This window comes from Vicugna pacos, chromosome 34, assembly GCF_048564905.1.
Source record: "Vicugna pacos chromosome 34, VicPac4, whole genome shotgun sequence".
Taxonomy (NCBI): domain Eukaryota; kingdom Metazoa; phylum Chordata; class Mammalia; order Artiodactyla; family Camelidae; genus Vicugna; species Vicugna pacos.
This window is the reverse complement of record NC_133020.1, coordinates 9231168-9807883: the sequence shown is the minus strand read 5'-3', so window position 1 is coordinate 9807883 and position 576716 is coordinate 9231168. Positions and strand designations below refer to the sequence as shown.

At 37.5% G+C, this 576716-nt stretch overlaps 4 protein-coding genes and 3 long non-coding RNA genes across 16 annotated transcripts; 3 read left to right on the top strand and 4 right to left on the bottom strand.

The window, feature by feature from the left end:
• Positions 1-91128: 91128 nt before the first annotated feature.
• PDE3A (phosphodiesterase 3A) lies at positions 91129-376916 on the top strand. 2 transcript variants are annotated; one of them, XM_072954755.1, is made up of 16 exons: positions 91129-91234; positions 267853-267903; positions 325939-326196; positions 328296-328450; positions 332848-332972; positions 342972-343191; positions 346530-346615; positions 348920-349074; positions 350478-350615; positions 356206-356317; positions 362472-362585; positions 362731-362930; positions 364582-364785; positions 365484-365639; positions 367446-367701; positions 376453-376916. In XM_072954755.1, exons 2-16 carry the CDS (start codon positions 267856-267858, stop codon positions 376692-376694), a joined length of 2469 nt encoding a protein of 822 aa, XP_072810856.1. In that variant the 5' UTR covers positions 91129-91234; positions 267853-267855; the 3' UTR covers positions 376695-376916. The 2 variants fall into 2 exon arrangements, with proteins under 2 accessions (XP_072810856.1, XP_006199977.2); XM_006199915.4 differs by lacking the exon at positions 91129-91234 and adding an exon at positions 102939-106591.
• On the bottom strand, positions 367103-405545 carry LOC140691348 (uncharacterized). 2 transcript variants are annotated; one of them, XR_012066971.1, is made up of 5 exons: positions 405459-405545; positions 404048-404123; positions 402953-403011; positions 377667-377822; positions 367103-367678 (listed from the first exon to the last, which is right to left on the bottom strand). It is a non-coding gene; the product is annotated as an uncharacterized lncRNA (long non-coding RNA). The 2 variants fall into 2 exon arrangements; XR_012066970.1 differs by lacking the exon at positions 402953-403011.
• Positions 403121-449179, top strand: SLCO1C1 (solute carrier organic anion transporter family member 1C1). Of its 3 annotated transcripts, none has more exons than XM_006199916.4 (14): positions 403121-403249; positions 404401-404542; positions 413838-413970; positions 418600-418724; positions 422041-422187; positions 423661-423759; positions 425844-426089; positions 427056-427220; positions 434174-434369; positions 437830-437995; positions 440690-440874; positions 442400-442464; positions 447173-447290; positions 448819-449179. In XM_006199916.4, exons 1-14 carry the CDS (start codon positions 403121-403123, stop codon positions 449039-449041), a joined length of 2139 nt encoding a protein of 712 aa, XP_006199978.1. In that variant the 3' UTR covers positions 449042-449179. The 3 variants fall into 3 exon arrangements, with proteins under 3 accessions (XP_006199978.1, XP_072810857.1, XP_072810859.1); XM_072954756.1 differs by having other exon boundaries at positions 447173-447387; positions 448819-449003; XM_072954758.1 differs by lacking the exon at positions 422041-422187.
• Positions 412429-415350, bottom strand: LOC140691349 (uncharacterized). The gene is made up of 2 exons (XR_012066976.1): positions 415029-415350; positions 412429-412592 (listed from the first exon to the last, which is right to left on the bottom strand). It is a non-coding gene; the product is annotated as an uncharacterized lncRNA (long non-coding RNA).
• On the bottom strand, positions 418570-494544 carry LOC107033153 (uncharacterized). Of its 4 annotated transcripts, XR_012066973.1 has the most exons (6): positions 494460-494544; positions 460446-460527; positions 431880-431947; positions 426298-426381; positions 422145-422362; positions 418570-419551 (listed from the first exon to the last, which is right to left on the bottom strand). It is a non-coding gene; the product is annotated as an uncharacterized lncRNA (long non-coding RNA). The 4 variants fall into 4 exon arrangements; XR_012066972.1 differs by lacking the exon at positions 422145-422362; XR_012066975.1 differs by lacking the exon at positions 422145-422362 and having other exon boundaries at positions 426303-426381.
• SLCO1B3 (solute carrier organic anion transporter family member 1B3) lies at positions 476665-534975 on the top strand. Of its 3 annotated transcripts, none has more exons than XM_006199918.4 (14): positions 476665-476751; positions 498891-499032; positions 501563-501695; positions 503828-503949; positions 505131-505277; positions 505638-505736; positions 508400-508636; positions 511631-511795; positions 513167-513362; positions 515120-515285; positions 516216-516400; positions 519656-519720; positions 521312-521429; positions 524081-524626. In XM_006199918.4, the coding sequence occupies exons 1-14, from the start codon at positions 476665-476667 to the stop codon at positions 524274-524276; spliced, it is 2058 nt and encodes a 685-aa protein (XP_006199980.2). In that variant the 3' UTR covers positions 524277-524626. The 3 variants fall into 3 exon arrangements, with proteins under 3 accessions (XP_006199980.2, XP_072810861.1, XP_072810860.1); XM_072954760.1 differs by lacking the exons at positions 476665-476751; positions 524081-524626 and adding exons at positions 494664-494699; positions 534912-534975; XM_072954759.1 differs by lacking the exon at positions 476665-476751 and adding an exon at positions 494664-494699.
• On the bottom strand, positions 531387-561578 carry SLCO1A2 (solute carrier organic anion transporter family member 1A2). The gene is made up of 13 exons (XM_015235674.3): positions 561437-561578; positions 559287-559419; positions 555265-555371; positions 552423-552569; positions 549615-549713; positions 548837-549055; positions 546276-546440; positions 544720-544915; positions 542616-542778; positions 541635-541807; positions 536784-536848; positions 535811-535928; positions 531387-532223 (listed from the first exon to the last, which is right to left on the bottom strand). The coding sequence occupies exons 1-13, from the start codon at positions 561576-561578 to the stop codon at positions 532007-532009; spliced, it is 1944 nt and encodes a 647-aa protein (XP_015091160.2). The 3' UTR covers positions 531387-532006.
• Between the last annotated feature and the right edge of the window lie 15138 nt (positions 561579-576716).

The window sequence follows — 576716 nt, the reverse complement described above, 5'->3', positions numbered from 1 at the left end:
CTCGCCTTCATATCTTGATTTGCCCTTTTCTTTATATTCTTAGTTGCAGAAACTCTGTTCTGCTCATCTTCAGGTTCTCAGAGATGGCTGTTCTATATGTAGTTGAAGTTGTAGTTTTGATGTGTCTGTGGGAGGAGGTGTGCTCAGAATCTTCCTACTTTGCCTTTTGATCCGACTTCAGGAAACATAGTTTTCAAATATGTGTTTTGATGACTATGATTTTGATGACTTTGATGATTATGGAATTACATACATGTTTAGATACATGTAATACATATGCTTTGTCTCACAGGGTTTCCTATCAAAAATATATAGAAATATATAAAACCAACTTAAATTTACTTCTAAGAAGCATCATTTTTAAAAAAAATCTAAACTATCATTCAATTCATTGAATATGTGTTAGGTTCACTTTTGAAGTAAGACACAGTGAGTTTATATGTCTTCCTCATGATCTCTTATCAAAAGGAGGAGGGAGAAGAGAATAAAGTTTTTGGTCAGTACTGTGGTTCTCAGTCCCCAGATGTCTGGGTGACTTTCTGATGCTCCAGAGTTCAGTATCTAAGTAGCGGGCTCTACTTCCTTGGGTAACCATCCAAAGGAATTGATGTTCATCCTTCATCTCTCTGGTCCCTGGGACTCTGGGCTTAGCATTAATGGTCAGATTAAATTCTGTAGGCCAGGGGGAATAGAATCAGTCCTCATGGCCATCCCCCCTAGTCTTCATTAACCAGAAAAGTAGCGTCACAGATGCTAAAAGAGAGAAGATTCTCTAGAAGAGAGAAGTCCATAGTGTCAAACAATGAAGAGATCAAGGACAAAGAAGAAAATCCACACAACTTGCTGACTTGAAGGTCATTTGTAAGACTTTCGTGAATCTTCCACAATAATGATTTTTCAATAATATGTACTATTAAAGGGTTTTGTTTAGTTTGCTGCTGCAATTTCAGTAGAATAGAGTAGCAAAAATTACATTGATAGCAAGGCATTAGAAAGATACTTGGTGGATAGAAATTAGAAATATTTGTTGAACTATTTGTTTAAGAAGTTTTGAAGAAAAGGAAGGAAGATAGAAGAACAGCTGACAAAGACAGGAGGTTCATTTAATGAGCACTTACTAGATGCAGAAATAAAATATAAATTGAAGAAATAGTAAAATAATTAGTGTCTACTTTAAGCCAGAAAATATTTTTGATTTGTTGATACTTGTTTCTCATTAAGAATCAAGTCAACTATTGGGGAAAGAAATACACGTAAGATAAAAATAATTCATTCATTCAATTTTATTTTTTGTTAGCACGCAGAATAAGAACGTAAACTTCTTGGATTTTATTCCCCAGCAATTATCAATGGGTTTTTCAAGCCAGCTAAAAAAAAAAAAAGACCATTCCTGGTAGAATTAAAATCTTGCAAACGAGAACTCCAGACCAAATAATCCATGCGTGTATATACTTCACTCTGTTACAACAGATGCTATTATTGGCAAAAGCAGTTTTGATATAGACAAAATTCTTCTCTCCTTTATTCTTTCAGAGATTTTTCTCTGTGGAGTTTTTATAGTCAGAAATCTGAAGCAAAAGTAAAACAGACTGACTGCTTTCTATATTTCTGTCTCTTCTTTTTTCCTTTTCAGCCCAAGCACCAAATATTTATGTTCTGAGCGCTGGGTTAGGTGCCAGGGAATAAGAGATGAGTAAAATACAGTCCCTGGTATGAAGGGCTTTACCATCTAGTGGGAAATATAGAATAAATACATACAAGAAATAAAGTGCTGTAGGCTTTTTGATAGAAGTACGTGCCTCCAGGGAAAAGGAAAGAAGCAGTTACATGTAGGAGGCTCTGACAAGTCTACAGATAAAATGATGGTTGTGATGATCATGAGCTTGTACTTGCCAAATGGACAAAGTGAGATGTTCCAAATAAAGTCAGCAGCACGAGAGGAGCAAAAAGACTCGAAATGATAGGTGCCTGCAGGATGGTTTAAATAGCTTTGGTATAGCTGGAATAGAAGATGTGAAGGTGGGAATAATAAAGAGAAAGGCACCAAAGAGATAGACGAGGACAGTTTTGAACAGCTTTGTTTTAGAAGTCTGGAGCTTGTGCTAAAGGGAAAAGAAACCTATAGAAAGATTTCTTGCTTGTTTTAGTGATACCATTCTTGCAGCCAAGCGGAAGCCAGTTTGCAGAGAGGTCCGTGCACAAGGAAGGGGGAGGAGAGAGACTCTAAATAATTCAAGCAAAGATGAAGTTTTAGACTAAGGCATTCGCTAAAGCAATAGAGATTGAGGACTAAGCACAATGGGAAGATTATTTAGGGAACTCTGTCAGCGTCAGCTGGGTAGAGGGCGAAAGGGCTGCTGGGAATTGTTTTTCCCTACGTCCACCCAGACTAGAAGGCGAGTAGCCTGAATTCTCTGCTTTTTTATAATAATTGCTTATGGGTCAGTGATCATTCGTTTATTTAAAAGACAAGAGCTTTTCTCTCTGCTTTCTCTGTATGGCAGAGTACCTTTAGGTGGTGGTTCTTTTTTTTCCTCTTTCTCTTTCTTTCACTTTTTCTTGTTGCTGTTTGTATCTACCAAAATTTATTCTGGGAAAAGGGAGGTTGGGCCAATTTATGAAAAAAGAATTGATTCCTCTGTATGTATATGCATTCATAAAACAAATGTTTACATATCACCTGCCCTATGTCCCTGGGGACGTGAAAAGAAGGTGATCTGATCCACGACCTTGAGTTTAAGATTTCACACATAATGGGGAGAACATATCGGAACCATTACCTTATAACAAAATAATTTCCATAAGGGAGGTATGTATGAACTTCAGAGGAACAGGAACAAATGCTTGAGGTTAGATTTGAAAAATGAATAGTTTGCCATGGGGAGAGGGAGCCAGACAGAATGAATACGTTTTATATTCAAAATTTCAGACATATAAGCCAAGGAAGAACAAATGTTTCAGAATGACCTGAGGGAAAATGGTAAGAGATGAAACCACTTACAGCAGACGGGGGTGGGGTGGGGTGGGGGGGTTATGGAGGGCCCTGCAAGACAAAAAAATGCAAGAGTTATGACGTGATCAGAGCTGCATGCACAGAGAAAAAAAAAAAGAACTGGCATTAGATGTGTGCTGGGACTGTGATGAGGGCCTTATGAAGAGTGGGATGAGCACAATTTTAAAACTAAACAAACTTGAGTTCAGATCCTAGATCTTCTTTATTAATTTTAAGAGTTGGGCCAGTTACTCAAGTTCCACAAATATATATCATCCCCAAAATGTTTAACACGTAATTTGTATTGTTGTTACAAAGAACAGATGTTAGCTATAAAGCATATGACATAGTAGGTGTAGTTGTTACTACTAATAAATACCATTAGAGCTAAAATTCAAACCAAGCTTATTCTGAAGAATATATATGACACAGGGGGAGGGTATATGTCAGTGGTAGAGCATGTGCTTAGCATGCATGAGGTCCTGGGTTCAGTTCCCAGTATCTCCATTAAAAAAAATTGATTAAAAAATACGTGTGACACAAACCTGAATTAATCAGAATGTTGCAGCCCCTTGGACTACTGGTTTCTGAGTCCACCAGTTAACCTTGAGAATTATATGGGTGATAAGGTCAAACATTCATCTGATGGATTTAGAGCAATGAGAATGTAAAGCTGGAAATCCTTGTCCTCTTTTGCCACCATGGGAGCATGACCTGGCCAAGAAGTAAAGCCAAAATAAAGGAGGCAGAGTCAAGAAAGTGACAGTAAGTCCTGGTTCAGCTGGACTTGTGCGAAGTTAGCTCTTTGACTGTGAATTTTTTTTAGGTAAAGGAGCTTAGTAATATTAATCATCACAATAATAAAAATAACTTTTCTTTTGGCTTCACTCAGCTTGAATTGAGTGTTCAGTCACTTGTCTCCAAGAATTCCGAATAATAAAATTGGAATTAGCAACATAGAAGCTACCTTGGGAACAGCAATAATGCAGGGATGGGTGGGGTTTTTATCAATAAGGGAATGGACTAAATATTAGGAAGTAGAGGCAATTCATATAGATCATTTATTCTAGAAGCTGAGTTATTAAAATTTTTTTTTAAAGGAGAAGATGCAGTAGTTACAGTGGAGGCAGAGTTGAGGAAGGATTCATTCCTAAGATGGGAGAGACTTGAGCATGTTTATAGACTAAGGGAAAGATGCCAGTGGAAAGGAGAAGGTTGACAGTACTGAGAAGAGACGGGATAATTAATGGAGGAAAGTCCAGGCAGACACAGGATATGATGAATATTTCTGTTGCCATGAAATCTCTAGTCAGTTCTAGTGTCTGCTCAGATGGTCAGTTTGACTAAATATGTTCAATTTTTTTATTAAAAAAATTTTTTTTAAACTTCTTCAGCATGTCTGTATTTTTCATGTATTTCTCTAATCTCTCCTACTTTCCTAAATCACATAAAGTCTTATAAGGCCCCACTCTCCCACCCAAAGCAAGCAGAACTAAATGAAAACTCCCTATTCAAACTGATGGGGATCTTCACAGCCAGAGGATACCCCAGGATAACTGGAGGAATCCCAGCAGGGTCATTTTGTAGGTTTTTAGGTTCTGCTCTACTTTTTTGCCTGCAATTTTGCACAAGCCAGTGCAGAAAAACAATGGGAAAGAGGCTTACGTCAAATGTATGAAAGACATGGCAGGAATCCAATGGGAAAGACATGCCCTCCGCATTTGGCAGGAGGCGTGCAGGGAGGCAGTGGTTTTGTAAAGTGATGAGTCACACTTGAACAGACGCTCTGGAAGGAGTTAGTTCAAGAGAAGGCTGGAGAGCTCCCGGACATGTGTGAGTGCCTTGGGCCATTAGCAATATGTGTGATCACAGCCTGACAAGGAAACCCTGAGAGCCTTAGACATTCTTTCTGGTACCAGCGGAGGAAAGTATCCTCGCTTCTCGTGCCTCTGTGTTGGGTGGAAAACCACAGCCCTTCTGTTCTAGTGAGAAAACAGTTCCCAAGCCTTACTTTTTAGAGAACTTTATCTTGACCCAAACTAGATAACGCAGATTTTAAATATGGTAGCTAGATAAAAACATAACTCTTGAAAAGATTAATCAAGGTCATCTGGGCCACAGAATTAATAAGCTTGAGAGAGACTGGGCAAGAGATGGATGAGAGAGAAGAATCCAGTTGGTTTAGCTCTGAATCAGTCAACAAAAAACAAGTAAGCATCTGACTGGCAGCAAATGATAAGCATATAGACAAATCCTAAAATAATAACCAGGCAAAGAACAAAACCAAATTTAAATATTAAACTTACCCATTGAACAACATTTTAAATACCAAATGCCATGTTCCAGAAGATGAAAAGGAATATATGTATGTGTATGTATGACTGAAACACTCTGCTGTACACCAGAAATTGACACAACATTGTAAACTGACTATACTTCAAGGGAAAAAAAAAAAGAAAAAAAATCGAAAGTTCCCGTTTCTTGTGGTAGAAGACTGTTCAATATTTAATGCCTTGAGCAGGTCTGAGCTATCTTTTGGCAATAATATTAAAATAAATGTGAATAAACAAATATAAATACCTATATACATAAGTAACAGCTCCTCTCCTGCTCTGTCTGTTGTACTGTTTCATGGTAATCATAGACCTTTGAACAGCAGTAGTAAAATTCCAGTGTTACAAGGATGAATTGCATTTGGAGAATAATAAAACCCTTTGTTACACTCTTGAATGTTCAGACTGGCCAGAGAATGTTAGGCGTTTGCAGGCTGAATGATCAAAATGTGACCTAAATTCCCACAGCGTGGTGTTTCAAGGGAAGTGCCACGAAATCATTATAATTTTGTAGTAGAGACCGCAACTGAATGTGTCTGTTGGTTCCTAAGGTATCACATGTTTTGAGAGCATTGAAAAATCGAGAAACAGAATTGGTGTCAGGCCGTCCAAAACGGAGACAGAGACAGAGGGCAGGTACAGGGGGCGTTGAGCAAGGACGTCAGAGCACAGCCTCAGCGCGGGCCAGAACGGCAGCTCATTTCCAGCTGTTACCTCTGTAAAGCTTATGTTTTTCCATTTGAGAAGACCAGAAGTGCTCGAGGGGAAGAGGGAGAGAACCTTCCTCGTTCTGGGAACTTCAGGGGAAGGCACAAACCTGTACAACCCCATGGTGGTAAAATGACTTGAACATTTTGTTACTCCACTTTCATTTGCTTGGGAGAATGACCTTGAGACTAGGTTACTGTGGAATCGAATCGAAGTTTCCACAGACTGTCAGCGTCTCCGCCACGTGACTAGGATGACGTCGGCAGAGCCTGTGGTCTGAGGCCAGCGGTACGCAGTGAAAGGGGTCCTCCAGGGCGGTGGAAGTCGAAGGGGCTTGTTTGGCTTTGACTCTGACAGCCTGCCAGAGAAGAGTGTTCTTTGTCTCCTGCTGTTTGAAAGGAGCTGGAAGCTGTAGGTACGTGAGGGCTGATGGTCTCCAGTCTCCCTTTGCATGAAAAGTCTTGGCCCTTTGCCTGGTTTACTTTACAAATTTATATTACCTCATTATTCTTATTTTCCTCTGGTGTCCTGCCCTGAAGAGCTTTTCCTGAATGTGATTTTTCTGTCTCTGTCCTCAGAGCTGACCATGCAGAAATCTAATAAAGAACGTCAAAGCGCTGCCCTCAAGGGTGTGATAATTGTGACATTTGCTTGGGGATCACGATCTATTATTAACACAGGCCTTCTGAGGAGGCTCTTTGAAAAAGTCCATTACGATATATTTTCCCCATTCTCCAGACTCAGAAGCAGGTGTATTAAAAAAAAAAAAAAGAGGAAGAAAACAGCAATTCTAATGGTCAGGTGCCAAAATATTACAATAAATAGAAGAGTTGACAGTGGCATCTACCCTGTACCGGATCCTGTATTAGGTGCTTGGCTTTGTGAATACGTCGATTCGAATTCCCACATTCACTTTGTAAATTACACGGCATTGTTTCCATTCGCTGTTAAGTCCCAGGGCTCAGATTTGACTCCAAGCCTGTCTCCTTCCAAAGCTTGGTCTTTGTCACAGCACACAGCTTTGCCTCCCAATTGAGTTAACATTACTACATATTTAAGTAGTACATTAAGTTCTCAAAAGCATTTTATTAACTGTTACCCTATCCTCACAAGAATCCATTGCATTGAGCAGGGATGACTAACTTTTCCTCACAGATGAAGAAACTGAGGTAGAAACCTTCTAACCTGCTACAAGGATTAATCATGTTATTGGAATTGGAGTTCAGGCCTTTTGTGTTGAAAGACTGTGTCATTTGCCTTAGATCACACCATCTATGTTTGAGTGTTTATTTTGGGATGGATGCAAAGCAGTTAAGGTCAACGATCTATGTGTCAGGATTTCCACTGTCGGCTGAAATAAAATGTACAGCCTAAAACCTAAGAGTTATGTTTTCCTCAGCGAGTTTTCTTAGGATGCGAGCCCGGGACACAGCATCTCAGATTGCTCTAAGAGACTGTTCCAAAGTGGCAAGGTAGAAGCCAGGATATATGCGTTTTTGCAACAAAGACCAGGTATTTGGAACAGGAAAAGATTACTGTTAATTAAAGACAACCACAGACCTCAAGTTAAGGAATTCAGTGCCTTTCTATGTGTGGGAAGGTGCAAATGTGTGGGCTCATTGAAATCATTCCTTTGATAAGCACCTAACTGTCTAGGGCCAGTATTCTGTTTTTTCACATCCTGAGTCCCCTCAGGGTGCACGGCTGGCAATGGCTGCAGCTGTGGGTTGCCTGCTTGTCTGCATCCTGAGTTCCGTCCCCTCTCTGTCAGGGGGGTGGCTGTAGCGGCTGATGACTTGATGGCCACAGCTTCCTTTGTTTACTGATATGGCTGGCAGTATTTCTCTTTCACTCTACAAATAAGCATCTAACTTTACAGGACATTACTAAGGCTGCAGGTAAGAGGTGCTATTGCACATTGTGGAGAAAAATGCAATTGTAAGGTTCCTGGAAGCATAAACCATGTATGCCCAGCAACTAGTACACTGACTTGCAAACAGTAGGCACTCAATAAATGGTTGCTGTTGAGTGAAGAATAACTTAATAACATTTAGAGATTGAGAGGGCTTATTAATGAGGACAAACACATAAAAACTGAGTAGATGACATTGGTTTGTAGTTAGAATTGCAAAGCTGTAACTTTTCAGCTGGTCTGTGAGGCTCACTGATAAAAAAGAAAAAAGAAAGTACATGTACTCCTTCCTAAAAGGCTTCACTGGGAATTATGTTCTGAGAAGTACTTTCAGTTTGACTCTAGACATCATACCAAATTCATCTACAGACTGAAAATTCCACTAGGCTTACCAATGTTGTATCTCTCTGGATACACTCAAAATGGCCTTATAGTTCTGAGGTTTTGTTAATTCATTTGATCAATAATTACATTTTCTTGAGTGCCTGTGATGTGTTAATCATGGTTCTAACTACTGGAGATGTAGCGGTAAACAAAATGTGAAAAATTCTTCCCTCCTATACTGTGTATTCTAGTGTAAGAAGAGAGAATCAACAAGAAGTTAAATGTATGTTACATGAAATGCGGTTTGTAACGATGAAAAAAGATGAGTGGCTTATGGCATGCGCATGTGTGTGTGTTTGTCTGTGTGTGTGTGCACATGCAGTTTTAAATATAGTGCTCCGGGAGGTCTCACACATGAGATAGTATGTGACCAAAGACATGGAGGAGGTGAAAGAGACATAGATACTTGGTGGGGTGGGAAAAGCATTTCTGAATGGGATTTAATTCAGCTATGAGGAAGGAGGAATTCTTGCCACTTGCAGCAACGTGGATGCATCTTGAGAGCATTATGCTAAGTGAAATAAGCCAGCCAGACAGACACTGCGTGGCATCACTTACACGTGAAATGTGGGGAGCTTAGAAATCAGTGCAGACACCGAGGAGAAACTGTGCTCAGAACATGGGGTTCATGTCTCTTTTACTCACTTTCCTTCAAGTTAGTGTTCTCTCTGGTCCTAGCTGCTTTGGTAGCCCTAAGTACCAATTTTTACTGCCTCACATCAGAGAGACTGCTGCCAGCTCCAGGTCGCACTTGGTTTACCCTCTTCCCATGTACTGGCTAAGAGCCTGATGGAAGAAGGTAGCACTAAAAACAAGCTCATCTTGACACCTTCCTAGTGACCGAGGGGCTGAGCCCGTTAGGTTCTGGCTGCATGCTCTCTGATGCCCCCATTCACGGTTTGTGTTTCATCGAGCTTTCTGAGTGATTCTAAAGGGCAAATTTAGTCTGATATGAACAACGCCGTCATACACCTGTCATAGAGTATTCAGTTTTAAAAAATATGAATTCTTATCCTTTGCCCCTTGGAGAGCCACTGCCCTCAACCCTTAGCGTTCAGATCCACCCAGACAAAAACAAGTTAACATTTCCTCCCTAAAGAGAAAATACATTCTCTATAGTGTTTTTCACACCATGGCCTCATGTCCCTGCGATACTGTGCTTCTTTTATCTTAAAAAAAATCCTTTTTCCAATTGTTTTTATTTTATTTTAAAATTTCTTTGAGGGGGAGGGAATCAGGTTTGTTTATTTATTTTTAATGGAGGCACTGGGGATCGAGCCCAGGACCTCGTGCATGCTGAGCACGCACTCTCCCACTGAGCTGTCCCCTCCCTCCTAGACTTCTTTTAGCTTAAAATAAGATAGACGTTGCAGTTTTAAAATGTGGTCATTCAGATGTCTTCACATGAGGCTGGGCATCAGGTGTGATATTTTAAAGCGTGAATAAAACTGTGAGTATGTATGTGTGTCGGAAGGAGGCCAGGGGGAGGGTTGTGGAAGTGGCTTGTTCCTTAGTTACTGTCTTCATGAGCAGTTCCTGGTGGTGAAACTATGGTTTTCATTACATCAAATCTACTGTTTCTCTGATTTCTTTTCTTATATGAAAAATGACATGTTTTACAATAGTAGCAAATATATTAAAAAAGAAAAGCATCAAAGAGAGAGGGTGTCCTTGAAATCTTTCTGAATGTATGCTTTACAAAGGAAGCTGTATTATAAGTACACAGTTAACATTACACTTCTAAAAATCTGAACTCAAGTCATTTTCAAAGTTAAAAATTATTTGCTGTGAATCTGTGTTTTATGTACTTAATAAATAGTTCCTCAAGTTCTGTATCTTATAAATATGCTTTTTTAGAGGTTTTTCTCTTTGGCAATTATTGATTTTTATTTCTATGTATTCATTGATTGATATTTTATTGCTGTATAATTGCTATCTTTTCCTACCCTCAATAGGAAAGAGTGTATATTAAGCACTATATTTTTCAGGATTATAATAAGAATTAAATTAGTTAACATATGTCAACATTTCTTTGAACTAATAACAGTAACTATTAACAGTAATAAGTATCATTTGAATTAACCATGAATTGATAATAATAATAATTATCATTTATAATAAGTTCCTGATCCTCACAGCAATTTGGTGATACAGATCTTGTTCCCCTTTCACAGGTATGGAAATTAAAAGCCAGAGTTTGAGTAACCAGCTTAAGTGTGCAGCATATAAGTGGAAGAGTCAGGAGCTAAGTCCATGTTGTAGCAGACACATAGCTGCTCCCAGTTAGTCAGTCGGACTCTAAATCTAGATTCTTCTGTGAAGGAATTTTGCAGATGTCATTAAAGACTCTAATCAATGAAATTAATCAGACAGGAGATTATTTTGTCTGGACCTGAATTAGATTGGAAGGCCTTTAAAATATGCTCAGGGCTACTCTGAGTGGAGGCTTCCCACCTGTGGACATGGTTGGCTCCTTCCCTCTGGGTCCCAGCTGGTTCCTGACCCTCCTTTTCTGCCTGCCTTCCTGACACCCTTCCCGCTTGCCTAGCCAGCCCTGCAGTTACCTAAGCAAATAGATTTCTGCTTGCTGGTAGAGATAATCCCCTGTTGCTTCTGGTCCTGCTTGTCTTCTGGAAACTTGACTAATACTCTTTCCTTCATTGCAAATCTAATACTTAAGTTGCATCTACACTTCGTTCAAATTCAGAATGAAAATGTGGGGAGGGGACAGCGAGTTTAAAATTAGGGTTGGGGAGGGTACAGCTCAGTGGTAGACTGCGTGCTCAGCATGCACAGGGTCCTGGGTTCAAGCCCCAGTACCTCCAATAAAAATAAATGAACAAATAAATAAACCTAATTACCCCCAAAAATAAAAAAAATAATAAAAATAGAGTGGAGGGAGAGAGGAACAAAAGGGACAGTCTTTTTTATTGTATGTTTATGCCTAGATATTGCACACTTTTTTTCTAAAGAGTTGTTTTCCCATCATTTGAATAACTTGTGGTCAACAACTTTTGATGTCTTTTCTGAAATTACATAATATTAAATAAAGACAGCTAGTAGACATCGGTATTGGATTAGCAGCAGTAGGAGGTATGCCATACCAACATTTTTCAGTGTAAACCCTAGAATTTGAATGGAGTTTTGGATTACAGAGCAGAAGATTTGCTATTGAATTTGTACATGAGAATTCTCCACAGATGAGTATAGATGTAGTTTTCTGCAGAGCATTCTCTTATAACCTGCTCAATAGTACCCATGCAAAACAGAATTTCTCTTGGAATTAATGAACAGTGGCATAATAAAAGTGCTTTAAGGGACTGATTGTGTCCACCCCAACTTTGTATATTGAAGCCCTAACCCCAGTGTGACTATATTTGGAGATGGGTCCTTTAAGGAGGTAATTAAAGTTAAATGAGGTCAAAAGGGTGGAGCCCTCATCTAATAAGATTGATGTCCTTATAAGAAGAGTAAGAGAGACAAGAATTCTCTCTCTCTCCTCCAGTGCACAAGGAAGAGGTCATGTGACACAGTGAGCTAGTGGCCACCTGCAAGATGAGAGGAGGCCTCAGAATAAAACCTGCATTGCTAACACCTTGATCTTGAACTTTCCAGCCTCCAGAACGGTGAGAAGTATATTTCTATTGTTCAGTCACACAGTCTTGGTATTTTGTGGCATTTTGTGATATTTTGTGGCAGCTCGAGCAGATTAAGAAAAATACTAAACATAGATGGTAAGTTTTTATTAGACATCAGTTAATTAATACATTTTAAGTATTTATTCCAAAAACCATATACTACAATTTTTTTAAACTTTTGATTTTCGTAGATCATTATTTTAAGCTATATTAAATGCATACGGAAATGTAGTAAGCATAATAGATTTGGAAGAAAAAACTCAGTAGGTTTTGCAGTCTGCAGCATCAACGTGTGATCCATCTGCTTGTTGATCGTGAATCTGAGTAATGAGGAACACGGCAGTTTCCTTTTTTGTGTTTCTGAGGGTGTTAGCTGTATTTTTGCTTTGTGTCTTTTAAAAGCAAGTATACACGGTATGATCTGGGCTTCTCACCAACAGAATGTGACAACTGAAGACAAAAGACCCAAATTATCCCTTTTCTCTTTAGAGACCATAGAAAATTCTAATCAAATTCCTACAGGGTAGAGAATCTTAAACCTTCAACTCATTTTATATTCAAAAGGGGGGGAAATAAAAGATGCCTTCTAGGACTACATAGCAAAATCCAACTTAATTACACCTTTGCAAAATATTCTTCCTTCTCCAACTTTTATCCCTTTTTTATTAAAAAAAAAAAAGTCACAAAGTGGTTAGGACAGGTTTCGTATCACACAATTGTTTAGAAATTGTTTAAGATTTAATGCATGAACATGTAAATTACAGTATATAAATGGAAAATCATAGTTGATTAAACAGAATAAATAAGCATATGGGAATTATTAAAACTCTTGTTTCAGAGCAGTTGCTTTTTTTTTTTATTGGAGTATAGTTGATGCACATTAGTTTCAGATGTACAACATAGTGATTCAGATCTTTTATAGATTATATTCCATTTAAAGTTAGTATAAAATATTGGTTATATTCCCTGTGCTGTACAATGTATTCTTGTAGCTTATTTACTATATACATCTGTACCTCTTATTCCCCTACCTCTATCTTGCCCCTCCCCTCTGCCCTCTCCCCACTGGTAACCACTAGGTCTCTATATTTATGAGTCTGTTTCAGTTTTGTTACATTCATTCATTGTTTTATTTTTTAGATTCCACATGTAAGCAATAACATAAGGTATTTGTCTTTCTCTGACTTATTTCACTAAGCGTAATACCCTCCAGGTCTGTTCATGTTGCAAATGGCAAAATTGCATTTTTTTTTTATGGCTGAGTAATATCCCAGTGGTGTGTGTATATAATGTACGCCGCATTCACTTTATCCATTCATCTGTTGGTGGACACTTAGGTTGCTTCCATGTCTTGGCTATTAAAAATAATGCTGCTGTGAACTGGGTGCATGTATCTTTTGAAATTAGTGTTGCTGTTTTCGTAGGAATATACTCAGCAGTAGAATTGCTGGATCATTTGGTAGTTCTGTTTATAGTTTTTTGAGGAACCTCTATACTGTTTTCCGTTGCACCAGTTTACATTCCCACCAACAGTGTACAAGGGTTCCCTTTTCTCCACATCCTCACCAACATTTATTTGTAGTCTTTTTGATGGTAGCCACTCTAACAGGTGTGAGATGATAACTCGTAGTTTTGATTTGTATTTCTCTGATGATTAATGATGTTGAGCATCTTTTCATGTGCCTGTTGGCCATCTGTACGTCTTCCTTGGAAAAATATCTGTTCAGATCTTCTATTTATTCTATAATTGGGGGTTTTTTATGTTGAGTTTTATGAGCTGCTTATATATTTTGGATATTAAACTGCTATTGGTCATATCATTTGCAGATATTTTCCCCATTCAGTTGGTTGTCTTTTCATCCTGAGAATTGTTTCCTTTGTTGTGCAAAAACTCTTAAGTTTAATTAGACCCCACTTACTTATTTTTGTTTCTGTTTCCTTTGCCTTAGGAGACAGATCCAAAAAATGTTGCTATGATTTATGTCAGTGTTCTGCTTGTGTTTTCTCTAGGAGTTTTATGGTTTTCAGTCTTAAATTTAGGTCTTTAATCCATGTTGAGTTTATTTTTGTATATGGTGTGAGAGAATGTTCTGATCTCATTCTTTTACATGTAGCTGTCTAGTTTTCCCAGCACCACTTATTGAAGAGACTGTCTTTACCCTGTTATATATTCTTGCCTCCTTTGTCATAGATTAGTTGACCATAAGTGCATGGGTTTATTTCCAGGCTCTCTGTTCTGTTCCCTTGATCCATGTGTCTTTTTTTGTGCCAGTGTCATACTGTTTGGATTACTTTAGCTTTGTAGTATGGTCTGAAGTCAGGAAGTATGATACCTCCAGCTCTGTTCCCCGTTCTCAGGATTGCTTTGGAAAACTCTATTTTAAAATGCCATGAGAGGCTATTTTAAAAAATGTATTTCCCTTTTAAACAAAGTCTGAATTAGAAAAAGTCATCAAAATATTTATGATAAATTCACTTTTTGGCTCATCAGCATTACTTTTAAAACATATGCACAACATATTTACACATTAAAGGGCCAAAAATTTGTTTTTAATTCTTAATTGACCTATGAGCCAGCCCTATTCTTATCAGGACAACCCTCCAAAGCTGAGAGGGAAATTTCTGTGTATCTTGCCAGACTTCCTTCAGCCAATTAATTTTAACATCTGATGATTGGATTTAGATATAAATTTTAAAATTCTTGAAATTTGCCACTAAACTCCCGTCCTCAGTTAAAATTATATAACTCATTGTTTTCTTTAATAGGATTTGCTACTTTCATTGGTACTTTTTTTTAGATCCCATAAACTCAAATACAATTTTTAAATAGTCAATAATTCTTCAAATTGATTAACCACCATAGCTATCAAGTTACAAAAATAAAATTCTAAAAAGTTTGTGTATAAAATGAGAGTGTAATCAAATAACAGACCAACTTTTTAATGCCAATTAAACCTTAAAAAATAATAAGTATCTAAAGTGATTTTTTAAAATTACACTTAAAAAATTAAAAATGGCTATTTTTAACAGGGATTATAATGGTAATATCTAAGTCTTATATGCAATTAATTGTATAATATACATAACTACTAATTATTTTAGTGTTCTTTAGAGCATCAAAACTATAGCAATCTTTGAAAGAACTTCAGGTGGGAAATCTCATTTTTTAGTGGAGAGCATGAATTGAGGAAATTATATATCTCAGGAATCTCTGAGTCCCAACATTGCAAAATACATCATGTTACTGCCGTAAAATGCAAAGCCCGGTGAATTACCAAACTAAAGTCCTAGAGACAAAATGAAATAGTTTCCTTTATTTATAGCTTATGAATAAGTTAAAACCCAACATACTAGAATATCCCACAGGAATTCGCATAGGCAGGTAAATAGATTATTTACATTTATTAAAGCACATATATCAAAGAACATATCTATATCAAATATATCAGTATATTAATATTAAATGTATATATTTATAATATATATAAATCAAAAGTTATATTTATACATTACTGTTTTACCCCTAAAATTTTGTCAAAATACAGTTTTTAGAGATTAAATACATGACTTTCATATGAAAATGAGCATCCATCAAAGGTGTATTTAACACATTATTGAGTAAACAAGAGGGGCAAAGCTGTTTCCAAAAAAAATTTAGAAGAAACAGAAGTGTTTATAGTGACCGAATAAAGAGATAGTAGGAGAGGACCATGAAATCATAAAGAAAAGTGAATAGCGTCTTATGTGGAGAAATAGAAAAGAGTAATTAATCTTGGGTTTCAGACACCATCTGCATCTCTGTGGGACGAAATTCGTTAAAATAGGTATCAGTATTAGACAAGGTAACATCTACCCTTAGAGTGTAGTGTGTTACTCTAACTGATAGTAAGTAACAAATCTGAACAAAGGTCCAAAATCAGATCATCCTTGGATAATGCTTCGCTATGACAGTCTCTCCTTGTGATCCTAAACTCCAGAGATTATCCTTGATCACACACCCAAGTGTTACTTTGGTTGAGTTGTGTTTTAAATAACTCTAATTTGTTCTTCTATTTGAGGGTAGGAAAAGAAAAAAGAGGAATTTATCTCCCTCAGGTTACACGTGCAGTATCTATGTATATGTGTGGATTTTACTTTTTTAAGGTTCATGACATCTGCTAACAGACTCTACCAGTGAGGAATTAATTGATCCGTTGTCACACTGCCCATGAGGCTGTGATCTTGTAATTCATAGAGGGGCACAAAACCAGTTTCCTCGAGCACTTTGTGGTTGTTGATTTCAGACCTGAATTACATCCCTTCTTTTTTGGTGGCCTTATAGTTCTCATTAAACTGAGTTTGTTCTCAAATAGGAGACCCTATACATGGTCTTGGATGCACAATTGATTCGTGCAATGATATCCCAGTTTTTAAAAAAGAGATTCCTGTGAACCTATGAAAATAATTACGTTGCCACTGAAATTAAAAAAATTAAAAACAAAAGTGTAAGAATCAGCCTTACAGATTTCTTATAGAAATAAAAAAGATAACCATTTAGAGAATAGGTTTTTCAGTCTGCAAAACCCTATTCTAAATAATTGAAGGTTAGAGACAGAAGAATGCTAAGAGGCTTCTTCATATCCCCACGGAAAATCTCAACAAATATTCTAAACAAAACACACATAAACGAATAGATTCCCTCATTAGTTCATTCCGTCCTCTGTGATCTTACATCAGCAGTTTGCTTTCATGAGGTTGTCTGCTTCTGGAATAAGGAAAAGCTCTGAGTCAATCCTCAGATACAATCTTCACAGTCATCTGAGTGTTGTCACCTTAAGCTCTGATGTCAGTACTGATGAATCTATTTCTTCAAGTATAAATACTTAATGCAAATCACCTGCTGCAACTTCTTCCCTGTTGACGCGGAGACTTTTTCTTTGCTGAAGACCAAATTTCTGATCCATAGCAGAGCCTTCACCTAAGCACAAAAGGAGACAAAAATTGCCTATTGATGATTTCAGTCAACAGCTGTGGTTGACTGACTGCAGTAACCGACAGTATGTGAATGGAGAAGGGTAGTGTTCTCCATGGTGGTTCATGCACTGCCGTGACATGAGGATTTGACCAGTGTTTCCCCCTGAGGGTTGAGTGAAGGTGAGATAATCAAGCTTTCTCTTTTTAATAAAGAGGAGAGAGGCACCTGCCTCCCCACCTCCCCTCCTTAAGACGTGTCCTTGAAGCATCACTGGCTTGATGAAAGGCCCAGCCTTTTGATTTGACCATGCAGGGTCTTAGGACTTCTCACCCATGGAACTGGAAATGCCCACCCAGAGAATTAGCTCCGGGGTCTCTCTCAGCGGATGCAGGAGGTAATCCCGTGAGCTTTATTTCATCTCCCAAGAACATATGAGACGTTTGCATTGTTCTTTCCCCACTGCACTGATAAAAAGGTGTCAAATTCTGTCCAGACTTTGCACACACTTTCAGGCTGCCTTTACACGTGTGCCAGTCTGAAATGCTTATTGACTAAAACATTTTGTTTTCTCTGTCTCTTCAATATTGGTATGGAGGATGTTTTGTTGGTTCCCTAAGAATTTTCAGGAGTGGTGATGTTACCCTATGAGGTACTAGGTTCCACTTACTAGCTGAAAGGTTAGCCTGCCACAGTTGCATGGATGCTGGCAGAACACACCCCACCCTCGGGTCAGAGACCAGGAGCTGTTTATGACTCGCAGCGAAGCAAGCAGTCTGCTCTTCATTTCCCATCGGCTGTCCCCACCCCCACCTCCCCAGTCTGGAGGGACCAAGGTGACGGGGCCCAGGAGGATGCTGCGCTTACGGTGGCTTTGATCACAGCTGAGGAACGTGGAGTTTAGGAAACCCAAATCTTTTCTATTGGACTGCAAGGAAATGAAATTTACTTCAGAGGGGACATGATTCTGCTGGCCTGTAAACCAACCTGCCCCCGGCTCTGGAGAGAGAAACTCTGTCCTCCAAGCCTGTTTCCCATGCATCTGTCCTTGGAAACAGAATCCAGAACAAGGCAGCTAGCACCTTTGCTTTGCATTTCATGGGGAGCTTGTCTTCAAAAAAAAGATGAGAAAATATTCTTCACAGTAGGAGCACTGTGAATCTCCAGGGCCTTCCTGCAGGGTGTACGGTCCCTAAAACACATTTATATGAATGATGATTTATCCACACACAAAATTAACTGTTTGGTAACCAGCGTTTTAGTCCATCTTTGAGAATATTCGGGGCTGCAGGTTGCACAAATGGACCTCCGAACAGACAAACTTTAAAAAGATTTTCTGGGAATAATTTTAGTTTTCCTGACTTAATAAACCACTAAAAGATGCTCAGGAAACTCAGATTAACCAATATTTTCAAGACAAACAAATCCAAATGTGATGAAAACACTTTAAAGTCTTACTGTGTGCTGATCGTCAGGAAAGTGATGTATTACTGGGGATTTCTTAATCCAGAATTATCAAACTGGTCTGATTTGTTCAAGATTCACCTTGTTTATACTAACTTGATTTCTCACAGGAAAAAAAAATGCCTCTGAGCTAGCAGTTTTGGTGAGAAAGATTCTTCTGTTTTTTTCCTCTTAAAAAGATAGCACATTAAAAAATATTAGAAGTTTGTATGTCTTTATTTTCTAGAAATATTAGAATTATGTCTGATTTAGTGTCTGTATCAGAACGGACATTTATTTTTAGAAACTTGTATCTAATATGTTAATACGGTGCCCTCTGGAGTAGGAAAATACTTCATATTCACACAAAACTTGCTCTGTGAGTTTTGCTAAATGCATCTGGTCATGTATTCGCCATTACAGTGCTGTACAGATGGTTTCACTGCCCTAAAATCTCCTGTGCACCACCCCTTCATTTTTCCCTCTCCCATAGCCCCTGGCAGTCATCCTCCCCCCAATCCCTGCCTTTTCCGGAATGTCATGTAATTGGAATCATATAGTATATATCCTTCTCCCCCTGGCTTCCTTTACGTTGCAGTATGCATTTAAGATCCCTTTTTGAGGTTTTTTTGTGTCATAATAGTTCATTTCTTTTTATCACTGAATAATGTTCTATTGGGCAGCTAAGCCACAGCTTATCCATTCAGCTCTTGAAGGCATCTTGGTTGCTTCCAGGTTTGAGCAACTAGCAATAAAGCTGCTACAAACGCCCACGTGCAGGTTTTCACATGGACATAAACTTTCCACTCACTTAGGTAAGTACCTGGGAGTGTGATTGCTGGATTGTATGATAAGAATGAGTTTAGCTTTGTAAGAAGTTGCCAAAATGTTTTTCAAAATGGCTCCGTCATTTTGCCTTTCCACCAACAAGGAATGAGAGCTCCTGTTACTCCACATCCCCACTAGCATTTGTCATTATCAGTATTTTGGATTTTAGCCATTGTATCTAATGGGTGTGCAGTGGTATTTCATTGTTTCAGTTTGAAATTCCCTAACAAGAGATGGTGCTGAGCATCTTTTCATATGCTTACTGCCGCCTGTATATCTTCTCTGGTGAAGTGTCTGTTCAGATCTTCTGCCCACTTTTTAATTGGGTTGTCTTCTTATTGTAGAGCTTTAAGAGTCCTTTGTGTATCTGGTTACAAGTCTTCATCAAATAACTGTTACAAATATTTTCTCCCAGTCCGTGGTTTGTCTTTTCATTCTCTTAAATTTATATCATATTTAATTAAATGTTATACTTGCGTATAATGTCCAGGAAGTTGGGATTTTATCTTAGGAATCTTTTTGGTTAAATTTAATGAACTTGACAGACTCAGAAATATCCACATGAGACTTCCATTCCAACTGCTGTCACAGTTTCCTCTGTGATATAGTGAAGAGTTGAGAGTCCAGTATTCAAGGTTTGCCAACAGCTCAGGTATTCAAGAATGTATTTTAAACAAATAAGATTATTTCCCTAAGGGTCTGTAAGCAATCAAATAAGAGCTCATCATTCTAACTTTGTAGGTGACTGATACTTAACCTGTGTATATAACTTTTTCACCTTATAGTTGACAAGATTAATGTTAATTCCTTCAAAGAAACCAGAAGAATTCTTAACTTTCCATTTATCTTTTTTTTTGTGTGGTTTCAATGGCTTTTGATGAAATAACTGAAAATATCTTAACACTAATGTAACCCTTTTAAACAACCAAAGTACTGAGTAAGTGTTTGTGGTACACAGAAAATGACAGTAGTTGAAATAAAATTCCAGAGAGTAAAAGCAAAGAAAAACAAGATAAAACAGAAAGGACTGGAAAATGTTTTGCCCAGTGCCAGTCCAGTCCTCTGGGCTTTACAAATTGGGTGGGAGTCCAGGCCAGGAACTTGAAGTCACCACCTTGAACAACTTAGATCAAACTTACGTGAAAAGTTACAAATTTAGTCATCAGTTTATTACTCACCTTTCCCATCTGTGAAATAAAACCAAATAAATCAGACGGCAAATTATATTTTTATCTACCTTGATGCTGTATGATAAGTTTCACTGTACAAAAGTATTCTATGCTATATATAAGACTATATACTTTTTGTTTTACTTTTAAAAGTAAAAGTTTTACATGTTTTATATCTTCATTTTTATTAATTCCACAACCACTGGTAAAATGAGCAAGGTAATAATGACATCTAGTCTTTTATTTTACCTGTTAGATACCTTCACTGTCAATGAATCTCAAATTCAACACAATCATTTTTGCCCTGTCCCCCAAATCCATTATATTCCCTGACTCAATTAATGACATTAAAATATATCCTGCTTTCCAGGCTAGAATCTTCAAAATTATGCACTAAGCTCACTTTCTAACTATCTTCTGGTCTCTCTTTCCTACGCCCCTTCCCTGCCCCCCCATACCCCCAAACCATTCTCTACGTTACTTTCTAGACTGTAAATCTGATCCCAGTCCCAAGCCTCAAAATGTTGGCTAATGCACAGATACCTCCAAGATGAAAAAGAAACTGCTTTTAAAGCAATATAAAGCCCTTTATTAGCTGATGCTGATGTGTTTTCCCAACTTCATTTTCCCGGTACCCGAAAATACCTTACAACACTGATGACATCGAATGCTCACAGTTCCCAAACACAACTTGTTTCTTTGGCTTTATGCCTGCTGTTCTTCTGCCCCTTTCTTTCCAACTCAGATATTTCTTTTCCTGTAAAAATGCTTAAGAATTTTTGTGACAGCATTTGTCTCGTCCTGCGTGTTCTCACATCATCTTGTTCCATTGTACTATAACTGCTAATGTGTCTTTCCAGTTAAACCATGAGTTCCTTGAGGATGAGAACCAAACCTGTTTGTATATATATTTTTTTATTCAAGTATAATCAGTTTACAATGTTGTGTCAATTTCTGGTGTACAACAGAGACCCAAACCTTTTAATTTTCTGTCTCCATCACCTTGTACAGGACCTGGCACAGAGTTTACAGTTGACAAAGTTTGAACAAATGAAAGACTGAGTGAACAAATGAATGATTGATTTTTCACTTTGTTTCCAATGTAAAAAAAAGAAAATTCTAAATAGAGAAGACATCGGGTGAATTACTTCCCTGAGTCCTCCGTAGTTATTTGTTTATTAAAAAATACTCATATTATTGAATATAAGGTACTTTGTTGTTTCAAAAGTAGCTAAGATCTTTGAGATCTAAACCCACCTTCAGTGAGGAGTAGGCTGGCAGCCAGATCTGGAAATCACCGTAACTCGGGTATAAAGAAGTAGGGACCATGGGAGAGGTTTCTGTTTCTGGAAGTTGAGAGGAAAACTAAATTACTTTCAGCTTCATAAAAACACATGGCATTTGCTTCAATTATTAACCTATCAGTATACTTTAGACAAGCAGAGATATAAAGGAAAAAAGGCCTTTTTTAAAGAGAGCGGCAGAAACAAAGGCCTGGAGAGACTCTGTTTGGCTGGAGATAGGAAAGGTAATTAAGGTAAGTTTGAGCCTAACCAGATTGTGGAGGACCTTAAACATCAGGCTAAGGGGTATGAAGTTTGTTTCATAAATCACAGGGAGCCTTTGAGGTTTCTGGACAGAGGTGTGACCTGAAAAAGACTGTCCTTTAGAACAATTAATCTGGGAGCAGTAAGTACAATGGGTTGGAGAGGGAATAGAGCAGTGCTGGAGAGAATACATTAACAGCCAGATGGGAAGTACTTTTCTTTGCAACATTTTGCTTCTTAGAAGTAAAAGATATTTATCACTTTTGCCAGTTAGCCTCCATTGTTGTAGCAACAGAGTCCTAGTGTAACATCTTCCCTTTTAGCTCTGGGGATAGAACATTTGACCTTGCTTTAGCCTAGACAATTAGGATATTTTGTCCTCTTCCCCTGACTGCAGTTATTGGTTCTGGGAGGAACAGTGGCCCAAGGCATGGGAACTAGCCAATTAAACTCAACTCTGGACTTAGTTTTAAATCAGCCAGAAAGCAGATTATGTGCTGATGGAGTTGCTATCGGAATGATGGGAGCCTGGGGCTGACCCTCTCAGCGCAGCTTGAAAATAAAGATAATCCAGAGCATGTAAAGCCAAGGGATGGATCTCGGTGACATTTTGTATTGCCCTGAATCAAGCTTCACATCAATTACCTTGGATGCATTTTGGTTGAACTCGTTTTGGGCTAGTTTTCCTGCAAGTGGAAGAAGTTTTGTATATCCATTTGTTTCACTGCCCCCCCATCACTGAATGGTATTGGATTTTATGGACGAGGCATTTCAGAGGTTTTTTTCCATCTTTCCACCCCAAGAAAGAGCTCAAAACAACCGCAGTTCAAGGCTTAGCCACAGGCGACAGTGGGATTAAGCTGAGTCTGTTTCATGAGTAATAGTGACTAATAGATAATTAACGATTGATGAAAGCAAAGAGTTGTTTTGAGTGAAATGACTTATGGTATGTGAAGAACGTTTGTAAGCTGTGAAGCATAATACATGAACATTTGTAAGCTATGAGCATAACTGTTAATACTCAGTACCATTTTTATATTGGCCTAATATTTATTGCCTCATTTGTTGCCTCCTGGAATTCAAAAAGTCTTTCTATACCCTTCCTGTGAATATTCAGTTTACTCCATGGTCACCAGTGGCTTTCCTTGTTTGTCCATCGGTTGCTTAGGAAAAAAAAAAAAACAAAAAGAAAAGAATCAGGTATGACCCATTTCTTGAGAGAATCAGAGTGAATTCATCTTTTCACGGCGTCCTTAAGAGAACACCCCCTCAACAGTGGAGGCCTATATAGTTGGGGTGTTTTATTGATGATTTATCCTCTTTGACCTTGGTTTTCTGCTTGACTGGCAGTTTTAACACTGTCTCCACCTTTACTTAATAGGGCCCTATATTTCAAAAGTGATTTCACCAAAAAATGAAGCAACTTCTATGCCAACTAAGATAATCAAATCTGAATCTTGATTTATACTTTACAAAAAAACACGGTTGCCAAGTGAGTGATACCGACAGTGAAAGTAGAAGGTATGTAACGGAAAAGAAATAGTCTCAAAACAAGGATGCTGGCCCTTTATAAAACCTTATTACATAAATATTCAGTTTGGATTAGTCAAAGCTTAGCGTGTCCATTCTTTGAAGTTTGAAATCAGCCAGATTTTTAAAATATATTTTTCAACTTGGGAAATGTACTTTTATTACACAGTTGAAATATTTTCTTTAAGTACTGCCTGTCACATCTATTATTTAAGCTCTTTAAAATTAGCACTTCCTTTCTCTGGTGGAATATTCCATTTCCTCGTTTCTTGTCGTCTCATTTATTTAAATAAAAAATTCCTTCCTCTGAGTCCCCTGAGTCCCCTGAAACCCTTTATAATGTTTTTGTTTTGTTTTGTTTTTTTACCACTTGGAATAATCTGCCTTTTGTAATATTGACTTACATTCCTGTTGCATCTCATTTATTCAGTTACTAAAGTCTGAAGAGCAGCTCTTAGTTTCCTCATGGCATAGTGCTCTGTGCACCTTATGTCCTTCACTCCTGAGACGTACTTGTTCTCAGTGCATGTGGAGTAGACAGGATGCGAATTGCCAATTTGGTTTCTAATGGAATCTTCCAGCGATTATTTATGTATTTTGTTTACAGGTTATTTTTGTCTCCCTCCGCCTCCTGTCAGAGCACAAACTCAAGGGTGGGGGGTCTGTGTTTGATTCACTGATGTATTCTGAGCATCTGGAATGGTCCTTAGAAGATGGTTTACTCACTAGAGATTTACTGCAGAAGCAAATGTATGACTGAATAAACAACAGCGAATAAGACCACTAGCATTTTAAAAGCTGTCACAACACTCTTAATATATCAAAAGCTATAATGCCATCTCTATTTCTTGAATTTGTAACCACAAAGCCACCATCCCAAATAAAAATTCTTCAGTAAAACATACAAGATGGTGTAGCGATAGGAAAACCCAGAGTGAGCTTAGTTTTTAAGCACCTGTATGCATCTGAGTTTGTTCGCAATGTGCGTTTTTAGACATTTCGAATTTGACCTTTCTGGTTCCATGCTTTCCTCTTCTTTGCCTTATCACCCGCCTCTCCTGCGTGATTTCTCTTAATGTTTTTCCTAAGTCTTTGAAATAATAGAGGGCAAACAGACCATCCCCTCCTCACAGGTCTTCCTGCACCTCCGAGCAGTTCCCTGAAGGCAAAAGAAAGAGATAAAGAATAACAAAGGCGAGTTAATGGTTCTTGTTCTAACTCAGCCCAAATGAAAAACATGCACTGTTGGCAAAAAGAAAACTCTCTTTCATTCTAGCACACGGGCCAGGTCTCAGCAATGAGAATGGGACTTTCCATTTTTGAAGGTGCTTTCTAAATATGGTGTTTATTTCTAGAAATGCTTTTCCTCAAATCAGCTGATTGGATTCGTTTTATTTGACAAAACAAAATTAGTCTCTAAGTAAAGGTATTAATATGTTAGAAACTTGAAAAAAATTAAATGTGTACAAGCAAGCAAATATGCACTTGCCTTAGCTATCTGAAAAAAAAAAGTGTTCTGACTTTGACAGTGGACTTTGGCTAACTTAATTTCCTAAGCTATGTGGTAGAAACCATTCACTGGAGTTCTGGGCATGCAACAGGCCTTTCTGTAACTTCTCAAACTTCAATGGGCATAAGAATTGTTTAGCGATCTTTTTAAAACGTAAACCCAAATGCAGCATCTTGGTTGAGGCCTGAGAGCCTACAGTTCTAATAAGCTTCTAGGTGATTCGAATGATGCTGTTCAAAGACCACACTTTGAGGGGAGGGTATAGCTCAGTGGTAGAGCGCTTAGCATACATGAGGTCTTGGGTTCAATCCCCAGTACCTCCATTAAAAAATAAATAAACTTAATTACCTCCCCCCGAAGCCCCCCACACACAAAATTTTAAAAATAAATAAATAAAATTAAAAAAAAAAACCACAAAAAAGAAAAACCATACTTTGAGTGACAAGGCTGAAGACATCTCAGATTTTTTTTTAAACAGTGATTTGATTTGCAACCCCAAATTGTTTTAATTTTGGTTTTCCTATTGTATTTGGACTTTTTGAAAAGAAATACCTTTATTTCTTTATTATGCTCCTAAGTAAAACCTGTTTTATCTGATTAATTTTTAGATATTCTTCCTTTTTTTTTTTTCCTGCTAAACTGAAATGAAAAAAAAAAAGGCATAATATTCTAGAGTTAGATGAAAAGGAAGAAAAGCTGGTCTCACCTCTTGTACTCTGGGTGCCCCAAGTAAAGATAAGGGAGTTAAAAGGAAACAATTACTGACTTAGACTTTTCCTCTTCCTCTCCTGTCTCCTAACTTAGAGCACTTTCTGTGACATATGTAGCATATAACAGACTCAGTCATGTTTCCTTAAATGTACAGGGTTAAAACCACCTCCCACTTTCCTCCAATCAAATTTTCACTAACATATCCTCCTCTCCCTGAAGTCAAAAGATTGGAACCAGGTATAGTTTTTAGCTTCCAATGACTGTCTAATGAGGTAAAAATGCCCACGTTCAGCAATGTTCATTAGAAATATTTTTCTACTTGGCGTTAAGTTTTCAGGAACATTTTTAACTGTGACTGTACTGTTAATGGAGTTTTGGAAATACCATCAGGGGATTTTCCCTCTGAAGTACTGTCTTCATTTTCCTGAATATTTTCACGTTGGTGGTGCAGGTAATCAAAATGATTAATGGATTTCTTGTTTTCATCTGTCAGACTCACAGCATCTACTCTAGTTGGAGTTTTGCCCCTAACAGTTTACCTAATTTGGAGATGAATTGATGGATTATATTTTCCCCTTCTCGTGTTGGGACACCATCTCTCTGAATAATTTTTGAATGCTCACTACTGATAACCTCCTACTACTGATAACTTTAGGTAACCCTTAAAATTATCTGATTGGCTGGAAAACATACTAAATTCATCTTAAAAGTAACTTCTAATTCAGTAGGAAACTGCGACTTCAAGTACTGTAGGTGAAAATTCAGTAAAGGTCTGTTTTAAAGGTGTTCTCTATAAGTAAAACATGCAAAATTGTATTTGAAATAATTAAATCTGAGACACATTTATGACTTTTCCTCCCTTCATATCACCTCCTCTGGTATTCCTTTCATCTAAAGAAGTGGAATGGGATTTAAGTCCTTTGAAAGATATTTGTTTATAATGCTGAATCTTAAGTTTGTCTTTCAACTAGGTAGACAATCGAAGTTGTTTTAAGTGGAAATAAGATGAGTGGAATGAATAAGACTGAAAAATTTTCCTACCCTAGAGAGAGCAATTTGGCTTTCCCCACACTAGATTCTGTGTGCTTTAAAATGTTCCTACAGAGATTTCTGAACCAGAAAAGAAGGGTTTTCCTTTGAGTCGGTTTTGTGAGCAATATGGTCATATCCATGCATGTGTATAAAAAAACAAAGAAAAAGCAAATGATTATTTTACACCTTCACTGTGTAGTCTTTTTTTTTTTTAAGATAACCTTGACTATAATCATTAAGATTACCTGACTAAATGTGAGAAACTGAGATGAAGGAATACAGAGAAGAGAATTAGAGAAAGTTCCAGTAAATTTATAATGCTAGAAGAAATATCTTGAATAAGGCAGGCCTTCATGGTACAGTGGAAGAGTGACAGCTGTGCTAGAATAAGCCCCGTTGTAATGCCAAGAATGATTTCAGATTTCCTTTAAGTAGACCCAGTGTTATTCTGGAAGGGACCAGCTATCTAATATCCAAACTATTAATTTATTTGTACCTTTTTTAAAAATTGAAATTGCAGAATTAAGGAGTGTGTGTGAACATATACCTGGAATTTACTTAAAAAATGTAATTCAGAGCAGGCTTCCTTGGAATATTATTTGCAGACTGTTGATTACATAAAATATGCCAAGATGAAACTGACTTTCCCAGGCTACTAGGAATTGGTCAAATAGGGGGAAAGGCATGTTTTAAGTGAGATACTTAGATGTTTTTACCATTATTACTGACAATTTTGGAAGAAAAAAGAAAGGTCGCCGTAGTTACTGTCTTGGTCACACAGCTGAGAGTCCTCGTTTTCAGTCATGGTGGCCACGCAGTCACCAGGCAGCCGAAGCTGGTGGAAGAGACCTGCTTGTTTCCCTTGCTCATTTCTCTGAACGTGTGGGAGGAAATAATGTAACAGATTAAACTGTTCATAAAATTGCGAAATGGTGGTTCATCTTCCCCCTAACACCACTCCCCTCAGATCTTTTCTTTTGCTCAATGGCAATCTTCCCATAGCAGAAGCCTCCTTGTCATCCTTGACACCATCTTACTCATCTGTCTTGTTTAACTCGTTTGCTGCTTGTCCTCCCAGGCAGCTTCACTTGTCCAGTGACATCGGTCTTCGAATGGCTTTTAGCACTTCCATTGCTCTCTTAAAGAGGATCCAGGAACAGAGCCTCGTAGAGAAGTAGGAAACAGCACATAATGTTTTCTCAGCGGGTGAGGGGAAAGAGCGGGGAAACGGACTCCCTTCACTACACAACGAAACTTATTTTTAAAAAAACTTTCATTAAATATCCTTATATTTCTCAGGATTGGGCATCCCGTGCTTTCACTTGCCCCGCATTGAGCCTCTGTCATCCCCCATCAGAGATGATGCCCATGCGATCTTTGCTACTTAACCTGGGTCCTGCAATAAGTGAAATGCAGAGCTGACCTTACCCAGCTGTAGCCTGAGACCGGCCAACCTGCAGACCCTTGAGCAGAATAGCAGCCACAGACCCACGAGCTAGAAATGAAAGTTTGCAGTGATAGGGCACTGAACGGCTGAGTTGTGTTTGGCAATATCTGGCTAATACAGTAGCCGATGGACTTAAAAATTCGTCTGGTTATGAACAAGCATTAGACTAAGTAAAATAAGTAAAAGAAAGAAGGGGAAGCAGAGAGAAAGGAAAACACAGAGAAAACTCAACGTTCTAGGCATTGTCCACATTTTATCTCCTTTTTTTTCTCACAAATACTGTGATACACTTATTTTCATCTCCAATTTATCAATGCAGAAATGAAATACACCCGACTCAGCAGAAGCTACCTCTTGGGAAAGTTAGATGTGTGTGCGTCTGTGGATGCTCCTGGACTTTCTTATTTTATTCACTTATGTAATTTTTAAAATAATTAGAATGTGTTGATTGAGGAAGGGTGTAGCTCAGTGGTAGAGTGTGAGCTTAGCGCACACAAGGTCCAGGGTTCAACCCCTAGTATCTCCGTTAAAAATAATAATAAATAAATAAACAAACCTAAGTACCTCCCCACAAAACAGAACAAACAAAAAACGACAAAAAACCAATTTAAAAATGAAAAAAAAGAAACCAATAGAATGCATTGATTTTAATGTATTTATTTCCAAATTTTAAAAATTGATATTGGGAGCCTCAGTCTGTGTGGATTTGAGTGACTTTCCTATTGTGACACAGACAGTAAGTTGCAGAACTGGGTCCCGATTGCACGTAGTCCATCTACACTTATTTGTGTGTATGAAGTTCAGTTCCTTCTTTAAGTTGCAGCTGTAGGATGGGACAGAGAGATGGGTAAGCGTCAGTCAGTCTCATCCCTGTCCCTGACATTGGCTGACGTCTTTCCATGTCTCTGATCTCCATCCCCTCTTATAGAAAATCTTATTTTGCAACCAGAGGTGGTGTATACACTCCCTCCTTGCCAATTTGTGAAAGCGGAGAACAACAGTACTCGTGCTTCACACGTATCGGAGAGTTTGTCAGAATCCCAGGGGCGGATCTGCTCTGAGATGTTAACTACTCCGGCATCTGGGGTGCAGATGACTCTACAAGAAGGTGCCGTGTGTACTGGAAGATTCCAAAGTTGAATAAACATGGCTGAGTGAGCTTTGTTCCAGTTACTCTCTTGCTATTAAGGACCTTGTCCCTGTTTTTGTTAGCAGCTCTGCCGTGGCATTTATATTCCACATCTTGCTTGTTAACATCTAAGAATAGAATTAGGATGTTAGCAAAACTGAGAGTGTTTTCTCCTTCCATTTCCCAAGAATATATAGGGTGTGAAGATGATGAGTGGAATGTATTTTCCCATAATATTCTCCTCGGGTAAACAAACCTTGAGATTAAAACCATCCTTTCAGGCTTTCATCTCCTAACTTCAGAAAGAATTTCTGACATCCTCACTGTTAGGACAGCAAATATAGGCTTATCCTAATACATGAATTAAATCAGAAGCATATGCAGAAGGAAAAAAACAGCATCTGTTAAAATATGTCACATTGTCCAATATGAAATATTGGACTCTTCCTTCCAATGACAGAGGAACTGGACCCTAAAACATCACACATCTGGTACCGGTCTCCCATAGACTTTGTGACCAAAGGTACAGCGACACTGATGAAGGCACAATTTATTTGCTCCTGCTACAAGACCACAGAAGGCGTGAAAACTGACAGACCAAATTCTGGGATACTCCAAGCACTATAAATGGAAACTAGGACTTTTGCAATGAAAACAAAGAGTGTATCCCAAAGAAAAGCCTTTTAGCTATCCAGAAAGGTTTTGACAACCTTACAGGATTTGGGGATTAATTATTTTAATATGGTGGTGATTGCAATCTTGGCTTGAAAGGCATGATAGAAGAACATATCCAAATATTTATACACATGGAGCCAAAGCCTTAGTTAAAAAAAAAAAGTGTAACTTTCCACTGGGTAATATGACTACATGGTCAAATTTATTTGCAACATCTTTTTGTGCATATAATCATTTAACAACAATCTTTTTTTAAATACATTAATCTTTTTCTCATTATTTACTTTTTAAAAATTGAAGTATAGTCAGTTACAGTGTGTCAATTTCTGGTGCACAGCACACTGTCTCAGTCATGCATATGCATATATATATTCGTTTTCATATTATTTTCCATTAAAAGTTATTACAAGATATTGAATATAGTTTCCTGTGGTTTAGCAACAGTCTTAACAAATGATACCAAATAACTGAAAAATAGAATTCATGTTGTATTTTGGAAGGCAGACCCAAAATATATCACCTCCTTGCTTTCACAATATAGAATCAATCTTTGTAATGAAAAGAAATGTTTTAAAAGTAAAATAGTACAATTGCATCTTCTCTTACAACACATTTCTCATTTTCTAATAGATTCTTGTGCAGAAGGTTTTTCTCCCTAAATAGCTCTAGTGTGTTGCTAAGTTCTGCTAAGCTACAGAAGGCATGAGACTGAACAAGAACTCTGCTGATTATGACCTGGGTTAATAACTGATTATGCCATGTTGATGATAAAGTCAAATGACAATGTGGACTAACTTAATAAGCCAGGATCTTGTTCAATAAGGCCCTTGTCATATTGACAAGGTGTTAAATGTGCTGTACCAGCAAAAGTAAAAGGATGTAGTTTGATCCAAATCATAAACATCGCTTTCAGTGTAATTATTTTGAAGTATAATGTGATCTTTCTCTCCACAGTATCATCAGATGAAAGGCACAGACAGAGTTTTAAAGATAAAGTTTTCTAGTGATGGAAATTGAGAAGGTTTTTTAAAGAGTTCAAAAAAGAACTTGTCTATTTCTATGAGGGGTGTACATGAATTGCTAATTCACAGAGAAGAAATAAAGTTTCAAATACATTCTCTTACCATCAGTTGTCTGTATAAGCCGCAGTACATTTTGTAGGCAAGAAATAAAAGAATCCGCATGATCTTTTTAGTCCCTTGTTTATAGCGGCCCAATGAATAACACCAAAGCATTTATGTATGTGTGTAGAGCTAATATATAGAACTAATTTTGTCATTTAAATTGTCATAATCTCAATAACTTAGACAAGAACTTGTTGACTCTCCTTTTACTTTTTTTTTTTGCCTAACAATTCAAATTATTGAAATGCCTCATCTTAAGGAAATATGTTTGTTTAATTCATAAAGTTTAATGGAATATGCTCCAAAGCCAGTATTTTTAAATTACCTATGAATTTTAACATCTGTTGAAAGAAATTTGGAGGAAAGAATATGTCTGAATGGGTATATTCAAATTGTTCAATACTGGCAGGCATTTCAAGTTGATGTGCAGTTTGACCTGTCCTGGGCATACCCCACGAAATAGGTCCAGGACCCATATAAATAGACACAAGAAGTAGGCAGATAATGGCATGTTTTAAGGGAAAAAAGATCCTAAGAGAGCATTTAGAAGATGAAACAGTCTGCTTATAAATGCAGAATCTTCCAGGAGTGAAGCTGTTACGGCAGCTAGGCCATCAGTCAGCAGAGATGATGCAGAAAGACCTAATATTTTTTCCCCTTCATGGGGCTTTGGCGTGGAGTGGGTGATTTGTCAAGGATAGGAAACTAGCAGCTTCAACTAGACTGCAAAATTTAGGGACACAGCTTCCTTCTGAAGTTGAAGTCCACTTTATACTTACGCCTTCTGAGAAGTGATCCGTGACATTAAATTATATTAGAAATGTCTTTATCGATTATGGCCTCTCCCAAAGGGCTCAGTTAAGGATATAAATCTCCTTAAAACATCAGTGCAGAATGAGACTGTGATAAAACACGTTGTCATCTATCTGCATCCTGTTAAAATTTATGAGCTCATGGGATGACTGAAAGTTTTTACAATTGATAAGGAGTATTAAAGAAAAAGGAGCTGAATTAGAACAGCTCTATCAGGGTTTATTCAACACTATGTAAATAAGGGATAGAATGCATCAAGCGTTGCTACATTTCAAGCTCATTTAAGGGTAAGACCGTATCTTATTTATATCTCAGCTCAAGGACAGGACTGGGGATTGCACAAACAGACCTGAGTAGACAGGTTTTAAAAAAGACCTCCCCTCTGGGCAGATGAATTGAACAAAGGGGCCCCAATCAGGGATCTCAGTCCCACGGGGAACAGCTTGGTGAACAAAGTACAGGCCAGATTTTAGGCCCTAATTGTCTTTTGTCCCAGCACCTTTGGCGGTTATAAAAATTATACATCAGTATATGGTGGCCTGTGTGGAATAAATTAATAAGCAAATGAAAAAAATAGGGAAAAGAAAAAATCAGGGCTTTCTGATTGTTTTATCGTTTCTAGAAAGAAGCCATATTAGGATGTTTTTGTCAAGATAAGTGGCCCCAGAAGACCATAGGGATCACTTTCCCCTGGTTCAGCAACATGAGAAAACCTCCTGATGCGTTGTGTGGTTTGCAGCTGCCCTGGTCCTGGAGTCCTACAAAGCCAGCCTAAGTGTGGCCGCTGTAGGGCTGTATTCTGTAGATTCATAAACGGATGTCTTCTTCCTCTTCTTTTCTGTGGATTTCAGGAGAGCACTGATCCCCCATGACCCCCACGTTGTCTTAGGCTTTGCGGTATTCCGTAAACTGTCTCGAATAAATCTAGGAAATAATTATATCAGGTGTTTGAGGGTTTGGTTAACGATAATCAGTCCCCCACAGGCTAATAACTTGTAAGTGGCTGAAAACTGAGTTACAAGATGTGTAAAACTAGACTCTGATCAGCAGGGCCTCTGACAAGTGATTGCTGCCCTGTGAGGCTCTACCAGAAACGTAGCTGAGCGTCGCTACAGACCGACCAGCAAAGTTCATCTTATTTGAAAGTCTTGTCTATCAAAAGCTGGAGGAGGGAAGGGAAGTAGCTCAGTGGTAGAGCACATGCTTAGCATGCCTGAGGTCCTGAGTTCAATCCCTAGTACCTCCAGTAAAATAAATAGTAAAAAAAAAATAAAAATTTAAAAAAACAACTGCAGGAGGAATTCTGGAAAAGAGGGCAAAGGCACTTGAGTGGACAACATAAACAGACACTCAAGTTAAGGCCCATTAATCAAAATCATAGTTTTCTTATCTCTTAGTCCTCAATGGAGGAAGAACATAGCAAAAACAAAAAAGTGTAACAGCCGAAAAGGTAACAGTCTAAAAACTGCGTGAGATATTGAAAACTTATTTTTTTGAAACCAGGCGTAACAACTCCAGAGGCAACAGGGCCATTTAATATATAAGCAGCAAGCCTAGGATATTTCAATGGCCGCTGAGGGGATCCCCACCTCATCAAAGAATTCTGCTGTCATTCTGATCATAATGAGGGTGCATGAAAATAGTCTATTCTGTTTACTTTGTTCAAAAAAGCAGAAAATGTGTTAATTTTCATAAAGTGGTTAAAACATAAAGTAGTTCAGTGTTTCTCATTGTTAGAACAATGTTTTCTTACTATGATAAGAATGTGTATTTCCACAGTCAATTGCAAAAGTCATTTCACTGTGACCTGGCACCCCTGCCGTGCTTTGGTGAGGGAAGGACTAAGTACTAAAGCTGCCACATGGTAAATACTTGCTCAAAGGAGGATGCCGCTAATAATAACGCTTTAAAGGTCAGGGCTGATCTTAAACTGATGTGAACTCCTTTCCATTCCCAGTTGGACACCGCCGGGGTCCATTCTAATCGGCGAATGTCCTTACCATGCCAGTCACCAAACATGTTGAATATCATCCCTGCTGCAGAGCCAGGTTCCTTCTGTTCAGTATCCCTTTTACAGCATCCCGTGTGGCTATGCCAACGATACTTCCTTCCTACACTGAGCTCAGACTTCTCAACCACATTCCAGAGTTGGTCCAAAGTTAACCAGAACGCAAATAACACCTTGTGGGACATGTACTAAACAGAGGCTTTCAAGCTGTGGAAACTTGGGCAGCTAATTGGCCTCACTTTTTCTGAGTATCCTCATTTTTAAAACAGCTTTGTTGAGATACATTCACATACCATATGTGTTAGATTCCTGCAGAGAAAAGAACCGACAGGATATGTGTGTGTGTAGGGAGAGAGAGTGGCTGATTCTAAGAAATTGGCTCATGTGATTGTGAACGCTTGGCAAGTCCAAAATATGCAGGGCCCAAGGCCCAGGGAAGAGCTGCAGTTCAAGTTGAACGGCACTGTACTGCTGGAATTCCTTCTTGCTTTCTGAGGTCAGCCTTTTTCTATTAAGGCCTTCAACTGGTTAGACGTGGCCCACCCACATTATGGGGAGGAAACTGCTTTACTCAAAATCTTCTAATTTAAATGTTAAGCTCTTTTACATAATACCTTCACAGAAGTGTCTAGAATGTTTGACCAAGTATTTGGGTACCATGGCCTAGCAAAGTTGGCATGTAAAATTAACCCTCATACCATACAATTCACTGATCTAAAGTATCTAGTCCAGTGGTTTTTAATACATTCACAGGTCGCAATACTCATCACAGTCAACCTTAGAACGATTCATCAGCCTCAAAAAGAAACCTTGTACCCTTTAGATGTCACCCACCTAGCTCCCCAACTCCCCCAGCTCCAAGCAACCTTTAATCTTCTTTGTGACTCTATAGATTTGCCTGTTCTGGGCATGTCATATGAATGGAATCATACAATATGTGGCCTTTTGTGATTGGCTTCTTTCCCTTAGCATGACGTTTTCAAGATTTATCCATGTTGTAGCATGTATCAGTTCCTCATTCCTTTTATGACTGAATAATATTCTATTATATGAATATAGCACTTTGTGTTTATCCAGTCACCTGTTGATGGATATTTGGGTTATTTACATTTGGGGCTATCATGAATATCCCTGCTATAAACATTATTAGGAATAACGCTGCTATAAAGAAGTTTTTGTGTGAACTTATGTTTTTATTTCTCCTGCACGTATGCCTAGGAGTGGAATTGCCAGGTCACATGATAATTCTATGTTTACTTATTCAAGGATCTGCCAGGCTATTTCCCAAAGCAGTTGCATCATTTTACATTCCCAGGTTCTGATTTCTCCATGTCCTTTCTAATACTTATTATATGATTCTTCTATTCTAGACATTGTAGTGGGTGTGAAGTCTTCTCTCTCATCATGGTTTTGATTTGTATTACCCTAGTGACCAATGAGGTGGAGCATATTTTCATGTGCTTATTGATCATTTGTATATCTTCCTTGGAGCAGTGTCTACTTAGCTCCTATGCCCAGTTTTCAGTTGGATATTCTTCTTATTATTGAGTTATAAGTGTTCTTTATACATTCTGGATATGTCTCCTATTAAATTTATGATCTGCAAATATTTTTTGGTCTGCCATTTTGTGGTTTGTCTTTCCACTTTCTTGACAGTGTCCTTTGAAGCACAAATGTTTTAAATTTGGATGAAGTGTGAATTACCTATTTTTTGTTATTGTTGTTGGTCAGCCTTTTGGTATCATATCTGTGAGTCCTTTGCCAAATCTGAAGTCATGAAGAGTTACCCCTCCGTTTTCTTCTGAGCTTTATAGCTTTAGATCCTACATCTAATTCCATGACACATTTTTAAGTTTGCTCCTGTAGATGGTATAAAATAAGGATCCAGCTTCATTCTTTTGGATACAGCCATCCAGTTATTCCCAGCACCATTTGTTAAAAAAATTATTCTTTTTCCTTTGAGGTGGTCTTGGCACTCTTTTCAAAAGTCAGTTGGACCATTGATGCATGGTTTTATTTCTGGACTGTGAATTCCATTCCATTGATCCCTCTGTCCTGTGTCAGTGCCACGCTGTTTTGATTACTGTTGCTTTTTAAGCAAGTTTTAGAATAGGCACTAGTGAGTCCTCCTACTTCGTTCTTCTTTCTCAGGTTAGTTTTGCTCTTCTGGGTCCCTTGCAATTCCATATGAATTTTAGAATCAGCTTGTCAGTTTCTACAAAAAAGTCATATGTGATTCTGACAGAAATTGCACTGAATTTGCATTTCTTGGTTTAATTATTTAAGTATTTTGTTCCTTATGATGGTAACATAAAATCTAAATGGGGTTGTTTTTTAAATTTTATTTTCAGCTTGTTGCAAATGAAGTCAGTTCCTTTGGGAAGAGATTAGGAGCTAGCTGTTTGATGGCTTACTTCTCCCCCAGGCAAAATATATGAGCCGGGGCTCTGGATCTGGGAGCTGAGAAAGTGGCACAATTCTCTGTGACTGATTCCCTCACTTTAGTTCCTGAGCTCTAGGTGGAGGGGAGGCAGTACCCGAGGTCTTCTTAGCTTGCCTCTTCTGTCCTGGAACCACAACTATGAACCCAGGTAAGGGTGATCGGGCTCCGGCAGTTAGTGACAGAGCCTTCATCAGGAGAGGGGCTAGGCGGGAGCCACCTCATGACAACACTCACCTGGAACTGGGCCTCAGTGGCCGGTAGCTGGGGGCGGGATGAGAGAGGCTGACATTCTGGTCCTCCCCGGGAGGAAGGCCCCCTGCTGGAGGCTGTAGAGGGCCGGAGCCCTGTGCTGTTGGCTGCACCAGGCTGAAGTGGCGTCTTGGCCTTGCTGAGGTGGGAGGGAGGTGTCGGGGAGCAGTCTTGGTTCATACACCCCAGATTTTTGCTTTTCTTACAGAATTTTATAAAGTTTCTTCCGTAATTGTTTATTCATCTGCTGTATTCTTTTAGGACCATTTCCAGAGGCTTTAAATGGTTGTATTTTTATGTCATTTTCTTAAAATTGGGAGTCGCTCTGTGAAGCTCTTCACTTGGCCGTGTCAGAGTTGCCCCGTTTTTAAAATGGAGTTGATGCTTTCTGTTTCATGGGGTTCTTGTGAGAATTAAATTAGATAATACACGCAGTGTGCTAATGCACTTACAGCAGTGCCTGCTGCAGAGTAAGGGACCAAGTAGTATCACCTATTGATGATTGTTACTATTAATTGTTTTATTGATTATCATTGTGATTACCAGTCGATAGGGTAGAGGTAGGTTAAAAGCACAGGCCTTGAAGGTAAGGTGCCAGCAATGTTTTGTTTTGTTTTGTTTTTAATTTGTGTAATTGTTTTTAATGAAATGTGCACCCAAGAATGTACACAGCCCCTCTCCCCCCTAAAAAAGCTAGCACCCTGACCATCATGTATCTTGATGATTCTTCTCACTAATCTTTTCTCCTTTGACTCAGGTAAGTATTATCTTGTATTGTACTCATATTTGTTAATAGACCATTTTAAATATCATTTACACATTTTTTAAGGTTTCTTAAAGATTTACTCTGGGGGTTGCAAACTTATGACTCTTAGCCTTTATGTATCTTTACAGAATAATAGCAAATCTTTTAGAGCAAACCTAGCAAATCTTTTAGAGCAAATAATAGCAAATCTTTTATGTTCCAGGCACAATTCTTTGTTTATTAATTCATTTATTTCTTCTAATACCCCGTGAAATGGATACTCTGCAAAGTCTATATTTTTAACCCCTAGGCTATATCCCATTCATGTAAGATTACATGCCTATTTATGTATTTATATATATCCTTACAGGACATTTGGTCCTGTCCAAAATGTCCATAAAATATCTGGCCTACGCCAAAAGGTTTTTGATAATTGGTTTGTCCGAAACCATTTGTCACGGAGCAAAGAAGCTCATGGACGTTTTGGACAGGACCAGATGTCTGCTAACCACATGTAAGCATAGAAGGATTCTCCCCAGTGTCTGAATAGAGATTACCTCTAAGGGGTGGGATTTTCATGATTTTTTTCTTTTCCTTCCATTTTTGAACCGTGTGCTTTTTAAAAAACAAATGAGAAAAAAATCTATCATAACTAAAAAAAGAAAAATAAAAATCCCAGCGTAAGTCTGTAGGCCAGAACAAAGCTAAGTGAAGCTCTTTATGGTAGGTGACGCCTAGTGACAAGTGTGATTAACCTGAACTTTTGTATTATACTCTATGAACCTTGCTCAGACTTTCCTAGCATGGTTTGTTATGTAGAAATTAGAAATTAATCAAAATAAACTCTATTAATGTAATTCGTTATATTTTAGGCAAAATGTATCGGGGAGAAGTCTGTACTATGTACTTGTTTCTCTTATTTTTTCAAGCCCAATCAAAACCTCGGTCCCAAGTTCATGAGCACCTGCACATTCACCTGGCAGTTATGAAATTTTCAAACTTAATTAATCCCTTAATTTCAAGGGATTCTTTTGCTCTCAGTGTGACTAAACCCCTCACTATTCCTAAATAGCTGAAGAAGGTGAGCCCTCTGAGTACTTGCTTTTATCTCTTTCAAGTAAGACTGAAAAGCTGAATTTTTTTAAACAAGGAAAATATATAAAGTACACTTAATTTATATTTGTAAATTCCAGTTTAATGCCTTAAGTCCTACAAACACTTACTACTAATTCTTCTCTTGTAAGTAGGGGGGCCCAGGAAGAGTAGTCTTTGCATCAATTTTGTTTGTACTGAGTGAACTGCGTAAGACCGTTCAACTTGCCTTGTTTTACAGTATTACAAGTCAAATTTTGTATTGCTCATTTTAATTTCAATGACTTTTTTAATCCTCAAAAAAGAAAATAAACAGAAATGAATCATTCATATCTTTTATATACATCTCAAAATACACTGACTTTTTTTCCTTTTCCTAGTTACTAGGAATGTAACTAAAGCATAATTTTGCTCTAGGAGAATGAGGCAGAATGTCACCTGATTTCAAGCAATCTCCAAATCTGAAATAAGATAAACTGAAAAACGTTTCAATTTTATAATTGCTGAGCTAAAGCTACTTAAGAATGTGATGACAGTTTTTAATTAAGCCCAACACTGGGTATTTAAATACTTGTAATTTTTCTTCATTTCCCATTCCCTCCTTTATTGGCCAAACTCTTTTTCTTTTTTTTAACCAATGTAAAAAAGAACTTGAACATATTTAATTTATGTCTGAGTAGATGCCTGTGATCCCAGCCCACATTTCAAGGTTAAGTTGTATGATTGTTCATATATTATTAGAATGCTGGATCCAAGGAAAACTTTTGAATTAATCCTACACTGAAAAAGGGAATTAATAATTTATCAACTGCCTGTTTTAAATTTTTTGAGTGATGAAGACTCTGAAATACAAAGCAGGATATAAATCCTGACGTAACGTGCAAGCAACCAGACTTTGGCAAAGAATATTATCAACGTGACCCAGATGCGTGATGTGGTGTGAAAGATTTTAATCAACCAAAAAAGGAAAATATTTCTAAGAGAAAAATGCTAAACCCAAGTTACGTGATTTCATTCATATATTTCAGAACTGATAGTTCAGCTTTTTAATTAAGTTGGCTTTTTCCCCAAATTTATCACTAATTAAATTATTTAAATCCACATAGTCATGGAGTTGTGGAACTGGGCTTTCAACCCAAGACTGTTTATATGAGAGTAAAAATGTTGAAAGCAACCTAAAAGTCCAATTCCAAAGGCTTGACCAAGTAATAAAAGATACAATCATACAATGAAATATTTTCCAGCTATTAAAGGCATTCTGCAGATACAAGTAGTAGGAATGCAAGTTATAAATTGTATCTAGTAAAACTAAATTTTACAAAACAGCCATATATGCGCCAGAAAATGTAAAAAGGGCATCCTTCAATATTGTAACCACGGCTTTAAGGTGAATTATATATATTCTTTATTATTTTTGCCTATTACTTTTTTAAAGTTTCTGATTTTTTTTTAAACAACTAAATTAGTTCGCTCCGGCTACCATAAGAAAACGTCACAAGCTGGATGGCTTAAACAGTGGAAACTGATGCTCTCACCGTCCTGGAGGTCAGCTGTCTGAAATCAAGGTGTCGGCAGAGTTGGTGTCTTCAGAAGCCCCACTCTTTGGTTTGTAGATGGCTGCCTTCTCCCTAGTATCTTCCCATGGTCTTCCCTCTGAGGGTCTGTGTCCAAATCTCCTCTTCTCATAGAGTCACCAGTCAGACTGGATTAGGGCCCACTGGAATGAACTCGTTCTAACTGAATTGCCTTTTACAGATGCTATCTCCAAGTACACTCACATTCTGCAGTACTAGGATTCAGACTTTAACATACAAATTTGGCTGGAGGACATGATTCAGCTGATAACAATAAATGTTCATGTATTACTTTTATAAAGAGAAATATAGGAACTTCATTTTGACAAGATAAAGAGGGGAGAAAAATAGCCTTTTTTCCCTAATATTTATACTCTAATGAATTTATTGTGGTCTTTTTGTATATAAATCAGTCTCTTTGGGATTTGGTTATTATGAGTCCGTCCTTCCAAATCCTTATCAACTCTGGACTGAAGCTTTAATACTTAGATTTTGTGTAGTGATGATCGTTGGATGCCCAACAGCGAGGCACCTGGTAGGCAGCTGGCTAGTCCATTTTGGGTTGGTTTTTGAGCTACGACAGCTTTCTTAAATAACCTCTTGGGTTCAACCTCTTGTTTCCTTAGCCTGACATAAAGAGCCTTTTAATTTAATGTTAGGGGAAGCAACAATTCAAATCTGAAACGTACAGAGAAATAATAGTTACGTTTTCCAGATCACAACCAGTAAAAGGCAAAATAAACACAAGGAAAAGTTTTCTGAAGCCTGTGAAGAAATATTCTTTCTCTTCTCTGGTTTCTCATACTACTGTGCTGTGTGGACACCACTGGCAGTAGAACCCTGAGAAAAAGATGGGAAAATTCTTGTAATCATAGAAATCTGGAAACTTCCTGCCCATAAATCTCTTTTCTGGAAGATGTTGCCTGCTTTTTGTTTAGTTTTAAAAAAAAAAAAAAGGCAGGAGAGAGGGAGGGATTTTCAAAGAAGCCTGAAGGAGCAGCAATAAATACAGAGAAACCTAATGACATGGGAAACCGAAAAGGAAGAGAGATCAGATTTACTTGCTATAATCAAAGATTTATTTGCATATTCTCTAAAATATGTTTGAAATAAAGGTCTGATAAAGATTATCAAACAGTGTAAGTTTATATAAATTCATAAATCCATTTTTATTACACATCTTTCAAAAGAATATAGTACTTTGAGCAAAATAAGTGGAAAAAATATTTTTATAACACTCGATCAAAATCTCTTGTCTCTTCTTTGAATGCTACACACTAAATCATATAGTATTTCCAGGTCATGTTTTCAGTAGAGTTAGCTTGTCTAAATTCTAAGCGATTTTAGGGGTTAGGAAAAGTAAATATATCATGCTCAACCATAGTTTCTCATTAACTTCATCTGTGCTTATAGAATAAAACATTTCTTATTCTCAGAAATAAAATAGTCAGTTTATAAAAATATAGATGCATTTATATATGATTAGCAATTGCTTTTATGTTTGTAATGTATAATCTCAACTGAATTGAAATGGACTTGAGATACCTAAAATACATTTGACAAGTTAAAACATCTTTAAAGTACAAGTTCGATAATTAAAATCCTCAATCTAGAAAGTATTTAAGATTAAGATTATCTTGAATACAGATCTGCCTTAAGGAAATATTCACATATGGCAAAATAATTGGATGTAAACATGAAAAGAGAACAGATACGTCTAAAAAGTAACTCTCATATTAACTTCTTTAATATTTCAAGTGCTGCAGGTCTTTCTTTTGTAAATAAACCATTAAAAGTAAATCTCATCATCCTCCCCATGTACACAATGCAGACATTTTGATCATTGCTCTAGAGTTGAGTACAGTTCCCATTAAAATGTTCTTCTCTCCTTGTTAATATATGCCATTATCTGAATGGCTATAAACAAACAAACAAATAAAAAAAACCAATGACTGTCTCCAGACTGACCTCCCCAGTGCCTTAGGAAGCATTTGTCATCCAAAATAGGACATGATCGTTGGGAGTATATTTTATTTGAAAAACTTGCAGGCTTCATCAAAGCCATATTGACAAAGTTGTTAGTGGGTGGCAACACAGATTCTTTTTTAATTTAAAAAGGACCTGGATAACTTTGGTACTTCTGATGTCCCAGAAGTATTACTTGGCAAGGATTACGACAAAGAAACAAATAACTTAGCTGTGTAGGCTGGACCTGGTAGGATTTGGAAACCACCTTTCAGAAAAGAACTGGGAAATTTGCAAGCGAGTAAGGAAGTAGACCCCCTGGCAGGATCAAAATGCTTTTCCTCATCTGGTGTGAAATTCTTTTTCTGGTTGCAGCTAATTATAAAACCATGCTAGAATCCTAATTTATGACATATATCTGGTCTATTATAATGAGATAATTCCAGAATGTGCTGTAGTGGTTGAAGCTGAGAGCAGCTGAGTGAGGCAACAGGGTGGCCTTAAGAGTTAGTGAAATTTAAAAAAGGGAGGTGGTGGCGGGTGTTGGCTGGAGAAAACATGGATTGTCCAGAAGCTAAGCATTACATATGAAAATAATGCTTGGGGAAGTCAGGAAACCCGAGAAAGTGAGAGGCTGAATAAGAAAACAGGCTCTGAATCCTTCTGGAAAGAAAAGTATTACATTAAGCTGTATCTTTTATTCCTTGAAAAGGCAGGGAATAGAGGCACTTTGAGCCAAGGATAAAAATGAGAACCTCTTTTTGTTTCCTTTTGGTATTATATCAATGTCTGCAACATTTTTTAATGTTCCGTAGAGGCACAGAATTTTACTGGGGAAGGATTTCATGGTTTTAAAGGTAAAGAAAGCCAACAAAATCTGTTCAGTTTATTCTGGCAACCATATCTTTGGGGATGTGTGTGTATGGCTTCCTAATGTTTGAATGTACATTAAGATGAGCAAATCAGAATCTGTTTCTTGTATTTGTTTCTTTTAAAGTCGTATGAGTAGAATATAAGCTCCATGAGAGCTAAGTTTTGTCTGGTCTGTTCTCTGCTAGCACTTAGAACAGTGCCTGAGATGGAGGGGCTGTTCCACACCTATTTCTCATGTGAATGCCTACAGTGAGGGCATAATCCCTATGTTCAGTGTAAATAGAAAGTTTCTGAAGTTGAGACAGGAGGGATGGCAGCAGGACACAACCATTAAAAGAATGACACAGTCGTTGAGAATACGACATAAACTGGTTAGAACCAAGCTGGCCCAAGATGGCAGAAGATTCGAATTCCAGTAGACTTGAGCTTCATTATATCCTCATTATAATATATTAGTGTGCTAAATGACACACTCACAGGCACCATGACATTTCCCAGGCTGACCATAAAAGGCAAAAAAGTGGACAGGGCTCAATTCCTGGAAATTCCTGCCCCTTTGCCAAAACAGTTGGAATAATCTTCCCACTTGTTAGGCTATGAAATTACCCAGCCCATAAAAACTAACCATCCTCACATCCTGGGGCCACTTTCCCTTCTGAGATGGACCACATTCTGTCTATGGAGCATGTATCTCTCTAAATAAACTTGCTTTCACTTTATTATGGCTCGCTCTTCCTGCATGAGTCAAGAACCTACTCTATGGTAACAGAGTTGGCTAATCAGTTACTATTATGCACTCACTCTACCAAGTTCATGGATAATTTTAACTGATCTGTACCTGTAAATGGCTGTAAATCTCATAGAGGAGATAAAGTGTATACTTAGCATGACCTGAGACCAGTGGAAGGAATTGATCTGTTGTTATGATATTGTAGTGTTCTGAAAGCCAAGAGAAATGAAAGTGCCAAGAAACTTCGGCTTGTCAACAAAACAAATAAAGTAAAAGAAGATAAGGTGGAGAAGAGGCACCAGGCTTAGCTTCTAGGAGAGTCGGTAGGAGGCTTTATATTACACATAGTGATGAAGAGCCTTTTCTCTTGAATCAAGCTGCTTATGTTCAGGTCTAAGCTCTGACACTCAGTAACTCTGTGTCCTCTCTATGCACTGGTTTCTTCTTCTGAAAGATGAAGGTGACAGTAATGCTGCCTAACTCCTGTGGGACTTCCGAAGACGAATAAGCTAAAATTTTTGTGAGGCATTTAGAACAGCGCCTGCCACGTTGCATACACCATTGCATGTTAGAAGTGATCGTTGTCCAAGCTGTGGGGAAAGGACTCAGCTATTAAGTGTTTTAAAAGGAGAGGAGCGTGAAGTTTCTGTGTGCCAACTTTCTGTTACTGAAAAAACCTCTCCCCTAGAGCTCTGTGAGTTCAGTTATGCAAGTTTAAGGGAAGTAAGGTATGCAGTTCTTAGTACCTCCAGCCTTCTCATGTTAGGCAGCTTCCAACATGACTTCCATCGATACTCACCTCCTGGAATACATGCCTGTGTGGACTCCCCTCCTCAGAGTGTGGGCTGGACCTACTAACTGGGTTTTAACACAGACAGCATGGCAGAAGTAGTAGGATGTCGCGTCTGTGATTAGGTTACGAAAGACTACGCCTTCCATCTTGCTGGTCCTCTTTTGTGCCGACGCTCTCCCTTGCCTCTTGCTCTCTCGCTTGATCTGTGAAGCCAGGGGCCATGTGGCAAGAAGCTGAAGGAGGCCTCCAGCCAACAACAGTTGAGGAATCGAGGCCTCAGTCCAACAGCCTGGGAGAAATGGAATACTGCCAACAACCAAGGGAGTGAAGTAGGAAGTGAGGGAGCTGTGGCCTTGGGAGAGACCCAGAGTCAGGGGACCTAGTCAAGTCACACATGAATTTCTGAGTCACAGAAACTGTGAGATAATGAATGCTGCTCTTCTAGTCTACTAAGATTTGGGGTTATTTGTTATTCAGCAATAGATAACTAATGCACACTGTAAGAAATACATTCTACATTGTGGCTTAACATACAGACACCTGTATGCATGGTTCCCTGGCTAAAAGCAAGAGTTTCTTAAATTATACTCATCCTTACTATGTATAATGAGCTTAGATATTTTCTATCCTGTTAATCTTTGAAGATAATTTTAGGGGCACTAAATTGATGACTCACCAGTTTGTTGTAACAAAGAGTTTGGAAAACATTGTTTCAGAATATAGCCCCTGGAATGAAATTTCCTGGCTTTATAACTCAGTTCTACCACTTAGGAGTTGGGTAACCCTGGCAAAGGTACACAGCCTGACTGTGTGTTGGTTTCCTAATCTGTAAAATGAAAAAAAAAAAACAAGATAGAATATAGGGAAGATAGGGTGGTCTTATGGGTTGGCTCAGATAATGGCTACCAAGCGTTTAGAATGGAACATCACCCGTAGAAACTGTTAATCATTCTTAGCTAATTTTTTTTATTGTAATGAAGTTTTCCTCGATATTCCCTTCTTCCTGGGACAGAATTGGTAATTCTAGCCACTCCTATGGCTTGTGGAACACAATTACTATAGTATCTTTTACATTCTATTATAATTATTTATTTTTCTATCTATTATTTCATCTCCCACTCTCATTCCATTCCTACTAAGTTATGAGCTCCTTGAGAACAGGTCCTATTTCTGATTCTTCTTTGTCTCTTTAATACATAGCACAGGATAGGCTTGACGTGGGATAGACATTCAATAGCTATAAATGAGCAAATGATTAAAAGTGAATAGATCCATGTTCACCATCACAAGATAGTCCATTTAGTCTCCAAGATCTGTAATTAGGAAAAAAAAATAGTGCCTTGCAGCAAGTTAAAAACATAGTTTCTACATACTCATTTTCCTATCAAAATAAGTTTATTTCCTCCAACAGTTCTCTTGTGTTCTCTCCTCAGTCTTCATGTAGAACTGTCAGATGGAAAAATAGGATTTGTAATTCCAAGTTAACTCAGTGAAAAAGTCCCAAATTTTTCAGTAATTCCTGACCACCGTCTCAGTCATCCTTCTCTAGATGTATCCTCTTTTGCTAGTATTACTGTTAAAATCTGAAAGCTGCATTACAGCAGGTGAGGGCAGACCCATGTGATATATAAATCTCATTATCCTGGTTTTACATTACAGTTCTGCCAGTGTATTCCAAGTTATTGGGGAGTTATAAAATGAAGAATGCCCATTCTTACACAAATATCTTTTTCCACATACTCAATTACTTTTTAAAAACACAGGTTCACATTTTATTTATATTTATTCTTATTAAGTATTTGGACTTATAGTCTATATTCTTCAGACGACTTTTAGAATCCTGATTTTCTCAGGCTGAATTAAGATTTCTCAGCTTTATATTACTGAAAAGTGTAGTAAGCGTGCCTTCTAAGATGTTAAGTGAACTAAGCTTGTCGAACAGGATAGGGCAAAGTCATGTCTCTGGATACTACAGTATAAGTTGATATTCAGCTCTATTAATAAACACTCTGGCTAGAATTCAATCAGGACAAATTATTTTATACTTAATTGTATCATGCATGTCCAAAAAGTCATTATAGAGTCTATTCCAATTGTTTTGATTGAATCTAGGTATTTGAACACCATAGCATTAACAGAGAACTTCTATTTTCCACCTGTGTGGTCAGGCTACTAAAAAGCTAGTGAGTTTTCAGTGCATAGCCTGCTCTTAGTGAACCCATGCTGGATTCCAGGCATTGCCTTTATAAGAGCCAGAAAACAATGTATAATTCATATTCAAATTTTAAAGAGGATCAAAATTAAAGCTCAGTGATCTGTATTTTGGGGAATTATTTTTGTGTTCTTTCTGACCACGAGAGAATACTTCCTATGTTCTAGTCACTGCTCTTTTTTTTTTAATATAATTCTGCAGAGATCTGACAGTATTAGAAAGTAACATGTGTAAATTCTTTCCAAGAATCTCATGTAAGACTGTCTTTTTCGCCAAATTGTATTTTTTTCCCTCACTTCGTATATTGATATCAAATATAATTCAGATAATGACTTCCACCTTCAGTTGATGGTGGAGTTATTTTGTGACAGAACAATACTCTTGCCAAGAATAACTCAAAAAACAAGATATGTGTATTTTATAAAATGATGTATTATACAATATATATGCTATACAGTTTATAGGTATCAATATATGTGATATGTGATATATATATATTCACAGAGGGAGGGAAACCACTACCACCATACTTTCAGTTTTAAATCTTAACGATGACCAAGATGGTTTCGCTTCACTAAAAAATGTCAGTATCCGTCATGGACAACAGGGGAGCCAAATAAGAGCTGAGTAATTCTGCTTTGACACTGTCTTTGGTATTTGGACACTTCTTCCAAGAAATGTGTCAACAACCTGTCTTCCCACTCTTCATACTTTGCACAGCTGCTCTTCCAGTGTGCGTGCCGGTCCCTGGAAGGGCCGTGTCCTCTCACAAGTCCATGACATTGTACATGCTTTCTTCACGTCTAGAAATTTCTTACCCCCATTTATTCATTTGACTTACAGCTCCTTATCCTCTAAGATCCAGTTTAGGATTTAGCCCATCTAAAAATGCTTCCAGGCCCTTCTCTACCCCCATCTAAGCTAGACAGATAGCCATATATGTGTTATGATACAATTCTAGGATTTTTCTACTGTACTTTATTAGATTTTTTTAAAATCTTCACCATTAGGTGAGTCTTTTACAGTAACACCATGTTTTATTTGCCTTTGAAACGCTGACATCTAGATAATGAATAGAATGAATGAATGAATAATAATAAGTTAACTAGACTTAAAGTCTGTTTAAGACCTGGTTCTGGTTATACCTGTGTGAGATTAGAGTAAATTGATTAGCTACTCTGACCCTTTGTTTCCTCTTCTCATGAAGATAACAGCTGTTCTTTTTTCCTTGTTTGTCATTGTAAGGATGGAATGAAATAACGTAGTTAAAAGTCCATGCCATCAGTGAGGCCTTATAGAAACCTACCAACAACTCCTGAGCTCGGCATAGAATAAAAGGAGGAATAAAATATAGTCCTGCCTTTGAGAAACTTCAGTCTGCCATGAATGTCAAGGAAACAGGAGAAGGAATTGTTTCCTTCTGCTGTAAACAGGGAGAAAGTCAAAGAGAGATACAGAAGGTAGCATTTGAGCTGGGCCCTAAAGGCCAGTGAAGTGCTGGCTTTCTTTGGAATTTTGAAATGAGATTAATACAAATTAGAAGAAACAAAGAGTGCTATGGGAGTGCAGAGAGAGAACTGCTTGATTTTGTCCAGGGGAGTCAGATAAAGAAAGCTTCACAGAAGACATGACATTTAAGGTAGAGCTAGAAGGACAGACAGTATCTCCCACCCTTCAGAGCCCTAGCAGGAGGGTGGAAATTCTAGGCCGACACCAGACTAGATGCCCAGGCTAGCTGGTCTACAGCATATGGTGTAGTGTGAGGACTGGCTGCAAACTCCCAGAGGAGGGTGTTTCTAACCCCCACCTTTCTAACCCGGGCATGAGCCTGGGTTAATAGCAGCTGAAGCCAAGAAGGGCATGAAGGATGGATGACTGAATGACAGATGGGGCAGAGTCACATGAAGAGTGATGTCAGGATCTGCCGAGGCTGGAGGAACAACACAGTTGCCAAAACGAAATCTGAGAGCGCAGACCAGGAGTCAGAAATGGATGAATGCCATGGTGTCAACACAGGGCAGGGCAAATTTCCAAAGGCAAAAGTCCAGTAGCCCAGCTGGGTTTGAAAGCTCTGGGTGAGTACCATCAGGAGCAGGATTTAAAACAAAGACTTGATTGGCCAGAAAAGGAAATCAATGAGAGTCAAGTTGTCTTGACAGTGTGAGGCAGAGGGTGTGGTTATTTCTAAGAGCCCAAAGAGCATTTGTGGCATAAAAACCTTCAGTGTTATCTGTTGGCAGATGGAATTGCTCTCCACTCTGGGGCAGGAAGCACCACTCACTCTACTCGCCTGCCTTTGTGGTTGTTACGTGCAGTTATGCTAGAAGCAAAAAATAAACCTGGGAAGATTATAGAGGGTCCCCTGAGGAAGAGCCTAGAATGCCAGAGTGAGGAGTTGCTCTGTGATTTGGAAGGTAATGGGGAGCCTTGAATAGGGAGGCCATATGATTGCAGCTGAACTTTAAGAAAATCAGCAGAAATGATAATGGCACAGCTAGTGATGTTCGCAACAAGTGGAATTTAAGTTATAAGAAGACTAAATTGGGGACTGTTTTCATTATTCATTTATGAAGAATAGATAATCAGTGTGGCAAGCACTCACTTATCAAAACTTTATCATCTGTCTTGCAATGAGGCTAGATCATTCCATCTTATGGACCACCTTTCATCATCATCATGCTCGCCCTTCTGTTGTTGTGTGCATGTGGGTGGCGGTGGTGAGTACTGGTATGAAGAGGAATCAGAATTAGCATTTTTGTAAGGTTCCACAAGTGCATTCCAAATGTAATTCAGTCAGGTTTCTAGGCAAAATGTGGTCATGTCTGCTTCTTATACTTGTTATGATGACCTAGAATTAGTTACAAACCTACTGGAAAAATTTCTTACACCCAAATGTGCTTGTTTCTGAAATTCTTCTAGGCTGTCGGGTTGGGAATTCTTGACTTTGCCCAGTTCTGTTCCCTGGGAGGGGCTCTCTGGTCCATTGTTCTCTGGTGGCCTTTGTTTCCTCTCTCTGTATGATTGTTTTTGTTTTTCTCATTATCCTCCTTGGTCCCATCTGAAGTGAGCATTGGAAAATATTCTCTTCTTGGAAGCTAGAAGGATTCTCAGCCTGTAGAAACACAGAGACTGGAGGACAATTTTGTGTTTCGAAAAACACTTTCTTAGCCCAGACTCATGATATCTCTATCTATAAACTCTCTTAAAATGATTGACTTCTTATCTATCAAATTTCAGTTAGCTCCATGTACCCTAAGCCATGGTTCTTTGTTCTTTTCTAGACATGCTTCTTAAATTTTATACATATATATATATATATATAATTATATGTAAACAAATCTAAGAAATGCTTGTGTATGCATGTATTCATACATGTAAATATATATTATACACACACACACACACACACACACTTTTTTGTTTGTTTCTTTCCCTCATGCTTCTCTTTCTTGACTTATTACAAGTAACGGAAATATCAGACTTTGGTGAGAGAGCTGCAACTTTAGTGTCTAGTCACAGAGTCATTTTGTCCAATTCTAAGAATTTCTTGGGCACCATCTTAACCTATTCAAAAGTTTTAAAAATGAGTAAGTATAGCCTTGTTTTGATTTGTACCACAAAGCTAAGTTTTTAATCAGCCTTTATCCTTCAAGCACTTCTTAATTTTATTTTTTCACTGTTTAGGTTTGAGGAGCATAGTTGCCTTTTCCATTTATCTAGGACTCCACAGTTATGGCCTCCCTCCATGTCCTTTCACTCCTATTTGCTGATCAGTTGGCTCTTTTCTAAGGTCATGTCTTTCTTATATCTTGCCATATGCAGACAGTGGCAATTAACAACGGCACTGACATTCTATTCTCCACATTCCGCTAGAGCTCAACGTTCATCAGATACTTCGTTCACCTTCCAAGCTATTTCAGTTGCGCATGTCACAGACTGCTGTCCTTCCACCCTGAAATGTCAGTTTCCTTACTGTCAGCCTCCTAGTCAATCCACATATTACAGCTTACTGAGTACCTGTCATCCCATTTCTAGGTACTACGTCCAGTAGCATTTTGGAAAAGCTAGGTTATGCTTCAGTAACTAATCTCACAATTTTAGTGACCTGTGGTAACAAAGACTTAGGACTTTGAAAAAGGAGTCAGGTGACTCATCACCACTGAGTACATATGTCCTAAGTGCACTGCCGTGATCTTTACATGTACTGTCATTTTAATCTTCACAAGGTGTTCATGAGTGTCTCCATGGCTGTACAAGGAAAATGAGGTTTAGAGAAATTAATTGTTCAAGAATACACAGTATATAGTGGTACTGGGATTCAAATCTCGGTCTGTCAGACTCCAGAACTTTTGCTTTTTTTGACTACTTGAGGGAAACTAAAATAAAAGTACCTTCTGCCAAAAAATAAAACTAGGCTAGTCACATTGGTTATTGGCCACAGCTACTGCATGTAAGAGATATTCTAAAAACCTGATATATGCTGATTAATTTTCAGCTTTCCTTATTCTTTTATCTAACTGTCACCGAGGGCATGACTCACCATCTACTTTTGAATATCATGTTAAAATATTCTGTAAAGTTCCTCTTTTAAAAAATTAAGAGATTTGTGAAAGCTGCTTTGTATCTTTCCCTTTTTTCCCCATCAAAATGTATGCCTACAAGATGGAAGAAAAGTATAGATTTGCTTTTCATCACATGAAAAGAATCCGAGAAGTGGTAGTGGAATAATAAAAGAGCATTACTATTTGGGAAGGGATAATAATTGCACAGGAGAAAATGCCTACAAGAAAATTAAAATGTATACATGAAAAATAAAAGTCTAAATGAGATTGGCAATAGAACCCTTTTCAGATCTGTCAGTTTAACCATTTCAGTTCTAATTTAGATGTTTCGATCAAGAACTTCAGAAAACAGAAGAGAACTTCAATGAAACTGTCCATGTAAGGGAACTGAGCTGACGGGATGACAGGAAACTAGATGACCCATTCAGATGCATTCCACTGAAGATTGTGACTCAGAGTGGTTAATATCTGATGGCTGCTCTCAGATCCAATCAGGCACTGGTCACACTCTCCATCTCCCTGCTGATCACGTGTCTGCACCACACTTCCTGCTGAAATTAACACAGATATCTCTAGCGAGGAAAATACATTTTAAATGATGCTGAATTTCAAGCCATTTTTCAAATCTAGGCATGATTCAGTTAGTACAAATATAGAGAAGAAAAAGAAAAGCTGTACTGTCACCTTGATGAGAAAGAGATTTTTCTCATAGGCATAATCAAAGCAATGCTTTTCTGTAATTTGCCTAACTTAATTTTAGGTTTAAAGTGAACCTTAAATATACTTCTTTAAAAACATGTCCTTCCAGTATAAACTGTTAGTTTCCTCCTCTGAACTGCTGTTTCATTTATTGTGTAAACCGTGTTCATGGTCCTAGCATATATTGTCTATAAATAAAACTTGCCATTTGTACAAATCTGTAATTGCACAATTTAGAAAATACTTTCACATCCAAAAATACACGTTTGAATCCATAAAAATCCTATAAATGTATCAATAACCCTATTTCACAGTTGAGGAAATAGAGATTGAGTGAGATTGAGCAGTCTGTCCAAGTTCTTAAAATCAGAAGATCTGAGACCTTCCTGTGCAAAATCTGGTCTTTTCATAGAAATTACTCTGTCACTTGTATTGCTGTTTAACTTTAACCCCATATGTACTGAATGCCAACAGGGTGAGAAGCTTCTTGAGCAAACCATGTCTTGTACAATTTTTTAAAAATAACTCTCACAATGTGTCCTGTGCAGGCAGTCATCCAAAAAAGTCTTTTGTAGGTGATGATGGCCATTTCCAAGAAGCTTCTTCCAAAGTGGGCTTAGAAAATCTTAGCTAGCTTGGAGATGTGTTTCAATTGTATTTTTAAAAAATAGTGAGCTTACTCTCCTGCAGAATTTCTTGGTATTAAGAGCCCCAGTTTTTCGCTTGCTGAGTCAGTCTTCAAGTTTCATGCTGTAGGTTCAAATAAGCCATAAATAAACACATACATACATACGTACATACATACAATAAAAAACCAAAACAGAACACACTCTCACCTCAGTAACTTTCAAACAGAAAATTCAAATTTTTAGATGTATTCCTTTTTTTTTTTTTTAACTTGCCGAGAAAAGTAATTATTTACTGCATAGGAAAAAAAGAGAAGCTATCAAAGCCAAATTTAAACACTCCATTGGAGAATTTAATGTAAAAGTGCTCTTTGTTTTGTTTCCACATACCAAAGAATTATGATGAACTCAGTCATTAACATCTTTGTCAGTGTGTTTTTATTAGAGGTAACTGATAATACAGTGAAAGGGGAAACGTCTCTGTAATAAAAGAAACATAATTTCAAATCTTTTAGCATTATTTTAAAACAAATTTCTGTGTTCAAAAGTTCTCAAAATGACTCAGCTCCTGAAAAAACTCCATGGCCTCTGTAAAAATAAGACAAAACGTGTTTCCTCTGAGAATGTTAATTTATGTTCAAAAGAATTACCACAGAGTGAGGCTCAAAGATTCAGACTCCATTGTCGTCATCAACAAAAACTAGCGTTGCTAGAAATAAAATCCCCTAAAAGGCAATGAATTAACAATGCAGTATTGGAAGTTTCTATCCTTAGAAAATGTTTTAAAGGAACATACTTACTTTCCTTCTTAACAATTTATTTTCCCAAGAGACTCAATTAGGCGCTGCCATTACAATTGAAATGGCTCCTGATAAGAGCCTTCTGTGCGTGGGACAAATATATACACAGAAGAGGGGGAAGAGTTAGCTTCCCAGAGAGACTCCCACGATGGTGATGGTGGCGTGGGAGTGGTAGACCTTTTGGCTAAATAGCTGAATGTAACTTCTACATGGCTTTGTTTTATTGAATCCTCACGAAAACCCTGAGGAAACTATGGCAAGTACTAACCCTGTTTTACAAGTGAGAAAACTAAGGCCCAGAGACCTTAGTTACAGCATCCAGGTATTCAGCAGAGTCCAGGAACTGCTAATCCAGTGAGTATTCCATTGTATACATTTACACCTAATTTCTGGATTAAAATTGAGTAAATGGATTCAGGAATTTGGGCTTGCGGGAACGGGGAGGGAGCAGCCATAATCTATGGTTCTCTTCCTGTTACAACACAGATCTCTATATTCATGCATTTAACACAATTTTAAGGAGTACGCATCGCGCACAGGGCACTGCATGGTACTGGGGTAATAATGGTAAATGGGACAAACACGCATCTCTGTTCATGGAGCTGACAACCTAGTAGGCAAGAAAAACAGCAGAGAAATGCTTTCACACACACGTGATGACATTTGTGTTACACTTGTTGGTAAGTCAGGAGAGGAGTAGGCCCAGTAGTCTCATCCCAAAGTAACTCAGTTGTTGCCAAAGCACGAGTCAGATGCACAAAATGGTGTCTTCAGAAACAAAATTAGTTGTCGTCATTTTTATGTGTCCTTTTAGTCACTGAAAATTAGCCTTGTTGATGCTCTTCTCCTGGACCAGGACTGTGGTGTGTCTTTCCTTTCCAGGATTGTTCTGTTGGAAGCAGATGTGTAAAGAATATATATATATATATATCATGTATGTATGTATGTGTGTGTGTATATGTGTATATATATATATTTTTCTTTTCAAACTTTCAATTCTGGTGGAAACACTTTGTTTTCTTAGAGAAATAGCAGCTGGGGGATTAAACACCTTTGACTGTCATTACCAATGCTAAGGGTGAGAGTTTTAGCTTCCTGTATGTTCACCGTTCATAAAGAACTCAGACCGGGAGGAAGATCATTGAACTGGGAGGCTGTGAACTGGGGGTAAAGTTCTGGCTCTTGTTACTTCATAAGCTCCAGGACCAAGGGGTAGTTACTGCCCTTCACTGGCCTCAGTTTTCCGCATCTGTGAAATGACTCAATCTTTAAATACTCTTGTGCCTCTTAAACTCTATGAAACAAACACTCTAAGGGCTAACAAACTTGAGAATCTGTTTAAAGCTAAGAATCTGGCCCATATATTTAGTGGACAGACTGTGTGTTTCAGTAGTTATTTTGAACGTGTATCGTGTAAATAAAATAGCCATTAGAGAGGAGAGATTTATTTTAAATTCACTCCACACACAACCAAAAGCAGCAGAGCATTTTTAGATCATGTATGTATTTTAGGAACAAAACCAGCTGATACCTTTTACTCCAGTCAACAAAGAGCCATAGTGAGGTTGGCAGTTAGATGTTCAAAAGCAATGATGGGGGAGGGTAATAGCACCTCCATTGACACACACACACACACACACACACACACACACACACACACACACTTTTTTTTAAAAAAGCAATGATGGGGTTTCTTTTCATAGCCAAAGAGTTCTGAAAGTAATCTAGTGAGTGAATGTGATGGGGAGACCATTTTCTCACTGTGTTTCCCAAGCTTTTCATGCAAATCTATAAAAATGAGCTTGCACAGACATTCTGTGACATTTCTATGGAGTAAGATGAGCAATTTGGGTTAAAGTATGTGGGATAAATTGAAGAAAGCACATTAGAATGCAGTATTAATGTGAGATCCCCTGTCTCTTTGGTGACATAAATGAGCCATTTGCAGGCAGATTATTACCTAACCAGGTTAAGAATTTTCCATTCTTCTTCTTTTTTTTTAACTCTTTAAAAAAAATTGATGTCTAGCTGGGAACAATTAAGTAGATTAGCACATATGGCCTAGTGGAATAAATCAAGAAGTTTTAACATTTTTATTTAATTTAATAACCACCTTTAGTGCTCTGTCATTTTGAAAGTTTAGCCAGAGCTTAAATTAAGTCAGATTTTATTCTTTCCTTTTATGCTTTCTTTTCTCTCTCTCTTTCTTTCTCTAAGTGTATATGAGATAAAAAGAATGGAACATTTTTATAAAGCCCTATAAAAGCTTTTATGGAAATCCCTCTCGATAAAAAGAACAAAACACCATTCTAAAAAATAAATACCAGCACGTAAAATATATATGGTAGTCTTAAGACTGAGAAACAGAGAAAAAAAATCGATAGCACATCTTAAATTCCTGTTGATTCTTCTCTCTCATCTTAAATAGTGGCTGTAGCACCCACTTAAAACTTCTGAACCAAACGAGATTTGGTAGTGACTTCACAATGTACAACAAATTCGAATTCTGAGAAACTTCGCATAACCTAACATTCTATCTCATTTCAGCCTAAGGTCAACATAGCATTTGCTTTCCAAATTCAGTTTTGTGTATTTGGGCTATTGGATTTTTACAAAACATGAAAGCAACTTGTTAAATAAGTGAACTAAATTGGAAGATTTTTGTTTGTTATAATGTTAACTCTTGTTCTGATTAGAAAACTAGGTATATTTCTTTTATGTGGCCAAATTTTTGATTTATTATATATGCATGTATATAGTTGTACTGTTTTTAGAGCCAAAGGAATTTTTTTACCCTAATTTTTTTTATTGCACTTTACATCCTAAATTCCTCCTTCATAATCTTCACTATATTTTATTTCAGGACTACAGTGTTATCTTGCTTAAGTCACAAGGAAATACCACCTGGGTGTCCCACAGGCACCTAGATCTCAGCCTGTCCGAACTGAACTCACTCCATTTCTCACCAGACTGCCTTCAAGAGCTCTTATTGCTCTTAGTCATTAGTGATATCACATCAGAAGCTTCCAGTTATCCTTGATTACTCCCTGCCTCTCAATCCCAGATCCAAATGATTACTGAATCCTGTCAAATGTCACAGAGAAATGCTTTGAAGTTTAAGCCTCTTCCTTAAATCAGAAGTAGCAAACAAGATTATACTGTGTATATAGCACAGGGAAATATACACAAGATCTTACGGTAGCTCACAGAGAAAAAAAGTGTGACAATGAATATATATATATATATATGTGTGTGTGTGTGTGTGTGTGTGTGTGTGTTCACGTATAACTGAAAAATTGTGCTCTACACTGGAATTTGACACATTGTAAAATGATTATAAATCAATAAAAAATGTTAAAAAAAAATAAAAAAAAAAGAATTAGCGAATCAGAAGTAGCTTTGACTCTGCCCTGTGACAAGTTAACCCTTGTAAGCTTTAGTGGCCTCAAATACGAAGTGGAGAGTGAACTTAACTCAGAGCGTTGCCAGAGACCACGTGAGGTAATACATAAAGCACCGAGCAGACTTCTGACGTGCAGTAAATTGAATCTGAGCTGGGGGAAGGATGAAAGGGAAGAAAAGGTTCAGTCCCAACAGACAGTAAACAGTCTTGGAAACTGGAAGCAGAATAGTCCATTCAAGGGTAAGCATGACTTACTAAGCATCGACAGTTCTCTACATCCATGGCTGTTAGATACAGAGAGCAGGCTGTTACTATACAGTACAGGGAACTATATTCAATTTCTTGCCCTAACGTACAATGGAAAAGAATCTGAAAAGAAAAAGTATATACATTTTGCTGTACACCTGTAACTAGCATTGTGAATCAACTACAGTTCAATAAAAAATTAAAAACAAAAAAAGAAACCAGGTTGAGGACCTAATCGTATAATGTTCATTGCTAAATAAGATTTACTCAGGCTGTTGTTTTAATGCAAAATAGAAAAGAGCCGATCAGCATGAAGAATAATGAAATGCTGCCCTCAGACACAGATATGTACATACACATGTCGGCTCAGAGCACCTCGTAGGAAAAGACCCCCAGTGAGTGACTGACCAGGCATTCTCAGCTCTGCGTAGAGAATGTTGGGAAGTGATTACAATAGCAGCTTTGGCAACACTTTATTTTTGAAGTTTTTAAATTTACAATATTAAAAATTAAAGTTTCACCGTGGCCCTGTTCTCTCAGTCAAAAATAAAAACAATAAGAAACCTCAGTCTGGGAATATTTTGAGATTAGCCTTTCAACCGGGCCTCACTCATCTGCAATGATTATCTCTTTCTTTTGATCCATTTCAAAAAGCTGTTCCTTGTATCTTCAGCTGATGTGGGCTAATTGTATCTGCACCTGCCCAGAGGAGGGACCAGCCCTTTGGAACCAGTGCTGCAGAGCAGTAGTCAGGACTTGTCTGAGGTGGGCAGTGTCCCGTAGCTACAAGGAGACAGAGGACATCGGAATTGGAAAGGTCTTTCTGATACTTCTTTCTGCTGTGAGGAGAGAGACAGCAGGGTATCAGTGATTCTGTCTCCTCTGTGGGCCAGTTTTCCTGTGATCAACAATAAGAAAGAAGAGGGGGGAGGGTATAGCTCAAGTGGTAGAGCGCATGCTCAGCATGCACAAGGTCCTGGGTTCAACCCCCAGTACCTCCTCTAAAATAAATAAATAAATAAACCTGATTCCCCCCTCCTCCCTCTAAAACCCCAACAAAAACAAACAATAAAATTTCATCTTAAAAAAAAATCTATGAAATGGTTAACTGAAGCTTTATGTGTTTCAAATAACGCTGAGGTGGCCCTTTCTTTGTCTAAACTAAGTGAATTGTCCTTAGGCTTTCTTTTCACTGTTTAAGGTAAGTTTCTGGCCATAGTTGGATATGCCTGCTTTTAAAATATAACTTCAAGGAGACACAGCTGCTTCAGGAATTGTGGTTTACAGTGTATTTGAGGTGTCAGAGTAAGTCCAGTAGGATAGAAATCTATAAGGGCTATTAAATTTGTCAGCCGTGTTTAATAGTCTTTCGCTTTGGCAGATGTTTATCTACAGTTGTTTATGACCTTCTAATTTCCCGGTTTCTGCCAGGGCCTATTTGAAGTTAATACCATTTCTAAAATTTCTTTTGGGTCTTTGGAAGATCGTTGTCTATCATCTCTTCAAAATATGTTGTTATTTTCCTGTGGTTTCTTGCTATGGTTGAAAAACATCAGCATGTTTAAGTAAGAAAAATGATGTCAGGTTAGTTAGAACCTGGAATGATATGGAAGTTGATGCTTAAGACGAGGTTTCAAACAAAACTTCAGGAAATTCGAGGAATTCGGGTTGATTAAGTCTAAGGTGCAGTGGAAGCCAGTGACAATCCCATAAATGTTCTAGAATTTCAGCCCCTTGCATGAGGCAGTGAAAGGCTAGCAAATTGTATGCAGTGATTACCTCCAAGCAGCACATAATGGCTGCCACTCCTAAAAGGTGATGAATTACTTAGGAAAAACTAAATAGTTTGTTCAGTGATGAGCTGTAGGGGAGGGTGACTATTATGACAATGTCATATAGAAAAAATCAAGCTCAAATTCTTATATTTTTGACTCCGACATAAAACCAAAATTAGGGTATTTAAATATGTTTTATTATGAAATATACATTAAAAAGGACCATCTGATATATATGTACAATTTTACAAAGAGCAATAAGATAAAGAGGCATATGCAAACCACCCGCCTTAAAAATTGGAAAATTAGCTGCAGATCAAGTATATTTCCTTTCCTATGCATCCTTTTTGGGAGTCAGTGCTCTAAAACTTTCATTAACCATTCCCATAATATTGTTTATGACTTTAGCACATATGTGTGTCCTAAAACTACTGGCTAGTTTTGACTGCTTTTTACTTTTGTATGCTAATAATAACTCATTCTTTTAAGTGCCCTTCAGTGACTTTTTTTCCCCAAAATATTATATTTTGAGTGTCATCCTTGATACCCTGGTTCATCTATTTTCAAAAATGTATGATATACAACTACAGTTAACCCTTGAACAATTTTGGGGCTGGGGCGCCGACCCTCCCCTGCAGTTGAAAATTCATGTGTAACTTCTGACTGCCCTAACACTTCACTACCAATAGCCTATTGGTAACCAAAAGCCTTAGTGATAACGTAAACAGTCAATGAAAACATATTTTGTATGTAATATATATTTTATATATGCTGTGTTCTTATAATAAAGTAAGCTACAGAAAAGATAATGTTATTATGAAAACTGCAACGGGGAGAAAAATCCATGTACAGTACTGTCCTGTATTTATTGATACCAGCATTGTCTGTTTGCAGGATAAATCATCTGTCAGTACCTGTATCAATATTGTCTTATATGATACAAAACACTGTGGATGTTACATGTATTACTAACACTGGACATCAGAAATGAAGACAGCGTAAAAAAGAAACTCTTATTTATTTATGGGTGTAATGATTCATGCATTGATAACGAAGAAGCAGCCATAAGACTGCTTTATGGTAGCCTAGTATAATCAATACAGTCGCTTCACAGTAGCCTAGCTTATATGCTAATGAACGAATCAGTATAAAATTTTTATGGCATATGATGTTATAGTCATATTTATAATACAGTATTGGAAACATTGTCACATTAGAAGACACTAACCTGTGATGGTAGGCTGATATGCAGTTTCTCCAGTTGTGAGAGAGGCATAATGTATGGTAACGTAATTTTTTGAAAAGCAAAGTTAAGAAAGCTGAAACATTATTAATTTTATATTAAATATCACTCACCTTATGTCTGTGTAAAGATACGCTATCCACTTCAGTACAAGTCCTTCACAGGACGAATACTTAGGCGATGAGGAGGATGATGACACAAAAATTCTCATATGGTTCTTGTGGTATAGATTAGATTTTCACACGATGGCATACACACATACATAAGAGGTAAGCTTATTAACTGTGCAGTGTGATGATTATGTTACATTGATTACGTGGAAGTGGATCATCATGAGGGTCTTCGTCCTCATCTTCACGCTGAGTAGGCTGAGGAGGAAGGGGAGGTGTTGGTCTTGCTGTGTCGGGGATGACAGAGGTGGAGGATGTGGTGGGCAAGAGGGGTGGGCACACTCAGTTTAGCTTTACAGAAATGCTCCTAATTTCTGTCTGACCTTTTTGCTTTTTGAGCTCTCTAAAAATGTTTCTATATGGTACCAGTTGTCCTTCCACCATGTGCCTGAGCTTCAGTGCCTGTATCGTAGAAGAGTCCATGTCATAAAAGAAAGAAAAAGCAGTCTTGAATAACTGGAACTCTGCTGCCAGGCTGTCTGATGTCAGTTTGCTGTCTAGGACTGCTGCTTGTCTGTCTCCTTCCTCTTTGTCTGGCACTGGTTGGAAAGAACTCATCTCCATCAGGTCGTCTTCTGTTCATTCCTCTTGGAGTGATGTCTGTTAGCTCTTGGATTTCTCCAAGATCCCTATCTTGAAAGCCTTTACCCCTCATTATTTGTTTATTTATTTATTGCCATATCCACAGACTCTTTCGTGATTTCCTTGATTGGCTCTGTTGTAATCCTGTGAAGTCATGCACAACATCTGGACACAGTTTTCTTCAGCAGAAATTGTTGTTTCTGGCTGGATGGCTTCCTCGGGTTTTTCTATAACACCATGATGGCATCTTCAGTGGTGCAATCCTTCCAGACTTTCATGATGTCCTCTCTGTAGGGGTCTCTCTGTAGCATTGACCATCCTTTGCATAGAGTACCATGTGTAATGAGCCTTAAAGATCTTTATGACCTCTGATCGAGATAAAGGCTGAATTAGAGATGTTGTGTTGGGGACAAATAGACCACTCGGACACTTTCAGTATTGAACTCATGGGGTTCCAGGTGGCCAGGGACATTCTTTAATTATCAAAAGAACTTTTAAAGGCAGTCCCTACTGCCAATGTACTTCCTGTCTTCAGGGACAAAGCATTAATGGAAGGAATCTCTCCTTGTCCCGGCCTTCTTGTACAAGCAAAAGACTTGGGGCTGGTATTTATCTTTCCCTTCAAGGCTTGGAGGCTAGCAGCTTTATAGATAAGGACTGTCCTGATCAAACACCCAACTGTATTTGCACAGAACAGTAGAGTAGCATACCCCTTCCTGCCTTAAATCGCAGCGCTCACTTCTCTTCCTAACTGATGGATGTCTTTACTTGTGGCTTTTTTTTTTTCCAGAGTGGTGCATTTTTGTCTGCATTAAAAACCTGTTCAGGCAGATCTCCCTTCTCTTCCTTCTTAATGGCATCTGGAAAATCTTCTGCTGCCTCTTGATCAACAAAGCTGCTTCTCCTGTTATCTTGACATCTCTAAAAACCAAACCTCTTTCTAAAATTATCAAACCATTCTTTGCTGTCATTAAATTCTCCAGAGTTAGAGCCTTCACCTTCCTTTTGCTTTAAGTTGTCATATAATGACTTCACTTTTTCTCAAATCGTATTAGTGCCTATAGGTAAAGCCTTTCCTATAGCAACCCTGCACCCACATAAAACCTACATTTTCAACGTGAGATTTAAATAAAAGGTATTATACAAAAAATTGCAAAGTTTTCACAGCTGCTGGCATAGCTGCAGTGATGGCTTCATGAATTTTCTTTTTGGAAAATCATCCTTATGCTGGATTCATTTATCTTGAAATGGTGGGCAACCGTAGCTGCAGACCTCAATCCATGGTACACAGCAAAATTTAATTTTTCTTGTAATGTCGTGACTTTTCTTTGCTTCTCTTTGCTTCCTGGGAGCACTTCCAGCATCACTAGGGTCCCATGGTGTTATTCGGGATTTATACTGTTGCCCTGAACACGATGAAAAATACTCAGCCTCGAGAGATCACTAGTTACTGACACAACAGTTTACTGCAGAGACCAGCTGCTCACATGGCCGTGATTAGCCTCAGGCAGCCTTTGAAGCAGATACCTGCAACACTTGAGTTCAGCCCAATAGTGACAGGAGGTGGCTAAGGAATTATCCCGGTAGCACAGTGTGTGCTACAGTTACTTTTATGCAGTAATGTTGTAATCTGCATCTTTACATTTGTTTCCATTTCTCTCTACTTGAAATGGCACCATGTACGGTCTGTAAGTGTGTGCATGTGTTTTGATAAATTTCAACTTTTATTATAGATTTGTTTATATTTTATGGTAGTAAATGATAAAATAGACTATATGTCTATATCTATTTTTTGCATTCATTCTAATTGATATTTCTAGGCTAAGTGGTTCATCTATGAATTTTTTTAAATTGTCACAAACCTCAAAAAATTTTTTTCTAATATATTTATTAAAAACATAGGTATAAAAATATCTGGGTATAAGTGGACCCAGGCAGTCTAAACAAGTGTTGTTCAAGGATCAACTGCATATGAATTTAAGATACTTTACATATCCAGTCTCCCATCAATGTACATTTGGATTATTTCTGGTTTTTGTCTGTGTCAAATGCTACCTCTATTGACATTTTTGTATATAGTACTTGATAAGCATATAGAAATAATTCTCTATGTTATTTTCCTTGGAATAGAATTGCTGGGTTTAATGCAAGCATAACCTCAACTTTACTAGGTGATGCCTAATTATTTTCCATTGGTTGTACCAACTTAAACCCTCACCTGTACTTTACATACTGGTTTTTTTTTTTTTTGGAATTCTTATATATTCTGGGTATAAAATTTTCTTGGTTATATATTTTGAAATATTTTCCTAACCGAGTTTGTTATTTGTCTTTTCGCAATGTCTTTTAATAATAAGTTCTTCAGTTTAATGTATTTGAATGTATTAATCCTGTCCTTTATGGCTTGGATTTTGTATGTCTTATTTAAGAACTCTCCCTACTCTGATGTGTTCTCCTATGCTTTCAATAAAGATTTTTTTTTAAGTTCTACACTTAGTATATGCAATAATCTGTTCAAAGAATTATCTTTTGGCTTTGTTGATTCTATTTGTTTTCTATCTCCTTAACTTTTGCTCTTACTTTAAGATTACCCTTCTGATTTCTATGAAAGTATGGTTCTTTTTTTAATCTGTAACTAGATAATTAATGAATTGTCAGATTTTGTAGTATTTTTATACTTTTTTTGGGTAATATTACCTTAGTTCTATGCTTCAAACTATGATAGATAGGATTACTTTTCTTTAAAAAAATTTTTTTGGCAGTGGGGTGGTAATTAGGTTTGTTTGTTTATTTATTTATTTATGTATTTACTTACTTACTTACTTATTTATGGAAGAGGTATTGGGGATGAAACCCAGCACCTTGTGCGTGCCAAGCATGCACTCTACTGCTTGAGCTATACCCACCCCGCCCCCAGGATTACATTTTCATATAAGATTTAAAAATTTTAGAGCAGTTTATGGTTCACAGCAAAATTGAGGGGAAGATACAGAGATTTGCTATATTACTTCTTGCTTCCACACATACATAACCTCCTCTATCATATCCCCTCCAGGGTGGTACATTTCTTACAACAGATGAACCTACACTGACACATCATAATCACCCAAAGGCCATAGTTTCCATTAGGGTTCACTCTTGGTGTTGCACATTTTGAAAGTTTGGATAAATATGAAATGATAGTATCTGTCATAAAAGTATCATACAGAGTATTTTCACTGCCCTAAAAATCCTCTGTGCTCCTTCTACTCATCTCCCCACCAAAGCCCTGGCAACCGCTGGTATTTTTGCTGTCTACATTACTTTGCTTTTTCCAGAATGACATATAGTTGGCATCATGCATTTTGTAGTCTTTTCAGATTGGCTACTTTGACTTTGTAATACTCATTTAAGTTCCTCCATGTCTTTTTATATAGCTTGATAGCTCATTTCTTTTTAGTGCTAAGTAAAATTCCATTGTTTGGATGGACTACAGTTTATCTATCTATTCACCTACTGAAGGACTATGAGAGTTTTTATCATGAAAAGGTGTTGGATTTTGTCAGATGTTTTTCTACATCTGTTGATGTAACTGTGTGCCTTTTCTTTTTCGGCCTATTTATATGATGTAATATATTAATTGATTTTTGAATGATGAAACAGCCTTGAATACCTGGGATGAATCTCACTTAGTCATAGTGTATAATTCTTTCTACACATGATTTTGGGTTGATTAGCTAATATTTTATTGAGGACTTTTGCATATATGTTCATGAGAGATACTGATTTGCAGTTATCTTTCCTTGTAATGATTTTGTCTGGTTTTGGTATTAAGGTAAAAATAGTGGCCTCACAGAGTTAGTTATAAAGTAGTCTCTCTGTTTCTGACTTCTGGAAGCTTGTAGAAAACTCATATAAATTCTTCCTTAAACGTTTGGTAGAATTCATCAGTAAGCCCATCTGGGCCCGGTGCTTTCTGATTTGGAAGGCTATTAATTATTGATTCAATTTCTTCAATAGATACATGGCTATTCTGATCTCTGTTTCTTCTTGCATGAGTTTTGACAGATTATGTCCTTCAAGGAATTGGTCTATTCATCCAGGTTATCAAATTCGTAGGCATAGAGTTCCTCGTAGTGTTCTTTCATTATCCTTTTAATGTCCATGGGATCTGTAACAATGTTCCCTTTTTTATTTCTGAAATTAGTAATTTGTGTCTTTTCTTTTTATTCTTAGTTAGCCTCACTAGAGGTTTATAAATTGTATTGATCTTTAAAAAATAACAGGTTTTGGTTTTGTTGTTTTTTTTCTGTTGATCTCCTGTAGATAATTTTATTTGTTTCTGCTCTCACTTTTATTATTTATTTTTCTTCTGTGTATTTTGGTGCTCTGTTGTCAGGCACATACAGGTTAATGATAGGTAGGATAATTATTATTCTTTGATGCTCAATATTTTCTAGTTTTTATTTTTATCTTTTGAACTGTGAGTTATGAATTAGTGATTTTTAAATTTTATCTAAATGACTTTTTAAGTTATCTTTTTTGTCATTAAGTGTATTTATAAAAACAGAATATATTTTCTAAACTATTGATTCTTTGAAATTTGTTCATGGTTGATTTATTACACATCGCTCAATCAGTTTCTGCAAATGTTCCAGGAATCCTTGAAAGTACATATAGTTTGCAGTTTGGTGATATAATTAATTTTGTGTGTGTGTGTGTGTGTGTGTGTGTGTGTGTGTATCTCCATTTGAGCAAACTTTATAATTGTATTTTTCTTATCATCTCAATCCTTATTAATTTCTTCTCTGATTGATCTATCAGTTATTGAAACAATTATATTAATTTTCTAATATGATAGTAAATGCATCAATATCATCTTCTTTTGTGTATTTTGAAAATATTTTATGACATACTTACCAATTTAGAATTACTGACATCAGATGTTTTGTCAATAGGAAATGGCTTCGGAAAGATACAAGAATACAAGGCTCTTATGTGTTGTTTCTTAAATACATGCAAAGGGGTTATACATCACATTAATAAATGCAACTGAAAGTGGAAACAACCCCAAATCTATCAGAACAAATAAAAAATATTTCAAAGCAATGAGGCAGGTGTGGCTAATTCATGAGTTATAGAGAACTTTCATTACAAAGGATTAACATTAAAACACAATGTCATAGTTTAATGGGTAATGTTTCATTTTTCTTAATTTAGTAGGCTATAAAATAATAGTGCCTCTTTAATTGAATGACAGATTAAGTGAAATGAAATATCTGGATATTTAAATGCATCCTGCCCATCTTTGCCTTTTTCTGAAAACTTTGGTCTGTTTGCATTTGTTCAAAATAGATTTATTTGCAGTTGCTATTTGGCCCATTTAGCCCATATTTTCAGCCCTCCAGGATTTAGTTATATTTTGTTTGTTTAGTCCCCAAATTAGGTATTATTATTGTTCTCTATCGTCAATGTTTGGTCAGGTTTACCCACGTGTTTCTGTTTTCCCAGCTCACCAGACCCTGCATCTTATATCTTCCTTCATAAATCATTTTTCATAGTTCTAATATTCATTCTTTGGCAGTTCCCTTAGCAATGTAGATTAGTGTTAAAATTCTCAGGTTTTGTTTGTATAAAATTGTTTTTATATAACTCTCAGTCTTGGGAAATTGTTTCCCTTCGAATATAATTCTGGAGTGATAGTTACTTTCTCTTAACATTTATAGACATTATCTCTCAATCTTCTGGCTTGCTTGTTGCTTTGTAGAACTTAATGGTTGGTTCTAATCTTTATTATTTTATCAGTAATTTCTTTCTGGATGTCTTTAAGATCCCTTCTCTTCCTATTATTCTGAAATTCTATAATGTGATGACAAAATTTTGTGTTTGTTTATCCTTCTTGGGATTCACTGGGTTTCCTAAGACTGATTTCATATGTCTTTTATCAATTTTGGAAATTCTCAGCCTTAGTGTCTTTGATTATTTCTTCCCTACCATTCTTTAGGTTTCTCATCCTGAAACTCCAGTAAGATAATTACCAGTCCAATTTACTATGTTCCCATAAAAGTTAACCTCACTTTCGTATTTTTTGTCTTTTTGATTCTCTGCAGTACATTCAGTCTAGTCTTCAGTTCTATCTTCCTGCTTATCAGTTTCATTTTTACTTGTGTCTAATCTGCTACTTAACACCTTCTGTGTATTCTTAACAAATTCATTGGCTTTAACACATTCTAAGTTCCCAATATGTGTTGTAATATTTTCTATTTCTAGAAATTCTGTGCGGTTTTAAAAAATGCTCCTTGCCATTTTTTATAATTGTTGGTTCTTTTGTCACAGTTGGGTTTTTGAACGTACCAAACATAGTTATCCTATATTTCTATATGATAATTCTATAAATTTTTTGTTTTGTTCTGAAATTTTCACATTCAGCTAACTTTCTCTAAGAAGCTCACTTCTTGGATTATTTTATGATTTTTTTTTTTTTTTTAGTTATAGGCTTATGCTTCTTGGACCTTTATCTATTGGAGTTCTTTGAGGTCTGAGGTTGAAATTAATGGGCTTGTTTTTGGTTTTTTTGGGGCAGTTGAGGGCACTAGCAGGATAATTTCAATATTCAGCTTAAGGCTTTTTGAATCCATCAGATGTTCTGCCCTAAATCCACGTGATGGCTGCCCTATGATTAGGAACCTCCCCTCACCTCCCTACCTTCCTCCATCACTACCATCCAGAGTGAAGACTGTGGCAGGCAAAATGCTTTTTTCCAGCAAGAATGTTTTTAGTTAACTCATTGAAGGGATTGCTTTGGGGGCCCTGGTTTATATAATGGCATCTCTGTTTTGACTTCAGACATTGGGGGTGCTCTAGTTTTGTCCCTTGCCTGTTACACAGAACATTAAAATTCAAGCTCTACCCTGTCAAGAATTTTCAGATACCCCAAAGGCAAACACCTGTGTAGCTGGCGTCTAAGAATTCACCTTACTTTCCAACTAGCTTATGAATGCTTACAGAAAGGTGATTGTAAATGTGTACATGTGTACGTGTGGGTCTGTGTGTGTATGTTTGGTTGATCTAGTCTTTTTTCCTGTTCTATACGGGGAGTGTGACTTCAGGCAGCTACACCATCAGTACATCGCCAGAAATAGAGGAAATATTTCTAGGAGAATTTCTACTATCCTGGTGAAAGAATTTCTTAACTCTTATAACTAAAGAGCTAAAGGGAAAAAGCTCAAAATTAAGTTCACAGTTTACCTGGAGAGATTTCTTCTGTAATAGGGGATTGGTCTGGAACAAATGGGGCTCTGAGAATTAAAATAAGGATTAGAAGAAAAATGGGAGGACTAACTACAGAACTCAAATTACCCACCTTCAGAGTCTTCTCTACCTAAGAAAGTGGCTCCTCCTCCTTCCCTCTCACTTTTGTATCCCCTTTGCCTTACTAGTTCCTCTTCTGGTTTTAGGAAACTATCATTTCCTCACCTGGGATAATTACTTTCCAAAGGGAAGACAGTTCAACCTCCCATTTTATCAAAATCGAATACATTTATATCTCAGCATGTCCTTAGGAGTCAAGTCCAAACCTGGAGGAGAAATGCCTGCACCAAAGAATTACAGCACTCTTTTAATATGCATTAGAAACAGTCTCAGGAATATGTATGAAAATTAAGTTTTAGAGCACTCCGAGTATGAAGAAACACAGCTTTAGATCAGTTAGCCATAAATGATGCACATACTGGAAAATCTAGCTTCTGACAGTTTGCTGGGTGGACTAATACAGATTTCATTCAGCAATGACCAATAAATGAAAACGAAATCCAAGAAATGAACAAAAACATAAGATGGTAGAGATAATTGAAATATGCAAATAGATATACATATATAAATCTGCCTTTTAAAGGAGAGCAGTTGTTAGAGTAGATTATTAAAATTCTATCTATTTACTGTTTATGAGAGACATGCTTAAAACACAAAGACACAGCAAAACTGGAAAAAGAAAATTTTATCAGCGAGGCGCTTTAGAGGCTGGAGTCAATTTCTGCCACATTTGGTGTCCTGCTTTGACCTTTTTACCAGGTGGCCAGAAAAGCTGCTGCCAGCTTTCAGCAATGCTCAGAGCAAGAGAAGACTCTCCATTAGCCCGCTGCAATGCAGATGACCCACTATTAGGTCCCTATGACCCAGCAGGTACACTTGAAGTCCCTGCTAATCGGGATGCTATATATATAACACAAGCCCCGGAAGAAAAAACACTGAGCTGAGAGCAGCAATTCTGTATGCTATGTTAATAAGCCAGCTCAGTGGGTGAGGCTTTTGCAGTTCTTTTAACCATAATCTCTGTCCCATTCACTATTTTAAATGGTGAAGGATCTGTACCTTGATGAAAACTGTCAGCATTTGCTATCATTAAAAAAGTTTTCTTGTGGAAAGAACACAACATGATAACTACTCTCTTAACAGATCTTTTAAGTATACAATACAGTGTTGTTTACTGTAGGCACAGTGTTGTACAGCAAATTTCTAGAACTTACTCATCTTCCATAACGTTTGTTGTCATTTTAAGGTAACTCTGTCCTCTTAAGTTAGGATTGCAAACAGAAACATTAACTTCTTTTTCCCCCCCAAGTAAATAGCCTAGTGTTAGGGAAGTCAGCTTACATTCTTTTACAATCATCATTACATATGCAAGTAACTTGAAAATAATTGATGAAATATTGTGGAAAATAACTGATGTCCTCTGAACATCAAAAATTTTATCACTGGAAGGGCCTTTAGAAATCATTTATTTTAAAACCCACATTTCCTTGATGAGAAAACTAAGGTCCATAGAGAGAAAGTGACTGACTGAGGTCGCACAGTATCGCGTACTGGAGCCAAGTCTACAATTCAAGTCTTCTGATACATCAGCGAGTAGTCTTACATGCTCTTTGTTTCAATGTATATAATAAGGAAGCTTCTCGTTTACAATCTGTGTTCAGCACTGGGTAAAAATAAACACTTAGCAAGATTATACTGTATATATAGCACAGAGAAGTATATACAAGATCTTATGGTAGCTCACAGCGGAAATAAATGTGACAGTGAATATATGGTATGTTCATGTATAACTGAAAAATTGTGCTCTACACTGGAATTTGACACAACATTGTAAAATGACTATAACTCAGTAAAAAATATTTAAAAAAATAAAAATAAACACTTAGCAAATTTCTCTAAGGGTGAATAAATTAATCACAAAGTGGATTCTAATGTTCTTTGTGTCCCTCTCAAATACGATTCAAATCCAGAAAGAGGGAAACATCCCTGGAATAGTGTGTTCTTTCGTCATTCCACACAACCCAGATAATTATATTGCTAAAATACTAAACATGAATATTTTGCTGAATAAGCTTGAAATGTATCTTTTCTAAACCTAGCAGCACGGGAAAATGAGCAAATTCTAAGGAGACTTTTATTAGTATGACTTTTGTTTTATAAAATGCTATTTGGTACCCAAATGTAGCATCTCTACCAGAAGACCTACATGCATAATGCTATTTAAGATACCTTTAATGGTCTTTAAGAAAGGTGATCTATTAAGGTTACTATTTAGCATATCCCTTCATCTGTATAAATTGCTAGTCTCAACAAAAGTAAGAATAAAGTAAAACTGAAAAGTCACACCCTCATATTAGAATGGAACTCCTATTTATTGCATCGTGACCTCAAATACTTTAGATATTTCTCCATCTTTTCTGTGTTCCTGCTCCCTTCCACTGTTTTTTTTTGTTTGTTTGTTTTTGCATTTCTTTTCACACAACATATCTGTGCCTAGAAAACAATTCAAACGTCTGGGAAAATACTAATTGTTCCAATGATTGTTACCACGTCGTTGAAATATCCTGGTCACTTACTGAACATCCAAGAGGTTTGCTGTCAGATTTGCTTTCTCCACCACATTTCTGTTCTCGGTTGTAAAAGGGAGAGAAATTCCATTGTTTGTACAGTTTGGTCTCAATTATACAAAAGGGCACTCATCAAATTTATTGTCATTGCTTTATGCCAGTCTCTGTTTGTTATTTCCACTGTTTCCTTTCTCCCCTCAATTCTTTAAAAATGTGCCCTCTATTAGGCAATACTTGAGTTCCCCACCATTATTAGAATGATTCACTGAAGTGTTAAATTTGTCTCTGGCAAACCAAGAAGCCCAGGAATCCTTTTATGCAAAACAAGTTCAAAAATACTTGGTAATATTATTACATAGACAGAAAAATGCACATTTGCTAACATGTCCAAAGTCAAAAGAATAGAAATTAAACAACATGACCTTTATCAGAATCATCAATTTCATGGTTACTGTGATGGATACCAAGCATTCAGCTAGGAGCTCTATGGTCATCAGCTCAATTAATCCTCACTGACGTCATAGTATTAATATTCCATCCTCATTTTTGTTGGTAAGGAAGCTGAGGCATAAACAAATGTAGTTTGTCATCCAAGGCACTGTTTCTAGTAAGAGGAGGATTGGGTAGTGAGCCAGGTGTATCGGCAGCTGGAGCATAGAATATACAGCTTTCCATAAATGAAGATAGGCCAGGAGATATAAAAGAAGGTCAGTAGAATGTTTTTATTCTTTAAAATAACTTTTAAAAAAATACGAACGCATTAAAAAAAAAACCCCAAAGGTTAATAATACCCTGTATGCTCAACTTAAGACCAAATATTTGGTGGATCCCGTTAATTGTGAAGGAAGGGCTTTTTGCAAATGAATACTGCCTGTTCATTAGAAAAATGATTGCAAGAGTTGAAGCAGGAATCACAAACTTAGTGGCCAGCTAGGTAATACAAGGGAGTGACTCAGAAAGGTTAAGAGTGGTGGTGATGGGGAAACGTGACGTAATTCAGTGGTTCTCAAAGTGTGGTCCCTTGACATGCAACATCACTTGGGAACTTGTTAGGAATATATTTAACTCTTTGGTCCCTCCAGCCCAGCCCTAGTGAATCAGAAACCAGTTGGAGGGTGGACTCCAGCGGTCAATAACTGGCCCTCCAAGTGATTCTGATGAATGCTTACACTAAATGTCACCACCCCCAACCAAACCAATGGGTTTGAATCTATAGGTTCCAGTCACTTGTGGCCAGGAGGAGCCTGAAAACAACTTCTGTAAAGCTTTCTGAGTTTGCAAGATATGCCAGACATACGGAATTGTATGTCAGTTTTTAAATGTTTGTGACATTTCGCTTAAAAATAAATAAGCAAGCAAAATCTGTGATGGCTAAAGAAAACATTTTTGCACACCAAACCTTCTCTGGGATGCCAGCTTTTAAAATTTCTGGTTGTGAACATTTGTTAAAAGAGAGAATGCTGTCAGCACACCTTGCTTTTACCAACATTTCTTACACTAGGAAATATTCAAGAACCCTGGGGTTCTTCTTGAGAAGATGAAGAGCTGGTAAAGCAGTTGTCGTTTTTCCTTCGAGATTTGTTACAAAAGGACTACAAATAAATAATACAAATAGCTAAACTCTTAAAATAGCTTGTTTATCTTCTAAAAGTAGTGATCACAGATAGTAACATGCAGACAAATATTCTACTACTGACCGTTTATCTTCCCAGAGTTTAGCATGATCAAGAATACGTTCTTCTGGTCTAATTTTATTACTTTTCTTCTCTTTTTTGATCTATCAATTTTGATATTAAATTTTATTTGAATCCCTGCAACAAAAGATAATGAAATCCATCTTTGTTTCCCCTGCTTGACATTTTTTCACCTGCTGATTTTTGTTAGCTTCTTATTTCATTATAAAAGTTTATAAGTCCGCATTTAGTAATTATAATTATTTTCCTATAAGTTGATTTTAAGTTAATAAATACCATTTTTAGTATTATGATCACAGGCATTTTTTTTTAAACAAATTCAAGGTTTGTGGCAATCTGACATCTGTCTGCACCATTCTTCCAACATCATTTGCTCACTTGGTGTCTCCGTGTCACATTTTGGTAATTCTCGCCATATTTCAAACTTTTTTATTATTATATTTATTATGATGATCTGTGATAACATTTTGATCTTTTGTTACTGTTACACAAAGATTACAACTCTCTGAAGGCTCAGATGATGGCTAGCATTTTTAGCAGAAAAGTCTTTTTAAATTAATGTATGTACATTGATTTTTTTAGACATAATTCTTTGCACACTTAATAGACTACAGTATAGTGTAAGCATAACTTTATATGCATTGGGAAAGCAGTAAATTCATGTGACTCGCTTTGTTGTGATACTGACTTGCCAGCAGTGATCTGAGACTGAACCCACAGTGTCTCTGAGGTCTGCATGTATGTAGATTCACAACAGAATTTATTACCACGATCGGACTCAGAGAAAAGAGGATAGAACTACATAGCTTTAAATATGGGCCACTTGACAGATTATTCACCAAAGCCAGGACATTGCTTTTTTCCTACCATCTTAGCTTTTTCTGGGCATATCCACTTGTCAGTCTTTTTGCAACCCGTATCATCTTCTTTCCTAAGGCCCCTTATTATTCTGCTTGAACAGATATTTTGCCTTTTTTCATATAGGGTAAATCAGTGAAGCGTTTTCAGTACTTGCATATAAACAAAAGGCCTTTATGTTGCATTAACCAATAATTGACACTTTGGTTGGAACTCTCAGCCTCAACCCATTAGACTCAGTCTATTAAGACTCTCAGTAATTTTTCTGTCACAGTTTTGAAGGCATCATTCCATTATCTTCTAGCATAAAGGATTGCTGATGAGAAGTGTGATGTTAATTTAATTCAAAGTCCTTATTGGTTTCTTTTCTCTGAAATATTTTAGCATTTCTCTGTCCTCCGACCCCTGTCCATCATCCTTCAGAGTTTTGGATGGGAGACTGACTAGAGAGCTTTGTATAAATAAATGATCCATGTCAAAAATCAAGACGTGCTTGAGGATATATGAGCAGAGAGGAGGCAGGTTGGCTGATTACCCCTACAGTGTTCTGTATAAGGAGAGCTTTATGTGGACGGTGGGGAGTTTAATGTATTTATGCCTGCGTTTCTTGGTGTATTTTTCTTTCCTTTGCATCTCTTGTGGGAGCTCTGACATATCGTAAGTTCCCCTTTGTATCTCTCTCAGACCCAAAGTCTAGGAGTTGTAATCTCTCTTAATTTAGAGACATTCTTAAAGTTTTAGCCTAAGCCCAAAGCAGTCAGTGCCAGCTACGCTGAATACACAGGCAGTACAGAGGGTAAGGGGGACAGTTCCCTCAGGTGATCTGAAAGCAGCTGCTGAATTAATTTCTATGGTCCACTTCTCTTTGCATTTGTTGATTCTGAGACAAGAGCTCTTTGCGGGCTCCCAAGTGACTGCTCTTGCTCCAAATGTTCGAACGGTTTTGTTTGTTTACTTCCTTTCTGACATCTCTCTCTGGGAGATCTCATCCTCTTTGCCTTTTCAGGTTGCTGTATCAGTCAGCGGCCATTTGTTTTCTGCCTTCAGGAATTCTTCATTATTTGGGGCAGCTGGTGGGATCCTTTCTTGTACATTACAAGTGAGTAAAATCACTTGTAAAATCTGAAGCCAGGTTAATCTTGCTCTGCCTGCTACTGGACCAAAATGGATAACTCCCATTTTATAAGAAACTCCTGAATTCTTACAGTGGCCTGCAAGGCTCTCTCCAGTCTAGCTCCTGGACACCTCGGTGACTGCCTTCTTTTTCCTGCTCTCTCCGTCCCTTCGGTCACACTGGCCCTCCTGCCGTTTCTCAGATTTGGCAAGCTTTTTCCCGTCTCTCCTACACTCCATATACGTTCCCAGATGTTCTTACAGATCCGGTCCTTAGTCCACCCAACTCTCTGTTGCATGTCTCCTGGTCACACCTGCCTCTGAAAGGAAGTTCCTCTAGCCCCTCAGGCCTGTTTTATCTTTCCCGATGCTTCTTACCTCCTGAGAGGATGCTCTGTATTTATTTGTCTGACTTGTTCACCACTCTGCCTGGCACGTGGACCAGTCCTTGGCCTTGGCAGGAAGGGGATAAATAACCTGTTGGGTGAATGCTTGAAACAATGATGTCTGTTATTCAAGCTGACATGTGGATATTAAATGTGTTGTCTACTTTTGTCATCTATTTCAAGCTAAACAACAACCAAAAAAGCAAAAAGTAAAATCACTACTATGGTTTATAAAACAGATAAACAACAAGGTCCTACTGCATAGCACAGGGAACTATATTCAGTATCTTATAACAACCTATAATAAAAAAGAGTGTGGAAAAGAATATATGTATGTATATGTATAACTGAATCACTATGCTGTACATCAGAAACTAACACAATATTTTATATCAAATATACTTCAATAAAAAATTACTAGGACAGGTAGAGTTTCTTTCTTTGTTCAAATGGCACAGCAGTAGCTAATACAAGAAGTTCAATAACCTTAAAATCTGAAAACATCTATGGATAAATGACGGTGAGATGGCTTCTGCCATTGTGTCTGCCTCCATGAAGATCACAGCTTAGTCACTGAACACTAGGAGGTAAAGAGACCGTTGCCCTCCTCCCTTCTGCATGGTTTGTTTTCTGTTCCATTTATTATTTCCATGGTGCTATCACCATAGCAATCTATGCCTCAATAGTAAAAAAAAAAAAAAAAAAAAAAAAGTAAGCAGGAAAGCAGGGGTTGAAAAAGTACGCCCTCTGAATTGCTCATTTGAACGCATTCTGCTCAAGAGAAAGACCCTCAAACGGGAGTGACAATGAACGTCCTCAGTGACATCAGAACTGTCACTTTACCTGTCTGAGCCTCAGTTTCTCATTTGTGAGATGACACATTTGAAAACGAATGACATTTAAGGTCTTCTTTAGCTGTACCTCCCTGCAGTCCAGCAACTCTAAACATGGCTAGTTTCAAGCACACTTCTGCAATATTTTTCCATGTTCGTTTTCTATTACAGCAGTCACTGATGATGAATGGACCTTCTTTAATCGGTGGTAACCGTAAATACAAAACATGCCTACGGAAACAGCATGGTTTCCATCCAGTACTGTAAGCCTTAGCTATCCGGAATGTGAGAGTAAATGGAAAGACCCGTAAGGTAACAGTGATCAGTATGGAAACTAAAACCACACCAGCAAGGTCCAAATCTGGGTTCAGCCACTCTAGATGAATGACTTTGGGAAAGTCATTTAACTTCTCTGTGCCTCCACTGCCTTATCTGTAAAATGAGGATCCTTTTTAGGTCCTATGAGAATGAAATTAATGTATCAGAGTGATGTCCTGAGAATATTGCCTGGCATCTAGAAAGCATTATTTATGTATTTTTCTACTATTATCTAATCCACAGGGTTAATATGAGAATCTAATGAGAAAACACACATTAAAATAACACAATATCTGATAGAAATTCATTAATCCAACAAATATTTATTGAGGGCTTCCTCTAGGTACTGGGGACACAATATTGAATTAAAGTCTCTGCTTCCCTGGGATTTGCACACTAGTGGAGAGAGACAGAAAATGTACAAATAAACTGTTAAATATAGTGCTTAAGGTAGTGAAAATTGCTAACAATGAAATTAATTTTGGCGGAGAGAATGTTGGGGGTCCTGTTTTACTTAAGGTGGCCAAGAAAGTCTTGTCTGACAAGATTCATTTTTCCACCCAAGGTAATTCATCTGATAAACAGCACTTCATAAATACGGAGTGTCAATGCCACGTCATAATTAATTTCATTAAAATTTATTATGTTAAGAAGTAAGAGTTTGCATTGGGTATGCCATTGCTATTATGCTAAAAAAATTAGAGTAGTGACATGTATTTTTGATTATTCACTAATGCAATAAGAAAACATGCTCTCATTTTAGTCATTTTCAGTGAGAAAAAAATTTATATAAAGTCATCTAGTCAAGAGTAATTGAAAATTACTGCTATACTATATGATATGCATCATACTGATTTTCAGTGTTCATAATAATAATGCTGATAACTTTAAAATGCATATTTAATGCATTCAAAATACAGAAATGTCACAGGATATTGATTGGGAAATTGAGGACTACAGAGATGTCCAAAGTCAAACCAGCAACACAGCAGCACTCAAACCTAGGTCCTTGATTCTCAATTCAGAATTCTCCCCACTGGACTCTAAACTACCCAAATAATAACATATTTAATTGGCTATCCTTTGTAGTTTCTCAGTTCTTAAATACATATTACTAGCTTTTTCTTTGTTTGTCTGTTTTTTAATTTTCATTCCTGAGGGCCAGATTGCACAAGATAATTTCATTTGCTGCTTTAGTGGACTTTCATTACCTTTGCCGTCAGATGAGAAAAATGTTGTATGCATTATTTTTCATCTTTAGTATCTCATTGATAACTCAGCAGTTATTTTCTACTGTAGAGCTTCTCACTCCATGGTTAACAGTTACCCCAATATGCCAGTGTAACTCCAATGAGTAGTTTATCAGAAACACATGAAACCCAGAAGTTCTAGAACAAGATGCTGTCCTGCAGCCCTGAAAGCTACTTATCCTGTGGTATAAACCAGAAAACATAAAAATCTACAAATGTGAACTGATGAAATGATGAATATTGATGCTGTACAAAGACGGTGATTTTTATAGTGGGGTAACGTCTGGAGTAGCTAATGGTGATCAGACCACTCTTAGTCACCTGTGTACCAGTGAAAAGATTCAGGCGTAGGAGAAATAAACAAGAGTAGGAGGTCATAATGTAGTATTTCTATTCAAATATTTTGCCTGTTGAATGAATGAAATATTTTAAAATAACACATTTTCAATTCATGAGACTACCCAGGAAGGCATTATTTTAGAAGCGTTTTAAAATACAGTCCCATTAAGTCGTTTTTTTTAAAAAAAAGAGTAATAAATGACATTTTGTTGATGTAGTATCTTTTCAGGGCAATTTTCTTGGTTTAGAAAAAAGAAGAGGAAAAAAGGGGGGAAATCCTAGTGCCTCACCCTCCTAAATACAGTGAAAATAGAAAAGAGGATGCAAACACTAAGCCACACAATGATGTTGCACTTGATGCTTCCCCCAAGTGTGTTTGTACACATCACGTCACTTGAAGTTTACAGTTAAATGTAAAACTGAGAAGATAGTCCGGCACCAAGCTAGCAGTTAAAAATGCTGTTTGCTTTTATCTTCAGCGGGGCCTCAAGCTCAGCGTGTTCGAGCTGCATTCCTTACTCACTCAGCCACATTCCCGTCTCCTTCGGCTCTTTCTCCCTGATATGATGAGTGACATCACCTGGCCCCTCCAGTCTGAATCCTGGGCGACACTGGTGACTCTGACCTTTCAGCGTAACCGACATCCTCTCCTCTGAGTTCTCCATGGAAGTATGTTGACTTGTGTGCTCATGATTTTTTTTTCCACCAAAATGATTATAAACCTCTCAATCTCAAAGAATCGCCATCCCCAACCGCCTCACAATTCAGTGGCTCCCCAGCTGGGGTAAGTGATCCAGCCATGTGGGCTGCCTAATTAACCTTAAGTCTTCCCCCAGTGATTTTAGCCAGGGTAACTCAAACTCCGTCAGCTTCAGCCTCTTCCTTGTCACTTCTCACCCGTCCAGCCACATCCTCCTATTTACTTCCTCCATGCTCAGTTACATGTAGTTCTCAGAATTCTCCATATTCTGGCAAGCCTTCCGTCCCTTGCACAGTCTGCATCATCTGAGAACATCCTTCCTCTTTCTTAGCCTGGGAAACCTCTCTTGCCAGACTTGGGCCAAGCATCGATTCTCTGTTCTGACTACCCTGATGAACTCCACTAGGTAGCTGCTCCTCAGAGCTTCTGTTGCCCATCTTGTCTGGTTTATTTCCACCATGGCCCTCATCCATTTTCACCATGACCCATTTGTTATATACTTACTAAATGCTGAATTTCAAAGATAGAAGACAAAAACCGTGCTCTTAATTTGCTTACCATTCAATGTGGAGGGAAACCAAACAGTTACCATACTGTTATATCAAATGTAGGTCTTTTTAATGGAGATTCAGTGCTGTTTTCTCTTCCTGCCCAACTTCCCCACAAAGCCTTTTTTTTTTTAACCCCAAGGTTAAAAATTTTTCTTTTCTTTCTTTCTTTGAGGCCAGCAAAATGCGTTACAAAGTCACTCCCACTCTGAAAAGTCATCCAGGATTATTCTGGATTATACAGGTGGGTCCAGTATAATCACAAGGGTCATCATAAGAATGATCAGAGGAAAAGAAAGAGATGTAGTGATGGAAGGAGCCGAGATTGTAGAAAGGTGATGCTAGAAGGAGGCCATGAGCCAAGGGATGCAGGCAGCCTCCAGCGCTGGCAAAGGATGGGAAAGGGATTCAGCCCTAGAGACTTCAGAGGGAACCAGCCCTGCTGACATCTTGATTTTAGCCTAGTACAAATGATTCTGGACTTCTGACCTCCAGAACTATAAGATAACAAATTTCTGTTGTTTTAGGGCACTGAATTTGTGGTCATTGGTTAGAGCAGAAATAGGTAATACACACAGCTTGGCCTGGTTTTTTTTTTCTTTTTCAGGCAAAGCAAAGTTCTAAAATGGAAAAATTATAATTCAATACACAGAAATGTGTTGCAAACATGTTTCCCAAAAAACAGAGAGTTAATTTTGGTCTTCATCACACAAATAATTTAGAAGTGTTTCTGCTCTAACTCTCTGATTAGGCCCAGATGAACACATTATACCCTCTTCCTTGATTATCTTTCAATTCAGCATCATTACAACTGACAAGAACTGGGGGTTCTGCTAAGAATCCAAAATTTTAAATTAGACATTGTGAAGTGGAAGGATGTGTCAGTTAAAATAATGTATAGACACACACACACACAATATATATTTCCTCAGGTCAGTGAAGAAAAAATATGTATGTCTTAATGAAAAAGTAAAAATAATTTACACTGTGCTAATATTATTGAGAGTAATTTTTCCTCTGCTTAAAAAAATCAGCTAAAACCTCTTTCTGCTTTCAAAATTCCATTTCTTAAGTTTGACTTTGCCTCTCTCTACTGATTTAATAATTATTCTATGCCAGGCACAGTACTTTCAAAAGAGGTAATTTCTGGGAATGATCATTTGTTTTCTAAAATGAATGAGTACAGGGTTTCTTGAAATAGAGACCTCCCCTAGGGCATTTCTTAACATTTCAATTTTATAAATGAGTGATTTATTCACAGCTTTTCTTGAGCACAGTTGTCCCACAAAGTGAGGAGCATCTGTGTGTATATAGTGTCTATAACTGCGCACGTTTCCACATATCAACCATAGTGCATGCATTTCAAAACATGCCATTTAAAAAGTAGAGCAATTCCCTGGGTTAATTTTGTTTCAAAAGGCTGAAACTGCTGTGTTGAGGCACCAAATGCTTACTCATAGTTACTTTGATCTCATGTACCTTGCTTTATACTTATGGAAGACACTGAAAGTGATGTGTCCACACAAGGAAGGAAGGAAGGAAGGAAGGAAAGAAGGAAAGGAAAGAAGGGAAAGAAAGAAGAAAGAAAGAAAGAACATGAGAGGGAGGCGCTAATGAGTTAGTAAAATGAGTTTTACCTTTATTTAATTCTGTTTGTCTGAAAGGAAAGTAAACAGGCAATCCTCTTTAAAAGATAGCCACGTGATGCCCTGACATACAGCAATGTAATAACAAAATTTAAAGATGAACTTAAATATCCACTTGATTTTTTAAAACATATATTATATCATAGCTTCAGGGGTCAAATCAGAATGAGACACACTGAATTTTAAAAATATGTATTTGTGGTTAGTATCTGCAAATCACAAACTCCCAATTTATCCCTCCACCCACTAACTACTACATATAAAAGAGATAAACAACAAGGTCCTACTGTATAGCACAGGGAACTATATTCAATATCTTGTAATAGCCTATAATGAAAAAGAATCTACATACACACATATGTATAACTGAAACGCTATGCTTTACACTAGAAATTAACACAACATTGTAAACCAGCTATACTTCAATAAAAAAAGAATGTGCATATGTGTATTGGTAGACTTTCATCTTTTTTCTATTCCTTAATATTCCCTAGGCATACAGCATACTTACTTGGCCTTTGGTAATATTCACAGACAAATTGCACAATTTCTGCAGGTTTCCAACAGCAGGGACTTAGTGCTGGAGAAAGATTGCATGGCACATGCCAGTGAAAACATGGACATTTCCTCTCTCTGTTTTCCTGCTCCCAAAGGCCAGCCAATCCAGGGTGAGAACCCTCAAGCCTGGCACCTAGGATTCAGAATCTCAATACAAATGATTATGCTTTCATTCCAGCGCCTCTGCAGGTGATAGAAAGGAAGCTGCTTCTCTCCAGGAGAGGACTGCTGTCAGTATATTCACAAGTGCTTTTCTTTTAGGAAAAAAAGTATTTATTAATGCAGGGCAGTGCTTAGAAAAACTAGTAGTTAGCTACTCTTAAAAGCAGTGCTTATTCATTTTAAACCATGACCAGAGAATAAAGAGGAATGTAGACTCTGGGTATGGCTTCCTTTGTGCATTCCAGATACAGTACATCTAATAAAATTAGAGGTTCTTCCACTTTCTATTTCTCTCTCAAATCTTTGAAGCTTTCTGATAGTAAAACTTGATACCAACTTCAAGGGGCAAATCTCCAAGGCATGGATAATTGTTTTCTTTTTGTATACTTAACAATTCTTATTATTACTTTGACAAGTATTCGTGAAACAGGCAAAGAAGATTCCTCTGTATATTCATTTTCTGTGGCTGCATAATGAATCACCGCAAACTTAGCAGTTTAACATAGCAGTCATTTTTTATCTCACAGTTCTGTAGATCTGAAACCCAGCACAGTGAGACTGGGTTCCCTACTTAGGGTATCATAAGGCTAAAATCAGTGTGTCAGTTGTGCTGAGTACTCATCTCAAAGCTCTGGGGGAAGATTCGCTTCCAAGCTCATTTGGGTTGTTGACAGAATATAGTTCCTTACAGTTGTGTGGCTGAGGTTTCCGTTTTCTTCCCAGCTATTAGCTGGAGATCACTTTCAGCAACTAAAGGACCCACTCAAATCATTTCCACATAGCCCCCTCCATCTTCAAGTCATCAATGACATGTCAAATCCTTCTTGTACATCAAATCTCTGACTTCCCCTTCTGCTACCAGCTGGAGAAAAACTACTCTTAAAGGGCTCATGTATTTAGTTAGATCCATCTGGATAATCTTCCTATCTTAAAGTCAACTGATTAGTAACCTTAATTACATCTGCAAAAACCCTGTTGCCAGGTAACATAACATAATCACAGGTATAACACCAGTGGGTGGGAATTATGAGGGCCATCTTAGAATTCTGCCTGCCACAGTGGGTGTCTATGTAGCTTACCCTTCCTGGTTATTGCCACATTTTATTGTCTCTAAACTACTTCATGACTGTAAATTCTAGGACACTGATTACTATGGAAGTGATTCTTATCCATTGAAATACAACTGAAATGTGCCTGGTAGAATGCAACTGATTGTTGCTCTATGGGCTACTTTTGCATCTATTTGTAAACTTGTTTTAGCATTCCATATTACCTGTATACATATGGTTCTTTTCAACTCTCCTTTGACTTCGTTGTAACATCTTACTAGTTCCCACATTAAATATTAAATGAAACAACATATTTGACTTGTGTTCATTTTATACTTATATACATTATACTTTTACTTTTTTATGAAAAAAATATCGGTCCTTTAACGATATTTGTTGTATTAGTACTCAAGTGGCTCATTAGTACCCCGGCACAATCTTAGATAAGATGCTAAGAAGCTTGGTCCTTAGAAAATTGAAAAAAATCTCCTAGAAATGAAGGGAATAGTTGAGTGGAAAAGGCATTACTATTTCAAGTGAAGTTTTCTGCTGATACCTTAAAGAAGTTATTCAAAAAACTGTCTCAATTCCAACAACTTCATATGTATTTTTTTCAGAAGGAGAGAGTATTGAGTATGTATATTTAGTAACAGAAATACAAAAATGACCTTGAGTTTTCTCTAAATGAATAAAAGCCACAAACAAACAAAAAGTGAACTCACAGAAACAGAGAACAGATTGGTGGTTACCAGTGGCAGGGCATGGGAGGTGAGCAGGTGGGTGAAGGCAGGCCAAAGGTACAAATTTCTAGCTATAAAATAAATAAGTCCTGGGGATATAATGTAGAGCATGGTGACTATAGTTAATAATACTTATTGCATATTTGAAAGTTGCTAAGAGAGTAAATCTAAAAGTTGTTATCACAAGAAAAAGAAATTGTAACTGTGCGTGATGGGTGTTAGCTAGACTTATTATATACAAATATTTTCAAATATTGAATCATTATGTTGTATACCTGACACTTACATAGTGTTATGTATCAATTATACCTCAATGAAAAAGGAAATTTTACAAAGAATGGGTCCATCAGTTAACTTGACTGGTATATTTATATGTCTCCCTAAAAGATACCCAGAGCTATTGCACAATTGATTATACTTACCAATTATGACAGGCCCAGCATTCTGAACTTAGTAAATTTTATACAGACATTTTTCTCTATTTGTTTTCAAATATCAGATTATAATGAGCTACAATGATAAAACATAGACAAATGTTGGTGTTTGAATGGTAATCAGGACCCCAAACCAGTGTTTCAGTTTGCTACAAATAATCTCTAACGAGGTAGATTATATCCTTAGAGATTCTCTTTGTACATAAGAACAATGCTTTAACTAAGGAAAGACAAGAAAGAAAGATACTTAAAGTTGCTTTACTTTGTTTCTAACTGTGTATTCTATGAGACGCCAGCAGTAATACACCAGATGCTTTCTGGAAAGTATGTTTAAAAAAAAACAAATGTCTTAAATTAGAGTCAATAAAAAGTAACTTATTCAGCAAGAGGATCTTAGTTAAAAGCTTTATGAACTTTAGAAGGAAAGCATAAGGCTGTGCTTGGCCTTCATTCTCACTGAGAAAAAATAATTCTCATAGGAAGCGTCCTTTCGTGACTCATTTACAGTTTTGCATCCGTGAGAAAGAAGGAGGTTGATGCTGAAATCAGCACTAAATGAGTAAAATAAACTTATACTATAGACTTGTGGGAGATAGCCTTCAGCATGATGAATTAGTCATTTCTAGATTTGGTGAGTAGCAAATTCACCTTTACCCCTCTCACCATGCTGTTTTATTCATCAAGGCATTTGGCCAAGAAAGATTGAGCTATTGTGTTAAAATCATGACCTATAAGAAATACTTTTAGACTTCACAGGCAGAATACTTGTATTTAAGTGGATTGTATAAATTGTGCTTGTTTTATTTTCACTGCTACATAAAACAAACCCTTGAGATAGTCTCACTTTTAAAAGTGACCTTGTATGATGCAGAAAATATTTATAAATAAGTCCAAGGAACAAGTAAAGTGAATGCGCACGTTGCAAAAAATCAAAGGCAAATGGCTGGATTTTTTTTTTTCAAATGTGATCTTAAGTTGTGGTCAGATAGACTTGACACATGAATATTACACCTTTCCAGGATCATTTTCCGTTGCCTTTAAACAGTGGAACTCTCTCATGGCCGCCTTGAGTTGTACTTTGAATTTCTTGCGTTGATGCATTCCTGATTTTATTGGTGCTTAAAGGCAAAGTTTGGGTTTTATTTATTTGAAATGCATTAGAGAAATATTTGCAGAATGATGGGGTTTATAATAAAGGCTTCTAACAAACAGATCGGTTAATAAACCAGCAGAACTCTACCCGTATGTATTCACTTAGAAAACTGATAGAATTGCTTAGCTGATGATTCTTAAACATGAAATATTTTTGGAAACTTTTAAAAAGCTTTAGTGTTTTTTTCACACGGGGACAGTCAGATTTAAAATACAGGCCACTCTTCTGTTAGAACAAACGCAACCTAAGAAACTTGTTTAAATATACATCCCCAAATGAAAGCCAAAAAAGATAGAGGCTGGATTTTTCCAGGGCCAAAATAAGCAATTTCAAGGGGAAGAATTTGGTGTATACACACGTGGCCTATATCACGACAAGCAGTTGTGGGGCCTGGTGTTTTAACTAGGTTGTTAATAGTACTGAACTTACGTAGAGAATCCTGCTTTTGGCCAGTGCAGACTTCGCATAACATTTTGAATCCTCCCTGGTGCCCAAAGCACAGTTCAAGTTTGGCTTTCTCCGTGAAGCCTTCCTAACTGATGAGACTACCTTGATCCTTCAATAGGAAGTCAGTTATCATCGTCTTGTATGCTGTGTTGTGTTAGTTTCAGGGTGTGTGCACGTGTGTGTGCACGCATACGTGTGTGTGTTTCCGTGCGCAGACAATTCTCATCTCCCAGGCCAGAGTTTGTACTCCTCCACCGGGGGAGCATGGCCTCTTGCCTTTGCTTTTCCCATGGTGCCTGGTACAGGACATGTTATTAAGCATAAAACAGTTCCACTGTGAAACTCCAGGCTCGGTGGCCAAAGGGGTTTTTAATGGGGTACACAGGAAGTATACTAGAGTCCATATTTTTGCTGAGTGGGGGATCCATTTTCAACTTGGACCTGAGCTGGAATTTATTCTCCCAGCCAAAAGCAGTAGAATATACACCCCGTCCTTGCAACAGCTACGGCGCTGGCAGAACACAGAGGCTGCAGACAAAGAGCACTCAGAGAAGACAGAAAGTTGCTGGGCTGCTCAAATACAGACAGAAGCCAGCCCCTGTATAATGAGTACCAGCAGTAGCCAGTTAGCTGACAGCAAGGAGAGAAACTGCTTTCATATTGTACTGCATACAGTTTATGAAGACTAGATCTACGTTAACGTCTGAAAAGCAACCAAAGATGGAAACCAAGAGTTTTCTACTATTAGCAATAAAGAATTTGATACAAAGACCCGGTGATCTCAGTACAGAAGAGCCAGGGGGTAAAGAAGAGGATATGGATGACAAATTGACTACAGATGAAGAAAATTCCTCTCTGCTGGACCTGAATAGAGATACTTTACTAGTTTCATTGTGCTACTAATACAGAATGGGAAAAGATTTCCCAAACTCCACTCAATATTATTTCTAGTTTGTTACATATACTTGTCTTTAAGTGGAAGTAAACTCTAATGTCACTCTTAGGATAATTTTCTTCATAGAGCCTTGAGATAAAGAAACCCTCGAGGTACCATTAACGATAGAATCTGAACCTAATGGTTTGCAAGCATGATTCTGGCCCTTATGTTGGAGGTACCAGGGCAGCATTCTTTGTTGAAGAATGCTAGAAGAAATGCTAGAAGAAAAGTTATTCTTACCAGGACACAATGCAGTGACACCTGGTTGAGCAAACATGGCTGTTCGCTAGTATGTGTTGGTTTAACCCCAAATAGCATGACTATTGGAACTTCTTCTTTTGGGTTTATTCCTAAAATGAAACAGGATAAAACCGCCCAGTAGTGTCCATACAGTGAAAAGAAAAAAAGCAAGATGAAATTGGATGCTTGATAATCTTGAATTGAAAGAGGAAAAAAAAAAACAGTTGGCTGTTAATAAGCCTTAGAGGTGACATTTACCTTGTTCAGTTTACCAAGGCTCAGAGTTTGACATCCCAGACAAAATAATCTTGTCAGTCACCCAGAGTTAGTGAATGTCAGGGAGGCTAACTTGCATTTTCCAAACTCATAAGAGACTGAAAAATGCCAACTTTCTTAATATATTATAACTTAGAGCTCTTGAGCTTAACTGGCAAAAACCCCAATGTCGAGCTGGCTTGAGCACAAAAGGAATTTATCACTTTAAATAACCAAAAATGTTTGGAGCTTTGAGGTTTGGTTGTCTTGATATTGAGTCTCAAATAGTATTACAATGACCTGGTTCTCTGTCTTGGATTGATTTCCCTCCTCATGCTGTATTCATCTGCAGAGATAATCACTATTCTTTTTTTAAATTGAAGTATAGTCAGTTTACAATATTGTGTTAATTTCTGGCATACAGAATAGTGATTCGTGTGTGTGTGTGTGTGTGTGTGTGTCCCTTCTCATATTCTTTTTCATTATAGTCCATTACAAAGTATTGAATATAGTTCCCTGTGCTATACAGTAGGACCTTGTTGTTTATCTACTTTATACATAGTAGTTAGCATCTACAAATCCTGACCTCCCAATTTATCCCTGCCAAACCCCCTTCCCTTCTGATAACCACAAGTTTGTTTTCTATGTCTGTGAGTCTGTCTGTTTTATAAGTAAGTTCATTTGTGTTCTTTTTTTCTGAGATTCCTCATATGAGTGATATCATATATGATTCTTTCTCTTTCTGGCTTTATGACAATCTCCAGTTCCACTCATGTTGCTAAAAATGGCATTAATTTATTCTTTTTCATGACTGAGTAGTATTCCATTATATCCCAATATGTACCAGATCTTCTTTATCCAGTCATCTGTTGATGGACATTTAGGTTGCTTCCATGTCTTGGCTATTGTAAATAGTGCTGCTGTGAACATTGGGGTGCATGTATCTTTTTGAATTAGTTTTTTCTAAATGTATGTCCAGGAATGAGATTGCTGGGTCATAGGGTAATTTTATTTTCAGCTTTTAAAGGAATCTTCATACTGTTTTACATTTCCAAGCTAAGAATATGGGACCACCCTGAGAAAAAAGAGTGAGAACCAAATCTTTTCAGCGCAAGCTAATGATCAGTTAAGGTTCTTTGCAAGTCAGTAGATTTTGGGGTAGTAATAAAACCTGTGGAGAGGAAACAGTAAGTATGAGTTCTGGGTTTGTGATTTACTTTTTACTCTGTCTTCTTCCAATTACCTTTCATAGTCTGAACCTGGGTGGCACAAATGATTAACACTCAGCAAACTGAGTATCAAATATTCACCAAGTGACAGTTGCAAGCTTCTAGTTGATTGAGCACAAGTAAACATTATATGAAATCGCAGTATTGATGGGGACTTGAGGTTGCCTTTCCTCTGAAGGGTTGCTATGACATCCCAGTACTTCTCAAAGTGTGTTCCAGGAGCCAGCAGAAGCAGAATCAGCAGGACTAGGGGATTTGCTAGAAATAGAAATTTGGGGGCCCACCTTTTGACCTAAGGAACTGGAAACTCTGGGACTAAGACCCAGCCAATCCTCCAGTTGATTCCGAAATGCACTGATGTTTGGAAACCACTAGTGGGAGGCTGTTCTTAAGCCTCTGGGACTTCCAGCCTGATGGAATGGGAGCTCGGTTTCTGAGTGGCTCAGAGCCCATTAGCGCCTTTTCCGTTCATCCAACAGAATCCTGTGCCATTTATAACCTCCACCTGAAACAACGTATCCTGGGCAGCCTTGTGTTCTAAACCTTCGGCTGGATCGCTGACATGGATTAGTGTGAGAAATATTTCTATATCACCGCATATTTGCTTTAAAAATATGTTTTAGCTGTTTGCCTCACTATGCCACTTTGACCAATGTTATGTGATCTTGAAATAAAAAACCTTGTCTTATTTTAGGGTCTGCTTTGCCAAAAATATTTATGGCTTTCCCAGCTCTGCCAGAATAGGAGAGCTGCAGGGGTTTGGTTTATAGCAAGCTGACTTGTGTAGGTCAAGAAGGCCTGTGGAAAAATCTGAACTCTGCCTCTTTCCCAAACCAAATTCAGGCCACGGTCCCAAAAGAGAGAAATACGCACTCAGGTGAAGAATTGTTCATTTCTTGTAGAATGGGTAAACGATCTTTCCTAAGAAGGCTTGGTGTGAGATCAGAGAAATACGATTAAAAATAAAGCTTTAGCGGGATTTGGGGAGTTCACCAAAATTGGGGATTGGATGACTGTATAATGCTTCATTTCCAGCCAGTTTGCGATCTTCAGATCATTTTGGGAGAAATCCCTCTTTAATAATCTATAGTTCTTTATTTATGTTAGTACAGATGTATACGGACTGAATCTACCATTGTTATTTTGATGAATGTTTCTCAATATAATGTGGGTATTTTTGTAGATTCTTAAGGAAAACATTTGTCTATTTTAAACCATGTTATTTTTTCCAAATAAGAGGAAGGCTTCTATAACTGAAAATTTTATGCTAAGTCTTATGCTTTTCTTCTTTGAAACGTTTGCAATTTATGCATTTAGCTGTTTGCCTGTGGGTTTTTGCCTAGCCACTGCAACATTTTACATACTTTCTTTCTTTAGAAGAGAGTATTAATGGGGTGGTGGGGGACAGGGCATAAAGATATGGTGATATAGTGATAATTACCATGAAAGTAAAAAAAGGACAATGGATACCTTTTAAAATTTATATTTATAATCTGATTTTTCCAGAATGTATCAGTCTCAGGGAATAGATGGAGAGGATGTTACAATCAAGGGATATGGGACAAAATAATAATAATGATAAAAATGTATTTCTTAGGAACTATCAGAGCTTCTGCAGCATCTCTTGGCATTTCTCTCTGTCTTCCTCAGTTATCCCAGTGCTGGTCACGTGGCTCTCTGTTCACATCTCTGATGATGACATTCCCCTTGTGACATCACCATATTACTACGCAGCCTGGCCTTCATTTCTGTTTCAATGGTATGTATGGTGAAATAAAGAGAAATACCTTCCCACGATTAGATTAAGCTGTACAGACTTACTCCCTCTCTTCCCACAGTAGCACTTTTTTTTTTCCTTTTCTATTTGATTTATGGATTTAGTCTCTTACAGCCTCCTTTTCCCAAAGAATCTGGCCTAAGTTTCCTGAGGGCTTTCCCAGAAGACATTATTTTGCTGCTTTCTTCCCCTGTAATTCCCAGTGTGCTCCAACTCAAGTTCAAAAACAGTTCTACCATGTATGAGCCTCTGTTCAATCTTACGTGATGCCTGAGAGGGAAAGAGGTCACTATTTTTGTGTAAATGCTTTTTTAAAAAAAAATTGGAAACCCAGTGTATTCTGCTATTGCCATTCTCATGAGGATGATTATGACTTTCCAAACTATCATCCTAGCCAACCCTCTTAAATGGAGCTAGAGGTGTCCACCTTTGTAGCAAATTGAGGCCCTTCCATTATTACTCTGAGAATATATAGAAATAAGTTTTTTGTTTAGAGAATATCACTTATGTAATTTCAGGAGTCATTATCTCGGTCAGCCTTTCTGGGATCCAGAGAAGGGCGATGCTGAGTCAGCTTTGGAGTAAGAGTCCTAAGACTGCGCTCTGGTGACCTCTTACTTGGTTATTGGTGCCTGTTATGGACTAAATGTTTGTGTTCCCCCAAATTCACATGTGGAAATCCTAACTCCAAGTTGATAGTATTAGGAGGTGAGACCTTGGGGAGTTACTTAGGTCCTGAGGGTGGAGCTCTCACGAATAGGACCACAGACAGCTCTCTCCAGCCCTTTGCCATGTGAGGACACAGCAAGAAGCCTGCCATCTGCCACCAGGAAGTGGGCTCTCACCGGATGCCAGATTAGCTGGTGCCGTGGTTTTGGACTTGCAGCCTCCGGGACTGTGAGAAATAAATTCTGTGTAAGCCATCCCCTCTATGGTATTTTTGTTATAGCAACCCAAACTGGCTAAGAGAGCGCCTGAAAATCCAGGGAGGAGCGTAGTGACCCAAATGAAGAAACTTTTATAAGAAGGTCAGGATCTAAGATATTTTACCGGATGGAGCACAGCAGTGGGGAAGGAGCCAAAATATATTGGTCGAAGAATGGGATCCGTAGACATTAAAGAGTCCAGTGGGTCAGAGAGAGATTCAGAAGCACACAGAGGACCACAGACTCACCATGTGTCTGTGACAGTTTGTCCCTTTGTGCATAAGAGGAGGCACAGGCTCACCCAGCTTTATAGTAAAAGCTTTCCTAGACTCACGTGAGCAGTATTTTGCTTTCCTTTCCATTATTTGGAGACTAGGAGCCTCTTTAGACTTGACTTTGGGTATTGGGGCTTTATGTCCATTGAATTCAATTTTGTTCAACATGAATGGACCCTTCATTCCTTTATTTTAACCTTTTTTCTTTCATCTGCCAGATGCTTCTCTCTGTGTTGCATTTGACTGCAAACTTCACCCTAAATCTTACCAAGGGATTGTCTGTCCTCAGCTAAAACACCTTTGGTGAAGGAACATCACCAACTCCCAAAGTTGTTGAACTTTTCATTTTCAAACGGCTTTCATCGTGAGCCAGTTCTTTCTTCTATAGGCAGATCATGAAAGCATTTGCTCTACAATATGGTTGTGCAAGAGAAATGTAGCTCCTTTGCTGTGTCAGTTTCTGCACTGACCTTGTTCACACCTGCCCACTCCACACACAGGCAAACTGGAGAGTGTGGACATTGAAGACTTCCCAATGGACATTATTTCCCTCTCTTTCAATTCAAAGCAGAATCTTTATTCTTTCCAAATTTCAACTCCCTTTGACGTCTGGTTTCATTTTTGATGGCTGTATTTCCTTAGGTAATTGCTCAGTATTTCAGATTTCATTCTGGTCTCTTTCTTCTCCTAAGGTGGTGCCTAGATGTATGAGACCTGCTCAGTGTATTTTCTTGTCACTGGAGAAGTTTCTGCAGACCCACGTGGTGCCCTCCAGATCATCTGTTCTCTGAGACCCTTGAGAAGTGCCATCTGATCTACCTCTTAGACCGGAGAATTCTGAGGGGTGAGTGGTCCCATGTACTATTTTAGGCAAATACGAACGCACTCAACACTGCCACCCATGAGCTTCACAATTTTACCTACAGAATGGAAGAGCCTGCCCATGAAGAGCCCACTCAGTTTGGTATCAGGTATCTGTTCATCTACTGGTGTTTTCGTCACATCTGCAACCCTTCCCCGGGACACGTGGGAGATACTGGGGCCCCAAACACCAGTCACAGGCCAAGGGAGACCAGAAACCTGGCCTCGGCTTGACAGAGACCCAATATCCACAAGTGCCCCTGAGATATTTCTCCTTAGCAGTGCTGGGTGGGGCCCTGAGCCTGTCACCCTCCTTGGGGCCTGAAGCCTCCAAGCTACATGGGGAGAAAACTGTCCCTGTTGCTAACATCCACCTCCATTCTCAGTCATTCCACTTAAAGCTCAGCAACAAATTGAGAAGAGAAACAGATCCTGGTGTCTCATCCACTTGCTTTATTTTGTCTTCCTTCTTCCCATGACCCCTGAGAATGAGATGTTTTTTTCTTTACCTAATAACTGTCCCCTACACCAGGCTAGAAGCCTAACGGCCAGGGTGTGCTGATAAATGTTTAACCACTGGCCCTTTGGGGGAAGAAAACTGATTTGTGGTGTTGCAAATGTCCGTGGGGTAAGTACTCCAGGTGTTGCTGATTTCAAGCTACCAAAAGATGACTTTAAATGAATTGAGGAGAAATGCACATCGTTGGCTCCTGGAAGCCAGTGGCAGCCTGTTCCAGTACACGACTGCCCAGGACTAGAGCTCATTCGTCAAGCAGTGGACTCCCTGTAGTAGTGTCTGTGGTCTGAACCTTCTAGCTTCCCTCAATTGGTAGCCTAAAGAGATATTAAAATTTCTTTTCCCCTCTTTTATTCCAGTTTAACATCAACTGCAGTGTGTATTCAGGGAAGATTATATGTTGTGCATTTAACAAATTATCTACCATTTTAGGAAACTATTTCATGAGTATTTGAGCAGCCAGTAAATCACCGCCGTTTGTCAGTCTGCTTTTAGCTCTTGTGGGGTCATGTCAATTGATATCATCGGTAAAATTTCATTACGTCTTCTTTAATAATGCTTGCTAATTTACATATTGAAATATGTATTAATTTATCATAAACTTTTCTCCTTTATACTTTTTCACTTGATTGAGGTATGATTGAGAAATAAGATTCTAATATATTTAAAGCGCACAACCTGATGATTTGATCTATGTGTATATTGTGAAAGGATCCTCCCACTGAGCTAATTAATACATCCATCACCTCACATATTTGTACTCCCTGCCCCTTTTTTGGTGAGAACATTCAAGTGCTGCTCTTTTAGCAAATTGCAACTGTACAATAACACAGCACAGTGTTATCGCCTCTAATCACTGTGTTATGTGTTAGATCCTCAGAGCTTATTCATCATGTAACTGAAAGTTCGTGCCCTTTGATCATCCTCTCCCTCCTTCTTCCATCCTCCCGGCAACTACAGTTCTACTTTCTATTTCAATGAGTTCAATTTTTAAAACACTTTTTTAGGTTTCACATGTAAGTGACACCATGCAGTATTTGTCTTTCTGTGTCTGGCTTATTTCACTTGGCATAATGTCCTCCAGGCTCATCCATGTCGTCGCAAATGACAGAATTGAGTTCTTTTTAAGCCTGAATAATATTCCACTTATTCCAAATATCACCACACTTTCTTTATCCATTTCTCCATTAATAGACATTTACGTTGTCTCCATACCTTGGTTATTGTGAATAATGTTGCAGTGAACTTGCAGATATCTCTTTGAGATAATTGTTTCGAATCCTTCAGATACATAATCAGGGTTGTATGGTAGTTCTATTTGTAATTTCTTGAGGAACCTCCTTACTGTTTTCCATAGTGGCTTCACCGGTTTATGTTCCCACCAACAGTGCACAAGGATTCCCTTTTCTCCACATCCTCACCACGTTTGTTATCTCTTATCTTTTTAATAATAATCGTACTAGTATGAGGTGTCTCCCTTATATTAAAACTGGGAGATTATATAGATTTTTGAAATAATCTAGGTGAGTGTCTATGAATTTTATTTTAGTAAAGGTGATTGTTTTAGAAGGAGATCTTGAGACAAGGATTTGAATGGAAGTAGTTTGGGAAGTAATTCCCAGGATGCATTGGTCGGGAGTGAAGAAGTGAGACAAGAAAGGAAAGGAAAAGGAAATCAGTTGCATTAAAAAGCAGGTTACCATCGACGGGCAACTGAAGCACACTCTGACTGGGAGCCCCTGGGAGACTGCGTAGAGCTGCGTAGAGTCTCACATGTGGCTCAGGCATGAGCCTAGGGCTAAAGAAAGAACCCAGGCAGGGAGGCACGGCTGTAGCCATTTTCAGGGAAAGTGAGTGCAGACTGGTGGGACACTAACCTCTGCTACAGTCCACCCCTTCCTTGGACCACTCGGGCCCGCTCAGGCCTGGCTGGAAGGTAATCTGCTCTGTTTCGGATTCTGCGAAGGGGTAGATGTTCTCTCTCTCTCCTTCTCTCTCCGCACGTGCGTGCGCACACACACACAGTCTTCCTACAACAAAGCTCCCTTTTCTGCCACCCATTCAGCACTTTCACTGGCCTAAGTTTCTTACCTGATGGATCACAGACCTACATCTGTGAGGGCTCTGAGCCCTACACTGCCTCGATCATATCAGATTATCCCCTGGGATGGAAAGTACCAAGAGGCTTGGCAGTGAGTTCTTTGAGTTCCTTGAGTTCCAGCCACACTACTCTCTGTTCCCATGATGCAGAAGTGACCCTCTTCTCATGACAATCAGCATAGTGACTCCTTTTGTTGCTTTCTGGTCTCCTGGCATGAGATGCCCATGATGTCTGGGCAGCAGCCCAAAGTTTTAGGTGTAATGAAGCCCTAATTGTGTCCCCAGGTGGAGGCTGTGCCCCAGCCACCCTCCCCTCCACAGTTGTCTGCACTTTGTGAGATGACTGAAATATTCTTTCAGGCTAGCATCTTCTAGCCTGCCGCGATGTCTGTAAGCACTCTCTGCAACCAGAAAAAGTCCCCAGTCACAGATCAGCAGTAAGAGGTCGCTGGTGTGCACAACCAAAGATATGGGAGGGGAACCGACAGCATCTGCTATGTGCTAAAGGGCACTGTGATATTGTGATTTATAATAAGAAATATATGTTTGGATTTCACCCCGATTTCTGGCGCAGGGCTCCTAAAACTCTTGGAGTTTCTTAAATGATGAGAGCCATCAAGGTGTTTTATTATGTTAACAGGTTGACTTTTGGACCTCACCTATGGATGGAGGCTGGTTGCCAGAACCAACCATGTGATTGGAAGATTGACACTTTCAGTCCCACCCCAGACCTCCAGGAAGGGGGTTGGGGTGGGAGGTTGAATCATTTAATTATTTATGTGTATGTAATGAAGCCTCCATGAAAACCCTAAAGGAGAAGGTTTGGAGAGCTTCCAGGTCGGTGAAGATGTGGAGATTCGGGGAGAGTGGTGGCTCAGTGAGAGCCTGGGAGCTCCAGGGCTTTTCCGCATGCCTTCCCTTTTGCATCTATCCACCTGGCTGCTCCTGAGTTATATCCTTTTATGGTGAAGTGGTAATCTGGTAGGTAAAATGTTTGAGTTCTGTGAGCTGCTCTAGCAAATTAACTGAACCTGAGGCGGTCATTGGAACTCTCACCTACAGCTGGTTGGTCATGAGCACAGGTGATCCACCTGGGCTTTTGACTAGTTCTGAAATGGTGATAAGGTGGGCTTGGGTGTGGGGTATGGGAGGGAAGGCCATTTAGACCTTAACCTGTGGGATTTAATGCTGTCTTCAGGTAGATAGTGTCAGAACTGAGTTGAATTGTAGGACACCCAGTGATGTCTGAGAATTACTTGCTGGGTCATGTGGGAAAAAACCCACACACTGGAGGGACATTAACTGTGAGACTGGAAACTGCTGTGCCATACTATGAACTGTACATCATATCATATAATTTCGTCTTGATAGCTGCATTCTGTTGCTTTTATCAAAGTACCCCTTCTTTTATTTCATCCTGTACTTTATGCCATCATTGGGACACAAGCATTTTTTTAAGTCAGGTAAACCTGAGGACAGAGAAAAGGAAATAAAGCAAAACAGATATAACCTGTGTCCTTCCAGCTTTCAGGGCCTCTTCAGTGAGGACAGAGAAAAGCAGTTGTAAGTGTGAGCAGGACTTGAAGTCCTCAGTTACTGAGCATAACTTGTGAGTTTTCTGCAAATAGTAACAGAAAATCGTCTGTTCAGATCCCACTTAGTCCTACTGCTTGGGTGCAACAGGAAACTTATTTTAGCCTTCAGCCCAGATATATTGGTTAAATTATTACCATTTTAATTTAGAGGCAGCTGAGAAAATAAATGCCAATTACTCCCAGTGACCACTGGATTCAAGATGTTTTTTCATTCATTAATTATTGGGGATTGGGCTTTTGTAAGAGGAGGTGATGGTGACCCTGCCCTCTCTTTCTCTCTCATTTAACACCTCCTTCGTAGAGGTGTTGTGAGAATTTCTGCCTGTGTGGTGATGAAGTTCAGTAGCCTGCTTTGAATTTCTCAGTGGGAAAGGTGTCATAAAATTTTAAAGCAAAAAATATACTTCTCCTAATAAGGATGTTGATCTTGAAATGCAATATGAAAGCCAGAGACTGGAAATTTAAAACTTGTAATGAAATGCTCTAAAGCTGTGATCTCTTCTGACCTTGGGAGTTCAGCAGGGGTGGGCCCAGGGAAGACTTGGATGGAAGATGCTGCAGGATGTGGTGGCGGTGATTCAGTAGGTGGCCTTCTTCCATCCCAAGGTGGTCCAGAGCCAACTCCCAGCGTGGAGTTTCGGAGTCCTGTGCTGCAGGAGAACCAGCTATTGGATGGGATGTAAGACTGAGGTTCAGACCACTTCTGCTCATTAAAAATTCCAGGGCATTTTTATAAGGTTAAGGAGGCATCCTTGTGTTCTACAATCTGGTTCCAGTTGGGTGGCAAAATTGGCTACTTAGTAAGTTCTAGAAAAAAAGACTACGCGTGGAAATTTCAGGAGGATAATTAACATTGCTATGGGAGGCTATTCTGATGAATTGATGTAAAATGGTATACTGAAGTCTTTTATGAAGTAGCAAAACAAAACACCTGTTTGAGTAAACTTTCTTATAACTGTATTTGTAGATGAGAGCTAAATCTCTTTTTCTTATTAAGTTCATGTAATAAGGGTTAATTTAAGGAATATCTCCAGAATTTATATATGCTGATGAAGTGATTTGTATTTTCAGGGTTTTTTTCTGGGCTTTTCTTTAGTCCCTAGAATAATTGATATTTAGGATAGGAAATGGAATAAGATACATAGTGAATGATAATAATTGTTTTAATTTAGAATAATCTGAAAGCTGTTCCTGACCCTATTTAGTGGTGTGTCACCCATAACTTTGAGAACTCTTGCATGTTGTCACCCTTAATTTTACATGATAATTAATGCATTATAACTACAAAAATCAGAGCAAGAATGTACAATTTATTCCTAATAGTAAATGGACTAAGGTCCTTAGAAAAGAAAAGAAAAAAAGAGAGAGAGAAAAAAATAAAATCAGTATAAAGATTAGGTAAAGGAGAAGAGAATGATTATGAGGGAAAACTTACACATTCCTAGGTTTTTCTAGAGTCTTCCTTTTCTGGAATGGGAGAAGAACCACATTGCTTTCTTCCACAATCACTTAACTATTCTTACTGAGCTCAAAATGCCCCATTTCCAGATTTTGGTTAGAGGAAACCATTGAGCCTAAGCTCTGTATGTAATTTGTCATTTCTGTGGAAAGTTACCATAGCTCTGTGGTTCCAGGAGGATGAAAAAAAATGCCTCACAGTTTCAGGCAGAGAACAACTCAGATTAATTAACACAGTACTTCCCTCTCAGGACCTGAGTGTGAGATACTGACTATATTGAGAAGCCCGGATGATGCCTTCTCTTCAGAATTCCATAGTAGTGGGGGAAATAGTAGACTCCAGCAATTTCCTTTTTGTATTTGAGTTTAAATCTTTAAGAGTAAATAATAATTTGTAGGCACTGGTTACTTCTTTTCTACAGTTTCTACAGGTGATTATTGTATAAATGCTGCATTTTGATACTTTTGCTGCACCCTTACAACATAGCGATTGTGTTCAAGCCAATCAGACAGGCCAGAGTCATAAATGAGATGATCCTTTTGGGGCTAATGCTTTGGGGAAGGCAAGAATTTAAGAGGCAGTGTAACAACTAGCCCTAAATGCTGTGAGGTCCAATACAGCTATGAGTTATGTAGATATAAGGAGTGTAGGATAACCAATCAAGTTCCATATTCTTTAGCTAGATTGACTTTAAGATGAAAATTACATAGTTGCTGGGTCGTGGCATCACCAGACCTGGAATCCAAACGGAATTGTGGAGCATCTTAAGCGAGACATCTGAAATCTGAGGCCTGTTTCTGCATTTATCCAATTAGGATGCTCTTACCTTCTCCATCTGTCTTGTATATTTCATAGTGAACAATGTTAATAAATCATCTTTGAAAGCAAAGGATAAAACTATACTTAAGTACTTGTATTTCTTTTTAGGATAAACTGATTTATAATAGTCAAAAGAGTAAACTATTATATTTTCTATTTTTTAAGTTATACATTTATTTTACTGTAATGATATATAACAATTGTTTCAAAACAAATTAATCAAACACCAAAAGAATTTCAATGACAATCTCCAGGTCCATGCATGTTACTTCAAATTGCATTATTTTAGTCTTTTTTATAGCTGAATAGTATTCCATTGTATAAATATACCACAACCTCTTTATCCAGTCATCTGTCGATGGACATTTAGGTTGTTTCCATGTCTTGGCTGTTGTGGATAGTGCTGCTGTGAACCTTGGGGTACGTGTGTCTTTTCGAATTATATTTTCCTCTGGATATATGCCCAGGAGTGGGATTGCTAGATCAGATGGAAAGTCTATTTTTAGTTTTTTTATTAACCTGCATCCTGTCCTCCATAGTGGCTGCATCAATTTACATTCCCACCAGCAGTGTAGGAGGGTTCCTTTTTCTCCACAGCCTCTCTAGCACTTATCACTACAATGAGACATCAATTTATAGCAGTCAGAACGTCCATCGTTAAAAAGTTACAGCATTTTAGGATGGTTTGCACATCAGTGGAGGCTGTAGAACTGAAGTATGATGTCAGTTTACTAGTAACTTACTTGGCAATCACTGTATTGTCTTCTACCTCTCCCCCGGAAAAATAATTTTTTCATATTATTACACATTTCTTTTAAATTTTAGTAAAGTGTATTCTTCTTCATAAAATAGTATTTGAGGTGTTCCTTTAATAGAAAGGTTCATTTTTGTAGACTAGAGTAAATATGGGCTGTGATGCACTCATGAAGATGGTGTTATTGAAAATTCCTGCTAACTTTTCTTCAGTTACATGCTCTCTGCCCACTCTTTGCCCCATCTGAAAAACAATAATTAGTTTCTTTGATTTTTTTTTATACATATTCTTGTATGGCTGTATTCAGAGTCCAGTAGAAGAGAGTTTTTATTTTATTTTTAAATTAAAGTGAATGATCTTAAAGAGTAAGACACAAGGGTGAACATTACTCTCAGGCTTTTCTCAACATATTTCTTATATTTTGAGATTAGGATTTTTTTTAAAGTAATCATTACTGAACAGAAATCAGTTCTCATTGAGTCCCTTCCACCACCATTTACTTTCACAGATACAGTTGAAAATCATTATCCATAATGATGGATTTGAGACACTGCAAGATTCTGAATCATCATAGAAAGATTCCATTAAATTTGCTGTGCTGATGGTGCTAAAGCAGAGAAGTGGAATCACTGATTTCAGTAAAACTTTAAAATAATAATATAAGCAATCTTAAAGCTCTTATTACTCATACTAGTTAGAGCATTTTGCTGTTTGTATAAAAACAGACATACAATAGGGGCATTCACGTTCTTTTGTTTGACTCAGGTACTCTGTAACATTCTCTAATGGCCTGTGAGTTCCTTCTTAGTAACCTTGTAATCCACTGGCATTGAGACAAGCTGCAAAGAATTCTATACAAGAAAGTGTAAGCCTTCACTTTTATACAGAACATCACCTTTTGATACATATCTGTATGAGACTCTTAAGTGAAAAACATGCTCATTTCACACACAAACAGAAATCATCATTGTTTGGAGGACTTTAGCAAAATATATATTTGTATTAGGACATACTAACTCCCTTTTGAAAGAGTTACAGCGCTTGCAGGTCCAGAGGAGAGAGTTCCTGTTACTGGTGAGTTACTGTATTACCAACAAGAGTACCTGATGTGGCTGTGATGGAGAATACATCAACGTATGGTAGGAGAGACTTGGATTCTAGGTCTGATCATGATCACATCTATTTTATAAATCAAACTTAGTATGTCTCATTTCCAAATTTTAAAACTAGATAAAAATGATGCATTTATATTACGACCAACTGAGAGAATTTATGGGGAGGTGACACAAAAGAAGTCCTGAGAACTGACTCTTATAGTTGGCAAGCTATTAAGATCTTGGAATTTACCCTGTGTTTTTTAAAAAATATTTTATTTATTTATTATTGAATTAGTTATTTTTTATTTGGGGGGAGATAACTAGGTTTATTGATTTTTTAGAGAAGGTACTGGGGCTTGAACCCAGGACCTCATGCATGCTAAGCACGCATTCTACCACTTGAGCTATATACCCTTCCCCCATTACCCTGTGTTTATTTTAACAGCCTTTGTAAAGAGTATGGTTGAAATACACATTTTAGTATAGTAGTGAGTCAAAAACTAGGTGTCTCAAAAATTTTCAGCTGAAGTGCCAAAGGTTAGAGGTGTGCCTGAGATTACAATCTCTCAGGCACCATGCCTGAAGCCTTTGTCTACAAAAGCCTTTGTCCCTTTAATCCAATGTGACAACAAAATGTTACCATTTTCTGCATGTGCCACAGAGTGAACAAGGCTGGGAATCCCTGTACTGAAAGCATTCTGATTTTCCTTAACTTTCTGTTTAGAAAAGGTAGAGCCAGCCTCTGACACCCAAAATGTGATGTAGGGAAGGTCAGCTCTCAGATGACAGGGGTGCACAGGACACGGAGGCCAAGTAAGCTGTCCTGGTGGTTTGTGCTGGTGACAGGCTGACTGTGAGCAACAGTGTTGTGGGGAGCAATCTGTTCTCATCTTGATTTTTCTCTTCAGGGTTTTTAGACTAGTTCACACTTGTATATCCAAAGCTGTTACTTAAATTCTTCGGGAATTAAAAAGGGGCAGCACTCCACAGAGTGGGGAGGGAGGTGATGCATTCCCAAATACAAGTTTTCTACCTTTTTTCCCTGACTAGATGTGGAATAAGTATTAACAAGGTCTGTCTTTCCAAAATGTTTGATTTTTTAAACTTAAATCCAATCCCTAAAGTAGTGCTAATTGCAGTAGTTGGAGGCTAGGTCATGGATTATGATGTGAGCTATGACTCTTTAGGCAGTAACTGATATTCAGACATCTCCTAATTCTGGATTTTTCAGCTGACTTGCTAACCAGATGCATATATTTAAATGGCTTTTTCCCTGTGCCTGCCAGAAAACTGCTATAGATTATGGACATTTCAGCTGAGAAGCAATGCAGGGTTTTCAAAACTTTGACTGTTCCCTATTTCTCTGATAAATGAGTGATTCATCGAGCAATTTTTGTTTTTTAAAGCAACTTTCTGTGAAAAATGCTGTTTGCATGACTTTGCCTATCAGTCCAATTGGGCAACTGGACCTTCAGTTTAGATTTTAAGGCATCTGTCCATCTGAACAATCATACGTTAAAATATATGGAGAGTGTCTTTCACAATAACAATGAACAGGAAAACAAATCAACGAATGAGACCATTTTGTATAGTGATAAGTGCTACAAATATAGTGAAACGGGGGTAGCGTGTGTGCACATGGAGTCCCGAGACTTTTTGATAAGATATGTTGGAAAAAAGCCTTTCTGAACAGGTAACATTTGAGGTGAGAACTGATGGGGCAGAAGGAGCCAGCTATGAGAAGATCTGTAGATTCCAAGGTCCTGAGTTGACATGATAAAGAGCAGAAAAATGGCTTGAGGGGTGAGAGATGCTCTCTCCATCAGAAGCCGCTAGCCACGTGAGGCTATTAAAATTTAAATGAAAATAAAATAAAATCCAAAAACTGAGTTCCACAGTGGCACTAGCTATATTTCAAGGGCGCAACAGCCACACGTGGCTAATGGTTGCCGTATTTGATGTGCAGAGGACGTCTCCATCCTCCATCGGTTGGAAGAGCTTTCCAATGGGCAGTGTTGCATGAGTGAAGTAGGAGGCTTGGCATAGGATGAATGGTCACAGAGAGTGTCTTGGAAAGATCATAAAGATCCTTGCAGGCTGTTGTGGGGGCTTTGATTCTGCAAGTACCCTGGGAAGCCTTTGGATGCACAGAAGCAGGGAGTGACGTCATTGGACTGACATTTTTGAATGATTGCTCTGGCTACCGTGTAGAAAATGAGTAGTAGGAGGGCAACAGCAGTTAGCGAAGTATCACAGTTGTGCTCGCAGGGAAGATGCGGGGTCTTTGGCTGGTTATTGTAAGAGGAACAGTGAAAAGCAGGTGGGTTCAGGGTATATTTTAGAGAAAGAATCAAGTGGACTTGCTAATAGACTGGAAGGCAGAGCAAGGTAAACAGAGGAAGGAATGGAGGGTGATACCCTCTTTGGGGGCCTGAGTAACTAGGTAGGTGGCTATGTTTTGTTTTGTGGTGGGGAAGGACCGAGGAGAAATAGATTGAGTGTGTAGGGGTTGGTGTTGGAAGAGAGGTGAGGGAGCTGCAAGTTAAGTGTTGTGTTTTGGATGCATCACATTTTAGATACCCATTGGATATACCTGCGTAGAGGTCAAGCGGATAGCAGAAAATGAGTGAACTCCTACTGTGGGCTGTAAACGTTTCGAATTTAACATCATTCCCTTAATCATAACCGTAGTTGGCAAAGTGTAAACAGTATGCAGTGGGGTTCATTTCTGAATTCTCTTCACAAAGTACTAGGGAAAACACGTTCCCTGGATTTGGCCAAGTGAAGAGCTTTTTCAAGGCAAATTTGAGTTTTTCTTTCCATTTTCCATATTCTGTTTTTCTTTGTGTACCACATTTTCCTAGTCCTTTGGCTCTGTTGTCACTTTCTTGAATTAGAACTCATCACTGTCTGCAGAAAACGGGGAGTTTATATTTTTCTGTGATTGCTCAATGTCCACTGGACGTATTGGGACTGACTTCATTTAATACGTTCCGCCCAGTGTTGGTCACTTCTTTCGGTTAGTACCCCTGCAGCTTTCAGTGTCTGTCTAATGAGTATTTGGTTGTTTTTCATTTCTCCAGGTTCTGGATGGTAATGCCAGTAAGGTGTGGAATCGATCTTCTTTCCTTTCAGGGGACAAATAGCTTTCTGGTTGCGATGTTTGTTGAGAATTAGGAGAAACCAGGACATTGCCTCTGTAATACTATTGAATCCCTGGAGAATGTCATTGTTTAACCTACAGACCTAGTGTTTTTGTTTTGCTGCCATTAACAAATGCCATTCTTATATTTTTTGGTCACAGTGTTGCTTTAATAACAACGTTCCATCTCTTTAGTTCAGTTTTGATAGTGATTTATTGGGTTTTTTTCCTAAACAACTGAGATCATTATGGGAGTAGGGTACAGAGAAACTGGAAACGTTCTGAAATTCTTCACTATTCCTTCCTAACCTTGATACATGCCCAGATTTGCACCATTTTTCATTTTAATATTCTGTTTTTGATGCCAGTGGATATTAGCACGATATTCCAATCAAGACTTTTCACTCTGCAGTGCTTCAGGTAGGCTCTGGCATATGAATCATATGTGGAAAAAGGAAACTCAGGAAAGTATGTGTGCGTGCTAGGGGGCTCATTTGTCTTTGGCAAAGGCATTGCTGCTCCTGTTCCCTTAATTATTAAACAGATGGTGCTCACTGCCGCTGACTAGCTGCCCAACGTGTCTTCCATGTGGTAGCATGGTTCTGGGCATCTGATGGAGAGGAGCTGTATCATCATAGCTCCTCACATCCATTTATGTCATAATGTTAACATTAATACCTGCCATGAACGAGAGCAGGCTGTTTCCCATGAAGCTAAGCTTAACACTTAAGCCATTTCCTCCCCTACCCCCCATGAATTAATTTTATCTCAAATATCTCCTTTGCCTTTTCTTTGTTGCTTCATCTCCACACACAAAATACAGTGGCATCTTGAGCCAATCATCCAAATACTCCAGGCTGTAAATACACTTTAACCTGGAATGTCAAGATAATGAAGACAAAATTGGATTATTATTAATATTATTAGTGAGGGCAAACAACATCTAAGGTAGTCATATTAAAAGTGAACAAGAGTGGACTATCATGTTCCTGTGTTGGGTGTAAAAAGAAACTGGCTCCCAACATCGATGGACTTTAAAAAGTCCATTGAACAGATACTGAATTATGTTTTCATAATCTGCGCAGAAAGTTAGCTTTAAAAATTTTCTTTTAGTTTCTCAAATACTACATTATTAGAGTACATGAAATGTGTACCTTGTAAACATTAATAACTAGGGTCCTGATTTTTTTCTCATAAGCTTTATTCACGGGAGACATAGTATTTCAAAAGCATAGACTGTCTTCTAAGATCTTTAGTGTTAACCTACTTGTCCTCACCACCCCTCCCTTGAGATTTTTTTATATTACTTTCTGTTTGACTGGGCTTCCCAGCTTTGTAAACCTTGAGGCTAGGGTCCCTTAATTAGTGTAATTTACCATCCACCGTCAACAGCTGTTGACTAATATTCATACATTGTTGTTAAGTAAAAATTTTTTTTAAAATGCTCTCCCCTCCCCCTTCTCTTTAATGCTGTTATAGGCTAGGTAACTTGTTGAGATTCTCCGTTATTTGGACCGACAGGAAAAGCTTGGGTTCTCTGAAAACAGACCATCGAGCAGAAGCAGTCAAGGCCTTAAAATAATGCCACCTGAAACTGATTTGCTGTTCTACCTGACTTGGGAACCTTTAAGCATCTTTGAATTACTCAGATAGCAGATGTGGCTGTCATTTTTAATGACAGTGAGAAGTCTGTTGGCTCCTATCGCCTGCCAAATCTCCCAGCACAATCCGTTTTTTCAAAGTTCTGGACAGCTCAGCCAGAGGGCCAGTCGAAGACCCTCGCCCCCCACCGCCACCCCGGGCTGTGGAGAGCTGGGCGGTGGACGGGTCTCCGCAACCCCTTCCCCACCGGCCGGGCTCCGGCGAGAGGAGGACCGGAGCTGAGAGCAGCGCCTCCCCCGGGGGAGGGGCGGGAGCTGGGCTGCGAGAGCTTTACTAGGGAGTTGCCTTAAAGAAAGCAAGCGGGATTGCAGATCGCTCCAGCTGCTTGGTTTTTTTTTTTAAACACAGTTTTAACCAGTCGTCTCCCCTCGCTTCCCTTCTGCAAAACTGCAGATCGCCACCAACCTCGCACCAAAAAGAAGGGGGAAAAAAGAGCAAATCTCCATCTCCCTTCTCACCCTCCCTTTCCTCTCACCCTCCCTTCCTCTCCAGCTCGCTCGCCCTCCCTCCCTTGTCTTGCGGCAGCCTTTCGTCTCTCGGATTGTGTCTCTCTCCGACGGGACTTAACAACTTGGTTATTTCTTAGCCCCTTTTCCATTTTTTCCACCCTTTGCCATGAACTGGACCGACAGACGCAGGGGTGGCTGTGCTTTCTGCCCCAGGGAATGGCGGTTCGCTTCCTGGGGCCGTGCCGGGGAGGATCGGCCGAGGAGAAAGAAAGAGTGATAGAGAAAGAGCCGCAGGAAGGAAGAGAAGGGGGACCTCCGTCGGCCGCGGGGACCCGCGCGCAGCAGCGCCGCGCCAAGCTGCGCCCGGGATGGCCCCGAGCTCGCCCTGCGCCCCCAGCTCCTCCAGCGGCTGCGGCCCCCGTGCGCCGGCCGCCTCGGGCAATCTTTAAAATCCTGAAGTAGGAAGAGACCCCGGAGGACCGAAGTCGGGGGTGGGGGTGGAGCGGAGAATTTTGAAAAGCTTTTCCAAGAGAGAAAAGAGGAAGTCTGATCGTTTCTGCCTGTGATAGCTTGCCACTTGAAGGCGTCTCTTTGGAGCATCTAGTTTTCTCCAGGAGTTATTCGAAAGCTGAAACTTTAAGGGCTCGCGGGCCTGGGAGAAGGAGGGATTCCGAGGGTGGGATTGGGAGGAGGGCGAGCGAGCCGGCGGGCGTGGGTGCGTGTCTGTGTGGGTGGCGGGGCGGGGGCGTCGGGGGGACCTCCAGGACTCCGTGAAGACGGCGCACCATGGCAGTGCCGGGCGAGGCCGCCAGAATCAGGGCCCAGCCCAGCCCCGGGGAGGCGAGGGCGGCCCCCGCGGCGGGCCCGGACTGCCACTGTCGCGCGGGCCCCGCATCGCCCCGGGACTCGGGCTGCCGCGGCTGCTGGGGCGACCTGGTGCTGCAGCCGCTCCGGCGCTCCCGGAAACTTTCCTCTGCGCTGTGCGCGGGCTCCCTGTCCTTTCTGCTGGCGCTGCTGGTGAGGCTGGTCCGCGGGGAGATCGGCTGTGACCTGGAACGGAGGAAGGAGGTGGCGGCGGAGGAGGAGGAGGAAGCTGCCCCGGGAGCAGAAGGGGGCGTCTTCCCGGGGCCTCGGGGAGGTGCTCCCGGGGGCGGCGCGCCGCTCGGCCCCTGGCTGCAGCCCTCCGCGCTGCTCTTCAGTCTCCTGTGTGCCTTCTTCTGGATGGGCTTGTACCTCCTGCGCGCAGGGGTGCGCCTGCCTCTGGCCGTCGCGCTGCTGGCCGCCTGCTGCGGGGGGGAAGCGCTCGTCCAGATTGGGCTGGGCGTCGGGGAGGATCATTTACTCTCGCTCCCCGCCGCGGGGGTGGTGCTCAGCTGCTTGGCCGCCGCGACATGGCTGGTGCTGAGGCTGAGGCTGGGCGTCCTCATGATCGCCTTGACTAGCGCGGTCAGGACCGTGTCCCTCATTTCCTTAGAGAGGTTCAAGGTCGCCTGGAGACCTTACCTGGCATACTTGGCCGGCGTGCTTGGGATCCTCCTGGCCAGGTACGTGGAGCAAATCTTGACGCAGTCCGCGGGGGCGGCTCCGAGGGAGCATTTCGGGTCCCAGCTGATCGCTGGGACCAAGGAAGATATCCCAGTGTTTAAGAGGAGGCGGCGGTCCAGCTCCGTGGTGTCCGCCGAGATGTCCGGCTGCAGCAGCAAGTCCCATCGGAGGACCTCCCTGCCCTGCATCCCGAGGGAACAGGTAAGCACCCGCAGCCCCTCTCTCTCGCCTCGGGAAAACTTGAAACCCTTGGGATCCGTCACAAAGTGGAGGGAATTCGAGCGCTGGGAACTGAAGGAAAGAGAGCCTAGAAAAGTGCTCGAACTTCAGACTTAGTTGGAAAACTAGCGAGTTTTTCTCCCCCTGTCACACAGTATTTTATAAACTGAACAATAGGAACGCGAGTAAGTCATAAAACTAGATGGCATTTGCAGGGTCTTCCCCAGCTGGGCCAACTTTTTAGATCTGCTACACCTGGCGTCTGGCTTCCCTACACTTTTAAGTGCCCTCATGCTTTCCTCCTTTAGCAGAAATGTTCGAATTAAGTTTTTTCAATTTTCTTTTTAGTAATGTGATTTTTTTTAAACACGTGAATTTTGCTAGATTTCTTTCTGTTTCTTCGTATAAAATCTCTTCTGAAGTGACAAGTAAACGTTTATGGGAGTCAGTAAAAATATTCTAGAGTAAAAGCAAGGAAAGCTTGAAGGGGAGGTACTGATACACACTTGATGGTTCTGCAGTAAGTTTTACTTGACCTTTTAATGCATTTGGTGGGGCCCAGTTTGTTTTTAAATGTAACTTGGGGACATAGGTTATTACATGCAAATATATTTTGTATTAAATAATCATTAAGCTGCAATTTGGGGAACAATATGTCTGAATTTCAGAATTTGTCAAAATCGTGGACTACGCTGTTAGTGTCAACTAAAAAAATTCTCTTGAATCTCTACATAGGTGAATATTTAGAAATTCATATGGATTTATACAGGAAATATTAATTCAGGAGAATATTTCTAAGTTGCTGGTGTTATAAATCTTTCAGAGAGGAGGTGGAGGAATCTAGAATTGTGAGTGACGTTATCCTAGATAAGAGTTTACTGAATTTTGGAGACCAATCTCCTTCTTATCATTAAGTGTTTTGAGATTGTGGCATATAGTTGCTATAAAGGGCATAAATGAACAAGTCCCAACTTTAAATGCAAATTGTTTCTGAAAAGGAGTACCCAAGTGTTCATTTCTCTACTCCAAATGTGTTTGACACTTGGTTGGGGGTGTGTAGAGAGCTGGTTATGTCCAGCGAGTGGAAATTTACACCATTTAAATTTTTGCCTACCTGTGGTGCTATTCGGACAACTTTAGGGAGAAAATCTCCTAAAACATAGAAAGCTTTTTCTTTTTAGGTTATTCTGTGGATAATCATCTGGGTATTTCTAAGGAATAGCAGTCACCATATGGTGTGGTGGCCAGTTTGTTTCTGAAATGGAGTTGATTACACAGACTGGTTGTTTGATATTATTTAGCAGAATGGATGACAGCATCATAGCCTCAGTGTTTATTTTAAAACAAATGTACTTATTTAGCTTCTCGTTTAGATAAAGCAAATATTTCTTCGGTTTGAGCTTACTCTTAAGAGTGAATGAAGTTAAAAACAGGCTGCTGACTGATGATGCTCAGTTTTGGTAGAAATTTGGAAATCACCAGAATAAAGTGAGCTGTCTATTAAGGGTCCAATTAGAGGGAAAAAACACAGTTTAATTTCTTTTCAAATTTACCAGAGAAAATATCTTTTAAATGAAAACACTGCTAGTTTAAAAATGTTTAGAACACACTCTTCTTTAACTTACAGGGAAATGTGATATGATTGTTGCAAAATTGAACCTTAATTTCTAAGGCAATCCTGTGATTAAATCATACCTAACTTGACTCTAAAATTAATATCATTTAGCCCGTGGGATTAAATTTCTGAAATTTCATACTAACATTTGAAAGTTAAGGAGTTAAGGGTGGATTTAAGGTAAGTGTTCAGGTGAATTAACTAGCAGTGTTAATGAACGCGTAGATTTTTATTGGTTTTCTCTGGTTTGAATTGATAAATGGAGGATTTGAATCATCTGTGCGTTTATAAGAAAATAACTGAGCATTGCATTTTTAAATGTTTCGCTGATTAAGACTGTTGACAATGTATATTTGCAATCTATCATGGTCAGTTGCTTTTTTTTAAAGGCTGTGTTTATGAAGATGATTTCTAAAGTGAGAGGCTATCTCTGATGGTTGATGGAAAAACAAGGTTACATTTAGCAGAAATTTAGATACTTGAAGTTTTAATGAGGGCTTGAGTGAGTGTGTGAGTGTTACTTAAGACTAGTTTTTATACGTGACCCATTAAAGTTGTTGCTGAGCATAATTGTGTGGGGGGGGTGGGAATTAACAAGGACTAGTATCTTACAAGACAGGGCAATATCTCATACGTTAGTTTAACTGTGTGAAAAGTTCAGGAGCTATATAGTCAATGGCTTATCTGTTTTATCACAAGGAAACAAACTTCTGATTAAGGGTGCAAAGTGTACCACTGTCATCTGCATACTTTATGAAGTCAAGAATCAAAATAATTATAAAACCACCATGTATACCACTGCCCTAAATGCTACCTGATTAGAAGTTTTTTTTTTTTTTAAAGAACATCTCCTCTCAAGACAATACTCAGGCAACAAGTGAATTTTAAATAGAGGTGTAAGGACATAAAGCACAGAGAGTCTGGCAGAGGCCTCTTGAGAATTCATTTGGACCTTGCTCCTTGTGAGGTTTAAAGGTGAGAGAATTTCAGCCTTTTCTTCTCCACGTGAATGACAGTGGCCACTTGCTTAGGAACACTCTCTTTAATGACTCAATTCTAAAAGGTCAAGGAGAAGAGGTGATAAAATTTTCATAAGGCCAACCAAATGACCTATATATTTCCCTCCCTCCTGCCCTTCCTTCCTTCCTGAACCATAATTAAAAGAAGAGATTGGCTGTTACATATAGAATTCAGTTTTGCAGCATAGATAGTAAAGACGGCTTCAACCAAAGAAAGGAGACATGGATCCTAGTGGTCAGTCACAGAGTGAATCGGCCACTGGGTGCATGTTTGGGATGCAAGTGAAATTAATCTACTCTCATTAAAGAACAGACCGAGTTTGCGACATTTGCCTGGCTTTTAGTTCAGTCCTACCGGCCCGGTATCTTCAAGATTTTGTAGATCAGTGTGTCAAACTGTACTTTTTTTTTAGTTGGCAGTGTTAAGGCAGATGTTTCCATCAAGGTGTATGTGTCTTTCCCAAGGGGGGCTGTTCACATCCCAGGGCAGGTATGTGTCTGTCAAGTTACCACTGTCCCCTCTGAACGCTAAGGTCCTTAGAATTTATTGAATTATTAGATATTATGAATGATGAGCAAATATGTTATTTTTCAACAAAATTTCAACTAAGCAATTCTGACTACTTGGAAATTGTATTTGAAGGGGTGTCTCTCTCACTTCTCTACACAACAAAGAACACACTTGGCCAGTTAGTCCCCTCTGATTATTTGTGACCACCTTGCACATTCATTTTTGACAGATTCCAAACCAACACCATTTTATTTTACATACACAAGAAAAGAATTTAATATTCTGGCCTATGGTTGCACATAAACACAAGCCATACACCTCTCACCATTCATGCATCGGTACCACTTCCTGACAGAATTCTTTATGATGGGTTCAATATCCGTCAGAAAGGTACAGCCATAGACTGCACATTGTGTAATTAAAAATCAAAATTATTTCCCATGCCTAATTCCCTACAGCTCTTCATTAAATACCTTTAGCAAAAATAGATTTTTGTAGGCGTATAATAATTTTGGTAGGAGTCTGGTGATTAGTTATCAAAAGTAGAATCAAGTTTTTCATTGCTGTTGGAAGAAAAATGTTTTCCAGCAAAAAAGGCCAATGACAAAAACAAAACAAAAATAGGAAAAATAGGTATAGTTTTCAATGGTCTACCTTCTTACATCTTTAGTAAAAACATAATTTACTTGCATTTACAGTGCAAATATAAAATACAGAAGTATGTCTTCTGAAAATATAGAGTATAATGTACTTTAAATTCCTAAACACATTTCAGCGCAACATATTTCTCAAATTGAATAAATTTCAGAAACGATCATGGGTTCTTTATTCAGTTGTAGCTTCCATCATATTTTAGTAGTATAACTCAGCTTCCAGAGATACAAAGAACAATATTGATTATTTATGACCTGCTGACAGAAATAAAATGAATTAATGCCAACTTCTGAAAACACTAAAAAGGGAAAACACGATTTTCTTCTCCCTCGGGAAAGGTGAGGGAGAAGAAATTTTTTTTCTGTGTAGGGAACAAAATTGTGATTTTACTTTGTGAATACAGATATTTAAAGCATACTGAAAAACTGTTTTAACTGACAGAAATAGTCAGTGAATCTATATAAATTTACAGAGGTGGGAAGGAGTCAAACAGGAATTTTACTCTTTCTGTATTGAGTTGAAAGTGTAAAAAAGTTAAAACTGTAGAGCTGAAAGAAATGCTGTGTATGCTGAGCTGTCGTGTTAATTAAATAAACAAGCAGAACAGTGACTCTGTGTATGAAATACATTTTGAAAAGCCAGGGGAGAGGGGGGTGCAGTCAGGCCAGGGTGAGTGACACTGGCATGAAAAAACATTCGTTTTATCTGTAGTGACATTTGTGTGAATTTGTTGTATTCTATTAGGAAATACAGCTCTGAGCAGAATCTCTTCAGGACTTTGGGTCCATAAAGGCTTTATCAAATTTCACTTCCCTTCTTTTTAAAATAAGTTCCCTTTTATTATGTTGAAGTAGGATATTTATGAGCTTCAAAATTAGGAATATGCCTATGTGTTGGATTTTTAAGGTTTTCAGTTAACATGGTTTGTGCCACCAGCAGCCCAGGAGACCCGATCCAGACTTCAGTGAAAACTTGTGTTATGTAATCTATCAAAAGAATGAGTTTATGTGGGGCTAAGGGGTAGAACTTGGATTTTTCAGAAAACCTTTTTGCATAGGGTGAGCTTCTTTAGCTTTGTGAGATGATGCATAATCCCACATGTTTCTGGTGGATTGTTTTAGTTGACCATGGGTCTCCTACCCCACGGAGTCTCTGCCTCCCTTTTCTCTTCTGGGTGTGATATTTATAATTGTATCTTTTAAAAAAAAGCCCTCAAATTTGTCTTTACTTTCTCCATTCATGTTATCAGTGAAACTCTATCAAGTAATTCAGAACGAACCTCAGAAAGTTCAGACACCATGTTCTTGGCACCTAAAGATGTGTTCTCTTAATATTCAAATGAACAATATTTCCTTTACATAGAAATTTAAATTCTTTTAGGAGTTACCAATATGTATAAACTTTTACTAGTGGAAGTATTTTTTTGGAAAAAAAATTGGGAGTATTTTTTAAAAGAATTCTTGTTTTTGTTTTCAGTAAGGCTATCCTAAGGCATTGTCTTAAATTTGCACTGCAAATGTCTGTTTGCCCTGTTGTCAACATAAAATACATGGGTTTGATCTCTGGGTGAAAAAAAATCTTAAAAGATGTGCATAAATTGTAGTTCAGAGAAAGCTCTGTCAGATAACAGTTGTCGAAAATCTTAGCTGGCTGTATGTGTTCACCAGGAATGTATAAAAGAAGATACTATCCTTAGCAGATAGTATTTCTGAAGGTCTTTGAGCTGTGAACCTATAACATGTTATGTTAACATACTTTGTGCATTAAGCCTTCTGCTAAAAACCCTACAAATTATGTACAGGTGTGATGTAGCACCTTGACTCTCCAGAGCCTAGAGTCTAGTTAGGTAATGAGACATCAACATAAGAAAATGGGAAATCACAGTAAGAAATTCCTGAGTAACCTCTTAGATCATTGTTGAAGGAATGCGTATAATAGTATAGAGCAGGATTTAAATCTAGCTCCAAGGTATTCATCTTTTCTCTGAAATTTTATGCAAAACTTCATCTGTTCATTTTTCTGGGGAAAAAGTGTCACAGATTTTCAGAAGGTCCTCAACACATGATGGTTAAACATAAATGTCTTAGACTTTGGGCAGGTTTATGCTTTGAAGACAAGGGAGAATTTTTTCTTTGGAATGGAAATTACTATACATTGATAGGACTTCTGAAATAAAAGTCAAAACGTTACAGAATTTAGGACACGTCATACACAAGGTAGCACAATGATTGTTTTTCTGTCTTGTGGTATATGACTATAAGTAGCCTGTTGCAGTGAGATCTTAACATGCTTAATTCTGTACAGGCTGCAGTTTGGAGACTAGAATTAGTCTGATTTTAGAGAGAAGGAAGCTGAGGGGGGGAGTCTGCTAAATGTATGTAGTCAGCCTGAGGCAAAACGTTGGCTTTTATCCAGTTCTCTCTTGGACTTGAATCTGCTGCTGGGGGAACCCAGCAGGAAAGGAGTCAGGCAGATCATTTCAAGTCTACGTATCATTTGTGGTTTTACACTCGGAGTCAACTAAATTCTCATTCAGAATCAGAAGACTGAGTAAAACCCATTGAGTGTTACAGGGAACACAAAACTCCTTTGAGCCCTTACAGTGAATTTTCTGGTCATCAGATAGCACTGGGCAGCCTTTGGAATATCTTCCTTAGGACTTTGTCCCATAAGTGAATGTTAGTTGCATCACAAGGTCTAACTTGTGGAGTCTTTTATCTCATCAGAGAAGAGTGTGCAATGATGGTTTAAATAGCAATTTTTGTTTTCATTTTTAGTTTTCCAATAAATTGATTTTAAAATGTTCAAGGTTTCCAAATTCCAGGCGGAAAGTAATATGCACGTCTGTAAAGCACTTCTTTGTTAGCAAAAACAGCTGGTGGTTTTTGTTCACCTAACTTATTTTGCACAGTTTTCTTAGGAATCCATTAGAATGTAAGTAAATAGGATGTAATATTAGAGAGGTCCTGAAGGATATGACCATTTAGAAGGTGGAAAGCTATTTGGAAAAAGTCACAAACTAAACTTCTGCCTGTTTTGATGAGAGCTGTCATTTATTACTGAGGAATTTGAATGGTTATTACAGATTTTGTGTTGCCAGTCCTGCTAACATAGTAGTAAAACAACTTCGGTGTATTCCTGAGAATATGAACAGTCCTAAGGAATACATGATGCCTGTTAGTGTGGGCGTGTGTACGTGCGTGCACGTGTGTGTACGTGTGTGCACGTATGTGTATGCCTGTGTATGGGTGACTTTTTTCCTCTGCCAGGAAATTGCTTTGGTTGCATCAATTCGGTGAAGAAACAGTGTCACCCAGTGGCTTTGATGAAAACAGCCCTGTAAACATTATAGATAAGCGCTGTCCAATAGAAATACAACAGGAGCCACACACTGAGTTTCATATTTTCCAGTAGCCTCATAAAAATTTAAAAATGTGAAATCCATGATTATCCTGTTTAATTATTCGTTTAATCCGTTGTCTCGGGTCAATATAGAATCAACATACAAAATCAAGATATGTTGCTTTCTGTTTTGTTGTGCTGAAGTCTAGATAGGTGGTGTGTGTTTTATGCTTACAGCAGGTCTCAGTTTGGTGTAGCCACGTTTCAAGTACTTGATAGACACGTGTGGCTAATGGCTACCTTTGAGACATTTTTTAAGAGGTGAAATACTTGAATACTAATGTCATCTCTTCCATTATACTGGAAAGTCCACGTAGATTTAATGAGAGCAGTTAATATACAGACATTCACATTTATACGTAATCTTGATAGCTCATTTTTGTACCACTCACTGCTCTGATACTTAGCGCATGTCTGTTTTCCCTCTTTTCTTCATTTCACATTATTGCATGTATTTTAAACTATGTTGATTTCAGTTGGAGGGGGAGTTGAACAGTCCCTCATAGAGAAGCATTTTGTTAACCTGATTTATAACACAGAATCAGAATTTCCAGCTGATGATGATTTCGCCCCCCAGAGTTTGATTCGTCCCAGGCAGGGCTGGTGTGTACAGTGCGAACACGTGGTCAGTCGTGTTCACGGTGATTAGTCTGTAGAGGGGTTATCTACCATCTCTTTAGAAATTGCTTGTGTTTATAATGTAGGTCGTTATCTCCGTAACTTAGGAAACTAAAGTGACAAACCTGCTAGTAGCTTTAATGCATGAAAATCATAACAGTATCTCTGAAGGGCTGATGGTTCCTCACCGTTGCTTATGTAAACCCCACTCTCGTGGATACACAAAGCGAAAACCGTTCCGTTCTGTGTATAGAGAGGATTGGAGATTTTAATAGTGCGGAATCTCTAAGCTAGGAGTTGAGATTAGATGGCTTTTGGTCTGTGATTTCAGGCTGCAGGGTGATCTCAGAAAAATGTACAGATGGAGAAGACTAATGTTTTTTTCTTCTTTTTTAAAATCAAAGTATCGTCAGTTTACAATGTTGTGTCAGTTTCTGGTGTACAGCACAGTGTTTCAGTCATACGTGAAAGACTTATTTTTTTAACATTTTTTATTGATTTATAATCATTTTACAATGTTGTGTCAAATTCCAGAGTAGAGCACAATTTTTCATTTATACATGAACATATATATATATTCATTGACACATTTTTTTCTCTGTGAGCTACCATAAGATCGTGTATATATTTCCCTTTGCTATACAGTATAATCTTGTTTATCGACTAACTTTTAAATGTCACTTTCCTTCCATCTCCTTTCCTCAACCTCTGTGAATTCATTAACTCTAGGCGTGGTTCCGATATTACTTGTAGAATTAATGGGAAAATGACTATATTTATATATGGCATGTTCCTTGATGTGCATAGATATATAGGATTATTTTTTAAAGTATTCATTTATTTTGTATATATTGCTTTTTATCTGTGTGTGATTTTTTTTTTTTTTTAGATGGAGGCACTGGGGATTGAACCCAGGACCTCGTGCATGCTAAGCATGTGCTCTGCCACTGAGCTATTACCCTCACTGCTGTGTGAGATGTTTATCATGACTTTTGATTTATAAATTGCACCCCTTTTTAAAGCATAGAAATATTATTTATCTTTGCATTAGAGAATAACAATAGTGAGATATGTAGATTTTCACATAGAATTTAGGAAATAATCTAAAAAGAACAAAAAGTAACAGAATCGTGATATACAAAGAAGCACATTTGTCTAAAAGAAATAATGTGGACTTAGTCTCACTCCTGGTGGAGCCGGCTTAATTTAGACTTCTTGAAGTAGTTAGCTGAGAAATAAAGTGACACAATAATCATAAATGTTATTTGACAGAGTTTGTATTTGAATGTAACTACTCATTTGCCCTAATTTTGAAATTGCTTTAAAATAATGTAGAGGTTGGTCTTGTAAATTTTCTTTTTTGGCCAGTCTTCTTTTCCAACAATGTACTCTCTATATGTGTGTATATGTGTGTGTGTGTGTGTGTGTTAATATTTTTTCCCAAGAAATGCATTTTATTTCATATTTTTGTCAGCCTATAGATTCTTCTCAGAGTGTGTTAAAAAAAAATAAGGAATCCCTTTCTATGTCCCACACCCAACAATCCCTTGTCAGAATATTGAAATAATTTTATGCAACATGCTTGTGGTTTTGATTCAATAGGATTTTAATAGAAATTTTCCATCTTCTGAAGTCAGTTTAAATAACTGAATATTTATGCTAGTCTGTGGCAAGTGTTTCCTCCTCTCCAGGTATAATCCTCTTAAAGAAACCTAGTGGAAGTCTGAAGTCACAGAAATATTACTTTGGGGGGAATGTTTTATTTTGTGGCAACCCATGTGGAATCAGTGTCCTTTGAACATTTTTAAACCAGCTTGAGTACAGATAAAGGAAATAGTTCTAGTTTTTTAAATTGAAATATAGTTGACTTACAGTGTTGTGTTAGTTTCAGGTGTACAGCAAAGTGATTCAGTTTCATATATATATATATTTGTCTTCAGGTTCTTTTCCATTATAGGTTATTACAAGATATTGAATATAATTCCCTGTGCTATACGGTAGGTCCTTGTTGTTTATCTGTTTTATATACAGTAGCTTGTGTCTGTTAATCCTAATATAGTTCTTATTTTTAAACTAAGAATTTTAGAGGATTCAATTAACAAATGCACTTAGGAAGTGCTCCTCAGGACGCAGTGCGAGTTGTGATAAGAAACATTCCCTTGTTCGGGAGTTAGTATTTTGGGTCCTGACTCAGCACCGGTTTCTGAGGAAGTTTGGAAAGGCAACCAGAGTTGCCTCGGCTACCTTGAAAATTTGCTTTCTAGGCTTAAGAACTGAAGAAGTCAGATTCACGTCACAACAGTTTTCATTATAGAAGGAATCAAACTTTTTAGCCTCCCTGACTCAGCCGTAAATATTTCCTTTAGAAAATTCCAGCCTGCTGCCTTGCTTGTTGTGGGTGCTGGTTGGTGGGATAAAAGGATGAAAAAGAAAGAAATGATTTTAGTCTGAAACACTTATCTCCCCAATCTCCTGAGATTGAGCTAGTGACTAAACCAATTTAAGTAAACTCTGGAGAGAGAAGAGAATAAATAGCTTATGAACTAGTCTAGGAACTTCCATTTTTAATCTATTTTTATTACTTAAAAGTATTCTCTGACATATGTCAGATAAGGGACTGCATTTACCTGGGCTCTTAGTGGTAGGAAAGCCCACCTACAGCATGAGTCCTAGATATTTATTTTTTAGCTCAGTTCCAACTGAAAATAACCAAAGCTATTACCACTGTGATCACCGTGTGTAAAACTTTAGAAAGAGCTCTGAAATAGAGTACATTTTTTTAGAGAAATAGAAATTCAAGTCTTTTTCACATTCAGCTAATAAATTAATTGAAGAAGAAGAATCTCACTCTGTTGCCATCACTTTCTACAAAGTGTTGGCTGGTGTTCAGCCACCACCTTTTTACCCTCTCTTGGTCTGTATTCTTATTAGACGTTCTTACTGAGTCGCTGTATTTTCTGCAGAGTCTAATGTAAATACTGTCTCTATGTTATCTTTCAGTTGCACCCAATTACAAAATATCTGACTTGGTAAAATTAGCTTACTTTTTTTTTTTTAACTTAAAATGTCATCCAACTGTACTGCTAGTCCGATTGTGCTGAATAATCTAGAAGTTTGGTAACATAAGTTCAGAGTCCAGAGGAAACTGAAAAATCACCAGTTCACAAGGTTTTATTGAATGACAAGTTTTTAGTTTATCCAGTCATTTTTTTCCTGATCCATCTAGTTTTTAATAGAACTTGTTAAAACAGAAAGTTTTAAGTTAAATAAGAATCTCTTGTGTCTGTAGTTTTAATATTTAATACAGATATTGTCATCTCCTCTCACTGAAATTAGAGGCTTCTCTTTTGAGTATGCTAAGCAGATTATCATGCCTTAAAATACACGAGGAGTATTATGTAGGAAAAAAAGTTATTTCCAACTTTCTCCTATGTGGACAAGTTTCTTCCAGTTTGTGGATGTAAAATGGTCTCATAGATAAGATTGTTTAGAATGGTTGCCATTACTGAAAACCTTCAGAGTTTAAGATATCTTTGAATATACTATTTTTAAAAAAAAATCTGAATGTTGTTTCTATTTGAAAGCATAAATTCCAAACTGAGAATTTAGTTATAAATAATTCATTTTTTGAAATAATCAAAATATATTCTTAAGATTAAATGAGCCATTTCTAAATTAATTTGACATTTTTATAAAAAAATTTAGAAGCAATACCTTTAACTCTGTCTTTTTTGGGACAGGAAGCTAACTGTATGTCTCTACCATCTTGAATAGAGTTGAATGCTGTCTGTTTTTACTCTCAATGATTTGTTTTTGTTACGACTGAAATTGTTTTTGCTAGATAAACAGGACCTACATTGTAGCAGTTATTAAGACAGTAGCCTCATTTTGTCCACTTCTTGTTCCTTTTGACTTGAATAATAATTGAATTGGCTCTTCTTAAGCCCTTTAGAGAATGACAATGGGAGCTTCTAAGTGTTTTCAGGGCTGTAAGCCATTAACTGTGAGAATTCAGTTGGGAACGTTGGGTCCAGATATAACTGAACACTGATTAAGTAGTTATCTAAAAAATCAAGTGGCATTCAGAAACGGAAACTGCCCATCATAAATGAGTGAAAGAAATTAATGCTAGTATTTTGCTTGTGCGGGGAGAAGACTAGATCAAAATCAAAATAAGGGTTCCTCAGTTTAAAACATAGATGTTCATTGTATGGTCTTTTGGAAACATACTGTTGTTGCACTTAAAATCTAGAACTCCTTATGATTTGGAAAGAGGAGACCCTGAGTGGGGCCGCTTCTGGATGCTGGGTAGGAAGTTCAGCCATGCACTGGCTCAAGACCTGTCCTTGGACCAAAAGCACTTACATTATTTTTCAGAGGTCATAATGCTGTTCATGAACTTTCCTGACATCTGTGACTTTCCAAGACATTGACTCTTATTTTTTAGTTCTATAGCACATTTATTACATTGAATTATAAATGGACCCTTATGGTAATCTTCTGTGAACTTTTACCTCTTATGTGACCAGATTGATTAGAAATGTCAGCAAGTAAATATATCTTATTTAAGATTGACTCTATTTCACATTGACTTTTTGTTGCTAAGTATTTCAATATGCCTGTGCTCTTACTTCTTTTTCCCTGGTGCTAACTAACCTTATATAATTATAATGTCCTGTTAATCAAACCATTGTTTATGAATTTTAATAGTAAATGTCTCTCATTCATAGATTAATAGATTTCCTTTGGTTGCTTTCAGAATTTGTGAGATCACTTGACCTCACCTTCTTTTGATTACACTATCTGGCACTTTCTAAATCGAGCTGCTCTGTGTTCTCAGTGCTATAGTTCTCAATTTTTGCTGTAAATAAAAATTATCTGGGAAGCCTATTAAAATGCAAATTCTGAGGTCCTATGGTCAAATATTCTGATTTAGATATGTGTAGAGTGGGGTCCAGAAATCTAAGGATGTAAGGAGCATTTTGGTTGCCTCAGCAGAGAAACACAGGGCTTCAAACTTTTGTCTACTAAGGGAGGGAGGGTATAGGTCAGTGGTAGAGCATGTGTTTAGCATGTACAATGTCCTGGGTTCAATCCCCAGTACTTCCATTAAAAAAAAAAAAAAACCAACACCTGATTATCCCCCCTCCCCCACACAAACTTTTGTCCACTAAAACTGGACAGAAAGTTTAGACTTTTGCAGTCTGATTAAGCAAATAGTTAAAAAGCACTTGGCTCAGTAGCATGGGGAAAACTGATATATTATTTATATACACATACATGCACATTCATACATACATACCCATAGAGAGAGAGATTATAGTTTATCAGCCTATGACGGTCAAAGTTTTTGCTTTGATTTCCCCATTGAGAATACCTCAGAGAAGTTACTTGACCACTCTGCAGGTCAATGTCTTCTGGGAAATAAGAGTGATAGTTTCTTTACCCATTTCATAGGCTGTTACGAGCTTAAATAAAAACAAATTGCTCTACAGATGTTAAGTAGAAAGAGTATATGCACTGGACTGAGACAAGCAAAGACTTTGTAGTATACGAGTTCCTTCAACTTTCTTAATCCCGTCTATCGACTTGAATAATCCTATCTATAACACAGGAATACTACGGCCTACTTCTTGAGCTGTGAAGATTAAATCAGTGGAATCGATGGCCATCGATTCTTGTCAAACATCCCTCCCCACTGAACAGGAGTAGTATCTATTCCTACCCATTAGGGCCCCATCATTGAAGATGGCAGGTAAATATCAGAAAAGACAGTGTGAAATAATGCAAACAATTTTGCACTTGATAAAAAAGAGAAAACAGAGTTGCAGGGTCTAGCAAAAGATGCAGGTCTTCTGAAGTTAATTAAGATGGTACTAGAGAGTTGCTTTAATTACAGTTGAAGAGCCCTGAGAGTCACATAGGTTAACGGTGAAAAGAGAAAAATGTGACAACGATGGTGACAGGTGCTTCAGAAGAAAATGATGTGAGTGAAAAAGGGTGAAGGAGAGGAGGATATTGAGGAAAATTGATGGAGTCTTTGAATGTGTTTGTGAAAATGGCTGATGACTGTTGACTCAGTTGTGCAGTTATGTGTCATATAACCCCATCGGAAACTTTATTTCTGCTCTTGCTGCTGTTACAATCTGTGCTTTGTTTTTGAAAAACAAAATGTTTTCTTTTTTTCCAGAATTGTTAGTTTAATTTTTTGTGGTAAAGTTCTCGTCATACCCTCCCTTTTTCTCGTTATTTGCCAATGAGATCATTATTCTCAAATAACAAGAACTTCCTGCTTACAATCTATGGAAAGGAGCTAGTTCACCACTATGGCCCTCAGTAGAAGATAGTGGTTGTTTATGTCATCATATAAGAATATTCCTCTAGCTGTTCCCTCTTCTTACCAGCTTCCACAGGACCTCGATACACAGACCACTTTTCTTCCAGATTTTCCCACCTATTGAGTGATTTTTCAGTCTAGAGTGAGGTGGTTGTTTTGGTTGGACTTCAGTGGGAGCAGGAATCCTGTGTCATCCCATTCTATCACTGTGGGTTTCCACTTAGACCTTCTGCCTGGGGTAGTCCTCTTATTCTCCAACTTGGTCATGGAAAGTTCTTTGGTTTTTCACTTCTTTGATGTAGGAGGAGATGTCAGAGAGGTGAGGGGGAAGACCAGCAGATCAACAGGCCTTGGAGGGGTCACTGCAAGACTGGTACTCCAAGAGGAATGGGGAGCCATCGAAGGAAGGGCTTTAAGTAGAGCAAGGATGTGATCAAACTTACAATCGATAGGCTCTGTGTGCTGAGTGAAAATAGGTGGTAGGATGGAAGAGGGGAGGTTAGAGGACTCGCCACCATCCAGGGAGGATGGGGAGTTGTACAAGAGGTAGTGTCTGTGGGAAAATTGTAAGGATATACGGAAAGTGATGCCAGCAAGGTTGGTACTGACTGGCTGATCTTTTGGAAGGTAGAGAGAGAGAGTTCCTTTAATGTTTTCTCTTTTATTTTGGGGCCTAATATTAAGTCATTTCTTGCTTTTAAAAAATCTGACTGGGTTGACTTTCTTTTTCTTCTTTTCAATTTTATCTCCTGCCTTTGCCTTCCAGAAGATGTACAAATTATGAAGAAAGCCATCATATTGCCTTCTGTTGCAGCTCTAATCAAGTATCTTAAACTCTTCGTAAAGTGTTAACATTTGTTGGACCAAATTAGAGCATTCGGTCAGATAAAAGTTAGCTTTGAAACTTTATTCTTACATAAATGTTTTTTAAATTTTAAAATCAATTTGAAGAAAATCAGTGTTTAAGACATTTAAGTGTCATTCTCCTCTCTCTTCAGCAGATACTTTTATAACTCATGCTCTAAAATCCTAAGCTCTAATATAGCAAAAAAAAAAAATTGGACTGTTCAAGAAAATGCAAGCCTTTCTCTTTTTATTAGTCTTTCAGTAGTCTGACAAATCCCATTTTTATCTAAAGGCATGTTGCCAGTGTTTCCCAGACCTTCCTATAGAGGAAATGCTTCTATTTTGTTTTCATATTAACTCAGATCATTTGTCAACCTACAGAACACTTCAGTGATAGGTGTTATATAAATATTTAAATTACGATAGCTTGATTGCACTGTTACTTTTCAGAGTTTGCTAACTCTACATAGTGGTTACTATCTGGTTATGAAATATTTCCCATACTGCTTGGGAGCAACAAAAGAGAAGGAATTTAAAAACCTGTGAAATGAAGAGTTTTTAAGTCACCTGGGAAAATACTTTGATGAATGGAGAAGGAAGTTGGGAAATAAAATGGAGGATGCAGGATGCTACACAACCAGATGCATAGCAGAGGAGAAAATTGTCAAAATGTTTGCTGTTGCTTGTGTGAGGGTATCGCAGGTGAATTTTATTTATTTTTCTATGTCTGATTTTCTAAGTTTTCAGCCCTGCATGCTTACTTTATAATCAGAAAAACATTTAAAACTTTATAAGGAAACTTCATTTTGTGTTGTTCCTCTGGATATGTTCCCAGGGTGCTCCTAGGACCACTTACCTAGTACTGGCTGTTGGACTTAGACGTGGAGATAGGAACTTCGGGGGCTTTTATGAACAGCACTATGCTCTTTAGTCCTGGGTAAAGCATGTTCAGAAGTAAAATCCTTCTGCATTCCCAAGTCTTCACCCAGACGGCTGGAAAGGCATGTTTCTTGTAAGATTGGAGGTTCAATGAGTATGTGATCCTGCAAATTGGGTCCCTGAAATTATTGATTGACATGTGCACAATTTTTGTAACTTCACCTGAAAGTATGGTTTTATGGAAAAATATACATAGATGTGTGCTGAAATGCATACACATGTATTGAAGCATGCTTCAATTTTTACAAAGGATTTTCGGCCTATTTTTGCTTAAAAGGTGGTAGCAGAACTAACACCGTGACTGTGATGTGTTGAGATGCAAGTGAAAGTGAATTATGTTCTATTAAGAAGCGATAATTCTTTTTGTTTGTTTGTTTTGGTGGGGGTAGGTTTATTGCATTTATTTATTTGTTTGATTTTAACGGAGGTGCTGGGGATTGAACCCAGAACCTCATGCATGCTAAGCACGCACTCTACCACTGAGCTACACCCTCCCCCTAAGAAGGGAAAATTCTTTATAAAACATACATAAAGAAAGTATTGAGCCTGCCTTGCTGATTATTAGGCCAGTAAGGCTCAACTTCAACTAATGATTGTTTTTCAAAGTAATAAACATTAAAAAAAAATTGTTTTTGGCCCGAAAGGATTCTGTGTACCAAAGTACTTACTAATACATAGTGTGATTTTTGTAATGGTTTATGCATAGTCCATAAATAAAATATAAGCATTTTAATTTTATAGTATTTTAAAATGTCATCCATAACTCCTATGCAGAAATATTATGAGTTCTTTCTGGATGTTGCTTTTCTGCAGCTGAGTTACTCTGTGTATAATATTGATTAATTTCCGTTTTGCTTGTCAGGGTTTTTTTTTATTATAATTCTTTGCATTTCCTGTCTAAGACTAAGGAACTTTGTGTATTTCCATTTAGTTTTGCTTGTTTCAATAAATGAATAGGAAAAGAAAGCAGTATTTCACAAATTAACTTCCACGTCTGGGATTATTAACATGTTTTCTTGTTTGAAGAACTATCAATTTCTGTGGAAATAATGTTGAGACTATTAAACCAGTTTATATAACTGTCTTGAAAAAATAATGAGCCTGGGGTCTTGCTTAACCTCTCCAAAATTTTTTGCCAGGAATAAATAGGATAGAATCACAGAAGGTAGTTAAACCGAAAAAAAAAAATAACCTTTACTGAAGTATTGCACCCTCTTTTTACTGTTCTGTCCCAGGAGAGTTAGCAGATTAGTACTGCCTGATTATGTTTGAGATGGTTAAGGCGACAGAAACTGGCAGGCATTTCTCTGTGGGTTGGTGGATGCTGGCGGGCGGGGGGTGGGAGTGTGGAGAGAGGGGTTGGCACTGGAGTTTGCATTTGGCAGGAGTCCGTATCTCTGCCTCACAGGTCAGAGATGCACTTTTTCCATAGAACCAGGGGTTATCCATTGCTGAGACACACTAATAAAAAAACTCTAACTCATCAATCAGAATGTCAGATTATTAATTTACACTGGGGAATTTAGCTGTAAGGAAGACCAGAATGCCAAACTGGTACGTGCTTCTTGTTCCTAGTGGGAAGGTCACCTTTAGCATGGTTAGCTCCTAGACTGGGAGCTCTCTGGCTTATGGGAGTTCTTCTTGGAAAACCTACACTCTTCAGGTGTTTTATTCCAGAACATTTGAAGAGTGGCCACAACCTGCTGGAGAGGGCGGGACTGTTGGGGGAGGGTTCTGAATGGACTGCCCTTGCCCACCCACCTGCAAGCCTATAATAAAGACACTACATTAACAAATGATTATAGTGCAAGTGATAAATGCTTTGAAATACAGAAAGTCCAGAAAGGTCACAGCTAAATTTATTGCTCGAATACCATCACCCTCTTAACGCGGATTTCTGGTAATATTCTTTCTTCCTTTCCTTTCCAACTTCTCTTTTTGATTTATGTTTAACTTTTTTCATGTGTTTATGTTAATAGTAAGCTAACTGTCATAAACTTTGGTACAATATAAAAATATATCTAAAAGAAAAGGATATCTTTCAAAGAATGTTTTGCTGTATTTCTGTTGTGGGCATGAGGTTCAGAGGGAAGGAAGGAGGGAGAGGATAAAACTGGTTTTGGAGCTGGATGCGAAGTGTGGAGCCATGCTGTGTTCCAGAAATGAGGAGTGGAACCAGTAGCCCAGCCTTTGCTGTGGGAGGAGAGGTGGGGTGTGGGACATCTTTAAGAGATTAAGGCGGGGGGAGGAGATAGCTCAGTGGTAGAGTGCCTGCCTATAGCATGCACAAGGTCCTGGGTTCAATCCCCAGTACCTCCACTTAAAAAATAAGTGAATAAATAAATCTAGTTACCTCTTCCCCTAAAAAAAAAAAAAATTTAAAAAAAAGAAAAGATAAGATGGATAAGTTGGGAGTGAGGAATGAGAAAGAGAAAGCATCCAGAATTAGGCTGAAGAGTATGAACATGATTGTCTGGACTGAAAGCTATTACAAGAATTTTAGCCAGAGAATGATGTGAACAGATTAAACACAATTTTGATAGCAGTGGATCAGATGAGGGGCACACTGGGCACAAGAGACAGTTCAGAGGCTATTATAAAAATCCAGGTTACAGCCATTGAAGATTTCTTTGGACACTAGCAGTAGAAAGGTGAAGAAAAAAATGAAGAGCTGTATAATTGGCAGGATTAGTCAGTGGCATCTCTATGTAATATAATTTATATATAATTACACATGTACAAATTAGGCTACACACTCTAGGTCAAGTTTCTGTAAGTCCAGCGTGAATTCTCTTTGCCCACTTGGTGGAGATTGCCGCCTGGTAAAATCTTCTGGCTTTCAGTGTTCTTCTAAACTTGTCCTTATATATCATAGTGGATTTTCGGAGGGATTATTTTGTTATTATGTGTGTTCCTTTTCCTAGAAAGTGTTGCTGCTGTTACAAGGTTGGTGGGGAGTAAAGGTAGAGCCAAATTAATGAAATTCCAAACAAACGGTCCTCGGTAAGCTTTTCCTTAGTTACTACCATGACAGGAGCCAAGTTCCCTTCCATACCATCTCCCCTCTCCCTTTCCTTCTCTCTTCTCTTTCTCGAGAAATCCAGAACCTGGTACAGTAGTTTAGATGTGGTCTAACTGGAACCAAGCAGAGTTTGACTGTCACCTTTTTTGGTATCAAAATCATTTATGCACTTTTAACAGCATATACTTACCTAAGCACCAGTCCTAAACTTAAACCCTATCAAAATGTGGGTGATGAGGCAGGAGGCTGTGTGATTCTGTCACAGACCTACTTACACACCACTCATCTAGACTGTAAGACCCTTAACACATACTAAGACTCCACTGTTTTTTTGGGTCAGTACAATCATCTATGTATTTAATTTTTGGTCAGCTAAAACTTTGAAGACCATCATGGGTTAACACTAAGCTTTATCTGTATTGCGTTGATACTTTGGACCTCTTGTTCTTGTTTGATTCAGATGAAAACAGGAAAAAAGCCAAGATTTCTGATGTATTAAATATCTTTTGGTGATTTCTGTGTGGCTGGAAGAGTGGGAAGTGGGAGACAGAAAGAAACCCTGTAGATAAAATGTGGTTACATTTTAGGGAATTAAATAATTCCATTTATCTACTTCCTCTTCATTCAAAGTAGATGTTAAAACTAATAGAAATCTGTAGCGAGTTGAATAATGGTACAAAACCATAGCCAGCAAAAGAACCAGTATGGCCCTGTGACATTTGGTCCATGATTTTGTACATAATACTTAACACAAATATTACAACAATTTGAGAGATTGCTAACTATCACCCCATATAGGTCTAAAAGTCGCTGGAAAAGAAAGGCTTGAGATTCAAAGCATCAGATTATGGGTGCTTTTGGGAGTACTATCCGCATTAGGTGGTACAGTCAATGGTGAAATGAACTTCTCATCCCAGGTGAGCTCTTTGGGATGGCAGGAACAATGGCCCTTTGTCTTCTGCAAAGGTGCGTATCACGTGGTAAGCTTTTTCGCAGTGAAACCTGCCTTTGATTCTGATATGTTCTCTCCGGGGAGGCCTCCCCCCAACCTGAATCAGTGCTGTAGTGAGCCAGCTACTGATTGTGTGTCACATCCATCAGGTATGTTGAAGTGAGAAAAAACAAGTTTGCAAATCACAGCTCTATAAACTTAATCCAAGAAGGGCATGAACCTAATTTGTGGACCAAGTGAGCATTGACTTTCCTGTACAAAATTCCTGTTAGGAGACATTTAAATAAATATAGCTTAGAGGAAGGGCCTTTTTCGGCAGTTTCATTTGACATTGGTGAAATATTCTTGCAAGAGGCAATATTTGCCTCAATTTTTACAGGTCATTTGGTTTTACTTTTGACTTTAATTACTGGTTTTCTAACCTTGAACGGCAGACTGTTTCATAATTTTTGTTTCCTCATAAAGTTATGCTTCATTATTTAGTTTCTATAGTTTATGAGTTCATGCTTATAACTTACAGGGAAATCATAAAAACGGGGCAGAGTAGCTAAAACACTGAACGTTCTAAAAGGATAGTGCTGCATTAAAGATGGTATGAATTACTTTTTCATGAGTTGGGATAAATAATACACCTCTTTGTGCCACTTTGGGCAATAGATGAATGTTTACTTTATTTAATGTTGGAATGAAATGAATTGCAAAAGGGTTGCACCTGAAATTTTTTTTTAATCTAGTTTAGTTTAATATTGATTTGTGTAATATTTGAGCTATTGGAAAAACAATTGTGTAGAACTCTACATATTTCTCCAGTAGTGTGCCAAAGTCTATAATTTGTCATATCCAAGGGGGAAAATGTGATTTTGAAGTGTAAATAAAATATACCAGAACTTGAGTCAGTTATTTCTGCTAATTCTGTTTTCTTAAATAGAGTATTGCATCGGTTCTCAACTGGGGTTAATTTTGCCCCCCAAGTCTGAAGGTGTTTCTAGTTGTCAGGACTTGAGGGGGTGCTGTCAAGGTGCCTGTGGTAGGTGGAGGCCAGAATGTTGTTAAACATCCTACAGTGCCCAGGACAGTCCCCCAGACAAAGAATTACCTAACCCAAGATGTCCGTAGTGCTCGGATTGAGGAAAACTTTAGAGTATTGTGCATATGTTCTTATTAATATGCCATATGGACAGGAGAATGAAATAAATGGGAATTAAATTTTCTTTTTATTCTAAGTGTGAAAATAGCCAGATAGCAAGGTCTATTAATGGAGAGATTCAAGTACAGGGCAGTGATTAAGATGCAAGATTTCTTAGCATGTATGAGTTCCAGTGTTCACTCCAGCCACTTATGAGCTATCTGGCCTTAAATATTTATAATTAATCTTAAAGTGATTAATTGCTCTGAGATTGAATATATTCATTTATAAAATATGGATAATTAAAACTACCTTACAGGCTCGCTCTGGTAAATAAAATGATGTTTGCAAACTGGAAGATATTACACGTTCAATAAATTGTAGCCACTGTTTATTATGTTTAGAATGTAATTTGGGATTGATAGTGTAGTTTTAATTTGGTTTTATATGGAATGAGATAGTAGAAATATTATCAAAAGAGTTTTTTTGGAATGAATCATAAGGATTTCTTTTCAGTTGAATGAAGCAGTGTAGTCTTTAAATGTGTATTTGTACATATCTTTACTTGTATTTGAAAGATAAGAAAATTTGACAACCTAGGGAGATCTCTACGAATGCAATCTTCAAGACCGGAAATCAGTATTTTAAAATGCCAAATTATTAACATGAATTACCAGTGGGTTTGGTTAAAAAAAAACAATCTTTTCTCTTTTTAAAAAAATTTACATTTTCTCTATTGATTAAAGATTTTCTAAAAAAAAAAGCTTATTATATCCCTTTTGTAATTAAGAAAACAAATACTAACAAACATTTATAACAACAACAAAACCCCTCAGGGTTTCCCAATATAAACGAAAAATGTGATACTTGTTGAAACATTCCTCTTCTAATTTATAGAGTTACCTTTGGCTGATTTATCTCTGTTACTTCGTTTTCCTCTTTAGTCGCCTTTCTAAAAGTAGTGAAGCTGTAGGACCCATTAAAATTTTACTGGCGTGATAAAGCCGGTCGTATCGATGCCTTTATCTTCTGTTTTGGCATGTGGTGCTGTCGCTGAAGCCAGTGAAATTGGGTCTGGGTGGTGAGAGAAAAAGAGGACAGGAGAATTGATAGCTTGACTCTCCAAAGCCAGGATGCTTTCCTTGCCTGGGTCCTCTTCAGCAGTTTATTAAGGACTTGAATAAAAACACAGGAAGCATATTGATTAAATTTCCAGTTGTCCGAAACTGGAAGGTATGGATCATAGTTTGCATGGTTGGATATAAATTTCAAACCGTGCTGGATTCAGTCATTGGGCAAAAAGTAAGAATGTTAAATTTAATGGAGAAAATATAAGCTGCGATAAATTTGGTTTTAGAAATAATTGTATAATTTTGTGAGAGGGAGTTTAGAACATTATCTAATTCTTGTTTAAATAAAGGATAAATACTAAGGGTTGGATGCCTGCAAGTTCGTTGAGTTTTCTGTCTCTTATGAGCTGTCTTGTTAGATGTGGTTTTGGTAGCATGGATTCCAGAATTCTGCTCTTGCATTTGTAACATTTTGACCGGTTTTGCTTGCCATAGTTTGAGGCATATAGACCACTATAAAGTGGTCAGAAAGCCTGGAATTAGTAAAATCCCTGCTCTACCATGTACCCACTGTGTGGCTTTGAGTAAATTACAATGCTTACTCTCTAAAATTTAGGTTTGTTATATATATTAAAAAAACAAACAAACCAAAATGAATCGACTGGGATGATAATTGTGTGTTGAGTGTTTATTTTAAAGATGGCCTATAAACTGTATTGATTAATTCAGAATTATTAAAATAGGTAGCTCAGTCAAAAGTGATATCAACCCATTTTCTTAAGTGCCAACAAAGCTCATTTTAAGAATTCTGAAAAAGATGAGTTTGTAAATGAACGATAGTAAAGGAAGGTTGTTCACAGGAGTATTGATTAAATACGGGCAGGTTTAAAACAAGTAGAGGATTTAGTGAATACATATTGAACTTTAGTCAATTCTCTGATTCCTTCTATGGAAACTTAATGACATCCATTTGTCCATGACAGTGCCTTTTTTCCCAGGAGTGCTATCCAGTTCATCCTAACAACCTTTCTCTCTCTTTTTTTTTTTCTCTGACCTTTATTTCCAAATGAGTAATTACTAAGGCTAAACTAATTTAGGGGGAGAATACCCAGTAGTCTATTGGTAAAGGAAGAGGAGGAGGTGTCTGGGGAGGAGAGGAACTTAGTGTTATTCTGGAGGAGAAACAGTAGGGCCAATTTGCGAAATTTTTCCTATTATTTCACTTTTTTTTTTATCCTTAGCGATAATGTGGTGATAAAGATACTTTATTTTATTTTCTCAATTTAGGCATCTCAGATGTCTTATTCTGTGTCATCAATTAATGGGTTTACGCCTACCTCCAAAACTTTTGTACTGATAACTCTGCCAGTACTGTTTTGAAAACCTGTACTGAGACTCTGAGTTATAAAAAGCCTAATGTTTTCATGAAAAAGAAAGCAGGCCATCGAAAGAACTGTTCTTATATTTTAACTGTAGGTTTCTCTGCCTTCCCTAAAATGGTATAGGCTGCTAGAAGCCATTTGTTTTAGTGGCTTTCATTCCAGTCTTTGTGAGAACAATGATTCTTAAATGCATAAATTAAATGAATAAAAGTAGACACCGGATAAGTTTGTTTAGCACCAGTGATTGGATATATTATTCTGGAATCAAAACTTCTCCTGACTCATTTTTTTCCTAGAACTCCAGTATCTCTAAGAAGTTTCAGTTGCTAGAGGAAGTTTTTACTGTGCTTTTAAGAATTGTGGTAATATAGACGTAACACAAATTTACAATTTTAAACATTTATAATTGTACTGTTTTCAGGGTCATTAAATATATTCACAATGTTGTGCAACCGTCACCACCATGCATGTCCAGAACTTTTTCATCTTCCCAAGCTGAAACTCTGTACCCATAAAATGATAACTCTTTCCCATTCCCAGCTCTCTCTCGCCCCCGGTAACCACCATTCTTTCTGTGTCTGTGCATTTGACTACTCTAGCTACTTCATACAAGCGGAGTTATACAGTATTTGTACTTTTTTTTTTTTTGGAATGGCCTGTTTCACTAAGCATATAGTCTTCAAGGTTCATTTATGTTGTAGCGTGTGTCAGAATTTCATTCTTTTTTAAGGCTGAATAATGTTTCATTGTATGCGTAGATTTCATTTTGTTTATTCATTGATGGGTAGTTGCGTTACTTCCACTTTTTGACTATATGAATAATGCTGCTGTGAAGGTGGGTGTACAGATAAGATTTTTATATTACTTAAAATTTCAATTGGGGTGGGTAATAACTCAGTGGTAGAGTGCGTGGTTAGCACGCATGAAGTCCTGGGTTCTTTCCCCAGTGCCTCCCTTAAAAAAAAGACACTAACATAAATCTTTTATATAAAATCACCAAGCTGTCAAAGGAACTGTAGCCAATATGGGTGACTTAAGTGCATTTATTTAACTAGGACACTTTCCTTAAACTTACCCTGATCCTCATGGAAAGATGAAGATTATAGGAAGAGAGTAAAATGCATACAGAAGACAGTTTTAGCACATTAATTAAGACCTATAAACTTGGGGTTAAAATTGAAATTTTATTGCTTGACTGGTCATTTTATGTAGGATTCAGACTATTAAACAATTGACTGGGAAAGCTGAAAAATGCTGATTTTAATTATTTTCTACTGGAGAGGCAAGGAAACCTCACTTAAATATAACAGTGGGCAGAAATAACACAGTTCTTTTAAGAGCATTCAGTGCTTTACTTTTCTCTATTTTTTTTCAACAAGGAGACTAATTTTTTCATCTATAAAATCATCATACCAATATTCTAAGTTCATAACTGTTGGAAAGATGGCTTCACTGTATTTGGCAAATCTTTTACAAATATTTTTTGAGTGTTGCTTAAAAACAACATTTAACAATCCTTTGCTCTTGTTGTCTACACAGTTCTCCCTGAGTCCTGTTGTGTCCACTTCTGCTTTGAGACATCCATTAGTAGATACTTTTAACACTCATCCTTTTTCTGCCCCAAACATGTATGAAATCACGAGCAGGGTTCCAGGTGTCATTTTACCTTCTGGAAGTCGGTTTCTGTGTTCTGGCATGTGTCCAACTGAACTCTATTTTTAAAATAAGGAGTTGGTACCCAAAACCAGGGAGATGCTGGAGGATGAGAAACCTTGGTCTCCTGCTGTCTGAAGGAAAGGGACAACCAGACCCTGGTGAATGTGGAGAACAGTAGCTGAACTCTCTGTTATAAAAGTTCATTGGCTCCTTAACATTGTTAATATTTTTAATCCACACTTTTGTTTCTCTTAGTAAGAGAAACTTGGAGTTTGCTGTTTTTTCCCTGTTGTTAATTTTTGCCCAATATGCTAAGCATTTTGCAGATATCACCACTAATTCTCATAACAGCATTAGAGATCTATATTACCATTCCTGTCTGAAGCCCACAAAGGGTGAGTACCTTACCCAAGATTCTATTATTTATCAGATGCTGCGCCTGGGTTTGAGTCCAGGTCTGTCTGGCTCTGAAGGCTTCCTGTCTCCATTGCGCTAGACGGCAAAGGCATCACCGGAATTTCCAGGATATAACTTTCTCCAAAGTGATAATCATTATGTGTCAAGCCCTTCCCTTCCTTTTCTATTCTTGCTGTCCTAGTTTAAGGGCACGTCATACTGGCATGGACTCTTATGGGAACTTCTGAACTGATCTTCCTGCCCCCATATTCTCTGAGTATTAATTCATCCCTTGTGCTAAGGTACTAGATCTTTCCAATGGTTGGTTCTAATCATGACAGTGGTTTTGTTGAATGTTAATATAAAATCATGTCACTGCTTTGATGAAAAGTAGTTGGTGGTTCTTAGTTAGTTGCCTTTCAAATAAAATGAGCGTCTCTTAATTTGGGATTCATGACCCTCTCTCATCTGCCCTTCCTACCTGTCAACATTTTCAAACTGCTGCTTCCTTTGTCACATCGGTTTTCTAACTAATTTGAATTGCCTATAGTGTGGTGGCTCTTTCCCTCCCCCTCCCCCCACCTGCTTCTACCCCTCTCCCCTGCCCCCATAGGTAGATAGATTTCTGTCTACTTGTTGATTTCCTATTTCTGCTATCATATTTTGCCCCCTGCTTCTAATGCCCATCTCTCTAACTTGATCTCCAACTAATGTCAATAAAAAATTTACCCATCTTCTGCCTGCCTCATGATGATCATCCTAGTTGGGGATTCTTTCTCCTTTCTGAGTCTCTGTAGCATTGTGCCTTCCTCATGGCACTTCCGTTTTCCACCTTAGGCTATGAATGTTTTTGTAAGTGAGACTGAGGTCCTTGCTGGGGGAAGGTTGCTCTGTGTACAGTTGAGCCCACCTGTCATGTGCGCCACTCTGTGGGTTGTCGTGCCACATAGATGGTCAACAAGTGAGACAGTATCATAACTTACATGTAGGTAGTGCTTGAAAATTTAGAGAATATCTTATGTGTACATTTTCCTTATTAAATTTGGCAACCATAGTGTGGCATTTGGTGGTTATCCCCATTTCATGGAGGGCGTTTGGAAGTTTACAGAAATAGGCTCAAGAAATGTCTATGGAGCTTTGTGGCTATCTGCTCCTGGGAGTGTGGTGTGATGGGACTGTGAGTTAAGCAGTTTGGGGCTAAAAGGATCTCCAGGGCAATTGAATTCATACTTTCTGGACCTTATTTGTGCCTTGGACTCATCTGCAGGAAATTAATGATAAGTTATTTACCAAGCAAGTCCTACCCCTAAAAATTCTGATTTGATGGTCTGAGGTGGTACCCAGATACTGGTATTTTTAAGTGTGATGATTTTGAAAAATATTTCATCATTCCAAATTTATGGAAGAAATTTATGAATGGAGATTTATAATTTCTATTATAAACACACTAAAAATTTTTGACCCAGTCATTCACATTTAGGCTATTTTTTATTTTTATAAAATGAAAATTCCATTTTCCTTTATTTCCACAGTATTTTCAAAATTGAAGTATAGTTGATAGATATATATATAAATATAGAAATAGATATATATCATGTATTTTTCAGATTATATTCCATTATATGTTATTACAAGATACTGGAAATAGTGCCCTGTGCTATACAGTAGGTCCTTGTTGCTTATCTATTTTATGTATAGTAGTTTGTATCTGTTAATCCCATACTCCTAATTTGTCCCTCCCTTCCTCTCCCCTTTGGTAGCCATAAGTTTGTTTTCTATGTCTGTGAGTCTGTTTCTTTTTTGTATATAGATTGATTTGTATTATTTTTTAGATTCCACATGTAAGTTACATCTTAATAATGTTAGTCTTCTCTGTCTGACTTATTTCATTTAATGTGATAATCTGTAGGTCCACCTATGTTGCTGCAAATGACAGTATTTCGTTCTTTTTTATAGCTGAGTAATATTCCTTTGTATGTATATATAATATATTTTCTTCATTCATCTGTTGATGGACGTTTAGGTTGCTTCCATGTCTTGGCTATTGTAAATAGTATTGCTGGGAACATTGGGGTGCATGTATCTTTTTGAATTAGAGATTTTGCTTTTTATGGATGTAAAAATTTAGTGTTTTCTGATGCTAGTTTGAAAAATAGGTCTATATCCCAGCTGGAAGATAATAACTCTTTAGAGGCACAGATTTATGTTGATATAGTCCTAACCCTGAGCTATTAGAGTTAAACACGTTATCCTGTGATACTTTGGGTCAGCAAATGTTTTTGGAAAACACAAGCTTGGGTACCAGTAAATATTACATTTCAAAGTCAAAAAAAGGGAGGAAATTTAATATGTTAAGGAGAATCATTAGTTGAGAGGAAGTTGTATAGAAATAGAGAAATAGCATGTAACTCCTACGCATTGTAGAGTAACATGTTATTTTTCTCTCTTCTTAAGGAATGCCATCACATGGATTTTTATTGTTGTTGCAAATTATTAACCAAATTTATTTTATTTTCTTAGTGTGTGGGCGTGTACCTAGTACACACTGAGTTTAATTAAATTTTTTCTTGCACGCTCAAGGTCTTCATTGTCAACTTGAATTATTTTAAAATACAGCAGTACAATCACATCCTCAGAAACCATTAAAATGTTTATAGAGATATTTTCTTAATGCCGAATGACTTAACTTTCTGTGCTTCTGTATTGTTCTGTGTGCCTCTTTATAAACTTTTATTCCCTCCCTTAGAGATAGCTGTTCAGTGTTTAGCAGATACCTTTGATTCTGCTGCAAGAAACAACTGTATGTTTGCAGAGAGAGCACTTAACCACGCTTGTTAAGTTAATGGTCTTTATTCGCAGTTGCAGTCAGTGAGTTCTAGATGGAGGTCTGAGGATGACAGTGTGTCTATCTTTCCCGTGTCAAGACACAGGATTTGTGCCCACAGTTGTATTTACCATTCAGGGGCCCTTTCTCCATTATTGCTGGATTTACAACTGTGTCATGAATGGAAGAGTTTGTTGGAATTGCTTCCTAAAGGAAATGAAGACACTTAACATCAGAGTGCTCAGGATGATAGTTCACGATAAGGAAATGAGAAGTACCACAACCTCAATTTTGTCTTTTTTTTATAAAAAAAAAAAATTATATCACTTTCCATTTTTATTTCAGGGCTACTTCAAATCTAAGCTTTAAATTTAAACAAAGTGAGGACTATCAAGTATAATAAATTTTTAATTAGATTCTTTAGGGATAATCAGCCATTTAATCTCGATTATATGTATCTGCATATAAAACTGTATAGATATACCTATTCCGAGAGAGACCATATATACATGGCAGGCACTCTAATTTTTATTTTAATTATCCAACCCTGAAAGTTAATAATTTAGTCAAAGTTCAATATTTAGCTTTCTCCCTGAAGTTCCTAATGAATTATTTCCTTTCAAAGACTTTTCCTGGAATTACACTCTTTTTGGCAGGTAAATCTGCATATCTAACATGACATCCTTTGGCTGGATTCCTGAAAAAGAATAATTTAAAAGACAGAAAAATGTAAGCTGGCTTTTGAGCATTCTAGTGTTAGAATTTGGGGAGAAATTAAAACAGAGAAATCGTATGCCGTATTTATAGGAATATGTTGTTTTATGAAACTCTACTGATAATAACATTTTTGTTTCCTTTAATAAGTTCATTAAGTTTATAACTTTATTTCAGAGGGGAAATACTTTCTCCCCCTCTTTTACTGAGTTGAGTTTTGGCAAAAGTGACTTAATTATAATTTTAGAACTGCATCCTGCTTAAGACTAATTGGGTCCTGGACTTCATAAAATCACGCTTATGTAGGAAGCCATATAATCGTAGGTCTAGAAAAGGAATGAGACAACTTGGGTCATTTCCAAGTTAAAAAAATATAATGCTATGAGTTCCTCGAGGTAGGAGCCACATCTCTGAATTTTTTTCTTTATCCTGACTTGAACCTAACAAAGTACTGTATACGTGATAGACAGGCATTAAATAATTTTTATTGATTTATTGGTTATAAAATAAATACATTGAATAGTAACTGTTTCTCGTCTGGATAAATACTAATCTGACTTAACTAGTATTTCTTTTATGGAAATAGCCATTCTGGATTGTTTAACTCTTTGACCTGTCAGCCTCAGACCACCTTATTTGTGTGTATCTAAATTATTTTCCTTAAGAGGAAAATATTCCTTGAGCTGTTGGCTACGTGCCAAACACCACTGTACATCCACCTCTGTGTAGCTTATACATTTTTGGGGAGAGAGAGGTGGGAGCTGAAACTGGCACATAAAAAACCCTTTTTGAAAAAAAACACATCTGTCTGCTGGCTAATCCCTGACAAAGAATTGTTAATGGTCTCCTACTGCTTGGTGATTCACAGATCTAGCTTTCTGCTGGCTTCCCCCCCCCCCATATTTGTTCTAATTCTGATCAACTTTTATTCAGGGGAGGAACCTAAAATCAGGTTGTCTGTGTAAAGCTTTGAATTTGGCATGAAGGCGAGAGAAATGATAGAGGAAATGGGAGAAGAGGAGGAAGAGGGATTAATGAGTCCTGCTCCTCAAACCACAATTTACTAATCCTTCCGTGTTCCTGCGGGAATTTTCTCTCCGTCTTTGTTGCATCTGTTTTGTTACGTGAGGGTCTACTTCTGGGGATTGTTCAGACCTCACGTGATCTCTTTGTGTACGTCTTTGTGCACATCATTTTCTTGCTCTGGTCAGCGTACACCCCATTTCCTGGGAGCCCGCCAGATTCCTTCCCCTCTTTCCCTCTGCCAGTCCTCAGGATGACCTAACTTCTAGTCCTCACTTACTGAAATCCTATTCATCCTTCGTGCCCTATTTCCAGACCCATCTCTTTCACAGAACCTTCTGGACCTGTGCAGCTCAACCTCATTTCCTTAAAACTCCCCTTCCTAGCCCCTCACAGGTCAGCAGCTGTTTTCTCCCCCTGTTGTGTGTCTTATTTCTCTGATCACAGCAGCGGTATCCTGCCTGAAGCTGCTGCTTTGCCTTACTGGTGTCAGGAGTCACAGCCACTACAACCCCAGGCTTGGGGTCGAGGCGGTTGTTGATTGTCAGCTGTGTTGCTTGAGGGAAGTTACTCGGCAACTCTGAGCCTTTTTCTTCATCTGTTGAATGGAAATTAAAATTTAAAATTAAATTCAAAAATTAAAATTAAAAATTCATACATGATTGAATTTAGGTATTCACTAAAAACTTTTTTGGGGCAGCTAATTATACTCCAATTAAATGGCTGAATTTTTAAAAAGGCAATAGAAGCAGGACATAGAATTAGTTTGTATTCTTAGTCTATAAAGATAGCAGATATTCTTAGCCTGTAAATGTAGTAGCCCTGAATCTAACACTATTAACAATTTATATCATGTACCTGGGAACGTTACCAACGTGCCTAGATAAGGAAAGGGGTTGGTGGGTTTCTGAGCCTGATTTTTTAGATTGGATAGTTACAGGAAGATATTCCATCACTCCTCATTTCCTTTCAATTCAAAGATTCTATTACTTGGAATTAAATTTTTAATTGCTTTTGGAGTACCTAATTTTAGGGTTTAAGTTAGTTTTTGTAAAACTACAGTTGTTTAAAAATTGCTTCCACTTGATTTCCAGGTGTGTAGCATTTTATCTTTACTCTTAGTAACTGCATGAAGAAAAGCAACTGGTATATATAAAAATATTTTAATTTTTTATGGAATTTCATTATGTTTCTGACTCTTCTTGTACTAAAGTGTAATGAAATATGTTTTCTTACAAGTAGAACTTTATTAGAAAAATCACATCTATGGCAATATTTTAGAAGAGAAAAAGAGACACTAATGAACTCATCTACAAAAGAAACAGACTGGCAGACGTAGTAAACAGTGTTATGGTTACTCAGGAAAGGGGGTGGGAAGGATAAATTTGGGCGTTTGAGATTTGCAGATGTTAACCACTACATACAAAAATAGACAAAAAACAAATTTCTTCTGTACAGCACAGGGAACTGTATTCAGTATCTTGTAATAACCTTTAATGAAAAAGAATATGAAAACAAATACATGTACGTATATGCATGACTGGGACATTATGCTGTGCACCAGAGATCGACACATTGTAACTGACTATACTTCATTAAAAAATATTTAGGAATCTATAGAAGTATGGATAAAATTTTAAAACATTAAACATGTATATCTGGCTCCCTTTATAAAATACTCGTATAGCACCTACATATATACCTTAAATGAAAACTTATAGCTAAAAAGTTGATATTCTTAAGTGAGATTTATTACTCTGGTATTTACGCTGTTGTGTGGCTCTATAGGTGTGAGAAAACACTCATTATTAAGGGCACATTCTTCTTTGTGGAAAATTGGCTCAAGCTGACTTTAATTTGTAGATAGCTTTTATTGAAGAGTTTCTTTTCATAAGGGTCATTTTTCTTATTTCAAAGCGTAAGTGGATTTATAAATAATTATTTAAATGTAACATCTGCTCTTATTTTTCCCCATTTAGATTTTTTCCTGAAGTATGTCATGTTTATATTCTGTAAGCTATACAAATGAGTTTTAAAGGAAAATATATAATCCTGAATAATTATATAATTTATTGCCATTCTTTCTCTTACCACAATATTCTTTTCATTAAATACATTTTGCATTCTACATTTAGAAAAGACTTTTCTAAATGCCACGCAAAATTTAAAATCTTTGAGAATGTTAATTATCTGTACATACGTTATTTCTGCTGCCTAGTTTCTCAAAGTGAAATGACGACTTCACTGGGAATGAGGACCCTGGAAATTTATAAAAAAGTGACATTTATTTTCCTTCCTTCCCCTTCTGCCTTCCTGCTCTCCCTTCTCGTTTGCCCCTTCTCCCTCCCCACTTCCTCCTTCTCTTCCTTTCTCCTTCTGGAAATGGAACATTTGTTTCTTATGAAATCCTATACAAATCTGATGAATGATAGATTAAAACTAACTAACTAGATCCAACCATGGAAGGATGTGGGGATGCAGAGATCACCAAACTTTTTCTCATCATCTCCGCCTGAATTCCTCCTAGCCTACCCTAGCTTCTGAGGCTGCTGTGTCTGAAATCTGGAGCTTGAAAGCAACATGTACTAGATCATTTGAAGTCTAAAAATGGTTGTCATGTTTGTAAGTCAGTGACCCAGATTGAAGCTACCAGCAGCATTCTACCTTAAACGGTTAGTACTTTTAAAAAATTCTGTATTTCACCAACTGCGGTCACTTCTACAACTCCTCCTAGAAAAAACTGTTTGTCAGATTTGGATCTATTTACTATTACTAGCTCTCTTATTTAAAGATGAACCAGATCTCTTTTCCTTAAAAAATGCTTACTGACAATTCTAATGCAATAGATCCGATATGTTTTCTTTTTGGAAATTAGCAAGATTGTGAGACCTTAATAGATGGGAGAGGTGTTGATCTTTGCTTATAATGAAATGCTTTCAAGATGAAGTCACTGAATCCAAAAGAGTAAACTTATGAAGCATTCCAGTTGGAAATCACCAGATAAATTTCCCACCCCAAACAGTAATTATTCTTGTAGTATTTTTGTGGCAAATGTTTATTTAACCACTACTTGAATACCTCAAATGAAAGAGAGCACACCACATTCAAATCAATACAGAGATGGAGGTGTATATATATATATATATATATATATATATATATATATATATACACACACATACATGCACAAAGGAGGGTTGGGCTGTACTTGCAGTAGTCATCCTCTGGAAGCCACACTTGTTGGGCATGACCTTGGTATCTTGACTGTACTTGACTGGGTTCAAGCTGAGCAATGACATTCTGATCCAGTAATTTGGTATTGGGACCAAGTGTAAATTAAATCAGTCTTTACCAAAATGCACCACCCCTTTCCAAAACCCCTGCAAGGCTAACGAGCAGAGGAAAGTCAATTTGCAGAAGGAAGAAGCAGTTGCAGAGAGTGGGGGAAAGGGAGAGGGATCTGAGTCTCCTCTGGGCTTTGCTGACTCTGCTTCTCCTTCCCTGAGGCTGCACTGTGTGCCCCGCCACCCAGATCCCCTCTTCTGTGAATAACTCTGCCCTAAGCTGTATCAGGTTAGTGTCTGTTGTGGCAACTACTGTTTTTCATCAAAAGACACTGTTCATTGTAAGGTCATTGCAATTCAGAGATACTAAGATGTGAAAAAAATATTTTAACATAACATATTTTAAAAGCATCTCTGTTAACATCTAGGACTCAGAGTGGAACATGATGATTAACTCAAAACCCCTGCCAAAATGGTAACACTAAAATAAAAACCAGCATATTTCCTGTTCTGTCCACAGAACCCTTATCCACTGTTTCCAGCTGCCTACGAAACATTTCTATTTAGATGTTCCTATCAAACATATTTGACAGTTGATTCTCTTCCCCTCTGGCAGGCTGGATCGCCTTATTTTATTACAGCTTTCCGCCCTCTTCTAAAGTAGTGATGTAAGCATAATTTGGAATTCGTTTCTCCTTCCTCCCTTAATTTCAGTCTGACACAAAATTTTGGAAAATTTTTTTTCTTTTAATTATTACTTTAAACTGAAGTATAACATACATAACACAAGATTTACCATCTCGACCATTTCTAAAAGCACATTTTCACGATATTAAGTGTATTCACGTTGTTGAGCAACCACCACCACCATCCCATCTCCGTAACTCTTTGCATTTGAAAGGCAGAAACTGTATCCATTACATAATAACTCCCCATCTTCCCACCCCAGCCCCTGATAACCACCATCTACTTGCCGTGTCTATGAATTTGACTACTCTAGATAGCTCATATAAGTGGGATCATACAGTATTTGTCTTTTCATGACTGGCTTATTTCTTTTTGCATAGTGTCCTCAAGGTTCATCCACGTTTGTAGCATGTGTCAGAAATTCGGCATTTCTCATGTCGACATTATTCTTCCACTTACTCTTCGGCTTTCTTCTTTCCTCTTCGACAACCAAGGGTCTAAGCCTTTGTCACTTTGCACCTGAGTTACTGAAATAATGTCTTAACATTATCCACCCCTGCTGCTTACAGCCATAATCTATGATGTATGAGGAGTCTTTAAGAACGTGGTTTTCACCTGGTTGTTGACCCCAGGATTCCCACGAGTGGAGCCCCATGGATGGCTGGTGCAACCCAGAGTCTCTGCGTAGCCCATCTTGCTAAAAACATTACCCTTTCTCTCCTGACATTCCCCATCTACTCTAGCACTTTGTACTTCATTTCTGAGTCCTTCATTATCTAGCTGGACTCTTCATTATCTCCTTACCCTTTGCTTTGTTTATGTACCACCATTATTCGCAAGGACCTTCATTTCAATCAGGTAGTCACGTAACTTTCTGTACGGAATTCAGTGGTTATACGTATCTCTTATTCTTTTTGCCTTTAATGCCTCTCAGATGAAAATTTCCATTTACTTTCATGACCTATCCAAATACTCTGGGTTCTGTGCGGCTTATCTTCTTCACGAAAACTACACAACCGTTACAGCCCTATAAGTAAGTAGTTCGCTGCATTATAGTTTTACTCTTAAAACATATTGCTATGGATTGTATTTCACTGGTTAGTAGTGTCCTAACTAGATTTCAGCTTGAAGCCTGATGCTTGTTTTTCATAGCTCTGTGTTAGCAAGCGAAGTGCAAATACGCATTCAGCGGGCAATAAATATTTGCTGTTGTTAGTGGCATTTTAATGTTAATGGTTCAATAATAGGATGAATTATAGGCGTGCTATAAAAGCTTTTGTGGCCTGACTGTCATTTTTATTTCCCTATTGTTTCTAAATCACCAACCCTTAATTTACTTGGAAGAGCTTTTAAGTTTGAAAACATTTAAGAAAATGATCAGTGTGTGTGTTTTTTTTCTCCTGAGAAGCACACAGGCAACCTATTTGATTTAATCTGTGTTTAGCCTAGCATTCTTTTAATATGAGAAGTATTTGATTTACCTGTAGGAGATACAGATCCAAGAAAGGGAAAAAACAAACAAAAACCTATCTGAGTAGTCATGTTGGCGCTATGACATCATCGACTCTTAGGGTATCTGAATGCTGGGCCTTCTATGTAGGTGGTAAATGGGGTATTGGATAAAGAATCTTATTTAGTTTTTCTGTTTTTTGTTTCTTTAGAACTACTCTGTCTTCCTTACCTCTTAGTCCTTTTCTGAAGCTTAAACTCAAGGTCATTGTTGAGTGGGAAGGAGGAATGTTACCCATCCTTTTCCTCCAACTCACGTAAATGGGATTTATCAGCTTGGCCTGATTTTCCTTCTTTCTGTTAATATTGAACATCATACTAGCTGTAAAAATCAAATACTGTAATTGGGGTTGAGGAGTATCTGTTTAAAGTCCGTACGCATTTTAGCTCATACTTCATATGTGGCATAAAGGCGGTATTACACAATTCAGTAATAGGAAATTGAAACACCAGTTGCATCTTGTACTAGGAATAAAATGATGAAAAAAGTAACACCATGCTGCTTTTGTGGATTTTATAGTGTAGTAGGAATGTATTAAGTAATTACAGGTGTGTGAATATGGTTAAAGGTCTGTAAGATACTGATTGCTGTGGAGAAGACAGCTGGGGAGTTACACCTTGTCTATGGGCTCAGTGCAAGCCTTTGAGAAAGTGTCCTTTATTATATACATTAAATTTGTTTTTGTTTTTGTTTTTTTTTTTACAGATATAGGGCTCCTTTACTTCATTTCAGTTTGGTTCACAATAAACACTTACTACAAGCTTTTTAATGTGTTATACTTGGGAAATCATCAAAAACAACACTAGGTCATCTGGGATGCATGAGTGTGTATTACAGTGAGAGGAAGACACCATGGCTTTGTAGAGAACTTGGGTTCAAAGTCACAAAGCAACCCACGCTGAAGCCTCGGGCAGTTTCAGAAATTCTCTTGACTTTGGTTTCTTGATCTGTCTAATGGGGAAAATAATTCCTGCCTTGCCAAACACAGCTCGTAAGATGTTCTGCTGTGTGTAAAAATGTCAGTGAAACTAGAACATTGAAAGTCCAATTTATTCCAGATGAACGTGCATTTCCTGTACTTCTTGCCCCAAGGGAATATATTTCAGCATTCATAGTCCAAAACCATACCAGGTCTCCTTCCTGGTATGAAGAAAACAACATAAAATAAGGCCTTGAAGTGCAGTCCAGGAGCATGGAGCAGAGTGCAAATTGTAAGCCCCAAATACTGCTTCTGTTTTGAATTTAGTTTCGTTTTCACACCTGCCCCAGGCTTTCTCATTTTGTAGATGCTTTATTAACAGGAACCCAGGAGGAGGCAAGGACAGTTGATTGGTTTGTTTCGTAGCACAAACCACCGTCTAGATCCAGCCCATTCATTATGGTATAATGGTATCTCACACAAGTAGTGTTCTAACTTGATGGTTTAAAAGTGATGCGTGGGGAAACCTGGGCTGATAGCAGACATCCCAGAGGAAGAGTGATGAGTGCAGCAGCGAAACCTGCTGAGCTACCGAAAGCTCTGAAGGCATGTGCAGTTGACCCTTGAACAACATGGGTTTGAACTGTGCAGGTCCACTTATATTCAGGGTTTTTTTCCATTAAATGTAGTATCTATATTTTCATTTTGCACATCTTTAAATTAACCAAGTGTGGGGAAAAGTTTGTATTTGGTTAGAGATCAAACTATGTGGGATCAAAGAAACTAGGGCCTGAGTCCTAATGTTCTCCAAACTCTTTGAGCTTCTTGTTCTTGGGTGAGTCCTTTATCAGTTCCTTTGCTTCTGAGTCGATTTCTTGCTGCGTTGGGGACATTCCCCTACCCCTGGCATTCTTCAGTGGTCAACTGTATATGCATAAAATTGTATGCCTATGATACTGAGTAAGAATTCATAAAATCACTGGAATGTAGGCTGAAGATGAGACACAAATTTGGGCTAGAATACAGATTTTGGAATTATCCTTCTACATATGGCCAGTTAGGCCAAGGAAGGAGACACAGTTTCCTGGGAGTTTGTAGAAAAGAGGCACTCTTGAAAACATGACTGTCTAGGAAGAGAGGAGAGGTGCGTTTAGGGCAGACAGAGTTTTAAAATCACATCATTGGAAATACCTTGCACATCTTCTAATCTGATATAGTTCAAAATAAAGATGAGTCAGTGGGGTCCTGTTAGCCTCAGCGATATGGTTTCTGTAAGTCATGGCATGGAAGTCTCAAATTTACCTTTTAGCATAGGTTTTTAAAATCCAATTCAGCCTCCTGTTGGTGTTTTGTCTGCATTGAATTATACCTTGTGGAAGTGTGAGGATTTCTTCCCTGTGTTTACACTTCACACCATTGAGTGGCAGCAGTATTTAAGATCTCTCTTGAGTAATCAGATTTGTTTCAGTATATATACATTGTCCCTGCTTATGAAAAATTATCAAATAAAATAATTCCTTGGATGTTACTTCTAGGTTATTCTCCCCAGTTGCTCAGTCTAGTTCTTCCGTGAGCTTGGACTAGGAGGCACTTGCTTTCATAAGCCTTACTGGTCTAGACTCTAGGTTCCCCATGGACGTTCTCTTTCATTCATTGAATCCAGAGAAACACAGTGCCTGGCAAAAAGAAAACGGGGAAGATTTGCTGAATGAATGAAATATGCAGATTTGAGAGGATGCATATTTTTTTAAAGGTAGAGACTCACTTATCAGTCTTTTTTCTTTTGGGCCAAGCATAGATATTTGAATATAGTAGAAACACAAGTTTGTTGCATTAATGTTCTTTCTTTCCAGTAGCTGTCTTTTCTCATGGTTTGAACTGAGGGCAGCAATTTTTATTTTTAAGAGCATAAGGATGATTTTTTTAAGTCTCATAAACAAATATAAACCATTATTAGACATAAAAGTATGTCAAACATAATGAAATGCTGATCATAAAATACTCATTACCTTTTTTTTTAATTGAAGTATAGTTGGTTTACAATGTTGTTAGTTTTTGGTGTACAGCATAATGATTCAGTTATACTATATATTTCTTCTTAGATCTTTTCATTATAGGCTGTTACAAGGTACTGAATCTAGTTCCCTGTACTATACAGTAGGACGTTGTTGAGTATCTGTTTTATATATAGTAGTTAGTATCTGCAAATCTCAAACTCCCAAATTATCCGTCCACTCCCATCCCCACTTCTCCCCTGGTAACTGTAAGTTTGTTTTCTGTGTCTGTGAGTCATTACTTTTTAATCCTGATGATCAGCCCTTCCAGGATCGTTGATATGGTTAACAGCATATTTTTTTAACCCGCCAAAATATCTTTTATTTAAAGACCTTCTCTTTAAACCACATAATATAGAGATAGTTAGGTTCTATTTATTCCTAATTTCTCTCTTGCTATTTTTTCCTTTTTTTTTTTTTTTTTGTATCATGCCCACAGCAGCTGTTTCCCTAGCCCTCACCCCAACCCACAGACTTTCCCACACTCCTCTTTTGGCTCTCCCTTGGCATTGATCCTTCGTTTGACAGATAAAACACGTGTTTGTGTTGTAGTTAATGGCCAAGCTACAATCCATCGGGTTTCCCATAGGGGTGATTATTCTTATTTTACTCCCCAAGCAAGGCTGTCCTTTTATGATATAGTGTTCAGTTTGCTCTGAATAAGCCTTCTGCCTCCTCACTGAATTCCTCATTCCTTGGTAACTTACTGACAGATGACTCTGAGGTTCTGTAAACTCAGTGTGAGTGAAGCTCATGAGATGAGATGAGAGCTGGGGACACAAAGAGGCAGCCTGGGGTGGACGTCAGCATTCGACAGCGGTGGGGTGTGGTCCAAACTCGGATGCATCCTAGCTTGTGACTCCGGGTGTAATATTCAGTATATGTGAGTTTTAACCTCCTCATGCATAAAATGAACCAATAACTGCCTGTGTTTGGAAACTCTGCTCCAAAAGGAGTCATTTGGGTGCATTTCAAACCAGTGCATGATGGGGCTGCCCTCATTATTTCATTAAGAAATATAGAAATCATGGTTGCTGATTCTAAGGTGCACATCCGTGGTTCAGTGATAGCACAATATGAATTTTGGTTGCAGAAACATTTCCCAGGTTGCTGGTGGATTTATGTGAAGTCCTAGGGGGATATAGAAGGAGTGAGGGACTTCGATTAAAAGTCTTGCCGGAAACATCAGCTCTTTTGAATTTAAGGATCTGATAGTATGTGTTCTAAATTATATTTTTTAAAAAACTGCCATAGGTTCATTTTCCTATGTAGAATAATTGACAACTAAATTGAGTTGCTTTCTTATGAGTTGTCTTTATTGTCCTTGTTCCCAAGAGCTATTTTATACTTTTCAAGTGTTCAGGGGAGAATCTGTAATGGTTCAATCAATAAAATGAAATAATGAGTTTAAGGCAAATTCAGAAATTGAAGAATGAGTGCATACATCCCACTTTTGTGTGTTGAGTGTGTGAATGCGTATGTGTGTGTGTGTATGACTAAATGGTCATGATTTAAAATAAGGACAGAATTAAACATTGAAAAACCATTTATTAAGAAGCCAGTGTGTACCAAGCATAGTAGAATAAATAACATTTTCTAAAGTTGCAGGTTTTCTTCCCGATTTAGGGGTACTCTTACACATGCTATATAAAGCAACTTAATTCTTTAGTGTTTTTTTTTTTCTTTCTGGAAACTTGATATATATCTAATTCCATCTTCCACAGACTCTATTGATGTCATAGATCTTTTTGATCCTAAAGATCATGCCTTACAGGACTGCTGATAAGATCAATAGCCTGTCTTTTTAAAAATCAATTAATTTGTTTAATGGAGGTCCTGGAGGTTCAACCCAGGACCTTGTGTGGCTAAGCATGCGCTCTCCCACTGAGCTGTTCCCTCCTCGATAGCCTGTCTTAAAAATCCTCCAGAATATCTTCTTCTGCACAGTGGGGATGATTATAATAACTACTCTAAGGTGTTGGGAGGATTAATGAGATAATGCACACAAATTGTTAGCACAGAGCTTGGCACATAGTGGGCACCCAATGCAAGTTATCTGTTCTTGTTGCTTCGAGGGCATCATGTGATGTGACTGACTGCATCCGCTGTGAGTGCTCCAGCTACGGTCTCACTGAGTCCCGTGCACCAGACTTGATGGTACACTTTTGTGAACTAACCTCACCCTTGGCAGCAACTTAGCATTCCTCTTCTCGTTTTCTGGCAGTCCAGTTTCCTGCTCCATTTTGCTTCTATTTTATTTAATATAGTTATATTTTTAAAAGATTCATTGGCTTAATTCCTTTCTGAAATAGACAATGACAGAATGAAAATCTTATTCTTAGTATTTTATCAGTTCTTCTCATTACTTTTTTCAGTGTTTTTATAGTTTATATAATTAGGATTATGTATCTTGATTGGTTTTCTGTATTTTTAAATTAATATATTTTCTACAACATTAAAAGTACGAGAACCTTATCACTTTTTAACTTGTGCCACTTTGCAGTACTTTAATCACATGTATGCTTCTTAATAGTCAGTGTATGAATGTGTCATAATTTATTTAAGCATTTCTCTCTTGTTGGACTGGTCAGTTATCTCCAAGTTTTGTCAGTATAAGTAATACTGATGTAAGTATCTTTATAAACCCTGGTTTGCTTTTCTGATTATTTCTTCCAGGCACATTTCCATATATGAGATTATGGATTAAGGAAACTAAGCATTCTGTATTTTAAAGTGATGGTTTACAATATTACAACTAAAACTGGAAGAAAATTTCTCTTTAAAATCCTAGAGCAGAGGTTTTTAAAGTACTCTGAGACATCGCCTTTGGGGTTGCAATTGAGAGGAAAGAGCCGTACACAAAGTAATTTTTTCATGTCTTATTTATAGTAAGTGAAACTTTTGTTACTTAGTAATAAGGATGCATTTCAAAATGTCCGAATTGACAGAAATTAAAGTCATATGAATCTGTTTCATTTTATAATGAAATATAAAAGATTTATTTCTTTTGAATACTCATTATTATGTACTAAATACAATATTTAATAAATAATTTACTTGAAATTAAATTTCAACCCTCTGATTAGATTTAATATTTATGAAGAAAGACAGTGGCATGAGGGTAGTTTTAGGAACTTCTTTTGCATCAAGTGAAGACTGTCTTACTGATTCTACAACTATCATCAAAATTTCTCTTAGAAAAGAAGTATGGAAACATATTTAGATATTTTTGCAAATATGGGGAAAATACCACTCTCTTCTCATTCTACCCATTCCCAAAGGGCTTGGATGTCAGATGCAGCCAGGGCTTCAGGGAGGAGAGGAAAAACTGTATGACAGAGAATATTTTGGAATCTTCTTGGCAACTTGTAAAAGAGTAAGGGAAGGAGGAAGTACAGGGGACCAGGCGTTGACAGTAAATTGCAGTGTGTAAATCCCTCCGTATCTCCATCCTCCCATGAATGCTTGCTTGCAAGTTTTACATGATTTTAAACCTGTGAAAATGAGCCGAGCTTCATGCTGAGGTTGACGTGATGTGGGGTAGAGGCAACCCTGGAATAAACTAGCGTCCCAAGAAGATGGAAAAATCAACTGATAATGACAGTAGCTGCAATCTTGGCTGAGAGTAAAGGTCAGGTCGGTAACTTTCACCGACTGGAATTTGGGGGCATCCAAGGCATTTTTTTCTTGTATCCCGAGAGATCCCCAATGAAGGCTGAGTTACAGGAGTTTTTCAGGCTCTGCCAAGGTCATAGCACAAGCTCTGCTTTTCACTGTTGTGTGGAGCAGAGAGTCCCTGAAGATGGGCTGCCCTGGGGCTCACTGAGGTCCCCTCGCTGGATGCACTTCAGGTTTATCTCTAGAGAGTAGAGTTTCTACTTCTGGATGCTTCTGGGTTAAGGTTTAGTCATTCCACTTTGCTATCAGATTCCAGATAAGTTATCGGCTAGTAAAAGGATGACTGTCTCGCCCTTGATTCATATGTCCTTAATCTGACAGGCGTTTGGACTGTACTTGAATCGGAATAGGGGAGGGCAGGTTTATGAGTGACAGGCTTGTTTCATATTGTCCCAAGTACTAGGACTAAGGCCAAAAATAAATGCTTTTCTGATCACGGGAGGTGTTTAAGCCTGAGTGGAAATACGGTTTGGCTGGGATAGAATACAGAGGATGCTGAAATGGTAAAACCATAATAGTAATGATAAGTTAAATAAAATAGTTATTTTAGATAAACTTACGTGTTCCACTGGTCCAGAAATTGTCAAAGCATTAAATTACTCACCTTAGAATATTAGGGCATTGAATTTTAGGCCACATGTATTTGTGTTTTTCCCCAGCCCACCCCAAAGTTGACCTTTCTGCCATTTATTTTGCCTTTGTGTAAATGTAACTCTGATGTTTTGCTGTTGAGGAAACATTTTATACTAATAGTAGCTCTAACTTAGATGATCAAATTAGTGAATATTTTTTATACCTATTTCTATCAGACATAAATCTGTGTTTACGCCAGATAACCACTCAACACTGTGAGAATATCCAATTGGCTGTGAGGCTTGTGACTTTAATTGCAGCCAAGTTAATCTGTAGAATTTAACAATTATACTGCCATCTATCTTAAGGGTTTATAACTCTGGCAGAGAATAAGCAAATAGCGTAAAACACTTGTACCTGTGTGTGCTGCTCATAGTTTTATTGGTAATAAAAAAAAGACATGCTGACTTTTGTGCTTGGGAACAGAATCTGTTTCTAACCTTTGCTATGAGCAGGAAGTGGGAGAGGTGAAACAAGGCCTGGCTTTGTGGCTGGGCCAGAGCACTCTGTGTTCCGAAGCGTGGCATTCAAGTTTCATGTCTGTCTAGCTTGTTGCTCCTTGGAATAGCTGGCCTTTGAAGTCCTGAAAACATAGATTGGTAATGAGCAACGTCAAGTCGAGAGCGGGCAAATATTTGGAAAATCCAGGCTCTGAGAATAGCCAGTCTAGGATAATTTGGCTCGGACTGTGCAATAACTGTGTTTCCCTTTCCCACCTAAATTATAAAGTTTTACAAATATAATAGCATAGATTTCTTAAATAGCAATCATTGAAAAGTCTCAACTTCACTTGTGTTTTTAGATAGAGCGATTATTGTATTTCTTTTTAAATTTTAGGGCAGCACTAACTTGCTGGCCAGTGTGTTAAAATGACAGTCCAGCCCGAGTGCTTTTTTTTGTTTGTTTTTGTAATTAGGCATGGTACTAGAAGAAAGAATTCTAATGGAAGTTTTTGGTTAAATACTGAACCAGTACTTTTGAATAAAAGTAAGCCTTTTATTTAGTTTTTTAAACTTAAAATAAATTTTTTGTCCAGTTTTTTTTTTTGAGGGGCTAATTAGGTTTGTTTGTTTATTTATTTATTTATTTTAATGGAGATACTGGAGGTTAAGCCCGTGACTTGGTGCTTGTTCAGTACGCAGTCTACCACTGAGCTATACCCTCCCCCGTCCCCAAAATAAACCTTGTATCCAATTGCATATTATTGATGAGGGTGTCCATTATAATACATACAGTGTCCTGTTTTAGAAAACATTTTCTGTTAGGAGAAAACCCACATAATTTAATAAAGACTTATTCTCACCAAGGTCATGTTCTAAATATATATATGTATGTGTGTGTGTGTGTGTGTGTATATATATATATATATATGCATGCATGCATGTATATACATGGAATGCCAGCTAGACTTAGGTGATTACTGGAGAATACATCATTTACCAATGTTATATTGTCCTCTCCCTCTAAGGAAATAAAAACAGGCTAAATTTGCTAAGCCGTCCCAAAGGGAAGACAGATACGAATACTTTAATATATTTAGGAATGTATGAATTTTAAAAGGCAGTGTGAGTTACTAGCGTATTTATCTCCTGCCTTGGAAACAGTTCTTAAAACTGGAGAGATGATTCAGTTAAAATTACTGTAGATTTTTGAAATCTGATTTAATATTTTAGTGTGTGCTTTTTAAAACTTTCCCGTCTTTTATAGTTAAGACTGTCAGAGTATAACTCATTTTTTAGAGAACCTCATTTTGCAATACTGATACCTTTATTTTTTTTCCTTTTTTAGATTTATTAGGTAGAATTATTACAATTTGACTGCACATACATATTATATTGCATGTAAATATGTATAAACAGTATACTGATACCTTTAACTTGGTATAATAATTACGTAACAGTAATAGTTTAAAATTTCTGTTGCATGATAATTGGACTTGGAATGCTAGAAATCACTGGAGTGTGTAGCCAATGAAGCCTGAGTTGATTTTAGTTATGTTTGGTTTTGTACAGTACCACAGTATAATGCTGCACGCTATTCAAATCTCTAAAAAAAAGATGTGGCTTTTCATTTATCAAAATGTATTTATACATATTTACCAAATGTTCAGTAATTACAAAATATACACACATTTGAAATAGAGCCCTATGAATCTTTGTACAATCATAAATATGAAAGTTACAAAAAATAATGGCAGTTAGATACTACATCTTTCTCAGGAACTCCATTTCCCTTCCTAAATAGTTCTCCTTCCCTTGCTCCCATAGATAACAGTGTACGCACTTATACGCTTATACCCCTCTTAATTGACTCCTTTCTTGGAACTTTAATCCTGAAACATTTCCTAGTACACATACAGCTGAGATGAAAGTGTTCCTTTTAAGTGCACACTTTTCATAATGCCTTGAACTTGTTTTTCTATGGCAGAGGGAAACAACCTCATGCACCTGGACAAACAAAGGTGTTCCTTCAAAAACAGACTTTCAGAATCATTAATTCCAGTTTAGAAATAATTATAAAGGTTAAGTGGACTCTCATGCGTAAGGTTTTAGTGCTGGTGAGTGGCTAGTGTGTGTTTTGCTGCTCCCTTGCTTTCATCTTCCCTACGACACCTCCCTGACTGGGTTGTCTCTTGAAGTTTGATTCCACCTGTAGCAAGTGGGCCAAAGCCAGCCCTCCAGCCTTCCGTAACCTCCTGGTGGTATGCTGGACCCACTGGTTGAGATCAGAAGCACTTCTGCCCAAACACATGCCAAGGTAAGGCTAGTGGTGGTCAAGGTCAGGGGTAAAAGATGGGGTTTTCATTCCTTTGGGTGCTATAGATGTACAATAAGTAGATAGTACAGATAGTAATAACCTAGTAAGAAATAGTGGACTCAGTGTGTTTAGGAGGATGAAGAAATGGCAGTGTCTTTCAGTGAGGGGGAAGCTGGTGAGAGATGATACAAACTAGAAGTAGAATGTGTTAAGTTTTTGCCTTTTTTTTTAAATAGCATAATTATAAATACAGAATTAAGAGATATTACCAAAGTGAAACTTTGAAAGGATAAATCATCCTTTGCTTGAAATTTTTTAAAACATTTTTTATTGATTTATAATCATTTTAGAATGTTGTGTCAAATTCCAGTGTTCAGCACAATTTTTCTGTCATACATGGACATACACACACTCATTGTCACATTTTTTTCTCTGTGAGCTACCATAAGACTTTGTGTATATTTCCTTTGCTTGAAATTCTTAAATATTATAGTAATCATATTCATCCTTGCTGTAAATTGCTGTAAAATAAAGTGGTCGATTTCTCAGTGATGAGGAATGGCAAAGATGGAGATAGAAAGGGAAACATAGTGATGGTGGAGGCATGAGCAGAACAAAGAATCTTGTCCCTTTTGTATTTGGGGGGATAACTTACATCAGTAGACCTTTAACTGTCTCTGTCTGGTGTTCTCCCTCCTTTCCCCTTTTGATTGATTTCCCTGATCGTAAGTTTCCACTTCCATAGGAAAATAATTCAGTAAGTACAAATAGATATGGAGAAGCATATATAACTGGCTAGTTTTCTAAGCTAAGAATTTGAACACATGCTTATAAGTTTTACTTAAAAATCCTATTGTTGCAAATTATTAACATAAATTCACAGGTGAATGAACAGTGACGTTCTCCCAACCATGCTGAAACAAAAATTGTTTGGGAGGTGGTGTGGAATACTGTTAACAGCTGCCTTTTGGATGATTTACATTGAAACTGCTGTGCATGTATCACATTTATTGGAATAATCTGTTTATTGGAGAATCATAGAAAAAATAAACAAGTTTTCATCATTCATACTGTGGAATAAACCAAACAGCCAGTGACAAACTTAGATAAATATTAGCAATGATTATAGTTTTAAAAAACCCAGAGTATCAACAAGAGAACAGCCGTATCAAGACAGTGGATCACAATGTAATGACAGTAGAATTCCACGCTGAATTCTGTCCATCCTGGCATCCACGTTCTGCTCTGCACAGCACTGCAACCACACTTCAAAGCCAGCTGAGGACTAGTTTGCTCAGGAAATCCTAGCGATTAGAAGCTTCAGGTTTTACTGATATGTAGCCCTTAGTCTTAGGCAAAAATGATAGTCTGTGGAATCTAGTGTCATTGATCTGAAAGCACTAACAAAAGAACATGTCTTAGATAACCTTGCATTAGCAGGAACACACAGAAGTTGCCAAAAAAATACCCATTTACCCTACTTAAAAGAGACAAGCTCCTAGATTGACTTAGGTGACCCATAAAGTCTGGTGGTAATGCGTGTTTTTTTAGAGTAGTTTTATCTTTAAACTTCAAACAAGTTGGTGACATACAGGAAGCTAGTGGGGTTCTTTCGACTGGCAGATGAGTGCTAAAGAAATTAAGTGATTTTTTTTTGTCATCATGCAGTGTTTCTGATAGTTCTGCCTGCTTCTGTTTTCACCATGCTTCTCTTCTATATTTTAAGAGAATATTTCACTTTTTAAATAAAAAAATAGTCTTGTTATGATTTAATTAAGTTTATTTTTTCTTGCCCTAAGGAACTTTGTAACTTATAAGTATGAATTTCTATGTATGCATAGTTGTATTAATAAATGCATTTATAAAATTGATATTTAAATAGAGCTAACAATCAGGTTGGGCCAGACATTCCTCTAAGTGCCTTACAATATTAATTTATGTAAACCTTTCAACAGCCCTAAAAAGAGACCTTCATATTTTGGATTCAGTATGAAATTATGCTCAGAATGTCTATGACCTATTTCTGTGTTGCTCATTGTGGTTCTATATATTTATCATCTGCATAATGGAACTAAGACAAACATAGAAATATCATGGTATATTATTTTGTTTCCTTCCCAAGTGTCTGATATAGTGCCTGTTTTTCTAAGTATTTATTAAGGATCAGGAGGCAGCATAGTATCATTATATTATATATAATCTGATTCTAAACTACCTAGTTTTGAATCCCAGCTCTGCTTCTTACTGGCTATGTGATTTGGGACAAGTTACTTAAATTGTCTGTCCTTCAGTTTCTTCATTTGTTTAATGTTTATAGTAATAGTACCAACTTTGAGAGAGTTATTATCCAGATGAATTAATATATTTAAAGTACTTAGAACAGTGTCCAGCACATGTTAAATACAACATAAATAATATACATAAATATATATATTTGAATGCTCCAGATTTCCACAAAGGGAAAATACTTAATTTAGTTGATAAAAACTTAAGCAATGAGAATGGCAGCTGGAAGAGGTTTTATAACAGAATATAGTGGATTATCCGGAGATTTATCCCTCCCTCAGGCAGCTCTACCCTGCCTGTTACTGGTGTATATGGTTGCTGGCTCCAAGTGAGAACTGAATATGAAAATTTTCAGTTTGTGAAAAACATCTGGAGGTTTCACTTGACTACAAATTTAATATAAGCCAACTGTATGGTACAGTTGCTTAAAAGAAAAAAAGAAGAAAAAGAAAAAGAAATCCTTCTTTAGGCAGTATAAATAGAAAAAGAGTGTCTACCTCATGGAAAGTCACATCCTTGATGTCCTTAACACTGGCTGGGTCACAGCTGGAATACTGTTTTCTGTCCAAGACACCATAATTTTAGGAAAGACATTGGCACACTGGGGAGCCAGGAGCCTGGAAATCATGTAGAAGACAGAGGAAGTGGGACTGTGTAGCCCAGAGAAGAGAAGACTAATGGGAACTAAAACACCTGTCTCCAATTATTTACAAGGTTGCCATTGAAAAATAAAAAGGGACACATTTGTGTATTTCTCTTGAAAGCAATCAATATAATGAAAGTCACATACTTTCACTCCAGTGTTAAGGGGAAAAACTTTATAACAGTTAGTCCAGTAATGGGAGTGCAGTTGACCCTTGAGCAACACAGGTTTGAACTGTGTGTATCCACTTACACAAGGATTTTTTTCAGTAGTAAATACTACAGTATTACATGATCTGCAGTTGGTTGAATCTGTGGAGGAATGGCTGGTGCAGAGGGCTGGCTATAAGTTATACACAGACTTCTCATCTGTACAGAGGGTGGGTGCCCCTAACCCCCGTGTTCAAGGCTCTACTGTAGTTTGTTCTCCTTATTGAAGTAGGGTCACTGCTCTACTCATGCAGGGTCTCATGCAAGGTCTTGCACGGATGCTGTACAAAGAATTATTGTGTGTGGTCAAAGATTAGCTTCCATCACTCACATTCACAAAAATCAACTTTATGCGTTCATATCCTCACAGGGCTTGGGCAGTGAAGATCCCTGGAAAATTTATTAAGATTTTAAGGCTGTTACTTGACTGCATGGATGGTTAAGATTGGCCTCGGTGGCACTATTGGCTATTTCTCACAGTGCAAAGAATAAAAAGTTGTGTGTGTGTGTATGTGTATATTATATGTAAATATATATCAATTGGTTTAGTTTTATTCAGGCTGGTTTTGAAATCACTTAAGTGTGGGTTTGAGGAACACTGGATGATATGGTATTTTCCCAAATTTCATAAATTCTTCTTAGTTTTAGTAGGTCATTAAGAATCCTTTATATAAATGCCAGCAAAAAGAATTGGTAAAAACTGGTTGAGTCTTGTATGGTTTGGGGATCTGATCAGAAAAAACCCATCATCTCGTCCCTGATCTCTAGCTGGGTGGAAATGTTGTGTCCCTTCGTATGAGCAGTATCTGAGGTTCATACCTGCCCACTAAAGGTTCTCTTTTAAGGATTGAGTGACATGAAAGTGTGTAACTGAAAAACATAGCAGATAGCTATGGTGTAGCTTTGGGAACTGACTTTGTATTTTATAGGCATGTTTCTCTTGAGATATTTCATTCTTTAGCCTTCAAATGTATGCTTTTCTTCTGGTTAGGTATGTCCTCGATGTCAGCATTCCTTTAAACTCATCAAATCCAGCCAAGTTTCAGACATTATATTGTGCATTTTCAGCAATTAAATTTCTTTGAAAAAGCGATAAAATAGACTTTGTAATTCTACATGTTTCTCATGGAAGACAAGCATTTAAAATTTTCATGTAATAGATTTAACCGTACAATGTGTGTATTTCCACATGGGATAAGTAAAAAGTAAAGAGGGATTATCCAACTAGGAGATTAAAAGGTACATTTATATACTTTTCTTTTGCAATGTTAGAAAACATGAGTTTTTTATCATCTAGAATATTCTATAATCCTCTCAAACTATTTAAATGAATTTCTTCATCTTCTTTGAAGCAGAAATGGATACATCTGAGGAATTGTTTGCACACCCGTTAGGTGGTCCCAGTCCCATCTTACTTTTATCCTAAACTGAATTACTGGGACTGGGTGATGGACCATGTCCTCCCCCATAGAATTTTTGCTTCTTGTTGTAATCTGTTAAATTGTGAAGAAACACCATAAATTAAACCATCTTGTTTGAATGTTTATTATTTTAATTTAGATACATATTTTATTTTTTAATGTAGATGAGAAAATGAGAGGTAGCTGTTATTTATATGCGTATTAATTGCAACCCATACATTTTGGAAGTTTTTTTTTTTTTGGATGTTCCAGAGCATGGGACTGGATTTGTACCAAAGTATTGAGTTATTGTGCATTCGAGAATTCAGACTACAGTTTGCCCTGTTCCTCCACTTCAAAAATAGTATAATGAACACCATCAAAAGCAGTTTAATTACTGCAATATTTTCTTTAAAAAAATTTAAAATGTATATGAAAAAGAACACATCGTTATGTATAACTGAATCACCCCCTCTGCTGTACCTGGAAACTAACACAACATTGTAAATCAACTATACTTCAATTAAGAAAAAACTTACAAAAAGTATAATCTCGTGTATAAAATGGAAAGATTAATAGGCAAATATTGTAAGTGGGATTTGTGGAATGAATATATTGACTCTAAATAACGTTGATGAAAGAAACCTTTCCTTTCCTCTCCGATTATAATTCTGCCACTTGAATTCTCCATTAGGACCTTGGAGGAAAATAACTTTAGGTGATAGTACGAATAAGTGTTTCATTAAGTAAGGGTTGTGAGTGTAAGTAAGTTCTGTTTCTTGATATTGCCTTTGATGAATATAGGTGAGAAAAATAGCATATGTAGGTTTAATTTCTGAGTTCTTAACTTTTTTTTTCCCTTTTTTCTTTTATTGGTTACTTTGGGGGCTACGTTATCTTATTTTTAACCCTTGTCTCAAATTATTTCTTGGCAAAATGCTGCAACTTAACAGCCCCCTCCCCCCTTTTTTTAATAGTTAAAAATTTGAGAATAGTGGTAAGGGCTTTTTGAGATGAAGATCGATTTGAATGTAATTTGAATGTAAGACGGTTTAGTTGTAAATGCTGTATTGGTCACATCTGTGTTTGTGAAGTACACTTCTAAGCCAAGAGCAATTTTCAGCCACCTAACCCTGGCGGGTAAGCAGACTATCCTGAGTAATATAGCAGGCTCACGTTAAATGAGAAGATAGGCATTGCAGAATGAACACTTTACTGAGCACCTACTGTGCTCAAGACGCTTTAGGAGGGAAGGATTGTGAAAGAGGAAGTTGATATATTTGGCCAGTGGATTTGAGGGTAGGTGTAAGTTCTTTGTGTATTTGCTGAAATTCCCCAGTGAAGCCATCCAGCCCTGGACTTTTGTTTGCAGGGAGGTTTTGTTTGTTTTTTGTTTGTTTGTTTGTTTGTTTTCATTACAAATTCTGTTTCCCTTCTAGGAATTGATCTGTTCAAGTGATCTGTTTCTTCTTGATTCAGTCTTGGCAGGCTGTATGTTTCTAGAAACTTGTCCATTTCTTCTAGGTTGTCCATTTTGTTGGCATATAACAGTTCATAACATTTTCTTGTAGTATTTTGTATTTCTATGGTGCTGGTTGTCATTTCTCTTGTGTTTACTTTCTTGTGTTATTGTTGATTTTTTTTTATCTCCATTGGTTCACTTTCTCATTTTGCCTGAAATGCTGAAGCATCCATGTCTCTGTATCCTGGATGTTGATTATCTGTTATTCCAGCATCCGCGCAGCATCCACATACCAGCCCTGCTGCATCTTGGCTTATGTTGCAGACTTGAACTCCAAGATACCCCCAAATGTTTTTAAATTTTATTTGTGTACATTTTCAAAATAACCTTCCTTTGAGGTCTCAGTTTTATGTGAACTGTAGTTAAACTCTTTTTTTTTTCCATGACTTGTAGCATATGGTATTTAACCATTTGCTAGTGTCGCTTTCCTCCAGTAAACATATTTGTACAAAAGCATTTCAAGAGAACATTACACTTAATAAGAGGAACTCCTCTAAGATGACTCGACTGCTTAGACAGGGTTTGAAAATTAAAATATATGTGGCTTAGCATGCTGTTTCATTATCTTTCAAGTTTCATTACAATATCTGACCTTTGGGAAAGAATAAGCATTTACAACTTTTGAAACCAAAATAAGTTTTCTGACATTTTATCCTGAAGTATTTGCCCCTGACAGAAGAGAATCAAATCAGTTGACATTGCAGCCAACCAGTATTGACCCTGCATTTTTAAAAACCCATCAATTGCATGTGGTTTGAAAACATAGTCAAACATAAATCTAAGATTGGAATTTTCTGACCTCATAGGCTATGAATGGCTTTCCATAAACGATGCCCTTAGTGTCATTTTTCATTTTTTAAAATAAGCCACTGAATTCTCACATATTTTATCCTCATCCGCATTGTCACAAAGGGCCTCTAGCATTTTTCAATTCTGTTGGACCTGCAACAACACACCATGCTAATATTGGAATACATGTTCTCTGTCCTGATGGTGGCTTCTGAGAGGGCTGTTGTGTGAAGTGTGAGGCGTGCTTTCCGGGTCATGAACACAGCTGCGGACACCTCGAGGGTGATTATAGATGTCGTTTGTGAATCAGAGACATCCGTCATAGAGTAACTGGGTGACTTGCTCCAGAACATTCAGGTACTCAGTGGCCGGGTCATTGTCCAGCCTTTTTAGTGATGTGGTCTGGTGTTTTTCCCAGAAAATCAGGTGATCATACCCCGTGTGAAGTAATCAAGCAAGTTGGCAACCTCTGATCTAATCAGCCATTAAAAAGTCTGTAAGACAGAAATTTCAAAACTTGGAGAAGGATGTATCATTGTTAGTATTTGTGACTCCAGTTTAGGGACTCAAATGATGAGGGGTAATGTGCCTGTTTGTGCCTATATAAACGAGTAGTGGGATGGTAGCATGGCCGAGGTGTGGGTTTTCACGTGGCCTTGGATTGAGACAGAACTGGACTCAATCTTGGCTCTACTTGTTACTAGAATTGTGGCCTTGGAGCAAATCATTTAAACTCCCAAAGCCCTGGTTTCTTCATTTGTAAAACATAACACGGTTATAATGTCTTTACTGCAGTCTTTGGGTAAGAATTAGAGATGCTGAATGAAAAGTATGTAGTTTAGTGCATGGTGCAGGATAAATTATTTTTTAAAAAGTGATGTTAACAACAGCTTCTCCTCAAAGGGTAAAAGGAAGTGGTTATTTAAATCATCACAATATGTTAAGTCATTAGTTAAAATTCTGATGGAATCACAAGATAATTTTAGCATGCGTATATACGATAATGAGGACTCCATGGACAATTTATTTGTCCTCCAGCTATTTATTTTTAAATTGGGCAACTTTCACCTTCAAGAAAGTTAAAGAAACAGAAAACTAGAGATTACTAAAACCTTCGGAGAAGTGATAGTGTGATTCATTTTGAAATTTTTAATACAATGCCTTGGCTAGTATCAAGAATCTATTTTTTTCCCTAAATGTAAAAGTTTATGTGATGTTTAGGAAGATGTTATTTTGCTTAAACACCAACTAAATGTCTTCAGGAAAAGGCAGAATCTGATTGCTTTGGAAGCTGATGTGAGCATGTATTTAATCTCTAACACAAAATCTGATTTCAGGGTTTGGAGAGCAGAATGGGATTAAATCATTTCAAATATGGAAACTTAAAAAAAAGCTACTAGTTTAAGAAATTTGTTTTCTAGATATTTAAACATTTCATACAGGTTGAACTACTTACGAATATAATTCTTGTATATCAAGATTTGGACTGCTCACGCCACTCATTCCCACATCACTGTGGATTCCTTCTGTGTACACTTACCTGGGGGCATCTTCTTGCATAGTTGGAAGAGCAGCAGAAGCTGCCAGGAAACCATCAGTGAACATCCAGGTGTTCCAAACCTGGTAAATTATTTACAGCGCTGCTTTCGTAAGAACGGATGCCCCAAGAGTCGTCTCCTGTTTAAGCTCTAACAAAGAATAGTGGGCACAAATGGCTCTTGGCCGTGCAGGTGATACTGTGATAGACTGGTGCTTTGGAGTCAAGATCCAAGAGGCTTGAAGTATTCCATACGCTGCATTAGTATCCTTGGATCACTTGCGTTTTCTGTCAGTGGCTCATCTGAATACCATGTCCTGAAACTAATATACCATGTAGCTCCCTCTAATGGGCCTGACCAACATTATAGTCTGGGAAATTTCCATGTCTGTCCCAGAGATAAACAGTAACAGGGCCTGTTAATTCCAAGTGTAGTTAACTGCCAAGCTACTCTCCACACCTGCTTTTATTTCTTCTTTATGAAAAGAGAAAATTATCTAAAAAGGAACAGAAAACACATATGTGTTGCTGTTTAAAGGACTGTAAAAATACACTGAGAGGAATTTGGGACACCTTATTGTCCTGATGCTCAGGAAAATGGCCTGAAGGTAAACCTGACACTGATATCATGTAGTTACTCTGTTACCTTGGGCAAATGTTCTGAAAACTTCTTTAATATGATCCAGCAATCCTACTTGTGGGCATATATCTGGAGGGAACTCTAATTTGAAAGATACACACATCTCAATATTCATAGCAGCACTATATTCAATAGCCAAGACATGGAAACAATCTAAATGTCCATTGACAAATGAGTGGATAAAGAAGTTGTGGTATATATATGTGATGGAATACTACTCAGCCATAAAAAGAATAAACTAATGCCATTTGCAGCAACATGGATGGACTTGGAGACTGTCATTCTAAGTGAAGTAAGCTAGAAAGAGAAACAAAAATACTGTATCACTTACATGTGGAATCCAGAAAAATGACACAAATGAACTTATTTACAAAACAGAAACAGATTCAAAGACATAGAAAACAAACTTACCGTTTGGGGGAGGGGAATAGGGGGAAGAATAAATCGGGAGTTCAAGATCTACAGATACGAATTACTATATATAAAATAGATGAACACATTTATACTGTATAGCACAGGCAAACTATATTCAATATCTTATAGTAACCTATAATGAAAAAGAATATAAAAATGAAAAAAAACCCCAAAACTTCTTTAAAATATATAAAATAGAAGTGGGTGCTCTTGCTTCAAATTTAGAAGATGCTACTTATTACCAATGATCAGTGACTAAAAAGAATATAATTGGAAACTTTTACTACTAACATTTAGATGCTACACTGAGAAGATCCTTATCTGGTTTGTGTTTTTGCTGCCTCTCCTAATGCATCAGTTCATGCCCACATATGCTGGGACCCCTACAAAGATATCTCTATTCAGCAACACTTTGAGTGTGTCAGGTAAATGCTTCATCAGTTACCTCTTCTGGGAGGAAGGAAGCGCTCCTGGTTCTTGGTGTAGCAAATTCACAAACTAGATCCTTTCAGCAGATTTTTTTTGACTCAAGGAAGTTTTTGCTCATCCTAAATGGACATAATCCCCTAGTTCTTAACACACACCGTGCCTCACATGAGCTTCTGCATTTTAGCAAGATATTCTTTTGTTGGAAAGAAAAATTGTCCATTTTGTTTTAGAGATAAATGACCCAAATTTGTCATCCTTTGTTTTGGCGTCAGGGTGCGTTATTTTACTACACGAGAGCAAAAGTCAAACACTGAAAGGAAGACCTGCAAAACCATGAAGTGGGCTACTCAGAGCAACTTCACATTTTACTCTCATTTGGGGTATTTTGAGTGTGTGGAGGGTTAATAGCTCAGTGGTAGAGCTTGTGCTTTGCATGCGTAAGGTCCTGGGTTCTATCCTCAGGACCTCCATTAAAAAAATAAAATAAAATATCATATTTTGAAATAAATAGGTCCCTGCCATATATGTGTGTGTGTGTGTGTGTGTGTATGTGTATGTGTGTATATAAACACTGGCTGCTTTGAGTCCTTGGGCACCTCCATTCCCTACTTTATAGAGGCAGGTAGGTAGGTAGATGGATACATACATACATTTTATTGAAAGAATTATGTTGCAGTGAAGGTAATATTTCTGGCTGTTCTGATATTGTTGCTGTGAGAGCGGGTTAAGCTTAGTGGGAAAACTACCTTATACTGATGTTTTTGTCCAGGACGGAAGCAGATTTTACTCCCTGACTCCAAGTGCTCATCCTGTGCTATGCTTATCCCACAACACTTAAATATTCTGGATTCATTGGAAGACTTCTTTTTTTTTTTTTGTATCTCTATTCTATCTTTTTAGTTCTCAGTAATAATATCTCCCTCGGACTGTCTCACGCTTGGAGGGAAACGTCTGCCCATCTGCGTTACCAGCCCTCATATAAAAGTTTGTGTATTGTTTGTTGGCTATTCTCTGATCTCATCTAAAACAGGTAGATTGATTTTACATTTTGAAAATAAAATAAGTCTTCTCGGGGATTCTCTATAGGGCTAAGCGTAGCTCTGCACGCATAAGGCAGCAGGCTCCTATAAACAAAATAAGTGAACCACAAGTTTTAATTTCTGAAAATAGTTTCTCCATATAGGGTGATAGATGATATTTTTGTGGTTCACGGAAATCTTATTCTGCCACATTGGTTCTTGTGGAGTAAAAAAGATCTTATCATCTGAGAGGATGAGGATTTTGTATACAATGTTGGAGGGGAAAGATTTTTTTCTCCCTCCATGGCCATAAAGTAATTTAGTCTTTCTGAAACTATTTCTTTCTGTTTAAGATGAGGATATTTGAGTTGCTGTGAGGCTGATTTAAAATCACATAAGCTAAGTGTTAGGACACTGTGCCAGTCGGATAGTGACTGGTCAGGGAAAAATAAAACAGAACACATACAGGTAGCTATAATATGTCTAAATTTTCCATGATGTTAGATTATATTTCAATTCTTTGAAATTTAATTGAAGAACATAAACTAAGGGAAATCATGAAATCAGAGATAATCTATGTGGCTTATCTTTTCCGTTGTATATACATCTTTTGAAAGAAAATGTTTCCATTTTATACGGTAGTTTAATATACATTATGCAGTGTCTGTGGCATTCATAACTTGCTGTCTGCTGAGAATTAAAGCAAAATTTTAAGACAAATGAAATTATGTGTCCTGGTAATCTGACTTCAGGTATTTTTTAATCTATAAGCACTTTAAAAATACATAGTCACTTAGGCAGGGGAGGATATAGCAAAGTGGTAGAGTACATGCTTAGTATGCACAAGGTCCTGAGTTCAATCCCCAGTAATTCCTCTAAAAATAAACCAAATTACCTCCTCCCCCCAAAATAAAACAATATCATAGACATTTAGGAGCATCGTTATCTTTTTTTTTTTTTGGCAAATTTTTTTTTGTGAAAAGCAGTGATGAGCGCCAATGTTGATAAAGCATTTGAACCTAGAAAAGTTGTTTTAATTTACAGATGTGCACGCTAAGGCCTAAGGTGGTTAAATGCAAATGTGGATTTATCCAATTTCCCAGCACACCAGATACTTAGGTACTTTTTTCTGTGACAAAAAGCCAAAAATTTACTCTGCAAACATTTATTGAATTCTCACTGTGTTTCTGGGGTTATATGAGATGGTGGGAAATTTCTTTAAAAAAAAGGGGAAGAGCTCAAATTATTTTCTCTTCTTCCCTTTTTCCATGTTATAAAAATTCAGATGGCCAATTCCTTGGTTTATTTAACCTACTTTTCTAAACGACATTAAAAAAAAAACCCACAGTATGTTTTGAAAGCAATATTCAGTTTGGTACTATGCTGTTTGCTAGTTAAAATTGTTTTTGAAATTTAGGTGAAAGGTTATGAAAGAATTAAAATGTATCTTTTCGTATGCTTTTGTGTACAGGAGGTAGAAAACGCAAAAATGATATATGAGATATTAACAGAAATATATATTATGTCACAAATGGAAGTCTGGAAGTTCTCAGGGTTGGCTTCATCCAGGAGCTCTGGTTCCATTTTCCCTGGAATTCCCTGACTTTGCCCCCCTCTGGTGGGTAGCTGGGTAGCTGAAGTGTTTCTGGGCCTCATATCCACACATCATGAGGATGGGGGAGGATGAGGCGGAACTTTCCCAGCAGCCCCCAGAAGTCATCCTTTTATCTTACTGGTTTAGATAATGTTCTTTGAACCATTGTCTGCAAAGGGCAATGGGATGGCTCCCTGACCAGTCTGACCTTTGGCAGGACACAGACGACCTGTGACACTTGGGTTACATGAGAGAGGTGTAGATGCTGCAACAAATTGGAACTCTTATTAAGGAGGAGGAGAGAGTGGGGGCCACGATTGACAGACCAGAAACCTTTGGCCTTAGGAAAACTGGAGGTTTTGTATTCTTAATTTTAGAAGAGGCAAGCGTGCAATTCTGAGGATCCATGATGAAGTAGGAAAAAAAGGTTGAAATATATAGGATGCGAAAGTGGCGTACAGCCTTAGAGAGTTTATCAGTTGTGGCGATATGTGTTATTACCTTCTGGTTCTCCTTGGAGGGAGGTCTCTATATGCAGGATGACTTACAAAATTATATTATGAAAATTCTGACTAACAACATGGCTTTCTCAAGATAGCTGTTTATTTCCAGTTTATTTAGTTTCTAATTATTTAAATTGTTTCATTATTTGGTTTTTAAAGCCCAATTAAGCAAACTTTTAATAAATACTGTACCATATTTCAATGTCAGAATTCTAGGAACAGCATTAAAAATCAAAGAAAATAAATGCACAAAGCGTAATTTTAGTAAGGTTGAGAAAAGTAGGGGGTACTGGAAAGAGATTTAGGTGAGCGGCTCCTGGAAAGAAAGGTTTCTGAATCTATATAGATAAAATCTATGCCTTCTCTGTCACAATTTTGCCTTCAATTCATTGTTTATAGACTGTTTCCTGTTTTCTGATCTAACAGATAATCAAAGTTTTCATTGATGGGTTTTGGGGAGAAAGCACGCATAGGTAAAATTCCTAGATGGTCGAGATGCTGTAGGTACCATTGTCTTCCTCCACTCTGACCCGCATTCAATAAGACTTGCTTGTAGAAAGATGGAGTGGTCAGTTATTTTTTTCACACTGGGCTTGATTCTCATTTAACCCGAATTTGATTTATTCTTCCCTAGACTCATTGTGTCTCTTGCAGGGGGTTCAAGTTTCCCACGTTGGTAAAAATAATGTACAACATTGATACTCTTGTAAAATATCAAGAAAGTACCTAATCTTTGTTGATTTGTTAAATCGGCAAAGAACTATTGAATGTTGAAGTGACCTTTTCCTTTTTGTACATTTCAGCTGAGTTTATCTCTTACTCTAGCCTTTACTATCTGTTACCCATGCTTGCTCATGACTAAGGCATGTGCCCCAAATTGTCTATGGACCAGGAGGGGAGCATGGATTTGTAATGTTGTGAGTTTATAATTTGTTACCATCGAAATTCCCTGGAAGCTTTGAATTGGTGTGGTGTATTGTGCCTCCGTAGGAAGTATTGAAGAAGCCTCTATTCCTCTCTTCATGGGGTGGGAGGAGGGCCAGAGAGGCTGTTTAGAATGGTGTTTAGAAAATATTTGCTAGTTTTTAGTAACTCCTAGACCTGGTAAGGCTCCTGAGCAGGCAGGGACAACGGATACAGTTGTGAGCAAAAACAGACTCAACCCCTGTCCTCTGAGAGAGTGTAGCCCGGTGGTAAACACGGGTAAAGCAAGTACATTTAAAATATGATGTTTAAGAAGGGGAGGTACATTGTGTTATGAAGAGCCTATAATAGACTTTGTTCATGAAATTCTGATTGAGCCAAGATCTAAAGGAACATCGGAAATTAAAAGTTGTCCAAAGGATGAAAATTTCTACAGCAATTATGAGTTCACATTAATGGCAAAGAGAGAAGAGTATTTTAACATTTTGTCACATTTATTACACTGTGTATTGTCTTAACATTGAACATTTATAATACTGTGTATTATAATAAGACTTCAGGTTCTTCATTTGATTTAAAGAATGTTTATGGGGCACCTGCTACACACACAGGGGACTCATCTGGGTGCTGGGTGGGGTGCAGTAGCAAACAGAACAGAAAGGGCCTGGGCTGTTGGACGCATGCTCCAGGGAGAACTTCCGTCTGAGAATTGCCCGATGGGCAGGCGGTACCGCTCGCTCACTTCTCACTCTGCCAGAGCAATATCCCATTTGCATTCCCTGTTACCGGTAAGTCAGTGTGAGAGCCCTGATGGTGGAGCATTTTCAGGTATTGACACTGATGATCTGTGACTAGTGGTTGTATTCAGGTTGATCAAAAACATCACCCTGCTGTTGAATCAAACCTTGAGAATCCTAATTCTTCTCTTTGATTCAGCTCTGTCACCCAGCAGAGTCCAGGCATCTCTTCCAGATTATAACAAATCATTTGCGATGTGACTTATTCTGAAACAGCAAACTCCAAACCAGCCCATCTGATACTGACACTCCTTTGTTTGTTTGTTTGTTCTACAAGTAGGGGAACAGTAGGGAAATAAACATCAAAGGAAAGTTGTCTGGTAGGCGGTGGGGAGTCGGGGTGGGGATGTGTGATATGAAACGTAACTGAAACAGCTAGATGGTATATTACAGTGGAGAGACTCTAGACTGGTGGTTGGGTCCCCAGATCTGAATATGATTCCTGGATCTGACTCCTACTAGTTATGAGATGCCATGAATAGGTTGCTTAACTTGACCAATCTGTTTTCTCCTTTTCTGACATAGTCATTGTATTCATCTTCTCTGCTCTGCTCACAGCTGTTGTAAGGATCACATGAGAACCGCACAGGTGCTTTTATATCGTAGTGAAGGTGCAAAGCTAGAAAGGGGCAGATTTCAGACCCCGGCGGTGGGGTACCTACTCTTGGTACAATACAGTGTTGGATCTGGGCAAATGAGTGAAAGAAGGAACCTGGAATGTTTCCTCCCACTTCGTGTGTGTGTTTGTGTGTATTTCTGGTATTAGGCAAGATTGGGGTTTTTTAGTGCAGAGGAATTTTCGTGGAGTCCCTCCAATAAAATGACATCAGTGAAAGTGGGTTAGAACCTGGCTCCTCAGAGGTAGATCTGTGGGTCAGCGGCAGCATCAGAATTACCTGGGAGCTGGTAGAAATACAGACTCCAGGTTCCCACACTCCATGACTGAATCAAAATCTGCATTTTAACCAAATCCCCAGGGAATTCTATGCAAATTTTATTAAGCCCTGGGTTGGACAGATTTCTTGCTTGATCTGTCCTAATCCTTGAGAAGACTCTCTGGGATGTTGCACAGAGAGATGCCGACAGCCAGCAACTGCCGGATGCTTCAGCACCACCTGGGAGAATGGGAGCGCGCAGGAGGGTTAGATGGAAAAAAATAGGCTCCTTTCTGTTCCCAAGAAACCGTTTTAGGGTTGAAAGGTTCATAGTCCATCATCAGTCCCCTGAGCCCACCAGTGTTCAAAAATGTTTTTTCCCAAGACTTTTATGGTGCTGAAGTCAGACTTTTCATATTGAAAAAACAGACCAAAAATGACTGACAGTTATAGTGTCTTGGATTAAGGAGGGAAATATTTAGTCAGAGGAACTGAGAATTTATCAGGAGAGCTGTGTGATTTCATCTCTGGGACTTGGTTTCTAGTCACCTTTGTTCTCCAAGGATGGTAAGTGCCTCCATACTCTGCTTGTTCTGAGTTCCACGACACACACATTGTAGGGGCTCAGGGCATTTTGCAAAAAATATCTTTTTCTATCATACAGGGAAGAATGAAGTTGGTTGAGACCAAGAGTGGCTTAAATTCTCAATAAAGATCCCGTACATATTTGAAGACAACTGGTTTTCCAGATTCTATATGCAGTACCCGAACTTTTTGTATGTAATTACAAGTTAACCCTCACTTCCAGCCTTAGCAAGGTTTAGGATTAAACACAATTGAGGAAGCTTTTCCCTTAGAACAGTGCTTTTCTTTGCAGGATGGATGAAATCATTTTTAATCTTTCCTCTTGTAATTATAGTTCTTGCAACTTTACTCTTTTCTCCTTTTTCTTTATTTTCTGCCTGGGGTGCTGGATGAAATAGATGACTTTTTTTTCTTTTTCTTTTTCTTTTTTTTTTTTTTTTTGTTTTGAGCTGGAGGTTATGTGATTCCTTTGTGTGTTGACTCTAGGTCTGGACTTTGTGAACAGACATGGAGTGTGTTGGGCGAGGCAAGGGAAATCGGCTTTAATACTGCAAATGGATGGGTGGCTTGTGATGAAATTTCCGGCCTTATTTTTCCAATTTTGCTATGAATTAGCGAAATTTTGTCCCAACCAGTGTTGTACTTGACTCAGCCTTCACTCATTTATTCAACAGATACTGATTGTGTCCTCAGCATATGCTGCTAACTGTATAGGTGGTAGGCTTACTGTAGAGACTAGAGATTTGGACTCATGCACACAGCTCCCATTTTATCAGGGTGGACATTTGAAATGAATAAATTGAGGACGAGCACCCTGTTGCTTTGATTAAGGCTTTTTTTTTTTTCGGTTTTAGCTAGCCCCCTTTTATGTAAAGGAAAAGGACTGTTTTTGCCAATAAGACTACCAGTCAAACAGGTAATTACTTTATCATAATTGTCTTCCAAAGCGGACCCACACAAGGGTATTGCTCACATTGAGACTTTTCTCAAGTTCTACAGCTGATGCCATCAGTAAAGAAGGCTTCCTGCTCTGGGATGCAGAGAAAGTTGTGAGAAGGAATTTGTTTCATTTTCTCCAGAGTTCAGCAAGTTACTCAGATTTCTCTTTTAAGGAAGCTGCTAACTATCCACGGGTGTTCGGCCTCCTAAAGTGTCAGTTTATCTTCGGCACAGCCTGCTTTTGAGTGTTTACTATAAGGCTTTAACCACATAGTAATTTCTCCCTTGAAGAAGTCTGCTGTGTATAATGTTAAGGCGGTGTTGTCGTGGCTGTTATGCTGTGTCTTAAGCCAAATACGTTTCTCAGCATTGCAAGGTTATATGAATACAGAGAAATAATTGTTTTCAGATGTTGACGTTGCACTTAGTGCTTGAAAATTTGGTTCAAAAGTCATTCGTCTAAAAAGCAGTGCAGAATTCAGTGCAGATAAATGCGGTGTGCATTCGGACATACATTATGATGTAGAAATGTTAGAGTGACTTAGCCTTCTGTCATATCTTCGTGACATAGGACATGCAGTGTGCTGTGTTCTGAGTCAGCCTGTTTCCTGTTAATGCAGCTACAGTCCAGACATGATGTGCTTTGCTTCTAATTCAGTAACTGCTTTTAATCACTGAGCCAGACCCCTGATTCTTGGGTTCTTTTGTCACTTAATATGTTTTGTCTTTAGGTCTGCTTCAAAAGTTAAAAACTTGAAATCTTCCCGTAGTTTCAAAATGTCATTTTTCTGTAATCACCCCTAAAATGATAATAAGACTTTAACAGCCTTGCCCATCTTGGGTAGTTTTGGAAGGAAGGGGTTGAGAGTAGTAAGTTTTAAGACTAAATTAGAAAAATATTCTACACTTATTTTTTAAATTTATATTTATTTATTTATTTATTGAAGTATAGTCGATTTACAATGTTTATTAATTTCTAGTGATTCATTTATATATATATATTCCTTTTCATATTCTTTTTCATTATAGGCCATTACAAGATATTGAATATATAGTTCCCTGTGCTGTACAGTAGGACCTTTTGTTCATCTATTTTATATATAGTAGTTAGTATTCTACATTTATTTTTGTCCTAACATTCATATATGCACACCCAGAATCAGATCATTAAGTGCTGAGGGTTTAAAAAAAATCATTCATATATGACATGCAATATGAATTACATTTGTTTGTATCAACTTATCTTCTAGTCAACAGAGGAGAAACATGAATGAAGTTTTCTTAGACCAGTGGTATTGAGTCTTTACATTAATGAAAGGGCAAATTCTTTTCTTCATCTCTTAATAATTATTAAATTTTTCCAGTAACATTGGAAGAAAATCAAAGAAAAACTCTATTTAACATATATATATATATATATATTACACTGGGAAATATTCAGATCACTGCATATTGTTGACTGCTTATTTTGCAAAGCAAAATATTTTGATATTACAGTATGGTAAGTGCTGTGGGGCAGAAGGGGCGTCTGCTGAGTTTTTACTTTCAAATGCATATTTCTGTCTTTACCTTGTAGTCTTGCAGCACATAATTCAAAGTGTTTGCAAAGTACACGAAGTTTACTGTATTGTTTAACTGTCTGTTTTGAATTATAACTTTAAAAAGAACATGGGACTCTCTTCCTCCACCCCCGACCCTAGAGACAGATTTTCCATGACGGAATAGTTTTTTTTTTTTAACATTTTTTATTGATTTATAATCATTTTACAATGTTGTGTCAAATTCCAGTGTTCAGCACAATTTTTCAGTCATTCATGGACATATACACACTCATTGTCACATTTTTTTCTCTGTGAGTTATCATAACATTTTGTGTATATTTCCCTGTGCTATACAGTGTAATCTTGTTTATCTATTCTACAATTTTGAAATCCCAGTCTATCCCTTCCCACCCTCTACCCCCCTGGTAACCACAAGTCTGTATTCTCTGTCCATGAGTCTTTAGATTCCACATATGAGCGATCTCATATGGTATTTTTCTTTTTCTTTCTGGCTTACTTCACTTAGAATGACATTCTCTAGGAGCGTCCATGTTGCTGCAAATGGCATTATGTTGTCGGTTTTTCTGGCTGAGTAGTATTCCATTGTATAAATATACCACCTCTTCTTTATCCAGTCACCTGTTGATGGACATTTAGGCTGTTTCCATGTTTTGGCTATTGTAAATAGTGCTGCTATGAACATTGGGGTGCAGGTGTCATCCTGAAGTAGATTTCCTTCTGGATACAAGCCCAGGAGTGGGATTCATGACGGAATAGTTTTAACCATCAGGATGTTGCATAAGTCAGCCTGGAAAAGATCCGGATAGACGGCTAGCACTATCATCTCATAGAACTTTGCTTTGTGACAACTTTTTTTTTTTTTTTTTTTTTGCTGAAATAATTACACGTAAGCTATAATTTTCCTATTTGGACATACTTTCAAGATCAATTTTTGTTTGCTTAGTTGTTTCTGATTGTTGTTATTTGGACACTCTATACAAATAAGAAAAATTTTTAAAACCGTAGTGCAGTGTCAGATCCCAAGAAACCTGACTAAGGTTTGACTCTCATGAGTCCGGGGGACAATCCACACGAGGGACGTTTGAAAGAGTTAATGTGTGCGGTGAGGTGTGGAAGGTTAAAGTGATGTGTTGTGTCAGTCATGCTGCCTGGTTTTTGTGTTTTGCAGGGATTATTTAGGATTTCATTTCTAAGCTTTACTTTCCAAAAGACTTACATTCCAGAATAATTTGTAATGGAAAAGAAATTGGTGAGATGGCTCTATCATCCTACAGGTTGCTCGGGCCGGCTCTACAAAGTTCACGGGGTGGAGATTAAAAAGTTCACAAGTCAGAGTCGATTTTAGAAAAGTTGCAGTTAGTTCCCTGAGTTTCTTTGGGTTTTTATTTGCTCGCTTAACCAAAGAGACCTGGGCCAGGCCAAGTATTTTTCAGGATGTAATGATCAAACTACTGGGCTGGCTGCTTTTCATGTTCAAATCTATTTCTCAATAAGTCCCATCACTTACACAACACTTCTTGAATGCTTGTTTACTACGCAGACACAAAGGGTATCAAGGAACACTAGGTTTATTTGTTGGTGAAATCTGGGGGGGAAGCTGTCTTTTGATGGCCAGTTGTTTACAAGGATCCCTGTCTACCTGGTGACATCTTGAGGGCTAAGGGAGTGAAGGATGCTCTTGGACCAGCTGTGGAAGACTTGCTTTCTTCCCTTTCTGCTCCAGGAATATAGGAGTTAGGGGTTTTCCATCAGAGATTTGAATTTTCCTGTAGGTTTTATCATCAACATCCCATGGGATCTTAGAATAGTCACTCAGACTGTCTAATCTTTAATTATTTATAGATGAAAGGAAGGAAAAAATTACCAGTTTTGTGAAATAGTTGTTGTTTCTGAACTTCATGAGTGAAAATATTCTACATCATACTAATACATTTAATCAGGTTTTGTTAGAACTGAATCTAATTCCTTAAATTACTCAACACTGAAGGTCCATACATTCAAGGCATTACAACTACATACCATTGGAACTATACATAGATAGATAAGAAGTAATGCTGGCTAAAGGAAGAGATAATGTAGCTGAGAAAAATAAGCTTTATTTTGTTTACCTTTTATCCAGCAGATAGTTTATACTTAAGTGTTATGAAGCAGTTACAAAATATGTTACAGTTCCGAATTGGAAAAGATTATTTCCTGGGAGGTGGGGAACATTCACTTGGAAAAATCTTTGTGGAGTGGATAGTATTTGAGTTGGATCCTGAAGGGTGAATGGAATTTGAGCAGGTGGATATTGGGGAAAGACAGTCAAAAGCAACATCTTTAATAGAGGAAGAATGAAAAAATATGATATCAGGCAATAATGGCTTACTTATGTTCCAGTCATAAAATGCACTGGGTTAACTGGTTAACCCTTACTGAGAGCCAGATACTTTGCTAAAATAAAGCATTTACATATATTATTATTTTATTTAAATCTTGAAGATTAGCCTAAGAAGTAGAATTTTGTGGATAAAGAAACCAGGACATCGTACAACTGGTGTTTGGCAGAAGTTGAACTTGAAGCTGAAGACTTGAAAATTAGCCTCTATTCCTTGATGTTGGAAGACCTTTGGTACCACAGAGAATGAGGTGCATTTTATTCTGTAAGCTGTGGTCACTCAGGTTGAGTGATGTGTTCCTCCCAGTTTTTCTTTTTACCTCATCTCACCCTCCTATTTCTACTCATTCCTCTCTTCAAATCCTGCCATCAAACTACAGAGAGAAACCTTTTAGAATTCTAGATCTGATCATTTAGTGCATTTAGTGTTTCCAGGTCTCGCAGCATGTGTTTCCTGCCCCTTCCCATGTGGTATTGTGTACAAGGCCCTCCCAATCTCTGTAGCTTCATTTGGAACTACTTTCCATTCTCTGAAATCTCCTTGTCTTCTCATTTCTTTACTTTTCCTAGGTTGGCGCCTCCATTGGGATGCCTTTCTCACCTCTGGGTCCCCCATCCCCCTTCCCACTGTTCTCATTGATTGTTAAATATTAAACCACTTGTTAATTCTTTAGTTCATATGACATTTGAAAATTTCCAGACATGCAGTTCTCAATCAAAATGGAATTTAACTGTTGACGTTCCAGACTCCATATTAAAATGGCTCCTTAAATTGTTTAATGTAGGTTGTTTCTCTTTTTTATTTTTTTTCAAACTTCCAGCGTGTGCTGTAGAATCACAACCAGGTATGTGTATTAGTCAGGGTAGGCGAAGTTGGGTTGCAGTAACAACAATCACAAAAATCGTAATGACTTATAGCAAAAAAGACTTTTCTCTTACATTCATGTGGCTTGGCAGGAAGGCTGTGCTTATCATGGTTACTTCCAAAGAAAGCTCCACCTGACATGTGCTTCCCTAATCACAGGGCAAGAGAACTGGGTAAGTCAAGTATTGGCTCATAGCACTTCAGCCTGGTAGTGATTCATGCCACTTATGAATCCATTTCACTGACCTCACACGGCCTCATTGAACATCCGGGAGACAGGGAACTACAGTCCCACCATGTGGTGGAAAAGTTGGACAAATGGAAATATTTCGTCAACATCACTGCAGTGTGTTAAAGATTAAAAATTTGGTGCCAATTCTTTTGAAGTTTATGTTCATTAGCAATTTGAAAAACATGTAGTCAAACCTAGCAGTTTGGAAATTAAAGCTTGAAAACCCTTAGACGCATGATTATGCATCTTTCAAAATCATTATTTCAGTGGGAAATACTGAATTCGATGTATATGCTTACACTTAATAAATGTAAACACTTAATGGCTGGTGCACAAAAATGGATGCTAAACCCATCTTGTCCACTGATAATGTCAAAGAAAAGGGCAGTGTCCCAGCAAGTAGGTTGAGTTGTCCTTGAGTATATATCATCTTGAAGGATCCTCTTTTCCAGGAGAGACCATGGTCATCATTCAGAATTTATCAGTCAAAGGCACTGAGCAGAGTTTGAATGAGTCAAAATTCCACATTAAAGTACTGTGTAGATTTGTTGAATGTACAAAAACAACATTTTTCTTAATATTTATTCTCCTTTGGTATATTTTCAGTTGTCAGCACGAATGACAACCAGCAATTGTCAACAGTCACTGATCTTTATTTCCTTTTACAAGAAGTTACATAGACATTGATTTGTTGGGCACGTAATATGGAGAGAAATCTTTCTTATGTATGGATATTGTTCAGTTACATCACTGACATCCTCACCTGCACAGGCATGTGAGAGGATGTGGGTGAGGGGAGAAATTAAGAATTGAGTTATACCAGAATTACTAATGACTATAAGCTTCATAGGAAATACCTCATTGTTTTCTGGGATGAATAATGACTGTGTGATCAAGTATACACACAGAAAATGAGGAAATCTAAAAGCAGTATCTGTGTGATCCATAGTTGCTTTTTCCTGTGTTCTGTTTTTATTGCACAACAAGAGTATCACCTTCCATTTCTTGTGTGTAAGTTCAATATGTGTGAGGAGATCTCTTAGCTTCCTTTTTCTCACAGTAATTGTGCTGAACATTATCAAGAGATGCCATGGCATAAAAGATTCAATATGGAAATCATAAAATACCCTAGTCCATGAAAACAAAATTTCTTTTTTTAAAAGGGAAATAGGCATTAATTGTTGGTCTGTTTTTTTTTTTTTTTCATTTAGCCAATCTTCTTATGGAACATCATTCTTCTGCCTCACAGAAAATTTGCCAAATTGTTCAAAACTCCCACTGAATGTTTGTATTTCCATATCGTCTCAAACGATCATCTGATTTTGAGTGAACCATGTCTATCTCCATATTGTGACAATATGAGGGAAGAAAAAGGAGGGAGAACCTTGCAGTGTTGGTTTATGCAGTGGCAAGTTAAAGGACAAGAAAAATTTAAATTACTGAGCACGTGAAAATTAAGTTCCTATTCTCGGTAGTGTGGTGCAGTAGGGGAGATTTCAAAGATGCTACATCCCATAATTCCTTTCCCCTGTATTGTATGATCAACCAGCAACTATTTATCAAGTGCTTCTTAATTTAAGATACCAGTGGCTAAGTTTTTATTTCTGCCACGCTTCCTCTGTCCTGTCTCCCTCGGCAGCTCCGTCTCTCCCATCATAAATATCAGTTTTGCATGTGCAGTAAGTGTCTTCTCTCTAATTGGCCTCACGCCGCTCGCTTTTCCTTTCTGACACCAAATACCCATGAACAACTAGTAGCAGTGCCTCTTAAACTTGCAAGCTTGTGTGAAAACCAAAACACACACACACACAAAACAAAACCAGTTAGTTGTATTGTTTTTTATCAGCCCATTTATGTTCTGAGGAATCTCATCGATCAGAGAAGTCTATTATTCTGTCTGAATTCGTTGACTTTATCCATCAGTCACTGTGTCCTGCATGTAGCAGCGGGTGTAAGCGTATCATTGACTCAACCACAGATGACTGACATTTACAAGCTCAAATGTTGTTTTGTGAGTTTTTGAAATTAAAGAATTAAAGCATTAATCCTCTTTCGATCTGAACCATTCAAGACACAGCCTCACCTCACTTTATGGGTGAGGCTGTGGAAAAAGTGAGGCTGTGGAAATGCGTGCTTGGTGATAAAAAAAAAAACCAAATGTGATTTCAGCAAATGAAGGGAAAGGGTGAAGCGTGCCTTAAATTGTCTGCCTCGGAGATGGGGAGGAGATTTGGACACTAATAGAAACAGGAAGTGTTTTATTATGAAGCTTGGGTGAACTCAGAGTAAATCAGTTTGCATTCTAAGAAGGAATCCAGGCTCCAGGTTTGAGGCCGTGTGGATCAATAAATTTCACACTAAGAAGTACCTAATCTCGAGTCTTAGAAACCATCTCCTACTCTCGCCAGTTGTCAACGAACCCATCACCACAGCTAGTGAAAGAACTCCAAAAGCAAATCCAGCTGGCAGAAATTGCACAAATAAATGGGTGACAAAAGAGCAAAATGGGTGAGTTTTACGGCATCATCTCCATGGGGCCCCACACTCAGCTGCTTACTTCAGAAATGATGAGAAGTCGCCAGGTAAAGCCTGGCATTAAATTCTCCGCCGATGCTGGAGTGAGCGTTAGCAGCTGGGTCTGGGTGCCTTTCCCCCCCGCTTTGTCCTGCAAATGTTTCACCATTTAAGAGGAACTGACTATATACCTTGGGGGAAAAACAATTCCTCTACCATATTGTGCAAATCCATGTCCATCTTCTCATTTCCCCTACTCTTTTCAGAGTTAAGTCACACAAGTATCTGTAGGGCTTTTGCAAATTCTTTGTTAGGCCTGAGAAACGTTTTCCCCAAACTTACAGCGTGTCCAAATGGCTGCCGATTAATACAGCCAGATACAAACACGTGCACACGTATGGAGTGAAGCCAGTTTTTAAAATGTGGGTGGCAGTGTCTTTAACGAGGACTCAGCATGCTTTCCACCATAGGGGTCAACTTGAAATTCTTTGGAAGCAAACAGAAGTTTGGAAAGACCAAGGAAAATGCAAATGTGGCCTCACCTTTTATTTCTCACTGACAGCCTCCGTGCCTCTCTTGCTGTGTTATTTATTGTTTCTTCTGGATAATCTTTGCATCCTGAGTCTATGGACTAGAGTTATTGGCCTGGACTCATTTTTTTCCTTCCTGGAGGTATAAATAGACTGATGATGCCCGACGCGCCCTGCAGCCCGAGCATCATTCATATCGTACATCTCCTTTCTAGGTCACAACGCTTTTTAAAAAAAATCAGCCGCAGTAGCAGCATGTGAGGAGATGAACATATGACCCCTTCCTCTCACCTCAAAGCAGTGCCTTTGATAGCATCCAGACAGCAGTGCATGGAAATGTGACATTTGGGTGACTCAAGAATAGCAGAGGCAAAAACAGCCATTCCTACCAAATAGCTTAAAAATAACATCTTTCCCATCACTCCTGCTCCCCTACACGCCTGAAATGAAGCCCTTCCCATTCAAGAGTGCTTTGGGAGAATTTGAAGAGCCGGCCCCATCCCCCAGTACAATACGTCTCTGCTTTCTCTCTTTGTTCAATCATATCAGCCCACATCGTGAGAAAATTCCATCTCCCTCATTCCTTTTTCTTCTCCAGTAACAGAAACATGTTCATGCTTCCAGACAATCATTTATTGCTGAGTGGCTACCACGTGGGGGACAGTGTATTGGGTGTTTTGAGATGGGATGTGGGAGGAACATCGTTCTGTGTTCTCGACTTCAGCTTCTTCACTTAACTTGTAAACTGTGATCTCGAATCTACCCCAAGAGGGTTAATTGCTAGAGATCATCTCACTTTTGGGGAAGGCTGGAACGAGGTTGGCAAGTAGCAGAGGCAGTGCCTGTCGTCCAAGAGTTGTGTCTTGCATCTCAACCATTCGTTACTTGGTTCTCAGTCTATCAAAACTTTTGAGTGACCATTAAGTCTCTCTTTGAGTAAATATTTATCGAGTGCCTACTGTGTACCAGACTAGTCTAAGCATTTAGAATACCAATTAACAAGTAAATCAATCTTCTGTTCACTTTAAATTTCATTCCAATAGGTCATGTCTTAGGCGGAATGAGGGCAGTGAGGAAAAATCAAGCAGGCTGAGTTTTGTCGTCAGGTGCCGATGGAACGTGTGTGTTGTCTTCTATTGGTTGCTCAAGGAAGAGCGAATTGAGAGGGGGTCAGCTGCTTCTCTTAGGGGAACAAGCCGTGTGCACGCCGGGGGGAGATGGGTTCCAGGCAGACAGAATGGCAGGTGTAAATCTCACAGGTGAGGATGCAATGGAGAGAGGGCAAGAAAGGGGTTGTGACAAGAGGTCACAGAGGACGTAGGATGCCCACGGAGGCCCTTGGAGGCCCTGTTGAGGTCTTGGGACTGTATTCTGGCCCAGATGTGACGTCTCAGAGGGGTGGCGTGATCTAACATGCTCTTCAGAAGAGGAACGTGAAACGTAGACTGTCGATGGGCAGGGACGGGCATGTGCTGGTAGTTTGATGAATACATCAAACGTATTTTTATTTCAGAGGAAGAGGCATGTCAAAATTCAGAGCTGATCAGGTCTTGCTGGAGGGTAAGAAGTGTAGTAACAGCAAGTTGGCACCAGAGAAGGAGTATTTACTTGGTTGCATGAATATCTGCCTTGTGATGTTGAGAACATGTTCAAGGCAGTATACTTTTTTTCAAGTTTCACTTTTTTAAAATTCATTTTTTTAACAATTTAAAATTTTTGTTTATTTATTTATATAGGGGGGAGGTAATTAGGTTTATTTATTTATTTTAGTGGAGGTACTGGGGATTGAACCCAGGACCTTGTGCATGCTAAACACGCCCTCTACCACTGAGCTGCACCCTTCCCCCAGTATAGGCTTTTTAACTCAGGCTGAGTCAGAGTATGGAGGTGGAGAGCCCAGTTACTTGCAGAGAGGTGTGTCACTTTTTTTTTTTTTTTAACAAAGCTTGCTGTTTAAATCTAGAATTTAAATCTAACCTTTGTATCCCTTCAGATATGTCAACAAAAATTCAGTATGTGGAAGTCTGCCTTGATCACTTGAAAAAGGCTGTGGAGGGCAGGAGTCATTGTAAAATATCAGGTATTTAAGAATGTAGTTCAGACCTCCAGTCCAGGAAACTTTCAACCTCAGTGTGTTCATAGCTTTCCTGGGCACTCTTCGTGGTTTCTAATTCACTTGTGGCTTTTAAATTTTTGTGTTTTTTTTTTTTTTTAAGGAAAGGACAAGTGATCTTCTGGCTGTCAATAGATCCTGTAGCAAAAGGGGATTCATTTCTCTCTCTTTCATTTCATCACATCCCATGACCCCCTGGTGCCTCAAGGACTTTCCTCACATACAAAAATAGAGTGCTGGATTTCTTTTGGAAATATTCAAACTTTATTTAGAAATATCCGTGCCTGTGATACATGAGCCATTGAATATAACACAGAGACTGTTTAACCCTGTGTCCCATCCCTTCCTCTTGTGTGTGACACTCACACCTCATAGATGTCTTTTTGTTACATTGCTCCAGCCTGACTCGCCCGGCCCTACACCTGCTGAATCTGCCTTATCCCTCCCTGAGAGTGAACAGTCTTCTCTCTCATCCCCTGTTAACATGCAATGCTCCTTCAAGTCTCAGCTGAGATACTGCTTCCTCTTGGAGTGTGTCGCACATTCCCAAACTCACGCTGAGTGTTGCTGCTCCCGAGTCATGGGTGTCCTCCGTGCTTATCAGGCTGGTTCTCATACGGAGCTGCACTGACCCAGGGAGACTAAGTTGTGCAGAGGCAAGGATTGTCTCTATCTTGTTCATTATTCTTGTTCTCGGCGCCTGGTTGAGTGTATGGAACGCAGCAATCCATACATGCCTGTGAGGATAACTGAATCAAAATAGTTCTTTAAATTTGAAAGTCAGTTGTTTTAATCTGTTAGTTCCCCTGCACTGTTCCTGGTCATCAATTAGATCATATTAGAATTGAAGTCACCTTTGATAACTGCCTCTTTGTCACCCATTCATTTAATCATAGACCAAGTTTTGACCCCTTTCCTTCACAGTGTGTCTCTCAGTGTCCTCATTGTCATAATTAAGGTCCTTGTATTCTTTACCTGTGGGTAAAATAAGGTTGGCGGATGCTGGTGAAGCAGCCCATGGTTGAGTTACTGCGGGGGTTGATGAAACCTTTAATGAAGGAGCTTGGTCCGTTTCTACAGGAGGAATATGGGTCAGAGCTTTTCCTCCATATATTCCATCAGAGAGTTGTCTTCAGTCTCCCAGCATCTGATGTGGTTAATGAGCTGCAGAACTTACCGGGGGAATTGCTGGCGGAGGTTGCGGAGGAGCAAACTGCTCATCAAGGGCTGAGGATCGTTCGGCTGTAACTTAATGACAGTCATCAGCCATCGACAGCAAACACATAAAAAGAAAGGATGCCAGATCCCAGCCATTGATGACCTCTGACCTTACACACCCTTGCACCTTGTACCAGTTTAACTGGCTTAAGTGATGGGCTCCAAATAGGGGAAGTAAATACCTTATTCCCCTGCTCAAGATCCTGCTGTTTCTTCTCACGGTGCTGTGGACTGCTTGCCTTCCTTGATGCTGCCTTGGTAAGATTTTAAAGAGTTGACATCTTCTGTCTTCAGGTATCTTCAGAAAAAATGCTGTGGTGTTCTTATTTACTGCCTGCCTACATCATTGGTTTGAATCAGCAGGTGCAAGGGATTTAAAAAAGCCAGCCTGAAGAAAGTTGGGTTAGAAGGCTTATGGGCTTTTGTTTCTCAGATTTGTAAATATAGATATCTCTCTCTGTATGTCTGTCCGTCCATCCGTCCATCCACCTTTTTGCTTAAAGTAAAAGTATATAGGCAGCAAAAACTATGGAAAGAGAGAATCTTGATTTGTCAGAGTATCTAAGAACTAAGTAAGTTAGAAAATTCAACTTTCTGGTTAGAGAGGACAGCCTGTAAAATGTTAGATACCTTCTGCCCTTGTTTTGAATTTAAATAAGGATCCTGTTCGGGAAATTGTATTGCTGATATATTGATTATCCACTTGTGCCTGTCCAGTTGCTCAGGGTGCATACTTTGGAGTCGTCCTTCCTAGCTCTGTTACTCTTACAGCCCATATCTGATCTCTCTGCAAAGCCTGTCTCATCCAACTTCAAAGGCTATCTGGAGTCTGACCACTCCTTACCACTTGCATAGTTACCATCCCAGTCTGAGCCACCATCATCTGTTACCTGTGTTACTGGGATAGCCTTCTATAAGGTTCCTGCTTCTGCCCTTGCCTCCTTGTAGTTTATTCATCACACAGCATCAGAACACATCTTCTGAAAGGTGAGTCCAATGATGTCATTCCTCTGCAATCTCATGATTGCCTCACCACTCATTCAGAATGGAAGTCAAAGTTCTTAACACAGCCAATGAGCGCGACTGTGAGCTGCCTGCCTGCTCTGTCCTTCACCTCATCACCCCACACTTACCTCATTTCTCCTCTTGTCACGTTAGCTCATGGCTCTTGTTTGCACTTGGTGAGCCTGTCCTTGACTCAGGGTTTTTGCACTTCCTGTTTCCTCTGCCTGGACTGTCCTTCCTTTCAATATCCACATGGTTTATTCTTTTACTTACTTGAAGTCTCCACTCCAGTTTTCCAAAGCTAAGCCAATTTATAAATAACAGGTCAGAGTTAGAGCAATTAAAATTATGACAAGTGTAAGAAAATACTCTTGAGATATTGGTACTAAAGAATTTTTACCAAAAATTTAGCTGGAAATCCAATTAGGCATATATGTGTGTGTCCACGGGTAGAGTTGCTATGCATTGCATGGCAGTTGAACAACTAAGGTACTGGGGGTATTTTTGGTTTATTAGTATACAATTTTAATGATCCTTTGTAGTACCCGTCTTTACAGTGTCACATTTAGTCACAGGTATGGATTTGCCCACTAGAATCAAGCAAAGGATTTATGCGTTTAGATGAGTTTTCAGTTGAGCATTCTGAAAGTGTTCTCCCTCCCTGACTGGGCATGGAGATGCTTTTGTCAGTTAACCTTAATTTTTGCTTTGTCCTCCCTTGGCCTGAGTTATGTCTGCCAAAGCCTCCTTCCCAGGGCATCTTTTTAATCCCTTCTATAAAGGCTAATCAATCAGTTCCTTCCCAGAGATGCATCTACTTTCAACAAAACCCCAAAAACCATAAAACAAAAAACAAATCTAGAAATTCATAGAGAGATCAAAATCTCAAGTAAATTCTGATTGAGATTGAATTGAGAAAGAATCTCCCTCCTAATGTGGAAGCACTTACAAGGGAAGGAATCTGTTTTCTAATTCTAAGGAGAATATGTTTTGATTTCTTTTGTTTTTAAAATAATAATTCTGTACTCAGACCATAGATTTATACAGGCATCCTGGATTTCTCTGAGACTCCTAATAGTATTATACTTACAGTATTTCACTTGTTAAAATAAAGCATATACGAATTAAGGGTATATATGTATATATGTATGAGTTTGTGCACATACATGCATGTGAACACACAACACATGTGTCAAGAATATATATACATACCTTAATTCTTGTATGTTTTATTCATTTAGGAAATATTATAATTCTATATACATATGTTTTGTATGTAAATTATTATAATATAGCATTGTCCTCTATAATATTTAAGTGGTAGATCCAGAATGGAATACTGGTTTCATAAACGCACAACTCAATTGGTAGAAAAGGGTGTAATTTCTCTATTCAAAGGTATCTTAAAGGTTAATCTACTTTTGGCAGGTTAGAAGTTAGGACATTTTATTATCAGAGTTCTTATATCTGTTAAAAAATAACTTGCAATGTCATTAAATTTGTCATAGTTGGTTTATGGCAATGCTGTAAAATTAAAAAAAAAAAAAGAACTTCTAAACTATGCCCTGATTAAATGAGTAAACATGTCAGATAAATGATCATTGAGAAGAGTTACTCTCATTTCCCTAAAATTGCTGCATCTTGACCCCATCTTCTCCACAAGTTTTCACAGTATTCTTCATTTATACACTTGGGCATTATGATTATTCTGGTGATTCTGTTAGATATTAACTTTACTAACTCGGCAGATGTGATCTTTGACATCTTTTTCTTAAAAAATATTTCCAGATATTTTTTCCCTCCTGGATTTCAGGAACTTGGGTACTTCAGTCTGTTCGTGAATTTCCATCTTCCTGTGTGTGATTATCTTCACGCGGATGGTTTATTATTTATAGACCCGTTAGCTGTGCTAACACGAAAGTCTGAAGGGCGGTGCCTGCTGACTTTGTAGATTTGTTTCAAGGTTGTTAATATTTCCTCAGGCGCTTCTGTTGGTGGCTTCTTACAGAGAGAGCCCACCTGAGATTTCCCATTTCTGTTCAATGTCGTATTGAATTTGTTGCCACTGTTTTCATTTTCTTCAAAAACAGTCCTTTTATTTATCCTGAATTTCATCAGTTAGTATAAATATTAACTTCCAAAAACCTATTTTGGGGTGAATATATAATGTTGGGAAAAGTTTTTTGTATAGACTTGAGTGAACTGGATAATAGTCCAGACGTGGCATCTGGTCCTTACGTAACCTTCTCCCACTTTCCTGCGGATGTGCCCAGAGAAACAAAGGAAAAGATACTTGCAGAAAACTGCCATTGACCTTCAGCCTCTGGCCTGGATCTGGGAGGCATTTTCACTAACTGTAAGGAAGACAGAAGCAGAATGAAACTCATAGTCCTTCCCCCAGCCTTGCTCTACTTCTCTGAAGGTAAATAAGAACACTATCTGTCTTTACAAAGATTCAGAAACAGCTCTTGCAGTAAAAATCAAAGACACACGTGAGGATGCTGTTCATCTTTTATGTGGCTTCAGCCTCCTGAGGCCACCGAGATACCTCCCTCTCTATTATACAGTCAATCATATGGTATTTACAGTGATTCACAGAGTGATTGACAAATGCTTATGGTAAAACCTTAAGGGGAAAAGGGTGGATTTTTAAAAAATGAGTATGGAAGGGAATAAAACATGTGAAAATAACAGTGCATAGTTGTAAGGTGAAGGAAATACCTCAAATGTTCACGGTGATTCAATGTCAGACGGAGGAGTTAGGAAAGTCTTTTTTCCCTATGTAATGTTTCTTTGTATTTCTCAACATTTTTATAATGAGCATTTGTTACTCGTAATTTTATGACCATTGAGTGTGCATCGAGTTGCTATTTAAACAAACAAAAAAAGAAATAGATGGATATTTTGAGGGTACCCTCATTTTTTTTGCATATGTGACTTGGTATAAAATTGTCAACATTTCTGTGAGGTGGACTTTTATCAACATTCACAATTAAGAAGTGGTCAATTGGTCAAACTAGGATAATAGTGCATTCTGACCCCAAACACCATGCTTCTTCCATTGCACCTTGTTGCAAACAGTATTGTCTGGATGGAAAATTTCAAAGGTAGGAAATATACTAAAGGATACTTAGAGTGAAAATTTCAAAGGCTTTTTAAGGTTATTAACATAATTTCTTTTTTTCTTAACAAAATTTTTTTTGAGGGGAGGGGAAGGTAATTAGGTTTATTTATTTTTTAAATGGAGGTACTGGGGATTGAACCCAGGACCTCGTGCATGCTAAGCACGCTCTCTACCACTGAGCTATACCCTCCCCTTATAGTTTATATCTTTAAAATTTTTTGTCTACCCTTAATATTTTCTTAGTGGAGTAAAAATGTTAAAGACATTTTTGAAGTTAGTAACATAATTTCTTTCAAAATTTTTGTATACCCTTTAATGTTTTCTTTTTAGTGAAATAGCATATAAGGAAAAAATCAAGTATAATTTGACTGGAAGGAAATTGCTTAACTTCTTTGTATTTGTGTTGAATGTGGTAGGTATGTATATTCTTATGTAAATATGTATCTGTTTCTAAGATTTTGTAGCCTTAACCTGAAATGTATACATCAAAATGTTCCAATTTAATGGCAGTCCAATTGAATGCCAGAATATGCTTTTGAGTTATACTGGTTTTATTGTGTATCAGTAGTGCCTATTCAGAAAATCAAAAACCACTTTAATACAAGCAGCAAGAAACTGAATGAAAAGAATCAATTACATTGATAACAAAAGAACTAGAGGTGCCAAAAGGGAGTGAAGAGTTGCTGCCCCCCAAATCAGAAAGCTGCCACCACCCAGGGGTGGAGGCCAGGAAAGTACACTTGGCACTGAGTTTCTGGAGGTGGGGGTCGGGGGGGCCACCATGGCTGCCACTGTGGGAACAGTACTGGTGCTACCGAGTAGACTCCCAGGAGCCAAAACTGCTAAAATTTCTGAAACAAGGAGACTGGATGCCACAGTCACCTGCAGTGGTTCTCAGAGCTCTACTGCTGTTTCTTTGCTTAGAAATAGGGGGAAAAAAAATAAAAAGCTTTTCCTTCCTTCCACCTTCAGATCCCTAACCAGTGCCTCTGTTTGGCAGAATTATTTATTAAATTAGGAGATGAATGGTTAGAGAAATAGAATGCTAGCAAAGAAAGGGAGATGTGCTGCTCTGAAGCTCCTCATGCATAGTTTATAAGAAGAATGCATTACAGAAGAATTTAAATCCTGGTAAATGAGATCTTTAAGCTTTTGGAGGAACATGAAAATTGTCAGTGTTAGGGTAGAAGTCACATAACTCATGTGTTAGAACAAAGACAATGCCATTTTCATCTTTCAACACAGAAAATAATTTTAGTAGTCTTCTCAGGATTATTAGCAACACCTCTTTAAAACATTTGCTTCTTGAAAACATGACTTTGGCTCAGTTAGTTTCAAAACTGCATTGTCCGTCAGTTGAAGTAGGGTCATGGGAGTTGATCTCGGTGGTGTTTAGATTCCCCTCCTTTTTGGGCTCACTGCTCCCTTTCATGTAATCCAGCACTACCCTCCCTCAGGCACTCAGATCACAGATAAATGCCAGTCTGTTATTAGCTGAACTACCATCATTCTTGATAAAATATGACTTTAACTTTTTATTTAAGTAATGCGTGTCCAGTATGATATACTGCGGTATTTCTTGAAATGTCGAGTTCTTATCGGTGGTCGTATGAAAGATTGTTCTAGATGTAACTAGGAATGCTTATAGATAGTATGTGTTTCATAAGTTATTTGCGTTTCAGTTCTGTTGACATCTTGCTGATGGAAGAAAGGGGAGCAGATCTCGGTTTGGCGTTAGCATGCCTTTCATGTCCCTCCAGCACTCCTTTGTAACAGAGAGCCTTGGTCTCCGAGTATTTGTCGGGGAAGAGCATCTTGCTGGAGTGAAATGGGGTGGCATTGTTTATCACTGAGTTTAATTGTATGGCAGCTTTCTACTTCTATAAAATGTTACTGAGTTTCTATTTAAGTAGTGATAAAAGGTTAAAAAAAATAAATTCAATTGAAGAAAATTCCAACCTAAGTACACTGCATTATGGATAGTTGACCTGTGATATGGTAGAATCATGAAGGTGATTGCTACGTGAATAATTTAAATTTTGAAAAGAGTGATACAGAGTGCATTTACTTGCATCTTTTCCTTCTTTCTAGTTATATTTACATAAAGATATAAAGCATAAAATGATAGACATCTTGAAGAGTTAAACTAATCATTTCATCTATTATCTTCCGAAGTAATCTATGTTAAACTTTGGATTTAACCCGAGAATTGAAAGGGATGATGATTATTGATTACTGATTTTTTAAAACCACAGTTCCTATTAAAATAACTTTGCAAATTTAAACAAATTTTGACCACTTGGTTCATCAAATGAATAAGCGCAGATATGTGTCAAAATGTCAGTTGACAAGTTGTAGTAGCCTTATTCCAAAAGTGATTTATTATTACCTACTTGATAGATGGTATATCAAAATATAGATAATATCAGAAGATTTTTTAAAAATAGCAATCAGAATAGGAGTACAAGGGATGCTAAAGGAAGGGGGAGAGAGATAAAGTACTTCTTTTGGTCTCCTCACTGCTGAATTTCTCTATTTTGGATGCTGTGTAAAGAGTATATACATAACAGTCCAAAGCACCACTAAACGGGACTTATTACCAGTCCTGGATCTTACCTATAACTTGTAATTTTAGTTAGAAAATATAGTAAAAGTATTATTTGACAAGGCTTAACCCCAGAATTTCCGTATCAGTTTTGAACATCGAAAAGGTTAAGAACTAAACTATTACTTGGTTGTTCATGAAGAATTAGGGTTAGGGTTAGGGTTATGTCTCTTACCAGAATTGTATCCTTCTCCTCGGGGTTACCCTCTACAACATTCTGAATTGGTTGGCTCATTCCTTTAAAAAAGAAAAAAAGAAAGAAAGTCCCAATTTTATTTATTTATTTGTTTAATTTATTAATTATAATGGAGGTACTAAGGACTGAACCCAGGACTTCATGCATGCTAAGCATGTGCTCTACCACTGAGCTACATCCCCCCCCCAAATTTGGTTCATTCTTAATCTTATTTGGGTTTTTAAAAATGTATTTAAAAATTGCTAAAAAATTTATTTTCAATGTCTCAGTATTTCAGTGTTTTCCTTTTTATTCTCAATTTATTAAACATTTACTGCAAATTTCTTACAATTCAGTATTCATTTAGTTAAAAAGCTCTGGTGAAATATCAACATATGATAGGAGAGTAAAATCTATATTTTTATTATACCCAAGATAAATTTTCTCAGTGATAGTACTTTGTCTATGTCCATCTAAATTAGGAATAAAAAGAGTTGCTGCTGCCTCCAACCAGACTTTTTGAGAATAAATACGAAAGTAGTTAACAGGAAATTTAAGTTCCTGGCATCATCATTATTACAGTATGAAAAGCAATAGACCAGGAGTCAGAAAAGAAGACTTTTAGCTTCTTGATGGCAGAGCTGTATACAAATATGTGATCTCTCTCAGTCTCCATTTCTGCATCTGTAAAGTGAAAATAATTATCTTTTCCTGTTCTACCTCTGCTATTTGCAGTATTAAGTATGTTGGTAAGTAATTTATATGTGTTTTTAAAACTCCACATTAATGTTGCATTTTTAATCTTGCTCAATTAAATCTGGGCTTATAACTGTGTGCCTAATATGTAAGCATATTGTAATTTATGCTCAGATAAAGAATCAGCTAAGCCTATGATAAATATATCAAGAGGCAGTAGTTCATTTAGATTATAGCAAACAAACTCTGAAGCTACAAAGATGTAGAATTAGATTCTCTGTATGAGTGATACCATATAGTATTTTTTTTTCTCTTTCTGGCTTACTTCACTTAGAATGACAATCTCCAAGTCCATCCATGTTGCTGCAAATGGCATTATTTTGTTCTTTTTTATGGCTGAGTAGTATTCCATTGTATACATATACCACAACTTTATCCAGTCATTTGTCAGTGGACATTTAGGTTGTTTCCATGTCTTAGCTGTTGTAAATAGTGCTGCTGTGAACATTGGGGTGCATGTGGCTTTTCGAATTAGAGTTCCCTCCAGATAAATGCTCAGGAGTGGGATTGCTGGATCATATGGTAAGTCTATTTTTAGTTTTTTGAGGACTCTCCATAGTGTTTTCCATAATGGCTGCAGCAACCTACATTCCCACCAGCAGTGTAGGAGGGTTCCCTTTTCTCCACACCCTCCCCAGCATTTATCATTTGTGGACTTTTGATGGCCATTCTGACTAGTGTGAGGTGCTACCTCATTGTAGTTTTGATTTGCATTTCTCTGATAGTTAGTGATATTGAGCATTTTTTCATGTGCCTATTGGCAATTTGTATGGCTTCATTGGAGAATGGCTTGTTTAGGTCTGCACATTTTTGGATTGGTTTTTTTTTTTGTTATTAAGTTGTATGAGCTGTTTATATATTCTGGAAATTAAACCTTTGTCAGTTGTATCATTTGCAAATATTTTCTCCCATTCTGTAGATTGTCATTTTGTTTTGCTTATAGTTTCTTTTGCTGTGCAAAAGCTTAAAAGTTTCATTAGGTCCCATTTGTTCATTTTTGCTTTGATTTCTATTGCCTGGGTAGACTGCCCTAGGAGAACATTGCTGGGATTTAGGTCAGAGAGTGTTTTGCCTGTGCTTACTTCTAGGAGGTTTATCATGTGTTGCCTTATATTTAAGTCTTTAAGCCACTTTGAGCTTATTTTTGTGTATGGTGTGAGGGAGTGTTCTAACTTCATTGATTTACATGTTGCTGTCCTGTTTTCCCAACACCACTTGCTGAAGAGACTAGAAAAGGTGTAGAATTAAGAAACAGAAAAGATCACATGTTCTCAAGGGTGACTCAGTTTACTCTTGTTTTTCCTTTCTACATTTGTTTCAGTACCTACCCAGAGTATTTTGAAATATTATATTATCTAATTATAAAAGTAGTGTGTACTCACGGACAAAAATGCAGAAAGGTATCAAGAGGGAGATTAAACATCACACTAATCCCACTACCCAGGTCTAAACACTGTTCATATTCTGGTATAATTTCTTCCGTCGTATGTGCGTGTCTGTGCATGTGAGCACCTTTGTGTAGTTCTTCTTTCAGGCTTTTTTTGATTTTACAAAATGAGGACCTTACTCAATAAAGAGTATGTACATGTTTTATAGCCGAGTTTTCCGCTTAGTTCTTTTTTTCTTCTTAACAGCAGAACCATTTAAAATTTGTTTCTGCCTAGTTTAAGTTGTTAATGATATTCACTCAAGCTTTTATGTTCTTTGGTAATTTGATGTAATAATCATGGTTCTGCACTGGCCACTAGATGGCTCTGTTTTTGGAGTGTGCCCTGTATTAATTATGTTGAAGTGATGAGAAATTTCATTGGCCTTATCAGCATTATATCAAACATACACAAGTGGAATTGCATGATAGTTCATTGAAGTAGGCTTGTGATATTTTAAATAGTATTTCAGTCGAGCCACAAATTTAATATACCCTCTTCAAAAATGGGGATTTATATACTTAGAAAACAATGTTATTCACCTAATAAAGTCTACTGGCAATTGGTAAACCAATTTCTGGAATATTATTTCAGGGTTTGTTCTTTAAATCCATTAAGTGTAGTGTTGAGTGTATCGTCATTTTGTCCATTAATCAGCTAATTTTCATCACAATTTTCCCTTCTATTCTTTATTATAGTGAGTCTGTGATTCTGTAAGCCTATGAGGTATACTATCTATGTAAGATTTTATTTTGGATGTTTGTAGTTGTAAGATGTCTACCGTGAGTTGAATTATAATTACTTTCAAAACCTAGTTGTTTTTGTGTAGGCTCTAAGCCCATACCAGCATAGTGTGTGATGTGAATTTTCTTTCTTCTTGAAGACTCGACTCGAGGACTGTGAATGACTGAATGGCATTGAATGAAATGAGACATTGGGGCACAGACGTTAGTTTCTCATATGTGAATAAGTTCTGGTCTTTGAAATGGTTTACCCAGAACTTTCCAGACATCCCTGACTTACTACCATCAAACCTAATCTTATAGGGAGTAAATCAGATATTTTCAGAGAAATACTCTCACCGCATTATGAACCTATTAAATACCACGCTCCAGTTATACCATTAAGCAAATCTCAGTTGTATTAGCAAGCAGTTAAAAACATACAAGAATATAGAAGAACCCTAGAAGAAATTAGCTTACCCGTGACATTTAGGTTCTTTATGCATGATTGTTGACTTCTGTCTTCTTAGGTGCATGATGTCCCATTTATTTAATCTTTTTTTTTTTTGAAAATTTGAAGTTACATATAGTTTATAAAAATTCTAAGTGTTTTTCTTAGTTGATCAAACCTTCCTTTATGGAGATAGAAGTCAATACAATTGGAAGTTGCTCTCCACCACTTCTTCTCATCATTAGTATGTCATTTTCCATTTCTGCAGTGTGTGTATATCGAGCCCAGAAGGGCCTTTACACCAGTTCATACCAAGTCGTTAAATTACACATACCTACACCTCTGATATGATTCCCTTTGCACTAATCTCCCCTCTCCCAAGAACAGTCCTTACATGTTCTAGAACATTAAGTATCTTTACTTCTTTTATTTATAAATTTTTAATTGGCAGCATGACTTGAATAAAACAGAAACTGAAGTCAAAAGTCCTGGAGGCGGATAAAGTGGGAAAACAGATAGGGCAAGTGGCTCCTACTTCTTAGAACTTGAGAGACCGTATAGAAAGGAATGTACCAGAAGAAGAAAACATAAATAGTACAAACATGTGCGAAAAATATTACTTATCTGAGATCTCCCTCTCTGAGATCTTAGATCATGAAGAAACCGTGTTTAAGTGGGAGTTGTGGAGAGGCCATTGCTGCGTGTAGGGAGCAGTGAACTAAGTCAGCAGGTTAAATTAAAACCTGACCTCCTGGCCCATTTATTTTTCTCTTTTCTGCCTCTTGAAAAGCATGTTCCCTAGAGATCCGTCCAAACAGTCACAGGGAGTCCTGAAGCCCCACCCTTTGTCCAGTACACTGAACTGTGTTGTGCAACAGCAGGGACATTGCTCCCGCTCCAGTTTTTGACAGCCAGACCCTTGGAAGTCCAGCTAAGCAGCAGGATGCTTCTGTGAAACTCAAACACTTTGCACGGACAGTTACGATCTGTGAATGAAGTGATTTTTTTTTTAATGAACAAATAAGTTGGTGGGGGTGGTTTAAGATTTAATTTTACGAAGCCTATCAACCAAACTAAAAACTTGTATAGTTAAGAGTTCTTGCTGAGTGAGAAGCAATAATTCTCCTGTGTTTCAATGCGGTGAAGGGGTAGTGAAGACATGAAAAGGTATCATTTGGCAGATCCTCTTAAATGGGGCTTTGGAGTTGTGTTCAGGTGACTACAACATGACAGAGTGAGTGGTCCTGAGTAATGCATTGAATCCAAATGCTTTCTTATTCTGAGTGTATCTTTAAAGAAATTATTTTAAGATTAAATTATGACTACATTATTTAAACATGTCTCACAGTGAGGCCATTTTGTTTATTTTTGTGTTTCCAGCTCTGTTTTTTAGTAACAAATCCAGTCAGAATATAGAAATCACAGTATATTAATGATCACCTGATTGTGGCTTTGTGACAGATGAAGTCTGAATTTTAGGATGAAATGTTTCTCCCTTTTTCTCCTCCTTAACAGTCACCACCTGCTCCAGTTACTAAAGGGACCTGTCTTTCTCCATCATTGATGGAATGAGGTCTTCAGTGTTTGCTTCTCATCCTATGGCTGTTCAAGCTCATTTGAACTCCAGAGTTGAGTTCAAAATTTGCCACAATAAGCACATGTTTCATTAGCTTTTTGGAGACTTCTTTGTTCTCACTGTTGAGTGGGCAGCTTTTGTTAAATGTGCCTCCCGGAGTTTTTTTTCTTGGTTGTTGAACTACTTGACCTGCATGTTATTTTTAACAAGTACACTCAATTTTTATCTAATTGGAAGTAAAAGAAGACAGCTGGTAAACATAAATTCTAAGTTGTTGGTTGTTTTCGTCTTTCAGAAAATTCTGGTTTGAGAAATAGCAGACGGACTTGGTGAAAACGATAGATTACGTGAAATCTCTAGAAGAGATTTGTTAAGGAAGCAGATAAGAGGTCACTGGTCAGTCCACTCTTACTTTGTGTATCTAGGAATCTTTAATTCTGAAATGAATCATAAATATGGTTTGGCCCAACCTCCTTTTTAAGTGCAGGAGGATATCCAGACCCCCAGAGCTTTTATAACGATGTCCTGTGTTCCTGCCTGGCATTCTCTCCAATAACCTATAGACCTAGATTAAATGTTTTATAAAAATGAATTGTTATTCTTGATTATATAAGAGAATTTTAAAAATCTCTCATTTTGGTTTTCTTTTTCTAAGTGTGTGCTACTCTCAAATGCGCTGGAAATGTGTCTTCTGACATCTTTTACTAGGTTTTGAACTTTCTTATGTTGTTAGGACATCCACTTTACTCTGAATATTTGGGCTAATTAAACAGTGGAATGTTGGTCAGTAGATACGAACATTTCTTGCAACATTCACTTAAACTTAATAACAAGTCTGCCTTTTGTAGCCAGCTTTGTGATTTTCGTCCTTTAAGCTCAAGCAAAGTAAATCGTATTGTTCAGATTTTAAAATAGCAACACTGTTCTACTAGGATCTGTTCGTGAATTCATTTTGGTATTTGTTTTTCCATTTGCAGTTGATTTCTGAGTATTCTGAACTGTCTCAGAATCTTGTCTTCTTGCATTTTAATTACATTTTGCATACTACGTATAAATTTTGCCTTTATATCTGTCACTTATTATCATTAACCTTTTGTCTGAAAATTACAAAGGCAGATAAGATTAAGTTCAGTGCTAGCCTGTGGTCTGGGGCAAGTTATTTAAAATCTCTGGATCTTATTTTATCATCTGTAAAATTGCCTCAGTCATATGGATCTGTAAGATGGATTGGAAAGATTAAATGAAATGATAAAGATAAATTACCTGGCATGGCATCAGAAACCCAGTAAGTTCTTGCTAATCATAGTTATGCAGAGAAGTCTCCTGACACGGATGCTAGGCAAAGGTCTGCCTGACATCTCAGGTTACAGATAATCTTGCCCTGCACAACCTCTTCCACCAGCACACAGCTTCCAGCATGCCAGATTTAAGAGAATGATTTCACTGTTGTTATTGTTACGACTTTTAACCTAACTACCATTGAGGGAAATTAGAAATGAGTCCTTAAGAAGTTTTTGTTCGCTGCACATTAGTGGTGGATTGGCACACACCATGATTGGATTTTGTCCGATTTCTCTACACAAAGGATGGAAAGACCACTAAACACCCTCTCAAAGTTTCAGAAGTCTTTACTGGCAGGAGTTACTTTGTTCAATGACCCCAGAGGAGAGGTTACTAAATAGCTTATTTTGCACACTGTGAGGCTGCCGCTTTGTCACTAAGTGTATCATTAACACGATCTGAGGATCTGAGCCCTCACACTGCCACGCTGAACTGGGAAGTGAATCCAGACCCTTGGCACTCGTGGGCCGGGTGCCTCAGAACCCAGTGATGCTCTGCTTAAAAACCATTCATCAAGTAGGAGAAGGCAGAGATCACTCCACTCCACTCTCATGGTTATTTTTCATTTTTATTTCCTTGGCAGATTTTGAGACATATGTTCATGTTTAACCCTGAAAGACTTCTAAGTCATCCTTTAAGCCTCGGAGTGGCTGAAATGTTCTGAGTTTCCAAGTAGCTAGGAAATCAGTAACCTAGCAATTAGTATCCTTCGACTTCCCTGGGTGTGCCCTCCAGGATCCATTTTTTTGCCTGCCCTCTGAATGCCTCTCCTCATTTTTAATATGTTGTAATGTCCTTTCAATTTTATACCTGTCAGCTCCTGTCTATTCCTGCGATGTTAGGCCAGATTAATCACCTCCCAGCCAGCTGGTGGTCATGGTCTTTTGTTTCCAGCCTCTGATGCCCCGACACCCCATCAGTCTTTGATATTGCTTTCATGGTCACTTTCCTAAAATACACTTCTGCTGGATACTTATTCAGCATAGAAACTGATGGACTCTTTCTAAACCTGATAAATGAATTCAAATACTGTGTCATTAGTAATAATTATTTAGAAACGATTGGGATTTAAAAACACTGAAAATTCTTGTCCAATAAACACAAATTCTTTTTTATTTTTCAGTGACACATACTGAATAATATCTAGAGAAGCTTAATAGTTTTAAGCACAGCATATGTTTTTGATGACATCTGAAAGGAAATATTTATGAGGAAGAAGTAAGGAAATAGTTATTTAGAAAGTCAAAACAGAGTAAATTATTTAAAACCACTTAACTGTGCTGCACTTGTAAATAATGTCTAAATTTTGAAGTGAAACTTCAGTTTGAAGAATGAAGACAGACAAAATAGATATTTCCATGGCAGAACTGTTCTTTTGTGGGCTTTGGGGGACCTCTAAGTGACATTCTGTGCCAAGAATGACTGGAAAGTTGTGTCTTCTTTTCTAAATTTGCTTCCATCTCCACCTCTTCTTGGAAATCATATCTTAAATCTAATCTCTTTCTCTTGGCGACGGTCTTTTGGATATGACTCTGAAAGCAAGGCAACAAAAGCAAAATTTTTTTTTAAATGGGACTACGTTAAACTGAAAAGCTTCTGCACAGCCAAAGAAACCATCAACAAAATGAGAAAAGCACCCTCCAGAATGGGAGGAAATAGTTGCAACTCATCTATGTGATAAGGAGTTATATCCAAAATACATGCAGAAGTCATACAACTCGATAGCAAAGCAAACAAACAGTAAAATTTTTAAAAATGAACGGGGGAACTGAACAGACCCTTTTTCCAAAGAAGACATTGAGATGGTGGACAGATAGATGCAAAGGTGCTCAACATCACTCATCACAAGGGAACTGCAAATTAAAACCCCAATGAGCTATCAGCTCACACCTTTTAGAATGACTGTCACTGAAAGGAAAAGAGATGACACGTGTTGGCGAGGATGTGGAGCAAAGGGAACTCTTGTGCACTGTTGATGGGAATGTAAAATGGTGCAGCCACTGTGGAAGACAGTACAGAGTTTCCTCAAAAGAATTGAAAATAGGACTACCGTATGATCCAGCAGTTCCCCTTTTGAGTATTTATCCAAAGGCGATGAAGTCAGGATCTTGAAGAGATAGCTGCACCCCCGTGTTCACTGCAGCATTATTCACAGTGTTCGCAATAGGGAAACACCTTAAGTATCTAAGAATGACTGTATAAAGACCTGATGTGTACCATGGACTATTAATCAGCCATGTGGGAGAAGAAAGTTCTACCATTAGCAACAACATGGATAGACCTCGAGGGCTTTACACGAAGTGAAATAAGTCAGACGGAAAGACAGATACTGTGTGATACCACTTATATGTGGAATCTAAAAAAGTCAAACTCAGAGCAGAGTGAATGGTGGTCACCACGGGAACTGGGGAGATGCTGGTCAAATGGTACAAAGTTCCAGTTACAAGATGAATAGGTTCTGGGGATCCTAATGTACAGCCTGGTGATTATGGTTAATAATTCTTGAAGTTGCCAAGAGAGTAGATCTTAAATGTTCTCACCACAAAAAAGAAAAGATAATTTTCTGAAGGGATGGAGATGTTAACCAATGCTACGGTGGTAGACGTTTCACAATATATAAATATATCAAATCAGTATGTTTTACACCTTAAACTTATACAATGTTGTATGTCAATTATATCTCAGGAAAGCTGGACAAAAGTCAATCTCTTTCCTGCTTTGTTCTATCCCTGGTAGAAGGGTTTGCAAAACTCAGATTGTTTTTTCTGACTTGCATAACAGGAGTCATTCAGTATCATCCATTATTTTTCTTAACTTTTAGATAATTAAATACATATAATATTTATTTATTTTTAGGTTTATTAAACATTAAATATATATATATATACACACAAAGGCTTGTCTAATGAAAGAAAAAAATTGTTGATGGACTTCATGGCATAAAATAGGAGTTTTTAGAGTAGCCTTCGAAAATAAGTTTCATCTTGAGCATTGTTTCTATTTGAGTTGGAATGCAGTGTTAAGAAGGGCTCTGAGGCTCAGTGGGAAAGAAGGAGGTAAGAATTAAAATGATGTCTGAGCTGGCAGACATTCAGGAAGGGGGTGGTGTCCTAGGGGCCTTTCCTGCTTTCAAGTATGACCACTGTTACTGGGAGATGAACCTAGAACCATCTGACTACAAAGCTCAAATTATTAAATAGCTAATCTCTATTGCCTCTCATAACAGTATATAAACGGGCAGGAAAGTATGTTGTAGCTTACAGTCTTTTTGCACTTAAAAGTATATTAGATGGGAGTAGGGTCTGTGGCCACCTGCAACCCAAAGAAAGAGCTCTTACCAGAATCTGACCATGCTGGCACCTTGATCTTGGGTTTCTAGTCTTCAGAACTGTGAGACAATGAATTCCTGTTGTTCAGGCCACCAGTATGGGATTTTGTTATGACAGCTGGCGTCGACTAATCCCAGATTCCTAGGTTTTATCCTGGAGATTGAGTCAGCAGATCTGGAGAGCAGTGTGGCATTGGAACTCTTCAAGATCTCCATAGAATTTTGTAGTGTACATTTCAGGTAGGGAACAGTCTAAGCTTTAATTTGCCTGCAGATGGTTTTCAGCCATCAGCCTGAACATTAAAATCTCCTTAGGAGCTTTTTTTTTTTTTAATGTATTTTTGTTGAAATATAGTCAGTGTACAATGTTGTGTCAATTTCCGGTGTGTAGCACAATACTTCAGTCATATAGGAACATACATATATTCATTTTCATATTTGTTTTCACCGTAAGTTCCTAGAAGATATTGAATATAGTTCACTGTACTATGCAGTATAAACTTGTTTATCGGATTTTGTGCGAATCCTCCTGTATTTCAACGTGAGAGCCACTCTGCTGGGCGATTCAGCAGGTTTGTAGACGTGATTCTCAGTGTATCTGTGGGAGAGAGTGACCTGTGAGTCTCCCTGCTCCGCTGTCTTGGCTCAGCCCCTTCCTTAGGTGCTTTTGAAATATGACTCAGGCAGGCTTCCTGCCCAGGTCAGTGAACCCCAAGGTGGGGTCAGGGCTGGCGTTCCGAGGGGCATCCCAAGTGAGTTTAATCTGCAGTCAGAGAGGACCACTAAATTAACCCTGTGCTTTTGCTCCACAGATCCCAGTTTCTAGAGGTTAAGTCTGATCATAGTCTCTTTCCCCTTTTTTTACATCTCAGAGCGACAGTGCTACTATTTTCTGATTTTCTGAGCAGCAAATCCCAGTTTCAAAAGTCATCTCTTTTCTATTGCCTCAAGTTCATCAGTAGTTGAAAATCCCAGAATCATGACTGAAGAAGTAAAAAAAAAAAAATGTGTATGCATTTTGTAGGATTTTGGGTTCTGAAAATTGGTATTAATTACTTAAAGCTGCACAGTTCAAAGAAGTAATGCATTTTAGATTTTCTACCAAACTAATTATTTATTTCTTCTTAAGACTATTTTTCTGGTCTTCTCATTCAAAAAATACTTATTGAGTATCTTTTATAAGTCTGCTGGCTACTATATTTGGCACTCAGGTTGTAAGGGAGAAGGTAACATTTAGAATATATATATATATATTTTTTACCAGTGTGGTGCTGACATGATTAGTCAGAAAGGACGTGGAACATAAACAGCCCTTATGTTCCTACTGGTGAGCATTGGCCCCGAATTTAACACTGAAAGGGACAGATAGGTCTCTACCTCCCCCTTTTTTTTCCAGAAAGACGTTAAAGTTTATTAATACAACCCCCAGAAAAAAAGCCCCATTAAACAGCTACTGAATATGGGATAGTTTCTTATTTACAAGTGTTACTGCAGGAGACATGTTTTAATCGCCTTTTCAAATAAACGAAGGAGTACAATTATTTTTCTAGAAGTATCAGTACTTCACTTTCCAGGTAGATTATTAAAACATTAAGTGACTGCCTCAATTAGAAACAGATAAAAGAATACCTTAAAAATATGCATAAAAAAGGTCACTGGTACTTGAACATGAATTTTCACTGAATTACTCTTGTGCCTAATTCAATTTGATTCAAAAAGCTGACCTAAATAAATAAATAAAACAGAAAAGCAAGTGAATATAGCCTCATTTAAATACATACTCTCAAGCTAGTTTAAAAAGAAAAGACCCTTGCAGAGTCTTTCGTTTTAATATGTATTAGTGTAATTCAGGCAATTCTTGGGTAGAAATCCCAGAGATTCTGATTCAGGAGATCAGAAGTGGGCCTTAGGAATCTGCATTTTTTTAAGCATATTTCTTGAGAGAATGGATAAGAAAAGACAGCTAGAAAGGAATTCAAAGTGTCTTTAACAAATGCTAGTTAATATCATGTATTTGTCTTCTATTTCTTTCAGGGTCTTTAGTGCAAAATCTTTGCTGCCTGATGGTCGACATCTTTGATGTCAGTTTTATGGGGTGGGTAGCTTTTGTACATTCCAGCAACTTCAGCTCCTCCTTTCACTCCCACTCCAAACCCTAATCAGTGGGAAATTTGGAAACTTGGAGAGACGATTTCTTTCCCTTTTCTCCTAAAGGTACAACTCTTCAGTTATATGTAAAATCCTCCACTCTTCGGTTCTTAAATCTCTCTCTGAATCCAGTCATCCCTCAGGGGCTTTATTAATCGAAGTGACCACGTTATCTCAGCTGCAACTCATCTTAAGAACTGTGTTTCAGAAAAACAGTAAGTAGCTGGTGACTTTCTGTACAAAAATAAAGAACGGTTTAAAGTCTAAATCTTATCATGGTTTCCTCTGAAATTTTTAAGATGTTGGAATGTGTAGCTTTTAATCTTGTTGGGGGAATTTTTAAAAATTGGCTTGGATTGAAGAGCAAAATATTTGGGCACATAAGCAGCTTACTATCCAGATATACTGAAGAGTGTATATTTTCAGATCCACATTTTAAATCAATTAAATCATGATTTACGAATAGGGTAAATCTTTTTAAATGTCTTGCAATTAACATATTAAAATGAGTGAAACTCAGTGCAAGCTTCTTGTATGTGATCTTACATGTAGTTAAGTTGTAAGACCTTTTGCTTTTTCAACAATCAGTAACGAACAATTCAAACAGGGAGGTAGATCTTAGGAATGGAATCCGATTTGCTGTTATAATTGTTCTGGTGACTTGTCCTATTGATTGATTGATTTAGTTTGGGGGAGTGGTAATTAGGTTATTTATTTATGTTTAAAGGTAGAACTGAGGATTGAACCCAGGACCTTGTGTGTGCTAGGCATCTGCTTTACCACTTAAGCTATACCCTTCCCCACTTGGTATCATTGAATTTTTATAGATAAAACTGTTAATTGTGAGTATCATGCACCTGAAAGAGTGTATGTGTTCAGTTTGAATAGCACTCGTATGCTACCGTTCAGCTTAAGAAATAGAACATCACTCGTGGTTTTATAACTCCCTTGGGGCTCCACCCTAATCCATCCTCCCCTTCTCCTTGCAGGGTTGATCCGTATCCTGAGCTTTGTAAAAATAGTCATCTTGCTTCTCTTTACAGTCTGAATTCTTGAAAAATGTTTAGTTCTGTTTTTGAAAGTTGTAATATTGGAATCATACTGTGTGTATGTTTCTATGGCTTTCTTTCTTCACCAGTGTTGTAACTGAGATTCAACTATGTTGATGTCTTTAACTATAGTTCATTCATTTACCCACTATTTATTAGTAGTGATGGACTTTTAGATAGTTCCCAATATGTTTAGTATATTACGGTCTCACAGTGCGAATAAAATTATATGTGGCTTCTGGGGCACACATACAAGTATTCTTTCCACGTGTATACCTTGGAGTGAATTGCTGGGTCATATTACATGTGCATGCTCAGTTTTCCTGACAGAACCAAACTGCGCTCCAAGGTGGGTGTAACAGTACATTTTCCCTAGCAGATAGTGTGAATTCTGGTTATTCTGCATTTTAACAAATTTTGTGTGTGTAAAATGAAACTTAATGTGGTTTTCATTGTCACGGTCCCGACTCTTAGTGAGGTTGAACTTTTCATATATTTAGAGGCATTCATCAAATGCCTCTTTGTGTTTTTTGCCTACTTTATTGTGGGTGGTTTGTCTTATTAGATTTTAAAATGTATTTTAGATGCATATCTTTTGTCCATTATATATATTGAGAGTGTCTTTCTCAGTATTGTCTTGAATTTTCATTCTAAGTTGATTTTGGTGACAAACATTATGTTTTAATGTAGTTGTACTAGTTTCCTGTGGCTTATAGAGCAAATGGTCACAAACTCAGTGGCTTAAAATAACACACACATTTATTCTCTTACAATTCTGGAGGTCAGAAGTATAAAATCAGTTTCACTGGTGCAAAATCAAGGTTTCCGCAGGCCTGCTCTCTCCAGAGATTCTAGGGGGGAAATTCTTTCTTTTCCTTTTCCAGCTTCTAGAGTTGCATTTCTTGGCTCTTGGCCTTTTCCTCCGTGTGCAAAGCCAGCAGTTTAGCATCTTGTTTCAGTCCCCACATTGCCTTCTGCTTCTGTTCTTAGATTTCCCTCTGCCTCCCTCTTACAAGGAACCTTGCGATGACATTCAGGACCACCCAGATAATCCAGGATAATCCCATCATCTCAAGATTCTTAATTTAATCACATTTGCAAAGTCCCTTTTACCATATAAGATAACATTCACAGGTTCCAAGGATTAGGGTGTGATGTCTTTGGGGCCATTATTCAGTTTACTACAGCAGAGAAAGTTATGTTTTTCTTTTTTCTTTTTTCTTCTTATTTTGGTGTAGATGGGAGTGTGCTGTGATTGTTGACTCTTCACAGGCCGGATTAGCTGGATGTTTTGTTAATTAATCTCTTTAGATCACTGTTGATCAGAAATGAATGACAAAATAGTTCTGTTGACACTGTTTGACATAAATCACAGCAGTTTTTTTGGCTCCATCTCCTAGAGTAGAAACAAAAAGCAAAAACAAATGGGACCGAATGAAACTGGAAAGCTTTTGCACAGCAGGGGAAACCATAAACAAACAAACAAAAAAGACAACCTATGGCATGGGAGAAAATATTTGCAAATGATGCAACTGACAAGGGATTAATTTTCAAAATATGCAAACAGCTCATGCAACTCAATAACTCAGTATCAAAAATCAAACAACGTCAATGACTTTGCTGTACACCTGAAACGTTAAAAAAAACAAAACAAAAACAGTTCTGTTGTTTAATTATGAGGGAAGTTTCCTCTTGTCATCTACTTTTGGTGCTAAGTGTAGGGAAAAATAAGGATTAGTTTCAAATTCCTGGACTCCTCTCCGTTCCCTCACATTGAAATCAGTAAACTGTCCAAATCTTTGGGCTGAGTGTGCTCCATGAGCTCACACTTATTTCTCCACGTGAGTCCTGTCCTTCGGAAAAATCTAAGTAAAGAGTGAGAAAAATGATGCAAAAATGTCTTGGAACCTCTTTGCCTCATTAAATGATGTATGTATTCTAAGCATGCTTGATAAATAGTAGATAGAGTAAATGCTTTGGGTTCTGTGTGTCTGGAAATATATTGGAATTTAAGTGGACTGAAGACACAGGCTGTACTAATAAAGGAAGAAATTGAAAAGCAGATGTTCCTTTGAACCATTGATGAGGAATGCAAGAGACTGGTGCTAGATAAGCATTGAAGTAGATAAATAGGAGTAGAGTGAGTTGGAGACAAGAAACCATAAGCACAAGAAACGCTTAAATGCTTCAGTTTGTATTTTAATTCATGATAGAAGGTTTGGAGTTTAAAAAGAAATCAGGCAGCTTTTTAAACTTAAATCTCTTTGCTTGAATCATTTGCATTTTATATAACTTATTCTTCTTTCTTTTGAGCTAGAAAGATTTTGTTCTTCTGGTTTTTATTCTTATTTTGAAGACTGGCAATATTTACAAAATTACTAGCACAGCATTGCTATTATTAGCAAGCAAAATACTAATGTCACAAACTTCCAATTTATAATGCCTTTAGACTAGGAAAATCTGTACCTTGGTAATGTCTATGCAGGGTGGTAAAGGGGAGACAAGTCTGTTGTATAGTTTGTGCTATGTAATATTTGATTTTATGACATTTGAATTTTGTGAAATGGATTTTATGAGTGTTGTGATCCTAATAAGTGAAGATTATCAATTCTTCTCTGATAGGAATATAAAAAATAATTCAAGGATGCAAGGATGGTTCAATATCCACAAATCAGTCAACGATACATCACATTAACAAAATGAAGGATAAAAATCATCATCATCTCAATAGATACAAAAAACTTTTATAAAATTCAACATTGATTCATGATAATTCTGAAAAAATGAGTATGCCCTGACATAATAAAGGCCACATATGCCAAGCCAACATCATACTCAATGATGGAGAACTAAAAGTCTTTCCTCTAAGATGAGGAACAAGACAAGAATGATCACTCTTACCACTTTTATTCAACATAATAGTAAAAGTCCTATCTAGAGTAATTAGGCTAGAAAAAGAAGTAAGAGTCATCCAAATTGGAAAGGAAAAAATAAAACATGTCACTACTTGCAGATAATGTGATTGTATATATAGATAACCCTAAAGACCCTATCAAAAACTGTTAGAACTAATAAATAAGTTCAGTAAAGTTGCAGGATACAAAAGTCAATATGCATAAATCTGTTGCATTTCTATATGGTAAGTATGAACTATCAGAAAGACAAATAAAGCAATTCCATTTTTCAGCTGTGTCAAAAAAGCATAAAATATCTGGGAATAAATTTAATTTAACCAAGGAAGTAAAAGACCTGTGTGTTGAAAATTGTAAGACATTAATAAAGGAAATTGAAGAAGACACAGAGAAATGGAAAGATGTTCAGTGCTTATGGATTGGAAGAATCAATATTGCTAAAATGTCTATGCTACCAAAATTTTTATTTCTCTCATGCCCCATTCCTTGCCTTCTATGTGTGTGTGTGTTTTAAGATTCCATATATAAGAGCAGTCATACAGTATTACAGTATATGGTTTTGATTTATATTTCCCTGATAATTAATGATGTTTAGAATCTTTTCGGGGAGATACAAATCAAAACCACAATGAAATATCACTTCACACCTGTTAGAATAGCTACTGTAATAAAAAGGCAAGAAACAATAGGTTTTAGTGAGGATGCGGAGAAAAGGGAAAGCTGTGCACTACCAGTGGGAATATAAATTGGTGCAGACACAATGGGAAACAATATGGAGGTTCCTGAAAAAAATTTTTTTAAAATAGAACTGCTTTACAATTCAGCAATTCCACTTCTGGGTATATATCCAGAGGAAATGAAATCATTTTCTTGAAGAGATATCTGCACCTCTGTGTTCGTTTCAGCATTTTTATAATAGCCAAGATAATAGAACCAACTAGGGTGGAGGGAAATACCTCAGTGGTAGAGAGCATGCTTAGCATACACAGGGTCCCAAGTTCACTACCTCCATTTGAAAAAATTGAAAAAACAAAAACAAAAACAAAAAGCCAGTTCCTTGTTAAAAAAAAAAATACAAAAAAAAGAAACAACTTAGGTGTCCATTGATGGATGAACAGATAAAGAAGATGTGGTGTATATGTGTATATAGTGGAATATTACTCAGCCACAAAAAGAAGGAAATCTTACAATTTATGACAACCCAGGTGGACCTCGAGGGCATTATGCTAAGTGAAAGAAGTCAGACAGAATGATAAATACAAAACTGTATGACTGCCCTTATATATGGAATCTTAAAAAAACAAAACAAAACACGTACATAGAACAGATTGGTGGTTACCAGAGGCAAAGGTTGGGGCATGGGAGAAGTAAAATTTTTTAAAAATGGAATCTATATTTTTGACCCAGCACATATATGTGTGTGTGTGTGTGTGTCTATATAAATCCTGGCTTCATTCTTTTACTTATTCATTTATAAGTTTTGAAGATCTGCCTAGGAGGGTTCCAACAGTGAGCAAAGCTCCATACAATATTGAAGGAGGATGAACGTGATAGAATCTTACAGCATTGGGCTAGGGAAGATACATGCTAATAAAAAAGTAAAATTAGAAAAAGGAAAATACAGCCTTAGGTGTTTAAGGATACAAAAGTTAGAGAAAAATCAACAAAAATATTCTCTGAGAATCAACTGAGTATATGAAGTCTACAATAAAAAGTATGGTATATATAATTTTAGTACTTACAAAGTATGTGCTACACATCCTTGTATCAGTATTATACACAAACATGCCCCCTCTCTCTTGTTAAAACATTCATAACCATATCTCTGCTTATGTGAACATATACAGTATAACAAGACAGTGTAGAAATTAAAAGTATGTACTAAGAGGTGTAAAAATGGAGCCAGAAGCAAATTTTTTAAGAATAACAGAAACATTAGTATAAATTATCAAAACCTACTTAGTTTCCATGGGTAGCCTAAATTTGCTCTAAATTTCCTAGTAGGCACTGTGAAAAACAGGACCCAGTGTATCAATTTATAATTATTAGATAAAAGCATATCAATTACTTAGAAACTATTGCTGATCCTACATGTTTTTGTAGGGGCTTGAGTTAAAACGAAATAAAATTTCAAGAAGCATTCTAGGAAAGTCGACTGAGTATAATGAGTAGTTCAATGCTATTTCTGCCCTCAACATGGGAACTTAAAGGCAAATTTCATATCATTAGTCTGTTTTGATCATTGCCTGTCCTGTTCCATCTCGTGGCATCGTATGTCTTTTGAATCTGATGGAGGGGAATCGAGTTGGCATTGAAGGGGAACTCATTACATGGAATTATCTAAATTATCCAAGAAGGATGGACTCTGAGTCTCTTGAACCTATGCTTGGGTCCGCAGGGATTCAAACCAGTGCCTTGAGGTTTAGATGGAAAGTCCTTCCCCAAAAAGCAAAAAGATACGTCAACAAGATTATGACCGTTGGCAAATTCCATCAAATTATTTTGAATCTGTGGGCTGAAAATGTCAGTACTTATTAAACTATACATTGAAATTTACTAAGAATATGATTGCTGAATGCCCTGTATTCCTTTCTGCCATTAGCAATGCAGTGGCAGCTGAGCTGAGCTTTCTTTGCCATAACAGGATCACTGTTGGTTGTGAGTTAAAAAAAAAAAAAAAAACCAGAACAGAACATGGAGAAATTGCCTTGTCTCCTAGTAATGCTGTCCAGGAATTTAGTGCAGGTTGGACACCCCCTTATTCCACCCATATCCTCACCGGTGAGTTACCTTTTGAGGATATCCCTTTCTTCAGCAAACACTTGGCGCTTCCTCAGCAGCAGAGTACAAAAAGGGAAAGATGTATTCCTGACATTTTCAAGAATTTCAGAGTCCATTGTATAATCTTCTGGAGCAGAAAACATACGTTTGATTGCCTGTGACATTTGGAACTGCTAGAAGCGTGAGTTAAATATTTCTTCATAAATACCTCTTTTCCCCATTTTAAAAAATACCATAGCAAAAAACAAATACTGTGTGCTGGCAGATTTATACCCATAATTATCATGATAATTATCATGCAGTTTGCAAGTAAGGGATTCTAGCCTTCCAGTTTCTGATCAGAAATAATGCACCCATTATTAAACAAATGCTTTATTTTTACCAAGTCAAAAAGAACACTCCTACCTCATATGCAAATTATTAAGGCCACAAGCCAAAAGAAATAATTAAATATCTAGCTAGATAACCAGGAGGGGAAAAAAAGGAGCCCTGAGTTTCTGCTAGAATCTTCTCTCTCAAACATAAAACAAGTGATGGTGTCCAACACCTGCTGACCTGGGCTTAGAGGAAGGAAAGTAGGGTGGAAGGCAGTGGAGATGTGATTTCCAGAGCTCCAGACACATGGCTTTGTTCCTAAAGGTTAAGATAGAAGGTTCAAAGGCTCACTTTTCTATAATACATGCTCTCTAGTGCCATCAAGTATTGGTTTGTTGTTCAGCAGGCTTAGTTTAAGTTAGAGGGCATCGCATGACTAGCTGACATGATATTTTACATTATGAGAAAAAGGAAAACAAGTATTGATTTCATGTCTGTGATTCATACCTAGCCAGAGAACTCAGGTTTCCAGTGTTGTGCTTAAAATTCTAAACATCTTAATAACAACGTCCAAGCATTATTTTTGACTTGAAGGCAGTACATTTATCTGGAATGGAACCTTGGGATTTCTCAAGATTCAGAGGTTTCAGTGAGGTGTGATGAGTAGTTGTGCCCCCCATCCCAACTTTGAATACGGAAAATGTCAAGCATACTGAAAAATTGAAAGAACTTGATGTTGAACATCCATGTACAATCAGCTGGATTCTGCCAGTAACGTTTTATAGTGTTTGCTTAATCACATCTCCATCCATCTCTTCAATCCCTTAGCAGTGCACCAGTGCATCTACATTTTTTGATGAATTTCAAAGTAAGTTGCAAATATGGGCACACTTCCCTGAAATCTATCAGCATACATATCATTATGTAGAATTCAATTTGTGTTTACAAATAGTTATGTTTTAAACTTAACTCGTCTAAAGCTGCTTGGCTGAATAAAGAACTTGTGGGGAGAAAAACCTGCCAAAAATAAGAGCAGTTGAGATTTGACCAGAAAAGAGCAGGGTTTTTTGTTTGTTTGTTTGTTTTAATAACAGCTTTCAATTATTCTTACCATGCTAAGCTCTTTATGTATACTATTTGATTTGATCCTCACAACCCTATAAATTTGTTTTATTATCTTTGTGCTCTTTTTAAGAAAATGGAGGTTTATAGAGTTAAATCGCTTGTCCAGGGTACACAGCAAGGCTGGAATTTACATCCACATGCGTCGGACTTTGTTTCTTTTTGTGTGTGTTTCTTTTTTAAAACCAGCCTCTTGATAATGAAAAAAATTGAGATACTCCTTATGTTTCTGTAAAAATATCCTCAAAATATATAGCATCCTTTCAAAATTACCCAAGGGGAACCACTGTTTACTTCCAGTTGTGGATATGACACTTACGAAAAAACATTTTCTCTAAACTTCTCCTTCATCTTGCAGTAGATAGAAATAATAACGCTCTCAATTAATTTGCGCCTCTATTTTTTTCTGTTGTTTATAGGCTGATACTAAACTATTTGACATTACATGAAAGCTAATTTCTACTATAAATGTTGAAACCTGACAATTATCTCTTAAAGGGATTATTTCTAGTATACCATTTATTCAGAAGTATACTCATTTCTAATACCTTAATTTTTCCTTTTTGATTTTATGTATATGTCTACACACACATACACACACACTTAAGTTACATCTTTTTTTTGAAATGATGGAACTTGTATTTGCCTTTATTTTATTTAAAGACATTTTTTAATTGAAATAGAGTCAGTTTACAATGTGTCAGTTTCTGGTGTAAAGCATAATAGTTCAGTCATACATGTATGTACATATATTGGTTTTCATATTCTTTTTCATTATAGGTTACTACAATGTATGGAATAGAGTTTCCTGTGCATACAGAAGAAACTTGTGTATCTTTTTTATGTATAGTAGTTAGTATCTGCAAATCTCAAATTCTCAATTTACCCCTTCCCACTTCCATCTCCCCCTGGTAACCATAAGTTTGTTTTCTGTGTCTGTGAATCTGTTTCTATTTTAGTTACATCTGTTTTTAAATGCTGTTCAAAATCTGAGGTTAGGATTGATGCATTCAATTATTATTATGAATATTAATTAATATACCTTTATTTAGCTAAAAGTATCCCTAAGGGAAACACTGATTGTATTAAACTGGAAAAAAATGTTTTTTTTAATAAAAATATCATTAAATTTTGTTATCAGCACTTCCTTTACTTAACTCTGAGGTTGAAGAGGAGGAGAAACAGTTTAATTTCCACTGAGAGAATTTATTTCAGATGTGAGCTTTGTTGTACGAATTCTAGCAGAGAGACTTCTAACACAGCTTGCAGCCTTTTTTGGAGGGGGGGTGTGGAGGACTAGTTCTTAACTCATTAATATGTAATTACTCTTATTGAGCTAATGTCCTTGAACATGTTACGAATTAAGGTGCCAGATAGAGTTAGGTCAACTAAATCCTACCTGAAGAAATGCCATGCACTGTTGAGTCATCCAAAGGCCTCATTAAAATTGTTTAGCCAAGCATAAATGAGCGTGCAGTTCTGTTTCACGTTTAGAGAGTGCATATTCCCTCATTCTCAAGCCCGCCCTACCTTACAGCCTATGCATGTGATACACAATCTGTGCAGAATTATATATCCTTCCTTATATAACTCAGTGTGCTAGAGAATTTTAAAGGGAGTGAACGAGTTGTGTATTTTAAAGTCATTAAAATATTCTTGACTTAAAGAAACACTCTGAAGTATAAGAGGAAGAAACCTTGGAAGATTTCCTTTTCTCCGTCCTTGAGTATGTTAGCCTCGGGCGTGAGACCCTCAAACAGCAAATCCTTCCGTTTTTGAGGAACTTCTTAGTGCGCCCCCCAACCCCCCCGTGCCCACCCTTCCTTTATAAAACAACCAGAGATGGAGCTTGAAAAGCCTTTTCGTGGTTCATCTTCTCCATCAGCTTGCCTTTCTCCTTTGTCACCGGAGCAAGCATTTCTCCCCAGATCTGGTCTTCCGCCAGAAGCCACAGATTTGACTTCTTGAAATCTCGGAAGTGCTCGTTTCTCAAATAAAAGCAAATGAATGAAATGTTTAAGATTTTAAGAGTCTGCAGATGACGCATGTTCTTCCAGAATAGTCTGTCAACAATTGCAGTCTTCGGAATAATAATTGTGAGAGAGGGCTAATTAACTGTAGGAGTCTTTTTTTTTTTTCAGGTTAAGCTTTTATTTTAATGAACTTGAGGAATAGAAATGGTTTATTCCTCTTGACAGCTTGGTCCATGGGAACAAATAGGGGAGCCACGTTTGGAGGCAGCCTGCTAAATTGGAAGGAGCGGTGATTCCAAAGAGGATACTGAGAAAATGGGTAGAATGATGGTTGTAATCAGACCTAAGTACCCTAGGTCTCCATTTGCGGTTTATATAGCTTCATCTGATCAAGCTTTGGAAGCACCTAGGTTATGTCATATAATAAGTATTGGATCCAGAGCCCGTAACTCTGCCCACTACACATTCTGCCTTCGGTGAGCCCCTGACGGGTGTATACGCTCTTTCTTTCTTTCTTTCTGTGTTTTTTTTTTTTTTTTTTTTGTATTTTCAGTACCTAGTTCAGGGTGTGCCAGTCAATAAGAGCTCAGTAAATACTGGATGTAGTCTGCAAAATTAAACATCGCCTGTACATGGATTGCATAAATGTTTATTGTAACTGTAAAAATTTCCAGGAGAGAATACTTTTCATCTAAATGTACTACCTATTTTGAAATACAATTGAAGTGACGTTTCTCCTTCTTTGTAACCAGAACAAAATCTGATGGAATATTACATATTACGAAATCCTTCTAAGCACCAGGAGAATGCCAGGATTTTATGGGGTTGTATTTCAATATTGTTAATACTGATGTTAAAAGTTCCTCTTCTGATGAATCTCAAATCATGTCCAGGTCCAAGTTCAGGCATGTGCATTTTTGCCCAGGTTTTTGGATAGTTGAAAAGTCTTTCAGCCCTTCTGAATTTTCTCATGCATTTTCCTTACGATCTTAATAAAAGAGCCGAAAGTAATTATGCCAATTTGAAAACATTCATTTGTGAATTTTCAGCATTTACTTAAACTCCCAGCTTCTCACGGCCAGGTTTGTTACCTGTATTTTGCTTGGAAAAATGGCAATTGTCTGGGGTTGACTTACGATTTTTGAGGTAGTGCTGTAATACTTGTTAGAGGAGTAACAGCTGAGCTATGGTTTCTGTTGCTTCTAAATATTCTTCCCTCTTACAGAGTTTTTAGTCATTCTCTTAAGATAACCAGCACAGTCAACAGAAGTTGAAAACACTGAAATGATTATTTTTCCTTTATATAAAGTGTTATTGAATGTTGTGTGCTCTGAAAGGTTCATTGCAATGGGTACTGATGGGCTCCCCTCTTTTGATGGGTGTAATGTGATTATATTGTCACAAGTCCCCATTCTTGATCAGTGCCAAAGTTCACATATCTTTCGACTTAAATTCCTTTCAGTTTACTCTCCTGTGCTTTATACCATGACATAGCTCATGTCTGTTGTTGAGGGTCAGAATTGAAAAATTACCCTGGTTTGGGAGTAAAAGTTAAGGAAAAGGAATCTCTGCAGAAAAATATTTTGGTCGCTCATCATATTAGCCAAATCTTGGTCCTTTGAGCTTGTGATCAAACATGAGCACACTTATAAAATGCTTTCCTGGGGCCAGCATGGCAAAAGCTGTGGTTGGAAAGTGATTCAGATTACACTGAGGACACTTGGATCAGAGACTTCTGCAGCTGGAATTGCTTAGAAGATTCTCGCCATTTACTTGAACTATTTTTTTTATGTTAATAGTTGAACATGGTATAATAAAACCTTAAAACGATTTTAAGTTGATTAGTGCTAACACAGCAAAGAAGCTGGGAGTTAGGCGAGAGAGCAAAACCAAGAAAGTAGACTCTCTAAACCTGAAGTCCCTGGATGATTCAGTGGCTCAGTTTGTCAAGATTTAATCATCATTTCTGAGTCCTTTTTATCAATGTTGACAACAGCAAGTATCTGAGGAAATGTTTTCTTTTGGCAACAGGGCTGGCAAGAAAGATGAGTTCATCTGTCCCTGAAGTTCTTGTTTTTGCTTTCTGTCCTCATTTTAATAGCTGTGAGGCCAAATCCTCCACTATCTTTGAAGAGAATGTGCAGTTTGGGTCTTCTCGGAGATGTGTCAGTGGCCAGGCAGTAAAATGGATTGGCAATTAGGGTTATTGCTGTAAAATGACACAGTTAATAGTAGAAAATCACAGAGTAGAAAGCCAAATCAAAATGGTAAAACATCTTGCTTGTATAATGTTTGTTAGCTGTATAACAGAGGTCCTCTGACTTCAACTCTTTTACAATTATTTTCTAAACTTCTTTATCAGTCACATAGCAGAGCATCTAGGATTTAAAATTGTCTTGCTTATGGATGAGCTGCTGTATATGCTAGGCATTGCATAATTTAATATGATCCATTCCATCTTCTAAAAGCATTATTTCTCAAAGAAATAAGAGCATTTGCAAAACTAACAGAATTGTATTATTAAAGAAATGCCTTGATTAATTGCCAAGTCTTTTAAGAATGCATTTCTGTAACTTGGTCTATTGACCATTTTCATCCCATGGAAGGAAGTTTTTAATATTTGCTTTGGATTGCACAACTTCCTTTATTTAAAAAAAAAAAAAAAAAAAAAAAAAAAAGGACGATGATTTGCCCAGAAGCTATTCCATTCAGCTTCAGAAACCATAGGACAGTAAAGAGAAGACTATTTGCGAATAACGTTTCCCACCATGTTTTCACAAAGATATGTTCTAGAGGGGAAGAAGCTAATCAAAGAATGTCAAAACCAAACTGACACTGGCAGTGAAGGCAGAACCCATTTCAAGTTATGAAATGAAACCATAGGAGAAATTCCCTTCACTGACCTCCTGTTAATTAACCAGCTTACCTAACCAGCCAGCGCTCTCCAGTCTCTGTTGGAAATACCAGCTGATGACCATCGCCCGTGTTTGCTCCCAAACTTACAATGACTGCTCCATCAATTGTGTTTTTTCCCCACTTACGCTTACTACTATAATTAGATAATTAAAAATTATATTAAGTCTTGCCCAGGGAAGCATATACCAAGATCTTGTGGTAGCTCACAACGAAAAAAAATTTGACAATGAATATATGTATGTTCATGTATAACTGAAAAATTTTGCTGTACACTGGAATTTGATACAACATTGTAAAATAACTATAACTCAATTAAAAAATGTTTAAAAAATTGTATTAACCCTTGAAATAGAGTCAGAAAAATATTGTGGCTGTTTTTATGAAACCTTGGTTAAATGCTTTTTTTGAGACTTGATGAAGGCCAACTGGATATAACATATATATTATTAAATTAAGTGTAGGTGACATAATTGTAGAATATTTGGAGAACTGTAAAGCTCAGATAACCTTGTTGCATTCCAGATGTTTGTTATCTTCCTTTTAAAAGTGACCTGGAGTACCAAGTAGACCTAAACCTTGTGAGGTCTTGTCCTTCATAGAAAGATTGGTGAATGAGTGTATGAATAACGAGCATTTCAAGTTAAAAACCAAATATTTATTATATGTACATTGAGTTTGGTTAAGGGATTTTTCTGTTCCCCATGACTCAGCTGCCTTGACTGATTTTTTGTTTACCAACTACCTGTCCTGGTCATCTGGATAAGATGACTTTTGCCATGTGGAGTCTAACCCTGACCAAATCTAACCCTGAGGCCAGTCTTTGTGAATCGCATATAAAGTAACACGATGAAGCAGCTTGAAAAAAAAATAAATAAGTGAAGCATTTTAATCTTTATTTGTACTTTTAAAAACATTAAGAGAATCCCATTTATTGCTCACAGCATCTCTTCTCAAATTCCCCAAATTCTACCCAGAGTCTTGATTTAAACAATTGATTCAGAGACTCCAGGAAAGTGACCTGGTAAATACATATTTTTAACAGGCTCCTCAAATGACTTCTTTTCTGGCAAATATGGAAAGCACATTATTTCTCCTTGCTGCTCTGACTCTTAGGACTATGTAATTGATCACTTAGCTAGAAAATGAAAAATATTGTGTTAATGACTAAAATTATGCATTGCACATGTTTTTTTTTTCCTGTGCTCTAGCAAACCTGATATAGAAGAATATTTCTAACCCATACAGAAGCAAAAATGTTTTTGTTCCAAAATAACTGACTAGAAAGCTATGGCCTAGAGAAATTCCCTCTCTTCCTATGGGTGTGCATTTTCTGAAATAACCATGTAATGCTTTCCTTTGGAGCATGTGGGAGAGAAAAAGTCAAGTGCACATTGAGGATGAGAAAACTGAGTTTTGGGTGAAGAGAAGCAGATTCTGGCACACCGAGCTGAAAAATGCAAAAATATTAGAGCCCACTTATGCATACTTGAGCTGGCCTGGCTATAATACGCATTAAAATAAAATAAAAGTTGTTTTCTCAAAGGCCAAAATTGGAGCTTAGTGAGTCTGTTTCAGAGATAAGCATTTCTCAGCTTTCAGTGTAAAAGGAGAAGCTGGTGTTTATGTAGAAGAATCTATGTAAAGAGCCATATGGAGCTGTCTCTAATAAATATCCATTTAATCAAATGTCGCTATGTTTTTTTTTTTTAATGATTTGTAGCTTGATGCGGAGAACGTACTTTTATTTCTTCAACAGCTGCTCTTTTTATAAATGGGTGCAGCTGTACTACAGATTTAATTGGCAACAATTGCTTAATTTTTAGTCAGTTGCTTCCAGTCTTTCAAAAGCAGTATTTCCATGGAAGGGAAAGCCTTGATTTCTTTTTCCTAGAAAGTACAATGTGAAGGGGGAATGAGGCAAATAAAAATTTCTGTTTGTTTTTTTTTTTTTTTTTGAAAACTTGAAAGTGGTATTTCCTATATTTCTGGCACTAATTTTCCTTGCCATCTTTTTCATATCACATTAACAAAGAGATTGGATGTCCACATGTCAATCTTCATCTGAAAGCTCCTAAAACACTAAGCTAGAGAAAATTCTGGCAAATGACCTGAAAATGAGAAAAAAATTATATCCGTTAGTTTTTTTTTAATCAAAGTTAGTCAGTTTACAATGTTGTGTTAATTTCTGATATACAGCACAGTGATTCGTTTGTACATTTTCATATTCTTTTTTATTTTAGGCCATTATAAGGTATTGAATATGGTTCCCTGTGCTATTCAGTAGGACCTTGTTTATCTATTTTATATATAATAGTATTTACAAATCCCAAATTCCCAATTTATCTCTCCCCACCCCCTTTCCCCTCTGGTAACCATAAATTTGTTTTCTATGTCTGTGAGTCTGTCTATGTTTTGTAAATAAGTTTATTTGTATTTTTTTTTAAGATTCCACATATAAGTGATATCTGGTATTTTTCTTTCTCTTTCTGGCTTACTTCACTTAGTGTGATGATCTGTAGGTCTATCCATGTTGCTGCAAATGGCATTATTTATTCTTTTTCATGGCTGAGTAGTATTCCATTGTGTAAATATACCACAACTTCTTTATCCAGTCATCTGTCAATGGACATTTAGGTTGCTTCCGTGTGTTGGCTATTATAAATAGTACTGTTATGAATATTGGGGTGCATGTATCTTTTCAAATTAGAATTTCCTCCAGATACATGCCCAGGAGTGGGATTACTAGAGAATTACCCATCACCACATATTTATTGCTTGAATTAGAACTTTAACTTTTCAACACAGAGATACTATTATCTCTGTGTGTTTAATTAAATTGTAAAAATGTCATTCTCCTCCATCTCTTTATGTTGTTCTGTTTCTCTTATAATGTTTAAAAATCTGCTTTCTGGCTTAGTTGCTATGGAGAATTCATCCTTTTATGTGCCTTAAAATTCAATCGTTTTTAAGCCTAGAAAAACATTTCAAGAAAAGGTAAATATTCATGTTACAGTATTTTCAGTTTATCTCAGTTTCAACATCTTTTATTTCTCAAAGTCTTTCAGCTTCGAGATAGAACTAGGAGCACAGATGTATAGAAATTTAAAACCTGATTTGAAAAATATGTAACACTCTTAATCTTTCAAGTCTTGGCTGGCGAGTTCTAGGTGTATAGGTCTGCTAGGTAAAACCTCCTAGACTTTCTGTTTTTTACTGCTCACATACCCACTCGATTTGTGGTTTAGTTATAGAGCTTTTTTTGTTGTTGTTGTTACGCCTTCTTTATAAAATATTTTCAAAGATCTACTTGTGTGTATTAGAATCTTTTAAAATGTTGCCTAGGTACTTCTTAATTTCTTTGTACAGTAGGTAATGCGGGCAGAAGTCTGTAATAGATGTGAATTTGTATTTCCCCAGCCTAAATCCTAGTCCCTCTTAGTTATCTGGTTATTGCCCAGGTTTAAAATTAATGAAGAACTAGTTACTGTGATTACCTTGAAGCTTTTCGTTTCTCAGAAATATTTTATGCTTAATGCTAGTGGCGTAGTATGTAAGTCAGAAGCAAAATCTGTCCTAATTTTTATATAATATTTTCTTTAACATTTTAGTTTTTGCTTATTAAAGAGTAAGCCAGGCATAGTTAACTGAGGTAGATACAGCTCTGTATGCTCCCTCCAAATCAATGATACTTTTATTTATAGTTTCCAGTCTTTGAGGATAAAGGAAAATACGATTTTTAGCTTACCTATGATCTCTGTGAGAAAGGGCTTTCTCTGTAGAAGGCAGTAGATTTGTTCTTTCTCACTTTAATAATTAGTATCTATTAATGGATAATGAACTCTATTAAGTTTAATAAACATTTCAGAAAACTTGATTTACTTTTAACTCTCTGCCTTGTCTGTAACCCTTTGTTCTTTATCCCATTATCCCAATTTTATTTTTAATGATGTCTAAACTAAAATAAAATTTGACATATTCTTAATATTTAAAAGTATGGTAGCAAAATGTGAGACAATTGGTGTTAGTCGAACATCATTAATAATAATAATTGATGTTACAATGACCAGTCACTTTAAGTTGTATTTTAAAAATTACTGTTGTCCTTTCAAAATGTCTTTGTTTGCTCTTTTCCTTGGGGTGTGTGTGTGTGGAGGATGAGTTGGGGAGAAAGGACTGAGTATTTAGAAAATGTCTTGATCGGTCATTATTAACGTGATGGCAAAGATTCAGCATATTATGTTGAGAGCATAAGTAGCATGTGAACTTGGACAATGAAATGTCAGTTCTTGCATTAGTTTTCTGCCGTAGCAAAGCACCACAGACTCAATGGCTTAAACCACAGAAATGTATTGTCTCACAGTCCTGGAGGCTAGAAGCTGGAGACCAGTGTCAGCAAGTTTGGTTTCTTCAGAGAGTTTTGAGGGCATGGTCTAATTCTGTCTCTCTCCTAGCTTGTGGTGGTCTCAGGTGTCCCTTGGCTTGTAGGTGGTGTCCTCCTTGTGTCTTCACATCATCTTCACTCCATGTTCATCTGTCCTTGAGTCCAAATTTGCTCTGTTTATAAGGATGCTGTCATATTGGATGTGGGCCCACCCTAATGACCTTTTCTTAACTTGGTCATCTGCAAAGACCCTATTTCCAAATAAGGTCATGTTCAAAGGCACTGGGGTTAGGACTTAAATTTTTTTTTTTTTGCAGGACAGGGGAGGGGCACAATTCAACCCATAACAGTTCTTAAAATATTGCTTTGTTCCTTTGTGATTTTCTTTGATAAATTTTCAGAGTGCATTTTATTTTTATTCTGAGAGCTCAGAATCAGACAAAAAGTCCATCCAAGTTTATTGATTTATATAGTGGGAAAACGGCTTGACGTTTCATAATGTTACAAAGTGAAATTACCTATTTTCTGCACCTTTGTGCTGATACTGGTATTTTCTGAAAACTGGTAAAATAAAAGGATTCACCTCTCTCCACTTGCTATGGAATCAGTGTTTCATACCCTGTGACATTTACTTCTGTGTACTTACTTATTTGCTTTATCTTTCAGCGTTATTACTCATTACTGTACTGACTTCAGTACATCTTTCTTCTTTTATGATATGACAGGTTATGGAGTACAAAGATTTATTTGTTTTTCTAGGTTAGCAAAAAATAAATAATCTGAGAAATTTTGATGAGCACTTGGAAATAACTGAAGAGACTGTGGCCTGGACAACCACGTTAAGGATTTTATCTCACTAATACCTGGACACCACAGCTAGTGGTTCTATGGGTATTTCATTGTTTCTCAAAATAAAACCCAAGCTATAGTTCTTTTCTGATTATTATTTTTTTATAGAAGTGCAGTCAGTTTATAGTTCTTTTTAAAATACTAACCAGACAGTATAAGTTCTCATTTTGGCATATTTCTGATAGGCCTATTAAAGTACACTGCTCTGACATCTATATTAATATACTGATACACATTCATTGGGATCAGTAATTCTTGGTTCCTGGTGTATATATTCCTCATGTTTTTAAAAATGAAAGTGTAATCAGTATAGTGCTTAGCAGCTGGCTGCTTTCGAGGGGGTCACCTAATCATAGATATTAAAAATATGTTTGAGCGCTAGAGAGAAGTGTAGACACTCTCAGGGGATGACTGTAGGTTTTCGGGGTTTTATTTTTTAACAATATTTTTTTCTAATTATTTGAAGTGATCCATGCTTATTAAATACATTTTGTGAAGTGCAGAAGAGTATATGGGGAAAAGGACTTGCAGTTCAACCACAATGTAGATAATCTTAAATCTTTCTGGTGTGTGTGTCTGTCTGTGAATGTGTGTGCACATTGCTATGTGTGGAGCTAAAGGATAATTTGTTTAAAAAGTAAATCATGACTTATATAAATATAAAATGAATACATGCCAGATATTTTATTTAACTGATTAACTATTGAGGGAAGAGATAAGATAGTGCAACTGATTCAGAGAAATCTTATGTGTCACACATTTATCATCAGATAAAGGACGATGGAATGGATTTTAAAAATATGCAAAGCTGATCATTATCTGTAGGGCAAGAAACATTCTCACTCCAGTGGACACAGCGTGCATTTCCATTAGGATCTGGGTTCTGACAGCATTCTGCATTGCTCTCTGCTTCCTCTAACTTCCAGAGTCCTCAGATGGCTCACAGACAGTGAAAGCCAGAGCTATCCAGATGTGTGAGCTGGTCAGGTCGCCCACTGATTTATTTTGTTCTACCCATTTCATAGTCTTTCACAGTTTTTCCATGATCATGATGTTAATGTTTATTTTCACCAGTTGGAGTTACAGCTTTACATTTTTTCCACCTAAATCTAATACAATGGAAAATAAAACGTGTGTATTTCTTCCCGTTGACATCACTACTCTCCACATGGTTGCCAGTGAGCATTGTGAAATGCACAACCAAACACAAAAACAAGGAAACAAAAACAAACAAAAACACTCCCCCCTTCCCCTCCCTTTTCTTTGCTCAGGGAGAAGGCCGTGCATCACCCCTCCCCTGTGCTCTCTCCCAGTCACCCTGCCCTCCTTCTGTGCACTTTGTCCCATTCCTCAGACACGTGGGCCTCCTGATCAGTCCAGTCCTGATTCTGGAGTGTGTAGGTTTTCTTGCCTCAGTGGATGATACCAGTCACACCATCTGAGAAACGCATACAAGAATATTGTTTGTTGTTGACAGACATGAATTCTTAACATTGACCTTTAAAAAGCTTCTATTTAACTGCAGTTATATTGTCAAATTAGCCCAATCTTCACTCACCTTATCAAAAATTCATCTTCGTTGTTATTCCCATGAAATAAATATCTCTTTTTAAATGAGCAGGCTTTTAAGACAATTAGCTTCGTTAGCACTGAATGCAAGAAATGGCATTCCCAGTGTTTAATCCCATTATTTTGTCTAAAGTACTCAGGGTCAACGACATATCTCATATTTTAGTAGATATTTTTAACTAATAACTTTTTTTAATAAAAAAGAATACTTTTAACTTCAGGGGCTAAAAAATTCAAGAATCATCAAAAAGATTCTCTTGCAAATGCAGTACACACATTCTGAATTTGAATATGGCTATCTCAAAATGAACTTACTTTCTGTTTGCTTTTAAGCATAGATTTTTACTAACAGTTATTTCTCCTGGTCATTTTTTTTTTCCCCTTCATTAATGATTTTTCTATTTCATGTTCATTTCAGTGCATGGGCAAGAGAAGAGGAAAGGGCATTCATTTTTGTCTTTTCTAGCAATTAATACTAAATTATTAATAGACAGTTTCTACTGAGAATTTCATCTGGCTGTAGTCTGTAGTCAGAGTAACACAACTAGAAAACTTAGCAGTCAGCCCGTAACAATACTAGCCAGCCTTGAGGTGGGCATGAAAAATGATGACCATCTTTGTGCCTTATTACCATTTTGATTCAAAAAATGTTGTTTTGAGTATAAATATACTACTGTAGCCATGCAAATAAGACAGACTAACTGTTTGTTTTCTCTTATGTATATTCCATATAATTAGCAGAATGGGAAGTTAATGTGTAGCTCTCTACCAATCTCTATAGAGGAAAGGAAATAATTTGTGCATAAATGTATGAATGTTTAACCGAACTATTTTATATACAATCATATGTGGTCATAAGATACAGCATTTACTTAAAATTTATAGTTTAATTCCAATTCTTGCCTCACCCATTGACCACATAGTGCTAGTCCAGTAAAAACAAGCCTGAAAGTCATGTTCACTGATTTAGATGTTGATGACAGATGGGTCTTAGAGCAGGATAATGTCTATGGCTTGGAGACGTTGATTGTTAACATTTACGCTCTAATAATGAATGACCTGGATTTTTCTCACATGTTTGAGGTCTTGACGTCACAGAGGCTCAAGGATTTGGGGCTGTGGTATATCCGCTGCTGGCAGTCACTCATTAGTAAATCCTTGGTGGGAGAGTTGGATTTGAGTGACATCTGGAGACTTTCTGTACCCTGATGTGGGGGGAATTCTGGGTTTGCGTGTTTTCTGGTAAGATAGATTTGGCTTTTAGGGAATACCACAAGAGCAGTTGATAGATTTAACATTTAGCATTGAGAGGAGCTGAAAGATCAGAAGAGTGGAAGGAGAAACACTGGTCTTTTATGATTTCTTCCATTGAATGGAATTAATTTGATGTTAGGTGCTAATAGAAAACATTGCTTGAGCTATGTCAGTGTCAGGAATACATATCTGTTATTAATTACAATCATTACAATCTGAAAGTGAAGACTGAGGGTTTTTTTTTAAGCTATCAGAAAATTAGAGCAGTTATTCTTGAATGTTCAGAAAGGAGGTGTTCAGAAGGATCTGGCTGTGAGGCAAAGTTATTAGTAGCTGAAATCCGTTTTTTTCCTAGAGGCTGTCGTACTGTGGGAAACTCCACGAGCACTGATGGGGTTGTGTGGGAATGTTGTATTTGCAGCCTGGAAAAGGGAAGGTGGAGGGCTTCTCTGCATTGTGGCTAAGCCGAGCCGTGCATGCATAATAAGCTTGGAATGTGACTGCGACTCCAGTTCCTTGTAAAACTGTGCTTCTATAGTTTGATCATGCAGATTTGATGAAATCTGAAGCAGATTTCTTCTATTGTATATTAACAATGCCCCAGAGGTAGCTATAAGATTCCATCATTATTAAATTCTGGAGTATAATGTGAAATGTACAATATTAAATGTTTCTCTCTTTTGGTTCTCATCTCATCAGAAGAGCCAATATCTCTCTGGCACATTATCAGTAGGAGAAATAATACTTTACTGTTTTCCTAGTCATGATTTTTTTTTGTTTTGGCAACCCAGGAGTGTCGATACATAGCACATTGTCTAGACCTCTGTGCTATGGAATGGTTTTCCATACTTTATAAAAAACCTTGTAGTCAAAATTGTAAAATAAAATTTCAACTACAAAAGTGGGTATCTGTCCTAAAAGGGTTATTCTACGTATACCAAATTGCTTTAAAGGTGTAGTCAATAGTGGTAAGTGGTATCAAATCCTATTGTGGTCATCTCATTAATGATTCATATATAATACTCTACTGGAAAAATATAAAATAAAATGTCAATGTTGTAGGACTATAAAATACAGAAGTTTCATATTCCCCTGTGATCCCACTTTCCATATAAAATTCCTGTTGATAATTTAGTGCATAGTCTCTCAATACGACAAAAGGCATATGGACTAGCTTAGTGAGGAGGCTGTATTGCATGGTGGGTAGAGGTGGAGCACAGATTCTAGCACAGGGCTGCCTGTATTTGAATGCTGTCTCTGCTGCTGTAGGAGCCAGGGTCCTGGCAGGAAATAGACCCCATCAAAGGGGCCACTGAAAACTTTGAGGAGGAGACTAGTTGCGGAGAAATGAAGGGAAACAAGGGATGGTGAGGCCACCTGGGTTAGTGAGACGGAGCTGCTCTTCCCACCCCTGGACGCAAAGGCACAAGGAGAAAGGGAGTTGTAACTGGAATCCAGTGGGGGTAGAAGCTGTAGGAAAGGGGCTACTGAGCCGAAGCTGTGGCTGCGAGTGGGAGGAAGGCAGCCCCTGTTGGATCAGTGCGTGGCAGTAAGCAGGACAGGGGAGGGCCGCGGGGGTGGGGTGGGGGGGATACATCCCCCACTTTTGCCGCCTTTCTCTACCCCCACCTTTGAGGGTCCCTCTAGCTTTCGGAATCCAGACAGAATCCAGGGACTCAGAAATCCAGGTGTTTCAGTGCGTAGAAATCTGCCTCCCTAGGGCAGAGGAGAAAGGTTGGTGGGGACGAGGTTAATGGAGAATTACAAACAAAAATATTTCCGAGCTGTATGAACTAAGAAACAGTGTGGGCGAGTAACTCTGGGCTGCAGTTTCCTCGTCAGTTTAATGGACAGAATGACAGAGCCAGTAATACGGGGTTATTGTGAGGGTTTAATGAGTTACTACATATAAAGTGTGTAGGTGAGTACCACATGGAGAGAAATTGATCAGCAACTATTATTAACAGCATCATTATTTATGAATTAATTTTTTATGCACTGTTCAGAAACTTGTGACTTTAACTTCAGAAATATATCTTGATCATCTCTAATATATACAGACATGCATACACACGTACACTACGTATCCATGTACGCTCACACGTGCATGCGTGAACATACACAAATGCACAGCTACTTCTTTCCTCTCTCTCTTTTGCCCCCTCACTCACATGCTCATGAACTCTACTTTTTATTGGCTTCAGAGTGCTCCATTGTATGGATATGCCCTGATATATTTAAACTTTTCTCTTTAGATGGAGATTTGGACAGCTTCATTTCACTGTTACGCAAAATGCTGTTCTCACATTTCACGTTTTAACTGCTAATTTTGGATTCTAGAGAAGCAAGTGAGTTTTGTGCCCTTGAGCCATCTCGATTAAATCCTCTTCAGGCCAGTCTCTGATGAGAAGGGATATAAATGAGTGACATTAGGACAGCTGTTCCGGAAGTGGCTGAAGCCTTTTATTTTTCTAGGTCCTCAGCTCATTTAGTTTCATAGAGGGGGGGAAAAAAAAGGTTTATAGATTTTTAAGTGACCTTTAACTTTATTGTAGGGCAACTTTTTAAATATTATTTTCTTGATACTGTGATCCTTCATACACTCAGGTTTTGTATGTTTTATCAAAATGTTGATGATTGTGTTAACAAATTCAGAGGCAAATTTTTGGTCTAGTTGATTTCATTGTAATGAGGTCAGAGAAGCACAGTTATGGGTGATTAACTGGAACCTCACGCGGTGTATGTACTTTTTTACTGTGATGATGTGTCTTATGATTGTGGTTTATATATATGTGTATATATGTGTGTGTGTTTGTGCACATATGTATACATGTATATGTATGTATGCACGTATGTAAATACATGTATATAAGTATTTATATATTTATATAAGTATTTGTGTGTGTATATATATTATATATATATTATACACATTATATATGTTATATATATATAAAGTTTTGCCCTAGGACTTTTTTATCCTTACGGGACAAATTATGAAGTAAATTTTCCCTTTACTGTGGAATATATTTTTCTAAAATTCAGTTGACCAAGTACGAAGAAAAGTGACATTTATTTACTTTCCCTACTTCAGGGATAGCAATACATGTCATTCTGTATTGAAGTCATTAAGTATATTCTGCCCTGTCGTGGAGAATTTCGACCAAGAAGAAAAAGAGTTCCTACTTAGTGTTTATTAAGAATACACTGAAGAGGACTGGAACGAGTGAGATTTTATACAATCCTGCAAAAAAAAAAAACCCAAAACAAACAAACAAACTACGCTTTGGTGGCACTGGTAGCAAAGTGGTTCTAAATACGATGCAACTCAGTTTCATCACTTAAGTGATTTAACACCCTTGAGATTGTTGTAAAAAAGGAATTCTACAATATTTATTTATTTAAATACACCTTCTGTCTAAAACCATTCAATTTCAGAAAAACGGACAGTGGAGAAGGAAATGTTTCATGAATTTCTATGCAGTTTTCTTTTGCCCTAACTCTACCAGTGGGAAGTGTGTTGATTTGATGCCACTCATGGTTCTGCGGTCCGGTCCCTGCCTCCCCTGCCCATTTTGCTGTTCTTCTTGTGGACTTGAACACATGATCTGATCATCTCTGCCTCTGGGCTCAGCCTTGACCCTTTATCCCTGGCACTTAGTGTAACATCCAACCAAACTTGGAATGCTTTCAGATTTTGGATTTCTTTCATTTGTAACCACAAGCTCAGTGTTAGAAAGTTAGGATCGTATAAAGAAGAAAAGAAAACTGTCATTATGATCTTACGACTCTGAGATAAACAGTTAATATTTTCAATGTATCACTTTGTATATTTGACGTAGGTGCAGCAATACAGTATGTTTAATTTTGAATATTCTTTTCAAACTTAAGGCTATTTCATAAGCATTTTTTTCTGATATTAGTGTTCAGAAACACCTTTAATGGTCATGTGCCATTTTACTCTGTGGCTATGATACGACTTCTTTTGTTGGATATTGTGTGTTGTTTCCTCATTTTCCCTATTACAAACAATGAGATTTAAAAAACTGTATAAAAAACCCTCAAGTTACAGATCTTTTTACGAGTATTCCTAGAAGTGGAATTACTAGGCTAAATGGTATGAACACTTTAAAACTTCCTGTACGTTTTGCCAAATTGCTTTCCAAGAAGGTTGTACCAATTTACACTCCCACCAGCAGTGTAGGACAGCACTTGGTAAGTTTTTAATTGGTTATGTTTGCTAAAAAGCCAAATGGACAATATTTAACTGATCCTGAAAAACAAAAATGAGAGCGTAATTCTACAGGCATTTTGCTGTCAAGATGAGCATTTCAGTCTGCTGGATTTCTGTTATGCATTGAAGGAATTCTGTGTGTTAAAATAAATTTTATATCATTTTTAGCCTCATTAGGTCATCTGACTGCAGTAATACCTTGACTTTGATTCATACTTCTCCCTCTTTGGGACTTTTAATGTCTATAAAAGTCAGCAGAGGTCAAAAAGTAATGTGCCAGGGTTCTGACCCCTTTGCTTTGGACTGGAGTCAGTGGTGAGAAGTGGGGACTGATTCTAAGTTATGGAAGACAGCTGTGCTGGGCTGGCCCGCAGTGTTTGCCTTTTCAGTGAAGAGGGAGGCAGTAGCTGAGTGTCTGACCCTCAATATATTCAGCAGATAAATGGATGCATAATGGATGAATGAACGAAGTGGTGCAGTGATAAACTCACAAACCTGCTGACATCCAAAGCCGAGAGCCATCCTTTGTCATTTGCAGGTAGTATAGACGGGCAACTCTCTTTACTGTTGATGAAAACACGTTTAGCCAATCAGAATTATGCTTGTTAGAACATCATGGCCTTTCAGGTCACATAACCCCCCCCCACGCATGTGTGCACACACACACACACATGTGTTACATATCTGTGGATATGGAAGTGACAGAGGAGGCTGATGGGTTCGAAGAGAGAGTCATTCATGTTAACAGCTATACCCTGAATACCACTCTTGCCACGTGGAAGAGGATGGGCCCAGGAAATGTAAGAGAAGTTCATAAAGAATCATTGTACTTGAATTCTGCTGTCCGTGTGATCTGACGGTCTCAGTGTTACCATAGTTGTTTATTTTACATTTTGAGATGGGCATTTGTTCCATAATGGAAAGTAGTCATTAGATCCTTCTTCTCAAGAGACCTATGATGGAAGCTGCCAATGGTAGTTCCCTGAAGAAAATGTGCTTACTTAGGAGATGTCTTCATAAAATCAAAAAAAGAAAACTTAATGTGATTCTGGTACAATTGATAAAGTACTTTATACCTGCCAATCCCAGAAACATAACTTGTCTTGATTTAAATATATGTGTGTGTATGTGTTTGTGTATATATATATTTGATATCTATAATATATATTTAATATATGTATATATGTGATTGAAATGTAATGGATTCTTTCTAATTTCTTAACTGGATAAAGGAATTTTAAGAGATTTGTGTACTTCAGTGTTCTTGTTAACAAGTTAAAGTCATGAGCTGGTATTTCTGCTCTAATATTATGTATGAGTCCCTGAAAAACCTAGGTTTTGCAAATTATGCCCTAAAACAAAACAGGGACCATAAGAAAAACAGATATTGGACAGACTACTCAAAATTTACACAACTTTGTAACCAGAGTACTAACAGAAACAATAATTCCGAGCACTGCCCTAGTGCCGTTAGGAAGATGTGCTAGTACAGATAACTAAAGAAATGGCACATTAAATATAAAACCTTACCTTAATGTAAGAAAACGTGAAGGTAGATTGTTGGAAGGAGATGAAAAGAAAAGTTGCGGCTTCTTAGAAGTAGAGGCGAGGGCAAAATACATGGAGATCAGGGAAACACATGTTGCTTGCTTCCAGGAGAGAACCGGGAATCAGACTGAACAGAGAAGAATGGGGTGTGGCCAGTGGGCATCTTGTTTGGGAGTGTGTTGTCCTGTTCATTGTGCTAGATAGTATACCTCATGTTCTGCTGCTGTGACTTGGTAGTTACACATTAACCTGCTGGGGAAGAAAACCTCACATGAGCCATGCATCTTTTGCTGGTCCCCTTTTTAGCAATTAATTGTGTGTGAGCTGATGAACTATACAGAAGCATGCAGTGTAGCAGAAAAGACTTACTAAGCTTGTATGGTTAACTAAAAGGAAAATTGGACAAAAAGAAATCATAACCTGTGTTTTCTAGTTTTCCAATAAATCCTTAGTAGGCAATTTCTGTTATAATGTCTGTTACTATACCTATTCTGTTAAAACCAAATTTACCCTAACATTAAATCATCTAAGATCCAAATCTCCTAGATTGGTGTGAATTTTGTTTTTCTGATTAATATGGTCTGAAATTCTTTTTTCCTTTCTTTTTTCAGGATTTTTTTTTCTGTGTCTGTTATTTGGACTGTTCTTCAGCCAGTTTGCTAAGCAGAAGAATATAACAAGTTATTTGTTCTAGTGGGTGTCCTCATGGTCTTTAAAAATACGCATATTGTGTCTTACTTGGAGGGGCTTATTTCTCTGATTTAAAAAAAAAGTGATTAAAAAAAAGTGATTAAAATGAAAAAGGCTTTAACTCTTTCATTGTAGAGAATTTACAAGTACAAGAGAAAAGTAGAATATTAATATGGAAGTATGACCAAGCATAGAAATTTCCTCCTTAATTAATACTGTGTTCTGACAATTTTCTGAGCAAGAAGTTTCAATACTTTCCTCTGCCTTGGGGTGTATGAGCATCCTGAAACAGTGAGGTGGAATAACTAAATCAGAAACGAGAAGCTCTTCATGGAGTCAAAGGCAATATTTTCTTTATCTAGTTAAAGCTAAATGTCTACAGTTCTATGATCTATGTAACCTCAGCGCCACGTCAGGGGTTTGTTTATTGTCGGGAAAGTGCTAAGAAAATATCTGTGAAATTCAATTAATGAAGGAGTAAAAGGTTTATTACTTTAACCAGCTGTGAGCAATGCTACTGCTCTAAAGAGATGTAAAATTATTCTCACAATCTGTTTACATCAACTTGGGGGTTTTTTAAATGGCGTAAGACTTTCTGTTAAGTTCAGTGAAAGTGATTTGAACCTATTCATAGAATGAATTAGTTAAATTTTATTATTCTTATTTTCCTAGAAAATTATACCAAAGGAGTTGCTTCCTCTTCATCCATTGAGCTCTTCCAAAAATGAAGCAATTTCGTAGTGCTCTTAAGTATTCTAAATGATCATTCCAGACTATTTTACAAAATCCAAGTTCCTTTAACGCCATGGTACTAAAATTGAAAAAGGATGCTCGACTTTTGTGAACAGAATGGTGATAGAAATGACAGCATTATTGCTTTTGACGTATCAAATTTAGCACATTAAGCTGTCATTATTCCAGTCTTAAGCTAAGTAATTCGCCCCACTTCATTCAGCCCATCCTCTTACAGTATTATAGCCTCTGTTCTGACTTCAGTAAACTCTGTTTTGTAACACTAGGCTGTTTGTCTGGAGTGAACTTTAAGAAACTAGAGAATACAAATAATTGCTCACCTGTTTGTAAACAAAACTTTACAAAGTAATATTAATCTAAGATTATCCTCACATGTATCTTGAGAGGTTATGTGTGTATCTGTGTGTATACATATGTATATATAATATATAATTTCATGTTTTTGTAGGAATTATGATGATCAGTTTGATATGTTCTACTGAATCACACGACCGGCTCCATTGCCGTGTTTTCAGTTTATAGATGAAGGGATCTGGGAAACAGTTAGGACCAGCTGAATGCTACTAGTCACTCCCACTTTCTAAAAGAATCATTTTAAATTTGTCACTTGAAGTGAGAGTCCAGCACTCATACAGAAAAATTGTCTAGTCGAAAGGGTGCCCAACCTGGTTAGACTTTGAAGGGAGCTTTGGAATGAGTCTTCCTGCCTAGAAAGCCCTTTCCCTGGGATATGCCTATGGCTTAATTTCTCATTTTATTCAGGTCACTACTCCAGTATCCCTCACCGAAAGTCCCTCCCCTGAGGCAGCCCGCCCAAAGCGGGTTTGTCTGTTGTTCGTCTTTCTCACCAGAGTGGGATCAGTGAGGGCCTCCTTCTGCTGTGCTCATTGTGGTATCCTTCATCCCTAGAGGTCTGGCCAACGAAAGGCTTTTAGGCAGGAATGAATTATGGAACTAAAAAGAACTGCTGACATGGTCTTGTCTCATCTTTCAAATTTATATGAAGTAAACTAAGCTTAGGGTTGATTGGTTAACGGCTTTCCTCCGTGGTCTGTAGCTCAAGATGGAAGTAATAACAGCATCCCAGTTCAGTGCTTCGTTCTGTGACGTTCGCTTCTGCCTGGGAGAGGCAGCATGGGAGAGGGTTAAGAGCTGACGTTTGAGAGCCAGACGGACCTGGCTTTTGTCAGAATTTGAGTCCTAGCGCTCCCACTTAACTGGTTTTGTGACTTTGTGAAAGGTCCTTAATCCTTCTAAGTCATTTTCCTCAACTGGCTTGAAGCTCACGTCGTCGTCATCATCATCACCGTTTAGTCATTATCATAAACATCTTAGAGATGTTTAGTCTGTTACTTCCTAGACTATTACTATATTATTTCTCCCTGAACTTCATATGCCTGGAGCGCCTTAGTTTGTCAGAGATGATGTATGCAGTTTAATAGGTTGAGATACTGGTTTTGAATACTAAATGATATTACTATAACATTTAGTTACTAGTCTCTAAAACTAATTAACATTAAATATTCATCAGTCCAGTGTTTCTGGTTCCTGGGGCTGCTATAGATCTTCCACAGACTGTTCTCTTGTGCCAGTGGATTTTAGAAACAGGCAGGATATAAGTTCAGGTAGTACATTCAGAGGTTGAAACTCTGTGAAAAATGTAATTCAAGAGAAAATCCTTTTATCTCCTTACCACTTTCCTGTCTAAAATGGAAAAATTTCTGTCAGTCAGGAATCAATTAAGAGAAGGCACGGATGATGTTTTAGACAGATCAATTATAAAGATACTTATTGGATCATTCTCTATCTAAAAGTGTCATCTGATTTGAATTTCTATTTTTTGAGCATAGAGTCATGTGGAATAATTGATACTATTAAGAAACTAAGTTTTTAAGGTGCATATTTCTTAAGGTGTTGTAATTATCATATCAGTAAGTTTCCATGCATGGTAGCTTTGCCCCTTTTAGGTTCTAATTTTAAAAGAGACATCATTTTTGATATTGATTAGAGTTTATAGATTGTTCCGAGGTCCACTGTCTTTAAATTGAGGTTTCTCAAATGTAGTGGATCTCTAATAATTTATTGTTACCATTAGAAAAGATAAAACAGTTCCTTAGCTTGGACATTTTTGCTCAGGAGGAAAATGCTACCATAGCTGATTGTCTTCAGGATAGTCTTTGGCTGATTGATTCATAGTTGAGACTTAAGGACTGTTCATATCAGAATCTTAGGAGAAAGTCTTCAGATTGCTTCTGCCCTATAAATTGAGCAAAAGAAGTGCTAGTTGGATCTGAGAAAGTAGATGCCAAACTCTATGAATGCCCAACTGCATTGCAGTTTCCTCATTTGTACAACTGGCTTAAGGTGATTTCTAAAATACTCTTCTTAGTCACTCTGTTGTCATTCTGTGTAGAGATAGAAACACCTGTGTACCCGCAGTAATGTGTCCATACAAGCCAATTCATACACGTGGAAGAGTTATTCACTCCTAACTCCAAAGAGTGTATCTTAGTCTTCTTTCAGTCCCAGGTCCTTCACCTGGGCACATCTTCATTCTTTCAGTGAATGCTTCTTGAATGAATTTTAATAAAGCTCTTCACTCGTCAAGAAAACATATCTTTATAAGCTGAGTGTATACGTTTTCTATTGCTGCTATAACAAATTACTACAAGGGCATTAAACACACATGTATTATTTTACAGTTATGTAGGTCAGAAATCTGACCCGGATCCCACTGGGCTAAAATCCTGGTGTTGGCAGGACTGCTTTCCTTTCTCTAGGCTCTGGGTAGAATCCATTTCCTTCCTTTAACTTCAAGAATCTTCCCAGTGTCCCTGGCTTGTGGCCTCCTTTCTCCACTTTCAAAGCTAGCAAAGATGAATCAAATCCTTCTTACATCACATCACTCTGACCTCTTCCATCTTCACATGTCCTACTAAATGATCCTTCTGCCTCTCTTTTATAAAGACCCTTGTGATTATATTGAATCTGCCAGATAATCCAGGATAATCTCCCTACCTCAAGGTCCTTAATCACATCTACAGAGCTTTTGCCATGGAAAAGGTAATGCCTTCAGAGTTTCTGAAGATGAGGCTGTGAACATCTTTGGGGGCCATTATTCTGTACACTGAGTGTACGTCAGAGGCTAAGAGGCTAAAGTACCAGAGTTCGTCTCCTTGTAACCACACAGGGAACCTATTTCCTGTTTAACAAATGCAAGTGCTTTGACCCAGCCTGCCTGAGGTTTTAGCTCAGTAAAAAGAGCTCCATTCTTTAGTTTTAGATTTCAGGTGTATAGTCAGCAGTAATTTTCTGTAGCCCTGTATTGATGGACTGTCACTTGAGTTCAAAATATTGTAAATTCCTAACACTTCAGTTCCTCACAATGACAGTTCTGCATGGCAGATGGCTAATTTCTTGGAACTGGACTTAGAAGACACCTTCACTCCTCCTGGTAACTTTGCAACCTTGTGTGACCAATTTTTTGTTCCTGAACTTCATTTGCTTATGTATAGATTGCATATGATAACTTGACCTCTCTTAATTCCCAGAACCAATGAGATCTCAATGAAAAATGTGGTATAAAGTGTAGAGCTCTCTTTCTACATACGGTATTTCTCTGAGGCCTTATCAAAGGCCCCTTTGGTACTGAAGTGTTTTATTTACATTGATGTAAACAGATACAAAGGTGAATCTTAGCACATTACTGAAAGTAACTCAGCATTTTGTAAAACCAGTGCTTGGTACGGCTTCAAATGGTAAACTTCAGATTATACAAAGCAGATTTATTTTGCCTTGTTTCTTTTGGAAAAGTAATGTGAGTCTGTGGATGGTCCCACTTTTCTTTCTGTAGTTATCTTACATAAAGATGAAATGTTGATGCCTCAATAGTTCTAAATACGCTTTTAATTAAGAACTCTCTAGGACAGTGGTTTTCCAAGTTACTTTATGAGTATCAGAAGCCTTTTTGCAGCAAAATATTACATGGCACCGCCATACGCAAAATAACTCCATGTGGAGCTCTCGTTGAACAAGAAGATGAGAAGCATCAAGTCCGTTGGATGGTGCCCCCACAGATACACATTCCAATGTCTGCTAAGGCATCCTCTGTGGGTTTCAATGACCAATGGTTATTTATTTGTCAAGTATTTAGTAAGTTCTAAGCTGTACAAGATAATAAATAGTACGTTCAGGTCAAGAAGCTATGGGGACTCTGTGTGTGTGTGTGGGTGTGTATATAGTGTAGCTTAAATAAATATCAGTTCTCCACAAGTTTATTTTGTAAATGCTAATGCTAAGTCAATGTTTGTCCTCTGAGTTAACCTCTCCTATAACCCACATGAGTATTTATATTTAAAATTATTTTCTTGAAAGTTACATTGTAAATTCATAAACTACATCTATATATTATTTGTACTTTAGTATGCATACTGTGTATGTGTATATGTATATAATTGAAAAATATAATCTCTGTATAAATTTGAAAATTCTATTTCTGCATCTGGCCACCATGAACAGAGGAAATAGAGGGCATGATGTGACAGCCTTTGCTCTTGGGTATTTAATGTTTACTGATCATCTTTTCAGTGGAAAACTGAGTTTCTGTCAGAATAGCCGATCTAGTTTATAATAACGGATCTTGTAATTCTATTTGTTTTCTCCTTGTCTGTGTTTTCTATAGTCACATTTATAATTTTACAGTAGAATTTATAATTTGGCTCATAAACATCTTCAGAAATGACATTTGATACTCTTACCTAATTCATTGTTTGAGAGGATCTGTTTCTTGGATAATTGAATATACTTAAAAAGTAAAAGCATGAAACTTTTAAAGCCAAATGATTGGAAAAGAGAGGGGACATTACAATTTTAAAATATATAGATATCAAATGAATAAGCCATTATTTTTATTTCTGTTTTGAAGAAATGAGTTACTTAATGTTCCACATATGTGGATATAATTGGTCTCATGTTGACATATCAGAGTGACTTGTGAGAAACAGGTGATTTTTCCTGAAAACAGTTTACTTGTTTGAGAAACAAAACTGTAAAATGTTTTAAACATTTTGATTCAAATCTTGAAAGACTTTGTCTATTTTTATTCTTCCTTTATAAAGAATTTTACACTTAATTCGTATCATGAAGGGCATTTATTATGATACTAAGGGGTATCTGTACACTGTTTTGTATCCGCTTTTTGGATTCCTCTTTTTCCTTATGACAGCTCGAATGTAAGGCACATTCCTGTTTGTATTGGGCCATTGAGAGATTATAAAGCTAACGCAAAAGTGTATATATGAGTCCACTCTGCCTTTTCCAAAATTCATTGCTCTAAGGAAAGTTGTTAGTCTCAAGGAGTTACTTAGATTTTCTCAATTTAATTTACTAGCCAGTAAAATGGTCTAATCTGAAAAACAGGGGACTTACAAGGATTTGGTGACACAAGGAACGTGAAAGTTTATGGTGTAGTGCATGGCGTGTGTTAAGTGACCAACAAGTGCTTTGCTTCCCTTGTTCTGTTAACTGGAATTAAGTTTCAGACTTACAACTGTTAAATTTATATCTCCAGCTTGGACCTGTCTCTTGAATTCCAGACTCATATATCCAGCTGCAGTAACTGACCTCTTGACTTGGACGTCTAAACATCTCAAATTCCATGTGTCCCAAGTGGAACTCCCAGTCGTTGTCTTTAAACCTGCTCTATCAACAGCCTTCCTAATCTCAGTTGATGGCAACTCCAGTCTTCCAGGTGCTGTGTTAACGGTCCTGGACCAGGGCAGGGGGTCGGGGGTCGGACTGTTGGCTTTGTGCCTCTTTCACTAGAAAGCGCCATTGTCAAGCTACTTTTTTTGTTTTGTTCACTGGTACTTCCCAAGCATCTAGAACAGTGTCTGGTGCATAATAGATGCTCAGTAAAAACCGGTGGACTGAATTGGGTAAACAATAATTAGATTAAAAATGCATTCCTAGTGTTCTTTACATTTTATCTCATACTGTTTATTTAAAAGGAACCCATTAAGACAGAATAACAATTAGAATAGCCAATCTGCAATTTGGAAAACACCTGGAAAGGCAGCATCGCTCAAGCAGTTAGGATATGGTGGTAGCTCTGGAATTGGAATTGGACTCCCTGAGATTGATTCCGGTTTCTGCCACATAAAAAGCTCATTGGAATGGTTAGCTCTCTGCTTCTCTTATCAACCTGGATACCTGAAAGTAATGAGCCATGTAGTTGCTATTCCCCCTCAAAAATTTTAATTTAAAAAAATATTTTTAACCCAGTACTTGTTTTTCTTAAGCATCCAAAATCCATACATGTGGACATTCATTTTATTCTTTGAAGACGCCATCTTTTCAAGATAAAGGAAATATAGCTTGAAGTCAAAACAGAAATTCCACCATAATTTATCTACATAGGTCTTTTCTGATATGTACCCAGCAGTTTTGTCTATTTTGTGTTAGTACCCATGCATTCTGTCACCAGATCTTAAATTGCCCGTCTTACATTGGATTTGTGACGCTGTGCGTCATCAAGAGCTCTTCTCAAAAACGCAGATTCAATTACGTTGAACAAACAGGCCAAATATCTAATCTGCCGCCATTAAATCTCTGTCAACCTGCTTTCGTCCAGCGGGGGCTTGGATGACAGAGCACGACCACATCTGTGTCCACAGCTGCTTCCTTTCAGGCAAGAACCATAGCATAATATTCCGGACAAGGGCTTTGTAAAGAGTCTGTACATAAAACATAATTTGAGGTATCAGGCAAAGCCTGTGTTTAGTGTTCTCAGCCTCTGGTTAACCATCTGCCTCCCCCTAACAGAGTGCCCATTTTGTCTGGTTTTTGGGGTACCTACTGGCCTTCTGTTTCTCTCATTTAAAAACCTCTTTTCCAGAAACAATCTATCATTTAGGTCTTTGTGTGAACTGTTTTTCCTGACAGTATTTGCTTTGACAGCCTAATTTTCAATGAAATAAGTAGTCTTTTTTTCCATTAAGAAGCTGGATCTGAATAAGCTGGTAGAAATATTCTGAGAGGGATTTTTGGCACTACGGCAGTCCCCACGGGTATGTCAGCCCACTCCATCCTTTTAGAATGTCTGATCCTGAACTTAACGGTACTATTTCTTCTGATTGTTTTGTTACCAGATGGCATTTCATGTTCTCCTTTTGATTGTTAAATGTCTTGTCTTCTTTTTAGTGCTGCTTCGAAAATTTAGAAACAAATAGAATGAGAGTAAAAATGACATCTGTTTCTGCCCTTTTCTAGAAGCTGTGAGTCTAATGCTGGTCTTTACAGCTACTAGAATGGGGAGCTGTTTACAACATCCAGTGCTTTTATTTTCTGAGTTGTTGAGTTACATTTCGCTGTATGTAGTTAAGCTTAACTAATTACAAAGACCTAGTAGGAATTCTGACCACCAGGAATTTTTGACTCCATCAGTGACAGGCGTTTTCTTCTGTTTCATATGTTGTAATGCAGTACTAGGAATGACAAATAATTCTGAAAGTTGTTTGATTTCTTTCAGAGCATCAGTGCCATTTATTGTTCCTGTTTATCACTGATGCTGCTATCCATCTTTTCGACAGGTTTTAGTTTAATAACTAAAGTGGTTCAGGAATAGAGCAGGCAGGACTTAACAAAATAAGACTTGGCCCCGGTTCCTGGCCAATAGATACTGTGAAGGAAGGGTTGGAGGCTGGAGGTTACAGTGACTCTTTGAACAGTGGGGAAGGGAGGGTAAATTTGCACTTGGAGTGTGTTTGGATTGCTTGGTTTCACAAATGTGAAAAGTGCTCATATTTGCCATGCTTTTCTCAATCATACGATAAGGGACCATGATGACATAAATTAGCTTCTTTACTGATTTTCTCCTCTGTTTCTTCTAGCTCCCTCACTGCAGCAAACTAAACATTATGCCCTAGTTTTAATGAATATCCTTGGAGAAAAATGTGTATCTTATATTTAACTACATATAAATGTATATGTGTGTATGTATATATATGCAGTCATTGGGGTGTGATCTGTGAGTCTGGTGTTGCAAACCTTTGCAGTTGCCTGAAACAGCAGATTCTTCACTCTTCAAGCTTGGTAGGTCAGGGATATGTAGTTTAGGATGCTTTCCTCTTGGCCCTGCCACTATGGCAGAGGTTATCACACTGCAATGTGCACATCGATCTCTTGCTAACTTGTCAATGCAGAATCCCAGGCCCCAACCTTAGGATTATACCTAAATTTTAGACCTGGGATTCTAGACAGCGGCCTGCAGGTGTCTATATTTAATAACACCCTCCTGATAAAAGGACTCCTAACATGGGTGGTCCAAGACCACATTTTAAGAAATGCCAACTCTACCATGTTCTTTTCTGAAGATGGGCAAGAACTTACCTTTCTCTCTCCTTGGCATGGGCAGTTCCTGCGCACTATTTGAATATCTAAATATTTATGTCTCCCTAAGAATTGGGAGATACAGTACATTTGCCCAGGAGGGTAAATTGCAGGCAAAATTCTCCAGTGTCCCAGAAAGGACTGGTTATTTATTCATCAAAGACTGCTTGCAAAGAGAGATCTATCTTGTCAGTATTTAAATATATTATGGGCACAGAAATTTTTATGGATGAAGACTATGAATCAGTTGATTTTTATAGGACACTTTTTCAGAGTGTCCTAATCCTTGCTTATGACTATGACTGAACTTTTAGCGTGTTCAAACTTAAAGCTCCCAGGGATGATTAACACTAGAAAAATTGAGATCCACTTGGGAGAAGATCTCGAAGTATATCAACCTTTAGCCCTTTGCTTATTACTAAGAAAATAACTGACAAAAAAAGCAAGAGCAACCGAGTATGAATAGAGGACTGCTTTTTAAAATTTAAGCAAACTGCTGTCATCAGGAAAAATCTAATAGTGGATTGGAGTGTTCCTGTGTTTGTAAACAAAGATTAACACCCCTGAGACTTTTTAACCCTGTTTTTTTTTTTTCCTCTTCAAGTAAAAGATGACGGTGACCTATTATTTTTTGTAATGGACAGTCAATAATCCAATTTAATAATGGATTAAATGAATAGGGGGCATAATTAGATTTTTAAAAGATGGATTATCATTTTAATTCTCTAGATGCAGCACAGTTCAATAGAACTTCCTGTGATGATCACGATGTTTTATGTCTATGTTGTTCAGTCTGGAAGCCTCTAGTTACATATGGCTATGGAACATGTGAGATGCAACTGAGAAATTACATTTTTAATTTTATTTAATTTTAATTAATTTAATGTAAATTGCCACCTGTGGCAAGTACCTACCGTACTGTTCTAGAAGAAAGTGGAATATGCACATTTCATAACTCTAGGGGTACTCACTGACTTTTGTAGAGAGTAGAGAGCTCAATGAATGTTTAGCATTTGTAGTATGTAAAGGTGGCTTCTTAACAGAGCAGTCCTTTGACTTTCTTAGAGAGACAGTTAACTATTTCCCACTTTTATTTTGCAAGTCCCTCTCTTAAAGCAAGTAGATGTTCTAGAGTGGATCAGGAGATTGGTGGTACACAACACCTGGAGTGACCATGTTATGAATGCCGCCCCTGGAATCATGCACCCAGCATCCGTGAGCACCCTGTAAGCTGTGCCGCTGCTCAAGGAAATGCCTCATTGACTTTGAAATCTACCGTATCTGGCATGCACTTGGTTCCTGATAAATCTTTGTTCACGTAAAACAGGAATGCATATTGCAATTTGAAATACGTATGATATGAAAAGATAGTGACATATGGTGTGAAATCCATCTTTTACTATGTGCTGGTAGAGCCCATTGTCTGAATTTTCTCTTTGATTCTCTATTTTCATTGATTTGTTCTGCATTTATAGAGAGCTTACTTTGTAGCGAGTGTTAATTTTAAGTATCATGGAACACAAAGATAATGTGGACACATACGTGCCTTTATGAATCTACTGCTGATTAATGAAGATGAGACTGAAATAAACGTGCTGCGTTGTCAGAAAGAACCTGTGCCGCGGCTGAGGTCCAGGCACAGAGTGGTTTCGGAGAGCAGAGGAAGAGGAAGTGATTTTTTTCTGACTGAGGGCAGAATGGAGGGGGCACAGGCAGAGAAGGCTACATCAGGCAAGTGACTTTTGAGGCAGACTCTGAAAGATGTGCAGGAGCAGGTCTGGTGATGACTAAGGGCGATCAGACTGTGGTCCAGAGATTTTGCTAAGAACTGTAGAGACATGATCTCACTTCAGTTTTCCCAGTGTTCTCCCCGAGGTCAGTGTCCTTATCATCGCTTGATTGATAGCTAAGACTCAGAGTTTAAGACACTTGCTCAAGGTAATTACATTATTCAGTGAAAGAGCCAAGCCCTGGACCTAGGTCTTCTCAGCTCCAAATCCCATGCCTTGCACCCGAAGACATTGGGATCGGTAATGAACAACCCAGATGTTTGGAGAACTCAGTAGTGCGATACCACTGAAGCACAGGATACAGGGAGAAGCGGCCGAGGAGGTAGGGCAGAGGCCTGAGGTCATGCAAAACCCTCAGTGCTGTGGTAAACACACTGGGATTTTTTCTGTAAGTAATGTAGACGCTTGGATGGGTTATTTTTAGATGAGTCAATGACATCATGGTTCCCCCCAAAATTCGGGAGCTAAAATCAGCATCAGATTTGACTAATTGTTTGACTTGAATTTCTATTTGAATTGGCTTTATTATTTCCTGAATGGGACAGTTTTGCTGGGAAGTGGTTGAGTTCTCCTCGTGTGTGTGCTAACAGCCAAACAGCGAGGTAAAAATTCACCATCCACCATCATCCTAGAGACCCATGTGGACACTTAATTTAAAAATTATTTTCATTGCTTTGCGTATGTCTGCCAGTGGAACGGAAAGCTTTTGCTGTATTGTGTGTTCTTTTTAAATTGTTGGTTTGTTTTAATGTGTGTTTATGAAAACATAAAGTAACAGGGCAACAGATATCTCATCAACTTGCCAAGTCATTTCTCAGATTTGGCCCAAAGTTGGATGATCCCTCTGCTGCTTCCTGGCTTCATGGGCTCAGGACCACCCTCCGTCCACTCACAGCCCTGCAGCAGAACGAGTTATATGATCAGAGTCAGGCAAGCAGACACCAGAGCCAAGTGTCATTCTGGGGGTTCTCTGCTTTGTTCTTGGTCGTGACCCTTGTGAGACTCAGGCTACAAATGCGGGTCATGAGCCAAGACTGGTGGAGAAGAACCAGGGAGGAAAGCTTGACTCATGGCACAGCCCCTCCTCCACCCCTCTGCTGGAACATTCTTCATGCCCACCCGCAGCAGGGACTCGAGCAAGACCCCTGCTCCTCGCACAGATGAACACACACTTTGTTCCAAGTGTAGAGGCATGTTTTTCCTTTCCATTTGCTTGCTGTATTCCTTCTCCTTCTGCTTCAGATCCGTTCCTTGCCCAACTCCTGACTGTCTCTCTAGGACCTTTCTTCTTTTCTTGGGCTCATAAGCATCCGGTTAACCTGCAGGTTTCTAGAAGCAGGCTACCTGGACAGGAGGGAAACAGGTAGACCTGGTTTTTAAATATGTGCACGTCTTTGGGAGCTAGGAACCATGGTACAATCTCGCTACTCTGGGATAAGAACTTATGTTAGGAAAGAAGAGTTGATGACATGAGTAATAGGGACATTATTTTAAAAGTCTGGAAAACTATAGATGCTAGGAATGCAGTCAGGCATTTTAGCTCATCATTTTGAGAAGTGAATGAGTTTAAGTAAATTGAGTCCTCAGTTACGAATTAGTGATTATTGAACGTGTATCACTGTCTTGATTATCAGTGTGTGTAATAATGATCGGTAATACCCAGATTTCCCATTGGATGAATAGCCTATTTAAAAAAAGATGTTACGTGTGTATTTCTACTACACTTGGTTTTAGGAATGCTTTGGTATAAACTATTTAGGGTCTGATGTCCATGGAAATGTCTATTACATTAAAACAGGTTTATTCTAGAATTATTCATTCATTTGTTCAACTGCTGTTACTGGACATTGTCCATCTGTCCGAGGCCAGATGCTCTTCCATGTGCTGGGGACGTGGTGATGGTTCCTTTTATGAAACGTCGGGGCTCCATGCATGATTTTGTTCTGCTCTTCCAATTGGTATACACAGCTTTCAGAGCTCTTGTGTTTGGAAGGCTGCAAGGGCCCAGACTTTGAAAGTGCCTTGTTTTCAACTCTGTTTCCTTTTATCTTAATAAGCTATCTGAAGCTCGTGGATTAAATAGAATAAATTTCTTAAAAACAAAACAACAACAAAACCACAGTGGCCCTGCTCTGGAGGAGCTTACACTCTGTAAAACAGTGTTTTTCAAAGTGTGATCCCCGGACCAGCAGGACCAGCGTTACCTGGGAATCCTTAGGAATGGAGATTCTCAGGCCCCACCCAGACCTCCTGATCTGAAACTCTGCAGGGCGGGACCCAGTCATCTGCCTTTTACAAGCTGTCCTGGTGATGGTGAGAGTTGGAGAGCTACAACAAAAGCCAGATAAGAAACAGATGATTACGTGCACCAGGAAACGCTGACTCCTAGGACGAAAAGCAAGCAGGGACAGAAGATAAAGCAGGACAGGGTAGAATGTCACGTGGCGTGGGCAGGGGCGGCCTCCCTGAGGTGCTGTCTGAGCCCTGGGATCATGTGAGGAAGCAAACTGTGAGAATATCCCGGCTGCAGGCTTTGCACTAATCCAGGTTAGAGATTTCAGTGAATTGAGGTGTGGTTGAAACTGTGATGTATTTTCAAGGTAGAGGTTCTAGAATTTACTGTTGAATTAATTGGAAAGGGGATGTGAGCTTACAGGATGGCGATAAGGTTGTTGGCCTCAGCCGCTTATGATTGGCTGACAGTAAGTACCACCTGGTAGGATGGGAGACAAGGACACGGGGTGGGGCAGGGGAAGGAAGACGTTGGGGAAAGGAATAACGTTTGATTTCAGAAACGTGGAGTTTCAGAAGCTGCTCCGTGATCTGTGAAGCTGTGTACGAGCCGACCATTCAGAGGGACGGTTGGGGCTGGGAACACCAACTGGAGAATCTTATGAACAGTATTCAGACAAATGAGCTACCATGGGATCAGCAAGGGACTGAATGTATATAGAGAAGGAAAGTGGTCTGAAGACCTGGGTACACCAGCACTGGGGGGGAAGAGCGATACGGCACAGATAGTGATACTTCAGCGAATGAAAAATGATCGTTTGCTCTACTGTTTTGAGGTTGATACATTAAAGTGGCAGCATACTGCCTCATGCCCAAGTTCAACATCTTTCTTAAATTTGACATTTTTCTCTGTGACTTTGGTGCCCACACAATTGTTCTTGACTTTCATGTGCTACAGGCAGCTGGTCAACCGTCCGAGCTTCTGGGATAGCCAGTGAGCTTCCATTTTTCACAGTCGATCAGTGAAATCTAGAGAACGTTTATCATGACTATATCTTTTCCTTTACTTAGCATGAAATACTAAGGAGTATTTCTGAGAGCATGAGAGAATAAATGATTGGAAAAGAGACAAGAGGAGAGCTGGCAAGATAAGAAGACTGTAAAATGGAATGAGTTACTAAAAATTGCTATCTTGTGCATATCAAGAGCCCAAGAAAAATTTCCCACTTGGACATTTTTTGCTTTTTCTCTGAGTATTTATAAATAATCAGGATGAAAAATGAGAAGTTTTCGAAGCAATAGAAAATGACCTTCTACTCTAGGACTTTATTTAGAAGTTGGGGAGGCTGTGAACGCTAATATAAAATTCACCAATAAGATATTTGGAAATTCTTGATGCCACTTTTCCTTCCCCTCTCACTTCATGCAGTGATTATTGCCTGAGGTTTTTATTGTGACCTGAACATCACTTGATGATTGATTCATACCTTCCCTGCCCTTACACCCTGCTTAGACACCCCATAGAAACTTCTTAAATTCTTCTTAGTTCGTGCAATTTTTTTCCCAACAAAATTACTTTTCCCTTTAATGATATTCATTATTCTCAAGTTGACTTGTAATCAACAACTCTATAGGCACCTGCCTCTTGACTTTTAGATTCTGTATTTTAATGAGCTAGTATTATTTCCTTTTTTAATTGAGATTGTATTGTATCTTTTTTTCAAGGAACTCATTTGCTTGTGATTAAGTTTTTGAACTGTATCCAGGATCTAAAAGTTTGCTTGAAAATTGGCTTTCCTATCACCCTTGCTAAGGGAAAAACTGTTACAATTAAAGCAAGTCAACATTGGAAAGACAAGTCATACAGGCGTGTGCTATGTGCCTTCTCAACCTCGAAGCATCTGGCAAAGAAATCTGTGTTTCGTGAATGATCCCACAAATCTACTTAATGAGTTCACAACAAGGCGCGTGGTCCTTGGGGTAGTGAACACTCAGTCAAAACTATCATCCATTTGCTTTTTGAAGACATTTACTGCCAGTCTGAAACTGATTTTTTTTTGTTGATTGTTGGATCTCATTTCATATCAACATGAGTTTATACTGATAATGTAGTATTTGTAATTAATGATTTTTCCAAGTCCCTCAGTGAAGTAAATTATGAAGCTAATAAGATGTGCATGTTTTAGGGCCATTAGGAAACATTTTTTTTCTTTGTATTTTTTAACATGATGAATGCAACAGCAGGAGCATAATTAAATAGCTACCCAACATCTGAAACGACTAATGCATCTCCTCTTTCCAAATTAGATAGCCAGGAGAGTGTTAGTTAAACATTTCTAGTCTTATATTTGGTGATCATATTTATATAACCTAATAGTCGCCCCTTTTCCTCTCTCTTTTCTTTCCTAATAATGAAAACATTGCTTCTGGCATTAAATGAGGGCAAGAGAAAGAGAAGGGCTGTGAGCTTGATGTGCTGTTTCCTTTCTTCTGCTCCTCCCCGCCTCCCAACCTACATTTCTTGGCATCTTTCCCCTCTCTGTTTGTTAGAGCTCCGACTCTGACGTAAAGAACTCACAGCGAGTGACCCCTGTGGCAAACCTGTAAAACATTATACAACATGAATAAGAACGTTCTTATTAGATCTGCAGCTGGCTGGGTGCAGACATATGGCAGCGAGGATGTTTTGGAAGAAAGGCATCGCTTGACAAAGAAGCCAGTCTCTTGAATAAAGGTTTACATTGACACCCCTTGATGTTTATAATACCTGATGCCAGGGGCAAGACTGCCCCCCCCCATTATATTGTTACTTTACTGTTTAAACCCCATCGTTTCATATGCTGAGCTGGCTCAAATGTAGAAGCAGACATTTTATGTGTGCCTATATAACTTTAAAAGAAAAAAAAATCAGCCCCAGAAAACTTTCTCAGGCTCTGTCTGCCCAGCTGGAAATGGTCTATTCTCTGCGGCCGGAGCTCAGATGGCGAGCGGGGGAATTTGTGAGAATGGCCCAAGTCCTTCTGAGCAGGACTAAAGCCAGCCATCAGGAGGTCTGCAGGCTTCGGAATGCCCTGACAACTGCAGCGGATTCCTCCGGTCAGTGCTGCTGTTCTTCAGACTGGGAGTAGTAGCCCTCAGTTGCTCAAAATTGAGGCTGAGAATAGTTTGTCCCCTCGGAGGTTGTCACACTGGTTTTCACTTGATGTGCTGTATCGCAGTCTTTCCGTTGCAGCCCTGCTTTCATTTCATAACCCCAGCTACTAGCTTTAAGGAGAGCGTGGTCACGTTTCACGATCTGCACGAGCACACCGGTGCTGAATAATAGATAGTGAAATTTTCTCGTGGTGGCAGTTGTGCCATTGCCCCAGGAGGTATGATGACACTTTGAATTACACGCACGGGAACTGACAAGTTCTGTCTCGTGGCCAACCAAGGTAAATGAATGAAGCTGCTGCTCCTACTGGGATTATCCATCTCCTTTTATTATTGACTGTTTGTAACCTTGATGGTATTTCTAATATTCAAAATCTTTGGCTGTTATCTTCCTCGTTCTTATTGCACCCATAATAACTTAGCAACAAGTTCTTGCTCAGTAAGGTGTGCTCACACTACGTACCTGATAGCATTTTTATTAACATTCCTATTTGACAACTGAGAAAAGTGAGACAGGGAGTGGTCCACGACCTTCCCAGAGCAGAGGCAGGCTGAGGTGGGACTGTAACACCTAATAAGTAGGTGTCCGCTGACACTTCTGATTTACTAAAGTGTGTGTATCCTGAGAAATGCATATTTATAGAAGAAACAGTATATGCAGAGAATGAACTATAGTTTTGAAAACTTGAAGAACATTAGAAAAGGTGTTAATAAGCGTAGTATTAAAAGTGCTCTGAATTATGAGAATGATTGTTTCCTAATTTTTTCAGTTTTCGTGTTAAAAATTCTTGGGTAAGACCAGTATGTTTGTCTTGTTCATTTCATCTGTGTAAAAAGAATGTGAGTCTAAAAACTGTTCTAGAGTTATAAAAGTCACGTCTAGAAAGGACTTGGAGATGATCTAATCCAGGAGTCCTCAATCTCTAAATCAAGTCTACCAGAGGAATTATATAGTCAATCACTGAACGTAACTGATCCTACTCAGGTTTTTCTAGAGAGTGCAGAAGGCAGCCCAGCTCTTATGAGGATCCTTCATTTGACATGGCCTATCAAAACCGCTCATCAAATAGATATTTTATTTTGAGGAAATAAAAATTGCTTCATCCATAAATGATTGAGAACCCTGTTAGGTCATCAGTCGTCCCAGTTTTATATTTGAGAAAACTAAGATTCATATGTTATGAGTTGAATTGTGTCTCCCAGCAAAGATATGTTGACATCCTAACCCCTAGGATCTCAGAATGTGGCTTCATTTGGAAGTTAGGTCTTTAAAGAAATAATCAAATTAGCATGAGGTCATTAAGAGGGACCTAGTCCTATATGACTGGTGACCTTATAAAAAATAGGAATTTGGATACAGAAACAGACACACACACAGGGAAGGCAGTCATGTGAGGCCGGAGGATTAGAATGATGTATCTGTAAGCTAAGGACCGTGAAAAGCTGCTCGTAAGCCATCAGAACTAGGAAGAGGCAAGGAGTCGTCGTCCCCTGTAGGCGTCACAGGGTGGTGGCCCTCTGACACCTTGATTTCAGACTTCTAGCCTTCAGAAATCTGAGATAGTGAATTTCTGCTGTTCTAAGCCACTCAAGTTGTGGGACCTTGTTGCGGTGACCCTAGGAAACTAATACATCATAGAAGGTACTTGTCATAGGCTCACAGGGAATGAATTAGTAAGGTAGGCAAGTCTGGAATCCATTCTGTGTGTCCCGGGTTCGGTGCTCAATGCCTGCCTCTAGAAATAAAACGTTTTATTTCTCTTCCTGTGAAGGTGGACGCAGTGTCCTTAACCAGTCGTTAGGAAGGGGCTGTCATTGTCCTACTGCCCATTTTTGTCACCTTTGTACGTGAATTGATTATGTTTATAACAAGTTCTTGAAATGTACCGTTTCAGGATGGGGTTTCATGTATGAAAATTGAAAAATTACGCGTGAGGAGGTAAAAGGTTTTGGTCATTCCTTCCATTTTTCACAGTTAAGCAGGGAAATCCAGAGAACGCCATCATGACTATGTCTTTTCTTTACTTAGTGTGAACACTGAAACCATAGTTTGTAAAATACGTCACGATCCATAGTGGTCAAGGAATTCGAGTCAGCTGAACTCGGCTTCCTATGTCTCACAGGCGCACAGTTCTCCAGAAAGTGCTCGCGAGACTCAGCATGTACATTTCATGAGCTAAATCTAATAGGGCTGCCAGATAATAGATGCAAATGTAATTTTTCAAGGATTGGATTTGAGTCTAAAAGTCAATATTAATGACTATGAAATACATTTTATTAAGACTTGGCATCATGGAAAATCCCATTACAGTCCCCCCTTTCTTTTCAAGTTAAAATTAATTAGTAAATTAAGAAGAGAAATATGCATGCCTCTCTAAACTCAGCGAATTAAAAAATTCAGCGTGGAGCAATCAAGTCCTCGCCCAGGCCTTTTTATCTTGTGTACGTAATTTGGAATACTGGTCTGTTCATTTTGTAGAAAATGACCACGTTTTTAAACACCTCCATTCAGTCCGAGTTGGGACTGGGTTTAATTAAACCCTTATAGTATCAAAATTGAGATCCTGAGAATGAAGAGATTTATTGTTGTCTGGTTCAGATTTCAGCCAAGAAAAACACTTGTTTCTTGTGACAATCCAGAGGTCTGATCCTTAGAAAATTACCCACAGTGAGGCTGCTTCAAGTTCCCAAAGGCTAGCGGCGTTTTTCCTTATCAGGACATATTTCTGATACCCACACAGCTCTCCTCTTAACTTCATCCTGTTAGACCACTTTCTGTTTATTTTGACATTCCAAAACAGAAGTGCACCATTTGTTCTACTAATTTCAGCAAAATCAGTGCTTCTTGCGTTCCAAAACCGCATCTGTGTGAGCACACATCCCATGTTTGTTCCTGCAGGATAGTTTGTAACATTAACAGTCATTTTTTATGCATCATGACAGAGTGAGATGACGTTTGTTTGAAATGTGGAGAGGAGTCATCTTAAAGATGATTCTGTATTTCTGATGCTTGATCACCTACTAAATTTACAAAACACGTGGTCAGTGGTTTTAGGAATTCCTTCACAATTTAAGGAGATGTATTTTACTCGCAGTTACTACACTCGATAAGAAAGCGCTTTGACGTTCATCCTCTCATTCGCTCCTTCGTAGAATCCCTGTGAAATGGGTAAGACACATGGACATTGAAGCTCAAAAAAGTGGAATGACTTTCTGAAGGTCTCTTACATAGTGAAGCTTAGAGTTAAACGTTAATGCGAAGTTTGTCCTTTGGGGGAAGAAAACGTACTGTAACAGTTTATGTGAACTTGGAGTGGTGTAGTCTCATTAGACAGTTATTGTCACTTGTGGTATCAGGCCATTATTAAACAAAAGGCACCACTCTTTCAACAGAAGGAAGACTTTCTAAAAGACCTAAGACGTTAAGTGGACGCTCAGAGAGACTGTTCTCAGAAGACTTGTTTTACTTGGAAAGTTCTGAGTGATCTTTAAATCGTTCATTCTGTGTCTTAGGCTTCCATTTTTTAATTCAGTTTTATAAACTATGAAATAAGAGCTTTTTGAAAAAAATTTTTTTTTAATTTTGGGGAGGGTTTTATTTGGCGAGGGGCCGGGGGGGGTGATTAGGTTTGTTTATTTTTAGAGGAGGTACTGGGGATTGAACCCAGGACCTTGTGCATGCCGAGCATGCACGGAGCTATACCCTCCCCACAAGAGCTTGCTTTGTTGTTGTTTTTAATTTTATGCCCATGTCCAAACTGATAGATTTGTATCCTGTGGTTGCAAAATGGATAGATTTGTACTTTGAAGTTCCAGCCTCCACCCTCAGAGATACAAATAGCAAACAGCAAAATATGAAGCAAATACATTGGACAGTTTAGGGAATTTTATTTTTAATTAGTTTACTTACTAATAGGATCTCTGAATGACTATGTAATTATGCATCTAGGGTCATTGTTATCAAAAGCTATATGATGTGCTATAAATGGAAGTAATGATAGGTGCTTTGGACAGGAAGGCAAACTGGCAAAATCTGTGATAAGGACTTTGCAGCTATGAATGCCAGACATTTGTCACATTCTCATTTAACCCTGAGTGATTAGTAGATATGCTGTCTAGATATTTGAAAAATTTTTTCATTTTGCTTTCGAAATTCTTTTAAAGAACCATAAGCAGCAGCATTTATTAAAAGCTAACAGTGCCGCTTTGTGTGTCAAGTGAGTTAGGCAGTCTCTGATCTCTTGAGTTTCCAAACCGAAATTGACACGCTGATGTGGTTGGATGTGACAGGTAAGTGACTAGCATTCCGTGCAAACATGAGCAGTGCTGACGTGAGAAGCAAACATTTGGGTTGAACAGACACATGCATGGCAGGTTTCCGTGTATCAGTTACTTCTTTACGGAAGCTCCCTCAAATCAACCTGCAAGGATGGATTATGAGTCCCACACTGTATCGAGGGAACTTCCAAACAGCTCAGTCGGGGTATTCATTAGCTATTAGAGCTTAAGCTGTACCACTGTTTTCACTGGATTCTTATTACTCTCTTGTCCATGTTCTGTGAGTACCTTGATATTTCAGCATTTAAGTAAGTAATTAATCTGTCAGCTCTGGAACATCTCATTCAGGGCCAAGCACAGAACTTAGGCTCAGTGGGTGGCAGACAGACCTGCCATCAAGGAGTTCACATTTTTTAAGGGAGGTGTTTATAGTACGGTATGGAAAGTGCATAGATGGTAAGTAGTTCCTTTTTCTGAAGCTGCCCTTATTTGTGGTCTTTAAGTAAATAAAGTACCCCCTCGGAATCTCTCTCCCTCTCCCCCATCTCCTCCCTTCCTGTTCTCTCTGCGTTGGCTTGGGTCCTCCTTATCCCTTGCCAGATCATAGAATGATTTCTTAACTGGTCTTCGTGCAGGCTCCCACCTTCACCTGACCCCAGGTGGATCTTTAGATGGGATCTTTCTGAAGAACAAATCTGAACAAAGCAGGGACCGTCTTAAACCCATGGTGTAAATACTTTAAGTTCCTAGCCTGCCATATCAGGTCCTTCAACGTTCAACTCCTCGACCCCTGCCGTCTACTTTTTTTAGTGCATCCTGAATACAGGCCATCAGTGGACTAGTCTTCTTTCCCAGAACAAACAATCCAAGTACTTGCACATTCTGAAAATATGCCACTGGTGTCCCATCCACCTGGGATGACCTTCAAATACCTTGAGCTCCCTCCATTTCTTTCCTTCTTTTTTGCAAAAGCCTCTTAAACCTTCAAAACACATATTACGTGGTTTATACAGTCTTTTGTCTTTGAGGAACAGATATTTTACTGGTTATAACATTATATTTTAATTCTTTATTTACATGTCTTCTAACCCCCTAGTGAATGAAAGTTCCTTCGAGGTGGACACTCATTTAGTTTTTCGTTGCTCTTATATAACCCAGCATCTGGTAGTAAGTACTTAATATTGTTGAATTAGTGAGTATTACATATGTAATACAGGTCTCCTCATCAAGGCACGTGTCACCTTAGCTTTCAGAAGGCCTTCATCCTTTGCTCTTTCCAGAGCTACCCAATTGACAAAGTGAGTATGATCTCCTCTAAAGGGTAGTGCGTATCATGAGATTAATTTTTTTATCATCTCATCTGTATTCACATTTGTACTTTAAGTGCAGTGTTCTCAGTGGGAGGAGCCCTTATGGTAATCTGTGTAGTTAAAAATGTGGAAATCTGAGGGTTGGTCAGCTGCTCTAGACCTTGGACACAATTTATGGCTCAAGGACCCTTCAAAGGTGTTCAAGCTGCAGTTGAGATTTAAATTAACTACTTAAAGGAAGAAGAGTAAGATTCTCCCTTCCTTCCTTTGTTCTCCGTTTCCTTTGTTGGGTTTCTAATTTATTTGGCTTTGATTTTCTCTGGTTAATTATACCTGTTGATCCAGCGGCATCGTCAGGTGTAAATACTGATGAGATCGTGTTTTATGGCCTCCATCTTTGACCTTGAAAGGGTGAGATGCTTGTATCCCAATTCAAATATATCTGGAAGTGATGAGACATTCTCTTGTAGGAATAAGAAAGAAATGGGTGTGGACTTTAAATGAAAAATATTCTCTGAATTCTGTGTTTAGCAGGGGTCTTCTTAGTGATCTTGCCACCAACCTCCCTCCCGCAAGTTGCTCGATCACACAGTCTGCAACCATGTTTATAGACTTGGCTTTCTAAAGCACACACATGCTCATATAATTCCCACTTTAAAGTGCCTGATGTCTCCTTTTGCCTTTAAAATACATTCTGAACCCTTTAACTTCATGGACAGAGATCTGTATATCTTGACCCCAGTGTACCTTGAATCCTTGGTCATCTCCTGTGCTTACCAAAAGAATAAAATAAAATAAAAAAAAGCATCTCAGACATCACATCCTGTCTTTAGCTCAGCTCTCGCTATCGCCGCTACCTCTCCAGGAAGAAGTCATTGCTTCCATATGTGTGATTCCATTAGCACCTTGTTCGCTCGTGATAGGTGGGAAGTAAAATAAGGTAAGAGCTAGTGTTTCACGGGTGGACCTTGCTGTACGCTTTCCTGCCTTTGACAGATTCCACAAAGTTAAGGCGCTCTCTGTATGTGACAGTCCCATCATTTATAAAAGAGGGGAAATGATACTACTCCAGGAGGATTATTTCATGGATTTTCAAAATATCATAGAAAATACTTAATGCATGCCTGGCACACAGTAAGGACTCAGCCACTAGTAGGAAAAACAAATGTGTGCTTACATTTTATTTTAACTTGCTTATGTATCTTTCTCTTTTATTCAAGTGAGATGGCCAGAATCCCATCTCTGTCTTCACTGTGTACAAAGCATCCAACAACTCTTGACCTATAATATTGGCTTATATGGTTCTTGATGTTAATATATATGGAAGGTCAGCTGTTGGTCAAAACATTAATTACTTGAAGAAGAATTATTAGAAGAAGATTATTAAAATAAGTGTTTAAATACCCATCCTAATGCTGCAGTTGACGCTGAAATATTTTGAGAGGCATTTTGCTCACAGAGAAAAGGGAAATGAAAGGAACTATGTGAACCACAGTTTAAAATAACAAATCCCAAAATGTCAGATATTGTATCTTTTTAGTGGAGAATGACTCCTGGAGCCAATTTAGAAATAAAAACAATGTCAGTACTTGTGAACTCTCCCTTTGGTTTAGATTCTGCAGGTAGAACTACTATTAGTGGGAAGTTTCCTGAATAATTCCAGAGTAGCCAGCAGTGTGAATACCCATCACCAGGCGTGTCCTTGTCACTGTACTGGAAATGAGCCGGGCTGTTCTCACTGTTCAATACGGCTGAAATAACTTGAACATAAAGAGGTCATTGTAATCCCCTATGCCACAATATTTTCGATAGCACACCTCAAATTTAAATGGAGGTGAATGTAATGATTATGATTTTTTTTCCTTAAGGAAATACTCCTTGAGTATGAAATATGTGTGTTATTTTTTAAAAACAGCTTTATTATCAAGATGTCATCCACATATCATGAAGTGTATCCAGTTAAAGTATACAACTCATCGGGGTTTTTCTTGTACTTCACAGAGTTGTGGGGCCATTATCACTCTCTCGTTCCGGGACACTTTCACCGTCCCTTCCAAACCCCTCCACCCATCAGCAGTCGCTTCCCATTTCTTCCTCCCTCTCTGCCACCTCCAGCCTTAGTCAGCCACTCGTCTGTTTTCTGTTTCTCTAGATTTGCCTGATTTGGACTTTTCCTGTAAAAGGGGTCAGCGTTTGTGGTCCTGGTCTCTTTCACTTAGTATCATGTTGTGAAGGTCCGTCCACATTGTAGTCTCTCTCAGTACTTCATTCCTTTTTATTGCCAAATAAAATTGCATTGTATGAATAGATCACATTTTTTTTTCTTTTATTGAAGTATAGTCAGTCACAATGTGTCAATTTCTGGTGTACAGCACAATGTCCCAGTCATGCATATACATACATATATTCATTTTCATATTTTTTCATTAAAGGTTATTACAAGATATTGAACATAGTTTCCTGTGCTGTACAGAAGAAAATTTTTAAGATTTATTTTTATATATAGTGGCTAACATTTGTAAATCTCAAACTCCCAAATGTATCCTTTCCCACCCCTTTTCCCCTGGTAACCATAAGATTGTTTACTATGTCTGCGAGTCTGTTTCTGTTTTGTAGATAAGTTCATAATGTCCTTTTAAAAAGAATTTTTTTTTTTAGATTCCACATATGAGTGATATCATATGGTATTTTTCTTTCTCTTTCTGACTTATTTCACTTAGAATGATGATCTCTAGGTCCATCCATGTTGCTGCAAATAGCATTATTGTATTCTTTTTTATGGCTGAGTAGTATACCATTGTATAAATATACCACAACTTCATCTAGTCATCTGTTGATGGACATTTAGTTTGCTTCCATGTCTTGGCTATTGTATATAGTGCTGCTATGAACATTGGGGTGCATTTATCTTTTCAAACTAGAGTTCCCTCCCTCCAGATATATGCCCAGGAGAAGGACTGCTGGATCATATGATATGTCTATTTTTAGTTTTTTGAGGAATCTCCATACTGTTTTCCATAATGGCTGCACTAAACTACTGAATAGACCACATTTTATTTCTCCATTGATCAGTTAATGGATATTTGACTGATTTCTACCTTTCAGCCATTATGAACAGTGTTTCTATGGACATTCATGTTCAAAGTTTCGTATGGACGTAGGTTTTAATTTCTCTCGGGTATACAGTTGGGAGTAAAATTGCTGGATCATAAGGTAACTGCATGTTTAACATTTTAAGAAACTACCAAATAGTTTTTCAGAGTGGCTACACCACTTTACAAGGAGGATTCCCATGTCTCCACATCCTCACCAGTACTTAATTTCTCCATCTGTGTATGTGTGTATGTTTAAAATATTATTATAACTATGGTAGTGGGTGTAAAGTGGTCTCTCACTGTGGTTTTGCTTTTTCCCAGTAGCTAATGATGTTGGGTATCTTTTCATGGACTTGTTGGGTATTTGTATATCTTCTTTGAAGAAATGTCTATTTAATCTTCTGCCCACTTTTTAACTGGGCTCATTTCTTTTCATTGTTTCAGGATTCTGTATTCTGGGTACAAGTATTCTGCATACAGGCCCCCTGTCAGATTTGTGATTTGCAAGTGTTTTCTCCCGTCCTCTGGGTCGTCTTTTCACCTTTTTCATGTGGTTGTTGTACATCTTGATTTTTTAAAACAAAAATCCGACAAATTATTCTAAAAGTGAGATTGTAGATTAATGTTCATTTCCATGACCCATGTTGAAATGTACATACTTTTGTATTGCTCTTCTCTGAAATTCTTTGTGTTTGGAATTGCAACTCTTAAGATTTTGAAAAACAGTTCATTTCATTGTTTCTCAGACCGTGCTTTACGATGCACAGGTGCCCCATGAGAAATGAGTTCAGTTTCTGAGGTAAGGTATATTTGAGAAATTGAGACTACTGAGAAATTTATTTGCTTTATTTCTAACTCTGAGGTCATAATATTAAAGGACATATAAAATTCTATATTAAAAATAACATGTGTCTAGACCAATATTTCCAATCTTTTAAAATGATTTTCCCCCAAACAACTATTAACAACTAATGATTTTTCCCCCTAAAACAGCTAGCCTGGGTTCTAGGAAACATACTTCAGAAGCATTGTTTTAATCTCTCTTCCAAACTAGTTTCACCTGGTTCTCACCATGCCGGGCATTTGTCCTTTTTTTAAAAAAAAAAAAAAAAAGAATAATGGTCATTTTTTATTTAAGAACCACATATATGGCAACAAAGGAAACTGAGACATCCACAAATTATTTCCACCTTGTTTATTTAATTCACGAGGTTGAATTTGATACGTTCCGTATACATAATGGCAATCAAACTAGTGACATACATGGTTCCTCTGTGTACCAATCGTATAGTTAGAATGTTATGATTTTGCTTTGGAGCGAATCCAGATTCAGTTAACGTGTGGATCTGTTTCTCATCCAAAGCCTTTCCTGGTAAATACTGGTTGTCTGTCATTATCGCTGCTCTTCCATGTGGAGTGTACGTGTGCGCGTGCATTTGTGTGTGTGTGTGTGTGTTTGCATTTGTGCGTGTCTGCTCAGATCGAACTTGATGTTATTTTATGGATTTGGAATGTTGGAACAGAGGCAATTGTCTTTTCCTCATTCTTACTCTGCGTCAGACGGTCATTGCTTTACCTCCAGCATCCTAAACCGCTTCCAGGCAGGGAGAGAGGGAAAGGAGACAAGCGAGCCAGGTCTTTGCCCTTTTAAAGCACTTCCTTGGAGGTTTCCCATAGTGACTTCTGCTTACATCTGATTGGCCAAGACTGTGTCCCAGGGTTTCCTGATCTCTAAGGGAGGGGAGGTCAGGAAATGTAGTGTTTAAGCTGGGAACATCGCCATCTCTACAAAATGTGGGGTTTTGTGAAGAAGGAAGAAGAGTAAGACGTACGTGGTGTGGGAAACTAGCCGTCTTTGGCCACCTAAGGCAAGGGATGAAAGAAAATTCTGAGTTAGAGAGGGAAGGGGCAAAGTTCTTTGCTATGTGTATTCTCTTGTTTGTATCCTGCGCTCACAGCAACTCAGGATGTCTGCATTTCCATCAAGAGGTACCACAGCATCTTGAAACTAAAATAATAGGCATTTTATTTGTTGTAATTTGACCAACATATTTTACAAGATGCTTTTTATAGGAAGAGAACTCTAGGGAGAATGAAATTGAAGACAAAGAAGTATTTTCACAACTCTAGAACTTTTTAATCAACTCATTATTTAAATTCCTAACTAGTTAACTTCCCTTATTTAATTTTCTTCTGGACAAACCAGACATTCTTTAAATAAATTTTTATTGAATCCCTTAACTGGTGCCAGGTACAGTGCAGATAGCAAATAAGACCAAAAGATTTCTGCTGTCCTGAAACTCACTTTCTAGAATGGGAGATAGACAGGAAGCAAATATTGAAATAAATAGACAAGATAATTTCAGATTGCCATAAGTACAGGAAAGAGATGGTTGCTGAAAAGTGATGGGGGATGAAGAAGGTAAGGCTGGCCTCTTTTGTTTATTTCCTAATCGTAATATTTAGTATCAAGCCTGGCCAAGGGTAGGTACTTAGTATATATTTGTTGATGTTGGGTGGATGGATGGATGGATGGATGGGTTACTGGTTAGTCATGGAAGGTATCTCTGAGGCAGCACTATTTCAAATGATACCTGAAGGATGAGAATGAGCCAACAATGCTGAGAAATGGAAAAATCTGTTCCAGGCACAGGAAACAATATTCAAGCCTAGTAGGTTATAACAGTGACTTCAAATTTAATTCTAAATGAAACAAGAAGCCATTGAATGGTTTTACATTGATCTCATCTTATCTTCATCAAAGTTATATGAAGTTATTAACCTTATTATTATCCCCATTTTACAATGTGGAAACTGGACCTAGAGATGATACAATAACTTACCCAGATTCATGGAGCCAGTAAGAGTGAAATAGGATTTGATTTCAAGAAATTTGATTCCAGAGTCTATTCTTAACCACAGTGCAATTGTTATAAAGACTCAATAAATATACTGTAATATGTACAGTAACTTGAATAACAAGACCTGGGTTCTTAAATCAGCAAGAAAGAGAGAGGCTGAAAATAAGATCTCTGCTAATTTAATGGATTCTGTTTTCAAGCATTTTCAAAAACATTTCTTAGATTGACTTATGAGTTGAATATATAGCAAAGTCTTTCAGAACCTCCTCTGATTGACTTTATCTTTTGAAGTCAAAATTGTGTTTGTGTAATATATCATAAGTTATATTATTCTAAGGGGTGTAGTTTATGGTTCTAATGAGCTCTTTGAATATATGGGACTTGCAAAAATAAATTTTCCTTTAAGTTTAGAATAACAGTAGCTTGAAAGAGGGAAAATATTACACATTCAGGCTGGACAGTTCACTTGGCTATACTTCTAAAACTCTATACCGTGTGCAATTTATTGATTCTGAAAAATTGAATTTGTCATCTTCTAAAGATATTTTCTTGAGCATTTTGTACACACCCTGCAGCCAGAAACAGTGTTAGAACAGTCACTCCCTCATGACCACTTCCAAAAAAGAAGAAAATCACCAAAGACAATAATTTTCGATTTTCAAATGTGACTTTCTGATCATTTTTGAATCCCACAATTCTAAGTCTTAAATGCCTCAATAAAAGATGAGAAACTAAAGAGTTTTCTGTGGCAGTTTCATGAAAAACTCTGATTATGACACAGCCACAATGTACAAATATTTTATTTGTCAAATTCCCTTTCTCGATCACAGTTTATGTTGAAATATGTTTCTTGGTGAAATATTTAATTCTTCCAACCATGGTTGGAAGCAAATAAAATGTGCTTAATAGAAAAAATGTTTTATTGCATACTTCCTTTAATATGTCCCCTTACCCGAAAAAACAGTCCAGGGAATTTTCAACTTAGATAAATATTCAAAAAAGCAGGAATCCCATCCACTATATATTATTGATTCCAATACACAAAGTCAGTGGTAATTTGGTACCTTCATCAAGCTTCCTCTTCTACAACCCAGAATCCAATTTGTTTTATAAACGGCCATTGTTAGGTAGCTATTTGTCTGTTTCCTTGTGTTTTTTTCCTCTCCAGATTGGCTGTTAAAGTTCTTCCCCTTTTTTATGTTTGGCCTTTAATATAGACTCTGAAACATAGTAGTTGCTTAAAAAAAAGAAAAACAGTAAAAGCAAGAAGTCTCTCAGCTCTGAAACTTGAGGTGAGAACAGAGTAGAGAAAGACACCGTAATTCTTTTTGAGCTTGCAATTCTTCCCACCTCCATTCAAAAAGTACAAACAGTTATGCGTCATACTCTGCTCTTCCTTCTTCCTCTCCCTTTCCTTTGCCACATCATCTTACATTCCAGTTACTTTTCCTTCATCTCTGGGGAGCCACATGACATCTCCAAGTCCCCAAAGGGAATAAATTTCCAAGAAAATCTTTTCTTTCTGCAAAAGAACATTGGTTGTAGTATAAACAAAGCCATGAAATGACTTTCGGCATATTAAATGAGTCTTGGAACCATCAAGAATTGTGGTTTGTCAGATTTGGGGGTGTGGATGTACTGTACCTTAAACTTGAGCTGAGAGACTGTCTTCAGGCTTTCTAATAAATTATTTCCAGCAGCACTTAAGAAGCTAAAGACAAGAGGCACATATTCTGTGAAAACTTACAAATTGTAGAAAGTGGGACTAAATTATTTTGGCAATACCAAGTTCAGACGAAAAAGAAAGTTCAGCCCACGAGACGTGTAATGGGTCTGGTATATATTCACTTAGTCAATTATCCTTTTCTCCCCACCCCCTGCAACATGATGCTGTTTGAGGAAGAGAAGGAGCATGGAAAATGTTTGGAATTTTGTCATTTTGCTGAAGTTTTTCTGGCACTGATGAAGCATGTAGCTAAGCACTGAAAAAAAATAAGACTTTAATTTTTTTTTTTTTTACAAAGACGTTTTTTGGGAAAATGTAACTTAAAGAGGAAATTGGGTGAAAATGAATTCAGTATTTTATGTCCTTTATAAGACTTAAGATGAGTTTAATTTTTTTAAAGTAATGTGAATTGCTGAGATGTATTTTAAAAATTCATACTATTGATTTTTAAGGACATTTCTAAGAAAGATGGTTTGAGTGGAATTTTCCTCTGATTGCATTAGTTTTGTCGCTATGTATAACAGCTTGAAAATGAAGTGGTAACAACATAATCTGAACTTCTATAGGTCCACAAAAGTAAACTAGTTGGGTATCAAAGTAATTTTCCCTTTTTCAGCACACATTATTAATTTTAATGCTGCAATTTAAGAAATTGTGTGTTGTTTACACCACATGCAGCGCTGAGAACATTTGATTAAGAAAGAGAAAAAAGAAACTTAAAGCCATCCAAATGTAAGACCTCTTGAATCTTGTGCGTTAACGCTCTTGCCACAACTGAGGCTGTGTCTGGATCTCATTATTTACCCTGGGATTTTGTAATTTTTCTTCTAAGGAAAGATCAATTTTATAGATTAGATTCATGAAGTTGCCCTCATGCCATGAGGTTTGACTGAGTTGTAATAATTTTCTGGGGAAAATTGCCTTGAATGAGGCATTGTATAAATGGAACCAGAATTCATAGGGAAACTCAGAAATATTAGCAAGATTCGGTCTAAAGACAACGGATGAAGAGCTAGAAACGGTGAATAAAACTTTGTTTTATAATTTCTATGCAGTTACCCAAGTTGGCAGAAATAATACGAGCAGTAGTTTAACCAACTGTAAAATGCAAATTTAGTGTTACGTTCTGTGCTGCTCAGAGATTTGGGTTTTACCTGAAGTAGAGTTGATAGAGTTAATAAATTTAAACCGTAATGCCTTGTTTAAAATTTCCTAAGAAAACCACCTTTTGTTTTACTGTTCAGAACTTAAAAGCTTTTTAATTGTGGTGATTTTAGAAACATTTGCCATGAATTCGTGAGGTTTGTCTCGTTGTATTTGCTTATTTTTTTCAGGCCTAACTATTCCTTGCACTGGAAATTTGGTTGTGCTTCCAGACTAATAGATAATAGATAATCTGCCTGAAGGTGCAAGTCTTGTTTGTGTTGAACAGACTCTTGAGTAGCTTTTTCCCCAGCTGATCTTTTCAAATGTTTTTCTTATTTTATTTTATTATTTATTTACTTATTTACTTATTTATTTTTATTGAAGTAGAGTCAGTTACAATGTGTCAGTCTCCGGTGTACAGCACAATGTCCCAGTCATGCATATACATACGTATATTTGTTTTCATATCAAATGTTTATTTGTGACACTCAACCTTCTGCTACTCCGCGTGCCCCGGGAAAGTTACGCCACCCCAAAATCACGTGTCTGCACGCCTCTCGTCACCCAGGGGACGTAGTGATGTTAAAATTTGGATTTTCCAAATGTTACACAGAAAATAAATCTGAATCTGATTCCGTACACTTAGTTGACTTCATAGTTCTGTTCCATGTGTTACACGTTACACTGAGTAATGATGCGTGACGTTTTGTTTTACTTACAAATTTGATCAAATTTTGTAATTCGTGGGGTGACGTGGCCAGTGAATGGGTTTCTCGCATTCTGGATTAATAAAAGACAGCCATATACGTGACATCTGAATTATACTTTCCTTAAAGAATAAGAATCTAGTAACACCCAGAGGAAATTATATAATTATTAAAAATGATAAAAATGATAGCTAACATTTAATGTGTACTTACTAATACACCAGATACTCCATACTAAGCCTTCCGTGTGTAATAACACATTTAGCACTCCCCAAACCCCCATGAGTTAGATGCTGTTATTATCTTAAATTCCAGAGATATGAAAACTGGGGCACAGAAACATTAAATTGTCCAAGGTTATATATCTAGTATGATTGAGCGTCATGCCTGATGGGGGATTTGAACCAGTAAATCCAGCCTCTAGAACCCACATACTTAACCACTATGCTCCAGTTTATTAACTGATTCAGAAGGTACTTCAGAATCCTGTGGTGTCTCGGGATTGACAAAAGCAACATTTGTTATGTGTACCTAGAGCACAGGGCTACATATTGTGGGTACCCGATAAATATTTGTGGAAAGAATGTATGAATGAAAGAGTGAGTGAATGCTGGGGTGAATAATATGTACTAATGAGATATGCTAACAGAGAATTTGGGATAACTTAAACTCTGACATATCATTTCCTGTACATTTTGAGGTAATTCCATACCCAACACTGAAAAATAGAATTTATAGTATTTACATAGCACTTTCCAAGAAATTACATTTTTCTCTTATTTCGTACTTTTAAACGGAGCTGGAGACTAGAGAGTGGAACATGGATTTTGGAGAAGTAAGTCTATCACGTTAACTACCACTAGGAGTTCCATGAAGACAAATCAAACCCCATGTCTTTTTCTTTTTCCTTGCCAATATATTTAATTGACCAGGACCTGATACATGGTTTGAACTCAATAATTCTTGTTAAAAGTTGTACAGTAGAAAAAGTGTATAAATTTGTAGTCAGCAGGCCTAAATTTTAATCCATATTTCCCCACTGGTTGTATTTTAATTTCACCTTTCTTTACTCACTTCCATATCTATAAAGTAGGGATTATATGCCTCTATTTTTTTTAATAAAGAAAGAAAATAATGCTTAAGAAAAGCATGTAGAAAACTAAGTTTGTCAGAATTAATCACTTTTGAAGTAAAAGTGTTCTGTGATCAAATACTTTGCAAATGTTACTTGAATTCAGTTCCTTTGTTTAATACCTCGCCAAACTTTAACAGTGCTAATATGTGTTGGAACTATTCGAGTAGTAATTATATTATGCAGAATTTCACAAATTTAGTTTTACTGTACTGCCATTTCTTTATAAAATATCTCACAGGGAACATTGTTTAAGTACAGGACTGATGTGATTGCATTATCAATAGTATAGCACCCAAAATGCAAAACTAGCAGTAAAAGTACAAAAATCCCCTGTAATCAAGATAGTCAAGATGTATTAAGTAAAAAAAGAAAAAGGAAAAAGGAATCTTTGTAGCATCAATAACCACACAGAGGTTTAGGATAGAGATTGTCATTGTGATAACAGGGACAGAAATAGAATTGTGGGAACATTCTAAACCAAAGTATGAGCACATCATTATCAGAAAGAGACACAGGACCTACAGTAGAGAGGCTGGAATTTCAGAGTCCAGAGTAGTTGAATTTCTATTTGAAGTTTTCTTATCCCCCCATGTTTATAAAATTTATACTGGCTGCTAAGTTGGAACACTTAGAGTCAGGATCCGGGGTTTGTTCTATGCCAAGCAAATGGAATTTAAGTGGTTATCACCGACTGTGAAAGGAAAAAGTAGCCCTTAATTTCAGTCACATGTGGTGCTGGACTGTTTTCAGGCTCTCGGTCCTTTCAAAGGAGGGTCCTTTCTAAAGAATCTCTTTTTTCTACTAATTAGTCTGAAGGTTCAAGTTGGGGAGAAATGATGTTGGGAATGATGAAAAAGAGATTAGGATCTTGGGAAAGATCCTTGAGGCATGAAAGGTTGAGACCTTTAAGCTGAAAGAGAGTCTTTTCTCTCCCCCCCCTCCAACCCCTGCCACGAGTCAAGGGCAAGAGGTAGTGACAACTACAAAAAAAATAAATAAATAAAATAAAAATGCTTTGTGACAGCCTCTGAGTTACCTGATGGATATTTTAGTGGCGTGTGCAGTGTTTTGTATAATGTAACCATGTCCTTTCTCCCCTTGGATCTTCAATAGCGTCCCCTTGATAATGCCTTGTAGAGTGGGATGGATTCGGCGTGCGGGGCTGCGGGGAGGGGTGTGATGAGGTGGCGGTGTTGCAGGTAGGCTGCGGGTGAGAACTGAGGCTGCGGATCGTACCCAGTGAACCCAAAGGAGGCTGGTGGAGTCTCCGAGGAGGCTGATAGAAGCCTGTATGGGATTTGGGCCTTGGGTGAAAGGTGTTAAGAACATCCCTGAGTCTCCCACACACTGTCACCGAGCCCTCCTGAGTTCTTCACTAGGGTTTGGGGCCTGGAAGGACCTAATATAAATGGCACTGAAAAAGATCTGCTCACCTTACAATGAAAGCCACGGGTATGCAAGACCTTTAATTTGCTTATGACATGGAAAGTCCCAGGGTTCTCACAGTACCTGGAGTTTAAAGGCACCCCAGCTCTTGCTTTATGACTCTTGAAAAGCAAAACCCATGTGTAAAGGGACAACAAAACTAGATTAAATACTATGACTAATACAAGAGTGCCTTAGTGGAGTGTGGTATAGGCTTCATAAATTCTTGTTGTATTGAATAAAATTGAGTAAGAGTTTAGGGAAGTGGGAGCCCCTGGTCCATAGTATCTCCCTAGAGAATGGATTTTTTTGTCATTTTTAATTAATGGAGCTAATGATTAACTTTTGAACAGTTTCATACCAGAAGAAGGAAGTCAAAACCCAATATATACCTATGCTTAAGAAGATCCAAGCCTTTTTAAAGTTTTAACTGAAGGATGTTGTTTATTGAAGGTGCCACTTCTGCTCTCGTGCTGTGGTCTTAGCACCCTCTGTTTCTTCTGTCCTGCACGCCCGTTCCCCAGATATCTGCGTGTCCGCCTCTCCCACTTTATACACTTCTGATAAAATGTCATTTTCAGAAAGGACTTCCCTGATTTACTTACATAAAATTAACTCTGTTCCTAGCCCTGACCGCCGTTTCCCCCTCAATCTCTATCCTTTACGCTACCCTAGGCTTCTTCAGCGTCTCCTGGAGCATTATATCTTTATGTGTTTATGTTCTGTCTCCTTTCACTAGAATTGTCAGAACCGGGAGAACAGAGATGCGTCTTGGTTTGTTTACTAATGAGTAGGTTGTGTCTGGAACAGTCCCTTCATGTAATAGGTACACAGTAAATGTGTGTTTAATGAATAAATGATGAAATAAAAAGAGGATTTTATATTAGCTTCCATGTATGTACTATATACATAAGTATATCTATATATGCATATATAAATACATAAATTGTGTATATACATTAATGTTTTCAAAAATATATTATGGTAATAATTTTCAACAAACGAAGTAGAAGAATGGTTTACTTGAGAGTAATGTGAGGAATACCAGTGTGACTGTTGATCTCCATCATTACTTTTTTTTTTTTTTTGCATTTGCTTTCATTTTTTTATATATGTTTGTTGAAGTATAGTCAGTTTACAATGTTGTGTCAGTTTCTGGTGTGCAGCCCAATACTTCAGTCATATAGAAAGATACATATATTCCTTTTCATATTCTTTTTCACCATAAGTTACTACAAGATACTGAATGTACTTTCCTGTGCTATACAGTATAAACTTGTTATTTATCTATTATATATATGTTAGTATCTGCAAATCTTGAACTCCTAATTTATCCCTTCCTACCTCCTCCGCTGCTAACCGTAAGTTTGTCTTCTATGTCTGTGAGTCTGTTTCTGTTTTGTAAATAAGTTCGTTTGTATTTTTATCTATCTATCTATCTATCTATCTATCTATCTATCTATCCATCCATCCATCCATCTATTTAAAATCTCTTGGCTCTTTAAGTACATGCAAAGAATTTGTATCTAGTTGGTGGTTTCCTGCAGCTTTCATCCCTTTGATAATAGCTCTGGTGAATTTTTTTCCCCAGAAGTCCCTAAAAAGGCATCAATGTTTATATTAACAAATAAACAAAAAGAAGAACATAGCACAGGGGAAAATATCAACAAGAAAGGAAAATATGTTACATACAGAAACATACTTGCAACTATCTGCATTTCTCAGGCTGTTATTAAAAAATATCTCTGCTTGGATAGAACCATTTTGTTTCCATGCTAACTTCTCCTTTGCTTCTCCTGTGAACTTTTTAAATTTGGTGTTTGGCCGCAGTTTTGTTTTCCTTGGAACTGAGTACTGTGTAACATACTGTTAGCTGAAGGCTGTGATGTAGAAATTTATTATTAAAAATAAAAGAGGGAAGAATTTATTCCATAAGGAGGAAAATGACTTAGTGTCAAGGAAGTTAGGCTTCTCAAAATGCTTTACATAACAGTGTGTTCCTTTTCAAGGAAATATATTTTGTGTCCTAGGAATAAATCTAAGGATCTTCATTTTGCTCATCCTGATTCATGGGAGCTGAGAAAGAAGGAAAAATAAACATTTTTAAAGAGAATTCCTTCGTCAGATGGAAAGATTTTGTTTGCCATGTGTAGGCATAACCTTGGTGACCTTTATCTCCTCAGACCTTCTGGTTGGATGTTTATTAAAATCTCTTTACCCAGAGCAGTCATCATAGTTAAGTAGCCAAGAGGGTATTTTTCTCTAGAAGATGAAAGACATATATTTTTTTCTTCCTGAATTAAGAAGCCAGGTACTCTTTATCAACTAGAATACATTTGAATTGCCTATTTGTTACTCATTTAGTTTTAATCGCTCTATGTTTTACTTTCCTAGAACCTTTATATAACTGATCATAAAATCAGAAGCATGCTTCCTCCAGAAGGAGTATCATATCATGTTAATAAACTTCCTGTCTCTTTTCCCAGAGTGGCCTAGGTATCATGCTGCTGATCATGTATCTTGAAAGTCTAGTCCAGATGAATTCAACTGCCAAAAGAAAAAAAAAAAAAGATTCTGCAGTACCCGCTTCTGTTCCTCATTGTCCCTGACCCACTTCTGTCTTTCATCTAATCCCATGATTACGTCAAATGACTGCTTTGGTCATCGGCAACTCGACGCTGATCCTCCCTGTTGATTCAGAAGATACTTTGACTTTCTTATTGATACATGCACATCGGTTGGCACTTCATTCTGAAATTCATTGACTTACTATGCAAGCTCTCCTCTGTACTATTTAGTATAACTGGCCAGTTTTTTTCATTTGTCCCAGCCAATCATTAGTTAAGAGAGTGGGGCTAGTTATCTTTGTACTTCCCAAAACATTTAGCCCTGTGGTTCTGCTTTAACAGGGATCCTTACCTGCGACTAAATGCTTCATTTTAATTTAAGTAATCTGTACTGTTCAAGAAGTCAGGCAGGTTATCATACTATGGGTTGTTTTTTTGAAAGACTCCTGAAAATACTGTGCTTTCATCCGTGAGCTGAGGACAGTGCTTTTATGACAGTAAAATAAATTCTATGTGTAAATAGGGTAGAAATTCATATGCTAGCATGTGCTAATGTGAAACTGATCCTTACTCATTTCCCCCCACCAATCTGTGCCAGGTATGTAATAATCAGGGGAAGAAGCAGAGCTCTGACCCCCCTATCCAGCCCATCCCGCTTTCTCTACATTTAAAAAATAAATGCAAGAAAATACTGTAACAAACCCCATACACTCAACACTGAAATAATTAATGTTAAATTTTGGCTCAGACGATTTTAATTAAAAATAGATTTTTTAATGGTGAAGCCCTTGTATGATTTTGTCAAGCCCAAAGGGAAAAAAAAATTTTGTTAATTTCCTTTGCCTCTCTTCTTACTGAATAGAGAACATCCCAGTATTCTCATTCATCATTTCAGAGTTTGTTAGTTTTTAGACATTTCACATACCATGTAGATTTCTGTAACTTTTCATTACTTTGAAAAAAAGTAGTAGTCATATCATTTTAAAATACATTTTGAAATATTACCATAAGCTTGGTCAACTCAGACTTTCAAATATATTATAATAATGACATTACTATAGAATATAAATACATATGATACAACAGAATAGAATGCCTTTAGCGTAAATCTCTCTCATTAATCTATTGAATACTGCTAGGGAATAACTGTCTCGTACATAACACATTTAGCAAATTTACTATTTTATACATGAAAGTAAGAAGCCAGAGAGTAAAACTTTTGGAGGTTTATTTTATAAATTCTGGTTTGTAAATTGTCAGATTATCTTCTCTTCTATAGGAAGAGATGACCCAAACGAGTCTACATATTGAATGTTTTTGTTCTTTGACTGCAGAGGGCAGTGAATCTCGTGTTTTCCTTATTTTAGTTCTGATCTTGGAGAAATGTTACCTTCTTGACGTAGGACTTGTCATCATCAAATATCCTCTCAAATTCATCCAGGCGGATTACGATTCATGTTGGTGATTTATTTACCTCATTTTATTGTGCCACTCATGCACAGTAGAATTCACCAAGTGACCCTGTTAAAGTTTACTAGCAGGGGGATAATAGTCATAATAACCTTTTGTAAACCATTTACGTGAGAAGATTTAGATGAAACAGCGAGAGGAGAAGGTAGGCCTTCTGCTTAAAATTCATTTTTGTCCGAGAGGCTAGTAGTCAAATTTGCTGTCTCTCTATAGTTGCCAAAACAAGCATCTCATCTTCCATTTATTAATGAGACATATTTCCAAAGTGTCAATAAGGGAGATGACTGAAATGTGTCAAAAATTGTTTGGGGTGGTTCCAGCGAACAGTTAATTAAATACTCCTAATTTATGCTTCTGAATCAGACTATTTCATTAGTTGATTAGTGTTCATTTACCTTATTATAATCAACTTTAAATTAGTATTAATGAATATTTACTAGCAGATACATTGCCAGTAAATCTAGAAATTAAAAAAATTAAAGCATTAAAGAAATGTCAACTAGGTAAGCATTTGATTTTATTTAATAATTATCTGGGCTAATTTATCCAAAATTGCATACTAGCCAAACTATAATCAGATCATTATAATAATTCCAAGGCTTGGAATAATTGACCATCTTATTAAAAATGAGTAATTTTAAATTATCGTATTTTCATGTATTATACCATGAGCATTTCTCATGCAAGTTTTTAAGAAGGCTTTGAAAGTCTAATCTTAATTGCTGTATGATATTGTTTTCTATACTGTAATTTATTGACTAGTTCCCCTTTTGTTGGATAACACTGTGATTAGCACATTGTAACTATTAGATTTTTACATTTTTATTTACTGGTCAAAGGGTATGATTTTTTAGGAATATGTACTATGTATACACCATTGATGTATATGGTGTGTGTCTCTGTGTGTGATAAGTGTGATAGGTTTGTATAAACATACATATATCTCAATATGTGTATCTGCTGTGTACTAGCGACAGAGGTAAGTACTCACCTCTCTAAATCCTCACCAAGTGCTCAACATGATCAATTTGATAATTTAATAGGCAATAGTAGTATCTTGTTATTGTTTATGCTTCCAGTTTCTTTCAATTCCAGTAAAATTGTTTCCCATGAGCCTCTTGACTTGATATTTATTAGGTAAATTATCCTGATCCTTTTTGCAGTTATCTACTGGGGTTGTGTTTCTTTCCGGTTCGTAGAGCTCTCAGGGCACTGAAGATACTGTCCTTTACCTGCCATTTACTGCAGATATTTTTCCAATGCGACTTTTGTGCAGCCATCTGAAGACTTCATGTAGCTTGACCAATTGATCTATGTGTTTTCTTTTTTAAGTTGGGAAATCTATTTATATTCCAAGGTAGTTTATTTGCTTGAATTTTTTTCTACTTTATACTTACAGTTTAATCTTTAAAAAATTTAACTCTTTTTATCTATTTAGAATTTATATTTGTGTACAGTGTAAGGTTCAGCTCTAGTTTTTTTCTCTCTTCATCTGTTGAATGAATAATTCATCAAATACCCACTGATTTTTATGTTTTTTCATATTTTGTTGCTACATGTACCTCAGTTTATTTTAAAACTGTCCACTACATTTTATATATATTATATATATATATATATTTTTTTTTTAATTCATTCTTTTGAGATTTAACTTTGGGTTAAATTTTATAGTATATTTTAATAACCACTAAAATATTTTCATCTGTTTTAATATTTTGATTCTTAGAAGTTTATTCTTGCAGATAAAATTTAGGTTCTTTCAATTTCTGAAAAATAATACAAAAAGCTTTTGATTGAAATTGAGTTAAATCTGTAAATATATTGGGGTAAAAGTGAACACAATAATTTTATTGAATTCAGCCTTCTTAACCAGGAGCATTGTATGTCCATCAGTAAAGTTTTATCATTTTCTGCATATGGTTATCAAACATTTCTTGATAATGGTCAAAACTATTTTACTTTTTTTCCTGAACAGTTTCTTTGTTTTTTATATCTACTAAAGAGTCATTGCTGTTGTATAGAAGGGCTAATGTATATAAATATGTTTTATAGTCTGTCTTGTTAGTGTGCTGGTAAGGGTTTCTCCCACTGGTACACTTGAGTAGTGAGTGTACTGGATAGAGGAATGGAATTTTATTTCTCTCAGTTGATATCTTGCAGTTTCTTAATATTCTCTGGTTAAATGTTGTTTTCAATAAATAAATATCATGCTGTGTAAGCAAAGTAGTTGGGACTATTAAAACTATGGGAATAACTTGATATTTTTTTTGCAGCCTCTGTTTTTATGAAAATCTACATTTTGTGACTTTGGGGGCGTATTTCACATAAAATAATTCTCCTCCTTAGAACGCTCATATTTTTGTGATATTATCAAAACAGAATTTAAATGATTGAAATATTTTGGCCTTCTGGTTCTTATCATTCATGGCAGTAGACTAAGCTACCCCAGTAGATTTCTTCGGCATATTTTCTTAGTAAATTAGAAACTAATGGTATGCAAATAAAGCTTAACACAGTTTAACATCTATCTAGCATGTTCCTGACAAAGAACTCTAAATCTGTACATCAGCAGACTTGTTTTGTCACACAGTGATATTAAAATATCTTCAGAACAACTCGCAGTTGAAATACGAGCTATCACATCAGAAGTATTACTTTAAGTATGTTAATTTATTCATGAGGGCTGTTTAATACATTACCATTAAAACATAGATGTCAAAAGCCTAATTATTCTTTAAAAGAAAAGGTAGAAATAGTTGTCATGCAAAATAGGTATCATTTTATTTACTGTAATTATTAAATTATCTTACAGCTCATGGGGCATTCAGAATGGGACCACAAACGAGGGCCAAGAGGATCACAGGTAAGTTTCTTTGCCTTTTTTGCATTTTGTGTCTTATCACTTGAGCCATGAGTCTTCTAAAACTCAAGAAGTAATAATAAGGAAAGAGAAGAAGAGGCAAAATCATCATGCCATTTGCTTTTATTTAAGTTAGCTGTAATTAAAGTCTGGTCTCACATCCCAAGGGCAGATGCCAGTGTGCTCCTCCTAAGAGCTTTCTGGTATCCCAGATTGGTTGTGTTTATATGAAATGTAAATTTTATATTCATCTTGTCTCTGCAGAATACATTTGATCAGCAACCCACGCTCTTGATTTTAATCACTTCCTTTGATAATTTGTCTGTGTATTTTCTTCCTTTCTCTATCTTCCTGGTTTTGGTTAAATATTTTGAAATATAATCAGAGTAAACCCTGAACTAATTACAGATTTTTGTCTCTAAATTAACTGTCTTCATCTTTGGGAAAAAGAAAGATGAAAGAGCTTATTATTTTGGAAAAGAAACAAATTCTGAACCTTTCTATATGACCAGACTGTTTTCATTGTCTTAGGCAAGAAGAAAAGCTTCCGTGACGCATTTATGCTTTTTAATGACCTAATTAGACAATGTGGATTTGTTTTGCTTCCATAATTACTTTGCCTGACAGGATAAAGGCTGAGTTTTACACTAAGAAAATTCTCTCTCCTCCTGGGGTATTTTGTAAAGAAATAAAAAATCATTTATCTCTTGGCAGTCAGTGTTTACCTGACCATAAACCTGCCAAATCAGGTGGGTGGAACATTTTTAACTTCTGTGGGTCTCACACTTTCTATTTGCCACTAAAAAAATACGGCTAAGGGAAAGAGAGTTGAATGTGAAATGCGGTATATGGAAGTCCATTATGAAATGCAAGGTTCTCCCAAGTGTGCTACAAAGCTGACACCGATCAGTGCTGTCACTAAGTTTGCATGGATGACAATTTAATTTAAGTCGCTGGGAAAATAACTCAAGGCAGTCAGTTGTTTTTAGTTAAGAGTTGAATAGCTGTTGTTTTATTTTTGTCCGTTATCAGTTTGATTAGTAGATAATATCAACCAGTTCGATTCATTTAGGATTATCCGAAAGAGTGTATGCCTCTCGTTCCATCATTCTCACTTCCCCATCTCCATCTCTGTCTTCTCTGGCAACTCTCCTTCCCTCTGTACACATTGAATATTTTAAATAAAATTTTGCTGGAAAGTCAGTAATGAGATGATGAAATTAATGCAGGAAAATGTTTTGTAATTCTAGACCAATAAAAAGCAAAGAGGAACACCAGTAAGAAATTCTGTGGTTTCTGATTATGGCCACCAAAGATGTTTTGATGTTCAGAACATGCCAGGCAACTTGATAAGAACATGTCCCTTCAATGTTAATGTAGTGTTAATTTTTTAAGTTTGAAATTATATAATATTTAAATATATTATTTAAAATGTATATAACACTCTCCCCAAATGACCTATTTGGATATATTTTATGTAGTTTGGATTGATCATTCTGTCATGATAAGTTGAAAAAAAAAAAAATAAGAGTCACAAAAGCACAGCATTTTTTGAGTTAACTTAAAACACACACACAAAAAAACCCAGAAAGGAAATTATTCTTTTTTTTACAATTCCAGATACTGCACCTAGGTAGAAACTTCAGAATTCCACACACACATGCAAAATATTTTCATAAATAAAGTTTGATTATTTTTGAGAGCCTGAGATGATTCTTAAAAGCAAAGGCATTAGAACGTTCTTGCATGAACTGCCATTATCAGCATCCAGGTCTTTCTTGGACCTCTCAACCAGCTAAGTAAGTATTCTAAACATGATATACCTTTGTCTCACTTTGATCCTCAACTCAGATAAAAGCTGTCAATGTAAAATGCAAAAGCACACACCAAAAAAAAAAAAAAGATAACAATTACAACAACATACTTCATTCTTTGGAAATTCTAGATAAAGAAAATAAGCACAAAGTAAAAACTCTTAAATAATTCTAATTCCCCACTGAGGGGAAAAAATAAGTCACTGTATTTATGTTTTAGATCATTGATCCTTTCTTATCTTGCTGTTATTTACTTAGGTAATATGTCTAAAGTCTGTCCACCATTCAAAAGGAATTCAGACAGACTCCATTTGAACACAGATCTCTAAATGTTTTACCAGTGCTCCAAGGCCTTGCTCAAATCCCATCTCAATTTAGTTTAATTGAAAACAGGTTTTTAAGCACTTACTATGTGTACAGCACTGTGGGAGGTCTCATTCTGAAGAAAAACTGAGTGACAAGTGTTTCTGCATCCCAAGAGCTCACAAGTTATGGTTATGGTTGGAAACAGAGCAATACTGGAGTATATAATTTGTATAGAAGGCAAAGTGTAGGTATAAAATTTAATGTATAAACAAGCTGTGATCAGAGTTTAGGAGGGACAGAGTATTTATTTATCCCTGGTAGAAATGGGAAATTTGGTGATCCGGGGTGAGCCTTCAAGGTGGGGTTGTAAGGTTTCAGAAAGGCATAGAGGGACAGGAAAAACTGGGGTAGAAGTCTGAGCTGGCACAGTGTGAGAATGCTTGGCTACGTGTGAATGTTCTTTATAACTGCTTTATAAACACTTACTGGCCAGGGGCTTGGCAGGAATTGCTGTGAAGGAATGATCCAAGGAACGTCATTCTTTATCGATTAGACGGGAGGAGGAAGTAAGGAGGGTCAGGAGTTTGAAATTCAGGGCTTCAAGAATTAGTGCCAGTAACACAGCCTAATTTACAAGGAAGATGATGAGTTTAGTGTTAGCTGTGTTAAGTGGCAAGTGAAGATGACAGGTCCGAAAAGGAATTTCAGACAAATACTTGAGGGGACGTTCTGGTGCTCTGCAGCCAGATTAGAGCAGAAGATGTCAATTTAGGAACGCCAGTCATACTGTGACAGTTGAACTGCATCAGGCAATAGATCCCAAAAGATATTAAAAGAGGAAAACAGATGAAAGGCTGACTCTTGATTCAGTAGAAGGGCTGGCAGGATTCTGGGGAGAGAGTTAAAGCATGCACACGAAGTCTCACTAGAGACCAGTGGAAGGAGACTTAATGCAGAATCGAAAGTAGTGAGTGTGCTATCAGCTTACACTTAGAAGGAAGGGAGCTGAGACCACAACCAGAGGTTCCAGAAAACAAAAAACATGGCAAATGCCTTTGGATTTAATGAGCAGCGGGACGTTAGTGAACTCCGAGAATGCAGTTTTGATCAAGTGGTGGAAAGCAGAATACAAACATTAAGAAGAAAACAGTGTAAGATCGTAGGTCTTTTGGAGGAATTTTGTTTTAAAATTAAGATAGGATTAAGACAGAGGTGGCAACCGAAGTGAGGAAAATTTCTTTTTATGCCAAGATATGGCAAGATGTATATCTCAATATCTATTAATGGAAGAAAGAGAAACAGCGTAGAGAAGACAACACTGATAATTCTCAAGAGTGTCCTGTTTAAGGACTGAGAAAAATAGTGTAGTTCAGGGAAGGGCGTGCACTTTCCCCCAAAGTGGTCCTTTTGGCAGGTCCATTTGACACCTGTTTATGTGGTTTTTTAATACTCCATCAGTTCCTGCCCCAGACCCCACTCTTCCCCCCAGTTCAGAAAAACTGACCATGTTCTCAAATAAACTACGGGATAAATCCACCAAGAAGCACACATGTGGAAGTTTTGCAGAGAAAGTAGAGATGTCTGTATCAGAACAGGAGAGAAGAAATAGGGACAGGTAGTATGAAAATGAGAGAAATACTGTGAGCCTAATGACTTCAGTTTTCTTGGCAGAGAAAGAATACATAAATTGGGGGAAGTTATAGTGGAAAATCTTGAATGGCAGAAAATATATGGGGTAAATTTGTTTTAGATACCTAAAAAAGGTGGGGGGCTGACTTGCTGGGTAAACGTCAAGAAGTATCAGGTGGAAAGCAGTGGGCTGTCACAGACGTGAGTGGGCAGCCTACAGGACAAATTTTAACCTTGTTACATTTATTCAAAAAGCACCAGTATATGTCAGCACATTTTTTTTTTTAGCCTTTGAGGTGTCAAAAATGAACTAAATGACTTTTGCCTTTAAGAAGCATATAGTTTTTAATCTAAAGTCAGCCTTAGCTCGAAGGGTAAAAAATGATCAGCTTGTACTGAGGGCATTACCAGGATAGAGCCAAACTTCTCTGGGTTTTCCTCTTGCGTGCTTACTAAATGAAAGTTTTTCTCAAATTTGACGTAGTCTTCTAAAATTATGCGTGCATTATCATAGATGATAAAATGTACCTTTCATATCACGTACTTCTGTAGAAAAATGCCTGTCTTACTTCAAGTAAATTTGAATACTTAATTGCATATGACTCTTCAAATTCAGCAAGAATTTCATTAAAATTGATTTACTTTATTCTCAATACTTCTGTGACGTAATTTGTCAGCTCACTTAAAGCTTTCAGGCTGATTTTTCTTGTTTTTTTCTTTTTTCTTTTAAGCATGTGCTTTCAAATAGTAGATCTTCCAAATTAGGGAAGATGCTAATGATAAACTTCCAGCAGCACGCAGAACTCTTTTGTCTGGCAGCATTCCCAGTAATACCAAACGAAGTCAGGGGATAAAATTCTCAGAAGGCAATTAGGTTTTTTGTTTTTTCTTTCCTCTAAATTCTTGAAGAAAAGGTTTTTGGTGGGAATTTAAGAGAGACAAGAGAAAGCTGCTGTCCTCCGAAAAGCTTAAAAGTGGTAGGAGATTTTAAGAAGCCAATAATTTACTTATCAGTTAGCTATGGGCCATTGGGTCATTGTGGGAAAATTTGCTTGTTTGTCCATTTGTGTACTTAACATTTTAATGTGCTAGAAACCAGCAAGCCTTTATTTATCAATAGTCAGAGACTAGCAGTTTCTGTAATCATTTAGTGAGTGTATGTGTATGTATGTATATATATATATATATATATATACAGTAAATGATGTGTGTGTATATATATATATAAAATAAATATATTAGTGTGTATATACTACTGGCCAAGGTTTATCAATTACACTTAAGACCACTTATTGAAGAGACAATTTATGTGTGATCTATCTAGTCTTCAAATAATTGAAGTATTTTGTTAGACAATGAGATGCTAGTTTATATGTTTCTAAGTCAGTGGAGTATTTTATGTGCAATACAAGAAGATAACTGAATATTCTGATAGGAAAAAAGGTAATAGATGTATTAGGTAGTTGGTATACTTTAAAATGAGATGAAAATAGAAAGTGAACATGTCAAAGTTTGTGGGATGTAGCAAAAGCAGTTCTAAGAGATAAGTTAGTAGGGATAAATGCCTGCCTCAAGAAACAAAAGTCTCAAATAACCTAACTTTACATCTCAAGGAACTAGAAAAAAAAAAGTTAGTACAAGAAGGACATGACAAAGATTAGACAGAAATAAATGAAAAAGAGACTACAAAATCAATAGAAGGTATCAGTGGAAGTAAGAGCTAGTTCTTTGAAAAGATGAAATTGACAAACCTTTAGGTAGGGTCACCAAGAAAAAAGAGAAGGCTCAGATTAATCAAATCAGAAATGAAAGAGAAAATGTTACAGCTGATACCACAGAAATACAAAGGACCATAAGAGACTCCTATGAATAATAATATGCCAACAAATTGGACAATTTAGAAGAAATGGATCAATCCCTAGAAAGACACAACCTACCAAAACTGAATCATGAAGAAATAGAAAATCTGAACAGACCAATAATAAGTAAGGAGATTTAATATGTAATTAAAAACTTCCCCAAAAGGAAAAGACCAGGACCAGAAGTTTGCACTGGTTAATTCTGCTAAACATTAGCACCGGTTACCATCAGTCCTTTTCAAACTCTACCAAAAATTGGAAGAGGTAAGAACACTTACTAACTCACTTTATCAGGCCAGTATTACCTAGATACCAAAAATCAGACAAGGACACTACAAGAAAAGAAAATTATAAGCCAGTGTCCCTAATGAACATACATGCAACAATTCTAAACAAAATATTAGTAAACTGAACTCAGCAGCACATTAAAAGGATCATACACCATGATCAGGTGGGATTTATTCCAGGGGAGCAAGGATGGTTCAACATTTGCAAATTAGTCAGTGTGATATACCACATTAACAAAATAAAGGGCGAGAATCTTGTGATCATCTCAATAAATGCAGAAAAAGGATTTGACAAAATTCAATATTCATTTATGATAAAAACCTCTCAACAAAGTAAGTACAGACGGAACATGCCTCAGTGTACTAAAGGCCATCTAGGACAGGCTCACAGCTGAGCTCACATCGTACTCTGTGGTGAAAAGCTGAAAGCTTTTCCTCTAATAATCAGGAGCAAGACAAGGATGCCCACTCTCTACATTTTTATTCAACATAGTATTGAAAGTCCTAGCCAGAGCAACTAGGCAAGAAAAAGAAATAAAAGGCATCCAAATCGGAAAGGAAGAAGTAAAACTGTTACTGTTTGCAGATGACATGACATCAGATACGGAAAACTCCGAAAACACTATCAAAAACCTGTTAGAACTAATAAACAAATTCTTTAAAGTTGCAGAATATAAAAGCAGTACACAAAAATAAGTTGTATTTCTTTACACTAATAACAGACCATCAGAAAGGATATAAAGGAAGCAATCTCACTTATAGTTGCATCAAAAAGAATAAAACACCTAGGAATAAATTTAACCCTTATTAGCATGGCTTTAATTATCCACCACTTCCTAGAAGCTCCAAACTATAAAACTTCTAGCATAAGCATCATCGACCTGCATCATTTCACTTCTGCAGAAATATTTTAAGTCTCAGCTATGAATTTTTATTGGAAGTTATTATGTTTTGGTAAAGCTACTGAAGTTGATGAACCTAATTCATTTGTCTCCTAGTGGTCTAATTTGGTGACAGGTCAGTTCTTTCTGGGTTAAATCATTTTTTTAAAATTTTTAATTGAAGTGTAATCGATTTCCAATGTTGTGTTAGTTTCTGATGTACAGCATAGTGATTCAGCTATATAAATATATTCCATCTCATATTCTAAATCATTTGTTTTTGATAAGAGAGTGTGAAAAGTAATTTGTCTGTCTTCTAGGCATACCTAGAATAATCCTACATAAATTTTTTAAAGTTAACTCCGTATAATACATTTTAGAAAGACTACCATCCAGATTTCCCATGTAATTCATTCCAAGCGATTATCGTGAGCAGATTGGGAGTTCGTTATTACATCACCCAAATGCCTGATGAGTTACCAAGGATAATTCATGCCCTAGATAAAGCTGGCTGCCAGGGTTACTTTTTCTGCAGTCATAGTGTTTTTTGTTTGCACTTCCTTTTCCTTTTTTTTCTTTTTTCTCTATATTAATCTAATAACTGTTGCCACTGGTTTAGAAATTGTTCCAAAAGTAATTTCATTTTTTGGCAAAGTTTTTTTTTTAAATCATTATGTTGTGAAAGTTGTTTCAATGTTGTTTATATGGACAGAGCCACGCACCAAATACTTGCCTGAGCCACACACATCTTAGGTGTGGCCTTGTCATCGCATAGGATAGTGGCAGGAAAGGACTTGCCTGTTTAATACTTATTGAATGACTCTTATCTTGGGGACCGTGGACCCCATTCATATGCCGCGTACACTGCCTTATGCTTGTTTTTTTTGTTAAATCAGAACTTTCTGGTACGTTATATAAAATAGAACAAAGGTGAGTGTTTCATACCTCCTCTAGGTGTTTAAAATTTTACTCGTTAGTTAGATTTACACTATTGAATAGTCTTGTTTACCCTCCCCCTCATCCTGTGAAATTGCTTTTCTCTAGTTACAGTTTAGTGTTGTGCCTTTAATTCACATTGGGAAACTTTACAAGACACAGTCTTAGAAAACCTGTCTCGATGGGGATATTTTTGGAAACGTCCGTCCGCCACATCCACAGTGTCAAAAGGATGCAAGAAAAATTTCTCTTTGGTTTTGTTCAGAAAAGAGAAAATAGTGTTTCTCTTTAAGCACTGAACCCAGTAGTTCATTACTTCTCCAGCATCTCTGGTCTCTTCCCCAATAGACGCCAGTGGTAAACTCCCCACCCCGAGCTGTGATCATGAAAACTGCTTCCAGACATTGTCACGTGTTCTTTGGTGGGGAGTGGTGGTGGGGAGAATTGCTTCTGGTTGAGAACTATTGAGATTATAGCATAATCTCTTTGCCATGCACATGGAAGAGAATAAATAAATATTTACTGATTAACTTCAACATGTCGTATAGGAAGATGGGAAGATGCTTCTTTAATTACGGATGCTTTCAAGCTTTCAGGTTCTGTCTTTAAGTCCACCAAACAGCAATTTTAAAGAGCATAGTCATTTCATTGTGAAGTAGTAGTCCCAGTAGAATCATGTGGTAGGAAACTCGGAGGAGAAAATGCGTTCTTTCTACACTTAAGCATTCAAGTGTCAGGGGAGCAGCCTGAGAGAGCATGGCTCTGTCCGGGCAGTGGTTGTGCAGAGTATGTGTTTTCTGGTGAACAGATGGGTGACCTTGAGTAAGTCACTCTTTAGTAAATGCCCCAGTCTCTCTAAAAGGACATCAATGAACAGGAATCAAACAAGTCCACAGAAATAAAAGGGGAAATTGCCACTGGCATTTATGATTTTTCCTCCCATGTTTATAGATCAATAGACATGCTGTTTAATACGTATTGAATGACCCTCTCCTCTTGGGAACTGTGGACACCATTCACATGACATGCACACTGCCTTATCCTTGTTTTTGCCAAATCGGAACCTTCTGGTACATTATAGGAAACAAAACAAAACAAAAAAATGAAGTAAGCAACCACCGATGACAGCTGTTTATCTGCAGAAGCTGTAAACAGCTTCAGCAGCAGTCACATTTACTAAATGTGTAAAAGCATACTTTGAGAAAGATAAATGTGGTATTACCTAACACTTTAAGCCACAGACGGTTTCTGCCCACTTTTGCATTTGAAACTGTTATTATATTCTTTTTTTTTTAGATATCTTGGTGTAAACATTCAGAAAATTAATTAATGCAAATATTTTTTCGTGTGAGTGCCCATAAAGGAAATGTAGACATTTTGGAAACTAATCTTGCGTCTCTCAAGTTTTGCCTTACACCTGCTGGTGTAACAGAAGAAAGATACGTGACCTTGAGAACTGTCCGTTTTATCTTTCGGTTGCAATACCTGACAAAGGGAAATCATTTTCCTGGCACGCTGGGGGATTTTATGCAATCTCTGACATAGAGTAAACCTCATTCTTCATTAATTGTGAAAACATGCTCTAAAAGGAAAGTTTAGGGGGTAGGTTTTTACATTTTTACTTTACTTTTAGATAAAACTGGTGGGAAAAGATTGTGCTGAGTCTGATTAGATTTTCATAGGAGACAAAAATCTGAGAGTTGGTTACAGTGACCAGAGCAAACCATCGGATGGAGCTGGAGGTGGAGGTGAGGCGAGGTGAGGAAGGTCATATGATGTTGAAAGGCCAGGTAACTAGAAGGGGTGAATTAAGGCAACAGAAAAAGGAAATAGTTGTGGGAAATTGTTGCTGTTTTCAGGTGAATATGGACATCTGTTTTGGTGTACTAACAAAAAAGCACCAAGATGCCAGTTTTTTACTATCTTCTTGGTACAATGTATAGAAAATTGGAGAGAATAAATGTTTTCATTTAATTTCCTTGTTGTGCATATCCAGGTCATATGTAAAAAGCTATATTTCTGATAACATAACAGTCTTAATTATAGTCTAGGAATTTTTCTTTGCTTCCATTCTAGGGGACAAGCTAAAGGGTTATTTAACAGCATTCCCCACATGATTTTGTCATGTCATCAAAGCTATTGATTATTTGCACTGTTTTACACCAGACAGTGAAGATTGCGTGGTCATTCTGTCCTCAGCATTAAATGATTGTCCCATTTTGTATAGAATGCACCTGCTGTGTAAAATTAAGTAAATTCAAAGCACTGGTGGTAATAATTACAAAGCAAAATCCTGGAACAACGTGAGAGACATTAGTGAACTGAAATTATCTCTAAAGTCACAAAAATTAAGCTTCTTGTCACATTTGATTGTCAAGATCATAGGAGTTTTTGTTTGTTTTTTGTTTTGTTTTTGCTTTTGTGGTATAATGGCTTATGCAATGACCGATTTCTGGAAAAACCCTTGAGTGTCATGAGTTAACGCTTGTTCTTATTGGAAATCTGCAGGTTATCAAACTTGCGTTAAAATAGTTTGCTTGCTGGATTCTGTGTCCTGATGGTTAAATACTTCTGGGTGACCATTCACACTTGGATCTCCACAACTCTTTCCATTTTAGCATTTTGTAACCATGTTCTTTTTTTTTTTTAATCATTTTAACCCCAGGCCTACAGAAAGTTGTTTACACTGTGTCAGTGATACACACTTAGAAGAACAATTTTTTTAAAATTGGGGCGAAAAAAAACTCTCAGAAGGAGATCGTGGGTGAGACAAACAGATTTGAAAGAGGTATTTCAAAAGTAAACCAGTGCGATCCGTTGGGAAGATAACGAAGTGCGAACGGACCAGACGTAAAAGCTCTAGTTCCCAAATGATTGTTGGGAACAGAGGAACGGAAAGAAGTTGTCTATCAAAGACGATACAAAAGAGACCCAAGGGAAGAAGAGTTAGTAAGTAGAGAAAAGACCATGTCATGAAACAAGATAAGGCCATAGGTGAGAAAGTTAGAAACATACATAAAAGCCCATAGGTTTTTAATGTCATGATTTGGGGGTTTGAGTTCTCTGTTTCTTCAAAAACATGGCTGTGTGATGCATGTTTATTGTATTTTTAGGCCTTTGTTTGATTTTTAAGAAATATGCCAGTGTACCAAGTGCGCTTGTGAAATCTAGTCCGGGGACAATTTTGTTTTCTTCCTGATAATGGATATTATTAGCTACTTTAAAACCTTAACTATTTTTATCTGGAGTGAATTTCTGCCAAATGCTAATAAGGAAAAATAGGAATATAAGTAATCTCTCTCACTTCCCAGTGTTTACAGGAAATTCTGTTTTCACCTTTTTATGCACCTCCATGGTCATGAAATTTTTAACTGGTAGATGCAGTGAGGGAAGTGAAGAATTTTCCCAGAATGAATAGTGTATTATACAAATTATGTGCATAGCTAGAACATGTGAGATGCTGTGTTACATTAAATATCACATAGTTGGAACCTTTCTCTCTTTCTGTATTATAAAATATTTCAAACATGCAGCAAAGTACCGTGAACAATGTACAAAAACCACGTTCTCATGCATTGAAATCTATAACGTTATTTGAAGAAGGTATGAATATTACTTATTTTTTTTCAAGCCTGCACTGCATTAGTAGCAGTCTGCATTGTGATAATAAGGGAAAAAAAAGAACAAATGCTTTTTAAGGAAATTTTAGTTTGGTATGATTATTTATCATGTGAAGTTAAATTAATGCATTTTCCTCTCCTGTCTTTTTTCCATAAACAAAAGCCCCAGTGCCAAGACCAAAACATAAGAAATAGTAAAATTATGTATTTTTCTTCTTTTTGAACCGAAATAGCAATGCCAAGTTCAGTTTGTTCCATTGGTTTTAAGCCAAAGAAATGGCAAAAAATAGTGAAAAGCCTGGTCACAGCCTGTGTCATAAGTTTCTATTAAAGTCCTTATATAAATTTCAGATCTCTGTGCTGTATGAGACACAATCACTTCTGCACTTAAAAAGTCAATCATGAGAAGAAAGGGGAGGGGAGGAAGGCGCCACACTGACCTTGAATGCTGTATTTGATTCGGAAATTTTAATTGATAGATAATTGCTTAGAAATTTTCTTATAATACTTTTTCGTAATAAGTATTTTCTCATTAATAGATAAGTGCTTAGATAAATTTGTTTCACTATATTTGACCATGTGGGAATTAACATAATACAGGGGAAAAAAAGTAGGGAAAAGAATTAGAGAATATGGAAAGAAATACGGACAAGATTAGTTTTTCAACGAGACAAACAAGATGCATTTTTCTTTGTTTTTTAAACAGAGTACATTGATAAATATGTATATAAGTAATATCTATTTTAATGTCATTTGGAACAAGCTGGTCTGTGACCCTTGTATTAATATATATGTATTCAGAAATGCATTAACATAAATTCCTAAGTATAGTCATAAGGATGCCCTGTATTAAAAATAAAATCATTATCTCTTTGGAGATATTAAGGAAAGAATACTAGAAATTGTATTAACATTAAACATTCTGTGCCAAATAGATTAGTTTTCTTAACCAGACTTAAAATTTTTAAAAATCATATTTTAGAAAATCACTCCTGGACTGGATCGTCAGATCAAACTTCTTAAAATCAACTTCATATACAGAAACTATAAAGCTGAAAACTGATGTGATTAACTACTGCTACAATGTCTTCTAAAAATGTTACGTTCTCTACAAAGTGTATAGATACTTCGTGGTTATTGTAACCACAGAGGAAGATGGTCTCTACATTTTTATTTTAAAAGTTTATTTAATCATTTATGTGGGAGTTAGGATCACAGGTTGTGTATTTATCACATATGTTGTCATATTTGCATACACAGTAGAATAGTGTTTGCAAAGTAGAATCAAATAGTTAAAAAAGAATTGTAAAACCTACTCAGACAACACTCCATTTTAAGATTTTCCCCAATGATTAATACAGACAAAAGAAGGCACATTTACAGTTGGGCATTAAAAAAAGAGGTAGGTAGCTAATGTGTGAAAGACAAGATAAGGACATAGCTAGAAGGTATTCTCACTACATTCCAGTTAAAGTGCTGAATTAATGAGATTAAACTGAAGGGGAGGAAATAAAATTTTGCATATAAAATTTTATTAAAATTCTAGTATGGAACATGCCTGCATATTTGTTTATAAACAAATGAAAAAAAAAGGTTTAAAGATCTGGGTTGACTTCAAGCCCAGTATCATGAGGCTTTTCTAACAACAGATGCAACCTCAGGCTTCGTTAGCAGTGACAGTTACGGAAACAGAGCAAAAAGGTTAATTCAGCAAAATCTGTATTGGCCAGATGACATCTGTGGTGTTGTGAATGCCAGATTTCAAGACGGGTATTGAAAAGCGGATTCATTCACACAGAAGATCTGTATGTTTAGAAACCATGTGGGAGAAAAGGTGTGTTTTCTTGAATTGTCCAAAGTGTTGGATTGTAGAAGGAAGTGTGAGATTTTTTTTTTTTCTACTTAGCCCTGTAAGATGCTGTTGGGACAAATGGATAAGCATGAGTGCAGTAAGATTTCGATTGCAAATGTGGAAGACAATTCTGGCAATTCAGGCTGATACAGAAATAAAGTAATGGTTTTTCTGAATATGAAGTTGTTTAAATGATTGTGACATAGCAGAGTTCCTATTAGAGTAGACAGACTAACTTCATACTGTATGTTTCCTGATTGTTTCTGAACAGTGATGGATGAGAAGTCCGAGATACTAAAATCTCAATCTCTGAAATTAGTGTGCCTCCGAAGAGAGTCGTTTAATTGTGGTCTTCATTTTGATGGAAATTTCCACGCCTAGGCAAGCCCTAAGTTTTAAGCTCAGATCTGGACTGTATTCTATACAGAGTAGAATGGTCACGTCCACTTGGAGCAATTTTAAAGTAGATGATAAGATACCCATTCAGAATCACCTAGGGAGCTTTTGAGAGATTCTGATTGACAAGGTTTAGATGGACTTAGGAGATTTTCCTTTTAGGAAGTGTCCCAGGTGATGTGAAGAGTGGCCATGTTATTATACCATCGACTTAAGAGAGATGGAATGGATGGTAATGGATTTCAGTGCCTAAAAGAATCTCCTTTGTCTCATGCCTGCCTGAAATTTGAGTATTAGAGCTAAAATCCCTTTGCTATTCCTTGTTTATTTATCTATAAATGGTGGGAGCTTACATTTTTTAGTGGATATTGGTCATTTATTAGTATGAATGAAGCATAATGAGAAGAATGTTTGGTGAGGGTATAAGGGCAAATCAATGGTGGTAGTGGACTTGAAAGACAGGGAAACAACATTGAAGATTGATACTGTTTCTCTTCTGGCACCAGGGCAGGAATTTACACAACTCCCAGGAGAGCCATTCACAGTGCAGTTACATGAATGATACCCCCTGGGGTTGTGCAGTGTACAACACACACAGCTGCACACATGACTCTATGCAGACCTTTAAATCTACTTCGACACCCATAACAGAAGGATGATTCTAAAACCTGAACTTGGTTGTGTCACCCCAATTAACTCTCAGGGAAAAGACACAAGCCTTGTGAGTTTCTGACTCCCAGCTCTCTCCGAACATCTTCTGTCTTTCTCCAAAATAGGTCTAATTCCCTGTGCCTTGGATGGCATTATGTTATTCCACTCTTCTGTGCCTGTAATAAATACCTTTTTCCTTTTTTATCTTGTTAAGTCCTTCTTCAGTACAGTTGAAGCATTGAGTACCAACTCTTATTTAAACGTTAACTGTGCTCCCATGATACATTTTCATCCATCATGCATTTATCATAGAACTTAGAAAACTATGCAGAATATCCCACCAACTCAAACATCTCACATTCAGGAACTGTGTCTTGTTTGAACCTCCCACAGTGACTGCCACTCAGAAGTTAGGCAAGAAATACTGAATCAGGGAATGAGTAAGTGGGGTGTCCAGTGTGAAGTCTGAGCCCACAGAATGTTCATTTAATCTGCATCACAGTTTGGCTCTGGTGTGGCTTTGCTTTAATTTGAGGATTACTGGAGTTCCTGTCAGTATTCAGAAAAGTTTATTTTGAAGAAGTGCAAATTGTTCTAACAGAGGCTGAACTTAAAAAATATCTTATTACTGATTATACATGGTGACAGGATTGACCAGATTGTTTTACTGCAGGTAAAAAAAAAGTTTGAATTACCTTTTTGTTCTATAAGGATTTTCAACAGAAGTTATATTAGAGAAAGGAAATTAAAACACGTTTAAAAACAAGGAACCCAGAAAGTAACAGAAATCAAGTTTATGATAAATTTGTTTACCATAGTTCTTAATTATTTTATTAATTTTAATGTTAATTTTTAACCAAAATATGACCTGGGGCAAAAAAAAAAAAAAACCAAAAAACTTTAAAGCCAAAGTTCTAGAATGATTTTAAGGTGTTACAAAACTATCTTAGATTGTTAAACAGAATATTTTATTAGCTTAGAACACTTCACTAAACTCCCAAATAAAACCCAATCTTTTCACCTCCAAATAAAATGTGAAACTTGATAATCTTTAGTACTAAATCTCCATTTATCTAAAGATTAATAATGTCCTTCCTTGTGCATTTTTCTCTACTTTCCTTCTGCCTTGATTGCATACTTAAGAGTTTTTAAGGTTCTCTGTTAAAATTTATGGAAGAACATAAAAATATATAATACCCTGTCACCATAACAAGGAGTAATAAATATCTTTTGAAAGAATAACAACTTGTACAGACAGGTGATTTATATATACTTAAGATATGCGGCTGATTTTAGTGTTTCGGACAAGACTGTTCTCCACCATGGCTGTTAAACTCCAATATTGTAGTTCAAGCATATATTTCCTGCTTTAATTCGAAGTTATCTTTGTAAGAAGCATGAAATACAAAATCAGAAATGTCAGTGTAGGAACCATCGCCCAATGTTGTATTGATTGGTTTTAATCAGTTGTTCCCAGTCAAAATGCTGATTCTCCATCTCTGATCTTACTGGACTTTCCAAACCTGGGTTTCGGTTCATCTTTTTTGTTGACTTTGATGGGAATTTTTCCCTGTTTGATAAGTAATTTCTCATTGCTTGCTGTGACAGAAGAGAAAAGATCTGAAAAAAAAAATTCAAACTATCAGGAGTTAACCGCAGGAAAAAGAATCTAACATTTGTTGAACGTGTATTTTTTTTTTTTTGCTGCATCTTGTGCCAGGTACTTCATTCACCTGATTTATTGTAATCTTCAAAACAATTCTGGAAGGCCGATAATAATGATTCAGCTCAGGTTTTGAGCACCTCCTGGTGTGGCTGCAATGCTGGTGGGGAGGCTGTGCCATGGAAACAGGGCAGATGAATTTTGTCCTTCAGGAAGCTTGTACCCTAGACTTCTGGATAGCATTATACGTTTATAAATGAAGAGACCGACGTAAACAGTTTATATGACTTGCCAAAAGTCGCAGAGCTAGAAAGAGGCCAGGCTGTGTTCCAGCCCATGTCTGTCTGACTCAGGAGAGCTGCTTCTAACTCTCCTGTGCTGCCTCACTTCTCACCGAGATATATTTAATGTCTGATTTGTCATGGGGCCATCGAAACACTACCAGATAAGGTAAAAACTGAGTTCTTTTTATGCCAATACTAATTACTATCATGTAAAATAATTTTCATTTTCATTGAATGAATTATGAAAGTTGACTTTTCATTAGAACCATAAGCCCTGTCTCGTGATGGAGGTTATAAATTCAGAGTCTGAGAAATATTTCAGTAACAGCAAGGTCAACCTTTGAGTGGTGGGTTTTCCAAACAGCCTTATAATAAAGGTGCAGGGAATAAACGTTTTAGAATTGCTTTTCTGACAAAAAGTGGTGGTTCCAGCCAACAGAAATACACCACTCTATTTTCCGCTGCCAAGCCTGCCTTACATAAATTAGATTTATTATGTACAGCGCATGAAGAAGTTCTACCCCAAACCTGCACAGCGCTCTACCCTTTCCACCTTACCACGTAGGCAGCAGGACTGCTAAGGAGGTTAGTTTATTTATGATGGAGTAGAAATCACTTCTGAATATGAACTCTGGAAGACCTCTAAAAGGGCTCCAACCTCTAATTTAACCAACAGCAGCCCACTGAGGTCAAATTTACTCTAACTCATCTTCTTAAAGCTGCACATCTGTGAAAGCAAAAGATTGTAATTAAATTTGCTTGGAATTTCATGGAACTACGCGTTTCAGACTATAGTCCTGCAGAATTCCACACTCATTGCAGTGAAAGGCAGGTTGGTGTCGTGGTTAGAAGAGGGGGTGATCTTTGACATAATAAATGTTCCTGGCTCCACCATGAAAACATGATATTTAACCACTAGAAGGCATACTTTTCTCATCTGGAAAATGAGATAATATCTACTTTGTAGGATTGTTCTGTGGTTGTAACACATTATAGAAGCATTGAATCATAAAGAGTATCTGGAGTAAATGTGTTCATTTAAATGGTAGCGTGAAACACCATTATCATCTGCTTCTGTCGCCGCCGCCACCACCACCACCACCATCACCATCACCACCTCCTCCACTGCCACCACCATTACCACCACCTCCTCCACTGCCATCACAGTTACCACTACCACCACCACCACCATCACCATCATCACCACCTCCTCCACTGCCATCACCATTACCACCATCACCTCTACCTCCACCTCCTCCACCTTGATCACCTCTGTCTGCAGCTTTTTAAACACTGCATGGCATGAAGGACCCAGGCCTTCTCTCTCATCTGATGCCCCATAATACATCCTCCTCACTTTCCCTTAGGCCACAGAGAAACAATTTACCTGGTCACCTTTGTCAAAATGTTCTGAATACGCTGATTGGTAGCATTTTCTTTCCTTGTCTCTCTTTTCCAAAGAGAGAAAGATACTTCCCAGTTGTCTTTTGGCAAAGAGAGATGGTGCTACCTCATGACCTATTCCGCTGAAAGGATGATGAGCTTGAGTTTACCATTACGCAGATTGGTTTGATAAACAAGAAATGACATTATAACCCAGCTCCAAAATGGAAACATCTTCCTTCCATGCTTCTGTAAATGTCATTTAACATATTATTTATTGAGTCACCTCTGATTATGTGGGGATGATAAATTATTCGTCTCATTTGGAATGCCCACTTCTCAAATAATTTATGAGAATGAATATAATACCACCCAGAAAATATTTCTCAGACATTTTCCATGAGAATACTAATTCTCTTGGCCTATATTTTGCAAAACAAGTGAAGACAAAGCTGTCCTTGCTAAAACTGAATTTTAACTTTATAAATGAACATCGTTTTTATTTTTTCTTCACATCAAACCACCTGTGAACTTACAATAAGTAAATTTCAGCTTCCTTAATAGCTATATAACCATTTCAGTAGGGCTAATATATTATTTAAGATCAAGCTATAAAATTAAGACAGTGCTGTACAAAAACCCCTGTTAAAATCAGGACAGGAAAATAAAGCTCCGATTAAATAAACAACTACAAAAAAAATAAACTTTAACCAAAGACAGAATTCATAAGCACTCCACAAGTTGATTTTGATGGACACCTTGGGTACTAGTTGGTTAACCAGGCAGCTTCCAGAGTCCCCTGATGCTGTTTACTGGTAGTAACGTGGCCTTCTAGATGGAGAGTGTTTGGAAATCCTTTGTGTATATTTTCTATATAATTTATTACATTTTATGTATAATTTACTACATGATTTAATATATGACATATATTAATCTCCTAGATTGTTTGGAGTGATCTACAGACTTCCATCCATGTGAAAAGAGGTCTTTTTTTCCATTCTATTCTGAGTTATAGCTTCAGATTCAGTAAAAATTAGCAGTTTATACAATTTTCACTAGGAAAGCTATTCCTTTCTTTCACCCTCCCCTTTTTTAAGCCCATTACTGGATTTGACCTAACAAATGCTCTAATTACAAATTATCATCTGAAAATTTCATTTAGTTTTTTACGTACATGATGATTAAAGAGAAGGATTTTTTTTATGTTCAGCCAAACTCAAATGCATAAAAAAATGGTAGAAATTAGGGCAAACTTGCATATGTTCACAAATCTAAGAATTCACACCCAGAAACTATTGCCACATCTTAATTTGAGCTTTTTATTATATTAATTTATTAAATGAATTTTACTGAGAGAATTGGTTAAATGTCAGCAGTGCCAGTCTTTAAGTTTTTAAAATGTGGTTTGGAGTAAAATATTATGTTTCATTCTGAGCAAGGAATTTGAGAATCAAATTAGTCTCACTTATTAATTGAATTGTGAGCAGGATTTCATATAGTATAATTTTTACATTGTCTCCTGAATGTTAGATCAGCAGGAAATAGCAAAATTGACTAAAATTAAAATGTGAACGTCCTGAAATAAAGACAGTACTGTATACAAACTAATTAAAAACAGAGATGAGTAGCTTGGCAGAAGCATTAAGATATCTGGAAAACAGGAAATAAGGCTTGCCGTGGTCTTACATAATGTACAAGGACTAAATCCTCTACTAACAATAAACAGAAAAAAGGAGATGCCTCTGAGCATTAAGAAGTCATTTACCAGTGGAAATGACCTTAGACAGTCTTCGTTTTACGTATGCTCAATTTATGTAAATTCACAAAAATATAATTCATCTAGCAGAAAACAGTCTTCTTGTCAGTTACCTAACTGATAATGAAAATATTACATATTCTTTCTTAGCCATGTGTTGTTATAGGCCAGATGGACTTTATCATTTTTCAAATGGAGTGTGTCCATTTGTTGGAATATATGATTCAGCAACCCAGGGTCACACGAAGTTATACAAAGGCTAAAGGAAAGAACATGTTGACAAAAATTTACGTTCTACTGTCCAGTTTCCACTTTTAGATCTTTGAATTTCAGAGCCACGCGTAAGTTTACAATTAGTTATTTGTAATTTTTGTCAGATCTTTCTTTACATTCCCATTATAGCACACATCTGTATGATGAACGGAGTGTTCCTTCCAGTATCTATGTTGTAAGTGCATTAATACAAGATTCAGTAAGCATGATTCTTGCATGCCTGAAAATAAAAACAGATACACATCATTATTCATCACTTCATTAAGTCATTCATTCAACATTGTGTCTCTTCTGCATGGCAGGCACTGGAAGTAGGAACACAGAAATGGAACTGCCCTGTTCTGAGTCTGATAGATGAAATACGAACAATGGAGTATGATTGATACCAGTTGGAAGTATGGTCTGAGAATGATGGAAGCCTATAAAAAGATACATAAATACACTAACTAGCTAGTCAAGAAAATTTCTGGTAGAAAGGAGGTTACATTTGAGTTGATTCTTGAAAGTTAATTAGGAGTCAGACTAGGGAAGGGGTGTGGAGGACTCCCCAGGCAAAGGCAGAGGGTGTAAAGGTTTAGTAGAGTCATTATTCACTAAAACAGGGCAAAAACTTCCAGGCAGGAAGTGGCTTGAGACTGAGGGAGGTCACATCTTATGAGTCCTTGTAGTTTTAGATGATAATTTTCTGAAGCTTTTGAAGGACCTTGGATTGGGTACTAACGTAATCGTTACCAAGTCCAAAGTCATTCTGCGCGCCACACAACAGGCCAATAAATCAGGAGATGAGGTGTTAGAGCAAGGAATAGTGACTTTATTCGGAAAGCCGGCAAATGGATGTCCTGGAGAACCATCTTCCCCAAGTCAGAATTCAGGCTCCTTTTATACTAAATAGGGGGGTGGGGTGTAGTTGGTTGTTGCAAACTTCTTGGTGTAGGAATTCTTTGTTCTTGCAGCTGTCCACATGGGTCAGGTCATGGTGCCCTCATAAAATCTCCAACAAAACAAATGTTATTTTCTATTCTGCAACTTGTTATATTTATGTAAGTGCAAAAGTGTTAATATCCTTAAAGGTCAGAGCCTTGAGAATGGGCTCTCCTGTATATTTCAGGCTCTGCGCAACATTCTTTTACAAAAGGTGCAGAGCTGGCAAGACTAAGCCTAGAAAACAGGGCGCAGGGTTAAAGCCAAAGAAACGGATCTAATATGGAGTCAGATTTGTTCATTTCTATTACATAATTAGATCTAAATTTAGGAAGATTATTCTGATAGCAGCTTAGCTAGAAGGTGGATTGATCAAGTCTTTTAAAAGTCACTCTGGTAGCACTCAGGTGATAGATTAGTTGAAAGCAAGAGACTTGAGGCAGGAGACAAGTTAGGACTATGACAGTAATCCAGATAAAATACAAGCTGGACCAAGTGTTGTAGACATGCAGAGGAAAGTTGTGTCATGGCATGCACTCAGAGAAACCTTCTTTTCACAATCTCCTCTAAATTAAGTGCTACGCCCTCCCCATATACATCACCATGATTTATTAACACAAGCTTCTGTTTCCTTTTTAATATTCATCCTAATTTGTAATGAATTTTGATGTACCCATTTATCTCACCACTAGGCTATAACCTGTAAATGGACTGAATCCATATATACTTTGTTCACAGTTGTGTTCCCAATGCCTAGCAAAATATTTGGCACATAGTAGTTGCTTGATAAATATTTATCAATATAATTAAAGAACAAGCAAAAGGTATCCTGTCATTTTTTTTAGTTGGGGCCCCTAGGTATATAGGTTGAAATTCAAGCAATCATTGAGATGGGAAATCCAGGAGGAGGAGCAAATTTTGGTGGGGGCTGAGGCTACGGATTCAAGTTTGAGCCCACAGAAATGGTTTCACTTAGAAGTCATCACCATCTAAGAGGCAGTCACACATATGATGGTGAGAGTCTTGAGAAAGGGCTGCACTAGAGATACAGATTTGGAAATTTATGAGCTAAACCAGGTAAGTTTGCCCAAATAAAGTGAGGAGACTAGGAGATGGCACCCTGTAAGACAACGCAGCTGCAGTACATACACTGACGTTGTATCAGACGTGTTTTAGAGGCAGAAGGTATTAAATCTTCCCACGGTATCAAGGAGAAGCAGGACCAAGGACTACCCAGACTGTGTAAGAACTACCCAAACAAGGAGTCACAGAAAAGCTTTCCTGTCTGAAAGAGCTAGCTAGAGCAGAGTTACAGGAGTAGATGTGAACTGCAGTCTTTGTGAGCCCAGGGATTAGTCCAGAGCCGAGGGTAGGCCAACCTGCCAGAGCAAATAATCCTTGGGGCAAGCATGTTAGGAAACAGTGAGCTAGTTAGGGACCACTGTGGCGTACCTGGTTTGACCTGATAAGGAGTTTGGAATGCAGCCAGTAGGTGATAAAGATCATTGGAGGATTCTAAGGGAGGTAAACTGGCTGCATTCAGTCCCTCCTCCTCCCACAGCCATTGAACTCTGTATTTTTGGATCAGTGCATATTCAAGTCTATGTCTGTTTTTGCATAACTTCCACAAGACTGGAAATCAGGACCCAAACTTGTGTTGGCTTAGCTCCTAACTATTAACAGCATGATTTTGGATCCATTAAATAGCATCTTTATGGTCCAGTGTCATTCATAATGAGTTTGACTGGATTATCTCTGATGTCCCTCTTTGCTGTAAAATTTTATACTTGTATCATGTGCTTTGGAAGTAGAATTTGACATTTACTGGAAATGTACAGTCATACTTACCAAAAGTATGGGGGGAAATGCCTTTGGTATTTTTTAATTTAAAATTAATTTTTTAACCTAAAATTTGGTTTCCTTAATTTTGAAATTAAGGAAAAGATGTTGAAAAATATACAGACAACCGAAGAAGTAGTTCTTAAAAGATGGGACAAAAGTGGAGGTGTGAAATCAGAAACAAAGTCGTAGCAAATGTAGGTCGGGAACATTGACCAGAGTGGGGGAGGAGCTGTCCTATGAGAATTCCACCCATTTCATCACTTGTTCGGGGGAGAAACTGGATAGCTGAGGGTTCACGGAGGCAGAAGGAATTCTTAAAGATGACTTGTTCACTCGATTTCACTTCCTCTGGGAGTTTCACACTTCAGAGGAGAACAAGGCAGGATTTCCTCTCACTATACTCCCCAAGGAAGTTTCCATAAATAAGTTACATCCCTTCTGATTTTTGTTTTTAACGCACGGAGAGCATCAGTCAGAATAGACAAACTGGTGCTGCAGTACGCAACGGACCCCAGCTCTCCAAACCACGAGGATCATTTCTTACTGCGTCGTGTGTTGTCTGTCATGCTGTGGCTTGAGGCTCTGTTTATGTGTTGTTCTCACCTCAACGCAGAGACCGTGGAGGCACTGCCGATCACAGTGGCAGAGGGAAAGCAAGTCTCACTTTGGCAATTAAGTGCTACACCCTGAAAGTAGCACACATCACTTCTCCTCGTAACTCGATGGCCATCGCTCGTGACCTGGCCCCACCTAATCACAAAGGAATCAGGCAGCTGTCATCCCTCCGTGTGTCCAGAAGACAGGGGTTAGAAATATTTTACAAACACCACTTAGTTTGCCTGTCTAGTCATTACTGGGTAAAAGAAATTATTCTCTCCAGGGTAAGAAAATGCACAAATTGTCCTTCTCTAGGGAGACATCCAGAAAGTTCCATCTAGTTCATGACCCCATGGTGCACAGTAGTTTCCCTATTTGGGAATGTGTTAGTTTTCTAGCTGCCATGACAAAGTACCACAAATGTGCAGCTTAAACAACACTTCTGGGGGCTGTAAGTCCAAGGTCAAGATATCCACAGGGCTGGTTCCTTCCAAGACTGTGAGAACTTGTTACATGTCTCTTACTGGTTTCTGGTGGTTTGCTGGCCATCTTTGGTTTTCCTTGGCCTGTATATGCATCACCTCAATCTCGGCCTTCATGTTCATGTGGCATTCTCCCTATGTGCATGTCTATCTCCAAATTCCCCTTTTTATAAGGATGTCAGTCATATTGGATTAGGGCCACCCTAAAGACTTCATCTCCAAATAATGTCACATTCTGGGGTCCTAGGGGTTAGTACTTCAACATGTAAGATTGGGAGGAACATAATTTAACCCATAACAGGGAGGGTTGAATCATCATTTCTGTATTAGATTTGGATGGGCTCTTATTGATCCAGAAACCAAAGCCTTCCCACCCTCCCCCAAGTAATACACACGCACACACTCACGCTCGGGTGAAGGACGGACAGGATCAGCACAATAAATGCTATCATTCAGAAAGGGGAGAAAGGAGGTCACACAGCATTCCTAACCTGAAGCCATTCCAAAATCTTACTGGGAAGCGGTTTTGAGGTCCCATAACCTGGGATGAGATACATTTCTTGTTTTTTTAGACCTTGGTTCTGCTTCCTGGGAGAAGCCCCCACCCACTGTTGTCTGGGCCCCAGACTCCAACCAAAGATGTTCCCCTGATTTGGCTATCCCCTGGGACCACCTGTGAAGTGGGTATTGGGGAGCGTGCCCTCCTTAGGGGCCGAGTGCTTTTATTTGATGACTTAGTACCCGTAGAGTGTTAGGAATTGAAGGGTTGTGTTAAGTACTGAAAAAATGGTTCCTTCGGTGATATAACCCTTCCAAAAACATAGTTCCTTTTAAAATAGATTCTATCCAGCTTCATACGCTAATCATTACATCTAGAGTTTTTGTTTTTGTTTTCCTGGAGATATGTCAAATTTGCTATCTCTCTGTGTCCTTCTCGCTCCCAATGTAGATGCTGACAGTAGAAGTCTGTCAGACTTGCTGGGAGACCTTAGCAGAATTTTAATGAGAAAAGCATCTTCAGTCTCTTTTCTCTGAGTTATCTTATGCCACCAAAAGGGTATACTGAGTCCTACCACCTTAATGTGATTTTGCTCTAAGATGTCTTCATCCATTCAGAGGTTTTAACCATGGGCGTGATGACCATATTCTCCATTAATTCTTACCAAGGCTGAGTCCTAGCAGGTATTTTTAGCTCAGTGTCCTTTTCAATTTGTGTTTTGGCCATTTGAGAATGGGAAGCACTTGTCTCTTTTCTGTTCTTGACCCTTTCTGTTCCCTTTTTTCCCTTCCTCCAAATGATACTGGTCTTTTCTGAGATCATCTGTTTCTTGTCCTTCCTTGTCAGATACAACTCACAGGAACCAACGCATGCTATTCACATCCTGTTCTCCCATCTCTACTAGAGCTACAAGTTCGTTAGGTCCAACATCTACCTTCTGAGATACTGGAGGGGACAGTGTTACCATGTGTTCTTTCTCTGCGTCACATGGACCACCTCGCTCCAGGCTTCATGGCAGGTTCCTCACCATCTTCCACCAGGTCCCTAACCTCCTATATACTAGTGATCTTTTTACAGCAACTTCCCACTTTTGTGTGCTAATTTCTGAATGACTTTTATTATGTAGTCAGCAGTGTATATACAGTGGTTTGGAGGTGCACCTTAGGTGATGCTTTGTTAAAAATCAAAGTTAAGAAAACAAACGATGGTTACCGAAGGGGAAAAGGTAGGGAAAGATAAATTAGGGGTTGGGGATTAAGGGACATACACTATTATATAGAAGATAGATAAACAACAAGGACCTACCATATGGCACAGGGAACTATATTCAGTTTCTTGCAATAACATATAATGGAAAACAATCTGAAAAGAAAATATATGTACATATGTATATGTATAATTGAATTACTTCACTGTACACCTGAAACTAACATTGTAAATCAACTACACTTCATTAAAAAGTTAAAAAGAAAAACAAAGTAAGGATCTTCGGCTCAAATTGGGTCAGAGAAATAACTGAAGAGCCAGGTAGAAATGGAGTGGGTGGAGTCATCTTCTACAGGAAGAAAAAGCTACTTAAAAGATTGGCTTAGAGTTGATTCATTCATAAACGAAACTGTAAAAGCTTTAAGAAGGACCTTGCTATTTGGGATGGAGAAATGAGACCGTGCATATTAGATCAAAAGTTAATAATATAAAAACAAAATATGACTAATTAAAATTGCATAATTAGCACTGAAAAACTGTCTGTTCAATTAAATTAAATTCACTACACCCATATTATATTTATTACGTAGTAAGCCACCTTTGGGATGGGGTGGGGGGGCTTCTGTGCCAGTTTTAATAATCCCATGACTTGGGGATGGGGAGTTGGGGGCAGGGAGCAAAGATATGAGGAACTCATTTTCTCAAAACTTAACATTTGGATTAGAAGAAAAAGAGGCACACATCAAAGTTAAGACAACAGAATATAATGTTTATATTCTGTAGCCTAATGTTAACCAGAGCAGATGGAAATTGGAAAAGACAAAGATGAGGATAGGCTGAAGTCTTCAGAGATAATTTTATAGAAGCTGGCGGCTTTCAAGGATGAATGAAAGGCGATTAGTGTGGGAGAGCAGAAGGGGTCATTTCCCAATTCAACTCTGGAACCCCCCAGGTAATAATCACAATATTCTAAGGTCCAAAAGTGTTTAGTCATCTTAGCACTGTGTTCATAGCCATCAATGAGCTACTGTGCATTCTGACAGGCAAGGGCCTTCTGATTCTTCTCTGTTTCTGTTTCTGTTTCTGTTTCTGTTTCTATTGATCACGTAGCTGGGCAAATTCCTCACATTATATTTTGCTATTTATCTTTTGTGACACCAAGAGCAATGATGAGCGCTAAGTGAGAGGAGTAAATGCACAGCCCGCTAGAAAACTAATGCTCCTCGCCCTCTCCCCAAACTCACACGTGGCTTCCCTGACAAACATGCCAATATGAAAGCATTTCCTAAAACTGACAGCTTAATGGTATAAATTAACCTGAATCTGCTTCTGTCATTTTCAAAATGATGGTGGCACATGAAAGATAGTGGTGAAATATGAATAATAACCAGAAGGAAGAGCGACGTGCCCTCCTGCAGCTCTCAGAAGCAAATGGAGGGTTCCACTGTCAAGAAAATTACAGCCTCTAGGTTTGTTTATTACAGAGATTTTCAAACAACCTTCCTTACAATGAACTAATTTGGGCTTGGGAAAAAAATAGCAGAAGACAGCGCTTTCTAAATTTCCCCTTAAAATGATGAAAGGCACTCAGAATGTTGGACTCCATCACCCATAAAATAAAGCAAATTAGAAATAGTGTATCACCATGACAAACGTATCAAGTTTAACTCAGAATAGCAGGTACGAAGTTAGTGCCAAATGGAATGCTTCGTGCCCAGTACTTTCAGACTCTTGTTATTTGGGGGAAAATTCTAGTTTTTGTTTTGTTTTGCTAAAGGGTCATCAAGCAACAAGTGACCCCTTAATATTGATTCAGGTCATTGTATGAAAAAGTTATGAGGAACTAAGGAGAGGGAATTGCTTAGCTGGGGGTAGGGTATGTCCACTTCTGCCTCCCCTGCTGCCTCTTCTCTCACGTTAGGTTTTGTTGCTAAACCATTAAATACACACATCCAAAGACGTTGCAAACTCCGTTACACTGCACTATTTGCAATTTTCTCCTCCTTTGGAAGTGAGCATATAGTATTTACATATGTAATGCATGTGTCTAAATGTAAAATCTACAGAGAAATGGTAAAATACCACTATTTTAAAATGGAGCACAGCTTCGTTGACTCATAAGATAAAGAAGTAGAAGCTCCTTTCAAAGATTTAATTCTGATTCTAAAAACATGTGTTTGGATCATTTAGTTTGGGGGGATTTAAAATTTTTTCATCCTCTTAGCACATCTCTCTCCTTTGAGTCAGAGACTTCCAAGGATGCATTTTTACAAAAAGGCTTTGCCCCTCCAGATTAAGATCTAGTGGAAATATCCTTCCATAATCTGTTGCTTTAAAAATGGTTGTAAAAGAAAATGATTTTGATGTAAAGAATTAGTCATTTTGTAAATAATACACTTGGCGGTATTATTATTAAATTATATTTTTAAATATTCCGGAAGTAATAGAATTAAAATAATGCAAACATGTACACTTAGATAGTAAATTATTTAACTGAGAATGGTTTGTCACCACTGCTCCATGGTGTGAGCTAGAATCTGAAACAACAGTTTTTGCCGCTGTATATATTGACACTGAGAGCAGTGTTTGGGGGACTGTAGACTTTCCTCATTTTTGTGTTTGCTCTTGCCTGTCCGTAAGTGGGAATATTTATTCTGCCGTGATCCTGTATTGCACTTGAAAACAAGTACACCGTGGCAGAATGAAGTTCATGGTGGAACACAGAGGTAAAAGAATAAAAAAGAAGTACATTTAGGAAGGGAGGGCATAGCTCAGTGGTAGAGCACATGCTTAGCATGCATGAGGTCCTGGGTTCAATCCCCAGTATCCCTATTAAATAAATAAACAAACAAACAAACCTTATTACCTCCTGCCCCTACCCCCCAAAAATAAATTTAAAAAAGAATAAAACATAATAATAGTAATAATAATAATAATAATAATAATAATAATAATAAAAGAAAAAATTTAAGCAGAGGGGAGCAAAGACCATTTTATGAATCGCTAAAACTAAACTGTTCTTGAGAAACTATCCCCTAAGGAACTCTTGAACTCTGCCGAACAGTTTCAAAATTGCAGGCGTACTCCTTGGGCCTTCCCTTTTTCCCTCCCCTCTCACTGTCTGCATACTGGGTTTTGCCTGTAACATACCCAGATTCTACCGAGTCAAGGCCTGCCAGAAGGCTGGAATTGCCCTCCCCCTGCAAAGAACTTGGGTTCGGAGATACTCCCCTCACCCCTCCGTTGCTTCATTCAGGGTGTAAATTCTTGAATATAGAAGCTATATGTATTCTAAATATCCCACATTTTCTACAGTTTCAAGAAACAGTTGGGAATCAAGAGGTCATGAAGTGGAGGGATATAATTTTTCCAGTGATTTCCAGACTATCCTGAGGGAGCTGCTGTCTTTGCCCTACCTTAATTCCTGCAAGTGAGTTCATTAGGAATGAGAGGATTGATGATAATCTCTTTAAGCTGGGTTTTTAATAAGGAGACAGTATAGAGGATGATGGTTCACAGAGCACAGACAGTAGAGTCAGAGACGGCCTGGCATCACATCCTGGCCCCATCACTTACAACATACGTGACCTTGGGCAAGTTGTTTAAGCCATGAGCTCATCTGTCAAATATGTATAATGTTAGTACCTTTTTTTCCAGAGTGATGTGAGGACTAAATGGCATAATGTGTATAAAGTGCTTAGACTAGCCCCTGGCATAAGATAAACCTTCAATAAGTGCTAATTTTGATTTCATTTCCTACCATTATTTTTGTTTGCCTTTTTGAATTGATCAGTGGAAATTATTTGAAGAAGCTACTCATCATGTTCCCACAAAACAAAGCAGATCTCATTTTTATAGACTGCAAAGAGTCGGAAAAAACACAAATGGTGTGAGATATGTGTTCATTCTAGTATAACAGAGGGCAGGAGAGTGGCTTAATTTCTATAAAGATCTGTGAGTTACAAGAGAGTTCTTAGAACACAGGAACTTATCAGTGAAAGTCGGTCTCAGCTCAGATTCAGAAAAGTGCTCTAAGGACCGCAGCCTTCTAAGTACCACGAGAAACTGGTTGGTGAAGTGGTGACGTCCTCGATGCTCTTAGCAAAAGAGAATCCAAAGAAAGACTGGTTGCTCTTGTCCAGCGAGGTCACACAGTCTCGTCAGGAGCACGGCCCTCCGTTCTGCAGTTCCAGAAACTCGTTTTTTGTGAGGTCACCTAGAAAATCAAACTCTGAAAGCACGAACTCATTAGAGACTTACCTAGGAGTGGGATGAAATGTTATCAACTCAAATCACGTGATAGATTTGTCAGGAAATTACAGATTCTGGACAGTTGCCCAGGAAATTTCACCACGTAGTACGTGACATGACTCAGAATCCCACATTGCTGATCGGAGGGAGTGGAGCATAAAATTATTACAACTTCAGTTTCTTGTATCTCTGGGATGTTGTCATCTAGGTAGAACTTAGCAGCATTATTCCCCCAAGTCAGAACCGCCTCCTTCACCTTAACAGGCTTTTTACGTATTGACTGTTCTTTGATAGCAGCCAGTATTCCTCACTTGATGTTGAATGCGACTCTGGATTGAAATACCCTTTTCTTTAGACTGACGGAAAGAACTTACCGCGGAAGTTCTGTTGTCCTTTGTTACCGCTCAACCCTAGGAGTAACTCCCCAAAGCATTGCTCTGAACATGTGCTGTTTTACACTGACTCAAGCTCAGACTCGTTCTTAGACAAGACCTGTTCCGGGGCTACAGTTGTGTGCATCTTCTTTTTGTCATCATTTTCATCTTTTGTGTCGTTGCTTTCTTTGCTCTAAAAACATGTTAACTGTGTTCTGGACACTTTTAGAATCTGTTTTCTTAATTTCTCTGTTGTCTTATTGTAAGAAAAACAATTCTCGCTTAAAGGCAGTTGTGATTAGGTAAGGCACTCAGAACATTCTTTGCTGCTATGTTTTATTTAATACTTTCTACAAAGAACGTTAGACCTTTCTGCCCGCTATTGAAAGTTTAAAAGTACAGATCTCCTAATAGTTCCTTGATCTCATTCTTTCTCCACTTGCTAAATTGACATTTTCCCTTGCCCGATTCTGCCAGGGCCTTCTGGATTTCTTATTTTCCATCCTTAAACCGATACACACAGCTCATAAAAAACAGTAGTTACCAAGTGACAGGTGTTTTTGAAAAACTTGCTTCGTTTATATGTTCAGTGAAGACGTTACCTCTAAATCAGCAGCTAGTAATGACCTTTTGTTCCAGGGAGCTGTTGGAAACCCAGATGAAGTCCTGGAACTGAAACTTAGTTTAGGCTTAGTCTCGAGTTGGTATTTTCCAAATGTACCTTCTTGAGTTTTTATCTCACGCCCTAATGGATTTATTCTTAAGACTGTTCCAAGATTCACCTCAGCTTCAACAATAGGTTATTCATTTCCGTCCCTTCTTTCCCCACCCCCCCTTCTGCCTTAAGCAAAACAACAATAAGGTATTAAATATCTTACAAAGTTATAGCTTCCACATACCTGCGTTCCATTCTCCGCCGCCATTTGCCAGCCTGGGGTGGGGGAGGGGGGTGTTTAGTAATTCACAAAATCTAAATCTGATTCCTCGTATGTAAATGACAGTGGTTCCCACCTCCGAGGTTTTGTTGACCATTAAATGGGATAATGTGTGAAAATGCTTAGCATGCTACTAGGCACGTGATAAATGGTCAGTAAATCCTCACTGTTCTCCTTCAACTAGACTAAGCTATCTTTTGCATTTCTTTTTCTTTCCCTTTTTTTTTTTTTCAGTAATGGCGTTTCAGATTTGACTTTGGTTGCTGCCTTGCCTTTCCATTTCTTTGCTCATCTTACCTTTTCTTCTTTCTTTGATCCCTTCCTTCACTGTCTGTTGGGCACATCGTACCACACTAGGCACTGAGAACACAAAGGTGAATGATTCTCTCCCTCCACTGATGGAGTTCAGTTTTATGGGAAAATAGACACTCACCATCACCTGTAGGAATTAACATGAGGATATGTGCAGGAGCTTTGGCAAAGTAGAGCAGATAGACATGGGTCAGCCAAGGCCTCCTGGAGGAGAGGAATTGCAGAGCTAAACCCTAAAGGATGAGTAGGAAGGCTTGAGGAGGAGTTATGTCTTCTATGGAGAGGAAACAGCGTGATCTAAAGCCCCAGCCTGTTGAGAGGAACACACCACGAACATTTTATGAAAAGAGAAAATGGCAGGAGTTGAGGTGAAAATGTGGGGAGAGGAGAGCTCAGTCACACGAGGTCTCAACTTGAGGGGCCACTCTCCTCTTGAGAGTTAGTGGGAACAGATTTTCAAATTATACAGCCCCCCTATTAATTCTTCCCACCCAACCCTGACGCCCACATGCTAACTTTGCTCTTTCCACCAATGGGGAAAATTCCTCGAGTGAGTTGGAACAGGATAAAGGGTTAATGGATAAGAGGGAGCTATTGGAGAAAAAAAAAAATGTAATCTGGGAGCAACATGGTCACATCTATACTTTAAAATCGCTAACTCCTGTGATAAATGGATTTGCATGAGTAATTAAAATTTTCAATATTAGTATATTTAAGATTTTTGAAAAAGTGATAAAGCAAAACTTTTAGGAAAGACATAGAATTAATGTATCTAAACAATACCGAGATTGGTTCATCATACTTAGCAGACTTACCCTGAATTTTCTCTGTAAGGTTGTTAACGTTATCGGATCTCATTCAAATGTGCGTTTGTTTACCTTGAGAAGTGAACCATTTGGAGCCTGAAAAGGGGCTGATTAATTGGCTCATTTAATGAGGCCATTTGACTCTTTACTGTTCATAGTGCCTGCTCCTTTCTAGGAACAGACTAGGTATTGTGAGTGTTCAGCTTCTCCCTTGTAAATAAAAAAAAAAGCCATACTTTTTTTAGGCGATAATAACTTAAAATTTTTATGTCCTTCTATGCTGTGTGCAGATACCAGGGCAGGATTTTTTTTTTTTAATTAGGATTTCTGGAAAGCATTTATGTTAGATGGTGTTTTTTCTTATAATTCTACTGTTTCTTTGATAGTGGTGTACAGACATTCCCTTGCTCTATTTGCTCTTTGTTCAACAACTTAGAAAAGTATAATTTCATGGAATGTGTCTTAGGCAAAATAGCTTGATAACTGTATCATATGATTTCAGCATTGAAAAAAAATCTGTCCATTTAGGCGAACTGTTGAAATACGTATGTATGATGTGTGAGTTCTCAAGCCGATGTCTTCACCCTCCGGCTGCAGACGTGTTCTCAGTATAACACTGGGTGTTTATTTACCGTGATCAAAGAGAGGGAGCATGTGTTGAATCAGAAGTCAGATGAATAGTTTTCTTTAACACCTCTAGCCTCAGAACAAAGGTCCTTCGAGTCCTAAAACACAAAGAGAAAAGCCTTTAAGATTTCTTTTTAGCCTAACGATCTGTACAACCTCTAACTGGAATTTGGAGAGCTGGGGGCCGGATACCACTGCTGCCTTGATGCTGAAGCTGTTTCTGAAAACGGGAGTGGAACAAAAACTAGAGAAAATCTGTTTAAAAGGGCGCTTTGCTCCTGTCCTTCTCCATAAGTAGAAGTCGGAGCTTTTTGCCAGGGAGGAGGGGAGAGCAAGGTTGGGGGTGGAAGGCGGTGAGGAGGAAGCCAGTGGGGGCAGTTGTTTTTCTGTGCCTGCTGACGTCAACGAAATTGCCAGATGGCATTTGAATGTTTTGCAAAAAGACAGGAGCCTTTTATTACAGCTGTCACATGGGGTTTCATTCATTTGCATTCCCAGAAGTGGTCTGAAGCCTTTCCTAACTGCAGGAGTAACGAGGGCTGTGTACCTTCAGTGACCCAGAGGGCCTTTTGTGGGACCTTGTTGCCTTAAGTGGCCCTGATAAGGGACATGTGCTCAGAGGATGGCATGTTTCACTGTCAGTTTCAGAGGGCCGTGGACCACTCTGCTTCAATTAGGACTCTAATGTGATCATTCAAAAAAATCTTCTCTGCAGAAGGTCTTTTGTGCATCCTGACAGCCCCAGAACACTCAGTAGCACCTGAAGGGTTTGAAATGCCAGAAACAGGCCTTAGAACAAGAGCGCAGCTTCTGTGAATTGATCCCAGGACTGGCAAATACCGAACATACGCCAGACCCTGTGCATACGTACAGACAGTTTTGCTTTTACTGTCTTGCCCCATGATCCTTGTCGTGGCATCCCCACGCCATCTGGAGAACAACAACAAAAAAAATAGGAACTTGTAGAAAATGTGTGAGTCCCAACATAGAGGAAAGAGGAAAGAGAGGCATCTTGAAATGCCAGGAGCTGCTCTCGGAAACTGACCCCAGGGCCACTGCCTTGGGCCAGGCTGACCTGTCCTCTTCCTAGCTCATCCCTTCCCACCTTCAGAAGTTTTCGTGTTTTACTGTATTTTAATGCCTGGCATTTCTCAAACGTCTAATCCACTGGGTTAGCAAGTGCATTTCTTTTTGTAACGTACCTATTTCTGTAGCGGTTAATTGGATGAATTGATTTCTACAGCCAATTTGAGAACGATAAAAAGGATAAAGTGCTTATGCCAGAGGAAGTTTCTGCGATTGTCGCTGCAACTCCTATTCCTCACGGTAAATGATTTGATATTGTGAGGGTGTTCTGAGCTGTGTTACCCAGGTCTCCTTCTTCCTGACTTCCCTGAGATCAGCAGTCTGATACCCTGCAGAAGCAGGAGTTTTGGTGACAGTAGGTCTGTGTTGGGCTGAAATGAGAAGCATCTAGTGTACCAAAGGAATTAGCAGCTGGGAACTCGAAAGGCTCAAAGATTAGGTATTTTTTGGTCTCGTGCCCACACTGGCAGGGATAATAGGATGCTTAAAATAGGACTAATCATCCAGTTTAGTGAAATATCTTTTTGCCGTCTTGTCAGTGGCGACATGTAATGTAGATGTTAAGACCACTGGCTCCAGTAATGGACAGACCTCAAGCAGCTTTCCAGGTGCCCTGTTATGTTGCAAATGAAACAAATGCTGTCAGTCTTGCCATTCCCGGTTCCAAACATATATACAGGCTCGGCCATGGAATACTTTCCACATATAAACAGTACGAGTGGAGTTCCTGGGGAGTGTACTCATCTCACTGTAATTTCACTTTCTGGTTCTGCTGCCAGGGTTTAGGGAGATTTGGGAGGTGATGGTGAAGATTATGAAAGTGTAAGCAGTACCTTTCGGCTTCCTCTGATCCCTTTCCCCACCCCCGCTGCAGGGGATGGGCACGTGGAGGGGCATGATCAATATCTTGTATGTATCCATGGGCAGATCCAGGTCTGAGAGGTGGTATGAGGTCAGAGGCAAGGAATGTCAAACCATCATCATGGGATGACTCTCAGGAAAAAGGGAGATATCGAGAAACACAATCCAAATGGGAAGGTTGATGGGAATTCAAAAGGGAGGGGGTAGAAATACGTCACCAGCTTCCACCCTAGGCAGCATCAAGGTGGTCTGCAGGTAGACCTGAGAGTAGAAATGTATTCACAAACACATATTTCACAGAGGATATTCTTGGTCCTGAATCTCAAGAGGATGCAAATCATGTTCAGACCTGTTGTATGTCATGTTCATGTTCCTCTTCCCCCAGGAATAAGCCTTAGGAAAGCTAGAGCGTTAATAGCAGTGTCCTACTTTGCATGACCCAGCTCCCCATCCACTCTGAAAGCACAGAGCTCTTGTCCCAGCCATGAGTGTTGCAATTGTTGATATTACAATGGTTGTCATTCATCATCCTTTATCTAACATGCTAGCGTTTGCCCGAACATTACAATTACAACAATATGCTCCTGAAGGTAACTCTAGGTGATCCTCATTTTTACCATATTACCCTTATCCGCTCCCCCCAAAAGTCCTGAAACAGCAAGCTCTTGATTCATTTGTCTCAGCTATCAAAAAATCCCGTTCTGTTCATTTATCTCCCTTAATTAAGAAATAAGTTTTTGATTGTTCAGGAATATAATATATTACATACATTGGGCAGTGCTACAGCTCAAAGAAGTTTAAAATATATATATATAGATTTCAGTCAGTTTTGAATGTAGTGTCAGGACAAAGAATTGAATAATCAGTTTGTCAAGCTGTCTTAGAGTCCAGCCACCATCCAGTATTACTGTGATGATACCAACATCATTTCTCAATGAGAAGCCATTCGTATATGACTTTGCAGTGCCTGGTTTCTCCGTGCTCATGCCAAAATCCAAAACAGAACTGCATTTTACAGGGAGAAACCACAGGAGTACCTACATCCTGACACACAGACGTAACCGTCCTCCACCTGTGGCAAATGGCCAGGATGTGTGTCTTGTTAGAGATGAGAGGCAGCGAGGATGTCGGGCTATTCTGGGCTGAGTCCCGTGAGTCCAGCTGAGGGGCTGGTAGAGGTGTTATTTTTCCCTCAGACGCAAGAACTGTGTACTGACTTCACCTAGGGAATTCAGGTTTCAAAGAACGTAAGCATTTTAACTTATGAGAGGCTGATGAATAAAGCAGAATGTTAGTGTACTCATTTTTCTTGAGGAAATATCATTGCCAGACAGATTAGAACATTCACGTTGGCTGTTCAGAATTTTGTTTTCAGAGTAGGAGACACAGTGAATAAACACGTCACTGAATAAATAAATGCATTTATTAATGCAGTAAGCATAGTGGGTACCATATGCTGTGATAAACACTGGAGGAAAAGAGTTAAATAAAATACACAGTCTGGTAATGAAGAAAGATAATGCAGACAAATCATTTCAACTTAAATTCAGTGATTGGTACATAATTAGAGTGTTGCAGGAGTACAGATGATGGGTACCTACCCCAGCCTGGGGCAGAGCGGGGAATCAGAAAGTGTTTTTGGAAGAATTAGATGGTAATGGGGTTGTGGGAATAAATTAAATGAAGATGGTGGTGAGGGGTGGGGGGCGGGGCAAGGAGCAGAAGTAACTATATTTGCAAGATGGAGATGATTAAAACCTAGCGTGTGGAAAACATAAGTAATTGTTATTGGAGCAGTAGTTGTGAACAGAGTGGCAAGCTATCTAGGAGGTAAATATGGCAGAGCTCTGACTAATGGAATGAAGGAAGTGAGGAAGGGGAGCTAAGGTTTCTAGCGTGCATGATTTGGTGGATGTGGGAGGCACCGACTGAGATAACTGCAGTCAGATAAGCAGATTGGGAGAGTTGGGTGAGGTGGGGTTTGGAAGCTGGCCTTTGAGGAGCCATGATGCATGTCTCCAAGGATTCCAGGAACAGTAGAAGGTTTGGGGCAGGGGATGGTTCAGGAGTTGTTAGTGGGAAGAGATGATCATGGCTCCCAAGAAAGAGTGTGAACATGCTTAGAAACAGTTGATAGAATTAGAAGAGAAAGGGGGCTGAGAGATGAAACCTGGTGACGTGGCGTTTCAGATGTTGAGAGGGATGGGAAGTGAGGGGAACATTCCAGAAGAAGCAGAACAAGAATGTTCAGGGAGACAGGAAGAGAGTCAGAAGGACATGGGCGCTGAAGGAGGTTTTCAGAGAATGAGTCACCAAGACCGTAAACTTCTATGAAGAAGTCCAGTAAGGCAGACACTGAGAAGTATCCCTGAATTTGGTGATTAAAACCCACGGTAGTAGCAAGAGCCATTACAGCCTCTGTTCTAGAAGCCCGGCCCGGGGGATTGGCACGTGGGTGGAAGGTGAGAAAGTGAAGACACTGTGAGTGCTAACTGTTCTTTCCGCAATTTTGGTAGAGAGATGGGATGGTAGTTGGCGGGCATGGAGACTGGTGGAAAAACATGGGATTAAAGAGGAAGATGGGCCGTCTGAGCAAAGGAGAGATGAGAGTTTGTCTGGGTAGACTTATAGCCTGAGGAGCAGACACTGGTATCAGAAGTTTGCTGGGAAGTGCAATTTCAGGGTAAAGAAACTCAAATGATCTTAATGGTTCCGGTCATCTTGCCCTGAGCTTAATGTGTATTTCTCAATGTCAGGGCTTGATCTGCCAGCTTCTTTTGAAAACTCAAGCTGGCGGTTAGGAACATTTGAGTGGCATTGAAACAAATTCTTCCTTTTCAGCTGCCCCTTTCTGATATCCCTTATCACTACTAATATTTACCAACATGTTTACCACAGTCAATGCCTCATGACACACGGAATTTCAGTTTATGCCGAGCATCACAGCACAGGTACCGGTATGCCTCCCTGGAAAAAAAGCAATCATTCACAACCTTATTTAGCTGGATGATACTGTGAAAAGGTGGCGAATCTCATCTCTTTATAGATTTGATTTAAGAGGCCTTTTTTTGAACTTCTCAAATCCGAAGGAAGAAAGAATATTGTCTTCAAAGAGCATACAGGATGCTTATGTGCTGATTTGAGTGGGAAACTGAAAAGATAATACATATTTTAAGGAAGGAGAGAGATTGGCTACCTTTCATTAAAAATATAAATGATCAGCCTACACTAAATCAAAGGAATTTAGTCATCGAATGCAATCACACACTGTACACAGTATCAAACTACTATTTTAGCAGTGAGTCAAAATCCATTCATTCTTATTTTTTCCTTCTGTTTCCCAGTATTTTCTGATGATGTAAATGTGCCATTACTACAAAGCAAATCACTGTCTCTCAAGTGTGCAACTAAGCTTCAATACTAATCATAAAAGGGAGACCTGAACCAGTAAAATAGTAAAACTTATTCCAAGGAGGTTGTAATGAATGTTGTTTATGAAAGACTAAATCAGGAGAACGGTCTGAGAGTATAAAACTGTCTTGTTCATTGTTGTGTATCAGGCCTAGGACAGGGCCTGGAAAATAGCTAACACAGAAGAAATTCCTGTTGATTTAAATTGTAAAAAAATTAAAACATAAAATCAGTTATTCAAAATGACAACAAAAAAAGATAACTATGAATGTATTCTTGGACTGAATATGTTCCCTTAAAATTCATATGTTGAAACCTAACCCCCAATGTGATGGTATTTGGAGGTAGAGTTTTGGGGAGGTGATTAGGTCATGAGGATGGAGCTCTCCCGAATGGGATTAGTGGCCTAATACGAGGGACCTTGGAGAGCTCCCTCACCCCCCTGCCGCCCTGTGAGGACGCAGGGAGAAGCTAGCTGTCTATGAACCAGGAAGTGGGTTCTCACCAGACATCGTATCTGTTGGCATCTTGATCTTGGACTTCCCAGCCTCCAGAACTGTGAGAAATAAATTTCTTTTGTTCAGTCCACACACACACATGCGCGCACACACACACATACACACACAGATGCAGGGGAGCCCTGAAAATAAGCAGTGGGCTACAGGATCAAAGACTAATGGAAATGAGGGAGAACGTGGGAGGGACGTCCGTCCAGGCTGCCGCCCTGTCTTCAGCGCTCCCTGTCTGTCCATCGCTCCTGGGAATCTGTTCGCCCGTCAGGCGGGTGTGTTTATTGCAGACAGGCATTCATCCCAGGTAACGTGATACTCAGTAGGAGGTGACGAGGACAGGAAGGGGGTCTTGTCTGACTGTAAGGGCTGGGCGACAGCACACTCTTCAGACTGATTTGAATGATGAGGATTCTCCAAACTTGGGAGAACCATTTGTGAGAGCAGCGTGTCGTGTTCGAAGGCGGAACTCATTTCATAATCACGTTTGTTCAGCTCTTACAGTCTGCTGAACACTAAGATTATTTAAAAAAGGAATAAACATTATTCTTGCCTTCACAGTCTGGCAAGGACTTTAGCTGCAAACGATCAGCAATAGCAGAGGATGGTAACAGATACTGTGGAGGCTTTGAGGCTGAGGTGATGAATGTGGTGTCGGTCTGAGAGTGAAGCTGAAATGTTTTCATGTTTTACCGTTTGGATCGTGATCATGAATATCAATGTACCAGAGAAATGAAGCTCTGGGCAGAAGTAACACCATAAGCACAGGCAAGGGGTTTTGTAGCATAGCTTAGAGAAATCCAGGATTTCTGGGAGGAAAGACGTTAGTAGGGTCTGTGGAAATGTGACTGGGAAAAAGAGGCTAAGGGTTACATTTTTTTTTAATTTAATTTTTTTGTTTTGTTTTAATTTTTTTAAACAACTTTATGGTGGTATAATTTCTGTATAGAAAACTACACATATTTCAGATGTTCAACTTGATGGATTTTGATAGATGTACACACCCACGGAACCACCACCGTAATCAAGATACCTAACATTTCCATCACTCCCCAAGAGGTGCACATTTCAAGCTCCCCACTTATCCCTTCCCACCCTCTTTCTCCCCTGGTAACCGTAAGTTTGTTCTCTATGTCTGTGAGTCTGTTTATTTTTTGTAAATAAGTTCATTGGTGTCTTTATTTTTAATTCCGCATATGAGCGATATCATATGGCATTTTTCTTTCCCTTTCTGACTTACTTCACTTAGAATGACTATCTCCAGGTCTATCCATGTTGCTGAAAATGGCATTATTTTATTCTTTTTTATGGCTGAGCAGCATTCAATTGTGTATAAATATACTACATCTTCTTTATCCAGTCATCTGTTGATGGGCATTTAGGTTGTTTCCATGTCTTGGCTGTTGTAAATAGTGCTTTTGTGAACATTGGGGTGCATGTGTCTTTTCACATTATATTTTCCTCCAGATATATGCCCAGGAGTGGGATTGCTGGATCAGATGGTAAGTCTCATTTTTAGTTTTTTAAGGAACCTCCATACTGTCCTCCATAGTGACTGCACCAATTTACATTCCCACCAACAGTGTAGGAGGGTTCCTTTTTCTCCACACCAAGAGGGTTAAAAGTTAAATTTGAAGACACTTAAAGCTATGCCAAGAAGTTGAATCCTGTTCTGTAAGTTTGTGAAACCATCAAAGAAAATAACAACATATTCTTATCTCTGTGTCAGGAAAAACCGAGTTTATGGTAGGAAAAAATTGGGAGGAAAAAAACCGGCAGCCACCCTCATGTGAAACAGGGAGAGATGAGTTAAGGCCAGGATGAAGGGATGTTAAAAGGAATAGTTGACAGAGACTCTTCTGTAGAAAATTCCAGATGCAGTGACCTATTTGATATTAAGGATGAGAAAGAAAAAAAATCAGTTAAAAAAAAAAGTCAGGGCATCCAATCTTGGTGAGTGATTTTGCTGTTTGCCAAGAAAGGAAGGAAAGAAAGAAGGGAAAGAGGAGTTTCCAATGGAGGAGATGAAGTATTCTCTTTGGAAAAGCTGAGTCTGAAATAATCAGGAGATCTTTTGAGTCGGGGGTCGGGGAGCAGATAAGAACACAAGCCTGAGGTCCAGAGAAGTGGTCCATGCTGGAGCTCTCGATAGGGCGGTGGGGTATCCATTATAACGCGGGGTGAGGGCTAGAAGGATGAGATAAAGCAATAACAAGGAACAGCCATTAAGGAGGGAGGAAGAGCCAGTAAAGCAGCCGGGGAGTCCCTTCTCGGAGGGACTAGAAAGCCAGGCCAGGGCAGAGCCGAGGCTGGGGGAAGAGATCGCAGTGCCCTGTGGAGGGAGACAAAGCCAAGAAAGTTGCCATGAGATATTTGAATTAAGATATTGATTGCATTGCATAGAGAATTTTCTTTCACCAGGAAGAGACAGAAATCAGATTGCCAGGAGTGGAAAACTTCACGCCTTTCCAAAGAGAAAAGAGGGCTCTTTCCAGGGGGTTAATAGATTAGAATTTAAAAAGAATGAGCAGCACCTTAGATGGGGGTCAGAGAACAATTTCATAAGCAGGGGAAATGCTAACCATTTTCTTAGGATGAAAGGAGAGAGAGAGAAAGGGGTAGAAAGAAGACATCAAATAAGAAAATCCCAAGTTAGAAGGAGACATATGCTGTCCATGTTAGGACGATGAGATTAAAAGTACATAGAGGGAGGAAACTGATATTAAATAGAAGAAAGAATATTTCATTGAAACAGTCGGGAGAAAAATCAAGAATTAGGAAATCCTGCCTATATTTAGAAATGTATATAGAGCCGAATGAAAATTGCCAGCAAAGGACTGGCTAAACTTGATGTTTTCTGCCAGGAAGAACTGGAGAAAGATAGTTCATTGAAACCAATTAGGCGTCTCTTTGCTGAGCGTGGTTAATGTCGCTGTGGAAGGGGACAGTCAATACGAAATGATTCTTCTCTTGAAGAACTGCACAAATCCACACACGTGTAGCAGAGTGTGTTCGCACAGGAAGGTTGTAAGACTGGTATTTGATTATTGCAAGTCACGTAAGATCCATGGCACGTGGCAAGCACGGAAGGCACATTTGAGGATCGTGTGCTGGATGCTGGCGTTAGACAGAGGCAGGCACTGGGCTAGAGTGAAACTCGCCTTTGCTCCACATACAGCTCTCGGTGGGCTACCAGGGTCTTCCGAACCTAGGCTCATCGTATTTTTAATTCTCTCAAAACCTTCTGAATGGAATAAGATACCTAAAACCAGTTTCTTAAACCAAAGCAATGAACTCTGACTTGCAGACAGATTCATTGTAAGATTTTATTTTCATGACCACCTACTTATTGACTCATTCCGTATACACTGGGTAAAGCTGTATGCTGTACTAATTATTTCTAACTATGAATAAAAGAAAACCTTACACAGACTAGCTGTAGTAATAAAGAAAAGTTATTGTCTGTCATAATAAGAAGGTCAGAGGAGAAGAGTCTTGAGGATTAGTGAGTTCATGGCTCAGTGATGTTTTGTGATGGACGTAGGTTTTTTAATTCTCTCCACTTGACTACTGTTATCCTGTTGTCCCCATCCTAAAGCTGGTATCACTTAAGACCCAAAGGTGGCTGCTGGCAACAACATCACTTCCTTCTGGGGAGAGAGAATTTCCTTTCCTAAAAGCTCGAAACAAAGTTCCTCTCCTGTCTCACTGGCTTACATTGACTAAAGGCTCCCATCCTTGATCAAATTCCTGCCCTTGGAGGGTGGAATTACCATGACTGGTGTAGTCATTACAACATCCACTGCATATGGATTAGAGAAAGGTCAGAATAGGGGTATTTCTCAAAGTCTCTGGACACATTCTCCTTGATGCCAAAGTGCTGCTGTGGTCCGTGGAGCTTCTGTTAAGCCTGTCGATGGATTGAACAGCTCCAAGACCTGCTTGATGGGCATCTGAGAAGCCCTTACAATTTTTTTGGCCTTTGTGGCGGGTGATAGAGATACTATATAAGTTAAAATTATTTGGTAGAAATATTAAAACTAGAAGAAAGACAGTTTGAGGCTATTTTTAGTTAGACCTCACTCTATTAATTTTAGTCTTTAGTTTGCCGTCAGAATCAGCATGTGAAAGCATTTATTGCTTCTGCCCTATGTGCGCTTTAATAACGCCTTCCTTATTTGTTTCTATGGGAGATTTTAATTAAAGCCCTTGTACCAGACTTCCATTCTCATCTCCTTATTTTAAGATGAAAAAAAATCTAAAATTAACTGAAACGATTTAAAGAGGAGGAATTCACTAGCAATTTATCCCTAAATCCTTCCTCTTGATCCCCAGGGGAAAAAAAAGTAACCCACATTTTTAATCAGCACTTTATTAGTCTTTTAAGGTTATAATCTTAAAAGATCATTCTTGAAGTTATTTTGTCTTCTTTGCATAGGTCTTTGTCTTAAAAAATCTGTGTTGAATTGCGACAAATTGTTAGTCACTTACGTGTCTTAAGGATGCTATTATGGCTAAATTAATGGCATATGGAACCATTCACTGAACTCGCAATTATGTCCACAAGGAAGAAAACAAATCTGTGACATTAATGATGAGTAACTCATCATTATGGCCAAGTAACTTATTTTCTTGCCTGAGTTCCTCCTTTACTCAGCAACACATTGTTGCTAAACGTGAGGAGGAGGGGATCGTTCTGAAAGGCATCTCATACCAAACCTTTATAATCCTGCCCACCATCTGCCTAGTAAACATCTCGGTGAGCTACCGGAGTCTGCTGACTCAAAGATAATCGTATTTATTATCTGAATGTCTCGTAGCATTCTGAATATAATCAGATTATAACTGAAACCAGTTTCCTAAACTGAAGTAATTAACCCAGACTTGTAGACAGACACATTATAAAATTTTATTTTCATTACCACCTAAAAGGAAAATGAAGACAGATGCTTTTCTATTAGCAACAGAAGTCTCCACAAAAGCCCACTCGTTTTCCCTCCCAGAGGCAAATATTATAAGAAATCTGGCTTTAAGTAGGGGAAGTAGGGAGAAAGGATAAATGGCATTTTTCTTGATGGAGAAATAGCAGTGCTGGGGTCTTCCCTAAGACTTAGTTCTGGGAAGAGTCTAATTTGACTTTCAGAAAAGATGTGAAGGAAGGGAGTATGCCATGCATTCTTGGAGTTTGCTGATGATGTCAGTACATTCTCCTTGATAACAAGAGCCTAAGTTGATAATTAACTGAAGGAAGAATTTGCAAAGCTAGCAGTGTGGAACAATCTTCCATATCGTCAAAAGTAGGTGACCGTACGTGGGAACAGTTACCCGAAATACTGACAGGCAGTTTAACGTTATGATGAATCGTGTAGGTCCAGACTTCCTGGGTTGGAATTCCACTTTTGCCACTGACTCTCTGTATAACTTTGGGCAAGTGACTTAACCCTTTATGCGCTGGTTTCAAACTCTGAGGGTCATTCCCTTTATTAGGTAATTTGTAGAGCTGTGAGAGTTGCCTTCTGGAAAATCAAGAAATGATATTACAGACTTTTAATAATTTACACGGATCTTCTCTGTATGCAAAAATGTTCACCATAAGCTCATCCCAGCCCTTAAAACCAGTTAGCAAGGAGCAGACCCTCAAGTACCCTGAGAGGAAGAGGGGCTTCAAGTTTCCTACTCTTTACTGGGGGAATGGGAGCCTGGAAAGGCCTGGAATCCGTGTTTCAAAGTTGAGGCTTGTGTATTGGAGCTATGAGGGTTCCGGGGGCTGAAGATACTGAGGAAAATGCCAAGAAGTCAGAGGTTTCCGTATCTGAGTGACGAGTCTCTTTGTAAGCAGCCCTTCTCCCCTCTCTCTCGTCTCTTCTCTGGAGAATTGATTTTTTTTTTTTTTAAGATCCTACTTGGGGGAGAGGTGTGCGTGGTAATGGCGACTCAGTTCAGGGCCACCGTTTTCAGAGCTTGTGTGGAGAAGAGCCACATGGTTGGACGTAGGTGTTTTGAGACTTACTTCCATTTTGAGAAACAACTTCTTTCACTCTCCTGATAACCAGAGGCTGTGGTCCTACATCCACAGGGTTCCCCCGGTTTCCTCTTTTATCCTTCAATCCCATTCTGTCCCCTGAACATCTTCCACTGGACCACAAGTTGCTTGAGGGCTGCACCCCAGACCCATTCATCTCCAAAGCCTGGACAGGTATAGACAGTACCAGGTCCCCGGTCAATGTTCAATTAATATTTGCTGGATAAATGAGAAAGAAATGAGACAGAATGGCTATATCCCAGTGCCTCCATATTCCCTTTTTGAATCACACCATTGATAAAATGTATTTTGTCTCTAAAAATACTGCAATGGGATTGAAATCGGGTGCATTTGCAAGGAAAAATGAAAAAAAAAAACTATCCTATCTATCAAGTGGTTGTATAAGCTTTTGTGAGCCAGCCTAGGATTTCATCACTGGTTCTAGTATTATATATTATTTCTCCAGAAAAATGAATTCTAAGTTCCCCCAAAATTGACTTGTAAGGGTTTTTAAAATTTGATTTCGTTAAAAGTTTGGAAACCTTATTACTTAACTTACGGTATCTTTGATTACTTGTAGAAACTGAAATGTATTGAGTTTTTAAAATCCATTTATGAAGTGTTTACTTGCCAAATTATTTGGGGTTCTTAAGAGTTTCCACTCCCCCCAGTGGTTGTTTAACATTGTGGGGGCCTACTTGCATAATCTACCCAAAAGAGAACTTTTTTTTTTTAGACAATGGGTCAGACCAAATATGGATTTATACATTCACAAGAGAAATGCCCATATATTATTTTATGAGGGCAGAAGAACTTGAAGACATTTCTGAAAGAAGGAACTGAGGGAACATTTTGGGCAGGGTAAAGAAAAATGTTACAGGAACAGATACGCTGCATTTTTTTCAGGCCCTAATATGGAATCAGTTTACAAGTGTGATTGGTCCTCCTTAATATTACTCTTACTCTTCCCTTCTGGGTCACTCATGCTGCAAGAATCCTAGTTTCCACACATTGATATTTGTGGCGGCCTTGGTCACATCGGTCTTCCTCTTTGTCGTACCTTACCCCTCGTCAAGCACAGTGCACTGTTAGGTTACATCATTTTCCTTCTCCGACATCTTTCATCACTCACTCACCAGCTGATAGAAAACTTCATCTTTCATTCATGAGCACCTGAAATCTGGCCTCATATTTCCTTTTCAGCCTTACTTTCTGCTAATAAAAATCAGAAACTTCTCATGCCTGAGAGACAAGTCTACTCATGGAATCCCGCATCTGGCTTTCTCGTGCAGACGCTCCACCGCACCTCTGACATCATGCATCTCTGAGCTGTTCTCCTCTGTCTCTCACCTCCTCTGACCAGTTCTTCCACCAGGATCTCCAGTCCAGTTGTCCAGTCTCCTTTCTTTTCCCTCTGGCAGACCCCTCCTGTTTCAGATCATTGCCTTTTCATGTAAAATTTCATGCTGAGTACCACTGGAAAGTATATTAAAAAAACAAAACATATTGGAGTTCATGGTCTCAAGCCTCAGCTGGACCTTCAGTATTGCCAGAAAATCTAGCCAGCTCGCCAGCTCACTCTCATTCCTCTTTCAAACGTTCTTCATTCTCTTTGTACCTCTAACCTCAACACTGTCTGATTCAGCTTCTCAACAAGGGACATATGACTAAGTTCTAGAGTGAATAAAAGCCAAAAATGTAAGGACCCTAACTCCTCACCTGCAAATCTATGAACATTCTTCTTTCTCACTGTTACCATAAGAAAGGTCCCCAGTGGTAGCCCCCCCCCCCCACCAAGCCTTTACTTCCTTCTCTTGGACCCTGGTTTGTTTATCGTCTCATTGTGTCTACTGCATTTTAAATCCCTCACACTCGTGAGACCCCCCACCTCTTCAACAGTGTTGCTTGCTCACTTGCTCACCAGCTCTAGACCTTTTTTCCTCTCTCGATACAGACATATTTCTATCTCCCCTTGTATAGCTAGTGGTCTCCCTTGTCCCCATTCTCCTATCTTCCTTTCCTTGCTCAGTTTATTGCACTGTGACTAATAACCTCAGGACTCCCCTGAAACGGTTCTCTCCAGTGTTACCAGTGCTCTTCCAGACACTAAACTAATGGATATTTCCCAGAAGTGCTCTCTTACTGCCGACTCCGACCTCCCTTGACAAAAGCATTCCCTTGGTCCGTTTGACCCTGCCGCTCTTGAGTTTTCAGTTCTCCCTTCTCATTTTCCTTTGTGGGTTTCTCTCCTCCCTGGCCCTTAAGAGTTGGTATTGATGATGGTTTCTGCCCTCGGCCCACTTCTCTCTCCTTACGCACTCCCGTGGCAGTGTTACTGAATGGCCGTGTCTGTGGCATCAATACCTGAATGCGTATTTGCAGTCCAGTCGTTCCTCCCGATGTGCGGCTTGAATCATCCTGTGAACATCACACAGTTACTCACAGATGAGTATCAGCAACCACGCCAGAACAACTTCTCCAGCGATCCCTAGGGAATCTTTAGGGGAAGATTCTAGCTACCCATCTGCCCAGCCTGACTCACGCCTTCTTGCATCCATACTGATAAAATTACCATCCCACAGAGGTTTCTCATGGCCTTTAGCAGTTCACCAAAGCTCCTGAATTTGACTCATCATCCTGTCTTGATATGGTCCCTCAAACCGAGCCAGACACATCCTTTTCTTCGTTTTTTTTTTAATTAGATATAATCAACATATAACTTTATATTAGCTTCAGGTCTATGACATAATGGTTCAATATTTGTGTGCGTTGCAAATTGATCACCTCTAGTTAACATCCATCAGCATATGTCATTGCGCATTTTTCCCCGTAATGAAAACTTTTAAGAGCTACTGTCTTAGCCACTTTAAAATATACAACACAATATTATTAACTGTAGTCAGTATGCTGTACCCAGACACGTCCTTTTCAACCTGAAGCCCTCTGTACGTCACTGAACTTTGTCCCCAAAGGGCCATTCTTTCTCTACATCCAGTCCTTTTAAGATTTTCTCTTTCCCAGAAAATACTTGTCCATGTACCTCAGTCCTGTGCTCCCATTCTTGTCATATGGGTACCAGATTATAGAAAAATGTAGACTTGCTTTCTTTTACCAGCTCTGTTTCTTCTCTTTGGCAATTTCACTATTTTCTGGACTGGTTATTCCAGAATCAGCCTATTAAATAGAATTCTTTTTCATGATTTCAACATTAGAGTCTAACAGTCCTCAATATTTTTCTTTGACTTTTAACATTAGAACATGAAATTGTTCTAGAAAGTTAAATGTTTTAGGATGACTTTTAGAAAGTTCATTTGTTTGTTTCAAGGAAGTAACTTGGGACAGTGTAACTTGGCTTTTTTACATGTCTTTAAGGCACAGAACTGGAGAGAGGAAATTTACTTCTCTTTGGAGGTTTAGAGGAAGCTGGCTTATGACTTCATTTATTTCTGATATCATCAAGTTCCTGAAAAATACCAGACACTGAACTAGACTCTGTGGTTAAACTGGTGAATGAAAATTAGCATTGCCTTTGTCCTGAAACTTTCAGCCGAGAAGAGGCAGACAAACTTTCATCAAATGGTCCCACACCAAAAGTTGAATTGAACACTTGTCACAGATGCTGTGAGAAAGGCTCTCTGAATACACGTGAGAACTGGTCAGAGATGTAAGGGTTTTTCAGAAGTTACAGCTCCTGGGTTTTTCATCTGTTTGTTTTTGGTGTGGGTGCTTCCATTGTACAAAGTAGCGGAGGGCCCCATCAGGCATTCACACGGCAGCCAATTTGGATGCTTACCGCAGTGGTCCAGGGAGGGTCTCCCTGGTCAGCAGTGGTGGAAACAAAGCAGTACCATAGATCAGTGGCCATTGCTCATGAGGTGGGAAAGAGTCTGGTGATCCCACAGTGGGAGTAGAGCAAATGCCAATGAAGGCTCACAAAACCATTGTTGGAATGTGCATTTTGATGGTTTTGTCTTATGAATACTTTAATCACAATAGAAAGTTTCAGGTGGAAAAATTTAAATCAAATTGCATATGAAAAAATGGGTCATGTTTACAATGAGTGGCTTATAAAAATGGAGAAAAGTGACAGAGCTGAAATGGTAGTAATTAGACAAATTATCCCATAATAATTACAGTTTCACTTTAACAGTGATCCTGAGGGAGATAACCCAATTTCAGATTTTTTATTACTTTTACCAATAGTCTTATGTGAGGGTTTTGTGTTTGGTTTTGGTTTTGGTTTTGGTTTTTTTCTTTTTTTTCTGTGAAAAAAGAAACTAAACTCTGCCTGCTAATGAGGGAGCTGCACTCATTCAAAAAGATGTTCAGACAGTTGGAGTTCTTTTTAAAAGGTGGAATACTGCCATCTGTTGTTCACTAAAATCGTTTGTAGGCTAAGCAAACAGAAACCTCGAGTTCAAGTTTAATAGCAGTGCTTCAAATTCAACAAACAAAAGATCATCAAAATTCATCACCTTTGTGAGTTCACACTTATTTCAGAGATTCTGAATTTTTTAATAGTGTTTACTGGATTCAGAGAATCCAGTTTCTCCCACTAACAGAAATAATAATGCTTTGTATCTACATAGCAGCTCATACTTAACCAAGCCTTCCCATTTTCATCTGCGTGAGCAGTCTTGGGAAACGTCCATTACCTGAATTCCTCAAGCTTTGCCAGCCACCTCATCTTTTATAATTAGGAGAAACAGAACCAGCCTGAAAGTCAAAGGCAGCTAAGGTTATCTTCTCAGAGATAAGGATGCTTACTTGAGTAAGCGATTTCATAAGTATATTTTATTTCCTAAATAGTAAAGCAGTATTCTGTAATAATTGGTATTTTGGGGGGTTGTTGGGCGAATTTGCTAGGATCTGGAAGATCTTAAAATAAACAGAGGGACAGTTTTAACAGTTTTGGACTGACTTACAGATAGATCGTAGGGCAATATGTAAGGACCCAAGAGTGCATACTACATCCTGTTTGGTGACATGGAATGTTCTTTGAACATCAAAAGAGAAGGAGGTTAAGAATTCTGGTAACTGCTGGAGTTTGCTGTGTCTCACATCTCAAATGAGGCTGGCCAACTGTGATGTTTTTAGAACGCAGTTTGATGAAGGGCCCTATATGTTTTCCTCCTACTGTACATATATATTATCTTAAGGAGAAAATCCAAATGTCAACTCATATTCCCTGCCAGAAAATTAAAATAAGCAAACATCTGCTTCCTTAGGATGACATTTAGCCAAGGTTCAGCCTACAATGAGTTACTGCAAAATTTTCACATGATTTCATTTTTAAAATATTTCCCAACCAACTTCAAGTCTAAAATTATAAATGGGTCCTATGAAAGTATAAACACATATGCAATTTTGCTGGCCCTGAGGTCAGAACCAGTAATACACCAAAGATCATTTCTCGAATCCAGCTCATCTTCTAAATGAATTTAGTACGTTAAAGACCAAGATACTACTTCCTGGTAGCACAGAGAAGGATTTGGGGTGGGGGTGAGGGGTGGCGAACTGTTTGAGAGAGTGGGGTGAAACGGCACCCCGACACCCATCAGGCATCTTTTCCCAGCATTAGGACCGCAGTTGGGTAGGAAAAGTCCCAGTGGCTCCCCTTCCATGTCATCCCTTATACTGTTTATCCCTCCCTTATCCCAACTCCCTTTCCACCCTGAGAATGTTCTTCCCATGCTGCGTTTGCCTCCCAGGGTGCCTCTCAGGATGACTAAATAGAAAGAAGGGAGGGGAAAAAAACCTTCCAACAATGGAGCTAAGATGGCTGCTTTTAGAATTCCTTTCACATGGTGTGTGATAAATCATACCGGTGCAATCAGCCATATTCACTGAAACCAGGACTTCTGGACAATTACTTTCTAAGAGCCTGAAATTAATCTCAGAACTGCCCTGAGTCTATGGGAGGAGGAAATACAGTCTTTATGACTGTATTTACCTAGAATAAAAAGTGGAAAAGTGAAACTGTTTAGGTTTCTGCTTTTGTTGTTTTACTTTGTTTTTGTTGGTAGGGAAATTATATCTCTATGCTGCCTTCGTTTACAGGGAGACCACCGGACCAGGTGTGTGTAAACACCCATGCACAGTAAGCATCCCTTTTTCAGGGCAATAATAATGATGATGATGGTGGCGCTATATAATATTTTTCAAACAGGTACTGTGGGGCCAAGCGCTCTACTGAGGTCTTTGTGTGCATGATCTCATTTAATCATCAACAATACTGTAAGTAGGTTATTATTACTACCCCCTTTTTAGAGATGGTGAAATAAGAGCTAAGGAGATAAGTGAATCTCCCCAAATCTCAGCAGATCAGAAATTTGAACAGAGGCAGTCTGATTCTAGATCCAGAGTTCTTAAAATCCCCATGCACTACCCCATAAAATAGAAATTTGATATTGATGAGTGAATAAAACTTCCTCGCTTACATCCCAGTTTTTTGTACCTTTGCTCCCAACTTCTCACATATACAACCTTCCATACATACGTGATGAAAATGTACACTTGTACCTTTTTGTACATCGTGCTAATTTGTAAACCAAACTTCACTTCCTGCCTCTTATTCCAGGAATGGTCATGAATACCTTTGACACAGCAATTATATTATGTCTCATTTTGAGTGAAAGAAGGTGTTGGGTTTAAAATAGTGTGGAGCACTTTTAACCAGTAGTTGGTCTATTAATTTAAAACGTTTTTAAAGCAGAGAATCATAAAAATATATGGTTTTCATGCCTCTAGTAGTATATTTTAACTTGATACATATAAATATGCAAGCTTTCACACACCTTTTGATGAAAAGCCAAGAATGTTTCTCTTTGGGTATTTTTTCATTATATTAATTGGAGTCCAGAGTTATCTTTCTTACATGCAGCATATCCAGACTTCATTGTATATGACTGCCAGTTTCAGGGGTTTTTTTGTTTTTTTATTTATTTTTTATTTACAGTAGTAATGACTCAGGCAGTTGGAAGCATTCTGAGTTGAAAATCTTTCAGACACATTATCATTCTCCTCTTGAAACTTTTCAGTTGTATCTCACCTGCTTAACAGAAATCAATGTTAGGGCCTCATCCTTATGACTCTTTAAGGAGGTCTTTAAATGTATTCAACTTCGCTTTTAAAGAAACTGTTCTATTGTTTACTTGCATATCGCTGGTTTATAGCGTACGTAAAACCCAGCTGGTTTGTTAGCATACGTAAGTTACAATGACGGTTAGAACTGACCTAGACAGATCTGGGGCCAAACAGAGCTGATTCTTGGAAAATGTGCAACTCAGCTATTGGGGGTTGAAGCTCCAGATAATAGTCTATCCCCCGAAAGTACTCAGCGTACATGAGGCATGTTACCATAGGGAGGAAACCACATCAGTAACTCAATAATAAGTTAGAAAGTGGAGCTTGTGTAAGACTAGCAATTAGCGACGGGTGTCAAGACGGCGGGAGGTTAGCAATCACAGAAACAAGGATTTTCAGTCTACATAATAACTTTAAAATCTTTTTGAAAAAATCTGAAATGCTTCATGAGCCAAGAAAAAAGTTTTTAAATCATTTCCTTCTTTCTTCTTTGACATATATGTTGGGGGGGCGGTGGGTGTGCTATGTAAAGAAATGCTGTAGACTTACAGAATTGGAGGGACCTTAGAAAGATGCAGGCTAGTTTTCTGATTTTACAAAAGGAGAGCTCGGGTGCTTCAATGGATACAGTATTGCCTAGAGAAAATCCATGGTTGATTTTGGAAACCATCATAAATTTTAAAATATTGAACAACAACAACAGAAAGTCTCATTTGAGGAATAAAGCATCTCAACTAGGTTATCTGGATAATTATCTCAATCCTAGAGCTTTTGTATTTGTAAACTGTCTTTGAGTTTCATGTAGAATTATAAAAAGAGACTTTTGTGCTGCTTCCAATTCTTCTCCTCCAGTTAGAGTAAGTTAATCTCCAAAGCAAGTGACACAACAAATGATTCTCTGGGCTTGAAGACTTGAGAATGATTACATCTGCTTCTGGGCAGGGATGTGTTTAACCTGTTTCATGAAGTTATCAATTTAATCTTTGCTTCAAAATGTGTAGGGAGAAGAGCTGTAACTTGGCTATTCTGGTGCTGCCCCCAACAAAATTTGTCAAGCATTGGATGCACTGTGGACTTCACCCCACCGCCTACATCAGATAATCGCTCTGATCATTTCAAACAGCTAATTGCTGTTCACGTCAACTTTCCCAATCCTTTTCTGATTTTCCCCCGGGCACCTTCGCTTTCTTCAAGTGAAATAATGTTTGTCTACTTCTTTATTTCCACTTACCTTGTTCCTGTTGTTATTTCCTGAGACTTAACAACTTTTTTTTTCTTTTAGAGATTCTCCATTTCTGAGTAATAGTTTGATAGAGAGCCAGACACAGGCCTGCAGTAAATAATGTGTCATGTTACTTAAAGAGCTAACTTTGTTTTACGTCCTGTTAGTCATTTGATCACATGGATTTATCTGTTAGAATTTTTCATATTTGCAACTTAGGGTAGTTCAGAAACTGAGACGCCCTTCATAGAATGCAAATACTTTCTGGAGCCCTCTGCATATTCAAGGCTTTCCCCTTTATCATACCAGCAGTGCAATTTCACAGTTTTAGCACAGAAGTAGTGAGAGTAAAAATACATTTTCTGTAATTGAATTGATTGATACATGCCTACTCTACGAGTTACATTTTATGTTGATTCTAAGTGTGTTTGTTATTGTTTCTTTAACTTCTTAGCTGTAACTTCAGCTTTTCTGGGCCTTTGGTTTACAACGAGTAAAGTAACTTGGGAGCAAGCTAGATTGTTACTGTAGCAACCAGCATTCCATAGGACATCCTGGAGATGGTGAAGTAGACTGGAAGGAGATAAAGGGGAAAAAGAAGATGTTGAAAGAATGGAGTGCTTTGAAAAGTGGTGGATTTACCGAAAGAATCAGTTATTTTTGGTTTGATATATAAAACTGCACTTTACTCCACTGTTTATTAGACTTTAATTCCAGATTTTCCGTTTAAAGGTGGCAATTCAAATTTGGTTGTCATTTGAATAGTACCCAGAGAATTATACTTGCATTTTCTCAAATGTTCAATATAAATATTTCCATTATAAGGAGAGCCCGCAAAGCAAAAATTTTTTATATTGCTGGCTCACTCTTTTTAAGGAAAAGATTTGTTTGATCATATGCACCGTAAAAAGACTCAACTGTGGTTTTATGCTCCGTGTAGTTCATTACTGCACTCAAAAATGATTTCAGGCTATCAGCTTAAAATTTTCCTTTAAAGTAGCTTTAAAGTAAACTTGACCTGTAGTATTTATTATATTTACTATCACTGTCTAAGATTTCACCATTTAGACGAAATTTTTCTGAGTGTGATTTGGTATACTTAGAAATTTAATTAGATTATTTTTAAAGTTGAATAGGTGTGGAAGTACCATCTGTGTGAGTCACTCCATTGTTTCACATTTTGTATCATATGATGGAAAAGCTCTACCGATCAGCCGAAGCCCCCCTCCCTTGAAATTGCTGGACATGCCTGAGTCTTTAGAACTTGCCTGCCATTTATTGAAATACAGCCCATCTCTTTCAGTCTTTCAGCATTTCACGTGTGGTTAGTTTTGGTGAGTTTTTGTGGCAAGCGTGTCTGGTTGTTGGTTTTAGATTTCATGCCTCATTGAAGCCTTTAGTTATTTGAGCCAAAAAATGATGATAACTTCTTATGTGTGGTACAACTTTTAAGTGTTATACAATTTTAACTTTTAAAAAGAAAAAACTAATAAAACAAAGGCCTGACTTCATAGCAGTAGGGAGACTTTTCCAATAGTAAAAATGTTTGGTTTCTTAGCCGATTCCAATGTGGATAATTCGCTTTTTCCTGGCTTGAAAATTGCTTTTGTTTTCACTTGAAGACCTTTGCTCTCATAGAAGCTGCAGTACCAGAAGCATTAAAATTCATAATATGTTTATTTTGTGAATTCTTATGTAACACTGACATTGACTTACAAGGATGAGTTTTCAGTTCTGTTTCTATTTTAAAGTTCTTTTTAAATTTTTTCATTATTTGTTTCTTTCTGAGTATATAAGAAATGCATGCATTACTAAAAGAAAATGTATTATAAAAAGACATAAAGTGAGAGAATTACAAGACTTGTTCTCTCACCAGTAATTCATTTAAAGATTACAATTATGATTATTAACAAACATGTTCTACTTTTTTCTCAGGTTTCTGTTTTATAACCTTTATACTGAGTACATTCTGAGAAAAATCTCTTGAATTATTAACTATTAGAACATAAGCTATTAATTTCATTGTCAAAACATCTTAAAATTTTAAGTCCAGCATACATAATTTCAACTTTTTTTAGGGAAACAGTACAGTGACTTACTTGTTCAAGTTTATTAGAAAAACATGGTTAGGAATTCATAGTACTGTTTCAGAAGATCACACTGGATGATTTTTTCAGAAGCATAATAATTAGACATGCACTTGAAAATACATTTCTAAAAGGGAATATTAACCCAGTTCGGTAGCATTTCTCATGATCACTTTTGAAGTTAACAACGTAAGTAAATATGTGAAATACACATAATCATATACCCTAGAACTATTAAGATTGCACTTAAACTTTCATGTTGATTCATAAAAGATATTTAAACCTCCAAGCAGAGAAAAACATGGCACAATGGTGAAATAAAGCATTAAATAATTACAGATGTATTTAATAACCTACAATGAGAAAGTTCGGCATTTTTTTCAGCCTGCTCTTGAGTTGTGGAAACAGAGTATGGATTTGGGTTTGCAGCCTGACGTTTCCACGCTCCAGCTATCTGATTCGGAGTTATTTTTGACTCGGTTATTTGGCAAGTTATTTTTGACTCATAAAAGTGAAGGTAATAAGAGTGCCAACCTTGTCCATTTGTGCTAAATAAGTATCAGCTGTCACCATGATTATTACTGCTCGACTCTTTTTATTCTAGTACAGAAGGATGTAACTTCTGTATCACGGCTTTACAGAATAATTTATCCATTGCTTATAGTTATTATAAGACAAGTTACCTTCAAAGATGTTGGATGTTTTCATAATTATCATATTTTTCTGATTATGGAAAAATACATGTTCCCTCTTGCTGTGACATGCTTCCCTTCCCACTGAACAATATTTTACGAGTATTTTTCCAAATAATCATTTATAGGCCGACCCAGATCTTTTAAACAAATACACGATACTTAATATTTATAGTACAACTTAAAAAAAAAGTTATTTCTGTTGCAATGCATTTATGCCCACATTCTTTGTTATCAGAGCACTGCTGTACCCTTTGGGGCCTTGATTTTGTATTTCTGTATATGTGTAGTTTCTCTTTAGACTAGATGCTACTTTTTTTTTTTTTTTGCTGGATTATAGGATATATACATTCGAACTATAAATTAATAGACTTGGCAGAAATTTCTTTCCAAAGATACTGGATTGTTTTTACTCACTGCTCACTTCCCCAGACCATTGCTAATGCTTGGTGCTGTCAGTCCTTTATCACTTTGCAACTTTAATAAGTAAGCATTTTGTTTACATTCATATGCATCTGAAATATTAGGGAGGCAAGTCCCTTTTTATAGATTTGATTATTTATATTTTGTTTGAACTGTTTATTCATTGCCTTTATCTAAGTTTCGCTTTTTAAAAAATTTTTAGAGGCCTTTTATTTGCATGTGTTTTATCTTCTCTGTGCGGTAAGCATTTTCTCACGGACAGTTTTTTTACCTTTGCTTGTGGCATGTTTTCTCATGAAAAAGTTTAGATCTTTATTTAGTCAGATCTGTTAGATGTTTTCTTGACAGTTTATGCCATTCATATTATTTTTAACAGTCTTCCTACATTCACCATTATAAAATAGTCCCCCATTTTTTTCTTTTAGTGATCTTATAATTTTATATATTTAAATTTTTCATCTCTCTGGAGTTTATATTTAAGTCTGTTGTGAGAGAATGATTAAGTTGTATTTTCTTCCAAATACAGACTTCTAATAGTCTCTTATTGAAAAATTCCAGAATTATAAGTACTATTATTTATATCATTGAACACTTACAATTGCCAGCACAATATTAAGTGCTTTACATATAATATCCCTTTTCATTCTTATCATTACCTCCTAAGATTGATGCTGCACTATATCCATCTTACAGATGGAGAAATCACAGCACTGAGAGCTTACTAACTTGCCAGAGATCATGCAGCGAGAAAGCGCTGGGGTCAGGGGTCAGGACCTGGATGTCAATAGCCCCCTCCAGAGCCATGCCAATCGCTGTGTTATGCAATTTAAACCCACTGTTGTTAAGTGAGTTCCTGGTGCCTCACACTGTGGCAACATTCCAGTAATAATAGTCGTCCACATGCCGTCTTTAAGTTTCAGCTACTCTCTTAACCTTGACTCTGCCCATGCCCTCCCTTGCCCCCATATCTTCCAGCCTACATTTTAGCCTGACCAGCAGGGTTGGGAACATTCTTGTCCTCTGTTTTTTGGTGCTCTTCATTTCTTTAGCAAACAGAGAGTAATGACTCTGAATCCGATAGGCAGTTTGGCAGAATATGAGAAGTGTGCCATAGATTTGCAGAACTGAATTCTGGAGTTCGTACCCACCACGAGAAGAGGGACATTTTGTGAATCTGAACACAAGTTGAGTTGTTTTTGTGCTTACCTCTAATATTACTTGAATAATGACCACACACCAGACTCAAACATCGCATTAGAATATTCCTAAAATGAAAATCTACTACATTAATGTTAACTTTTCAGGGTGAAATTTCTTTTTTTTTTATGCCTCAGCAGGATTCCATTGTGTGTCTGTATACCACATCTTCTTTCTATTCATCTGTTGATGGACACTTTCTAAATAATACACATTAAAATGTTGAGCTCTTCATAAGGAATGATTTTTTAATTGCAAGTATAGTTGATCCGCAGTGTTGTGTTAATTTCTAGTGTACAGCATAGTAATTCATTTATACTTATAGATATATATTCCTTTTCATATTCGTTTTCATTATAGGCCATTACAAGAGATTGAATACAGTTCCCTGTACTATACAGTAGGACCTTGTTATTTGTCTGTTTGATATATAGTAGTTAATATCTGCAAATCCCGAACTCCCAATTTATCCCTCCTCACCCCTGTGCCCCCTTAGTAAGCATACATTTGTTTTCTATTTCTGTGAGTTTGTCTCTGTTTTGTAAATAAGTTCATAAGTTCATTTGTGTCCTTTTTTTTTTTTTGTAAGATTCCACGTATAAGTGATATCATGTGGCATTTTTCTTTCTCTTCCTGGCTACTTTAGCTAGAATGATGATCTCCAGGTCTATCCATGTTGCTGCTCGTAAAGAATGATTGATATGAAGGGTTTTATTGGTTTCCTGAAACTTTTTACCTTTGAAAAACTACTGTGTATTTTTTTATCTCTTCAAATATGTCCTGCCCCTCCATAGTCTCTAGCATTAAAAAATGTGCGTTGAACACAAATGCGGAAAAAGCCATGGCAAATTTGAGAAAGTTTAAAACAGGAATGTGATGCGAAGTTTGTTTTACTGTCACCCTAGCACCACTTGAGTCCATTTTTGCAGAAAAAGCTGTTTCCCTCTGTGCCTTTAGCTTCAGACCTTTCTCACCCGCCTGCCTGTGTGTGGTGTCTCAGTCTTCAGGAACCAGCATCACTGTGGATATTGCCGTGATGGGTGAGGCTCATGGCCTCATCACCGACCTCCTGGCAGACCCTTCTCTGCCCCCCAACGTGTGCACATCCCTGCGGGCCGTGAGCCACCTGCTCAGCACACAGCTCACCTTCCAGGCCATCCACAAGCCCAGAGTGAACCCAGCCGTCACCTTCAGTGAAAACTACACCTGCTCCGATTCTGAAGAAAGCTCGGACAAAGACAAGCTGGCTATTCCCAAGGTGGGTGTTAATAACATGCTCCTAGAAAGGTTCCACTTTTTCTTTCCATCATCTCCTCGGTCTCTTTCTTGTCACCCCACACCCACATGCAGATTCATATCCATGCCTCTGCAAAGATGTATCTGTCATGGTGACCAAAGTCATACAGATTGAATCCTAAAGACCCGTCCTTCTACTTGATAGCTTTCTGTAAATAAAACATTTACCTTTTTACATTACCTTTTCTTATTCAGAAGTTCAAGAAATTTTTTCTTTCTATCAAGCCTTGTTCTATGGGATAAAGATACAGTAGTAGGGGAAAAAAAAAAAAGCAAAAATCTCTGGTCCCACTCTTGTGGATTCTGTTGAAAATGCATTGCCTTCTGAAATGCAAGATTCCTTTGCTCTTGAATTTCATAGTATGGTAGCCTTCCTGGTACCCTTGAGTCTTTCTCAAACCCAAGTTGTTTTTTTTTTTTTAATTTTTTTTGCAGGGGGAAGGCAATTAGGTTTATTTATGTATTTATTTGGTTTTTCAGTGGAGGTACTGGGGATTGAACCCAGGACCTCATGCATGCTAAGCATGCACTCTACCACTTGAGCTATACCCTCCCCCCAAACCCAACAAGTTTTGATCTCAGAAAAGCTTTTAGTTGATTTTAGATTATTTAAAATAAACAATGGCTTTAGCAGTTTATATAATTTCTTCTTTTACATAAGATATGAGTTGTACAAAAATGAGCTGTAAGAGATAGGGTGCTGTACCCAGTTCAGAACTCAACATTAGTTGAAAACAAGTCATGTTACAGACTGAAAAAAATTGGAATTTTTCAATACATGCAGCACAGTTATGTATTTAGTAGACAAGCCACTGTCCCCTGGGGCTCGTGGTCAACCAGTAGCATGTGGTTGTGCATCTCTTGCCTCTTGTCCTTCACTCAACTTTGTCAGCTAGATATTTAAGTTTCCTTCTTGCATCTACTTCTCTGAGAAAGATATGGCTAAGCATGATATGACAGTAAAAGAATGGGGAGAGATTAACTGATTCCTTTAGGTCTCAAAACAAGCATGAGGTCAGGGACAGATTTACAGACAGTAATCCCGGTATGTGCAGTGCTTGACTTTTTGTCTTCCTAATGAATTACCTTCTGGGATGCGTATCCAGATCTTTAAGAAATAATTGGCAGCTGTTTAGCATCAGAGCTGTTCTTGAATCCCAAGATGCCATACATTTACTTCTTGGGGTTTTCACCATCTTCAGAAGAGTCAGATGGGTCTTTGTAAACTCTGTCTACGCGGTCGTTCTCCTAGGACTCACTGGCCACAAATAAGAATGGGTTGAGCATCTGCCTCTTAAGACTATTGCTTTAGTTGTATTAGGTTGCCTTCACTTTCATTTTTAAGGTTCAGACTCTCTTTGGAGGGCTGGTGCTCATCCTGGTGAGCCCAGAATCTTGCCTCGGTGCTGCTGATGCCACATACCCCGCTTAGGATATGGCAGGAGAAGAACTAGCAAAGAGAGGGTCCCAGGTCGATCAGCAGAGTCTTCAATTAAGAGGAGCTGGTCCTGATGACATCACCCATATGCCAGATGTCTGTCGTGTTAACCACAAGAAAAGTGGTACTGTTTGTGAGTGTCACTCTTACCCTTAGCTCTTGTGACTGCTAAATCAAGAAATTAAAGTTAAATCAGTGAACACTTTGGTGTAGTGACTGTTGTGCAAGGTGATAGAAATTAAGCCATAGCTCAAACAAGTGTCTTAGGAGGAAAAACTTCTGCTCATAATAGCTAATACCATGTGTGCATAGGTGCGTAAACCCTATTGAACTAACAGAACTATAGAATTATCTCCAAGGTAGTTGACCCTATTCCCATAATCCCATATTTGTATAGTCATTGAAATGAAGATCCCAAAATATTCTTTTGATAATATTCATTCATTTTGCCCAGAGTTTCTTATTGAATTTCTGAGTCGCCCGCATTTTAGATAAGTGATTTTCAAATAACAGAGTTTAATAAATTTACTGCCAATTAAAAGCCCACTTTCTTTCATTATATAACATACAAGTTAGTGATAGAAAATGTGCTTGGTAATAAAACCATCGCCCCTTCTTCCTAGCGTCTGAGGAGGAGTTTGCCTCCTGGATTGTTGAGACGAGTCTCATCGACTTGGACAACCACCACCTCAGCCACAGGCCTGCCCACTTTGGAGCCTGCCCCCGTGAGGAGGGATCGGAGTGCCAGCATCAAACCTCACGAAGCACCTTCATCCAGGTTAGGCAACGCTCCTGTTGGTTTCATGACTCTTGGAGAAATTCCTTACCAAAAATGAATTACAAATTACAGGGGGAGGGAGGCCCAACCGATTATAGTTGGTCACAGGCCATTTTTAAAAAGGAAGAAGGTATATGGTTTAAATCCAGAGCAGAATGGAGATTAACATCAGATAATTAGGCTTACACTGTGTTGTATGACCTTAAATATAAAAGGAGGTTGTGACTTGAGATGATGCCTGCTACTGTGACTTTGGATGGGAAGGATTGAGCCCAAAGGCACAGGCTAGATTTCACCTCTTCTGAGACCTATATTTTATCTTTAAATCAAAAGTATCCAACTTGACTTTTGCAAATGACTATTAGATTTCCCCCAGCCCACCAGGTTAGCTATCCTAGCATTATATGAAAGACAGAAGATCAGATCAAAAAGTAGATTATCATTCTAAGAGCACCTAGAAATGTTCAATAAGTAATTTAAACTTTATTTAGACAGAGGAAAGATTGGTGGTTGCCAGAGGCGGGGGGAGAAGGGTAGGCAAAATGGGTGAAGGAGGTCAAAAAAGGTACAAACTTCCAGTTATGAAATAAGTAAGTCCTGGGGATGCACTGTACAGCATGTTCAGTATAGTTAATAATACTGTATTGTGTATTTGGAAGTTGCTAAGAGAGTAGATCCTGAAAGTCCTCATCGTAAGAAAAAATAATTTTATAACTATGTGTGGTGATAGATGTTAACTAGACTTATTGTGGTGATTGTTTCACAATATATACAAATATCAAATCATTATGTTATATACCTAAAACCAATATAATGTTATATGTCAGTTGTACTTCAATAAAAAATAAGTAGAATAAACTTTAGGATATTAATTCTCATTTTATAAAGTGACTGAAAAGTCCGAATCACCAATGCAAAAGGGAAGGACGGTGCTAAAATCTAGAGAGCTTTGGAGAAAACATCACGAAAGAGCTGCTTTCAGAGGGAGCTGTTGTGTTTGTCTATTTCTATTTAGAATAAAAATAGCATACTTTATATGAATTCAAAAATTATGAGAACGTTTACCATATGAGTTCGGGTTTTGGAAACATTTACATCAGTTTTGTCAATGACCTAATGGCTGAAAAATTACCACATCTTTGTCGAATTACATGAAAGCAATATTAGAAGTGATTTTTCTCTTGATCTTGACCTTGAATATAAATAAAGCATCATTCTGAGATTGGCAGAGAAATGGAAACCTTTCATATCATAAGAATTTAATGACTGCCGACTTTTCTTGCTTTCTTGATTAAAAGTATAATTGTTTTCTTCCAGAGTAACATATTATGGGTAGTCTGTTAAACCTATAGAATGAGAAGCAAGCCTGAATGATTCTTTCTTTCACATAGTGTAATTCCACCCTGTCTTTTCACCTGGACTTTCATAAAACTTCTGAACGTCACCATTGGAGGATGTTCCCCAATCTATTTCATAAACATTTCCTAAAGTTTGAAATTAAAATTCATTGGTGATATTTTCCTCTGAAATATATCTGATAAAGGCTTATTATCCAAAATATATAAGGAACTCCTGCACCTCCTGGGTAGTTTTCAGTCCAGCTGGGTAGGAAGGACACTGGCCTGAGAATCAGCAGTGTCTTCACCCTACCACTCAGAGATGTGTGTCCTGGGAAGCAGGTCCTTAGCCTGAGCTTTGGTGCCCACTCTAAGAAATTCTTAGGGAAAGGGGAAACTCTGGCACAATTGGAATAAAATTAGGTGGAAGAATGCCAGTAGGTGCTTTTTAAAAAGAAGTAATCTTGAGAGAAATAAAATAGTCTGAAATAAATCACCTTAATCATTCCACGTTGGCCTTGGAAATGACTGACCCCTCCCTTGTTATATTGGGCAGGAAGAAGGCTGTAAACTTAGTAAAAGCAACTGTCAGGACCTGGTAAGACTTTTAGGACTCAGAATAAAGTTGTTACAGGTAAAACTAACGTTATAAAACGCACTTGTGTGGAGGAGGGGGGAGACCTTCCACAGCAGACCCACAAGGAGTTTTCCCCTGCTGTGTCAGTGTGCAAAGACCAAGGTTTTCCCCAAGCTAGTTTCCTCTCCCAAATCCGAATCATTACATATGTATGAGATCAAAACAGGAATCAAGGTGAAGGTCAATATGGCTGAAAACAATTACAAGGGTCACACAAAGCAATGCATTTGAAACTGCATTTATTAATAATATATATTTTAGCAAAGTAATATTTATTGGTTTTCTATTTTAAGAATATAGTAATAAATTACTATTTATAATATATAATAATAAATTGTGATACATTAATATTTATTATATTAAGAAAGGATATATGCTAGAATTGTATTTATCTTGAAATTCATTATACATTATATTATATTATACATTAAAGATACTCCGTTATTGCACTTTAAGTTATAAAACTTCTCAAATGCATATTATAAATGTTTTTATTAAAGAAATATAAAACGGTAGTAGGCATTTTTGAGCTGGCTCTCATAACTTTTTAAGATGTTATAAAATAGTTACTATTCAGATCTCATCTTTTAATATCTACATAGAGAAGTCACAACCTATTATTGTATCATTACTGAGAAAACACCAAGGCCACATATACATTACATAAAATTTCTTCACAGTAGGTCTTATAAGTCAATCAGTTGAGCAAAAGGAGTTGTAAGGAAATAAGATGTAGTTATCTAAGATTCAAAGTTTTTTTGTTTGTTTTTATTGTTTCAAAATTACAGGCATTTGTGAAATGCCTAGGATGAGATATCCAAGAAGGATAACAAACAAATATTTTGTATGCTTTCCTTAATTGCATTTGATAATTGCCAGGGTTTATTCCTCATTTCAGGTATCTTTGGTATATTTTGTAAATCTCTATTAAAAGTAAGGAGAAAAGATGAAGTGCCTAGGTCAACAGTTGAAGAAAAATCTCTCCAAAAAAGAAAAAGAGGAAAGAATTGAGGTAACAAGTGTCAGAATGTCAGATCAGACTCAACACAAATTAAAGATCATAACCTATCGCTACATTTACTAAGGATACAGGCAGTAGCAACGGGCATGCTCAGCCGATTTTCCTTCGCCAGGTCCTATCCCACATTAGCACATGTTCTTGTTTGGACTTAATATGCAGGTGGTAAGCAATGTATGCGTAATGATGCTTGCACAGAGGGAACCGTTTTGGTTATAAAACCTACAAATTACACCTCATTACTTATACAACTTACATGACAATCTCCACCCATTCATGACCCTATAATTCCATCCGTTTCAAGTTTATTTACAGTACGCCACCCAGAGAGACCGGGTACATCCTGCTTACGGTGCCACTCTTGAGATTGGCTAAGGATCAAATTGTCCAGTTTTACCATGCAAATGATAGATTTTACCCAGTACCAGATTTACTTAATGCTTGAAAGCACACAGGTGCTAGTTAGCAAAACGCAAAGCAAGCACTTTTCCTTTGGCGCTGTCCAAGATTGTCAACATAGCTTCCTAAATTCTTTTCTGTCTCAAAATACGATGAATTCTGTTTCAGATTCAGCGTGTAAGGTTTTGAGCAATGCCTGCAGGTAAATTTTGGTTTGGAACACCTTCAAAATTTATCTCCCATTAATTACATGGCTTTGTAATGTTCTCCACTCCAACGTTCCAGAGATTTATTGATTCCAGATTTATTTACAGTAACAGCCTAGACAGACCAAGGATATCCTGCTAAAAGCATTCCCTCGGTGAAGACTCACTGTCATCACCTTTCTCCTAGTAAATAGTATCAGTGTGTTTAGCAACTGGTCCATCATTAGTATGTCTACAGGGGAATTTGACTCATCAAATCTTTTCTTTTCAGGGTATCATCAGTAAAAGAAACTGTAGGCTAAAGGCCTGTTACTAACCTTTTCCTTCACAAGGAAATACTGCAAAAAATACTATCTTCGAATGACTTTACAAGCACCTAATTTTTGAGTTTGGATATAGAAAGAATAATTTTTTAAAAAAGCATAGAAGGAAGCATCATGATATTCATACCTAATGTATCACCTGCATCTTAACCAGTTAATTTGCCATGTTTTTAGGAAATGTAACATGATTATAGAAGTAAAATGAGAAAGTGTTGGATTCCTATTAAGTGGATAAATGGTAAAGCCGTCTTTTGCCTTTTGTTAACCCAGTGTCCTTGAAGAGTGACTGCCACATCCCTGCAGTAGAGATAGAATTTAGTTAAGCTAGTTTGTCATTTGGAGATAAAATGTCATTGAACCTGGGCCGTGACTCAGATTGGCAAGTCTATTACAGAAATGATGCTTGGGTTCTGGTACAGTCTTCTCCTATAACTGATGAATAATTTCTTCATTTTTCTTTATGCTCTGTCTTTATAGTGCTGTTAATCCAGATTCTTGGAAAACCCCAGTGATGATGACTCTCACCAAAAGCAGGTCCTTCACTTCGTCCTATGCTGTTTCTGCAGCTAATCATGTAAAGGCTAAAAAGCAGAATCGCCCAGGTAAGTAACTCATCGGGAAAACAGTTGCCACTCACTGAGTGCGCAGTCATGGGATGAACTAAACCTTAAGTGTTGAAACACTCCGATGTGTTTGGTTTGACTGTTCTGAAAATAAAAAGCCTCCACAACCAATTAGTTACGTAAATTTCCACTTTGTATGATGACACAGAGTCTTTTACAGTTGCTGTACCGAGTATCCGATCGTGAACTTCTTAGATGAGTAGGAAGTCAGTGTCAGCGTTGTGGATAATCTCTGGAAGCATCATCTTATAATATAAAAGCTAATGAAGTACTTAAGAAATTTCAATTTCATTTTTAGTGTCTGTTGAAAGAAATTTATTTCCCAGGAGTATGGTATTTATATGAATCCTAAGAAATGCTTCATTTACTATGCATACTATGATTTTTTCAAAGGAATTCTTATTCTGTGTCGCTCACCACCTCCCTCCAAATATATAAATACAGAAAGGAAGAGGTTTCTCAGTTTGAAGAAAATATAATTCAGGATCTTTGAGAGCCCTTTGAGATAGCCCACAAATCAGCAACCAAGAGACCCGGCAGCACTGTGAGTGGGAGGTTGTCCTTCCTGTTCAGACAGGTGCAAAGTGAAATTTGATGTGATTTCTCCCATCTGGGATTCGCATGAATGATTTCCAGGTTGGTGTCAGTGCGCCCTTTGTGCTTCTAAGCATCAGCTTCTCCTTTCCTTCAAGCGTCATTTACTCAATAAATACGTGTGGAGTGTTCACTCTTTCTGACACCGAACTATCTTGAGGAATATGGCGGTGATTCAGCCACTCCCTGCCCCTCCTCTCACAGAACACTCACCTGCATTCTAGTGGGGACTATAAACAGATTGCCAGCTATTACTATAGACTTAGTGTGTTAAAGGCTATGATAAGGAAGTGAGGGAAGACTTTCAAATAGTGAAAGAAGAAAAGAGATACAAGACCCAGCATGTAGAGGGAACGCTTCAGGGACTTAAGATTGTACGTGGCTGGCAAAGATAACCAGCTGAAGGGGAGAGCACTGAAGGCAGAAAGGGAGATGAAGGCGGGTGTGTGGGCAGAGGACCGCGAGCTGTGGGAAGGAGTCTGGCTATCAGTGAAGCTTCAGGGAGAGGAGGAAAGTAAAATGATTTGGGAGAAGATCGCCTCATTGAATCAGAATCTGTGCTCAGTCAAAACCTGCATACAGTTTTTGTCCGATACCACGTCCAGGCTGGGCCCCCTCCTAGAATCCCAGTGGAGAGTCTGGGGTATTTACTCTCACCTCTCCTTCTTGGAAGGTTCTCACGCCAGGTTTTCACCTCTCAGCACTGCAGAAAACTCTGCTAAGATTTTCAGTAGCTCTCTGCTTGGCTTCTTAATCTTCTGCCTTAATAGCAGCTAAAGAATTCACCAAATGGCTCAAGGGGAAAGCTGCCCTCTTCCCACTGGGCTGTTAGACATTCAAGTTCTGGCTGCCATGGCAGCCGTAGACTCCAATACTTGTGTCATCAGCCTCATGACATTGCTAAAAGCTCTGTTGGCTTGTCTTCCTAATAGCTGTGTCCGTCTGCCTGGATTCTTCGCCTTTTGTTCCAATGCCAGTGGTCAATAAATAATGCTCCGCTTGGAAGAATAGTTCACAGGATCTTGGCTCGCCCTTCTGAGGGTCTCTTCTCTTTGGAAGCCTAGTCTCTTAGAATGGGTTACCTTGCCTGGATAGCTCTTTTAATTTTTAACTCAGCTTTCTATTTGTTCTCAGAGAAGCATAGATACACTACAGACTACTGCATCCTAGCCAGAAGCAGAAGTCCACAAAATGGCAGTGTTTCTGTGAGGATTAGGGAACCAGTACTCACATTCCACTAACAGTTCAAAAGCCCACCATGAAATACAATCTTAATTATAAGAGGCACAACTTAAGGAAGCGCTTCTATTGTTGTTTCTCGCATCTAGGAAAGAAAATTTTATACTTTCTTTCCCCTTTGATCACCCACTTTATACTGGTAACCATTCCTTGAAACCTTAAGCACTGACTTTGCTTAAATCTTTACTGTTTAGCATGGGAAGACACCTCCTGCACAGGGTACCATTTTATTGAAATTGCATCACTGGAGGAAATCATTAAAAGTAGTCTGGTTCTCCAGAAATGAATCTAGTTCTCTCTACTCTTTAGATATATTCATTCCTTTTTTAAAAATTTTTATTGAATTGTAGTTGATTTACAATGTTAGTTTCAGGTGTACAGCAAAGCAATTCAGTTACATACATACATACATATATATTTTTCTGATTCTTTTCCATTATTTGTTATTACAAGAAATTGAATATAGTTCCCTGTGCTATACAATAGGTCCTTGGTGTTTATTTTCTTTCATAGTGATATGTGTCTCTTAATCCCTGACCCTAATGTATGCCCCCCACCCTTTCCTTTCTGGTAACACTAGTTTGTTTTCCATGTCCGTGAATCTGTTTTTAGTTTGTAAATAATATTTGTATCATTTTTCTTTAGATTCCAAATTTAAGTGATACATGGTATTTGTCTTTCTCTGTCTGACTTACTTCACTCAATATACTTTTTGTAACTAAGAAGTAACTAATGGTCTGATGAGCTTTTACTAGGGTCAGGAACAGGACAGTGTGGGCAAATACTTAAATCAGGATTACACTAAGGGCAAAAACAGATTAGCTCAACAATGCAGACACTCATCTGGGACTTCAGCAAGATGGAGGAATTGGATTTGAACATTCCACATTAAACCTGAGGCTTTTAAAGGGGCATTAAAGTGGCCCTAGGTCAGGAGGACTCCTTGAGGACCCCTTGGTTGCCTACAAAAATATGTATAGATAATTTTTGGAGGAAAGTATCATGAGTTAAGATCCCTGCAACTTCAACATATCATGTTCAGACTAAATGGAGCTTATAACCAAGATCACTTTAAACATGCAAGGAAATAGGGAAAAAAAACCCACAAAAAACAGGAAAAGCAACTTTACAGATCTTACTGGATGAGTAGGAAATCAGTATGAGGAAAAAAACAGGAAAAAAACACAACTTCACAGATCTCTGAAAGGGTTGAGATATTTAAGTGCTAAAATATTTAAATATTTCATTTAATTTAAAAATAAATAAGAAAAACATGAGGTCATAAAAATGGCAATGAGAGAAGATAAAATTATAGAGCAGTTAAATATCTTTTGGAAGTGTAATCAGAGAAATATGATAGGATAAATGGCATAAGAGACCACAGAAGGAATAATCAGTAAACGGGAAGAGAGAGAACGTGAAGAAGTTACCCAGAATGAAACATTGATGAGAAACTGAAAGCGTAAACGATTTTAAGCGCTATAGGGAGAAGGAGTTAGAAGCTCTAAAATCCATAATCATAGTTTTATTCGAGGGTAGAAAACATAAACTATTTGAGGAGAAGAGAATAAGGGTAAAAAAATATATATATATCACACGCAGAAGCCTAATAGTGAAACTGCAGAACACCAAAGATGAAAAGAAAAGAAAAATTAGCTGCAGAAGACACCTCATTACCTTGCCATCAGTCTGAGAACAGAACTGTCAGAAGTAAAGGGTGTCGGAACCCAGGAAAGTATTCGAATTCTTCAAAGTTCTGAGAGAATGTAATAGTCAACCTGCAATTGTGTGCCTGGCAAATCTGTCTCACAGGAATAGGAATGAATTCATGACATCTTCAGCTAAATAAAAACTTTACCACCTACCAAATCTTAACTAAAGAAATTTATGATGGTTGTATTCTAGAAGGGAAAGTAAAAACGGAGAAAAAGTCTGAGGTCTAATTGGAAGGGCAAACAAATAAATTTGAAAGCCATGATTCCATCCAAACAAGCATTGTATGCATGAATAATAGTATTTCCAGATTTGTAGGTATTTTTTTAAAAGATTTTTAAGGGAAAGAATTAAAATATTAGACAATAATAATATGTAACTCATGGGATGAAGTATGAATTTAAGCATTCTTTAAGTGTTCTTGTATAGTTCAGGAAACAGATTCAAATGAGGAAACTGAGACACAGAAATGTTGAGTAACTTGCCCAGTGTCACAGAATTCGTCCAGAATTCTTTCTTTGGTCCTAAAGACTTAGTGGGAAAAAAATTGAAGACAACAAATTGAGATCATTTGAAATCAGGATTTGGGGGGTCTTGTCCTTGGCTGAGGACAAGATAATGGGATGACTCAGTTTTCTGTCTCTCAGTTTCTTCATTTAAGTAATAAAATTAAAATTCTTAAAATAACCAATGATCAAGTCAAGAAGAATGAAGATTATGGTTAGTGCAGTCGCTGGAAATAACAGAGCAATGATGGAAACGGACACGAGGAACAGCCTCATATTCTGCGTTCTTCTTTCTACTTTGTATGCCTGTGCTCGAGAAGGAAGGGCAAAGTGTAAAAGGAGCAGAATGTCCACAGAGGATCCCATACAGGCAGATGGGAGAGAATAGAGCCCCAGGAGGGGTAAGAGCCTCTCCCTTCTTGCCATGAAGTACATGAAGTATCTGCATTGTCATTACTTTGGAAGGGATTTTGCGTTGTACCATCTTCAGACTGCTGTCACAGCACTAAATCTTTCTAAAATGACCTGTGTCCTATGCTTACTGAATTCAACTAAACAAATCCCTGAAAGTCTGCCAAAAGGGAGGAAAATATCCATCAAGAATCAGAGAGCTGAAGCTCAGTTACTGTTCTTCCCGGATCTTCCCTTCTGTTTGGAAACTCTTGTTTCTTGGCATAGATGGCACGTTGGGGCTGACTGAGCTTCAGTGGGTGTGATGTAAGTGACACTGGGTGTGATGTAAGTGACAGTGATGCCACCTGGTTTGCCAGAAATGGTGGAAAGGGGCCGAGGAAAGCCCCTTTGTGTGGCAGGATATGAGGAAATGGAATCAAAGTGTAAAAAGAGCCTGAGGAGGAAAGTAAGCAGCAGTGGGCCAAAGAGACAGTAAATTTAGAGAACAGAAACCCTGGAAGATAAATGACCTGTGTCCAGAGGGGACTAATGAAATCTCCTCTTTGCGCAAATCAAGTAAACAGTGTGTCCTTCTAGCTCAGTCAGTCGGCATTCATTTAAACAGCTGAAACACAAACAATTATTATGCAGTTACTAGTACAAAATAAATGGATGAAATCACATAGTAGTCCTTTGATGAAAGCATAAAAACAGGAGATTTAAATATAATTTGCATTTTCAATCTTGCTTTTCTGTTATGAGTCACTGAATATGTAGAGAGACCTTTATGTCATTCTGCTTTTAAAATCCTTCTAATTCATCCTTATCACATCTGCTGTAGTTCCTTTCCAGATTCTTACAATTTTTGTAAGATTTTTATAATCCTGTTACGGTGATTACAGATATCTCTGCACCTAAAAGTTAGACTGAGTTTTTCTATAGAAAATTTGAAATGAGAAAGAACTTTAGTTATAGCATTGTGATTTTTTTTTTTTGCATTCTCTATACTTTAGATACTTCTTTTGTTTTGGAAAAATATTATGTCTGTCCATTTCCTGTGGGCATGAAAAAGAGGCTTGTATTTATCAGACATACTAGTTCCTTTTTTGTTCAATTAAAATTAAATGGAGAGAGTTTTACAGCACAGACAGATGGATTCACTTAATTTTCCCTCCAGGATTGTTTATTGTCTCCCTTTGATTGCCCAAAGTTTCTTGTGTCTTGACACACATTTTCTCTTGTTCTCAGGAGCAAGGAATTAAAGACTCAATTACTCAAAGGAGTTGGTACTTTAGAATGCTTTAAAGTTCCATTTTTCATGTTTTAAATGTTTTAATTTTAAGTATTTCACGTTACAGCAGTTTGAATCATCCAGAGATTTTTGAATTTCACAAGCTATGTCTTTCTCCTGAAGTCTCTTAAAATTATTTAAGTATAAAATGAAGATAAATATATTTGAGAGCATGCATATTTCTCTGAGTCCCTACACGCACGTGTGTGTGTGTGTATGTGTGTGTATGTAACATAAAGTTGAATGAGACTTCCAAAGGTCCTAAACTTCATCCCTCTAACTTTAAACATGATTACACTTTAAAAAAAAATCTTAGAAAATAATTTGGTTTTGAAGACTTAAAAGAATATCCTGTTCCTGTGTGTGAAATAATTTTTTTCAGTCTCTCCTTTCTAGAAAGAAAGAGTATTTGGTTATTATCTGTACTTACATCACTCCATCTATTTGAAGACTAATATATGTAAATAAATGCCCATTTCCTACAGCATTCCTAATCCTTTCTGTTTTTAAAACTTTAAGTAAACTATGATAAGGCACACTGTGAGAAATAGTTGGCTTGGGAGAAAAGAAATATGTATATTTAGACCGTTGCCTTCTCATCTACAGAATAAAACCATCCCCCGTTGTCACCATATTGCCAGGACCCATGCTTGTTAGTAGCATTCAAAATATGTAGACTAACAGCACTGCAGAAGCAAAGCACGTTTCCTCTGTTTCAAGGTTTATGTGAAATTTCGTCTCAGGCAGTAGCCTGGAGTCTTAAGTTCTGCTTATTTGTTTAAGTTTAGTTAATCCGTGAGTTCCAAGAATGCTAATCGCTGAGTGGATTTTTACATTTGTATTTTAAGAGTGAACTGGCTTTCCGGGAGAGTATCAGCTGGCAGCCACTAAAAATTAGCAATGAAGAAAATCACTCTGCTCATCATTTGCCTTCAGAAGATAGATTGTGTCAAGACAGAAATGGGCAATGTTCCCATAGACTTTCAACTACTCTAAAAAAAAAAAAAAGTGGTAGGAAACTATCCGAAAACTCAGATACTTATCAAAATAACTAAAGAATTGCCTAAAGCAAAGCCCATCAGGAGTCTACCACGCAGCAGCTGAAACCTTGCCTTGACCTGGCCAGCCCGACGCCGTCTTGCCAGGAACCCCTCTGAGCCCGTTCCCAGCCCCTCTTCTTCCTCTTTGCTGAGCTGCAGCCACAGTGACCTCCTGACTGATCCTCTGACACCCCCCCCCCGGTGGGTCCCTCTTTCTGGAAAATTCTTTCCCCAGCCCTTGTCTAAATGTCTTTCTTATATCATCAGGCTTCTGATCAAATTTTACCTTAGTGTGTTCTGTGCTTCCCTGTCCTCTGCAATATTTTTTCTTCGTATCGCTTAAAACCATCTGATTTTGTTTTCTTCCTCCTCCTCCTCTTCTCTTCCTACTTTCTGTCTCCCCTGAAAGAGGAAACCTTGAGACCAGGGAATTTTATTTTGTTCACGACGACCTCCTTTAGTCCTGCAATCAGGCACGCCATCTGTATCTGTTAAATGATTTCTACGTGAAAGAAGCCAGACTCAAAGGGCTGCAAACTCTAAGATACCAGTTACATAACGTTCTTTCAAAGACAAAACTACAGGTCCAGCAATCATCCGTGGTTGCTAAGTGCTGGGAGTGGGGAGACGGGTTGACTGCAAAGTATAAGGGGTATTTTGGAGGGTGAGAGAACCAGTCCACTCTTGATTGTGGTAGTGGTGATATGGCTCTACACCTTTGTCAAAACTCACAGAAACGGTACACCAAAAGGAGTCATCTTGACTGTATGTCAGTTATACCTGAATACAAAAATGGAAAAAGAAGAACTTCCGAATGTACTTACTCACTTTGAGTGATAACATTACTTGAATATACAAGCCTGGCACAATGGTTAATTTAGAAGTCTTATTAGTTTGTGGTCAGATAAAATGCTGATAGTCAAAATGAAATATGTGAGGATTGTGGAAGTGTGGGTTTTATATACACATACACACACACACACACACACATTTATAAAATACTGGTAATTCTAAATGAATCATCTAGTATTTCCTCAGATAAAGAATAATTTTGGTTCAACTAAGGCTAAAAAGATTCATTGAGTTTTTCCTTTGGAAAAGCATAATCATTGGACTTAATCAGAAAAATATTATTACTGCAACTGTTGAGAATAAATTATTACAAACAAAAAAAGAAAATTTGTTAAATGAACAAATACCTTGATAACCTTTAAACCACATCAGACCAGCATCCAGCTCCTTAATGGTTAAACTGCTTTTCTAGGGTAATCTGGTGGCTCATCATCCTTAATCTATCAAATAGTCTAAATTAATCTAGTCCTTTCCAACCTTTCTTACATGAGAGCACGTATGTGTGAATCCGATAATGTTATATAGCATTGGAGAAATAGGAAGGGATTTACAGCTTGGTGAAAATTGTGTTTCCTTTATTTTATAAAATTATAAGAAGAAAATCTAATTATAAAATGTTAGAGATAATATTAAAAATTAAATTTATCCTGGGACGTCCAAATAAAATCTTTCTATTGAAAAAGATTTACAGCCATCGGTACTTTATAGCACATCTGTAACTTAACTTGCTGCACACAATGATAGGTTGGCTGGGAAACTCTGAGTTAAGAACTTAATTTTCTTTTGGCTCAGGAAATGATGTAATGTGAAGGTTTGTCAGGATCTTTGGTAAAACAGCTAAATCTTTTCAATAAAAATAGAAACCAGAATGAAAACCATAAGGCATGGCATTATAAAGAGGAATACAAATGTAACCTAGCAGATAATGAATTTTTCTTCCACGTTGGGCAATCTCCCATCAAACACTGGACGAATAAAGCACAGTTTACTAAGAATAGCTGGGCTCACTCCGTAGTCTCCTGTTTACTCGCACTGGAACCCTGGGAAGGCTGTTTCATCTCTCTTGGTCTGAGTGGTTCCATTTGTCAAGTACAAGGCAGGGGACTGACCTGGTGACCAGAAATCAGTAGAAATATTGAGCAAAAGACTAGAAGGGTAGCTGGCCTCCACATTCAATCACAGGAAGAGTACAGTTTCTCATCTTTTAAAGCAAACAAAACAAAACAAAAACATAACAGTGCCAACAAAAGCCCTTTCACAAGCTTAATATTCCTCTTGGTGGACCAGAAAACCTCTGGATATGACAAATAACAACTTTTGAGAAAATTGGACATCGGAGCAAACCAAGCCAGTGGCCAGTTCACCACATCATCTATTCGATGATGTAAATGTTGCTGGTTCCACGTTTCCCCGGAGCGGTGAGAAACAGAAGACAACTTTTGAGACTTCATTTCATTTGCCTTACAGTAGATTGTTTAGCCTGAAATCATGAAAACCAGTAAGCAGGGAGTTGTTCAGAAGTTTTTTTCCTCTCTTTTCTTCAATTTTAAGTGCAGGCTGCCTTCTCCGTGTTTGGAGAGAGGAACTTCAAAAGATGTTATGCCTGTGCTCAGACATCAGCACTTTGAAATCTAAGCCAGTGTTTTGTAACAGTTTTCACAGCCGAGAGCAAACACGGTCTGGCACAAACATCCACACTTCTCATTTGAGCTTTAGGCCCACCGTTTGATCTGAAATGGATCATATTAACTTTTTGAAATGTTTCCTTTAGAAATTACGCCGATTGAAGTAATGTTTCACACACACAAAGCAGTTTCACTGAACACATGGATGGTTAGCTAAGTCAGTTTCCTCTCAAAAATGTATCTTCCTTATTTACTTATTTCAAGCAACCGTTGCGTGCTTAAACTCCGCTCCAGATACGTTAAAGTTTTCAAACAATTGCAGGTCCTGCTGCTGCTGAAAACCTCACAACCTAAGAGAAGGCAAATGCATGAGAAATTTTTAACTGTTGTCATCAGGTCAGAATGCCAAGAAGAAACAAAAATGGGAGCAGAAAATAATACCCTTCTGCCCTGAAGTTATTCCAGGACACCGAGGCTTTAAGTGAATTTGCCAGCATGGCCACCAGTTTTTTCATGATGACGCGTTTTTCCCATTCCATGCTGCAGAGACACCCTCCCCCGGCCCGCACATCCTCTCTCCAGATGGTAGCACGCAGCGGAGGCGGCCCCCGGTGGCCTGAGTCCTCACCTTACTGAGTTAAAAGGAGTCCCAGGTGAAGTTTACGAGTTGCAGTTTTGACTTCCAAAGATTTATTTAGTGACTTAATCATACCTCTTTTTCTTAGGTTCCCTAGTGAAAATCTCACCTCTTTCATCGCCCTGTTCCTCACCTCTCCAAGGGACTCCTGCCAGCAGCCCGGTCAGCAAAATTTCTGCAGTTCAGTTTCCAGAATCAGCCGACATAGCCGCCAGACAAGGCCTGCGTTCTCACCGGGTGTTAACTTACACGCAGAGTGCCCCTGACCTTTCGCCTCAGATCCTGACGCCACCAGTTATCTGTAGCAGGTAAGGAATTGATCGCTGTTAGCTGGAGCTTCACTAGTAACAAAACTCATTCTGGTTTTCCTCTTAGGAACACTCACCAGCAGTCCACGCAGCTGTGTGTGGGCTGGCCCACGTAGTTGACAAGAAAATGCAAGATAATATGATTTGTGTTGACTAGGCTAGAAAAGAAACTTAATTTTTCGGTGCTTTTTTTCCATTAACAGAAAGTTTAGAGGCCGTATGGTCCACACAGCTAACCTTTGGAGATGATATAAAATAATTCATTGTATATTTTGTCTGCTTCCTGTTGGAGAATGCGTACAACCTCTAGTTTTAAAAAATCCTTCCAACTAGTTTGATATAAGTTGATATTTTATTGGGGTTTTTTTTTTTTAACTTGTTCTCCGGGGAGGATTTTGTATCAATTTGAAAGGTACTATTTTATCTTAAGTCTGTAACTCCCATTTTAAAGCTTTAAAAATGTGCGGATAACACATGGCCCGTTAGGACCTCCCCAAGTGGATCTCTGAATGCGATTAAGTAGTTGCTGGGGCTGCTCTGTCGTACTGAAACAGGATGGCAAAGTGTTGTCTACCACAGAATCAGAAAAGGGCCTAGCATGGTACGAGCAGTTATCTTACCTTGATCCGCTTGAAAGAAATACCTCCTCTTACTGATCAACAAATTATTGTCCTTTACTAATAGCTTCATGGTGAGTAACTAATCTTAAAGCATTACATTTTTTTTAAGTAATAAAGAGTTGAGTGTTTTTAAACTGAGCATAATCCCGAGAGTGTCTTGAATAAAAAGCTCCCCCCGCCAATAAGGTTAATGCGGATAACTGAATAAATTAATTACATGTTGGTCTTCTAATATCAAATATTGGGTTAGACCCAGACCTGATCGACAAACTCACGTTTAAGCCTCACAGATTTCATTTTTCCATCCTTTGTTCATAAACTCTACAAGTTAAATGATGGTATCTTTTAAATTATCTTTATTTTTTACTTCCTTTCTCTTTGCAAATATTTTTTAAAGGGAAAATCATTTGTGTTTGTTGGACCAGGACCACAGTCAAAAGTTACTCTGCCATCTGAAGGTTCTTCTGCTACCCTCTCTGTAATGGCTTTTTTTAATACAATAATTTCTTTCTTTCTTTCTTTCTTTCTTTCTTTCTTTCTTTCTTTCTTTCTTTCTTTCTTTCTTTTTTTTTTTTTTTGGTTTTCCCTTTTTTTTTTTTTTTTTTTTGACAGTAATTTCTGAGGGAGGTTAATTCCATCTTTTTCTCCCCACCAAAAAGTAAGCTCTGAGCTAAAAGTAGGCTCATATTCTACTCCTGGTGATTCACAACACAGATCACTTTATTACAAGCACTGAGAAGTCCTGCAAAAAAGGCCTCATGATTTAGGTTCCTTCTAGTATTTTCTGAATTTATTTGACCACAGAACCAATTTCTTTAGGTTAACATCCCATAATTGCCCGTAGAGCTAGTGTTTGGCGGAACACCTTTGAGGAACATTTTTTGTGTGTGGTTGTGTGTCCTGAGCCAAGATGAAGCCCAGTGGAGTGACCAGCCTTGGGGACATCTGCTTCCAGGGTTTCTAGGGAGACTGTCCCACTGTGATCTCCAGACTTGCGAGAAATAAGTAGCCTGAAGGTAAAACAAGGATGTTCAGGAAAGATGCACCATTCACGTAACTTTTCTCACCAGTCTGTATTTTTGTATTTTTTGCAGAAAGTATGTAATGGGATTTCTTTTTTTTTTTTTTTTAAGAAGTTTGGGGGAAAAACAAGGGAATTTCACTGCCTTTCAGTAATGTTAATAAATCCAGGAGTGTGTGTTTTATGTGTTTGGGCTTTTTAAATCTATAATTTAAACCATGTTTTATTATTGCCTTCAAGGCAGTCACCCATGTAGGCACAAAGAGCTCCAGAAACACACGACTAATTATTGTGGTTTCCCCTGCTGAACTTGAAGGGTTTGGCATTGAATCCCAGTCTCTTGGCTGCTGTAATGTCTATGCAACAAGCTGGTTTTTTGGCATATTTGAACTACTAATTTAAATGTTCCTTTTAAGTATTACCTTGCAGTGAAAGATCGTCAAAGTGACACACTTTACTTCTACCAAGTGTCATCCGGGAACATAAACCCAGCATTTACATCTACTGTCTTTTTCCTTTGGTTCTATCATTAAATCAAACTGATGGGATTTCATATTTAGAAATAGCGTATGTGTGATGCTTTCCACTTACATTCTAGGCCTGAAAAATAAATTTACTTTGGATGAAAATACTCTTAACTGGGAAATGTTTATCTCTACTGCACGTATAAATGTGATTCATGGGGGAAAAAGCGATGAGATATTTAATAAGTGAAATTATAAATGACCACTCTTTTCCTTTTAGAGTCGTCTGTGGTTAAATAACAAACAAGAAACCCTCTGAGACCTTTTGTAATAGTAGGCAAATGAAAGAACCCAGAGCGAAGTGCAGAGTTAAAACCTACTCATAAAGTCTCTAAACAAGATAAGTGAGAGAGGAAACTTGCCAGGCCATTTGTGGGGTTACTTTTTGATTTATTGAACGGTCAAAACTGTTGAGAAAGCAAAAGCATCCTACATCCTCCAGCCTCCTCTGTCAAAGAGCCCTGCCTACCTTTCAGGTACCTTCGTTGTCCTCCGTTCCTCAGTGTGCTCCCTTGGCCTGTTTTGCTCAGCCAGCATCCTATGTGGTCAATTTTACATTCACTCTTCATCAAAAAGTACGTCTACTTTATTCATTTCCTTAGGGCCTTAGCAGGTGAACTGATCAATCTGAAGAGAGTAATTTTTATTTTGTGGCAAAAAAAAACCCCAAAAACAACTTAACCTACTATCATTCTCTTCTTATGCAGTCTTTTCTTAAGGGCTCTTTGGACATTAAATCTCCTAAGCCATAAAAACAAATCTAATAATGTTAAACAGACTCCAGAGGATTCTCTTGGGAAAGATATTTTTGATCAAATACACTTGGGCGCCTCCAAAATCACTCCTGGAAGTAGGTAGCAGACTACCCCAGGATTCTCTAAATAGTGTAACTCAATTTTGCTGGTTGTTTGACTCAAAGTGTGGTCTAGGCTGTGGAGTTGAACAGTTTCTGATCCTTTTTATCGAATGTGCTTTCCCCCAAAAAGAAGACATTATCTTACACATATCAGCATCCATGTATAAAACACAATGAACTTTTTTCTATCAAACGAGTAAGTAGAAGGTAGAAATATTTGATGATTATTCTCTCTCTTAATGTATCCATACCTGGTGCATGCCTGGGATCTTTGGAAAAGAAAAAATTCTTCTTACAGCTGTTCCATTATTTCTCAGCTGTGGCAGACCATATTCCCAAGGGACTCCTGCTGACGGGCCCCTGGAGAGAGGTGGGGCAACCATCCAGACGCCCAGCAGAACAGGTGATTCTTTATTGGATTCCATTCCTCAGAATGGAAATTGCTTTACTTGATTTTTTTTTCCTGATCCAAAAGGTAACATATGTCTCTGATGTTTTAGATTACACATTTAAAAAAGCCAAGGAAGGAAATAAAAATCATAATCCCTATGGCTGAGAGTTACTCGTAGGTTAAATTTTGATGCAGAGCTGTCCAAAATGTTTCTATACATCTATACACAAATGTACACTTTTGAAAGTGTGAAGCCATTTTATATAATGGATACCACTATATAGAAGTGTTACTTTATCGTGCACATTGGAGGGGCATCGATTTTAGGGTGCTCTCTGGAGATCTCCATTGCAGAAATGACCCTGCTTAGATCACTGTAAGCTTGTTTAAAAAAAAAAAAATTCGTAGTTTTACCTGGAAGCTGTATTATGGAAAGGTTCAGAGACAGGCTTTGGAGCCTGGTTTATATCCTGATTCAGCTACTGACTCATTTATCATCTCTGTGCCTCACTTCCTTCATCTGTAGAATGGAAGTCATAATAGTACCTACCAAACAGGACTGTTGTGAGAATTAAATTATTAACGTGTATAAAGCACTTACAATATCTGGGCCACTGTAAGTAGTGTTTGCTGCCATAATTATTGTAATAATCATCATTTTACTTTTACTGATGTAACCCTAGGGACTTGCTTTTGTTCGTGCTGAGCTTTGACAAGTTGGGGGAAAAACAGCTTCCCTGAACTTCAGCCTTGAGGACAATAGTTACCTAAGAATGATCCTTAATTACCTGCACCAGCATTTCCTGATAGATACTCAGTAAATATTCATTGATACTCATTGATTATTTGCCTAAAAGAGTAGTGTGCTGTGGTAACGGACAGAGTTCCGGGGACACAGGCAAGGAAAAATCCAAAGGAGAATTCTCTGTGTGGCTGTTATCTGATATCATAGCTCTGGAGATTCAAAATATTCCCTTCTCTATGCCCCATGGTGTCTGATTCTAACATAGAAGCACTTGCACGGAAAGATGGGAGAAAGGTGGGTCAGCAGTCTTGAGAAAGGAGAACAGAGTTAGCAGAACTGTTTCCTGACTTCCAGACTTAAACGTCCTGGAGGGAGCATGATGCTGGCTTAAGGAGCAGCAAATAGGTCAAGTGCAGTTGAGTAGAAAGCCCCAAACTGGACCCAGGGCTGCAGACTCACTGAACTTTCAACAAAGATCCAGTTTTCCAGTCCAGTGGGTTTGGGAAAAGAATGAATCTCATCCCCTGCTTCACGTCGTCTGAAACTTTATTCTGAGATAGCGCCCGACCTAGATGTAAAAGCGAAGCCAATAAAACTTCTGAAAGAAAACACTAGAAGATATCTTTGTGGCTCAGGGAAAGGCAAAGATTTTGTAGGCCATGGAAACCAATAACCATAAAAAAAAAAAAAAACCTAGACTTCATCAAAAGTAGAGGATAGGATGTCGGATAGTCTGGTGGCAGAATTTACCAGCTGTGTGCCCTTGGGCAGTTTACTTAACCTTTCTGTGCCTCAGTTTTCTATCTGCAAAGTGAGGGCAGTAGTGATGCAGTGATGCAGTGATACCCACCTCAGAGGACTGGGGAGAAGATTCAATGCGTTAGTGCAAATAAAGTGCTTTCAGTGGTACCTGGCACTTAGCAAACACGCCATAAACTTCTTTCAGGCACTCTTTTCAGCGACGAGAAGCTTCTTGAGGTCTTTACCCAAGAAGCATGTTCTTCAGACACTTGATACTACCTGACTGGCCCTCTGGTGAGCACAGTGTAGTGCTGACTGCAGTGGGAGTTAGTGGAGATGGGCAGAGAGAGAAGCCACAGACCCCTACGGATGGAGATTGGCTAGGAAGGATCTCCCACGCATCTTTGCACACGCTGTTGCCACATGTTCTACAGACCACTTTGTTCTCGGGTGTCAACTCAATTTCTCCCACTCCCGTGCCCATCCTAGAGTTAGGATTTTAGCCAGCTACTCAGTGGTTTAGTGGGTCGAGGCATGCAGAAAGGAAAAAGAAATAGAAAGTCAGGGAATTTTTAGAAGGTATGAACTACTGACCTGAGAACGATTATTGAGGAATTCTTAAATGCCATGGAAGTCACAGATCATAATTCCATCTATTTCACTGGGTTAAAAAAATGTGTGCTTTCTGCCACCCCGTGATCCTATATTTGTAAGCTCAAAAAAGCACTACTTCCTAAACACTATTTACTGTATGCATTTCAGGAATATACACTTAAATGGGATGCCTTTTTCCATTGCAAGTTTCCTAATTTGTTCTCTTTGAACTGCAGATGATACCGCTCAAGTTACCTCTGATTATGAGACCAATAACAACAGTGACAGCAGTGATATTGTACAAAATGAAGACGATACCGAGTGCCCAAGAGAGCCTCTGAGGAAAGCATCAGCTTGCAGCACCTACACTCCTGAGAGCATGATCTTCCTGGTAGCTCCCTATGACATAACATTCATTTGCTTGAGAACTTGGTTTCTATGGCAGGGATTGGCTTAGAAACAGATCCCTGAATCATCAGATTTGCAGAGATGCCTCCCTTGGGTTACACGTGTATCGTAACCCTCCCTATATGTAGCAGTATAACTTCTCTCTATCCAAGTCTTACTGGTCTCTAAATGGTTCCATTATGTAGTGATTAAAAACAGAAGTATCCATCTGCACAGCTGATTACAGATATTTCCTAACCCAGCTGAAAATATGAATGTGCGTAAGGAAATGAATTATTTCATTGTTTCAGTGAAACAATGTTTTGTAAATATCCGTTGATCAAAATGAAACGTGTTCGTTATCTTAGGGCTCCTGTTGGTTTTTTCTCTAGCGCCTCCTTGATTTAGAAAGCGAACCAATGTTTATTTTCCTTGTTATATTAAACCAGGTTTATATTGCTACCCATTAAAATATCTTTTGGCGATGACTTATTTTATGTGTTTAAAGAGAGCCACTTAGGATAAAAGCCTCCGTTTGAGTCTGGCTAATTTGGGGAGGGAGCTAGTGGTGGGAACTAGTTGACTGTCATGTGATTATCAATTGTTGCTGTTACCATTTTTCTTCACCTAATTTATACTTTTAAATCAAAGAGCTTGTCAGAGAAAATAACCTAAATGCTTCTTTATCCTCATTATCTTTATTTTCTATTTTTTTGGTAAATAAACTCTTATGAAGGTCTTCATTTGGGACCAATTATAAAATGTCTTTACATTTATGTGGTGGATTTTTTTTTTTTTTTTAGAAACCATGCATCACATGAGTTAAATTAAAATCCGTGGGGAAGAAAAATGTGGTAATTGTAATTCTACAGGATTAATGCTGATTTTGAAGTAGTAACACAAATTGAACCAATTAGAGTTAGGGTGATTAACTCCCCCTCCCACTTGGGTTTCTTTTGAGAATCCAGTGTAAGCCAGAAATCCTCATCTCAGCAAAATTTACATAAACATACAAAGAGATAAATTTGCATACAATTGCAGTGTGTTCTGAAGTCCTTGAATCTGTATATAAGAACTCCACAGAAGACTAGAAAGCAGTTATTTTAATGTATGAAAGAAACATCCTATTTTTGCTGTGGCATGTATGAACCAGTGATAGGCAGTGACATAATGCAAACTTCAACGCGTCAAAGAGCATTAAGACCTTTTCTCCTTACTTTGGGACCAATGTTTTGTTCTTTTGATCGTTTTTTTTTTTTTTTTGGAAGATTACTCATTCACCCTGAAGTTATAAGTCATTTACTTCAGGTAAACTCCATTGTTGAACTGAACTTACCAAAGGAAGCACAGATTACTTTATAGAAAACTGTTAAACGTGTTGTTAAAACATTTGTATCTTCATTGCAGGACAAACCAATTCTTGCTCCTGAACCTCTTGTCATGGGTAACTTGGACTCAATCATGCAGCAGCTAAATACTTGGAATTTTCCAATTTTTGATTTGGTGGAAAAAATAGGAAGAAAATGTGGCCGTATCCTTAGTCAGGTAAGAAATGCATTCACACATATGACTTCAAATGTAGGGGGTAGAAATTCCTTGGTTGTTTACAGCTCCGTACGTGCTTAACGTCAGTGGTGAGTATGAGGTGGAGAAAGGAAATTTTAATGCCCAGCGTTCTGTAGAATCCTTGGCGGTGGGATCAGAAAAGAAACTGGAACGTCAAGGGACTAGAATATCATACTCTGCAACTGAAATATTGTGTATTTTTTAAGACAAAATGGAAGGGGCAGGGACACACTAGCAAGATGGAGAAATGATCTAAAAGTCGTAGAATTCAGCAAAGGAAAAGCTGATACAAGCCCTCAAAAGAAGAAACCTGCCAATTTATAAACACCAATCTATTGTCTGTATTTCTAGTGACTTTTTTTTTAAACTTTTGATTAATACAGTGCTTAGGACTTATCAAAAATACGATGATATGCTGAAATATGTTTCCCCCAGTGTGGTGAGAAACGTATTAAATAGAGTTCTTTGTATTTTAACATGGAAAACAAGTGTATATATCACACAAAATATAGAATGTGAACTACTGTGAATAACAAGATATTTTCCCCCCCCTTAAGTATTTTTTTCCTTAAGCTAGACTACTTTCAAGATTTCCCAAATATAGAAATGTTTTGTTTCTCCGAGGGAGAAAGAAAACATACAGAAATTAAGAATTTGGACATGTTTGTTTTCAATAAATAAAATGAAACGGATTTGCTCTGTTATCAAGCACATAGCAAAATACACACTCTTAATTAATCGGAAAGATGTAATAATCTCAGCTTCTTCAAAAATGTGTTAGGTGAGTTCTCAAAGATTGAATAGATATCACGGCAGAGATACTAAAGACGACCAGATTTGATAATAAAAGACTAAGGTGAGCATTCAGGACCCAGATTTATGGGGGGCCAGTAACCCTACCTTGCAAAACGCTAGAAGAGAAATCACTTGTTAGACGGATTTCCGCTCCGTGCATCGGAGGCAGGCCTTCTTCAGACCTCTGAGCGAGTGTCTTGAGTGTGGAACTTTGAGCTGAGAATCCCTGATCTGTGAAGGTTTGAAGGAAGACGATAGAGGGTCGTTTTTCTCCACTGTTTAGTTCCTCAAACACAAAGTGCTAGTCTAGTCTGCAAGAAGAAAAACGGGTCCCTGCTTTAAAGGAACTCCTGTTCCAACAGGGAAATCAGATACGTGTCAAAATCATGAGAGTCCAACTTGGTACGTACAGAAGTGTGCTAACATGATGGATGGCTGTTGGAGCTCAAAATCATCAACAGCGTCTCCCTAACACGCAGCTGGTGCCTCTCCTGGACTCCGATCTGACCACGAACACGTGGGGAACTAGGATAGGGACCCTTGTACTTTTACTGGGAGTTAATACTCCTTCTTTTTTTTAATTAAAAAAAATTTTTATTGCAGTAATGTTGGTTTATGACATTATACAAGTTTCATGTGCACAGCATTATATTTCTCCTTCTTTGTACCCAACGGCATCTTTACCACCAGATATGTAGTTTACACCTGTCACCATGCAGTTGACCCCCCCTTACCTATCTGTCCTCCCCCATCACTGAGCTGTGCCCTGTGTCTACATGTTTGTGTGTGTTTGGTTTGTTCATTAATTTTGTTTGTTTGTTAGATTCTACGTATAAGTGAAGTCAGTGGTGTTTTTCTTTCCCTGTCTGACTTAATTCATTTAGCATGACATCCTCAAGGTCCATGCATGTTTTTACACATTAGTGGTCTCAGTCTTGTTCTCCCTTCCTCCTCAATGCTGAGCAGCATCTTTTTTTTTTCCTTTTGGTGGGGTGGGGAGGAGGTGGAGGTTATTTATTTACTTATTTACTTTAAAGGAGGTGCTGGGGATTGAACCCAGGACCTCGTGCATGCTAGGCATACACTCTACCACTGCGCTATACCCTCCCCTCTGAGCAGCATCTTTATATGCACTGATTTGAGCGCAGGTTTAAGGGCAGCCGTTTTACTCTGTCCACCTCCACCTCCACCTCACTCCTCAGGGCTCCCCCAGGGACCTTTTGTGTCCCACTCTCTGAAACCCATTGCACACCAGCATGCTGAGGGAGTGATTTTACCTGGAAATCTGCCTGTAATGGTGCCACGAGAAGATGGGACAGTGGGCCAGGAGGCAGACTTTCTCTTTTACTGGAGACTGTGTTCCCTTGTTTTGTATTTGCTGTATATGTCCCAGACTTCTCGAAATGCGACAGCTTAATCTTCAGAGCAACGTTGATGCAGGTTTTTTTTTTTAATCCCTAGTTAACAGAAGAAGAAACTGAGACTTAAAAGAGAAAACATAACTGTTCATCTAAAGCCATGTGGTAAACATGGACCGAGGACCTGATATGTGCATAATTGGAAGTCCAGACTTTTTACCTTCATTGCAAATTCTTTTCGGTTCCCTCGTAAATGCATTTTTGTATTATATTTTCAAATTTTCTGAGTAGAGAGTCTGAGCAAATAGAAAGTGGTCATTATAGCAGTTGGTGTGACAGTGTACCAAGTACTGTCGGAGGTACCTCAGTCCCCTTGAAGTTCTGTGAGCTGGGGGCAGGAGGGGGGGACCTTGACCATCTTAGCCACAAAATGTTTTCTAAGAGGCATGGATATGAGCAGACAACAGAAAGATTAGAGAGAATTAACGATTAGATTTTGGCAAAATTCAATAATGTATCTTTTTTTTCCCAGTTATCTTTCAAAAACAAATATTAACTACATAATTCTTACTATGTCACTACGTTATTTTTCCAACTTATATAACTGAACTTTGAGAAAAGGCAACTTTATTTGCCTTGCTAAGTAGAACTTTATGGTTTTTTCCTTTGATTTGAGTTTGTAAGTACAAAAATCGTGAAATTTTCACTGTGTAAAAGGCGTATTTTTTTTGCGCCCCAGTAAGACTTCAGGGCAGCTGAAATGAATTAACTTCAGCATTCCAAGAAATCACCTTTTGGCTGAGACCACATAGAGAAGGTCTCACTTCAAAAGACTTCTAAAGAGACATATGTGCAATGGAAATGACTTCTCAGCCTCAATGTACTGCCTGCCTTTTTGATGATTATCGTGTTTATTTTAACAAATTTAAAAGGACATCATTCAGATTTTGGAATAGTATTTTTTTTCGGTTACCAATATTTACCCTGTTAACAGTGCCTTTTCTTTATTTGTGAGTTTAGATGATTGGCCATTGATTTATCAGCTTGTTGGTGAAAATTCTTCTATTTTAAAATAATACTCTAAAATATCTTGCCTTAATTTTCAATTCATTTTTCAAATGTTTTAAGAAAATAATAGGAAACTTAAGTCATTGTAATCCTAACAATATTACTTTTCAAATAATGGTGGTAGGATTTGCAGCAGTATACAATCTGAAGCCATAATTCTTGGCTTGAATTCTGGTCCCGTAATGTGTTTACTGTGTGATCTTCAGCAAGTCAGTCAACTTCTCTGTGCCTCTGTGTTCTCTGCTTTCAAATGTTGGTAATTAGCAGTATCTGTCTCATAAAATGCTATGTGAATTAATTAAAATGTAAATAATTAATATGTGTAAACTATTTAGAGCAGGCATCACACTTACTAAATGCCACATATATATATTTATATATGTCAACAGTTGCTGCTCTGTTGTTATGAATAGTTATTATTGAAGCAATATATGTAGTTAAATCCATTAGGTGTTTATAAATAAGAACTCAAATAGAATTTAAAGCAATAGGAAGAAGATACCTAAAAGAAGAACTGGCTTGAAATATGGCAGAAACCACAAACTTAACTTTTTTAGGGGATATTACATTTCACAGAAAAGTGGGAAAAATTAAATATACTTGCCATTCAGAGTGAAAAAAACACATGGAAGTTAATGCGTATATAATAGATAGTCTGTTCCCAACCATCAGTTATAAAGCTGCTTTTAAAACATAGGTCAAATAAAGACCCTTTCTTTGCTCCAGTCTCTTCAATGACTCCCGGCCTCACTCACTGTAAAAGTCCTTATAATGGTCAATTGAACTGTCAGACCCCAAGACTGCACCTCATCCAATCCCACAGTGCAGTTACTAACTTAAATTTTACTCCTGTCCTCACTCATTCTGTTGTAGCCGTGCCGGCCTTCTCGCTGTTTCTTGAGTATAGCGAACATGATCCGGGCCTTTGCGCTGGGTTTTTCTCCTGCTTGGAAAACTCCTTCCTCAGCTATCCATATACCTCATTCCGTATCTCCTGCAGTTCCTTGCTCAGAGTCACCTGAACATACCTCCCTTCCTGCACCTCAAACCTCCATCCCTGTTCCCCTGTTTCTTTTTCCATGTAACATCACTTTCGGTCCTAGTGTACACATTACTGATTGTATCTATGGCTTACTGCCCTCCCCTGCTAGACCATAAGCTCTGTTAAGGAAAACTTCATTTTGTTCACCTGTATATATGCCTCACACTTGGGAAATTGTCTGGAACATAGTAGGCACTCAACAGACCTACACAGAATGAATAAATCCCTTTTTTAGTTACATATAAATGTACACAAATACATATATGATATATGTGACTGGGGAACATTAAATATGTAATTAAAAGAATATTAGTGAATTTGAATCAATTTAAAGTCAATGACAAAAAGTAGAAATTTAACTATGGAGTAATATATCAACGATTTAGAGGGACTATTTCAAGAGAATTTTAAGAAGGAATGCAAGTAACAAAAAAGGATGAATAATTCTTAAAGTCTCCTGAGTCGTAACCAACACTGTGCCTTTGTGAGATGAAGTGAGACCACTTTCAGTGGGGCTGTATTCCATTCTGCCTCAAGAATAACCATTTCTCTTCCCATCACCTCTTTCTGTGCCTTTATCATTCTTTTCTTTCTCCATCATTTGCATATCAACTATGCCAGTTACATCCAAAGATATTTACTTGATTTGAGTCTCCAGGGCTATGAAAGTAATTAGAAGAGGAATAGATACTTGGAGGAGAAAGAAGAAAGACAAGTGAGGAAAAATTATTTTAAACATTTTTATTTATACTGAATTAGGACACATCTTTTTTTTTTCTCTCTACGGTTCAGTCAAGGCAATCTTTTTCTCTCTCGTAATTCTGTCCCCTTATTTTTCACCAAGGCACAACTCTGCATCCATCATCCTCCAGAAAGCTTTTATTTATTTGTTTATTTTTAGTTATAAAATTGGTCCACAGTAAAGCTTTCCTTCATTCTTTACTTAGCACTTACAGTGTATATTATACAATGAGCAATTTAGTAATTATTAACCTCTAGTTATTGCTATCACACATAGTTCAGTGCCTTGATATGTTTCTGTAGTGTAACACTGGATTTTTTGATTGGCAGTTTCTTAGGCATATGTCTCTATCTTTAAAAACAGATTCTATACCCCTCATCAGGGACTTCAGGGCCTAGAACATAGAGGTCTTCAATATCTGCTTGATTTATTGTTCCCAATAAGTGTCTTTATAGGCAGTAAATTAATACGGTTGATGGAATATATAATCTTTCCCCCTTTTTCTCATTACGTCTAACCCACACCAGGGGCTGTTTCGTAAAGCTGTGTCTTTCTCCTTTACAGGTATCATACAGACTTTTTGAGGACATGGGCCTCTTTGAAGCTTTTAAAATTCCAGTTAGGGAATTTATGAATTATTTTCATGCTTTGGAAATTGGCTACAGGGAAATTCCTTGTAAGTATAAGAATTAATACTTTTAAAATCCTTCGAATTTGCTGTAGATAATTAGATATTGAATTATTTGCAGCTAGCACAGCATTACACATCGAAACACCCCATGTGGCTACATGGTATTGTGATTAGGAGGTAATAGTGTATGCCAGAATCCTGGTCCCTTGACACATCAGCTGTAGGGGACCCCGGGTCTTACTTAAGCTCCACATGCCTGATTTCTTCATCTGTAAAATGGGCATCACAGTAGCTGCTTCGTAGGATTATTATGAGGATAACGTGATGTGAAAATTCTAAAGGGGTGATAATAGTGCCTTGCATAATAGCTCCAATTTAATGTGTGTTAAATAAATAATTAAATGTTGTATTTATTGCTTATGTTATAATATGTTATATTATATTGCTTATTATATAATATGTTATATATATTATGTTATAATATATAATATAATATAATATGGGTGAATTCTCAACCTTTGTTCTGGCATCTGCAGAGTTAAATCACTGTTGAAGTTTTTCAGGATAAGATAAACGTGGCTGGGGAAGAAGGACAGGAGGGGATGATGGTCTAATTAAATAGAAGAGAAGAGACGTCTAGAATTTGTTGTGGAGAAAGTATTAGGAACATTTTAAAAATCGGATAGATATGAAGACCAAAGGAAAGGATACAACCAAATGTTCAAGCTTATGAACTTTGAATATCGTGAGAATAAGTTTGTCATTTATAATCTTGAGGAACTGGAGCACAGAGGAGATAGTGAATTAAATCTTCAATATATAGCATTTCAGATATCATTAGAACATGTACATAGAATTGTGCTACATGCTACAAAGTATACGGCACTGGAAAAAATGCCTGTAAATCCAATCAGACGTGTACAGAAATCACATGAAACATATAGGAAGTGAATGTATAAAAAGAAAACAAATCAAGCATCATATGTTGGTTGGAGTGTGTATTATTTAAACCGTGTTAAGTTTTAAATTTGCTCTTATGTACCTTGGACTTTAGAACCCCGTGTCTGATTGTAGTTGCAAAGAGCTGAAGTTAACTAAAAATTATATGGAGACTAAGAACACAGGTATTTTCAGAAAGGGGTGGTGCATTAAGCAGGTGATCCGATATTAACGTGTTGTTGATTCCAAAATGCCACGCACGTGCTACAGTGGGAAATGAAAATGCTCAGTTGAGCTATGTGATAGGAAAGGAGAATGAGCTACTGAGTCTGCAAAATGTGTGACAGAAAAGAAGAATGAAGAATGAAATCTTCAGCTGAGATTTGTTGGAGAATATGGGACCAAAGGCAGACAAAATAGGACAGCGGGAGTAGAGAGGGGGCTTAGGACCCTGGGACGCTGTGAGAAGGTAGCTCGTGGGGCCGTGAAAGTGAGGAGAGAGATAGGAAAAAGGGCTAGTTTGAAAGGATCTCAAGGTAAGCCCTGCTTTCTTAATAATACTTTCCCAAAGCTCACCCTGGTTGGATGCCAGTGATTGACCTGAGTGTTGGTGATTTCTCAAAGGCTGAGGAGTTACATGAGCCAGCTTTTATAGAAAGGAAGCCACTGAAAACACTAAGGAACAGCTAGTCATCAGATTAAATTTACCAATTAATATTATATTCCCAAATATATTTTAGTGATATAATCAGCTCTCTCCAAGCTCCACTGAATTCAAATTGGCATGACGACTAAGTTTTGCTCTAGATAGTATATCATTAAATCATAGGGAAAGTTGACCAGTCTTTAAGGGTAAAAAGAAGTTTTCAGAGTCTTAATTTTAGTATTCCTTTTCACATCTTCTTATTACATATTTTTATGTTACATGTAAATAGGTATTGTTCCTGAAATACGTTCTTCATTCCACGTGAAAAGAATTTGTTCTACTAACCTTACTTAAGTCCCAAACGCTGTCCATAAAGGGAATTTATTTCCATCTTCTCACAGAAACGTTTTAGCTTAATTGATGATCACTGTTAAATAGTAATTAATACCTTGCATGTTGTGGGGGTTGCAAGTTTAGACTAATACGGATAGTAATTAAAAGTCTTGTTTATCATTAACTAAAATTAGCATGTACAGAAATTTGTAGTATGTCTGCTTATTTAACATTTATTCCTAGAGAACTGCATTTCTAATGGCTCTATTTAAGTTAAACCCATAACAAAATGAAAAAAGCCTAAGAGTAACCAAAATGGGGTTAGATTAGAATTTTTAGAAACGGAATTTTTATCGTAGTTCTAAGTACACCTTTACGAACTTCCAAAAGAAGAGGGAAAGTATGCAAGCTTTTAAATTTGTGCTCAGAACCCTTACTAAAATTTGAAGAATCTATATTTTAAAATAGATATAAATAGGGTAGAGGATTTAGAGATTCAAACTACTATGTGTAAAATAAATAACCTACAAGGATATATCGTACCACATGGGGAATATAGCCAATATTTTATAGTAACTATAAATGGAATGTAACCTTTAAAAATTGTGAATCACTCTGCTGCACACCTTACATAAACTTACATCATACTGTACAGCAACTATATCTCAATTTAAAAAAGGAGACATAAATAGATCGATAGTTCATGGAATTGTAGTGGGTAAGATTATACATAGAGGCAACTCACTGATAAAAATACGATATCAAAAATATATTTGTTCAGTAAAGATTAGGATAAATTACACTTTCAAGTCAATTGCCAAGGGGAGAAACAATGTTTGATATTATTCGTAGTCCCTTTCAGTTGGGCAGTTCAGCTAGTAAAGATGATAAATCATCAGGTCATTTTCATTCATGGATTCAAAGTTACTTCTGAGAGTTACTTCTGAGAGTTACTTTCTATTTTCAAAGACTTTCATCTCTAAAATGTATTCTTGCGAGCACCTCTCATTTTCCGTGTCAAGTCTGAGAAGTGGGGAGAATGCCTCAGAGATGCCTGTGACCATGTACCATCTAATGGCGGAGATTAGAATAGTCTTGCTGGACCTCAGTTTCGCTCGGTTGGATGACAATGTACCCACCGATTTTAAAGCCAGGCACTGATGTGACATGCTGCAAGCTCCAGGGGCAAAACTGTCACAGTATTAGCTATATTCCAGAGAGAAAAATGTTTCAAATCTCTTTTCTAGTCTTTAGTACTTTCCCTTATCTTTTGGTGAACAGGAGCACAGACAGAATTTTAAATGGAAACATCTATAAATTTAGGTGGAAAAAAAAACTCTCTAAATTTTACGTACGATGGCAACCTTCCATAGCAGCTGGCTTCACCTCTGTGCTTGATGGATAAGGAGGAAGTGAGAGAACAACTCTGTCAAGGCGGAGGAGGGAGCTGGGCAGGCTCTGGGAGGGCATGGAGTGGGTGATGTATTTGTGCGTGCACGTTGGGCTTACGTGTTGTCAAAGAGGCAGGGGGTTGCCGGTGGTGAGAGAATTATTAAGGGCTTTGTCCAAAATGCAGAGATGAAGGAAGAGGATGAGAATGATCATGATAAAGTGGGGAGAGCTCTGTTATCATTGCTTATCCCTGTCCGTTGCCTACCGTGGCCAGAAGAAGAGCAATCTTTGAGCATATTTGGATGTCCTACAGAAAATTGTCAATCCCCTGTGTTGCCCTAGCTAGCGTCTTTCCTGGGTGCCTTTTTTTCCTGAGTTGGTCACCAGTGATACCAACGCTTGGCACAATATTTGCACATAAGTACAGGCTAAATCAATTTTTGTTTAAAAAACATGTTAATGACTGCTTACAAGGCAAATGATTTTTCCATCCTGCTTAAGTGATAATGACAACATGCATCACTGTATATATATTTTTAAGGAGTTATATTTGGTTAACTATTGTTTTATTTTTTACTTTCAAACCTATGCTCCAAAGCAGGAGGGGTTTCATTTTTTCTATATATTACCTTTACCTAGTTTTTAAATCAAGACTATACTAACCTCATAAAATATGTTTGGCAGCTTTTTCTTTTTACCTTTTTAGCACTAAATTATTTAGATAGATTGCTTGTTCGTTGAAAGTTTGTAAGAAGTATCTATAAAGCCTTCTGGACCTGGACCTTGGGGTGGGGAACGGGGCAGGAGCCAGTACCACTAAAGCGCTGCGTCACCTGTACTTGATGTTGTCTGTTTCTCACCCCAAACAGGCTCCACCAACACCCTGGTACTGTCCCTCCCACCCCTGTCATGCTGGGCGCATGCACGGGTTTCCCCAACTTGCGACCTGCGGCAGTAATGGTAGTTACATCCACGCAGGCATCTTCCCAGCTTGCCACAAAGGAAGAGAAAAGAACTTAACCCAGAAGATCTCTCTTGACTTAACCCCTTACAGTGACCCTCTCTGACCAGGCTGTGTTTTCTCCCTCCCCAGGGGCTTAGCATCACTTTTATTTTAGCTCCTCACTTCTCTTCTTAGAAATCCAGCATTAATTTTGAAAGAAGACTGGAAATCTGCGCTAATTCATCTTTTTGTAAGAACAATCATTTACTTTATGTGAATGATATTTGCATTAATCACAAACTTACGATATACCAGGCACTTTAACATACGTTCCCTTCTGTAATTCTCACAGCAGTCCCCTGAAATAGGCACGATGATTGTCTCCGTCCTTTTAAGATGAGGATCTGAGACTTAAAGTTTTTAAGTGACTCACTCAAGGTGACACAGGTAATAAATATCCAAGCAGAGACAAAATGAGGTCTGTATTAAATCCGGAAACTTCTAGCATGATCAACTTTGTGGCACAGGTATAGCCATAAAATGTGATCGTCTTGAATCACTTGAGATGGTTACCACACAGGGATAGAGACTCCAGTTTGAATAAAATTGTTCTTTGGAGACTAGGCAGTATCAGTATTTACGTCTGCAGTGATACCATGAGCGGATTTTGCTAGGAGGTCTGCTGCTCAAAGCTCTTCCGAAGAAATCCTCTCGAGCCCTCACAGAATTCCTGGAGTATTTAGCCAAGATGTAGCTACGCGTCATCACTTAAAGACTGACTCCTAGGAGTTGCCCAGAATGCAGGAAAATAGGCACATCTTTCTGCGTTGCGGTGCGCTGCCAGCATCACCGACGTCACAGTGTCTTCTTTCTCCCCGAGTCCGGGGACAGGTGTTTCTCTCTAGTTCCCATCATCATCTTGCTTGTTCTCTTCTGCTTTGCTTCTCCTCATCAGTTATTACTCAGAGATGTGAAAGATTTTCATTGGAGAAGGAACCTGTATCGTGGCTGGTCGTTAGAAATAAAATATGTAAAGTTAGCATATTTAGGATAAAGCATACCAATCAATGAAGTATTATAAAGAGCCAGATAGACAAAAGAGGGAAGTATGGAAGAATTGCATGGAGAAAGAAGATGGGCCAGGAGCACACTGGACCTTTGGTCGTGGTTCCGTGGTACTGAACTGCCGTGTAGGACCCTGTTCCCGTGATAATGACATTATCACTGGGAGATACGGTTCCCCCGTCATCGTTAGTCCTTGAAATGGCTCGATTCCCTACATTATTGTACAAAGAGGTTTTAATTTTTTTCCCTCTAGGTATGTCCTAGAATAGTATTCTGTAATTAGAATTTCTGCATCAGAGAACATTATGGATTTCGGTTTTGACTTTGCTTGGTAGATTTAATCTATACATAAAAGTTACTCATTTTATTACAATGTTTTAAGTTGGATGGAAAAGAGTAATACTGCATTCAGTTCCCAGGGGCTATTTGGGTTCTGTTTATCAGAGAGATGATGTTGGGTGGTATAGACCATTGGTCTAACCTAGTTGAAGTGTGTCAGGGGGTTGTTTTAGTCCAGTCCTCTGTGCAGTCTTGTACAGGAACATGGGAATAAGAGCAAGAATAAATACTACAGTCGATTCACATAGTGAGTTTCCTGAATATGTTAAGCGTCTGGTGGACTCTGGATGCAGATTTTTTTTCATTTCAAACATCTGCTTGTGTAATGAGTGTTGCAAGTGTTGGGTATTTTTTTTTTCTTACAGTGAATTAGTTCTGGAGTAAGGGAGGAGTAATCCCGGAGTATTTGTCCTAGAATGTTTGGCTGTCTTTCCCTGGAGCATTAAAATGTTGGGACTAGCTGTTTACCCAGTAGGTGGCACTCTCGTTCCTTAGACCCCGGAGTTCACAGATGAATGACTGTTGCTTTGCACCGGTTACAGATCATAACAGAATCCATGCCACCGACGTCTTACATGCCGTCTGGTATCTCACGACGCAGCCTATTCCAGGCCTCTCAACTGTGATTAATGATCACGGATCAGCAAGCGATTCAGGTCCGTATGAAGTACCTCTGTGCTCCCTTGTAAATGATGGGAACGGAAGGGTGTTTTTTTTGTTGTTTTTTAAAGGAAGTCAAGACAACAAATATCTGGTTTAACACTTTCTTAAAAATTTTCTATTTTCATTTTCTCTTCTCAGATTCTGACAGTGGATTTACACATGGACATATGGGATATGTGTTCTCAAAAATGTATAATGTGTCAGATGATAAATACGGGTGTTTGTCTGGAAACATCCCTGCCTTAGAGCTGATGGCTCTGTACGTGGCTGCAGCCATGCACGACTACGACCACCCGGGAAGGACCAACGCTTTCCTGGTGGCAACCAGTGCCCCTCAGGTAAATCTTCTGGGTTTGATCCAGAGAAATAATTCAGAGATTTCTCTGAAGAAAATTAATTTGATAAATCTGACGTAAGCACCAAGTGAATAGGAGCCAAACTATATTCAGCCCTAAGATAAAATTCTTAAGAGATCATGCTGATTTTGAAAAGCTGTCATAATGGTGGGCATGTAATGTTATAGCCGATGGGGACCCCTTCACAGTTTTCGTAAGAAGAAAACGTGTTAAGGAGCTTCCTCGATGAAGAAAACCTGACCTATACAGAAGTTTCTTTCTGGAAAGATTAGAGAGCCAAATCTTTCTTGGTTCTTTAAGAATTAAAGGCTTCTCCGTATATGCATTTAAGACTAAGAATTAAAGGCTTCTCTGGATGTAAATCCCATTCCTTTGAAATATACTCATTATGATAATTACGATTCTGATGGCATTTCTATTGGTTAGGAGGAATAAAAAACCAATTTACTTCATTCATTTGAGGGAAAATTTTTTATCTGAACATAGTATTCCAAAATCAGTAACTTTAAAGAAGTTCATCTTAGCATGTCTTTAAATTTAAGTCAAATATTAATTGCTAACTATTTAGGCTTCTCCATCTATGTAATTAAACTTAATAAGACTCTCTTTGTTTAATCAGCTGGACCCAAGATCTTATTTTGCTTTCTAGAGGCTCTAGAGGCCAATCTGGTCCAATACCTTTTTTTTTTTTTTTTAATCTTGTTTGCTTTTTGTCTTTTACTCCATTCCCCCTCATTTCCACAGCCTGTCTCAAATACGAGTCTAGAATTTTCTTCTAATCCAGATACAGTACAAATGTCCTGATATTTTTAACTACTTATTTTAATTTCTTACAGCATCTCCTTCATACACCAGAATCTGTTATCCCTAAAGATGGGCAGATCCTTTTGCCAGCACCATTTACCATTCAGACTTTCCTGCACGTGATGCAGTTTTACGTCAGTATTAATTTCCACGTGCTTATTAGTCTTTCCTTTTTGTCTTGCACCTTTTGTCCCTTCTTCGTCCCCCTAGTCACACTAGTTGTCAAGCATTTTTTAGGCGACTTCCTTTTCTTTGCAGCTTCCCTTAGCATTATTAGAGAATTTCAAACAAGTAGGTACTTACTATATATTTTCAATTACTAAGTAGAGGTTGCTAATTTCCTATGGCTGATTCCGGGTGAAGAATGTTTTGAATTATGGGCTTCTCAGGGATTCCATTCTTCTGTGTTATTTGCATGTGTGTAACTAAAAGGAAGTCATTCTTATTCTAGATGGGAAGTAACTGAGTTACCTCTTAGGGGTATCACTATATTTGTATATTTTTATGGTTAAATTCCTGTGCCCTGCAAAAAAAAGTAATAATTATAGTAACCTGATAAAAGCTAAGTCTAAGCCCTTCACTTGCAGCAATTTGAAATGAAGTTCCAAGGAAATGAATTTTATTTTATAAAAAACAACATTTCACCAAGAAAAGTAATCAATGAATTCAGTGTACAGCAACAAGTGATTCTTAATAATGAGCTGTCATAAGATTATGTTTCTGTGTTTCACGAAAAAAGAGGATTCCAGAAGTTTTGCATATTCCCAATTATCTTTATGTATTTATTTTAATTTAAAAAGTTGGACTCTTCACTCTCGTATTTGCCCAGGCGGTCCTCTACAATGATCGTTCGGTTTTGGAGAATCATCATGCAGCTGCCGCATGGAACCTGTTCATGTCCCGGCCAGAATATAACTTCTTAGTTAACCTTGACCATGTGGAATTTAAGCATTTCCGTTTCCTTGTCATTGAAGCAATTTTGGCCACTGACCTGAAGAAGCACTTTGACTTCGTAGCCAAATTTAATGCCAAGGTAACTAGATTTATACCAGTCTACATTTTATGGTCACATTGAAGGATGTCATGGAGTCAAAGTGTTGAACAAAACTCATTGCTGTCACCTCATATATGTCAAATGTGAAAATGAAATGCAATGAAGTATTTAATCAGAGGCAGATACATAGGCATTGGTCCCAATCTGGAAACCTAGTAAGTTGAGATGGTATTGGTATATATTGTACTTTGTACTGTAGAGGAATAATAAAATTCTAACTAGCCTTGTGTTTTTGTTCACTTTAGTTTGCTCTCATCTCTGTGGGATACTAACATAATTTAGCTGACAGTAGTAATGGCTTCAAAAACCTGAAGCAAAATTTCATACAGCAAACATAAATGCCTAAATGTCAATTCAAGAAAATTTCTTATTCTTTGTAGCCACATTATTTTAATAGTAATTGATAATATATGCTAATATCAAGTAGCATTTGTTTTCAATTCCATAGTTAATCATTATTTTATCCACCATTTAGTATTTTGCTTTTTTGATGAACTATTTTACTATGAATTTATGCAAGCCAATAACATTATTTTAGACAGCTGGGATGTTTCTCATGACTTAGTGTTCTGATGTGCACATGGTAGGAAGACAATAAATACTACTTCTGTTTATTCTCCTGCTCAGCTTTTGCTTTCATTGAGACAAAACTCATTTTAACTTTGCCCCTCGAACAGGTGAATGATGAAGTTGGAATAGACTGGACCAATGAGAATGATCGTCTCCTGGTTTGTCAAATGTGTATAAAGTTGGCTGATATCAATGGGCCAGCTAAGAGTAAAGAGCTCCATCTTCAGTGGACAGAGGGTATTGTCAATGAATTTTATGAACAGGTAACAAACAAACTTACCTATTTATCTTAATCCTTGTTTAGGCTGCTCATAAATTCCCTGGAACTCCTCGAAATTGTTAAAGTGTGATCAATCTATTTCATATTGATACTACCATCAGCAAATACACTGGCCAGTTTTAATCAAAGGATTTTAAAAAATGACAATTGGACTGAACTGTAACCATACAAACTCTTCAAGTTATTTCCAAGTGTCTTAGGAGAAGAAGGTATTGAGATAATGGAATGACCTCCAGGAACATTAGGAAGACCTTTGAAATGTTGTTCTTTTATTAATTTGGTTATAGTAGCAGACTAGTTTAAATTTATATGGATGAGTGTATATCAGATTGAGTTCATTTACTTTTGTAAGAGACTTAATAACAGCAGTATATGAAAAAGGTAAAAAATAGGCATTTTTTGACATGATAATGTAAGAGTTAATGCACCACCAACAAAGCAACCACAAAAACGTAAGCCCGAGTGTGTCTTCCCTGCGTTACCCTGCCCTGACCGAATCACACCTGAGACTCTGTTTAGTGCTGTGAACCACTCTCTTAAAAGGAATCTTGGGGTGGTAGAGGATGAGTAAAGGACAGGCATCAGCGACACAGAAGGACAGGAAAGAAGTGAAGATACTTAAGGAAAGACAGAGGTAATGTAATAACTCTTCAGGTATTTAAAAGCCTGACGTGCAAATTTAGGATTGGGTTTATCATGACCTTGTTGTACAGATGCAAGGAGGTAAATGATATAAGGTACAACAGGATTTGATTTATTTTAAAAAAAAATCCTAGATTTCTTTCTGTTTCCCTAAGAAGGGCATGACTATAGCCAGTCTATAGAAATTATAGGGAGATAGATTTTAGGTCAGTGTCAAAGAGAAATTTGTATTATCAAAGCCATCCAGAAATAGTATAAGGCACCTTATTAGGAAATTATTAGGAAATCACTTTTCACTGGACATATTTAAAGAAAGGTTAGAAACAACTTTTTCTGAGTATTATAGACAGGAGTCTTGTAAAATTAAAAGTTTGCTTTCTAGAAAATAATGTATTGCCTTTCCTTGGAATTCATTCATTCATCAGGAATCCTGAAATAATGAAATACAGAAAAAATGAAGAGAAAATTCACTTATAATAATTTCACTTAGGCATAACTATTGTTATTTTGGTATAATTTCTTCATTATTTTGCTAGCTAACTTCTGGTTTATAACCTGGTATTTTTTTCCTCAGAAAGATGAATCAGTTCAAAATAAAAATACTTATACAGTAGTACTGTTAAACATAGATTAATAAGAATGTCAGAAATCATACAATCACAGAAGACATAATTCAACCAAAAGCAGGGTTAGATAGCAACTTTGAGGAATAAATTATATTAAGCTTTCTGACAGCCACGGCCGAAAAAAAAAAAAAGAGAGAAAAACATGATACATTATGTATTTGATAATGAAATCCAGTGCTGCCTTTTAAGATGCATTTATACTTGAATTTACACTCTAGTATAAGGAACACTGACTAGTGTGATAAGAAAGATCATCTCCTGAGACATTCAGCCACTTCTTGTATTTCCCACCAAACCCTCAAGATGACAAAAGTGGTAAATGGCAACAAGCAGTCCTATCGGAATCCTGGAATTTGAGTGAAGTGTCCTTGCAGTCAGGGGAGCGTTCACACGTCAATGTCTGGGCTCTTGCATATTTGCACATTTTGGGTGCCAAGTGAATGGGAGCTTTATTTAGATTTTAAACTTCCCTTGTCCTTTGCCTTTCTAGTTAACTGTTCCTGCTGCCTTCCTATTTCCAGGGTGATGAAGAGGCCAGCCTTGGGTTACCAATAAGCCCCTTCATGGACCGTTCTGCTCCTCAGTTGGCCAACCTTCAGGAATCCTTCATCTCTCACATTGTGGGTCCTCTATGCAACTCCTATGATTCAGCAGGACTGATGCCAGGGAAGTGGCTGGAAGGCAGCGATGAGTCAGGAGATACCGATGACCCAGAAGAAGAGGAGGAGGAAGAAGCACCCAATGAAGAGGAAACCTGCGAAAACAATGAATCTCCAAGTAAGTTACAGAATCTCTCTCTGAGAGTTTTTCCTAGGGTTATTTTCTTCCTTAGGTCCCGATAAATTTGATGCTTCTTTTCAATCACCGTTTCGAGTCCAAATACCATCTGCTGCATTACTATGGAGCCCCCACCCCTTCCCCAATAGCATAATAATGGGAATCACAGACTATGGAATCCATCATAATATCATGTTCATACAAAGATACTCTCAGTCATGGAGCAAAAAAAACTCAATAATCAAAACCTATTCTTCAGAGTATCTTAATGATGCAGTAATGAAAGGACTTTCAGATACCATCTAGACCAACCATTGGCTTTTAATGGCTTGACTGGGGGTGGGGGAGCCCTAAAGTGGTAAGAGGTAATAATCACACGTTCATTCATCTGATATTTATTAAATACCTACTCTGTGCCAAGCATTTCTTCAGCTACTGAAGATAGACAAAAGCAGAGATCAATCCTTGCCCTGTTAGAATTAAATTCCTTAATAAAAATTTTAAAAAGGGGAATATGAAATACTACACAGAAAGATTAGAATTGTAGATAAGATAGCCGTGGAAGGTCTAAATAGGTTTTTTTAAAAAAACGAAAGAAGCAAGGAAATGATCCATGGAAATAGATGCGGACCAAGAATTCCAAGGAGAGAGGAAAGCAAGCCACTTCAAGGTCCTGAGGTGGCCGTTGGTTGGGCCTTCATGGAGCATCAGGAGCGCTGGGAGGCTGAAGGAGAGGAAAGGTGTGGGGAGGTGGGGACAGCAGGGGGAGACGGTAGGGAGCCAGATGATGGAGGGTTTGAAGGTAGAGCTCTGTAGGTCCCAGCATGGAGTCGGGCTTTTCCTCTGAGTCAGATGGGAAGCCGTCGGCGGTTATGAGCAGAAGACTTAGTGATTCAACTTACCTTTTAACTGGATTGCTTCAGCTGCTGAATTGAAAATATTGTCAAGTTTGGGGTAGGAGCAAGGGTACAAGCAAGGCATTTTTTTTTCATATTCCCAGTGTTTTTATTCCAAGCAGTAGGTACAAAATATAGTGACAGATGTGTCTTATTCTGTATTCTTCATGCTGCACAGGCTCTGATTTGTCCCCCTGAGCACCTCTCATTTGATCTGCTTTTATAGATTTAACAAATCCCTAAATTGACTTTAGTGTACACTTCCTTCTTGCTCTCACTGGCAGTCGAGACAAAGTTAGAAATGCATGTTTTCAGACTTCACTGAGGAACTCCAGATTGAGACATGCTAGACTGTGGATTGAGTTCATGGTCAGAGAAGATGGGTTCAATGGGAACAAAGCTCAAAGTCTAAGAGCAGTTGCTGGGGTCACTCTGCTCTTGCAGTTGTGCCTGGATTGTTACGAGGCTGTTGAAATTATCCAAGTGAGAGATGACTGTGGCTTTGGACCAGGCTAGTGGCCACAGTGACAATGAGAAACGGTCCCATCTGGCCATTGATTTGGAGTGCATCATGTCCCCATTCTACTCCATTCAGCTTAATTGACTATAAAATTAGCTTATTTTTCCTTCATCTCGACGTATTCTCTGCTGTTTCTCCTGCCATAGGGAGAAGGCCCCAGGAGCGTAACTAGTAAAACCAATAACCCTTACAGTGACATTGCACAAATGCTGTCCCTGTGTTCTTGAGAACATGGTATGTAGTTTCTGTCTACCCTCCTAAAGGAAGTACAACTGTAATACTGATCATTTGCAAAGCCCTTACCAAAAATATTACCAACGAAAGACATTATGGTCATTTGTTTCTATGTTTTAGGAGCCAGGAAAGTGCACGCTTAGTTCTCTTTGGCCATCTAGTAAAGAGATACTCTGCCACGGGTATTACCGCATTTTGCCCTCATATAAGTGCCCTGTTGTAAGCGCACATAAGCTGAGATAAAGAACTCATTATTGACCATAGGCGGGTGAGACGGGCAAATTTGGCTTTAGGTCAGATTTTGGCTTACGTTCTAACCAATATATTAACTTTTGTAGAGAATGGGAGGGAAATCAAGAGTTGTTTTCCTGCAATACTCTATTATCAAAGTAATTTTATTTTATTCCTCTGATGCTTATGAGAAGATTTCTATTTAAAAACCTTGTGCTGATCTGGGGATTCAGAGGTGGGAGCCAAGATGGACTTCATGGATTATTTATTCATTTGCTCATTTAATAAACATGCATTAGTTTTTTTTTTAACTTTTTTTTGTCATCCAAAGAGCCAGGTAACTTTCTAAGGACTGGACAGTTTTTCCACTGACTGTTACTGGAAAGAGTAGGCTTAGCCTCTGGAAGAACTTTGTTCCCATGGGTCCTACCTGATGGCTATTTGGACTCAAACACATTGAAACTACACACTCATAATCCAGGCATCAGGAATTGGAGAACCTAGGCCAGGAGATTTAACAGGCTCAACTTGTCAGCACTGGCTGTAGTAGCAAATACCAACAACCAAATATTTGATTTGTCTCTGTTCTTTAGGGTTTGGGTTGCCATAGTGACGTCCAGATTCCGATCTGTGACTCTCCTGACCTTCCCATTTTTATCAAGCTCACAAAAGCGGGAATGGAAATTCTGTGGATTCTGTTTACTAGAGGCATCTAAAAGTCAACTCGTCACCTTACATTAAAATTTAAAATATCCATCAACAATGCTTGGATAACCATAGCTTTTGAAAAATTATCTTTGAAGTATCCCTTTATAGCCAAGACAGTGATAAATGCTGGGCACTGTTAGGAGTCAGTAAAAATTGGCCACATAGAATAGTGGAATTCTAGAAATGGAAGGGGAATCAGTGACCATTCAGTTCAGCTGCTCCATTGGGCAGAAGTCTAAACTGAGGCTCAAGTTAAGTGACATTCCAAGGTATGGATGGTTTCTGCAGGACCAGAAAGGAAACCCAGGTTTTTAACTCCATTGTTATTGACATTAGTAATTTTCATTTCAGGATTCATATTGACTGAGACGGTTAACTTGATTTAGCCTGAAGCTTAGATTTCAGGGGAAAAATTTAAGTACGCACTGATAATTTCAGTAATTTGCAAAACTTGGAGATCTCTCAGGAAACACAGAATAAAATGTTTCAATATGGTATCCTAGGGAAAGAAGGCTTTTTCCCCACCTCATAATTAAATCTGAAAGATTCCCACAGCGAACTAAGAGATTTCTAATGAAGTACTAAGCTGCATTTAGAATTTGAGCAGTGAAAGGCTCTTTGTTCTCATTTCAAAAGGTTCCAGTGCTGAACAATTTGGCTCCCAATACAGGCATGTTTTAGACCACCTGCAGACTCTAATCTACGCAAATGTATTTGGTACAAACTTTCTTCTACGTCACCTTATTCAATTTAATTCCAGAGAGGTTTATTGCTAACGTTTAGCAGCACTAATAAGAGAACAGCTGCTCTCATGGGGACTGCCCGGAAAGGAACAAGAAAAACTGAGCTTTTGTGAGCTTCTTCTCTGGGAATGAACTGCCATGAATGTGTATAACCTTCGGATGGAGTAATCACCTTGAGCCGTAGAATAGGTCCTATAACTATGATTCCAGTCCATCCTTCAGCCAGTGATCATCTGTAACTCTCTGGACTCAAAGGATTAGGTTAAAAAGTATATTAACATTTAAAGATCTCTCAACAGTGGCTGATTTGTACTTACCTACAATAAAAACAATGTAGAAAGAGACAAGTAGATAGCTTTGGTGGAAGAGTAATTTTAAAGATTTGCTCTTGAAAATCAAATGTTCTAATGTATTTTATTGATTTTTATGGAAAGAACTCAGACTTTTTTAGATTTTCATTTATGTGCCCTTGCTAAAAAGCTTTCAGTTGAAGAAATTAATGTCATGCTCCAGGGCCCACGCCCTCTGTCTGCACGCGTTCTGGTCACTGCTAGAGATGTTGCCAGCCACTTCTTCACCCAGTGTATCTAATTCTCATCATTTACATCTCAGCTCAAGCGTCCTGTCCTTTGGAAAAAGTCTGTTCTCTTCCCTCACAGGTTGAGTCTCTTAGGTTGCCACACTTTGATCTGTCAAGAGGAACTACACTGCACACCTGTTAGAAATGGCAAGGAAGACTTTCTTCAAGACTTGCAACAGGAGAGAGAGAAATCAAGGCTCAACTCCATTAAAACAAAGGCAGGAGAGTTCTTAAGCCCTGGGGGGAGCTAATGAAAATGTACTGGAGGATCTCGGAGGGGAGTTAGTCAATGTGTTTAGGCCAGTTGTGTTTGCTGGCTGGCGCTTATTAAAGTTAGGCTCCTACCCTCCTACGGAGAAGGGCGATAGGGACCCTGTCTTTCTTAGTAATTGCAGTTCCAAGGGATGGCTCCCAGGTCCTGGGGGAAGATGTTCCTGGATTGTCAGACTGGTTAGAGGCTGGGAGAAGATTTATCTCCTTTACAAAAGGGCAGAGAAAGAACTTGCAATTACAAGTTTGGGGGGGGGTTGTTAATTGGATGTATGATTGACTTACAATGTTAGTTTCAGGTGTATAGCAAATGATTCAGTTACATATATATGTATGTATGTGTGTGTGTGTGTACACATACATTCTTTTTCAGATTCTTTTCCATTATAGGTTATTATAAGATATTGAGGATAGTTCCCTATGCTGTACAGTAGGTCCTTGTTCTTTATTTTATATAGAGTAGTTTGTGTCTGTTAATTCCAAATTCCTAATTTATCCCTCCCCACCTCTTTTCTTTCCCCTTTGGTAACCGTAAGTTTGTTTTCTGTATCTGTGGGTGTTTTCCTATTTTGTAAATAAGTTCATTTGTATCAAAAGTGATATCGTATGATTGTCTTTCTCTGTCTGACTTACTTCACTTAGTATGATAATCTCTGGGTTCATCCAGGTTGCTGTAAATGGCATTATTTCATTCTTTTTTATGGCTGAGTAATACTCCATTTTCTGTATCTTCTTTCTCCAGTCCATCTGTTGATGGACATTTAGGTTGCTTCCGTGTCTTGGCTGTTGTAAATAGTGCTGCTATGAACACTGAGGTGCATGTATCTTTTCAAGTTAACAGTTTTATCTAGATATAGGCCCACGAGTGGGATTGCTGGATCATATGGTAAGTCTATTTTTAGTTTTTTAAGGAACCTCCATACTGCCCTCCATAGTGGCTACACCAGTTTACATGCCCACCAACAGTGTAGGAGGGTTCCTTTCTCTCCACACCCTCTCCAGCATTTATCATTTGTAGACCTTTTAATGATGGCCATTCTGGCTGGTGTGAGGTGATACCTCATTGTAGTTTTGATTTGCATTTCTCTAACAGTTAGTGGTGGTGAGCATCTTTTCATGTGCTTGTTGACCATCTGTCTGTCATCTTTGGAGAGATGTCTATTTAGGTCTTCTGCCCATATTTTGGTTGCTTTTTTTTTTGTTATTACGGTGGATGAGCTGTTTGTATACTTTGGAAATTAGTCCTTTGTCAGTCACATCATTTGCAAATATTTTCTCTCATTCTGTAGGTTGTCTTTTTGTTTTGTTGATGGTATCCTTAGCTGTGCAAAAGCTTTCAAGTTTAATTAGATCCCATTTATTTTTGCTTTTATTTCCATTACTCCAGAGGACGGATCCAAAAAAAAACACTGCTGTGATTTATGTCCGGGAGTGTTCTGCCTATGTTTTCCTCTAGGAGTTTTACAGTATCTTGTCTTGCAGATTTTAATGTCTTCTCCTTATCCTTAATTTTGTCAATTTGATTACTATGTCCCTTGGTATACTCCTCTTTGGGCTGATCCTGTGTGGAACTCTGTGCTTCCTGGGCTTGGGTGACTGTTTCCTTTCCCAAGTTTGGGAAGTTTTTGGTTATTATTTCTTCAAAAATGTTCTCAGGTCCTTCTGTGGCCCCTCTAATGCAAATATTAGTGTGCTTCATGTTGTTGCAGAGTTATCCTCATTTCTTTTCTTTTCATTCTTTTTTCTGTTCCGCAGCAGTGATTTCCAATAATCTATCTTCTAGCTCACTGATCCGTTCTTCTGCCTCATTTAATCTATTCTTGGTTCATTCATTTCAGTAATCTTATTCTTCAACTCTGGGTATTCTTTGTATTTTCCAACTCTTTGCTAAAAACTCTGCTCTGTGCAGGTATCCTCCTCTAGAGTTTTTGGAACATCATCATTACTCTAAACTTTTTCTCAGATTGCCTGTCTGCTCATCGCTTATTTCTTCTTCTGGGATTTTATCTTGTGCCTTTTCCTGGGAGATATTCCTCTGCTGCCTCATATTGTCTTTCTGTTTGTATTCTTAGGTAGGTTCGTTACGTTCCTTGACCTTGGAGAAGAGGCCCATTGTGGGAGGCATCCTGTGCGTCCCAGCAGTACACTCCTCTCTTGTCACTCAAGGGCCAGGAGCCAGCTGGTCCCAGTATAGAGTGTGGTCTGTGTGTGGATTCCTTCCACAAGCTTTGGGATTGTTGTTTTCTTATTTCTGGTATCTGCCCCCTGGTGGATGAGGCTGGACTAGAGGCTTGTGCAGGTTTTCTGGCAGGAGGCGGCACTGCCTGCCCACTGCTGGGTGAAGCTTGGCCCTGGACCTCTGGTGGGTAGGGCCGTGTCTAGAGGTGTTTGTTTGTGGCTCAGGGAGTCTGTTGATTGATAGGTGGGGCTAGGTCTTGGTGCTAATGATCCAATCAAGATTTCAGCCGCCAGGAAAGCTCACATAGATGAACACTCCTGGAATGACCGCCACCAGCTTTTTTGTCCCCAAGGTGAGCCATGGCCATCCACTACCTCCCCAGGAGACCCTCCAAAACCAGCAGGCAGGCCTGGCCCAGGTTCCTATGAAATCACTGCCTCTGCCCTTGGACCCAGTGCACATGTGTACACTTCCCAAGAGAATGAAGTCTGTTTCCCACAGTCCTGTGGGGCTCCTGGGGTTAAGCCCTGCTGGCCTTCACAACCAGATGTCCTGGGGTCTTCTCCTCCCCCTAGTGCCACCTCGGGCTGGGGAGCCTGACGTGGGGCTCAGAACTCACTCCTGTGGGACGGCCTCTGCAACTTAATTCTTCTTCAGCTTGTGGGTCGCCCACCCCAGGGGGCATGGTGCTCAATTAAATTGCAGGCACGCCCTTCCTACCATCCTGGAGCTCTGGTTCCCTCTTTGTGTTTCCAGTTGAAGATCTTTTTTGCTAGGTTCGTCTTTTTCTCCAGTGGTTGTTTAGCAATCAGTTGTGGCTTTGTTGTAGTGAGGAGAGACGAGCTCGTGGTCCTACAACTCCGCCATCTTGACCAGAAATCTGAAATTGGTTTTATTACACTTTCTCAATCAAGAGCTGTAATTCTGTGAAAATCGTCTTTAGAACTTCTGTATCGAAAGCATTAAACTGTATGGTCGCACGACTATAATTATTTAAGTGCAGACTTGCTGAGCCTCGTCATGAATAAGAAATGTTCAGGTCTTTACAAGACTCCCTTAAAGAGGCTACAGTCTAGTAAAGGAGTTGATTCTTAGAATATATGAGAACAAGATAGGTGCCTTAAAGTATATACATTATTTAGGACACTGGAGTTCTGTCCCTTGTAACAAAAACACTCAGATGAGTATATGCCAAAGGGAAATGTTCTGGTTCATGTAAACGATGTATCAGAGCTTGCTTGTACCTGTTCTTATCTGTGACTTACCTGCCTGACAGCATGTTCTTTTAACCTTGCTTTCAGAACTTGCTTGTACCTGTTCTTATCTGTGACTTACCTGCCTGACAGCATGTTCTTTTAACCTTGCTTTCTTTTCATGGAAATGGAATTAAATAGTCAGCTCTGTTCACTTCATTCCAGACACACGAGCAGAGAAGAGCCCCAAACCTCATTTCCTGACCCCATGCTCGTTCTGTGCTGCTGGGAAAAATCTCAGCTGACTTGTGTCACATGCCCACCCACTGGCCAATCACTATGTGACACAGTTGTGTTGTCAGGAGAGGGATGAGGAACTAGAGTCTGACCACTTCTAGAAATGCGTAGCTGAAAGGAAGTGACTGACTTTGGGTGCAAAGTTACCAGAAAAAGAAAGAATGATCATGAGAAAGAAGAAAAGAAACAGTATCAAGAGAGTTTAGAAGAGACAAATTATTTCTTAGAAGAGGAATTCAGCAAAATCTAATTGGGTGTTAAAATCATAAATGGACATGAAGTCTTGGACTGAGAAGAGCATTTCGGCATGAGGGCCAGCACGAGCATGCGTGTGGGGCAGTTCACTGCACAAAGAAGGATAAACAGAAGCCAGGTTGCAGGCGGAGGAGGACTGTGTGTGTGCCCGCTTGGGGGAGAACTGTTGAGAGGAGTTGGAAATTGGTCAGTAGGAAGGAGAACAGTTGTAACAAATCACCTTTAAAAGAGATCAGTCGTGGGGGGAGGGCATAGCTTGGTGGTAGAGTGTGTGCCCCAGAAAGAAATTAGCCTGGTAGACTTTGGTGAGTTGAATTGGTTGAGAAAGCAAAGGAAGACGTAACAAGAAGTTATTCCAATAATCTAGGTAGAAAATCTTGAGAGTCTGAATGGAGTGGGAGTCACAACTCTAAGATACAAACAGAACTTTGTAGTGGATGTTACCAGAGACTGAATACTGTTCCCAGTACGTCTCAGTGATATAAAGCCATCTTCCCTTTCTTTTCCCTCCTCTCGAAAATTATTATTCACAATATACAAGTCAGGTGATAAATGCATGTATCCATTTGGTACTTAACTCCTATTAATAATGTGAAGAGAGAGAACTGTCATGTAAATATGTAGTCTAATTTGGTGTTTTCTCAGGAAAGAAAACTTTCAAAGGGAGAAAAATCTACTGCCAAATAACTCAGCACCTCCTGCAGAACCACAAGATGTGGAAGAAAGTCATTGAAGAGGAACAGCGGCTGGCGGGCGTAGAGAATCAGTCCCTGGACCAGTGCCCCCAGCCGCATTCCTCAGAACAGATCCAGGCCATCAGGGAAGAAGAGGAAGAGAAGGGGAAGCCGAGAGGAGAGGAGACCCCACCCCCAAAGCCAAACCAGTGACAGTGGATAGGATGAGCTGTGTTTCCGAACAGAGTGACTTGTCACAGACTCCTTTCAAGCCAGCACAACACTTAGACACAACACTGTAGAAATACATGAAGATGGGCAAACGGCTGTTTGCATTGGGATTCTTCACATTTTCTGTGTTTATTTTTACAGTGAGGTTAATGAATGAGGTTAAAAAAAAAAAAACTCTTGCTCAGAGAAGCTTTCACATTGTAACACCAGCTTCTAACGGATTTTTTTTTAAAGGAAGACATAGATATGTGTGTGTGTATATAAGTTCTCACGTACATACATGTAAAACATATTCACAGACACACACATACACACTGAAAGCCGGGATTACTGGCGCCACAGTTTAGTAACATTCATATTAAGATATATAGTGGTCACTGTGATATGATATAGTCAATATAAAGGAAAAGATGAAGGAGAAACAAACCACAAAGGAGATGGTGCGGCTTAGCAGGAAACCAGTGCAGCAAATGTGGGTTACACTAAGCAGCTTTCGCTCTTAGTACTGAGGGATAAACGCTCCAGAGCATTGTTTGAATTCTTACACATCCTGCCAACGTTGCGCGTGTGTGTGTCTGAGATAGAGAAGATGGAAAGGGTGCTTGCGTGTATGTACATCTGTGCGTATGTAGAGATTTTTGTGGTTTCAGTTGTTCCCAGAATTGCAGCCGACGACTCAGCACATGTGAACAAACAGGATGAAATTCACTCTGGAGGGTCTCTGACAGACAGCCACTGCGCACACCTTCCACCTGGCTTCAGGCAGAGCCCCTCTGCGGAGGGAGGGGATGGGCAGGCTGGGGGAGAGGCCCCTGGGACTGGCACTACTGCCATGCACCACTTGGAGGCTCTCTGTCACCAGCCTTAAAAACCAGGAAGACCGAGGCATTTTCCAGTCTCTTCGCCTAATGAATGTAAAGGAGCGATTCGTCTGTGAGTATGTCTGTTACTCACCTAAGAGCAGGTCACCAGTTAAGGGGATGCATTCTTCACGTGGAGATGCGTAGGAAGGAGCTGGAGTCAGGTCTTCCCATCAGGTTAGAGTTCTAAAAGGTTGCCAGAGAAGACTTGGGAAATGGCTCTTCACAGGGCTCTCCCATGTCTCAACGGCTGCAAAACAGAAGAAAAAAGGCAGGCAGGGAAACAGAAACCCACTCTGGGATCAGCAGTGAAAGGTGAAGGGCTTCAGCCTAGGGCCTGGTGGTTTTGACACAGTGCAAGCCTGATTCTTGGCCACCGCTGACGAGTGGCTTTTGGGTGGCGAGGGTGCAGCGACAACCCTGCTGTGGTATTTATTCCAAGTGCGGTGTGCTGGGGTGGCTTCTCGTGGCAAGGAAGACGCCAGAGGGATGTGGCGGGACTGGGCCTATAATAGTCTTTTTCGTTTTTTTTGGTTTTTTTTGGTTTGTTTATCTACACTTGTTTATGCTGTGAGCCAAGCCTCTATTTAAAAAGTTGATACTCACGTTCAATATTTTATTTCATATTATTATATTTGTCATGAATAGTTATCTTGGTGTAAATATACAAGATTTGTTTTTGTTTCTGTAGATAGTAAACTTTTTTTTTTTAAGGGAAAAGGGAAACTTTTATAAAGTTCTATTTTAATCACCATTTTGATACATTGTAACTATCTCCAAGCCCAGTAAGAGAGTGATGACTTATTTGCATGGAGGTCTATGACTAGCCACTCATCTACATATTCTAATTTAAATGATAACCTGATACAGTTATTTTATGCCAATTAAATGAGGATGCTGCAAAGAATGTTTTTTCGCTAGTAACTTTTGGATCCATGTCACCCAAGTGAAAGACTTTCTTAATATCAAGTGTTTATAAATGGTGTCCATTTCTTCCCAGCATTTTTTCATTATAACTCTTCCTTTAGTACCACACCCGGACCTGCTCATCATCTAAACAATCTCAGTTTCCAGTAACCCCTGCTGCTGGTTTCTACTTTATATTCCCTCTGAAATCAGAGAAAAGCATGTTTACATTTAAAAAATGCCTTTGTTGCTCATAAATGGATAGGCTTCCCTTCTGAAGCAATGATTTTTACAATAATCCATGGCATTTTTTAAATAAGGTAAAGATAATACAATCAAAATAAATGTGGTTTCAAGGCAAATTTCTCAATAAGTAGGAAAATATGAAAAGGATCAAATGGATGCAGACTCTACCTAAATAATGAAAATCCTTTCTCTCTTTTTTTTAACACCAGGTCTTCATTATTCCTTTTTTTTTTTTTTTAAAGTATTGCCTATGTGTCTCTGTTTGTAAAACTTACTGTGAGTCAAATACATTTCCCCAGTGAACGTAACTATTCTCCTTCCATTGCAAATAACAGAAGGGGGAAAAAAAGCATTTATACTCATATACCTCTTGGATCTAATTAACAAGAATAATATTTTCCCTTGCTCCAAATGCCATATGTCTCTAAAACAAATCAAAGTCAAGGGAAAATCTAGGTGTGCAAGTAGAATGGTAAATAGTTGTGGGTTCATAACTATACACTGGCAGCTTCATCAAAGCTATACGACCCCAGATAGGGGCCAGCCTGGCTGCCAGAGAAGAAGTTTAAGAACACACTGCCTGGTTTTGTTTTATTTTCAAGTACATGAAATAATGATGGCCAAAGCAGTGAGAACCTCATCAGTCTAGGCAGAGGAATCATTTTTTTTTCTTCAAAAATAAATTGCCAACATATTAAAGTTAGAAGTCAATTCAAATAAAGGAATGGAGAGTCATCAAGGGTGTGACTTTCATACACACCTGGTACATCGCAAAGGATGCCCCAGGACATGACACCCTATTTTCTGCTAGTGATGGTCTCCCCGCCCTTGGGGACAGCAATATGACTGTGTTCACTTCCAACTCTGGAGCTTACTTCCTGTGGTGCCAGTGTATTTGTTGCAATTTACTACATTTTTATATGAGCCTAATTATATAGGTGCCATTAGATAAACTCAGGTCTCTCAAATGAAGGAATGTCTTGCCCGTTTAGGGAAAAGGGTAATTGTATAGACAGCCATGGAACTAAGGTAGGAAAGGCTGGAACTGGTGGCCTTGCTCCTCTGTTAAGGAAAAGACCAGGTAGACTGAGAGTCTCATTGATGTCATTTCCAGCATGCCAATGGAATGTCTTTCTGGTTATCTAAGCCAGTCTTGAGAATATTGTTTGCTTGGTGAAAACACCACTTTAGCATATTTTTTACACTATAATTTGTTTTTTTGTCATTTCTGTAAGACCTGGGTTTGCTCTCAGTTGAAGATGGATACGGTAGCTTTGTACCGGGATTTATCTATGTTGGTCTTCATCTGAGCAGTGAAGGAATTTCCTCCTATTATGGCTAGGAAAATATCCACTTTCTAGAAACAGAATCCCCAATTGTGTCTGTTCCGTTTTGATGCAGTCCCAGAACGAATCCTAGCCATTGCAGTCCCAGTAAAGCTAAAGACAAGGGACTGCATGTCACGCAGACGTCATAGTACATGTATGCATTACGATTTCCTCATGTCCCTGCCTCTCTTGATTTGCAATTTTACAATGTCCCCCTGTCACTTTCCCAGAGAACTTTCTTTGAAGGTAAAAGCTGTGCAAAAGGCATGAGACTCAGGCCTATTTTTTTTTTGTTTGTTTAAATGATGGAAAAATATAAATTATTTTCTAAGTAATAAAGCTATGAAAATTATCATTGTAAATAAAGTCTAAAGTTTGAATTGACTGCTTTACAAAAGTGAACTGTTTGTGTGGTGGACACCTCCTGACCAATGAGAAGTGACTCATCCAAACATCATCTCTGTTCTAATTGGGCAGGTATTTTTGGTGCTTCCAAGTCAGTGTGGGGATCACCCCTGTCCTTGTCATTTAGGGTATTTCTAAAATAATAATGAAAACCACAAAAAAGGTCTTGTCCTTCTCTCCATCCTAAGTCTGATTCCCACCTGATGCTTCTCCTGGTGTGTGTGCCATTTTGGAAATCAACTGCCTTTTCCAGCTGGCAGAAGGCTCCAGTAAAACAGGGTTCTGTCAACTTCCAGGGTCTAGAGGAAATCGAATTCCCTGTACTCTAGAGATGATCAGGTAATGAATGGGTGTGGGAAAAAATAAAATCTGAAATGCTAACAGCTCAACTCCAGACATTTCAGCACTAAAATATCTACATACTCCGAAACCAGTTTCTTTCATTTACCCTCTCTCCTAGCAAGCAGCAAAACAGTGTATGACCGGTCATTCACCTCTCTCATGAGTTTTCTATGAGTAAAACTATGAACTTGCTGATCCTGTCAGTCCATTTTCCTAACCTACTGAACAAAATGGAACTTTAGGAGACCAGTTCGCCATTTTAGGTCAAGAGTGTTCCAAAGTTAAATTATTCTTAGCATCTCTAATCAGAGGGAAATATACCAGTTTTAGGTCCTACAGGAGTATCAGTTTGTTCTCTAGAAAAATACTCAAATTACTGAAAATTTGATTGGGAGTACATTAAACTTTAAGCACTGACTCAATTAATTACAAACAATGCATTCGATAAAGAACTTAAGTTGGGGTTTGCATAACTGTTCGTAGTTTTGCACTGATGAACCGTGGCCAGAGAGGAACAAGAACATACTTTTCATTCTTTTGTACGCACCGTGGACGTTGGGCAGTCTGTGCTATTACCTAACACATTTCATCTGTTAGAGCGATGCTGTTTCTACCTTATCTGCACTGATCCTTAAGTTCACACAGTCAGATCACTCTAACAGTAGGCTAACAATGGAGACAAAAAATAATTGAGCATTTTGTTGCTAAGTGTGTTTGAAGACACAAAATTGAAGACTAAGGCATTGTTTAGTTAGTGGAACTCAATATGCTGATTCAAAACTACTGATCAGTATAAATTGTGTTAGCAGAGCTAAGACTATAGGCTATAATGTGATGATGTACAGACGGAAAACAAAATTGGCTTTTGACATATGCTGAAAGCTTTTATGAATCCAAATTTCCCATCTAAAGGCAGCTAGTTCTTCTCCATATCCTACTTTTACAGTTGATTACCTTGATGGGCACTGGTATGGATTTCTGCTTCCCTGAGGCATTGTGGAGCAAAGAAAAGGCAAGCTTTCTTATTGATAAGAAATACTGAACATAACCAAGTTCAGACACATTCCTTCATTATTTCATGTCAAGAAGTGGTTTTTTGATCATGCTAATAATTCTAATCAAAAATGCTTCAAAGAGAAGAATATTAAATCCTATGTAAGTACTATCAAGAATTTTAAATTTATTTTTTGGAAGCAAAGCTGTTACAATGTTTTAATCAGCTAAAATGAAACCCATAAAATGACATTTCATTGTATAGAGACACTAAATATTTTGATATAATCACAAGTAGTATGTAACAGGAAACTGGAAAGAAGAATATTTAATTATTTTTCTAATGCCCCTCATGCCTCAGGGAAGAAAATGTTTTATGAAGAGTCCAATAAATATGTGAAATAGGTAAAAATAAATTTAGTCCCCATAATCAAATTAGAGTAAGTGTACAGATTATAGTCTGAGTTATTCCCCCCTAAAAAGGAATGTATTATCCAGTGATTTGTTGTGGATTAGGTTATTTTAAAATAAATGTTTTGTTAATACAGGTTATGTTTTACCATATTCTAACGCCAGTAACAACCCCAATACTTATCTTCATTACTAAGAAAAATCTTCTTAATCTTGACTTTCATAGAGGAAACACTGACCAACCAATAAACCACACACACCATGTTCATCTGCCAAGAGCAGTCAAATGGCAGGTTGGAATTTGAAATTCACAAATAGAAAATGGATAAAAAATGTTTTTAAAGCTTAAACAGTTTAAATTTTTGGTGTCAGTAGAAATACCTATTATTTCAAATGAAACACACGATAGCAGAGAATTATTTCTTCTCTAAAGTGGAAAAACAAAGTCAAACTCGGGAGCAAAGTATGACTTCTCTCCAATTTTACTTCTCTAACTCAAAATTAGTAAAGGAAAATTCATCAGAAATTCTCTTCTGCTAAAATAAGGAGAAAGATGCCTTTCACTTCAAGTTTTAACTCCCCACACCCAGTCTCCATTGTGCAGCCCATGGTACCAAACAGCAGAAAAAACAGCTGTGGATTGGGAGTGAACACTACATAAAACATGAAGGACCATCCCAGGACACCTTGCCATCCTTCTTCTGGCAAACCAATTTAGTTATCAGTTACTCTGGAGTAAAGGGACTAAATGAGTCCCTGTTTCAACCCTGACTTCCTTTATGACAATCAGCACTTACACAATTCGGAATGTGAACTAGCCCTTAGCTCTTGGAAACTGCTGCTAGAGTAACTTTTGAATGAAAGGATTTTTTTTTTAATTCTTATTAATTTTACTCTCTATCTAAGAGCAAAATATTCAGATGCTTTAATGTGAAATTAAAATTGTTTAAAGATGTTTTGTGTATATACGCTGTTGGTGGATAGACTTTTCATCACGTTTTCTTTAAAAATGAACTGATTATTTTTATGACTCAAAACCCCATATTATACCAGATATTTCAATTCAGCTATGTATAATAACCCAGTACTCGAGTATTGCTATCTTTAAATAACAACCCTGACATACCTATTTATCACCTGTCAGTGGGGTTTCAATGGCTTGACTTTAAGTATGTATTTGTTCATTAGTTTAAAAAATCACTATTTTTAATACTCTGTAAAATATGTGCATGGGATTTTTGCCGTATTATATTTGCATATGTATATTTTTCCATTTTTTTCCCATTTATGAGTGTCAGTTCATTTCCTAATACATCCTCACAGAAGAAAGCAAACCATTTTGGTTTGAACAAGAATAATTTGTTAGTTGACAAGCACTGAAAATAAATATCACTGAACCTACCACCTTCTGATATTTCTTCCTAGAAATTTTTTAATCATACAAATCACAAAATGAAAATTGGTGCTTTTATATTTTATAGATATTCTGAAACTCTCAATGCAAAAGAATAAAAACAAGATTCTCCCTAGCTTTCTATAACAGTATTAGGATATGCAACTGAAAGAACTTTAACTTGAATTCAGAGTGTTTTGGGTTTGGGTTGGTTCAGTTAAACTGATTTGGTTTTTGGTGTTAATTTTTTTTTTCTGATTCTCGATGAAGCAGTTGTTCTGATCAGTCATTACCTCTTACTGCTAAAAACTTTCCTTGGAAAGTTCAAATTAGTATGTCCCAAATATTTGTCCTGTTGGATATTTGTAAACCAGAAAGTGTTGAATTAATTTAATTTAGTATTCCTAAAAAAGCAATATTTTGAAATAACTGCCAACCAAAGCAACAGTGTAAGGGATGTCATTTGTACATGATCATTTTTAACAATGTAATTCTCACCACTCTCAACAAACCTGAATGTTTGTTAATAAGTTTCCAAATCCATTGACTTTTAGAAACAAAAGAGTGAGGCACTGGACTCACGTGATCATTTTGCAATGGAAATAAATCCTGTCCTCGCACCTGTATCTTGCACTTACTATATATAGCAATACTGCCTATCATCATGCCACAAGTATTTGTTACGTGACTTAGTTAATGGCTGATAAATGTTTTGTAAAATGTAGAATCTGTACAGAAAAAATATTAGATGAACTGTATTTATTTTTATTATTTTTTAGCTTAGACACTATAATGATGCTCCTTTTTCCCAGAATTACTGGAAGTGCCTCTTGGTTTTATATATACATATATATTAATGTTATGGTAAATACAGAACTCAAAATTATTAGAATTGTGTCACAGATGATCAGTGTGGATGTTATAATGTGAAGATAATGTATCATACAAATATAATTCTGTGGTATCATGTTTGTTGTAGTCATTTGTACAACCCAAGTCTTCCATCTAGTTTGGAAGGCATCCTTTGCTCTCATATCCAAATGCAGTAGGCTGTTTCCCACCTACACCGTAGTGAGACATCCACTGGCCTTCCTACAATTTCTAAGGACTCCTGGGGGTTTCTGTTCCCATGGTCATACCCCTCCCCCTATCACTGATGAATCCTTAGCTGCATTAATTGTCATCTAATTTTCTGCAGCTAAGCTGTGCCCTTTCTCTAATGAACAGTTAGCACCAAAACCAAGATACCTGGAATTCTGGTATTTAAATTCAGAGTCCTATGAAATAGTGCTGCCATTTACATCATGAATGCTACAATTTATCCTATAAAAATCATCTATGGATTCCCAATATATGGGATGGTTGGTTGTACCAAGTCAGAATTGTTTTTGTTCTGGGTATTTAAAAGCACTATAAAATTCTGAATGATTTGAAAACACTCAAATATAGTTTGATTTCCTCCATTACCTATGAGATGAAAGTCTAACTTCTAAGCCTAATATATTCAAAGCTCCCCTCACTCTGGCCTCAAACCATGTCCCCATCAAAGGAACCAGCCATTTATCATTTATATTTCTATATCTTAGGCAAATCAAATTAGTGGAGTATTTACACACTATACATTTTTTTCCCTTCATGCACGTATGCATAGACACACACACACACGAATTCTTCCAACTACACACAGCACAACAGGGCAAGATTGACTATGTCTTCTTGAGTTGTGGGTTCTGTCCCTCCTCCAGGGCTTTCCTCTTATGGTGATGCTCTGGTCCTCAGTGGAAGGGAGGCAATAACTCGGTAGATGGTACAGTCTGAACCTTAATCACCGTCCCTTCAGTTAGGCGCTATCAAACTGGCCTTAAGTAAGGAAAGTTAATTTACCTGACAGGGTATAAGACATGATGACAGGTAAGTTCTAATGGAGCCTGAGATCCAGGCCAGAAGAAAGGGATGGCCAAGGTAACTGCCTGGAAAGCCTCAGAGATCAGAATAGTGTGTCTGTCCTTGGTCACACCAATCCACACTTGGTCCCACTCTGCAGATCACCCCTACACCCACGAACCATATGAGGTGGAGCTTGGGAAATGGGTATCACACCCTGACCAATGAAAAGAAAAAAATGAAATCAGTTCTTAAATAATTAGAAAACCTTCTGCTTATTAGTATAGCTCTAGACAACATTCTTGCTTCTTTTATCCTGAAGTAACTTCATGTCCACATCATTTTTCTGACATCGTTGCTGGCTTAAGAAAAGAGACCCAGGTCCACCCCTGCTGAAATCTGACAGGTGTGAAGAGTTGAGTGGCCCATGCTGTCTGGGATCCTCTGGGCTCTGGGACCAGAAAGGGCTGGATAGGGGAGGGGAGGTGTTGCCTCATACTCTGTAGTTAGGATTCAGGAGATGGGCTCACTCCTTGCTTCACTGTCAAACTGACTGGGTTTTTCCCCAACAAATGCCAAAGGTGAGTTTGTTGAAGCCTTGGGCTCTGGTCTTCAGGGACTTCAAAGTAGGTAAAGATGATGTATTCGTTTTCTGTTTCTGCTGTAATCAGTTACCACAAACTTGGTGACTTGAAACGATGCACATTTATTAGCTTGCAGCTCTGTCAGTCAGAAGTTCAGATGGGCTTGGCTGGACTCCGCTTGGAGTCTCTCACAAGACTGAAATCAAGTATTTGCCAGCCTGGTCTCTTTTCTGAAGTTTAGAATCATTCAGCTTGTTGGCAGAATACAGTTCCTTCCAGTTACAGGGCTTAGGTCCTGTTTCTTTGTTGGCTATCCTCTGGGAACCCTTCTCAGCTTCTTAATGTCACCTCAGTCCTCAGGGAATTGCTCCTCTCACCCCAACCCCATCCCACCTTCAAAGCAGCAATGGCATATGATTCCTTACACCCTGAGACATGGCACTGGATCTGGGGCAGTCAGGTCCAGGGAAAAGACTTGACTGTGAGACGCAGAGGCAGTCCAGTCCTGGGTGGGGCCTGGGTCGGGAACAGCAGCCGTTGTTGGCATTTACTCAAGCAGCGCCCTGGAAGCAGCCCAGATCTCTGACGGCTGCTGCTCCAGCACAGCTCAGCCCTCAGTACAGGCCGAGAGTCCCCGGTGCCCTGCAGAGTGGTTCCACGAGGGAGCAGAGGAGGCGGAGGCTGGGCAGTGACCAGCTGTGAAGGACAAAGCAGACTGCACCCAAAGCTGCAACTGAGTGGAGCCTAGGCACCCATACAGTCAGTGCACTGGACCTCTATCTGTGCACCGTCCCCACTTGCTTCAGCACGCCCCTACTCTGGGACAGGGTCCTGGTGCAGGGAGAGAAAAAAGCAAAACATTTAAAGGGAGCAGAGCCAGCTTGGGCCCAACCCTCAGGGCTTCTGCTCCAGCAACCTGGGATCAGACCCTGGCCACAACAGAGCAGCAACAGCCACCGAGGCCCACATCTCACTCAGCACCAGTTCTATCCTGTCTCCAGCCCCAATCCCTACCATAGTGATAGCTGCCAGCACACCCTAAGGAAAATATGACTTGCATCCACATAAAAGCTAGCTCTCCAACCAAAAGGCACTGGGCACACACAGTCTGTATAGGGACATTCCTACATAAGGATGCCACTTCAAGAACGTTAGCAGGTAACTGTTTCACCTAAATTCTCAGAGGCAGAGAAAGTTAAGCAAAATAAAAGGGCGGAAGAACTACTCTCAATTGAAGGAGCAAGAGAAAACACCTGGAAAAATAATGAAACAGAAAGAAACAATTTACCAGACAAAGATTTCAAAGCATTGGTAGCAAAAATATAACCTGAATTAGGGAAAATAATTGATGTAAACACTGAACAGTTTAACTAGAAAATATATAAAAGACCCAATTAGAGATAAAGAATTTAATAGCTGAAATATAAAACACACTAGAAGGAGTGACTAGCAGACTAAGTGATACAGAGGAACCCATAAGTGATCTGGAAGATAGAATAATGGAAATCATGCAACCAAAACAGCAAAAACATTTTTAAATGAAGCAATTTAATAGACATTCACATTATAGTGGTCGCAGAAGCAGAAGACACAGAAGGGGACTGAAAATGTATATGAAAAAATTATTGCCAAATGTAAAGGAAGAAACAGATACCCAGGTATAAGAAGCGCCGAGGGTCCCAAACATGATGACCACAACAGACCTACATCAAGACATATCATAATTAAAATGGCAAAACTTAAAGAGAAAATTCTAAAGGTGGCAAGAGAAAAAACAAGAGTAATATACAAGGGAATCCCCATTAGGCTATCAGCTGATTTCTCTTCAGAAACCTTGCAGGCCAGAAGGGTGTGGCATGATATATTCAAACTGCTGAAAGGGAGAAACCTGCAACCTAAGATACTCTACACAGCAAGTTTATCATTTAAACTAGAAGGAGAGATAAAGGACTTCTCAGACAAGCAAAAATTAAAACAGTTCATCAATACTAAACCCTAAAAGAAATATGTAAGGGTCTTCACAAGTGAAAAAGAAGAATCTATAGAAAAGGGAAAATCCCACTAGGAAAGCAAATATATAGTAAGGACTGAGGATCAACCACTTAAATAAGCCTGTACAGAGTAAAAGAGAATAAATTATTTTAAAAAAATAACTGAAACTACAATAAACAGTTAGTGGATAAACATGAAGATGTAAAATACACATCAAAAACACAATATGAGGGGGAGGGGAGTAAAAAATGTAGATCTTTAGAATGTGTTTGAACTTAAAGGACTACCAGTTTAAAACAAGTATATATAGTTTTAGTTTCCATACCATGTATGGAACCCATGGTAACCACAAATCAAAAACCTACAACAGGTACACAAAAACTAGAGGGGAACAGGTGTACAAGTAAAGAAAATTATCAAACCACCAGGGAAGAAACAAGAAGGAGAAGAAATAGAGAAGTACTTACAAAAACGATCGGAAAACAAGTAATAACATGGCAATAGGCACATACCTGTCAATAATTACCTGAAATGTCAACAGACTAAAAGCTCCAATCAAAAGACATAGGGTGGATGACAGATTAAAAAAAAAAACAAGACCCATCTCTATCCTGCCTACCAGAAACTCACTTTAGAGCTAAAGACACGAAAAGACTGAAAGTGAGGGTATGGAAAAGATATTTCATACAAATGGAAATGACAAGAAAGAGGGGGTAGCAATATCACATCAGGCAAAATAGACTTTAAAACAAAGCCTGTAACAAAAGACAAAGAAAGGTATTATATAATGATAAAGAGATCAATACAAAAGAGGATATTATACTTGTTAACACAAATGCATCCAATACAGGAACACATAGTTAAAGCAAATACAAACAGGCATAAAGGGAAAAACTGACAATAATGTAATAATCACAGGGGACTAACACCCCACTGACATCAATAAACAGATCATCCAGACAGAAAATCAATAAAGCAACAGTGGTCTTAAATGGCACAATAGACCAGTGGACTTAATAGATATCTATAGGACATCACATCCAAAAACAGCAGAATATACATTCTTTTTAAGTGCGTATGGAATAGTCTCCATGATAGATCATATGCTAGACCACAAAACAAGTCTCAAAAAACTTAAGAGGATATAAATTATATCAAACATTTTTTCTGACCATAAGAGCATGAAACTAGAAACCAGTTATGGAAAGAAATATGGGAAAAGAACAAACACATGGATATTAAATAACATGCTACTAAAAAAACCCAATGAATCAAGAAATCAGAAAATACCTTAAGATTAAAAAAAATGGAAACACAGCACTCTAAAATCTACTGGATGCAGCAAAAGTATTTCAAAGAGAGAAGTTATAGCAATACAGGCCTTCCTCAAAACATTAGTCTCAAATAAACAACCTAATCTACCGCCTTGATGAATCAGAAAAGGAAGAGCAAATGAAGAACAAAATCAGCAGAAGGAAGGAAATAAAGATCAGAGAGAAAATAAATAAAATAGAGAACAAAAAACTTTAGAGGAGATTGATGAAACCAAGAGCTGTTTTTTGAAAAGTTAAACAAAAATGATCAACCTTTAACCAGACTTAGCAAGAAAAGACAGAGGACCAAAATAAACAAAATAACAACTGATACCACAGAGATACCAAAAAGCATAAGAAAATACTATGAAAAGTTACATGCCAACAAAGTAGACAACTTAGAAAAAATGGAAAAATTTCTAGGAATATACAACCTGCCAAGACTGAAATGAGTACAAACTGAACAGACTAATAAATAGTAGAGAAATTGAATTTGTAATTGAAAAAACAGAAAACAAAAGTCCAGGACAAGATAGCTTCACAAGGGAATTCTACCAAACATATAAAGAAGGGCTAATACTTATCCTCAAGCTATTCCAAAAACCTGAAGAGGATGGAACACTCCCAAATTCATTCTACAAGGTCCTAATTACCCTGATACTAAAACCAGACAAAGACACTAAAATAATTAGTATTACCACCCCATACCACATAGATGCAAAAATCCTCAACAAAATACTAGCAAACTAAATCCAACAATATATAAAAAGGATCATATACCATGATCAAGTTGAATTTGTTCCAGGGACACAGAGACAGTTCAGCATTAGAAATTCAATCAATGTGATATAATCCATTAACAGAAAGGAGAATAAAAATCACATGATCATATTTTCTATTTCTTCCTGGTTCAGTGTTGGGAGATTGTACCTTTCTAAGAATTTTTACACTTCTTCTAGCCTGTCCATTTTGTTGGCTTTTGGTCGTTTATGGTACTCATATGATCCTTTGTGTTTCTGTTCTGTCAGTTGTAACTTTTTTTTCATTTCTGATTTTATTGATTGGATCGTCCTCTCTTTTCTTCTTGATGAGTCTGGCTAACAGTTTATCAGTTTTTTCACTTAAAAGCACCTGCTCTTAATTTCACTGATCTTTTCCATTGGAAATAAATGAAATAGAGACTAAAAACAATCTTTATGATTTCTTGCCTTTAACTAGCTTTGGATTTCGTTTCTTATTCTTTCTGTAGGTTCTTTAAGTGTAAAGTTAGGTTGTTTATTTGAGGTTTTTCTTGTTTCCTGAGGTAAGCTTTTATCACTATAAACTTCCTTCTTAGAAATACTTTTGCTCTGTCCCATGGGTTTTGGACTATTGTGTTCTCATTTTCACTTGTCTCTAGGTATATTTTGATTCCTCTTTAATTTCTTTAGTGATCCATTGGCTGTTTAGTAGCATATTGTTTCACCTCCACATATTTGTGTTTTTTGCAGTTTTTTTCTTTAAGTTATTTTACAATATTGATTTCCAGGAAGAAACAAAATATATGAATTCCAATTACCAGTAATGAAATTGAGTCAATAATTCAAAAACTCCCAACAACAAAAAATCCAGGACCAGATCACTTCACAGGTGAATTACAACAAACATTTACAGAATAGTTAATATCTATCCTTCTCAAACAAGTCCAAAAAACTGCAGAGGAAGAAACACTTCTGAACTCATTCTATGAGGCCAGGATCATCCTGATACCAAAACCAGACAAAGATATCACAAGTAAGGAAAAGTACAGGCCATATCACTGATAAACATAGAAACAAAACCCCTCAACAAATTACTAGTACATAGAGCCAATAATACATTAAAAGTATCATATACCATGATCAGGGAGGATTTATCCCAGGGATGCAAGAATTTTTCAGTATCCACAATCAAACAATGTGATACAACACACTAACAACTGAAGAATAAAAACAATATGATCATCTTAATAGATGCAGAGAAAGCTTATATTAAATTCAACATTCATATATGGTAAAACCTCTAAACAAAGCCAGCAAAGAGAAAGCCTACCTTAACATAATAAAGGCCACATATGACAAACCCAAAGCTAACATATGCAATGGTGAAAAGCTGAAAGCATTTCCTCTGAGATCAGGAACAAGATACTCACTTTAATCACTTTATTCAACATAGTTTTGGAAGTCCTAGCCACGGCAATCATAGAAGAAAAAGAAATAGGAGGAATCCAAATCAGAAAGGAGGAAGTATATGTCACTGTTTGCAGATGACATGACACTATACTTAGAAAATTCTAAAAATGCCACCAGAAAACTACTAGAGCTGTCAATGAATTCAGTACAGTTGCAGGATACAAAACAAGTATACAGAAATCTGATGCATTTCTATACACTAACAACAAAATATAAAAAAAAAGATATTGAGGAAAAAATTCCATTTATATATTATAAAACATGTAGGAATAAACTTATCTAATGAAGAAAAATACCTATACTCTGAAAATAGGCACTGAGGAAAAAATTAAAGATGACAGAAAGATATAACATATTTTTCATTGGAAGAGTCAATATTGTTAAAATAGTTATACTACCCCCAAAAAATCTATAGATTCAATATAAACACTATGATTATACAAACAGCATTTTTTCACAGAACTAGAATAATTTTATACATTGCATAGAAACACAAAAAGGCTCAAGAGCCAAAATAATCTAGAAAAGAACAGAGCAAGAATAGCACTTCCTGATTTCAGCAGAAGAATGACACTTCCTAATTTCAAAATATACTACAAAGATACAGTAATCGAAAGAGTATGGTATAAGCACAAAACAGACACACATATAAATGGAAATGAATACAGAGCCTAGAAACAAACCCACATGCCTATGATCAATTGATCTATGACAAAGTAGTCAAGAATACACAATAGAGAAAACAGTCTCTTCAATAAGAAGTGCTAGGAAAACTGGACAACTACATGTAAAATGATGATATTAGAAAATTTCATCACACCATATAGAAAAGTAAACTCAAAAGATTAAAGACCTTAATGTAAGACTGGATACTATAAAACACATAGAGAAAAACATACACAAAACAATGTTTGAGATAGATCACAGTGTTATTTCTTTGGATTTATCTCCTAAAGGAAATAAAAATAAGCAAATGGGATCTAATTAAAATGAAAGGTTTTTACTCAGCAAAGGAAACGATAAACAAAATGAAAAGACAACATGTGGAACAGGAGAAAATATTTACAAATGATATAATCAACGGGGAAAGGTCAAAAATATATAAACAACTCAGTAACAGAAAAAAAATTCAATCAAAAAAAAAAGACCTGAATAGAGTTTTTCCAAGGAGGACAAACAGATGGCTAAGGGGCACATGAAAAGGTGATCAGTATCACTATTTATTAGAGAAATGCAAAACAAAATTGTGGTATCTCCTGATACTAGTCAGAATGATTATCATCAAAAAGTCCACAAATGTTGGCAAGGATGTGAAGAAAAGCCAATCCTTGTACACTACCGGTGGGCATGTAAATTGGTGCAGCCACTCGGGAAAATGGTATGGAGTTTTCTCAAAAAACTAAAACTAGAACTACCATATGACCAAGAAATTCCACTTTTGGATAATATCCAAAAAGAACAAAAACACTAATTTGAAAAGAAAAATGCACCCCAATGTTCACAGCAGCATTATTTACAATAGGCAAGATAAGGAAGCAACCTAAGTATCCATTAATAAATGAATAGGTAAAGAAGATGTAGTACATATGTACAATGGAATAATACTCACTCACAAAAAAGAACAAAATGTTGCCATTTGCAGCAACATGGATGGACTTGGAGGGCATTGTGCTAGTGAAATAAGTCATTCTAGATAAAGTCAAATACTGTAGAATATCCTTATATGCAGAATCTAAAAAGTACAAGGAACTAGTAAATATTAAAAAAGAAGAAGAAAGAAAAACACTCACAGATGTTGAGAACATTCAGGAAGTTACCAGTGGGGAGGAGGGGAGGGCTGATATAATGTTGGAAGAGTGGGAAGCACAAGCTATGGAGTGTAAGGCAAGCTCAAGAATGTACTACACACCATGGGGCCACTATTTTCTAAAAATGTAAATAAAAAGTAACCTTTTAAAATTGTACAAAAAACTTTTCAAAATTAAAAAATCACATGATCATCTCAATAGATGTGGAAAAACGAGTTGACAAAATTCAGCAGCCATTTTTTCTCTAGTTGCTTTACCCCAAACCCAAAGTTAGTAGAAGAAAAGAAATCATAAAAATCAGAGTTAGTAGGAGCAAAACCCAAAGTTAGTAGGAGAAAAGAAATCATAAAAATCAGAGCAGAAATAAATGAAACAGAAATTTAAAAACAATAGAAAAGATCACTGAAACTAAAAGCTGGCTCTTTGAAAAGATAAACAAAATGGATAAAAATTTAGCCAGACTCATTAAGAGAAAAACGGGAGAAGATCCAAACCAAAAAATCAGAAACAAAAACGGGGAAGTTACTACACTAATCAAATGCACAGCCTAGAAGCAATGGACAAATTCTCAAAAAGGTACAATCTCCCAAGACTGAACCAGGAAGAAATAGAACAGACCAACTGCCAGTAGTGAAACTGAATCAGTAATTTAAAAACTCTCAACAAACATCCAGGACCAGGTGGCTTCACAGGTGAATTCTACCAACATTTAGAGAAGAGTTAACATTTATCCTTTTGAAACTATTCCAAAAAATTACAGGGGAAGGAACAATTTCAAACTCATTTTATGATGTCACCATCACCCTGAAACAAAAACCAAACAAAGATATCACACACAAAAATTACAGGCCAGTATCACTGATGGACATATTTGTAAAAATTCTCAACAAAATACTAGCAAACCAACTCCACCAATACAGTAAAGAGTTTGTAAACAAGATCAAGTGGGATCTATTCCAGGGAGGCAAGGATTTTTCAATATCTGCAAAACAATCAGTGTGAAAAACCCCATCAACAAACAGAAGAATAAAATGAGGGATCATCTCAATAGATGCAGAAAAAGCTTTTGACAAAATTCAACATCCACTTATGATAAAAACTCTTCAGAAAGTGGGCATAGAGGGAGCATACCTCAACAAAATAAAGGCCATACGTGACACACTCACAGCTAACATGATACGCAACAGTAAAAGGCTGAAAGCATTTCCTCCAAGACAAGAAACAAGACAAGGATGCCCACCTTCACCATGTTTATTCAACATAGTTTTGGAAGTCCTAGCCACAGCAACCAGAGAAGAAAAAGAAATAAAAGAAATCCAAATTGAAAAAGTAGTATTAAAACTGTCACTGTTTGTATATGATACAATAGTACACATAGAAAATCCTAAAGACCCTATCTGAAAACTACTAGAGCTCATCAATGAATTCCATAAAGTTGCAGGATACAGAATTAAAACAGAGAAATATGTCACATGTCTATACACTAACAATGAACTATCAGAGTCATTAAAGAAGCAATACCATTTACCATCACATCAAAAAAATAAAATACCTAGGACTAACCCTACCTAAGGAGACAAAAGTCCTGTCCTTTGAGAGCTATAAGATGCTAGTGAAAGAAATTGAAGATGACACAACAGGTGGAAAGATATACTGCGTTCTTGGATTGGAAGAATCAATATTGTTAAAATGGCCATAGTACTCAACACAATATAAAGATTTAGTGCAATTCCTATCAAACTACCAGTGGTGGTTACCAGTGGAGAGAGGGAAGGAGGAAGGGCCACTTTAAGTGTGTGATTAAGAGATACAACTATCATGTATAAAGTAGATAAACAACAAGAAGATACTGCATATTACAGGGAATCATAGCCATTCTCTGTAGTAACTTGTAGTGGAGTATAATCTATAAAAATAGTAAATCACTATGTTGTACTCATGAAACTAATATAATATTTCAAATCGACTAGACTTCAATAAATTAATTGCTTGATTAATTAAACAAATAAGTTACAACAATGCCCCTGAGGCCCAGTGAGATCAGTGGTCATAAATTTAAAATAAGACATGATGGCATGTGAATGAGTTTTTCTTCAACTATTTAAAACATTGTAGATGCAAACAGAGTAGACAGGAAGCTGGATTTTACCCAAATACAGTTTCCTATGGGAGAACAACAAATTGACAGATTAACTAGATGGAATTGAGGTGGTTCAGGAGTAATTATAAAATGATAGTGATTAAATTAATCTAAAAATAGAATTACCATATCATCCAGCAATCCCACTCCTGGGCCTATATTTGGAAAAGACAAAAGCTCAAATTCTGAAAGATACACACACCCCAATGTTCATAGCGGCACTACTGACAACAGCCAGGACACAGAACAATGTTAAATGTCCATCAACAAATGAATGTATATAGAAGTAGTATACGTGTATCTATATATATATATATATATATATATAATGGACTATTACTCAGCCATAAAAAAGAAAAATAATGTCATTTGCAGCAGTATGGATGAATCTAGAGATTATTATACTAAGAGAAGTAAGTCAGAGAAAGTCTAATATTATATATGACTTACGTGTGGAATCTAAAAATTAGTACAAGTGAACTTATTTACAAAACAAACTAATTCAGACATAGAAAACAAACTTATGGTTACCAAAGGGAAAGGTGGGGGGAATAAATTGGGAGTATAGGTTTAACAAATGCACATTACCATATACAATATAAACCACAAGGATTTACTGTATCGCACAGAGAACTATATTCAATGTCTTGAATAAAATATAATGGAAAAGAATTTAAAAAAAGAATATGGATATAAACATACATATATGTATAACTGAGTCACTTTGCTGTCCACTTGATATAAACACAATACTGTATACCAACTATACTTCAACACAAATAAATAAAATGATTGCATTAATTCAGAAAAGGAAAGAAATGAGAATATGAGTGCTATGGGTCAAATTGTGTCCCCTCAAAAAGATGTATTGAAATATTAACCCCTTCAATCAATGGACATGACCTTATTTGGAACTAGTCTTTAAAGATATAATGAAGCTAAGATGATGCCCTTAGCGTAGATCCTAATTCAGTATGACTGGTGTCCTTTCAGGACAGAAGAGAGAGAGACACCAGGAGAAGATGACTGTGTGACAATGGAGGTGGAGGCTGAAGTGATGAACCCGTAAGCCAAGGAATCCCAGCAACTGTCAGCAAATCCCAGAAGGCAGGGGAGGCAAGGAGGGATTTTCCCCTGCAGGTTCCAGAGGGAGCCTGGCTCTGTTCACACCTTGACTTTGGACTTCAGCCACCAGAACTGGGATAATTAATAAAGTTCCATTGTTTGAAGCCACCCAGGTTGTGGTACTTTATTACAAAACCTGAGGAAACGGATTCATTCATGATTAACTCACTGATGGTTGACTTCACACCACAGTGGCAGAGTTGAGTGATGGTGACAGAGATTGCATGGCCTGCAAAACCTAAAATATTTATCATCTGACCCTGTACAGGAAGTTTGCTGAACCCTGGTCTAGAGTGTGAAAGCAGGATGCAATCCGATGCAAGGCCGTCTATGAGAAACTCTGGGTGTCATTTAAGTAAGTCTGATACGCATTCAAAATAGACACATGAACTGTGGACTGAAGAGGTCAGAAAAGGAATCATGTTAGTTAATTTGAGAACATTGGGACTAGACCAAATTACACCCTCGGGGGGAGAACTGCACCTCATGGTGAGGAAAAGTAGGTCTTTTGTGCTTTTTGTCTGGTAAATAGTATCTCCCCTTTACTGTCCCAGTGGTCACCTGTCCAACACACTGAAAAGTGTAGGACGTGTTATGACATTTGCTCACTATTTCTGATGGCAAAGTGGGCTGATTGCCAAAATCAAGTGTCTGGTCTTTTAGAATCTAGATATACCATTGCTTCATTATAAGATTTATTATTTATCTTTCTTTTTTCTTTTGTTGTAAAATGTTTTATAACAACAACCGACTATTAATTAATGATCCTGACCATTGTGTGAACTGCAATTATTTATGTCATGATAACTTTTAGTCATTTAGTGCTTTGTTATTTGCAATGCATTTTTTTTTATTTTTTAACACCTTCATTGTGGATGGTTCCTGTACAGTAAACTACATATATTTCAGATGTACAATTTGATGCACTTTGATAGATGTGTACACCCATGACCACCACCACAATCAAGATAGCTAAAATTTCCATCATTCCCCAAGAGGTACAATTTTGGGGTTCCCAATTTACCCCTTCCCACCCTCTTCCCCTGCTGGTAACCATAAGTTTGTTCTGTATGTCTGTGAGTCTGTTTTTATTTTGTAGATAAGTTCATTTGTGTCTCTTTTTTAAGATTCCACATATAAGCAAACATATGTGGAATATTTTTGAATGCATGATATAATTTAATCCTTAAAACCACTCTGTAAATCTCTTTATTTTAAAGTAAAAAGTTTGCTTTACAGGGGAAGAAGTTGAGGCTCAGTAAAGTGACCAAGTTAGCATCACAACAATTTTTTTTTCCAAAAAGGTGGATCTGAGATAATTCCAGTAGCAAATTCATTTATTAACATAAACCACATGCAAGCTGATACTGCTCAAATTCCTCTAAAATGGTACTCTTGAAAAAAGAGTTTATTAGAATTGTAAAATTTCTCAGTGCAAGGAGTTCTCTTTTCTTGGAATTTAGATCGAATAAACAACTGAACGCCCAAAATTCAATGTTTTCCTTTTTTTCTACTTTGAAGATTCATAGTAACTGTGGTTGTGAGCAACTGACCATATCTCTGACAATTAACACTTTCTGGAAAGAACTCTACAAAGCCTTGGTCCTGACCCAACACGTGGTCCCTGCAGATTCTAGAAAGAATCCCAACGGGAGAAGAAACCATACAGAGCATTAGCCTATGAGCACCCCCCCGCCCCCGTTTTTTTTTAAAGAAGAATTCCAGTGATGTCCTCAAGGAGCGGCTGGCTTAAAATGTTCTTGGAAGGAGGAGGAGAGATCTTTGTTATAGACTTCCGTCCCTCCTCCTGCTCTGTTCCCTTACCCTCTGCCCCCTGCAGAGTTGTGTTTTCTGGGAATCAGCAAGTAAGATCACAAGTGGTCTTTTCTTTTTTCACTCTCTCCATAAAGAAAGCTTTATCACGTGTGGCCTTAAACTCGCAGCAAATTGCAAAGAAATGGCTCAAAGGCTTCAGCTCTTTCTGTGCCCTGGGAGCTGAGATGCACGTCAGTGGCTTTGCCAGCGTGGCCTGTTCCCTGCAGACTGCCAGAGAAAAGAGGCCAGGAGGAAAGAGAAAAGAAAAGGGTTTGGCCAGGGGTGAGACCATGCCCTTCATCTTTTCTTTCCCCTAATCTGCTCTGTCTGTGTCCATCCAGGCTCTCCCCACCTGGCAAAACTGCTCAGAGCTGCTGGAGACTCCACCTGCTTTCTCTTTCCGTCTGCGGAGCGTGGTCCAGCCTCTTGCTGGGCACGTTGAGAGGAACTGCCTGTCTGACCTTCACCTCCAGGTAAGATCTGGTTCTCTGCTTCCATATTTTATTATGATCACATCAGATTCTCACAGGAGAGAGGTTAACAAAAACTCTCATGTTCTGCATGACACGTGTCTTATCCACAACACTTCTGAAACGTGTAGGGGCCCTTGTTAGGTTGGTGGAAGTGGGAGAGGATATCGGTTCAAGAAGTCAGACAAACTCAGATCTGCATTCAAATCTTGACTCTGATGCTCGTTAGTCGGGTTGTTTTTGACAGGTCACTTAACTGCTCTTGAGTCATATTTTTTTTTCTATAAAATGGGAATTATACTGTTAACTTTGTTGAGTTGTTTCAAGGATTAGCAAAAAGTTTATTAAATACCTGGCACATAAACAGTCCTTATTAAATCTTCATCTGACACAAACAATTCCTTGTAGTGAAGGGAACCCCTCTTCCTTAGAACATACCATGAGGTTATCTTCCCTCCTGAAGGGAGGGATGCTGGTGTCCAGGAGACAAGCTCACGCAGAGGTTATCCTCTTGCGAGATGACTCAGAAAAGAAAGTGATGGCAGTGGCTGCCTTTGTGACTTTGTGGGGTCTGCGGAGGCTGACTGCTGGATGGAGTGTGTCACGGGATCAGGGCACGGAGGTCAGTATACCTGCGTGATCCAGATACTCCCTTCCTAGTGTGTGTACCTGCCCTCTTGAAAGACCGGAGGATTGCTTCTCTGACCCATGTGAACAGAAAATGCCATTAAAAAAAAAAAATACTGAATGAAGAACTTGGCTCATTTTCCTTTGGCCTCCAGGGTAAATTACACTCCAACTCAGGGTGTTGGATGAAAACTTTGCGGAAGTCTGTAGCAGAACAAATAAGGATTTGCCAAATGCAAATCCTGCTAAATAACTGTGTTTTTACTTTAATTCTGCAATTGCTAATGGGGAGAGCGCAAGAGGGAAAGAGCCCGCATGCATGCCCTCTCTCTCCACTCACCTCTCCCCTTCTTTTCAATGCTTGCAAACATAGCCTCCTTAAAACAGACGATACTTGAGGTTATGCAAACTAGCCATCAAGGTGAAATTGTAGTTTCAAACTATGCAATGTCAATATTTTAAGCTAGATGTTATTTTGGCTCAACACAGCATCAGCCAGAATGACTACAGTTCTCTTGTTTCTGTTATCGCTTCTGATTCTGGTTAGAGTGATTTTGGTGTTAATGTCTTTAAATATAAGACAGTGTATTTTGGTGTCTCAAGTTTTTAACGTTTTTTTCAACATTTTTTTCCTTTTTAGCATTAGCATTCTAGATGTAATCCCTTGAATCTTTTAAAGATGCATTTAGTATAAGTGGTAGTATATTTTATTATTAAACAATTTATTTGCTGGTCACCAGCTTTAAAATTATGATTGACCAGAAATAATATACCTGAACCCCTAAAACAGTAGGCCTGTTTGAATTCCATAGTTTAATTTGTGGAAGAGGATTGTGTTTCACACTGTAAATTTGACATTATTCATTTTGCATTTTAAAATCTTTCCGGCATATACTTCTTGCTTGGTGATATTTCTATATGTTTAATATTCAAAATAATTTTCATATAAGAAATGTATGTTCATTACAAAAAAAATTAGAAAATAGGGACACACAAAACATTTTAAAAAAATCATCTGCAATGTCACCAAATGTTGACCTTTTCTTTATAAACTTTATGAACCTTTGTTTCTATGTATATACACCTGTGAATATATGTGTGTTTCTTTCATAAGCGTTACATATGTTGTTTTGCAGTATTTATTGTTCAAATCAACAAGGTAATAAAAAATAGTTCTACATGACTATATTTACTTCTTTACACTAATTTCTAGTGATTTCAAAAGACTTCATTGTGTGAGTATACCATAATTGGTTGGACACTTAGGTCATTTTGTTGTTTTGATTTTCTTTTTTTTCAACTAAGTAATGCATCTCTCCAAGAGTTTAATTAAAGGTACTCAATAGTTTTGCAGTAAAGAAATCTATTTAACCCAGTGCTCCCCAAGCACTCATTCATTGTTCTGGCAAAACGTTGCTCTGGAAAACTAGTTTTAGCGATTTGATAGACATATGAAGTTGGTATTAGATGGTAAAGAAGAATGTCTATGTCTTCAGTTTCTTAGAATTTTTTTTTAAATCATGATTAGATGTTGAATTTTATCACCTGATGTCTTGCATCTATTGAGATTTTCATATTTTTCATTTTGAATTTTTTTCTAGCTTTATTGAGATATAATTGAAAATAAAATATTTAAGGTATACAATGTTTTGATATATATAGCATTTTGAATTTTTAATGTGATGATTTAGGTGAATAAAGTTCCTAATATTAATCAATTGTTTCATTAAAAAATCTTAATAATAGAATTTTAATTGATTTGTATCTGCTAGTATTTTATTTAGGATTTTAGCATCTCTAGGTTGGCTCTGAAGTTTCCTTTTTTGGGCTAACTTAATGAGATTTTATTACCAAAATAATCCTGCCTTTGTCAAATGAATGGAGACCATTAACATCTGTTTCCATCATCTGCTGTTTTTCCTTGAAGGGTATTACATCATCTACCCTTAGTATTTTTGTTTAGGGGATAGTTTTAGAGTATTTTTGTTAATGTCTTCCTGGGCTATTTTTCTCTCCTGGTTTGCATCAATACAGGTAATTTATATTTGCTAGAAAATTATCCATTTTGTCAAGACTTTAAAGTTATTCCTATCTATTTTGGATTATTTTTATTTTGGATTGTTCTAAACACTTGTGTTTAGAGCTAATATATTCTTGTGTCTTTGGCTTTTGCTCTTGTTTAGAATTCTCTGCTCTTTGTTTAGTTTTTTGGCTTTAAAATTCTTTTCTGTTTTCCTCACTTTCCTTTGTCCCCTTTTAAGTTAAACTTATGCATGTTTATGAAATTAAATAATCTAAAAGTCTAATAATAAATTTAAAAAAATGTCCTTGCCCTACCTTTGTCAACCCATTTCCCAATCCCTGGAGGAATCCCCTCCAATTTTAAATCCTTTAGGTCTTTCTTCTGATATTTAACTCCATCTTTCAAAATAAATCGTGTATCCTGCTATTTCTTGATATTTCAGCTTGAGATATTATCTATGAAATCAAACTATGAAAGACAAGGTTTCATCAACACAGAACAAGCATTACATTAAGTCAAGTTAGTATATACATAGAGAGAATAACCCTAAATTTCTACCACCATACATTAAATTGTTACTCCTAACTTTATTCTTTCAGTTAGTGTGACGAGAATACAGAAGATCTCTATTAATGTACAAATGCATCATCTGACAAACATCACAGTGATCCAGAAGTCATTTTTAAATTCATCACTTAGAAGACTTAATCAGGCAGGCACTGAGCTATATGGAATCCTGAAGAAGAGAGGGCACAGGATATGTAAATATTGATGTGAACAAAGGGGAAAATAGATTCAGACTATGTGAATCTGCCCAGGAGGATGGGAAATTAGACACCAGCAGGGAGGCCATCATTCTTACTTTTAAAGGCAGACCAAAGACTACTTTTGCCTGAATTAAATTTATACCTCAGGCACAAATCATGCTGCTTCCTTAAGTGCCAAACTAAAATGATACACAAATTGGCCCCCCACCCCATCTTAAGCCTTACTTTGGGTGCTGCAGACCTATAGGAATCACAGCGTGCTACAAGCATCGACCAGGGGCATCAATCTTTTCTATCCATTCTGCTAAGATGATACATTTAAAGGCTTGAAAGTCTTGATGCTAATGAATCAATGTTCAAATGGCTGAATTCCTCATCCTCCTTTCCTGTTTGCTGCTAGTTTAAGCTGGCAAGACCACAAAGTTAGCAAAATTCTTCCTTGTTATTTATTCCAAAGGCAACACCTAAATTTATTCTTTGCCATAATGAGGCTTAAACTGGACGGATTGAGAAAGAATGCTGGCTACAGAATCCCAATGGCAGGATTACTTAATCAAATATCCTGGTTGATTTTAATTGAAAAACTTTGCCAACTTACTGTGATAAAATCAGGTAGCTTCAACGTCAAGTTATGATGTCTACAGAATTGTGATAACACTGTGAAATAAAAACTTCATTTAATAAACTATGTGGATTAGAATTAAATTTTTTGTTTTTTCTTTTAAAAATCAGCTTTGACAGATCAGAGTCAAGGAAGGTTTTCATAATGGACACTTCATCCAAAGAAAATACCCAGTTATTCAGCAAAAACTCAGTGCAACCTGTTGAGAGGCCTTCCTTTAAAACAGAACACCCCTCCTCAGAGGAGAAACAGCCCTGCTGCGGTGAACTAAAGGTAACAGACAATTAAATGCTAAACAACCACAAGTGGTTAACTGAAAAGCACCAGAGAATTCAGTGCAGTTCATGCTCTTGGCTCTCAATCCAGATAATTTCTATACGTTGTAGCTAGAAGTGAGAATTTTTTTTTTTAAAGTGATCTTAGATGGAATTTATGAAAACCACACCTTGCTGGGCAGTGAAAAGCAGTCTTTGACCATGTAGGTTAAATTACTAAATATTACTTTCCTGGCTGATTTGAATGCCCCTCCTGAACAGAAAGGAGAGAGGTAGAAGAAACTAGTATTTATTAAATATCTACCAGGTACCAGACATTATGCTATGCCGTTACAACATTTAATCAAGGAAACATACATATTATTCCCATTGTAAAAATGAAAAATCTGACTTTCCTGGCCAGACGGTAAGGAATGAGGTTGCCTTTTAAATGGGGCTCCATGTGACTCCAAGTTCTTGTTCTTTCTTTGTATCAAACATTTCACTCAACAAATATATATACATATGTTTTTTCATGTAAATGCTAATCTGTCTAATGAATATGCCATCACAGACCCAGGTCTAGCAAAATATGTAAGCCAGATACCAAAAGTTTATTTTTTTCATTGAATAAGAATTTGAGTATGAATTTAACTTGAATATGAATTTAAACACGAAGAACAGTAGTTCTGCTTTTTCAGGCTATTATGTTCCCTGCTGAAACATGCACCATCTCTGTGAAATACACAATCATGAGTTCTAGATTTGGGATAAGGCATTAAGTGTGTGGCTTATGGTTTTTGTTAAATTGTCTTACCTTTCAATGGCTTCTTCCTCTCTTTGCTTCACCTGCAACGAATCTTCTTTTTGAAGCTAAGACAACTCTGAATATCCTTTGGGGGAAGAAGGGAGAAAGTAAGAAAAAAAAAAGGAATTCAACATACATTATGAATAAAAACCTGTCATTTCCAGGAGAATCTGAATTGTTAGAACTCCACACGAGCTTGAGGTGGCAGGAAGCCTATTACTCTGCTTGAGTGAAATCTTCAGCGATAACGAGCTTGCTACATGGTTCCTGGTTTGCGTTTTTTGCCTCTTTGTTTAGTAAACTTCCAGTCATGTGTCAGGCTGGAGTAAGAAAGACTAAGTTTGCTTTTCGTGTTTTATCAGGTGTTCTTGGGCGCCTTGTCTTTCGTGTACTTTGCCAAAGCCCTGGCAGAAGGCTATCTGAAGAGCACCATCACGCAGATAGAGAGAAGGTTTGATATCCCTTCTTCACTGGTGGGAGTTATTGATGGTAGTTTTGAAATTGGTAGGTATTGCAGATGCCCTGACTTCACTTAAGTACAAGGTTTCTAGGCATGACAACTTCACTGCCTTCTGCTGTCTGCTAGAATCAGACCCTAATTGTAAAAATCTGATTTGGGCAGAATTTGCCATGACCTTATGCTACAGTAAAGGCAATTTGTTTTCTCCAAGCAAACAGCAATTAATATCCTGCCCCAGGTGTTCACTATTACATGACTCACACAATTCAGTTTCTAATCAGCATTTAAGGGAATTTTCTGGGAGAGATGGAAAGATGCTGCTGGTATTTTGAGTTAAAAGAATGTAGGAAGAATTATATATCCTGGAAGCCCTGTGATTCAAAGTTCGGAAAAATCCAAATGAGCCCTACAATACTGTATTGTAATGATTTAAGAAGAAGGTAAACCATAAAAGGGTTTTTTTTTCTGCCCAGTAGCCTGGAAAGAAAAGAAAGGGATTCGATTAAGAAGAACGCTAGAGCAAAGCAGGCAAAAAATATTCTGCTCTCCCGTGTCTTTGGTTAGCCATTGACTATACGTGTCCTCCAAGAACTTGAAAAGACTAAGTGACTTTAGACACTGTTTAAAGACTGTAATCCCACTTAGTCAGCTTCTTGAACTATAAACTAAGAGGCTTTGATTTTTTGTTGAAGTAAACAAAATGAGTAGCCCCTGTGACCCTTACTGCCTGTTGGGACTCAAATATATGCTACAGTAAAATCTCTGACGGCTGCAGGTGCAGCTTCACTTGAATTTTCAGAAGCGGGAAGGAACATTTTTCAATAATTACTTTTTAAGTTCTATTGGGCTGCACTCTGCCCGCCTGCAAGCCCTGTACTTGCCCAGCTTCAAGAGCAAAGAGAAGAGTCCGGAGTCAGCAACAGAGACATCAGTGGTTTAGTGGATAGAAGGGACTCTTACATGTCTGAAGCAGGGTCCGGGGACGACACACCACCCTGCAGGGCAGGCAGCAGACCAGCCATGGCAGCGGCTTTCACTTCCGGGGTGGGAGGGGGAGGTCACCACTTATAGGGGCAATTGACTTCAGGTTGGCTCACTGGTTACCAGGGAAACCAATAGAGGGGCACGCCCCTCACCGACTCTTTGATAAGCTATCCTATCCTAGAGTGGAGAAGTTCTGGTCTAAAGTTAGAGCAATCGCTAGTGGGGGTGGGGGCAAATACGTAGGATGGCAGTCCTGTGAGCAGAGTGTAGGTGACTCAGGGACTGGTCTAGTAGGGGACGTACAGAGAGCAGGAGAACAGCCATCTGGGGTGGCCCGATCCTGCAAGTTCACACTGTATATTTCAGTTCTTACTCTAAATATGACAGAATGAAAAGAGTGAATAGGTCAACTTTTGCCTTCAGACTTTTGCTTCCCAAATCCATCTTTCATCATCCTACCAGAAAGATTTCTTGGTTCAATGCTAGCCAAACATGAATGTTCACACAAATGACTGGATAATTCTGTTAAAATAAAATGCGTAGACTGATTCTGTAGGAAGGGAGGTTAAGAGTCTGTGTATCTAACAAGTACCACCTGATGTTAATGCTATTAGTCAATAGGCTGCACCTTGTGTAACAAGTTTCTGAAAAATTTGATCATATCACTCCCTTGTGTAAACTCCTTAGATAGGACTGGACAGTTGATTTATTCCTTGATGCCTGCCCTACCTAAAAACTGAATTCCAAATTAATGAAAGGCCACGGAGAGTCAAGGTAAGGGTAACACTGCATCAGGAGAAGCAGCAAGTAGGAAGAGGCAGCTGGTGCAAATCAAAAGGATCAGATTTACAGAAAAAAGAAGAAATGAGCAGATAGAAAATTACATATGAAGTCTTCTTTGATTATTGCTTGCTCTAGATTACTGTGTAAAAACTTGTCAGAGCTGAAAAGACTTAGAATCTGGTCCAAACTTTTCGTTGGATTCCCAGATCCTAATGGACAAATGGAGAGAATCTATGTTTGATAAAGCGTACTGATGTTTCACAGGATGTGACAAAGGACCCGAGTCCAAATTCACAGTAATTCTTCCAGACCATTCTAAGGATAGAAATTGTTTACTGGATTAGATGAAATAAAAGCCCCCTTCCTTCCATTGCGAGACTTTATCCCAAATATCACAGGTCGCTCTAATTAATAGTTTTCCAGAAAAGTGGGTTTCCTGGCTGTAATCTTAATTTACTCCTTTTGTCTCTCTCCACATTCCTTTCTTCCAGGATTCTGTACTCATTTCTACCCTCTCTCACTCACTTTAAATTCTTCTTCTTCTTTTTTAACAGAACAATTTCATTTATCTTTTGACATCAATTGACATGATCATCTAACATCCACATACTGGACAGTCAGTTTCTTCCCAAGTAAAGAATTTTTTCATAACAAGGACTCTTTCTCCAACAAAGTCAGAGAGTAGCCAAGAAAATGTTTTCTATATCGAGTCCTTAACATTTCCAGATATTAACTCTTTGTTTCAAGTATTTTTTTATGCGTTTTCTTCTAAATATTTTAAAACTTTCACTTTTTACATTTTAGTATTTAGTCAACTTGATGTAGATGTTTTTAGGCATACTTTGTTTTTTAAGGCAGTTCACAGCAAAATTGAGTGGAAGGTACAGAGATTTCCCATATACACCCTGCCCAGAGTGGTACATTCATTATAATTAATGACCTACAATAACACCTCAGTATCATCCAGAGTTCACTTAGGGTTCATTCTTGGTGGTGTATATTTTCTGGGATTGAACAAATGTATAATGACATGTATCCACTATTAAAGTATCATATAGAGTACTTTCAATGCCCTAAAAATCCTCTGTGCTCTGTCTGTTCACCCACCACTCCCCTCTACCCCCGGCAACCACTGATCTTTTTGCTGCCTCTGCAGTTTTACCTATTTTAGAATGATATATACGCAGAATCATACAGTATGTAGCTTTTTCAGATTGGATTCTTTCACATGGCAATAAGCATTTAAGGTTCCTTCATGTCCTTTCATGACTAGATTAACTCATTTCTTTTTGGCGCTGAATAATAATCCATTTTCTGGATGGAAACCTTAGTTTATTTATCTGTTCATCTACTGAAGGACTTCTTGATCGCTTCCAAGCTTTTTGGCAATTACAAATAAAGCTGCTATAAACATCTGTGGGTGCAGATTTTTGTGGGGACATAGATTTTCAGCTCTTTTGGGTTAAAACCAAGGAGCATGATTGTTACAGTGTATTTTGTGGTTCAAAACGTGGTCTCTCTTGGTGAATGTTTCATGTTGTATATTCTGCTATTATTGATGAAGTAGTCTGTAGATATCTACTATCTACATATTGCCAGTTGATTGGTGGTGTTGAGTTTATCTTTTTCGATTTTCTTTCTGCTAAATCTTTCCATTTCTGATAGAGGGGTGTTGAAGCCTCCAACTGTAACAGTTGACTCTCATATTTCTCCTTGAAGTTCTACCAGTCTTGCCTCACGTATTTTGATACTCTGTTACTAGCATATGCACATTAGGGATTGTTACGTCTTCTTGGAGAAGTGACTCCTGTATCATTATGTAACGGCCCTGATAACGTTCCTTGGTCTGAACTCCTGCTCTGTCTGAATTTAATATACTACTCCTGCTTTCTTTTGATTCCTGGTAGCATGCCGTATCTTTCTCCATCCATTTACTTTTAATCTGTAGGTGTCTTTATATGTAAAGTGAGTTTCTTGTAGACAAAATCTTGACCCATTCTGACAATCTCTGTCTTTAATTGGTGCATACAGACCGTTGATGTTCAAAGTGATTACTGATACAGATTAATGTCTACCATATTTGTTACTATTTTCTATCTGTTGCTCTTGCTCTTTGTTCCTCTATTTGTCTTCCACTCTTATTCTGCCTTTTCTGGTTTTTATTAACCATTGATAATATTTTATCTTCTGCCCTTTATTAGCAAATCAGTTACACTTCTTTATCTCACCTGCTTTTTTGGTTGCTGTAGAGTTTGCAATATATATTTACAACTAATCCAAGTCCACTTTTAAATAACTATACCACTACATGGGTCGTGCAAGTACCTTAGAATAACAAAATAATTTATTTCCTCCCTCCTATCCTTTGTATCATTCATTTAATTTCACTTATACGTAAGCATACTTACATCATGCATAAGAATACATTACTGAATAAATTGTTGATATTATTATTTTTGGACAAACCGTTATCTGCCAGATCAATTAATAAAAATAAAAGTTTTTCATTTACCTCCACTTGTTTCTTCTCTGATGCTCACCCTTTCTTTATGTACATCTAAGTTTCCAAACTTAATCATCTTTCCTTTCTCTTAAGAACTTCTTTTAACATTTCATGAGAGGCAGGTTTACTAGACACACATTTCAATATTTGTTTTTCTGAGAAAGTATTTCTTCTTTACTTTTGAAGAATGACTTCACAGCGTACAGAACTACAGGTTGGTGGAGTTTTTCTCTCAACACTTTAAACACTTCTCTACACTCGTTCCTTGTTTGCACGGTTTCTGAGAAGAAGTCAGACGTAATTTTTATTTCTGTCTTCTATAGGTAAGGTGGGATTTTTCCTTGTCTTTTCTGAGGAAACTTCTCCTTATCTTTGATTTTCTATAGTTTGAAAATAACATGTCTAGTTTAGATTTTTTGGCATATCTCATGCGCATTGTTCTCTTAGCTTCCTGGATCTGTGGTTTCATGTCTGACATTAATTTGGTAGAAATTCTCAGTCACTATTGTTTTAAATATTCCCTTCTTTCTTCTCTTTCAATTCCCATTACCTGTACATCACACCGTTTGTAGTTCCACAGTCCTTGGATATTCTGTTCTGTTTTTTACAGTCTTTTTCCCCTTTGCTTCTCAGTTTTGGAGTTTTCTGCTTCTGCACCCTCAAGCTCAGAGACTGTTTCCTCAGCTGTGTCTAGCCTCCTAGTAAGGCCATCAAAGGCGTTCTTTATTTCTGTTACAGTGTTTTTGATCTCTAGCACTTTTTTTCAGTTCTCAGAATTTCCATCTCTCTGATTACATTGCCCATGTGTTCTTGCATGCCGTTTACTTTATCCATTAGAGCTCTTGGCATCTTTATCATACTTGTCTTAAATTCTCAGTCTGAGGACTTCAACATCTCTGCCATGTCTGGTTCTGATGCTTTCCCTGTCTCTAAAAAATATTTTTCTTTCTACTTTTAATATGTAATTTTTTTTTCTTCATAGCCAGGAAGGATGTAATGGGTAAAAGAAACTGCTATAAATAGGCCTTTAGGAATGTGATGGTGAAGTATGAGAAAAAGGAAGCATCCTATAGCCCTGTGGCTCTGGGGTTCTTAGTGAGCCTGTGCCTCTGGACTGTAAACTTCAGACCTGCTTCTCAGTCCCCCTGACCTCCATCAGTGGGACAGGAGGGCTAGAGCCGGCTAGGGTTGGGTACTTCCCTTCCCCCAGGTCAGTCAGGCTCTGATCATGCCCCAGCAGGTGAGACTCTGATTAACTGGTTTCCCCTGAAGTCAGGCTTTCTTAAGAAAAACAGAGCGCTTGGCATATTTCAAAATGGTTCTCTTTCCCCTCTTCATGCAGGAAGCCAAAAAGTTTTACTCTCCAATATTCACTGAGAACCTAGTTGAGCTTTTGAAATAAAACTCACAAAAGTGTGGGGACCTTCAAACACTAGGTCCTCCTGGAGCTTTTTATCACTCAGATTGTCCATGCTGAGCCTCCAGCGACTTGTCAGTTATAGTTCAGGGTTCTCTTTCCTTAGCACTTGTTCCTAAGGAGATTTGTTCTTGTGGACTTCAGCTTCAGCGGGCCACAATTCTCTGCATTTGCTTATTGGTCTCTCCAACTTTGGGGCCAGCATTTGCCCTATGACCCCCTCTCTGACAGATCTAAGAAGAGTTGCTGATTTTTTGGCTTTTTACTTGGTGTTGGGATGGAGTGGCTACTTCCTGCTTCTTACATGCGGGACCAGAAAGGTACATCCTCAGAATAAATTTTTTATATAAAGTCAGGTAGCAATCTCTTTATGTTATTGTAACTAATTGTCCAATCACCACTAATTGAATATATACTTAACTCAATTATTTGCAATACATTCTTTATCATATATTATCTACCATTTAAGTGCAAATCTTTTCTATAAGTCTGTTTATCCATAACTCAATACAAGACTGTCTTCTTTTTTTTTTTTACATTTTTTAACATTTTTTATTGATTTATAATCATTTTACAATGTTGTGAAGACTGTCTTCTTGATTATAGTTTTATAATTAGCTCTGCTATTAGGTAGGAAAATCTACTTTTCCATCAATTTTTTTTTTTTTTTAGTGTGAGGCATTTTCTTATTTATTTATTTTTATTTATTTTTTTTTACATTTTTTATTGATTTATAATCATTTTACAATGTTGTGAAGACTGTCTTCTTGATTATAGTTTTATAATTAGCTCTGCTATTAGGTAGGAAAATCTACTTTTCCATCAATTTTTTTTTTTTTTTTGGCTATACTTGGATAAGTTCCCTGAAATACCCTATTTTGGCTTGATTGAAATTGCATAGAATTTATATATCAAACCAGATGACTGACATTTTACATTAGTGAGTCTTTCCATCCATAAATATGGTATATCTCTCCATTTATTCAGCCCTTTTTTATAGCTTTCAATATTATATTTATGAACTATAAATAAACTACTAATCTTTTGTTAGATGTATTCCTACGTATATAAAGTTATATTGCTATTTTGAAAAGAACTTTTTAATTACATTTCCTTTTATTAATTCCTGGAACACTGAAACAGTATAAATATGTATGCAGCAATCTAGTGAACTTATGTTAATTTTAATTAATCGTTTTTAGATGCTGTAGAGTTTTACGAACAATCATATTGTCTGATACAGAAGACAATTTCGTACAGTTCTCTTCAATTCTTAGATTTGTTATTTCTTGTTCTTGGCCTCTGTCAGAGGACATCCTCCTCTCACTTCTGACCTTAATGAAAATACTTTTAAAACTTCACCACTAAACAATATGCGTGCTGTATGGTTTTGATAGAAAACACTTTAAAAGCTGATTTTTTTCAGATTTTTTTTTCTTATCACAAATGAGTGGTTAATTATATTGAATGCTTTTACCACATCTCTTAAGACAACCGTGGAATTCTTCTCATTCCATTATTTAATACAGAGGTTTAATTAATAGATTTTTTTGGTAGTAGCTTTGCACTTCTAGAATGAACTGCATTTGATCTTTCCTTTCATTGTCCTTGTCTAGCCTGGTTTCAAGGGCATATTACTCTTATAGCAAGAGCTGTGTAGCTTTCTTTTCCATTACGTGAAGTACTGGGGTGGGGGTGGGTGTTTGGGGAGAGAGAGAGAAAAAGAGAGAGGAAAAATCTATTACTTGAAAATTTGATAAAACGTATTTGTAAAACTCTCTGGACCTATTGTCTTTTCCAGAAATTAGTGACAGTAGATGTGAAAGAATTTTAATGCCCAATTTGGTTTTTTACATTACTCATCACCACTTATTTTCTAGGTATATCTTCTGAGAATTCAGAAGAAAGGATACTAAGCAAAGGAAGCAAAAACTTGTGTAGATATCACTGACACTAAAACGGTATCATGTACTGTTTGGCAAACCCACTAATGTAACACAGAATTAGTCTGTAAACGTGAGTTCTTTGCTGTGAGGTGTTGGTGGCCCAGGAGTTGGGGAGGGAAGGTGATGGTGCAGTGGGGCGGGGGAAGGACACATTACCTATGAATTGAAAGTCAGCTTTCACTTTAGTTTGGTTGATTTACTGTGACAGATCAGCAAAACTATAGACATAATTATCAATATGATATGATACAGAATTTCTTCTACTAAATACTTAAATGTCAAATGAGGAATCGCATACTCAGTTAGGTCTTTGTTTAATCTGAAAACTGAAAAAAGTTTTATTCTTCCTGGAGCCACACAGCCTGGAGCCACAGAGCCTGGAGCCACTGTAGCCTGGAGCAAGCTACTTTTCTCACTGTCATGATTGTCCTCCAGGCTGTTCTTTTTGCACTTGACGAAAGCTGGCAGTGTGAACAAACAGTAGTAAATTAGATGATTGCTTACAGAGGTAAGGAAACACACTCTTTCTGGAAAATTGGAAACATCGAGAACTTCAAAGCAAGGCCACCCAACAGCCATCACAATCAATTGCTGGAGAAGTGCTAGGTTTTACTCCACCTAGCACTGCAGTTCTTAAAAACTAAATATTCCAAATGCAAATATCTAAAACTTTAAAGCCCTTTTAAATCTAAGACCCGAAACAGTGTTTATCAAAGCATGTTCCAGGAACCATCTCCATCAGCATATTTAAGCTGGTATTAAAAATGCAGATTTCTTGGCCTGCTCCCCATGCACCTCCCCAACCATGGAATCAGAAACTGTTAGGAGCTGCCAAGATTCTGCATTTTTAATATTTCTATTTCCCTCACCATCCCTTTCCAGCAATTTTTGTGCACAGCAAAACATAAGAACATCCTTCCTAAAGCATGTTTAATCAGTTATCATCACCATCAGCTAAAATTTATCACATCCTTCCTTCACTAGAGATAGTTGGAGGACCTAAGTTCCACCTTCAGAAAAAAATTCTTTATTTTTTTAAAAAAGAGATGGTTATATTTTATACAGATTTTCTATTTTATAAAATAGAGGCATACATTGAGGGTTATATAAAACTGATATATTTCTGAAGTTACGTGGAATAATTTTTATTTCTATTTTGAGTCATATTTTTGTAAAAAGCATATAAACATGTTTTTCATAATTTGAATAAAACATGTTCATTTTATTTTTTCTTTCAGGAATATCAGCTAAAGCAAGAGTATATAATGTATGTCAAGAGCAAATGGGAAACTAGTAGAAGTTTTAATAGAAAACGTTAACAAGTGAAGAAACAGTAATAAAGTTCACTTCAAAATCACCAGGGAAAATTTAAGAGAGCAACTAAAGAAAGACTCTATTACTTGATTTACTGATAAACCACTTTAAAAGGACAGATAATTAAGGTGGATGAAAATAAGGTAGAAGTGTTGGTTATGAAAATATTTTGATAAAGGAATGAGATGATTGAAGTAACGAAGCTAAAGATAGTTTCAACAGACATCTCAGATTAAAGGAAAGAAAGACAAATGATGTGGAAGATGTTGGAGACGGCTTAGTCAAAAACAGAATGTTGCCAGACCTTCTTACAGGCATTTGTTCATTTAGTTACTCTGATGACTTATTTCTAAGTTCTCTAATGTATGAATATTTTATTCTTTTCCCCAAAGGGAATCTCTTAGTTATTACATTTGTTAGCTACTTTGGAGCCAAACTTCACAGGCCAAAAATAATTGGAGCAGGATGCCTGATCATGGGAGTTGGAACACTGCTCATTGCAATGCCTCAGTTCTTCATGGAGAGGTAAGTCTAAAGCAAACATCTTTTTCTTGCTTTAACCAACTGCATGTCTTCCTTTTGATGATTACAATTATTATTTACAGTTAAGAAAATAACTCCTTGCTTAAACCATGGCAATTTGTATCTTACTTTTTTTTCCATCCACTTTGGGCAAAATTTCAAAATGCTTACAATTTTACTTACAATTTCATAATCTATAAAATACTTTTTTGATATACTACTATGTATTGATGTCAACAAAATTAAACAGAAATGTTCACTAACGTGTCTTCATTCAAATGTTTTCATTTAGCTGGGAGGCAAAGTATATAAGTAAAAAGAAAACAATATATTGTGTGGTAAATGTCGAACGAGTGTCCAATGGGTAATGAATGAATGCCACAGACAATATGCAGGACCATGGTATAACTGACTAGCAGATCTCTGACTGAGGGACATTTAACCAACTGAAGTAATTATTCAATGTCCAAATATTTTCTCATAGAATTTTCTCCATAGAAGATGAGCATTTGTATTCCTTAACCCTGGAGTTTACTTTTGATAGTAATTCTGTTAGTACTTGCATACAAGTTTAGTCATTCCAAAGGCTTCCATATTTGTCATGTCATTTCACCTTTACAAAAACCTGTAATTGAGGAAAGCATAGTTTATCTTTTATATTTTAGAGCTAAGGACAATGACTTAGAGAGTCTGGTGACCTTCTCAAGTTTAGGTGTTCTGTAATCACAGAACCGGAATCCTAAAACAAGTACTTTGAGTTCTTTGTACATATTAACGTTGCCTCTCTTCTCTGTGATTACTTATTGCCCACTGAGTGAAGTGACTACCATGAGATTTTGAAGCAAGAGAGTATTTTAGAAAATTATATGGCAAGAAATACTTGGATGATTGCCCACTCTAGACCACCATATCATGACATTTTAGAGCTGGAGAGACTTAGAAATGATCGGGTCCAAACTTCCTTTTGGATTCCCAGGTTACTTATATAAAAATAGCCTGATTTTGACTTCTGTGTCCAATCTATAAAGATCACAGAATCCTCTGTGTAGGGCCTCTCCTACCTGTTTGGATGGTTTCTCTGGCTCCTTTGTCTTCACTTGGAGAGGGATCTGTAGCTTCAGGACTTCTGCATGCTCTTTAGACATCCATCTGGCCTCCTTTCCATGGGGCAGAAGTTTTCTTGATCATTGAGGTTCTACAAAGGTGTATATGGGGCCAGTGGGCAAGGAGGAGGCAAAGGAGAAGGCTGAGGAAATGGGTCTCCAGTCCACCTAACCCCTCCCTGACCCATGGCTGTGTTTTCTGTTCCAATCACTGAGCCCCCATGCAACAGTTTACTCAGAGGGGGAAAAAGGTTCCACTACTAAAAAAATTTAAAAATTTGAAAGTAGTTACAGAGGATAGATAAATCCTTGACCACTGACCCAACTCATTCTGGGGTGGCTCTTCTATGTGACCTTGACCATGGTACCTAACCTTCCTAGGCCTCAGTTTATGCATCTTAAAATAGGTATTATAGACATTGAAAAGAATACCTAGCTTGTAATGCTGTTGCAAATACTAAATGATGTGACACAGCTAAAATGGTGACCAAATTTCCTGACCTAACTAGTAGCTGTGTTTTTCTTGTTGTGTATTGTTATCACATCCTCCTCAGATAAATAAGCCACCTGGTTTTAACCAGAGACCAGAAATAAGTTGTCTTAAAGATGTTGCATCCAGATTAATAATAGTCTTATTTTAAGTTAATGACAAACAGACTAATACAAGAAAATCAGAAGGAGAATTATATCTAAGAGAAGCCAGCCAGGCTAGTGCTGACAAAGGATGTCAAACAAAGACAGATTCTTACTGACCACATTTTATATGTTGAAAGACATATTTGTTCATTTATTATTCAGTGTCTGCCATTTGCTTGGTACTGTGCCACGTAATGGGGAAAACCCAAAACGAAATAAAACAAAAATACGCACACATAATACTTGCCCTCATGAAGTTTGCTATCTACTGAGGATACTGCCCAGCTTCATACTCAGAAAACGTAACTAAAAGCCTATGAGTTCTCTGTAATAAGACAAAATTATCAATAAAAATTCATGTGCAAATACATAGACAAGTATTTTAAAAATAAAATTAAAAAATAACTTCTTTTTAACCTTTCACAGCATTAGTCACTAACTGGATACTTGTCCAAAACGTAATTTCTGTTCTCTCAAAGATGACTACACTTTGTCTACCTGCAGAAATACCCTTCAGGTCCAGCAAAACATAGTATTACTTATAGGTATCAATTATTGAGGGCCTACCCCCAACAAACTGTGTTCAGCTTTATGTGTGTTAGTTCCTCTGACTTATAAATTTAGTAAATATTTATGGATCATTGTTCTAGGTAATGGGGATGGAGTAGTGACAAAAATCTCTGCTCGGAAGGATCCTATCAGGAGGAGATACACAATAAATAAACAGATAAATAATGCTATAGTATGCAAGATCCAGTGTGAAGTGCTACAGAGAAAAATAACCCAGGGAAGTCACATAACAGGATATGTGTGTTGGGAGGGGGATACAGTTTAAAGTAGGGTTGTCAGGGGGTGGATCGCTGAGATGATGACATTTGGGAAAGGCTGAAGGCGATGCGGGGAGAGCCATCCAGCCTCGGGAAGAAGACTCTAGGCTAAATGGACAGTGAATGCAGTGTTCCTGCAGCAGGGGGGATGTGGGCACGGGGTGAGCTCCAGGCATGGATGAGCGTGGCAGGAGTGTGACGGGGTAAGGAGGAGACGTCAAGGTGTTTCTCAAACCGTGATGGACGTGTGAACCACCTGAGGCTCCTGGCAACGTACATGATTCTGATTCAGTAGCTCTGGGGTGGGGTTTGCTGCTGCTGGTCTGCAGACCACACTTCCGGTAGAAAGGTCACAAATAATGGCAAGGACCTTTCCTTCTCAGAATGGCGTGGGAAGCCAGAGGAGAATTTTGAGCAGAATGGCATGATCTGACAGATTTTTAAAGGGACACACTGACTATTGCTTGGAAAAATAACTCTGGTGGGGCAAATTTAAAAGCAGAGAGACTATTTAGGGGGCTGATATAAACTTCACGCATTACAATCAAGAGTGCATCACTCTGTGTTGGAAGCTAGGTCAGAACGAAAATCCCTGATTTAAAAGCATTTCCACCACTGGTCCCCTGTTCAGTCCCTTCCTTGTCTCCTTATCCGACAGAGCCTAAATAGACCCAGAACACAGCTACAGTCTCCATTTTACAACTAGGAACATTGGAATTGGAAAAGGCTAATCGATTTTTCCAGGGTGTCACATATCGTAACTAGTGAAAAAGGTGGCCCTTACATAAAATTCCATTTATGCAAAATCTAAATAATTGTGCTTGCAGTAATTCCCTTATGATAGATTAAACTGAGAAAGCTCAAATAATTAAAACACTTGGAAATATGACATAATCAACTATCGATAGTCATTGTAAGAGCCTTTGGGTGTTATAATAGTCCCTGGTATCTCTGGAATTGTATTAAGGAAAATTATATTTACCATGATTTTAATGCTAAATGTTCTCTGTAGCTAAGAATTAAAAAATGGTCATCCTCATTAAGTGGCTCTTAATCTATTTTCATCAAGGACCCATTTGATAGAAGTGACAAAAACTATGAACACCTTCCCTTAAACATTCACATGCATACAAAAATAGTCTTACTTTTACCATGGGGTTCATAGACCCATTGAGGCATAGGTTATGCAAAACTGACAGAAGCTAACCCATTTATCAACCTGAATATGTTAACGACTCCATGTATCTTGTCCTTACCATGCTGAATAGGTTTTTACTATGAACGTATTTCAAACATTACTATGATTATTAGCCTTTAATCCCAAAGTACCTGAACAAAAGGAGAGTCAAGGTGACGTGATGTCCTTCTGTCAGGTACCTCTACGCTGGAGGGTACAAGTGGAGCAGAAAAATTAGCTCCCGAAGGATGATTTGAGAGGGAGTATGGCACCGCGGCACTGTAGACAGAATAACCCCAGTCCCACCACCCAGCATTGGCTCTCCAACCCAGCCGCCACTGTAACCTGATAAACAGAGGCAAGGGTAGAATTAGAAATAACTTGGTGCCAGATTAATAAACTGTAGAGGAAAAGGCTACCACCTGGATAAATAGCTTCTGAAAGCTCATGTATCGTCATCAGTTCTCTAGAATCAGTATTGCAATTGTTCTACTAAATTTACGACTTGAACTGCAGTGTGCCAATGGCCGTAGTTGTCAAGTTAGTGCTTTTCCGCTGGCTTAGAGATAATCATGATTTTACAAAGTGTTGGATATTTTTTCCCCATAGGAGCAGATAATTTGTAGTCATTATTTTATATTAAAATGAGCCTCTCTAAATAATTCTTACTTTTACTTTCTTTCGTAATGCTGGGTAATTGGCTCAGATATGGTGTAATACCTGTGAACCAAACTATTGTTAAACGCTGGTTTGGTTGAGTGATTCAGATTCGGGAAGAGCTGTAAACTCAAACAGGTCCCCTCGGGAGCTAAGCAGTGTACATAGCATGTTTTTAGTATGATGTTAAATGAGCCTGCAGTAAAGGAAACACTTTTTTTTTTTAATACAGGTACAGATATGAAAGGCATTCTCTCTCCTCTAATTCCACTCTCAGCATCTCTCCATGTCTCCTGGAGTCCAACAGTCAATTACCAATCTCAGTTATGGAAAAACCACAATCCAAAAGAAGTAATGGTAAGATGATTATTTTTGTACTTGACTAAGCCAGCTCTTTTTAAAGACTTAATCGGAGCTTTCGTATGAATAAAAGAGATCTATGTGATTTTTGCTGTCAAAAGCTTTCACTACATAAGATGAGATGTTCGAGTGTGAAAAAAAAATTCCCAGAATATACGGTAGTATATGATGAGATCCTAAGAAAATACGCAGACAATCAAATTTTATGGAAAGATGGGGCATTAAGTGCTGGTGACTGAGAAGAGCTTCCAGTGGTTCCAAATAAGGTGGACTGTGAAACAGGGAAAAACTAGTTCAGCTCGTACAAGTCTCAGTCCATTGCTCAGATATAAAAGAAAAAATATTTCCCCCCCCAAACTCAGTTTACTTTCTGCGTTTGGCCCCTTTTTGCCAGAATGGTAAAAACGTAGTCTCAGCCAGTTTGTCCCTGAGCTCTACCCATTTTCCCAGGGGTTGCTTACATTCTGGGGAGCTTACATAACAGTAAAGGGGAACACTGGGGGACAGGGAGGTCTTGGTGTTATCAGTCCTCTGTCAGCCGAAATATCTAAAATCCCTCTGGTCACAGTGTTGGGTCGTACATATCATCCTGGGTCATCTTATGTCCACGTTCGTGTCCTCTTCAGCACAGCGGCTCTCTCTGATGCCAAAGTGGCCTTGGAAACATGGAAATAATTCTACTTTCCACATAAGATAGGATGTGGGGAATCTGGTGAGACTGTCCGGAGCTCCACATGCTGACACACTGCACGGCAGCGCTGCATGTGAGCCACTGAGGGGCTGTGGGAATGGTCTCTTCTGAGTCAGTCCAGGCACTGAAAACCCTGGGAAAAGACAGAGGCAGGCGTGCTTAGTACACGGTGCAGCCATCCCCGATCTGGGGTCTTCTACCTCCCTGGGCTCTACCTGACCACGGTGGTACAGGTTCTCCTCACTCACGCAATCCACGAATCTACGCACAGGGGTTTTCCATGTCCCCAGGATGCTGCACTGGCTGGCACTCAAATCCCTTCTCTCCGTAACCCTTTAGCATCAAAACACTCAGCACTTCCTCCCGCCTCTGCCATCTCACCCCCTACTCCTAGCCTGGGGAATATTTCTATATAGGCAGTATGGATGCCTTTCATTTGATACACCTGCTACCCAGCCAAATCATTTACCTATACCATGAAACCTTTTCACTCCCCTATGTCCTCATTCATGCTTTCTTTGGAGATGTCTTTTCCTGGTCAATGAAGAGGTCTGGCTCTTTGAATGAAGGGAAGGGCCAGGGGATTAAAAGACATATGAGGGGAGAAAATGGGGAGGTCGTAAAGCATATGAAATATTTACTGTCCTGCTGTATGAAAAGAAGAAAGAGAATTCCAGAAGAAAAGGCAAGTGTGAAAGAAGGTGATAGCTACCTTCAGGAGGACAGACATAAATCAATGGATGAGAACAGAGGGCTTGTTTATGTCAGAATATAATGGAGAGTAAACTCTATTCAGGTCCACGTAAGGAGGCAAGGGCATGAGCTAAAGGATGTGGACTTTCATCCGTGCACAATGTACAGTCACTGAAGGTGTTTTATGTTGGTTTTGGTTTTGCCCATCAGGGAAGAGACATGCTATCAACAATAATACAACTAATTAGGAAATACTTAAACCTTTAATGGTAAAAAGAGAAATGGAGGGTTTAGGGTTGAGGAATGCAATTTTTTTTCATGTAAGGAGACAAGTTATTAGGCAGGTACAGAGTATAAGACTCACAACTCAATCCTCTGTTTCTCCTTCACATGAGGCCCTGAACCCTTAAAGTCACAGACATTAAACACAGTGGACACGAGGCTCATCCTAGCAGTGACAGTGGGGTAAACAGAGGACTCTTCTTGAAAATGCTTGGCACAGAAACCCGATTTCGCCCACAACCATCTTGAGCAGAGCTGTCCACCGGAACTTCTCTGATGATGGAAATGTTCTGTTCAGTACAGTAGCCACTGGCTGCATGTAACAATGAAGTACTGGTTATATATAGCTAGTGTGAATGAGAAAACTAATTTTAATTTTACGTAATTTTAATTAATTAAGTTCAATAGTGACATGTGACCCCTACATTGAAAGCACAGATCTAAGTGTCTACACTTATCTACAAGACTCCTCTACTAACAAGCTTAGTTAAATCTTGCAAGTGTTAGGGCTGGAATTGATGTTGCAATCAAGTTTTGGTAAAGGCATTCCCACTATATTTTGGGGGGTGGTATAGAAATCCAGGGAAGATTCGTGAAAAATCCCTAGCCCCTTGTCTACATTCCTAGGAGAGGCAGAATCAGAGTTAAAAGCAACAGGACTGCACAGTAGTCTTTTCTGTCACCAAGTCTGATTCAGCTACACAAAAACATCACCCCAGTTCTTCATAACCCATCCTTTACCTTCAAAGATTACTTTCAAGGTCACTAAAGGAGAAAACACCTCCTACCTCATAGGGCCACTAGGAGAATTCAGTTGAACAATGTCTGCAAACCACTTAGCCCAGCGTCTGGCAGAAAGGGAGCATCTGGAAGTGGTAATCTTTGGAGGGTGTTATATTCTCACTTGTATTAAAGTCACTAAATTCTTCAAAATATATTTAATTGATGATATGGGAGTAATTATTCTACTTCACATGATCATATTAAGACATGACTTTTGGGACAGCATTGTAAAATTGTTAGCTTTGAATGCCACTCTAAAAATACTGTTGACGGTTCTTTTTGTCGGAATAGTTCTGCAGCCGAAGCACACAGGGTTTTACATTTTTATATGAATTTGCTCTGAAACAGGAGTCTTCAAAATGACCATTCACTATCAAACAATTGTAACTGTGGGCAATGTGGCTCAAATTTGAAGTTATCACTCATATAAAATTTTGAATTTCAGATAAAACTTGGTCAGCAACAAAATTCCAAATGTTGCAAAATAGAAAAGTTTGAAGATTTTAAAGCCTTGGTTCAAAATTTTGTGTTTTGTCCCAAACAGGGTATTGAATGTTATTGGGGGGGGGGTAAGAATTCAAAGAATTTATTATAAACATGAAATAAAAAGAAGAGAGAAAAGAAGTGGGGAACAGGTATGAGGAGCAGTCGAGTTCCTTGGTCAGAGGCTCTGCGGGATTTACTGTGCTGAAAATACTGGAGTTACAAAACATTTTCCAATCTGGCTCAAACTCCTATCAAATTACATCGATTGCCAACTTCTGCATTTTAATGCAGCTTTAGGACAACGTGTAGAAATGCAGAAAAACTGTTTAACGTTGATAGTGATCTAATTTCAATCCTCTTGTTTGCTTTCCCTTCAAGAGTGTGAAATTGATAGCAGCTCCTCCATGTGGGTTTATGTCTTCCTGGGGAACCTTCTTCGTGGAATTGGGGAAACTCCCATTCAGCCTCTCGGCATCGCCTACCTTGATGATTTTGCCAGTGAGGACAATGCGGCTTTCTATATTGGTAATGTGCACCTCATCCATCTTCTTGGGAAGCAGGGTGCCTGGCTTTCTCAATTCCATTCTCAACTTCATAGGGTGTGGAAGGTTTCATACTTCATCTCCAACTTCTTTATTCAGTTCACCTGTGAGCTCAGCGGCAGTGATGTACGACCCTGTACACGTACCTTCATGGAGACCTAAGAAGGACCAGAACAAGGCCTGAGCTAACCCCATGTCTGGAACAGGTCCCAGTGGATGGATTAGCAGCTAAAAATCACAAAACCCAAAATATAGCAAAGGCCAACTCCAAATCCAGATGAATCGAAGCAGCATTTATTGAGTGCCTCTTGTGTCCTGGAAGCTAAATTTGTTCTCGGTCTCACGCAACAGTCTTGACTTCTTGGGGTTCTGATCTTTTGAGGGCCTTGCCCTCAGAAACAGGACAAGATTTCAGTTCACTGAGTGGGGCTGTAGCTAGCGTCACTGTAGAGTTCTGCCCTGGCTATTCACACAGGACTCCACAGGGCTCTGATGACAGCCAAGCATGCTGTGGTTAAAAGCAAAGCACCCGTTCTAATGGAAAATTTCAGCATAGACCAATACCTGGAACTGGAAAAGAAATTCCATCACACATTCTAGGCAATCACTCTGGAGATGGGAGGAAAGGTGGCAACCAGGAGATGCACGCAGGGGTTGGGGTGTCCCCGTCCTGTCCAGGAGCTCAGTGCCTGTCCACTCTTCACCCTCTCTTCTGTTCTGAAAGGATCTGATAACTGCTGTCTACTCCTCCAGTTAATTTAAATTAATCTCCCAGTGATATGTGTATATTAAGCTCTGTGGTGAAATAAAAGACAAATGGGAGATACTTAGCCGGAAAGAGCAACCTTTCTGGTTACTAAAAACAGCGTCATTTAGGACACCTGCCCCACTTGCCTGTTTAAGCTGCCCAGGCTGCTCCTGTGCATCCCGGAGCGCATCTCTCCCCTCTCCCCTCTCCCAAGTCTAGATCCTTGGCTGGTCACGTAGTTACTGCTCTCACAGATGGTCCCATGGAAACTCTGAATGCACGTTCTTTTTCATTAAGGTGGAAGAAATCAATTTTCATGTCAAAACAAGTCTTATGCTTAACTGACCATAAAAGGTTTTTGAAAGACTGTCACAGTAGTATAATTCAGATTTTTATCACTGGGGGAAATCTAATCCGAGGCAGTAAGTTTCTGCTCCTTTGGGGGAAATTAACTTCTTCAGAGTCTTAGTGTCATTTTCTTACTAGAGTTAATTAACACCTTAAAAATGTTCATTCTTCTTCCAACACTGAGAAAGACTTATTTCTGGATTCAATGAGGTTGAAAAATGGACAAATTAAGCACATTTAAGTGAAGCGTCGATGACATATTTTCAGCTACTAGCTGGATCTCACGTGTATTTCTTGCTTAAAATGTATTAACTTACAAAAGCAAAGAAATGGTACTCTCTTTTTTATTTTTTGGTGCAGGGTGTGTGCAGACGGTTGCAATTATAGGACCAATCTTTGGCTTCCTGTTAGGCTCGTTATGTGCCAAGCTGTATGTTGACATTGGCTTTGTAAATCTAGGTAAGGGAGTTTATTTCTATTTATTCGTTTATTCTAATTCCTGTAATTTTTTAATGGGGCTGGTGTCGAAAATATCAAGTTGCCTTTCATAAAATGACAGGATGGTAGCCTTTCACAGAATGAAAATAATCCATGGAAAACTTATTACCTATATAATCACCACACACACTAATAAATGGAATAGGAAAATTGGAAAAATAGGTGGTGATCAGAACTGGATGGCCCATGGTTTGTTATTCAGATGTATCATTTTCCACTTCTGGTTTCCCAGTTCAAACGCATTCCAGCACAGTGAAGACTAACAACTGTGGCTACTTGTCGGCTCTTGTTGGTTTCAAGTACATCAACATTTATTACAGTCACATTAATTGATAACATATTCATGGACTTGCCAGTAAGGCCAAGGACTGAAAGTCTTCCGGCAACTAAAATTCTCTTCTTTAATGTACAAACTTTTTTTAGTTGAAGGCATATTATAGTGAGATGAACCTTCCTTTCAGGGGAATGCTTTAGGGGAGGGGATGAATGCAGGACCTCATCTTTCCATAACTATTAATTTGCTTCTTTCCTTTTAAGATGTAGCCCCTAGACACAGAGAGTATTCATCTGTGTGTGTTTTTTTTTTTTAAGAAATCCAAGAAAACAGAAGCAAGAAAACAAGTTTCATTTTTAAAAATTCTGGAATTGCATTTTCATCAGTCTGTGTTATAAATAATTATTGTGTATTAAAATAGAATGCAAAACTTGGGCTAGTTGTTCTTTTTTTCATCAGATAAACTGGAATAATGCATTCCCAAAATTCTATTTATTCATTTATTACCCCCTCCCCCAAAGTTTTATTTTACTTCTATTTTACCTCAGGTGATATTCTACCACAGTGAGCAAAATAGTTGAGTTCCTTGACTTCATGAAGTTTAAAATATGGTCATGGAGACTGATGGGAGATAAGAAAGTGTAGGTGTGATAAGTGGTACAGAGGAAAACCATTAAGGGGAAGCAATGAACATGCAGTGACAAACTAGTATAAACATTTTACTGAGTATAATGTGGTAGCAATTGACTAACTGTCAAAGGATTCTCATAGAGTGAGGTGGAGGGAGAAGATAATAGTATGTTTCATAGGTTCTTATATTGAAAAAAAAAACCACACTTGATTTGATTTTAGAAACTTTGTCAATACTTAACTTTTAGTCAAATAAGAAATGGTATCAAAAATAAAGTCTTTTGGAATGTGGGATTAATAGATATACACTACTATATACAAAATAAACAATAAAGACCTACTATATAGCACAGGGAACTGTATTCAGTATCTTATAATAACCTATAATGGAAAAGAATCTAAAAAAAGAATAGATAATATATATATATATATATATATATATATATATATATATATATATATATATATATATATATATCTGTATAAGTGAATCACTTTGCTGTATACCTGAAACTGTGAATCAACTATGTATCAATAAAAAATAAAAATTAAAAAATAAAGTTTTATGATGAATAGATATTGATGTTTTATTTACATATACAAATCTTGCTTCAGACCTAGAATAGCTCTGAAGCATTACTAACCATCATGTAATACAAAACCTTCTCAGTGGTTCAGACTAGATTTGGGCCAGAGGTTGTAGGGAATAACTTTTCCTTCCAGTAAAATCTTAGATGGATATTCTGCATGTAAATCAGGTGAGAGTGGTAATCCTGCTGGGTAGCTGGCAGAAGGTCTGAAGCCCTCATAACTCTCCCTCACATGTTGCTTTTCTCCTGTTGTGGGTCCAGGGGTCCCTCTGCAGAACCCAGAGCAGAGTGAGACCCGTTCTGGTATGTAGACTCTGTTAAACTTTTCATCTAAGGAACAAAAGACAGCATCGGGCTCCGAAAACACCCCTTTCCCTTCAAAAAGCAAGATAATAACAATGTTCAGATTCAAAAAAGTTGTGTATGAATTATTAGGTCTTTTTATGATGTGACAGAGCTAATATTAGCTTTAGGATTTTTTTTTAAAGAGGCTTATTTCAACATATTAACTTCGCTGTGCATGCTCTCTGGCCACCCTCTCTCTCTTTCAGACCATATAACCATTACCCCAAAGGATCCCCAGTGGGTAGGCGCCTGGTGGCTTGGTTATCTAATAGCAGGGACCATAAGTCTTCTTGCAGCTGTGCCCTTCTGGTGTTTACCAAAGAGTCTACCGAGACCCCGAAGCAGAGAAGATTCCAATTCCTCCTCTGAGAAGTCTAAGTTTATTATGGATGATCACACAGACTGCCGAACACCTCTTGGAGGAAAAGCAAAAATAATGGAAATGGCAAGAGGTGAGCCAGATTCTCCTTGATTTTGAAGCATGTTCAATTTTCCTGCTGGAAATTACAGGGAAACTATAAATAATACCTCTTTCTCCTCTTCGAGTGTTCGGGGAAAAAACAAAGAGAAACCGTACAGGAAGCAGAAATGAAGGTTATTTAAAAATCAGCTTTATTACTGGAAAACTGATTGAAGAAATTGACCACAGAGTCTTGGTACCTTACTTGTTGATGTCTCCACTCTGACGTCTCTCAGTATAGACGTTGCAACGGCCCCTACCTGCAAGGGCTGCTTCGCGTTAGCCTGGGTGGACAGAAAAGGAAAGAGTGACTCTTCAGGGCTTGTGGTCTTTTAACCGATGAGATCCACCCACTTGAGAAACGTGTATCTGGGCATGTGTCCCACCAGTGACCAAAGGAGTGAGTGTGGTGTGGGGCAAAAGGTCAGACGTTTTCCAGTGAATTCCCTCCACGAGGAACTAGGTGGCCATGAGAAAAACTGATCCCCTTCAATTGGCCCAGCAACATTTACATTTATAAAAATCTTCACGTTTCTGTTTGGCTGGGTAAAAGGAAGAAGGGAGAATCCCAAAGTTCATTTCTTACAATAATTAACTGGAAGTACCTTTCCTATTTCTTTCTCTGTACCCACGACCCAAGTTTGAAGGAGAGAGACAAGAAAATTGAAGTCGTGGATGTCTTGGCTATGACTTGTGTATTTAACCCACGTCAGAGGAATCTGGTCCCATCTGACCAATGCCTTGAATTTATAATCTAATTTAGATAAGCGAGTTGTCAGATCTCAGCCTTGACTTGTGCCAGTGTCTCCCTATCCGCGGTACACGTGTGCACCAGGCTCTAAATGCTCCTGAGAACTACTGCAAAGGAACTCAGCATCCTAAGCCCTGATGCCACAGCTGTATCTTCTGCCAAGTGTCACACTGCCTTTAATGACTCCATGCTATTTTTGTCTTACAGATTTTCTGCCGTCACTGAAGAGTCTTTTTGGAAATCCAGTGTACTTCTTGTATTTGTGTGCCAGCACCGTTCAGTTCAATTCTCTGTTTGGCATGGTGACATACAAACCAAAGTACATCGAGCAACAGTACGGGCAGTCGTCCTCCGAGGCCAACTTTGTTATCGGTACGCTTCTCTGTCCTTCCTTCCTTCCGATAGGTACTAGCAACGGCGTCCTGCTAACCCTTAGTAATTTTAATTGTTCCAATATTTAGACTGAAGGTAATTTATGGCATTTCAAAAAGTGAGTGGAAAAAAAAATCTGGCAGAGTGAAATATTTAGTCTGTGGAACAAGTTTATAGCAAAAATTATTCAGAACTATGGGTGAGTGACCATGAGAATACCGCGTGGAGCAAATGTGCATTTAATTAGTCGATGGTTATTACTGAATATTTGTCTTTCAAGTGTAGCTAAAACCTCCTAACAGTGGCTGTTTTACCCGAACAGTTTCTAGGATTGCAAAAAGTGAGCATTCAGACAGGCTGAAAGGTGTTCATTACAAAACAAAGTTCGTTACAAAATCAGAGTTAAAAGACTTCTCTGATTCCTGGCATTTGGATTACTCTGAAAGGCTATGTTTCTAGGATAGCAGGACAGCTAATAGAGAGAAAGATATTCAAGGGTAAAGAAAAGCATGAAAAAACAAATGAAGAAGAACTAGAATCTACAAATACATAACCATCACCCTGCAAGCAATTGTATAACTTTAAAATCTGGATTAACTCCTTTAGTCCTTGAAGATGTCATTTAATGCTACTATTTCAAAGGGTAAAATACATTCTGTTTCTTTGGACATGTTCCTTTATGATAGGAGACTCCAATGGTTTAAAATAATTTCTTCTTCATTTAAAATATTTAAAGAATTGCTTTATGAATCTGTCTCTGAAAGAGACCTCAAGGTTGGGGTGGGGGAGGTGGAAACAGCTGAGTATATTTTAGATGTATGATTTTCCTGTAACAATCCTGGGTAATGGGCACTTAGCAGATGCAATTCTAGTTGACTCTTTGTTTGAACTGTTAGTCCCCTAAATTCTAAATGTTGAGGCTCTACCACTGAAGTTTTACTTTCACCATTAATTGGTTCAAGTTAATTTAATTTTATTATTTAATGATTGACCTGAAGAAATACTTTAGGGTTTTTTTTAACCCCATGCCCCATCCATGCCAATCAATGCTTTATACTGACTTTAAGATTAGAAGAGGAACAAAAGTTTGAGACATTTCTTTTTAATATTTTTAAATTCTTTTGTGTTTACTGAGATATAACTTACAAACAATAGTTAAGCCTACAGGCCTTAAATGTGTAGGTCAGCTGGATAAATGTTTATATATGTATATATACATGTATGCATTGTGACCATTATCCAAAATATATAGCACATTTCAGTACCCCCAGAAGTCTCCCTTAAAGTTTCTTCCACCTAATATTCTCCTCCCAGCTAATAACTATTCTGAACTCCACCATCATAGATCAGTTTTGCCTGTTTTTGAACTTTATATAAATGGAGTAAGTTCTGTACCCTTTTGTATCTAGCTTTTTCCAGTGGAAGTGAAATCCACAAGATTCATTCATGTTATTGTGTGTAGTGATGGTTTGTTCTTCTCATTACTGTGCAGTATCCCATGGCGTGAATACACCACAGTTGATGCATTTTCTTGTTGATGGACATCTGGGTTCTGTACTGCTTTGGGCTACTATAAATAACACTCCATGAACATTCTACATCGATTTTGGTAGGCAGATTCACTCATTCATCTTGGCTATATCTGGAATTGCAGGGTCAGAGGGAGTGCCTACGTTTGGATCTGATAGATGTGGCCAAAACATTTCATAAAAGAGTCGTGCAAATTTTGTTTTTGTTGTTGAGGTGATATAATATTATTATGAGGTGATGAATGTGTTAATTAACTATTATTATGCCCAAGGATGACTAATTTTACTTCTTTGTCTTCACCCAACTGGTTATATTAGTATATAAATTCTTCCTTGGATTTCTTTCTCTGTTAAATTCAGATTTTAATGCTTATTTCTTCTAACAGTAGGGTAATATTGTGAGGGTCCATGATATAACATGGACTTTTACTTCCCTAGGACAAAATCTCTAAAACATCCCCAAATACTGTTATTACTATAACTCATTACTATTTCATCCTAATGGCTAAGGTTTTTCATGCACCTGGATGGGAATGAATCAAAGTTCCCAGTTTATACTGTAATTGTGTTGACCATCTCAAAACATTTTACACATCCCTTATAACTCTTGTTTGGGACAGAAGCAAAAAAAAGGGTCTTTAATGTGAACAAATGTGCTGAAATAATAATCATCATCATCATCATCATCATCATCTTTTAAATTTCTCTTAGCTTTCCTTGGGTACTTAGGTAAATATGAATATTAAAGTCAAGAGAAAATATATAAAATAAATGGAAACAAATTGCAGGGGCTAGCATAAGTTGCAGTTAATATTTCCATTTGAAATATTTAGATGGTAAACATTTTAAGAGCAACATGTTTTATGGTGTGAGTGGAAAAACTGTGCAGTGAAGAAATCAGAGGGAAATTTCACTCTTTAAATGACTCAAAAAATACCTTAGATGAAAGAAAAGAGGCTTCTGGAGGCAAGAAGCACATCTCATCTGGTGTTCAGAAAGTCTGCCATCAAATTGGCCCAGCAAGGACAGCTGACAGATTTTAGGAAACCTGAAAGGGTCAATCAAGGTGACAGTATGTTTGAAAAGTACTATGAATCTTTTTGGAATCATGTTATCGTTTAGTGATCTTGAAGTTGGAGAATGAGACATTCTGGAGAAACGGGTTTTATGCACATTTTTATGGAAAACTGTCTGTGTAAGGAACACAGGATTCAATGGTGAGCACATTTCTTGCCTTGAAGGTTGGACTGGAGGGTGAGAGGTATGATCCAAACAAGGTAATAAGTAATTGCGATAGGTACCAAGGCTGCTGCCCACAGGACCCTGCACAAGGGCCTCAGACTGAGGGAGGAAGGGGGTTCTGATGACCACGCTGTGCACCCTGCTGTCAGATGTGTTCCCTGGGGGCACACGTGGCTGGTGGAGGGTGTGATAAATGCTCTGTTCAGGGGAAGCCCAGGGAACTCTGAAGAACAAACCCACTCTGGAAGTCAGACAGACTTACGTAGGAGAAGGTGATGATACCCAGATCAAGAGCAAAAGGACAAGGAGATGTTAAAAGATGAAAGTATGAGGACTGGAGTGGGCATTTGGGGGGTCACTGGGTCAGACAGCAAGCATCTTGAAAGGAAAGACCTAGAAGAAAGAGAACATGTGAAACTTCATGGAAGTTTCAAGTGAGCACGAGCCTCTGCAAAGAGGTCAGTCAGGAGAGGGCGTTCCTGATTTTTAACAATCCACATGAGGGAGCAGTGCCCCTAGAATCACTGCATATTGATCCTCAGGCTCTTCCAAGCCAGATGGAGTGGTGGGAGGTCTGTGGACTCCAGGACGCAGGTAGCTACAGACTAAAGGGTGAATTTTGTGCTATGATTTCTTCTTTTTTTTTTTAAGGACTGTTGACATTTTATTATTTTTTTTTAAATGGAAGTAGTGGGGATTGAACACAGGACCTTGTGCATACTAGGCACATGCTGTACCACTGACCTATGCCCTGCCCCCTGTGCTATGATTTCTTATGTTCCCAGTTCGATGGGTGCTTAAGAAAAAAAATAAACTTCTAACCACATTTTCTGAAGGTTTCAGTTCAGAGCTTGCTTTTCAGAAGATATTCTTTTCCATGAACTGTTTCTAGGGGACAGAATTGAGAGAAAGACTAGGGCTCTGTGCTCTTTTGTGTCAGTCTCAGGTCTATGAGAAGGGATTCAAAAGCAAATACTAAGAATGTGTGTGTAAAAATACGGATTTAAATGATGTGCAGCAAATCCATGGCAGCACTTATTCTTGGGAAGGAAAATGGAACCTAGAACAGAGGGACAATCAGTTTTCTATATCTCCATATTTTAAAAATCAGAAAAAACTGGGAGAAAATATTAGCAATTATTAACTTGAGTCATGGAATACCAGGTTTATTATAGTATTGTCTATTATCTGATCTCTCTTAAAAAAAAATAACTCATTCTATGAAAAGTGCCATTGGTACTTTGACACAGATTGCACTGAATCTGTAGATTGCCTTGGGTAGTATGGTCATTTTAACATTAATTCTACCATGTGACCCAGCAATTCCACTCCGGATATATATCCAAAAAAATCCAAAACCACAAATTTGAAAAGATACATGCACCCCAGTGTTCACAGCAGCATTATTTATAATTGCCAAGGTATGGAAGCAACCTAAGTGTCCATCAACAGATAAAGAATATATGGTATATATTACACAATGGAATACTACTCAGCCATAAAAAATGAAATTGTCATTTGCAACAACATGAATGGGCATTATGCTAAGTGAGATAAGTCAGACAGAAAAAGACAAATACTGTATGTCACTTGAATGTGGAATCTAAAAAAATACAACAAACTAGTAAATAAAACAAAAAGGAAGAAGACTCACAGATATAGAGAACAAACTAGTGGTTGCCAGTGGGGAGAGGGAAGGGGAGAGGAGCAATATAGGGGTAGGGGATTAAAAAAATTGTTAATGTGGGATTATCTGAAATCACTTGTGTGAAACTTTTTAAAATTGTGAAGCACTATAGAATTTAAAGAATCTTTCATTCAGTAATAAATAAATGAGTAAACTTTCAAGTCCAATAATAATAAATAATAATAATCTGGTGCCTCTCACCTGATGTTTGGCTCTTCAGGGGTCCAACACACATTCTCTGCCACTTGTACTCATAAACTTAAGTTCAGCTGAAGAAGCAAAAATTAACATTTTTTAAAAATTTCACTAATTTCATGATCATGCCTTCTTCAAGGTGAGTTGATTTCTAATGTGATCATTTTAATGTTAACTTAATGTATAGTCAACTCAAAAGAGACGAAACAAAATGCCCTTTTAAAAATCATCTATCAACCCATGGTGAAAACATTTTTAAAATAATGTAATTGCTAGCCAAAGATCACTAAATATTTGATATTTTAGAGTCTATGAAACTTAGTTAGGAGACTAGATATACAAATATAAAAAGAAAGAAAGAAAAGGAAGAAAGGAAGGATGTTAGTTTGCATGTCATCATCACTAGATGTGTTTTTGATTTTTAACAGTCAAATTGCAGTGTGAGTCAGAGACAGGATACTTATAATTGTTGTTTACCTTACCAATGCTTAAGCTCATATATGAACCTTGTTTGCTGGCCAAAATTTCTACAAACTTCACCCCTTTTATTATTTGAAAGAAATGTGTTATCTCAAAACCTCACGATAATGTGGACATCAGTGACAGATGAGTACATAATATGAAACATAAATTCTAATTCACAGAGAAGTTCTTTACCATTAAGTGCCTGATTGCCTTACTGTACAGTTATTTACCAATTTACAGTCCAACCAATGGACTCTTTCCAAAGAACCTCTTTCCCCATCTTTCCTAACACAGAGGTATTCCACTTCCCCATCCCAGTATTTTCCTCTTTTTAAATCTTATGGATAGAAATGTTAATAACTTAATTGAATGATATTTTGTGCCAGTAATATTGTGCTTTTCATATCATTTAATCCCCTCAACGCTATTATTAGTTCCGTATTATATGGGAGGAGACAAGTTTAGAGAAGTTCAGAGAATTACCTGCACTGACACAGCTACTAAGTTGTAGAACTGAGATCCAAACCCATGCAACTGAGTCCCTGAACTCCAAACTCTCAACCACTTTGTTGGATTTCTTTCTAGTGTTGTTTTTAAGTCACATTTATTTGACTACTAGTGAGGCTGCACATCTATTTATCAAGAAAACCCTCAAATTCCTTGACGGAGAGGCAGTTTAACATAGTGATTGAAAGCATGAAACTTGATCTCAGACTTCCTGGATTCAAATTTGGCTTTTCCACTTACTAAGCACAACCATGAATAAACTGCTCTTTGAAATGAGGATAAATAATATGCTTATATCCTAAGGCTGTAGTGAAGAGTAGATGTAATAGATATTCTATCAAGTGCTTAGCTGAGTGACTAGAACATTGTAAGCAAATAACAAATATGAAAGTTGTCTAATGAGGAGGAGGAGGAAAGAAGGAAGGGGAGGAAGAGGAGGAGGAGGAAGAGGAGGAATGGAAGGAAGGGGAGGAAGAGGAGGAAGAGGCAGAGGAGGAGAAGAAGCAGCAGAAGAAGCAGAAGGAAGAAGAAAGAAGAAGAAAGAAGAAAGAAGAAGGAAGAAGAAGGAAGAAGGAAGAAGGAAGAAGGAAGAAGGAAGAAGAAGAAGAAGAAGAAGAAGAAGAAGAAGAAGGAGAAGGAGAAGGAGAAGGAGAAGGAGAAGGAGAAAGAAGAAGGAAGAAGAAGAAGGAAGAAGGAAGAAGGAAGAAGAAGAGGAAGAAGGAAGAAGAAGAAGAAGAAGAAAGAAGAAGGAAGAAGGAAGAAGGAAGAAGAAAGAAGAGGAGGAAGGAAGGAGAAGGAAGGAGAAGGAGAAGAAGAAGAAGTTGAAGTTGTTACTGTTACTGTTAATGGTAGAAAGGATAGCAAACTACGAGGCTGGGTCAATAAAAACAAATTTGAGGAGGGGGCTAGAAAATAGAATCAAGGCTAGTTTTTTATTATTTGCAATAGTCCATGTGCCTATTATTCTTTCATGCACAATCTTAAAGAACATTAGAACATCACCTATTTGCCACTTGAGTATATGTTAATCCTGGGATTAGACCAGAAAGACACTGATTAATTGATTCAATTGGTGTTTATTGATTTCAAACTCTGTGCTAGATAGACACTTGTCATAAAGAGAACTCTGAGTCTGACAGTGGTCCTATCATTCATCTAAAACCTAGATGATAGTGACTGAGTATTTCTATAACTTAAATTGACCAAGTAGTCTAATGATATGCCAGAAACTGTTGTACAGTTTTGTGTAATCCCTTGGAAAGCTTGTGTGAGTGTACTCAGATTTCCTTTAGAGATTCACAAAATGATGTATTTTTCTTTTTCCTCAGGGCTTATCAACATACCTGCAGTGGCCCTTGGAATATTCTCTGGGGGGATAGTTATGAAAAAATTCAGAATCAGCGTGTGTGGAGCCGCAAAACTCTACTTGGGATCATCTGTCCTTGGGTACCTCCTATTCCTTTCCCTGTTCGCTTTGGGCTGTGAAAACTCTGATGTGGCAGGACTAACCGTCTCCTACCAAGGGTATGTTCACTTACTGAGTTAATCTGAGGAGATGGGCTTGTTCAATCAAGTTAATTATCGACAGAGTTCCAAAATAAGATAGTTTAATTTTTAAGTATCATAAATATGAAAAGAAATTATTGTTTTATTGTGGAATAGTGGAAAATGCTCATGACACAGAAGCTGTTATTGTCACCAAAATCTTTCCTGTCTTTGAATCTGAATGTGTTAGAGAAATATAAAAAAAATCCACATCTTACTTTAGGGAAGCAACATGACAGTGGAAAATACAGACCTTAAAAATTGCCTTTGCCCATTTTTAGTGAAGTGACATTGTATGCGTTATTTAGCCTCAATTTTCCCATTTGAAAAATAGAAATAATAACTGCCTTTTAAGGTTTTGTAAGGCAAAAGCAAGGTAACACGCATGAAAGTGATTAGAACTTACCTGGCACAAAACAGATGAGCCCTACATGGAAACAATTCTATATTTTTTTCTTTGATCACCTGGGTGACCAGAATGGTCTCTGTGCCACCCTTTATAGTCTCTCCTATTCAAATCAAGTGAAGTTTCAGAAGAGAATGGATATCCCAAAATCCAGTGACCCACATGCCAACTCTCCTTAGCTCTCTGAGGTTCTCTGAAAGAATATTTACTGATGCTTTCAGACCTAAGCCATCCTGAATGGGATGGGCGATTAGATTATTTAGTTTCCAGAGTCTAAAGGCTGGATCTTGAAGAAACTACTTTCCCTTTCCTTTTAAGAGTCCTTGCTATCACTCTACCTCCAAGCATGTGTTCCCAGAGGCAGCTGTCTTCATTCTTCCACCTAGCTATATACTATTTTTTTAAAAAAAATTATTGAGCTGCTGTGGTTTCCAGGCCAAACTCCCTGTTGTATCTGCCTGACTGCCTGTGGCCAACACTCCAGACACCATATTCTGTTTCCTGATGGTTCAGCTGCCTCTTGCTTACTGCTCGTTCTCCAGCTCCCTTCCTGTGCTTCCTTCCACACGTATCTACTGGTCTTGTGTCCATGTTCCAATCTCCATCACTTTAACCTGGTTTCTCCTGCTTTAAGTGAACATCAGTTATACACTTTGCCATCTAAAATGTCCAGGAAAATTAGTGAATGCAAAGTTCATATACCGTTACTTCTAGGAGTTATCAAAGTGATGTTAGACTCAACTGAGTGTAGTGTTGCCTTGGCAACAGTCAGCAATGCAGATTAAGAATGTCAGTCGTAAACAGAAACTGCAAGAAGATTCTGGAGAGAGTAGAAGCCCTGGGCCATTTTTCACTGTCTCTATGATCCTCACGGTGGATGGACAGTGGTAAAGTGTTTTATATTTTGCAATTTAGAAAATACCTTAGCTTTTATTATCTCACTTCTAGCTTCAGATACCTTTTTTTGAGATAAGTTTTATTATCCTCGTTTAAAGGGAACTGGGCTTAGAAAGGTCAGTTTGTTTCCTCAAAGTATAATATTCTTTCTAAAACATTATGCTGTCTCAAAGCCAGAAGCAAACACATAAATGGACAGCAAAATTTTGAGGTTTACATTAAAACTAAACTCACATGATAAAAGATCAAATATTTTTAAACAAATAAAAATAATATACTCACTGGGTGAGTACTAGCCCTTGAAAGCAGTCACTTTGTAAGACTATAACTACGCTGCAATAATGCTATCATTGTTTAAAGCTCCTCTTTTGAAATTGCTTTCCATATTCTCAACAATGGCAAAGATTTAACCTTTAAGGGCAGCTTTGTTATTGGAAGCAGCCAAAGAAATGACAACATCACAGGGAAAATCTCTCCCCTCCCAGCATGACTATTTTGAAAGAAAAATCTTATTTGAGTATTAAGCATTCTGGCATATTTGATAAAACTCATCTTACAATTAAAATTTTAAATAATGACTATACTGTCAAAACATCCTTCATAAAACATGTATGCAATTAATTTCTGCTTCAAAATTGCTCTAAGTGATCATTTTAACTTATCCTAAGTAATAAAAAAATAATTGGCTTTATACAATACAACATGCTCTCCAGGGGTTATCCAGAGTTTCTCTGTTCCACAAAGCTGTTTTGGTTCTGGACATTCACCAGGAACACTATAGGCAAGTTTTAGATATGGTAACAGAAGAAATCTTTCTTCTGTAATGATGAGAGTAAGTCTGATGCAAGATAAGAATTTAGAATCCAGAGGCCTGGAAGGTTCTAATTATGGGTTTGTCACTCACAAACACTGTGAATTTGAACAAATTGTCTGCCTACCTTGGACCTGACTTTCCTGATCTGCCAATGAGAAGCTGCATAGGTTCTTTCAGCTCTAACTTTCTATGCTCAGCCCTATGGTATCTGTAATGGCCTGATTCTAGGCTTGCAGAGACCCGTATTTATACTTTCAGATACTGCAAAATCGTGTCAGTTAAAAATTGATGCCTTAGGGAAACCTCCTTCACTGCTGGTGGGAATGTGAATTGGTGCAGCCACTATGGAGAACAATATGGAAGTTCCTCAAAGAACTAAGAATAGAGTTACCCTATGATCCAGCAATCCCATTCCTGGGCATATATCTAGAGGAAATTCTAATTTGAAAAGATACATGCACCCCAATGCTCATAACAGCACTATTTATAATAGCTAAGACATTGAAGTAACCTAAATGTCCACCAATAGATGACTGGATAAAGAAGATGTGGTGTATACATACAATGGACTCAGCCATAAACAAGAATGAAATAATGCTATTTGCAGCAACATAGATGTACTTAGAGGTTATCATATTAAATAAAGTAAGTTAGACAGAGAAAGACAAATATCATATGATATCACTGTATGTGGAATCTAAAAAAACAGATACAAATAAACTTATTTACAAACCAGAAACAGACTCAGACATAGAAAACAAACTATGGTTATCAAAGGGGGAATGTGAGGGGGAAGGGATACATTAGGAGTTCTGGATTAACATATATGCACTACTATATTTTAAATAGATAAACAATAAGAACCACAAGGAACTATATTCAATATGTTATAATAACCTACTATGGAACATAATCTGAAAAAGAATATACAAATATATAACTGAATAACTTTGTTGTATGCCTGAAACTAACACAACATTGTAAATCAACTATACTTCAATTTTAAAAAGAAGAAAAATTAGGGAAGAGAAAAGGATGATGTATTCCTAGATGACTTCTCAGTAGATGTTAGTAAAAGCCATTAGCCAAGAACTGGATATGATGTGAAGCTGTAAACCTCTAAAGATAACTTTCAAGGGAAAGCTGTTTACTAGTGGATTCACATTTAATGATCAGAAGCTGACATTTCTGATGACAATTGTCTCCCAAAAGCAAACTTCGTTGGCAGTGCCATTTGTATCACTCAAGAATATTGATTTTTGAAAATATTAGGGTGCTGCCTACTAAGAGGTAATATTTTATACCATTACATTTCTTTTCAGAACCAAACCTGTCTCTTATCATGAACGAGCTCTCTTTTCAGATTGCAACTCAAGATGCAAATGTTCAGAGACAAAATGGGAACCCATGTGTGGTGAAAATGGAATCACGTATGCATCGGCTTGTCTTGCTGGTTGTCAAACCTCCACCGGGAGTGGAAAGACTACTGTAAGAAATCTTTTCTAAACTGTGTGCCCATGGCCCTGTGACAATGCGTAACTATACAACCCTATGGGGGCCCAGGGACCAACCCAGGAGCAGACAACACTGGTAGAGTCCCTGACTCTTACTCTGCCCCTTGTTCTTTCGTGTGGAGACAGGGAATAGAAGCCTCACTAGTAGAACTAGAACTGTTGGAAAAATTAGGGTAAGAATTAGAATAATCAAACAGGTTGGAGGAACTCTGCAATTATGAAATCTGGGTCTCTCATTTTGCTTATAAGGAGTATTACCCTAAAATGTGAAAGTCTCAGTTATAAGATCATATAAAGACATTTGCATTGGCATCCATCTCTCCTGAACCCATGACCGGTGGTCCTTGGAGGTTTTAGGGAGAGGAAAAATAGAGGCCAGTGTTAGGAAGTCTAGCCCAAAAGGTTTAGACCTAGGGGTCAAGAAGCCAATTGTGAGGAGGTTAATGGTTCTGGGACAGCTCTGCCAGAGCTATCAAGCCAATTCATGTCAGGGTGAAAAGAGTAGGTGGCTAGAATGAAGGGTTCCTGTAAGGTGTAAGAGGAAGAAGAGGTTGGAAATAGGTAGGAAACCAACTGTGAAGGATATTATGTTCTCGAATCATTAGCAGACTCATACTCCGAATCACACCTTTAGATCCTTGTCCCAAACATAGACTCTTCCTTATGCTCGCTGTGTATACGGTACAGTGGTCAGATGGCTTTCTACTCCTGGCTGATGAAATGTGCCAGTAACTGACAGCCCTTAAGGGCTGAAAATGAAACCACACATCTATTTACATATTCTTATCAACTAGATAAGAATGCTTAGGCAAACACTTCTGTAGACACAGATTCATGCTTGTTAAATTTTTCTCTGTTTGTTATTATTTTATTCAGAGGAGAAAGGATTGGTCTCTAGCAACAATGCATACAACCACCCACCCATCTGAAATCTGAGTTTTTGCCCTTCCTCCCTCTTCTTCCTTTTCCCCTTTCCTTTCCCTCCTCCCCAACTTTGGCCACTACTCTTTGGCCCAAACTGCTTGAAGGTTTTCCTTAAGCAGAGTTTTCATTTACTGAAAACACTCCATTCCAGGGACTGATTGAGGTGCTTTAAAAACAAAATTGCACCTAAACATCATGATCCTCGAGTGACTGCATATTATTTTACTTAGTTGCCTCACATGAGAACTGAAGCACTGAGATACAAGGGACCTGCCTTAACTGCCATATCTAGTGGGGCCAAGTAAGGATTCAAAGCTGTTTAGCTGACAGTTAAAAAATATACATACACACAAACCTGTATTGCTTCTCTTCCTTGAAAAAGAAGTGCCATTTTTACTTCATTTTTTTATCAAAAAATTTACAAGTTCTTCTGTAATAAAAATGACAACTCATCATATATATACACATTCATACATGAAATTTACAGAAAGAAACTGATGAGTGCTTATGAAAGTTGCCTCTCCATGATTTAGTTGAGTTTTATTACTCAGATTTTTTTCCCTCTCATGACCACTATAAATTCTGTCATATCTTCAAATTGTGCACATTTAATACATTTTTATTGAGCGCCTAAAGTGAGGGCCTCTTGATAGGCTTAGATGGACCTTGATGACAAAGCAGAGTTTCTGCCAGAGGTTACATTTTAGTGGCGATATGCAGTTTAAAATGAAATGATTATATAATCTGAGAAGAAGGAATAAGCACTGCGAGGAAAATGTAAGTTAGAAGAAAAGTGTGGAGAGATGGAAGTGTCCTATTATTTTTAGTGGAAGTATCATATTGTTTTTTGCTTTTTTTTGGCAGGAGGAGGTAATTAGGTTTGTTTGTTTGTTTGATTGTTTGTTTGTTTATTAACAGAGGTACTGGGGATTGAACCCAGGACCTGGTGCATGCTAAGCATGAGCTCTACCACTGAGCTGTATTCCCTCCCCTCTGAGGTTTTATTTTGAGTGGGTGGTCAGAGGCTCCCTTTAATGAAATATCTGAGCAGAGACCTGAAGTGTGTGTTCTAGCCATGGAACTCTCCAGAACTGCCCAGCAGAGGAAACAGAAAGGCCATGAGGCCTGGGTAAACTCACCATGGCAGTGGGAACTCACCGTGGCAGTGGGAACCCATGTGTGTAGCTGAAGTAGAGGGAGAGGGGGAAGACCACTGAGTGATGAGATGAGAGCGGGATTCAGGAGCTGCCTCATGGATGGTGTGTAAGCCGTTAAAAGGATGTAGGATTTTAGACACGTACAATGAGAAGCCATTGGAAGGTTGAGAATGGTGATGCAACATGACTGCCATTTTTAAAGGCTCACTTTGGCTACTGTGGGAAACAGACTATAGCTGGGTTAGAATAGAAAGATGTTTTTGCAATAATCAAGGCAAGAAAAAAACGGCGGCTTAGACTTAGAAGTAGTAGAGAAGATAAGGTGCTGTTAGATTTGGTGGGATTTGCTCCGAGATTGTTCTGTAGGATCAATAGTTTGTAAACCATCTGCTCTTTGGATATGGAAATGTTATCTCCAGATTCCATTTCGCTTGATAAACTCTTAACACAGAAAAATAAAAGCATATCTCCCCATTTTTATATAATAAATGTATATTATACTGTAAAAGTCTTTAAAAATAAGTATTTCTCTTTAATTTTATTTAAAAGTTACCTCAATAATTGGATTTTTCCCTGCTGCATTTCAGATATTTCACAACTGCACCTGTGTGGGAATTGCAGCCTCAAAATCAGGAAATTCTTCAGGCATGGTGGGAAGATGTCAAAAAGATAATGGATGTCCCAAAATGTTTCTATATTTCCTTATCATTTCAGTCATCACGTCCTATACTTTGTCTCTAGGCGGCATACCTGGATATATATTGCTTCTGAGGTGAACATGGATTCTCCCTGCCCCAATTTTAATATAAGACATACTGTAATCATTCAGAGCAATGACTTCAAATTCTATTCTGTGGAATCATTATCATTTTTATACAAAAATGTGGTTGAACAGAAGTTTCTCGATCGTAATATAATTTACACTTGAACACTTTTTACTGACTCTCTTATAGATCTCTACAAAAAATCTATATAAACTCAAATTTTAATATTAGCTTTGTAATAAGTATTCTCAGTGATGAATTTTTCCTCCTAATTGATTAGTGTTGCAAATATTCCTCTTATACAACTGTTGAAAATAACCTAAAAATATGACAAATTTGGATAAATTAAGCATGAAAAATCAAATTTTGTTGGAAACCAATCTTTTATGAGATGAATTAGGTGATTTTTAAATTAATTCATATATCAAAGGATGAATATTAAGTTTTTCTAGAATGAAACTAATATTCAATATGAATAATATGAAATAAATATTGCAAATATCTTTAATTTCCCACAGTTTACATGATAGAAATTGATCAGGAAAGCTCAGCAGAAAATAGGACCTAACATCCACAAATCTGTTTTTTAATAAAAGCGTTTAAGGAGAACATGTGATACTGGTGTTCTCAAATGGGAGCATGGGTTTGTGGAAAAGAACTGCCCCAGAGTCCGCAGACCAGACCAGGATTCTTCTTGGTTACCTATTTATTCAACATTGTTTTATATTGTGCCAAGTAGTTACCTGGGCCAAGTGAATAATCAGCTACGAGATCAACCAGGCTACCAGAAGAATTTCCCTCTCCACCAGTCCCTCAAATGAACCATGCTTTATTTTGATGTCAGAAGGAAATGTCCTTTGTTTGAAGGAGAAAACTGTAATTTTTGACTCTTTCAAAGCAGAGACTAAATGAGGAACTTATTACCACGGTTAAGACTCAACAGTTATTATCCTCATGATTATTACAATTAAAATCTACAGGCTAACCCACCAGTTAAAGCTACATAGTCATATTAAGAATGCTCTTGTTATTTTAGGTATCCTTGTACTTGGCTGGTAAATTCAGGTCCCCACTACTGAGCAAAAACACTTAGCATGCCACAGTGATTCTGACTGTATCAACTCAGATCAATATGGTCTTGAGCTTTTTCAGACTAAAACCCGCCTATTTTATAGGTTATTAATCTTTTATTGTACCTCAAATTCTTACAACATCTTAGAATTTGTTTTCTTGTCAATCTTAGTTATTTCACTGATTAAACGTGATTTTACTTTACTCAACACCATTTGAATATGTCTAGTAAGGGTGGTTTATCTTTTAGAAATATTAACTATAAAAATCCTTGATGAATTGAATACAGTGGACCATGGCTTTTACATAATTTGCCTCCCTTGTGCTGAAACTGTAGTGGATCCTCCATCAATGCTACTTGAATTCTAACATCATTTCATGTGTGTTCAGTATATTATTACTGATATTACTATTTGCTTTAATGAACTAAATTTTTTGTAATAGTGCTTTTGTTGTTTATAGGTGCATTAAGCCACAACTTAAGTCTTTTGCCCTGGGTATCTACACATTAGCAGTAAGAGTTCTTGGTAAGTATACTCTGTCCTTGAATTACAGTAGCCATCACAAGTGTATTTTGAATACTTTTCTAAATATTTTTACAGAATTATTACACATAACTCAATGATATAGGCAGTTAGGATCCTGTTTTTTTATATTTTCTTCCTTCATTTCTTCCTTCCTTCCCTCATTCCTTTACTTCTCTCTTCCCTCTTTCCAGAAAATTTGAGGACCAATGCTATACCCATGATAAAGTGATTTTATGAGAATGACATTGCTTATTTAACAGTCTTGTCTCGTCCAGCACTGGTAAAGTGTCCAAAAATCCAAAGCTGTTATGAAAAAGCCCTTTGAGAGGAAAGCAAAAAATGAATCATTAAGAAAAGCTGAAGTCTAAATATATTTTTTTCAGTTATTCAGTGGAAGGAATTCTTTTGAGCTACTCTCAGTGCTACGATATGTCATTTGGTAGAAAGATAAGACTCAAACAATCAAAACAGTGTAGATTTGAGGCCATGATTTTTCAAACGTAATTGGAATTTTTTTTTCTGACTACCATACATTTCAATATTCATTTGTTACAACACACAGAAAACAGAGTGAGTAAGTCAGATAAACTTTATTGCAGAGTTTATATTCTAAAGATGAAAGTGAAACAATCATAAATATTCCACTGTAGTTTGACAAAGAGTGATTACCTGGGAGAAAAACAAATCCAGAGCTTTAAATAAATGTGGCTTAGATAGACCTTGCTATAAAATGGATATAAGTGAAGACATAACATAATCCTGATAAAACCGGGAAAAAACAAAAATGGAGATTTATGCCATCATGGCTAGCTCTAATTCAACAACATGAAATCAGAGATTATGTAGAAAAATGTCAGACTATTGAGCTTAAAGTACATCCCTGGCTGGAATTAGTCTACAGCTTTGGGAAACATAGATATAACCTGGAGTGTGAAAAAAGATCTCAAGTAAAATAAATATTCATGAAGTTGATTCCATAAAAATAAAAATGTACTTGAAAATTACAAAAATACTACAAGGCAAATGAAAAACTGGGAACAATTGTTTTTCAATCTGTATAACAGACAAGGGGCTAATACCCTTATTATAAAGCTCCTAAATGCTGCGAACAAAAAGACCAACACCAAAGGGAAAAGGGGGTAAAAAATAAAAGCAATCATTTCATGGAAAAATAAATGTAAATACCTCTTAATATATAAAAAGATGGTTAAGGCCGTTCATAATAAGAAGAGTATGATTAAAACTATTACTAAGATACCGATTCTTACTTAACAGATTGGCAAATTGCCAAATGTTGTTCATCATGTATTATAGTACAAATAGAAAATAAAGTTATACATTGCTGTTGTGAAAATTATACTATTTATGGAGGGGGTATTTGGCAAAAATTAATAAAATTTACATATAGATTTTCTTTTGACCTAGCAATCCCTCTTCTATGAAGTGGTCCCAAAAATTTGCTGGCAAAAGGATGAAGTATGTCTAATCTTAGGGACGTCCAATCACTGTGGCATTATTTATAATAGCAAAAGACTGCAGGCAGTCTAAATGCCCACCAGTATGAGATGGGTTACATGAACTATAGAAAACCCACATAATGGAATACTATGCAGCTGTGAGTACAAATGAGGAAATCTCTCTCTCTAATGTTACCAAGTTTACTTGTCAGTACTTGGTGCCATAACAGAACACCCTGGACTGAGGGGCTTAAAAACAGAAATCTAGTTTCTCATAGTTCTGAACAGTGTGAAATTCAGATCACAATGCCAGTAGGGTTGGTGTCTAGGGAGACCTCTCTGCCTGATTTGTAGATGGCCACCTTCTCACTGTGCCTTCATATGACCTTTCCTCCGTGCGCGTGTGGAGAGTGAGAGAGATCTTTGGTGTCTCTTTCTCTTCTTATGAGGACACCAGTCCTATCAGTTTAGGGTCCCACCCTTATGACCTCATTTAACCGTAATTATCTCCTTAATTAATTTGTTGCTACATGCAGTCACATTGGGGGTTAGGGCTTCAACATACGAATTTTGGAGGGACGTGATTCAGTTGATAATACCAAGTGATCTCCAGGATATGCTACTAAGTGAAAGAAAGCAAAATGTAGAGCAATGTTTATCATATGATGCATTTGGAGTAAGTATAGAAAAGTGGAAATATTATACACACACACACAAAGGTATTTGCTCTTGTTTTAACAAAGACACAATGGAAGCATAAACTAAAAACAAATAATTTTTAAAAAGGTTGCCGCTAGGGAAGAAAGGAAAGAAGGGAGACAGAACAGGATGGAAATGAGACTTTGTAAATGTAACTGTTGTATAATTTTCAATTTGAAATCATGCCAAGATTTCATATAATTTAAAATGATTAAATTAAGAGAACCAAAGAAATTTTTAAAACAAACCAAAACTAACTATATATTATATAGGTGATATAACCGTACAGAAAAAAACTTTTAACTACTACATAAAAATAGAATTATTACTAAATCCCCATAGCTTCACTACATTTTATAGTCTTGTCATTAATACTAACTTTGGTATTGTTATCTTGAAACTATTATACATTTTAAGATACAGTAAGATATTACGTTAATACTACTAGGAACCAGTATTTTCAGCATAATGGAAAAGGGACAAAAGCACAAAATAAATAATTAAAGAAAAACTCTTTCTTAATGTAAATTTAAAGTGTTAATATGAACTCACATTGTTTTATTTTTAAACAATGTGTATTTTATAACTCTGTCTCCTGGAAAATCTAGACTCTGTGTAACCCAGGAGAAAAGAGCACCTATAGCAATGAGTCTGTGGTATCTAAATATCATTCCTCAAGAGAGAAGCCATAGCACCTTGGAGAAGTGACCAAGGTCTAGGGCAGAAAATGCACAGGATGATTGTGAGACAACTTTTGTGTGGTATAGTGAGAAAACTATCAATGGGATATGTTAGAAGGACACAGGACATATCTGAGGAGTTGGCTTCAGGTGAGATAACCTGAAAATACTACTGTAAGAATAATATATAATAATATTATATTAATTAATATATAATACAAATAATATACTATATTAACATATAGTATATTAATAATTGTAATAGTTGCAGTGTCTTAAAATACACTGAATATATATGAAGACATAAATTTGTAATGATACTTAAATAATTTTGGAGAACACTGGGACACCAATTCATTATTCTTAAAGTTGATAAAGGGAAAAATAGAGCCTTTATCCTGCCTTCCCTCTACTAATTATATTTCCTTTTTTGTGTGTTTTTGTACCAATTGTATTTCAAAGTAACCAAATAAATAGTCATGAGGGAAAATTCTCTTTTATAGAAAAATCCTAAATGATTTGTACACAAGGAATAACAACTTTTTAAAAAATCCTTGTTTTGCAACCTCATTGAGATTTGCTAAAAGCTATAGGTGAAAACGGATGAAAGACTTGATAATGGAGGGCACAGCCCCATTTTGACACTACTAAGAGCATCAAGCATGTGACCCAGTCCAGGACACAGAGAACCACCTGTGTCTTGTTCCTGCCTGACTCTAAGCAAGAGCTAGCTCCCGGGTGACTGGGAACGTGAAGGACAGGGGAACAAATTAAACGATGCTGTGAAGAAGCAATCAGTCAAATAAAGACTGTGGCACATTCTACAAGATAAATTTTTCTTCAAAAATTATTAGTATGAAAAAAAAGTTGGGGAGGAAGCAGCTATAAAGAGTCATCAACTAAATGTGTTCATCTGGGTTGAATCCTGATTAGACTGAAGCAACTCTAAAACAATGCCTTGAAGACATTCAGAAAATTTGAATGTGGATTTTTGTTAGGATTAAAGAATTATTATAAAATGTGTTATGTGTTAAATGTCATAGTGGTATACTTTTAAAATGTCATCAGTTAGAGATGTGTTCCAAAATACATCTAAGGGAAATGACATGATGTCTGAGATATCTCTTAAAATATTAAAAAAAAAAAAGTTTCTGGATGGGGGCTGAGCTGTGGGACTGGAGACAGACAACACAGGAATGGCAAAATATTAATTATTGTTAAAGTTAGTGATGGTATATGAGATTTCATTATATCATCCTCTCCAATTTTGTAAATGTTTGAAACTTTGACATGAAAATTTTAAAACATAAGATGGCAAATATTTTGGAATCTTGAGGACCACCTTCAGATTATTAAAACTAATGTAGTTAGTTATCATCTAAAGGTTTTTAGGTGGGCAAATAATCTATTTAGTTGGATATAGATATAGGGAGAAATTTTATTTAAGGCATCAAATAATCCAAATTGATCATTAGATATAGTTATCTAAGTGATCTTCTTGCTCACAGGATTTTATGCAAAATAGGGTCGTTTACTTCTTTCTTGAATCTGGAATCCTTCTGGTACAGAGAGGACAGACCCTTGCAAATGATTCCCTTTGTAAATGTACATTTTCCTTACAAAAGGGAAACTTGAGCTCTGTCTTCAGAGCTTCTCCTATGTCTTCTGTTTCTCAAAATAATCAGCTCAAAATAATCTTTATACCAGAGGCGTATTTTGGGGTGGCATATTCTGGTCTCCTACAGATGCCCTGTTATCTCCAATGCAGGAATTTTGGGAATGAATGTGGTTCTTGATAATCAATCATTCATTATAGACTAGCCAAAACGATATGCATATGTGTTTAGTAGCAATTATCTGTTTTTCTTACAGCAGGAATCCCAGCTCCCGTATATTTTGGAGTTTTGATTGATACTTCATGCCTCAAATGGGGATTTAAAAGATGTGGAAGTAGAGGATCCTGCAGATTATATGATTCAAATGCTTTTAGGTACTGTATCAAACTTGTTCCCACATCTCACTGTGACAACATTCCAGGTTTGCACAATGCAACTGGCACTAAAACTCCTAGTGGAGTTTCATTGCTTGTAAGCAAAAGGATAGTCTAATAAAGAAGTGTGTTCTGTTTTATAGAGTAATTCTATTATTATTTACTTGGCAAGATTTTTCATTTTTTTCCCTCCATTTCTTAATCTTGACTCCCATTTTAAATGAATAATCATTTGAAAAATATATGACACAAGATTTCAGAATACAGTAGAATTTTGAAAGTTTATGCACTCAAGTGAGTAATTCCGTGAAACTCAGAAGCATTTAAATTTAGGTCACATTTGGGGTTTAATTCTATTCTTTTTCAAACTGAGCCAAACTGTCCCATTTACGTCAGATATAATCCCCCTGGGCAAGAGTTGGATTTGGCTCTAAATCTGTCCGGCTTTTCTTGCCAAACTGATGTTCAATTATTCCAGTACTTGAAATGCATAAAAGTAAAAGGTTTTCTCTGTGTGTGTGAGTGTGTATGGGGTTGAGGGGCATGGTTTTTCACTGTGGTATCATTCAGTTCAATTCATCAAACATTTAGTCCCCTTATTGCTTAAAGCAATGCTTCAATGGCTTAAAAGCAAGGAGGATTTTTTTTTAATGTACAAGCTGAGTACTCCCTAGAGAAATAAGCTTGGTGCTGAACCGTATAAGCTGGAAGCTGGATGTGAACTGAGCCGACCATCTCAGATAAGTTCGTTTGATTTAACAGGCTTTGATGTTATGTGAGAAATTTATTTTGGTCTTTGAAAGGGACCTGAACTATGAGAAAAATTTACACTTTATTCACATTTACTAAGGCTTTATTTACTTTAATGTAAAGACAGTGTAACTCAATGAGAGACTATGAGTGTTTGAGTACAAGGTAACCAGCATGAATCATTCAATGTGTCCTTTCAAACTTTCGTGTTTTATGAGAGAATGTAGAACTAAAGTCTTCCCATGGAAGAAACTGATTCAAACCTCTGGTTTGTTCTTAAGTCTACTCTACAGAGAGTTCTGACTTCCCCTTAACATTGCTTCTTGCAGTGAATTTGGGCAAGTTTCGAGGGTAGGGTAACCACATAATTTATCATTCAAATCTGGATACTTCTGAGAGTGAAAGGGGGCACTATTAAAAATTACACTGGGACAACACTAGCATAAGCTGAGACTGTTCTGGGCAAACAGAGATATAGTCACTTGGTCTAGGGAATAATTTACAGAGAGGATGGAACTGATTATATAATTAGCAGTAATTGAAAATGGTGGGACTACTAAAAAATTGCTTTATATTAGCTCACTGCCTTCAATAGTCTATCGAATGTTCACAGAAAGGCCTTTTCTAGCCACTGAATCTAAAACCATTCTCATGATGATTTTATTGATATTGATTGATTTCACTGACATTGATATTTATTGAGTGGTATGACTTTACTGTTACATTTTATTTAAAGTTGGACAGTCACAGTAACTAAGACTGAAATTCTCTCTTCTAGGCACATGTATCTGGGACTAACCACGATGCTTGGCACAATGTCCATTTTCCTAAGCACTGCAGTACTTTTCACTTTAAAGAAAAATTATATCTCAAAACATAGAAGCTTCAGAACCAAGAGAGAAAGAACAACGGGGTCTACAAGAATCAGGAAGGAAAATTTTACTACAAGTGATCACTTGCTGCAACCCAGCTACTGGCCAGGCAAGGAAACGCAGCTTTAGAAAAATGATGACTTCAAGCCATGTTTTCTAATTTCTGGAAATTCTGCAAACAAATTTTTAATGAAAAGGTATAAATCCTTTCTCCTTTCAAAAAATGTCTAATACCTAGGATCAAAAACAAAGTAAAGTACCTGATAAAAAATACAATTAATTACATTATAGAAGATGTAGAGGGTAAAGTTATAAATAAATTCCTTACATTATTTACTCATTCTGCTTAATTTTGCTGGCACCCATTGATATATTAGCTGTATTCCAAGTAGAACAACTTGTCCCTCTAGTTTAATGACTATGTGTAAAGTAATTACTAAACTGAGATACTTGTCCAGGGTAAGAGAATATGTGAAAAAAAAAGTTAAACCATGTCTTAGCCTCCTTCAAATATCACCTTAATGGAGGAATATTTTATCTTAAGCTCCTCTTTTGTTTTGAAATACAGTAATTGATACAGAAATGCATAGAGGCAAATGATCTTGGGGGATTTGAATTTTGGATAATTAGCTCTTCTCCAGTTCATTACATGTACTTTATGTGTGAGAGTTTAAGTGACCATAGTTGGAAAATAATAAAATTAATATTAACATGATTTATTGTCCTTCTGTGAGTTCCACAGAGTAAAAAAAAATTGATAAATACAATACTGCATATCTTAATGTATGTAAGAAACTCCAGTCTTATGCATATGACATGGTCCTAGAGCATCTTTGAAAGCTGAGTTTCTGAAAGTCTACAATAAGCTTAGATGTTATAACAGGAATGCAGAGTGACAGGCTGAGTGATGGTGTGGTCGCTTTTGGTGCTCTACCTGGCACCTGTCATGGGGCCTGCGGGGGCTGCCACTGGGACAGCCTGCCAGACAGTTCTCTGTTTCTCTGCAACTTGAAGAAATCAAGGCATTTCCTCTTCCCTGGCTTCCTGGTCCTGTTCTGACTAGAACTAGTGGGTTCTGCAGTCCGTCATCGTGAACCTTCAGCTCTGTTAGGTTCTGGGTTTTTCTTCCTCCACCACAGCTACATCCTTAAGAGGGGCCTGGCCCTTGCAAGAAAAGCAGACTTAGGTAGAGTCCCCCTCAGTGGAGTCCTAGAATTAGACCACAATTCTTGGCAGCTTATAGAACAAACAAACAGGGCACTCCCTACAAGGAGTCTTTCTGAGATATTTCTTGGGAGCCTACGTCCAACAAGAAGGTCCAGCTCAAAAATGCAAATTTACTCACACAGTGGAAGGATCAAATAGCACACACAAAAGGGTTTACAGTCTAAACATTTTTTTCCTTATATACCAGTACTGAGAATATGAATTAAAAAAAAAAAAAGAAAAAAAATCTGGAGATGGAAAGGCTGGTGATGGAGGGCAGAGAAAATTTCCTTTAAATATGTATTAGTTTTGTCATTTGATTTGAATTGGTGATGCAAGATTATTTTATATTTTACTATTTTTTAAAAAATTAAAATAGACTCATTTTGTTTCTAGCAGGTCTACTTCAGACCTGCTGCTGCTGTGCTAATTTGTGGGCAGAAATCCTTTTTTGTCATCTCAGTATCAGCCCTGCCCATAACAAATATTTACTGAATGGTTGAGTGAGTACGCTAGTCAAGAGTTTCCTTTGTGGAGATGTAATTAAAATTCAAGTTCCTCATCCTGTCTCCCACATCCTCTTTATTTTTTCAAAGCTTTTTGCAGCAACATCCTGAAAAATAACTTCTTTGCAAGTAAATTTCTAAACAGACTCCTATCCAATGTACTCTTGAATAACTTGAAAAATAAAACTTGGCATAAAGGATATTTAAGTGATTTTTTTTTCATAAAAGCACTGACTGTCAATGAAAAGGAAGCATATTTTTAGGCATAATCTTTAATCAACAATGGAATTATATATACTAAATTCAGTTGTATGGCATATGAGAGTATCATTTAGTGGCAAATTGAATTTACTAAAAGGAACCTCGATATTTTAGATGAGTAAATTCATTTGACAGAAGTAAGCAGGCTTTTTATGCCTCAGAAAGCACATGATTAATTTTTTTTATGACAAGTCAAACCCCATTTCAGAGGTCAAAAATTCCCTCAACCACAGAGCCAAACATCAGAGGTAAGGTCTTGACAGATGTGTGGGACCCACGATTGCTGCACACTCAATGGGCCACTTTATTTGCTTATTATACAGTCATGAGCCCAAGGGGTGACCAGCACCTTGAATGAACATCTGATTCACTATAACCTTCAGACAGATAGCGTTTCAGCAATATGAGTGTATAAATGGAGTGACTTAAATTGAATGACTTGGCCCAAGGCGGAGGTAGTTCAAACTAATGCTGGGTTCTGCCATTGCATCATGATGCCTCTCAAGTAGATAATAAAAACAAACAATCTGAAACCTCTAAAAACAGCTGGGAGGACTTTTGTGACCAGGAGCATTTAAGAAATCTCCACTTACTATAAATGCATACACTCAGACATAAAAGGAAATTGAAAGAACACGTTGACTGTAACATATATTTGAGAATAATTTTTATAATTGTTGTAACAACTATTACGTACAATTAATATTAAGCACTCTCTTTATTTGTGCTAAGTGCTTTAGACACATTGTCTCAATTTCAAAGATCAAAATAACCTTATGTATCAGGTGTAAGTACTGATACTTAGAGGAAGAAACTGAAGCTTAGAGAGTTTTAGTGACTCTTCCAAAGCCACTAAATTACAGTATTTGGTAAAGCCAAGACTTCAGCTGAGGCTTATCACAAACAGCCATGTTATGCTTGTATTAATCTATATCTTAAATTGTTGTCTTCTCCTAAGTTTGCTGAAAGTCAATTTTGTACATAGACATTAGAAAGGTTTTAACATACTAAAGCATGCACATGGTTAAAAATAAATCAAATGGTACAAAGTGATTTAAAGTGAGAAGTAACAGTCTTCCACACCACCTTCCCTTCTGTTCTTTAAAGGGAATTACTTCTAACCAGTTTGGTTGGTTGGTTTTTCTGATGGTCATTTCCATTATCATTACATACTATGCACATACCATTTTCCTGATTTACTAACATGGGTAAAGTTAATTGACTCTCTATTCTGATAGGTTAAACTAATGTCACTTACTCACCCCCTGTTGTTCTTCCCTGGTAATCTGTACATAGTGAAGTCACTGTTTTGAGTTCCTCAAATGTCACATCAGTACCTCCATTTCTTGTTCAATAAACATTAACAATATCATATGTTCTCCACTTTGCAAAATGAAGATCTTAGGGCTCCCCTCCCGTCTATGTCTCCAAACTCTCATTCATCTCCCTTTCTTAGCTGTGCCTTTACTTTTACACTGTTAAGAATGATGACAATTTTAGTCAACTCTACAGCCATTCAATCTAGGGAAGGCCAGAGTGGTTATGATCAAGATTGATGCCACCTACTGTTGAAGTCATGAAATGTCACTGCTAGAAAAAATGAAGAGGGAAAAACGTATCTAATGAGGACCTACTGTGAACCAGGCATTGCAGGCACATTAATATATTTAAATGTTAATAAGTGTGATATAAAGAATTATTTTATGTTTGAATAATTTTGGACTATGCTGAGTTAATGACAGCTCCCATCTGACTGCAGAATCTCTCAGATGCTTTAATTTGATGACGTACATTGCCAATCTCCTAAAGGGAGTGTGTATCACAAACTTATTTGGCATCAGATCCACTGTTTTATTAACAGGTCTTCAACCTAATTAATTTTCAATACAGTGTATTTGGAAAACACAATTTTGTCCTCTTTTTAAAATTTTTTGCTGTCTTACTTAGCTTCTAGTCAAGAAAACGATTTCATTTTTAAATGTCTGGATAAGATTTTATAGCACAGGAATTATCAGCTCCTTTTACACTGAAGGAATGTTTTTAGCCTTTTTGAGAAATAATATCTTGAAAAGTTATTGATTATTGTAGCTTTAAAAAAAATCTGCTTGCTGATTCAACTGTCAACATTTATATATTTTCTAGAAAAATCTAGACTTTTAAAAGATATTTTTAATACTATAAACTTAGATGAGCTAAGATAATTATTACAATCTTTTCTCATTTTTAATTTTGTGTATTTGGGTTTGCTTTTTTTGCATATTATGCTTGTCAGGAACTTACTTCATTGGACTTTTCAGAGAAATGCCACTTGGAATCTGTTTCCCTGCTACCTAATGATTAATCTTCGTGTTTTACTTTAATTACTTCTTCCTTCTGCTTTCTTTAGGTATGCTTTAAAAAAAATCTTTACCTAAATTCTTGATTTGTAGGCTGATAACGTGTATGCTCTAGCTTAGTAATGAAAACTTTAACATGACTTAATGTACAGCTTTGTTCATAATACATAAGTTTTGCCATGCTGTAGTATCAGTGCTATTTTCTTAGCTGTTTACAAATACATTCCTTGATTTTCTGTTTAAGTCAAAATTTCTGTTTACTCTAAAAGGAGAATAATTAAAAATTTCCCACTGTTTGGATATTTCAGTTTAAATGTCTTTTAATTTTTAGATTAATTGTATTTATAATTAGGGAGCACAACCTATTCAATTTATCCTTTTGGAAATTCGAGGGTTTAAGCCAAAGAAATCATCAATTTGCGAAAATGTTTGGATTTTGAAAATAAATTCATTGATTATAGAGGATAATACCAGATATATATTTACCAAATCAAACCAATTAATTGTATCATTCACATCTTCTGATACTTCTTTCGTTTTCTTTCAAAGCTTGAGAGCAACAGTATGTCAAAATCTCCCAATTATAATTGAATGAGTTTTTGCGAATTGCCTCCACCTTTAAAATGTTTTTATTTGTAGAATTGAATGTCGTGTTTCATTAACTATTATATCCTTATAATGTATACATTTGATTTTTAAAACTTTATTATTGTACTATTTAAAAATTTTTCATTGAATTTTATTTGAAGTAAATTAATTTTCTTTATCAGTATTGCCATTTCTGCTCCCTTTATTGATTGTGTTTACTTGATATGTCTTTGGTTCTGCCTTTATTTTTAAAAATTTCCTGTGTTCTGTTTAAGGTTAGATATTTGTTAACAGTACAGACCTGGATTTTATTTTTACTTTATCTAAAATTCTGTCTATTAATAAGGTATTTAATGATCACACATGATGTTTGGTTTTATTTTTGTAATACTGTTTTATTAAACTTTTCCCCTTATGTTTTCTTTTCATTCTTCCATATGCTATATGTACTATACTTTTGCTTTTATTTCTTAGCAATATAGAAGTTACAGCCACTTTTTTGGCAACCTGAAAAATATTCTGCAATTGGTTACCCCAAAATTATAAAAATATATATTCATATTATTTTCCTCTTAAAAATTCCAAGAATCAGATAATAAATACTGTCTATTAACTCTCTCTGTGTAAGAGTAAGCTCCTTGACATCAGTCTTGGCATGGTTTTTTAGATTTGCCCCAAAAGCAAAAGCAACATAGCCAAAGTAAATTAGTGGGACTGCATCAAACTAAAAAGCTTCGGTACAGCAAAGGTAACCCTCAACAGAACAAAAAGGCAACCTATGGAAGGGAAGAAAATTTTTGCAAATCACGTAAGTGGTGAATATCTAAAATATATAAAGAACTCATACAACTCAATAACAAAAAAAAAAATCAGATTCAAAAATGGGCATAGGATCAGTACAGACACTTTCCAAAGAAGATATACAAATGGCTAACAGATACATGAAAAGATGCTTAACATCACTAACCATCAGGGAAATGCAAATTAAAACCACAATGACATACTACTTCATACCTATTAGAATGTTTATGGCCAAAAAGACAAGACATAATAAGTATTGGAGGGGATGTGGAGAAAAGAGAACCACTGTGGTGGGAATGTAAATTGATACAGCCACTATGGAAAACAGTATGGAGGTTCCTCAAAAAATTAAAAATAGAACGACCGTATGATCCAGCAAATTCACTTCTGGATATGTATCCAAAGGAAGTGAAAACAAGTTCTCAAAGAGATATCTGCACTCCATATTCATTGCAGCATTATTCACAACAGACAAGATATGAAAACAACTTAAGTGCCTGTCAACAGATGAATGAATACATATACATATCTATAATGGAATACTATTCAGCCATTAAAAAGAGAATCCTGTCATTTGTAACAAATGGATGGACCTTGAGGGCAATATGCTAAGTGAAATAAACCAGACAGCAAAAGACAAGTACTGCATGGTATCACCTGTATGTGGAATCTTCCAAAAAAAAAAATCAAACTTGTAGAAATAGAGAGTAGAAAAGTGATTACCAGGGGCTGGATCATGGGGGAAGTAGGGGGACAGGTTGGTAAGAGTACAAACTTCCAGCTACAAGATGAATAAAGTTTAAGGAGCTAATGTATAACATGGTGACTATAGTTGATAACACTGTATTATATTAACTGAAATTTGCTAAGAGAAGAACTTAAATGTTCTCAATAACAACAACAAAAAGATAAATAGGTGAGGTGATGAATGCATTAATTAACTATTTTGAGGGAATTCTTTCATAATGTACTTAAGACAAGTTATTAATATTTTTACTTTATAAATCTTCTTCTGGCTAAATAAACAAATCTACAAGCAACATTTCATGCAGGCATCCTTTCCCTATCTCTATTTCTTTAAGATAGATTCCTAGAGATAGAATATTTCAAACATGTTGACCAATGGCGTTACAAACGGGAAAGGCAGTAGAGCCTAACATGAACATTTGGAAGATCAGCTTTTCTCAAACTTCACTAATTCATCAATTTTATGAATTAAAAAAAGGCCATTTCAATGTTCTGATTTTCATGCTTTTGCTAGCGAGTTAAAACTTTTACAAGTGTACTACTCATCTCTCTTCTTTTATAGATTGTGCTCATGGCCTTACTTACATATTTATATTTTGGTAGTTACCTTATTAATGATATTTACCATTAGTGTGTCCCATGTGTAATAATTATTTTTCTAAATTGGGGGCTGTATTAGTTTGCTAGAGGTGCCATAACAAAGTACCACACACTCAAACAACAGAAATTTATTTACTGACAGTCTGGAGGTTAGAGGTCCAAGGTCAAGGTCTGGCAGGCTTTAAGGGCTCTCTTCTTGGCTTGCCCAGATGGCTGCCTTCTCACTGTGTTCACATGGTCTTTTCTCTGTGTGTGCACAACCTTGTCTCTTTATCTGTCCTAATTTCTCCTTATAAGGACACCAGACTGACTGGGTTCATGCCCATTCTGATGGCTTCATTTTAACTTAATCACCTCTTTAAAAACCCTATCTCCAAAAACATTCTGAGGTACTGGGTGTTAGGGCTTTAACATATGAGTTTGGGGAGAAAACAATTAAACCCGTATTAGAGGGGTAAAATTAAATTTTGTTTAATGTGATTTTTTATTTAAAGATTTTTTAAAATTTATACAATCAAATATCTCCCTTCTCTATAGAGTCTACATTTGCTTCTGACCATTGGACTATAAATCAAAGATCACCACAAGCACCCTTACAGGTTCAATACAGGCAAACCCGGGAGACAGTTTGATTCCGATTCCAGACCACCACAATAAAGCAAATACAGTCTATTTAGTATGCAACAGCATTATGTTGAAAAATACATGTATACTCTAAAAAATACTTTACATTGCTAAGAAATATGCTAACCAAACCTGAGCCTTCAGCAGGTCATATGTAGGTAGTAACATGAAAGATCACTGATGATCAAAACAGTAAAAAAGTTTGAAATATTTTGAGAATCACCAAAATGTGACACACAGACACAAAATGAGCCAATGCCCTTGGAAAAACAGCCAAAAGACTTGCTTGACACAGGGTTGCCACAAAACGTCAGCTTGTAAAAAACACAATTATCTGAGAAATGCAATAAAACAAGGCATGCCCCAGACAGTTCACAGAACTCAGGAAGATGTTACTGAACGCAAGTTCATGTGCTGGACTCACCGTGAGGCCAAACTGAAACATTGGAGTTTGGAGCAGAGAAAGGTTTATTGCAGGGCGAGCAAGGAAGACAGAGTGGCTCATGCTCAGAAAAACCCCTGAAGGTTTTCAGCTGAGCGTTTTTAAAGGTCAGCTGAGGGAGGGGCGCCCCAGGGTATGTGATCAGCTGTGCACAATTCTCTGGTTGATGGTGACCATTCCTTGGGTGCCAGAAGGTCTGGGGGCCATGTGCTCAAGATCATCAAGTAGTTAATTTCTTCCATTTGGTGGTAGGTTTTAGCATTTGAAAAACTCGGAAAACATGCCTGAGATACCACTATCTGGGTACTTCAGAGAGGAGCTATAGCAGTGGATATAGGGGAGGGGTCTACCCAGGAAAGGCCTCCTGTTCCATTACAAAGACTTGATAAACTACTGAGAGGATCCAACTCAGGAACAGCCAGATAGAAGAGGTGCGCAGGACAAAGTATGTGGGAAGGGGCAGGAAGTTTTCATGTCCTTTCCAGGTACATCACCCTTCTGGCTCTTCCAAATGTTGACCAACCTGGAAGTTCTCTGAAACCATGCATCCTTGTGGGGTTTTTTAAAATGATGGTTATTAAATAAGCATGGTTAAGTTATTGGCCATAAGCGATTAACTCAGTCTCCAGCCTCTCTCCCCTCCCTGGAGGTGGTCGGGCGGTGGGGTGGAGGTGGAGTTGAAAGTTTCAGCTTTTCAAGTAGTTGGTTTCCCTGGCAACCAGCCCCTCAGCCTTAGGGACTTTGCTAAAATTACCTCATTAACATAAACTCAGGTGGTTGAAAGGGGTTTGTTATGAGTAACAAAAGATGCTTCTTTCACCTTTATCACTTTTATCACTTAGGAAATTCCAATGGTTTTAGGAGCTTTAATCATAAATCACAATATCACATAATCTCCTAGCACAAACCTTAGAAACCGGTATTTTTATAATTCTGAATCTTTCCATCAAGAATATGGTTTGTGTTTCTCAGTAAAATTTTATAGTTTTTTTGAAAAATACACATACCAAATATTTCTAAGATTACTTAGTCTTCAACATTTGTGTCATTAATATGATTGGAATGTTTTCTATTTTATTTTCTAAAAGATTATTTAAGATCTTTTGTTTTATTTTATGTGTAACAGATTTAGCAAAGCTGTTAGTCACTTCATGTTTCTATCGTAACTGGGCTTCTTTACCAAAGTTCATCATTAATTTAGGTTGTTCAATTGATTCTCTAGGTGTTTCTTGGTGGGGGTAATCAGAGTCTGTGAAAGAATATTATTTTGACTCTTTTTCAAAGTTGATACTTCTTATGTCATTTTTTTCTTGTCTGATAGAAAATCTGGTGATGTTTATATATGCCATATATCTAAAATTGAAATCTGCTTGTGATATTGTTATTCAAAATCATCTAGCAGGCTTCCAGCATTTTCAGACAGCCTCAGACATCCTTGGTAAAGTCTGACCTTTCAAGATCTGGTCCCTGACAACCTCCTCATTCCATCTCCCAGATAACCCCTAATGCTAATTCTTTACTAGATCTTCTGGCCACATTGTACTGTAGTTTCCTAAATGTTCGGACCTGCTACTTTCTTTACCTAGAAAACACTTTCTCCGTTTTCCTTTTATTTTCACCCTTCCACCCAGCTCAGGGCTTCTCATATTTTACTCTGTGAATCACCTGGGGATCTTGTTTGAAATGCAGATGTGACTCAGTGGTTCTGGGGTGAGGACCTGAGAGTCTGCATTTCTAACTAGCTCCGCAGATCAGCAGCATCACATCCTTAGCAAGGACCTGGCTAACTCTTCCTCCTTCTCCTCCGTGACAATTTAGTTCAGTCACCTCGAGTCAGCTTCCCTGGACCACAGCCTCACAGCATCCCCAAAGTACCAGGTGGTGGCCCAGTACAGACTGATGGTAGACACTCTTATCAGTCTACACTATCTTGTACGTTACCAGAGACACGCTACAAGCTGAATACTGAATAAATGAACAAACAAATGATATAGGAAAAATAAGCTCCATTTAGGGATTGATAACAGGATTAATAAAATCACACCTTTGGCAGAACAGAATAGAATAATGTTGTGAACAAAAATACTGCAACCATATCAGTAAACAAAGAATGCTGAAACCAAGTCATCAGCGGCTGCTGCCACCCCCCAGTGAGGACAGGCCTGCAGCCCGGCCTCTGCAGCCACTCATAATGGTGCCCTCTGAGCAGACTCAGAATAATAAAGGACAAAATAACGGCCCTTGATAGCTAGGTGCTTGTCAAAGGAATGAATTCAATGAGCCCAAAGGTTTTCTTCCTCCCATACATAGAAAAGCGCTGAATTCTTTAACTTGAGATGCCCGGTTTTCTTTACATAACAAGTAATCTTTTATTGTTCCAACTACCTGGTCTTTGATGTAAAGCTCCTATATATCCTGGCTCCTCCCCTACCTCTTCGGAGCAGCCCCTCAGAGCCATCTCAAGGGCTATCATCCCGGCTCCAGTCCTCCCGCCAAATAAAACATAACTCTCAACTTTTAGGCCGCGCATTTATTTCAGTCGACACGTGTTGATAGAAATAGGTTATGTGCTCCAAAGGTATTCTGGGTCTTTGAAATTGTGAACATACTAAAACTAAATAAATAAATATGAAAAGCATTGTTTTCTATTACTTGACCAGCTAGATATTTGATGGACTCTATAAACCATTTTTTTCCAAAAAGAGTCAATTTCAATTTAGATATGCATTTTATCTTATAGCATTTCTATATCATTCTTTAATTTTGCCTATTTCTTTAAAATCTATAAAGCATTATAGCACTTTTTTTCCTCTTAATTCCATGTAAAGACTGACTCTATTTCTTCCCGTTAGAGATGAAAAACCTGAGACTAGAAGAGGCTTAGAGAAGTTAACCGTGCTTGTCGAGATTACAGAATCAGGTGTTGGCAGAGCAGACGCTTAACCCCACATCTTCTGATGCCTCCAGTGTTCTAGATACTTACCACACCTGCTTGAAACTTTTTCAAAGCCCCAAACTAGCAGAGACAGTGATATGATACCGTACCCATGATATTCAGTTTTGGTTGTGATGTAATCAGATTTCACCTCTAGTCTGCAATTTTTTCCCCTATATTGAAATAACAAACTTAGTTTCCCTCTCCTGTTGTTTTCTTTTCTCTTTTTTCTTCTTCTAAGCTAGAGCTTAGCTTTGTGGGCTGGCTAAAATAGTTGATTTGTGGCAGAAAAAAAAATGTGGTAGTTCATACCCTACAAAGAACCCCGTAACAGCAGCGGGGCTGACGAATGAACACCGAGCACCTATCACCGCGGTAAGCAGGGTTTCAGCACTGGAGGGCGTCACAGAGGTTGCCCATGAACAGACAGGGGGTCAAGGCCACAGAAGCGAAAGGTCTCATAGTCCAAAAACATCCAGTTACTTACGGTCTGTGCTGAGCTGGCTGCCTGGGTGCCCTGACGTCCGCCCTGTGATCTCTCACCCACACTGGCCACGGATCAACCTGAGCTGAAAAATCAAAGGCTTTGAATTTCAAGGTGGACTAACCTGGGATAAAAACTGGTCTGAGAAACTCCGATAACTTTGTAAATAAAGCAGTCACGCTGATACGGCATGTAACTGTTGGTTGTATATATTTAGCGTTACCATGGTCTTACGTAAGCTAAGCACCGCTGCCTCTCAAATCTTATTTTCTCTTACTCTCCCCACACTCATTGCTCCACTTGGGTCCCCTCTCTGTTCCCCCAATACAACAAGCAGCCCCTAAATCTGGGTCTTCATACCTCCTGGGTCCCCTGCCTGCAACAGTTTGCCCCCTAGGACTTGATCTTTGTTCCCACATCAGCCTTCTGGAGACCCTCCCTAACCACCCTCTCTAAACCAGCATGTGCTGGCCCCCTCCATCCCATTAACCTCAGTTGTCTCTCTTTATAGCAGTTTTCACTCCTTAATGTAGGTCTTCTTGCTAATTTAATTTCTTGTCTGCAAGCTCCACAGAATAGTTGTTATTTTCCACTGTAATGAACTTGGAACAGGGTAAGCGCCCAATGACTGAATGAATAAAACATCCCAGACTTGAAAGTGGTAGAAGGAAGACTGAGTAAAACCTCAGAGGTGTAGAAGTCTTCTCCACTAAGGAAGAGAATCAATTTACCCCTAAAAAAATGTGTAAATAGGTATCACATACTGGACACTACTCAAACTTTTGCAGGAGTTACTCCTTACAGAAAAGCTTTATTAAGGTATTATTTACAACCAATTGGACGTCACTACTGAGGTGACTAGGCACATCCACACATAAGATCCTTTAATAAATGGCATTTTCTAACATTCCGCCTCCAACATCAGTACAACTCAATCTTAGGTTACACCGTGCTTTAGGCCAGGTCTGGCTTGGATTAAATCCATATTTGAAAAATCCAAGCATTGATTGATTTCATGCCTAAGGCCAGTGTGATTGGAACATACTCCATGCTTCATAAGCAGAATCCAAAGTTGCGAAAGATTCCAATTCCAAGACAGAAAAGTATTCAGGAGGCTAACAAGTGCATCTGTTTTTGCCTTATTCAGAAACGCATGTTTAAAAACAAAACAAAGCAGAACCCTGGCCATTTTGAAAGCATATAGCTTATGGCAATCCTGAAATGGAGCCTTTGCCATCCTAAATGTGGGCTGGGATGGCCGGGGAGTTGGCAAAGTGCCATATCTGCACTTAGACATCAGTCACCCACCCGCCTCCCCATTGCACTGAACCTCAGGAATCCAGGCACCCACACCACTGAGGCTCCCAAAACATTCTACAGTCCCCAGGGATTTCCCAGACAGCCAGGGACACTGCAACTAACGTGTCCCTGTACCTGCTTTCTTCCTCTTTCCCGCTATTTCCAGACTTCCGGTTCCTCTACCTCGTAGATGGCTCAAGAAACTGACTCTGTACCTAAGAAACTTAGGAAAGCTCTGGGTCTGAAATGAAGCACTGCTCCAATTTTCACCTTCTCTCCTGCATCACATTCCCACTAGATGGTGAATTCCTTTCTCTCTAGCTATTAAATGTTTAAAAAGGAAAAAGGTAAGAGAAAGTAAAACAATCCTCTCTTAATTCTACGGCTCCCTCTAGTTACCACTTTATTCCTCTTCTCTTATTGTAACTAGGTTTCCAAAAATTTTTCTGTAGCTTAAGTATGACTGAAACATTATGCTGTGGACCAGAAATTGACACAACATTGTAAATGGACTATACTTCAACTAAAATTTTGTTTTAAGTTTTTAATAATTAGTAGTGTATATGAATCACTACGTAGAGGCATTGTGCTTACCAACTGGTACAACTGAGATGTGTGAATGTTTCTTATCCCCGTGTTCCAATGGGGAGGACACTGAGGCTTAGAGCAGTTCATTAGTTTCCACAGAGTCACACAGAGAGTACACAGCAGACCTGGGGTGCAAATCCACAGTCTTGCTACCATGCGCTGAGATGGCCAAGACACACCGTCTGCCCAAGCTCAACACACTATAATCCAATGTCCAGATAACAAAGTTTCCAGCTCAAACCAGGACTGTTGGCCGCTTTTTCAGTCCTTCTTCAGCACCAGGAGCCTTCAGCTCTCTTTGCCTGCCGACCCCCGCTCTCCAGGCCGCCCTGCTGCATTCTCTCTTGGACCCCGTCCTATTTCTCTGACCGCTTCCTCTCGGCTTCTCCTTCATAGCCATGTCTTCTGAATTTACATCCTTTTTAATATTCATACTTGCACCCTCCCCTACGTGATTTCTTTTGCATTCGAAGATTTTTCTCTACCATGTCTCCTAAAAGTGGACACCTCTAATTGAGAGCTATCTATTGGACACAGTCTTACTTAATCACAGATACCTCAACCTCGATTTACCTGTGAGGAGACCACCCTGATGTTGCTCTGTGAACATGCAGCTTTTGCAAGCGTGAGAAGACCTGTAAGGAGGAGACTCCCACACTGAATACAGGGGATCATGGAAGGAGAGGGTAGGCTCTAATGCTGGAAAAGAGGGAGTCCTGAGATGGAAAGTCTGAGAGTGGGACGTAGGTCAGTGAGAGAGAAGGCTCAGGCTCCACTCTGAGTCTAGTCACCAAATAACTGGTATTACAGGTTTGTACTCATTACAGGTTCTAATATGGAACCCACCATAGAGAGGAAGACCAATAGCTAGAAAAGGATAAAGTTCTCAAAGGCAGGGGTTAACAAAGCCTCTACATGAGGGGCAGACAGCATACATTCAAGGTAGACCATGTGATCTCTGCCACTGCCACTTAACTCTGTCATAGTAGCGTGCCTGCAGCCCAAGATAATGTGTAAGTGAACAATCATCTCTGTGTCCAGTAAAACTTTTTTTTTCCCCGAAAACCATTGAGGGGCTACTGTTGGTCTTCAGTCCATAGTTTGCTGACTATTGATCTAGAGACAGAAAGTAAAGATCCGTAAGTTGTCACCATAAAACCACTGCCAGCTCCTGCTTTTCTTTCATCCCCTAGCATTTAGTTTGAACATTTTACTGATTCCTCAGCTGTACTCAAAGAAGTTTAAGGACTGGTAGTTTGTCTACGCGTGAGCAGGGCTTTCACTGCGGGAGCAGCACACCCCAAGGTCAGGCATTTTATCTACAACCAGTCTGTGAGCCTCTCGAGGACGTGAGCATAGCTTATTCGTTAGTGTCGACGCCCAGCACTGAGCACCTTGCTTAGCATATTAACGCTGCTCGACAAATTTGTGTCAGCTGAACGAGCTGAGTCTTCAGCACTGGTAGGTTGTACTCAGTCTCCAGTTTTCAACTATTTCCCCTAATCCCAAGACTGATGCAAATGTTCCCAATGTACGTAGAGATGACACAAATCAACAGAGGCCAGCTCAAGCCCATACTTCCTGACATATGGAAATAAAGGCGACTTTCCCAGCCTTTAAGTCACTCATGTATTTGTAATAGTGTTCCAAAATTTAGCTTTGTGTTGAAGGACTCTACACTAGATGAGGCTGACCTGGCTGGGACACCAGTATTAGACCCTTTCTCTGACATAGTCTATCCCAGTGGCCGCATCTTTCCTCTTAGGACAGACAGTGTTGGCCTTGACTCCATGTTCTACTGGTTATGTTCAACCATGGAGTCCAGCAGAGGAAGAGAGATGAGGGCTAAAGAAGGCAGTTACCATTTGTGTTGTCTTCTTATTGCTACAATGCAAAGTATCACAGATTTAGCGGCCTGACACAGCACATATTCTTACAACACTGGGATCACAGGTCTGAAATCAGCTTCACTGGGCAGATGTCAAGGTGTCAGTGTGGCTGGTTTCTTCTGGAATCTCTGAGGGGAGAGACTGTTCCCTTGCTTTTTCAATTCTAGTGACCTCTTTCATTCCTTGGCTTGTGGCCTCTTTCCTCCGTGTTCAAAGCCTAGAACTCCAATCTCTGTTTCTGTCATAACGTCACTGTCTCCAACTGTAGTCAGATCTCCCTGTAGTCAAACCTGCCTCTTAAATGACAATTTAGGGCCCATCCAGATTACTCAGGCTACTCTGCGTGTGTTAAGATCCTCAACCTAATTGCATTTGTGAAGCCCCTTTTGCCATGTAAGTTAACATTCACAGGTTGCAGGGATTAGGATGCAGATATCTTTCAGGGCCATTATTCAGCCTCCCACATCATCATTTTCCACTGCCCTTCAACTTCCTTTTATACATTACATGCATTTTACAGGGGACACTGCTGAGATACCAGATCCTGAGAAGAGACACCATTCAAACGTTAATGGGTTAAATAGTGACCATTCACCATTTTATTAACAGATATTTAACAGGTATCCAGCAGGAATCTGGAACTGTTAGCCCTTGAAACAAACATCGTAGACATCCCCCTGCTCTCATGGCGCTCGGTGGTCACGACGTCGTTACTAAATCACGCCTGCCCTCCCACTTACTTCCTTCTCTGTGGATTTGCCCTTCCTAGTCCAGCCCTGCCTTCCTGACCCTAAGCCGAGTAACACCATCTTTCCGGGAGGATGGAACAAGAACAGAATTCACTTCCCATGTAACATGACTGAGTTATTAGCATTAAAAACCTACTTAGATGATGTTTCACTCTTCAGTTATGTTTACTTCTCCTAACCTGAAGTGGCATGGAAAAATATTGCAGTATCCCAGGCATGGGTTAAACCTGCAAAGGCTCCTAATCTCCTCTGAATAGGGATTAGCGACTGCATAAATATAGCCCAAGAAAGAGCTGATTCCTGGAGAATGAAAGCTGCTTTCACCGCAAAGTGCTAAGTGACGACTCGGATACGTGAACTGTTTAGTTTCCCTCTTTATAGATAGGGGTCTGCTTCCACCTACTGGCTGGAGAATTTCACAACCATCAGTACAACACAGGTAATTTCCACTTGGATCTTTGTATCTGTTTCTGATTTGTAGCCATAATGTCAGCTCCTGTCTACCAAGGACTTCTTGACTCCAGAACCTAGTCCCAGCTTCTGGAGTGACTGATTTGACGAGCCAGTGTGTTATGTTACGAAAATTGTTAGGCAGCTACGGATAGCCAAGGGATCTAAGAGGACATCTGAAGCCATGGAGACGTCCATGGGACACAGCACACTAAGAGAGGCCCAAGGAAAATGGATAAGAGGATTCAAGGAAGTAAGGTCATGGCTGGAATTTCAGGGGACATTTGACTAGCAGTAGTTGAGAAAGGAGAATTCTGTTGCTCCAAACACAATGTTGGGGATTGTGACTGGTCTTTGTTAAATCACGTGAGAGCAAACAACTTGAGAATTCTCTAGGAAAGTTAGAATTTTCAGAGAAAGAATGTTTACTTGGTGGTCCATAGTGTTAAGAATATATTAGAAAATAGGGCTAATTAGGATTTCTATTACAGAGAACGAAATGCTATACTGGTGCTATTCAACAGGATACACATTTTTGCCTTTTGAGGATGAAAAAATATTATCCTGAGTTTGAGCCAAAGATACCAGAAAGGGATGAGGGAAATAATATCTGTATCATATGAAATATATTAGAGGGCTTTATCATAAGGTCCTGTGGAATTAGCATAAATACTGTCTCTAATCAAATAAATGCAAAATGAAACAACAGTGAGTTTCCATTTTGCAACTAACTGTCCAAAATGGAAAAAAAGATATGACCGATGGCCATAAACTGAGAGGTGCAATATATATGGAGGAACTGTTGTTGATAGACCCTCTCTGGAAAACAATTTGAAAAATGAGTTTTTAAAAGCTTATACTCTTTGAATCAGTAATTTTGGTGCTAGGATAGTATGCTATAGAAATAATCATAGATGTGTTCAAAAACTAGAAGATGTTCATTACAGTACTGTTTATGATTAGAAAATGCCTATTGTAATAACTACCACTTACTGAGTGAGTATAAAATCTGACATTGTGCTTGATCCTTGATCCTGAGAGATAGCAGGAAATGAAAGGGAGAGAAAAGGGAGGAGGAGAAAAAGGGAAATCATGTATGAAAACAGAATTAATAGAGCACTTCCTATCTTCTCTGTTTCTTGACAGCTTAATGATTTGGTATTTCAGTCCTTGGAAAGAGTTAGGTTAAAGGTAAAAGCCTTAGGAATAATTTAAGTGAGACCTTGACCCTGGCCTCACACCTTAAACCAAAATTAATTCAAAATGGAGTACAGACCTCAGTGTAATAGCTAAAAATACAAAACCTCTGGAGAAAAATGAGAAAATTTTAATTGACCTTGATTTTGGCAAAGATTTTTCACTTAGAACATAAAAAAGCACAAAATGTAAAGAAAGAAACAAATTAGACACTATCAAGATTTTAAACTTTTGCTCTTGAAAATCTTTGCAAACATTTATCCTTTGTTAGAAGACATCTAAAGAACTCTTACAGTTCAGTAGTAGGAGCACAATTCCAGTAAGAACTGGGCAAAAGATTTGAGCAGACTTATCAATGACAACAAAGAAAATCCATGGTATGTTTCTCTTGTTTGGCTTCTTTCATTTCTCTCAGCACAGTTTGTAGTTTTAAGTGTACAGTTCCTTCACAACTTCTGTCAAAAGTGTTAAGCATTTCATATTTTTATACTACTATTAATTGCAATATTTTAATTTCAATTTCTAACTGTCCAGTGCTAGTATATAGAAGAGGGTACCAGACACTATTCTAGGCACTGGGGATACAGCAGAAAATAAAATAGACAAAAAACTATCCTTGCTCTTTTGGAGTTTACACTGTAACGTAAATGTATCAGTGCTAAGGCAGAGAAAGGCAGACAATAAACAAAATAACATGACTAAAATTCATAGCATGATGAATGATGAGATAAAAATAAAGTAGTAAGAGGTCAGAGTGGGTAATATTTAAAATAATTTTCAGAGAAGACCTCACTGGGAGAGTATCATTAGGGTGAGAACTAAAAGATGCTGATTGAGTGAGTTATGCAGATATCTGGAGAAGGATATTGTAGACAGAAAGAACAGCCAGTCCAAAGATTCTGAGTACAGGGTTTCTGTCTTATAGGGCCTTGAGGCCATCCTTTGGACTTTATGCTGAGTGATGTAGGAAACCATTGGAGGATTATAGCAGAGCAATGTCATGACATGACCTGTTTTAACACCATGATTCTGGCTGCTGTGTTAAAGTTTATGTAGGGGGGTAAGGTTGAGTGAGGGGTGGTGCATGTAAAGGAGATAACTTGAGATACAATTTGAAGGGTGTTGCAATAACTCAAGACCAGAGTGATAACTGGGGTGGTGGTGAAAAGCAGTCAGATTCGGGATATATGTTAAAGTAAAGCCTGATAATTGTATAATGGAGGAGTCATGAATTATTCCAACATTTTGTGAGTGTGTGCAACTAGAAAAATAGAATTACAGCTTACTGAGATGGAGAATATTCCGGGAGGAGGTCTGGGAAGGGAGGATGATGAGAAGAGCTTGGAAAATATTAAGGATGAGGTGCCTCTGACACCTGTAAAGGGGGATGGTGGGCAGGTAATGGAAAAATCTAGGGCTCAGGAGTGAAGTCCTGGTCAGAGGTAAAAATTTGGGAATTAACAACATATAGATAGTATTAAGACATGAGAAAAAAAGAGATGATCAAAATATAACAGTTAAATCCTGAGACACTTTAATTAAGAGGTCAAAGTATATATAAAGGATTTAGTAAATGAGCTTAAGATAGAGTAGCCAGTGAGTTAAGAGGAAACTCACAAAAGATGGTGTCCTGGAAAGTATTTTCAGGAGGGAATAATTAGCTCTGGACAATGCTGCTAATAGGTCAAGTCAGATGAGGATGCCATCACATGCGGCATTTAGGTAATTTATGACTTGAGCAAGAGTAGTTTGAGTGAAGAGTTGGGGCAGGGGGGAACTTGACTGAAGTGTGTTCAAGGGAGAATGTGAGGAAAGGAATGGAAAACAATCATTACAGATAAGCCTTTTATGAAAAAATTTTAAGTGTGAAAATAGCACAGAAATAGAGTAATACCTGGAGGGGAATGGGACCAAAATAGGATTTTTGAAGATGGGAAAGTGATGGCGTGTTTATCTGGTGATGGGAACATTTCTTTAGAACGGAAAAATTGCTACCCTTGGGAACACAAGAGGAAGTAATCTGGTGCACACACACCAGATTTGGCCTTAGCTATACAGACTTCATCAAGGCAGAGTATGTGGTACTGATGCTATCGGCAGACAGATGTGGTGAAAGGAGCTTTTCGATGTTTTGTTCTTCATTTTTGTCAGTGAAATGGTCATCAGCTGAAGGTGGAGGTGGGAAAGGATGTATCAAGAGTTTTGAGGAGTGAAATGAAGGCATAAAATAAGTTACTCAAAAATCAAGATGACTTGGACTGGGAAAATGCAACATGACACCTAAGCAAAAGAAAGGCCCATTTGGGTATCATGATCATAAATTTAAAGTCAATAGGGTTGAGCAATTTTTCTTCAACCTCATTCAGCAGCATGGATGAATGGATTCAATCCAGGCTGTAGTTTTGTCAAGCAATTCAAATGATGCAAAGGGTCACAAATGACTTGAAGCTGTATGGAAGAAAGGTCATGGGACCATTAAATTTAACCCAGATATGGAGGGAAATGAAAGCATGAAATAAGGAACAGTGAAATCTCTGGTAGAATCAACTGATGGTCAGATAGATCCTGGTTGATGGAAGCACTGCTGTGTCCACAGTATTACTGCCCATGAACTGGCGAGACAGATAGTGGAAATTTAATCCTTGCACGTGATATGATGGAGAGGCTGCAGTTTCGGTAAGACAAAGTCCACAATAAGGCCATTGGTCAGGAAGAAGCAAGTCCACTGGAGAAGAGAAGACTGAAAACCTAAGAAGTCAGAGAGTGAGAAGGATTCTCTTCGTGGTTGTTGAAATCATCAATAATTATGACAGCAGGAGTATTTTGAGAGATTGGGTTTGAACCAAGAAGTGGGAGTGACTCAAGGACTGGTGGATGATTCCAAGAAGCAGAAGAGACAGAGTCTCAGAGAAGAGAACACGCAAGCAGCAAAGGAAGGAAAATTGGAAACTAGCGCATCTGGCATGGAGCGACATGAAGAGTAATGCTGCCCTCACTGATCACAGCAGCAGGAGAAGCAGTGTCTTCAGGGAACGGCCAGGTTTAAGTTAGAGCAAGAAGGTGAAGCAGAGAAGTTTCAGGGAAGAGGCTAAAGGTAAAGGTAATTCCACTTGTGATTAACCACGAGTTCCAAAAATCTCAAGAGAAGGATCTCGGTTCAGGATTGGGGGAGGGAGAGGAAATGAGGGGCAGATACAGGGGTGGGCAGAGCCACTTGGGGATTAGACAGGAGCTGATGAGAGTGATCAGAGAATCACGACCTTCCTGTGGTGGTGACTAACACAAGAGAGATGATGGCCATGGTAAACTTCATCATGACGGTGCCAGAGCTTCAGTGTCAGTGGGGTTCTTTGTAGGAGTATACAGCCTCCTGGAGCTGTCTCTTGACCACTGTCAAGGGAGGTGTGTTGGGACACATCTGCAGGTTGGCTTTGAACCTGAAGGCTCCCTCTTCCAGAATGCCTGTGGCACCCATCTGAGCACTCTGAAAATAAAAACTGCTGGGTACATGTCTTAGAGATTTTATTTCTACTCCTATAATATGAATTAATTGCTTTAATTATTTATAATACACTAATGTCATACAATGAATCTTATTACGTATTAGGTATTGAATCTATCATTTGTCAGGTACTGTGTAGAGCACTTCACATACATTCTTTAATCCTTACCCCAAGTATTGCCTTCCTATTTTACAGAAATGGATATTAATGCTCAGAAAGTTTAGATCACCTGCTTAAGTTCGTATTGCTACCAAGGAGCAGAGACAAACTGACATCAAGGTCTATCAGATTTCAAAGAGAGACATCAGAACAGTGGAAGTAAATGCCAATAAGGTTGTTTTTAGCAACTTTTTAGCAATTTTTACAATTCTATCGACCCATGGATGTCAGCAAAATATTGATCTTGAAAGAACTGTTGCAATGTCTTTTCCCTACTTTTGTTCCTCCGCAAGTCACACAAGAACGACAGTCTCAGGACTTAAACAGTCGCAGAAAAAATAAAGGGCAAAGGCTCTTTGACCTCAGGAAACCCTCTGGAATTTCACAAGATAGCTTTAGTTTAGGAGTTAGAAACACTCTAGTTAATCTGTACTGTTTTACCATCCTTCTTCTATATAGTTGTCTCAAAACAAGGTGATGCGCCTTGCGTGGCACAGAAATTTGAAGAGAAAATCGTTAGCACGGGAACACCAAAGCTGTATGCTGACTCCGAATGGAAAGGAAGTACCGAAGTCACCTGGAAATGTTCTCCAGCTCTGCCACCGGGGTTCTCAAAATCTGGTGTTACATAAAAATTAACCGAAGTGCTTATTTTAAAAAAGTATAATCTTGGGTCAACTGAATCAGAATCCCCTGGGTGCAGGGCCCAGACAACTATAGATTCTGACTCAGCAGAGGGGTATTTGGGAGCCTGGACCCTGATCTTCCCTGCCCCAGAACTATATTTCTCGGTTCCCTTTCACTGAGGAACTAGACTTCCAAATCTTTCCTCTCCACACTCTGGTTCTTCCCGGGATTCCAACAGTTCCAAGAATAAACCAGGATAGAACTAATCTATCAAATACCTGAGATTCAGAACTTAAATACTGTTGCAGCTGTAGCAACAACAGCCCTGCAGAAGTGATAAGAGGTAACAATGTTTTCAAATTTGCATCCTCAGATTGCTATTTATGTAAGTACATATATTCATTCCCATTGCTCTCTAATAGCCATATATATGTATACAAATATGTATAGTGCTCTCTGTAGAATACTTTGCATATTACATGTAAATATAATACATGATATATTCACTATATAACGCATATAACATATGCCATTTATTCATGTAAGAAGTGTCTGAATCTTACTTGCCTTAGTACATCTCCAGAACAGAGCCCAGTGTCTGGGATTTAGATGTATTCTAGGGAATCTTGCGAATGAACGAACGAGTACACAAAACGTCATCCCTCTTCAAGAAAACTTTCAATTGGGTCAAGCCCTCCCCTCCTCTAAAAACACAGTTAATAGAAGGAAATTATGGGACCTCTCTTTCTGCAGACTTTGATATAAGAAATCTCCCGTGCAAAGTAGCCTTGACCTTTGTTATCATTAAAAACTTTGTCTTAGAAGACTTATCTCGTAATGAATTGGCACTTTACTGTTCCATATGGGACATCCAGGATCTAGACACATCATATTAGAACTGCACCCAAGCATCAAACAAAAGAGTATATTTTATCATTTGAAAGCTAAAGTAACCTGTAGACCAGTTTTGAAAATTGCCTGGAAATCTTTTCTATGTGGAAAAGTTTTAAATACTTTCGATAATCTGTTGTATTTGTATTTTTAGAGAAAAATATCTATGCAACCAACTTGAGTAAGAAAATATAAATTATTTTCAGAAATAAAGCTTAATTTTTGAACTTCTACATACAAATAATTTACACATTCTGAGAAATGATTAACATAATTAACATAACAAAATATAGGAATGCAGAGAAGATTCTTAGAATAAGTGGTTAACTTTCTTCTATTTACCTTGGACAATGACCTAACAAGGTAGTTAATCATCATTGGACTGTAAAAAAAAAATATAGCCAACCAACTATTTAACAAGAGACTCCAACAACAGATAAAGGGATGGACCTATTGCTGTTCCTGTAGGATCCAAAGTCCAGGTAAGGACCTCTGAGATTCTTGAATTTCAGTGTTTCTTCTATGTGAGAAACTACAAAAAATTTCAAGGAAAAAAACTGTTTTGATAGACATGATAAATGTTATGTATTTTATGCTTTGTGTCTTCTACACACTTCTAGAGGTAGCAGAGCCTCCAGTTCATGAACTTTTGAAAATAAAATACAGAAAACCAGATATTTATAACTTAAAAATAAAGTTTGAAATCCAGGTCCTTCCTGTTACTTTCTGGACAAGTGCAACTTCGGTCTGGAAAAAATGTACTTCTGGTTACCTTCTCAAAATATGCTACAAGGCAATTCTTTTCACTCACTGTATAGAATTGGTAGACTTACTCCCTATTTCTTTGATTCTATCATAACTGGGTAATGTGGGGTGAAGAGTTAGTCAGCAAACATGAAGAAATGGGATGTGTCTCAAAGCCACTTACCTGACTCTAATTTCCTTGTTTCAACTCAAGTTCTACTCGAGGTGAGAGGAAAGAAAGAGGTTTTCCAAATAATTTTCTCTCTGATTATATGAGAAAAAAATTCTCAGCAGAGTTCCGGGCACAAACTAAGAACCCAATAAATACTAGTTCCCTTCCCCAATTCAGGAAGGTGGCTACCCTTTTAATTATTATTTTTATTTAATTAAAACTGATTATACCTCAATAAAAAATATATAAATAAAAAAACCCTCTTACATCATTTACAGACCCAGAAAAAGTCTAAGAAGTTAGTGCTGTTTTCTCTTTTTCCCTCCTCAGTACCACAGGTACATGGTAGGAACCAGGTCACTCGGCTTGCCCTGCTTTTCTGTGCTCACTCAGATAGTAAACGCTTGCACAGATAAGCAGAAGCTGGTGAGATCTGCCCTCTACGCCACCCCTCAATCAAAAGTCAGAAACAGGATGTTCTATTCAGGGAAGAGTTGTGATGCTATGTCTGAATGCCTGTCCTATAAAATATTGTAGTTTATGTCTTATAAACATACTGTGTTCCCAAAATTCATTTACATGTTAGTTGGTTAGAGCTCTGAGAAAAAAAATGTCGAGGAAAAATAATGTTAAAATATCTTCAAGTCAGGCTTAACATGCCATGGCAATGTGGAAAGTGTGGTGTTCAGCGTCAACCCTAAGGTGACATTCTAACTTTTTAATTCCTTTGTAGTGATTTGTTACAATTTAATCTTTCTTGGAAATGAGGTAAAAGTACCTACATTTCCAACTTTTTTTCCTAGGTATTTTTTCCCACTATGTTGGAGAGAGGTGTGGGATAGTAGTCTATCTGGGAAAACAGTGGAAATACAGGGAAAAATAATGACTGTGTTACAAGGGATACTCTCCAGTGGAGCAGGGGTGCTGGAAATGTTATTTCAACTGGGAGTAATGGGAAAAAATCTAAGAGGGGTGATTGGGGGCAAAATTACAAACAAGAGATGAGGAAGAACATTATAGGTTAAGAAGAAACATACAGATAAGCAGAGACCTTTCTTCTGGGACAATGGTCCCATGTAGTGGGAAGCGCTTACAGGCATACTGGGAAGTAAGAGCAAAAACAAGGACTGGGTTATTTTGGGAAGAATGTCAAATACGAAATGTGGATTTTATTTTGTGTGGTGCAAGGGACCCCTGAAAGAGTCTGAGGATGAATATGATACACATAGGAAGGGGACAAGGATGGGAGATGGGTTAATCATTTAATCAATTGCAATAAACAAGGATAGGAGTGATGAGATAACAGCATTCGGGAATACTTGTTCAGTAGCCAACCCAACCAACCAAACACGAAACTAAAGCTAAAGGGTGACTATCCACCTTTCGGATCATTCAGATTTGCAATTCTGCAATTGAGTGGTGAAAAAGGACTTCCTAACATTTAAGTCCTGAAGAAAGATAAGGAGATACTCAAGTGAAAAAAATGACATACGATTTACCAAAAGGCTGCCAGTGACTTTGGGACCACCAGATTACTGATTCTCTCCTCACTCCACTTCATTCAGTAACTGAACAGGCACAGGTGTATGTATGGAGCACATTTTAATGGTTAATGTAGAAATGTAGAAATGATCACTACCTGAACATATTATCCCTTGTGTATATATGAGCAGATGTGACTTACATATGAATGCAGAAACCCACACCAATGTACATCTAAGTGAATCCCACTTATCTACTTCGAGTTATGCATTATGCCTACTTATGGACTTCACAGATTTATAACAGTCTCCATAAATCCTTTTTGAAGAGAGGAATAAATAAAATACCCAGTTGATCCTCATTATTTGTGGATTTGGTATTTGTGAATTTTCCTACTCACTAAAATGAATGTAACCCCCAGATCAATACTGTTGCTTTTTCATGGTCATTCATATACCTGCCCAGAGTGGCAAAAAATTTGAGTTGTCTCACACGAATGTTCCGAAGTCGGACAAGGGAGGACCATGCTTACTTGCTTCAGCTCTCATGAACAACTGCCCTTTTCACAGTCTACTTAATGCTTTTTTTTTTTTTCATTTTTGTGCTTTTTGTTGGTGATTTTGCTGTTCAGACGACTCTCTAGCGAAGCGCTGAAATGCTGTGCAGCGTTCCTAAGTTTAAGAAAGCTGTTAAGTGCCTGATGGAAAAAAAATACATGAGTTACATAAGCTTCCCTCAGGCGTGAGCTGCAGAGTGTGACTAGCCACAAATTCAATGTTACTAGGTCAATAATATAAATTAAATAAGGGGTCTTAACACAGAAACAGACATAAAACCAGGTTATGTATTGAATGGTTGACAAAAATGTTGTGACCTCAGATACACAGGAACGGACTCCGTATTTCCCCTAGCAGCAGTGTTTAGTGTCTGCTGCCTCTGTGTTTGCAGGGACTTTGGAGAACACAACTACTGCAAATAATGAGAACCAGCTGTATATATAACATACATTAACTGCATTGTATAATTAGTGCCTTATTAATAGTCATACATCTATGCTTATTTGTGTTTCTGTATAAACATGGATATTTTGGGTACATAAATATGTATTCTGCACATATGAATGAATAAGAATACATTTTCTCAACCTCAGTGAAGAACCCACTATGCCATTAAAAAAAGAGTGAATCTAAGTAGCAAGCTGATTCACTTTACTAGTCTTTAAAATAGGGACTTAATATTCAAAATTGTAATTCCTCGTACATTTGACTCCAAAATTTCACTTGTAGGAATTTATCCTACAGAAATGATCACACATAAATAGACTTCTTAAGAAAATTTTCTAATATGAAATAACCAGATGCAAACTAATCTAAATCAGGTCCTACCTAGACATCAAACTAGGTAGATACCAATGGACAATGGAATACCCTGTAACCATAAGAAAACAGAGGAAGTTATTTATTAATATGAAGTTAAATATATACAGCAGAGCAAAAAGAGAACAGGATTAATGGTATGTTGCCATTTGTGTTAAAAAAGGAAAATATTGTGTATTTAGTTACAAATGCCTACCATATTTCTGGATAAGATTTTTTAGAAGTTAATGATACTGATCCTCAGAAAGAGAAACTGAATGCTGGGGAATGAGAGTTAGAGGAAAAATCTTTCCCATATGTCTTTTTTGATCTTTCGTGTTTTCAACTACATGCACATATTTTCTTTTTGTAATAAATGAACAAAATTAAAATAAAGTGGAATCACAATGGTGGTAAGGTTGAGCAGGCTCTCTGAGAGGTACTTAGAGCACACCAGACTCTTTTTAACAAATCCAAACTCTACCTGCTTTTTGAGCCTGGTTCCAAAGGTATCTCTTCTATAAAACAATTTTAAGCCATTCATTACAATTCATTCTATTATTTTGCTATCCATTTTTGTCTATCTACTATGTGCAAGGCATTGTCTGGCACTTTGCAAAACTATACACTTAGATGAAACCTATATTTGCCTCCCTAAATCTTATAATGTAGATATATAGAAAATATAATAAAATTTTATCTCTGATAAATAATTGCTAACAATTTAATCTAATCAATCAATAAAATATTAATTAATCTAATAGAGTGTGTGATTATATATTACTTGATTTGTTGTTTCAAGTTTTTCTCCATACATGTATCTTTCTAAATTACAGTCTCACTAAAGCTAGGCATTTGTGTATGTGTGTGTGGTTTTTCTCCCCTCCTTTTGTGTCCCAAGTTTCCCTAGCCCAGTGCTCAGGACACAGCAGACCTTGAATGAATATTAGTGGACCTGCTGATGATCGATGTTGATCCTGCAGCATTTATTTCTGAACTGAATATTGTTATTGTGTACAGTGAGATAAATTATACTTTTTCTCTCCGAAAAGGCGATCATTTCGAATCAAACATCGACAACAACTGAAAGCATTCACATGCTCGCTGCAGTTCAGTGATGGACCAAAACCAACATTTGAAGAAGATGGCAGAGACACAGCCTTCAGAAAAAAGGAAAACTAGACTCTACTGCGATGGATTCAAGGTGGAATGAGTTTCATGTTTTCAAACTGAAATAAGTGAAGGGAGAATTTTTATTTAAAGAAAAGGCAGCCAGTGTTTTAAAAGAACATTTTACTTCAAAGTAGAGTTTTCAACTGAAGCATATATTAACATAGTAACAGGATGATCTATATCTTGATTTAAATCAGTCGTTAAATCTGAAAAAAAAAGTATTTCTTTGGTGATATTTCTGATGGTTAAGAGTTTATTAATGTCGAAAATTTAGAAAGATTTTGATCTTTTTTCTGATTCTTGATGGATCAAAAGATACTTTTAGATGTGATTAAGATAAAAGCAGTCTCCGTGTAATGGATAATACGTAAAAAAATATTTTCACATTTGACTTATAAACAGAGAAGTTAATCAGCCTTGTGATTCACTTGTGGTCTTATTCAAATTATTTTTTTGAGAGAACAGCATCTTTTATTCTAATAACTCAAATAATACAGTCTTATGAGAAAAGGCCCATAAAAACAACCAAAAGACCTAGCCCAGAGACCTAATTGATGATTTAGGAAAGCCATTTAATTTTTCCATATGCAAGTTGGTAAAAGTAATAATTCTGTCTCTTGCTTTTGTCACAAAACAGTGGGACACTAAATGATATAGTCTGCATTGGGATTTTCTTAGATAGGGAAAAAAATACTCCTTGAGCACAGTGTTAAGGCAACCAAGGCTCCAGGAAATTGAGAAGTTTACCCCAAGTCATCTATGCTGTAGATGGAAAACTCTTGAGCCTAAAGCAAAGCCTTTAAACTTCCTCTAGGGAAGACTAGAGGGAAAAAAAACATCAGTCAGCCTTCCTTTGATCAATATTTAAAGTGTTTTCCTTAAAGTTGTAGTTTTATCTAGCTGAATAAAGATCAGAGATTAGACTCAACTGCAGTCATGTTATATAAGGTCTGTTTTAACTTTGTCCAGAGAACATGAAGTCTGTTTATTTTCAGAGATTACTGGTGAAGTCTGTTCTGATGAAATAGTTAAATAATATTTAAGCAGAACAGCAGTCACCAGGAGAAAGTACTAGCTAATGCAGCTGTACCTCTGCTGCCTAGAGCTATTACGGTGTGTTGGATTAATCTGCTTTTAAACGTTGAGGGTTACAGTGATTTCATTTGCACATGCGTACAAGGTGACAACAACCTAGCTGAAGCAAATAAAATTGCCAGAGTGGTCCCTTTGCAGAATATCTGGAGAAGAGCTTCGAGTTAGCAAGTTAGCAGTGTGTTTAAAGAAAGTGAATTGCAGCCCAGTAATAAAGATCAGAGAAGCAATAACAATAATAGTAGCTAACATTTTTAGTGAGCACTTACTGTATCCAGACACTATTCGAGTGTTTTACAAGTAGTGGATTTATTCCTTACCACAATTCAGTCAGCCACATGCTATTATCTCCCTTTTACAAATTAAAAAAAAAAATCCAAAAAACTTAGGGCAAAGGACTTTCTTTTCTATCCCTAAGCTCATTAAGTGGTGGAGCTGAGGTCTGAACTCAGGCAGTCTAATTCCAGATCCCATGATTTCGATTGTACTCCATATTGCTAAAGTAACTCAAGATGTCCTGGTAAGCATGAATTTATAAGTGGGCTATTTAATCCTCTTCCTCATTCTGTGCTTCTAAAAATTCACCTTCACACCAAATAATTTAGTTTCAAGCAAAATATGCACGTGCTCACACACAAATACACGTGTTGTTACTAATGCATACACAGGCTTAGCAGGGAGAAATGTGCAAAAGAGCAAATAGATAATGATTTTGAATAACAACAACATATTTTGATTTTTTCAATTTCCTTTCCTTCAATTTTTAAGCTGAATCAAGGAGGTTATTACATAAACCTGCCAGTAGAGCTGTTATCTTGACACTTGTCATTTCTGCATTTCAGATTTCTTGTACCACTGTGTTGTGATGAAAATTCTTTAAAAACACAAAAGTAATGCATCATTGTCAAAAGACATAAATATTAGGGCAAAATAAAAGTTCTCTCATTATACCTTTATTCCCACTTCTCTTCCAGATATAATTAGGGTAACTACCCCATTTGTAACCACAACGCTATCCATATTCCACAGTTTTCCTCTGGTTCACCTTCCTCCAGCCATATTAGCCTTCTGGCCATTTCTCAAGAACGCCAAGTGCACTTCTGACTTGGAGAAGCTTGTACCTGCTGTTTCCTCGTCTGAAATGTTCTAGTCAAGACATCTTGCTCTTTCATCCCATTCAAATCTCTGTTTACACAGTACCTCTTCCTGACCACTTCATATAAAATAGCATTTCCTACCCATAACTATTGAGCCAAATTGACTTTTTTCATAGCATTTATCACCACCTAACACTGACACACAAATGCACACATTAAGTATATGTGTGTGTGCATGTGTGTGCAAATGGAGTAAAACAACACAAATTTATTACAAGTTTATAATAATCTTACAGTTCTGAAGTTGAGAAGTCTGAAATTGGTCTCATTGGACTAAAATCAAAGTGCTGGCAGGGCTGTATTCCCTTCTGGAGACTCTAGGGGACAAATCATTTCCTTTCCTTTTCCAACTTCCAGAAACTGCCAAAGTTCTTAGGTAATAACTCTCTTCCATATTCAAAGCTAGTGATGGCTGGTCAAGTATATTTCTCCCTTTGCATCACATTAACACTGACTCTTTTGTCTCCCTCTCCCACATTTAAAGACTCTTGTGACTACATTGAGTTAATGCGGATAATTCAGGATAATCTCTTTAAAGTCATCTGATTAGCAACCTTAATTCCATTTGTAACCTTAATTCCCCCTTGCCATGTAACTTAACATATTCATAGGTATGCAGAGTAATGGCACTCAAAGATGTCCAGGTCCTAATCTCCAAAACCTGTAAAAATACATATTTTCCCCCTAGAGGAAGTCATTTGCCCTCTCTGTATCTAATTCTTTTCATTTGTGAAAGGGAAATAATAGCATCTGGCTGACAGAATTATGGTAAGGAATAAATCCACTAATAGAAGTAAAATACTAGAACAGTGTCTGGCATATAGTAAGTGCTCAATAAATGCTGGCTACTATTATTGTTATTACTCCTCTGGTCTTTATTACTGGGCTGCAATTAACTTTCTTTAAACACACTGCCAACTGGGAACTTGAAGCTCTTCTCCAAATGTGCTGGAAGGGACCACTCTGGCAGTTTTATTTCTTCAGCCAGTTTCCTGCCACCTTGCTATGCATTGTGTGAATGAAATCACTGTACAGGTCATTGAGATATAAAGTTAGGTGGCTGATTTGAGCTCTTCTTTATTGTTTTGTTTTGTTTTAAATGTAGTTAATCACTATGAACTTCCTTCTTAATACTCTTTTTGGTACATCCCATATGCTTTGGGATGTTGTGACTTCATTTTCACTTATCTTGAGGTATTTTCTAATCTCCTTTTCTAATTCTTTGACATACTGTTGCTCAAAAGTGTGTTGCTTAATTTTCACGTATTTGTGAATTTCCCAGTTTCCCTCTGATATTGAGTTCTAGCTTCATTCTGCAGGCTGAAAAGATACTTGGTGTGATATCAGTCTTCTTAAATTTGTTGAAACTTATTTTGTGACCTAATGTGCAATTTATCTTGGACAAAGGTATGTGTGCACTTAAAATGAATGTGAATTTTGCTGTCGGTGGGTGAAATGTTTTGTGTATTTTTTTCAGGTCAATTTGGTCTATAGTGTTTTTCAAGTTCTCCATTTCCTTATTAATCTTCTATCTGGGTGTTCTGGCCACTATTTAAAATGAGATATGAAAATCTTCTACTAGTATTATATTGCTGTCTATTTCTCCCTTCTGTTGTGTCGGTGTTTGCTTTATGTATTTAGGTACACTGATCTCTGATGTGGGTGTCTGTATGTGCATATACATATACATATATATATATATTTTGTGTGTGTATATAAATTTTATATATATATATATAATTTAAGTAATTCTTTCAAAACTCCTTTCAATGTTAGTCCGTTATGTGCCAAATATTTTGAAAACTTACATGCTTGAGAATATATATCCTTATAGTTGAACAACCATTTGGTTAAATATAAAATTCTAGGGTCTATGTTCTTTTACTTTAATACTTCAAAATATTTTTGTTTATTTTTATACCACACTTGCTGTTAAACACTGAGTTGCTCTCTTTCCTGGAAGACTTCAAAATTTTCTTTCTCTTTTATATTCTTAAATGTCTCTACACTCTATCCAGTTTTCCTATATACATGTGTAGGTTCTTTTTTATCTTTCATGTTGGATATTCTATGGGCAGTACCAATCTGAGGTTTTTTTCATCTTTGTTAAATATTAGGAAAATTGCGTTTCTTGTTCCTTTAAATATTTCTCCTCTCCTGTTTCTTTCTCCTTTTAAGAAATCTATTATTCAATTATATTATTCAATTATTATAAATTTTAACTCAATGTTTGTATATCTTGACTTCTCATATATATATGTGTATATATCTAAATTATCTATTTATCATCTTTTTTCTTCCAGCTTTCATATATATTTAAATAATTAATTAAGGAAAATTTATGCCAGAAGAAGTTCATTTTTTAATAAAAACACTTTAAAATTTGTAAGCAAGTAAGGCTAATAACATAGGTAACAGCCAGGATATTACCAAAAGCTAGGGATTATGAGAGTGAACTCATAAAATTTGGCTGAAATGAATCAAATAAAAATACATCAAAATACACAGAAACTAAATACAATAAACTCAGTAAAAATGCAAAAGGAATTAACCACAAGGTGTTTATCTATCCAAAGTGAGTTTGGGAAATATAATTGCCTGTAATTAGTAAATAATAGAAAAAAAGAAGAAAGATTAAATATCAAAAAATTTAAAAAGTGGTTTGTCTCAGTGTATTAAAATTATATAAAGCAAAATTAAATAAAAAGATGTAGATTTACAAAGATAAAGACATATGTTTTTAAAGCATAATGTTTGATTTTTAATAAAATAAAATATTTGGCCTGGGTATACTGCCCAATTTATGCATCAGACAAGTGCTTTTTAATTTTTTCACTCTATAATGCACGTTTCTAACTTAGTTATGATATCTCTTACAGAGATCGTGGGAAGGGCTTTGGCACTGAAAACTCTTCCTGTTTTTCCACTAGTGCTAAGAATGATGTATTTAAATGGAGAATGTGAATGGAGCAAACTTTCAGAAATAAGCCTTATATTAATAAAGAGAAAAAAAGAGGATAAATCAATAGTGGCCTTCCAAATTCCATACATTTTTGATGCACTGACATTCACAAATAAATTCATGAACTCATGAGTATCATTCTTTTGAATGTTACAGTGACCCTATAAAATAAGCAAGTTAATTATTACATATTTTCTTTTAGTGGATTAGGAAACTGAAGTTCAGTGAATTGTGTAACCTTTTCATCTTTGTTAGGTTAGTAAGTAAAAAAAAAAGAGAGAGAGAGAGAACTATATCTAGACCTTCTGATTGCAAAGTACATTCTTTTTTCTTGCATCACATGCACACCAAGTCCATGGCTAGTTTTCTACTTTTGCTGAGAACAGTTCACTGGGTGAGAAGTTATCAGAAGAAAGAAGGGGAAAAGAGTATGAGATATGAAATCCAGATATGAAATAAAGCCAGGTAAAAAAATATATAATGAATCTAAAACCTAGTTTTTTCTGAAACACACCAGCAAATTGTATTCCAACCTTGTTTGGAAATAGTATATTACATCTATAGTACTTAAATTTAATTCAGAATTAAACTAAACCTTATGAAAATTGAGAGCTAATAAAAAGGACAGTCACAAAGTGTTCTAGCTAGGAATTCTTCTAAGCAATTGTACAATTTAAAGGTGAGAAGAAGACAATCAATTTATCTCAGTAAAGCAAACAGCACAGTAATTTTAGGTGACAAATATTCTGAAATTAAGACTAATTAGTGGGTGACATCAGCATCATGGTAGCATGAGATTCTCCCTTTTTCTCTCCCCTTTATTCTACAACCAGTAAAACATCCACAACCTAACAAAGCTGACTCTGGACAACACACCAGGATGCCAGAGAATTCCACACATCTGTACAGCCAAAGTTGGATGGGTTGGAACACACAGGGGACATGGAATTGGGAGGACAGCAGAGGCAGTCCCTGTGATCCCAGATCCCTATCCGTGGCTGCTCTGCTGAGTCTGGAGCCTCAGAGAACCTGGTAGCATCAGAGGAGGCAGTGCACACAGCTCTAGCCTCCCAGCCACAGCAGTGCCTGCACCTGCAGAGAACTGGGCAGCAATGGCAAAGGGACCTGCAACCCTGTCTTCCAGTAGGGGAGGTGCCCACAACTCTGGCCCACTGCAGTTGGTGCACCGTGAACCTAACAGTACCAGACACAGCAGAGGCATCTGCCATCCTGGCTTCCCACCCACCCATTCTCTCCCTCCGTCTGTGGTGGAGGAGCCTGTGACTCAGGAGATCCTGGAACAGTGGAAGCACCCACCATCCCAGTGCCCCAGGTGGTGTCTCTGGCAGCAGTAAGGAACCAACAACCACAGAGTCACAAACTGTGACAATGAAGGCACCAGGCTACACCACTGACAGAGGTGGTGGAGGATGGAAAATGCTTATTCTCAAATATACTAGAGGGAGCTCAGGTTAGAGGGACCAAAAACCTGTGCTGTAGCATTACCTACTGAAAACATCATACTTAGTAGTAAAAAAAAAAAAAGAGTTATTCCTTCAAGACCAGGAACAAGACAAGAATGTCCACTTTTACTACCTTTGTTCAACACAGTATTGGGAGACACAGTCAGAGCAATTAGGCAAAAAAAGAAGTAAAAGGGATCCAAACTGAAAAGGAAGAAATAAAACTGCCACTATTTGTGAAAGACATAATTTTACATAGAGAAAACCCTAAAGACTCCCACAAAATGTTATTAGCAATAATAAACAAATATAATAAGGCTGCAGGATATGAATCAATACACAAAAATCTGTTGTGTTTCTATATGCTAACAATGAGCTTGTTAAAAGAGAAATGAGAAAACAATCCCATTTACAATTTCAACAAAAAAGAAGGAAATATCTAGGAATAAATTTAACCCAGGAGGCTAAAGACTTGGACACTTGAAAACTGTAGAACGTTGTTGAATGAAATTGAAGATGACACAAAGAAATGGAAAAATATTTCATGCCTATAGAGTGGAAGAATTAACATTGTTAAAATGTCCGTATTACTTAAAACAATCTACAGATTCAATGCAATCCCTATCAAAATCCCAATGATGTCTTTCACAGAAAGGGAACTAAAAAATTCTAAAATCTGTATGGAACCATAAAAGACCTCAAACAGCTAAAGCAATCCTGATAAAAAAAGAACAAAGCTTAAGGTATAATACTACCTGATTTCAAAATATATTATGAAGTTATACTAATCAAAACAGTATAGTATTTTAAAAAAACCAGACACATAGATCAATGAAATGGAATTGAGAGCCCAGAAATAAACCCACGCATATATGGACAAGGAACAAAGATCATACAATGAAAAAAAGACAGTCCCTTAAGTAAATGACTTTGGAAAAACTGGACCGCCACATGCAATAACACTAGACCACTATCTCACACCATACAAATAAATCAACTCAAAATGGATCTGACTTAAATGTAAGAACTGAAACCATAAAACTCCTAGAAGAAAAGACAGGCAGTACACCCTTTGATATTGGCCTTAGCAATAACTCTGGATATGTCTCCTCAGGCAAGGGAAACAAAAGAAAAAATAAACAAATGGGACTACATCAAATTAAAGAACTTCTGCAAAGCAAAGGACACCATCAACAAAACGAAAAGACAACCTACTGAATGGAAGGAGATATTTGCAAATCATATGTCTGATGAAGAGGTTAATGTTCAGCATATGTAAAGAACTCGTAGAACTTGAAAACCAAAAACCAACCTGATTAAAAAACGGGCAGAGGAACTGAATACACATTTTCCCAAATAAGACGTACAGATGGTCAACAGGCACACTGAAAGACGTTCAACATCACTAATTATTTGGGAAATGCAAATCAAAACCACAGTGAGATATCATCTCACACCTCTCAGAATGGCTATCATTAAAAAGGCAGCAAATAACAAATGCTAGGGAGGATTTGCAGAAAAAGGAATCCTTGTGCATTGTTGGTGGGAATGTAATACTATGGAAAAAAGGATGGAAGTTCTTCAAAAAGTTAAATATAGAACTACCTACCATATGATCCAGCAATTCCACTCCTGGGCATTTATCCAAAGAAAATAAAAACACTGATTCAAAAAGATATATGCACCCCTATGTTCATTGCAGCATTATTTATAATGGCTAAGTTGTGGAAACAACTCAAGTGCCCATGGATAGAAGAAAATATAAAGAAGATGTTGTTTACATATACAATGGAATACTATTCAGCCATAAAAAGATGAAACCTTGCTACTTGCAAGAACATAGATGGACCTTGAGGGTTTTATACTCAGTGAAATGTCAGATGGAGAAAGACAAATACCATATAATTTCACTCATATGAAAAACAAACTGACTGAAAAACAAAGTAAATGAACAAACCAAAGCAAACATTCTGTAGATACAGACAACAGAGTAGTGGTTATCAAAGGGAAAGGGGTGTAGGGAGGGCAAAATGCATAAGAAAGGAAACTAACTTTTTGGTGGTGGGCACACTGTAGTGTATACAGAAGCAGAAATAAAATGTTGAACATAACGAAACTTTTTGAAAAGTTTCAAGAAGAAAAGCTGATCTTGGTTATAAAAACAAGTATTTTTCATAATATTGGATATATTCATAAATCAATTCTATAAATTATCATTGTACTTTCCTCAAAATAAATTTGAATTCTTTAAAGTATTTAATGAATAGTAAAAAATTACATTTTTAACACTTTTTGCATATTTCAATTATTGAAATCATAATTTGCAAACAGAATGTAAAAAAAGAGCTGCATAAATTAATTGATTAGAGATTATATAATGTATAAAATGTAATTTGTAATTCTAAAACTGTGTTTTAAAATATCTTGACATATGGAAAAATTATTTTAATACAGGTCCTATTGGAATTGGATAAACTTATATTCTGTACCTGAATAAAAAGTAACTGAAAATACCTATAGTTTTCCAGCACTGAAAATTGGCAAATGTTAAAAAAACCCTCATTTTCCTCATATAAATACTTTTCAACAAAGATACTCTAAAGAGAGGCAAAAATGATAGTACCTGTGATATTTAAAATACAAAATGTACATAGGTTAATATTTTTAAAAAGGAATTGAGAATATTTCCATTTAGCCCAACTTGCTATGGGCTTACTAAGAGAATATTTTCTTCATTAAAAACATTATGACCTGCAGAGAAGAGTTAATTGAAAATGCTGACAATTTCAAATTTAGTAATCATGAAATGCAATTTCGATGATTTCAGATAATTTTATGAATAGACTAAAATGTTTAAAAATAATTTGAAAAATATCCTTCAGAAAAATCATAGTGACATAACATTATAGACAAATACTCATAAAAAACTGAATAAAGCACATGGATATATGTGGATATACATACTACTGGTATACATAAAAAATAATATCAATCAAGAATAATTACACTGTGTATACATAATTTTTATAATACAAATATTAAAGTAAGGAATGAAAAGAAAAATTTTTTAAATATTTCCATCAATTTACTTGGATATATGTTTTTATTTGAAAAAATAGAATAGTAACAAAAAAGTTATTGATCAATACAATTTCAAAAAATGTTCTAAGCTTAATTTTTCACCACCCAATTTGCTCTAAAAAGTATTCCAGTTTATATGATCAATTATATATTTACCCTAGGTATAAAAGAGATACAAACCAAATGCCTACTAGGGTAAATAAAACTTTACTACAGATGTGTCACTGAGGTAAACATTAAAAAGCTGAATTCACAGGAACAGCATAGAATAGTGGTTGCTAGGGGCAGAGGGTGGGGGAAATTGGGTGACGCTGGTCAAAGGGTATAAACTTTCAGTTAAGGATGCATAAGTTCTGGGTATCTAATGTACAGCATGATGACAATGGTTAATGATACTATATTACATACTTGAAGTTTCCTAAGAGAGTTTATCTTAAATGCTCTCACTACAAAAATAAAAAATAGGTAACTATGTGAGGTGATGAAGGTGTTAACTAGCTTTATTGTTCTAATCATATCACAGTATATGTATATGTCAATCACAATGTGGTATACCTTAAATTTATACAATTTTGTCAATCATATTTCACTAAATCTGGAAAAATAAAATCTCATGCAGTACTTCCATTGCTGCAAATGGAGGAAAGCAGTCAGACTACTACAAATAAAGCAAATGAGAGGTAACAAGGGTCTGAGTTAGAACAACAGAGAGATGAAGGAGAAGTAGATTAGTATATTAACTCCAAGAACTGTTGCTTTTCTGTGTGTGAAATTCTTGTGTTCCAATCACAGTTCTGCTACACTTTTAGCTTTATTCCCTTAGTTAAATAACTTGGTTAAATAATTCCCTTAGTTAAATAATAATCTCTACAAGTTATTATTCTTACTTGTAAAATGAAGAGTAATACTTGCCATGCAAAGACTATGTGAGCATTAGAAATAATACTTGTAGAGTACTCAAAACACGTCCTAGCAGATACTAGCTTCCACATAATAACATGATTTATATGCATGCCCTTCCTGTATTCATTGGAAACAGAAATATCTAGTGGACGGGAAGGTATTAAGTTCTCTGTAGGATGTCTGATGCAAACCTTCATCTGTGCTGTTAAACATGTTTCAAAAGCTATAATGCCTAGTGATAGTTTCTGTTTAGACAAATTTAGAGACATGCTAAGATCTGTCATAGGAAATAACAGATTACAAAGAAAGTACACACATCTATCCAGAAAATGTGGCATAAACTAGCATATTGATTATGCATATTTATTTCAGATATTGTATTTTTCTCATTCTTATAGTTTATTTTTATAGTTTTCGGTAAAATTTTCTATTTCTTTTCATTTATTATGAGATTGTTTTCCTTTACTTCAAAGGCCTGGTTAGATTAGTTGCTTTAAAATTCTTGTCCAGTAACACTAACTTAAGTGTAATGTAAAGGTTGGTGTTGGCTGATTGTTATTTTTCTTGAGAATTGGTCACATTTTCCTGGCTCTTCAATATGGTGGTAATTTTGGACTTTGTTTCATTCTTTCAAAGGGTTTTGATATTTTTTGCTTGTTTTATAAGGCAATTAAGCGTGTTGACCTCAAGCCGCAAGCTCTCTTAGGCAGGAGTTCAAATCTCATTTCAATTACTTTGTCCTTAGTTGGGCTAACCTGAGGTACCCTGTTCATGCATGGCTCAGAGGTCAAAGATTTGGACAGTTTATACACAGAATCTGGGGCCCCTTCTCTAGATGTCTTCCTTATGAGATTCTTCCCTTTTAGGTAGCAGCGGTTAACCTAAACTCTTCTTTCTCATTCTTCAGGCCAAAAGGACTGTGGGTTTTTAAAAAGTGTTTTCACTTTTCTGAATAATGCTAACTGTGGCCTCACCTTAAAGCCATGAGAATGAGAAACTAAACTCAGCATTTCCTTCTTTTAAGTGTCAACTCCTGTCCACAATCTGATGACTTTTGTTTGCTCTCCTATGCTTTTAGATGTTTTTTGTTTTCCCCTCACACTTTATCATTATTTGCTGCAGGATCAGTCCATGGGAGCTTATTCAGCTATGTTGGAAGTGGAAATGGTTATAAATATTTAAAAATCACCCTGGCTGTGGTGTGAAAAGAGTTAACAATGAGGCAAGAGATGCCAGTTCGAAATGGTAGTGGTCGGGATGAAAAGTGATGGTCATTTGAGGTGGAAGTATAAAGTGGAGCGTACTGAAAAGAGAGATGTTTATAAGATTAAATTTTTAGCTTTGGGTGACTGATTGGATGTGATACATACGGGAGCAGATGCTCTGGCCTGGGCAGCAGGTAGCAGGTGGTGACACAAGAAAAGGGAGGTGAAAATGGAGAAAGAAGAGGATGTGATCTGGAGGTAAAAACCAAAATGAAGCCCTAATATAGGCACACTGGAAAAGCAGCCTGAAAGTCAGCAAAAGCAAGCTTGGCTCAACATACAGATTAGACAATCATCAGCATTTAGGTGGCAATAAAAACAATGACAATTGACAAGTTTTCTCAGAATGAGTATGTAGAGTAAAAAGACAAGAGTCCGGAACAAAACTCTGTTGAAACAAAAAATCTGGAACAGCCAGAATAACATAAACCTGCTAAGGACACTTGAGAAGAACAGTGCAAAAAGTAAGATTTGGGTCATGAAAATGTAAACAACTCAGTTTTTACCAGAAAAGACAAGAGAGAGAGGTATGGGTAAGTGAGGATGCGGTGGGGCAGAAGGAGTTTTTGTTGTTTTTTTTTAATGGAATAAGCTTGAATATGGATCAATTGCACAGCTATTTTCCAGTAAGTCTCAGAACTACATCCAGATAAAAACTCTTTCTTGAGAACCAAAACTTAGCAGTGTCTATTGGATGTATGTTTACTTTTTAGTCATCTCAAATTTGATTTGTGAAAAGATGGTTTCATTGTCTTTAACATCAAGACTTCTCTTTTTCACATCCCCAATAATCATATTACTACACACAATTATACACACTGGAAATCTAGAAAACAAAATCAATATATTCATTTTCCATTATTCCCACATTTGTTGGTTCTCCTCTTAAACTTCTCCCAAGTATGTCTGTAACCTTTTGTTTCCCTTTCCCATCTCTACTCATCTTTTTTTTTTCCTGAAATCTGCTTTATAACTAATTTTTTTGCCATAAATTCATCTTCCTTATGGCTGCCAGCATTAGCCCTCTGAAATTTAATCTCTTTATGTCCCATTTAAAAATGCAGAATGATCTCCCAATGGTTGGTATATTTCTGTCCTTATGTTCCACCCACAGATACTCTTTTTGTTTTTCAGAAGATCTATATTCTTTCACTACTCTTTTTGAGTGTTTCCCAGTTTGTTTTAAATGTTTATTTATTCTTCAATTTCTAAGAGAAATTATGGTCTTTGTGTTTGCATCTGTTATTCCCCAAAAGACTTAGTTCAGATGTTACCACATCTACAGAAACTCTGACCTGTGTTGGCAGAATTAATCACTCTTTCCTGTGTACTCACAAAATTATAAATTTATAGCAATTATAGTATTCATTACTGGATTATACTGGCATTACTTATTTATTGTTTATTGCCCTAGGAGAATATTAGTTCTCTTTGAGCATCTAGTTTGTCTTAATTGTTTTTACTTCCCTATTTACTCTGTACCAGAAAAGTACAAGGCTTAGGAGAGTAATTGCCATATTGTAGTTGCTCAATAAATGTTTGCTGAGTAAATAAAGTGAGGTTCAAATGAGTTAACTGAGTTAATCATGGCTGAAGGTGTGTCAGTGTGGAAACCTGAAACTGTTTTCTGACTTCAGTTCCAAGACTCTTGCCATAATAAACAAAACACTGACCTGCCACGACTGCAGGTAAATAGACTTCAGCTTTTATCTGAATGCTAGCTGTTTCTTTCTGTTTTGGGTACTTCAAAATCTGATGATTGTGAACATTTAACTCTGTGTTTTGAAATCTCTCAGTCTTAAATTCCCTACCCTCATGGCGTGGGTCTTTTACAATTTTTCATTGGAGCGTGTAGCTTTATTAGTATTTAGTTTCTTATCTTCTGGGAAAATCATCATATCATTCTTTCTCTGAACTTGTCCAACATTAGCAACATGGTTGAAAACACCCATTTCTCAGGGTTATAGAGAAAAGAAAGCACATTTATAAATCTACCTTTATTAAGTAATTTCCTATCCTTCTAAACTGCCAGCTCACTGGAGGAATCCTATTGTAGTCACTGTGTTTGCATCTGTTCCCCTTCTTTGTAAAACCAACTTAAGGTTACATGGTGAGAATTTTTATTTTAATGAGTCTTTCTCTTGAGCTAATCTTCCCTTTAAGATTGAAGACACGGACATTACAAAACCTATCTCCGAATTTTCAGGAAGCTCCTCTAATACAGGACAAGTTTTATACCTGGTTATGCTTTAACGGGGTGCCTTGTTACTTTCTCAAACTCCCTCCTCTTTGATTTCACCAACTAGTGCTTTGATGACCAGGATTTAGGTAAGAATTTGCTTCGGTTTTTCTTTAATAATCAATAAGTCATACTCTCAGTATGCTCATTACCGATTCTGCAGCAGCTATAATAGTGCCTGACAAAAAACAAACGTTTGGCTAAATGATCAGAGTCCTATTTTTATCTGAACGAACTTAATAGCTAGATGACAGTAGCTCACAGTGGTAATAAAAACAGACATCTATCAAAGCTTACTATGTGGCAAAAATTTAATGTATGTTATTTTAATCTTCATAACAATTTTACTATGGTTATCTCCATCCAAAAGCTGAGGAAGCTCAGAAATGAGAGGTTTCACTATATGTTAGCTCTGTACCAGATTTATAACCTAAACTGGGGGAATAATTTATTCAACAACTAAAAAACATTTATTGAGCATTTACTCATTATGTGTCAGGCATCTGAGTTTGACAGACTCATAACATTTTTGTCTACTTATTTATTAAAGAAGGAAAGACAAAACTTGAAAGCTTTCAGTTCAATATGGCAGACTGAGAATAATAAGGCTGAAACCACCTCCTCCTCCTTCCAATTTTAATAAATGATTTTAAACGTATTAAAAGCAACTTATACATCTCCTAGAAAACAAGAGACACATCTGTAAATCAGAAACCATGAGACTTTTCTAAAAAGTAAGATGTAGAGAGAATTAGGGTAAAGAAATTACATTCCAAGACAAATGCAGGAGGAAAAAAAAAAACCTGGAAAAACATGGAAGGCGCTCCAAGGGTGTTTCAAAGGCAAAAGCCACTGGATTATAGTATCGAGAGAGGTTCCCAAAGACAACCAAGAGGCGGTTGTATACGGTATTCCAACCACTCAGTCGGAGACAACATGCCTCTTCCCTTGATTAACATTTCCCCTGATCATCAAAATACCCCCACTTAGCAACCAGCAAACTACAGAGGCATCTACCCTGGGCAGGAGGAGTGAGTGTGGATGGATGCTCAGACATACGGAGTGTAACTGTCTCAGGCGACTGGTGATACCCACGGAGACACGGAGTGCCCACATACATAAGATTAACTATTGACTTACCCTTCTGCTAATGATTGGTGCTTTCCACCCCAGACAGACTCACAAAGACTGAATATTCAGAGACAAGGAAACTGGAGCTTTCATAGGTAAAACAGAGCAGACAGTCAAGAATCACCAAATATTTTGATTAACCACTCTTTTTTTCTGTGTGTAGAGGTACTGGGGATTGAACCCAGGACCTCGTGCCTGCTAAGCATGAGCTCTACCACTGAGCTATTACTCCCAACCCTCCCTCAATTGACCACTCTTAATTGAAGGCAATAAAACTCAACAAATCAAAAAAATCCATCCATGACTTTAGGGTCAGTTTCTGGAGATTTTAACGTATTCCTTTAAATATGTCTTGGTACCTTATTTCTTTACATGCCTTGTTATTTTTTTGTTGGAATGCTGGCATTTGAAAGATCAGCCAACTCAGACTTTGTGGTTTGTTTTTGTACAGGGATGATTTTCTCTACCCAGCCAGGCTAGAGATTCTGGAGCCCTCTCAAGCTCTTTCTGGGTTTATGTCCCCTGAGCTATTTGAAGAGGTTTGCTGGTTTCAACTCGAGCGTTCTCTCCGGCGTCTTGAGATACTGTGGCCTCCCACTGGTGCCACAGTAAATCACAACACTGGCCTCCCATCTAGTGTTTATCTGTGGTACTGCAGCCTCCACTGCATAGTTTATTGTCTGTTCTGAGACTCTTAATCTGACCACCCACCCTTGTCAGCCCTTGGATACAGACGAGTCCCTCAGGCAGCCCCCCAAAAGTCAGAATGCTGGACGTAAGTTCTTCGCTTCATCTCCCCAGGGAGAAGATAGGAGTTTGTTTTTCTTTTATACCCCCAATTACATCAACCATGCTTGGTTGGGGAAGGCTCTGAAAAGATTGTGGAGAGTGTCACAGATTTTCCTCCTGGGCTTCCGTGTCGTTAGCTTTGCACTGCCTATGACGCAGGAATGCTTTAACTGGTTTCTAGATTTCTCACAGAAACATCTGTTCAGTTTTTTGTTGTTAAATCCATGTTTTCATGGGGGAAGGAGGGTCAAGATCTTCCTAGCCTGTCATCTTGCTGATACCACAGGACCAACGACATTTCTTCATTTTTGGTGTCAACAACGTAATTTTTAAATGTTTAGAACCTGAAATGATTTTATTTCTGTTCTATGACGCAAAGTCTGTATGATTCTACAAGGTTTCAAAACTGACTCTCCTTGAAGAAAATCTTCATAATTTCTATCTCCATTGGATGAATTTTAATATCTTCCTAAGAGTCTTGTTCTTCACTTCACCACCTTAGTAAAACTAATTTTGACTTCCTTCCACCTTTTGTGTTTCATTCTTAGACGACTTCCTTTATCTTATGTAAGAATTCTTAATTATCTCTAATAAATCGTATCATTTTACACTTTTTTCACAAGTCCTCTCAACTTCATTGAAAGTTCTCAGGGAAGGACGAGGATGGCGGTGGTGGAAGGATGCTTGGGGCTCACCCTCTCCCACAAACACACCAAGACTCACATCCACGGACCCACCCAGCCAACCAGAGCACCTGCTGAACTTTGACAGAACATCGCCTTCTTCAAAAAACAAAATACACCACCAATCTGGTAGGAGAAAAGGAAAAAAGAGAGAAGAACAAGGAAAACAGTGCGGGACGGGCCCCCGAGGAGGGAGCGGCAGAGGACTGGCGCTCGTTCGCTGGGGCTCCCCTCTCCAACGGGGAAGCCAGCAGGACGGAAAGGGAACCTCCGAGGCTCGGATCTGTAAGGAGCAGCCCTTGACCCATAGAACTAAGATAAACGGGCACAGAGGATCCCAGCAAAACCAAGCCTGGCAACTGGGGGCCGGGACAGGCCGCCTGAGCCGGGCGGAGGACGGGGCGGCTGCACTGAGGCCGCCCGGGGGGACTGCAGGGGGCTGCGCGCAGTGGCTGGGAGGGAATACAGAGCAGAAAAACCTGGGTTCTCCATAAAATACGAAAAAAAAAAAAAAAAAAAAAGCAAAGCAACACGGCCGGTGTGCCCTGCGGGGAGGGGCGCCATAAGCCTTTGTCTCCTCAGACCCCGGGCGCCGTTACTGGCGCTTCTCGCAAGAAGAGAGGCGGGGCGCAGCCACAGCCGCCATCTCCTCCTGGCGCAGCCCCTGGTGGGGGCGGGGCCGCAACCTCCTGGGCGGCACTGAGACTTGTTCACAGCCCGAGGCAGACAGGAATGTTCTGCCCCTGTGCCTCTGTGAACTCGCGCCTCTAAGGCAAACGAACAAACAGCGGAGTTCTGGCGCAGAGCAGGGGCGCGGGCCGGAGCGGCCGCTTCCCCCAGCCCGCCTGACAGGGAGCTAGGACCTGACGCGGTGCAGGGAGCCGCACTGTCCGCGGGAGTGACCCGCCCAGATACCCTGCAGGAGCCCGGCGCCTAGACGCGGTGCTGGGAGGGGGCGTGAGCCGCCTGCTTACCTTGCACTAGCGCGGCTACGGACAATGGCTTTCGGAGGAGCCGCGACCCCCACAGAGCATGGCGCTGGAACGCAGCGTGGAGGGGGGGCGTGACCCGCCTGCGCACCACGCAGAGCGCGGCGTGGGAGGGGGCGTGGCGTGCGTGCGTGCGTACCTGTGCTGAGGGGGGGTGCCCGAGCTCAGCTGTCTAGAAGGGGTGTGACCCGCGTGTCTACCGGCACAGGGAGCAGCACAGACCAGGTGCGTGACCAGAGGAGGGCCTCTGGAACCAGTGAGTGGTGTTCGAGCAGCAGGGCAAGGGTAGGAGCAGTGACAACCACAGAACAAAAGGGAGACCACGCCGAATGGCTAGGGGAGACTCTGCAAACCAGAACCCCGGCCACATCCCCAACCAAAGGGGTAACAGGCAAAAGGCAGGGAAGGCTTGACAACCACCCATACTTAAGAAGGACCTCTTGACAAAATTATTAAGAGCGCACAGTCTCCATGGGAACACACTTTTTTTCCTTTCTTTTCTTTTTTCTTTTTCTTTTTAAAATTTTACTTTTTTAAAATTTTTGTTTCTATTTTTTAATCTCTTAAAATTTTTTCTTTTAAAATATTGTTATTATTTTTTAAAATTTGCCTCAATTTCATTTTTATTTCTCTTTGTATGTTTTGGTTATCAATTATACTGTTTTCAAATCTTTTTTTCTTCTTCTATGCTAAAAGAAATACTGAAAGGTCCTCGCTAAATAGAAAAGAAGCAGGATGCTACAGAAAGGAGAAAGTCATAATTGGAAAGATAATGACTACCATGAATTACAACAAAAGAAACATGAAATTGTAAGAGGACATCTAAATCATTAAGGATGGGAGAGGAGAGCAAGAAAATATCGATTTTTTTTCTCTTTCTTTCTCTTTTTTTCTTCTTTCTTTCTTTCTTTCTTTTTTTGTTTTCAGTAGGATGGATTTGAGCTTATATTACTACCTGTTTAAAACAAACATATAATAATGTGTTAATATATGTACAAAACAGGATAACCACAAGCCAAAAACTTACAACAGAGTCACAAAAACTAAAAAGAAACCAAGATAACACAAAGGAAAATTATCAAACCACAAAAAAGAAAAAGAAAGGAACAAAGAGGAAATACCAAATCAGTTGCAAAACTCAGTTCAAAATGGCAATAAACATCTATCAATAATTGCTACAAATGTCAATGGACTAAGTGCTCCAATCAAAAGACACAGAGTGGCAGACTGGGTAATAAAACAAGAATCTACAATACGCTGCATACAAGAGACCCTCTTTAGTGAGAAGAACACACATAGACTGAGAGTGAGAGGATGGAAAAAGATATTCCATGCAAATGGAAATGACAAGAAAGCAGGAGTAGCAATACTAATTTCAGACAAAATAGACTTTAAAAAAAAGGCCATAAAGGAAGATAAAGAAGGACATTTTATGATGATTAAAAGAGAGGGTGTGGAGAAAAGGGAACCCTCCTGCAATGTTGGGAATGCAGTTTGGTGCAGCCATTGTGGAAAACAGTATGGAGATTCCTCAAAAGACTAAAAATAGACTTACCATATGACCCAGCAATTCCACTCCTGGGTGTATATCCAGAAGGAACCCTAATTCAAAAATATACCTGCACCCCAATATTCATAGCAGCACTATTTACAATAGCCAAGACATGGAAATAACCTAAATGTCCATCAACAGATGACTGGATAAAGAAGATGTGGTGTATTTATACAATGGAATACTACTCAGCCGTAAAAATGATAACATAATGCCACATTCAGCAACATGGATGTCGGTGCTGAAGAATGTAATTCTAAGTGAAGTAAGCCAGAAAGAGAAAGAAAAATACCATATGACATCACTCATATATGGAATCTTTAAAAAAAAAAAAAAGACAAATGAACTTATATATAAAACAGAAACAGACTCATAGACATAGAATACAGACTTGTGGTTGCCAGTGGGGAATGGGATGGGAAAGGATAAACTGGGGGTTCTATATTTGCAGATACTGACTGGTATAAATAAAATAGATAAACAAGTTTATATTGTATAGCACAGGGAAATATATTCAATATCTTGTTGTAGCTCACGGTGAAAAAGAATGTGAAAATAAATATATGTATATTCATGTATGACTGAAGAATTGTGCTGTACACCAGAAACTGGCGCAACATTGTAAACTAACTATAACTCAATCTAAAAAAAAAGTTCTCTAAGTAGGAAGAAATTTTGCCTGCTATGGAGGATCTATATTGGGCCTTTTTTCTCTTTTCTTCAAGCATGGCTTCATGTAAAACACACAGTAGGTTCTAGTTAGACAAAAGTTTGACGAATACTTTTTGAGCAACTGTGTTGCAAGCATTTTTCTAAACACTGAGAATTTAGCACTAAACATTTTTCTAAGCACTGAGAATTTAGCACTAAACAAAGCAGACCAAAAAAACCCTGCCCTGATGAAGTTCATATTTAATTGAGGGCAATATACATTAAACAAGTAAAGAATTAAAATGTAATGTGAGGGGGGAAATGGTGTAATTTTAAATAAGTTTGTCCAGGAAAGTCTCACTGTGAAAGTTACACTGAGCAAAAACCTCAAAGATGTGAGGAAGTGAGTGATAGGAGTATGACTCCAGATAAGAACATTCCCTGAAGAAAGAAAAAGCAAAAACGAAGAATCTGAGGCAATATAATAAACATGAATTGCTCAAGGTACAGCAAGAAGTCTACTGTAGCTGTAGGGGAATGAGCAAGGACTAGAGTTACAGAAGATGAGATTTGGAAGGTAAAAGGTGGCACCTGTGGGGAGGGGATGCCTAGGGGAGGAGAAGAGATCATTTGGGCCCTTCGAGGACATTGGGAAGACTAGATATTACTATGATTGGATGGAAAAACAGGGAATGGTGGCATGATCTACTTTTCATCTTGAAAGGATTTTTCCACCTAATGTGTTGAGAAGAGACCATAAGTGGACAAGAGCAGAAGCAGATATCTATTAGGAGGCTAATGCAATGACCCAATCTAGACACGATGGTGGCTACCTCTGGTAGAGTAGAAGGTGATGAGAAAGGCTTGTCCTAGTTAGCTTGGGCTGCTACAACAGAACACCAGAGACTTAGGGATTTACAAAATTTATTTCTCCCCATTCATGGGGCTAGAAGTCTGAGATCAAGGTACCAGCACGGTTGGGTTCTGGTAAGAACCCTCGTCCTCATTTTCAGATGGCTGTCTTCTTGCTGTGTCTTCATATGGCTGAGGGAGAAATATTAATCCAATCATGAGGGCTCCATCCTCATGGCCTGATTATAGGTTCGCTTTACACCATTCACTTTTACCAAGGACCTGCATTGGTACCTGTTTTCTGCTGACTGAAAGAAATCCAAAGAGAATTTTTGCTTTTACAAGAAAGGGCAAAAAGTAAAAATAGCATTTAGCATTTGTTTTGCAGCGAGCCATTAGAGGGGCAGTGGGCACTTCCGGCAATGACAGAGACACCTCCAAGCTCTGTCCCTGGGAAGTATACTCAGCATCTCAGCGTCAAGCTGCCATAGACTTGAACTGTGTCTGTGAGCATCTGTGCCTTTGTCTTGATTTATTTTGTGCATTTGTTAGCAAGATATGTCCTAAGGTAATTGCATTTTGGCTTATGAAAATTTCAGAGGAATGCTCTGCTTTCGGATAACGAGGGAAATCTATACCACTGAAAGGACCCATCTCCTAATGTCGTCACTTTGGGGATTAGAATTTCAGCGTATGAATCTGGCGGAGATACAAACATGCAGTTCATAACAGGATAATATTTTAATACTAGCTATAAAAGGAATTTACTTATGGATATAAATGTAGATTGTATGAAAGATGAATCAATAAATTTTGTCAAAATCAAATTGAAAATAAAACATCTTTAACCACTGGAGTTAAAAGTCTTTTTTTTTTTTTTTAGAACACTGACTATATCACTTTGTTGTGTTCACTTTAATTTATTTTTCTCCAATATTAGTGAGGTTTTATAAATGAAAAAAGTTCCATTTTTCAGCTGACTTCCTGGAAGTGCTACCTTTGAGAATGTCTAGCCACTCCCATCACAGTTCACCTCTGCTATTTACTTGGTGATAAATAATAGCTTGTCATCATGGCCACCTCAGACGATTAACTAGCTTCTTAGAAATCAGCTAACAACTTTGTCCTGCTTTAATAATCTGGTGCCGTAACCAAGTTAGAAAATGATGCTTTATCGGTATAGTGATGTTACTGTTAAAAGGACTAAGAAGTACCAATTGGAATAGAGAAAAGGTAGGTATGCTTTTTATGATAAAAAATAATATTAAGTAAAGAAAAAAGCTATTTTAATTCTGGGCACATATCAACATTATGTAGTCCTTTGAGTAATCATTTACCCCGTTCCTTCTGTTTTTTCTTAGATGTTCTTGGCAGCCCTGTGCCTCAGTTTTATTTCTAAGGCACTAAATGCAGTCCTTATGAAAAGCTCCATCACTCAAATAGAAAGGAGATTTGACATATCATCTTCTACTGTTGGCTTAATTGATGGAAGCTTTGAAATTGGTAAGTTTTATTTCTACTTTTATTATTACTTAGTAACCAGATTTGCAAAGGTAAAAACTTTTCATACATGCTCTACACAACTGATTCTTAACCAAGGGTGAATCTGCTCTGCCAGGGGGAATTTGGCAATATATGGAGACATTTTTGGTTATCATAACTGAGGGTCAGAGGTTCTGCTGGCTTCTAGTGGTAGGAGTCAAGGATATCTTAAAACATCCCACAATGCACAGGACAGCCTCCAAAACAAAGCATTATCTAGCCCAGAATGTCAAAAGTATAAGGCTAAAAAACAGACTCATTTCCTGCAAACTGATACTTTACAGGGCTTAATCTTCCCTCTCTTAAGGTGCCTTGAAAAGAAAAAGGTGCAAAGAAAAAGGTTGGAGAGAGGTTTATGATTCTGATGATTTGAGAAGGGAGAAACCATTTTGAAGCAATCTTTGTTAGATTCTACTGTTTAACTGGATACAAAATTTGGAGTTAAAGGTTTTTTTTTTCTTACAACATTAAATATATTGCTTTGTTGCCATCAATTTAGTTTAGATTGCTCCAATAATAGTGAGGTTTTATATAATTATTGAACATTCTTTTCTCTTATTTTATGAACTGGTAGCTAATTACTTCTGCTCATTTTAGAATTCCCCCACATTTTAACAATTTGAAAGGACTCAAAAATTATGTCTATTGTATAAATCATGCATTTTTTTTACAAGTTTGCTCTAGCTTTTTGTGATTCACAGGCTATTGTACCAAGCATATCCTTTACGATTCCACCTCCCAGGTTTAATAGAACCATCTAGAACTTTAGTATTAGATTGTTGTAAGCTTTAAACTCTAATTCACTGTATATCTCTTTTTTATTGAGGAGTTGATTCTTATTATGTTTGTTAAACTTTCTATTTCACAGCAATTATTTGACACGGTTATAAGTTTTACTAATTTCTTTCTCACCTCTACTTCTTGAACCTTATTACTTCAAGTCTCATCTTTAGTTTTCCTGGAGTATGTCTTCAATTAGTTAGTTTTTTCCAGAAATAATTGAACATATGACATTTTTCTGAGCCCTTGCTTGTTGGCGAATGTGTTTGCTTTACTACCATAGTCAAGTGATAATTTGACTGAATATGAAACAAACAGTTCAAAATCTTTTTTCTTAGAATGTTTAAAACATCTACTGTGTCATAACATCCCATATTACATACAAGAAATCATAACTAGTATTATTGTCATGCACAAATAGTTACCTCCTCTTTATGCTTGAATTTCAGAAATTTTACCAGCATGTATCTAGGACTCTTTCTTTTCAATTATTTATGCTGGAGAAATGTAGAAATTTTCTTCTGAAGCCTTAAGCCTTCCTTTAGCTCAGGAAATGTATTTTATATATTTAAATTTGTTTCTTCCCCTCTATTTTCTTCTGAAATATGTATAAGATAAATATTATATTTTCTGGCTATTTTTTTCTTTAAGTTTTCCTTTTTAAATATCTACATTTTTTTCTTTAAATTCCATCCATTTTCTCTGATGCCATCTTCCATCTTATTGTATCAGGTCTCAAATGTACATTTGTCTACAGTATTTTTAATTGACAACAATACTTTATTGTTCTCTTCTTATTTTTAATCTGCCAGTTCTTATTTACGGATGCAACATACCTTTGTACCTCTAGAGATACCAACTGGATTTTCTTCAGTTTCTTCTCTTTCTAGTTTCCTTATTTAACTGTTTCTTCATGGTAAGTTACTTTATCTGCCGGTTCAGTTTGGTGCTTCTATTTCATGTTACTTTTTCCATCAAATATTCCGTAATTCCTGGTTGTTGTCTGTTCGTTATTATACCCGTAGCTCCAGTTGGATTAGAATTGGTCTTGACTCCTTTCACTTAGAACGCTTGTCTTCTTCTTTTTAATGGAAGTAAATTATAAACATTAAATTTCAAGTGACCTACCCTCCAGGAAACTTTCCTGAAACCACTAATTAATTTGCGTTTTCCTTTTCTGTGGTCTAAAAGCACCTTTACCTATCCATTTATTTTTGTCACTGGTCTGCAGTTTCTTCTAGGGCTGATTCTGTGCATGGTTTATTCTTTTTAAAAAATTTCTGACTTCTAACACCATGGCAGGTACTTATTATGAATTTAAAGAATGCTAGGAGTGAATTCAAAATGCATAAATAAATACCTTTCCCTCAGGTCAGGACTCTGTCCATTTTTCTCCATTCCAGTACAACCCACTCAACTTAAAATTCTTCAATAAAATTTTGCTTCGCTAATACTGCCAAGTAATTGAAGAGCTTTCTTTCTTATCTAAAGCCAATCCTACTTATTATTACTACCATACAACTTTATAGTGAATGGCTTAATATAATTGAGTTTCATCTTAATTAAATTACCTGATCTTTGACAGAAAGTACCATGTCTTATGCTCTATTTGTATCCATTCTGGGGCCTTCCATTCTATTGGACACAAAACTGGACTCAGGCACTGTTTACTATGATGAATCACATCCAAATAATGTTGTTCTCTTTCTAGGAAATTTGTTTGTGATTGTCTTTGTGAGTTACTTTGGAGCCAAACTACACAGACCGAAGCTAATTGGAACTGGTTGCTTTATTATGGGACTTGGAAGTATTTTGATCGCTTTACCACATTTCTTCATGGGATAGTAAGTGGCTCTGTGCCATTAATTCTCATTTACTTGTAAATTAATGATAGAATTTTATTTTTTTCTTTTACATAATGAATCCCCTTTAGAGAAGAATATGCGCTAAGTATGTATAGAAACTGAGTATATTTCTATGTATAATTGCCTTACCTACTGGGACGCTCACTGATATTGAAATATGAGTAGCAATAAATAAGGTGTAGTTTCATAGGCTATAAATAAGCCTTTTGTGACTTTTTAGTTATAACATGTATTCTGTGTCTTTGCCTACAAGACTTTGATGATATTCAGTAAGACTTCATCACTCAGCCCACTGTAATATGGTTTTTCCCAGTACTGTTTCCGCTAAGACTTCTTCCTACGTCACTGTGTAGTTATAATTAGAATCAGATACTAATGGCAGAAAACCAAAAATAGTGATGGCTTAAGTAAGATAGAAGCTTGTTTTTTTATATAAAGAGTTAATGTAGCCAGCCCAGGAATGGTGTGGTCCTTTTTATCACATTGCTGTGCCTTGCATGGCTTTGACTTCATGGTCCGAATGGTGGCAATGTTGTTCCTTGGCGTAGGATAGAAGAAGGAGAGGAAAAAAAGAAGAGGAAACAGTAATGCACACAGGCTGAGGCATATTTTCAGAAACATAACACTTCTACCAACTTCACATTAGCTGGAAATTTGTTACACCTCACATCCAGATATCAAGACATTGGGGAAAATAGACTTTATTTTAGGTATCCACTTCCCAGCTAAAAATCCCACCTTCTGTTACTATGGAAGGAGAGAAGAATGGATACTGAGGGCCAGTGAGCAGTTTCTGCTGAAGATACCAATTACTTACTCATTGCCAATACCAACAGCCATGCCTTTTGGTTACCATGTTAATTATTATATTTGACCCTCATCTTCTTCCTAGTACTGATCCTTCCTATTTTCATTGTATTATTCTCTCCATGTATTTCCTCCTTTTGGCTTCTTCATCATGCCCATCCATTTCTTCTGTGACTGATGCACCAATAAGGTCAGTATTGCCTAGACTCCCTCCTCAATCTTCTTCACTTTTCATTCTGCATGATTTGTATGGAGTACAAGCATTAAATGCAACTATCACTATATACAGTGAATTTTTCTTATACTGAAGATCTGTGTAATCAACCACCTCATGGGTATCTCCTCAGCATTTTTTGATTGAAGTATAATTGACTTAAAATATTATATTAGCATCAAGTATACAGCATAGTGATTCATTATTTTTATGTGTCTTATTTGTTTTATACCTAATAGTCTGTATCCTTTAATGCCTTTCTCTTATCTCTCCCCTTCCCCCACACCTCTTCCCACTGGTAACTGCCACAAGTTTTCTATCTGTGAGTCTGTTTCGATTTTGTTATATTCGTTTTTCTTCTTTTTGTTTTTTTCAAATTCCACATATAAGTGAAAACATACAATATTTGTCTTTCTCTGCCTGACTTACTAAGCATAATACCTCTGAGTCTATCCGTGCATTTTTGGATATCAGCATTTATCTCTATTCTAGCTCCATCTCTGTTGTTCCTATTAAGTCCTTCATAAAATTGAAATGGATTAGAATTTTTTAAACCAAGTTTTGAAGAGCCAGGCATATGACAGTGTATGTGTGTGGGTGTGTGTGTATCCATGAAAGAAAATCAGACAAGTTATTGATGAAAAATGTAGGTGAATCAGGATGATTATAGATTGATTTTGAAAACACTGCTCTAAAGCTTATTAAACATTGTAAAATTTGTCAGAAAGTTTAGATTGTGACCATCTTTGAAGATAATTCAAAGGGAATGGATAAATACAGTTACCTCTTTTTTTTTTTAAAGCATTAAACCAAGGTATTTCATACCTTGATTGGAATATAAGTACTCCTAGGATGAGAGCAACACAATAAGCCACCTTGCCTGGGGAGTATTGCATGATATTTCTTAGAACACTCCTATTTCACTTTTACCCATCGCATCTCCTAAAATACAGGCTTGAAAACTGTCAAAGAGGATCCTGATAATTTGAAGAAGAGAATGGTGCAAAGGGGAAAATTCCGCTGTATTTTTGGGAAAGGTGAAAATATTCAGTAGATAAACAAAATTTTAAATATAGTAATTTTCTTACAGTTACAGATATTCTAAAGACATCTCTACTAATCCATCAGAGAATTCAACATCAAACTTATCAATCTGCTCGATTAATCAAAATTTGTTACTCAATAGAACATCACCAGAGATAGTTGGCAAAGGTAAGAACTGAACTGATACTAATGAATAATAATGTCACTAATAAATATTCTAAAATTTAACAATTGAATTACATCTGTAAAAAATGATTGTGATACCTAGTAGCAAAATTGATTTAAAAAAGGAAAAATGTTAATATATATTATATATAAATAAATATAAATAAAAGAATATAAATAGGAAAAGTATCAACATATCATATATAAAGAGCTTTTAGAAATTATAAGAAATGAGGACTATTTTGATAGGAAATTGGCAAAGGATATATGCAATAAAAATAAAGAGGAAGTGACATAAATATGTTAAAAATGTAACTTTATGAAAAATGCAAATTATTACACCAATTAAAGATTTTTTACCTATTATAGTGCAGATTGTACATTTAAATAAATTATAACACTAATTTTTCTATCTACAAGATAAGAAAAGATTCAAAATAAAAAGAAATGAGGTAGAAAAAAAGACTTTTATGTATTATGGGAAATGTATAAATTTCTCTTTTTGGAGGTTAATTTTCACTATGGTAAAGAACAAAAATATGCATATCTGCTTAAATCAGCAATTCTACTTTCATTGTTTTATCTGAAGTAAATAATCAGGAATGTGCAAAAGGATTTATTTACAGTTATAGCCGTAGCATCCATGGCATAGAATGAAAATTAGAAACTTTTTGTCAGTACAAAGAAAGAGATTGATTAAATAAATGATGAGACTTGCATTCAGCACACTATTGTGCAGTCATTAAAATCCTGATATAAGTAAGTAAAGAATATTATGCATATTTTTATATTCACAAAAATGTGAAAGATAGATACAAGTATTAGAAGTGGCTCTCTATGTGTGGTGGGATTACAGATAATTTTTAATTGTTTTTGTGCTTTTTGGTAATGTCAGATTTTGTAATGTGACTATAAATCATTCTTTTTTTAACATTTTTTATTGATTTATAATCATTTTACAATGTTGTGTCAAATTCCTGTGTTCAGCACAATTTTTCAGTCATTCATGGACATATACACACTCATTGTCACATTTTTTTCTCTGTGATTTTATAAATCATTCTTATAATTAGAAAAAAGCAAAAAAATTCTTAAATGGAACAATTAAAGGGTTAAATTAGTTGAATTTTAAACAGGAATGTTAAAATCAATGTTTTAAATAAAACACTCTCTTGTCTACATAGGTTGGGGAAAGGAATCTGGGTCATATATGTGGATATATGTCCTAATGGGTAATATGCTTCGTGGAATTGGGGAAACTCCCATAACACCCTTGGGGATTTCTTACATCGATGATTTTGCTCCAGAAGGACATTCTTCTTTTTATTTAGGTAATGTACAGAAAATATTAGATTTTACGGTTACTCTCCCTGAGTTTACCTTTAAATAATATTGTTCCCAAACTTGTTCTTTTACTTATTAAAAAAATTATTTGGAGAAATGTACTGTATAAGTTTACTTTAAAAAACATATTGATAGGTAAACAACACAGGGAACTATATTCAATAGCTTGTAACAACCTATAATGAAAAGGAATATGAAAAAGAATATATATATGTATCACTGAATCACTATGTTATACACCAGAAACTAACACAACATTGTAAATCAACAATACTTCAATTAAAAAAACATTGACTAAGAACTTTGTATTCTTGGCATCTAATAAGAATATTTTATAATATTTTTAGGAAATTTGCATGCAATAGCAATGATTGGCCCAATCATTGGCTTTACAGTGGGATCTATTTTTTCTAAAATGTATGTGGATATTGGATACGTAGATCTGAGTAAGTACAATCAGAACAAGGTAACATGATAATACTTTCCAAATACATGACAATTAATTAAATTCACTCTTTCAGTAGTCCTTTGCTGACTATTTGTGAAAAGTTACAAATAGGAAATAAATCTGCTCATAGCCAGAATAAAAATAAAATTCAGCTCCTATTCTACATCAAGCTTTGACAACAAAGTGCAAAATAAGAAAACTGAACAAACTTGCTGAAGATGACTTCATCCGAAGTAACTGCAAACTGCAGTTCCCTCAATGTGCTCTCGAATGTCACTCCCTTGCATTTCCCCTTAGAAAACCTTCTTTCCCTTCTCTATTTGCATACCTCTTCAAGCCTCTTCCAAAATGTATCTCCTCTTCAGAGAAGCCTACTTCACCACCCTCCACTGGCCCCAAGTTAAGTGCATGCAGTAATCACCAAGTGCATACTTTTATTGTGGTGCTTATCACAACAAGCCATAAATATTTGTGCACTGACCTGCCATGTCTTTTAGAACGTAACAGTATAGTATCTGTCTTAATGTTTCATAAATAATTAGTGTTTGTGAATAAAGAAATCTGAATCTCTATTTCACCCAAACTTACACAGAGTAGACATCATACTAAGCCAACAAATAACCACAAACTAGTAAGTATTTTATAATATAAAGCTGAGACATGTACCCGATACAATGTTTTACGTCCTCTATTTTGGACGTGTGAATTAGAGTGAATTCATGTGCCATATGTTTCTGTTCATTCACTTACAGGTTCATCGTTGTTTTTTATCACTAAGAACCCAGAAATAAATGATTAAAATCTTTAGAATGAGTTTTGTAACCTCTTTTCTATGGTCAGCAATCACTACTCACAGCATTCTAGATCCATGGTGATTCCATTTCTACCACTAAATGTCTAAACCTTATTACATCCTCTCTTATTCAGTTGTGGTTATCATGTAAAAAAATACGAAGTATACTTTGGCAACACTCCAATGCCTAGAGGACCAACAAGATCACATAAATGAGTAAAGAGTGTCCCATGTGGTGGTTAAACTGGGAAAAATTAGTGGTGGTGGGTTACCCTCTGCACACACCTGAAGGTGCATGCACTACTCAGCCTTAACCTAGTCTTCTCATGCAAAAATTTGGATCCAGCAATGACAAAATCTTCTGACTGGTTTTCAAGAAAATCCAGAAATCCAGATTTTCATGTAGAATTTCCCAATTTTTAAGATAGTGTATAAGCCAAGGAAGACACTTTGGCAGACCATGTCTAGCCAGGTCATGAACTCTAGTTCCTACATGTAGACCAGTGATAGAACACGAAAAAAAATGTTACCAAAAGAGGCATTTCTGAAGATGATGAATAAACCATTAGCAAGTAGATGGAGCCACTGATTTTACCAGTGACTTCCGAAGTCTGTCTGAGTTGCCAATTACGGAAAAATACGACCATGTAAATCAGTTTCAAACTCAGATCTGTGCATACTTGAAAACCACTTCAATAAACAAGATGAACAATTTATTTCTATATAGCAAGCCAATGTTTTCTCGTGTTAATGAGTTTTCCTATAGATCAAAGAGTAACAGCACCATTGTTGTGCTTCAAACAGCTATGCTGTGTGTGTGTGTGTGTTGCCTTCTTATTAGAATGTTTACTTTCTACTTACTGAAATGGCTTTTATACTTGTTTGGATTTATCATTTACGAATCACTCATGCAGCTGTAAAGAAAAATATTATTGAAATAAAATGATTAAATTATCCCTAAAATTTAGAGTCTAACTCTTCCAGGTCACTTTTAAACTCAGATTGTCATTGTGGGCATGTTTTCACCAATATCATCCTCTGTGCTGTCAAAGAACTGGAAATGCAGATTCTGAGGGGAAGAAGCCCCACTCTTAGCTCTGAGAATTTCTTGCAAATGACTGTAAATTTCATTGCTGGTGCTTTCTTGACCTTGGGGGATGGTCCCAAGAGAAGTTTCCAGACAATAAGGAGGATTCGTGCTTTCCAATGTTGGTCCTCAAACAGTTTGCAGGCTTCAAGTTTCAATAATGGCAGCTGCCCCAGTCATGTCGCCAGAAAAGCCACCAAGTTCATACAGGCTCTGGCAATGACAACAATGTCATGACTGATTCCTGGATATCAGCAATTGTAAGACGTTATTAAATGTTAGACTTTTTCTTATTTCAAAGATGAAAACGGGTGAAAAAAAGAAAACAGTGTCTCAGATTTGACGAAACACAGTTTACTTTCTTCAACTACGGAAGACAGCAGTTATCGCCATTGTTGCCCAGAAATTCTTGCATTTCAGCACTTCCAGGGTATTCAACCCACATCAACACAAATATAGGGATACGGTAAAGAAAATACAACTGATCTTGGAGATATTTACCATTACATCATTTTATTAGTGTGAATAATGTTTGTCTTAACTTTTTAAATCTAAGTGTTCTGTGTATTGTACCATTTTCTAAACCAAGTCAATTTCAGATTCTGTGATGTCCTTAGAATCCTTTCCAAATAAATATAACCAGAGAACTCTGGGTGAAAAATATCCTGAAATGTGGTTTATCTTCATCCTGAATAAAATAGCATAATAAACAGAAACAAAAATTAAAGTTAGAATTTAAAAAATTTTTTTTTGACTGGCTTCTTCTAATTCTTTTTTCTAGGCACTGTCAGAATAACTCCTAAGGACTCTCGTTGGGTTGGTGCTTGGTGGCTTGGTTTCCTGATGGGTGGACTAATAGCCATTATTTCTTCCATACCATTCTTTTTCTTGCCCAAAAATCCATATAAACCGCAGAAAGAAAGAAAAGCTTCAGTATCTTCGCCTGTGCAAAGTGAGGAAAAGAGTCAAAAGGCTAATTTGACCAAGAGTGGGCAAAAGTTTACTGAAAATATAAATGGTAAGTATTTCACGTTTGTTGTCCATTTGGGATTATTAATCCTAGTGAAAGGGAGAAGTGAATATTCCAAAATAATGTCGTCTTCCAAATGTCTGAAGTTAACATTCTTCTGCACCAAGTTTGGCTGAATTACTCTAAGATTCCTAATAAAATTCATAAATATTTTCTGAACAGACATCAACTCTCTAAAGAGAAGAGGATTAGCTTTATGGTCTTTGGCAGGGAGAAACTAATCAAAGGCTAACAATATCTGTTATTTGTAAATCAAAGAGTACGTGTTCATTTCCAGATTATATAGTGTAAACTATGAGGGTTAAAAGGATTGTATTATTTCTTCCTTCTTTCCTTCCTCCCTTCCTTTCTTCCTCCCTTTCTCCCTTTCTCAAGTATTACCAGGAACCATACTATGCCCTGGCAATAGAATATTGTCTCTGTCTTCCAAATATTTAAAATCTAATGGGATTGTACCAAGAAATATATAGACGATTGCAATATGGTGCCTGTATAAGGAACTATGAGTGCCTATAAATTGGGCAATTTAACTGTTCTTACATGGAAAAGCGGAGTATGGAGAGGGAAATGAGGGGAGGTTTCTCTCTGGATAGAGTAAGATTATTTTCTTGGTAATTATATAGGGAAAAAAATGCTTACCTACACATTCAAAAATGAAGTAAAAGCAACAGCAGTAGTTAAGAGTATTGGAGTCCGACATGTGAATAAGAATCCTCTACCATTTGATGGTGCCTTTCCTTTTAAACATAAGCCCTGAGGGCTAATAGAGAACAATTTAGGAGCAAGGAATCTGGGAATGATTCAACAGCAATCAGAGCAAGATAGCTGAAACAATGAGGTGCTAACAGCACAGTTTTCAGATTGCATAGAAGTGGTGGAATAGTAAAAGTCAAAGCAGAGCATCCCCTGAACCCTTGGCAACCTTTTCAAGTTGAAGTGACATTAGAGATTCTCAAGTGTACCCAAGTGTTCCCTCTCATCAGTTCTTCCACTCACAACTTTATTGTTACTTTCTTCTCTCTACCACTCTAATCCAAAAGCAAAGGTGTGCCTTGTACTGGCTCATGAGAGAGGACTTAATTTTTCAGCTGCATTGGTAGCCTGAATTTGGCTATGGTGGGAGAAGTTACCCCCTTTTATTACTGTGGAAATTGGAAAATACTCAGGTCAGGCCTTGTTTTCCCAAGAATCAATTGTTGAATGTTTACCAGCAAATCACCGAGTTAGAAGTCTTTGAAATTTAACATACACACTAAAAGTAACATTCCAATAAATTTTCATTTGGTCTTTGTTGTTTCCACTGTAGCAAATTAAATCCATAAAAAAAAATAGTGGGTTATCTAAACCCAGAGGATTGGATTGACTGTGAGCCCAAAACAAATGGAGAGGATAATGAAGAAGCAAAAATAGGGCAATTGTAAATATCATCTATGTCATCAACTGTGTTTGTAAGATAGTGACCAAACTAAGACAGTAAAGAGGTCCTTAATTGTGTGCTGTTAGGAATAGACGAAATAACTAAGAACATTTAGTCAGAAAAAAAATCAAATTTGAATAGAAATAAAATTAATTGGTTAGAAAGAAAGAAAGATTTCAGTTCACTGCAAAAACAATTTGTAAAAAAGAAGAATTGTCTAAAAATGGAGCAATGCCTTTTGGAGGTAGTCAGCTTACTGTCAGTTGAGTTGCTTATTGATTGAATTATCAAGGGTATAGAGTGGATCATGATTGTGTAGAAGTTCAGACCAGATGCCATCCAAGTTTTCATCCACTTCAAAAATTAAATGATTTGGTGAGCCTATCTGCCTTATTTTATTTTACTTTTTTATCAAATGTCACAACTGACTTACAGTGCCTCACAAGTTAATGGTCCTTCCTAACTGAGGAGTCCCACGGAGAGGAGTTTAGCATTTTGGCCTAACAACTTTAAATACTATTTATTCCTGCTATGCATTTCCTTACATCTTTTTATTCTTCTATGCCCTTTGCCCTAATCTTTGTTCTTATTATTATAAGCAAATTAAACTATTTGTTAGTTACCATTGGAAAGGTTTAGTTCTGACCACATCTAATGGAAACATTTAGAGATCTACAGCACAAGATCTTTCAGAGATGTCCATGCCATCGATCTCTCAATAACCATATCTGGTTCTGTCTTGCTAGACTCTGATTCTTCCCACTGTTTTTCTAAGTAGTTCCTTCCACTTTTAATTCCCATTGCAGCTGGTTAATCTGATGATCAGAGACCCAGATCCCGTAATTCTTGGTAGGTATGGAGATTAAGAACTTGTTACACACCTGTTTGTAGGCATAGGTTTTTGCCCTGTTATTGTCATAAGGTCACTTGAGACAGAGTATCACCTTAAGAAAGGTGATTGATAATATTACCAGATTTACTGACACAGTATTTTATGGTAGAAAAGCCATATCCCAGGAAACAAGAGATCTGAGTCCTGGTACTAAATTGAGCTTTGTGATTTTTGAGCCTTAGTCATATTTCTGGATGTGTTGGATTATACTATCTTTAAGATAAATTTCTACATAATAATTATATCATTAATATAACAATTATATTATTAAGTGCTAATAAATAAGAAACCCTGCATTTCATTCACTTTTGTTTCTTGAGTGCCTAGTATATTACATGGTACCCAAATGAAAACCAAACGTTTGTTAAGTAAACGACTAAATGAACTAATGAAGTATGCAATTGAATGGTAGACTGCGAAGAATAATTAAATATGATGTGAACAAAGCAAATTGCTAAACAAATAAATATTTGATCTTATTTTGGAGTATGATGAACTAACTAAACAAGAAGGAATATATAAACAAACTGTTGACAGTAGGACTGCAAAGTATTCAGACTTTCTATGCTATGTATTTATGTAATTTTGAATCTTATATAACTTATATTTATAGGATTAAGCTATTAATATACATTTAACCTGCATTATAATATTTTCATCTCTACTTTTATAGGTTTTTTCCAGTCCTTGAAAAGCATCCTTACCAATCCCTTGTATGTTATAACATTGTTTATGACACTTCTGCAAATCAGCAGCCATATTGGCAGTTTTACTTATGTCTTCAAATATGTAGAACAACAGTATGGTCAGTCAGCTTCTGAGGCTAACATTTTGTTTGGTAAGACCCCTTGTTTATGTTTGCTTGATGAATGATATACTACCAAGTAACTGAGTTCCAAGTGACACTGGGGTATGCAGGAAGTTTCATATTTTAGTAAATATAATTTCCATTTATTCTTTTTCAAATTTTGTCAAATCTATCGGTGTTGTGATAGCAACATTGTTCTGCATTTGAAGTTGCCTTTTGTGTTATTTTTGAAGAGGTAAATCCTTAAAGGAAAAGTCACATGTGAATGGAATATTTAGATATGGTATCTGGATAACTGGATCTTACACTCTAGTGCTGAGATTCTGAGACAAATTCTTTTGTAATGTAATTATTATAATTCCATAATTCATGGACTTTGAATCAGAACCTAGCTACATACAAGAAATAAGTCAGTCGTGTTCTCCAAAGAAAAATCAATTTAAACACATCACTGATATCTAGATAATTCAAAACAAGTATCATATTTAAGAGAGTTTTTTTTTTTTTTGCTACACTATTTCCAGTGACACATTGAGGCTTGTTTATGAAGGAAGGGTTTTCTTATATCATTCTTTCCCTACCTCCAGTATAAGATTCTTAAGAGCAGTGAAATATACAGTACAGTAACCAGCAGACTGTGGAAACTCAACATTTGATAAATTAAGCTGAATTTATTAGTGGTATATGAATAAGTCATAAGTAAACAAGAAAAAAATAATTCTGTATGATGCTCTTCTTGAACTTGAGATAAAAGTTAAAACTAAACTTAAGTTTAATCCCTAGTAAGATTCTCAGCCTAACTTTTTTTTTTGTTTAAGGGCACTTCATGTTTAATAAATCTTGCAGGACAATGAAGTGGAAAAACTATAAGCGGAATCAATTATTTTTAATACCGTGTACTGGCCTATTTATCATCTAGGGGATATGTGTGTTTAGATGAATAAAGAAGAGACATTAAGTATTCAATTCTAAAGTACTGGGCAAATTTATAGTAAGTTCTTAAGGATAGGAACTCTTCATTTTAAGGAGATATTAAAGATTTTAGATGGTACAATAAAAGTTTCATAGGCAGGAAAGTGATATTTTGTTGTTGTTTTCCAGGGGGTGGGAGAAAAAGCACATTATAGAAACTATATGTTTACACTTACAGATGTTCTTGGCCAAATATTCTTGGCCTTTGCTATTGAGGAAACCAAACCTTTAGCACCGGCAAGAAGAAGTTATTTGTTTCTCTCCTGCATGGTACATTGGTCCTTTACCTCCTCCCTGGCCTGCCAGCCTTCTAGTTAAGAAGTAATAAGATCTGATGAATTTGGTTGATATACACTGTATTTCATATGTAAAGACATTCAGAATAACCATCTTTATATAATTACATCTTTTCTGCTTTTTAATTTCTAGGATCCATTTCCATACCAACTTTGGCAACTGGAATGTTTACAGGAGGATATATCATTAAAAGATTCAAACTTACCTTGGTTGGAATTGCCAAATTGTCATTTTTCACCAATGCATTGGCCTTCATATTTCATCTATTAAATTTTGCACTAATCTGTGAAAACAAATCAGTTGCCGGCCTAACCTTGACTTATGATGGGTTTGTATATATCAGTATATCAATTACACAATATATAAACTATCCAGTGTAAAAAGAATGTAAGGAAAACAAGACAGGTAGCAGTTTTAACTAAACTTTTAATTTAGAGAAATTTCAATTGATAAATTTTTAAAACATCCATTTTTTAGGATCTCAAAATGTTCTTTTTTCCCTCCTTCCTTAAAGAAAAGCTGTATTGGCCATAATGGTGATAGTTATCGTTTATGGAGTGCTTACAATGAGTGATGGGTACTTTTTTGTCCATTTTATAGATGAAGAAAAGCGAAGCTTAGACAGATACACAGGTTATGTGGGTAACATCGTTAAGATTCTGACTCGAATTTGTAGGTTTTGACTCCAGGACTCTTAGTCTTAACTGTTAGAATCTCGGATCCATCGTCAGAGAAACATAAATGACATTCTCCAAAAGTGACTGGACAATCTTTATCAACATTTACCTTTGATATTTACCAACTATCTCTATAAGAAAACCATCACATTGTACTGAATTCTCCTTTTCTGAAAGCTAATATTGTTTCTTTGGGTATTGTTTTCACTAGCAGTAGAATTGATGAATATCCTATATGTAATTGCATATTGGACCTGGAAAACGTTTACTTTTTATTATGATTATGTAATGTGCAGTATTCCTAGCACAACAGCCTCTACGCCAAGTCAGGGGAAGATTTCTGTGCAGATTTCTTATCTCCTGAATATAGCCAACAACGTAAGCTTAAGAAGGTTCATGTTCAGGCCACAAGCAAAGATCCTTGGATCATAGTTGAGTCAGCAGGCTTCTCAGTGCTGCTTGTTGCTGGGTTGGAGCATTAAACTCTGGATCCTCTGAAGTGTCAATTTGAACTTATTAAACCTCTACACATTCACTTACCTAAACGTCACCCTATTTTCGGAGGCTAAATCACTCCCCATCTTATGTCCCCAAGCAGGAATAGGTATTAAATGCTTTTAGTAAAATTCTTGATTATGGACTTTCTGAACCTTCCTTCTTTTTTCCGGAAAAAATACTTTCTCATTCAATGATAATTTATCAAGATTTCTACCACAAAACAGAAACATAATTTTAAAAATCTATAAGCGGAAAATTAATTATGCAAATAATCCATTTTGTAATTTTAGCCATGTTATAAGATTATAGTTTATAAACACAACCATGTTTTACAGTAAATAATCACAAAATATGTTGTAGTTTTGTTTTAAAAGTATATGGAGTTTTTCTAGTCCTTCTCAGCTGATTCTATTATTCTTGATTTTTAAAAATTGATCCTTAGGGATTCTGTTTTGATTATGTTGAGTTCTTGTGTAATTAAAATATAGATTTTTAGAATCAAACTAGTTAAATAACATTCACATATTTATGGGACTTTACAGTGAGCTTGGAGGAACCTTACTCTAATGCCCTGACCCTACTGAAGAGAAACTAAATCTCAGAAAAATGTAGTGACTTTGAGTAATTTTTTGATAGAATCACAAAGACCTCTTGTGTTTCTCTTTTTATATTTTATTTTTTCTAGGTAATAAATTATGTCTGGGTAAAGATGAAGGGTAAAAAAGTTAATAAGCACTAAAAATAAATTTTGCCATCTTGGTGTCATAGCCCACCAAAATTTTCCATCTAATTTAAGGATAACCTTTTCCCTTCTTTCTCCTCTCTTTTCCTCTCCTCTCTCCTCCTCTTCCTCCTTCTTCTCCTCTCTCATCCTCTCTCTTTTTGATATACATCCATCATATATTTCCAGAATTAATCCAGTGGCATCTCATATAAATGTACCACTTTCTTATTGCAACTCAGACTGCAATTGTGATGAAAGTCAATGGGAACCTGTCTGTGGCGACAATGGAATAACTTACGTGTCACCTTGTTTAGCAGGATGCAAATCTTCAAGTGGCAGTAAAAAGTCTATTGTGAGTATTAATTTTTACTTTCTTCTCCTTAATGAAAATTGCAGATTTGATTTAACTTACTTTAACTTGATTATTATTTATCAAATCTTTCTACAACGAAGTTCTCCAGTAAAAATACAGAAAAAAGATTTCCATTATTGTCTGTCATTGTGATGGCTGTGATGTGTAAGCAAAGCCTCATACAGAATCCTGCTTGGAACACAAAGGGGTTTTTTTGTTGCTTGCATTCTTATTTGAGATTACCTTTTCCCCTTGAGTTTATAAGAATATGACCTTTTGAAATTTAAAAGCATTTAGGGTCTCTAGGAAGCACTTCATTTGACTAAAGGATATGATTTCCACTAAGCTGGAGGTACTTTACCCTTCAGGAGCTGTAGGAGAGTCCTGAGCCAACCCCTTGTCAACTTAATTTAGAGAAATTTCAATTGATAAATTTTTAAAACATCCATTTTTTAGGATCTCAAAATGTTCTTTTTTCCCTCCTTCCTTAAAGAAAAGGATTTTTCAGGATTCCCTAGGCAATCCCTACCCAAGGAGTGGCCCTGATACTTTGTAGAGACTGTAAAAGAGAGTAAAGCAGGTGTGTTACAGAAAGTAGAGGAGAATGGTAGAGAAATATTTAAGAGAATTTGTATTACGGAGAAAACTGTATACAGAGTATCAGACATGAATTCTTTCTGTTCTTTCCCAATTTTTAATTTAGATAAGAATGAGAATTTAATAGTAAATTAAATTTTCTTGTCCAGAAAGGAATCCAGGAAACTATTTTGCCTTTCAACTATTAAGCAATTTTTTTTTACAATGTTTTCTTTAGAAACTGTAAATATTTTAGCTTGAATGAGTGAGATGTCTTTAAATATAAAGGAATGTATTTATAACCTAATCACATTTTGCAAATATATTCTGTAATATTTCAAAAACTATTTTTAGGTGTTTCATAACTGTAGTTGTGCAGAAATAAATGGTTTCCAGAACGGAAATAACTCGGTGAAGTTGGGTGAATGCCCGAGAGAGAATAAGTGTGCAAGAAAATTTTATATTTATATAGTAATACAAATCCTTGGTTTTCTTTCCATGGCATTGGGAAGCACCGCAACTATCATGCTGATTTTTAAGTGAGTATGACTGTTTTTAAGGAAATTTCTATATGTTAGACTATAAACACACCTAATAATGTACATATTTTTTTGTAACATATTTGGAGCCCAAATTCATATTTTGTTACAGTTTAATTTTCTAAGAATGTATTGTCTTAGGATTACTGTGATAGTTCAATGCCGTAATTAATAATAATTTTGCCTTGTATTCTTCCACTACAAAATCTAGATTTCACACTTTCTCCTCTAATTAAGAATTTTAAGACACGGAGGACAACTGCCTCAATGTGAAAGAATCCTTGTTGTGATTCTGAAAGAACTTTTAATTTTGAAATGCTTTCTATCCTGAAGGGCCTATCAGAGTGAATCACCTGTTGATTTCGTTGAAAGAAAACATTTGGGAACCAGACTGTGAAATATAAACAGTCCATGATATTTCAAAGCTTTAGTCCACTCTCAGAATGGCTTTTGACCTAGTCTCTCAAATACCTTCATAGAGAAAAGAAACAAATGTATGAACAGAATTAATTCCTTTCTTCACTGATTAGGCAAATATTGAGACCATGCTTGATGAAGATACTCCCTGGTAAATAAAACAGATAAAATATCTGCTCTCATAGATTATAACAGGAAAGACTGACATAAGACAAACAAGCTTAAAGATAAACACACAATTACACATTGTCACTAGCACTCCTAAGGAAAAAAAGAGTGTTATTAAAGGGAGTTAAAAGGGAAAACGAACATAGGATCGAAGTGTGGAGCTGTGAGGATGAGGACTCAGTATTTCTCAAATAAAGATTAAGTGAGTTAAAATTAGCCCAGAGAAGAACTTGACAGGGAGAGGGACTAGGTGCCAACGCCTTAAGGCAGGAAAGAGCTGATGTGGCTGAGAAATGAACAGAAGCCAGTTGGTTGGGACATACAGACTGAGAGAGGGATGGCACAAGGTAAGATTAGAGGGTTAGGAAGGGGGCAGATAATACAAGCCCTGTTGGTGAAGTTCATCATTCAGTCACCCAAAACTGTAAGCATATATGAAGATTTGCATGTAGGTCTTAAAATAAAGATGTGTAAGTACGGTGACCTAGGTTAACATCAAATTATGCCTCGAAGTCTTAGGGGGTTAGCCACAGGCTCGTTGTCAGCCAGCAGCATGATGTGGAAGGGAAAGAAAAGAAATGTATTAACTTTTGTTAAAATGAGTATCAACCCGTAAACTGAGTCTACAGTTGTGTAGATTCCACAATGACTCTGAATCTTGTCAAATTACTTATACTAATTTATTCCACAGATATTACTCTACCTTAATATAAAATATTGTCTGCTCAAAAGGAGGAGCCTTCCATATTTGCCAAGTTACAGATCTATTAACTTACAGGAGGTCTTCTCAAAACTCCAGATTAACTTGCTTCTCAACAAGTTTTGGCTTCTTAATTTAAAGTTTTTTCATGGAAAGAAAGAGGGCTTTAGAGATCACTGTTTCAACCTTGATGATAGCTTTACCTATTAAGAAAGTTGTTAAGAACAACATTATCATTTATCAGAAACATTTGCTGATCTCTCACCAGCCTTTGATTTTTTTTCTTTGAAAGAAAACTGTGAGCCAGACTGTAGAATAAAAATGTAAATTTCAGTCTGTTAATGATGCTCCCATGCTTCCATCATAAGGTTATTGTTAAAACTAGACTAAGCAGAAGTGATGGCATTTATGTATTCAGTATGTATTCATGTCATGTGTCAGGCACAGTTCTAGGCGCCAAGGATGGAACTGTGAACAAAAGTGATAAAGTTTCTGCTTTCATTAGCTTCCAGTTGGGTGAGGGGTGGTGAGGGATGGAAGACTGTATGGGTATAGGAGAAAAAAGCAACAAATAAGCAAGTAAATACATAAAATAGAAGTCTTAAGCATTAGGAAGAAAAAATCAATCTGAGTAAAAATATAGAAAAGGTAATAAAACTACAATGTTTGGAAATATGAGTGAAGGGAGTGAGGAAGTAATTCTTTGTACTATTCTTTCAACTTTTCTGCAACTTTGAAATAATTAAAAAAACACACTTTTTTAAAAAAGAGATGGCAGTTTCAGACATTTCCCTCCTAATTATTTGAAGGCTCAACCAATCCTGTGAGTCTTTAAAAATTGGACAGGAGTTGAAGAAGATGATTCATCACGAGAGCCCCTTTCCTCTTAACAAATGCCACCTTCTCTGCGAGAACAGTCACATAGTGAAGAAATCCACATGTTGTGGAGTAACTGAGCCTAAAGCTGTGATCGGGATGTGGGTGATAAACATCCCTACTTCACTTCTACGAAGTGTGGTTAGACTAGCGAGCACTTTCCTGGGGCATTTATGCAGTCACCTATGTAAGCTGTTGAAAGGGGTGGGTCACCAAACTAGACCACCATGAGCATCTGAACCTCCAGCCCTGCCAGGTCAGGGACCTACCTCTCCCACAGAAAGCAAACAGCCAGTCACCATGCAACCAAAACCTTAAACATGCAGAAGGCCTAACAGCAAATTCTGTAGCACAGTGCTCATACTCTCAGCCGAGCCGTCCATTCCTAATTTCTGGTGAGGAAGCAAGCACACTCGATCTTCCTTAGCTAGAATTTAGGTCACTCTCCATCTCAGTAAATGGTAAAGGCAGGGTCTGTCTTAGGATCCTCATTCCGCTGTCGCCACAGCCTGGCTTGATGTGCTCCCAGAATGCGAAAGGGAAGACCGTCTTTAAGAGAGCTTACAAATGTGCTTGCTATCTTTAAAATGACATTTAAATACACCGGATGCGAGAATACAGATAACCTTTCTGACCTTCCTGGTTATATTATGTGGTTCATGAATCATATTAGTTAACTATTCTATTAACAACAATGGCAGAAATAAGGTGGTCAAAAGAGTTCTGCTCAGACCAAGACCTACATAATATCTGCTCCTGTCAACTGAATAGATCACATGAAATCAGTTTCTTCATAGATATAATAAAGCATGTTTCCACTAACTATCTCAAAATTTCCTAAGGATCAAATGTGAAAATGTTTGTAAAACTGTCGAGATCATAACACACTGAATAAGGAAGGGAATAATCATTATTAATGTCATTCAGATGTTTGCCTACTAAAACAACTGAAATTATAACTTTAAATAACGTTAGCTCTTCACCTCAGAGTTTTCATTTGACCACAAAGAACAACACTGAGAAATGTCTTAATGTTTAGCTCAGTTTGGTCTTTCAGAGATGTCTAATGCTACTTTGTCTTCATTTTATTTCAGAAATGTTCAACCTGAACTGAAATCACTTGCCGTGGGTTTCCATTCACTAACTATTCGAGCACTAGGTATGATACGTATGTAGATGATGAATTCCAGATACAAATTTTCGCCTCAAAGCTCAAAGACTGAATTGCCATCCTGACTGTGAGCCTCCTATTTTGATATGTCCAGTATATGTCCAGTGGAACCTAACTGCTTCCACGGGAAAAATACAGACTGAGTACCAAACGGCCAATCACAAACAGTTGTTTGAATACAATACAGGTGTAAATTGTGGGAGGTGTATTAAAAATCCTGAAAAAATATTTGGAAAATAGATCATTTGAAGTTTTAAAATTTCAGTAATGATTAAGACCAAGTTTGTTACCTAAAACATTTAATTCATTGTTTGATCATTAGACATAGAAAATAAATTGTTAGCATACATTTTTCATTTTTCCAAGGGTGGCTCTGATTTGCGGAAAACTGTGAGGTCCTAATCCAGTTTCTCAGCACCAGTATGCCTCAGACGTATTTGTCTCAGACACTAGTTCCTGGACATTCTAAGATTTCTCACTCAGAAAATTAAGACTAATTAAGAGTAAATAGAATTGGCAAAATTGTAAAATATGAATCACTATCACTTTTAAGTAACAATATAAAATTTGAAAATCATTCATTAAACTGAAAAAAAAAACAGAGTAAAATCATGTTGACTTCAGTTCCACCAACTGAATTGTGGATCTCTAATAGCATATTCCTAAAATTTTGCTCAAATTACCAGTGCTGAGAACTAGGAGTCAACCTCAGGGTTTATTAAAATAGCAATAAGAGCAGATGGGTACTTCCGTGTTAAGACAATATATGTGTTCTTGAAAAGCCTCAAATTCTACAAACTCATACACTGCAGATAAAAACTGGGTTAGGTACAGACCACTGGAGACTTGGTCATCATGGTGATCAGAATATCAACAGAAACAAGATTCAAGCCTAACTTGGATGGCCCAGGCAGCTTCAGGAGGTGTTACGAATGAACACAGTCAATGGAGGGAACACACATGACTGTGGGCTCCAGTGACACCTAGACTGCGGGAGTGGAGCTCTGACACAAGAATAAAGGGCAGCCTACTGGGAGCCCCGCACTTTGTGAACCTGGGCCTGTCTTCTCTGGGGAGGAAGTCATAGTGTTGGCCTTCACCTTTTAATTTTCTTAAAGATCAAGTTGAAAATTCTCCTGCCTTTGCACAGTTGAGCTGAGAGCTTTTTCCTTTCCCTGTGAAGTTGTAACTTGATTCCCACTGTTCCAGATGTCCTTGCCTAAGAAAAATTACATAGGAACCAACATGACTTCTATGTTTTGCTGACAACATTCTCCTTTTTACCAACCAGGCTTATGCTAAATTGGTATTATAAGATGAACAGGCATATAATCTTTCTCCTTCCCTATGTGTGCTGGCATGGTAAAGGTAGACAAAAGATGTCTGTGCTATTAAATGTGATTTGAGCTTTGAGAGTTCTAATAATCCTGATTCTTGAGTAGAGTTAGGCCAAAACAATGAAAGAGTCCATCCAAATTTTTCACTTCTACAGACTCTAAAACATATCCATCTGCAATATCACCACCCAGTTTCCTTTGAAACATTTTCCTTGGATTGGTATCTTTTTATCTCTTTGCAGGAGGAATTCCAGCTCCTATATATTTCGGGGCTATGATTGATAGAGCATGCATGAAGTGGTCCATCAACAACCTTGGGAAGCAAGGGACTTGTAGGATATATAATTCCAAATTATATGGGTAAGTTGTCTTAAATATATTTTATTAATTGATTTTTTTCCTTTGACTATGTTAATTCCTGAAGGATGTTATTTTCAGTGTAACATTAATAATTATAGCCAACATTTAAAAAACTTTGTATTCAGTGCTATATCAGGCAATCTGGCATCTCATTTTAATAGAAACTGTAGATGATATTTTTCTCCTTTTTCCTTAAATATGAAGAAACTAAGAGCCAAGAAGAATGAGTAACTTGTTCAAAATTACACAGTTAATATCAAAAAGATCTGGGATTTTTATTCAGGTTGTTTTTGTTTCCAAAAACTCTCCTAATACAAAACAACAACAAAAACTACAAAAACACACACAAAAAAACAAAACAAAACAAAAAAACCTATATACAATGGCCTCAGCCCTCTCTAGGAAGACAGAATATTATCAACTGGGGCTCTGGTCATAATTTAGTGGGAAAAAATATTTCTAGACTCTTCTGTACATAGGGAAATAACTGGATGGCCGTCTAGGAAAAGATAGTTGTAGTAATTCCTTAACCTTAAAAGAAAACTAACTGCAAATTAATCAAATATACAAATTTAAAGTGTGAAACTTCAAGTATGAGAAGAAATCACGGTAGCAATTCTTTTAACTATCCAGGAAGCAGGAATGTATTTCTAAGTATGACTTAAATCCCCCAAACCATGATAGGAAAAATAAAATAAAATATTTTAAAAACTGTATCACCAAAAGTTCAAAGACAAAAGATAAATTGCAAAAAGAATTTATAACTCATGACATAGACGCAAGGCAAATGTCCTAAATATATAAAGAGTGCTTAAAAACTAAGAATAAACCATACCAAATGCTGGCAAGGATGTGGAACAGTAGGAATTCTCTTTTATTGCTGATGGGAGTGCAAAATTGTTCATTCACTTTGGAAAACCATCTGACAGTTTCTTACAAAGCTAAACATAGTCTTACTTTATGGTCAAGCCATTGTGCTCCTGAGTATTTACTCAAATGAGTTGGAAGCTTATACTTACCCAAAAAGCTGCATGTGGGTGTTTAATAGCAGCTTTATTCATAAATTGCTAAAAAATAGAAGCAACCAAGATGTTCTTCAACAGGTGAATAGATAAATAAACTGTGGTACATACATACAATGGAATATTATTCAACAGTAAAAGGAAATGAGCTATCCAGCTACAAAAAGACAAGATGGAATCTTAAATGCACATTGGCAAGTGAAAGAAGGCAGTCTGAAAAAAACTCTGTCCTGTGTGATTCCAATGATATGTCTTTCATGAAGTTTGCACTATGCCTGACACCTGGAAATGACTATCCTCTTTAGAACTCTTTACACTTTGTGGCTCAGTCATGGCCCTTATCCCGTTTCTTTTGGTTAGTTGTGTTCATTGCCTAAAGTAGTTTGCAAAGTAATTGCCTAAAGATTGTCTGAAGAGGAATTTTTAGAAAGATCAGGGGATTTGCCAATGAATACATACGAAAAAACTTAAAGTCACCTTATGATTTTTTTTGGATTTAATACTTTGAGGTAACTAGATAATTATTCATTGCTTTTATCTAGCATAGACAAATAACATGAACAATTCCTAATCCAAGGAGTAAAAGTCTATATTATAATATCAATCCTGAATCTAAACCTAATTCAGTTTCTCTCAATAGCAGTCACGTAAAGAGAAACCCACATTGGTTTTTCTTGGTAGCAGTGGAAATTTTGGGAAGTTTAACATTGGTGATAACTATTTGGCATAACCCGTGTATAAGGCAAATATATTTGAAGACTTTAAAAATATTTCTTTAATCAAATTTGGTACAGCACAACATCCTGTTCCAAGTTTAATAAACTTAAGCTTAAACAGCTCAAAGTTATATAATGAATTCCATTCACCTTCAGTTAAACCTGCTAAGTGTGTTCATGGTATCTTTTGCTTAAAGCTTGTCAACATTTAGTTAACGAGGCGAGCGCTTCCTAACCTAGCAGGTCAGTGGTCATCAATCTTTCCTGCTCCCTGGAATCACCTGAGGAGCTTTAAAAAATACTAATTTCTGTGTCCCACCTTTTAGTGATTTTGACTTAATTGATTAGGGGGTGTGGCCTGGTTATGGGATTTTAAAAAAATCTCTTAGGTGATTCTAATGTTCAGCCAAAGTGGAGGATTACAGGAATAGACCACGTCTGCCAGGTAATTTTATGCATTTTTGTTAAAAACTTGTAGTGGACCACACGGCAGGGTCTTGTGGACTGTAAGCCAGTAACATAAACATTGGCTCCTGGTTCAACTTAAATGGGTTCAATTTGATTGTCTTACCATCAGTTCATTGCCTTTATCATCTGTTCTCATTGCATGTGAGCTAATCTGTCTTTGAGAAAGTTAAGCATTCCAAATATATCTTATTTTTTGGAAAGCGCAGATCATTAACTACCCTTAGTTTCTAATGGGTTAATATTCCTTTAAAAATAATCACAGATTCCTTCTGCTCCAATCAAAAGAATCACTAAAATTGTTACCTCAATATTCTTTGATGTTTTTATGCAAGATTTCAAACATCTTTTTTTTTTTTAAGATCTTCTGCATCCTGGAGAGCAAACATACAGTGTTGCACACAATTCCAAATGAAAATTGCCTCTTTTATTTTTTCTCTTTTCACAGAAATACCTTTTTTGGCTTGAGTACATGCTTAAAATTCTCAGCACTTATTTTATATGTTGTATTAATTTCTGCTATGAAGAAAAAATATGAAGGAAAAAACACCAAGGCATCAGAACCTGAAGGAAAAGCCGTGAATGAAGCAAACTTAGAACCGTTAAATGGTGATGCCACAGCAGACCATGAAACACATATTTAAGGGGAGAAGAAAAATTTCTTCTGCTGCTGGGTTTTTAACTAACATTGTATTAATTGAGTAGGATGTTATTTTTGAGCAGTTCCTGGCCCTTTCACTGATGATGTTCCACATTCCTTACTAATAATGGAGCAATGAATCACCTATGAATTTATGACAATGAAACAAACTATAAATGGGAACGAGAATGGGAGTGTTATGGCTGTGCATCTGGGGTTAAGAATAGAATATATGATCTATACAAATTTAAAGTGAAAGGCATGGTTAATATGTAACAGAATAAAAAGTATTTGTTTAGGTAATTGTAACTCATCAAACCAGTGACTAGTAACTAGGTAAAGGTGAAAAAGGAAGAGAGAAATTAATAGCCTAAATAAGGAGAAAAGCCTAATGCCATTTTTAAAACCAGTTTGGACCATGTTACTCAAGCCTGAAGTCTAGTATAACGAAGGAGTTATGCTATCATGACATCTGTCATTCATATGTTAAGTCATATATTTTCCAAACCTTATGAATGTATAAGCTGAAGTTGTGTTTGACTAGCAACCCCCTGATACATTGTCTTCGAACCGCTCATTAAGATACTGCTGAAGAAATAGAGCAAATCAAAAATTTGCAAGCTGAGATGGTCAGACAGCATATTACAGGATGTGTTAAGTTTCTTTCAGGCTCATGGAAATGGATTAAGAAAAACTGACATTAACCTGAAAAAGCAAAGCCCATTTAAAAGAGGTGACTTCATTCCATTTGTCTGCTGTCTGGAAGAAGTGAGGTCTGCACCAGATCATTTACTAGTTGTCTTGCTACTGCATGGCTTTTTTTTTTTTTTATGAGTTTATTTGTGTTTGGTGCACAAAGAGACTTCTTTCACAGCCCCACCAGTAGAGCGAGAAATAGAGTAAATGAGAACACATATTTGAATATTGCATTTGCTAGTGATGGCAGCTTTATTATAGTAAATGCTAGAAATTGTAGTTTTTATTCTTAATAGGCTAAAAGAAAAAAAATGGCATTAGAATCACCTGTGAAGCATTTTTTTTTTAAAAAAGAAGCTACAATCATACACCCACTTCAGAGGTTTTGATTCAAAACATGTGTGATACAGCCTGGATATCTCCTTTCTTTAAAAAAAAAAAATCCAGATGGAGCCCTTGATAAAGAGATACAGAAAACCAAGCCTCAGGATAGAAGAAATTCCTAAATATACCAAAGCCACATAAGATGAATGCTTGCTAGAATCTGGGAATGAGACTGAAATTTTTATGTATTAACCTATTCTCAAACTGTAGACCTGAGAAAAGATTCATTAAACACATAAGCAGAAATTTGAAAAACCACCCACCTGCTAGGTTACTATGTGAAAATTTTGATGGAATCTTGTCTCATTAAAAAATAGAGAGAGAAAATTATGGACTTCAAAAAAAATTACAAAGAAAAAGACAATATCTTGAATATTTATTTCTTCAACAATTATTGAGTGTCAAAAATCTGACAGGCAAAATGATATATAACAGTAAACAAGGAAGGACACTACCTTGTAGAGCTTACACCTTAAAGGGAAAGAAGACTATAACAAAATTAAGTTATAAAATTTTATACAATTATATAAATTGAAAGAATAAATTTATATTTAGAAGTCCAATGTGCTATCCATTGCACCACAGAGACACCTTAAATTTATATTTGTATGTGACATGTACAGTGAAAGAGAGGAACATTAAAATGTATAGCTCAGATTATTTGATCTACTTCAGAGTCCAAGAATCCAGAATAAATATTAATCCTTACTTCAGTAGCAGGTATTAAACATGAATACCGACCCAAGGGGGAAAATTCAACAGAGATAAGAATATGATAAGAAAAGTTTTCAAGGAAGCAAAATAAGGCAAAATAGTTAAAATATACATTGAATAAGGTTGAAAGAAGACAATGGCCCCAAACCCAAATCCATGATTAAAAAAAAATACAGTTGAAAAATCTATGAAAATCTGGAAGAAAAAGATAAAGAAGAAATTTGTGGAAGAAGGTAGGTGATTTAGAGGATCAACTAAAACACCAACCTAAGAAATCTATTTTTGAGGAAGAAATCAGAGCTGAAAAAAGCATTAATCAGAGATTTAGTGGGAGAATGACTTCTTTCTATGAAGAAAGACTTAAGTGTCCAGACTGAAGTCTCCTTCTTGCCCCACGTCTTCACACTCCCATCCTTTTTCACACAATGAGGTCTTTGATCATGATGTTTCTCTCGCCTGAAAAGCTCTTTTTTTTCCCGAGTAACTGCTTCTTGGCATCCAGATCTAAGCTCAGTCAACATTCTTTCAATGTCTCTGACTTCTTCACTGGTTAAAATCTTCCAATGTATTCGTAGCAATGTAACACTTATCAAAGTGATAATTTTACATTTTTAAGATTATTTGATAACTGTTTGTTTTCCCCACCAATCATGAGCTCTAGGAAGGTAGGAAGTGAACTCTTTTTACCTACATATTTTATTTCCAGCATCTAGCTTGGTGCCTGACAGCTTGCAGATGCATCATCAATTATTTCTGAAAGAATGATACATGAATGAATAAATAAACTCTAAAAATGCCAGTCCTACAAAAAAAATGAATGTTATAAACAAGAACTAAAAACAAGATGGAAAAATTTAAAATAGGTACATTAAGTCATTGGATATGGAGTGATGGTTTCAGATGTTTTGAAGCTTTTCTTTAATATTTTAAATGAAAAATAAATTTGAAATGTCAAAAAAGTGTTTTTGACTGCTATCTACATGCTAAGCATGAGAGGTAAAAATATTTACAAAATAGAATCTTGGCCCTTTGCCAGCCCACAAATGAGGTGGAGAAATAGCATGTAAACACATTATAATGTATACCATAATAAATACTGTAATAGAATAAAAATGTTCATGTCTCTCATTCTTAGAAACTGTGCTAATCTCTTTGTTTCAATTTCAACATACGTATTTCTGGAGCTTTTACCCAAAAGAAAGTATTGAGCAATAATCATAATAAATTTGACAGTGGCCATTGTCACTTTCCTCTTGTGTACCTTCTACCCTCCCTAAATAGACTTGCTCACCACCTGGAAACCAAGAACCAACCTGATGAGAAAATGATTACACAAAGCAGTGTGACTTCAGCAACACCGTGGAGCATTCCTGACCACTAACCCGTAAATGCATTGTTACCGAACTCGGGTTTGGCCACTCACCACTCAAAAGCCAGTAATTCGAACGGCAAGTGTTAGTAGAAAGGAAAGGTCCTTTAATCAGAAAAGCCAGCAATCTAGGGAGAAGGCAGACATGTCTAAAGAGCAATTTCAAAGATTCTGCTCAGCCATGACAGTTTTTAAAGGGAAGAATGGCAGCGGGGAGGAAATCTGAGCGAATCATCAAGGCAGGAGGTTGAGTTCTGCTCATTGTCCATTGTCTGCTGACTGGCTGACTCTCTCGTCACATGTTATTTTGCCTACATGACCTGCCAGCAGGATTGCTAAGGGAGCTGTTGGGGGTAGAGAGCTAATCGTTCTTTAACTACTTACTTCTTCATTCTTCTTTTTATCTAGAAAAAGAATGAACAGGTTAGGAAAGACATGGTGTGCATTCAGGAGAGCATAAGTCAGGCGTTAGTTTCACTTGCTTAGTGACCTCATATCTATAATTAAGTTCTTTCAGGGTTAGAGGGGAACAGAAATGCACAAAGAGCAAAGGGGCAAAAGAGCTGCCTTCAGTTCCCCACTGTCAAACATCATTCCATTTCTATGAAATAAGCGGTGAAGCTCCATCTCGTGTAACTCCTTTGGGTTGACATAGGGTATTGTAGTCTCAGAGTGGAAGATACAGCCTCTTGACATGGGTCTGTAGCATCTTTTTGCTGACAATTTTAGTTGCCCACTTACCTATACAGGTAGAGCAAGCTATAATTATTTCGACGCCTATAAATATATAGATTATTATGAGCAAAAATGTTAATCGCATTCTCTTGAGGCCAGTTCTTGGAATTGTGCTAGCCACAGGTTCAGTGCTGCTCAAGATGGAGAAGCTTATGTCATGTCCACAGTCTGATCATCATACAGTTAGCTCCCTCCCCCACCAAGTGGCAGTTACGGTATTTATAAAACAACTCAGGAATGTGTATCAGGCACTAAGCCTGTGACTCTATTATCCCTAATCATTAACTGCTCAGTTTTGTACCTTGGGGGTGGGCTGGCCTGCAGGGTTCTGCTCCATTCCAACACCTCTTGCTCCTAACTAATCTCTGTTGTTAAGCTTGAGGCTGTTTCAAGGTCTATCACTAGAAACTTACCCCTTTAAATTAAGACTTTGTCTCCATTTAAATTGGAAGGGACCACAGATTATCAGGCACTTCACAGTAGGAGTGAGAGTCCAATCATTTTTAAGCAACAGGTTTTTGAAAGGAGTGGAAATGGAAAGCACAAAGAATATTTAGAAAGCAAGAGAAAATTTAACAGAAAAATGACATGCCATTAGGATACGTTAAATTATTATTTTATTTAGAAACTGACTTCTTCTGTGTTGGAGGATGGAGGGAATGAAAAGTACCCGTCAAACTAACAAGGCATCTCGAGACAGAAAATTAAGGCAGGCAGCTTCATGTAATTAATGGATCTTTTATTATAGGGTAACTTACTCACACGGTGGGATCTATTGGGATCGGGCAATAAGGATCTGGAAGCATTCACATCTGCACTCCCCACCACCAAAGGGACATAGATGTAACTGAGCAGGATCCTATTTTGTCATCAGTGACCATCTGATATCTGCAATGGCACTTGTGACTGCTTAACTGTATAATGGTTTGAAGGGTTTTTCTCATGCCGTTGCTGACCAGGTTTGGGCTGGAGAGGAGGGAGGCTTGGGTGGTTCACCCAACCCCCTCATGTTGCTGTGTGCAGGGAGCATGCTCAGTGCCCTCCCCTTGACCCCAGTCCCCACCTCTTGACCCCAGTGCCCTCCTCTTGACTCCTTGTGGTTTCCTTGTATCCTATTGTTCAAACTGCAGGCCTCAGCCTGCAGCAGGAGGTCTCAGGCCTCAGCCACTTAAAAGGCTAAAAGCATTTACCAATCTGACTTTAAACTGCACAATTTTTTTCCCTAGAGTTCTTTTCCATGGAGCCCCTTCCTACACATCCTTTGTTCTAGGTACAAACATATTAAGTTAGCCCCAAAGCCAGAGGTAGACTTCATATCCAGCAGAGGGAAGGGGACCACTGCATCTGCAAAAGCAAGAACAACTTTGCAACAATTTGCTATTCTATATGTGATCTCCATGGAAACTAGCTCCCCCCTTCAACTCTTGAACTTTTACTATAAAACCCTCTGCCTTCTCTCCCTAGCAGGCTCACAGTCTTAGAGGCATTAGCCCACTGTGACCTCCTCTGCCTGGCAAAGAAATAAAGCTGCTTTTTCTTCTTCATCCAAAACTCTCTTCTCAAGTCTTATTTCAGTTAGTGGGGTGCGGAGGCCATATTTGGGCAACATTGGGACAATTTTATAGTTAACTAGGGAATGGAGATGGATGCTTGGAAATAGGACAGACATTCCTAAGTCAAGATTTATGAATAGGTAAGTAGTCTTATGAATGCTGGGAACATGTCAGGGAAGATTTTCATCATTGTTTGAGAACTAACAGAGCATACAGGCTCTTTGCTCCTAACGATTATTAAACTGTATCTATTAACTGCAAATCCCCTGATGACCAAGAAGTGATTTACTGCACAGTATAGTCCTGGGTAGACTCTGTGGAAGGATAGGACAAAGTGTAAGGGCCCAAGGTGGCATCAGCCTTAACAGCTGATTTATGGACATCTGAAGGCTTGAAGAGTCTTGTAAGATTTCCTTTTTATTTTACTTTAAAGTAACATTTGCTTAAATTTTCCTTAGGGCTGATTGGAAAAAAAAAGTCTCATATTTTGTTTTTATCACACACCAGGCTTTACTTTGACAGCACTGTTTATAATGGACCTCTGAGTACTGCTTGAACCATTTCTATCATTTCTGTCCTGTATGAGTCATATATGTAAGTCATATTCATATATGATCAGGCTATAACATTGAGAACAGTAAAAAGGAAAGTAAGTGCATTGTTTAAAAACATAAAAATAATCTCCTCAGGTACCTACTCAGGTGTTTGTAGGATGCCAAACCTCCTGAGTAATAAATTTAAAAATTTGATACAAGAGTCATAAATCTTAAAATCACTTCCAAGATTTAATATGCTGACTATGTGGCTGAACAAACTGAAAAAAATCTGAAGTATACAGTCAATAAAATAAGCTCCTTATTTCTATTTGTCCTAGAGCAGGAGATAATATTGATATCAATGCAGGTTTCAAGGCCATGACGTTGTGTAATAGCATTTATTACTCTCACCCTAGACACGGGCAGACTTAGTGTGAAACATAACTGGCAATATCCATCTTCTGTCTAGATGTGTATCATCCAGTATAATAGTCACTTTCCAAATCTTATCAAGTATTTGATTGTTTTTCCTCCTTCTCTCTTTCCTGTCCTCTTTTCTTTCCCTTCCTTTGTCTTGTCCTTATTTTTCCTACCTGAATAATTCAATCCTGAGCCATTAGATGGTGCCAAGCAAACAGGTATACAGGAATGTGGAGTAAATAAACCTGGCTGTTCATCCTACCTTCTTGGACCGGAAACTCCATATCCTCCACAAGGCCTCTTGTGTCTCTAAAATCCTTTCAGACTTTTATTGTATCCCTAAGCTACAAAACAATTGAGTAGATTTAGTCTTAAATGTGCATGTTGAATTTTAGTAACCTCAGTTCCATAACAGAAGCTACTTTTTAAAAGCTTCATTCTCTAAGATGATGTATGGAAAATTAGTCTTTGTATTTTAACGTAGGACATCCTCAGTGACACAAACGTTAGACGAAGGCGGCGTCCTGAATCTGGGAAAGTGGCTTTTTTGGGGACAATATCTGACACTGCAGACAGTTTTAGGACTAGTGTTTTTCTAATATTGTCCTTTCATCCTTTGACTTAGACACTTGTTTTTAAGAGAGAGTTTAGTCACCAGGTTTGAATTGCTGAAAAAAAAAAAAAGCCCAACAGTTTTTGCTACATGATTTTTAATTACCTGATTAAGTTTGTCAGTACTCTGAACAAAATGAGTAAATATATGACACGAATAAAAAAAGGCAGGGAATGAAAGAAGAGCAAGTGATGGCATATTAGTGAGTAATCTACTTTAAAAGAATCATGTCTAGAATGACTAGGAAAGGGTAAAGAACAATTCCAAAATAGAAAAAGACTTAGGCTTCTTTCACTTAAAGTGGTAAATTTGAAGAAAAATACTTCAATATTCACAGAAGATAAGAATTTCAGTCTCTAAATCAACTCGATATCAAAGCAGAAATTCAATGGACTTAAATAGATATTCATCATAGGAAAATTTTAGAATCTCTTGGAAAAGGAGGTGTGGGAGCTATTCACTTATTTTGCATGAGTTGAAAGAGAAGTTGCTGTTTTAATGTAAAAAGAAAGCTGCATCTAATATCCTGTTTTGAAGGTTATAAATGTTCCTCTGAGGAAAATCACTTCACCATCAGTGAACATTTTTTTACCTCGAGTAAAAAGAAATTTTTGATAAAGACAAGGACAAGTTACCTGATGTACCTCTACTGATTTTAAAAACAATTAGGTTGAGTGTGTTGTCCAACTCTGGGAGACATGCGATAGCAGAGTGCTACAGTTTAGTTTTTAATTCCTCATCATTCAAAACTTTGGACTTTTGGTCCATCTCTTTGCACTCAGTTTCCTTCCCTGTAAACTTTGTCTCCAGCATAGTTTCTGGTGAGGCATTTTCCGCAGGTAGACGATGCTTTCTCAAAATAAGTAGGATCAAAAAGGCTGGAATATAGCTTGATCCTCTTAGTGCTGCTGGTAATCCCAGGTAGATGCGTCTATCAAAAAAAAAATAGTTAAAACATATTGTATCTTACATAGACAGTGTGGTGAATACAAATTGGTTTTGCATATTTTAATTTATTAATATTTTACTCCCATAAGGACAAAGCAGCTAACTGTTCTGCATGTCAAGCTTACAGAAGGAATTTTGCTAAATTTGCTTATTAGCAATTTGTTAAAATAATTTTTGGCCTTTTTAAATCCAGAAAATCCAAATTAATTTTCTTCCTTTCTAATCTTTTGTTACTGTTTTTGTGTTATCTTTTTACATTGAATAGACTCTCCAACTTAAATTTAATACTGACAGTCATAGAGATTTTATTTTGGTGTTTAATGAAAATTTCAAAGAGTCACCACTAATTATGATGTTTACTCCTGTGTTGTTGTTTTTTGATGATCTTAATTGGGTTTAGTAAGTTCCTCTCTTCTCTTCTGACTTTGCTCGAGTTTTAGTTATGAATTTGTAAAATATCACCAAATTGTTTTTCTGTGTGTAATTGTAGTTAGCAGAATATCCAAGATTATTATTATTTGTTATTATTATATAACAAATTCTATTTGTTAGCTTTTATACATTACTAGATTCCATGTGTTATTTTCTTGCATGCATATTTATAAGTAAAATCAGCCTATACTTTCTCCCTTGTAATTAACTTGTCAATTGTCAATATCAAGATTGCACTAACTTTGTAAAGTGAATTGGGATATTTTCCCTCTTTTTTCCATTTCTAGGAATAACTTGTATAATACAGGAGTTATCAGTTCATTAAAGGTTTGTAAGACTTGCCTTGAAGGCTTCTGGACTTGATACCTTTGGAAGATGGGAGTTTTTGACTGATACACATTTTTAAAACGCCATGAAAATATTCATGTTTTCTATATATTTATTGTAAAACTTAGTAATGTATACTTACCTAAAAAACTCTCTATTTAATATGTTTCCAAATTATTATATCTAAAATTCTGAAGTTATTCTGTACTTATATTTCCTTTTAATAGTGTTTATTTGTGCCTTTTCTCTTTATTTGCCTTTCCAGATTATTATTACTATACTTTAGTATTTAAAAAAATACACATTTTAATTTTTGTGGTTACCTCTATGGTGTGCAGACTACTTATTAATTTCTGCTTTTTATTGTCATTTTTCTACTTCTAATATTTTCTTTTATTATGAAACATTTCAAGAATGCAGAAAAAGAGTTAAAGATATTTATACTTACCACCCAGATTGTTTAAATGATTAAATTTTGCCATTTTTGTTTCAGAACAATTTAAAAGAAAGTATTAATACATTTAATTCCCATGTGTATTATGATCCTATTACATTCTGACCCATTCCAGCTGTATGTAACACTGTGTTTAATTTTATAGATTTTGTTCCTGGTTAATTTTCATAGTTTTACAAAGCATGCATGTATCCATTCATAATATATATAATTATTTTATATGTTTTTAGATTTTAAATAATTGATATATTATATTTTTATTCTGAAGATTTTCAGATCAGTCCACCTTTTTGAAACTATTCCCATACATATAGTTCTACTTCATTTATTTTTAACCATTGCACCACAGTCCAGTGAATGAACACACCACAGCTAATTATCCATTTTCCTATTGTATATTTATATTGTTCAGTCTTTCCTTATGTCACCAATATTGCAATAAACCTTCATTTACCATCTCCTTGTGCATGTAAAATTTTCTCTAAATTATGTCTAAGGGTCTTAGACTACGTAACTTAGTAAATATTGCCCCAAAGTTCCTTTCTGATAGTTTTTATTCCCCACCAGCAATGTATGAGAGTTCTTGATGCTCCCAATTTGTGCTCTGTCATTCTTCATTGTCTGTAGTGTCTTTTGTTGCAAAGAAAATCCAAGATTTTATATGCAGTCACATTTGCCCATTTCTTGCTCTCTGGTTTGTGATTTTGTTTCAACCCAAACCCAAAGCAATAAGGATCATAAAGATATTAGGGTCTATTTTTGTTGGTAATCTAACTACTATTGGTCTAACTGTTATTTCTTTAAAAACCACATGTTTATTTCTCTGGGTAACTTTTACATTTTTCTTTCTCTTGGGAGTTTGTAATTTCACTCCAATATGTCTATTATATTCCACTAGGCATTTGAAGTTTACTTTGGTCTGAAAATTTACTTCTTTGTTAAATTCTAGGAAATCCTAAGCCTTTAATTTTTTAATTATCTCCACCATTTCCTCTGTTCTCTGTTCTAGAAATTTTCTGAGATATATGTTTTAATCTGTCCCAGGTGGATGGGTCACAGCTAAGAAATCCTGAGTTTAGGAAATCTCAATCTTTTAAATGGGTTGCAAACACATCTGCCAGTCTTTGCCCCAGAGGGAGCTACTGTCTTCATCATCCTGGTCAGAAAACTCTGCTCCAGAGGGAAAGATCATTTACATCTTCCAGCATTGCTTACTGTTCAAACACCAAGATAGTTCAGACCAAAAGCCTCTGCTAACAAGATATTCAGAAACTCAAGGGACTCATGAAGAATTTTCTATCAACATGTAACTCTTGTTTCTATGTTGTATTAGTTTTTGGTGAATTTTCTCATGAGTATACTTCACTGGCCACTCTAATTAACCTGACTAGGCAAAGAATGGTACTAAATACAATAATTGTGTCTGAAAAAGCATTTAATCAAGGCTACTATCAACAGGAATCTCCAAGCAGCAGGATGAAGCCAACCTACACCAGGGATCTTTGGTGTTCCTCGACTGTGATGCAAACCCATGACGTGCACAGTGTGTCCCTGGGGCCTCCTCTGCATTACCCTGTGGAACTTTAGGGGAAAGAGGATCTGAAGAAACCATGAATCTCATGCTGTCTGCTCTCTTCACAGTTCTTGACATATATCCTTTTACTGATCAAGAGAAGGCTTTAGACTATTTTAAACAATACTAAATCATTTTTCAGTAAATAAAAGAGTTTTTTCTTACTGCCCTATAAGGAGAAGCTAATACAAATTTAAACAAAAATCAGGTCTCCAAATGGGAAAGAATGTGAAAATAGAAAGCGAAAAATAGAAGAGTTTTGTTCAAACACTGGTAAATGTTACCATGAGTTTTGTTCAAAATCAGATCTATATATTAACAAAAAAACTAAGGCTTTAAGAGAAATGAAGAACGTTGTGTCAGTGAAATTTAATGAGGGAGAATAAACATTATTTTGGAGATGGGAAGTGGATGGTAAAAAGAAGTAAAGATTCTGGCTAGGAAGATGCTGAAATAATGTAGGATGAAATGGGGATACTTGAGAGAATCATATAGTTTGATAGGTACAGCCGTGACCTTCAGTGATGTATTGATTGCAACCAATTTAGGGAACAATCTTTTGAAAGTCATCCATGCTTATATTTACCAAGTACTTTGAAAATATTGAGGAACTGAAATTCTAGTGTATAAATGAGAAATGGAGATACAGTATCAATATCTGTTCTGGAAACAAAGCCAAAAGTAGTCAGTGACTTGATAAGGAAAATGCTACACATGAATGGTACCATTTTATGCCCAGTCTATGTTTAGAAAACAATTCTCAAAAAAAAAAAAAAAGCTTTACCTGAAGTTAGTGGAATCATAGATCCTGCATGCCCCTGACTCACCACACTTCAAAGTTCCCCAGTGTAAACATGTGGAGTCAATTAAAGCTCCAAAATAGATAGGTGCAGGAATTCCAGCTTCAATTAAAGGGAGAAAGAAAAATCCATTAACAAGGTAAGAATTAAGGTACATTTTTTTTGTTTGGAAACATTTTAATTTTCTCTATCCATAGAACAAATGAAGTTTAACAAAATATAAACCTACTGCTTCAAACTTTATTTTTAGACATTAAAAGTTACTATTTTTCCCTTTTTATTGAAGTATAGTTGATTTACAATATTGTGTCAGTTCCAGGTGTACAGCAAAGTGATTCAGTTATATATAGTTCTATAAATTTTTTTCAGATTATTTTCCATGGTAGGTTATTACAAGATACTAAGTTATTTTTACTGTAGAAATTTTAGATTGATAAAAGAAAGTAATCTCATGGATAAATGCAAAATAAAAATTATCAGTAGAGAAAAACATTTAATTAGTGATTCTTTTTATTTCTTCTCTAGAATGTTTTGGGCCAGTCACGGGCACACTTTATTTTAACAAAGCATTTCCTGTTCCTTTGCTTTTCAAATTGCACTGATGAAAAGCAATTGATGAAAAGTAGAATTAAGGTCAGCTATGTCTTTTCCAAGTAAAAAGGAGAAGTTCTGCATTTCTTCTTGTGCTTCATTCTCATGCTAATTACAGGGGGAAGGGTATAGCTCAGTGGTAGAGTGCTTGCCTGGCACGCACAAGGTCCTGGGTTCAAATCCCAGCACCTCCATTAAAAATAAATAAGTAAAAAAGAAAAAGTACCTTCCACCTCATGCTAATTACAAAGTTCCACTTACAAGTGGAAGGGATAGTTGTTCCCCTGTTACTCTGAGGGGGTGATTTCATTTACTTAATATTAAATAGTGGTCTGATGTGATGTTAGAAAAAAAAACTATTTTTACCAAATATTCTTGTGCAAAATGCATGTAATCCTACGCCAAGCGACTTCTCTTCAGACTTGATACACCTAAAAAATAAATCCATAAATAAAAGAAAAATAGAGGTTTTAAAACTACCATAGTTTTTTGAAAGGAAAATTTGTGCTAGTAACACACTGAGATCAGAAAATTTTCTTACATGCTCAGGTCTTGGTTATTTAATGCCTAATTATCCAGTTTATAACCTACATAGGAGCCCGACCTCTGGTCCTTGGCATTTAATCCTTCATTTTTTGCTCACTCATTTCTAGCATAAAATTGTCAAAGAAGAATACATTTCATGTGAATCGATTTTTTACCCCAGTATCCTCTTCTTGAGTAGTAGTTCTTGATTCTAATGGTGAAATCTTTTAGATGAAGGAAGAGAGTAAAGACATGAAGAAAGCTAAAAGCATGATTAAGTACTTGTCTTAACAGAAAGTAGATATTAATACTATAAAAAGTTTTGAAACTGATAGGAGTTAAGAATTTCGATAATCAGGTTAACAATTTGAAAGATATAACTTTTAAAGCAGAAGAAGAAAATACAATAGATACAATGGAAAGCGAAAAAAGAAGCAAAAAGAAAGTCAAATAAATAGAATATATGAAATAAAGTATGAAATAAAGTGGCAAAAAGAGCTCTATCACAGTGACTGCAATCCATGTAAGCGGGTTAGACTCACTAATCTCAGATTACAAAATCAGACCTAGCAAATTGTCTGTAAAGTGAAATAGAAGATTGAAATATTGCAAATAAAAGGAATAAAAAAAGGTATAACATGAAACAATGAACCAAAAAAAAAAAAAGCTAGAACTGCAATTTTAATAAGAAACAAAATAGAATTCCCTGAAAGAAAGGACTAAAAGATAAAGAAGAAAATTAAGTGCTGCTAATAATGGAATTGTAATGATCAAAGACACACTTACATCCTACAAGAGAGACTCCAAACATGTAAATTAAAAAACTGACAGAGTTACGGGGAGAAATACATCAGCAATTTTTAGAGATTTTAATACCCACCTCTGAAAAACTGTTAAGCAGACAAAAAACAAGTATAGATTTACAAAGTTTAGATAACACAATGAATTAACTTGAGTCCAAGGAATATGAAAACTGTATATCGAAAACACAGAAGTTACACATTTTTTTCAGAAACACATGAAAAAATCAAAAATTAAACATGTGCTAGGCCCCAAAGGCAGCCTCAATATTTCACACAACCCCACATCTTTCAGATTATGTTCTCAGAACATGAAAATGAAATAATAAAGGATACCTATTGAAATTTCCCATAGATATGGAAAGTCTATAACACACTAATAAACAAATTTTGGTTTAGTGGAGCAAATCATAAAAGAAATTACAAAATAGAATTAAGCTTCACGGAAAATACTATTTGAGGCACAGCTAAAGTAATAGTTGGAAGGAAATGTGTGGTTTCATCTATATCAACCAACATGAACAAAATGATCTAAGTGTTAAACTCAGATAGCTGCATAAGGAGTAACAGAGCAAGCCCAAAAGGAGAAAAAAAATTTTTAAATAAAACAAAGAGCAGAAAAATGTGAAATAAAGATTAACAAACTCGAAAACACATTCTTTTAAAAAGAAAATAAAACAGACAGCCTTTGGCAACAATGCTCAGGAAAAAAATAAAGATGGTACAATAAACAAAATGCAAGAGAAAAAGGGAAAATCCTTTCAATACATCAGAGAATATTAGAATGATAAAAGGCTGTTACAAACAGGTACACATTAACAAGCATACAGCTGGTGTAGGCACTAGTGTGACTAGACACTAACACTAAATAAAGGAAAATAATAACCAATCATCACTGTCCAAATAAGCCCAAAGTGTAGTTTCACAGGTGAATGCATAGAACTTTCAACAAATAGATATTTAATGCAAGTAGTTACAGAAATTAAAAAATAGAAAATTAACCAATTCAAAAAAAAAAGAAAGAAAGAAAATTAACCAATTCATTTGTAGGCCTAGAATGATTCCAAAACAAAAAGAATAGAAAATAGTAGGTATGTTTTACTCATCAACAAAGATACAATAATTTTAAATAAATTATTATTTAAACAAATCATATATAAAATATATCGTGATTAAATATGGTTTTTCTTAGATTTGTAAAGAATTCAATATAAAAAAAATCTATCACTTTATTTCACCACACTGAAAGTACTGAGTAGAAGGAGTCTGTGTAAGTTTTTTCCTGGATGCAGAAAAATATATTTAATCGTTTAATGCTGATTCTATTATTAAAAACTCAGAAACTGGATGAAAACTGTATACTAAAAATCTACAGCAAGCATCATATTTAATGGAAAAAATTTACGTGGTTTCCATTAAGATGAGAAAAGAACAAGAATACGCACTGTCACTAGTAGGGTTTAATGTAGTTTTGGAGGTCCGAGTTGATGCTCTAAGAAAATTTTAAAAGCCTAAGATGTACAAAGTTTGGAAACAAAGAGATAAAATTTTCCATATCTGCATACATTTCTACAATGAAAACCTAACAAATCCACAAGTTACAAGGACAAATAAGAAAAACCGATGGATAAAAAGTAAATTTTTAAAAAGCCACAGCATTCCTCTAAACCAACAATAATCAACTAGAAAACATAAGAGAAAATAGTACCGTATAGAATTACAAGTATATATGTATGTTTGGATATATATATATATATGGATATGTATCTCTTTGTAATTCTACATGGTACCATTTTGTATGTATATGTGTGTATATATGTGTGAGTGTGTGTGTGTCTGTATAGAAGCTATAAAAGAAAATTTAAATAAATGGAAAGATAGTCCATGTTCACAAATATATGATGTCAGAGTTTCTCTGATTAATATAGGGAATCTGCACAATCAAAATTCATATGAGGGTATAAAGATCCATGCATTGAGAGCTAAATCAATTTGGGAAGAAAAGAGTAAAAGTAGAGTAAAGGTGAAAGTAGTGGGTGGATGAGGAAGAGTTACTTTGAGACATTAACATAGCCAGTGTCAAGGTAGCAAAATCAACGTGGCACTAACCTGAGAACAGACAAAACTGCGGGACAGAATAAGAGTGAAAACTAGGCCCATGTTATACAAAAACCTGTGATATGATGAAGGCAGCACCACAAACCAATGGAGAAAGGACCTCTTATTTATGCTATGATGTTAGGAAAACTAGTTTTTGGAGAAAAATATCACTGACTAGCTCTTTCTCTTGCACCAAACATAAAGATAGACTTGTGATGGTTTAAAGAACTAGGTAAAGCTACAAAGTTAATAGGATAAAATTTAGGGGAATATTTTTATAAATTAGGGAAATATTTTTCTAAGTTAAAGATGTATTTTTATAATCTAATTTTCTAATATAAGGATGTATTTTATAATGTATTTTAGGAAACCCTTTTTAAATGTAACTACCCAATACACCAACTCGAAGGCAAGAAAATTGTTAGATTTCAGTACAACAAAATTTAGGATTTAATTTCATTAAAAATACTATGGAAAAGTTCAAAGAAAGATGAAAGACTAGGAGAAGATAATGATACCAAATAAACAATATTATATTAATATCTATAATTCACCAAAAGTATAGAAATTATAATAGAAAATGGGCCCCCAAAATGAAGAAACATCTTGAGGCAGAAGCATTAATAACTAGAAAAAAATTTGAAGGGATTCTTAAACTCACTGAATTAGGCAATTGCATATTAAAACATCAGTGAGCTACCATTTTACACCCACTGGAATAGCTGAAGTCAGAAAGTTCAATAATTTTAAGTGTTAGTGAGGTTATAAGGCGGGAGAAACTCCCACGCATTGATGGTAAAAGAATAATTCATAAGTACTGGCAGTACTTGGTGAATTTATGTCCACCTGTGCCTCATGCACCAAAACAAATTATAGCACAACACTGTTTGTATGAATATAAAAGACAAATACACACAAAACTTAATATTTTACAAAGGAAAATACATATTTAAGAACGTATATCTATCATATAAATGTGGATGCCAATGGTTGAGAGGAAGTGGGGAATGGAATGAGAAAAATAAAAATAGAGTAAAATGAAGCAAGAGGGAAATACTACCCCAGCCTATGATGACAATGTGTTATGAACTGAGAGTTATGATCAACTTAACTCTGCTTCATGATGAAGAAACAAGAAAGCAATGCACTTTGTTTTCTAGGCATGTTTAGGATTGTTTATGAGGCAAGAAGATCGAAAGAACAAGGGTCAGAAACCTAAGTGTGAATCCTGGCTCTGCAATTTCCTAGTTTTAGTAAGCCCTTCAGCACTGTGTCTCACAAATAGCTTTGTTAAGACTGTTGAGCATTTATTATTAGACCCAATTTTTAATTAAAGAAAAGCAAAGCTCAGAAAGATCCATCGACCTGCCTTTTGCCCTGCGTATAGTCTTTGGTGAAACTGGAGCTTCTGACAGCTTTAAACTCCACTGCCCTACAGGTTGAACCACAAGAAATGAATGCAAGACGAACACTCTGTACCCACGAAAATGACTGCTTCATATGGCTTACCCTAAAATGTAAATGTGTTTCTTCTTGTGTTAAACAATGAAAGGTTTGCTAATTTAACTCTATGAAATAAGGAAGGAAACATCAGCAGGGAAATACCAACAGATGAACATTTATACTGCTAACTAAAATTTTGTAAAATTCAACAGTGCTGAATGAGATTATCTTAACGCTATAGTAGAGCACTGAGTTCTTAGGTACCGTGGGCTCCAAGTGGCTTTCTTGGAAAAAGTTCCCCTACTAAATAGCTAGAAATAAACCTAAAGAAAGAAAATAATTCTTGTACCTCAGGAGAACCATATAGCCAGGTATGGCAGATAAGGAATAAATGAAACTGCTGACCACCGACAAGATTAAAAAGTACTGGAGCATCATGGAACAGTCACGTCCTTTGTCACATAGCCCAAGGTGTGCGGATGAATTTCCTGGTGTTTGAATGCAGCTACAATTTTGAAACATCTGTCAAAAAATAACATATTATCCTATTTGAGGAAGGAAATCTTGAACACAAATCTCAAATATTTATTACATCACCAATTGGATCAAGATGGAGACTTTATTCACTTTATTCTCACATCCTTTATGGTGTCTCTCAGGATTATAGTCGGAAACAAAACAAAAGTGTGGTTTCTGAAAAATAGAATTTCTTCCTAAATATACTGAGTAAATTTGCAACAGCTCAGCTCTCCTCAAGTCATGCTTTTGAAAAACATATACTGTCTTGCCACACGCTGAATATGAGAAAATTTGCTTCATGGTGCTCAGTTTAAATATATAGATATTTATCAATAAACAAAGATTTGTTTAAAAAATATGTAGTTTATTTTAAAAGCAGAATAAAGTCAACCCTTTTTGAATTCTTATGTTCCCAGGTTTTAATAAGAATCAAAATTTATATTTTATTTTCATCACCAACCAACATTATAAGTGATATTTTAAGGCAAGAAAACATGCCCAATTCCATCTTCTTAGAAAGCTGTCAGAATGTGAAAAACACAGACAGCACATGTGTTTTTATACACAGGAAAAAAAAAAAAACTAGCAAAGTAATTAGCTGGGTACTTGAGATCGAAACTGCCAAATTGATCTCGGTTTAAAGTACTTTTAAATAAAATTAATTAAGCAATCATGTCAACTGCTATGGAGTTAAAGCTCAGTACACAGACACCGTGCAGCTTTAAAATAAGATCTAGGAAATAACAGGTAAACCAAGTGAGCATATAAAAAGTAACTTATTTTGGTAATAAAGGCCAATAGGATGTGTTACCATGTTTATTCCTGTTCCGGAGGACGTCTCACAACCAGCAAGACAAGCTGACATATACGACAAACCATTGTTTCCACATACTGGGTCCCATATTTTAGTTGGGCAGTTGCAATTCATGTTACAGTCAGCAAGGATAGTTCCCACATGGAAATCCTGTTGCATTCTGAAATGATTTAAAATAATGCCGTGGGTATTGAAAGAATATTAGAGCATTTTCCTTTTCTTTTCATTTCAATCTGCAGTTGTATTTCCTCTGCTCCCTCAAATGGAAACAGAAATCTTCCAGTTGTCAACGTGTGGCCTGGGTACCATAGCTCTGGCATAAGAGACACCAGTTGCTGTGCTCGTAGCCACTTTTTCAGTGATTTCTTTAAGGTAAACACACAGCCACTGAACCACTGGGGGTCAGAAGAAGGCGGGCGGGACTGACAGCAATCAGCTTTAGATGTCGGCAGACTGTGTTCCTGCTTGCAGCAGCATCCAAGCAGAGATCCCAGCCAGTGCCCCTGCCCATCTGCAGGGCTGAGCCATGGCCCCCCTCTGGCCAGAGTTCAGTTGGCAGTTATGCCTGATTTGGGTCTCCAGTCGACCATCCATACTAGCCGTGGAGCTCTGCTCACCTGCTGAGCAGAGTCTCCAGTTCTACCCACCCAGAAGGCCTGGCCAGAGAACCTGGGCAACCAGAGAGCCCATCCTACAGCCACACAAGACCCCGGATAGTCAAATAGTCAAGGGAATCTTGAGAAAGAAGAATAAAACTGTAGATAATCACATTTCCTGATTTCAAACCTTATTACAAAGTTGTATCACCAAAAACAGTATGGTACAAGCATAAAAACAGTCACATAGAACAGAATAGAAAGCCCAGAAAAACACTCATGCATACATGTCAATTAATTTACAACAAAAGAGCCAAGAATATATACAGTGGGGTTGAAAAAGTCTCTTCATAAATGGTGGAGGGAACACCAGCCAGACAGCCACGTGCAAAAGAATACTGGATACTTATCTTACACCACACACAGAAATTAACTCCAACTGATTAAGATTTAAATTTAAGACGTGGAACAATGAAACTCTTAGAAGAAATCATTAGGGGTAAGCTCTTTGACTTCAGCCTTGGCAATGATTTTTTTGGATTTTCTTATGCTCAGTGTAATGTAATGGAAAGAGCCATAGAGAGGGAGTCTAGAGACCACATTAAAGTCCTGACTCATAACTAGATTATGCCTTTTTACACATCTGCTCTGGGAATCAGGATAATTGGAGATGGAGATAATCTTTAAGATTTTACCAATTTTAATTTTTATTTTTCTAAACTGATGGAGTTGAAGGGGTGTTCCATGACCTCCCTTGGTCATTTAATCCCTGTGAATCTGAATTTCTTCATCTGTAAAATGGAAAAAACAACACCTATCTTAAATGAAATTTGTAAGACTCAAATCAGATAATATATAAAATTACTTTTATGATTATATATTTAATATTATTCCAATTGCTTAGTCCTCAACAATGTGAAAGGGAACATTGTAGGATGCTCTTCATTTCATTTTAACCGATGACTTCAATACCTACATATACCCTACAGATGAATTTTTAAAATTCACGTCTATATGAAAAACTTTCCTGTGAATCCAGATAACTCTCAAAATGGAAATCTGAAACTATTCAAGATATAGACACATTTATACGAATAAAATATATAAATTTATGTAAGAATTGCTATATCATGTATTAGGGTTCAGTTTTGTTAAATTTAAGCCCATTGTGGAAACATGTAAAGGTAACTGAGATTCTACAGTTAACTTGAAATTTTACCAATATGTGAGAGTGTAAAATAAATAGATAACACATCCTAATATAACCTAAAAACATAGTTTCTTCACTCTACTATCTGCTACGATATCACAAAGACAAACACACACACAAGCAATCACAAACTCACTGACTCGGTGACATATCCCCAACCTCTATAAGAAGATAGAGAAGGAATACAGATTACTGCCATTAAGTTCAATTAGCAAATGATCTGGTCATGTATAATTACTGCAGAAAATGTTATTAAATGTTGAAAGAGAACAACGTTTATTAGAAAACAACATACCCTTCATAAGAGGTGGTTATGCCAGCCACGGAGGAATTATCACAAATCATGAGAAAACACAAAAAATAGAGAAGATATTCAAATAAAGATAACCAGCATCCTATGTGGGCAGCTTGTACGACAGTAATCTTGAACTTCTTCATAATTAAACCGCCAACTATATATCCGATGCATATTGGAGGTAAGTTATAAATACCTACAAATGCAAGTAAAGTATTACGTACAAAGTGACTTAGCAAAGGCGCAAAAGTGATGTCACATTTATCTAGTATGTCTTACACAAGCAACCACTTAGGTCCAACTCACAGTGGAGAAAACTGATTTAAATTTATTCCCACTTAGTTACATGTCACATACAGAGATATTTGAACGCCTCACAACATCAAAGTACATTTTGGAAGACTTTTATCATTCATGTAATTAATAGCAGTAGAGTGTAAATTTCTCATATGCAGGGTTCATGGTCTATGTCTCTTTTCTTAGGATCCAGGTAGAAGTAACAAGTCAAAGTTGACTAGTCATTTATTACTTTTCATTCTTTGGAGTGGGATTATGTATATAATGATTTGTATATAATGTATATCATATAATCAGATAGAGTATGATTTGTATGATTTTGCAGCTGTTTATTCCCACTGTGGTTGTCAAGAAATTTGACTCAGCTCAAGGTACTTTAGAGGTACTTTGAGAAACCTGTGATTGTTAAGCGTCTTTACATTTCATATTTTGCTGCTACTGACTAGTACTCTCTCTCCCCTAATCCTGCCCCCCCAAAAGGGGGAGGGGAAGGGAAAAGAGAGTCCTGTGTTTCATTCTTACCATGCCAGGATTTGCTCAACGAATCCCATTCTTAGGAGAGATTGTTTAAAACCCACTTCCAAGTCCCATACCAGAGAGTCTAATCTAATCTGTCTGAGGTGGGTCCCAGGTATGTGAACTTTTAACAAACTGTAAAAGGTGTGTGAGTGTAAGTAGTGTGAGTACGTGTAATCTGGAAATTCTCTTCTCAGAACAGTAAAAGAAAAAAAAAAAAAACCAAGAGAAACTCAGGGTGAAGTAGACCCCCTGGGGTTAGTGTGGTGGCAGGAAAATCAGAATGTATGGGATGCAGAGATGTCTCAAAACACCGGGGGGGAAGGGGGGTAGAGAATAGAGTTAGAAACCATGGAATTCATGAATTGGAGCCAAAAAAGGTAAAATCTGAGAGTGAAACACAACTCCTAATGAGTTAACTCTGTCTTGCTTTTTTACATGAATGAATTGCCAATCTGAAAACTGTATCTAATTTGGGAGTTCCCCAAGATTTCCTCAAATATTTTGAATTTGCATTCTGACTGGAGAGAGAGACAAAGCGAGGAGAAAACCAGGATTTTCTGGCTTCTTCCCTTCCCTGCCATCTCTTGAGTTCCCTGGAGAGCAGAAGGGGGAAAAGTACCAGAGACAGAAATATCTTAATAGATTTCAATTGAGGAATTTCCCAGACCCATCGTCACAGTATTCGCCATTTCATGGGGGGTAAAAAAAGGGGGTACCAATGCAGAGACGAGCAAACATACCAATTAGAAAGATTGCATCTGAGGCTGATTTTCCATAGTGCTGTTCCAGATACTTAGGCATGAAGGAGATCATACTGACAAATGCATTGAACTGTAGCACACTTATCAGTATGAAAAGCATGTAAACTGGGTTGCATAAAAGACTTTTCATGAATGGTAAAAAATCTGAAAAGAAAGAATGACAATAGTGTCAAACGAACTTGGCTTTGCATTTTTCGATGGACTTTTCCTGAAACATCAACCTCCCCTCCAAATGATGGTTTTATGTTTTATAATGCACGTGTGTTTCTTAATTCTTTTCACCCCTCAAAAGCTAAAGTTGTATCATTGCTTTGGTAGTGATGTGGCTGACAGGGTAGGGATCAGAACACAATCGCTTTGCCTTCACCAAGTTACCGTCATGTCTTAAAGAAAAAGTACAACATGACCAAAATGTTGTCCGAGTTCACACCATTTCCTTTCATCCTTCTCTTTTCCTTCTATTAATATCTTCTCTTCTCTAGAGGTCATCTAGAATGAAAGGTGCTTGTTCTCTTATTCTGTTCTCTAAAGCCAGGAAGGAAATCAATTTGATAAAGAAGTTCACATTGAAATATTGATAATATCACTCCTGAGCATTTAAAATGAAGATACATGTGGGAATTCATGGGATATAAATTTTCTCAAGTAGTAGGCACTTCTCTGCTTCTCTAGAACAACAGTTTTGGTGGTTCTGCCAATGGTGCACAGTCTTTTAAAATACCAACCTCCAGGCTTCTCTCCCTGAGACCCTGATTTATTTGATAAAGACTAAGGACTATGTAAAAGATTTAACCAAAACGTTTTCCTCTTTGGGTGAACTGACAAAGCTCGGAGCCAAATTTGTGGCCCGTCTCTAGCAAAAGTTTTGGGTCAAAATGTCTCCATTGTGGGTCAAAGTCTTACTGATAGTTTCTTTTCACTTTTCTTATCTTCATGTTCTCTGTCTTGATTTCCTTAGTTATTGTGTATTATCCTGGTTTGCTTAATAGCTGTCTACTATTCATTCTAGAACAAAGTATCAAAAAATAAACAAATTGGAAAGGAGAAATCATAGCTTAACTCAAAGAAATGAACTCTAGTAGAATTCATATTTATCAATAAAGTACACAGCCAGGGAGAAAAGTTGTGTTCAGAGCTTCTTGGAGCTGTTTAAGGCACCCATGTTTGTTGACATCCTCACCTAATAGGTGAGTCCCATTAACTTCAGTGTCGTTTCTACATGCCTTATACCAAGCCCTTTCCTAGTCTTGAGAATTGATCTTACAGCCTGCAAACAACAGTCTGTGTTAAAATCCTCTATCAGTCTATACCAGCCCTTTGACAAGCGTCGTGAATATAATCGTAACGACTCAGAATTTGTAAGATTCTGAATGGCTCCTAAAGATCCGAGAAGTGTCAAATTACGTCCAATTGTTGTTTAAGTGAATTTGTAATTGCTAAGATTTCTGGGCAAATTGGTATTACAATTTACAGGTGATGGGGGAAGTAGCAACATCCACAATAATAATACTAAAACCAGGAAGCAGTTAATAGTTGTCCTATGTGTTAGGGCTCCTTCTACCCTCACACAGCAACTCTATAGTCATAAATAAATAGTATGTCCCCATCTTACAGAGCAGGAAACTGACCCTCCACCACCTTCCAAAAGAACACTCTTTAAGGGCCAGCCCATACTTCATACTAAATACACCAGACCTCTAGGGAACACTACAGAGTTGCAGGCATCAGTCACTTTAGAACTTTCCAAGGTGATGTCACTAGCTGGCCCAGGTTGAGAATGAGTGTTCTTGAAAACGAATACACAGACAACCTTAGCTTAGTTTCTCACAGAAACACCTTCTGTCAACTATGCTTTGGAGCTTTCATTGAGGATCTATACAAAAAACAAACCCCAAATCTGTTCTATGAAACATGCTCCTGCATTGGCTGGAAAACCACTATGTGATGCAATAGGCCCCATACGTCATATGATAATTTTTTTCTTTTTTTACAATTTGTTACTTGGAGAACGGTTCCTTTTTCAGAACTGTTATCCTTTCCTGTCTATCAAATGTAGAGAATTATATGACATTTTGTGTTTTCTTTTTCTACCTTAACCTCTGAGACACTCACAGCTAAGCCAACATTTTTGGTTTCAGAACCAAATCATACCTATTTTGAATAGCATATATATTTTTCTTCCTTTCTTTCTTGGTTTGAATTTCTTTTTTAATTAGACCTATGCTGCCTATAAGAGATTTTTTTTAAGGCTAATGGGATCAAATTTATTTATTTATTTACTTACTTACTTATTGAGTGCCCAGATTGACATATAATTTTATATCAATGCTGATCTGAGATAATTCAGCCTCTAACTTATATGGTTTATTTCCATGGAGTAGCATAGGAGGAATCAGACTAGCCAGACATTATTGACTGCTGACTGTTAATGACAAATTGCCTTAAGGCAGCCTAGCATATTGAAATGTTAGATTAAAATACAGACACATCTATAGCAACCAAAAGGTAAATTATGTAGAATTTAAAATGTTTATATTTGCCTTTAGTGATTGCATCCCTCTTTTTCTTGCCATCGCTTTGTTTCTCTTCTTTGTCATTTGTGACGGTCTCAGTGTTATTCTCCACTCCTTCCTTTGGAAGCGTTTTGGGCAAAAAGAAAAAAGGAATGGCAGTGAGCACATTCACTCCTGCACAAACCAAAAAGCCAAACCACCATGCACCAACCCAACGAGTATCAGTGGGGGTTATGGTCAGAGCATCTGTAAAGAGATACACACATATTTTATTAGCTTAAGTCATTGCTTCTTGTATGAACAATACAAAATTGTTAAAATTATAATTGTCAGGTTCTATCCAAGTATGAAATTGATACATAATTCAGACACTGATAAAACTTCTCTGACAATAAGTGATATTACACTATTGTCTAGCGATAAATGAGTTTGACTATCTGTCCTATCGTGTAAGGAATTTATAAAAAGGTATTTATTAAATAACTACAAGATCTATTTCGCTATCCACAAATGATTGCTTATACTAAAAAAAAATTTCAAACCTATATGCTTAATTCTTTTGAAAACAAGAAATGCTATTTTGGTGCAGTAGAAAGAGCACTGGATTTTGAGTCAGAAGATCAGCATTTTATCTTGCTCTCCTGCTCCCTGGTTTGAAACACTGAAAATTATTTAAATGCCTTCACTTCAGTTTGGTCACCTGGAAAGTGGAAATAATCTATGTAGCTGTGTAAAGTAACAATTAAATGTGATAACATACCTGAAGATGCTTTAGACAGCTAATAAATAGATTTTTTTGAGTTACCTGTTTTCACAGATCCAGTGTCAACATAAATATTTGCACAGAACGATGCTAATGAGAGTCCAATCAAAGGACCAATGATCGCTCCTGTTTCTATAAACCCTAAAAATAAAGGAAAATATAAAGTTATATATAGTTTATACATCCACATACAGAGTTCTAATCCCATGGAGAGTTTGAAGATTGAATTGTTTTTACCTTAGACTTTTTTGTACTCAATCTGTACTGAATGTATTTGATCTGTAAGAAAATTAAGCTTGGTGTATGTATAAATAGCAAGGCTGTTTCTTTAAATGTTGCAAAAAGAGCCCCATCGTTTGAAGCCACTTTCTCTAGGGCTCCAAATTCTCTCTCACGCCGGGTTACAGGTAAAGATGTGCTGTAGTAGCGTAAGCTGGGATCTTGTTATTGACAAAGCTACAACACAGAGCACAATTCTTGCGATGCCTTCCATAGTCATACTTTTAGAGGAATTTTAAAGCAAACCATGTTATGATAAATTCCTTGTGGCATATTCCTCAGAAAAGCTTCACTCCCAGATCTGCAGCTGGAAACCTCCTCTGGCTCTGTCCTCACCATTGCTGATAATTCTCTTCCCTCTTCTCACCATCTTCTTTCTCAGCCTCATCCTTCTCTTCCAATTCCATCAGTCTCCTCTGTCCTCGCCGGACTCGTTACTCATCTGGACTGTTAGCATCAGCTATCTCGTGACTCGTCTAGACCTCTGACTCTATGCTGAGCTCTCTCCACTTACTGAAAATCCAGGCATGAGCTTCTTCAACTTTCTTCCTCTTTACTTCAAAATGTATCTTCTTCTATTGCCTCTGCCTTCTCCACGGTTCTAGAGGCTAGTCCAACTGGCACACACCTGACTTCTTGATGCTAATCCTTTCTGTCTTCTCTGAGGTCTTGCTCAGCCAAACGCTCCCTCTTGTGTACTTGTCCAGTCGCCCCCATCCACTGATTTCTACAATGTCTCAAATCCACGCTGATTTCTTTCCTGTCATTACATTTGCCTTCGCTGCCTCTCCACTCACCCACTCCACTCGAATCCTTTCACATTCTACTCAAAATTCTCTCCGATAGCCCCCGTGATCTCTTTGCCACTTATCCAGTGTCCTTCTGTGGTCTTCATCCTCTTAACTGGCCAAGTTTCTTTTGACATTTTCCTCCTAAGTCCCCCGAACTTACACGTTCATTTATTGTTTTATTTTTTCCCTTATGACGGCCCCTTCTTTGAAATTTCTCCTTTCTACTCTGCTACTTAAGTAGAAGTGTTCCCTAGTATTTTATTCTAGGATCTCTCACTGTATGGTATATGACCTCCCATAGCAACCTTATTTCTCCCTCTTCATTTTAGTTATTGTCTCTGTATAGGTGATCCTGAAAGTTTGTCTAGTTTTTATGTTATCTCCTAAAACACCAAACTGTGTTCTTGATGTGTAGCTAATTGATTTATAGTTATTTAATTAGACACAGACATACCTACTTATTTCATTTTCCCCTAAATTTCATGTAATCTTTCAACTTTAATTATATACACATATTTATCAAATTTTATTGATTTATAATTATGTAGTTACTTATATACTAAACCTTATATGGACCATGTCTTATTCATCTTAGGACATATAGAGATGATCACAGTTGTTTCTATATATTATATACTGTTATATTTGTTTAAGAAAGTAACACATGTTATAACAAGATGTTTGTTAATCTCTAGCAGGTAAGCATTTTGTAGTCTTTCAGTATAAGTATGTGAAGGGATTTGAAAGAACTGAAATAGAAAAACACTGAAAAAGATTATTGCCAAATAATCAAAAATTACCAAAAGTTGCTTGAGGTAATTGTTCCTAAATATTTTAATCTCATTATGTGCAGCTCCATTCCTGTCTTCTATCACCCTCTTTGACTTTTCTGGTTTTAAAAACATTACATTAACAGTAAACGTGTTACATTAACAGCAAAATGTCTCTGTGTTCAAAGTTATGATTATGTAACCAATAACAGATGGAGTAACTAAAGATATAAGCAAGTTATACATATTAAATTGAGAATATTTAGGAGATTGCAAGACAACATACAAAGGTGGATCTTATGTTGCCTGTTGTGGGAGGTATTGATAGATTTTAGAAAAGGAAACTTCAGGAAACGTAACAAAAAGTATGAAGACAGATATTTGTGAAAAATATGAAACAATCTGTTGTTATAGAGAAACTTTTAAGAAAACTAAATAGATACATTGACTGCAGCTATGGGTAATAAGTGGGGAGCTCACATTTAATAAATAAAGACTCAGTACGTTTCATGAGCATGATAGAGAAGACATAAAATGTTTGAGAAAAGTTATACTGTGAAAATGGTTATAAGAAATTGATTAAAAACACTAGATATAAACTGACCAATAAAGAAGTTATAATAATCTACAGGTGAAGCAATGAAGACCTGAACAAAAATAGAGGTCATGAAAATAGTGAGTTTTAAATATGAGACATTTTAGAGAAAACATTGGTAAATCTCTTAACAGATTGAGTATAGAGTGGTGCCAAGGGAAATGGGGGAGTCAAATAGAACTCCAGGGTCACTAGATTAATAGTATTTTCAGTAGTAAAAAGCAGATTTAGCAATGTGGCCTACTTGGAGGTTAGCCTGTAATTGCTTCATTCAACTGACTTTAACTGATGGCCAGCTGTGCCAAAGCTCTCTGATTATCATTCTGGAAATCGCTGAGTTTAAACAAAGAACCAATATCCACCCTCAAGGAATTTACTGTCCCGGAAAGAGGCTAAGGCAGATTTTCCAACTCACCAATATATAAAGGAGAGTTTTCAGATTTGGCAAAATCTTCTATGTAGGAAATACCCAAAGGCATGATGGGAGTTTCACCAATTCCACGTATAATATTTCCAACCAGTACATACACCCACATTAATGATTTAACTTCCTTCACACACTCTGCATCAAAAGCAAAAAAAGACATGGCATTAGTGTTTTGATAGTGAAGTATTAGCAATACTTAATTCTGAGTTTTTGGTAAGCATTTCACAGTTCTTATGTGAGCACGGCACCTTGCCAACAATGCATATTACTATTCTGGCCGTGACTCACTCATCGGGCCAGTCCTCTTGCATTGTGGGGCACAGTCTTAGATATGGCCGACAGTCAGCGGTGTGCTAGGGCCCGTTTCTACTGGGCTGGGAGAGCTGAGTATACGCATCTCTTCCCAGTTCGGTGTTTAGTGATAACATATGGGAAGTTTGATGGGGGGTATTTATACCACTGACTAACACTGAAACTCAGGGCTTTTCTTTTCCCTGCAGAGAGCTAATTTACCACCAACTATTAAACTCAGTTAGCTGCTGTAAGTGCTATCCTATTTATGTACCAACTTTGGAAATAGGGAAAAAAACCGTAAATATCCTTCCCTAGAACTGACACTGTATTTGTAAGATTTGAATGAGTCTCACTGGATTTTGAATTCTCTGCAGTTCTAATTGCTTTATAGAAACTAAAAATATTTCATATTTTCTCTATAGAGCCTACTATATACTGTTACCACCGAATAACTTTAAAAAAAAAATCAGAGTAAGTGACTTACACTATTATTTTAGTTTCAGGTATACGACACAGTGATTCAATATTTTTTTAGATTATACTCCATGTAAAGTTATTATAAGATATGGGCTATATTCCCTGTGTTGCACATTACATCCTTTGATCTTATTTACTTTATCCCTAGTAGTTTGTACCTCTAAACCCCCTTCCCCTTTCTTCCCCCTCCCACCCCTCTCCCCACTGGTAACTACCAGTTTGTTCTCTGTATCTGTGAGTCTGTTTCTGTTTTGTTATACTCATTCATTTGTTTTATTTTTTTACATTCCACATAAAAGTGAAAACATACAGTATTTCTCTTTCTCTGACTTATTTTACTAAGCATAATACTCTCCATGTTCAAATATGTTGTTGCAAATGGAAAAATTTCATTCTTTTATATGGCGGAGTAATATTCCATTGTGTGTGTGTGTATTACATCTTCTTTATTCATTCATCTGTTGATAGACACTTAGGTTACCTCCATATCTTGGCTATTATAAACATGCCACTGTGAGCATTGGAGTGCATATATCTTTTTAAATTAGTGTTTTTGTTTTCTTCAGATATATATATCCAGGAGAAGAATTGCTGGATCCTATGGTAGTTCTATTCTGAATTTTCTGAGGACCCTCCATACTGCTTTCCACAGTGGCTGCACCAATTTACATTCCCAGCAACAGGGTACAAGGGTTGCCTTTCCTCCACATCCTAGCCAATGCTTGTTATTTGTCGTCATTTTGATGCCAGCCATCCTGGCAGGTGTGAAATTGTATTTCATTGTGTTTTTTGATTTGCATTTCCCAGATGATTAGTAAGCTGCACCACCCACAGATGTGAGGGTCCTGAGCACAGCTGGGTCTGGAAATTTCTTGTGAGGCCATCTCACAGTCATTCTCCATCCAGAAAAGTCATAGTTTCCATTTCTGGGTATTCACATTTTTATCTATGGTGAGCACAATTATTTGTGTCTAGAGATCATAGGCAAACCCGAAGTTTCCTTTAGAACAAAACTGAAAATATCAGGTTATCAAGGAACCAACACATTTTCCTGGAGATACACCAGCCTGGGAAGGTTTTGTTTATCTACTACAATGCACATTAAAAGAAATAGGAAATAAGACTTGAGTTAGTTTTGGCAAAAGCCAGCTCAAGGAGAGAACACAGGCCCTTGTTGATGTCCCAGTTTTCCTTTGTTTCCCCAGGAGTTTCCTTTGGGTTAGAATTTCTGAGGCAGTTATTCTTAAATTCTTTTCAACTGTTTTGGTTCCCTCCGATTCCATGCTGGCAGTGAAAGCCCCAACTTTGGGGACCATCGTAACTTTCAGTAATACGAATCCAGCATAGAAATGTCCCTGGCACAGGAGAAAAAAATGTTCTGGTCTGAGATAAATCAACAGGGTCACCTCCAGACTAAGTATTTCAAGATTATATAGGTCCCCAAGCACACGAAGGGGCGGAGGCAGGAATGTTGGTGCTGGGATGGCAGGAAGCTGGAAGAAGTACCACTGCTGAGTTGGACTGTGAAGTAGCATCTCAGGTAAAGAGGGAGAAGTGGGGCAGAAAGACAAGTTCCTAGTTCAGCAGAAAGAGAGGAGAGCGAATCAGAACTCCAGCATCCTCGCCTGCTTTCTCTGCTATAGAATGTCAGTCATATAGCACAAATCGTTTGAACTTTGTTTCTGCATCAATTTCCTGTTTTGATAATTGTATAGACCAGATCATCAGCAGAGACCCATCCTTCTAAAATATTTTCCTCTGTGGAATTAACTCCGCAGTGGTCCTTGGATGGGTGTCTTTGACTTATTTTTAAATGACCGTTTAAAAAAGTAGACAAGGCAACCTTAATAAGTACATTCAAATAAAGAGGAATAACATTCTGTGTTATTTGCCATTCCTGTTTCCCCACCACGATCCCCTCTAAAATCCCTGAGGGAAAAAAGTATGTTTTTGTTTATTTACGTTACTTAACCAAACCCAACAAGTCATTCGGAGCCCCTCCACAGAAAGTATTGAGTTACAAATCAACTAAAGCCAAAAAATGAAGTAGGCAGACAACCTGGATTCTCTGTTGGTTTGAAAATCTTCTGGGTTCCATTTTCCATACACAAGAAACTCTTTGAGGACAAATTGTCTGCAACTGAAACTGTAGATTCATATTCATATCTGTGTGAACAGAGGGAAGACATGTTTATGTCAGGGAGCCAACGAGGACAGTGTGAACATTGTGAAGACATTAACTCCTGCTTCGCTTAAGACACAACAGCCAAACTCAGTAAAGCGGACATCTTTCCAGCTTTGCCACCTAATCACCAGAGATTGACATCATCAGCAGTAAACTTGCCACTCACTGTAAATGTGCTATTCATTGACCACTTGCTTTTAATTATCTATATGTGTATGACCTACCTTTTAGATTATATACTATCAACCTTCTGTGGTATTTTAGGTGATTGTGTCCTGGAAATAATTACTGTGGGATAAGGAACAAAAACTAAGAAAAGTAATAGACTCTACAAAGTATAATTAAGAAGATAAAGGCTTCGGGGGGAAAAACAACACAACAAAACAGCTCTCCAATGTGGGCTTCTCTGAGGTTTGCTTATAAAGAAATACACCCCCCCTTTCTGAGAATTCAGACAATAATCTCTTAACGCATTCATCAGTCCTCGAGAAAAACAAGACATCTGCCCTTCGTAATGAGAGACTTCTGGAAACTCAAACACTGTGACAGTGCCATGTGATGACTTTCTCTCTTCTCATAAGAACAAAAGGGTTAACAGATTGTGACTAGGTACCTTAGGTAAATTACCACAAAATTCATATGCCCTTTCTCAGAAGGTAAATTACAAGCTGCAATAATGGAAGAAAATTGGCCCAGATAAGTCTCTCTTTGTTAGAAATTATGCTAGCTTGGTTTCTATATTTCTATTAGATAAGAAAAAGCCAAACAAAACAAAACAAGACAAAACACATACACACAAACCCAAAAAAACCTAGCCCTTCTGAGTTCCAAATGGGCTAAAGGATATTATACTTGGAGGTCACTAATAGTTCTAATTTCTGTGCAATAGAGCATAATATAAAGGGTCAAAATAACTTCCCCTTAGAGCAACTGCCCAGTCATGCCCATACAGTTCGGCTGTGAAGTGTGGACAAGGCTTCCATCTCCATACCTATGATCCCATGAGATATGCCAGCTTCAGACAAAAAATGTAACCTTTGGCAGAGGGTGGAAGAAAGATAAAGAACAGCTGAATATTACTTGATGTTGTCTTAGGATAGGAAATAAAAAAGACGGTAATAACTCCTTGCCTGGAAACTTCTGATTGCTTCAGAAATATCTAAGAAGATAACATATCTTTTTCATTTAATTTATCCATTAAAGCCCAAGAACTCATTCGAAGTCCATTCATCCCCAAACTATCAGCAAAATGACAGTTCATGGATTTTAAAATGGAAACGGAAAAGGCTTATAAGGGTATTAAGCAAGAGAAAAATCTACGTATTGAAAAGTGAGGTTCCCACTCCCACCTGGCTGGTAGCTAAGTTTCCATGTCTCAGGCAACAGATTGGAGAATCCCTGCCTGGGATAACTGACAGGTGATGGGCAGTTCCGCACCATCTATAAATTATCCAGTCCCTGTGCTGTGAAGAAGTCCTCCATTAACCAAGTCCCACACATGTACAGACACCTTCTGGTTAGCTTGGTGTTGTTATTCCTCTCTCTTAAATGTGAAGAGCTAATCAAGAACCATGGGATATATGAAGGAAGCCTATCATATAAAGAGAGACAAAGCAAATAAAAAAAAGCATACATTTGAAGGAGACAGAGACATGACGACAGATGAAGAAAATGTAGCTGGAAAAAGCCATTGGCATTCTTGAAGTAAACAAGATGTTCCTTAAAAAGATACATTCAAAGAACAAGAGTCCTTGAAAATTAAAAATATGATAGCAAAAACTAGAAATCCATTCAAAGGTTTGGAAGATAAAGTTAAAGAAATCTCCCCCTTCCAAAATAACAAGAAGACAAAGCGATAGAAAATTAGCTAGAAACGATGAGAAATATAGAAGTTTAATTCAGGATGTAACAATATTCAAGAACTAGTCAAAGTTCTAGAAAGAAAGAATAGATGGGGAGAGGTGGATGGATATTATCAAAGAGAATACAAGGAACTTTTACAAATGTCCAGATTGAAGGCACTGAGTAAAATAGAGGAAAAGGATTTATACCAAGACAGTTATAAAAATTCAGCCTCAAGTTTAAAGAAAACCCCAGTATCTGTCAGAGAAAAGAAACCTGCCACAAGGGTTAGAATGACATAAGATTTTCAACAGTAACACTAGATGCTAGAAAACACTGGGAACAATGTCTTAATTCCTACAAAAAACACGTCAAACTAGACCTTTATACCAGTCAAACTATCAACCAAGTGTGGGATAGAAGAGGAATACTTTCAGATGTTCAAGGTCTTAAACCTTTTAATTCCCTTACACACTTTCTCAGAAACCTATTAGATTATGTTTTCTGCAGAAAGGAGTAAGAGTAAAAAGGAAAGCAGAACTTGTGTTATCCAGGAAATAAGTTACTGAATGGAAGAAAGAGGCAAAAAAAAAAAAAAAAACCCCAAGGAGAAGAATGAGTGAAAATTTCAAGGAAGCAGCCCTGCGGGGGGCCTGGAAGGCTCCCAGTTCAGATGGCAGACGGAGAATTGATGGTGAAATGGAGAATTGATGGAGAGGTATCTCAAAGACAAAGGTGAACCCTCTGAAATAATATATGAGGATACTGAAAAGACATTGTCCTGCCAGTAGAGAGTTCGGTGATGATTAGTAAGAAATAAAAAGGAAATGAATCAAATAAAAAAATGAGGCAATATTAAATCCAGGGAAAATAAAAAGTAAAATAAGAAAGGAATAATAACAGCTGAAATATGGAATACATTTATGTAGTCACACACATGGGATAGTAAATATGATTTTATAGTAGGAAGTCAATATATATATAACGTAACACTAAAGTACCAAAAACGAAAAGAGTTAACATTTACTTAGAAAAATGGAAACAAATAGCTGAAGAAAGAGCTAAAAGGGCTGGGGGGGCCTCTGGAAAGCCATAATACGAGCAATGTCGAAGGGGCAGGGGGAAACTCTTTTTTTCTTTCCATGTAAGTCTTTCAGTATAATTTTATTTTTCACAGATTTGCACACACACTACTTTCATAAAAACTAAAAACCAACCTTCAGACAGGTCTGTCTCTTGATGACCTCTAATTAAACAGAGACTCAACTGTAATTAGAAGTGTCTTAGAAAATTAATCCTTAGAAAGGGGTAATCCTAAATTTTGCCTGGTCCTAAGAATCTTTTCATCAGATCAACTCCATGAAAGACTTGTCCTAAATTCCTGTTTTGTAAAATTGACCTGTAAGTGGAGACCAGACAGCCAAGAGCACAAAACAGGCGTGTGGAACACAACCTGTACCTGGCAGTTCCCCTTACAGTGCTCAGTGCCTTTAGAGGCATCGTTTCTACATCGATTGAGATGATCATGTGGTTTTTGTCCTTTCTCTTGTTGATGTGATGTATTACATTGATTGATTTGCATATGTTGAACCAGCCTTGTGTCCCTGGGATGAACCCCACTTGGTCATGATGTATAATCTTTTTTATGTGTTGTTGGATTCTATTTGCTAAAATTTTGGTGAGGATTTTGGCGTCTATGTTCATCAGTGATATTGGCCTATAATTCTCTTTTTGTAGTGTCTTTGCCTGGTTTTGGTATCAGGGTGATGGTGGCTTCACAGAATGAGTTTGGGAGTATTCCCTCCTTTTCAATCGTCTGGAAGAGTTTGAGAAGGACTGGTATGAGTTCTTCTTTGTATGTTTGGTAGAATTCCCCGGTGAAGCCGTCCGGTCCTGGACTTTTATTTGTAGGGAGGTTTTTAATTGCTATTTCTATTTCCTTTCTAGTGATCGGATTGTTCAAGAGAGGCATCGTTTCTAGAAAGGAAATCCAAATTTCGTTTCCTGCAGCTGAAAGCTGCACCTAAAAAGTCATCAGAAACTGCGGTACTTACCGGTTCATGAGGAAATGAGGTAGTGACTGTAAGAAACACCCTAGGCCCATAACCACACATCCAATACCAATCATTATGGGTCTATGCAGTTTAGTTCCAAAGTAACTCACAAATATAATCAGCAAAAGATTTCCTAGGGAAAAATTGAGATGAAAAGATGAATATTTCAGTTAAGTGTGAGCAAAGTCTGAATTAACAGCCTCACCCAATCATTTGCCATCGAGCATTTATTGCATTAATAAATATCTTAAATACTGGGCCTGGTGCTGGGGGGGGCATGAAATAATAAATGAATAAGACAGAGCTCCTGCCCTGAAAGGAGGCTCTGTTTCACAGAGTCTTTTAACAGGGATTCTTGACTTGTAATCTATAAATCCCGAAGAAGCCCATGGACAGAAACCAGGCATTCCATGAACTTGAATGAGAAACGAAAATTGCATCTGTATTTTCACTGACTTTATTAAATATTAGCGTTTTCTTTGACAGTGAAAGAAGACACAGACTATGGTAGTATTAATGGTACCTACGATTTTTTTCCCACCAATTATCACCAATACAAGTTACAGATATTTGCACAGGACATTACAGTTGCTTCAGATACCTCAAAATATTATTGACACTGATGATGACTTCAAAATTGGTGGAGATACTGTTACTTATTGTGTTGGTAAAAAGTACAAAAATTAGGGGGAGGGGTATAGCTCAGTGGTAGAGTGCATGCTTAGCATTAGCATGGCCAAGGTCCTGGGTTCAATCCCCAGTACCTCCATTGACAAAAAAAAAAAAAGTACAAAAATTATTATATGACAAGTTGTTTTTAATATTTTGCTAATTTACTTAAACATAACTGGCTTCCTTTGTAACCATATGGCTTTCATTTTATACAATTAAAATATTATCCTGAGATCATCTAGTACCAGATTGCCAAAGAGGTCCTTGGCACAGGAATATTAATAACTTCTGACAATCTCTTAGCGACTCTCTGTTGCCCAGAGGATAAAAAGTAAGTTCCACAGCCAGCACTCAAAGCTCTCCATAGCCCATCTCTCACCCTTGCCCATTTCTCCATTCTTGAATCCTAATAATTCCCACCTTAAGCTTGGCTGGTCAATAATACTGGGTTGAATCTTGTGCCCCACACAAGCTACCGTGCTGTTTCATCCTTATGCTTCTTTTTCTATTGGAATTCTCTTCACCCTTATCTAACCCTGTTTGTTCATCTGAAAAATTTGTACTTATCTTTCAAGAGACTACCTTCCCTAAGTGAGGTTGTGTCCCTCCTCTGTGTTTCTATAGGACCTTGCATATATCTGTGTCACCAACCTAACTGCATTCAATGACAGTTATTTTGCATCTGTGCTCTCTGTTAGACTGGACCCAGCATCACCTGTTTCCGCTTTGTCTCTGCTCAGTCCTAGTTTTTCTTTCAGATCCTGATTAAAAGTATTAAAGGCAATTTTCACCTCGAAGGAAGTAAAAACCATTACAAAACTATAAAGGAGTAGCTTTCATGTTTTTATGCTGCTTTGTTCACAGGAGAAATCTTTCCCTTCCTCGTTCCTTCTCTCTGTCCTCGCATCCTCCCAGTCAGCCACAGAAATCAGAGCCTGAGGACAGACTTTATTCTTCCCTAAAAGCTGTTTCTGAAATAAATTCAGGAAGATGCAAAAGCAGTTTCTTCCTTCCTCTACACTCAGACTAGAGAATTGTCAGCCTCCCAGAAACAAAAAGAGAGAAAATAAATTCGCTTTTTCTTTTAGAAAATAGATCCCTTTGTTTTCCATGATATACTTTAAATACAAAGATAAAACCCTAAATGTTATCAAATAATAGATTAAATATAAGTACTCTAAATACTCTGCTACTCATGCTAGCTAACTGAAAAAAAACCTATTAGAATAAAAGGAAATTGTTTAATTTTAGAATACAAAGTCCTGTGATACCACACATGACAATGTTTAAGTGTTATTTGGGGATAATATTTAAGTGAATTGTTTCTAAGCATATTCCAAAGTGAGCTAGGCTATTTCAGAAAACATATTCAGTCAGATTAAATGGCCTAAAACAGCAAATAAAGAGAATAAAATTCAGACTCGCTCCATTGATAAAATAATATATAAGAAGAATGTAACGCAAGAATAATTCATTACCGATCTCAAAGCTTCCATTTATAAATCCGACTAGGGATGTTGGGATGTTGAATTGTCTCTCTATTTGTGTGAGCATGGAATTCATAAAAGATCCAGATAGTGTTTTGGATACATATGCACATGTTATTGCCAACAGAAACATCTGGGGAGAAAAAAGGTATAAGAAAACTTATGAGAAATTTATTTTTAAGTTGTATAATTGTCACCTTTGGATGAAATATCTTCTACCACAGGACCAATTGTCTCCAATTCAAGTAACTCTTGCATTTTCAAGAAGCTTTTAAAGGTAACCTTGACCACTCACTCCTTATCTTCCCACCCTGCTGTGTGCCTGCCCCTATGACAGCCTTCAGCACTGCACTTCATTTACGTGTTTGGATGCCTAAAACCTCCTCCCTTACTGGGCTATGAGCACCTTGATAATAGGAACTGTATGTAACTTACCTTTGTATCTTTGGTGTCTAGCAAATGCCTTGCAGATAGTAGGCACCCAGGACACCTCTACTGAATTAATGACAGAGTAAGTGTTCAAAAACATCTTAAAGAAATGTTCAGAGCTTTCACTTGAAAGTGAGCTGAATGGAAGATGAAATGCAACAGGATTAAATACACCTAAATCAGACGTTATCTGCACCAATTAGTGTGGGGAACTCTGAATAGAAATTTATGTGAAAAAGACCTGGGAAATTTAAATATCAAGCGTAACAGGAGTCAAAACTCACATTGTTATTTGTCTGACGAGACAGTTCAGATATTTCTCTAGCTAATTATCTTTTTACACTAAATATCATTTGTAGAAAATCTGTCATCACACTGTAAATCTTTGCGAAGCACACTGTTGAGAGTAAACAATTTTTTCATGGTTTTATAATTCAGGTTTTATACGTAAAAGAAAGCAGGGTCTACCACATAAAGTGAAGACCATACTTGAGAGAATGATTTATTTTATGTAATATTTTCAGAAAGGAAACTAGATGAATCATGATCCCAACACTCTTTTCCTGAAACACCTAGATGAGCTGTCGAAACTGTAGGCTTCAATTCATAGAGTGAGAGCAACTAATGACTATTCTGACTTGGGCTAGAGATGACCAGACTCTTTGTCTAATGCAAAATAACCTCTCTGTTTACAGAGCTAGTCCCACCAGGTTTTAACAATGCCCTAGAGTTTGAAGCAAATTTGTTGAATACTTTGATACTGTCTAAAACATTTTGCTTAAGGAGCATATTTCTAGGGCCACAGAAACAGAAAAATACAGCTGATTATTAAGCAATTGTCTCTTTTATCTGATAAACTTGTGCTGTCAATATTTTGCCATAGCATTCACGTCAATGTCTAAACCAGACAAACTCCAAAGTAATAATAAAAATAAAATTTAAAGATCAATTCTTTATAAATAACACCTGACTTGACTTTTCTCCACAAATGCTCTTTACAGTTTATTGACCCTTTACGGTTTTCTAGTCATTGTTCCAAGCATGTAAGAAGAAACAAATTCTATGAGATAAGAATATTGTTATTACCTCTTTCAGATGAGAAAATTGAAACACAAAGAGGTTAAGCAACTTGTCCAAGGTCACACAGCAACTAAGTAGTTGAACTTGGCACACACCTAGGAAGCCAGGGCCTCAATCTTTATTTCTAACCTCTTCATTTCAGGAGATGGACGTGAGAATTAAGGGATAATTTCAGGGAGTTTTGAACAACAATGTAATTCAAGTAGCATTTTGGGCAAAAGTATTTTTTTTACATCTATATCATGATTCTCCACTTTGTACATGCATAGATTTTTCCTACACATGTATAAACAGAAAACTTTTGAAGGGAAGAAAATTAATGGCAGTGTCATAGTTTGGAAACCACCTGCAGGCACTAGCTGTAGAATCAAGACAATTTTCCCGAAGCCCTTGGTTTAAAATACAGATTTTGTTTGAAGGCAAAATGGCTTTGAAGCTCTGCAAAAAGAATTTGCTCTGAAATAGTCAAGAATACCAGAAACAGCCAACCAAACGGGCATTTTTCTTATAGAGAATGATTGGTATGTTGCCCAAGCTCTAAGTAAACATTTGTTTTAGTGGGTCATTGTGAGGTCATCACTGCATACAGATCAATAAAGCTTTTGTGTCCAATGAACCATTTTCCAGGAGTGACCTCCATACTCCTCTGACCTAGAAGCCCCAGAAGGGTAAGAATTAAACTGGCCTTTGATTCAGGAAAAACAAGTCCTGCTCTAATACAATGTGTGCTTGAAAATGTTTACGACCCCGTCTTCCATTTAAATCCCCTCAAAACTATTTCTGATTAAATTGCCTGAATCAATAATCCTACTTAGACACACTCTCAGTTACAAACCAACTTCATTAAAGCAAGAAATTATCGATGTATCAGGCCTTAGGACATTAATATTAGATCACTACATGAGGATATGAACAACTTTACAAGGTCTAAGTTTAAAAAATTTATATATATACGGTACAATACATTTATCCACACAAAGCAAGTCCATACCTTCAACTTGGAAAGACATCTTATTCTATGAGTTTCAATTCTTTTCTCAGTTTCTCCCATGTTGCTCTTCCGAGTGTTCCAAGATATTTATGTTTTAAATCTTGATATTTCTTAGTTCTATTCTTTTAAGGAGACAAAAATCTATTAAATTTCTGACAAAATCATAAATAGTCATTCTTCTGAAGAAAATACTAAGTTTGAAGAACAGAATCAGAATCCATTGTGTTACAAAAATACCTAGGAAGCTTCTGATTGAGATCTCGAAAGCAATGACGTTGGAGAAGATTTAGTTGTTAATTTTCCATTGAAAAAGTTACATCAAATCACTGTAGTTACTCTTTAGTGAGATTAAAGATTAGAATAATTTGTTATGGTCCCCTTGCAAAATAATGGCCACGTGGTTGAAACAAAGATTTCATTTCTTTAGCCAAAACAAATAAAATCAAAGTGAACTCCTTGGACTTACATGAAAATGCTGCTTTTAAGAACACACAGACTTTGATTTGTGTTTGTGCTAAAAAATCTGCTTTAGCCAGCCTACCAAGGATCAAAAATCTCTATTTGGCCAGGTTCCCTCTTCGAGTTCTTTGCGTTCCAAGACTTCCCTGGAGTCTCAGGAAGGGAAACACTTTCTGGGGCACTGCTGATTCACGGAAACCTGGGGAGACAAGGAATTTTAATCATGGAAATTGCCTAAGTGAAAATAACAAATACATCTACGATCTGGAAAAGAATCCTACAGCTGCAAGTTAAGATGTAGGTTTAGGAGAAGACCAAACACATAAGAAGAAATCCATATGTATATCCACATATTATAATGAAAGCAGATATATGTGTATCTATAATATACAGGCACACATTTTATATGTAGATCAAAAAGATGACTTAAACTCTATTAAATTCTACTAACCCCTTGTCAAAGACTTTTGTCAATTTTGTGTCTTGAAACTAGGGCAATATTCTGTACCAAAACCAAAGTATTTCACTCTGACAATACTTATTCTACTAAATCTACTTCAAGTTGCCAGATGCTATTTTAACAGTATCCCCGGCGTTAATTTATTAAAATCTTCTGAATGATATCTATTTGACAACATTCTGAATGGCACTTATTCTTAGAAACCTGAATCCCACTACCCTACACACAATAAGGCAATAGCCATGGAACGATGATGTATGAGCTTAGTTCTTTTCACTCACTCTCTCACGAAGACAACAGATATTTATCAAAAGTCTACTATCTGCCAGTCATTGAAAGGATTTCAGCAGTGACCAAGGCAGACATGTTATCCTAAAGACAATATGAACCAGGTTGGGAAGTATAAGGCTCTGCGGAAAGTCCTTGGACCCAGATCCCAAGGAACTTAACACTTTCATTGGGAAAGGTAAAACCTTTCAAGAAAACACATCGGAGTAGAACTAGACAGTATATGATCAAATACAAGTTGTTCCGGTAGGTAGGTGGTGAAAAAAATTCAGAGGTCATGGATGGAAATTATTAGAGACACGCTTGGCAATTCTGAATGGCCGTAGGAATGAACCTATCCTGAAAGAAATCCCTCAGATAAAATTCCAAGTGACCTTAACTGTAGTGCAAGTACGTGACACTGGGTTTGGAAAAACTCATAGAATGGGACCATTTTTCAAAAGAGTGGGGAGTGCTATTCTTTGGTCTCCATCTGTAGTGCATCTGCTTTTATCATAAACCCCTCAAGAGCCCTCATTTCTCCTTCTCATACATTTTAGGACCCAATCTCTCTCCACTATCCTTCTTTCCTTTTATCCCTTCTCGCTGGTATTTCGATATATTCGAGCTCAGTATAGTCACTCAATCAAACAATGAGAGAGGGAGAGAACTTAATCCTTTTTGTATCAAAGTTGACTTCATTCTTCTCAGTGGCTAAAAACAAGACTATTCAAAATGCCTCGTTTTTCCACGTAGCTGAAGGGGCCCAGAGGTTGGAGTTGGTAACAGAAAATCACCACGTTGGCAAATTGTTGTTCCTTCTATACTTTGTGATACTGTGCAGGTTTTATCATCATGTCTCAAAGATTTGTTTCAAAATGTGTTTACAGCCTTGAAAGAAGTTTTATGAACAACTGTCTTGACTGGCGTAAAATGTATTGTTAAAAGCTAAGCACTTGGAAAGAATGTGATCCAATTAAACTTAAATGTCCCCTAATTTGCCAGCTTATACTATGAGAACATCTTAGCTTTTCAGACACTTTTTTTTAATGGAGGAAAATCAATAAATGAATGAATAAGTTCTATTCTTTTTATTTAACAAAATTTGTAAATACGCATAGTGAACGTCACAATCACCGTTCAGGACTTGGGCCCCAAATCAGAGAATGCACCCGTTGTTCCTTTAGATCCTCAAGGCCGGGCTAGTGCCAGGCGTGTAAACAGTCCCCCTTTGTTAGTCCCCCTTGTTTACACGGTGACTTCTGCTCCCAGGACCACAGCATCACCGACAAATCCCCATCAATCACCACTGCTAATGAAAATGCCTTGCTGGAGTTTTATTAAGCAGAGAATCACTTTACGTCTCTAATGCCTTCTCGGCGTTCACATGGGGGCAGGCCATTCTTCAGGACCTTACTTCGCACAAACGTACTTGAGTTTCTTGCAGGTCTACTGGTCATGACTCTGCTTTTGGTTTTTGTTTTTATTTTTGTTCTAGCTGGTAAAGCACATTACAGAATGGTTAACTCTCTGCACATTTTGGGCCAGTGGATTCCTAGAACTTTTTCATCTTGCCCGACTGAAACTCTGTACCCACCGAACAGCAACACTCTGGGGTCTGAGACACCCCTTGGTTTCCAGCCCTGCATAGCATGTCTCAACCACAAGAGAATACAATTTTTGGTAAAATAAACAAAAGGTTTTCTTGTGTTCTCTCCCCAGTGGTAAATACATAGACATAGCTTATTTTACTCCAAGTCACCTGGGGAAAAAAGCCATACATTTAATCTTATATTATTATATACTACTGAATTAACAAAATAAAGGCTTTATCATGGCAAAAACTCGTAGTACATACATGAAGAAGACTTAGGAGAACATCCTTTCCCTGGGACAAAAGAGAGGGTCCCACCAGCAAAAGTCTTACAAAAAATGTTTATTTCCAGAATCCTCAGATGGCTCCCAGCTCCGCAGGAAGAGGACAGGCTCATGGCTGTATCCAGCAGAAATTATTCAACCAATACCCAACCAAGAAAGTACGTGCCAAAGCAGCACATGGAGAATCAACAGTGACCCTTTGTGTGATGCCTACCAAGTTATTTTGCTTCTATTTGTTCCTTTTCGTCAGAAACCAAAGAATAAGACAACGGATTCTGCAAATCAGCCTTATAAATGTAGGCATTATTTTCACTCCAAGCTCAGAGACCAGGAATGCATCATTCTAGGAAAAACTAAGGGAGAAACCCACCTGGGCCATAGACTCATGCAAAGGATTTTACCACGCAGAACAGGGAACGGAACACACAAAGACACAAAAACCACCATCAACAACCCAGTGATAAAAATACCTACCAGGTTACTTTAGAAAACTTGCTGCCTTGCTCCAGATAATAGACCCAGACATGGAAGAGTCATGCTAAAACCTGACTTCTAAGGAGAAGTCTTTAGGAGAGCTGGTTGTAAATACCGTCACTATTACATCTCTTGCCGAGTAACTCTAGAGAATGATTAGATAATTATGGGAGTAGCCAATGTTTTCCACATTTGCAATTTAAACTGTTTTGTTTTTCAGATTATTATTCCAATTCTTCTCTTCCTTTTGCCTGCATAAGCATAGTTTCAGATACAAAAGCTTGTTCCTTCATTTAATGATGGCAAGTAAATACTGAACTCCTCCTTTTTCTCACAGAGAGATTTTCTCTGTTCATGAAGCTCCCTGAATAACTGAACATCTAATAAAACGTTTAGAGGTTTTTTTTTTCCCAACCCAATTGTTTATGAGTGTGTTTATGCATTTGCATTAATGAATATAGCAAGACGTTCAGAACTTAAAGCACAGTTAGCTTGGGTTTAACCTAATTAACTTGTGAGCTCTTTCAACTCTGAGCCTAGTTTTCCTTATCTATGATGCTGGAAGATTTATGCCTACTTTGGAAGATTGTTATGAAGATTGAGTTATAAAATTTACGTAAGACCCCTAGCATGCTTGCTGGAATGAAACAGTCAGTCTGTAAGTGGCAGTGATTATTATTCATTCATTCCACAAATATTTATTAAGGCTCTACTACATTCCAAGCACAGTAGTTGGTGCTAAGCATACAAAGATAAATAACAAATGTCCTTGCTCTCAGTCTCACAAGCTAATGGGAGAGATGGACAATTAAAGACAGTAAGAGCTGGTTAGTCCCATCATGTAGACAATTTGGGCTAAGTAATTAAAATGAGCAATTAATGAAAACTGTTTATTTGCATATTCATTTGGAATATCATTTGGATACAGCATAGTGGTTTAAGTACTTGAGCTTTGAAATGAGGCACTACTGATTTGAAAGCCTATTTTTTTTTAACATTTTTTTAATTGAGTTACAGTCATCTTACAATGTTGCCATGAAAGCCTATTTTTAAACTAGCTGTGTGGTTTTTGTATAAGTCCCTTAATCTATCCATACAACGAAGATAATCTGTATCTTTATATAAGTCAAGCTCTAGACGTGAAAATAGAGCCCATGACAGGTAGTTCAATTGGTTAATTATGGGATACCAGTTCTAAAGTTATCAGAAGAGTTAAAAAGCTGAACTGGACAGTCGATAGGCAACACAGAGGTTTCCGCCCGTGGAAAGTCTCTCCCACTCCTAAGGCTGTATCGGAAAGGGAAGCGGGCTGAGCTGCAGGATCTGGCAACCTTAGGGACACACAGCCACTGCCAGAGGCACCGCTTAAAGCGGGGAGCAGGAAAAATGCCCTGCCTGTTCCCCTCTACCACCCCAGTCTCACACCAAGTCCTTTTGACAGTCCAACTGGAAATCAGATGCAAAGGAACCTGGAAAATTTAGTTTTCTGAAGTCAGTCCCTTGGGGTACAGAGAGGATCAGAGAATGGGAGGGACAACACAAATGACTGGCACAATCACAATCAGCTGCAGTAAAATTAAATAAGACAACACATGGTAAGTGTGTAAGATGATGCTAATACACATTGAAGTGTAGCTGTTTATGCCATTGGATATTATACCTTTATTCCTTCATGCTCTTAAATTCAGGAGATTTCACAGTTGGCCTAATTGACCAGCTCTTGATATTACATATGCAGATACTGTGATCTCCATGTGTTACCAAGTGAGACTTTGTCATCCAATCAATCAATTTTTAATGGATTCATATATATTAACCAACTACTTTTGCATCAGGTAAACCCAGCCATTGAATCCTTCACTCAGCAAGGTATATCCAGCTTCCTTACTTAAGTTATGTGTGGGGAAAATGTCCAAAGAAATCCGGGACACATAGTCTGAATTACCACCAAGTGCTTAGATAGAATGCTTTAAGGATGCATTCACAGAGCAAACACAATATATTAAAGTCAGAGGGTAAAACCTCTTCATGGAGGATGGAGAAAAAGGCAAAAGGATACTGTTATTATTCCTCATTCTTGTTATTGCTTTCTATGTAGATGGAATTCCATTAGCACCACATGTCCTTCCTCTCCCTGTCCTCACTCACTCCTCGTGGAGGAGGCTGACATGGTCTGATGACTACATGGGGAAGTCTACCTGTCTGGAAGTTAACTATAAAAAAGCCTGCCTGCCAACAGAAATGAGCCACATTCCGTCACATCGGCTTGTTTAGTGCTAACAGTGATATTTTGGACTCTGTGTAATACTTCTCTGTTTTATTTTTCAACTTACTCACAGTTAAAATAGAAGGAACAGAACTGGTGTTTATTGGTATCTATTTATTGGACATTCTCAAAGACCCCGACATACAGGAAAATCATGAAGAAGCAGATTGTCCTGAAGGGCTAAGACCAGGTTGGAAAAACACAAGCTCTATTATAGTATATACAATGTGATGGCATTTTCGGTAAAACTGTATGTAATTGGAGATAATAATAAAAATATATAAACATTATATACTACTCTCTATATTCCAGACAGAGTTTTAGGAGCTTTATAGATGTCAATCCATTTAGCTATCACAAAACTTTATGACATAAATAATATCATCCTCACTTTGAAAATGTGGGAATTAAAGCACAGAGAGGTCAAGTAACTTGTGCAAGGTCACACAGCTTCTAAGTGTCAGATGTTTCTTCACAATTAGGTTTTGGCTACACATTTTGGACTGGAATACCACTGAAGTGATGTATCATCCTCAGTGAATTATATTTTGAGACACATGATGTCAGTTTGTTCCAATACTGGAGAATGTTAGCTTTGGTCACATGGTTAAAGTATACCTGCCAGGTTTTTCGCTATGGTTAATATTTTCCTTTTGTAATGAACAAGTAATTTTCATGGAGATGTTTTGAGCCTGTATCCTATTTCTCACCAGGTCTTAATCCTCTAGTTTTAGTATCCATTGATGATTTCTAATCCTTTTATTCATGTTGTATCTATCAGTTGGCATTCTACTTTACAAAAGATTTCCTCTTTCTCTCTCAGCATTTATTTATCCACTTGTTTCAGTATAGAGTTGTGAGTTTTTATTTTTTCAATGGGTTACAGTCTATTGTCTGTATTATTTATATTCATGTTTAGGTCTTCCAGTAGAAGTCCCTTCAAGCTGGTTCCTATATCCTCCTGATATACATCCATGTATAGTAGAAACCCCTTAAAACTTGTGCCTGTGTTCTTCTGATATGTCCCCATCAAGGTTTGGCCACTTCCTTACTTTCTGGTTCCTAAAGATGTTCCAGGCTCATTTCCCACGTTCTCTGACACAGCTCTCAAAGTAACCCTTTCTCCAAGAAACCTTGATTTCTATAGTGGAGAATAATATTTAGAAGCTAAGATGGAGATGTATACAGGCACACCTAGGAAATACATGTCTGTATCAACAAATATAGACAGATACTGTAAGTAAATGTAAAAATATTAAATATGAGTTCATACTGATATTTCCAATTCCAAACCAACACGATCTTCCACTCTGACCAACACTCATCCGTAGTGAAATAATCATGTATTTTTTCCTCTTGGAAAAAAATTTTCCCTTCTAGTATCAACTTCATATAATTTTTTATCTCAGATTCTTAGATCAAGAAGATTTTGCTTTTCCCCAGTTTATTTGACTCCCAAACCTAACACAGTGTCATGTTATCTTTGGATGTATTTGTCAATTAACTCACGCTTACTAATCCAAAGTAAAACTAAACTTCAAAAAGTACTTGCCACATTTTTAATTTTTATCCAGGGATTACTATCCAAACTCTATTTGCAGTTGACGAGATTTGCGCACATCTGTCTGTTCTGATCACCCTTTGTCCTCTGGCGAATTGCCTCTGTGTTCTCTACTACGCTGAAGCAATGGGAAGTCTTTATTGTACTTATTTTTCATGGTGGTTGGCTTTTGTATTTTTTTTGTATTGTTTTATAAGTTTTTATATTTTCCTATTTGTTTTTTATTTTTGCTAGAGGGTTAGCTTCTAGATTGGGTCCAAGACAAACATTCTCCCTCCATTCAGCAGAAATGTAAAGTCTGCTATAACTCTCCCTCCAACTATTAAACACCCTCCCCAGAGATAGCAATGAGTAGCTTTGCTGTTTAACTTTTCCTGACTTACTACTGAGATTGACTATGCACATTTGTACGAGTCTTCATATGTTCGTGTAGATAGTCTTTGTGTGAGGAAGGATATGTGGCATACTTTAAAGAAAGCGAAGTTGACTGGAAGCTGAGAAAATTTTGAGGTGAGAGGAAGTTAAGAGAATATGTGCAGAACGATTACCACATTCTCACGAGGAAGGCAAGTTCATCAGGAGAAAGCAGAGTGTCAAGGAGGTGTTAGAAGACCTCAGTTGAATGCAAAAAGTTAAAAATAGTCAGCATGGAGATTAAAACAGGAAGTTAAGTGGAAGTGAGTAAAAGAAAGGACTGGCAAATAGCATTGAATTCTTGACCGCATCAGACTGGATGATATGAACTTGTACAGAATATCATCAGTATCATTATGTGATTTTATGCTGGAAACATTCGATGGCAAGAGAAAAGGGGGGAGATAAACAGATGTATGTATTTACTTAGACTTTGAAATTGGCTATTTTGATTCAGCAGTGTGTTTAAGGAATAAAGGAATCTAGGAGGCCAATAAATATAGAATTGAAGTTATAGACCATGAAGTCAAGGTTGAGTACAGAAGGAAAGGAAGAATAAGGAAGTAACAGACTAAAGCCACGGGGAATGCCGTGTTACCAGGAATGTGATACAGGTGAAAAGTTGATTAATTGAAAAGGTTAGCGAGTTAGACAAATAAAATATTACTGTTAAAGCAAAAAAAAAAATTCAGATGCATTTCCTGGTGGAAAATACCAGATGAGGAGTAGTTTTTTGAGGTGACAAGACCACGTGGAACAGCCAGACATGTGGGTTGTTGATCTGAGGGTAGAAGTGAAAATAACTGAAATGGAGAAAGGCAATGCCAAGGTTTGAATAGTTGATCCACAAGTGTGTGAACTTTACTCAGGCTATGTAAAAAAATTTTCAGATATATTGCTCCTGAAAATTCCTGATACATTTTGTAATTAGTATTTGGCAAGATTGTGAGTTCTGCCATTAAAGAAAAAAATTTCCCATAGCCAACATCTCAAAACAATCTATATCTGTTTTGCGCTTTCCTTTATGACACACCTCTTACATATAAAGTTTCCTCGAGGTTTAATATTGGCAAGGGTTAAGCTAGCCTGCTTCTAGAGTGTCTCTTGGAAGTTTGAAAAATTGATAGTCCACACTAAGTGAAATAGAAATTCCAGAACTTCCATGGGAGATGGTCGAAGAGATGGAAAAGGTCGAAGAAGTGGGTGTACTCAAGTAGATACAGCACATAAGGTCATACCCCCCAGCAGTCATCTGTGTTTCGTAGGAGAGCCCCTAGAATGCTCCATGTGCCAGAGCAATAAGGAATTCACTGGTAAGCATTTTCGAGAACCCGGGGGATGGCTGCCCTCTGCGGGCCAGGGCTAACATTCAGAGATACTCTTACAGAACAGGGCTGTCTGAGAGCAAAGGGGATGAAAAGGATCCAAAACAACAGAGGCCAGCTGGTAGCATTTAAATACCCGAAGCGAATTGGGTATAGTTACTGTAATGGGCATCAAGGTTGGGGTAATAACCTGCGGTATCTGAACTACAGGAAGTTACGGGAATGGTTAATAGAATGTGACAATCCTAGGGGCATTGGAGGTAGGTAATCAACAAGGATATGACTCAACCTTCACAACCAAAAGGAATCAAGGGTGGAGCACCAGGGGGCTGAGAGCAGCCATGCCTAGCAAAACGTTGTAATGGCTTATTCAATTTCCCTAGCTGAGCCATGTTTTCAGATTGGAAAGCATTGGCTAAGGGAGAGGCCAGGTCCCCAGGAGAAAGGGCACATGATGTCTGCATAAGCATGTATGGTTTCCACCAGTCCTTGCTCATAGAGCTCATGGCCATTTACTAGGGCAACCTTACACCGGGGACAGTTCAAGGACTAGGATATAGAGTCTGAGTTGACAGGGGTACCTCATCATCATAGTCATTACAGACCTCCTGTTAGTCTGAGGTCATATAAGGGCAGATAATAAATGGAGTCCGAGTGCAGGTCTGGCTCACAGTAGGTCCACATACACACTCATGGTTATTCTTTGGGTCCCCAATAACTAGAACAGACATTCTTGGTAAATGGTAGAAGCTCCACCTTTGTTCCTTGGCTTATGGGGTAAGAACTATCATAATGATCTATGGAGGACTCCTTTCCTATACCCCATTTAACACATTGCTCTGGCTCTACAGTAAATAAACAGATCCTGGAAGATGACAGGACAATGTCACAAATTCAGACTAGCAGGAGCACCATTGGTAGCTGCTGTGCAAGATGTGACATCTTTTCTAGGGACAATTGACACGGTCTCCGGTGCATGTTATCCATGTATGTTATGCAACCATTTACTGGTAAAATGTATTCTTTTCTAACTTTATCAAAGAAAAGAACCAGATGATGCTCATATTTCCGTGGGAAGGAAAACAGTATGCATTTACAGAGACAGCCTTGGTGGGAAAAGACAATGTGTGAAGATGATGGCAAGATCCAATGTAAGAATCACAGAAGAGAACCCCCGGGCTTTTAAATCAAGGCTGCAGCCACCAGGCCCTGGAGACGGTGGACTGACTGCCAAGGGCACATCAAGTGACCATGTGGCCAGAGCTGCTCACGATGAACTGGGTTCTGTCAACCTCACCAAGTCAGAGAATGAGGCAGGTGCTGGGCAACATATCATAAGATGGAAGTGATACATTCAGTATCAGACACAAGCAAGTTCAGAGGGCCTGACTCACTCAATGCCATCCCCCAGTGTTGCACTGCATTTCTCCATTATATCGTATCTGTAAAATTAGCAAAGTTCCTTAAAATTAACTGGCAGAGGAGGCAGAAAAGACTGAGTTTGCCTTACAAGTGGGTGAGCTCAGTATGTGGATACAAACCAAAAATGAATTGCCCCTCTTGGAGATGGGGCTGAAAAACAGAGATGACAACCAGTCTTCCTAATCAGCAGACCTTCAGGAGGTGCACCCGATCATTCACTCTGTGTGGAAAGAGAAACGGCGCGATGTGAAAATGTGTGTGAATCAAGGGCAATGGCAAGTGGGTTAGCTGGTTAGTTGGAGACTTACAAGGTAGGGCTGGAGGAGGTCTGGGGATGAGGCGTGTGGATGGATTTCTAGGAACGAATATGAGTGTGAAAATCTGTGTATGCCTACCAGAGAGCATCCACCGTCAAAGAGGCACTTAATAACCAAATGATTCAACAGAATGATTCAACCAGTTGGTGTCACTCAGCTTCTGTGGTTGACCAACCCAGAGCTGACATTACGAGGACTTGAAAAGAATAATCATAGGGAAGCACGGAGGGAGTGTATGGGACCAATGAAACAGATTCCAACAAACCAAGGCTGATCAGTTCATCACTGATGAATGTCCAGTTTGCCAGGAACAGAGACCAACTCTGAGCCCTTGTTATGGAACACCTGAGAAAACTAATCAGCCATGAGGTGGCAAATTAATTATACTGGACACCCTGCCAGGGGTGTTGATTCATCTGTACCAGAACTGATGCGTATTCTGCGTTTGGAAATGTCTGTCCTGCTCACAGAGCCTCAGTCTGGGACCATCACCTAAGTCCTTACGGAGTGTACCAGCATAAGATCCTGCAAAACATTACATTTGGACCAATGGGCCAACTTTATGACAAAAGAGGTTCAGTAACAGACAAAATACCATGGGATCTACTGGTCCTATTAAATACTGTACTATTTAGAAGCGACCAATCTGATAGAACAGTAAATGATCTATTGAAGTCACAGTAGAGGGGCCAATTTGGAAATGACATCCTGCAACGATGAGGTACAACCCTCTAGAAGGCAGTGTACCTTGGTGATCATTACAGACTTCTGTGTCACGATAAACACACACAAAAAAAGATCTGCGAACCAAAGGGTAGAGGTGGGAATACTGTTACACATCATCATGCCCAGTGGCTTCTTGTAGAATTTGTGCCTCCCACTCCTGAAACGACCAGCTGAGTAGTCCTTACAGGTACTAGGTGGGTCCCAGAGGAAGAGAGCTTCCGTTGGAGATAACGTTATGTACGTACCTCAAAACCCTTCAGTGGTACCAAGAGTAGACATTGGATGTATTAGTCAATTTTTCTTTGGGAATTCTGCCTAACAAGCCACCACGGTATCTTAGAGGGCTGCAACAACAGATATTTATTTTTTTTTAATGTTCATGCATCTGATGGCTGGCCATTTGGTCTAAATGAAAGACTCTACCAGGCATGATTTTCACCCTTTCAGACGTCTTTAAAAAAAATTATTTATTTTTATTTATTTACTTTGAAGGGGGAGGTAATTAGGTTTATTGTTTATTTATTTTAATGGCGGTGCTGGGATTGAACCCAAGATCTCATGCATGTTAAGCACGTGCTTTACCACTGAGCTATACCCTCCCCGCTTCAGAAATCTTTATACAGGCCATGCCTTTGCTCTGCAGCTGCACCTGGAGAGCAGATCTTGGGTATGGCTTTTGCCCTATGGATGTGTCTTAATGGCCAACACATCTTCAATGTGGTTTAAAAAAAAACAACGATAACAATTTTATTTTGCAGTTGCAGGTTTCTGGGCTGTCTCTAACCTCTTTCAGTTCTACTTGAAAACAAGCCATTTTCTGAGCACATCATTTTTTGTGGTTCCTTGTCCATTGCTGTTAGCAACAACCAGCTCGCGCTGTCAACATTTCTGCCTCAAGACCTCCTGGCCAATGATGCAAGTTCATCAGATATTTTGCTTGTTTGTTTGTTTCTAGGTTATTGTAGACCAACTACTTGATTGACCAAATGTTTCATCACTACATAACATGGGTCACTATTTTTCCAGCTCAGATATAGCTTCTTGCCGTCTGATTCTAAAAATGATGTATAGTTCATGGCTTTTGTTACAGAAGAACCCCATTACCAGTCCCAGTTTCTAGATTTATCAGGTTTTGGTGCAATAATGCTGCAGAACAACATCAAAAACCTCAGTGGCATGGAAGCAAGTGCGTTCACATTTGT

Bases quoted from the DNA above. Each gene is read 5' to 3' on its own strand.
- PDE3A (XM_006199915.4), top strand. From the start codon at position 105,632: ATGGCAGTGCCGGGCGAGGCCGCCAGAATCAGGGCCCAGCCCAGCCCC. The intron at 332,973-342,971 runs GTAAGTAACTCA...TCTTTTTCTTAG, and splicing joins TAAAAAGCAGAATCGCCCAG to GTTCCCTAGTGAAAATCTCA. The intron at 343,192-346,529 runs GTAAGGAATTGA...ATTATTTCTCAG, and splicing joins CCACCAGTTATCTGTAGCAG to CTGTGGCAGACCATATTCCC.
- SLCO1C1 (XM_006199916.4), top strand. From the start codon at position 403,121: ATGGACACTTCATCCAAAGAAAATACCCAGTTATTCAGCAAAAACTCA. The intron at 422,188-423,660 runs GTAATGTGCACC...TTTTTGGTGCAG, and splicing joins CAATGCGGCTTTCTATATTG to GGTGTGTGCAGACGGTTGCA. The intron at 423,760-425,843 runs GTAAGGGAGTTT...TCTCTCTTTCAG, and splicing joins CATTGGCTTTGTAAATCTAG to ACCATATAACCATTACCCCA.
- SLCO1B3 (XM_006199918.4), top strand. From the start codon at position 476,665: ATGGACCAAAACCAACATTTGAAGAAGATGGCAGAGACACAGCCTTCA. The intron at 503,950-505,130 runs GTAAGAACTGAA...TTGTCTACATAG, and splicing joins ACCAGAGATAGTTGGCAAAG to GTTGGGGAAAGGAATCTGGG. The intron at 505,278-505,637 runs GTAATGTACAGA...TAATATTTTTAG, and splicing joins ACATTCTTCTTTTTATTTAG to GAAATTTGCATGCAATAGCA.
- SLCO1A2 (XM_015235674.3), bottom strand. From the start codon at position 561,578: ATGTTTCTGTTGGCAATAACATGTGCATATGTATCCAAAACACTATCT. The intron at 555,372-559,286 runs GTAAGTACCGCA...CTGTTCACACAG, and splicing joins CCTCATTTCCTCATGAACCG to ATATGAATATGAATCTACAG. The intron at 552,570-555,264 runs GTTGTCTGCCTA...CTTTTGATGCAG, and splicing joins CAAACCAACAGAGAATCCAG to AGTGTGTGAAGGAAGTTAAA.